Source organism: Gallinula chloropus, assembly GCF_964237585.1.
Source record: "Gallinula chloropus genome assembly, chromosome: 1".
Classification (NCBI taxonomy): domain Eukaryota; kingdom Metazoa; phylum Chordata; class Aves; order Gruiformes; family Rallidae; genus Gallinula; species Gallinula chloropus.
The window spans coordinates 155,662,632-156,195,471 of NC_140085.1; the positions used below are offsets into that span (position 1 = coordinate 155,662,632).

A 532,840-nucleotide genomic window follows, 5' to 3' on the forward strand; every position below is an offset into this window, starting at 1 on the left:
GGCAGAATTGCAAGATGAAGTTCACCCTCTCTGCTTTGCTCTGTCCCTCACTTATATTTCATTCAAGGTTGTCTCCACTTGCAAGATAACAATTGCTTTCAGAGACTGGGAAATCTATTTTCAGAATTTATATTGCCTTTTGGAATTACAGAAACATATAAATCCTGACACAGCGGTGGAAGCGAAAACTTCAAAGCAATATAGACATGCTATTGGAAACCTGAGATAATTTTCAGGGTCTTCATCACAATAAAGTTTTTGGGGTTTTTTTTCCTGTTTCTAGATGAGGAGAAAAATGTCCATGGGAGCACCTAAGTTTACTTCTTGGCTTTCTGTTAGGAAGCATATCTGCTCTTCCAAGGAGTGAATTTAGGCACTGAGCCTGGGACCATCAGTGGCTCCCTCTCCCAGTGGCTGCTTTGGGACACCACCTTCAAGACAATGCCCAGGCACATTTAAAAGGATCATTTTTTCCATAGGACAGCACAATATGGATATAAAGATGACGTATATTGGTTTTACCACCTTCTGTTCAATGCAGCCTTCCATCACCATGGATCTTGCATCCTCAAGATCCTTATGCCACATCCCAGGGCAGACAAAATATACCCTTAGCTCCATCCTGCAAAAATGCCACACTGAAGAGTTGCAGTTCAGTCCTCATGTTACTTCAGTTCCTTTGAACCAGAAAAAGCAGACCAAATCATTATCGCATTTGAGGGTCACAGGAGAATCATACTAAATCCAAGGGACTCCTGCACCCAAGTGCAACACAGAAGGAAAGCAGCTGCCTAGGCTAGAGGGATGCTTTCTGAGCAGTGGGATGGCATGGGAATGATCCCCACCATGTCACCTTCAGCAGCACGGGCACAGCCAAGGAGAGAAGGCAGAGCTCGGCCTCAGGATCTTCACTTTACGCCTTTACCTAGAGAGATGGCTGCTGAAGTGGAGGCCACCAGCAGCCCCATAAATGAGTGTTGTTCTTTGGGCTGCCAGTCCCTCAGTCACAATGATCTAGTTAGTATGATGAACACCAGGATAACTATAAAACAGAATTGGCCCATTCACAGCATTTGGGCCTGACTTTGACAAGGGTGCAAGGTCCACGGACCCTGTCTTATGCCCAGCACCATGAAAGGACAATGCACAAGCAGATCAAGCTGGGATTCCCCAGTAGTGTGTGCAATGCATGTAATAGCTGTCAGAGGTTTCAGGCCAGGAAGCAGGCATAAACAGAGGTTTTAAATATAGGGATACCACTAAAACCTTCATGGGTTTAGGAGTATAATTCCTGATTAATATAACTCCACAGGAGTCTATGAACAGAGTAAAACTGTAAAGGAAGATTGAAAGTAACCTATGATGTTCCTGATGTAAATCAGGACCTATAGTGTGAAAATGATACAAGAAAGCCAAAGCAAAAACAAGTCCTAGCATGGCTGGTTTTAAAAGAAAAACATTTTTTCATACACACATGTGATATTCTATTTACTCATATATTTTTCACAAGATTTTCTCAGTAAAAAGAATCCAAGGATGTGTTGCTGGGGAAACAAAAATAATGGTGTAATCTTCTGAGAAAGTGTGAAACGTAGAATTAACACCACTGAATTGAATTTAATAACACTGTGAAACATCAGACCTACCCTTAAATCAATACTTAATTTTCTCAGTCATCTTACAGATTAGTTGTAGCCATTATATCTCCAGGGAACACCAACCACCCCATGGAGGGTCAGCCTACCGAAGTAATTTTTTTGCAGGGTCTTTTAGTGGACAGACCTCAAAATATTCTTTAAGAGTGTATAACTTCAGCTTCTATAAATACTACTTTGTATATTCTGTAGATGTCCCTCTGTAGTAAATATTGCAGTCGGGTTTACCCAATTAAACTCAGTGATACTTATGACACATTACACCTATTATTTCTAAACCTAGACTGAATGTAACCCACTTTTGGAAGGCAACAAAAACAATAATCACGAATGTGACTGAATAAACATAAACTTCTACAACCACTGCTTTCCCAGAAAGCTAACTTCAAATGGAAGTCAGAGCTGCATTTTAGATCACATATTGCAAAATTTTGCTGCTTGAAGTTTGTCTGTATCCTATTTCAATCCAGTATTTACGTGGAAGTATCTCACAATCATAAGCAAAATGAAATTAAGAAATTGACTGGACCACAAGATGCACTTTTACCTTTGCCTTAAAAAAAAAAAAAATCTTTGTGAAAAGGCTTTGTCACAGCAGCAGAGATGCCACTCCTTGGATGATATTATCCTGCTGCAGTGTGCAGGCATGGCAGAGAGTACCATTGCATACCAGAGGATCAGTAGATCACACCAGGTTGGATAGCACTGGCAGATGCTCATGCAAGGTTGCTGCCAGACCTGGTGCCCATCAATTAACTGCATCAAGCAGATATAGTCTGTGAGCTAAGAAACAGTAGCTTGATGCTACAGCAAACATCAAAACATGATGAGCACATAATTTTGTTCACAAGTGTGCATGAAGACTATCAAGGCTCTGGCCCAAAGCACAAGTCTTCCCTGTCAGGTTCCCACACAATAAAGAGAGCTGTGCTGTACCAAATGTGCCAGTGCTGAACACAGTCTAACGGATACTACTCTGGCCAAGGTGAACCCTGCAGCATCTGCCGTTAAGCATCTTGGCCCTGGAAGTAGAATTTGTACTGCCTACAGCCCTTTCTGAACCTGAGCAAGGCTGTTCCTTCTTGAGGGATTCACAGGTTTCCTAAATTGTTCTTGCACAGGCAAATGCAAACAAACACTCGTGCAGAATAAATGCTTGCTGCTGTAAGAAGCAATCATTTCACTCAGTAAATAACATTGCAAACTGATGGAAATAAGAATATAGAATTAGGGTACATTGTGGTAGATGAAAAATTTTGTCTCTTTGCCTTTGCCAGTAGTCTGACTTTGTACATGGAACAAATTCACAGTTTAGTGTACTCTGTAACAGAATAATGTTGGAAAAGACCACCAAGATCATCAAGTCCAATCGTTTGTTCAATACCACCATGTCAACTAAACCATGTCCTGGAGTGCCATGGCTACATGTTTTTTAAACCCCCTCCAGGGATGGTGACTCCACCACTTCTCTGAGCAGCCTATTCCAATGCCAGTCCTCTCTTTCAGTGAAAAATTTTTTTCCTAATATCCAATCTAAACCTTCTCCAACTCAACTTGAGACCATGTCCTCTTATCCAGCTGAGGGGGCTGAATGCCTTGGGTACAACTGGTCTGGCTAATAAAGACTGAGGTACGGGCAGCATTAAGTACCTCAGCCTTTTCGCATTCCGTGGTGGCCATGTTCCCTTCCACATCCAATAAGGGATGGAGATTCTTCTTAGCAATCCTTTTTCTGTTAATGTATTGATAAAACCACTTTTTGTTATACCTTAAAACAGTGGCCAGACTGAGTTCTAGCTGGGCTTTTGCCTTTCTAATTTTATCTCTGCAAGACCTAAACAGATCCCTGTATTCTTCTTTTGCCTGACCTTCTTCCAAGAGTGGTTAGAGTCTCCTTTTTTTTTCCTGAGTTCCATCAAAAACTCCCTGTTTAGCCAGGCCAGTTGTCTTCTCCATCAGTTAGACTTACAGTGCATGAGGACGACTTGCTCCTATGCCTTTAAGACATTTTTTTTTAAGAAAGCCCAGCCTTCTTGGACCCCCTTGCCATTCAGGACCATCTTCCAAGGGACTGTCTCAACCAGTGTCCTGAGCAGGCCAAAGTCTGCCCTCTGAAAGTACACAGAAGTGGTCTTGCTGACTCCCTTCCTTACTTCACCATGTATCCAAAACTCTATCATGAAGAAGCCTGCTAGGAATTTAACACCCACCATACAGGTTGGGCCAACAGCAACCAACCAGCAGAAGATTCTTAGGAAAATATTTAAGAAAGCATGTCAAAGAAGGATCCTTCCCTTTTTATGTTATACTTATTTCTAGCAATCAGTGATTTATGCATTGCCTGACAGAGATGCTTAGACTTCAAACTTAACATGTACTAATAGATACATATGGTTCCTGAACCCAAAATCAGGGATATAACAGAATGCTGCAGTGATCGTTAATGGACTTTTATACAGAGATGCACTGTACCTACTGGTCTATCTGTCATTGTTGGACAGGCAGTTTAGTCTCTTATTTGCATGAGCTATAAAATTACCCTAAAAAAAGTATTCCAAATTGCCAACATAAAAAGATCTTGGTCCTCCATCAGCTTGGCAAGAAAAGGAAGAGAGAAATAACAAAAGAGCAGATGGTAGAAGAGATACATCAACATATTGTATGCAACAATGAAGAAAGATGGGAATCTTTTAGGACCAAAATATCCTTTATTTTCTTAAAAATTATAGGCAAAGGAGTTCTGAAGTTTCGATATATGAGACAATGTGAGCATCCAAACTGAGAAATAAATGGATATTTTTCTGAGTTTCTTTTTACTATTGAAAATAGTAAAAAACAATCTGTAGAATTTACTGCCTTTGACTGCAAGAAATTATTTAAATTACTCATGCTACATTTACTTTTTATGTTCAATATTTAGCAAGCAAACTTTGAGTAACCCTGAGAGTAGCTGGTGATATTATTGCAACAGAGTCCAAAAACTGGAAGGGTTCCTTCAGCCTCAGGAGGCAGATACCAGTCCTGGAAAAGAATTATGGATAATGCGCATAAGTGTGCAGGGAAAACTTCTGAAGACTAGGATAAAGCATATCATGTGCAAGTGCTCACATCCAGGTAGGTCTGAGCTGAGAGATGTGTTTCTTTCATGTGCATGGAAGGTTATACCCAAAGTCATTTTAATGTTGGCAACAGCATAGCCTTGATGGAATGCAGCCTTCATTTACTATATTTAAATATTGTAGCTAAGGGATTTTTCTTAAATATTCATTGTTTACTCAACCAAAACACTATTTACAGAATTTATTGAGAGAGTTGTGACGTTAAGAATTTGCTTTTTTCTCAGCTATACTGCATTGTATCATGTGTGAAGTGAATGAATATTCTGTAAATCTTCAATCTCAAACAATTAAACATTTAAAAGGAACTTAAAATCCCACAGCCCCACTATCATCCTGATCTTAAGAGTCCAGATGCAAACTGGATAAATGATATTTGAGTAAAAGGGGGATAACAATGGGTATAGGTTCCCAGTGAGATTTGCCAAGTTCTCACACTGACATATGGAAGGGAATCAATGTATATCTTGCAGTGCCTGGGACTATTGGTTAACAGCAGCAACCCTGGGTAAAAAGAACTGAGATTGTATCCTGTTGTGCAAGAAAAGAAAAATTAAAAAAAAAAAAAAAGCTTCCTAATGTGATTTAATTATGTTTGAATATTCAGGTAATTTCTTTTTTACTTGTCTTCGTTACATTTTTAAGCCTAGAAACAAATAGCACTGCAGAGGAGAAGCAATTTCACGGTACTCTGTACTTATGACACTAAGTTGTTATAAGTAAATATTCTTCCTGGGTAATGGGGATTAAATGTAGATTTATTATTTGAAAACATATTGCAAACTGCTTGAATAAAGGATAGCCAAAATTCATCTGTTCAACAGCAGATATGACTGCAAAAGTGCCAGCCTTGACCAAGACATTGAGGAGGATGAAGACTGTAGTTAATATATGAACTCATCACCACCTAAAAATATCAGAAATAAATCACTTTAAGACAAGGGATTTTATCATGCTTTCATGCCCATATTAAATAATGATATAGGCAAGCAAAAGAGAGAAAAAGTGTCTAAGTGTTCATTACGTTTCATTCATAGGACTCACAGAACGGTTTAGGAAGGGACCTCAAACATCATCTAGTTCTAACCCCTCTGCCATGGGCAGAGACATCCTCCACTAGACCTGGTTACTCAAAATACAGTACACTAATCCCAAACTCAGTACACTAAACTCAAACCCCTAAGACTATGCCAATCCAAACACACAAAAGTATCTCACCATTTCTCAGAGAAATAGTGCCAGCACAAATCACAACTTCTTCGTTCAGCTTTTTGACTGAAAAAAAAGTTCTCCGATACCTTTGAAAACAAAACATTTGACTCTCTTATGTGAACATCTGAAAACAAGGTACACAAACAAAACATCCACCTGGATGTTTTTGTATTGAAAGGCCCTAATCAGATCATTCATTCTGACTTATTTTACTGCTTTTTGTTTTAGCTGAACACATTCCTGTTAGTTTTTCCGTAGTGGAAATTAACAACTGGGGAACCTGGTTATAATAAGAACTTGAGGGCGCCTTTTGTTTATAAGGTAGTATGCATCATCTGGATTAATAGATTCCATGGCTGAAGGCCAAGGACATTATTAGCCCAGGATATGGTTATTACAGGTGATTATTCTCAATGTTTAATTAAATATTTGAAACTTAAAAGACAGAAGTGGGAGGAAAATTGCTTGCTTTCTTTAGTTTCCTGAGGTACTTTGTTCTTTTTACACCATGTCCATTTGAGCCTGCCCTCTGACCTTTTGAGTGCAGTTTCCTTTCATTTCCACAGATTTTGGTTACAACTGAATAAGGAGTTTAGATTTTATGTTTCAAAGTGAAAAACACTTTGGAAACTCTAAGTTTTTACCAGAACATGTAGATACTCGCAAACAATTAAGGTACCTGCATATTTACAGTAAAATTACTGTAGAAAAATAATTATGTTATTAGAAGAACTCAAGCATGGAGAGAGGTAGGTTTGTCACTGAAGGTAGATAACAGAAATCACCTAGTGCCAGTCCTCACTCATGAAGATACAGAATATATCTAGGTCTGACTGCAAGCCTAATTTTAGGAGGCTGTCATTAGAAAAGATGAACCCCATTCTTGCTAAGTGATCATTCCTGGCCTCTATTTTTTCAAGCTGTAATAAATTGTTGTAGTTTTGGGTGGCTGGGTTCTGTTGGAGAAGGGGGGATGCAGGGGTGGCTGCTGCAAGAAGCAGCCAGAAGCTCTCTGCAGGCCCCACAGAGCAAACACCAGATGGCTCAAGGCCGGAGTCGTTGCTGACCAAGACCGAGCCCATCAGTGATGGTCACAGCACCTCTGGGAATCACATTTAGGAGGAAAAAAAAAAAACACAAGCAGCCACTTTTTGCCCCCAGAGAAGGGAGTGAGAAGGTGTAAGGAACTGTGCAGACACCAAGGTCAGTGAAGGGGGGCAGGAGGCACCCGAGGTGCCTGAAGGAAACATTCCCCTGCAGCCTGTGGAGAAGGCCATGGTGAAACAGGCTGTCCCCCTACAGCCCCATAGATAATGATGGGGAGCAGAGATCCCATCTACAGCCTGTGGAGAAACCCCACACTGGAGTAGGTGGAGACATACAGAAGATGCTGTGACCCACATTGGTGCAAGCCTCTTCCAGCACTTGAAGTCTGTGGAGAGAGACAAAGACACAGAGAAGAGTGAGAGAGAGACCCACACCCGAGGAAGTTTGCTGGGGGAGGGAGCTTGTGACCCCATGGAGGTCCAGACTGGAGCAGTCTGGGCTTGAAAGACTGAGAAATATTCTATGATTTATGACTGCCTGCCATACCAGTGACCCACACTGGGGCAGCTGGTGAAGAGCTGAAGCTCCGTGGGAAACTTCTCACATTGGAGAAGTTCATGAAGGACTGTCTCCTGTGGGTGGGACCTCACGGTGCAGCAGGGGAAGGGTGTGAGGAGTGTCCCCCCACCAGCTAAGAAGGAAAACAACTTGTGAGGAACTGACTGAAACCCCTGTTCCCCTATTCCCTGCCCCTCCCTGTGCCACAGTGGGGAGGGAAGAAGAGAGCGGAATCATTCTGCAATTAGCATCACAATCTCTCTCTGTCCTTATCTTGAATCCTAAGCCTCTCAATACATATTTTCTCCCTTGATCAACTAAATAAGGAGAGTGATTGAGTGACTTTTCTGGGTGTTTGTCCTCCAGCCAGGGTCAAACCACCACACAAATACCATCTCAAGTTCTTCCATAATATACAGTCAACGAAATGCGGGTGACTCAACTGTGTGTGTTTAGCAGAATTGTCCATGGGGTGAATATATTCAAAGCTGCTTAGAGAAGTGTAATCAAGCATGAGAGAGCAAGGGCAATTTCAGGTGGGTATATATGAAGCTTATATATTGATTGAATGTGGATGGTGACAGCTGATGAAAGAGTTGAAAGTCAGATAGCAATTATCCTCCTGATGATCAAGTTAGCATAAGCATCCTCCTATTTGTTGCAAGGCCACAAGCAGCATGACAAGGATGATGACAAAGAATCCAGCATAATAATGGGAGGAAATGTTAAATAATAGCACCAAGATGCCTATCATAAACATTTCTGTCACCATTATGCTCATCAGCAGTATCTGAGGAGTAAAAATCTGGCACAAACCCCCATTTAGAACCATAGTCCGTGTTCTTTCTCCACATGCTGGAGTGCCAGTAGTTCCATGGGAATCAGAAAGTGAGTTCCTGTCCTCCCCTGCCAGTGATTTGGTAGACTTTCCAAGCTGAAAAATATTTTTGTACCCCTGTGACCCTCTGAGCACATGCTGATATCCAGCTCAAATCTCTGGCAGCTGCAGAGGTTTAATATCTGGCAAGATAATAGTTTGTTGTCAACAAATTCAGTAATTTATAAAAGGAAGAGATGCTTCATAAATACCATGGAAAGCTGCATATTAAAAGGAGTTATGTTTTAAAATCATTTCCAAGTTGGAGCTCATTTACTAAAATGACACATAAAGAAGCAACAGCAAAGTAAGGCAGAAAGTGGATTTCAGCTTACCTTCAGAGACTCACACTCTGAAGTCTCTCACACCCTGATCTGAGAGAAACCACTCAAATACAACTATAGCATTTGGATAACACCTCATGTATGGGAATCTGAGCAAATATGAACTATCAGCAACAGAACCTCAAAAATTATACAGATTTCACTTATTGAAATGGTGAAGGCACACGTGGTGCATCACCACGACATTCATGTAGCTGTACTCTGGAAGACATGTGGAAAGCATGTGGGAGCAAGCACCAAACAGGATGCAACATGTCTTTGTCTGTCTTTATCTCAACACACAGATTTTACTTTTTTCTATCCCCCATCCCAGCTTCAGGTAGGGGGAGAGCAGGCAAATGGCTGTTTGGTTGTTTTAGCTGCCTACCAGATTAAACCACTACAGATTTGCAAATTAAATTTTAGATTGATTCTAAAGCAGAGGTTAAGCGGAGATATAAGAGAGATGGAGACAGACTGAGGAAGTGACGTTTCTGTCACAAAAGCTGGAGTAAGCAATAGCTTTAAAAGCTGGCAAAATTATACTTTAAGTTCATAAGTGATCATTAAAAGGAATATTTTTACCAACTAGGAACCTTCCTAGTTTATCTAAGGTTATGGTGAACTTTAACAACCTACTCAGCTCCTAAACTTTATTATAATTCCATGGCAGATTTGGCCCCTAGCCAACTCAGTTTGTAGGTAGGGTAGATTTTCCTTTTCTCTTCTTTGCTTTCCCTGTTTCACTTGCAGTACATCTGTATCCAGATTTATTCTACAACTCTTCCTCCTCTTTCAGAGGGCTGAAAAGCTCTCTGCAACCAATGTTACTCACTCTACACATACACCTTGACAGGTAAGCTGTAAAGTAAAACCATCTTGGCAGAAATCATCCCAGTTACTCACAGCTGTCACACACATGCACGAGCCTGGCCTTTTATAGTTTCCTTTCTGATTAAGGAACCTTATTCTGAATGGAGCACTTTCCTTTCTGCCTGACCCAGATTCACCCACACCGAGAGCTGCAATGTGTATAATATCCTACCAAAATTCATGGGCAATAGGAGTGGAGTCACCGCAGGTTTGTCTACCTGTCACTGTAACCCCAATAGTTTCCTGCTTCTCATTTTCCCTCTGGGTTTTCCACTTCTCCAAAGCACTGCTACTCGACCCATGACACTAACAGTGACAAGCGGGCTCTGCTCAGCGATCTGCGTGCTCCCTGGGAAACTTGAAGTGAGGCAGCCAAACCTCCGTCAGGGAGCTGGGGTTGTAAGGAAAAAGGCAGTTGCCAAGGCACTGGGATGATTTATATTTTCTTAGTTTCAACACACACATGTAATTCAAAGTCTGCTCGCTGGGTATTTGACCACCCGGGCAAGTATTTGTGCAAAAAGAGACTATCAATTCTATTGTTCATAAATTCTACTTGAGTGATTCTCAGAGCTCAAACTGAGGGCCAGCTCATGTGCCTGGCAGCCAAAGACATTTAACTTCTGGCAGTGGAGCCGTTATTTGTCTACAAAATCAATAATTTATTGGGGAAAGAGAGGCTGCATAAAACTAAGAGTAAAAGAAAACCCATAAAATCTCTAAAATACAAATGCAGGAAATAAATCACTCTTTCTTTTTTCTATAATAGAAATTTAATTCAAAGATTCTTACTTCCAGTAGTCAGGTTAATTGAAATAAACCACCAAGATTATAATTCTCCATAGCATGCAAGTACTGAGGTCTTATCCAATTGTCTCGGCAAGCAGCTGTTCTGCAGGGGCAAAGAAGTAGGTGAATAAGGAATTTTTAAGAACAAAGAAAACTTGGAGGTTAAGTGATCTAATCTATATTTTCCTTGCCTTCAGCTGACCCTATCAGTATCTCCATAGGAGACCTCTGATTCATTCACTGCAATCTTATTTGGTTAGGTCAAGCAACTTTCCCACTCAAAGCTCACAAATAACAGCAAAGCAGCTTGGTTTCAGGAAAGAAAGGCAAGGTGCTGAGAAATCAGTACTGATGCCCAAGTTTCAGCATGGAAACCTGTAGAGACCTCATGGACAGCTTGATCTGTGGAGCCCAGGTATCATAAGGGCACTGCAAGGGTTTGCCCCATCCTACATCTCAGTGGAATAAAATAGCAGAAGCGCTATGTGTGAAAACTTGCCCTGTTTCTTCCCTGTTTCAAAAGATTTTTTTTTCTTCATATAAACAATGATGCAGCTCAGAGCTATTAATACAGACAATTTGATTTTCAGACTCTCGTGTTCTGTTTGAAATTGCTTTGGCCAAAATAATATGAAATTAAATAACTTGAAAAATGAACAATTTAGCAAAACTGCAGGTGCATAAAATACTGACATGTTGTAAATCCAGGTTTCAGGCAGCAAAAATCTTAACAATTGCCTCCGGGAGGATCCATGTAGGGAAGGGAAAGTAGATAGTCAATGGCAGATACTTGGCCTATGCCTTATGCCATCCCAGGTGTCAGCATAAAAGAAAAGAGGAGGATACGAGTAATAAGAAAAGTTAGGATATTCCTACATGATTTTTGCCCTAGATGGAATTTCTTGACCTTTATTGTCTCCTCAAGCTGCCTTAAGATAGCAATATAACCTCTAACGTCAGTAAAAAACATAAAAGCTTTTCAAATTCATATGAAAATTGTCTTCAGTTCTACTTACTATATCAAAAAGCCCTACAAGAATATCAGCCATACTGACAAATACGTAACATTTTTATAAGTTCATCCAAAATGAAACGAGGTACAGGTTAGGCTGCACAGAAGAGGTCAGGAAATGCCAAAGTTAAGAGATGACAAGCAACAGCCAAAATATGGTATAAAGGTAAAGAAAGTGCATGTCACGTCTCACTTGAGCTTACCATCTTTTCTCACAAGATGCACTGCTCTAACCTGTTAAGTACAAAACATAACCACAGAATGAGCCAAAACTGACTGTCTTAAGTCACACAAGCAATCCCAGATATCACCATTTGCTATGCTGCCAGATGGCAGTGCTTCACAGAGACACAATGTTAGCTTCCACAGCATCCTGACCAGGTAAAGCATCACCCCCCCCCCAGTGGGTGAGACTCATACCCCAGTATTTGTATGCACTTGGGCATGCTTGTGCGAGCTGGTTGCTTTGCATTGAGACCCAAACAAAGAGAACCCCATCAATTTCAGAGGAACTGCTGTTGTGAGTGTAGTGGGGAGATGTCTTTTTGTCTAAAGAATCTTCTGTTTGCAGTAAGATAGTTATGGTGTCACCAATGGGCTAGGCACTAGGCAGTATAAAAACAAAGGCACATAAAAGCTCACAGTTCAAAGCAAAAACAAAAAGTATGAAAGATAATTTTACACAGAGTCTTAGGTCTTGGTCATGACCTATGTTCTGGCTCCAACGGTGTGGGTGCAGAAGAGGGCTACAAAGCATCTGTCTCTATTTCTGCAAGTGGAAGTTATTTCTTGGTGACGCAGCTTTTGTCCACCAGTTTGCTCAGATCTCACTCATGTGCTCTAACAAAGGGTGGTCTGGCAGCGAGGCATATAGTAGCAAGGAAATGATTGTGGCCAACGCAATCTGTGCTATAGCCCAGGATGCAAAAACAGGCTGCAAAAAAGACCTCATAATCCCTAGCATTGTTCCAGCTTGTCCTAACTCTGCGTTGGCTCCTGATGGCACCAAAACCTTACAGGCGCAAAAGTAGTCCAAGATCATCCTCAACATCTTTTGGCAAAACTAGGAATCAAAACAGAAACAGAGAAGAGAGGGACACACTATCAATATCTACAGCACCCAGGTGATGACTAGCCCCATTTTGATGGTGTAGTGTTTAAATAACCTTTTATTTCTAATGAAATATGTAAAGCTTATCCGAATAATTCATTAGGCAGACCATTAATTCTGTTCCTCTACTCCCCTTAGAGAAAGCCACCTGATGCCAGCTATTAAGTTACATATAGGAGAAAGAGTTCTTAAGTTACCTAGTAAATGTCAGTGTATGAGGTAGACTTTCAGCAGCCAAGTATGATTACCTTGCAGTTAATGCTGTTTTATAGGAGTCTGCTTTATTTGTCATATCCGAAAATACAAAAATTGCAGCTGCATGAGTGAGTCAACATAAATATTCAATCTGTTAATGCGTTAACAGAAGTGACAGTACCAGATTGCAAAGCTTAGCATAAAATCACAAATAACTAAATATGGTGTAGAGTGTTGCTTCTCCAAGCAATCAAAAACCTTGCATAATATTATAGTGCAGCTGGTTAGTAGCTCATGCCATGTAATTTAAGTTTCCTTAATGGAGCAGAACAACTTTGAAGCAGTCTCTAATGAAATATCACTTTGGTCCCAACAGTATCCTGCATAAGTTGTCTCTTAGCTTTTCCCGGTTTCCAAGAATATTCATGACAGTCAAAGTAATGGCTTCTGTACATTATTATATGCATTTTGATTTTTATCATACAATGTGAAAAACAGGAGTTATGCCATGCTCTCATACAGCTGTGCACTGTGTATTTTAGAAGAGCAAACTCTGGACAGTATGTGAATATTCTCACCAGCAAATTAGTAGCTTGCATTCAGAGCAGTGCAAAAGAAAAGTACAATAAAAGTTTCTCCATCATGTGGCACTTGGACAACACTAGTGCACTTGGCTTGTTGTGAGAGGTGAAACTGGCCCAGGAACAACCTTATTGCTTGTCACATTGAGATCCAGAACCATAAAACTCTCATCTCCCCTTGTAATTTCTGACATGCTCAATAGCCCTGGTAATTGAACTACACTCCTAGGACTTCTTTAGCATGCTGAGATACCTTACCAGCTAGCTACTGGCAATTCAAATCCATAATGGGAAAAAAAAAAACCCATTAATTAATCAGCAGTATATTAGATAAATAACAAATAACAAAAATAGTGCTTTGGTCCAGAAGCCAGAATTTCAATAGAGAAAGTGCCATACAATGTATGCTAAAAATAACAGTGTTAAGAGCATTCTTAAAACTGGACTCTGGAATGTGTTGCCATACAGAAAATAAATCATGTGCATCTTCCTAGCATTCAGATGTGAAAAAACTGCCCGGAGCTATGACAGCAGCTGAATGCTTCATTCTGTGAAGAATTAATATTTTCAGCAGCAGTAACCAGCACTTTATGGAGATCAGATAAATCACTGCAATAAAGATGGGCTACAGAAGAATAGACAGTATGTTTTCTTAATTTATTCCTCCATCTACTCATAATATATATTGATGCATTGATGTTAAGACACATACATCATTAAAAGAAACAGACAGGTGTCTGGGGCTGCAGAGCTTTCCTTTGTTTTGACCATTACTTTCTAGCAAGACATCCAGGATTAAATTATTCACTCCCATTTACAGAAATATGATATGAAAACACTCTGTTCTGGAATGAAACAGAAATAGTAAATTAATTGCCTCACCAAACCATTGTGTAGCCTCTTCAAAAAACCATGTTGAAGACATACACTATTCATGGAGTACCCTGGAGATCAATATGTTATGCTTAAACTGTAATGAATTTTATGCTGGCCACTGCATTACCAGTCAGTTAAGTATTTTCTTAGTTAGACCCCTGAGAATTTAACAAGTAATTAATGATGATGAGAAATGAGAAGATTCACTAGAGGTAACACACATTTTTCCAAGATATGTCATTATCCAAGTTTGCCATAAAGCAGCATCTATTATATTAAAAACTAGTGCACTAAGGACTATAGGCTTGGGAAATATAACTACAGGGGGACTGGAACTCTAAAACACAAAATGCTGTAGCACCCACATTTCACGAGCCCACAACAGCCTTGAGTCAGTCTGTCTATGCACAGGTGCTTGTCAGAGGAGCTCTCACAGAAGAGCAAGCTGCCTACAAACAGGAAACAAACAGGATTAGGCATAGAAATCCAAATTAAGTACAAGTGGTGCTGAAGAGGATAATGGACATAACCATCCTCAACAATGCCCTAAACAGAAATTAGAGCAAAGGGCTTGAATACAGGTCTGAGTGTATGTTACAGACTGGAGCCACTACAACAAAAGAAACCAAATCCTGTCCCTACACTGCCACACAGGATGTGACTTTGAGTACAAATTCAGTCTCTCCATATTCACCTAACGCTATCCTCCACCCACCTCACCTCCCCTTGTAAAAACATTATGTGATCATATTAGGTAGACAAGATAGCTGACACCCTTCCTACAAGTGCCCCAAAGTCACATTCCCAAGTCCAGAATACTCACATGGGAAACATGAACACCATGTAGCAGGAAGACAAGGACACATCACAGCCTTCTCCTTCACTCCTTCCTTTGAAATAAGCAACTCTGATTTTATAACTCAGGGACTTAAGAGGCACGTTTATTGGTTATATGATGCTATTATTCTTACATTTTATACTGTTTTGGTACACACACAATGAAAAGAACAAACAAAAACACCCAAAATTAATTGGTTACAATCAAAAAAATCTGCTTTATTGCATTACAAGTGATTAAACAAAAAGTATATTGAAAATCCAAGAAAAGAAAGTAAAACTTTATAGGCAGCTGCTGTTTTCTTAAAATCAGCTGACCTCTCCAGAGGGTTGAAGAGATAATAATCCACAAAATACTATTGGTTTAGAAGGTAATGTCTCCCATACATACAAAGCTACATAAAATGAAAGTTGGTAGTGCAAGTAAAAGACTGTTTTCATTCAGGGAAATGACCCTTAGAGAATTACATTCATTGCTTCCTCTGCTACTGTCATGCTGACTCTTGAAAATCTAGACTATCATTCAATCTACAGGTTCTACTGCACTGTTTCATACAGATTCCCTGAGTTCAGTGAGATCTGATCCAGTTTTAATCAAGTGGCAGGGAGTGGCTGACAAAGAATAATTAATTTCTGAGCTCCTTGTCCCCTGTTTGGTCCTTTTGAAGAAGTGATGCTTAGTAAAAACAGTACCTAAGAAATCAGCTCACTGTAGAAAACTCATTCATGTTGTGCTTCGGTTACACCAAAGAACTAGAGGCATGGAGCTAATAACTGTCACCTTCACATAACCACCCTGATAACCTGACTCGATCATGAGCCCCTTTCTCTAAAGAGATGAAAAAAATATTCCCATGAAAAATCAGGGTACTGGTTTGAACCCTGTAATGGGTCTAGACATCGCATATTTGGTTGATGACCCAGGCACAAACTTAGAAAGATCAATAACAACCACCAGGAAACGCATGCCAAGCATCTCACTTGATGACCTCATAATACTCTGACTATACTCACAAACTGCTATGCATTGACTGGCAGAATGTGGTCTTCCCAGGAGAGCTCACTGAGATAATAGTCTGTGTTCCTACAGACAGCATCACTGAGATAAAATGCGCCTGGACCAAGGGACAACACGCTATGCCATAAATAAAGAGTCTTAAAGCCACTCTAGAGAAGGGCAGTCAGGGAGCAGCAGTACAGGTGGAGCCTTGAGCCAGGAACTGAGAGGACCTTATTGATGCCCATGCCCCATCCCACTGAGTCTCAGCATGGAGCATGGAGCCAAGCGGTCAGTAAAGGGATCCATGGACAGACAAGGGCAAGTGATGAAGCAGGACTAGGATCTGGATGGGGTGTCCCATCAGGAGTGGCAGAAAACAAAGCTACGCTGGGTGCTCAGGGCTGAGCTGAAATGGTGCTCCTGGGCCATGGGAAAGGTGTGTGTAGGTTGGGATATCAGGTGAGGGTTGCTCAGAACAGTTAGGACCTATGGGTGCACTCATGCACCTGACAAGAATTATTCCTGATGTCATGTGGAAGTTGCCACTTTGAAAACAGTTCATTTTCTTGCTGGCTTCCAGCTTTCTGTTTCTTCTTGCTAAAAGGCCAACAGAATTACTGGAAATCTATATAAGGCATTAAAATTAAAATCAGACTTGTGTGCTCCTGCAAAGTCTGATAAATAAACAACAAGAGCTGATTCATTGCTTTTTTGCCTCCTTAATGCCATACCTATAATGAAAACTTACATACAGAAAATTTAGGAAATTCTACCACTAATTTTCATAAACCAGTTTATCTTTGCTTGTATTTTTTATAGTTAAAAGTACCTTTGGTACAGGATGTTTAAAAAGTGACAAAGGTGTTAGAAGAAACCAGGGCCTAAGCAAAAAAGTTGAGTAAACAGTTGGTCCAGAGCAGGGCATGGACACTGGAAGGAAGGGTTTGGTAGAGACTCAAAATGATCCTTTACCTACTTCCTACAATCCTTCTTACCTGTAGGGGGATGAAAATGACTCTTTAACATTTTGCATTTACTGGTTTCCTGACAAAAAATGGTACGCACGATGTCTCTGGTTTGTCTTGTCTGCTGCTCTGGAAGAGAGGCAACAGATTGCCCAGCTGCCCTCTATGTGTCACTTACCATGAAATTCTGCTTACCCTTTGCTGCTTGAAATAATTACAGCCTTTCTGTGTGAGAAAAATGTATGTATCTACAAAGACCCTTCCTATCTTGTCAAAACCACAACAGCTAGATCCATCTTACAGCCCCAGTTTTGACCCATAAACCTCTGCCAGGGCACCTACGTAGAACAGGGGCCACACAGACAGGCGGCTCTTCACCGCCATCTACTCTGTCAAATGTATTTCATTATTTCCAGTCTGACAAGATGCATTAATAAACTTCTTGTTTAGGTTTGTTTACAGCCTTTTTGATCAATAACTATATACAACGCGGGTATTCAATGCCAGCCAGATATGGGATAGATTAGAAGAGAGAATGTAAGTACCTCTAATAAATGGCCTTGAGAAGAGGAGTAATCTTGCGAACAGCAGCAGGAAACTGTTTCCTTCTGTTTCCAGAAAATGTACCCTGTGTTATATGTCAGAAGGGGAAAAATGTGAAACAGTGAGAAGTCATACATTTTAACTATAATTTCATTAAAAGAAATTACAAGAGGGCACAGGCCACGAAAGGAGATTAGAACAAGTGATTTGTGAAAAATTAATTCTTTTCATCATCCTGTAGCTACATGAAGCAATATATTCTAATTGACTGGATCTGAGAACCTAGATTTCTTCTCCTTTCCTACTCCTCTTTTAACTGCAATGTTAGCCTCTTTTTATGAGGCCAAAGATGGCAAGGTACCAGCACAGCTATGAAGGAAATACCTTACCTTACATGTACTGTGAACAGGGTTCAGCCGCTGCCAGGGGGCTGCCTCTCACGGGAATGAAAGGGAGAGGGTGGAAAAATACTCCTGTATTCCAGGTAGTCCAGTCAGAATTCTCACCCACAAGATTCATGAATAAGCACCGCAGGGGCCATTGTGAGGGCACAGAAAACCTAAAATAAGCCAAAATGAAAGCATAGCGAGTTAGAGATGCCTTAAGGAAAGAATTCAAGAAGTAAGAAAAAACACTCTGGGGGTTTTTTTTGTGTGAGGGACTGCTCCACCAACTGAAACTAAAACCACAACCCCTCCTTCTTCAAAACCAAGAAGTGAAAGACATGTAGACAAATGTATTTCAAGCCAGTCGAGCAAGCGCATGTTAGGAAGGGGTCTGTATCATGAGGAAGGCTTAACCTCTGATCTGCAGCAAGGATCCTGATTTTTGTGTGGAAAGTGGAGAAAGACAAAGAATATCCTGAGTCCTGGCAACTGCAATTGGATTGAATAAAACATAGAAATGAATAATGTTATCTTCAGTTGTCCCTAAACTCTTTATTTTAGAAACTGCAGAAGCAGCATGATTCCAGATTAATATAATGTACAAAGTAAGTAATTAAATATTTAACTAGATTTACATTTGAAGTTGTCACTTTCAGGTGTCAGTGTCAGCCAGCCGCTGAGATTCACCTTTCTGAGTTACCATTTTAAACCCTTTCCTGTACCAGATTACAGATGATTCACTTTTTTTAAGACCTTCTTTATCATCATAAATTGTCATTTTGTCATAATTCTCATAAATACTTCTTTCATTAGTGGTAGTAAAGCACTGTAGGGAATATTAAAGGAGACGTGGCGGAAATTCACAGCACTGTGAGTGTGGGAACAGGAAAGGACACAGAAGAGACCCTTCAGGAACTTGCAGAGGAAGCACCAGAACAAAGGACTTGCATTTTTCAGAGTCTCCATTTCACACTTTCAGCCTAACCAGTACTGAAATTTTCTTGCAAAAGTACCATTTGCCCAAGAAATGCCCCCTGCCTACTCTCACGCCAGGCTGGAAAAAAAGAGCTCTGCTGAGCCTTCTACATGGGAGCAGGTGACATCAAGGTCCTTATGAGCTCCCCCCATGTTAGGTGCTAGAACAGCATGCTCAGAGAGGTGGTGGATGCCCCATCCCTGGAGGTGTTGAAGACCAGGTTGGATGAGATCCTGGGCAACCTTGTGTAGATCCAGGCCTGGAAGTTGGTGGCCTTGCCTGTGGCAGGGGGGTTGGAACTTGGGGTCCCTTCCAACCGAGACCATTCTATGATTCTATGAAGAGGGAAAAATGAAGCAATTTAGTTCCAGAGCAGGCCTGTGCTGGAGGATCAAGCTAGCATAACCTTCTACATACACATGCAAGTTTGTGTGCATGAGCACGTGCATGCTTGCACATTCATATCATACATGCAGACGTGTACTTCCTTGCACATGCATGACTGCTATTTCTTTAGCCTCACTCACAGGCAAGAGCATGACAGAAGAATACAGTGCCAAGAAACGTAGTGATATCTGAGAATAAATCCTCTCTACTACCAATAGGCACAGCAGAAGTAGATTATCTTGCATGAGTTTCCATGGTAAACTACATTAATGAAAAACGCCTCGTTTCTGAATTGCATCACAAGAGAGCAATTGTAATGGAAGTAACAATGAGATATGAAGGTGATAATATTCTTCCTCCTCAGCGTAGCAGAATGGGAGCAACATATCCCTGTTGTGCAGTAAATGCCAATAGGTGAAGCCAAAGTGTTTATTGTTCTGAAGTCCTCAGGAAATTTGGGTGAAAACTAAAGCCAATTTTTCTATTGGACCATTTAGTGAAATGAACGTTCATTATAACACAGAGAAATGAAACAGTGTAAGGCCATTTTAAATTTAAATATATTTTAGCAACTAGAGCAAGGGCGGCCACATTATTCTCTCGGTAGGGTGTGAGCTGCTGTATCAGTTAGCATCTGTTCTTTGCAATTCCTCCAGTCAGAATGCAATGATTTAGTAAATACGCAAAAAAGCCGTACTCTGCAAATTATCATTTTTCCCGAGGTGTTTGTTTCTAGTTTGTATACAGTAGATGGCACTGGTGGAATAAGAAGTTATGATACATGGCAACTGGTAGAAGCTCTACGGCCTCCATCATTTCCACCATCTTTCAGTGGGGAGACGCTATTGCTTGGTATTCCTGTTCTTGGGCTCTCTTTTGCACAGGACCTAAAGGAACAGTAAGCATATGACAATTTTTTATTCAAAACTTTAATCAGAGTGATTGCAGTGGGAGAAATCTCCCAGATCACAGAATTACAGAAGGCTTGAGGTCAGAGCAGACTACTGGAGATCACCTAGCCCAATATCCATGAGAGCAGGGTCAATTAGAACAGGTTACTCAGCACTATGTCCACTCAAATTGTGAGTGTCTGCAGGGATGGAGACTCCACAGCTTACCTGGACAATTCCCCTTATTTCAATTTTTGCCCATTGTCTCTTGTCCTGTCACCGGACACCATGAAAAAGAGCTTGGCTTCCCCCTTCTGTGCACCCTACCTTCAAGTATTTATACACTTTAATAAGATCCTTCCTGCCCAGCCTTCCCTTGTCCAGGTTGAACAGTCCTAGTTCTGAGCTTCTTCTTACATGTCAGACACTCCAACCCCATAATCATCTTTTAGGTTTTTTGCTGGACTAATTCCACTATATCCACGTGTGTCTTGTACTGAGGAGCCCAGAACAGGACCTAGCACTCCAGGTGCTGCCTAGAGGGAAGGATTACCTCCTTCCATATACTGGCAACACTTCTCTTAATGTAGCCCAGGGCACTTTATTTGCCACAAGAGCATATTGTCTACCAAGAGCGCAAGTTCTTTTCTGCAAAGTTGCTTCCGATGCACTTGATCTGCAGCCTATACTGGTGCATGGGATAATTCCTTCTGAGGTGTAGGACTTTGCATTTGCCTTTGCTGTACTTCATCAGACTCCTGTTTTCCCATTTCACCATTCCAAGGCAGAGCTCCATTCACTCTTGCTGCTCTCTCACATAAAGGTCAACTCCCCTTCCTTGCCATGCTGGCCTTTCCATTTCAAAAATCCTCCATCTATCCACTGCATCCACAGCATCTGGTCATGTGAGCCATCCCACCACATCTCCATGATCCAGATGAGGTTGTAGCCCTGCAAGTGCACACAGACCTCAAATTCTTCCCATTTGTTCCCCATGCCACTTGCATTTAGTGTAGAGGCATTTGGTGGTGCTGATATGCCAGCAGAAGTGTGAGAGGCTGCCCTCTTCCCCCTGCTGACACTGTGGAGAGGTTGTCAGACACCTCTGCAAGGGCAGCTACTTTTAAGCTGAAGCTGAGCCCTGCCTGAGCTACCACCCATGCTGCATCAGTCATGCCCCTGCCTGGCCTCAGGCCCCACCAGTCGGAACCTGGACCCTGACCTGTGGCCTGGCTGACTTGCCAGCTTGACCTTATACCCACCTCATCCTGGCAACCCCCCAGGCTACCCTGCTTCCAGCCTGGGGAGGTAGGACATGCCAGCCTCCTGGAGACCCCCTCTCAGCTTCCAAGTCCTCAGTCTCCATGGAGCCACCAGCCCACATGGTGCCCTGACAGACCAAAGAACAGATGTTCATACAGCCTGCACTGGCTAAAATGAATTAGGCCTTTCTTCTGAATTAATGCAGACACCCCCTCCCTTCCCACTTAGACACAACATCTCAAAAAGAAAATAAAGCATGTTTCTTTTGGGTTTAACATTTTTCTCCTTTCGCTAAGCATGAAGCACAACATATTTACTGCAGGAGCATTCAGATATTTTTACACTACTGAGAGATTGCTGGGGCAACCTGACACGGCTCCAAGAGATCACAGCTGGAGGAGACATGACGTGTATTTTAGAAGGAACCTCTTACAGCAGCTTCAGAACCGCTGTGGTTTGTCAGGTAAGCATGTGAGCTTCCTACCACTGGCGAAAGGCTACAAGGACAAGACTACAAAAATCAAGGGAAAAATCCCTTGATTGAAGCCCAAATCAACTGCTGAGTAAAAAATGTGTGCCCAGTGCCCTCACAAGGGTATGTTAAAGGAAAAATACGAAGTCATTTAAGGAACTGAGACAAAAGAAAGTACAGGGATGGGGAATTTCCTTTAGCATCACTCTGAAGCTGGAAGACCTTCTTTGGTGTTTCCAAAGTACGATGGAGATCTCAAATTTTATTTAATTTTATTTATTTGACTTCTATTTAAAGGGTTTGGGTTTTTTTTGCTTTAGAAGACAAGGTGAATCCCCAGGGCTGCTACATAAGGTTGCTGCTTGCAAACTTCTGCAGTGCTGAACCTGGCCATTAAATCCGAGATCTGAATTTTCCAGCTTTTATTCACACTTTAAATATTACAGCTCAACTGATTTGTTTTTTATTCCAGTTTTAGGTTTAGCAGTGGTGTTAAAAAGTGAGGCTGAATGGAACCTGAATGGAACTTCCAAGTATAGTTTAAAAGCATTTTTTGATAGAAGAAGATCTTAAATGAGTTACAGCTTTCAATTCTGACATGCCATGCGTGAACAAAAGAAGAGTCAGAGCAATTTCCTATCTACCTGGGTAAAATGCAGTTGTTGATTGTCAGGTGTTCTGAAGAGTAAGAAGTTAGATGGTCAGCCTAGGGAAGGGGGAGAGGGCACTCTTCTGTTCCAGAGGACAACTAGTAATTCTCATGCATACACTAAGGCTTTGAGGGCTTTTTGCATGCATTATACATGCATCACACTAGCTTGGAATAATTTCCATTCAGCTTTTGCACAGGATGCACGGTTGACAGGTCTGGGAAATCATTCCTAGGTCTTCATTCTCTGCTGGACTTTGGGACTGCACAGTCTTATCTTCCACTTCATTGCGTTGAGTGAAGAAGCGGGCAACCTACTGGCTTCCCTAATACTCTGGTGCCAAGTAACACACATATATTGTTTCCCCAAAAACTGTTTTGGCAGTTACTTCATAAACATCTGTTGCCCACAGCCAGGAACAACCTAGCTTCCCCTGCAACTGATGATAGCAGCAGGCAGCTTGTGTTTTCACCTTCTTCCAAAAGTTCAGCTCTCTCTATCAGCTTGAGGTCTATAGCTTAGGGCAGTGAAGAGCAACTACCACAGAAAAGATGAGAGCAGAGTGGTTTTGGGCATTGTAGCAGTGTAAAATGAAAAATGATGTTTCACTGACCTTCTCCAATGCTTCAGTCTATCCTCCTGGAGAGAGTCCAAATTTTCAGAATTCATGGGAATACCTGGCAACACAAGAAGCCTGATAGGAGTAACAAAGTATGTTAAAATTTTTACTTAAGCCTTGCTGAAAAACTGATGAGTTCTGAGAAGGAAAGAAAATGGCAAATGACGGTGGAGAAAATAAAAGGAATTTAATGATTTCTATTGTAATGTAACACAAAAGGCGGCTAGCTTCTCTGAACTCTGGTGTAGCAATGTCAGGAGTGATGTGGAGTTAAAAAGAACAAGAAAATGGCATTAAATATAATCTATTCCTATTCTTACAGTGATAGCTGGCCCCCATCCAAGGCATTCACACAGAGCTGCAGAATCCCCTCCTCCTCAGAACCAAAACACACAGTAGGGATGTTTGGTGATATAGATGAGAAGTGAGCAAAAGAAGGAAAATAGCTTGAGGTATTCTAAATTTTCCTCCAAAATACATACCCAGCAGGAATGAATATGAATCATCAGTCAGAAAGGCACATAAATGATCATCCTCCCTGTGCTGGTTTTGTTTCACTTGCTTTTAAATTTGTTGAAGGATTGTTGTTTTGTTTTGTTTTGTTTTAAACACCAGAGCCATCATTTTCACCATGCTCCCTTCTTGGGTTACATTCAGCCTTCAGAATTTTCTGAAATCCAAGCCATATGAAACAAGTCCTTCTTTGTTCACCCTCATAAATCATCATACATCAAATCATTGCCCCAACTGCCTGCAGGTGACTGATGGAAAAAAATGACTTCTGATGCTGAAAAGATTATGACAAAGCATAGGGCATTAAAATGTTCTGCCTAGGAAAACAGAGCCTGATGTGGAAAAAGGAAAGGTTAGTTTCCTCCCAATTAACTTCTAGAGCACAGAACACTAGCTCATCAATTCCAAGCTGATACTTCATGTCAGCTATTTATAAATTAAAGTGGGACTCCTCTTTTCTGAAAGGCAGCAACGAGAGTTTTACAGAGGAGCTGAGATGCAGATGTCTGCACTCTTTCCTCTACTCCATGTACAGAGTAGGATGCCATGTCGGAGTCGTACAGAGTAATCACCATCTGCTGTTGGTTGAACTCTCACCAGGACTGAGTTTTTAGCTACTGGGATCTCTGTATTTCAAAAGTGCTGGGACATCCTGATAGCTCATTTGTCTTAAGTGATGTGATATTCTACACTCCATCTTCTAGAAGTTATCTGTAAAATTCAAGAATGAGTTCCAAAATGCTGACTCAGGCACCTGCAGTCTATGGAAAAGGCGTATCAGTTATATGAGGTTTGCAACATCCAATCCAGTGATTGGAGCAATATCTACACTGCACCGTGAGCAATGCCAGGCAAGAGGAATGTGAAATTTTACAGAGCTCGGGTTCAAGCTCTGTAAAATGATCATGATCATTTGATCACGCAGGCACATGATCAAGTGCGAAACGGATCCAGGGCAGAAAATCGGCTTTTGGACTGACGCACCCAAGTTGCACACATGCAGAACTGTAATGTCTTACCTATAAAACCTGCATCTTGATGAGATAGCTAGGCTTAAAAGAGAGAAATAAGCACTCCCAGAAAGATTGATTTCTCTACCTTCAAGTATCTATCTTGGGATGAAACAAGTGACAAATCACATTACAGGCATTTCTATAGATAGTTCTTAGAAAGCTATTCAGACATAGACTTCTGTATTCATAAAATCAGAGAATGATTTAGGTTGTAAGGAACCTTTAAAGGTTCAACCTCCCTGCAGTGAGCAGGAACATCTTCAACTAGACTAGGTTGCCAGACCAACCTGACATTGAATGTTTCCAAGGATGGGGCACCTACCACCTCTCTGAGCATCATTTCAACAGATGATTCTCATTGCCATTGGCTTTTCAGATTGAAAAGATGGCCATAAAACAATTTGCCTGACTTCAGGAATAGATTGATTACTAGAACATTTACCAGATCAATAGGACACTTGAGTTTCATTTTTCCCACAGCAGCCAGGGTCCAGGCTTGTAACTGCCTATTGGCAGAAGGGAAATATAACCCCACATCTCTTAGCATACATGGGCCACTGTTCAAGCAAGTAACGGGCAATAATGAAGCAGCAATACTACCAAACTGTAATCATAGGAATCTGGGTCCCTGTCAGCACTTCCCTGAGTGAAGCAGTCATAGAATCCCAGAAAGGGTGGGGTTGGAAGGGACCGCTGGAGATCACCTTGTCCAATCCTGCTGCTAAAGCAGGATCACGTAGAGCAGGGTGCACAGGATTGCATGCAGGTGGGTCTTGATTATCTCCAGAGAGAGAGAATCCACAACCTCTCTGGGCAGCCTGTGCCAGGGCTCTGTCACCCTCACAGTAAAGAAGGTTTTTTGTCATATTCATGTGGAACTTTCTGTGTTCCAGTTTGTGCCCGTTGTCCCTTGTCCTGTCACTGGACACCATTGAAGGGTCCTGCCCCAACCTCTTGACATCCACTCTTCAGATATTTTTAAGCATTAATCAGATCTCCTTTCAGTCTTCTCTTCTCCAAGCTAAACAGAGCCAGTTCTCTCAGCCTTTCCTTCATATGAGAAATACTCCAGTCCCTTCATCATCCTCATAGCCCTCCATTGGACTCTCCAGTAGCTTGTTGTACTGGGGAGCCCAGAACTAGAAAAGGTACTCCAGCTACAGCAGGGTACAATAGAGGGCAAGCATAACCTCCCTCAACCTGCTGGCACTTCTCTTAATGCACTCCAGGATACCAGTGGCCTTCTTGGCCATGAAGGTACATTGCCATCCAACTCTGTAGCCTGTTCAAGTCTCACTGAATGGTAGCGTAGCCTTCTGCTGTGCTGGCCACTGCTCACAGTTCTGTGTAATCAGCAAACTTGCTGAGGGTATCCTCAGTCCCTTCATCCAAGCCATTGATGAGTATGTTGAATAATACCAGACCCAGTATCTGATTCTTGGGGCACACCACTGGGTACAGGCCTCCAAGCAGACTCTGTGGTACTTATCAGAACCCTCTGATCTCTGCCATTCAGCCTGTTCTCAACCCACCTCACTGTGTACTTATCTAATCCACACTTCCTAAGCTTTCCTAAGAAGACATTACAGGAGACGGTGTCAAAAACCTTGCTGAGGTCAAGATAGAGAACATCCACTGCTCTCCTCTTACCTATGCAGTCAGTCATGCTCTTGCCACATAAAGAGCAACTGCCACCTCACCTTGCTGGCATCTTTTCTAAAAAGGATGCAGCCATCCATGACAGCATTCTAGTCATGCAAGCTATCCCACTGTGTCTCTGTAACTGCAGTGAGATCATGGCACTGCAACTGCACACAGATCTCTACTTCTTCCTGTTTATTCCCCATGCTGCCTGTTTTGGTGTACAGTCATTTCAGAGAGGTAATCAAGCATGCAGGTTTCCCTGGAGGGGTCCATCGGAGCGACACACACCCTTCAGGTGGTTGGCTTTCTGGTTCTCATCTTGGGAGGCAGCTAAGGAATATTTGTCATTGCTCTGGTTGGCTCACTTACTCCTCAGTTGTATGTGATGGCATCGGCATTGCTGGTTGGGATCCCACCTTGCTGAGTCCTTCACTTTAAAGCCCACTTCACCAAATTGGCCACCCTGCTGCCAAAGATTCTCTTGCCTCATCTAGACAGGTAGATCCTATCCCTCCGTAACAGGTGATAGTCATCAAATAATGTCACAAAAGCCAAAACCTTTGCAACACCACCAGCCACATAGCCAGAAGTTGGTATGCATTATACATCTATTTATGGATTCCCCTTTCTTCCAACTTCTAGAACAGAAGAAAATATAACTTGGGCACCAATATTTTTCACTTGCACCTCCATGGATTTATAACCTTCCTTGATTCTGTTCAGGTGCTATCTTGTGGTCTCATTCATGTCCACATGAAAAAATAACAGTATGCTACAAGACAAGTAGGGGCACACTCTTGGTAGTGTCTCAGATCTTAGCTCCCAGAAGGCATCAAACCTCTCATGACTCCCTTTCAGGTCAGCAGATGGATGCCTCAGTGTCCCTTAACAGAGGGTCACCCGCTATGAGCACTCGCCATTTCTTTTCTTGGTATCCACTGTGTGCTGAAACCACCTATCTCAACCTTTGCCCCTCTAATACTGTGCAGCCTTTTAATTGTTTCCTACAACTCAGCCACCTGATGTAACAGCTCACCAACCTGTGCACACCTTTTCACCAAGAGAAGTGTCTGGGCACTCACCGCAACCTACTGACTTTACTGAAGTCTCCTTCCTTACCAATTCTGTCTGGGTGGATGGGTCTGAACATGCACAGGGATGTTCTCTGTAGGAACACAGATTTTAGCTCTGAGGTGAGTGCCCACCATTCTGTAAGAGACCTAGAGCTCTTGCCTAGGCTGTGGACCTGCAAGCAGGTTGCAGGGCTCTCCCATGCAAACTGCCATGCAAACCACTGTGCTACACCATTTGCCCACCCTGACCACAGCTCATTTAAGTCTCCAGAATTTGCTCCTGGCTCCAGTAACATCCCTGTCCATCTCAGTTGTGATTAAAAGAGAGCAATAAAGCTTAAAACCCAACTTAGGTCCTCTGTTTCCTTGGCAAAAATCCAGTGTTGGCAAGCAAGAGATTCCTAGCATACTCTTTTGGCCTCACTGACTCCTGAATTCTTTGCTGCCTCTGAACATTGCCTTTCCCATAACCAGATGGTTAAGTTTGGCATGGGTCGGGGTGCATACCTCCCAGGCATGTGAGAAACGATGTCATTGACCAGAAAATAGGCTTTTCTATTTTGATTCTACCTGATTATTTTGAAATGTGGCAATACTGACTGTTAATTTGTTAGGCACAACTCAAAAATTCTTAGAAAGACTGCAGTCTTCAGGGACCTTACACTGTCACTCCCAAAGAAGCCCAGGGAGGGAACAAGTTCCCAAATGTTCAGTTCAGCCACAGTACCAGTACTCTTAGCTATGCAGAACAGAAAATCTTTAGGCACGTAATTTATTTTCAGTAGAAAACTGGTGGATCTATTGCTTTTTAGGGACACAGTTGATTGAACAGATTTTTTTTTTCTTTTAATTAGACATCTATGTTCTTTCAAAATACATTTTAGACACCTAGGCAATATTTTCAGATTTTTCCTTTGCTGCAGTATTTCTACTTTGTTGTATTAAATTTTGTCTCATTCCCACTGTTCTGTCCTCAAGGTTATCTAATTTTCCTGTGTGACATCCTAGTTCTCTTCTGTATTGACAGCGCGACCCAGTTCCATATCAGAGATCATTAGTTCAATCCTGCTTCTCATGCCAAAATCATTAAAGAAAATACTAAGATCCACTCCAAGGCTGATTCATGAAAAATGCTTTTAGTAGTTCCCTTCAACCCATTACATCTTTTTTCAACGTTGCCCATTTTCATCTTCACTTTAAACAGCTCCCTAACTAACTTAAAGTTCATACCTCTGTCTTAGTAATGAGCACTTTCCTGCGGGCATCATTTCAGATGCTTTACTCATAAATTAGTCTGTCTCAGCGGGATTACTCCCATTTAACTTCAGATGCCTTTAGGGTGGTCATCTACAGCTGAGCTAGTCACCCCTGGCTAACTTTACAGTCAACGGAGAGAAATAAGCACTTGTGATTCATCTGACTTATTTTAGACATTTACTTTAGGATGGGATGAATCATACCCTAAAAGGAACTCTTTTTTGGTTTTGCTAAAAAGGGAGCATGGGGTGACTAGTTTAGAAATAGATGTCTCCAGAGCAGACACGTGCATTTAGTCAGATCAATCCCATCATTCGTTACCAAACAAATCAGACCTTTCATCTATCTCTGCTTTATAAAGTCTGAAAAAAAAAATGAATCCAGTCATTCTGGCATAATCTTCCTTTGGCAAAGCTTACTGAATCTCATAGCATTTTAATTTTCCTTTATGTCATGAATTATCCTTTCCATCATAATTTGATCTTGCACAAATCACAAAGCGTTGATGTTACACTTGTAGGGCTGCTGTTGCTCAATACTTTCACCCTGAGTGAATTAACCTCATGTGTTTCGCTTCCGTCTGAAAAGCGGTTATTTCCATTTTCTCTGCATTCATTCTGATCTTTATTCACTTTTATTTATGATTACATGTTTATTTATGCATGATTACATACTATATAATATTGATCATCTTCTCTTTATGCTTATGTTTTACATCTTCTCAGAATGTGCTAGATATTCTAAAAGTCAAGGCCAACCAATGCCAGAAGTTTGGAACACAGGAGATCCATTACTAAATACGTTTTGAAAGGATAAACTCTTCATATATAACTCCTCAGTTGCGTGTCTTTTAAGTAACTAGTAAATATAATAATAAAAGCAATTAAGCATTAATAAATGCAATTAAGCATTCATTTTACATGTAATGAATCACAACAGTTATCAAAACCTGTAAACATGGAAGGGGGAGGATGTAAAATTACTTAGTAACCCATGACACCGCAGCAGTAAGCAATCTTGACTACCCGACTCCTCTTAAATGTGAAGCCTCTTTGCAAACAGAGGCACTTGAAAATGCTCTCCCTGATGGTTAGTAAATTAATTTCAATTTGACTTTATTAATATCAAATAGGTATCCTTATTAACAACACGTATTATGAATGTGTAAATATCAAAACACTGCCATATTTATCAGAAATGCTGAACTGCATACATTTAGCATAACATTAAAATCATTAATGAATGTGGTGAGTTGAGCTTGCCTGATCCCACGTGCCCACCAAGCCGCTCTGTCACTCCCTCCCCAGCAGGACGGGAGGGGCAGAAAATAAGATGAAAATAAAGTAAAATTTCATGGGGATTTTTTTTGTTTGTTTTTAAATCAGTTGGAAGCAGCAGCGCTGAGGTACTGATGGGCTGACTTCTGTTCTTACCTCTTCCCTCAGAGTGTTTATCAATCAGGTGATATCAGGTGACAGGAGACAGGACAAGGGGAAATGGCACAAAGCTGTGCCAGGGCAGGTTCAGATTAGATGTTAGGAAAAAGTTCTTCACTGAAAGAGTTGTCAGGGCCTGGAACAGGCTGCCCAGGGAGGGGGTTGAGTCACCTTCCCAGGATGTATTTAAAAAAAGGGTAGAACAGGTACTTAGGGATATGGTTTAGCATAGGACGGGAACAGTTGGACTTTATGATCCTAAAAGTCTTTTCCAACCTTGTGATTCTGTAATATGGTGACAGGGGCTTTATAGATATAGATGATATAGATATAGATATAGATATAGATATAGATATAGATATAGATATAGATATAGATATAGATACATATATATATGTATATACATGCATATATAACAAGGCAGTTTAATAAAGGAAAAGCAAAGATCGTGCATGGAAGCAAAGGAAAACAAAAGATTTATTCTCTACTTCCAATCAGCAGGCGATGTCCTGCCACTTCCCAGGAATTAGGGCTCCAGCACGTGTAGCCGTTACCCCAGAAGACAGATGTCACACGTAACAAATGCCCTACTTCCTCCTCCTTTCTCCTAATTGTTATTGTTTTTATTTTAGCAGACACGATATGGCATGGGAACATCCCTTTGGTCAGTTGGGGCCAGCTGTCTCGGCTGTGTCTCCTCTCAAGACCTTGCCCACCCCCACCCGGCTGGTGGGGAGGGGGTGGAGGGTGGAAGGCAGGAGAGGCAGCCCCAGTGCTGTGCCAGCACTTCCCAGCAGCAGCCGAAACGCTGGTGCGTTACCAACCCCTCGCTCCCTGTGGATCCACAGCACAGCGCTGGGAGGGCTGCTCGGAGGAAAATTAACGCCGCCTCAGCCAGACCGGCTGCAGTAGGGGTGGGCTTTGTCACACTGCGAACAGTCAAGAATCATGCATAATGTAATAGGGTATTTTGCAGCTGGCAACAGCAGGCGGCATCGCAGGAGATATTTTAAATGTGTTTTTATTAACAAGAGAAAAAGGTCTTTCAACTGATCTGAAACAATTTCTGAGAGAAAAGCCGAAGAGGCTATCATTATGGAATGTAATGGTAAATGGAGAATCCTGGCGGAGAATGTCCTAGGAAACTATTTTCCCCTGTATTTGATCCATATTTACTGAGGACCTGTTCCAAAGCTCATTTGAAAGTCAGCTGAAAAGCCCCCGCTGAAGCCAATGGATTTTGGACCAGTGTTGGAGTGCAAGAATAAGGTAGTTGAAATTATCCGCAGGGGTTTGGACTTGAGATGAGAAGTAAATGATGTTCAAGATCACAAATATATAACTGGTGTTAAAATGAGAGATGAGACTGAACTGCAAATTTTGATACTATGTGGAGTTCTTTTTAATTTCTTCCCACTTTCAGCCACCCCCAATGGCCCTCAAGGCTTTGGATCTGCAGTTTGATTCAGAAGCATTACAGAAATGGATGGCAGGTATGAAGGCTGGAGGCTTCTGTAGACCCACCGATAAATCTTAATTCATATATCAGACCCTATTTTATTAAATACTATGGATTAATAATGTAAGTAGCTCTTTAACAATACATGGATAAAAAATGTATGCAGGAAATCAGATGACCAGAAAGCATTGGGAATGAGAACATTCACACCCAAGAAATGTGTCAGAGCTTCCTATGGGCAAAACCAGAGAAACCAGCTCATTCACAAATGGGCTTTTAAACATTTAGTTCCTGTAAGAGTGAGACAGTTTTGTAATATCAGTGGATTGATTAATCTACCTTACACAGAATAATATAATTCAGTACTGATAATATATTATTTTATTTATATTAAGTTGATGTTATATCAGCATTAAAATAATAATGGAAGAATTATGCTTTGCAGCTGTTCTTCTTCACTGCTGAATCTGTCCTCATGCTGTGGTTTGCATCTGCAGACTTTCCCAAGCCATTCTTTAAACTTTTTAATCGTTAAACTGAGGCAAATTAGGCAAGATTTACCCACGATAGTTTAGATATCTAATAATGATATGTTGGGTAAAATGTAAGCTTTTAATTCAAATTTTTATTCTCTCCCTTTCATTTGTTTTTCTCCCTCAGTTATTGTTGTTGTAATTATTGTTAATGCATTTCATATTATTGAAGATATGAATTCTTAATGTACTATCTGCATTGTATTATTCTTTATATGCTTATAGCATTATGTATTTAAGATTTTAAGTAAAAAAATTTAAAAATCCATTACACTGAGAGGTTCCTGGAACTCTCTCTGGGAGAGAGAACTGACACATAGTTTCTAGTGCCAAGGGAGATGGACTTGGTTACATTAGGATTCAGCTTCTCTTAATGTAAATCTCTAAAATCGGGGATGCCTATTTTTCTATCTGTTTTCTGTGAAGAAGCTCAGAATGAGTAGCTCAGATGTAAAGACCTATTTGAGGTTGGTTTCATGAATACCACTTCAAGTGATGTAAATTTACCACTCCCTGTTGTCCGATGGTCTTCCTGGTAGAGATGACCTAAATCCCATTCAGAACTCTACTCCACATCATCAGGAGCAGTTCCATCAGAGAGGAAAACAGGACACTTTGTGCACTGTAGGATTCTGCAGTTCTACCAACCTGAAAAGGTACCATCATTTCCAGAGTGACATTGCTGGCCTTGAGAAATTGTAAATCCTGAGACAATCAGGATAACGTTTTTAAGCAGGAATTTCCTAAAGGGGTCCAATCTTTGCCAAAGGAAGGCATGTTGAACGAGACACTCACTCTGCATGCCTGTCGATAGTCAGTCAGAAAACTCCCTGGAGTTTGAGAATGGGTATGAAAGGGGTATCTGGCAGCAAGCTGTCAAAGAAAGCACAATGCTCTGTAGGAGAAATGCTTGCGAGCATGGTATGGTCTTTGGTCATAACAACCCCAAGCAACACTACAGGCCTGGGGCAGGGTGGCTGGAAAGCTGCACAGACGAAAAGGATCTGTGGGTGTTGGTTGACACTCCCCTGAACATGAGCCAGCAGTGTGTTCAGGTGGCCAAGGCGGCCAACGGCATCCTGGCTTGTGTCAGGAATAGCATAGTCAGCAGGACCAGGAAAGTGATCATCCCCCTGTACTCAGCTCTGGTGAGGCCACACCTCGAAAACTGTGTTGAGTTTTGGGCCCCTCACTACAAGAAAGACATCAAGGCCCTGGAGCATGTCCAGAGAAGGGCAATGAAGCTGGTGAAGGGTCTGGAACACAAGTCTTATGAGGAGCGGCTGAGGGAACTGGGACTGTTTAGCGTGGAGAAGAGGCTCAAGGGAGAACTTATTGCTCTCTGCAACTATCTGAAAGGAGGTTGTGGTGAGCTGGGGATCAGCCACTTCTCAGATAACTGGTGATAAGACAAGAGGGAATTGCTGCAAGTTGTGCCATGGGACATTTAGGTTAGAAATTAGGAGAAATTTCTTCTCAGAAAGAGTGGTTAAGCATTGGAACGGGTTGCCCAGGGAGGTGGTGGAGTCATCATCCCTTGGGGTGTTTAAGGAAAGCTGGATGAGGTACTCAGGGACATGGTTTAGTTAATAATATTGGTGGCAGGGGGACAGTTGGTGGTCTTTTCCAATCTTAATGATTCTGTTTAAAGTCCAACATGGTCCTTGCTCACCCAATCCAGTAGACAACACCAACAAAATAGCGTTTCTGTTACTGGTATGAAAAAACCAAAACACTTGTCCTTTCTCCTTTCCCCTGCCTCCTTCCCCATCCCTTTTTTTTTCTTTTTTTCTTTTTTTTTTTTTTTTTTTTTAGGGGGGAGGGACTGCACTTTAATTTACAGTACAAAAAAAAGAACTTGGACAACATTTTCTGGATAGCTGTTAATGCAAGAGTGGCACTGAGAGTTAGTTATAACCTTTGTGACTTTAACCAGCCATTGTGATTGAAGAAGAGACCTTCCTAATTCATTCTTCATCATCCTATAGATGTTTTCGTTTGACCTAATTATGTGTGACTGCAGGTGCCAGTCTTTCTTAATGTACTTGAATTGTGTGCTAGGAAAAACATTGCAAGAGCTTTGAACATAAGGTGTTCCAGACAGGCAATCTATAGAGCCTTTTATTTGCTTGCCCTGTGTAAAAGCTATACAAAGAAATATATATATATATATATATATATTTTAAATCAAACATGGTTATTTCTGGGTATACTTGGTGCTAAAGTGCCTGAAAAGGGAGATAAGGACACTCTGTTAGCATCTGTTGTGTAGCAAGGTACTTAAATGAAAGAAATAATTTAGCAGACTAAATTTAAATGGCAGCTATTACTGGAAGGGTTTTCAAGTAAAAAGAACCATACTGATGTATTTGCAGATGCAAATACAGACTGTCCACACTAGCGAGAAAGTTGGGATGCGCCATAATACAGCGGATGAGCTACCATCCAGCTTAAAGATGCTGCTTGCAACACAGGACTGAAGAAGACAGGACAGTGCTCTACCCAGCATCCTGTAATGGGGTAAGTGCTGAAACGACACTCAGCTCCACTGGTGCCAAAATGTCTTGTGTGGATGGCAGGAGGGAAACATCCTTCTTTTCTATTAGTCCCTCGCCAGAGAGATGAGCACTCAGACTGCTTTGTAGGTATCTGAAGTGTAGTCAGAAGAATCCTCCCCTCCTCCTTACGTCATCTCCCATTGCTCTTTCTCCAATGTGCTTCCCTTTCTTTCAGAATTAAACTCGATTATTTGATTAATCATTTGATACTGAGAAAGTACAACTCTCTGAGAGCTGGCTTTTCCACATTTCTTGGAGTGTTGAGGAAATTTTACACATTTGTAAAGACACCTCTAAGTTTACTGTGGATATTTCTGTCGAATCAAAATCTGGGAACCCTCAGCAAACATTTTAAGATAAAGGTAAAAGTGCTGTCAAGTACAATATATTTCTTCATATTTATTTACTAGACTATGTACTTTATTCTTCCTGGAGACTACAGCAAGAAAATATTTCACCAATGCACAACCTTTCCCTTAAATGATGTGAGACTGATTTTCTTTATATTCGGCCTCTGTCAGCACCCGCAGCAGCCAGTCCCCACCAAATGCAACAGCAGATACTCTGCTGCCTGGGCAGGTTTTGTATGCTGATCTGTTATTTATGACCCACATACCATCTTGGTGGGGGATCCCTGTTCTATTTATAAGTGAAAGCAAAATTCTGCTGTCAAATTCTGCTGATCCCTCAGCCCTCCTGTGTTCACAAACAGGTGATCAAATCCATCAGCGACTTATACAAATTAGCCTTTTGCCACAGATGTGTGTATAACATACATGGAACAGCAGAATCCTTTTGTGGTAGCTGCCTTGTTTTTATAACAGGCCATGCACTTGGTAAAGGTGCTTTCTGTGCTCAACATTACCATTTCAGAAGTCAGCCACAGCCTGCTTACCGCTTCCCTTACTTTCTCCTGGAGAGAGTTCAGCAGAGGGCTACAAAGATGATCAAAGGCCTGGAGCATCTCCTCTATGAGGAATGGCTGAATGAACTGGGGCTGTTCAGCCTTGAGAAAAGAAGACTGAGAGGGGATCTTATTAATGCTTATAAATATCTCAAGTGTGGGACACAGGGGGAAATGACCAGCCTCTTCTCAGTGGTCTGTGGGGACAGGACAAGGGGCAATGGCCTCAAGTTGGGGCACAGAAAGTTCTGCACCAATATGCAGAAGAAATTTTTGCAGTGAGGGTGACAGAGCCCTGGCACAGGGGGGTTGTGGAGTCCCTTCTCTGGAGATATTCAAGACCCATCTGGACACCTACCTGTGTGACCTGTCCTAAGGAACCTGCTTTGGCAGGGGGTTTGGATCTGATGACCTCTTGAGGTCCCTTCCAACCCCTATGATTCTTTGATTCTGTGATACTATCACCAGCCCTATGGCAACAAATGAAGAACCTCATGTTCTAGATCTGCTACATGTGATGCCTTCCAGCAAAGAGCCAGCTGGGTTCATTGCTGACAGTGTTGCTCTGTATCCATGAAGGTCCTCACCTGCCCCAAAACTGAGGGGAATTAAGGAAAGGCAGCACAGGTCAACAAGAGGAAGGACATAGTCAGCCGCTTCAGCTGTCACACAGTGTTTGCTTTGCTGTTGTAACTCACCTGCATCACTCTTCTGTCTTAGGAGCAAGAAACATTTGCTGCCACGTGTGGTCCATTTTTCTGAAGATGCCAGTGCACTTTTGTAACGCTTTAACAGAGCTACTTCTGGAAAATATTTTTGTTGCTGGGGTGCTGCAGGACTGTTTGTACCATTTAGCACCCCCACACACATACCCCAACTATTTTTTTTCTTGCTTCTCTACAACATGGCTAACTGGGCAAGTCTATTGTCCTAGACCCCCTCTTCAAAGCCCTTCCTACTATTCATGAGGATTAGCTCTAATGTCTTCTGTGGGGGAGAATCTGGTGGCAGATTAATCTGATTCTGCTATTGAAAAGATAACACATACCCTGCTGTAAACACCATTTTACCTAACTATGCTCCTTGCCACCATCTAGTGGGTGGCTGGACATTTTGTTTATCCTCATAAATGACTGGGTTGTCTTTCGGGAAAAGACAGAGAAATACTTTGCATGTGTGCATTTGTCAAAAATAGCTTCACTGCTAGTTGATTCAATAACGGGGGGTGTGTGTATATATATATATATATGTATTTATATATCTGCGACATGTTTTCATCATAAGTATACTGCTAAAAGTCAGATATGACAAGTCTTTGCTCTGTATTTAGTTTATCAAAGCTGTCTTTGAAAACCTCCACCCCCTGAAAGCCCATAGTAATAAATGCACTGCTTTTAGTTGGAGCAGGGCTTGCCTTAACTTTGACTTTTATAACAAAGCATGTTGCATGTGGACCAAACAAATGTATATGTATATAAAAATGAAATAAAGTCATGATGCCTTACTCAAATCTACTTCTGACCACAGCCAGTCAAAACTGTTCTGTCATTTCATACATTCATGCACAATTTCCCCTATAGCCCTTCTGGACTTCCAGAAAACAGAAAGCTTATGAAGACAGAAGAAAAAGTAGATGCAGTCTTATGAATGTACTTACCATACAAGTAAGTGTTTTTCCAGCCACAGTTCTGTTCTCCTGTTGCACCAACAAGCACTGTCCATACTGCAGAAGATCTTTGGCTGGGTCTAGCAACACAACTCCAGTCCTCTGAAATCCTGCTCAGTTGTGTAACAACAGACATCGAGTTTTGGAAGCCACAGAACTCCTGCAATGAAGAAGCTTCAATTCTCTCATGTTGAAATACCAAAGTTACAAAACCTGAAGTGCACTATATAGCAGAAAAACATAGCAGTATGGCCAATGCTCAAAAATAGCACTGAGGCTATCAGAAGATGCTCCAAAAGCTCTGCTTTTACTGCCCTCCAAGCAGTAAAAGGTTTTCCAGAGATGTTTTCAGCAGTCATTACAGTCACACACATATATAAAAATGTAGCTATGTGTGTATATATAAAAAATGTGTATGTGTATATATATTTATATGTATATATGTGTATGCATGTGTGTGTATAAATATGTCTATGCACATACAAGCGTTTACATACACTTCATCTGCTACCACCTACTCTCTCTACTTGGAGTCTCCATCTCTGGAGATGTTCAAGAGCCATCTGGACACCTACCTGTGTAACCTGTCCTAAGGAACCTGCTTTGGCAGGGGGGTTGGACTCCAACCCCTACAATTCTGTGATTCAGTATCTTGCACCTGAGCTACTGTCCCCGTCTAACAAGCTATATCTTCTCCCCTTCTTCTCAGCCTTGTGAAAGCAGTACAGGTAGGGACTATTCTGTTCCTGTCATACATTAATATAGCTCCATAACAATAAACTAACTGATGGGGGGTTTTCAGCCTTATTTTTATGTCTATAATCTTTGCTGGTTTGGGACTTTTTTTTTTTTTTGACTGGTACCCTGCTCTGTGGCACACTGCAATAATTGACAGAATTAACTTTAGGGGGTATGAGAATGACAGTAAATCTGCTTTAAATGGTATTTTTAAACACCTAAACCTCCCAAATTTGAGCACGGATTCCTTGACCATTCTTATTCATACTGATAAGGTTTTCCTCAATATTCCAGTTGACAGATTTTCTCCAGTGAGTGCACACCATCACCAGCTTAAGCAACCCTTGGAGACCTCCTATGAGAACCCTTTTCTTGCTAAGACATGACTTTATTATTACCAGTAGCACACAGTGTTAAACAATGCTGAATAAACTCACAGCAATTAGGCTTGTGCATGTTTAAAAATCAATAATACACAGTTCACCGCATTTTTTAGCAGGTGTCCTATCTCCAAAACTGGAGAATCACCAAAACCAGAGATAAAGCTGGCATACACATCTAAAGCAGGCAATTTTCAAACTCTAGATCTTCCTTGAACCACAACTTGTGCAAGGTGACAGCGATGCACCCTTGGCAGGAGCCAAGAAAGACTAAATGGAACATAGGCCTGCCTGCAAGATCTACAGTTACCTGCAGAAAGCAGCCCCTCAACTAGCTGGTGTTGTAACAACTGTTACTGTCACTTCCATGTTTAAAATTTTAGAAAATAACTAGTTGTAATTATATTAATTTATGTGTAATTGTTTTGTTTGCTGCTTGTAAGAGAAATAGGTCTAAGAACTGAATAGTATGAAGTGCATTCTATATAGGTATTTTCTTTATTTAGGCAGTTAAATTATCTAAGCCAAAGATTAAAACCCAAGTAGTTTCTGGGAAAACAACAACAATTGAGTCTTGATAATTCCAATAATTCTATAAAATACAAATATTTTTGCATAAATAGAGCAAGAACCAAATGGTTTGCACACTGAAATTATTGCCGGTTGGCCTCTCTTCACTGAAATTTTTAGAGACAGAAATGTTAAACTTGGGAAAGGTTAAACTTTGCCAAATGAAGTATGTCCACCCAAGCTCTTAGTCCTGATTTTCTATTAGGTTGAAGGTGAGAGCTGGCTCTTTCAAGAAATGGGTGAAGAGAGAGTAACTTACCTAGAATCAGCGTATTTTGGCTGAGGCCTGTTACCTTGTTCCAAAATAATCCACCCCACAATTTCAATATAGTAAGGTAACAAGAAAAAGGAGTGACATTGTTACTACCGATGATATAACGCCATTGAGGTGACAACAAGCAGAGAAGATCCACTCTGTGAGAAACACACCTTTTGAATTAGAGAGATGGCTTAATGTGAGATCTCAACATGCCTTCAAGAGCAAAACAAACTAAAACAAAGGTGATAATAAAAGTAGAGAGCCTAGAGGTGCATTATTCACATGGGATTCGGAAAATGAGTTTTGATTTTGTGGTGGGAATTCACAGTGGCCTAATAGTCTGTACTTGTAGCCAGTGGAGCCACACGGGAATTTAGAGCGAGAGGAAAGTTAGCCACTGGGAAAACCTCCTCCCTTCCCCATGTTCCTTTTTCTTTCCTCATTAGAGAATCAAGACCATAAGCAGGAAGGGGTAATGCTGCACTGATAACAATCAAGCTGAAACTAGGGAGCTCATCTCTCAGCTTTAAGATGGATGCAATGATGTGTGAAGGCAATGCACATGAACGCTGCCAGCAGCTTCACTGCTCAAGAAGCTGAAATCCCTTTTCCAAAACTACTGAGTGTACAACCGCATGGGAAGTCACTGGTATAATACATCAACATCTTTTGACCCCATACAATCTTAACAAATCCTTTTCTATCTACCATTCAGAAGCAGCTTGCAGCCTTTTAAAAATTATTTGAGAAATTCTTTCTCAAAACTTGGATTTCATTATTTCCAAGATGGATAAATACTTAAAATAAATCTTATCATTAAATCTTTACCTTACTACTTAAAGGATCTGACAGAGATTATGATGTACCTTTCCAGAATGAGACTTGGTGAACCTAAACATAAAATAATGGTTCCTGAAGGAATTATAAAAGCAATGGCATGAGCACAAGTGAGTTGCACAAAAAAAAATTGTTATTATTGCAGTCAGCGGCTATTAGTCTTTCGCCACATATTTAGGGGACCACAACTGCATGAAAGAAAATGTTTAAAAATTCATGTTATAGAACTTCCTGGGACAATATAATTGGAATTATTGCCTGCTATAATTATTGCCTTGGGTGTTAATTTTTTTTCTCCTTATCTTCTTTTTCCCTTCTCTCTCATTCTGCTAAATAGAGGAGACATCACTCTTATTAATGTTTCAGTATCCCGTTTGTTGACTACTGCCCAGTATTTCAACCAATATGATATGCTAATAAAAGACAGAAATGAAGTATTATATTTTAATATATATTTTCAAAATATGGAGTTCCAGGGCCAGTTCTCGTGAAATCCAGAATTTAAGAGTAGTAATACGGCTAAACCCCCATCTTAGCGTTTTGCATCAGACAGGTTTAGCAGTACTATCAGGCTCTTTGTTTGCATTTATTTCTGTCATTAGTGAGCACCATGGTAGTCTTGGAGAAACAGAAAACTCCTTAGGGATTAATTTTCTCCTTTGGAACTGTTCATTCTCTCAAGCTACACAAGCATATATTCCAACATCTCTCTATAGTGTTGTACCAAGTGAAAATTTATCTGAGCGAGTATAGGACTGCACCCTGGTGACATGTCAGACTGTTGGCATTTGAGGTCAGGGATATGGCATTGCCAAGGCTCTATCCTGTGAAACACAGCAAACTCACTCAAAGATAGCTGATACCTTGCAAAATGGTTTCCAAACTAATTGCACTTGGAAAATGAAGCTTTAGAAGATAATGTGAATGACTGTAGGTACCACCACCTAGTGCTGCAGTTCTGCCTGGTTCCGATTGTCCTCACTGAAGTGTTGATCTGTTTTAATACAACTGTCGCCACTGAAGACAACAGACACAAGAGCACTTGGCACTTCTCAGAACTGGGTCCTCAAGCAGACACTGAAAAACAAATGCTCCAGATACACATGGGTTGTCAAGGGTTCTTTAAAGTCCTATATTTTTATTAAAAATAACCAGTGCCTGGACTGTGCTAGATCATTTCCTAGCATGCAGGCCACTGCATCTGTGGAACAATTTCTTGAAGATTCTGACTTGCTTGGAAGGGAATAGATACAAAAGTAAGGAACAAGAGTGGAAATGTCCTTCCACCAAGATGCAGTCAAGAAATCTCTTATGTCTCTGGATTCTGCCTGAAGGGTCTTACACAAAGTTCAAACAGACAAACTTGCTGAAAGCTCTCCATATATTCGCCTCAGGGAGTGGGACTGGAGTGCATTGTTAATATTTTTACTTCCAGCTAGCAGACTGGAGACATTTCTTCTTCCTTTAGTCTTTTTTTTTTTTTTTTTTGACATTCATTTACCTTCTCTTTTTCTGATGTGTTAAAAAAATAAGTGAGGAAAAAAAGCAGTAAGATTTTTCTTTCTTTTTCTATCTCAGTAAATCAAACTGAATAATTGCAAGAGGTGCTTATTATTAGGCAGGCCTTGATTTGCGATGCACTGAGCCATCTATCTTTTTGCCGTGGTTACAAGAACAACATGCTATGGGTAAGCCAACATATGATGCTGTCATCAACTCTTTTGCACTCCCTGCCTGCGTACACGTTGCTACTCTGACGTACCCTGGAGTAGATGCAAGCAAGCTTACCCTTCAGTGAAGTTATTTTTCCTTTATTATCCCGTTGCAGCATCTATCACAGCCCAACAATTCCACAATTGATTTGCTGGCAGCCGAGCCCTGGGGCTTGGAATGTAAATAAGACTAGAAATGAAAGTGATGTGCACTGCAGCAGCCCACACTGAGTGCAGGTACTTCATCAATTGACCTGATTTCTGGAAAATCTGCTTGCAACCTTGAAACTTACTTGCAATTACAATCTTTGCAATAAAATATTAGTCTCCATGGTAATGAGAAGTGCTTTCCTAACTTATTTAGGAAAAAAAAAAAGTGAGGAGATGACAATATCTCTGAGAAAATGAAATTTTCACTATCATTTCACAGTTGGACAGCTTCCTGCAGACTTGTCAACAGATTAATAGCATTCTGCCCATTTTATACATGGTAAAACTGAGTAATTAATAGCCCTCAGGCCTTCCTCGCAAAAAGATTTAATGAGCTCTTTAGCAATATCAGAACAGAAAGGCACATAAATACTTTGCCTGTGACAATGCTAAAGACTACCACCAATGGAAGGATGCCCCTGCTTTACTCCTCACAAGATCTACTAAATGTTATTAAACAAATGCTGCTCTGCCTGTTTAAATGTTGCAAAACTGTGGGGCACAAATGACCTCTCCATGGCAGGAATTCTGCCTTTCCTATGTTATTCTGTAGTATCTATCACATTGGCAGTCTGACCCATGGGCCATAGTTTACCAGTGGAAAAAAATAACAATTAAGGCCTAGCAGGCAACAGAAGAAGAAGAAAAATGTGTCAGGCTCTGTACAAGGTCAGGTGCCCAACAGACAAAATATTATTCGGACCAACTTACGCATAAGGGGGGGGCTTTAGGAGCCACGTGAATAGGGTTGTACGGCTGGCTGCAGGAAACAATCAAAAAAACAATCAAAAAAATGGACAAAAATCTTCAAGGCCAGGAACCACAGAACTGAAGTTAGGGTGGGGAGAGAGAAAAGAACCATCTTTCTTCTCCCTAGCTAGAGAGCCAGAGAGAGCCATAGAATTCTGACTATGGTAGCCAGCCCAGGGGTGTCCCATCAACTGTACTTCTCAGGGGACAAAAAGCCTTTCAGAAGATAAATGATTAGCTGAAAAATTCACTCCTGTGTCTTCTGAGATAGAGCTCTTTCGGATGGGAGGGAGAAGGAGAGAGCAGTTTGTGTCCTATGAAAATGTTGGGGTTTTACTTTTCTTCTGTCACCTCAGCAGAAGTTTTTCCAAAACCTCAGAATTCCTCACAGGAAGGAAAACATCATGATATAAGCTGCTCTGTTCCATTTAGTTTCTTGGTCTTGCCACTGAATTGCTGTGCAATCATGGATAACCAACTTTATCTCATTATTCCTCAGGTTTTCTACCTCTGAAATGAGATACTTTCCTTTTCCAAGCACTCTAGATGAAAAAAAAAAAAAAAAAAAAAAAGAAAGAAAAGAAAAGAAAATATTCCTTCTTAAATATCTTATACAGCCATAATTACCCCTGAGCAAGAAGGGAAAGAAAAATGTTATTTACCCATCACAGCTGGAAATTATCTAAAAGCAGCTACTCTACACTCCACAACAACTCATATGTCTTAAATTTCTCGGTGCCTTCTTGGGTAGACACTAAAATGCAAGTATCACTGTATGAGCTCATGCTTACAGCTATACTCATCTATGAAGCAAAACGATTTTACTAATAACAATTTCATTTCACAAATACCAGTAACAAGAAAAATTTTAAACAGCTTCTGCATTTTATGGCAGTGTCACTCTCTGATGTCCTGGTCTGCAGGCTGATGTTGTCTCATGGCTGCCTGTTGGATCATGCTGCTTGCCAGCTTTGCCTCGAACTCTAACGCAGTTTAAAGACCTTGCAATGCAGATTCTGATTTATGAGTTATAAACTGGGTTCATACGAATCGTGCACTGTTAGCTCCTCTCTCTGCTTCACTACATTACGGAGTGTTTCATTGTATGCATTTCCCCAGAGTTCTCTTATAACTTTTAGGGTTAGCTTCAAAGATCCATTTTCTCCCTCCTACTTTTTAAATCTAGGTCTTGGTCAGGGAGTTCTTACACGCGGAAGAACTTTCAGGATTTTATGGAGCGCATTGTTAGGTAAGTGGGTCGGTGAAAATGGAATAAAAGGCAAGGTTAGACATGTAGCTGAAAAGCTAAAAATAGCTGGAGAGGGAACCTTCACACAGAAAAAGATACAGGCCCCCATTCATTGTTTCTTGCACCTCACATCATCAGTTTATATTACCCAGTACAAAATGACATCATCTGACTGACCCGCTTCAGCACTTATATTTCACTGAGGCAAAAGACTATCTGAGCACAAAACAAAGGTCCTATGTGCAACATTATGCAGTGCAAGAAAAGGCAAATAACTTGTCTGGTTCTCTAACTGTGGTTGCAAATGCTTTTCAAGAAAAACTACTTTAAATGCTGTGGGGTTTTTCCAGTAGATTATAATTTCCCTAATCTTCTAACGTATTGCCCAATATAATTTTATATAGTGTGCAATAAAGTTCCAATCAATTTAACCCTGACAGATACAGCAGTCTTTAAAAGTGCCTGTATTTGTATGTGTGTGTGTAGATAAAAGACTATTAAACCAGAGGACAAAAGTAATGAATTACAAATCGATTCTGACAGCAGAGAGGCTTGTACAGCCCTTTGATTAGGACAATACAATTTTTAAATGCAAAACCTGGAAATATTCTTAAATCATATAATGTTAGCACATGCAATCATTCTGACTACATGTCTCCAATCTTTTCCTCTTACCTCTTGAAATAATTTTCGGAAAGAAATTTGAATACCTTTGAAAATGATTTAAGAGTTCCACTTTCCATTTAAATTTTCTTTTTTATCTTCTGCTCCTTTGTGTCAAGTGCAGACAGTTATTTTCATTTCAGCAGCTGGCAAAGAGAGGGTGGAGGGGAAAAAACTTACTACAGTTAAGCAAAAACTTTGTATTTTCTCTAACATAACAAAAGCCAGGCAGAGGCACAGAGTAAAGTAGTTCATGCTCAGTGCTGAACTTTTAATGACTTGGCATAACTACACTGGTACTTTCCCTGAAAGGCTTAGGTTGATTATTGATAGACAGTTGTCTATTTTTCCCATAAAAGCACAAGTATATCATGTACTACATCTAAAGAACTGTAGCATAGCCTGGCAATGAGGATTCTTATGGTTCTTATGGTTCAGGAAACAATAGAATAGCGGCGTGTTTGTTATTCATGAGTGTTTGACCTGCTATAATATTCTCATTTTATATTGACAAGAACACATTTCACAACCACCTGTACAGCAGAGAGTAATTCTCACTTTCAGAAGTGAGCATTTTTAAAAGATATTTCTTAGCTACCTATTTGGGGGAAGGGGAGTGTGTGGTTAAATATGTGCTTTAACATGATTTAAGACTGTGAGCCATAAATCCTATAAATCTACCCTAAACATGATACAGAGCAGCAAACAAGTCTCCAATGGATCTGCTTGTTCTCAACCAGCGAGCAAGGATGTGTCTACAGAAGCAGGGCTGAAGGATCCAGCACTTGACTGGAAGCCTCAGTTCTAAAGAAAACTGAAGTTGTGGGGTCTATCTGTCAATCCTCTGCTAATAACTCGTATCTCCCACTTAATCCAGAGTTAGGAAAGGACAGGGACCTCAAGCATGTTCAGTTCCTACATGCTGCATAACAACAGCTGTGTAAATCACAGCAACCCTACAGACACTCTCCCAGAGAGAGACAGCCATCGCTAATTGCATGTGGTGGCTGGATAATGAGGAGTTTGGGCAGACCGTTCACCAGGGAACACACTCGTAGCTCTGGTCAGTCATAGAGTAAAGGGAATCTGGAACAGGTGGCAAGCCAAAAGGCAAAGTGAGGAATATATATATATAAAATTATATATATAAAATATATCCTAACAAAGATGATTTTCATGTGTCGTCAGGGGAGTTGCACTTACTATATCAAGGAGGTGGTTGAGTCACCTTCCCTGGATGTGTTCAAAAAAAGGGTAGATGAGGTACTTAGGGATATGGTTTAGCATAGGATGGGAATGGTTGGAGTCGATGATCTTCAAAGGTCTCTTCCAACCTTGTTATTCTGTGATTCTGTGATTCTGTGAGGTGTAGGAATACATTCATTCCAGTCCTCATCCAAGGACCTTGTTTAACTTGTTTTATTTATGTGTTGGTTCTATGACTTATAGTTGGTCAAGACTGCAGCTGTAACAGGCATGAGCTTACCTGTGCCTACATACATATGTGTACATGCACACACACACGCGTCTACAAAACATGATGTACAAAACAAGCTAGCTAAGACCTCCTGCTACTTAAAACACCTTGTAGCAGAACAAATAATTGGGACACAAGTTGCTTAGTGAAAGAGACCATTGAAGTACTAGTAACAATAGTAGTGCCAATACACATATCTGCAAATATTTGCATATATAATGTTTCTGCATGCCCCAACCGTGCAATGGGTACCGGGCAACTAATTACCTACAGTTAGGTGAAGTTGTGCTCGATGGCTACACCTGAAAGAGTTGTCAGGGCCTACTTAGGACAGGCTTCCCAGGGAGGTGGTTGAGTCACCATCCCTGGATGTGTTTTAAAAAGTGTAGATTGGGTACTTAGGGATAAGGTTTAGCATAGGACAGGAACAGGTGGACTTGATGATCTTAAAAGTCTTTTCCAACCTTGTCCTTCTGTGATTCTGTATTTAAGATGGCAAAACCCAGCGCATGGAGAAGATGCAGCTGTTTCAGTAACAACTACGGTGCAGACTGACAGTCTTTTTAGGCTTCTGAAACATTTTGGTTGAATCTCTAGTTAATGTAGTCCCAGACATCTTATTCTCCTGCCTGCAGAGTCACTGCAATACTCCCAGACGCTGATCCCTTGAAACACGATGTCTTTTGCACGCTGCTTTCTTACAAAAGAACGATTGGCCTTTGTGCAGATCTGCGATGGCAGGCTGCTAAAAATAAGGATGCAGTAGCCACTTAGGTAGATCAATTTAGCATGTTGAGAAAACTACAGAGCGAGGAGATGCTTGCTTCATACACACACCCTCCCAGAAATTGCAGATTAAAAAAAATATATATAAATAGTGTTTTATTTAGGAACTGTTTTAAATTGAACTGCTATAATAACCCTCCAAAGAAGCAGACTGGAGATAAATTATGCAACTGTAGCTGATTTGAATCAGATTTTGAGGGAACTAGGGAACTCTCCAGAACAGGTATTTGCTCTGCAGTTCTTCACATGAATTAAAGCAGAACAGAAGGCCATCGTAAAAGCAGATACATTATAAAAAGCAAAACAATAAAAACCCAAGAAATAGACATCTTTGAAAATGTAAAATAATGGGAAGGAGGGACTTCTGTATATGTTCTGCAGTCCATAAGGAAATGGTAACCAGTATTGTTGTATTGACATAAGTGGTGATGAGGTGATTTATACCATCTGTGCATCTGGCTGTGTGGATATATATAAATTTCACCAGAAGTGATGATATCAGCAGACTTACAGTGAACAAATGAAATTGCAGTTATAGAGCACAGATCAAGGATGTGCAGATGGGTAAGAAGTGTGAGCAAAGGAGCTTCTGAGTATCTAATGTGAATGGTTCATTGGGAGAAATAGTTACATCAGCAGATATGCTAAAGTCAAACCCTCTGCATAGCAGAGAAATGTGACAGGGACTCAACTCATGTAAGTCTAGTGATCATCACAGTTAGTCCAGAGAGGCAAATCTCAACTTTGATGTATTTACATATGCTTAAGTTAAATTCTTACATACACAAAAATTGAAGCATGAACTGAAATTTCACTTACTTCATCGGCACTTGTAAGACTGCTTTACCAAACTAAAGACCTGTTTTTTTTTTTCCAAACTGGGCCTCTCTCTTCTGAGTTGCAGCCCTTCTATTAGTAAACATAAACTAAACCACTTGTAAATCTTGCATTCTCAGGAAGATCGTTGGATTTGGAAAGACCAGAAAATTAGTGAAGATTTTGACTTGATAATACATATTTGGGGTAGTTTGGGGGGTGTAAGTTGAAACAGTAAGGAAATACGACACTCATCAACCAACACCTCCTCATCATAAATTAATGTAGCACACCAGCCATTTTTAGGAAGTTGTCTAAATCTCAGTGCTTTGCATTTTAGGATCAGAAAACGTAGAAGGAGTACTCTCTAGATTATCTCACATATTACCTTGCATTAAGATACAAAGCTTACTGATCATGCCCACCTATATCACTTAGTCAGGGATGAGGGCAGACAGGCAACATCATTTTTAAAATAACAAGTAACAATTTATTGGTTTGCAGGTCATAGTCTTTGTGTATTTATTTTAGCTCTTGTAACAAAGCGACCAGAAGCTTATGACTGGTAAAAAGAGGTGTGCGTGTTTGGTCACAGCAGGTTGCCAGCTCTCCACCGCTTTCCAGTCCAGAAGCACCTCAGATACCTTGTGGTGGCTGTTGAACAAGCATAAGTTATGAGCTTAAAAGCAGGAGCTTCATATATACTTGAATAATACACTAGCCTGGAAATCGTGCTGGTTCAGCTGCTGCCTCACAAGCAGCTGAGCTGTCCATGTCAGAGCAGCAGATGTTTCAAAGCAGGTGTCAAGCAGACAGTTCTGGGTGGCAACCAGTGAAGCCCCCCCCTCACCAGAGCAGCATTTTCACTTGGGAGTTAAAGCCTCAAAGGGGCTATAAACCAACCTTGTTAATGTGACAGCCGATAATGCAAACATCTCAAAAAAATCCTACTCCAAACTATACGTCCCTGCCTGGCTCGCAGCCAGGATTTCTCATCCAATTCCAGCATATAAAGATTTTATTGTTTTTAGGGAAGCTTCAGCCGAACGCTCGGCGGTACAGTTCGGCATTTAATCGCACTTTCTTACGGGTGAACCGCGATGATGAAACGCGCGGATAAAGTACACCTGACAAAAGCCTTTTTTATCGCTTCCTGCTGGTGTCTGTCCTGCGGGGAACACGGGCTCGGCAGGGGCTGGGATCAGGACGGCGGCTCCACTAACGCGCCCGAGAGCTGCAGCGCCAGGCCGGCCCCGAAGGCAGCCGCGGACACCCCAGGCTCCCGCCTGAGGCGGCGAGCCGCCCCCTCCCTCCCTCCCCGCGCTGCCGCCCTCGGGGCTTTGTACCCTTTTCTCTCTGCTTTGGTTTTTTTTCTCTCAAGGGGAGATTTTTCGCTTCGCCTCAACCCGTCACGGCAGGGACCCGGCTCCCGAAGGAAAAGGGGGCTCAGGGCACGGAAAGGCGCGCTTCCCGCACCCGCAGGGTCCCCCGCGGTCAGGCGAGCCCCCCGCGCCGGGAAAGCCCTCCCGCGCGCCGCGGCTCACCCGCCGGTAACGGTCGCGGCGGCGCGCGAAGGCAGGGCGAGCGAGCCCGGTCTACCCGCCGCCGCCGCCGCTCCCTCCCCCCGCCCCTCGGCCAGCCAGGTGCGCGGGACAACGACCATCACGCGGGGCAGGGGCAGCGGCGGGCGGGCCCGCTCTGAGAACGCGGAGCGGGCGGCGGGCAGCGCCCGGCTCCCGTCTCTGCGCGAAGCAGAAGAGAGCAGAGTTTGGGGCGGAGGCGGAACGACTCGCACCGGCTCAGCGACCGCCGCAAGTGATCTCCTCGCTCCGCTTCCTCGGCCCGGCCTGCCTCGCGTCATCGCCGCCGCCGCCAATGGGCGCTCGGAGCTGCCCCGGCGGGGCGGGGAGAAGGAGGGGTGGGGCGGCGAGGCAACCAATGGGCTCAGAGAATGTTTCCCGGAGGCGAAGCCGTTGCGGCCCCTCCCCCGCCGGCCGCTCCGGCTGGGGGCTCGCCGGGCGGGAGAGTTTCGTACCCGGGTGGGAGATGCCGCGCGGGCTCCTTCTCCTCGCAGGTAACGCTGCGCGGGGCCCCCCCGGTGCGGAGGGGCCCTGCCTTTGCCCCTGCCCCGCTTGTTGTCGGGAGCGCAGGCGGAACTGGCCCGGGCGGCGCGGGGAGGCGGGTACGGTGTGCGGGGGGGGTGTGTGAGGGCCGGGGCGGAATGGGACACCCCCCGCGGCGGGGCCGGCGCCGCCGCCGGCGGGACAAAAGGGGAGCGGCGACTGGGGCAGGGCCACCGCGAAACTCCCGGCGGGGCTCGCCCGCCCCGCAGCCTCGCCCCTGCCCGCCCGCCGCTGCCTCCCCAGGCGGGCTCCTTCTCCGGGACCGCCCGGCGGGCGCTCGGGACGCCCTCAAGTTCGTGGGGCAGCGCGCACGGCCGTGGTGACCGCCTGTGCGAGCCTCCCCGCCGCGCCGGCTGTCTCCGGCGGGACACGCAGCGCCGGAGCCGTGCCCTCTCCCCCCGCCCCAACCCTTTCCCGACCCTCCGCCGCGGTGGGTCGGTGCCCGGCGGGTGTGTTTCGGGGAGAGCGCGCTTTCCCGGGCCGGGTTCGGCTTTGCCCGGAGAAGGCGGCGGGGCTGTGGCGGTCGAGACGGGGGAGGCGCCTTCCCCGCCGCCGCTGGGCAGGCGGGCGGGCGGGCAGTCGCGTGTGGGCCGGCCGGCAAGGGGAGAGAGAACCTTTGGGGCGGCCGCGGCGGCGGGAGGTCGCGGTCCCTGGTGGGTGCGGTTACAGAGCTGCCCCGGTCGGGGAACCCCCCCCGGACCGGCCTGGTCATGGGCACCGCGGGGAGGGGGGCTGGCAGCTGGTGTCCGCCGGGTAGCTGGAGCGAACACAATGGGGGAAACTTCAGAGGGCACAACGGATTTTGAGTAGATTAACTATTCTGATCGGGTGGCGGGCATTGCTGCTGTACCTGTGCTGCTCCAAGCGGTGCCGTACGCTTCCCTGGGGCTAACGGCCGCGGCTTCAGGCTTTGGGTTTGTCCAACTGGGAGCACAAGGGCGAATCACTTTGGAAAAAGGTTTTGCTCGGATGGGTTTTACTCCGCTGAGGAGCTCCGTCCTCCCTCAGGCTGCCCAGCTCCGTGTTACTGACTTGGTCTGAATTTGGGAGCGCTGCGGCACCGTCCCCAAAGCGAGAAGGGGCTTTGCTGTGACGGGGAGCAGCGCCTGTGCGTGTGTGCGCACTGAGACTGGGGGTGTGCGCAGGCTGGAATCCAGTATTGCAAACAGAAGGCTACGAAGCAATTGCCTTAGCAGCTCTAATGGTCAAGTCTGTTCAAGAAGGCAGGTGACTGCAGCTCTTTCCTAGGTAGTCTGAAGACATTAAACGCAGCAGTTGATTTTAAAAGCTGGTAAAGAATAAAGATAATAAGCCATGCTTTTGACTCTAGAAGTTGTGTAGTTGGGCTACTACATCTGCCTGTCATTCTTGGGGCTAAGAAATAAAACCTTTGTACTCTGCCCTGCTTTTACTGTAGTTTTCCAGTCATTACCTCTTCCCCCCCACAGTTGATAGTAAGACCACTCACAATACTGTCAGAGCACCAGAGCAGCAGAGGCAGAAAGCTGTCCAGGCAGAGGACTGGCTTTGCAGCATCAAAAGAGATCCTTTCAAGTAAAGGTGGCTAATGGATAAACTTCCAGCTTTAATACCTACACGCTGATTTATCACTCAGTGCTGTTGGTCTGCATGGTTTGTTTCATCTGCTTCAGCAACCTCTTAAGTCCGTGAATACAGCAGTGGAATTTAGCCTATACTGTACTTGCAGTGTGCAGTGAAGGGAGTGCTACTTTGGCCTTAACTGTGTGTGTTTTCTTGTCTCATTTGAATTGTTGAGATTTAGGGCCTAGCCCATTAAGTGCTTTCTGTGTAGGGTCTGCCTGTGATGTTTGCCTGAGTTCCCTATATGGGCTCTATGTAAGACTAGATACTTTAATTCAATTAACAGAAGAGAATTTAACTCTTTTTACAATGGATGATGTTTGGATTTCACACTCAGAAGGAAATCACAGTGCTTATCATTCTCTTAAGCATTTAAAAAATACTCCACGGTCCCTGTGATGCCCCTGTTTGTTTTACTTGAAAAGAGTGGCAAGAAACAGAAAAATAGAAACTTGCTCAAGGATTTACCTGTGCCAGAGCTTGAACTTAGAATGTAAAAATTTCTTGGCTTTATCTCTGTGCTCTGACTATGAGGAATTACGCTTTTCTTCAACATATGAAGTCCAAAATTATGCTCTGGTAATTATGAAACACACTTGAGAGAAAAATGTTAGGTCATATAAAACTTCTTTCTCCTCTCCCAACCCAACTTTCATTCTCTTTTAGTGAAATGCAACTACAACTGTGCAATTGTTTGTGCTTCTTTCAGATTTGCAACCAACATAATGCTGAAGCACCCAACTTGGAACAAGTATTTCACAGAATGGCACAAACAGAACCTAATCTGGACCATGATGTATCATGGTTTCTCCTTCCATCATACTGGGCTAAAATGGTTGTGGCGTTAATTTCCTTCCTCTGTTTTGCTAACAGCTATGATGGAGATTTTGTCTTTGATGATTCTGAAGCCATCATCAATAATAAGGTGTGTGTTTCTTCTTGCCCCCTGCACCCTTCTGACATAAATGGTAATAGGAAAAGAAATAATGATAACAGTGGAGCTAAGTAAGGTTAAAATATTCATCCTAGTAAATATTCCTTTTTTTGAACTTAATTTTTCTGTTTTATTTTTTGGGGTTGACAGAAAACTGAGCAGTGGTGCTCTCCCAAGAAGCTAGAAGCATAAGTATGCCTAACAAAATCTTACTCCTAAAGCTATTTGAATAACATGACTTGGGTTCTAATGCATAAATAAGAAAGCGAACAAATTAAACAGCTGCTTTTTTATTTTTCTCCCTTGGAATGTGTCCCCTTTCATTGTTCTGCAGGTGAGATGCTCTACTTAACAAATGTTGATACCTGTTTGAGGGGAAGGGTTCTCTTTTTGCTATACCAAATGGGCCTTGTCTGCTTGTCATCTAAGAAAGCATTATCTAATTTGGATGTGATGTTTAGTAACGTTTATTCACAGGGTACCTGTACATCAAGACTGCCTTAGATCTAATTTTGTGCTCGTTTCTGAGTCAGTGAGACTGCAGTAGCTTCTTCTAATACCCGTTGATGTTCATAGGAGTTCTTTCATTAGCTTTTCAGGGTGACAGATGAGTAAGCCAATGAATAAACTTGCAAGATACATCACTATGTGTGATTGCAGGGTGCAGGGGTTCTCCAGCAGGTTTATACCATAAAAAATGTTACAGGGAAAGCTTCCTTTTTTTTACCTTCTTTCCCCACTTAGAAGTTCATCTGGCAACAGTATTTGTTTTGAAACAAGAAGCAGAGTATTCTTCTGCTCTATTTTAAAACTGATCATACATGCAATGAACAGCCCTTGAAATACTTAGAAATTAACTTGTGACTCAAGCTTCTAGCTGAGGTTCTTTTGACTTTGAGGAGTTGAGTGTTTGCAGTTGCGGAGACACTTGATAGAATGACGTGTAGCAGTTAGTGAGCCCTGTGCTCACGGGTGGGCCTTGGTGTTACAGCTCTTGGGCTCTTCTGGGAGGTACTTGTTAGATGTTTGGAAAGAGAACCACAGGGTAAGAAGAATCACCACCATCTGGGTCTTTTTGTGTTTTCCTAAAGCTATGGGGATACGTGGAAGATAACCCGGAGACTAATGCCACTAGAAAAACACAATTCAAATTTTTTTGACTTACCCAAGATTTAGAGGCAACTTATCACATTGTGCCTTTTAGAATCCCAGAGAATTACTGTTTCCTTAGACAAATTTCTATTATGCTCGTGTAAGTCATTGTACCTTGAGTTATAAATGTATGAGGGAAAAATACATCTGCTGAACTGGAAATAAATCTCAAAGCTTCTAAGAGAATACTATAGACAAATTAAGAACCTACAGTGACTTTATTTTTGGTTTTAATTTATTTTTGGAGAGGCTTTATATTTTAAATTACAGCGCTCCTGGCAATGTTTCATTCTCCAGCGTTTTATTTGGGGCACGATTATAATATTTTCATTTCCTGAAAGAAAGAAAAAAAACCCTGATGTTGAAACAAGGCAGGTTGTTTAGTGCATTTGTAATCTTTCTCCATTTCTTTCAGTTTTTGCTTTCAAAATGTTTCAATTTATCTATGCAACACAACCTGCACCAGGATTATAGCTGCTGGCAATACTGAGAAATTCAACCAACTGCTTAAATGGATTAATTCATACCTAGTCTGTATGTTTGAAAACCTGTGAGGCTTATTCTGTTTTTCACATCAAAATCCTCTGTTATTCCCTAGAAATTAAATGAGGTTTTTGTGACAGTATCATTTTAACACAGGGGTCATATGAATATATGGAAATATAAAATCCAAAAGAGAAATGCAGAGAAGATTAGTTTACCAGTTTAATGGGGAGGGAAGGCATCTAGCAAAGGCACAGTTTATCAAACAAGGTATAGCGTATTTTATTCCTATTCAATAGGAGAGACAGCAGGTGAAGTAATTTGGTACATTTACTGAACATTACTTAACCAGTATTTTCTTAGGTACCACACAGTGACCTTTTTGTTAATTTACTAGCTGCTACCACCACCACCCCAATCTTTCAATTATTTTTTAGTGAAAGAAAACACTCTTCATTGACCCATTGCCTACCATATTGTGGAATGTTCTGGTATGAGATTTTATTGGGGTTCAAGGCTGTTCTCCAGATGCTCGCTTGTCATTTTAAGCAGCATTTTAACTGGTACGCAGCAGTGACTTTTGTCTTTATTTACTAGCTTGGCAAGACAAACAGTTGGATTAGGAGGAGCTTCATACACAATGTGTCATTTCCATAAGCCTTTATATAGAAGAACTGACCTTTCTTCAAGTATTGAACTCTGCTGTGTGTAAGCTGCTGCTAATCAAATATTTAGAGATTCTTTGATATCTACTTTCAGTTCTTGCAGAGAAAATCATACGTAAGTTTTAACCAGCTGTGTTTCTTCCAGCAAACCCATTTTAGTGTAGGTCCACCAAGTAGGAAAATTAATGTAAGTGGCTTTCTCCACAGAACGTGAGTACAAGACTAGAGATTTCTAGGTCACATGGAAGTGTATTGTGATCACTAAGTAATTCCATGTATTCAGCTTTTCCTGCAGTCTTCCTACAGAAGACAAAAGAATGATTCTGGAGGAAAAGGAAGTCTACCCTTGCACATCTGTAATATGTTTCTCATCTCAACTTAGTGAAGATCATCTGTGACATGGAGAAATTAATACCAAAAAAAAAAAGTCTTTCATTGTCCTTTTTTTATTTGTTTTAGTAAATGTATGTAAGGAGTGGTGGTGTTTGTTGAAAAAAGAGCCTGAGAACCACACTGCCCACTGACAACTGTCCCCCCACAGAGTACAAAACTCTCAATATATGTTGGTGCACAATCCAGTCCCAACGTGCCCCTGGAAAAGCAGGCCTTACCAATTGATTTAGCAGGCTGCTGGTTGAGTGCACTCCTGCTCTGAGAGTCAAATTATGATGGTTAGGGCTTGTGCACACCAGTGAGGAATGGAACAGGAATTTAGGTGCCTGAGGACAAAATTGCAATCCCGGGAGAAGGAAGAAACTTGTGAGTGTTGCTTGGCAGTAGAAATATTGTGAGAGGGTGAAGAAATTTTGCACCTTGATAATTCTTAAGCCTGAACAGGATCCTCTCTGAATAAGATTTTCCCTAAGAATGCCTTATTCACAGCTGCAGTGACACACAGTGACTTTTCAAAGACCACTGTGTTAGACTTGGTCTCTTTTCCATGTATTGATAGTAAGCTACTAGAGAATGCTTTGCTTCATTTGACAGCTTACTAGGATTTTTAGCCTACTTCCCCTTCATAATGTTTTGGGGTTTTTTAACCAGTTGTCTAATACTGGACAAAATTGATCAAGTGAAAGAAAGAAATCTTCCAGGTTATTTTTTATTATTATTTTTGGGTGGAACACCAGAATGTGTTAAGAGAGAAGGAAGAAAAATTGAGATATTTTAAGTTCAGATCAGCAGCAGCCACTCAGTGTGTCCCGGATGCTTCTCTGCACCTTGGAACACACTTTGTGTGTGTTGTCTCTTGCCTTGTTGGTAGTCCAAAAATGCTAGCTAAGGATGAGATGGAAGGTATTGAAGACTACAGGAGGTGCTCAAGGAACTGTAGAAGCAAGTGAGATGGTAGCAGCATTTGAGAAGAACTGGAGTTAGTGAACCAAGGGTATTGCAGTGTGGGAAACTTCTAAGTAGATAGAGACCTAAGAGGAATAAGAAGACATAGGACATCAGGCTTTGCAACGCCTTTCATGGTTCTGTGGGTTTAGCAACCTGGTTTGTCTGCTTACTTATGTTTGTATTGGCTTGCTAATCTGTTTTGGTTTGTTGGTGTCTTGAACAATTTCAGGGGAGAAGATGGGGGTAGAGTATCTTGGGGTTGATGGCAGGTATAATACCAGCACTCATACAAAATCTGCTCATTGCTCATACAATTTTGTTCTTAGGTTCTCCCTTTAAGTGTATTTTAACCTACACATGTGCTGTAGCATAAATTGGTATGTAATTGCCCCAGGGACGCAGAACAGGGGCAAGTAGCTGATGAATATATTAGATTAAGCTTTCCAGCTTGTCCTCACAGAAAACAGAGGCAGATGCTACCAAGGTCCATTGTTTTTTCCTCTTCAAAGTCTATGTTTTCTATTCAGTAGTCTAGGTTATTTGGATTTTTTTTTTCATTATCAGCGTGGCTTTAAGATAAAAGGAAAGAATAGACATTTTCTTTGCAGTGTTTTTGATGTGCTTTTTTCATAGTACCCTACCTCACCCCAAATTAAAATAATTCATTACTTTTTTGTCTTCTGCTATTAATCTTTTAGAGCAGTATATGGAGATTTAAGATTTTTTTAAGCTATTTGAATAGTGTCCTGTCCAAAGTAAGGCTTCAAAAAGAGCTGATTGTTTTTTTCTGTCTTTAGTGTCCTTGCTTTTAAGCTTTCATTAGTAGTTTTGCTACTGACAGTGGTAGAAAAATAGCTATTTGCAGCAGAGTAGAGTTGACCTCCTTCACAAGATCCTAGACCTAAAATCAAAGGCTTTTACTGAATTATAAGGTAAAGGGCTATTTTATGTGTTTCCTGTTCCAGCTACTGTCCATCTTAAAACTGATATGAGTACTCATAGCTCTACTACATTTTGTGTACTTATGCCTACTTAGAGAATCCAAGCATCTTGGCCTTTATGATGACAGGCATTCAAGATGTGACCTTCACTGCAAACATGTTTGCCTTGTAAAATGTCAGTAGCGAGCCAACAAAACACTTGCTATGTCAGTGTTAGCTTGAGCTCACATTACTTACAACTTGTTTGTGTTTTAGCTGCTTTGAACAAAAATTGAAATACGAAGAATTTGGTAATTTATGATGTTTCCTTTCAGGACCTCAGGGCAGAAACCCCCCTTGGTGACCTGTGGCATCATGACTTTTGGGGTAGCAAACTCAGCAGCAATACCAGTCATAAGTCATATCGACCGCTAACTGTCCTAACATTCAGGTGAGACTTGCCTTTCTGCTCAAGGTCTGAATTTGTTTGGTGTGTAATGACTCAATCGATTTTAGGCAAGAGGCAACAGAAAAGTGGGGAGCAAACTATCCAGAGGCTAGTTGGATACCTTTCCTGAATGCGATTTTCCTGTTCACTGTCTTAATCTCAAATTGAGTTCTAATTTTCAAATTGTTTCTTTTCCACAGTATATGTTATTTTGATGTTCTGTATCTCAGTGTACCTTTCAGAGGTTGCATCTTATGCTCTTACATACCTTGGTACTAGGAGCAGTATGGTTCAGTATGTAGGTCACATCATCAAAGAGCTACAAGGTGTGTGTTCCCTTCACTTAGCCATGCTGCCACTTACACTGCTATTGCAGTTTCTGTTCTCTGCTTTCTTGGTGACTTGTCCAATGATTGTTTTTGTTTTATAAGTAGCATCACTCTACTGTGGCCCTTTGCCACTAGGTCACTGAATAGTCTTCCCACCTCTTCTCCTCCTGATACTCTAACTTCAAGCGAGTGTGCCTGAAAATCCTAGAGAGAGATGTCTGTCTGTATATATAAACTTGCTGGCTTGTTCAAATAACTAAAGGTTTATGAGGATTACTTCTCTAGATGCTTAGTTCATGGTTTTTGCACAAAGGTTTGAGTGAGCAGTAGACCATGTAGAAATTTTGCACATTAATACAGAGAATCTTTGAGGTTTTTAAGTTTCTTTATTTTTCCCCACGCAGCTCAGTGTCGTGGATGGGGATCTGGCAATGGTTCTGCAGTTGTCTGGTCTAAGCCAGGGACTAAGTGATTGCAGGAGAAGTACTCCCACTCCTAGTCTTCATATTCAAGCAGAATGTTTGACTCTTGAGTGCAGTGTCAGTGTTTTAAGTAGGTTTCACTGTCTGTTGGGGTTTCTTCACATTTTAATCAAGGAAAATATGCAACCGAATAGAATGTGTCAGTCTTAAAGCTATTAAAGCTTTGAGTGCATTACACGGCACATGCTTTCCTTTCTTTTCAAGGTCTCTGTGGTATATTCCATCTCTAGTAACATCCTGGTTAGTTTAAAGAGCAAGCTGGGATACAGTTATTACTATATCTGAAAATATAGATGAGCATGTGGAGATGGCCCATAAAATGCTATTTTCACAAGTAAGAAATTGGTTTTCTTAATTTCTCTAAGCTCCAACTTCATGTGTATCACATTTATAATAAGCTAGGGTGGGGTTTTTTAAATAAAAAGTCAGATGCAGACTGACCAAATGAACTATATAAAATCCCCTATCCAAACTAAATTTCTGTATATCTCACCTATTGATGGAAGTATACAAATAGTAACAAGATGTTTCTCTTTTTCCTCTCCATTTTACCACAGATTTCCTATCTTGAACAGGGTTTTAGACTGAATTTTCACTTACACTTCCTTCTGTTTTTAATACTTGCATGAAACCTCTCTCTAACCGGTCTCACAAATTAGTTACTAAGATGTGCAAACTGACTGCTTTCTGGATTGATACTGATTGTACCCAGCTGGTTTCCACATCATCAGTCCAAATGGTAGGACTTCCTTTCAGCTAGAATGTCAGTGGAAATCATAGTCTCAGTGCATATTACTTTCCTCAGTGTGTGGGTTTAATTAAAATAATTTAATCAGGTTGGTTTTGGACATAGTTTCTCTTAAGGCCATGCGTATCTACCCAGTAGGCTGAGTTACTTATCCACAGGGCACTCCTGCAATACAACACTGAAGTTACGTGACCAAAACCCAGTTCTAAGTTACCATAGGAATGATTAGCATAATAGCATCAACAGATGTCTTTGGATAGGATAGATATTATGCTGAATATGGTATTCCATATCAATACCTTTGAGTAAAGACCAGGACATTGTTTCTAGCTGACTGTAGTGCCTAAGAGGTAACGCTATATGTGATGGGTTTTGCTGCTGTTTTTCAGCGCCCCCCCCCTTTTTTGTGTGTGTGTGTTTAATATGATCTTGCTGTGGGATTGTTTAGGGTTTCTGTTTGCTTATCTCTAACCATTGATGTGTAATTCCCAGCCTTAATGGTTTTGTTTCTATATAGAATTAATTACCTTTTTGCCGGAGGCTTCTACCCCGTTGGTTTCCATGTCATCAATATAATACTCCATTGTACTATCTCAGTGTTGATGGTTGATGTGTTCTCCATATTATTGGGTGGACTGCAATTCACTAATAAAGGAAGAAGGCTAAACCTGGCTCCAAAGACATCTCTTATAGCTGCTTTGCTGTTTGCTGTACATCCAGTGCACACTGAATGTGTAAGTACTGAATAATTAGCTCTAACGATTTATATCTTGGAAGTTCTTGATCATCTTGACTAATTAATTCTGACATAGCCTTATACTCTGCACATTGCTTTTATATATTCTTAACGCTTCTCTTGGCACATGTCTTATGAGAGCAATCAAATACTATGGTTAGTACGGCCAAAAGCTTGTAATTCCACAGGGCTGGACCTTATTAAGGAAGATAAATTAAATCATTTAAGTACAATAACTAAAGAAGGATAGCCCTAAACTACAGAGTTTCCCTAATTACCGGATTAAGAATTCATTACTAGAAACATTAGCTCATGAGCAGCCAAGGAGAGTGGAAGATAAACTGAATGCAAACGCCTAACCACTTTTCATTTCCATTTGCTTTTGTTAAGGAAAAAAAACCAAACCACAACACTAAAACAGGGAGATGGAAAATTTGAGTAGGGGCTTTATAGGGACTTTGTATGTGATGGTATTAGAGTGCTGCATCTAGTTTTTGAACTGCAAGGAGGACACTGGGAAAAATTGAGAGGATTCAGAAGAGCCATGAAAATTATTAAAGGATTGGAAATCATCCCATGTCATGAGAGATCGAACTCGATGGGTTTATATTTTTAACATGAAGGAGAAGATTAAAGGATATTTTTTTTATCACAGCCCTTAATTATGTACATGAGGAACACAAATTTGATGGTGGGCCCTTCAATAGTGCTGACAAAAGCATAACACTGGCTGGAAGTTTAAGCTGTAAAGATGCAGAATAAAAACATGGCACATGCATAGCAACCAATTAAAATGCTGAACCAAAGATCAAAGTCCTTGTGTGGAAATTCTAGTGAAGAGGAGATGATTTTCCTCTCCCTTTTTTTTCCCCCCTCTCCCTTTTTTATGTTTTCTTTTTTTTTTCCCCACTCCCCTTTCCTCCACTCATAGCAAAGAAAATCTTAGGGCCTGATGCCAGTGGGCTTGTTGGATGTGGTCCTCCCTGATTGCTTGATCTTGTAATAATGACTGAATAAAATATAATCACAATGCAGGAATAATATTTGTTAGGGTTTCAAAGGACTGGGCTACTGAAAAAATGCTAACTTCAACTTTGATTTTTGTGCTGGTAATGAACACTGAATTCTCAGTGCACCTTTCCGTGTGTGTGGCACTGATTTTTCATTTTTTCACAATATGCCCTGGTTTTGGCTTTTTTTCATTTGCTTTGCACATGATTGATGGGAAAGAGGTTATGGAGAGCTGTGCCTCTCAGCTGACTGGGGACCCTGCATGTATGTGAAACCTAGAGATGGTGCAAAGTTATGTATTAGTAATTTGGCACCTTCTTTGGCAGTGTGGCTAAAACATCCTGCCAATCATTTTCTGGTGTTTGCTTGCCTGCAGAATAACTTCTCTGTGAGAGCATATTGTGCTAGTGTTGGGTCTCTGATATTTGTTCCCCAAACCCAGTTCTAGATGTCAAAATGAAGTAAAACAAGTCTTCAGTGCTTTTGTTGTTCTGACACACAAGTAGAAATCTCACTTGAGTCTTCACTTTGCAATAGACCTACTATTGAGTCCTTTATCAATATCTGTAATCTATTCTTCATTCAATTTGACTCTAAAATATATTTAAATCAGCAGGCAAATGTTAATAAGACCTTGGTCGTGTCAAATAAATTACAAGTGAGGCGTTCAGCTTGCATATGCAAGGTTTGAAGACTTGTGTATGCTTTGGACAAATATTGGAAGCAGAAGGAAAAACTAGCATGCTTACATACCATGTCTTTTCCACAATCCAGGAAGGAACAAAGGCTTCTAATCATTTACACAGTGAATAATAAATCTTGCTGCGCCGAAGCAGTTATGATACTGCTTTGGTTCTAGCATGAGTGTCAGGCAGTAGCTCATTAAAAAGCATTTCTCATTATTTTAAAGCTGTGAGTTTTAAGTATCATGACATCCTGGTTTTGAAATGAGATGACATATTTTGACTTAAAATTGTGAAGAATCTGTCTGTTTGCCGCTTTGGATTTTGGTACATACAGCACAAAACAAACTGTCATGTAAAACAGATACTGAAAGATTTAATGCTTTCAATACCTGTGTAAGAAAAACACCTCTCACTTTTCTACCTACAAGTAAACACTCTTGTGGAGTTCTCTCCTAAAAAATGTTTATAACACTTGAGTGATGAAATATTAAATGAAAGAGCGACATAAGAATATACCAGATGCTAATTTAAAACTCTATTTTTGTTTTGTTTACCTTGTTACCAGAGGCTATAGGCCTGATCCTGCCTATGAGATAACATTTGTACTGCTGGAGTTATCTGGGGCCATATATGTATCACTGGACCCTTAATCTCTTTGTTGTAACAAGTTGGCATTTGTTTTCAAAATTGTGTCAGTTCACCTTACTTTTATCTCATTACCTGAGAGCAGCTCCTGAAACGGAATGACACTTCATTATTTTCACCTTTCAAAGCACTCCACAGCTATTGAGTTAATTTTCATACTTCCTTTATGAGATAGGAAACGAAGCAGGGAAGTTTGATGCATGGCTTTGGATAAATCAAGGTATTTTTCTGAACTCAACTTAGGTTTCCAACAGTTTCTCTTTTTACAGTGCTGAAGTGAAGCTGAGGGTAAAGTGAGAGAGTCTCTTCAGTGCATTCAGTCCTACTGTCATGCCTCTACACTTCTCTTTCTCTGATATTATTTAGAAATAGTTGTTCGGTCATGTCAGGCTGACACGAAAAATGCCCTTTTCCTAAGAGAGGGTTAGCAGGTGCCTTTAAACAAAATGAAGATACAATTTATCCTTTTACTTTTCTCTTTCTGTTCCACTCACAGAATGGGACAATTGGTATACTACACAAAGCTGCTGCTTTTGTCCCTGAACCATCACCTCAAAAAGCAGATGAAAAAAACCCCACTTTGTAGCCCTTCTGCCCTGCTTCAGAAAAGCCTCTGTGTACATCTTCCCCTGGAAACGTGGAACCCAGCACTCCAGGAAGAAATGCTAAACATAAAACAAAGGGCTGTTTCCATGATCCTTGCCCTTGGTGTATGTTCTAGTGAGGTCCCAGCATCAGGGTTGCCGCCAGCCCTCTGTGTCATGTTTTCCACAAAAAATTCATGGTGCATCCTGACACTTCTGTAATTGAGGAGTGAAGATCCAAGAATACATCGTGCTGTGTCTCAGCAATTTGCTGTAAATACAGTTTAAGGGCTTGAACCAAAACTTGCCCTGAGAATGCACTTGACTTAAATAGCTCTGGAGTACAGAGGTCCCAGAATGCGCTTCTCATTTTGTTTTGCATTAGTACAGCTTCTGTTAAAAAGATACAGTTGGAGGTAACTCTAATGCAGTCAATTAGTATAACATTAAAAACTGCTGGAGGGGGGATTTTTTACAATTTTTTTTTTCTGATTCTGCAGGCTGGAACCTCTTTGTCCATTCTGAGCATTCAGACTGCAGTTTGAGGGCTGGCTTGTCTTCTGACAGTGGCCCGTCTTGGTTTGCATTTCAGCAGAGCTGTGAATTTTGTTGGGGTTCAAGATGTTTGCTAGGAGTTCTCCTGAAAGGCAGCCTGATGCAAAAAACAGATGGGATAGGGCAGAGTCTACATTTTCCTCAGGGAGATCCTTCTTTGTTTCTTAGAACAGCAGTGTTTTCCAAAATTAATGCCAAATCAATTACCTAATTGGTACTAAGCAACAGCTAATCAAAATTAGACTGTGCCTAAGAAAACTGGGTATCACTAATACCATATACCAGGTTAAGAATACTGCTACAGCAATATTCTTTTATTCAGTTTTATGCATTTATTCTTTGATACTTTGTATATGTGCATGTACCTTTAACTCAGGTTTTGTAAGGAAAAAAAATCTGGTAATCTGAAACTTTTTTGCTTCTTTTTTTTTTTTTTAAGGTTGCTGGGATTGTTGGCAGAGCAGACCTCCTCTGTGCCCTGTTCTTTTTGCTGTCATTCCTTGGCTACTGCAAAGCGTTTAGAGAAAGTAAGCGTTCCGTTTGCCTCTCATTTTATGTCGTGTAAATTCTCTGCATTCATACGTATCGGTGAAGTATAGCAAAACTAAAAATGTCAGCTAGATGGGGTTTGAATTTATTAATGTTTATACCCTCATAAAATATTAACAAAAAAAATCCACTTTAGCAGGTATTTATTGTTCGGAGAGCTGGAGTGGTTGCTGTCCCTAATTCCTGTTAAACACTATGAATTTATTTTAAGAAAAGTCTATTTTGTAATAGGCTTATTTGTTAAATGTTTTATTGTTTATAAGCATAAAGAAATATTTCAGTAAGTATCTGAGAAATAAATCAAACCTATAAATGTATAGTCTTAAATATTTTAGTACACTTTGTGCCATTATGTTGAGATGGCTTGAATGGGAACAAACTTTAGGAGCCTTACTTGTATTTTTAATGAATTGTAAAGAATTATTCATATGAGTAAGCCCTCTAAATTCCTGCAATATGCAATTGCTGGCATACACATACTGAATAAAATGTTACTCGTAAAGTTTTTGTGAGACAGCTGTATTTAACATGAGTAATTCCCTTCATAGATTATTTTTTTTTTTAAGTGAGCTTTTAGATCCGTTGTATTATTTGATCTGATTGCAAGTTGTCAGTTCAAATACAGTTGAAGAGAAATTATCTTAGGGCTCTGTTAAATAAACACATGAGAATATATCAATTCAGGATTATGAAAAAAATATACAGAGCATGCAGTCTGGTATCTGAATGTATCCCACCACAGGAAATATGGGAATTTTTTGGTGAACCCATGAAGACCTGTATTTTGAAGAGCATCTGTAGTATCAGTTCAGTGGGCATGGCCTGTAACATTTAACCAGAGCTGATGGTGTACCTGAGCGGGCTTTGAATGACCTAACTTAACAACATAGTCAGAGTTTAGTGTGGGCTGAGGGGGAGGAGTTAGTCCATGGTGTGCTCTGAGATGCATGAATAGCTTCTGCTAAATGACTTTAGATTGTTTAGAACTATTTTGAGTATTTGTACAGCTTATATTAAGAATTTAACCTAATCTTTGCCAATTCAAATGAATCACTTATGGTGATTTCTATTCACTTCTGGTGGTTTGTTCTCCCCTTTGAGCATTCTTCATTTCTTTCAACCAAACTAGCACTTTTTTGATGAAAGTTGGCCAGGGGATCTTGCTTGTTCATTTATTCTTTTCTCACCTATTTTGCTGCGTTTGGTTGCGCTTTGATGTTTCTTTCGTTAGTGCCAGAATAAATTAGGCAAATCAAAATATTTGCCACGTGCTTTCCAGTATGTTGGTGCAGGTAGACCTGTATGGCAGGAGTCATCTTTGTCTGAAGAAGAGCCAGATTCTTAGGATGAGCATTAGAGACTTTTATGTAGGACCCTGTATTTATTTTGCTATAGAGGACATGTGATGCTTACCCTGGTTAGGAATATTTTGAGTGCCTGTACAACTTATGGAGGCCAGTTTGATAGCTTGTAGAAGTTGATGTCATTTTAATAGTATTCTGGTACTGAAACTCTTGCCATTGAGTTAGAAGGAGGAAGACTGAATACCAAGTGGCACTTAGTATTTTGCATTGGACATGGCATCATAATAGTGTCAGAGCTGTGTCTTTTAAGCAGCTTTGCCAAGAAGAATTACAGTCTGCCAGCGTAGTTGTGCCCTTTGTCTTTCAGATCAGTTTTCAATGTTTACTGCTGACATTGCTGCCTGCTTTTCCCTAAGCAAGTTCTTAAAGAAATTAGGCTTTCGTTGTACTCAAGAATTTGTTTCTAAGGTACATGCCTGAATCTTTCCCAACAGTTTCCTCATTTTGAGTAGCTCACTGAAATTTCAGGTTCTTGCAGATCCTATCTGGCATGTCCTAAACAAGAGAATAAAAAGTTATTTCCAGTGCTGTGGGAGACCAGTAAGAAGTTCTTGAGCAGATCTTGCATGGAGCCTGAAGGAAGGTGCCCAAGCCTCAGAGTATTTCTTTCCTCTGAACCTTACATGTCTCACTGCAAGCTGATGAGCAATGTGCCAAAAGCCAGACATACCAGAGTCAAGGCTTCAGGTCGGTATGGTTCTGATCTGAAAACTGGTTTTGAAATGCCTGGATGTGCCTTTCTGTGAAAATCATTAATTTGTAAATATTAAGGTGAGTGATATAGTCTCACCAACTTTCTCATCCCACAACTGGACAGCTTGTCCAGAAGGATGCTGTGAGGGAAAATATCAAAAGCTTTACTAAAGTCCAGAAAAAACACACCCACCACCTTCACTAGCTGGGTGACCTTGTAATAGAGGCACATCAAATTAGTTAAACAGGACTTTCCCTTTGTGGGCCCATGTTGACTGTGCCTGATGATTGCATTATTCTTTAAATGCCTTTCAATAGTACTCAGTATAATCCTGTCCATAATTTTTCCAGTAAGTGAGGTTAGACAAGCAGGTCTGTAGTTCCCTGGGTCTTCTCTCTCACTTTTTTTTGTAAATTGGAATAACATTGGCTGGCTTCTGGACAGGGAGGACCTCCCCAGGCTCCCAAGACGTTTGGTAGATGATCAAGAGGTGTCCTGCCATAACATCTCCTAGCTCCTTCAGCACTCTGGAAAGCATCCCAGTTTTTCTCCACAACCAGTATCCCTACAAACTTGATCTATAGCCTCATACTGGCTGAACCTTCAGGAGTTTTCTGTACTTTATCACCTTAAGCATTTAACTTAGACGTGCAACTTCAAAGCCTTTTCTCATTGTTCCTTCTGTTTAGTCATTGGAAAGAGACAGAATCCTTTTGATGGCCACTCAGAGGAATAGCTTATCTTAAGCACTTGCAGTCATCTTCTAGAAGTGCCAGAATCTCTCAGTTGTGTAGAAGCTTAAGAAGATTAGGTTTGTAACTTAGGGTGCCATTCCATTGTCACTTCAATTGGGAAGAAGTGCAGGTGACTGCTAAAATAGAGCAATCTAGTTTCCTTTTATCACAGATTATACAGTGAATTAGGTCAGAAGGAAACTCTGGAGATCACCTTTAGTCCAGCAACTTAAAGCAGAATTAACTTCATAGATCAGATTGCTCAGGGCCTTGGCCAAGTGAGTTGCAAAAATCTTCAAGGATAGTAGTGGGGACAATACATGACCAATTTGCCTCAGCCTCTTGTCCTGTGTTACATTCTTCAGTCTGCTAACAATCTTAGTGGACTTTACTGTCCATCTTTATTGGACTTCCAGGTTGTTGCTGTGTTTCTTGTGTTGGACACCACACTGAACACAGTACTCCTGATGTGGACTCATAAGGGTTGGATAGAGAGGAATAACTGCTGTCCCTGACCTGCTGGGTATGCTGTAGCCAGTACAGGCCAGTGTGCGTTTAGCCTTCTTAATTGCCACAAAGGCACATTAGGGACTCATCTTCAATTTGTCAGCCACGATCTCCAGATCTTCTTCTGCAGAGCTGGTGCCAAGCCAGTCCCCAGCGTGGACTGTTACATAGTGTTGTCTTTGATTTTCATGAGGCTTCTGCCAGCACAGTCCTCCAATTTGTCAGGGGCCCTGCAAACAGCAGTTCTGTTCTCCACTGTACCCATGTACCCTCTAGCTGAACCTTACCCATCAGCACAAACAATTTTATTTTCTGCCTTTGCTGTAATTTTCTTCCTTTGGGAGGCAAGGTTGGTCCAACCCATTAGGTAGCTGAACATTGATGCCTGTGTGGGAAAGGGTAGTATCTGTATTGGAAAGGGCAGCTGCAAAGAAGACAGGCCCTTTCTTCACAAGGAGCCACATGAAGAAGACAAGGGGCAGTGGGTACAAGTTGCACTTGGAGACGTTTCACCTTGATTTAAGAAAGAATTTTTTTTACAGTGACAAATACCAATCTCCGGAGATGTGGCAGGGCCCCATCACTGGTGGTTTTCAACATGCAGTTGGTTAGGGTGCTAGGTAATTTCATCTGGGCTTTCTTCCCCACAAAAAGTTGGACCAGATGATCTTTGGAGACTCCTTCCAGTCCGAACTGTTCTGTGATTCTACATTTGTACAAAAGGCTTTAGGAGAAGGTAAACAAATGCAGGGGAGTGGCTGTAGTACAGTGTGACTCTTCAGTGGGTTTGTTGCATTGAGGTAATACAAAGTTTCACCGAAATGGATGCCTCCATTTCGGTGGTAGGAAACTCCTTCTTTTGCCAACAGTTCTTCTGGCCGTTCACCAGTAATAGGAGTTTAGCTGAGCTTGATGCTGTATAGATCAAGGGAGTCAAAGACAGCAAAAACTGACTTAGTCCAAGTAGAAGCTAATCTTACTCTGAATATAGGCAAAGACCAAGCATTTTAAAAATATCCACGTATATTTTAAACCACAGACTTAAATGGTGTCTACTAAGCAGCAAATAAGAAATACCCTTTCTTCTCTCAAAATGTTTTCCTTCTACTGGCAAATCCGCAAGATCCAGAAAGTCTGTGATACCACCAGTGCACATTGCTAGTTCCTAGTCTGAGTTAAGAGTTGGTTGGTATTGCATCGCTTTCTAGGTCAGACCAAGGTGGTAATTTACCTTTGTAGAATAGTGTTTGTTCATAAGAAAGAGGGGGGAGAAAACAACCAAAACCAACTCTGTGCATTCTGTTGCATCAGGCTTATGCTTCTAATCAAATATGATTTGATTTGATTTGGTTTATGATGAAACATGGGATCTATCAGTTTGTTCTAACATCCAATTTCCTCTTGTCCTGCTACATTTTTTATATATTAAAGGCAAGCATGACCCTAAGCCTTGGGTCAGCTGCATGTGTCCTTGTTTCTGGATTTGGACATCACGTGTATAACATTTAGCTTATCAGCTTTTTACAAGCAGTAGGAGAAGGACTGTTAAAGGTGGACTTTAAAAGTTGTTATTAATAGATATGTGTGGTAGCATGACTCTTTTGGAGTACTTAGGTTTAGGGTTGTACCCTCTTTTTTCAGGATTTGTGGGCTGCCTTTGTATTGTCTTTCTAATAGTTACTGAAACATGTTTGATGCCACTTTGCTTTCACTGATGAACTTTGAGCGAGTGTCAGAGTAGAACAAACATTGGAAAGCCTGAGTTGATGCTACTGATACAGTTTTGTCCTCAGTAACATAAACAATTTTGTCACCAGCAGTGTCCCCATGCTACTATCAGACAGATATGTTATCTAAGCATTTCATGAAGAGCTCGACTGTTCTTGCAGCAAGGGAATGTGAGATTTGTGTACAGCTGAGTTCCAGAAATCTGTGTTTCACTGGCATAGATGTAGTTGTTGAACTGTCATTCTTGGCCTTCTCTAAAGGAGGCAGAAGCTGTAGAAGAGAATCTGGTTAGCACTTGTTTCCCCCGATGTCTAAGTGAATGAATGTAGGACTTTTTTTTTTTTTTTTTTTTGCTTGGGAGTAAAGACTCATAAAATGTCTGAGGAGGATTTGGGGGTACTGTGGAGAAAGTATGTATGGTACTGAAAACCATCAGGAAGTCAGAAAAATCCATGTCCAACTAGAAAAATTGCAAAGGAAAATAATGGATTCTGTGAAGCTCAACATACACTGCAGCTTGTTTGCCTGATGGGCAGACGGTTTCTTTTAGCCAGAATCTGTAGCTTTAATTTTGTTTTAGAAGTAAAAACATTTAACACGCTATGTGGGCTATAATTATGTCTTACTCAAGTTCTACAAATCTTTTACTTTTTCCCAATATACTTTTTTTATGTTACCATCTTTGATAGGATAACATTTATATTTGCAAGGAACTAATCTGTTGTTCTCATTCTGTCCTGCTGTTTTAAAACACAACTGTGGGGACAAATCCACTGCATAGGCTTTGGAGACAGCAAGAGCTGACAACTATTTAGGTATGTTCTGAAGGGAATTGTGGGTTATTAACTTTGTTGAATTGTAATGCAGCTTCTCTGGAATTCATAAGGCATTTTTAAAACTGCTGTAGCATTCATTTTGCCTTCCTTTGCCTTCAGCTTTGACAGTGATCCAGTTGCATGTATTTGCCATTTGCACTGGCAATCTCTGAGTGATGTAAAATGATGATTTCACATGATTTGCTTCATGTGAATAATACTGGCCTGGGTGTCAAGTAGGGGATCAACTGTTTGCTCAAATGCTGTGACTTCTAACAGTGACTTCGTTCTGGTTGTGTATTTGTGTTTTGTTCTGTTCTGTGTAGTTGCCCATTAATCATCTAGTAGTTCATTGCTCATTTATTAAAACATGTGAAGCAGTCTGTAGTGATGATTTTTGTGAATATTGGAGCTTTATATTGTGGAGGTTTTCCTATAGATTGGAAATGTTTGTCTCCTCAGTGAAAGAGTTCATTGGGAAGGTATGGGGAATTTGTTGGCTATCTCACAGTTGGCCAAGAGGTATTTGCTATTATTAAACATGGACACTGATTTTTCAACTGTGTGTCCTACTGTTCACATCTGAACACATTGGGAGGGGCTAGTTGTACGTGGAAAAGCTAACTATTTTACTATTTTAGTGAGTGGAGGAGAAAAAGTAACATTTTTCTATAGAATTAGTGCTACATTTTGTTTATCCAAGATGGTGTAATTCAGGAATAGACAATTGTAGCCTGTATTTAGTAAATTTGAGGTGCTTGGATATGTTCAGGAATGGCATTTGCTATTATAACTTCATTTTTAAGTAAAACACAGTTGAGCTGCAGTGATGTGTACATTTGAGGCTTAAGATCTCAGGTTTAAGTTAATTCTAACAGTGGATTCTTATGTGATCTTTTAAGACTAGATAATTCTTACCTCTCTGCTTAGAAATTCACGATCAGGGAAATCTTAGGACCTTGGCTAGATGAGTATTTGTAGTAATTTAGTTGGAAGATACCATCCCTGCAGGCGAGGCACATCAAAGGAATGTATAAGCATTTGTGATGTATTTCGGTTAAAAATTAAAATTTCCTGCAGGAGCTGAACATAACTTACTTTGCTTTGATTTTCAAAGGAGTAGGTGCTTTCACAGAATCAGTTACTGGGTTTCACCTGAAGATGGTGACTTCTTAAACCACTCCGACCTCTCACCTGGACGAGCCCTAAGTTGCTCACTTAGCTTTGAATAAGGAGGGGCTGGGTACCTAAATGTCTGAGTTGGTAATACCCAAAATTGGTTTGGGATATTGTTAGTTTGACTTTAAAGTAAAGCTATGCTTGGTATTCTAAATGTGAAATTTTCTTCATATCCTTAACTTCTGGCCTAAGGAACCTACTTTAGCAGAAGGGTTGGACTGTATGATCTCTTGAGGTCCCTTACAATCCCTACAGTTCTGTGATTCTAAGGAATTTGTTTTCATTGACTTGTGGATTTAGGACACTGCAAAACAAGGTCTCATGAAAGAAACAGGATTAGCATTTAGGAGGACAAGAGTTGAGGTGTATCATCAATGTGCTGCTCGTAAAATTAGGATCAGTCAATTCCATGCCATGAAACACTTGTGTAAGCATGCATGCTCTAGGAATGCTTATTCTTAGTCTAGCAGTCTACATGGAGGAGCCTTCATGGCTTGTGTATGGTTTATATAGGTATTTTGTTGGAGCCCCTCAACTTGCAGGCTTAACGTACTCCTGAAGAGCGACCATCAGAGCATCCCCTTTTGGTTTTGTATAGAAACACTATAGTTCTCTAGATATTTTTTTTTTAAAAAAGTATTCTTTCTCTTTGGCATGCATACAGTCTGGTCCATCTGTTGGAGTGGCACGATGCCCACTGGCAATATGGTACACCAGCTTCAAACAGGCCCAGGTGCCAGCGAAGGATTGGTTTCGTTTTCTGACACAAGATCTTGCTGGTTGGAAGCAGCGCCGTATGAAGGGAATATGCTTTGTTAGACTGATTACTTCTGTCAGCATGTGTGTATCTCATAATAATAATTAGCACTTATGCAGCGCTTTACATTTTCAAATCACTGTTAAAAATATACATGATTGAAGGCATTGCAGAATGCTGCTCTCTTGTATCTGTTTTTCCAGCCTAGTTTATTGAGATCTCTGCAGTGGGGGTGGGAGTTGTGTTTTGACCCAGGAACAAGTACAAGATAGATTGTTTGTTAATTGAAATTCTTTCTCTTTGAAGTTTAATCACTGATGAATTTTCATATTACAATTCTGTATATGACTATATTGATGTTTCGAGGCTGCAAAAGAAAAGAGATTACAATTTTTGGAAGGAGATCTTGGTGACAGATTTGCAGAGTGGTTGAGTTTGGAAGGGAACTCTGGAAGTCACCTGAGCTGCCATCTCAAGCAGAGTCACCTAGAGATTGTTTGCCAGGACTGTGTCCAGATGTTTTTTGATTATGTCCAAGGATGGAAACTCCACAACCTCCCTGTGCAACCTGTGCCAGTGCTCGCTCACCCTCGCAGTGAAAAAGAGTTTCCTGATGTTCAGAGGAAACCTCCTGTGTGTCAGGTTGTGCCCATTGCCTCCTTCCTGGCACTGGGCACTGCTGAGCAGAGCCTGGCTGTGTGTCTCTGCACCCTCCCTTCAGGCGAGAAGGTAAGAATCCCCAGACCCTGCTGTTCTCTGGGCTGACATGTCCCAGCTCTCTCAACCCTTTTCTCATGGGAGAGATGCTTCATCATGTTATTGGCCCATTGTTGAACTTGCTTCAATATGTCACAGAATCACAGAATTATCAAGGTTGGAAAAGACCTAAAAGATCATCTAGTCCAACCATTCACCTATTACTACTAGCTCCCACTGTCCATGGCTCTCGTGTACTGGGAAGCCCAGAACTGGACACAGTACTCCTGATATGGCCTCATCAGTGCAGAGAAGAGGAGAAGAATCCTCTCCCTTAGCTTCCTGGCAATATTTTGCCTAATTCAGGCCAAGATGCCATTAGCCCTCTTTCCTGCCAGGGCACACTGCTGGCTCATGTCCACCAGGACCCTCAGGTGCTTTTCTGCCAAGCTGCTTTCCAGCTGGGTGGCCCCCAGCATGTCCCAGTGCCTGGTGTTATTCCTCACCAGGTGCAGGATTTTGCAGTTTACCTTGTTGAACCTGATGAGATTCCTACCAGCCCATTTCTCCAGCCTGTCAAGGTCCCTCTGGATGGTGTTGTGACCCTCTGGCCTATCAGCCACTCCTCCCAGTTTTGCACCCTCAGCAAAATTGCAGATGACACATTCTGCCTCATCACCCAGGTCATTAATGAGGATGGTCAACAGGATTGACACCAGTATTGACCCCTGGGGTACACTGGTAGTTATTGGCCTCCAATTAGACTTTGTGCCACTGATCACCACCCTCTGTGCCTGGCGGTTCAGCCAGCTTTCAGTCCATCCCACCGTCTGCACATCCAGCCTGTACATCAGCAGCTTGTCTACAAGCACTCATGATCTCATCATGGATCCTTCATTATGTCTTTTCTGCTGGGTGCTTTTACCATCTTGGTTGGCCACACTTCACATGCTGAGACATTCCTGGCATCTGAGATGTAGGATGTTCACAAGAAGGCAAATCTGGTTTTGAATAACTTTGAATGTGTGCCTATAGAATTGGTATTCAGTTATCATGTTTTTTCACTAGATCATTTTTCCACTTCTCCTCAATATCCTTCCTGGCCATTGCAGCCTAGTAGCACCTCTCAGCTTAATCATCATATGCCTTATTCCATCCACATTTTTAAAATTATCTATTAGAGCCAGAAAAGGGGAGAAGAATGTAAAGATACATTCTGGTGTGGGACTCACACCAGAATGTATCTTTACATTTTTCACCATGAGCTACATTCTTAGTGTAGATTTCCAGCTGTTATTTGTACCCATTTTATAGAAATTTCATGCAGCCCATATTTTTTTCTGGTGTATTTCACAGCAGTGTTGCCAGTGGTATTCTCTTGCCTTCATGAAGTCAAGGTACAAGAGGCCCTTCTTTTTTTTTTTTTTTTTTGCTGTCCAAGTCAGAAATTATTCTTAGTTTCATATAAATGGTTAAATTATGTCTTTGGAAAAAAAAAAAAAAAATCATACTCTCTTATGCTTTAGAGGATCACCTAGAAAGTATTTTGTCTAAGTGTGGTTTTTTTCTGGGCAGTTTCAGCCACTCATCTTAGCTTGGTTTCTTTAGCTTAGCCTAGCATATCTCTTTTCCTCTTTAAACTCAGGCATGTAGACATTGTTTTCATTTGATTTCAAGCCTTTGGATTCTCACGTGTTTTTCATTTCTCAGAGGTAACAGTTGAGATTACTCCGAGTTGTATAGGACCTGCTGGAGTAAATTTAGTCAATCAGTGTAATTTAAAACAGATTAACTTCTCTATACATTCCATGTCTTGTAGTTCACTATTTTTGCTTTTGCTCCTGCTCCCTTTCTGCTGGTTTTTATGCTTGCCATCTGATTGCAGCTCTGACCTCTTTTCAAAAAGAAAGAAGCAAAAAAGGTGCAGAACACTTCTGTTTTCTTGGCATTGTCCATTTCCTTTCCCACTGACTATTGGAAAAACTCCTTCCTTGCTGCTCTTCTAATATACCTATGGAACTGTGGGGTTAGGTCTTCACATACATTACCTTTTCTCTTTTTGTGGTGTGACTTCTCTTGTCTATGTTTCTGTATGAATGTGCTGCTGTTACACTTGTCCTTAATAATTTGACCTAGTTTCTTTTTTTTCCCTATTACTTCCTCAGTTTTGAATCATCAAAGCATTTGTGACTCACCAGCTGGTCTGTTACTATATCTACTTCCCACCATCTTCTATGTTAAGGTAGTTTGTATTTGTGTGCTAACTATTGCTTCTCTGAGGAGTGCTTAGGTGTTCTGACATCTTTCTGCCAGAAATTTGATTCTGGAAGAAAAACAATCTCTCAGTTGAAGGACGTATATGTCAGAAAACCCAGTGAAGTTCACTGGCTTTGTTCACAGTTCTCCCTTTCCCACTCATTAGGAATTAGTGTGATTTTGTGAACACAGTCACTTCCTGTGTCTTCCATCTTTACATTCTCTCAACTAGTTTATTCCTACACTGAAAAAACAAAGCAAAACTGAATTTTGAGAACTGGCTGAACAATCTGTTGTATTGGAGAGGCTGAAGAGTTGAAGAGCTCCTTCAAGGGATATATTTAGGGCAGATTCCTTTTAATGTTAGCAACAAGTTCTGAAGCACCTTCCTCCATGAATTGCAACCCTTACTTGTTGCTCTGTATAATTGATGTGAGTTGGAGTTTCCTTATTGCTATTTTGTTTTGGGTTTAAGTTACAATGTTTCTTTAGTTTAGTCATTATGTATTTTGTATTTCCCTGTCTTGTTTTGGTATTTTGAGATTTTTATGGCTTCTTTCCTTCAGAAGGCTTTCTTTTAACATCAGTACCTCTTATGTTAAGTCTTAGCTCACTTGTGAGGACGTGATTTGGAGTAGGTGCAAATGCCTACTTAGGTATTGCAATGGGGAATCTCAAACATCTTAATATTCAATCTGCTGAAGCTTTAAGCCTTGAGTAAGAAAAGAGTTCTAGAAGCAACTTCAAAACCTGTTCTTCCACATGTTCTTTGAAAATTCTTGCTCTCTGCCACCAAAACAGTAGTCTGCTTCAAAATGAGAGAGAAGGCCGGTGTCAGCAGATGCTTTTCACACTCATTATGGTTTGTATCTGACCCTGATAACAATATCTGAGCTAGTATACTAGTTTCCTTTATAATCAGTGAAGAGAAACAGCTACTCCTCACAAAGGTGGACAAATGCATTTAATTAGGTAACTTAATCCCTAAAGGTGTCCCCTTCTCTCAATGAGTTAGAAAGGAAGCCTAGTATACTAGCTCAGGCACAGGCACCTACCTCTGGTGAAATTAATCATAATTCTGCCATTTACCTTTTCCATAGACCATTATTACAGTTCTGGTTTAAGTATTGAGGGTCAAACCTGCATTAGCAGTAGCAAAGAACTACTGTAGAGATGAAGGAAAATAAGAAAGAGATTCAGCCAATGAATATAGTGTTCAACTTTGTTTTTTCACATGCCAAGTCAAAGGTTGATTCTTGTGATGCCTGTAGAGCCCAAGCTGCTTAAATCGAGAAGCTGCTTCTGAATGAGCTGAGTGCTTCCCTCTGTTGCTTGCACCTGTGGAGTGGAGGTTGTGACAGACATGTTTTTATGTGAAGTACCCATGTACTGTGTGGCTGAAGGAGGGCTTTTTATTACATTAATCTCAGAAATGCCTGCTTGTAGTACCCAAAATAAGCTACATGGTGCAGTCTTTAAAGACTCTTTCTTTGACTAGAAGCTGTAGTTACTCTTGATCTCTTAACCCCGGAGTTCCTCACCCTGCTGTAAAACTGCTTCCTGAGTGCAAGAACTAACTGCTTCTCTGTTCAGATGCTGAAATTTTTGAGCTCCATGGCATTCCATTGCAGTGCTAATGAAATATGACATGAGGTACTTGCTAAATGCAGCAGCCCTGGAGAAGCTGCTCGTTGTGCCTTTGTAGATTAGACTACAGTTAAAACAGGTTGCGTGCATGACACTTCGTGTGTAACCATTAGAAAGAACCTTCTTGTGGTAGGTAGTTTGGAAGAGAGTGGCTACTAACAACACAGCTCTAGCTAAGGATGATAAATGTGTCTAAATGTTGGGAATTAACCTTTGCAGATGATGAATTGTAGAAACTATGTGAAGCTTCTGCCATTCTAATTAGTCTGGCTAAAACATCTAGCAAGCAGGGAGATTTCTCATGTCTCTGAGAATAGAAAATGACTGCATTAAAGGGACAAATGCCAGCATATTGCAGGAGGTGCCCTATGCTTTTTAGGTCTTAAGTATCTTGACTGATAAGAAAGATTGTGAGATTAAATGCTGTGTGTTTTTAAAGTTCTGATTTTAATTTAGATTGCTAACTCTGCCTCTAAGTGTATAAACCTAATATTATTGCCTGCTTTATTTTGACAGATAAGGAAGGACATAATTTTTCTATATTCTGGGTGCTGGTGAGTGTTATCCTAGGTGCAATAGCCATGCTGTGCAAAGAACAAGGAATTACAATACTGGTAAGAATCATTTTATTGACTGAATTTTTACCTCAGCATTTGCCAGCTGCAATGATAAAGCCTGCAGAGATGAATCTTCTCCACAGCTCATCACATGCACTCCTTTTTGTTCTGCTCAGAAAACTAGTTAATGTTGACAAAAAACAACATTCTAGTAGATCTGTCTTGATTGCATGCCTACTGATCTATTTGATTTCCTTAGTTTTATCTTTTGAAAGGAGGTTGCATATATCCATTAATTACTTGAAAAACTTAAAAGATTTACAGTGTTAGTTTCAACACATATTGTGTTTGTTGGCTTTGGTTTTGAATGTAATTGTCAAGATGGAGGGCTCCAAAGCTCTTGTTGAAGGCTTGTGAACAAAGACATAACTGGAGGAGAGCATTTTTAAAAGCTCCACCCTCTTGCTTTTGTGAACAGTGTAATTAGAAGTAGGGCCATTCTGTATGCATTTCCAATACTGAATCTCTTCCTTCTGTCTCAGATTTAAGGATCTGTCTCTGCAAACCGATATAGTTAACTGTGCATGTTCATTCAGCTCTTGCTTTTTGTAACTCCACTGGAGACATTCTGCTTTGGATGACCCAGCAGCCACCTGAAATGCTATGTCTGTGATTTTTACCTTTTGTATACCCATATGTCTTTACAAATAAATCTGATTTGTAACTTAAGCTGACACAGATAAAGCAACAGTGTCAGAAGAATTCTTTGCTGTAAGGACCCTTCCTTGTTAGGAAAAAAAAAAAAAAAAGGAGAAGGAATTACAGAAAACATTTTAGGACATAATTTGTGGATAGATGTTTGTAGAGTGATGTATTTTTTTAAGGTGTCTGTAAGGAAAACATAAGGAATTATCTTAAAGCATGGTGTGATTTCCTTTAGTGGTATGTAGTTATTTTTTCAGTTAGCAGTCACAAGAATTGTTATCAGATCTGGGCTTTTTAATTTTTTTGCTGTTCCATTGTTAGGATGATTATGTGTAGAGGGGCACAGCTCAGAGGGATGAATGGATAAAATTCTGCTTGTAGGCTGAATGCATTTTTCAGCAGGATTCTTGCCTTCCTGTTGCCATGCAAGTGAGCCAAAAGCCTTCTAAATGCCAGGTGACCTTTTTACGTAGAACCACACCACTCTTTAACCTATGTTCTGACATCTTCATTTGACTGTTAGAAAGAGACTTGTGACTTCCCAGTGTCCTAACTCTTTGCCTCACTTAGAACTATTTGTGTGGTCTTTTTTTCTATTCAGTCTTTAGAACATTGGAGGTAATTTCTAAAGTTATTAGGGATATAGGCTAAATATTCAAGGGTTGTCATGGTTGGTGAAATATTGCTGAAATATTGAAGGGAAAATGTTAAAGTTGGATTTTGCTCATTACCTCAACAGAATTACCCCAGGATGGATTTTGGTTGCTTGCTTGGATGTACGTGTAAGCCATTCAAACAGGTTGCTCAGAGCAGCTGTGGCTGCCCCCTCCCTGGCAGTGTTTAAGGCTGGATTGGATGAGGCTTTGGGCAACCTGGTCTAGTGGAGGGTGTCCCCCCCCATGGCAGGGGGCTTGGAACTACATGATCTTTGAGGTCCCCTCCAACCCAACCCAGTCTGTCAGTCTATGATTCTAAGTGTAATCCTGCACATTCGGTGCTGAATGTGCTCTACTTCTATGTGTAGTGTCTGATGTTACATAGAACTTCGCACTTGTTTTCAGCAACTCCCACTGTGTATATTGCTGTAATTGCAAGAAAAACAAGCCTGATACCTCTGTTAAATCTTCCTGAGCCTTTGTTTGTTATGACAATTTATATACCCTTTAAAAGTAGTATTTCTGAAACCTGACAGTCAAATGATAACCATGCTGCACAGCAAAAAATAATTAGGAGGCTTAAACAAACTGCACCTTACTGACAGAAGCCTTACCTTTTGACTGCAGCATTTATACTGTGGAACACTTGGGAAGGAAGACAGAAAGCAGAAAGCTGTTGTAACCATCCATATAGGGTCTAGCTTGTTGGTACATGGTATTCCCTAAAGGGTTATTCCATGTAGCAGGAGAATCCCCATTGCAGTAACACAATAGCTCGGGTTCTTAAATTACCATTCTGTCAACATTGCTACCAACATATCTCTCTACTTGTTTGGAATCAGAATTAAGAGGCAAATAACTCATGGTAGAAGTGGAATTTAAGATGTATTTTTAAAAATGTTTGTGGTTAGCTGCGCCATCTTATGTTCTTTTTTCTTCTCTTGACTGCTTAGGGTTTGAATGCCGTGTTTGATGCACTGGTCATTAACAAGCTAAATGTTTTGGAGCTTCTTCAAAAGTTACTACACAAGGACAAATCATTGGAGGTGAGTCCTTAGAAATTTTGTTTATTCTGGCCAGTCGTGTATTAAAAGATAGAACTTCTGACAGTTTTGTTGTTATTGAGAATTAAAAAACACCAAACCTATGTATTTTCAGTCAGCCTAGCAAGACAATGTGCTATGACATCTTTGCATTAACATGAGCAATAACAGGATAGCATTAGACTTGCTTTGGATAGAGAAACCCATTCCACACTTCTCAACAGTACGTTAAAAATACAGAGTAGAAGGGGCTGACTGCTTGATGCAGCAAGTTCTCCAGGATCAGGAGCTATACACCTGAAATGGTGGTTTAACACCGTTTGCTGAGAGTAAAGAGAGAGATGCATATGGACATTCTCAGATGAGAGAGTTGGACATTTGAAAAAGTGCATAAAAATTATGATGTCTGCTTTGCCAATCCCACTAAAGTATTACACTGTTACATAAATTGCCAGGCAGGAGACAGTTCCTAGTAGCTTGGGAGTTTGAAAAAAAAAATAAATACATAAGTACTAATATATACTAAGGATCAAACTTTCACTGGTATGACTTTATTTAGTGTTGGCTCAAGTGAAATCCGGCACCTTCTATTTGCCCTGGCAAGCAAATCATGAAAACAGTTAGCGTCAGGTGAATGAATGATTTGCAGCCAAATAGACCAACAGCCTACCAGAACATCACTGCCATTCCACAGACAAATAATTTGCCTCTCCCATGCAAGGTTCAGTAAGGCAAAGGAATATTCATTGTATTTTGCACTGATCAGTGGTCTTGCTCATGTTTCTGTGTATCAGGTCTTCACAGGGCATTTAAATTCCTTCACAAAGAGTGAAATGAGGAGCTTCAGGGGAAATCAGTAAAACTGGGATCTGTAGAACTGAAACAATGGATATGACTAATAATTGCTAAGCAGGTGGTACGGGAGTATTTCAGGCAGCAAATAGGAAAGCTGGAGAATGTTGCTGTGTAATGAGAATAATGTCAATTAACATATGGCAGGGAAAGAGTCTAGAGCTGTTGGGGACTAAATGGGAGCCAGTTCAGATTTGAAGTAATGGAAATAAAAGGTAATAAGGAGAACCCTGGGAACTACTGGCTAGTCACCCTCACATCAGTTCCTTCAAAGATCATGGAAAAGATCCTCCTGGAGGTTATGTCAAAATATACAGAAGATAGGGAAGTGATTAGAGACAGCTAACATGGCTTTACCAAGGGGAGATTGTGCCTAAATAATCTTGTGGCCTTCTGTGATGGAATGATGGCATCACTGTACAGGAAAAGAGCTACTGATGTCATCTACCTGGATTTCTGTAAGGCCTTTGATATGGTCCCACACAACATTCTTGTTGCTAAAATGGAGAGAGATGGGTTTGACTGACAGTCTGTTAGATGGATAAGGAACTGCCTGGATGGCTGCATCCAAAGAATTACAGTGAAAACCTTAATGTCCAAGTGGAAGCCGTAACAAGTGGTGTCCCTCAAGGGTCCATACTTGTACCAATACTATTTAATATTGTCATCAATGACATAGCAGAACTGAGTGTACCTTCAGCATGTTGGCAGATCGCACCAATTTGAGTGATGCAGTTGATACTCTTAAGGGAAGGGGATGCCATCCAGAGGGACCTTGGCAAGATTGAGAAATGCGATCTTGTGAACCTCATGAAGTTCAACAAGACCAACTGCAAGGTCCTGCATATGGGTCAGGGCAATCCCCAGTATCAATACAGACCAGAGGATGAATGGACTGAGAGCAGCCCTGCAGAGGAGGACTTGGGGATACTGATAGCTGAAAAATTGGATATGAGTCTGCAATGTGCACTTGCAGCCCAGAAAGTGAATCATATCCTGGGTTCCATAAAAAGAAACGTGGACAGCAGTGGGAAGGAAGTGATTCTTCCCCTCTACTCCACTCTCATGACACCCCACCTGGAGTACTGCACCCAGCTCTGGGGTGGATAAGACATTGACGTGTTAGAGCAGGTCCAGAGGGTGATGAAGTAATCAGAGGGTTGGAACACCTCTCCTGTGAAGAAAGGCTGAGAGGGAGTTGTTTTGCCTGGAGAAGGATCTGACGAGATCTTATGGTGGCCATTCAATATATAAAAGGTGCTTATAAGACAGACATTTTACCAGAGCCTGAATTGGGAGGACAAAAGGCAATGGTTTTAAGCTGAAAAAGAGTTTAGGTTGGACATAAGGAACAAATACTATATAATGAAGGTGGTGAGGCCCTGGCACAGGCTGCCCAGAGAAGCTGTGGCTGCCCGCTCCATGGCAATGTTCAAGGCCGGGTTGGCTGGGGCTTGGGGAACCTGGTCTAGTGGAGGGTGTCCCTGTCCACAGCAGGGGCCTGGAAGTAAGTGATCTTTGAGGTCCCTTCCAACTTAAACCATTGTGTGATTCCATGAAATGTCAGAGACGAACCTTTCTGGAGGATTACTCTCTAACCACAAAGAGCTCAAAGTGTTACACTTCTGTTTTGTGACTTTTAAACAGTTCTGTCTGGGTGAAGAAAACATCAAATGTGCCTTTTCTTCTTCATCTTTTAATAGAGGGAATTAATTTTAGCTCCTGCCACCTACAAAAATCTGTTCTGCTCTTTTCGTGGAAGTGCATCTAAGATTTTTTTGGTTTGGTTTGTTTTATTGAAAGGCAGGTCTTAAATTCTCTTACTGGCAGGTATTTTTTTTCAATCAAGACAGGTTTCAGTTTCAGCCAGATTCTAGTTAACTCTAAATCAAAGATGATGTGATAATACTTCTGCTTTTTAAATTCTGCCTACAAAGAGATTTTGTGGTGATTTGTGAAATCTGGCCTTTAAGAAACTGCATACTGACAAATGAAATAAAGCCTGGGATGAGAGGTTTTGTGTAATTATTCTGTCATAAAGCAGTTATAAATTGTCACTCTGTGGTTTTCCTTCATAGCACAATTCTCTTTAAAAGCCAGTTCTTAGGAATGTTTTTTTCTGTAATTCTCATTGTAGTGACTTGTTTACTGAGATTTATAAATTGGGAGTAACTATTTGAGCACAAAGGCTAACTTATGTCAAGGCCACATCGAAAATTTCTTTATCCTTAGGCATTCAACTAAATCATAGAATCATTAAGGTTAGAAAAGACCTTCAAGATCATGTAGCCCAACCATCCCCCTACCACCTATATTACTAACTAAGCCATGTCCTCAGGTACCTCATCCAGCCTTTCCTTAAACACATCGAGGGACAGTGACCCCACCACCTCCCTGGGTAACCTGTTCCAATGCCTAGCCAGTATTATATAATGACTCCACTGTCATATTAAAACCCCATCTGAATATTGTTTTTAAACTTTTCTATCATTTTAGAGAATAAATATCTTCAGCCAGGGCACTGTTGTATGCCTGCCTTTGTGTAGTAAGCTTATGTTTTGTTTTGTTTTTTGTCATAAGAAAGAACCAATATTGATCTCCCAAGCAATTATGTGGGTGCTTGCTAATCAGCATATTGTAATAATAGGTAGTGATAAGCACTGTGCCAGCTCCTGTGGAGGACACAGAACTGATAATGTATAACTAGGAGGTAGTTTTGTAAAGGTAATAGAAGCATACAGACTAAGGAAGGAAGGTAGAAATAAAGGAAAACTAATACTGGAGATCACATGACCACATTTTTTAGAATTATCAACTTTTCCAGGTAAAAACACTTTGCTTACTGACACTTTCATCTTCAGATGTGTAGAATGGAGAGAGAAGTAGCCCAAATGATCTTTCATTTTAGAGAAACTCTTATCTTTAGTCTTCTGCAATGACTTGTTGAGGCTCTGAAGAATCATTTTAGCCATCAGGCTGCAGCCAGCTCCACAGCAGCTCTGCTAACAGAGGATGTCAGAGAGAAGCTATGTCCCTCATTTCCTGTCTGAGTTACCATTTGCTAGCTGGGTATTGGATTTGAATCTCAAAGCTGTGACAGGGATATCATTATAGTTACCAATAATTCTATTTCCAGTCTCTACTGTTGAAGCGCCAAGAACCTCTACAGTATACAGTGTGTATTTGTACTCATATATGAAACTGCTGTGTGCTTGGAGAAAGTGTGTTATGCTTCATGGGGGGAAAAAATGGGCAAGTGTGTCAGATTTAGCTTCTGTGACATCACTTCTCTACAGTTTTTGTGAATTGCCTTCTTTAGACCCCAAAGTATATATTATACAGGATGTAAATCAACTGAGTGAATGTAGATAAACCACAGTTTTTCCTAGATCTTGTGGAATTTTAGCCTGACTTGTTTGTCATTAGCTTTTTAATCGTGATTGTGAAAATTGTAATTCAGTTTCTCATTCTTCCCAGTTTCTAACTATGCAGTTTTCTTGTATGCATGTAATTTTACCTCTAAAAGGGCTTAAGTGGACAAAAGCTTTCAGTGATGAATGTTCAACAAAGTTCACAAAGTAACCACCCTCCTTTTTAAAAAAAATTGATCTGTTTAATAAGTCATATAGTAAAGACTATTCTGCTTCTGTCAAAAACTGCTGAGTAAAAGTACATCAGCTATATTTTTTCAAATAAAAGTGTTTTCTGATTGAGAAAGAAGTGAATATAGTTTGCAAGTAGTCAGTGAAAACATAGGAAAGTTTGAGAGCTTTCTAGTAATGAAAAAATAAGAAAAATGTCGACTCCTCTAATAGCAAAACCACACAGCCTCATCTGTCTGGGGTGGTGGCAAAAAAGAGGTGAATGTAGTGGGAAAGAGAACAAAATAATGTTTTTCTATGAGGGTTTTTTTTCTTTTTCTTTCCTGTAGAATGCTGGGCTGTTAAGAAAAGGGCTGCTTTTCAGGATAACTCTTCTGATGTCTGGAGGAGCCACTATACTTTATATACGCTGGAGGATTATGGGCACAGGGCCACCAGCTTTCACTGAAGTAGACAACCCAGCTTCATTTGCAGACAGTCTGTTTGTAAGAGTAAGTTTTGAAGTTGAGTTTGGTTTTTTTTTCAGGCCAGCTCAGAACATTTGTCTTTTGTCATCAAATTGAATTTCCTTTTTTGTACCTCAAAGAACCAATAAAGTGGGCATTCTTTACGTTTCAAGATGTGTAATGAGTAACCTTCCCTTGTGCTGCTGTGTTGGATTTTCTGCAATTTTTTTAGAGTAGTATACTTTGTATATTCTTTGCATTCAATTTAGCATGTACTTCACACATTGAACTATGCTTCCATTTACTCATTTATTTTCCCATGCATGCAAGGATTTCGCTTTTGCTGGATTTCATCTCTTTTCCACATACTGTGTTTGAGTCTTCATCTGTTCTTTCCCAATTGAAAAAAAAAACATGATGAAGTTCTGGTCTGATGCATACATTTGGACTATGTCTTGGTTTTGTACTTCTGACTACGTTAAGGCCCCTTCTGGAGATGGAGAATGAAGGGCAAAGACAGTGGGTTCTGCCTTTTAACATTTTCTCCTATTGTAGGAGGACTTTTTAACATGTGGATATTGGTTGGACAGCACGGAATTGCATTACCCTGCTCTGAATAGGAGAGCCACCTAGCTATGTGTAAAAAGAAATTACAAAGTAATTCCACAGCTGTAAAATAAATGGATATGCAACTAGCTGTAGTCTAACAGTATTTAAGGACTCTTTATTGTATAAGATATATTTTGCTATAAGGGAAATGATAGCCAAGAGAAGAATTAAAGTAGTTGTTCCCACACACCCCTCCCCAAGTTTAGTATCAAATAAATGTTTGTTTTCTTTTTGACTGACAGGCTATAAACTATAATTACTACTATTCCTTGAATGCATGGTTGCTGTTGTGTCCCTGGTGGCTGTGTTTTGATTGGTCAATGGGCTGCATACCCCTCATTAAATCCGTCAGCGACTGGAGGATAATTGCACTAGCAGCACTTTGGTTCTGCCTAATTGGTCTGATATGCCAAGCTCTGTGCTCCGAAGACAGCCATAAGAGAAGGTAAGAGACAGTGATGAATTTTAAATGCCTGGCCAACTTGAGTACAGTATTATTTTGTTAAATCCACTACTGATAATGTTAACAATTCACTGGAACCACTGTCTAGCAAATGCAGTTCAAATAAATATTTATAGCTGTCATTACAGTTTTGTCCCAATTTGGGCCCATCACTGTACATTGACTAGTGGGAAACAGAGTTGGAGGAGGAGGTATGGATGGCTGCTTTATTTTTCTCCTGAAATGGCACGTTGAGATCCTTAGCACTATAGGTGGTAAAAAGTAATCTGTGCTCAGAACAGAGTAGGAATTGATGTATGTTGTTGCCCCTGCTTCTTACAAGCCATCATCTCCTCTAATCTTCTAATAAAGAAAGAGAGATGTGCCTTGAAAGGAGGTAGAAATGCTGCCCATGGCCATACAATTTAAAACATAAACTGGTGATCCGTACTATCTACTGAGGAAACAACTTGTATTTTACCCAGAGGAACTCAAGAAAATTGTTAACTATTCTGTGTCAATAAGGGCTTCTGTTTAACTTTTCAGCATCTGTTCCCATGGATTTTATGTATAATTAATTTCTCAGTTCTTTAAAAAATTTCAACAGCTCAATCACAAGGTCATTCTGTTGTTCAGCATGCTGAATATTTTTCTTTTCTGTGGTATTCTGTAATTTCATCTCTTCCCCCCTGCCCTCAAATGTTAACATCTTGCCTGCCTTTATTTCCACTGTTCCCATACTCATTTGCACAGATAGAATAATTTTGGAGAGGGGTGGAATTCTTGCTACAAGTGATGTCATACTGTCTAGTAAAAACACACTAAGCCTATATTGCTGAACAGTTCTTTAGTAAAAAGTAAAGGGAAGGCCTATGACTCTTGCAGATGTCTCCTCTTACTCTTTTCACATCCCCATTTCAGTATAGAGATTTATTTGTAATATATTAGAGTAGAAAACTACCATGCCTGTGGTCTTTATAGAAAATACCTGAGACAGACCTGGGATTTGGCTCTGTAAAATCAAGGTGCCTAGTCTCAGTTGTCTAAGCTCTGTATAGTCCAACGACCTGCTATGGATTACTCATCCTAACACAGATACTTAAGACCAACTGCCCTTGAGAAGTGCCTCGCTCTCCTAACAATAGAAAGAGTGTAGATGACTAACTTTCAGATGGTTAAGCACAATGGGTTCTACTATTGATGTATTTGTTAAAAAAGAAAATGCTCTCTCAGTAGGATCCGTCCCTAAGTTTCTTCTTTAATAATGACCTGTATTTTTCCCCTGTTACTTACTAGTTACAAAAATAGACAGGTAGTTTTTACCGTTACTTTCCTGCCTGTGTGTTTTAAGTAGGAATTATGTAATTAATGTATAATGGGGCTATTTTCTGGTGCTGAAGCATGAACATTGCTTTTCTGGGAATTACAGCTAGGGTTTTAAAAGTGCTTGATGGAGTGAAGTGTCAAAACCTCACCGAAACTTAATTTGATTTTGTTATGTAGCTCCCAAAGGCTGCTTTTGAATGCCTGGTTCCATGTGCACATCCTTCTACAACGTGCAAATAAAGCGTAGAAGTGGAAGATGTACTTTTCAGGCTTGTGGTTAATTTGAGAATCTCTTTCTTTTTTTTTTTTCCAGAATTCTTACACTGGGACTTGGATTTCTTATTATCCCTTTTCTTCCTGCAAGTAACCTGTTCTTCCGAGTAGGATTTGTTGTTGCAGAGAGAGTCATCTACCTCCCCAGTATTGGTTATTGTATTCTGTTTACATATGGATTTAGTCTCTTGAGTAAGCAAGCCAAGAAAAAGGTACTATGAAAACAGTCAGTAAAGTCGATGATGAAATGCTTCAGTGCAATGGTTTGTTTCTTAACTTGTCTCTCCTTCCTTCAGAAAATCCTTGCTGTGGCAGTACTCGGAATCTTGGTGATAAATGTTACGCGCTGCGCACTCCGCAGCAGTCAGTGGAGGTCAGAAGAACAGCTTTTTAGGAGTGCACTGTCTGTGTGCCCTCTGAATGCAAAGGTAAGTTGTTCATGTGGACATTTAGTCTTCTTTCTATCTGTCTTGCTGTCTTTCTGTCTTTCTAGTGTTTTAAAATTTGGAATAGTTGTTACACATACTTAACACATTGTGGTACAGTGTTATTTGCAGTCTTGCTTGGTGCAAGAATATGACATTGACATGTCAGACACCTAAATTACAGTGGTAGCAAAGTCAAAATCCCAAACAGTATAAATTACAGTATTGCAATTCAGAACTTGGGGGTGGGAGTGAGGAGGGTGAAGGGGGAATAGCCTTCAGGAAAGGCATCCAGTCAGATTGGGTGTGCTGCTAATATAAAGTCTACTAAAAAAATTGTCTGTATTATTTCAAGTTATTACCACAAAATATTGAAAAGAAAGTAAGTTGTAGTGCTGTATGCACCTGAATAATGCCTACACGAGGTTTTTAGAATCCTTTTTGTGTACCTTGCAGTGGTATATATAGCCAACACAGCTAAAGGACAAAGCAGCATATCATCAGTGTAATTGCAGGATGTGGGGGTAAAATCTTTGCTCCCACTTCTGCCCTTTTTCAGTGACTGAATGGGCTGGAGTCATCAGGTTTGGGTACTGAGGGAAACTGCAGTATTCCCTGCAAGGCTTAGAGAGGGAACAAGGAAGAGGGTGGGACTGGATAGGATGTTTCACTGTGCTGAACACCAGTGTTTGGCATAGTCAGCTGAATCTAGCCTGCCGATAGAGGTGACCTCCACAGCAGTCCTTCAGTAGCTGAGAATGGGATCTGTTGGAGTGCCCCGCAGAGCCCTGATGTTGTCTGAATTTTAGCAGAGACTGTCTTTGGAGAGCCTAGGAATAAGAATGTGTAGCTTCTTGATAAAAAAACATTGGTGTTTTAAAAGATAAGACTTCTGTGATGTAGAGTGGTACCTAAACAATACAGATCAAAACATGGTTTTAAAAGGAACTTATGAATGCTCAACTTTGCAAAGAGAATGATAAATTTAGCATCTACTGTAGTATAAATACACAGCAGAGAGCTGTAAAAAGCATATATGTCCAGTATTTCCAGCATGGTGGTATCTTTCAATAATCTCAGATTTCAGTACATTGAAAAAGAGCCGTATTTTATTGCGTGGCTGTGGTAGGCAGCCATCTTCTTTTTAATGATGACCTCAGTATATCTTGTCTTCTGGATGACAAGCACATACTATAAATGGAGCAAATGCAATCTGTTTCTTTGTGTGTAACTCCATCCATCTGCCATGGTAGGAGTGCTTTAGACAGATCCACACTCTTTGCCTGTGCTCCAAGCTCCTTGGACTCAAGCCATGTCTGGCTGGGAAGCTGTGTAACTGTGTTCGCACAGTGCTGTGCTTGAGCCGAAAAGCTGCGTGCAAGCTACTGAACTAATTCAGCTGGTTCAAAGCCAATGAGTGCACAGGCAAAATGAGCTTGTGTTTGTCAACATTGGGCTGGGTAGACATGCCTGAGCTGTATTGCTGCTAGCGACAGCTTGTGCAAATGGAAAACGTGGTGATGTGAGCAGGGAGGGTTATGTAGGCTCACATCCCAATTTTGCTGAAGGAGTAACTTTGAAATTGCAGTAGTAGGGAACTTTTCTAGACAACAGCGCTACAGAGTCCATGTGCGAGAGCCAATTTCCTTTTCTTTTTCTTTAGATTCAGCTATATTTATTCAATTTTGACAAAGATAAACGTAAAAATTTGAACTAGGCTCCATTCTGATCTTTTGTTGTTGTCTCGAAATCGCAGGCTTCCTTTAAAAATGACTCCACAGGAGTTTCAGTGGCCCATTTATTTCAGTGGGAGGCTGATGCACACCAAAAGGTGGAATGCAGACAATAGCTTTTTCTTGTTGTTCTTGGAACATCTTTAATGTGCATAATGTGGTTATGCTTTACTTCCTTTATATAGCAGGGTCTCGGAATCTACAGGTGTCTCCCAACTAGCAGCAAAACCTGCAGCTCCCAGTTCATGTTTTTGTGGTACAGTTCTCTTCAGTTCCGAATTGTCTGTACATGAGTAGCGTAAGAGTAAACTTAACCTTAATTCTAAGTAACAGGTAGTCAAAGCAATGCCTTCTCTAATTGCAAGACTCATCTTCTTTAAATATCTCTTTAGATAGAGGTGTGGTAACTGCATTAAATCAGATTGTCTGGAATAGCAGAGAATCCCACCCCTGTGAGTGATGGATGCATCTGGCTCAAGACAATGAAATTTAGCATCAGCTTTGATAAATGCAGCCCAGTGATCTTAAAATTTACTGGAAGTAATTTGGTACCATGATGAAGTTGCAAAGATTTTGATGTTTTTAAAGTTCACAATACAGATTTTAAAATGTTTTAATATTTTAAATTTGATTTTAGATGTTATTTATTGAAAATATTTTAAATATATATGTTATATACTTCATGGGGTTTTAAAGAGAGAGAAAGCACCATGTTACGTATCTTGATTAAACATGCCCAGGAGTATGTCACACATTTGAATTTGGATGGTCCTGCACTTAAGTTGGTTTCTAATGTTGTTAGACTGAAACAGCATATATTTTGAATACAGTTGGCAGTATTTTTTGTAGCTGAACAGAAGGAGCCTGTATATTGATTGATTTGATTTCCTCTTAGCCACCTTTTTTCGTACCTTAGAGATTGACATTATTCCTGGAGCTCTGTGGTGGTACACACTAGTGTGAGTTAGAACCAGGCCTATGTTTTTTCTACTACAGTAGATTTTGTGAACAGTTATGGAAACTGTTTTCTCCTGACATGTTGATTACATGTTGCAGGTGTATATACATTTTTGAGTATTTCAGTACTCCTGAGTTAAAAGGCTCCGTGCTTCCACTTCAGCATCTTTTCATTCAATGTCATTATGATGCAAGTTAATCCTGGAGTGCTTTGTTGAAGTGCTTGAATACCTAATTACAGGCTATGATAAAAGTATAACTGCTGTTTCACTGTATCAGTCCTGGCTTGGATTTATCTCCTTAGCTTTAGATGTCTACATCTGAGTGAGTCAGCCAGGCTCCCTATAGAACTGGGTAGGAGAAGCTGTCCCTTTTAGCACACAGGTCATCATCACCTTGGACTAAATGACTGACATAGGCCAGAAGGACTGCACCAGATCTGTGCCTTTCTCTCCAGTGGTGATCAAAGGAGGTCTGACAACTAGAGCCGATGTGCATACATAAGATTACGTGAAATTCTGCCCTTGCCCTGCTGGTATTCACTATTTCTAGTCATTGCTGTATTGCTCCTTGCCTTCTGAGGTCATACACATTGTTTCTTTTCATTTTAAAGATTATTCCCTAAAATGTCTTTTTCACCATCTGGAAAGTTACTGTTGGAAGTGTCAAGTTACTTTTTCTCAGCTTTTACCAAAGTCATGGCAGTTTTTAAGACTCCGGTGATGGCTTTTATTTCTGGATGAGTTCCTCTATCTAAATAAATTTGAATTGCATTGTTAAATATGTGGAAAATAGCCAATATTTATCTTTCACTAGATTTGAAATAACTGAATTTAAATTACTGCAAATGTTAATATTCTCTACATAATCTGTACGTTCTCCTTGCTACTGGCTTTTTCTACAGGAAATTAACAAGCATAATTTTAAAACAGGCATTTCAGTAGCAGTTTTTCTGCCATCATAAGCAAGGAAGCTATGATACTCGCAGCGGATTGTGTTTCTAGCCAGTCTGCCTTGACTTACAAAGCGTAGTAACATTGTACTTGGTGTTTTATGCAAACTGTAATTATTATAGATACAAATTTTTCAAAGACAAGCTATGCTCCTATAAAAAATGTACAGCAGAGTTTGTGAAGTCTTGTAAAACCTCTTTGTGACAGAACAAGATTTACTGCTGTTTAAGGATTTAAGAAGCTGGTCTAGAGAGCATTTCCTTTAGATACTGAGAATTCTTCTCTACACTACATATTAAAAGGAGATTATCTTCTGCAGAATTTACCTTAAGTGCTGTAGGCTATATTTATAGGAGGTATCTGGAGTGTTTTGCTGCACAGATAGCATTTTAGATGTAATTTTTTTTGTATACAAGCACAGTCATGCAGAAGAACATTTAGACAACATTTGCTGCACAAACCAAATGTGAAGATCAAAAAAGGTTTGTTTCACTGTTATTTAGAAAACAGAATTTCAGTAGTAGAGTGTTTGATGAAAGAAGCTGGCATTGAACAGAAGCATCTGCATGTTTCTGGTAGAAATTTTGACATCTGTGCTTTGCTTCCATCCTTCTCAGCAAATGTTCATGTTTGCTGAAAAGGTGATTATAAGCAGCTAGGAAGAGAGAATAAAATAGTTTATAATAATAGTAGTGCTCCAGCTGAGGAGGGGGGGAGGTGTTCCTCCTACAAGATGATACTACATTTCACTGGAAAGCTGCCTGGCAGAAAAGGACCTGGGGGTGTTGGTTGATTGCTGGCTCAACATGAGTCAGCAGTGTGCCCAGGTGGTCAAAAAGGCCAATAGCATCTGTGGTAGTTTAGCCCTGGCTGGAGGCCAGACACCCACTAAAGCTGCTCTATCAGTCCCCTTTTCAGCTGGACAGGGGAGAGAATGTATATTGAGAGGCTCAGGAGTCGAGATGAGGACAGGGAGAGATCATCCTGCAATCAGCGTCACGGGCAAAACAGACTCAGCACAGAATAAAGGAAAGAAAACTCTAATTTATTACCCTACACTGCACACCCAGTGACACCAGAGTCAGGTAATGAGAAGTGTGACCAGGTCTTAAAGTATCTCCCCCCACCCCTCCCTTCTTAGCAGACTTCACTTTAGTCATGATTTCGCTCCCTTCTTCCCCACATTGTGTCATGGGGAGGGGCAGAGAATGGGGGAATGGGGTTTTCAGTCAGTTCCTCACAAGATGTTCTTAGCTGAGGGAGAATTCCTCACACCCTTCCCCTGCTGCACCATGGGATCCCACTCATGGGAGACAGTCCTCCCCAAACTCCTCCAACGTGAATCCTTTCCGATGGGGCTTCAGCTTTTCCAGCTACCCCAGCGTGGGTCACTTCTATGGGGCGCAGTTATAAATCATAGCATGTCTCTCAGTTCCAGACTGCTCCAGCCTGGTCCCCCCATGGAGTCACAAGCCCCCGCAGCAAACCTGTTGTGGCACAGATCTCTCTCTCATGTCTGTGTCTGGCTCTCTCCACTGGCTGCAAGTGCTGGCAGAGGCTGGCTCTAAGGCAAGTTACACCATCTTCTGTATGTCTCCACCTACTCCAGCATGGGGTCTCTCCATGGGCTGCAGGTGGGGTTTCTGTTCCCTGTCATTATCCATGGGCTGAGAGGGGACACCCACTCCAGGATGGGCTTCTCTACAGGCTGTAGAGGCATCTTTCTGGCACCTGGGGCACCTTCTCCCCCCCTTTACTGGTCTTGGTGTCTGTACAGTTCCTTACATCTTCTCACTCCCTTCTCTGGAGGCACAAAGCAGCTGCGTGCATTTTTTTTTCTTCTTAAATATGATTCCCAGAGGCACCGTGACTGCTCGGCCTTGGTCAGCGGTGTGTCCAGCCTTGAGCCGGCTGGTGTTTGCTCTCTCGGGCCTGCAGAGAGCTTCTGGCTGCTTCTTGCAGCAGCCACCCCTGCAGTCCCCCTCCTCCACCAGAACCCAGCCACCCAAAACTACAACAGCATCCTTCTGGCTTGCATCTGGAGTAGTGTATCCAGCAGCACTAGGGAAGTGATCATCACCCTGTACTCAGCACTGGTGAGGCTGCACCTCGAATACTATGTTGAGTTTTGGGCCCTTCACTGCAAGAAGGACATTGAGGTGCTGGAGTGGGTCCAGAGAAGAGCAACAAAACTGGTAAAGGGTTTGGGGCACAAGTCTTATGAGGAGCAGCTGAAGGAACTGGGATTGTGTAGCCTGAAGAGGAGGATGAGCGCAGACCTTATGTCTCTACAACTATCTGAAAGCAGGTTGTAGCCATGTAGGGGCTGGTCTCTTTTCCCAAATAGATAGCAATGGGATGAGAGGACATGGTCTCAAGTTGAGTTGGGGAAGGTTCAGATTGGATATTAGGAAAAATTTCATCACTGAAAGAGTGGTCAGGCATTGGAACAGGCTGCCCAGAGAGGTGGTGGAGTCACCATCCCTGGAGGGATTAAAAAAAATGTAGCCGTGTCACTCCAGGATATGGTTTAGTTGACATGGTGGTATTGGGCAGATGGATTTGATGGTCTTGGTGATATTAAAAGTTCAATAATTCTACATTTCAGTTTCTTCCTACACTGCTTTGAGAAATAAAACAAAAAAAAACCTGGTTTGATGGCAATTTTGGTTTTGTACAGGAGAAGATTTTTTTTTCAATTCTTCATTTAAATGTGTACGCTCATTAAAACTTAAATAAGAGTTCAAGCATTACATGTGTCTACCAGAATAATATACAGTGCTTTTGCTTTTTTTATAGTGGCTTCTTAGGCTAATTGATTTATTGTGAACAGACGCATAGTGCTAATTCTTTGGCAAGGCTATGGTGCCATGGTTATGTTGAGATCAGCTGAGTCACCATCCCTGGATGTGTTTAAAAGACGGGCAGATGAGGTACTTAAGGATATGTTTTTTTAGCATAGGATGGGAAGAGTTGGACTTTATGATCGTAAAGGTCTTTTCCAACTTTGTGATTCTGCAATTCTGTTCTATCCCAGGCTATTTTTACCTAGTTGCCCTGATTTCGGAGAACATGGTAGTGCTATGACTCCCTGAGAAATGCTCCTTTTAGAGCTATTACTGTAAAGTAATTACCTGTTCAAGATTGATAAAGGAGCGTGTGGTCACAATGTAATACGTCATTTCCAGTTAATATCTATCCTTAATTGTTTAAGAATGAAATGCTATGTCTGCCCTTAAATGTTTAATCAGGAAAGGAAAATCCTCTCTGCCAGTTTTGGCATGCACAGTGGCTGTCAAAGGCAGAACCACCACATCTCTAGAGATGAAACCTAAAACATCACACTGGCCCCTTGTTTTTAGAGGCCAAATTCTCCTCACCTGTTGGTATATAGAAAGTACTTGTGTCCCCTCGTTGTGCAGGTAGGGTTCATAGGAGAAGCCTAGGAGAGTTATACCCATGTGCTTAGCAGAGGGCAGATCTAATTATTGTAGGCCTGGTTTGGGGGAGTGGAGCTAAAGGCTGACACCTCTGAGTGATGGCCAGTAAAGCAAGAGGCATGGCTGTGTGGCAATAGTCACCAGCACCCCTCTAATGACTGGAAACCCTTTGTGGACTCTGCGCTTAAGAGAAGGGTGGTACCGCATATTATAATCCATTGTAAAGCTGGTCTTGTCATTGAATATTTGTGGGAGCCTGGGGAGTTCTTTTGGTGTGTTTGTCTAGTATGTTTGTCTGTTTCACTTCCCTTTCTTCTCTGTCACCAGTGTATTAAGAGGAACTAAGGCTACAATTTCACTCCAAGAGAAATTAGGAAATCAGCATACAACAGGAAACTCTTAATTTTCTGTACTGTATAGAGATACAATTTCCTTTCACATAGAAGCTGTTTCTGAGGGTAGAGAAATACACCACCAAAAATGCTAATATTTTACTGTCATGTAAAGGAGATGGGAAGGAGAATAATCATCATCATCATGATGCCACCAATGCCCAAATGCAATTGTTCACCACATGTAAAAGGAAAGAAAATACAGAAACACAATGCCCAGTCTGTTTCCAGGCAGCAGTCCCACCTCATGCTTAACTTCCAAGTTATATAGGGAGCATGATGTTATATGGTATGGAGTGGTTTTTGGGCAGTCTGGGTCAGCTGTCCTGGCTGTGTCCTCTCCCAACTCCTTGTGCACTTGAACTTTGAGAACTTGAAAAGTCCTTGATTTGTGGTAGGCACCACAACTGCCTAGCAACAACTAAAAACATCAGTGTGTTACCAACATTACTCTCATCTTAAATCCCAGCTACTAGAAAGAAAATTAACTCTATTTCAGCCAAAACCAGGTCATTTATGTATTGTTTTGTTATCAATATTATTAGACTATGGTACATCTTTCTACTTCAGTTGATGAAATGTGCATGTACGCAATATTTCATTTGATGTTTTGACTTGAGAGAATTGAGATCTCTCACATTTCTGCAGTCTGCACTATGCTGTTTTCATGAGAAAAATATTTTTGCTGCTGCTTTTGAGATAGAAATGGATATTAGGAAGTTCCATGTATTTAAAAAACTGAGAAAATGGAATCAGGCAGTGAAATTCTGACTGTTCCCTAACATAAGACAGCTGACAGGTGAAAGACTGAGTGGTTGGTATATACATATTTTTTCTCATATGCTCTCTCCTCACTCTTTAGTCAAATGTTTTTCTTTTAGTAATGCACATGGCTTTTGCAAAACATTTAAAAAAACCAAATACTTCTGTAAACTTCTTGAAGAAAGAAATTGAATCAGGTTAATGTATTCTTGTTTGCTGGTATTGAAATGTGAAGTCAGTTATTTTAAAGGCTAATATACACTATTGAGGGAAAATATTCCTTCTTTTTTTTTCCTGGTTTGCTGTGATTTATCTTTTAACTGGAAACACAGCAATGTTTAATAGCCTAATTTGCTATAAATAAACTTCGAGCCTGTAAACTTCAGCATATATAATCAGAGCAATCCATTTTGGTAAAAATGTTGTCATAGCATGCTGAGAAATTTCTGGAAGAGGTATAAAATACTATTCAGTCCTAAGAAGCATCTTTCAGGGTGTGTCATTGTACTTTAATGACTCCTGGGAAAACAATGCTATTCTGGTGTGTGGGGGGTGACACCATCAACTGATCTTTATGAATAACTATGTTTTATATAAAAGTACCATTCTGTTGCTGTTTTGGCATGGACTTCATCATATTTTTATGAATGTACAGAAGTGGTGCCTGGATATTTTATTCTTTTTTCTTTAAAGCTGTGGTAGAACTGCTTTTATGGGATGCTGAATTTGTGTGCTATTTTATATCTTACAGCCTAAGGAACTACTCCTGTGTATGCTTAGTAAGTTTTATAGCATCTTTGCTCCCTGTAAAACCAGTGAAATTATTTTTTTACTCATTCTAGAAAGTAAGAAAATATTCTTCACTTTGTTGTTGGTATATTGCTGCATAGTCACAAGTCATGTTGAGATGCAATTCAGCAATTAAATACCATAATAATTTGATTCAAGTATAATTGTGTGTGCTGGATCAGTAGCTCCCAGGTATTGTGCCGAATACAATGAAGATTTATCCTTTGACAGATACAGGAGACAAAATCCTTGTTTTGAATGTAGAAGGTGAGTTAGAGTTATCTAAATGCATGACACACCTATCTTTTTGTACTTCCATCTGAAGTAATTCCTGCACAGTGTTTTTGAAAATGAGTAAATTAGATTTTCAAAGTGTGGAAGAAATCATAATGTGGGGGTTTTTTAGATGAAGTGTATGCAATTTGATTTCAAAGAGTAAGATAATTTAAATAATGAGTACTGATCTGGTTGCTGAGAAGTCTGTTTTCAGGCGTCTGTATACACAGTACCTTTCTGGTACTTCTAAACTTGAATCTTCCTTTGACCAGGTAGTGCAGTCTTCTGGGATTTGTCCTAAAGTAGGATTTGAGATGTCTTCCAGCTCAGATTTGTCCTCAAATATATTTATTTCTATTTAGTCTTTGTCATAAGTTCAGGTGATGCATCTTCTTCCTCATAGCTATACCTCAAAGCTCTAGATCCTTCCTTCATTCTCCACTTAACAGGCAAGGGCTCCAACATGCTACCACACACACTATTTTTATTTCAGAGATGTTGTTTGATGCATTTTAACCCTAAGATGATAACAGAGTGTGTGTATGTGTGTGTTAATTTTTGCGTGGTTGGTTTGATAGTACAGAGCTGAGTTGTGTTTCTGTTGAGCTTCTTTTGGTTTGTGCTACAGTGAAAGCAAACACACACTGACATGGCTGCAGCTTTTCTTCTGCTGCAGTGGATTTAATTGAGTCAGGAAAATAAATGAAATTAAGAGCAGGAGGTTTCTATACAAAGAGTCTTGTGGCAAGTGTAGTAACCTCATATGCAATACAAGGAAGTGAATAATCTTTCTTAAATAGCTGGAATATGTAAATGGATACGTGAATTTGTTCCTCAGGTTTTGTCTTGCTGTCTTCATTGTACGTATTGTCCAATCTTAAGTATCCACCTACAATAAAAGCCAGCAGTGAGTGACACAAGCAGTGAGTGACACAAGCACTGAGTGTATCTGTTTGGAATAAGAATTTTTAACAAACTGACCCTGCAAAATACCCGACTGCATAGCATCTGGTAGAATGTTCATCTGTATTTACAGGTGCACTACAATGTCGGCAAAAACCTGGCTGACAAAGGAAATCAAAGTGCTGCAATCAAATACTACAGGGAAGCTGTAAGGTATTAGGAATTTTTCTGCTTAAATGAACTATCCTAAAATTGCTTTAATGTTTAACGTGAATAAAAGGCTTCGGTATTCATTTTCATGATCTGCAGCATTGCAGAGCTAGCAGTTTGCATATAGTAATGCATGTCCCATACGTAATAATCACCTCTTACATTTTAAATTTTAGGTTGAATCCTAAATACGTACATGCCATGAACAACCTTGGAAATATTCTGAAAGAAAGGAATGAGCTCCAAGAAGCAGAGGAGTTGCTGTCACTAGCTGTTCAAATACAGTATGTTTAGAACAGTGCTAAGCAGTGTTTTGTACCAACTGAGCGGAAGTGATACAATAGGAACTTGTGTTCCAAATACTCAGTTGTCCTCTCTCTCTGTTCCCCCCCCCTCCACTCCCAATTTGTCCAGGCCTGATTTTGCTGCTGCATGGATGAATCTAGGAATAGTACAGAACAGTTTAAGAAGGTTTGAGGAGGCAGAGCAAAGCTACTGGACGGCAATTAAACACAGGAAAAAATATCCAGATTGTTACTACAATTTGGGGCGGTTGGTAAGTGCTTTTGAATAAATGATAACTATGACAGGAATCTCTGTGGGTATAAATATATCATTCCACTGTATCATTAAGTGCTGATAGTTACTCCAGTTTGTTTGGCATGGGTGATCTCATATTTTCAGTAGCTTTTCCTATTGCTTTCCTAGTATTCTTCCTTCCATGCAACCTTTGCTGGTCCTGCTTTTTCACAGAAAGAGGTATAAACCAAAACACAGATTGTGGTTTTTCGTTCAAAAGATGGTATTAATCATTTCCCAATATTAGACTGTTCTGCTGGCATTAGTATATTGTTTGGTAGTAGAACTATGCCCAAAAATTCCATTTAGATTCTTGGAAATATTTCTGTTAAATAGCTACTTACTCTTTTTGTGTAGTTTTCTAAATTGTGTGTTGATTTTCCTCCATATCCTATTGGTACATGCATATTTGAAAACAAGCCTGGGTCCCAGAGAAAAGCAGGGTAAAATTAACAAATAGCACTCTACATTTTCCATACTACCCTAATATTCTTTTTACATTTCTTATTTTTGTCCATAAAAATAAGCTCTACTGGAGTGGAATGAAGCTTTAACAACTCTTTAGTGTCTGTAGTGCATGATAGCAAAGTAAAGCAAATTGAGGTGAAATTACTGAGTTTTTCTGTCTTTTTAGTATGCAGATTTGAATCGCCATATAGATGCATTGAATGCATGGAGGAATGCTACAGTTCTGAAACCAGAGCATAGTTTGGCTTGGAACAATATGATTATATTGCTTGATAACACAGGTATAAATCCATTTGAATGTTTTAATGAATAAATCAGCATCTTGCAAAACTTAAAAGCTTTATCTGTATTTGTCTACACGGAGACTTTTCTTTGGCTACCCAGACACTCGCTGTAAATATTAGAATACCTTCTGACTCAGTGGTTTTAAAGCATTACTTGAAATCCAGCCCATAAATTGAATTTCTGATCCTTATTTGAATTCCCATCATTGTGAAAGCCTATTTGTACTATAGACCCAACTTCAGAAGTTTTGAATCTGTGCTTTATTGTCCTTTTGAAAGTGTTACCTGTTGAAAACAAAATGGAGATTTTCTATTGTCTTTTCCTGCAGGGTTTTACATTTGTGTGTGATACTGGGCTTTCTTAAAAAATGCATATAATCAGCTATTTATACACTATGTGTGCTTGCAGCATGAAAAGTAATTAATAAGACTGTGTTAAAAGATGCCTTCTCTTTTTCTACTGCTTGGGCTTCCAGGCAATCTAGCTCAAGCAGAAGCAGTTGGAAGAGAGGCTCTGGAATTAATACCTAATGATCATTCCCTCATGTTTTCATTGGCAAATGTACTGGGGAAATCACAAAAATATAAGGTAGGTAACTAGAACTTTGAGTGTTGGTTTTATTTTACCTTGGGGGGGGGGGGGGAGGGTGTCCCTGTTTAAACTCTGTGTAAATTTCTGTAGGAAGTGTTTGAAGACTATGACTCAGATCATCAGGTGTCAATGCCCATTTCTGTCAGTGTTGCTGTGTGATTCTGGCCTAAGTACATCCGGCCTTCTTTTGGAGGCCTGTGTTAGGAATGTTGCTGCCCTAAACTATGCTAGTGGAGAGAAATAGGCCCTTAAGCACACTAGAGGGCAGTTAGGGCCTTGTATTGCTTCATTGCCGACAGAGCAAGCCTGCTGTGATTTAGAGGTTTTGGTTCAGGACCTAAAATTGGATGTGATGTGATAGTCCTTGTGCTCTTCACAGGTGAAGAAGCAAGGTTTACCATTGCCCCATAGGAATTCCAGCCTCTTTGCCTCAGGCACTATCCAAAATAGTGACGCTACAGAATCGCTAACCCCAGACTGAGGATGGGATAGAATATTGTGAGGAAAAAATCCATACATTGAGCAGTGTATTGAACTTTCTCTTGGAGGCAGTGGACCAGTCTGGGAGTGGTACCTCAGCATTAGCTACTTCCCTTTACAAGCAGTAAATGTAATGGAACCGATGGAAAACGAGTCATTTTCCAAAAGGAAATGTATGAGCTGACAGAGAATAAATCATTCACAGTTAATGTATTTATTTGTTTGTAACTCCATAGTCACTGATTTACATATGTGATAGGGAGAAATTAATAATCAAAGACATTTTTGGTGTTCCTCAGAAAAAAAGCATAATTTACTGAACTATGGCTTTGGGGAGTTTTGATGGCTTTTTGACAGTGATAATGTTAGCTGCACTCAAGGAACATACTCAGTTTATGCAAAGTAAGAAGATTTTATGATGTTAAACTTCTCAGAATAAATACATTTTTCCATCAGTTACCTAAATTTTTACAGTCCTGTTTAGCTGTGGAGTTGTGACCTGTCCCTGTGTGAAGCCATGGCCTGTGACAACCCAGCACTTTTGGGTTGTTACTTTCATTTTTGTTAGTGATGGCATTAGACACCACACACACACATTTCCTTCACCCATTACTGTTTCTCTAGGCTGGCTGGAGTGTTTTTCTGTACATTCTCTTTTCTCTCTCCACCTGACACTGTTATGAAATATATATACTTTAGATTACTTCAACAACGTTCTAGAGATACAAATTAACATCCAGAATGTATAAGGGATGAGATTATGGAGGAGGTAATTGCTAGGATTATTTTTGTGAGTCATGACTGTGAAAGAATAGAGGATTGTGTAGTTACTCATCAAGAAGAGTATGCAGCATGACAGAATAAAGAGCATCTATAATGAAGTAAGTAGAAAAAATGAGTTGAAAATAAGCTAGAAAACTTTTTCTGGTGTAGGAGAAACAAATCTGTCACAGAGAATTTCAAAAATAAAGAAGGAGGTAGTGATAAGGGGTGTTCTTCAGGAGGCTGTACTGGGATCAGTGCTGTTTAACATCTGTGTTGGTGACATGAACAATGGGATTGAGAGCACCTTCAGCAAGCTTGCCAACAACACCAAGCTGTGTGGTGTAGTCAACGTGCTGGAGGGAAGGAATGCCATCCAGAGGGATCTTGACAGGTTTGAGAGGTGGGACTGAACTGCTTGAAGTTCAACATGGCCATGTGCAACATGGTTCAACATGACCCATGTCCTGCACACGGGTCGAGGCAATCCCAAACCCAACTGCAGGCTGGGTGAAGAATGGACTGAGAACAGCTCGGGGGAGAAGGACTTGTGTACTTGCAGCCCAGAAAGTCAGTCATATCCCTTGCAACACCACCAGACTTGCCAAATGTTTGTCTCAGTATGCTTCTCGGGTGACTGAGTTAGAATCATAGAATAATTTTGACCAGATGAGAAGTCCAAAGGTCATCTAGTCCAAACCAGGGCCATCTCCAGTTGAATTTTTAACATATCTACAGATAAAGATTGTAAAACCTCTTTGGACAGCATCTTCTAGTGCTTGACCAATCTTATGATTTAAAAAAAAACCCAAAACAACAAACAAACAGTTGTTTCCTTTTACCTGATTGGAATTTCCTGTGTGCCAGCTTGCATCCATTGTGTCTCATCCCATCTTAAAAGACTTGTGAGAAGAGTTTGTCTGCCTTCTCTGTCTCATCTGATCAGGTACTTGTAGACAGCAATAAGGTCTCACTTTCATCTTCTCTTCTGAAGGCTGAAAAGATGGAGGTCTTTCAGCTGCACTTTGTGTATCTTGTGCTCCAGCCCCCAGCCATCTTGGTGGCTCTCTGCTGGACTTAGTAAAGTATGTCCATGTCTGTCATGTAATGGAGAGCCCCAACCTGAACACATACTCTAGATGTGGTCTCACAGGTGCTAAATACAGGAGGATCACTTCAGTGGACCTGCTGGTTGTATTTCTACTTAGTACAGCCCAGGATGTGATTGGTCATCTTTCCTGTGAGGGTATGCTGATGGCTTTTATTCAATTTGCTGCCTACCCAGCCCACCAGATCTGTTGCTGAAGAGAGCTGTTGTTTAGACTGTCACTCCCCAGCCTGTACTTTTGCATGGGGTTATCCCATCCCAGATACAGGACTTTGCACTCACTCTTGTTGAACTTCATGAGATTCCTGCAGTCCAGTCCTAGTCAACATTTTCATTAATGATCTGGATGATGAGGCAGAGTGCACCCTCAAGAAGTCTGCAGATGACACAAAACTGGGAGGAGTGGCTGATAGGCCAGAGGGTCACAATGCCATCCAGAGGGACCTTGACAGGCTGAAGAAATGGGCTGGTAGGAACCTCATCAGGTTCAACAGGGTAAACTGCAAAACCCTGCACCTGGTGAGGAATGACCCCAGGCACTGGGACATGCTCAGGACCACCCAGCTGGAAAGCAGCTCAGCAGAAAAGCACCTGGGGGTCCTGGTGGACACCAAGTTGAACATGAGCTGTGAATGTGCCCTTGCGGCAAAGAAGGCTCTGTGTTACCAGCAGGTTGAAAGACATGATCCTTCTCTACTGGTGAGGCAACACATGGAGTGCTGTGTCCAGTTCCCAGAGAGCCATGGACATACTAGAGAGTGTCTAGCAAATGGTCATGAAAATGAAGAAGAGACCAGAGCATCTTTCCTATGGGGAAAGGTTGACAGAGCAGGGTCTGTTGAGCCTGGAGAAGTCTCCGGAGAGAAGGATGTCAATGTATATAAATACTTCAAGGAACAAAGAGGATGGAGCCAGGCTATTTTCAGCAGTACTGAGTGGCAGGACAAGAAGCAATGGGCCCAAATCAAAACATAGGAAGTTTCCTTGGAACAGCTTTTTTACTGTGACTGACAGAAGTTGTCCAGAGAGATTGTGGAGTCTCCATCCTTGGAGATTTTGACTGGAGATGGTCCTGAGCAGCTGGTCCTGCTTGAGCAAGGAGTTTGGGCCAGATGACCTCCAGAGGCACATTCAAACCTCAACCATTCTTTGATTCCTGCTAGTCCATTGCTCTGGCCTGTCCAGGTCCTGCTGAACAATAACTTTCCCCTCAGTGTATTAACCAGTCCTTCCTCTTATGTGCTACCTGTAGTTTTTGGAAGTGTATGCGGTCCTGTCATCCAAAATGTTAAGGAAGATGCTAAATAGTGTGGATTTCAAAGAGACCAGTGCATCCAGGAACATTAATAGTCTAAGAATGCTGGAGCTTCTGTTTATGCCAGGGAAAATCAGTGCTACTGTGGAGTCATCTATTCGCCAAATTTCCAGACAACTGGTTCCCTTGTTCACTCCTATCCAAGAAACAGGATGTCCTGCAAAAGGATTTGTCAGGAACTTCAGGATTTGTAATTTCTTTGATACGAGAAGATGAAGGCACCTTCTGCGTCAGTCTGGCTTTTGAGTGGCAGCCTCAGCTGTGCTAAGGAATGCTTTGAAAGGAGCTTGTAGTTTGGGGTTGAGTTTGGACATACTGGGAAGCTCTTCAGTCATTCAACGTTGAGTGACTCAATCTTGACATCAGAAATTTCTTGTCCCCTGAGGGACCTTTACAGAGACTCATTTCATGCTTCACATGAGAAGATGCTGGAACCAAAAATCTGGCTGACAGGTTTTCTTTTCCAGTAGAGCCCATGTTGTGCTGTGTGGATATTAAGCAATAAAAGCTTAGCACAAAGGAAAAGCCTTTTCCCCAGGTTCTTGTTCTCGCATACCTCAGACAGCAAGTATGTGCATTCAGAGCAAGCCTAGCACACTGAGGTAATTTTATCTTTGGGTCATTTGCATTGGAACTGAATGGGCAAATTTCCCTGAAACACAGCACAGCGTGGAGATCTGTGTACAGTTTGGTCTCTAAAATACCTACGCTTCCGCGCAAGTGAGTAAATGTGCTCCATGGGGATGGGGGGGCAGGGACGTGGTGCATCTTTCTAAACTTCTGCAGGAAATATGCTCTGGAACAAAAGTGTATTAGCAGCTAGTTTGGGGAAAATAAAAAGTGTTTGAGTTAGAGAACAAATGTAGCACTAAATTGTTATCTGAATATTTGATATGGGAGTTGTTTTTAAGTATTAAGGTATCAACAGTCCTAAGAATACACACTGCGAGTGGGAATATGGAAAAGATCCCTTGTGAGGAATATTTCAGTTGGCTTGGTTTTTTTTAAGTAACAGGCACTCAGCTACTCTTCATTGAGAACCATGTTGAAACATCTGTTTGAGAAGGGAATTGCTCCCATTTTAAATGCTAAAAGCTGTTTTAAAGGGAAAGGTGTCTAAATACTGAATTATATTATCCTTAACTTATTTGAAGAAGTAGGAAGAACTTCAGTAGGTAATGTTTGAAAATATAACTATTAAAAAAAGTAAAAACCAAAGGATTTAAGCAAACTGCTTTGCAAATTTCACTAGTGCTTAATACCTCTGATACAATAAGAGCAGCCAGTGAAAGCAAGGTACTTACTTGTCGCATCGTTACTGATTTCCGGAGGTGTTAGCCACCTGAGCTGCAGGATCACTGAGACTTACAGTACGAAAAGATTTTCATATTCTATATATATGGTGCTATCCTATAGATATGGCATAGTTTGGGAGGGTTTTATGTGGGTAAATTGTGCATTATTTTATATACTGCAAGAGTAGACTGTCCTGTTGACTTGTTCTTCTAAATTATTCAGGAATCTGAAGCTTTGTTCCTCAAGGCAATTAAAGCCAATCCAAATGCTGCCAGTTATCATGGTAATTTGGGTAAGAGTCTTTCTAACTCTTATCAGCTGTATTGTTTGTTTGCTTCATATTCACTGTGTTTAAAAAGAAAAAGGAAAAGCAATCTTTTGAGCCTTCTTCCTGCTGGGCAGATTTCTCTTTTACTTCCTAAAAAAACTGCCAGCCAGAAGAACAGGGCACTAAACCAGAAAAGCTGTCACAGGATATGACAGATCAAGAGGGCTGCACAATCCAGCCCAGAGGTAGCTGCACTTCAGCGTCTGCAAATTGGTTCATTTATGCTATGCTTGTAACCCGCAATGAGCTCACCAGATAAGAGCTGCCATTTATGGCTGCAATGTAATTCATCCCTTCATCATTCCCATGCCAGTTCTGCTCCCAGGCTTTGCTCCTGCATTTGGCAACAGAACAAGCAGCTACTGTGCCACCAGTCAGCAAGAGACCCTCACTGGAAACAAATGCTTTAATGTTGTTTTCCAAGTGATTGGCAAGATTGCACGTTATTCAACAATATTGCTAATGAAATTCCTCCTTGATGTTCCAGCTGTGCTTTATCATCGCTGGGGAAATCTTGACTTAGCAAAGAAGCACTACGAAGTCTCTCTGAAGCTTGATCCTACGGCACCCGGGACCAAGGAAAACTACAACCTCTTAAGAAGGAAACTGGAGCAACTGCAAAAGAAAGGCGGCCCCTGATGTTTCCTTTCAGGTTGTCCGTGCATGCTGTTTACATGGGCATTTCGGCCCTGTAAAGGATCCAGTCATCATTTCTCAAAAATACTACCACCACCAGCACTGCACACTTGAATGTCCAATTACGCCCTCCAACAGATCCTTACATTTCAGCTGCAGTTTGAGGGATCATTTTATTTTTACTCTTGAACTGCTTTTAAAGTCCCTTAGAACATTTTTATAGGTATATGAAAGCAATGCAGATGGAATTTCACAGCTTTCACTTGTAATTTGGTATCTTCATCTGACTTTTTAGTAGCAGGATGAATATCAGGAGGCAGTTTTATTTCTGAAAGTGATTCTTTAAAAAGTGCAATTTCCTGTTTAGATCCTGATCTTTTCAAGCGTGAAGAATATCCGTCCACTTTGGGTTTATCACTGCCTTCTACTGCCAGTCCTGCAGAGCCAGTGGAAGAATGGATTCGCTCCAGCACATCAGTCTACTCGTGTAATTCGGGTTATGCCCTTGTTCCAGTTTGTGGCTCCACCCTTTAAGGTGTTGGATTTGTACAGGAGTGAATGAGGACAAGGATTTGACTGTAAACGTTTGTCAGGCAGTGTACTGCTGAGGTGTGCTTGAGTAGAGGAAATAGATGGAGATTTTAGCCAGCAGCAAAGGGAAAAGAAGTGTGAGGTGACAGAGGAGTCAGCTGGAGTTTCTGTTCTTGCAGGCAGCCTCATCTGGCATTGACAACTCGGGCAACAAGTCAGGATTGCTTTAGCTCCTGCTGCAGGTCAGTGGTCTAAGGACAGCATAGCATCTGCAGGAGCTAATTCCTGTCTTCTCAGGCATTTCACTCCTTCCTGGTAGAGGACATTATACCTTTCAGATCCTTTGTTGTTGGTGAATCAGGAGAGAATTTCTGTTAAAAAGTAACTAGGCAGAGCACCTGACCTTGGCTGTTGATGAATTAAATGGAAAGAACCAGAATCACCTTTGTCTCTGGTGGCTCATGCATTTGCTGAAGTGCCAGTTCAATAAGCATAGCTGTTAATGTGTAAACTGATCACATGGAGGCAGGATGATTCGGAGATGGTACGCATCAAACTGTGCTATGCTTTAATATATATTTAAACTCTGGCTGTCCAGAGGTGTTTGTCTTGTGCTAATATTTACATTCCTGCTTCAGGAAGTAGTCACATGTCTATTTATTTGTTGTGGGTATTTTTTTTTCCTTTAAGATTGGAAGATTGCTGTTGTATCTCAAACCTGGTGGACTTTACCTCTTTTCATATTCCTTTATCCTTTCCCTCTGTCCCCCCCCATAGGTAAAAAAGAGTTATCAACACGGTATTTGCAGCTTTGCTAACTTGTCCAATGATTATTGTGCAGAGATTGTGGAATGTTCTTCATACACAACTCACCCATGTGTGGAACCATTTGAAGTGTAGAGAGGAAATGCGTGCTGTAGGACAGCGTGTTGTGTGACCTTGCCATCTGACCACCATCTAACCATTCTACATCTATACTGTGTTTTGAACTTGGGCTGCTTTTAGATTATAAAGTTTCTTGGAAATGTCAGCTGTTCTTGAAAGGTGTTTCAAGAACCAAGTGTGGCTGCAGAGTACATTGCAGTACTGCAGAGCTACCAAAGCATCCTCTTGTCAAAGATAGTTTGGGTACTTAGGAGTAGTACAGCTACTTTAATGCAATTTATTCTTGCCAGACTATCTAGCCAGCAAGGCTGCAGCAGTGTGGAGCTGTCAAAAGATTTGGTTTTGAGTGGATTAATATGCCTGTGTTACATAGTATGTTGCCATACTGATTTTAGTCAAGGTACCCGAGGCATGTATCTCTGCTGGTGCAGTGCTCCTCTCCTGCATAGTATAGCCTGTTTCTCAGCAGGAAAAATTTGTTTATATAGGGTACTAAGATGATACAATTGTTTCCATTTCTGGTTTCTGAACAACATTTTCAGAAACCAGTTTCTGAACATATTTGCAGGATATAAACATGCTTTTTTGGTAAATGTCTGTACTGATCCAGCAGAACACTGTGCCAGCATAGCTAGTCATTTCCTGATAACCATGGTTTAGTTGGTACCAACTTTTGTATCTGAAACATGCTGAAATAGGTTCAGTACAAACAGGAGGCTTTTAAGGCTTTCCATAAATAGCCTGTTATTCATCAGATACAGAGAACACTTAGCTACTGGAGTAAGGAGTTGGGATCTGGCTGGGTGAGCTAGTTTATAGCAGAAGATAAATGTGTTTAATATGATCAGGTCTTTTCTGTATATCTGGAATATGACATACTGAGTTTAAATTATTATTCTCATCATGAAGTTCATGCGTATAGTTTTGCCTATTGCCTGTCATATTAGCTTTACAGAAATCCACTAGGTCAGTATTATGTATGGGGTATGGATTCTCTCTAGGTCATTATAAACCAAAGTTGTAGGAATTCCTCTGGGGAAGTCAGTTTGTCCTTCTGCTCAAGAGTCTTAGATGGAAGAGACATGCCAATAAATTGGGCATTTTGTTGGTATCTGAAAATGTTTTTTACTCTTCAATGCAGACAACATGATTTCTTCTGTATTAGTTTTCTGACAACCTGTGTATATTTTTGTGGGGGTTTATTTGTTTTATGTAATTTTCACTACTATAGAAATTCAATGTGGTTTCCTTGTATGACGGTAATAAGAAGGATACACAGGTCTGGCTGTAATGTTGAGGCAGAATGGAGTTCAGAAGAAGCAACAAACAAGACTTTTTTAATAAAAATTCCTTAAGACTTTAAAGATTGCTAAATATTTTTTTCAGAAATATTTTGAGAGTGCAAATAATACAGTGAGTTTTATTAAAGTGGTTGTCATGTTAACCTTTTGCTTGTTTTTTTCATACCTCATAACTGACTCCTGGAATAGTGCAAAACACACAACCTGGAAGAGAGAATGGTGAAGAAAAAGTGGGTTTATATGTAACTGTTGATACAAACATTCCCTGTCTTTCCAGTGTGCTGGACTTTTTCCCCATGTTACCTTTACACCATTGCTCATTAGAGAAGATTAAAGTTTCCTTCTTATCAGCTGGCCTCCTGATTTCACCTCTATAGTGAGAATTAAGAAACCTGGATACTTTTTATTCCACACCACCACCACCCAAAGAGTGCTTGTTCAAATACAGTTCTGAGAAGGGAAATACAGAATGAGTCAATGCACAGAGGGGGAGTCACAAAAATATTCACAACTGCTATGGATGACAGTCTCTTTCCACCAAAGACATTGAAGGGAGTTCTCTGATTGTACGTTTCTCTCGTCTTTATTTAATTTCATGCTTTGGATTTAGAGATGTGGGTTGTGTGTTTATGACTGCTCAGAAATAATTAAAAAAACCTTCATTACTTTTGAATGATTTGTAAAAATACTGGGCCTAGTCACTGGGAACTTGTTTCCTTTGTGTCTGAGATGCCTGCATCTGAGCTATTCATCGTAGTTTCTCAGCGTAGTCACTGGGGAAAAAAACCCAGGAAATCTGAAACGGGATTCATCCCCCAAGGAAAGCATCTTCAGCATCCGAGGCGTCATGTACTTGAAGAAGGCATTTCTTTTCACTAGCTTCAAAGGCTGAAGTTACTGATCACTACAATGATCAGCTCAAATGTATGAAGCAAATCTTACTGCTGCTTTCAGTTGAAGTAATGGGGTCCCATACATCTCTCTAGCATTCTCATACACTATTTGCCTGCAGAAGGTTAGACAAGTGTCATTGAAGGAGATTGGTAGGTATGTGCCAGGAGACTCAAGAGTTGTAGTAGCTGAATGAGGGAATGGGATGAGACAAATTAAGAGAGCTTTCTGCAGATAGTTAAATGTATATGGCTGATAAAGCACCTGAACATCAAATCCCTTACTTATGGAAAAAGAACACTCGGGTCCAGTTCAGCCTGTTGTTAGCTTGTCTGTGATCACAGTGGTAACAACTTACTATTAAACTGACTTTTGGTGTCAATCACTTTGTTTTAAAAGCAGTCTAAAGCAACTGTAAATTTGCAAAGGTGAGATTTATTTTTTTTCCCTTAAATTGCAGTTTCTTTTTCGAGCCGTAAGTGTTAGAATGTTAAATGTGATAGCATAGGCCATTTCTTTATGGTGGGGTTTTTTAGTTTAAATATCTTTACATTTATTTGCTGGTTCCTGCTTGCATTCCATACATCATGTGAGCATATAGGTATGTTGACATCCCTACCGTGCCATGCAGTTTCCCACGTGATTCCTGATTCAGTCCTTTCCACTGCTCTTGATGTGTCTCTACCAACTGTGAGTTCATGGGGGCATGTTCAACCCAAACAGACTTAAAATTTTCTAGGAACAAGAGCAGGATCACATGTTTCAATTTCTGTGACATGAACACTGAGGGGGAGCCAAACTTCTGTCGTGTACCACCCTGTGCAGCAGGTACCACCAGTAATGGGCAATGGGCTCTGCTGGGCTCCATGATGGCATGAAGTGGTTGTCCATAGGTGTAACATTATAAACACAGCAACTTGGATCCTGTGCTTTAAGGGAAAAGGACCATATGGCCACTCAGAAGAAGAGGATGCAACTGGCGGACTGACTGTATCAGAAAGCTGCACTTCAGTCTTGTGGCATGGGTGTACGGTGCGTGTCCGTGATGTATTACGTGTCAAGTGGTTCAGGGCCTTTTAAAGTAAGTATTTTTGTTAGGAAAAATCCCTACAGATCCTGAAACTGGTAGCTTGTGATTGCTGAGTGGAACTGTTTTTAAATGTAGTGTTAATCATTTAGACTGCAAACAATACGTTCCAATTTCTTTTCAGCTGAGCAAGAAGTAAATACATTTGTTAATGGAGCCATGTAATAAATCTGCATTTTGCTATCTTTTTGCATAGATTTTAGTTGTGATGATGGTGTTTATTTCTGTAGTAAGTTTTCGATACAGGGTCCTGCTGAAGCTGGGGAGAAAATCTAATGGGTGCGGGAGACTGGGGTACTGTGATACACAGGGTAACAGTTCAAAGCCTGTAAGTGTCAGGGGATGGATGCAAGCCAGCTTTCAACTGGGAGGCTAGTCACGGCCGAGAGGCCACAGTCGGACCCCAACTCGCTGTCCCCAGAGCCAGCCGCCAGGACGGTGCTCGGCTGCTCCGGGCAAACAAGTGCCGGCTCATCCATCATCAGAGCAGAGGGGTGTCGTGCTCCAGTTCCTCCTGCCCGCGCGTTTGTCTTGGTACTGGGGTTGTTTGCGTGGCCAAACAAGAGGCTGATCCCCCGGGAGCCGGCTTGAAGGGCCCTTGGCAGGGATTCGGGAAGCTGCCTGAAGAGCCGGTAAACAGGCACTTGGCGCGCTCCCGAGGTTTAAAACTGCTGTTTCAGCAGATTTCGGAGACGGTCCCGGTACACGGCCCGGCTCCCTGCCTTAGCGCAGCCAACGTCGGCGCTCCTTGTGTTAAATCACACGGGCTTTCAGGGAGACTTCTCGCAGAGCCCAGCTGCTGCCCCAGGCTGCGGTGCTGGACGCCCGTCGGAAGCCCCCGGGGCGGCTGCTGCTGCTGCTGGGGGTTTGTTTCCGCTGTTGCCGGTTTTCGGGGAGCGCCGGGCGCCGCCCCCCGTGCCGCTGCCTTCCCAGCCGGCACGGGCTGCCCTGCGCTCCGGGCCCGGCCGGCTGCTCCGCCCGGGCTTCCACCTCCCGGCAAACCACGGCCCTTCCCAGCCGGGGCACCCCGGGAGAACGACCCCGGCTCACCCCACACACACACACACTCCTTCGCCGCCTCTCCGGGAGGGCGGTGAGGCCCCGCCCCTGCCCGCCCCGCCGCTCTGCCGCGCCCCGCCCCGTCGCCTACTCCCCAGAGAGGCGCCCCGGGCCGGGCAGAAGGAGGTGGCTGCCGGCGGAAGCGAAGGCACCGGTTGTGCTGGCGAGTGAGTGCGGCGGCGGGCCGCCGGGGGGTGCGCGCTAGGACCGGCGCTGCCTGAGGGGGGAGAGCGGGGCGGGGCGGCCCGCCCTCGCCGCCACGTGACGCGGCGACCCCGCGCGGTTCGAGCCGCCGGTGCCCTTCGCGCGCCCTCCGTACGCCGCTCGCGGAGCTCCCTCGCGGCCAGTGGGCCGCGCGCGCGGCAGCCGTTGGGCCGCGGCGTCCCCCTGGCGCTGCCTCACCGCCCGGCCGTGGCCGGGGGCATCGCCTGGCGGAGGGGGGAGCGAGTGGGGGCGGGCAGGCGGCGGAGAAGTGTTCCGGTGGGACGGAAGGGCCCGTTGGCACCGGCGGGGAGCGTCCCCCGCTGCTGGGCCGGGAGCTCCCGCGCCGGACTCGGCGCTGCCTGTTCCCCCGCCGGGGCGCGTCAGGCCTGTGAGGTCCCTGCCGGCAGCGTGCCTCGGCGAGCCGGGGGCCGCTGGCTGCCGCGGCAGTACCGCGTAGCTCAGGGAGAGCGATCCGGAGCCCTGAGCTTGAAACAGTGGCGATGGGCCCAGGTAACGAGCACCTCGCGTTCCCCTGGTGTTCGGGCGCTCAGAGCGTCCTCCGGCCGGCAGTGTGCTTTGCGACCCAGGCGCTCATCTAGGTAGCAGGCCTTTGCCCCGGGAGGATAAGTGGAGTGGAGAAACGAGTATCTAAACCAGAGGGAGAACAGAAAGAAACTAGTTGAGATATCGCAGATGAAGAGAAGCTGTGGCAGTTGATGCCCATGACCTTACAAGATAACACTTAAGGGAATTACCTTGTTTGCCTGCGTTGATTGGACTGGACTGGATTGGGTTTGGGTTTTTTTGATCTCTTTTATCTTAATGGGGTTTTATCTCAGTATATTTTTAATTCCCCATTTTTTCCGGTGTCCTCCTCCATTTTAGAGTTATGTAAACCTTTTGCTTTGGAGTTAAAGTTCATTTAGCTGTATCTGAGTTAACTCCAGACAATTAACTTCCTCATTTTTTGCTTCAGGGCTTTTTAATTTGCTACTTCTGTAATTTCTGCCGTGGCTTGGAAATACTGAGGTAGCAACTTAGACAGAACTTAACATACAGAGGCACAACTATGAATGTCTCTGCATAGGAGGTATCTCCACGTAGAAGATACACATAGTTGTTTCATGTAGGACCCTGTCAAGACCAGACTTGGTTTATGTAGTCTCTAGTTTAAGCAACAGGCAATCAACCTGGAAAAGTGATTTCTTCACAAAGTTGTTTGCTGTGTGACATAAGAGATGCTCTACGATTCTCATGTCTGAATGAAAAAAAGCCTATTTCCATCTTTAGTCTTCCCCTCCCCTTGAGGAAAGCCTTCAAAACCTTGTCTGTGTCTGTAGTGCTGTCAGCTAGTGCTCATCTCCTGCCCTTGCTCCATCATAACTGTCAGTCATAGGAGAGCTAACAAGCCTTGTTACTGAAGGGTCTTACAGCATTCCACTGCTATCAGTAAATAAAAGCTAAACAGAACAGATGCCTCTGTTACTGCCAGTCTTGAAACATGAATTGTCAAGGGTGTTAATGCGTTTTTTTACAAAAAAACCCCACACTTCATGTGCTTTGCTAACATTACATACTCTGCACCCTATCACTGACATACTAACTACTTAATATGTGTGTCATACTTCATTTTGCTTGGGTTCCTGCAGCCTGTGTGCTCCTCGCTTTGCAAATTACCCTGGTGTTCTACACCGACTTTGCAAGCAGCTTTCTTTGAGCTTGTTGATGAGTTTGTTTTGAGACTGCTGGAACGTGGAGCAAAGCTTCGCTCTGCAGCAGAAGAGAACGGGTCACGGTGTTAATACCTGTTGTGTCATCTGCTGCTTAGAAATTTTCTTTGGGTGACTTCTTTATATGTGTGGTCAGAGGGGTTTTGCCAATTGTTTTCTCGATCGATTCAGGGTAGAAATACCTCTCTGAATGCTTTGCTTACTGCAGTATTTGGTTTTTATCCTTTAGAAAAGATTATCATGTCAGTTCGTGCTTTCCTTAGCTGATTTTTGGCGTGGAAAGCTTGGTGCCTCTAGAGACAACCAGGGGCACAAACCAGGCCTGGTTTCGCACCAGGCGTCCTGCTGTCCATCCCACCCACTGAGGCTGAGCACAGCCTCTTCCCTTGAAAAAGTGTCGCTCGCTGTTGGCTTTAGCCCTGCTCTGAGAGGGAGGCTGGGCTGGGTGACCTTCAAAGGTCCCTTCCAACCAATGTTCCCTACTGTGTCTATAGATTTTCATGATTCCCAGTAGTAACCCAACTGCCTGTTTCCAAGGAAGCTTCCTCTTGAAAATGACTTTCATCTGACTGCTGACGTAACCATGAGTTTTGCCTCTTCTGCTGTTCATACAGTTGCGTTTGTGCTTCTTGGGGAACTTTTGGGAGCTGAGATTACTGGAATGCCTGAACTGCATTTTGAATTTGGGAGTGTAGGTGCAGGCACAAAGGTGTAGTCATGAGGGTGAATGAAGAGAATAACACATTCTGGGGCATGGCATTTGCTCTCTGCTAGGTCTGGCATGCTTTTACTCTCTGATGGATTAGCCAAATTGCTTGTGTGATCATAAGCAGCATTAATAGTTACTGCCTGTACCAAAACAACACTTCATTTCACTTCAGTTTTTATAGTCCCTTTTGGAGCAATGTACTCTTTTTTTCCCTCTTTTTCTATTCAAGTCTTGTTGTGTGTTCTAAATGCTCTTTGAACTCAAGCCTGGTCAAATAATTTTCATATCTCTCTTGATTTAAGTAGAATTGAACGTGACACTTGTATGACATTTTAAGTGACTTAAGCAGAGCACACTTGCCATGACAGGATGCATTTTCTATATGAACTGATGCCACCTTTCTTTTTCCTACCCTTTCACAATTTTTTGGCAGCATTCTGGCAGAGGGGGTAAGTATTACATGGATAATTCAACAAGAGACAGGGGAAATGGGTGGATGTAGTCATGTCATTGAGTTTGCCTTTTTTGTTCTGTCTCTAAAGAGTATGCTTCATACTTGGTTTTTTTCTTCCAAAAGGAGAACTATTCAAGCAGTAGTAAACCACTTTTCTTAAATTAAAATCTGTACCTAGTTAGAATTTTCTGCTCTTTTTCACTTCAAAAGTTTAATTACATTTTATGGACCATATCAGATAGAGGTCTCTTCCTCACTTCCAAAAAACAATTAATGCTGAAGGGGCATAGACTACACCAGCATAAAGCAACGTTCTGTCAATTTACCATTACAGTTTTTTTCAAGAATGCCTTCACATTTAAGATGTTTGGCCATTGTAATTTCTTTAAATGTGTCAGCTGTTTGTTCTTAACATCTTGAGAAGACATCTTAAATATCAGTGTCTCTCCTGACTTCTCTGTCTTACAGGATACCTCTTTTCCATTGGAATTACCCATATAACTACCTCTCTGCAGCATTTTGACTGTACTTGCTCATCTTCTTTGCAAACAGCCAGAGTTACCATTGTATCACTGACATTCTGTCCGAAGTTCTTGGCCACACAGAATCAGCTTTTTCTCACCCCTTCCCCAAAGCATTCCATTTTCCAGCACTGTGTGTTGCCACTCTGAGGGAGATCATCCCACCCGTGCCAGGCTTCAGCTGTGGAAGAGGATCTGTATTAGGACAATACTTCTATTTTAAGTGTGCATGCTATCAGATAATACCAGAGTAATGACCAGTCTATTTATCTTCTTTCCCTCCACTTATTTTGTCTAGTCTGATAGTCCCACAACTTTTATTGTACTATAATTCAGGTAGGAAGGGTCCTTGTGAGTCTGGTCCAACCTCCTTATTCAAAGCAGACCAGCCTGTTCAGGGCTTTATCTGATGTGTCTTGAAAACCTACAGGGATAGAGACTACACAGCCCCTCTGGGCAGCCTGCATCAATATTTGCACCACGAAAACCCTTTTCCTCAATCCTGTTTTGGTTTATACCTGTCATTTCTCCAACTCCCACATGCACTGCTGTGAAGAGCCTAGCTGCATCTCCTGGATAAATTCTCATAGCTACGGGAAGACTGCTATTAGGTCACCCCAAAACCATCTCAAGTTGAACAAGCCCTGTTTCCTGAGATGCTTTTCACTGACCAAGTGCTTCTGACCCATGACCATTATCCATATCTTCCTTCTACTGGGGTGCCCAAACTAGATTGTAGGTGGGTCTCATGAGCAGCAAGTAAAGGGAGGTCACTGCTGCCCTCATTCTGCTGGCCATGCTCCTGTCAGTGCAGGGTGCTCACTGTCTTTGCTGCTGTCTTTGTTCATCAAGGTGTATTCATGAGACTGAAGGTAAGGATGTGCCCAGGTTAATCATTATGATGTTACAAAAAACATGGATCCCAGCCAGCATCATCCTGACTGTTGTACTTCACTGCTGGCTGAGTCCTGAATCTCCAGAAAGAGTCAGGGCTTGAACTCACCCATTAGTGAGGAAGGAGACATAGGTGTTTATTTCTCATCATGGTTCTAAAACTGCTCGTGTTTTCCACAAGTCTCGGGAATACTTCTTGGTGTTATGTTACTTTCTGGTAAAGATATCATGGACAATTTGAGTAGTGTTTTGGAGGGGTAGTAGAAAAGACTTCTCTTTTCTCCAAAATACCTTTTGCTGCTGATCTGGACTCAATCTTTTCTCTTGTATCTCCCCATATCCTGGCTATCAACCTGCAACTCTGCTGCAGCCTTCTGCATCATAGGGAATACAAGTTGTCTATGTATCTAGTTAAATCTGTCATTTGATACGTTCTACCTTCTGGTATGCAGACCAGTTTGTATGCAGGACTTGAAGTTGGCTTTTTTTTCTACTGGCATAGTACTGAGAATTGTTTGGCCCTCATCACTGCCCCCTCTCCCATCTGCTTCTTTAGATGACAGGCTTACATTTGAACTGTGAGTTTGGTTTTCAGTTGGTGCAAGAGATTCAGCTTGCACCTCTTTGCATCAACTGGTGAAGCCTACAGGCTTTGAACTTTAGGAAAGTAAAGCTAAGTGAGGTGAATACTACCCTCTGGTTCACAAGGAGTCATCAGTAGTGTTCTTTCTGAATTCTGTTACATTTAACCCAGTGTTTGCTGTTTAATTGCATGTTAAACAGGCTATAAGTGTGGATGCTGAATGTTACCGCTAAAATCAGTGTTTAATTGTAATTGTGTCTATGGATTCTGTCCACTGCAACTTGGCAAATAACAGTTGGTTGTTGCTTGGGTCTCACAATGTGTGAATTTCTCTGGATATCAAAGGTAATGGGTTAGATATAGTTTCCCATCAGGAGAGGCACAGTCCTCATATACAGTAATACTGAAAGCTGGAAGGACGATGGAAATAAACCAATTTTCTTCAAAACATTGCTGAGAAAAGTTATATTGGAAGTGAGGCTGCAAGTAGTGAGTGAGGGATGAGGGTCTTGGTTTGGTTTTGTGTTGGAAAAACGGTGATTGAGGTGGTTTTCAGTGACGTTTAGACCTAGTGATGAGCAAAGGATTCAGGTTAGTTGTGATATAAAAATAAGGCCGTGGTAGAATTTCATTAGCTAATGTCTTAATTAGAAGAAATTATGGGTTGTTTTAATGTAGAAGGAAATGGTAGGTAGATAGGCCAAAGTACACAAAGGGCCCTGGTTGAAGTTGTAATTCTCTTGTCTTTAATTTTCTTTTTTATTCTTTAAATTAACTCTTTTAATTCTTTTGTTAGCTTTGTCTCTTAAGCTAATTTAACTAATTGCGTGACCTGCAATTCACTGCGGGTGCTGGAATAAAACATTTCAGAGTCTGGTAGCACATAGCGTGTGCTTCAGGCTTGAAAGGAAGCATTTAAGGCTGTTTAATCGTTGATTTAGCATCCATAGTTGCAATTACTGAACTAGAAGTTACAAAATAATTGCTATCACAAGAAAGCAAACTTGCAGACTCAAGTGGTTTGCAAGTCCAGATGTTGCTCAGTAAAGTAACTGGTTCAGTGTCAGCATCTTTACAGCTGTTCAGTAGGGGGATATTAGCCCCTTTCTGTGGGATCTCCCTAATTTTAGCTTGTAAAACAGCATGTAATTGCTCTTCCCCTTGCAGTCCATCCCCATGCTGCTAGGCATGAGCCTTCTGCTTGTCCTTCTTCGTAACTTCTGCCTCCCTTTTACGGTGATGTTCTGGCCTCCAGTTTTTATTTATTTCCCTGTGCTCGAGGGGCTGCAGGGCTGCACACCAGCAATACACCGAATGAGTCCCCAGGACGTGCCCTCACATTTGGATTCACCCAACCCAGTTCACCTGGACCAAGAGGACACTGCTCTACAGCACCACTACAGGTTCCAGTCAGTGTTTCGGTCTGGGGAAAAGTAGGAATCCTTCATGGCTTTTGTGAAAAGCTCATGGAAAAGGAAGATAAATGTTAGGAGGGTAGAGAAAGGGATTAAAAACATAGTAACAAATGGAAGAGAAAATGACTGGATTCAGGTATTTTTTTATCATCGAGATCAGATTTAAGTTTGTAATAGGACTTGTGCAGAGGTGAACTGTTACCAGACTACGTGGGTGGAAGAATTGGAGGCAACTGAAGAAAAGAGTTTTAAGCAAGAGCAGTTGGATACAGATGATCAGATGAGTGCTGAAAAAAAATTATTGCCATGGTTGCCAGCTGAGATGTGATAGCCTTGGATTTATAGATAGGAGAAGGATATAGACATTAGGTTTCCTTATTCCCCTGACTGCATGCCTGCACAGGTGCTCAAGGGAGATTGTGGCTTGAAGAGCAATTTAAGCCAGAACTCATTCTGGGCAAAGAAAGAACTGTAAAGAGGATGCAACAACCTGGAAAAGAGAAGGGAAAAGATTATGGGAGGTTACTAGGTGGGAAATGTAATCTGAATGTCAGCATTTGAATACATTCAAGAGTGTTTATCAATTGCAATTGATTTTCTCTGAGGCTATCAGAACTTATATTTTCTGTAGAGTGAGTGAGAATCGAGCTCAGCGTTGCACTGTATTTTCACTGGAAAGGAGCAGAGTGCAGCACATGTATGGAGTGTGGCAACAGGCACTTTGAAGCAGTCCTTTTTTTCCAGTGCAAAGCCCTGCTTTGTCTTGTGCTGCCTGTGAGCTCTGGAGACCCTGTTTGGGAAGTCTTACACTGGGTTGAGGGTGTAACAGAACTATGCCTGCACTATATTAGGAAAATGTATAAATAACTGAAAAACAATGTGAATGGGAAAAATGTTTTGACAACATTTCTGAAGTGAAGCCCCAGGCCTAATCTTGCTTTAGCTGAAAAATTACTCAGTGAGTAAATCCTAGCAGGATGCTTATTACGCACATGCGTGTTTCACTTACCAAGCCACTAACCTGCTCCAAGGCTGCAGTGCTTGCTGTGGTGTGGTTCAAATATACCCACTACAGAAACTTCCAGAAGATGAATCCAGCCACTGGCCAAATCTTAACTAAAGCTTTCTGTAGCTCATTTCAAAGATGAAAAGTAACACAAAGTTACGTGCTTACAAACTTTGGTGGGGAAGGTGATATAGAGGGCTTGGGAAGAAGAAACTCTGCCTTCTGTGGACTGCATAGATAGAAGCCAGTGCTCTTAACTGGTGTCTCTAAGAGGAGTCAAACTCAAGAGAAAAAGAACATAAAATCAACATGTAAGAGATTTAAATTTTATTTTTGCTTACTGATTTCTTTCTTTTGGTTAAACTGCCCTATGGCAGTGGGCCTTATTTCGTGGTTGTGTTTCCAGATATCATAGATTTCTCAGTAATGTTATTATTCATGTAGTTATGTGAAACTTCAGGAAACCTGCTTAGCAGAAACAAAGCATTTTGGAGAAAACAAACAGGTGCAGTAAAGAGAGAAAAGAGGTTGTTGGTGTTTTTCCATCTTTCTAGCATGGGGCTTCTTAATGAGATATACTGGCTGGCTGTTTTTTCCTCTCCCTTCTATTCTTGTTTATATTTACCTTTATCTTGTCGAAATATCAAGAAATTTAGGTCAAAATATATCTCGATCCATCTGCTCATCTAGTCTGTTCTTTTACTGCTAGTAGTTCTTATATCTTTTAATTAAGTATGCTTAATGACAGTTTACTACGTTAATGGGTGTCATCAAGTATCTTTAATTTCGTACATGGTGAACTGCTAATGCAGAGAAGGTTTTTTTTTCTTAATTTCCATTTATCAATACAGTAATCTCTAATTTGATAAATTATAATCTATATGTCTTATCTGTAACTTCTGTTTCTGTTTTGTTGTTGGTTTAGGTGAAAGCTCAGCTAGGCTCTATAATTTAGCTGCCTTTAGCAGAACTGTATTATTATCACAGGCTTGTTATGAACACAGGAGATGTTTACTCATTGACAGGGTGAGTCATGTCTAGTTTTGAATCTTGTTAATTACAGTTTTTCTTTTGATAAAAGAACTTTGTGCTCAAAATCTTATGAGAGACTTAAATTACAAAGTCCATGACTGACCTTTCAATTCTAGGTTCATCAGATATTTTAATTTTTGATTTTGGAATGGTTTTTTTGTAGTTGACCAACAGTGTTGCTGTAGCCTGATTTTAAACGGGGGTCTGTGGCATGGTGCATCAGACACGTGACCTGGTTGATCTGATACGATTAGTAAGGAGCAGGTCATACTGCCTATAGGATAACTTGCCTTTCATGACCCTGTCAAACCAGGTAATTTGGTTTTGCATTGGACAGATCAAAAATTAATCTGTTGGGCTAATTTTTGAGATTATATATAGGATGGATTCATTGTTTGACATTGCCCCCACCATTCTTCAGGTCTCTACACTAGCTATACTGAGCCCATCAGTCCAACTGCATTGTCAGCTGGATTTTTACTTTAGGTGGTAGTGGTGCCACAGGAGTGTGTTCAGGGAAGAGCGTTAGGAAATATTTGCACTGAGAGTGGAGCAGACAGTCTTAAGATTAATGATTTTATCTCTCAGCAGGAATAAACTCCCCAGTAATCTTAATGACCAGCCTGTGTAGCTTAGTACCTGAGAAGCAGAAGCTGAAGAGGGGGAATGGTACCGGTGAGCTGTGCAGCTGTTCTCAAGGCTGTGGCAGTGCCTGGGTAGTTCTCACACTTTGCCTGCTTTCAGTGACTTTATCCACCAAGGATGTACAGCTGGCTTGGCACTGCTTTGCCTCCAAGTCAGACATACCCTCTGTGTGCCAGAGCCAGCTTCAGGACTAGCAACAGTCTCTGACTGTGCCATCTCCCACAACTCAGAAAAATCAGATGTGTGCCCTCCGTCCCAAGGGCTCTAACCCACATCTCTTGGGAGCACTTGGTCTTTTGAAGCTGGGTCACGATGCAGAAAGCAATGCAAGATTCGTGGGGTGAGAGAGTGTTCAATATAGAACCTCAAGATTGTATCTTAGGGGGAATTTAGGAGGGCCTGCATGCAGCAGGAATGAGTGGGAATCCAATATTGTGTCTTTTTAGAGTTATTGCTATTTGGGGAAAAAAAAAAAACCTCCAAAATAAAGTAATTGCATAGTGGGATCTAGAGACCTCTTCCTGAGGTAGCAGGAATCTAATGACTGGATGAAAAAATCAGTGTCCACAAGCCTAGTGTTCCTTTCCATGCATAGCATGTGGATCAAACTGCCTTGTGTTTTTACTTTTTAAATGAGACCTAAGAGTTTGTCCAGACCAGTTCCTTGGCAAAAGGCAACTTTGGCAGTAGTGGTGTTACTTGACTAACTTGCTGTTGAAATTAGTAGTAAAAGATTTCAAACTTTCCTGCATTGTTGAGGCTCTTCCTAGGCACTTTGCTTACCAGTAGATGGTTAGTCTTAGTGTCTGTCTTGGGAATTTAAGCTCAGGGAGTCTTCAGTCCAAGTAGATGTAGAAAGTAGTTTAGTGCCTCTCTTTCTGTCACAGTATGCTTTCATGTACATAAAGGCACAACTTTAAAATAATTGCTTAAAATAAGTAATCACAGTGCAATCTCTTATATTCCCCTAAATTGTGCTTTCTTGACCTATGATTGCTCCCCCTGGTCTTTCTGTCACATTTCTGTGTAAGTACAGTGCTCAAAGCTGTACATAACGCTCAGTTTGTGACCAGATCAGGAGGTTATATTCACGTGCCTTACTAATGATGCTCCTGTTTGTACGTAAATATTAGGATACTTTTTTTCCCCAAGAGTACCATGTTGTTGACTCATGTTGAGTTCATGGTCGTTACAACTGCCAAACCTCTTTCTGCAGAACTGCTGTTAACACTAATCTTTCCACAGATTCTGTTTATGCAGTTGATTATTCCGGGCTAATCTTGGAACTCTGCACTGGCCTTACTTGAATGGCTGCTGCAGATCAACAGCTGTGGGAGGGCTTGCGGTTGTGTCAGTAGTTGCACGTGCAGCCTTCTGCATTGTGGCATTGCCTGCCTCTTTCACATCACTGAGTAATTTCATAACCAGCATTTCCCTGCCACTGAAATTAATCTAAAAGCATTTGTACATATGTCCAGTTTGAGGTGAACCTCTGCAATATTAAGTAGCCTTTCTAAACATATTTTTACCTAAGTACCAACAGTTTGTGTTTTTCTAGCTTGCTTGTGGGAATATCATAAGCAACAGCATCAAAAGTTCTACCAAGGTCAAAATAAACAACTGGTGTGTAGATTAAGACAGATGACTGCTTTTAGCATCCACACATCTTACCAGCTGTAGAGGCAGGAAGCTCTTTCTATGTCAATTATAAAACGTTTGTCACTTCTGCACCCCTTCTTTCTCCCATAGGAAATGATATTGGAAACAGTAGGTGTCTCCATCCAAGTGGTGTCTCCTAGGACCACCTTGGCAGTCTTTTCCTCATTAGCTTCACCCAGTGTGTTTGGGCTGCTCGGCCTCTCCTGGGAAGCATAGGTCAGGCAGGAGATGTCAGGTGACTCTGCTAAGCAGCTCTAGGCAAACCTTTTTGACCTGTGTATTACTTCACCAAGTGCACTTCAATTCTGCTCCTGTTCATGACAAGTTTAAAGCACATTTTATCCAGTGACCACTGAATGCTAGTATCTTTGGGGAGAAAATGGGAGAAAGATGTCCTTTAAGACTTGTGGGATTTTTATGCTTGGTTTTCTTTTTCCTTTTAAAAAAGGGATGAGGGTCTAGGGAATCCTAAAACAACTGAAGCTTTGTTTCACAGGAAACTTCTGGTGCATTTTTTTGTTGTTATTGGGGGTTCTTGGTCCTGAAATACTGCAGAAGCTGGAGAGAACAAGCGGTGGTGTTACACTAAATAAATCATGCATGTAAAACCCATCTAACACTGTTAGCCCACCAGAACTAGGTAGTCTTTTATTTAAATTGTCTATGTTAACATCTGTTTAAATCAAGCAATTGGGAGAAAAGCTCCTTTTTATTAATGGCTCAGCATCCCTCTTCCCAAGCTTCAGCTTTTTCATGGTTTGTTTTCTTCTTTATATGGGTTTTATGTTATTTGATAGCAGTATTCAAGGTTGTGTTGCTGGTCAGTCTTCCTTTTAGGTGATCTCCTATCATCAAAAAGCAGTCTCCCCCTTCTGCCTCCCAAATCAGTCAAGAGCTAGTGAGTGCCTTGCTGGAGCAAAGGGATTTCCTCTCCTCCAAGCGTTGTCTACAGATCCTAGATATGTGCTCACCCAAAAGTAATCCCTGTATCTAATGTAACCTTTTATTTCCTAGCTTTAAAATCCACACTGGTTGGACTAGAACCTGAAAACACCATACGTGTAGGAGCCCCTGTATCTTACTGAAAAATATTGAAAGGCAGTATGACCTTTGGAAAGTCTGCTGTAGAAAACTTGTGTAATTAGTAGAAGGGAAGTGTCAGTCTGAATACGTTTTTACAAAATGGATTAAAAATATCTTGACTACATCTTCCTCTGTTTTCTGATGCAGACTTTTCTTCCAGAATAGAATGAAAAGGTTCTGAAGTCTCTAAAGCACTGCATTAGTTTGTTACAATACAGCGTTTTCAATCTTCCTGGTATAACAGGCTTATGGCTCTTCTTTCAAAAGTTCAGGATTCTGTCAGTAATTTATCTGAAAAGCTATATTTAAAAAACAAAACCATCACAAATATAGTACAACTTAAATCATACCAGTTGATCTCACTGCCTGCCATAATTCCATTTGGAAATAAGCATCAAAAACTCAGCTTTAATTCTTTTGTGCCCATTATCTAAAGTTTAAAGCCAATAAATACATGTGCTTTCTTATTGTTTTAATGAAATACAGGATCACCAATTCTGACTCTTTTTGCATTTTCCATGGATTTGTCACTTTTTTATTGGCTCTGTCTTGCTGATAAGAGTGGAAGGAAGGAGAGACTGAGAATAATTAAATCTTCTTTGATACTTAATTTTTTATTTAGTGTCCTGGAGATCCAAGGATCCCCACACAATGATCAATCAAAATCACTCCCCTGTCTATTCTCAGTGGGACCATCATAATAACCGATTAATACAGCCCTAGACTAGACAGAATAGCAGTGATTAGCCAGTACAAAATTGATTGCAATTAGCCAAATTCAGGTGTGGCAGAAGTCACCAGATAAAGTCTTTTTGCAAAACAGGTGAGGGTTTAGCTTGCCCAAAATACAGGGATACAGCAGAATTTTCACTTCTCTTCAGGCCTTTTCTGACCTTGACTAAGGGATGGAGGCTTTCAGGCACCTTGAGTTTCATTTTTTAAAATGGGCTGTCATGGTCAGTTAGCTGATAATGTGTCATTTAACCACCAAAATCATCTATGTGCATCGCTTCCTGTCATTTTCTATGGTTCCACTTCTTTTGAAGTGTTACTGCCCTAAAATCAAAGCACACACAACTGCAGTGCATTTCAGAAATATACAGCGTTATTCTGGTGACACCAGGTGTTGAAAGTAAAAAATGAAATGCATTATGTATTCAGAAGCATGTCTTCATTAATTGATAGTTATCGTGGCCTGAACGGTGAATGAGGGAAGGTTTGTCATGTGACAGTAATTTCAGTTATCTGTTTTAAAAGAAATGTTCACATGTTGAAGATCAAAAGTGATTTGTTAGACATTACCTGTCTTTTAATCCATATCAAAAAGACAAATTCTTCTATGTGTTCTTTTTCCCATATTCTAAATAATACCCTGTTTCTTGACTTACATCTAGTGGAACTCTCTAATTTTATTATTTAGTTTTTCTATCATTAATTAGCAGCTGTGAGTGATTATTTGCTTCAAGAATGCAGAAATAAAATTAATTGAGATTTCCAAATGTCCCTAGGTACTGTCTGTCAAATCTGGGACAAATGGTGTCTGGAATAGTAACATAGTCCTGTATTTGGGGACTGGGGGTTACCAGGGACGCCTGTACTACAAGTTTGAGCATGGGAAATGGCACTGGGAGGGCAGTACTTGATTTGTTCAAGAGCTGAAATGTAACTTTCTACTGCCAAGTCAGACTAAGCAATTAATTGATGATGTTGTATGTTTTCAACATGGTATGGATAAGGTTTATCTTTATTTTTTCAGTTAGTATCACCATAAGTCCAAAAATATGATACTGAAATCGCCCCTTTTCAGCTTTCTGTTGTGAAATGTATTTGATGTGAGGGTGCACAAGTGTTCGCCCAGAACTCTCTTGAAACACCCAGACCATAGTTGCTCTGAGCCCAAGATCTTTTCAGGAGAAGCACAGTGCTGTTTTTAAAAGCACGGTGCTGACTTCTCCAAGGTTTTTAGTGAAAGCTCTTCTCTTTCACTAAATTGTTGTGAAAAATAACTTATAAATGGTGGCTATAAATTGAAAACAGGGGGAAAGTTGCTAATGAGAAGGGCAGTTGTTGGGTTTATATAGCAGTTTGTGCTGAGAGGAGGTATGTGTGGAAAATGGTTCTTTTGATCCCAGTGCAAGAAGAAAGTTTTCACTTTGAAGGATGGAGAAGCCCCAGGACTTGTTTTTCCTGTCCTACCCATCCTGTTCACAGACACTGAAATTGTAAAAAGTGAAGTATAAGGAAGTGAACTGGGGGATACTCTACATATTACTGGGTACTTGGGACCTGTCTGGAAAGGTGGGATCCTAATAAAGCAGAAGAATAAAATAAAGCCCTTTTCAATGGGTATGAATTGTTTTCTCATTTCCAGAGCAAACGCTGGAGGAAAAGGATTCATACAGTGTCTCCATTGTCACTTCTGCTTCATGTCCCAAGGCAGTGGATACTAGTTTGGCAGTTCCCCTTTTCATGCACCCCCTTCAGTCTGCTCTGCTCACTACTGATGTAGCCAGCTCAGCTGTGCATTTTTCTCAGAATTTTGTCCCATAGTTGGGGTGTGTGAGGAGGATACTAAAGCTAGTCAGAGGATATGTTAATTTATACTTAAGGCCTAATCACCATTGCTTGGGACCTGCTCCAGTCCTAAATTGGATACATCTTAAGACCTAGCTTGAGACATTCAAGACATTATGCATTATATATATGTTTGCCTTCCCTCCTCTCTTCCCAACACAGAGTCTAGATAGATGTATCAGTGTTGTTGGACACTGCCCTAGATATTTGAATACCTTAAGGTATGTGAGTTTGCTCTGATGTGTGCCCAAAGTAACTTGAAAAACTTATGTCCCTAGAATGCTGTTTTTGAGCTACTCTGTATGCTGGCATGATGCAAGAACATGTTGCAGATGGAAACCATGTGGTCCGCTGAAGGAAAATCCTGCACAAAATTACCTGGTGCTGGAGCATAAAAAAACTTTTAAGTGCACAAGATCAGCTAAAATCATTAAATGCAGGCATCCATAAGTGCAGAAAAAGAGGTAATAGATGTCTGCCCTAAGATAATGCAATTCACACAGCTGTAAAAGAGGAACAATCTGTTTTCAAGTCTAAGCTGTTCCATCTCTTTATTGTTAACCCAAATGATCAAGGAAACAAACACCATTCCCTTGTTGAGCCTTTCATTGGTGTTTTTGAGAATAACTGAGGTGACTTTCTTGCGGGTTGCTAAATGAGATTTTACTGGTACCTTTTGTGGTGGTTCCAGTGTTTCCTTGAAATGCTTGTTCCAGTTGTGCTGCCCTATGATGGTTGGTATGTGAGTCTCTTGTAGTTGGATGATGTCCTCTGCTGGTGTTTACTTCTACCATCCCTATACTCGTTCATGTGAGAAGAGGAAAAACTCGGAATGGGAATGGTTGGAAAATCAGCATGTGAATTTCTGAGGACTCTAAAATACACATGATTCTTCTTGAGTATTATTTTCTCTTGGCATACATCTTGGCTTCATTCAGTCATCATTCTGTGATCAACCAAAATATCAAAAGCATTTCCTTTATGAGCAAGTCATCCATCTAATCAAGGGAAGCCGGTAGATGAGGTATTCTTAGACTTGTTGCAAAGCTACTTCTGGACAAAATACCCAGCACACAGTTAGACAAGCCCCTTAAAAGTTGGGTGAGCAATTGGCTGATAGTTTGGGCTCGAAGAGTTATGGTAAATGGGGTTATGTTAGGCTGGTGGACAGTCACCAGTGGCAATCCCCAGTGCTCAATTTTAGGGCCAGTGCTTTTTAATGTTTTTATAAATTATCGGGATGCAGGAATTGAATGTACATCAATTAAGTTTGTCAGTAATACTAAATTAGGAGGAGCTATGGACTCCCATGAGGGTAGAGAGGCCTTACAGACAGATCTGGTTAGACTAGAGAGCTGTGCAATCCCGAACCCTATGAAATTCAAGAAGAGCAAGAGCTAGATTCTCCACCTGGGATGAGGTAATCCTGGTTATACATACAAATTTGGGGATGAGAGGCTAACAGCAGCCACTCAGAAAGAGATCTGGGGGTTTGGTTTGATGGCAAGTTGAGTATGAGTCACCAGTGTGCCCTGGCAGCCAGGAAGGTCAGCTGTGTTGTGGGGTGTGTCCGGCACAGCATAGCTAGCTGGTCATGGGAGATCAATCTCCCACTCTATGCCACACTGGTGTGGCCCCACCTCAATATAAGAAGAACATCAAACTGTTAAAGGGCAACCAAGGTGATGAAAGGCCTCAAGGCAAGACCTAGGAGGAGTAGCTGCAGTGGCTTGGTTTGTTCAGCTTGGAGAAGAGAAGGCTACAACTTTCTCAAGGTGGGCAGCAGACAGAGGTGCTGATCTTCTCTCTGGTGACCAGCAACAGGACATGAGGAAATGTGTCAGGGAAGTTCAGAATGGATTTACAGAAAAAAGTTCTTCACAGGGTGGTTGGTCACTGGAACAGGCTCCAGGGAAGTGGTCGCAGCACAATCCTTCAGAGTTCAAGGAGCATCTGGATAACACTTAATCATATGGTTTAGTTTTAGGTAGCCCTGGGAGCAGCAGGGAGTTAGATTCAATGATCCTTATGGGTCCCTTCCAAGTTGAGATACCCTATGATACCTTCGTTGCTTTTGAGCAATGAGTCCCCAGAAGTTACTGTAAGTGGTCCCTAAGCATATCTTTCTGTACCTTCTATCTTACTTCAATTATATGGTTCATAGGCCATCTAGTGTGTCTGTAGCAGGAACCAAACCTCCTTGTGATGCATCGACCACAGATACAGTAGGCACACAACTACTTGCTGTGGCAAGACTACTAATGAAATAACACTGATTCCTGAGGAATATGGCGAGTAACGTCTGTCTGTGCTTATTACTCCTTTCAATACAGCCCGTTACCATTTTCCCTTCATAAACAGTTGTCTGTGACCTGCTCCAGAGAGATTTTCATTGCATATTACATGAAGTCTTTTACTTCCAAGTCCATTGCATTACCCTTGTCAAAGGAGGTTGTTTTAATTTGCATTCAGAACCACGCTGCATATTATTTCCCTTCTCATTTACTTCCAGTACTTGATTCTGTTCTTCTTCCTTTATCAAGTTAGTTACAGAAATCCCTTCCCAAAGGTCAGTGAAAAGAGGCTGCACAGCATATACAAGGATATTTTCATTTATATAAATATCTTATTTGTAAATAATTCTATCATCTCATATTAATGCCTGTGTAATATGGATGAATATTATGTAATGTACTCCTGTTATACCCAGACCTCTGGTTTAAGGTGACTTTCATTAAGGCTTCCTTCCAGGGATCATGGACACTGCCAGAGACCAGTTAGAGTAAATTCTACATACCATTGCAAAACCAAAATAGCTTTTTTTTTTCTTTTTTGGCAATTGTATGTGTGTATCTAGTAGAGATAAGGAATTCTTTCCATTGACATAGCTGGTTGCCTAGCTGGTTTTCCTTGTTCTTCAGTAAATACAGACCTGTGTTAGAATTTTACATCAGACTACAGAACCTGTTTCAGCTTCAGAGACCAAACCACTCCTTACCTGAAAGTAAACGTTTCATTCAGCACAGCCTTTTAGAACAGAAACACAGTTTTGGAATTTCTTGTCACCTTGCTTATCTTTGACTCAACAAGGCAGGAGGATATTTGAGATTCTGGTCAGAACATTTTCTGGATCGTAAAGCAATTACCTTTCAGGCTTTTTTAGATGCCCCCAGAATATGTATTTTTCCTCTGTGTAGAAAGTAGCTGGCTAGTAAATGTATTTACTTTGAGATAAGGATGCTTTCCCAGTTAATGAAGGAGGAGATGAGGTATTTTTTCAGATTTCATTTTCAAGTCTTTCTTGGGAGAACAAAAGTCAAGACCAGGAAAGTTAAAATAACTCATTAGTTTTCTTTTCATGATGCTATGTGACTTTTTATCTTTTCTTTAGTAAACTCAGTACTGATTTCTAAACAGAAGTGATATGCCTCAGTGGGACTGAAGTAATTATATACATCTGTTCATGGTTCTTTGTAGTTCTGATTTGGTGCTCTGTTTTGGTTTGTATTTTCTTACCTTTTATTACTTTAGAAAATGGTGAAAGAGAGAAATTAAGTCTTTTCATTAAACAAAGCTACCTACCCAGTTTTTCAGACTTGAATACACATTTAATTAATTAGGCAAATAAAATTACTGCAGTTAGTTAATGAGTTAGAATAGAATCACAGAATCATTTAGGTTGAAAAGATCTTCCAAGATCTCAAAAGTCCAACCATTAACTCAGCACTGCCAAGTCCACCACCAAACCACGTCCCTTAGCACATCTATGCAGCTTTTAAATAACCCAGGGGTGGTGACTCAGCCACTTCCCGGGGTAGCCTGTTGAGCTGATTTGTTTTCTTACCAGTATGTCACATGTTAAACATCATACTTATTCACAGGCTGCAAGGATGGTACAAGTACTACCCCTCACACACACATACATACACATCCCCCAAAAATCCCCCACCCTTATTCAGTTTCTTAGCTTTCAAAAACTTGACCTGAAAAATGAAGTGGGAGGAAAATATTTCTGTGTATCACACAGAAAGATGATTTTTTTTTTTTTAATCTTTTCAAGTTTTCCACTGTTTGTCCAATGTCTGTCTCCAGCCTGGGGGGTTGACTTGCTTCAGAGCTGTAGCAGCAAACTGGCACTTCTAAAATTTTCCTTTAGTATCATACAAATACTCCACATTTTTTGTGCACCCTTAGTAACCCCAGCTGTGGTCATCCAAATGTGAGGAAGGGCCTCAACTTCCATTGCTACCTAGTGGCATGCATACAGTTACAAACCCACCAGCTATCTTCTATATGTCTATGTATACCATATTACCTACCACCCCTTCCAAACCTCACGAAATTCGTACGACCCTGCTTCTCAGCAAATGTGCTTGGCCATTACCTCACACCATCTGTACCCGTCCTGGCTGAATACTTAAAGGACTGTTTGTGTTTGAATCCGGTGGTTCCTCCAGTACAGCTGGCTTTAATCTTCCCCTCTCGTTCTCATGGGCCACTAACGCTTTACAAGCAAAGTGTGGTTCTGTGTAGATAATCCTTGTGTGTACACGTGGAGGCTGTAAATGTGTACGAATTACCTTTCCCTGGCCCTTAAAAGCAGCCTGTAGTTCCCCAAGGAATTGCAGACTGAAAAAACCCAGTCTGCTGGAGCTTTTCCGATTCTTCGTTTCTGCTGCGTTGATCGGAGGTACCTGGTCCGCACTGGGGTAGGTAGGTAGGTAGTTTCCAGAGAATAAATAGTTCAGCATTGTGTGACACCGTTCCCAGATTTATACCTGGATTTGCTGTTTGGCTCATTTAGTGGAGTAGATTTTATTTCCCGAAACACCTGCACCTTCGCTTGGTTTGTAGTGAGGTGGGGGGGGGTGCGTGTTGCAGGGACCCCTCTGCACGGCACTGCCAGGCTGCGGCACCTTGGCCCTGGAGAGCCCATCCTGGAGAGCCGCCCTGCTGCTGCCCGTGGAGCTGTTGGCTGGAGCGGTGGGGAGTCCGGCTGCCATCGCACCCGCCCGACTACAGGGCTGGGCCCAGAGGCACTGCTCCCTTCTGTGGCACCAGTAGGAGCACAGGCGTAGGTGGGAGGCTGCTCTTGCTAAAAGATGGAGGGTTAATTAAAATCTCCTTTCCAGGCTCGGTCACAGCCCCAAAGAGCAAGGAGATGGGGCTGTGCCATGACCTGGTCACCTCTCCCCTCCTCTCAGAGCGTTGTCGTGCAGCCATTCCCCCATTTCCCGTGTGTAAAGGCACGTCCCGATCTTGCACAAACCCCATCTTTTCTCCCTTCCTCTTCTCTCTCTCACAATCTTTTCAGTGGAGAAAAATACGTTCCCATGCCTAGGTACTCAAAGCATTTGCCATGTTTTGCAGGCTGGGATGCTCTTCTTGGTCCAAAACAGCGCACTGACCGCTCTGGGTATTGGCATGTAAATCAGTGTGCTGACCTCGCGAGGAACCCGTCCAAGCTGCAGGCTGTGTCCTGAGTTTCAGGATGTCGGCGGTTTGAAACCCCGGGCTTCGCTCTGCATGTCAATGACGGAAACCACTTCAAATTCACAGTAGCATTTGAAATGGTACCGGCAGCAGGGCTGGCATAGCAGGGCTGCCCTATCAAAAGTTGTTTTCGTCTTCTTTCCTGTAACGACGAGCTGGTGCTCAAGGGTAATGCCCCGGTTTGGGTTTTTTTACCCTTTTGTGTAGACAGAATAGTTTGAACACCTATGCTAAAGGTGCAAAAATGAAGCATTTCTATGTATGTTATTTAAATTAAATATCTACTTGAAACACCATCACAAGGCCCCACCATACAGAGTGGGATTTTAAGAAGCCAGCTAGTCTGCTACCTCACCCTAAGGCAAAATTAACTGTAGTATCTACGATGATAGTTTGGACAGATAGCTATTATGTTTCACGAGTTCGAGTTTTAATGGCTTCAAGGCTGTTGGATTTTTGGTAAACCCTTCACACCCCAGTTGCCACCTGAGAATAAGATGTCTGACATATCGTCACAGTCTTCCAAAGTATCTGTCTGTTGCTCAACAGCAGTCAAAAACTCACTGGGGGAAAGGAGTGTGAACGAAACAGGAGCCATGGTTTGTATCCCTATATAAAGCCTTGATTTATCTGTTCTCAGATATTTTAGTTCTGGATTCCCTATCGCAAAAATCTAGAGGAGAACCAGAAAAGTTAGAGGAAGAGGTGGCAAAGGTGATCACAGGTAAGGGCTGTTTTTCCATTCTGTTAAATACGCGTGGACTCATCAGCATGAAAAACTACCTGGTGGCACAAAGGTGGAGGTGCGCTGGCTTGGAGGAAGAGTCATCAGATGTAGCAAGCAGGCAACAGGGAGGCAGGAAAAAACCCAAAGCACTGTGTGTCTCCTGCACCCACCTGGAGTGGAGGCATGGGGCTGCTTGCTGGCCATTCGTGGAAGCAGTCGTGCAAGCTCGGGGGAGCAAAAGGCCTCTGCACCACGGCCTTTGGCCTAGGAGGTGTCTGGACCCAAGTCTGGAAATGCATCAGTGCCATCTTACCCGCGCTCTTACTAAGGTATCTGCTGTGGCCACCCTCAGTTGGGGGGACACTTTTTGTGGGGTCTTACTGTGGTGGTTCTTAAGCCTCATCTGTTCTTACAATTAGGAAGCTGTTCCTGTCCACGTTAATTATTTTCAGTGCAGAGATGTTGCCCAGCTGTGTGTTCGTGTACGTGGAGAATGAACCGTCCCTTCTTCTCAGCTGCCAGTTAAGCTGAACAGCTTGTTCACTCTGTGTCCAAAAAACCAGTTGTGGACTCTTCTCAGTGCTCGGACTGAGCCCTTTCTAACTACTTTTGTAGTCCACAAATTTCAGAACTGTGGTAGCAAGAACTTGATACAATGTTCTGTCTGAGCTCAACCAATAATACTGAATATTATTACTTAATATTAGGACAAAACAGTCAATAGCACTGATATAATGTTCTTGGGGGGGGGGGAAGGCATTTTTTTCTCCAAACTCAATTTGTCCACATCCATTGACTTTTCCTTTTCTTCATCCTCTTTTTTTCTTGTCCCTTTAGTATGCTGGCCACCCCTTCTTGTCCTTGCACTGGCTGGAGATGCAGGCTGTTGTATCCAGCACGTTTGTATTCCAGTGCTCTGTCACCCTCACTGTGACGAACTTTTTCACAGTGAGGGTGACAGAGCACTGGAATAGGCTGCCCAGGGAGGTGGTGGAGTCTCCTTCACTGGAGATATTCAAGTCTTGTCTAGATGCCTATCTTTGTAATATGAGATAGGGAGCTGCTTTGGCAGGGGGGTTGGACCCGATGATCTCTTGAGATCCCTTCCAACCCCTACAATTCTGTGATTCTGCATCGCATCCCCAGCACCTTTCTTGCGTGTGGTGGTTTTATCAGACTGCCACGTGGAGGCCTCAGCAGCTGCTCCTAACAGTCACTTTGGACATTACACTCTTTCTGGTAACAGTAAAAATTCATATAATGAAGTTTCTCTACACAGTAGAGTTGAAAGTGATTTGAAACGGTTTGGAACAAACAGAAGGCAAGCGCTTGCTGTGATACGGCGTGAGCGCGAGGCACGTGAGCCAGCGCTGTGACTGGTGCTTGTCCAAAGGAGAGGCATCCTTGCACTGCCTCCCAGTGACACATACCTCCAAGATACTCCAGTAGGCATATTTGTTGGGTTTGGGATGTAAAATACGTATGTGCAGTAGGTTACATGGAGCTACAGGTGGTGCCTGGTAGCGTCCAGCATGGCTCCTGGTTACTCTAATACTCTTTGTTTGTTTTCACAAACCAGCAGCTCGCCGCTCCTGAGCGGACGACTGCTGCGAGGGGACTGTAACCTCTTGATTTCAAAGGAGCCATCGTTTCGCTGGTGCCTCTGTGGTTAATGTAAGAAAGGTGTCTTGCCATAAACTTTTTCCGAGGTATTCAGCAAGGTTGGAAAGGGGTCGGCCCGGGCAGGAAGCCCTTGTCTGTGCTATAAAGAAAATAGCAAGCAACAAAATGAAAGCATCAAAGGACCAACAGGATGCAGTCCCAGGAGTCCTCTCTGGCATGTTAGTCCTTCTTGAAAGTTAGCATTGAGTGAAGAGTGACCTTAAAACTCGCTTCATTCAAACAGACTGGGCTCAAGTTTAAAGTTCAAGGCATTTTGTTTTTTCACCTGTTTCCTACAGTTTTAAGAAACTTCTGAAGAATTAATGTGTAACTATATCTGGTCACCGAGCCAACTCAGAGAGAATTTTTCTCAAGGGAAAATAATGTTACTGTATGGAAGGAGAGAAATGGGTATTTTCTGAGCTGGGAGAAAAAGTTTCAACAAAGTAAGACCAAAACGCCCGCAACTGGGGTGACAGACGGCCCTGGAGCCGGCGTAGCGCAGGCGCCGCCGCTTTATCTTCTGAAGAAGCTGGTGTGGCCCAGTCACTGAATCGTGGTAAAAGGGGATTGTTGTCGAAACCGCTGCTGCTGGGGCAGCGAGGTCTTGTCTGGGGCACAACCTGGGAGCTGAGAGCCTGGTTGGGGCGGTTTGGTTTTGTGGGCGAGTGCAGCCCGTGGCCGCCCCTCCCTCTCTCACTAAAACCCGGGCCTGAAGCCCCACTGGTAGTTGGGGGCAGGCATCAATATGGTGAGGAGGCCCTATCAGCGTTAATGCCAAGCAGCAGCCTGGGCCGCTGGCCGGACACTGGCTACAAGCTGCTGTTATTTGCCCCAACAGCATCTTCTCTTCTCATGATCCTGAACAAGGGACTTTATTTTCTGGTCTTTGCATCTTGTGTAACAAAGCAACTAGTAATCAATCCTGTGAGCCATTCGTCAGGTCATCCTCGTTTGGAAAGAAATAGTTTGGAGCGATGACATACAGAATTCGCTCCTGTTTCCCCTCCCTATTAAATTTTAATCATTCTAGCATGAATATTTCATGAAAGTACCTTTTGAATGGGTTGGTTTTGTCCTGGCAGCTAACGCTCAGTATAGAGTTGGAGGGTATGGGGGTCATTTGGGTTTTGGTGGGTTTTCTTTTCCTCTTAGGTGGTTTGATGTAGGTAAGAAGTGTCAAACTGGATTAAGTGAGAAAAGGCAACTTCTTGTTGGCAATTCTGCAAAGGGAGCCGTCTGTGAAATGACCCTGAAGTAAAATTCTGCTCTTTACTCTCCTGCCACAAGGTGGCTAAAAATGATTTGAAAGCCCACGAAACACGAGTGCTCCAAACGATGCCAACACATCCCACAGCTTTCGGCACCGCAACACGCGGTGCGCCGGAGACCAGATGTATTGCACAGAGAATTGTGTGTGTGTCTTATGTGGAGAGAAATGTTTGTACCAGGTTTATTTCAGTTGTTCCTCAGCTGGGGTTGTCTGAGCATGGCTTTGGGTGGGGGGGTTGTTTAATAGCAGGAGAAATTGCGCCCAGCCCATCCTGTGTGATGGAGCTCAGCAGCCGCCTGCCTGCAAAGCCACCACTGTACCAGTACGTCAGCCTCACGGGTTCTGTAACCACAAACTGGTTGGAACTTCAGATTCCCACTCCCATCTCCGCTCGTGCTGCCTGCTGAATCCATCTGCTCGAATGCTGGATCAGAAACACGTATCCAAACCCGGGCTTGCAAGCTTTGTTGGCACGGAATTTTGTAGGGCCTGCACAGGGATGCTGGGCGTGTTTCTTCCCAGTGATGTTAAACACCATATTTCTGAACAGCCAGCTGCTGCGCCGTTGGGATTTCCCATTTCCAGAGGGGTAGCACTCTCTTCCCTGCAAACTTTCTGGACACTTACTCCAGCTGTACAGTAGGGACGGAGCTTTTGTTTAATGGAAACGAAGCCTATCTTTTTCTTACAGATGCAGCACTCGCTATTGAGCTTTTTATGTGCGTTTTAGGTTTCCCTTTTTATTTTTTAACTTATTAACTCTGACAAGTAACCTCTTGGTTGTGAACAATTTAATTCACAATTCATTTTTCTGATTCAAAGTGAACACGAGTGCCCTAATCCCCTAATGGGAATTAATTGCATGTTTCAGTGCTTAACTCTGATCCTTTCTCAATCCCCACTGGGACAAGTTTCTTCCTGAAGGATCTGTGTTTGTTATTCAAAACACAATCTGAAAGGTAATGATTTTTCTTATAAAAGGGAGTCAGACCAACTAAATATTAATGTTCTTTTTATTGAGGGAATTGGATGCATCCAACAAAAAAAAAAAACCCCAACCAAAACCCACCTCATTAATGTCATGAAGGATAAATTATGCTGAAGTATATCTGATAAAATACAGGGTGGAAAAATCATCACCATCTCTTTTCCTTAAGCGAAAGCTGTTTGCCAGTAAATCCAGGCACACACCGGTTTTGCTTGGAAAACTGTCTTCTGTTACAGAACAAACTGTTTACTTCACCAAGGGGGAAACTGCTTTGCTGCTGCGGGGTTTAAATGACCCTGCTTTTGGCTGGCAATGCACCCTTTTGGGTAACCGTGGGATCTAAAGGTTTACTAAAGGAAGAGTAAATAGCAGAAGATAGATTAGCTTTCTACATCCAGCCTGGGTTTGAGTGTTTTTGTCAAACTTGAAGTACATCGTTTAATGACCCTTCCGAAAGGAGCCGCGGGCGCTGCTCTGGTGCTGGGTGCCCGGCCCAGCCATTCGGGCTCTGCCCAGTCAGTGGCCGAGGGCTCAACTATGGGAGGCCATCGAGCAGTGCAAGGACTGCTTCTGCCCTACAGAGACACCAGGGGGTGAATAGGGCACAGTGTGAAAAACAACCCAGGAACTATGATGGTACCTTCTCCACCCCCTCCCTTACCTTTCGGTGAAGCCAGCCTTTTATCCCATTTAAACCGATTTTGAGTGGTTTATGCTCACAGGTGAAACAAATGTTGAACAACATCATTCAGGGACTTGTTTTCAGGAGAGGGCTAGAGCAGCTCCAGGTTGGCTGCTTCAGGTGCCTGAACACTTTGGGGTACCTGGGGAAGAGGGGAGGAGCACAGTGTTATTGGCATAGCTTCCAGTGGTGTTAGGGCCGAAATACCACATCCCCCTCCCAGCACAGCCCCAAGGTAAATACATGGGAAGAACATAGGCGCAGCTTGGCCAGGAGGAGTGAAGGTGCCTGCGAAGCCAGAACCAGCTCTGCAAATGAAGTCTGTCACTTATGAGCCACCAGGGAGGAAGGCTGTCCTCGCTCCTCTCATCTGAAGGAGTGGGACAAACATGTCCTTGAACTGGCAGTGAGACCTTGGCGCTGGGGTTACCGAAAATCCTTCATCGTGTCCGTGAAATGACTCAACAGCAGTTAAATGCGCCCGCGGCCGCGCCAGCGTGCCTCATTTCGCTTGTAAGGGCTGGCGTGAAAGCCTTTTCATCCCTCTTGGTGACAGACAGGTCCTCTGTTTGTCTGGGGATGCCCCAGTTTGTACGTAGTCAGCTTGCTGCAGCTACGAGCACTGTGCTGCTAACTCTTCTTGTCCCTTTTTTTTAAATTAAGATTTTTTTAAAAAAAAAACAAGTCCCACCATCGAATGCGTGCAACTGAGGCACAACCAGAAGTCTGAATGCATTAATTTGCTCTCAGATAATTAATGCCACTGTGCTTTCTTTTTCCATGAAACGAGACGACATTCAAACTTCCAAGCTGCATCCAGGCTTTTCTGCCACTGAACAAAATGCTGTTTCTCAAATCCCGACCGCGGCCACGGTGACAGCAGAGCCTAAGCAGAAGTGCCTGGGGAGTCGGGGCAGGCACCTCCCCCGTCCCTGCTGGACGGCACCCAGAGATGGCACGGCCCAGGCAGTGTGTCACCCAGCCCATCAGTTCAGGCTGTGAAAAACAACCAGCCCACCCTGACGAGGGGAGAGAAAGAAAAACGTGGCTTCGCTCCCACACGCTGTAATAACCGGCCTTGACCTGGGCTACTTAAACCACAACCGCAGCGAGCGGCGTCGGAAGGTGTCTGTCTGGCTGAGCTGAACCGTGATTTTTTTTTGGTTTTCAATTCCCCCTCCCTCAAAGGACACGCTAAGAGGAGCGTGTTTCGGTCATAGGGATGGCTCCTGGGTTGCTTTTGGGCTGTTACTGAGCATGACGTCACACATAGTTCCACCACAGCTCCTGCAATGGCGAGAAAGAAAACAAAATGAGGTTTGGTGCTTTTCCCGAGGCTGAGGGCTGTGCTGGGTGACACTGGGGATTCCTGAGGGAAACCTTGGGACTTGTGATTTGATTACAGCAAAGAGCTGTGCCAGTGACTTTCTCCTGGTGTCTCTTTGGCACAGTTCAAGTTTTTGACTGAAAAATTCATAGAGAGACTTGACTTCAGTACGATATTCAGATGGGGTGTGGGGCTAGGAGGCCACTTCTGTACGCGCCCAGTCTCGTGCGTACAGCGCGTCCCGGCGTTGGCCAAAGCAGCCAGGCAGGTAACATCCGCCTTTGTCTTTCAGCTGCTTTTGCAGGTACGATGGCTCGTGTCTTCGTCTACGGCACGCTGAAGAAGGGCCAGCCCAACTACAAGCACATGATCAACACGGCCAAGGGGCTAGCGAAATTCCAGGGGAGGGGCCGCACGGTGGAGAAGTACCCGCTGGTGATCGCAGGAAAATACAACATTCCGTACATGCTCAACATCCCGGGGACTGGACACCAGGTCGCTGGGGAGATTTACTCGGTCGACGACCAGATGCTGCGGTTCCTGGATGAGTTTGAGGGCTGCCCAGACATGTACCAGCGCACCCTGATGAGAATCGAGGTGGTGGAGTGGGAAGGGAAGGGCGGCGCGGGCGAGGCGCGGGCAGCTGCCGAGGGCGTCGTGGAGTGCTTCGTGTACAGCACGACGACGTACCCGCCCGAGTGGGTCGGCCTCCCCTACCATGACAGTTACGATTCCTCGGGGAAGCACGGCCTCTCCTACGTCCTACGCGAGAGCCGGGAGTAGGAACAGGAGGTCACGCAGCCCGGCCGAAGACGTAGTGCTAAGCAGGTGTCGATCGATAACCTTCCCTGGAAGCTGTAATACCTTTCTATTAAACACAGGATCTCTTGTAACCTTCCCAACCCGGGAGCCTTGGCGATAGTGCTGGAGTCTCGTAGGCCCAGAGGTGGAGACTCCTCCCGGGATAGTCAGCATCCTCCTCGCCCCCGCTAACCTGCCGCAAGTAACTGGGTTTGCATGAGGCGTAGTCACTCTATCTCTGCACGGCAGTTCTGGGGTTCAATTATTCCCTCAGGCTCCCCCTCTGCCTCAGTGCACAACCCAGGGCAGTGAAGGGCAGAGCAACAGGCTAATTATTTTCTTTTTTTTTTTGTACCTGAATTGACAAAAATCGTTGCTGTGTAGTTCTCCGGGGTGGGTGGGATAACGATGTGATAACATCTCACTAATTGCTGAAGCTGATTTAAAAATGTGATGTCTGCAAGCCCAGTAAAGCACAACTCATGTTTAGTATTGACTTGTACCGGTGTTTAGTAGGTGACTGGATGTGAACAGGGAGAGATGACTGCATAGACACAGAGAGCTTCAAGGCAAGGATGAAACTGCTGGAGAAACAGAGGAAATGCAAAGACTGGTGTGGCTCTGTACTGCAATGCTTTTCTCAACTGGAAAGGAGTAGTTTAAAAACATGTTTCCTTTTATAAGGTACTGCGAAGAAGTAATATTAAAAGAGTAAAAGAGAATGAAATTTAGGATTGTATTTTTAATTCAGCACTCTAAGGACGTTCAGTACCACTTCAGTCCAGTGTGTGACTGTGGGATTTGGGGGGGTGGGAGGGTGTTGGGGACCAGGAAAAAATGAGTTCAGCTGCCCACCGTGCTACAGCGGATGCAGCTGTTGGGAGCACTCACTATCCCAGTGACTCTTTGCCAAGCACTTTAACGCAGAACTTGCAGCCATACGCAGACTGAGCTTCCTGTCGGGGGAAAAGATTTTATATACATTCAAAAAATGTCCAACGGACCCATGTGTTGTCATCACTGCAACATTCCAACTGGATTTAAAGAAAATAAAACAAAAATGGAAGAGTCTCATCCCCCTGACCCAACAACCGCGCTGGTTTCTGTACGGCCTGGGAGGGTGGCGGCTCCCTGTAGTTACGCTCCCGCGCCTGGTGCTTTCCTTCCGTGCCTGGTACGTACAGACTGCAGAGCGCACACGGGGCTGCCACAGGGGAACACAGGAGGGAGCCTGGGCATGATGATGTGTACTGGGAATACCATTAAGAACAACATTGTGCTTCTGCTTCGCTGCCAGTGGCCCTCTGATAGCTGGAGGAGATCTGGGGTAGGGAATCCACCCAGGGATCCAGGATAAGGAATCAGCCTAAACTTTCTCCGTAGTGTCAGTTAGAAAGCCGGACAGAAAGCTGGCGTCGCTGCAGCGCGCAGATGAAGGGATGCTGAGGCAGGAGGCTCGTGTCTCCTTACAGGACTTGTTTCTTGTTTAGGGCAGCCTGCAGAAGGGGCACTCTGCTCCCGTCGGAAGGGGCGAGACAGCATTAGGGAGAGTTGTAGGAAGACCTGCACGGTGTCTGCTACAGTTTCTCCAACTGCAAAAGCGTTAACTGTCCCAGAGGGCAGGTGGTACCCACATGCTCTCCTTACTCACCTTGAGGGGGTTTGTAAACTGAGTAACAGCAGAACCCTGTACTACACTGTTCCCCCTTGGCCGGGTGACGCAGTTGTCAGCATCTCAGTAAGAGCAAAAAGGCCTCTTCAGTCAGAAGGTTCAAGCAGAATTATGACGTTCTTTGGTTAAACATGAGTCACCAGCCCTATGACTGGTTTTGTCCTTCACCTTCCAGTAAAGGACCCAGGTGCCTCTGGCCAGACGTTTTGGGGTTTTTTCCAGGACGTAGCATGACTCCACACATCCTAGGCAAGAAAATAAGAGCAGCCCCCCTCCTCTTCTGGGCAGTGGCCAAAACACAACAGGAATAGTGAGTTGGGCAGCTGTCCAGTGGGCAGCAGTAAAGACCTAGACAAGAACATTGGGAGAGGGATGATGTTTGCAGGGACTGTGGAGGTATCACCATGTCTGGCGAGGTGATGACTTACTGAGCTAGCTCAAGTGATGGAAGAAAGAGCCTCTTAAGCGCAAGGTAGTACTCTGAACCTACCAAACTCCCAGTTCCACCCCGGCGTGTGCCATGGAGCTCCTGGGTGAGGAGGGAAAAAAGAATAAATAAATCTTACCTGTTCTGACCAAACCGTCAGCCCTCTTCCTTCTTAAATCTTCCTCCTCTCCAGGCCCTCTCTGGTTTCCCAGGCTGGATACACAGCTCTTCCAGCAGGACACAGTCTCCTGTCACGAGCAGTCCTAGTTCTTCACACAGTCTCTAGTAAGAGCCTCTGCACAACAAAAGATCAGACGCTTTGGTCTCTCTCTCCTGTAAGAGTTCAGGAAGAGGCTCAGCCTGAGGGACAGCAAGTGCCTCTAGCAATACCCTGGGGCAGCAAAGGGCATTCACAGACAGGGCCAGTTTCTTCTGTAAAGGCTTGTACCCAGCAAGAAATAGACTGGAAGGGGGGTGGGGAGGGGAAGAGAAATTTGAATATGGAGTCTCAGTAACAGGAGATTCCCCTGTAACTGCAAAGGAAAATACACAAGGAAAGACTGCACTAGCAACACAAACCATCTAGCCTGCGATTCAGTCTATGCAAAGCCCTGACAAACCTGGTCAGGATTTAAGCCACCGGCAGTACTTGTTCAGCTCTTACGCAGAGCGCAGGAACGCTGCTCAGTTCTCTCAGAGGGCAATCTTTCACTCTTACCAACCAGTTTGACCGGGGCCTCAAACCTGTGCTACTGCCATGGAGAAGACAAATCGGATTTAGGCTTTTGTGGTTTTTTTTTCAAAAAAAAAAAAAAAGAGGCTTTTTCTGTTTTAAAGCAAAAATGGTATTTTATTGATTTTATTTGATCCTGAAAAAACAAAGAATTACAAAGGTTATGTACAAGTATTTCTGGAAGTAAGAATCTGGGCTCTGCTGCCAAGGTTTAACATCTGTGTTTGTTGTCTTAACCACTGACACAATAAATACGGCTGTATAAAATCTTGTGCATAGGACTGTCCTTTCTCTGGGCTGAAACTGCCTGAGTCTTACTTTATGGGTAAAACAATAAAGGCTTAGCTAATTCCAGCCAGTGGAGGTGACCCTTCATTCCAGTTCCACCAGCAGGTCTCCTTCTCCGACGGTATCGCCAGCTTTGCAGTGCACAGCCTTCACCTGCGGGACACAAACAGAAACCATCGCACACCGGTAACAGCGGCGGTTCGGCTGACACAGGGAGCATCACACTTGTGCGCGCTGGGTAGATGGACACTGCGTAACGTCATGACCACCACAGGCTGAGTGCACCTTGGAAAGGCCTCAAGGGGCCGACAGCTCCACCTCCAGTGTTCAGAGTCCAGCTCTGAGATTGGAGACCCCACCACCTCTCCAGAGCTTGACCAGATCGTGTCCAGCTCCATCAAGGTGTTTAGGCACCTACCACCGGCTGGTTTTCTTACGACATGGGTGCTTGATGACCTCAATGTCAGATGGAGGTGGCACTTTTATAAATTAAAAAGCACCTTTCTTCCACCTGTCTGCACTGCTGTGCACTTGTTACTAAACCTTCAGATGTTTTAGAGGAGAGGCCAACTCTTCCACACTCACATTGGGATGAAACATTCCAGCCTTTCCTGCATTACGGACTGTAAGTCCAACCAAACTCCGGGACTGCAGCCATGACATTCCGTGCAATGCCCAGACAGCTGGGACAGGCTGATCCAAACTTGCACTGGGATCCTTTGACATAACTGGACTTGGCAAAGGGCTACACCACTGCCAAATCAATGCAGCTACGTTTGTCCATGAAGTACAGGCTCACCTGCAGGTTCCTGAATTTTAAAGCAGGAACGTCGCGTACCAAGTCCCTCATTTCCTCTGTAAAAGGCTGTAACGCACCCAAATTCCCTTTCAGCTCTGCACAGAGCCCCAGCAAATCCCAGAAGCTGTATGTGAGACTATCAGTTCAGAGCTCACACCGACACACCCAAATCCTTGGTCAAAACCTGGTGGAGCAGTTAGCTCAGCCCCCCAACACAAGGTCGGGCTCCTAAAGGAAGCCAGGAGCACACCCCGACTCCCAGGCCACGATGGCTGTGCCGCCACCCGCGCCCAAGTTTAACACTCTACAGCCACGTGAGCTCCGAGCGTCACCTCCGGCCCCGCAGCACCAGCACATTCCCATCACCACTCAAGGAATGAAGCTGAACACGGGCAAAGGCGCCGTGAGACAAACAGAAAGGGGCTCTATTCCTCCATCAGTAGCCAGGCAGCCTACCCGCTCCCCCAGCCTCGGTCTTTTAAGAGATGAAAGCAGCATGGAAAGTACTCTACTTCTTTTCTTTCCCTACAAAGCCAAAGTTCAGCACACACCGTGGCTGACGGGTGTTTCAAACTCCCCAGGGATTTCTGACAGGCAGCGGGGCCAGCTCCTCGTTCTGACCCACGCACAGCTGTCCCATAGGAGAGAGGAGGCTCACCAGTTCCTCTCCATCTTTCCCTCGTTCCTAAACCACCTGCAGCCGCAGTAAACTCTGGGCAGATAAAAACAAACGGCTTTTCTCACAATTACAAACAGGAAGAGGGGGTTTGGTGCTGAAAAGGAACTCAGCCGGGAATGAAAATGGGAACGTCTTCCAGCTGAAGACAAACGAACTGGGCTTCAAAACATGGCTTTTCAAAGCATCGAGACGTGGACTAGAAGCCGGTGCCAAACATCCCATTCCTGTGGAGGGGCCAAGCTATTTTAGCACTCAGAGCCATGACTTCGTACTGCAGAGCGAGATGAATCCTGTTCAGCAGCGACACAGCCCCAAAGTTGCTTTTTTTTTTGCTTTTTTCAAACTCTTTAAATTCTCAAGAACCAAATAATTTGCTTATTATTAAAATGGAAACACCAAGGGGATGTTGACAAGGTTCCCATTGGGCCTGTGCACCGTTCACGTCCCACTTTGAAGGATAAAGAAGCCAAACGTGGATTTTCTGTGGCATCTGCTCAGCGTGAGTGGGGGGCACTCATCACTGGGAGGAGCACAAGCAGGATTTTAAGGGACAAGCCCGTGGGCTGTGGCACACCTGGTCAGGAAAGAGCAGGGTAAAGTGAAAAACCAAAAGGGGGTGGGTGGGAGAGAGAACAGCAGTTTAGTTACAGATACTCACTGGTTACAAAGGGTGGCCGCAAAGAGCAGCAACAAGGAGTTAAACAAAAGCAGCCGAGATGAAAAGCTGAACGCTGGGGAACAGTAATCAAGTGAGAAAACAAATGATATGGGCATTAACCCATAAAATAAAATGATGAAGCGGCCATGTCAGAGCAACAGGAGAAGGTGTCTTCTCCCTCCCTCGCCATCTTTGCCCCCCCAAGACCCAGTTTTGCACTAGACTCGCTGGGAGAGGCCGGCCCTGGGTCCCGGCCTCAGCGCCGACTGCGGCCCGCTGCCAAACAGGCCTTTCTTGTAAACACACAAACAGTCCTTGGCACAAAGAGCCGCCTGGAGATCTGGGCCAGCCTGGCCAGGGCCTGACCTCCTCCCCTCCTGGAGAGGCAGCAGCTCCTTGCTGCCTCCCCCTGGGCTGGGCCACCTTGCACTGGGGGTTGTATTTTTAAGGGTCGGGGAGAGCGGGCGGGCCTCTGTCCAGGCAGGGAAATATGGGAATATATAACCCAGACCTCTGGCAAGGACCCCCACCAGTCACTCCTCAAAGTGACTGCACTCTCCCTTGGAAAAGGATGGATCAGGGGCCTGTGTCTAGGTGATGGTTTCACGCTGTGGATTATAACCTGGCACAGGGATACTCCAAGGCCCTGATTTAGGGGCCGAGAGTCCCCAGACCAGATGGGGTTTAAGGCATGCCCTTGTCATATAACCTTAACTGGTTCCCTGCCCAAAGTGCTGGGTCTGGTACATCCTGGGCTGCAACAGGAGACTCCCAGCTCAGAGCCTGAAAGGCTGATCCCCGTGCAGCAAGGTACCACAGTGCACAGCCCTGTAAGGCCTAACACATTTGCAGAACTGGGCTTCATATTTATCAGTCACAGTAACAATGTAAAATATAATATATTAATTATTTTTCTCATCTTCTTGCAAAAGCACTTTCTGTGCCTTCCTCCTTTCCCCCCCCCCCCCCCCCGTTTTTTTTTAATGTTGAATTGTTTGCCATTAATGAATTAACTGGCAAAGACATCCCTCTTCTTCCATTGCTCCCTGGACAGACGGGATTTGGAGAAGAGGTCTGCAACACCTTTCAATTCAACTTGGCACTGCAACATCATAGAAAACAAATCACTTTGGGGGAAAAAAAAAAGAAATGAAAAAAGGAGTGATATGAATTTCTGAAGCCAGTAAAACTCTTTCCTGCTGTGCTATCTAAGGCTTGGAACTACTTAACAGCATTCACGGCAAATGCAAATGTTAAAAATTAAAGACACCTCACTTGGAAAGACTTACAACAATCAGACTTAATTCCTTAACAACCAGAATCTTCCTTTTAAATCCCACCCTGTTTGACAAGCCGCAGACGGTTTTAAGTGACCCAAGGTGTCTTACCTTGCCTGTTTTAGCAGCAATCATACTGTTCTGCATTTTCATTGCTTCAATTACACAAATCTCTTGACCTTCTGAAACCTGGGAAAATTAAAGCAGTACAAAGTGAGGAGAGAGGATTTGAAATGCTCTAAGTGTGTACAGTTCTCCTGGAAAAATAAAGGGATTATTTCATTAAATGCTAAAAAAGGCACAAGTCAAGGCAGCCAGCTACGCAGTCACGACACAACCCGCAACCACAGCCCGCAGTCGCCTTTGACCAGCAACACAGGGAAAAAGGAATCACCTACTTAAAACTGTCACCCCAGGCAAAGCCAAAGGGCCTTTCTCCCACCCCACCCATTCAGCTCCAGCTTCTACAGTCTGCATTTCACACCCGTCACAGTTGGACACTGAACCCGGAGCAAAATTCAATCCACACAGTTTTGGCTGGGGAACCTTTGCTTTGGTCCCCTGGCACAGACCCTGCGGGTACCAGTCCTGATTCAGAACCCCCAAGGGTCTCAGCACGCATCAGGGGCAGCACGGGCTGGAGCTCCAGCAGTCCCCAACGGGCTGACACTGGGCTGAAAGTCGTACCCCTGCACGGGGCAGCATCCGGATGGCGGCTGATGACTGGGGGCTGCGGGAAGGGAGCTGGCCTGAAAGGAGCCGTGGCCTCTCGCCCACAAGGGACGCATTGTGGGGGCAAACCCACCCTTTTCACCACAAGTTTCCCCTCTCTGCTCGTCTGCTGACAGGCATGCCCAAGCTCAAGGTCACCAGTAACTCACTGGGCTGCTCGACCGGGCTCCCCATGTCTCCCAGTCAGATCCTCCCTCCAACGCTGCGCAGAGGAAAAGGCCACTCGGGGGGGGACGGGAGGGGGGGGCTGCCTGTAGATAAGGGGAAATCTGGGGTGCATCAAGAGGAGTGTGGCCAGCGGGTCAGAGGAGGTGATCGTTCCCCTCTGCTCTGCCCTGGTCAGGCCCCACCTGGAGTATTGTGTCCAGTTCTGGGCTCCCTGATATGAAAAAGACAGGGATCTCCTGGAGAGAGTCCAGAGGAGGGCTACAAAGGTGATTAAGGGCCTGGAGCATCTCCCCTATGAGGAAAAGCTGAGTGAGCTGGGGCTGTTCAGCCTTGAGAAAGGAAGACTGAGGGGGAATCTGATCAATGTTTATAAACATCTGAAGTGTAGGACACAGGGGGGAATGGCCAGCCTCTTTTCAGTGGTCTGTGGGGACAGGACAAGGGGCAATGGCCTCAAGTTGGGGCGCAGGAAGTTCCACACCAATATGTGGAAGAACTTTATCCCAGTGAGGGTGACAGAGCCCTGGCACAGGCTGCCCAGGGGGGTTGTGGAGTCTCCTTCTCTGGAGAGATTCAAGACCCGTCTGGATGCCTCCCTGTGCAATATGAGCTGGGGAGCTGCTTTGGCAGGGGGGTTGGACCCGATGATCTCTGGAGGTCCCTTCCAACCCCTACAATTCTGCGATTCATGTAACCCAGCCAACAGCCAGTCGTCCCAAGCAGCACAGTCTGCCATTTGCTCATTACCCCAGCAAATTTGGGATGCGCTCACCCTGGTGTCAGTTTCATTCAGGGGGGTAATTTGGTCTGTGGGTTGTTCTGTGTGTTCCCCCAAAAAGCGACTGCTCACACACGTACCTGTACACACACACACACACACACACATGCATTTCTGCCAATACACGTAAAACGAGCAGTGCCTGTTTAGGGACAAGCGGCACCACCTCTGAGGAGTACATCATGAGACAGGCAGGTGTGAAGCCAGGGGGCACATGCAGCACGCTGCACGAAGCACATTCAGATAATTTAAATAAAGCTGCTTTTCTTGTCCTGTTTTGGGGTGGGGGTCCCTTCTGTTCTGCACTCCCCAGCACTACTCTGGGCCAAGGTCAGCTGCAGGGTTTAGGCACTGAGCCCTGCCTGTGCATCCTAAGTGAGACAGGAGAGAAGGCGCCACGTTACGCCCGTGCCTCCAGCAGACCTCCAGGAGCCCCGTGAGGGGATTTTGGGGGTAAGTCGGTGTGTGCTGTGGGCATGCGGCGCGCTAACCGGCTACAGAGAATAACCAACACCCAACACCTCACCTGCAGAAAGCCCCTCCCAAGCTGCAGGTGAGGATTTGAGTCGTCATTAGCAGCATCAGACTCAGTGAATATTATCAGAGATTATGTCTTTGTCTCCAGTTATTTCCCCTCTCTTCCCTTTTCCCCCTTCTTTTGTCTCCTTCCTTACAACACCTGCTGCTCTGCCTGTAGCCTTGTCCAAGCTGCTTTTTCCCCTTTCTTCCTTGCTTTTCCTCCTCTTCTCCCTACCTCACTGTTCAGCTTTTTTTTCCATCTGCTTCGAACTTTCCAGACATTCTGAGGTTAAAAGGAAGCTATGGATATTTACGGGGTGGGGAAGAATAAAAAAAGAATGAATAAAATAATTTAAAAAAGAAGGGTGGGGAAAGGGAGAAAGGAAGGGAAAAAATGGAGGAAAAAAGCAGGGGAAAGGGTAAGAAGGGGGGAAATGGGAAAAAAAGGAGGAATGGGAAAAAAGGGGGGAAGAAATGGGGAAAAGGGGGGGAAGAAATGGAGAAAAAGGGAGGAAAAGGGGGAAAGGGAGGAAGAAAAGGGGGAATGGGGGAAAAAAGGAGAAAAAAAGAAGGAAAGAAAGGAAAAAAAGGAAAGACATTTTGAAGAGGGTTTTTAGTAGCTTATTTCAGAAACAAATTTGCCCCCTCTGGCTGAGCTCCCAGAGCTCCAAGGACCCCGGGCCTCTCAAGGCTGCTGAAGACTGAGACACTTAGCAGTGCCAATGAGGACCGAGCGGCCTAATTCGGAGGGCACAATAAATTCCCCTGATGCCGTCTGCCTGAGTGCGACGCGGCTTCCTTGAGGTGGGTGGTGTGCGAGCGGCTCGGTCAGCCCTCCCTTAGTAGAGCTCTGGAAACGGGAACGTACCAACTGCAAGACCACAGAGTCGCCTCTGCAGACCTCAAGCAACGCCTGCCAAGTGCAAGGAAACATTAGTGCCCTGAGAACGTCCAGGGCTCTGAATTTCTCCTCAGGCTCCCCCCACCAACCTTCTCAAAAATAAAGACTTTGTGTTTCACAGAATACCTGCTGGGGCGATGACAAAGGAAGCGGTGCCTGGGAAAGAAAGAGCCCACCCAATCCCCAAAACATACAGCCAAAGTGTCCAGTTAACATCTAGTCTTACAAATGTGGAAAGAAGGAGGCACTTCCAGCACGCAGGAGACGTGTAAACGCTGTGTCAGCACTCCTGATGATGTGCAATTTGTTGACAATTACCTCGGAGAAAAGTGTCACTTAAGCAGAGAAGTTTAATTACAGGGCTTACGTGAAACCTTCACAGCTCCAACTCATTGTGTGGCAAAGCAGCAAATCCTAAAATTAGGCACTTTCTATCTCCCTTCCCTCTTCTGGGCTTTGTCTGACCCCTTTCATTCCGTAATTGCACATATCCTTCCGCCTGTTACTTAGCCCACGAAAGAAAATGGTGGTAGTGCGTAGGAGTTCTCGCTTTCTAACTTATTTAGGGATTTATCAGGACTGTTTTCAACGTTGCATTTACATCAGATAATTTCTTTCTCTCAGTGGATGGCAAACCAGTGGAAACCGCCATCTTTGCACTTCAATTTAGAGGGGTCTCAGTGATGACCCAAATCTGTCAAAACAGGCAAGGAAAACCAAACAAAACAAAACCAGAATCTGACTGATTGGACTCCAGTGCAGTAAAAGGGCTCCTCTTTTTTCTTAAAAGACATTAAATTCAGGTATGTTTCTCACTGAGTTACGCTACAGCCGAACGGGCCTTCACCTTGCTTGGAACACCCAGATGAACGGAGCGGTTTGCTGGGGGACCTGCAGGCCCGGCTTTAGGAGCTGGTTTCTGCACAGAGCAGCTCTAAGTATCTGCTCAGAGCTGGTCTCCCTTGAAGGACCAGGGAAAAGAAAAAGAAGAGGAAAAGCTACGGCAGAGGAGGGTGCTCGGCAGCTCGCTGCCACTAACAACTCTGATGGGCGTTTGACTCTTCAGTCAACAGCACGGGCGGAGTCACTCGGGGCTGCGTGGCAGCTGCTCTGCCTGCTGGCCAAAAGGTCACACACAGGACAGGCAACGGTCTCCAGCCGCTTCCCCACCCAGCACCTCGCAGCACGGGCTGGAAGCGGCATCGGAGCAGCAGCAACCCCGAGCTGTGTCCACCCGCCCCTACGGGAGCCCCACAAAGACTGATTTGCGCTCACAGATGGGTCTCCTTAAAACTCGGCGCCACGAAAAAGACAGCGCACACCCGAGGGCAGCGCTGCCACGGGATCCCCGGGAGCACCGCCGGCTCTCCTCAGGGCTTCTGGGCATCATCTGGGAGAGACTGAACGCTTGTGACAGGGCGTCGGCAATGCCAGGCTTCCAAAACGCTCACAAGCCCCCACAAGTCTTTCTGATAAACCCAAGGGGCGCTGATGCGTTTTCCCCAGCGCCCCGTCTTAATTGGTGCAAAGTTTGGGGATCTGAATCCCGGATCTTTTATCCAGCGTGCTGCGTCCTCTCCTTTGACACGAGGTCAGAGTTCACATTCGCATCCGATTATGGAAGTGGCGCTCATTAGCCGGCAGCCCGCCTCGCGCCTGGAATGAGTTCGCGGGGAAGGGGAACTCGGACCTTTTACTCAGCAGATTTTAGCATTTTAAGGAGGCCCGAGTGTCACACGGTACCGCTACGTTTTGAGGAGTTTCAGACATCTCCAGCTGATGATTAATTGTGAGTGATGGGAAATAAAATCCAGTAAAGCCAGCTGCTTGCCATGGTCGGCAAAATTACTATAATGGATATAGGCTGCCAATTTTCCAGTTTTACTGGCAAGTCTTCCAAGTGTAATTAAGGGAAGTTATAAATGATATGGAAATCTATCAAGTCCCATTTATTTTCAGAGGACTCTTTCCCCTGAGACTTTTATCTTCAAGCTTATAGTTTGCTTTGTTGTGCTAATGATTTAAACCACTTCTTATTTCTGATTAAAGCCCCCAATATCCTTCGTAAGAAGTTAGATCCACTTCATTCAGAAGGATTTAAAGAAACAGAAACCCTTTTTTAAAGTTGTGTTTGTTAACTGCGCTGAGCTCTGGCTTCCTCTGCGGAGGCACAGCAGAGCATCCTCCATCTTAGGCACCTCGCTACCGTCTGGACATCTGCTTCCCACAAAGTCTGAGGATTCAGAAAGATCTGGGGGTAGGGGGAGGGAAAAGAAGGGATGAAAAATTTAAATAAAAATAAAAAAGGGAATTTTTAAAAAATCCACCATCAACAAAGCCCCAACTTCCCTCCGAATCCTAAATCCTCCAAAAACAAAGATCGCAGGCGCTGCCTTAGACACCAGGCATTTAGCACAGGGTGGTGTTGCTCACTAATGTTGTTTGATTTGGAATAAAAGCATGAAAATGATGTGCAAAGGCCTAAAATTGGAGATGTAAAGGATGACTGCACAGTATTCCATTTCTCAATTTCATCCTTCAGAGCCACAAAATGGGGGTGATACAGTTACTGGATGAGATTTACAGTAACAGCTGTGGTCTTCCCACACAAGGGAGGACCTTCTAATGGGCTAAGGTCTGTTTTGAACAGACGGGGAGTAGCAAAACAAGGTTCCCTATTAAGGCTGTGCAGTAATATTCCCGATAAAGAAAATGAGTAGCAGTAGTCACATTGCTTTAAGAGACCTAAACCTCCTTTTGCTGTTTGAAAAAAAATAAAAATTAAAAAAAAAAAATTAAATAGAGCTATTTTAGAAAGTGCTAACTGCTAAATAAATGAAAGACATGTGAATGTAAAGGTTTGGGTTTTTTTCTTAATCTCCTCGCTACGAACTGTAAAGAATACATAGGAACCAGTGCCAGGGGCATATGGCTTTCTCCTGTGCTGAACATTCATACAAAAGACAGGTTCATCAGTCATTGGAGTATCTGGATAAAAAATTAGCTCCTGATGGATGGTATTTAGAGCTTACCTGCTGCTAGTACATTACCAGAGAAACACAGGTTTTGAAACCCACATGACATTAGAAACTGCAGACCATGAAATACCCCACGTGCAAGCGCGCTCAGAACGTACGCCAGGTTATACAAAATAAGAAATAAGCTATTTAAACCCTCTGCCTAAAATTGGGCCCGCTGCAAGGAACCCTGGGTCAGCCCTACACAGGCCAATTAATGCACAGCATCTGCTGTATAGAAGCCGTGCATGAAGCACTTCCGAATGATTTCAGCAATTAAAAGAAAACTGTTTCCTGCCTGTTCTGACAGCAACTGTTTCAATGCAAGAGTGAGCACCAAATCATTGTGTGCAGCTGAAAAAATTAAGTCCTTTTTCTTCCCCCCCCCTTTTTTTTTCTTTCTTTCTCTTTTTTTTTTTTTAATCTTGTGAAAAGGGGGTGGGAGGGATGAAGATTTCTTACGGAATCGGATCGTTCTTTTGTTGTCCGACATTCTGTGTTTTTCTGCCAAATTAGACAGAAGGCTCCGAGGGTTTACGGGGCCCTCTACAGTATCACCTTCTGGTGCACTGTGGCTCCCTAAAAAGATGGATCAATATCAACCCCGCTGATTTGCCTACGAAAGTGAAAATCCCTCAATTACATTTTTAAGACCGTTATATTCAGAATGCAGGTGCTCCGATGCAGAACATTTTGAAGGCTCCTGGAGTTAAAGGGAGGGGGGGAAAACAAACCTCAAGCAAAAGGGATTGTAGATGTGGTTAGAAGCAAAGTGAGGATTGGATTTTATCCACATCTCCCTCCCCAGCTTTGAGGAGACACCACTAAACATCCCTCGTGATCTCCACTACACTGAGACTTTAGTGTCCCTATCGAGCCTCGGAAGCGAGAGAGGACCACGCAAGACTGAGCCACCCAAAATGCAGCTACCCTCTCCTGTGGCCTTCTGCAGAATAATTACACCCATTCGTCTTGTTTATGCTGGTGCAAAAGAGTGAATTAAGTATGCACTCTCTACCTGAAACCCATCTGAAGATACTGGGGGTGGAGGGGTGTCTGTTTATTTGTTGTTTAACCTTAAGCCCATGCTGGTATCATTCCCTTCCTGGGACGGTTTTTCTCTCTGACTTGTTGGCAATCTGGCAGCAGGCATCCAACAAGCAAACACATCAGGAAGAATTGGATGAGCAGCAATTGAAATTCCTTGACATTGTCCATTGCTGTGTAAAACAATTAGTGCAGGCTTCCCCTTCTTTCCAAATTAACTTTGAAACGGGAGCTACGGAACAGCAAATGCAATTAGCGGTAATTAATAGTACTTGGCAAATCATTATTAAAACTTTTTTTGCCACACTCCTTTAAGGAACGAATCCAAAGAGAGCACACCCTAAATTCTGTGACCTCTGGCTAGGCAAAGGTCAGTGACATCCCCCTGACAGCAATCAGCACTGGCCATTGCACTCCCACTTAGCCAAAACACGCTTCCCCCACCGCTGCCGAGACCCCAGTGTGCTGGGGGAGTGACAGGCAGGCAGGGCGCTTCTAGGAGGTGATTCCTGTGCTGCTCAGCCCAGGGGCAGCCTCTGCTTCCATCCCAGCAGCCTTTATCAGCCAGCTTTCCTGGTAATGGCTAAAAAGTTGCTTAGCATTCCCAAAGGCAAAGCAGAGCAATAAAAAATAAAAACAAAAATAAAAATCTATGAATTATTTTCAAAGGATGGTGGCATTTTTCCCCTAGGAGGAAACTCGAATAATATCGACTATTTGTACATCATCATCAGAATGGGATTTCATTCTTAATCTCACCATACTCCAAGGTGAATCTTAGACTGTGCAATTGCATAAAGACAGAGAAGAAAATTCTATTAAATATAAAGAAGTACATAAACACGTCACAAGCAGTTACTACAGTTAACTTTGTTTTTAAAATGTAACCACAACTATTACTTGGAGCCTGAGATAGAAGAACAGTGAAATATTCGACTGCTTTGACTCTTGAAATTTCACAACTGTGAAAAATGTTTTCATTTCCTGTTTACCAACAGGTTTTACACACACACACACAAATGCACCCCAAAAACCCCTGTTTAATACACAGACTCATAAAAACTACATGAGGTTTGTGACCACGTTTGGCCAAGTTTGCAAGCTCCCTTGGACTGAAAAATGCAGTTTATATTTGCTCAGGGAGCACAGGAAGGAAGAAAGGAGGCAAAGGGAAAAGGGAAAACAACATTAAAAGAAAAAAAAAGAGGTTCACACACAAGAGAAAAAACATATTTGAATTTAAGAATGTCTTAGTCAATTATTGATACCCTATTCATCTAAATAAAATGTAAAACTCTTAGTTAAGCAAATCCGTTTCTACTGGTGGTCATTTCTCTGTTATGAATTCCATCTGGTAGAAAATAAGAGAGAATTGTTTACATTTTGTTTTTATGATTTTGAGGCCCAAAGGGGAAGCAAGATTGAAAGCAAGTGGCTGATGGCAACAGGTAACTTTATAATTCCACCTTTTCCTTCAGAAGGATGGACAACGTGGCGAGAAAGTGAATTTAGGAAGCTGGTTTGGGTTTTAGTAGGGAGCATTTCAGCAGCAGAGGTCAAGCAAAACACATCTTTTCCCATAGCAAGAACTTTCCTAGAAAGTTGGTTTTTTGTTTTGTTTTTTTTTTTAAACTATTTTTCTACAGAACAAGAAGATACATTGAAAAACGTGCCTGCAGCTGAGCTGGAAGAGGAATGCTGTTCAGAAGAACTGGAATGCAGCTTAAAACATCTTCCCTGGTTGTTTTTAAAATGCAGGATCACTGACAGAAATGTGTTTTTTAAGTTATACAACTAAAAAAGCAGCCTTTGAGATAGCCAGTTTTGAATCTACTGATATAATAAGCATATCAGTTTAATAGCTGACATTCTGGTAGGCAAAAAAAAAATCATCCCTTGTTGTATTAATACTTAGGGCTACGGTAGCACCAACTGGAAATCAGAAGAAATTTTGCCAATGAGAAAAGTCCATCTAAAGACTGGTCTGAGCAGTGATAATTTCCAAAAACCTGGGGTAATCCCGAATTACTGGAAAGAGAGGCAATTTAGAAACGTAGGTGAAAATAATTGACTGTCTTTTCTTTTGGCCATAGTCCTATGAAGACTTAGTAACACGGAGGTGTTTACCCAGGGGTAAACAAGAGGGGACACCCTCTTACATATTTGTGGGGGGAGATTGTTCAAATGATTCAGGCCACCAGCACTGGTGTCAGCAGACTGCCCAACGCTTGGCTAAAGTAACGCCACCTACTCTGCCTAACTGAATTAAAACAGAAAAACAACTGACAGAAGCATACAGCTAAGAGAAGAAAAATACTCTGCATTTCTGTGAGACACAAAGCTAGACAAGCCAAACCTGTATTCCCAGGGGGTTTTTTGGTACAGAAAAGGCTACAAAGCAATCAGGACAGCTAAGAGCTTTTCTTGTTGCCATGCCCGGTTAAGACTATCGAATTGGGAAGTGGCTGTGTGGGAGCACTCTGGGCACGTTAGCCAGGGTACAGCAACATCGCTTGACCTGTTCAGAAATCAGGACCTCAGGCTCTCCCTGCCCCTGCAGTGTTAACACACGGACTCCTACACACACAAACCTCCAGCCAGCAACTCAAGGCGAAGCAGAAACACTCGGAGTGCCCATCTCCTTCCCTCAGGACAATGCAGTGACTTCGGCAGCTCCAGGAGCTTTGGTGGTGCTGCATTTGTGGTGGCTGTGGGGAGACTAAAGCCACCTGCAGTGCCACCCCCACGCTCCAGGAGGGGTGAAGATACCATCGTGTGCTGGCAGGGTTGGCTCCTGCTGCTGTTGGCGTTGGCAGAAACAGAGTGAGTCCCCATACTCCTGAAGCCCAGTGGTTTCTCTTGCCCTTGGCACCACGGGGAACCAAGAAAAAAAAGCCACTCTCCCCAAACCGAATTTCATCCTGCTGCACGCTTGGCATTAACGATCTACTGACAGAGTAAACATGCAAACACCCTCCCTCTCCAAACAGATATTTCCTACATACCGTGACTGTGTTATCATCAGGGATGTAAGCTAAATTTAAATCTCCTTTCCCTAAATAATATTAACCTTCTTTCCATTCGGCCAGATTTCAAACTGTTTTGTTGTTTCTGTTGCTTTCTGCTTCTGAGCGCCTTCATTGTGTCTCCAGGAATAACTGAGTGACAACTAATTACAGTCTTCCGATCACATGAAGGAAAATAAAGAAAGTAGAAAGTAACTAAAAAGCTAAAAAAAAAACATTGGCAGCATCACAAGTTCTGCTTCTCCCTAAATGACAAACAGCACTTCCCCACTGTGTCACTAAAATCTATAGATCATCTTACAGACAAAAGAAAATAAATCCCTTGCATATGCAGCATCTTCTGGCGAAAAGTAATTGAAAACTGCTTATCAGACCAGCTGGATAGAGGGACGCTCACACGAAATACCAGCCTTCATCAGACTGATGTATTTTCCAGCAACAGCAGCCAAACGGGAACGCTGTGCTTCAAGGGAAAACCACGATAAAGCGAGCAGGGAAAACCAACACGGAGATCGCTGTCACCTTTTCCTTTGGCTAAGGAGGCACAGAGAGGGACTAACAAACACCGTGTGCTGTACCTGACTGGGTGCAACACCCTGTAGCTGAACCACGGGCAATAAACAGAAGTTTGCAAGCACGGCCATCAGGGCAAAGATTAAACGTTCCTCTCTAGGAGTTTCTTCACCGTTTGAAAAGTTACACTTGAGGGAGGGGTACCGCAGCCCGGCTCCCCGAGCTACCGACCGCACTGAGAGCATCCCTGTGGGCGCAGCGCCGCCACGGCAGGGACTGGGCTGCACTAACGCTGTTTACCACACACCACAGGTTAGGAGAAAAACTCGGAGCAGCTAATAAACCAGGCAGCTTTATTGCCAGCAGCAGCAGCAAACACCTGAGAGGAAGGACAGGCATCTACCTCGCACTCCCCTGTTTTTCAGCTGCACTGTTTTCACCGGCCATGCCAAGCCGAGCTGCCAAAGCCGGAGCTCGCTCTATGGAACAGGAGCTACTTGAATTCCCATTTCTCCAGGAGACTGGAGAAATCAGGACTTTTCCCAAGCAGCGCAGCAAAAAGAGCTGTTATTTATCAGGGAGCTACAGTTCCCTGCCCATCATGCCTCAAACAGCTGTAGGGAGTGAGCTGGTTCCTGACGGACAGCCAAGACGTGTAATCTGAATCACACCATCCCACCGCTTATTCAGTGCCGATGGCTGATGCTACCACCCCTCATCTCACTGGCTGGCTGGCTGGCTGCTTCTGAAGCAGTTTTGACACTAGTCCTGAAAAGGAAGGATTTAAGTTAAACCCTTTTCAATAACGCAAATGTGTTTTTGCAATTAAAGCCACACAATTAGCACTGACAAGCTCAGGTCAGCAGAACATAGATTACGCCGTTCAAATGTTCTGCCACTCAGTGCCTCCAGCAAAAAGCTGCAGGAAGGAAGGGGGGGGGGGAGGGAAGAAAATAAAATCTCCACACATTATTTAACAACTTGTGCTCTGATGCACTGCACTGCATCACGTGTGGGTTTGTGGATGGAGGGTCTTTTATTTATTTACTTAAAATCTCTTTTTAGAGGCCTTTTTCTCCCCTGGTAATATTCCTTCAAGACAAGAAGAACCAATCTTCAAGACTAGAAGGCTGTCAACATTTAGCAGAATAAACTTCTCAAAAAACAATCTTAAAGAAATTAAAATGGCTCAAAATCCTTGTCTTAAAAATATTTGCATTCTTTGCAAGCGAATTGTTCACTTAAGAGCTCCCTCCCTCAGCCTCTCTTACTGCTGAGACACAGAAATCACAGATTTCTCTACCCGTGCAGTGACACAGGGATTAATTTTATTGGGATACTGCTGGCTTTAAAGGTATAAACAGAGTGTGTGTGCACATATAGATGACAAAACCAGAAAGCAAAGTATATGAGCCAAAAGAATTTCTCTCTTGCTAATTTCCACTCAGCTGTACTCAGTTCTGTTCTCCCAGATATGTCTTTACTTCATTAACACAAACACTGGTGCTTACAGCTCTCTCGTATTAACATGACGACTCCCTTCTCTCTGTAGAGAGTTAGAAATATCCCTATATTCTAAAACAAAAGTGGCATCGGAGCAAAATGGAAGCAAACCAATCACTGGACTAGCACAACTGATGAAGGTCACGTAGTAAGCACAGAGCTAATTTGGGACTCGAAATCTTGACCCCGCTTCAAACCACCTCTCACGAAAATCGAGGTTTCATTGCCATAAATTCTGAACGCTGTGACTAAAGCTTTCTGTTGGTGCCCAAAGTGCCACATGGTTGTTTATGGCATCATTTCACTGGCAAAGGTACTTTTAAATTAACCTGCACAATCTGATTCACATATTCCTGGACTGCATCGCTCTATTCCTTTAAGTGGCTGTGGCAGATGATGGCCCTGACCTTAAAAATAACGCATGGTGCAATGTAGTAGAGTTTCTACTCTACAAACCCTCCCTCGGTTCAAGGGAGGATCTATATGTAAGTCAAAAACACCGTGTTTACATCTGTTTCCAGCTCAAGGTGAGGTAACCAGCACTGGAAGTCCCCAGGACAGTAACAGCACGTTCTTTTGCCCTTTGGTATGTCAAGTTTTTTCCTTCTGTGGGACAAGAGGATTCCCGTAAGAGACTGGGAATTCCCAGCATGGAATTTCCAATCCAGGAAACTCCTGTGTCTTGTGAAATGCTAACATGGGGATGGTTAAAAAAAAAAGGGTGTGGGGGAACACACAATGAGGACAGGGAGCACGACACGATGATGGGAAACATAGACAGGAGAAGGATGGGACAGGACACACAAGAAAGTTAAATATCTATCCTGTGACCCTTGTGCTTAGCAATATTTTCATTGCTTCAGGGCAGAAAACCAACAATTCCCTCCTGCTTGCACTAACAGCATAAATATTCCTACATATATTTACATGCACATATTCACACACACACACTTCTCCCTGGCCCCCCAACAAGGCATTTGTGACCCAAAAAAACCCCAACCCCACAGTCAAGCTTTTCACTGAGTTTCAGCTGTGGACTTGTATCCAGCTAAGAACGCTCCTTTCAAAGCCAGTTTAATTTGAATCGTGCCTCCTTATTAGTTTTGATAATTTAAACGAAAAGCAGCACACATCCTTCAGCACACTTTATTCTACAGGTGAAGCTACAACCCAAAAAAAAACCAAAGAGGCAACTGTGACCTGTAGTTTCAGTTGCACCAAGGAGAGATTGGTGTGGAATATATAATGAAAATGCAGATACATAGATCACATTTCTTACCATGTCCCCAGGCTTGACAGAAACTGCCACCACTGCTCCAGGCATGGGAGATCTCAAAATGCTGGAGGTGTCCTCTGCTGCTTTCTCTGGTATGTACTTGCTCAGCTCCGCAGCAACCTTCGTCAGTATTTGTAATTTGTACTAAAGAATAGGAAGAGGAATGGTTTAGAAAACTACACCTTGGTGAAATCCAGTCTGTTATCTGCATTATTTTCTGGTATGTTTTTTAATAATATATCTGTTACCTATTTTTCACAGGAGCATCTAAAAAAAAAAATCACTGTTTGAAATCTCTATTCAGAGTTTCATTTTCAGGACACAGAAAGAAAAATATGCACCCCCAATCTGCAGCAAGGAGCCCATGAAAGGAAATAATCGAGCACGGTAAAGAAGTATCAGATTCATTTAAAAAACTGGTGGTAGAGAGGGGAGAAGCAAATTTTAAAAAAGAGAAATACCCTTAAGCTAGCTGCACATTATCTTTAGTGGATGCAGAATATCGAGGGGTTCGTTTCCAGTGGTGTGCCGAACTCAGAAGCGACCTTTTGGGAAAGCCTGCCAGATCTCCAATGACATGGCTGATTTGAAACTTCCACGTTTACTGACATTATATACACGACAAACTTTCATTAAAACTGAACATTTACTTTATGAGAATTTCTTTTTGCCGTCTGTTTAATGTTTGAAGTGAATAACTTGTTCAGATTTTGCAATCAGGACATAGTAACCAATTTTGCTTCCATTTTTTTGCACGAGCAGGCAGAAGGGTGGAATGGTTTGGAAATGCATCCCCTGAATATTTTTTATCTGGGACAAAAACTGCCCAGCAGCTGTTATTTACTTGGAGGGTGAAAAAAAGAATAAAAGATTTCCTCTAGTATGCTTTATAGTGATTAGAAATGGAGAAGAATATGATGAAGTTTAAGCATCTGAGAGAATCCCTCTAAACAAAACCTTTCTGAAAAAAAACTAACATGTGCGCCGGAATTTCAGCTCTGGGCTTTTAGGGTTTTTTTTAAAAAAAAAACCCAAAACAAAACACACAAACCCAAAAACTTGTCACTGCTTCGAGAACAAATTTATTGACAGCCGGCCTTCACGTTTGTCCCGGTGCACTCGGAAATGAACGCCAAAGGAGCCAGTAGATGGCAGCAGGTCTCTGCCTGAAACTCCTCCGCCTCCCCAAGGCCAACTGAGCCACGACCAGCACCGCGCTTCATCAATAATTTAAACAAAGGTATTAATAATAAGCGTTGGATGAGCTACATTTACAATTCAAATGCGCATTTTGCTGATGTAAAGTTCAACACCTTGCTTCGAACAGTATGTTTTCCTCCAAAACAATTAGCTATTGTTTTATTAGCAATAAAACATCTTCACTTTCCATTTTCAGAGAGACAGAAAAAACCCGATATCCTTATGGCGAAGGTAAAGGGGGACTCTACCTTCTGCTGCTGGAGAGAGCAGAACAAGGTGTTTAGAAATACATGCAAAAGGTGATTAACTCTGCAGAGACACCTTTAAAAAGCAGCTTTCAAAGCCACATCAAACCAAGGTAAGAGAGGATGAGCATCCTCCATAAACGCCGTTCGGGCACAGGAGATCTCCTGGTCAGTTTGAGACACTTGCTTCTCACCAGAAGCACAAGCAAATGGTTAAACGAACCCATCCTCTGCTGTCACCCCAGAAAACAGAATAAAAATGCCACGACCACATGCCCAGGAGCTGTAAGTGGCACCCAAAGACCTGAGAACCCCTCTCCAAGCACCTGCCTCGGTTACAATTGACACAGCACAGGGGGAACCAGCACCATTTTGTAGGCAGAAAAGCTGCTCTAACTCCAAGCCTCCTGCAGGCATCATCCTGTCGATTAAAGACTGGTGTGGCACTCGCCTTTTTCCAACCCAAAATCCACCTAGTGCTCTCCCCAGTGCCAGCGACCTCCTCGCGGCGGTTACCCCTTTCCGAGCGCAAAGCTGGCGCGTGCGCGCACCCGCGTTACGCTGTGGGGAGAGGGGAGGTGATGCCTATAGGAGATTTGATGACATAAGTTGCAAATAGAATTGCAGCAGTGTGACAAGTCAAATAATAACATCTTATGCGTGTTTCTTTACTCTTGAGTGTCTGTTTTGCAATCAAGACATATAAGTGTCTGCCAGTTTCTGAAGGATATGATCCTTAAGTGAAATTACTGTGCAAATAAAAGCTTTTTACTCCTATTAAAATTCATCTGAGTCATAAGTGGCAAGGAAAAAAAGCTTGCAGAGTGTATTCTGCTGTCAATCTAATAAACATTCTGTGCAGAGGGACTATTTATCAAAGATAAATTGTACTTAAAAGTCCTTCATTAAATCTATGGGGGGGAATATAATTACACCAAATTGCACAGTTTCAGTATCCACGGTTAGTGTCTTCTTTGTACTCCGAGTTTGAAAATAAATGAAAAAAAAGGGGGGGGGGGGGGGGAGAAAGAACAGAGAAATAAGTTAGATTTACAGACTGTAATGTTGTCTCTTCCAATAGACTATTTTGATACGATTTCAAAGGATTAAGTTTAGATGCCATTTAGGTTTTTAAGCCATGGAAAACACTTCTGAGCTGCCTGATTTCCAAATTCTCACTCGACGTGAGAGCCAGACCTTCTGCGTCCATCTAGGTTACGGGATTTCGCGGGGGCTGAAACACAGAATTCCCGGCGCGCCCCGCATCGGACAGCAGTGGGGGGAAAACCTTGTTCCTCAGCGTGCTGCACTTTAAAAGCTCAGCTCTCCACACCGAGTTAAAATATCCCTACCAAACATTGTTTTTACTATCTTTATAATTTTCATATCTTTCAGATTCCTTTCTCTGCAGGGCTCCTGCTTTGCTTGGAGTGAGATGTAAGAGCCAGTACACTCAAAGCTTTAAAAACGCAGGTCTTTGTTATTGATGAGCTGTTCCTTTTCCTTTTGTATTTGTTTATTGTTCTTTAGTCTGTTTGGGGGATAAGCAAGTTACTGTAATCAAAAAGTAAAAAATAACAACAGTAAACTTCTGGGGGGAAAAAAGCCTTTTTTTGGCACAGTTGGTTCACAAATGACCTTTCAGAATATAAAAAGACAAAGCAGCAAAGAAAGGTTCCTTCTTTAACATTACCTTTGATGTATTTCTGCTGCTGGCTGGACCCCACTAAATGCCCGCAATAAGCATCCCTTTGTAACGCTGGTCCATATCCCTCGGGGATGAGGTGGGCGGGGGTGTACTGAGGGGGTTGTTCACCTAACAGAGCTGTGACGCCTGCCAGGGCTGCTACAATCAAGACAAACACACTGTATTTTTTTTTCATTACACGACTAACGCTGCCTCTGTGCCTTTGATGTAGTGAGGACAATGTCCAACACACCAAGCAGAAGTTTTGATGCGCTGCGAGGTTCAGGTTCTCTTCCTTTATCCTCAGGAGGAGACAGGGAGAAGGAAGAGGTGTAAACTGGGGAAGGCTGTGAAGTTCAGGTTATAAATAAGAAACCAGAAGGTTTCCACCAACCTAAACCAGAAGAAACATCTGTTGGAGTCATAAATAGATTGCGGGTGGACTCTCGGAGCAAGGAAATCTGCTCGCCATCAGATCTGCGCTGATGAGCAGTTGTCACCAGCCACCGCTCCACCCCGCAGGGTTTCAGAGCCTAATTCTGCCAGCCAAAGTCAAGTCAATAAAGAGGTACCCGAAAGGAGCCGTACAGCTTTTGATGGCAGGGAAAACAGGTGTTTCTCTTCCACAAAGCTGTTGGAGTCCACAACCGGTTGACAAAAATTATAGGAGGGAAAAACGATGTTGCTTAATAGTTTTCTAAGGGTAACAGTATCCTGTCCTACCTCTCTCGCTAAGTGACTTGGATGTTTATGTAATGCAAAACTACCTCCTACAACCAAATCTCCATGACAAAAAAATAAGAAAACAAAAAGGCGTAATAACAGCAGTTGGAAGGGGGGGGGAGGAAATGCAGTGAAAATTATACCTTGGGTTTTGTGTAGATATATATCATAATGATCCCTCAAGGCAGCAGACCCGAAGTAGACTGGCTGCTACAGAAAAAAACAAAAGTGGCTGGGGCACATCTAACCTGATCTTCGCTTAAAAACAAGTCCTGTAGTTCACTCAGGTAAGGTCCCCTTGCTGTGTACAACAGCTTTGATACAACGCTCAAAACCACACTCTGTTACACCTCACATTAAATTGGACCTTCCCTGTATACCTGAAACTCATGTCCCCAGAAGCTGTAAATGTTCAAACTCCACTGGAGATTTTATAGAGCCACCTAATGTATCACTACCCATGTGTGACCTACGGCAGCGTTTGGACTGCTGAGCACATGTGGATGTTCAGTGTGCTTTACTTTAACCGTCCAGCCACGCCTTCCAAAGGACTGCCATCCTTGTGCTCAGAATCTCATGTAGCTCAGATTTCAGGAGAGAAACAGTCCACTGCACCTCCCCAGTATTTTGGCCAACCCTACGGTCTCCTTGTTGGAGTCGGTGAAGTTTATTAACTGCTGTCACGTAACTTCCCTTTAACATCACTAATCTGCACCCTGCCTCAAGTCACCCAGCTGTTGTCACCTGCATTTCGATCCTCACCGTAGTATGTCATACAAGTAGTACGTCACTTGGTATTCAGATGGATCGATTCTAAGCCATGATCCAGCGCTGAACGCAATGAGCACCCTGCCTTTTTTTATGAACCGGTAAACATTTTAACATCCTAACCACAGCCTGGCTTACATTTCCACCACGGCACCTCAGCAGGAGAATGACGTCTTTATCCCGTGTTACTTGAAGGTGTCGGGCACCACCATCTTTCAGAATCAAGGATTCCTAACTCGACGAGGAGATAAACGACATTTTGCAAGTCACAGAGGCTTTTTTATTAATTCCCCCGGAGCTCTGAGTTCTCGAGCTAATGTACTTCCACGGGGCTGGGGTGAGGACTGGCAGCAACACCTGCAGAAAACAACTGTGTTTTCAATGGGCTGGAGCAGCAAACACACAACACGCTATGGAGACAGTTTAAAAAAATTGAAAGAAAATCGAGGAAGAAGAAAAAAAGAAAAAAAAAGAGAGCGCCACAAAAATCAGGACCCTTGAGCAGCAGTAGAAAGGGGAAAAAAAAAAAAAGAAAAAGAATCCTCCCCATCACAGAGCACACACACACCCCAGCAGCAGGAACTTAATTAAAACCGCAGCTCGGCCACGCTCCCCCCCTCGTTCCCGGTGGGATCCATCATGGGCACTCCCGAGCACCCTAACCCGGGTTAAAGCCCCGCCAAGCTCCATCCCCCTCCTCTCCGGGCTACGGCTTCAAGAGGCGGAACCCCGAAACGTAGGGACCGGAGGCTCGGAGGTGTCCTCCTCCCGCAGCCGAGCCGGGGAGGAGGGGTGTGGGGGTTGCGGGGACCCGGCCGTGCGAGCGGCGGAGCCGGCTGCAGCTGCGGTGGCGGGAGCAGCCCCGTTCGCCTTAAAGGCTTTTGACAACTCCATCAGCGCAGTCTCAAGGTAGCTGTCAATCAGGATGCATCATTTAATACAACAGCACACTGAGGATTTTCTCCTACAAGCCGCATGACAGCGTATCTACAGCTCTATTTATATCAGCGCCCGGTTGTGTTTACAACGCCGTTGTAATTAGGCAGGATGCAACAGGCAGCGATGTTATTCCGCGCTCCATCTTGCCGCGCAGAGCCCGGTCCTGCCTCGCGGAGTCACGCTAAATGACAAAAGCGCTATTTTCTCCGGTCTCCGCGCTCAGACAGCACTTCATTTGCAGCTATCTATAATTAGATTAATGGTGTAGTGCCGTACAAAGCGGGCCCACTTCACATCAGATAGCATATGAATTAGGACAAACACTTATTTCAATTCCAGGCAGAGAAAGCAGTGACTGGGGTATTTAGCATACCCTTTATGGTGGAATGAGATGTTAATTGTGTACCATTACCTCTAAACTGCTTGCTTGTTGTATAAATCACTGTGCTAATTGATGCAGAGATAGAAACGTAGCCACAGGCAAGAAAGCAACGGAATGAGAGCTGAAGATGGTGGATAAAGGATTATCCAGTAAAACCATATGGAGATGAGGTTCCTTTGAAACCTGCCCACAAGCAGTACTGCTATGAACTACAGGGGGAAAAGTGCTGCACTGATGCCTAAGGGGAGGGGGTGGGGGATAAATATATATTTTTACATCATCGTTTCAGATGATTCTTAGCAGCGAATCCGAGCCAAGCAGAAAACTGAAGAATAAATGTGTGTAACGAACCTCAACACACACTTCCAAAAGACGAGTAGCAGGCTAAGCACGCCCTGGGACCAGTCGCCCCACTGCCTAGATTCTGGGGGCCTAAGTTAATAAGTAACACTTGCAAACTACTCGGAGCAGATGTTCCCCTCACCCACCTGGGGACCAGGAACGCAGACCTTTAAGCAGAAACTCTGTGCTAAAAAAAACCCAACCAACAACCCAAGACATTCAAGCGGCTACTGAGAAGTTAATCGTCATAATAAGGGAGGAAGAAGGGAAGCTGGTTTACACACCTGTAGTAACAACTACATGTATTCCAGCCTGTGCACATAGAGAGACAAGAACTTGCTTCTCCTCTGTGTACTGGGGAAGCAAGAGAGGAGATTCTCTCAGCAGTAACAAGTAGCCCTGCCCGCACCAGCACAAGGAAGCTGCTGTCTCACACTTGGGCTGCCTTGCTGTCTGCTAAAGCAGCTTTATAGCCTCGGGGGCGTTTTTAACCGTGTTCCCCTCTGCCCACCCTCCTACCACACTGAGTTGCAGCGTTCTCCTCTAGCTGGGCACCTTTTATTCAAGGAATGGGTTGGACCACAACGCTTTTAGGACCTTTTTCCCTCTGTGACACTTGGCTGAAGTTCATCACCTGAGTCAAAGCTACCAGGGAATAAGCACACACAATGGACACCCAGGATGCTGGCCCCAGCCTCTGCTTCCTGGCAAAGGTGGCTAAAAACAGCATTAGGAAAGGAAGATGAGCTACAACATCATCTTGAGCACCACATTCAAGCACAAGCCAACTGGGGACATGCTCACCTTTGAGCCATACTTCTTCCTCGACAAAAACTGCAAAATCTGTTTGGCATCACTGTTGTGTGTCTCTAGTATACGTGCTGGAGCCAACACCACCACCCTCTCAAACATCTCCCCTCTGCCCTCAAACCATTACAGAAACTTTTCCTTAAGCTTCTTGTTCAGAAAATTTGGTTGAACTTACACACAGCTAAGACTTAGCTTCATGCTTGGATCACTGACAAAATGCTAGCAACTAAAACACTACTCAGTATCCTATTCTAAGAACATGTATTCCAATCAAAACACAACATGCAAGAGCAAATGCTGACTTTCAGCCAGGAGCTCTAAGATCTTACCAAGGTGAAATAAACTCCTGAAAAACAGAATATATCTTCCCCTTGTGTATTCAATCCTCACTATTCTTCTGCATTTGATACTACCTTAGCTTAAAAGAGCAAAGAGAATGAATGTAGTGTATCTACTAGATATTTTGCTGTCATAAGGTTCATTAAAAAGAGTAAGATGCCTGATTGTCCTACCTTAGTTTTAGGGTTTTTTTGAACTACTCATTTTCCCTACTAATGGCAGCTAATTATTACTTGGGGGTGGTGTGAAGTGCTGCAGTAGTGTTTTGAAAAAGAGGGCTGAATCTAATGGGGACTTACTGTCTGGAGTTTTGTGGGTGTCAACAATATATTACGCAGCAATGACTCTAATAGAGGCTTACTGTCTAGACTTCTGCAGATACCAGTAACGTATTTTGCAGCAGTGGTATTGTGGAATGTGTGTACCTGCACACCGTAAGCTTTCCAGCAGGACTATCTCTGAGCACAAGAAAACTCAAGGCTACAAGGGGGCCCAAGACCACTCATGTGGCTCTGGTAAACACCAAGAGGAAGAGATAAGGGCTACAGTTCATGGCAAAAAACACAGTGATGAAGATGAGTGGATGAAGTAAATGACCACCAGGGTCCTTGAAGACCACCTAAAGACTGTAGTAGGCATGCGGGAAAGGGTGGGAACCTATGATAATGAATTACTGGAGAAGTAATTAATATGTTAATCATTTCACAGAAAGGTCATGAATACGTGTGTATAGCCAGCACATAAGCTGTGCCACTAACTCATTCAGCCCACACATTAGGAGGAGCGATTTCCTGTGTGCCCAACGCTGCAATAAAGAATCCCTGCTTCATGGTCACCAAGGTAGGTACTGAGTTTTGACTTTGGCTTTTCACAGCATCAGTTCCCAAAGAAATAGACAAAACAGATATCTATATACATGTGTATGTGCATCCATGTATACGGGGGAGGGCTCAGGGGTGGACAGTTACTCGTTACAAACAAGCGGTACTAACGTACAAATTATTGCTTGCTGCAAAATGAAGGGAACAGCAGAAGAGAACCACGTGCTGGCTGATGAAGCCCTTCGATCACTTGGAGAAGAACCTTTCAATTATTTCCAACCCAATACGCCACACAGGAGTAAGCAGAGTGATGCCAAAGGCGACCGCAGTTCTGAGATGACAGGAGGGTTCAACAGTTTAGATTTCGGTCACCGGACATACGGAGACCGTGGATTATCTTCCTTCACCACTGCAGCTTACAACTTCAAGGGAACACTAGCTCTATCTGGCCAAGGAAGGGGACCTATGAAACAGAAACAAATGGCAGTAGGCGGGGGGGAAAAAAACCCCCACAACCCTGCCTGGACTACTTTGAAATAACACCTCCCAAGTGTGCGCTAGCTGACATAAATGGAAAGGCATTGAGGAAAAGAGCTGTGAAGCTGTGTAACAGTCCTGTTCCTAATCATTAATCACTTTTTTTTTTTTTTAGACCATTTAAACTAGCCCATTAGAGCCTGCAGCAAAATGCCAACACTCCCATCACTTGCATGTCAGCAGTGCTGGTGTTAACAGGAGAAAATATATGGTTTCTATGACTGTGCCCCAGTTCTACAGCATTTGCTACCTTTAATTGAAAAAGGCAGTTAAACACAAGGTAAATCATTCAGTTAGCTAAGCTGTTTAATAACACATAATTGATAATGTCAATATGCTACAGTGACATAATGCATCACTTTCATCACTCTTATGCTTCAAATGCGGTCAACTTATACTTCAAACATTTACTTTATATCTGCTATTTAATGAAAAACCCAGGGAGAACCGCCTTGAGTACCAGATGTGAAACATACGCACAACACACACCGCTGCTGCAACTCATCGGCGGGGCTGGTTAGAAACAGATTCGTGCCACAACACTTGCAACTTTGTGAGAACAGTTTAGTTATTATCATTAGCAACTTGCTTTTTTGTCTCAATACACTGAAAGGTCCTACCAGAATAATACCTATTTATCTGATAAAAATCTGTTGAAAATGAGCATGAAAACAAATCTGCAGAAGAAAAAGCAACTACTCGTTTTCCAACCTGTGTTCCAATCCTGCCGACTTCTGCCTAACTTTTCACATGTAACCTGGCCAACAATAGGCATCAGGAGTTGTTAGTATAAAGCAAATTGCATGCTTAAGTGTTTAGAAGATCATGCTCCCTAAATGCAGAATATGATCTGAAGTAGGAAAAAATATATCTTATCAGTTACATACAGACAGTGTGGTTAAATGTGACTAACCCCATTATGTAATACAGTGGGTTTAAATATGGATTAATAAAGACTCTCACATTTTGTTTCTACCACTGTTTTACCTAGGCAAGAGCATTTGAGCTGTTTATTACAGATTACTAAAAACATAACCACTGACAAGAACCATGCAATTGCCTCTTCAAAGTACAGCCAAAGATGAGCAGTAAGTTGCAAAATGGGATGGGTCTTTGGATTTTTTAAAAAGATGCACCCCTCTTGAAAAGACAAACAAACACCAAAAAAACCCCCAAAGATCAAAAAAGAGAGGTGCAATCAACCTTTAGAGACCGGATGCGTTCATTAAAAGGTGATGGAGCAGGCCCAGCAGTAGCAGGCAAACAAAGTGTGCTGCCACTTGGAACCTCCCTTACCTACATGTGACTATAATATTTGTTTGTTCCAATATTTCAATTGTATCATAGACAGGAAAATGGCTAGGGAGGCTCAGTATTCTGAAAATAGATATATGCTGCCTCATAAGCACCTGCTTGTCCTCCTCCTGTCCTTACAATTGGAAAGGTGTAGTGGTAATGATATCTCTCTTTCAGAGAGAAGTGTGGTTTAGCTGGCCTGGAGTTCACTGTCCGAGAAGAGTTACTCAGGCATCCAACTGATAAAGGTTGCAATGAACTACACTGGCCACAGATGACCACCAAGTCACCTGTGTGTCTTGCTAAGGTAACTTTAGCTTACAGTAATGGATTCTCTCAACCATAAAAACAGACCCACTGATCATGAACTGCACAAGGCTCACAAAAGCAACCTGTAGAGTCTGGTTTGACTAGAGACCTAGGATATGTATATAAGGTAATGACTTATGAAAAGGGAAAAGCCAACAAAGATGGGTAAAACTATAGTACCAATCATAAAAAGCAACCCAATGTCTGTAGGATACTTACAAACAGCCTGGTTTGTTTTAGTTAACTACAAATTTGTAAGTTATTCAGTAAGTAAGGAAATATGTTTTGAAAAGTACTGTCTGATTTGGGGCACAACACATCCTCCCACAGGTTAAAAAAAAAGCACTGAGTAGAACTGATTTACAGAAATGTCAAGCAAATACTGCTTAATTTCTAGACACCAATGTTTTCCCCCTCTGGGTGGTCAGAGAGTAACAAGTGTTTGCCTCCCCTTCAAGCTCAGCACTGCTTTTGGCACTCACTTAACTGGAAGAAAAAGCAGAGCACAGAGGCCTTTCATTCACCGTGAGGCTACCTACAACCCTACAGAACGTTTACATAGGTCGTATTTTCCACTGACTGCAAAAATGGTTTTAGTCTGTAAGTTTCATAGGGAGAAAATTGCAGAGAGAACTGCATTCTTTTGGAGCTTACAAAGTTTTTTAATGGTTGGGCAAGCACTGGTTAGAGCTTGGTCTGTTAATTTGCCTTGGAGTGCTTCCAAATACTACTTGGTAAGCCACAGCATCTTTCTGTTTTGTTTCGTACAGCAGGTAGCACAACGACATCTACAACCAGAGAAAAATGTTTCCAGGAAGCCAAGGCCTTTTAACAGAGATTTGAGCCAGTTTACAGAGCTCTCTGGATTGAAATACGGATTTAGGGAAGTTAAAATATGAAGCCCTTTGAACCTGGGCAAGTCCAGAGGCCTTAGTAAGGCTGCTGGAGAGCCTTAATTCAAAGGAGAGGTCTAACTGGTCATGAGGGGAAGCCATGAGGGAGGACTGACCACATGTACAAGAACTCACACCATCAAAGATGATGCATAAATTGTGTGATTATCTCTTCTGGATCTCCTTCTGCCAGACACTCTGCTCTCACACCATGGCAACTACACAGTCTGGCAGTTGATTTAGGGGTTTTAGTAGCATTATTGTTCAGGTCAGAGACAGATAGCCTTTAAATCCTGGACTTGTTCCTGTCAGTAGTCCTACCAATTTCAGTAAGTTCACGGTCTCACCCAAAATACTTCAGTGAGAACTGTCAATTCAACAAGAACTAAGTGAGCTGCTACACTGCACATTGATATGGACATACCTGTCTGCAAAAAATTGTTTGAGGAATTAATCATTCATCCTTATTGTCTTCTTCAGGGTGGGGCTAGTAAAAAAATCCTACTAAATAATACAAGGAAAGTTGTGCTTATTTAAGGAAGCTTAGTTTTTATTTCAGATGTAATAAGATTACCAAAGATAGCTGATGTAAGATTATGCAAATTCAAAAAAACTCTGTAAATTCTATTATATGTAATAAACCAGTTTCTTATGTTTCTTAACTATTTTGGATACTAAATCATCACAAAAGTATCAGCAGTTTCTACATTTTTCTTTAATATCAACAAACTATCACAGAGGAAACGGGGAGAGGGAATAAATCTGAGATTGAATGGATAGCAAAAATTGAAAAAAGAAAACTCAAAGACTCATGTAGTTAAAATTACCCCTTAATGTGTGCTGATGAATTGAAACAGCTATTTCAAAAACAGGCTTATATTTATAAATAATTTTACTCACACAAAGTTAATAACTGTCAAATACTCATTAGACAATTTATGACTAAGCTGCCTTAGCCCAAAGCTGTAACACTCACCTAAGAGGCTCAAGTAAAAAGTCAGTCCTGGGAGCCATTTACCAGTGAACAGCAACATTATTGAGTGGTTTTGGGACTGGGGATGAAGTGACAAATGTCCCCATATCCAACTAGGCTTGACAGGGCAGTAGAACACAATCACCCAAATGAAGATCAGACTAGAAAACCTCAATTAACAACTTGTAACCACCCCCACAAGTTACCATAGAATCACAAACTGGTTTGGGTTGGAAGGGACCTTAAAGTTCATCAAGTTCCAAGCCTCCTGCCATGGATAGGGGCACCCTCCACTAGACCAGGCTGCGCAAGGCCACATCCAACCCAGCCTTCAACACATCCAGGATCGGGACAGCTACCACTTCCCTGAGCAACTTGTTCCAGTATCTCACCACCCTTGTAATGAAGATTTTCTTCCTAATATCCAATCTACCCCCTTCCAATTTAAAACCATTCCCTCTCATCCTATCACTCCATGCCCTTCTAAAAAGTCCCTCCCCAGCTTTCCTGCAGGCCCCTTCAGGTACTGGAAGGCCACAATAAGATTTCCCCAGACCCTTCTCTTCTCCAGGCTGAACAACCCCAACTCTCTCAGCCTGTCTCAATAGGAGAGGTGCTCCAGTCCTCTAATCATCTTTGTGGTCCTCCTCTGGACCTGTTCCAACAGTTCATGTCCTCCTTATGTTGGGGACTCCAGAACTGGACACAGTACTCCAAGTAGGGTCTCACCAGAGCAGAATAGAGGGGCAGAATCACCTCCCTTGACCTGCTGGCCATACTCCTTTTGATGCAGCCCAGGATACAATTGGCCTTCTGGGCTGCGAGCGCACATTGTTGGCTCATGTTGAGCTTCCCATCCACCAGCACCCAAGTCCTTCTCTGCACGGCTGTGCTCTAGCACATCATCTCCCAGCCTGTACTGATGATGACGACTGCCTTGACCCAGGTGCAGGACCTTGTGTCATCAGTGTGTGAGCTTTGGAAACTACTTCATAATTGATTCACCCTCTGTCTTCAAGGCAGTATTTTGAAGTTGTTGGTTAAAGTGATTCAGTATTTATTTTTTTTAATTAGACTAAGTTTTTGTGAGGCATTCAGAGCACGGAGTATATTGATCTCCGTATTTTCATCTCTGCTCCTGACTCAATTTTTTGACATAACAATTAAAGGATCACATGAAGTTGTTTCAGGTGATCATAATGAAAACAGTGGAGACAGAAAACCAGGAATATCTCTGTAAATGCAAACGAAACTCAAAGATAACAGACTGAATATTTTACCAGTTCTATTCCTCACAATATTTTTTATGCCATTTCATGCAATTAACCATTACAGGTTTTCTTTGAGAGATGCATTTTATACATTCGTTCTATCTTACTAGCTATCTAAAGTATGTTTATTTCTCACAGCATCCTTTTTCTGAGTGTAATCCAACAGGATGATTGATCAAACAACATACAGTAGATTTGAACTATTACACTTGCAGGTGCTACTACTAGTTTAGGCCCAAGAGTTATTTTCAGGGTCAGCAGGCTAATTTCTCTGGTGGTTTACAGGTGACATGCAATTCCTAGTGTGCTTATTTTCATCACCAGAGAACTTAGTCGTGTCCCTTTAACCATGGGTCCCTGCTTCCAAAAAACCAAAACCTGAACCGATTCTCAAGTCTGCAGCGAATTTTTCTACCCCAAGAGAAGTCAAGGTCAGGTTGGATGGGACTTTGGGCAACCTGCTCTAGTGGAAGGTGTCCCTGCCCACGGCAGGGGGTTGGAACTAGATGGTCTTTGAGGTCCCTTCCTACCTAAACTAGTCTGTGATTCTCAGACCAGGAGCCATCCACTGGCCACAAGGACAAAACCAGTCAACTTGAAAGAATTTCAACAGTTTTAAGTTATTCATACTTACTTTCAACATAGCAGTTACTAACACTTAGCATAAATACCAACCTGAGGTTGTGTATCAACAATATAAACCTGGCGTGGGAACAGGAACAGTAACTAGTAACAACAGGGAACGCTGCTGAGAATTACAAATTCCTGAGCGTTGCTGTGTAGAGTAAAATGAGGACGAAGAGGAAAGGGTTGTAAGACTGGAAATAACGTACTGATTTTATCTGTCACAATACTCCTACTACCCCAAGATAATCTTAGGAAGAAACACACGGTTTACCCTGATGCTTTGAAGCTTCCTGGTTTGTCTGACAAATTTGCAAAGTAGAATCATAGAATGGTCTGGGTTTACCCTAAGGATCACAGAGTTCCAATCCCCCTGGGGATGGAACCCCCTGGGCCACCAACCTCCAGGCATGATCTAGACAAGGTTGCTCGAGGCCCCATCCAACCTGGCCTTGAACATCTCCATGGATGGGGCATAAGAACTGAGAATGTTTCACAGTGAGGTAAGATAAAAGTCAAACAGATCAGTCTTACAATTTTATTTACTAATAAAATTTTAAAGTGAGACACATTTTATAATTTTTTTTTTTCCATTTTCATTCTCTTTTTATAAACTTAAACGTATCCAGCATGGCTGGAGTTTGGCTGCTGAGACAGCCCTGGTCTGAGTGCTACAGGAGGACTTTCATCAGTACATGACTACAACACATGCGACAGAGCCAGGAAGGTGCACTGAAAGGACAGCCAAGATGCATCTCGGCACTCCATACTTCAGAATGGACTCAGTAATTCAAATATGTACAAATTTTACTACAGGGTGCTCAAAGAAGACCGCTCCTGCTGTGTAAGGCAGGCTATTGTTAGTCATGACAGAAGAAAGGGGACAATGAAGGAACAAAACCGGTTCTGTGGCTTAAAGGCTAAGGAACTCAGCAGGGGAGAGGAGAAAACTGCCTTCTGGTCTCCGCTCCAAGAGTTACCTGGCTGTCTAGTCTGACATAGGGAAATGGTTCTAAAAGCAGGGACCATAATCTGCTTTCTCAGCAGAATGGCCCAAGCACAAGGTCTCTCTCTCTCTCTCTCTCTCTCTACCACCTTATGACTTTGCAATTACAATATACCACAGGGACAGAGCAGGTTTTAATCCTGTCAGATAGAAATCAGCACAGAACCCCTATCTCCAGCCTTCATAGGCAAGTGCTCTCAGCAGCAAGGGGAGCTGCAAAAGGCAAGCACCTCCACCTTCTACCACTATGAATGCTGCCACAGCCACCAGGCTTTGGGCTGAACTCAATCCTGCCCACCCACACTAGACATTATCTGAAGGCTATTCTCTTAGGAGACTTTAAATCATCTCAAGTACTTCGTTTCATCAGCACAGTGAGGGCAAGAGAACATCTGACATCTAGTTCCCCAGAGGAGTGGTGCTGAGAAGATGCAAGCACCTTTCATTAGACAGCTGTGAAACCTATTGTAGGTGTTCCAAGGACACTTAGAAGGTTACTCGATCTTTAGCTTCCTGGATCACTTCTTTGACTCAGACACTTAAATTGCACTTGAATCTTGCCATAGGTGGCACAATAGGCACTTGAGCCCCTCTGGACCTTCAAACCCAATGCCTAAAGGCATCTGAATATACAATACTGAAGTATTGTTGCCAATATATATATATATTGGCAGAAATATATATATATCTCAATTTCTGTAATACTGATTAAATGATAACTATTCATCTACCTTAATTTCTCTATGGACTACTTTCTACAAATTGTACCCACCACTTACAGTCACAGGGCTCACATCCTCTCCCTCCTTCACAAATACAGACAACCAGTTTTAACCCTCCAGCTCTTTTGACCTCACTACTATTTCCAACAGTGCTGAATTCTAGATAGCTGTTCAACCAGCTACAACTTGGTTGCAAGTTATTTAATCTTAAATATTTAAAACAAAGCAAAGATCACAAGACACTCACAGAATTCTCAGTGTCTCCTGCTCTCTTCTTGTGGTGTGTGTGATAATCAGTAACTTATTTTCTCATGTACAAAGACTTCAAGATTAAGCCCATAAAAATGAAATGTTGAGTATATGGCCAGTGATTAAACCTTGGTTGCCTGTAACCCAAAAAGGATTCCGTGTTTCACTGCTTCGTTGTTTTAGCTGCTGCTGTTGAACAACTTTTGCAGCGATAGGGTTCATTATCATTACAGGGGAACAGATGCAAGAGAAACTGGGAGACATCTCCACGGCTTGCTCCTGTTTGTGGTAGTTGTGCTTATTGCACTTGTCCTTCCTTGCTACTCTTTAGGAGAACCAACAGCTTGAAAGATGATTAAGCAAAAAGGTATAATCAACACAACACCCTTCTCCCATTCCTGATTATTTGCTTATTTTGGAAGACAAGGAGTTTTGACAGCAGAGAACATTAGTCAGAATAATATTTGAAGCTTAAAAATCTGCTGACCTACAACATAACCGAGGACCTGCCTTGCTGCAGTCAGTACAGACCATAGTTCCACTTACAGAGTGTCAGAGGATTTGGCACCAATTGGGATCCTACTTTAAGATCGATTACAGGCATTGGATTTCTCTTCCTCCTTTAATACAAAACAAAAACAAAATGTGTTTACTGCCATTATGGAGGGGTAACCTTGCTAAAGCTTGCAGCTGTAACTTGCATCATGATATCATATTATTACATGACCTTCCCTGTTTATATAGTCGATAGAACATAATTAAATGACTTTATAGAATCAAATTTATTTCTCCTATACTGTATTCATTTTAAAATAAAATCAATATTATTTACCCTACCTGACAATAATGCCCCGTGCTTCACGTAAGATTGATTCAATACCAGCAGGTAGTTATCAATGAATGCACTTTGCTGTGGTAAATGAACACAATCAATACTCAGAAATGTGAGTTTTCTGGCATATGACTGAATCGTAACTGAAGTGATGGCTGAGTTTTGTTCAGGTCTTTTTACTTCTTTTAGGTTTCATATAAGGAGATTCCGAATTTCATAGGCAGCAACAGTACAGTAACCATCTGAAAAATGACCGGGTGGCATCGCTGCACATCGAACAGCCTTATCCCCTCTGACAAGGTTATGCCACACGAGATAGAAGGCAGAAAAAAGGAAAAGAAAGAAATAAGAGAGCTTCTCGGTGTTTCTCGAAAAGCATGCCTGTTTGTACATCACTCCAGTATCATGTGAAGGGCACCTTGCATAAATATCAGTTTGTCCTGTCCAAAACAGAGTCAGAAAGAAAGCTGCAGTTCTTGCTGTGATATCCCAAGACACCACTTTTCATTTAGAAAAGTGGCATGAATCTAATATCAGTTAATACAAGCTAAGGATCATTTTAAGTTACATTATGTACATTGAAAACAAAACTAGCATCAACAAGATGGACATAACTTCTCTGGCAACTTCAAAATGAACCAAAAAAGGCACTTTGGCAATTTTAAAGTAAAACACGTTGAAAGGATGTTTTAGAAGACATTTAGGATGCAGGTGACTATGACCACTCACTCTCAGTGGCATCTGGTCATCTGGTTGTTTTCTCCCTTATAAAACATGTCTCTGAATACCTACAACCCTTCAGCTTTTAAAAATTTTTAAGGGAGGCCTGTTGTGGTTTTGTGTGGACGGGTTCTGGTGGAGGAGGGGGGCTGCAGGGGGGGCTGCTGCAAGGAGCAGCCAGAAGCTCTCTGCAGACCTGACAGAGCAAACACCAGCCAGCTCAAGGCCAGACCCACCACTGACCAAGACTGAGCCCATCAGCAATGGTCACAGTGCCTCTGGGAATCACATTTAGGAGAAAAAAACCTGCCAGCAGACGCTTTTTGCCTCCAGAGAAGAGAGTAAGAAGGTGTAAGGAACTGTGCAGGTATCCAGGTCAGCGAAGGGAGCAGGGGAGGTGCCCCAGGTACTGGAGAGAAAGACGCCCCTGCAGCCTGTGGAGAAACCCATGGTGGAGCAGGTGTCTCCCCTCAGCCCATGGATGATGGAGGGGAGCACAGACCCCACCTGCAGCCTGTGGAGAGGCTCCACACTGGAGCAGATGGAGACATACAGAAGACGCTGTGACCCACATTGGAAAAAGCCTCTGCCAGCACTTGCTGCCCATGGAGAGAGAGAGAGACAGAAACACAGAGATGAGCGAGACAGATTGTTCCACGGAGGAGCAGGTTTGTTGGGGGTGGAGTTTGTGACTCCATGGAGGACCAAGCTGGAGCAGTCTGGGCCTGAGAGACATTCTGTGATTTATAACTGCATCCCATAGCAGTGACCCACACCAGGGCAACTGGTGAAGAGCTGAAGCCCCATGGGAAAGGACTCACGTTGGAGAATTTTGGGGAGGACTGTCTCCCATGGGTGGAACCCCATGGTGCAGCAGGGGAAGGGTGTGAGGAATGTCCCCCACCTGGCTAAGAAGGAAAAAAAACTTGCAAGCAACTGACCAAAACCCCCATTCCCTGCCCCTCCCTGCACCACAATGAGGGGGACAAAGGGAGCAGAATCATGACTAAAGTGAAATCTGCTAAGAAGGGAGGGGTGGGTGAAGGTGCTTTAAGATCTGGTCACACTTCTCATTACCCGACTCTGGTGTCACTGGGTGTGCAGTGCAGGGTAATAAATTAGAGAGTTTCTTTCCTTTATTCTGTGCTGAGTCTGTTTTGCCCGTGACGCTGATTGCGGGATGATCTCTCCCTGTCCTTATCTCGACTCCTGAGCCTCTCAATATACATTTTCTCCCCTGTCCAGCTGAAAAGGGGAGCGATAGAGCAGCTTTGGTAGGTGTCTGGCCTCCAGTCAGGGTGAAACCACTACAAGGCCCCATTTTTCCTAGAGCAGCTTATCATAGCTTGCACTGTTTCTGAAGTGTTGCTGCACCAGGCAGTTCCCCAGCTACCGAAGGCACCGCTCCTTCTTTCAAGCAAGTTCCTCAACCTTTACACATACCGAGCGACCCTGCTTTTGCTTCACAGGAAATTCTAGGAAGCACACTGAAGAAAAGCATTTCCATACCACACTGGATCTCATGTTTTACTACTGATTTAGTATTTGGATAGTCTTTGTGTAAGAGCCAAGAAAACAAAAGCTGAATGCTGTAGAATAACATTGGCACTATTTTATATATTTACTGAGAAGTTAATGGTGATTTTAAGTATAAACGGTCTTTACGGTTCACATCTTTCAGAAATCCACTACAGCATCACAGCTTTTATATACGTGCATTTTAAAACTGAAGTTGGCTTTCTTGGAAAAAACTGTGAATTCCTGAAAATCTGAAGTAGCTCCTCTCCTTAAAAGAAAAAAAATAAATCTGACCATACATAACATCTACCACTGTTTTGATGTCTGCTTGCACGTTTCAATCTTCTTTCCCCCTTTACCTGCATTTCATAAAAAAATCCTTATGTCAACCATAATCTACCAGAATTCTCCAAAAAAAGCGTAACTCTTATATCTGGCTTCACAGAATCAAGATAAAACTGCATCACAATTATCAATCTATGCTTAAAATTATTTGCCCTAAAATATTAAACCCCAAGCAGAAGAGAAGCTTGGGTAATTTACATTCCCAGCACACATAATGACAAACAGTAATCAATACAACATACGTTAAATGCCAAAGAGCTACTGTAACCACTGGAGTCCACAAAGCCGAAGGTTTGCCAGTGGGGCAATTTAACCTGTAGCAGTCAACCACAACAACCAAGGAGTACTTTTTCTTTTCTCTGCGTTTTTTTCTACCTGTTTCTATTCCTCCCAGCCTCATTTTCCTTCCCTTTGACTATTTAATTTGAAATACCAGTTATTAACTGGCTTTGTAATTCCACCAATTCATTTAACATTTACATGAAAAAAGTTAGATTTGGGAAAAAACCCACAAATTAAGGTTCCCTATCACAAGCAGAACCTTACTACCCAAACACATAACGTGCAATCATCATCTGATTCATTTATATCTACATTAAACCATTTCCTTTTTAATCACCTTGGTTTAATCTTTAGAAACAATATTTATATGTAAAAATACAGAACTACACTGTGTACTACAAACACATTTATTTACACGTGCGCATAGATCTATTTAAGTAGATATACATGTAAAATTTACCTGTGTTTTGAGGTTTATAAAACCTTTACTCTTACAGTTGTAGTAGTTCTTACCCATACAGGAAAAAATTTAGAGGGGTTAAGTGTGTGTGTGTGTGTGTGTGTGGTGTATTGTGACCAGCAACATGAAACATGGAACACAACAATGCTTTCTCTCATTCTGACACATTTTGAAAGGCATCCTCATGGAAGGTTTGTTCTCTGGCAAAGGTACTACATACCTTTGTCACACGTTGAAGAGACATTCAGTCAGTAATGCTCCCAGTAAACTGCAGGCTTGAACACAAATTCCAACACACCTCACCCAGCTTCAGGCGTGAGGTTCAGGTACCACTGCCATTTTGGATGCTTTCAGGTGTCCCACCTGGCTTCTGCATGCCACTCCAGAAAATTACAGGGCACCTGTAGGTCCTGTGCTATAGCTTTATAAATGCCTTGGGCGCATTACACACATGGAAGTTAGATATCAAAGTTTGAACACAGAACCTTTGACCCCTTCACAGTCCCCTGTGAACACAGGCCAAGCAGAGAAGACTGTGGAAGAGAACTGCCCCTGGAAGTACCCAACACCCACTACTGACGGAGTAACCTCAGATTGCGATGTCTGATTTCTGGCCACTTCCATTAGGGAGGACTGAAATCAGACTGCTCTTCAAATCTGGAAAATGCCATCCCTGCATCAGGAAACATTAGCAAAAAAGATGCAGGACAGAAAAACACAACTATATTCTCCTCTAAAAGGCACAGGTATAGTTTTATCACAGTGGGATAACAGGAACAAGCTCTTCACAAAAGGCCCTTCTGTGAAAAAAACAAAGCGAGGCAGGTCACCTTTTCGTATATTTGCTGGTGGATGGTTGGGAGGGCATTTCATGGCTTTCCTCTGCAGCAGTTGAGTTTATGACGAAATAAAAGTAGCTTTTGAATCTTTTGTATGGGTTTATCTAAAAGAAAGTATTACTGGACCTTGAGATGTGGAAAGGACCCCAGACTGTGGGGCCAGAAGGTAAGGACTCATCCACAAAGTACACACCCTTCTGTGTAGCCTTTGAGTAAAGAAGAGTTTGTAGGAGCTTGGCTGAAGTCCCATGGTCACAGCAAGGTACAGCTTCCCTTGAGCTTCTCCTCAATCCTGGGCACCATGACCACAGTGTACGTCCTCTCTCTTCAAACAGTTGCTTGTTGTGCAGAGGGTTTGTCTAAGTGGCAGGGCAGCATAAATACATGTGACCGTATATAATTTCTGATTCAAGTAATGCATCATTTACTCGCTGCTCAACATGGAATTCCAAACAAGCAAGTTCAATCATTTTAATTTCCAGTTATTTTACCCACTTCACTAATTACCATTACAGCACTGATTAGTTTGTAATAGTTATTCATTAGCTGTAAGTTGAACAAGAGCTGATTTGAGGTAATTGCTTCCTTGACATGTTCTGGGGACTAAGTATTTCATAGTCATCAGATAATGACTCTGATTAAATGCTTGGTCAATAGCAAAGACTCTGAGAATCACTGGTGAAGCTCTAAAATATCCTCATGTTTTTCTACATGCAGATTATTTGGTAAAACCGGCTTTCCTCCAGCCAAAGCAACCAAGGATGTTACTACAGATCATATATTATAGAACATAAAAACAGACTTTGAGACAGCTCCGTTACTATGCCTTACACACTTTGCCTTGGATAAAGACTGTATTTTGCCTATCTGAGGCCCTGCTTACAGATGATTACAGCATCTTGTTTCTGGAGAACAGTGTTTCTGACTTTGATGTGGCCAAGTAAACAGGGTGTGCAGCCCTCAGGTTCATCCCAGTAAATCCCCAATTGGAGCAGGCTGCTCTGGAGGTTGTTTCTGGTCTTTAAACACCAGATACGATCTCAGGAAAATAGATTATCACAGAGGAACAAGTTAAATCCTGTTGGAAACTGTCCATGTTCAGCCACCTAAGAGCATGGGTGAAGTGAAGGTGGCTCTAGCAGAATTCCCTTGCTTTTATTGCTCAGCTCTCACCAAAGTCCTGCCACTTAAGAGTTTTGGCTACAACAGGCTACAAATTGAAGACTCCAGCCTTGCACTTCTGTTTCATGATCTTTGCTTTCAAGACTGAATAGTTTTATTTTCAGATCCAGACTGTACCACAAAGATGAGAACTCACAGCGAGGAACAAACATGAGTTTTAGGAGGTCGATAGCAATATAACACTACTCCCTGAAATTATTTGAAACAACTTGGAATTAAAAACAATGGAAAAAACCAAAACAGTAGCTTAGTTGATATGCCCAGAACCAGAAAACCTAAGATGTAGTTATTTGGGAAACACCCAAGCCTTTTCCTTTAAGCCTTGAGTCATTTCTTTACTTGATGGAACACAAAGCACAACATTTAGCAGAAACAAACCAGTACAGAAATACTGAAATGGACACATAACAGGTCACAGGAACTTCAAAGGGGATTGGGTTTTGTTACAGCTAATCATGACACAGAGGACAGATGAAATGATCTCCCAATATATCTCATACTCTATGAAACTTTAACAATGCTTGAAAAAACAACAACAAAACTGGTGGGGGAAGATGGAAGTGAAGGATTTACTTTAGGTGCCTTTCTTAGCAACTTCTATTTTTACATGATCTGATCTGTCGCCTTTGCTCATCACCCAAAATAATACTGGCACCCCCTCCTCCCCTGCCAAAGTCACTCCCCTCCCCAAGTTCCACAATAAGTTCCATTGATTTTCGAGACATATTGTCAACTACCTAATAATTTAACTGGTGGCACAGCTCTTTCAGTTGAAGCTTCAGTTTCCCAAACAAAAGCTAACCACCTGAGACCACAGAGGACAGGATATGAGCTACTTATAGCAACACTGGACCAGTGAACAAGAATAGCAGGAAAGCTGCTTATTTTATTTTTTTTTTCTCTCTCCAGCAAAGGCCTTTGAAGTAAACTATTTATTAAACATTATAATACTCGAAACAAAAATCTTTGAAGGCAGGTTATCCTCCTCTGCACCATGTCCCGTTGTGAATGAATTGCTTCCTTTTCCTTTTCGGGTTTTTTTCACTTGTGAAACTGACACTCAAATTGTTCTCTTAAGCTACTCGGGTGAGCCCTCGCCTTGGCCAAAGAGGAATAATCCATCCATCAACAAAGGGATCATTAAGCATATTTATAACTCAAGCTACTTCAATATCACCGCACTAGAAGCAGCCACTCTGTTCATCAGGCGGCGTTATATAAAATACAATAAATAAGTTCCTCGTGCAGGGGAAAACAGCATCGATTAATAAGTAATGATGTGGCCAGATCGTTTGAAACAGAAACAAGCAGTCTAACAGCAAGACTGAAATTTTTCACTTTTTTAATTAAAAAATAAAAGCAAATTCTCCCCACTAACCCTGTTACTGACGAGTACACAGGGGTTTTCTTTGTTCTTCTGATTAAAACATTTGTCTCCCTCCCTTCTCTGTTGTTGAAAGAACTCATTTTTTCTCCACGGCGTCACCAAGATCATTGGGAGTTTCAAACCCAGACTTAGAGAATTGCCTTTTCAAAATACACAAATCTGAGCTGCAGAGACAGAACTGTCACACATTATATCGCTTTTGCCTCTTTGAAAATCTGGCACCGATGCACAGCGAAGAAGGGGATTGCTCTGAAACAATCGCTCAGAACCATCTGAGCCTGAGAAATTCTCTGGCCAAAGCCTGGGAAATAATCAGAAGTGAACTGAAACTCCCACTGGGCCACCATGCATGTCTGCATAGTAAAGATGTCACTGCCAAGCTACAGACAAATTCACATTAAAAAAAGGTCTTAATAATTCTCCATTGAGAGAAATAACTTACTCCGTGTGAGACAGCGGAGAAGCCTGGGCTATCAATATCCTGTTTTCTGAAAGACGGGAGAGTTTGCAACTTCCACTGATTTGCTTGGAAGTAGCAGTGATCTACCACCTCTGAAAACCTATTAACAAAAATGAAAATGGAACTCAGAGCTCCTAGTGCAGATCCAGCCCTTATTCATGTAAAGTTATGACACTCTTCACCAAAAAGATGCATTTTCTCCATTTGTTCTGCCTTCTGCTTTCAGGTGCAACCTGGCACGTGTACAAGCAATGATCAAGCACTGAGAATTTTGAATCAACTTCTCCCCTATCTCCAAAACATTTGGAACAACATAGTTTCATTATGTACCTCACTTCTGTGATTCACCTTCCACAAACACCTGTGAGCAATTTTTAAATACACATAAGTAGGTTTGGTGGGGTTTTTTAATCAAAGCAAAGCTGCTCTTGCACAACAAAAGTAGAGCTAGCCTCCAATAAAATGTTCTCTGGGGTATGAAATACACCTCCTCCTTGAAGTCTGTCACCACTAACTACCCTTAAATTACCTGTGCTACCTATAAATCCCATAGATTTGTATTGGTGAGCAGGTGATTCATTTGGTATTCCCACTAGCCAAAGCAGTAGACTTACTCAGCTCCACTGCAATGACTTTTGAAGAACAAAGAATCCACCCTTCAACCATTTTTCTTGCTACTGGAGGGCCTCTGCACGCCTGAAGCCATGTTATTGCCTCTACCATAAGGGCACAGTGTCAAGAAGCTGGATAAATTACACACATCAGTAAAGTTCATACCAGTGACAATCACTGAAGTTCTGGAGAACTTGGAGGATTCTCTCCAATGGAAAAAGCAGAGTGCAAGCTCATAATTCATTGGAGATTTTACAGGCTTTCTATGGAACTGAAGCACAGAGACAGCTCTAAAAAGAAACTGTTATAAATGAAAAAAGATTTCTTGGCCATTCATAATTTTGTTAGTGATGAATCCTTACCCGCATGAAAACTATTGGGAAAAGCAGTACAGAAACTGGAGGGTGTATCCTAGTTTTCTCAGAGTAATTGAGCTCACTCAAATAGGCTTTGAGCAGGGAACAAAACCTGTAATAATGGATCAAGATTAAAAGCTCATAAAAGCACAGCAGTATTTTCAGTTCTCCTTAAGTCACATTTTAAATGCTTTCAGTGATAAAGACAGGTTGAACCAAACTCTTGAGCACTTCCCTGACTAAGGGCCTTAAAGGTGCCCGCAGCCTCTAGTTCTACCAGCTCTAAGGTGTAGTTGATATTCTGGAGTCACTCTTCTGAATGGACAACTTCAGTGGTTCCATTCCCAAATCTTTTTTGAAAAGCCTAGTACATTATTGGAGAACTTGCTCATTTATTTTGAGCAAACTCAGGAACAGACATAAGATTAAAACTCTCTAGTTCCTCTGTCTATGTGCTCCACTTCAAAATTTGGGAAGACTATGAGCCAAAGGGAAAGAGGAGGTGGTTGAAGGCTCTCCCCATCCCAGGACTCTTCCTATCTGAAGATTTTTTAGCAGTTTGCCTTCACACCTCCAAGAAGAAATGGATCTCATTCATGAGCTCCTCCATAATATGCCCTGTTTGTTCCAGCTGTTTACATCTGTGCCTGTATTTCAGAGTCAGCTCACCCTCAGGCAACCCAGGCACAAGTAACTAAGGAATGTACGGTGTAAAATGAAAAAATTAATGAAAGATTTTTGTGATTTCTCCAAGATCATTCAATTAAGCTTCACAATGAATGAACTAAATGCAAATTTCAGTATATTTTTAATTTATAACATTAAATTATTTTTTTCAAGTTTTTTTGTGTTTCCATTTTCTTTATGGAGTAAATAAAAAGGTTTTGGCCCTTACTTTTAGAAAACACTTTTCCAGCCACACACTGAGCTGCCAACAAGAGCTGCAGTTTACTTAGCTCATATATTGTATTCCTCACCAGTGCACATTCTGCACTTCTTCAACACCACAAATAGTGGTACGTGTCCTCACGGGTCAAAACTTCCAATCGAGTTTCACTCAACTCTCCAACTTCTTTACAAAACTCACTGAACCAGCAGCAAAGCCACTGCATGTTCAATGCCCGTGGTCAGGAACTGTGGTGGGGAGGAGGGAGGCATTCAGGGAAAAATCAAGAGGGCAAACGGGGGACTGGACAAAAGTAATAAGCAATTAATAATGTAACTTCAATAAAGTTTCATTCATACTTTTAGCTTTGTTGGCTAGATCAATCAGAGGTACTCTCCTAGTAATTTAAGCAGGATCTGGGCTTTAATATGCATACACCTTTGCAAAATGCTTTCAAGTGTATGAAAAAGAGCTTTGAAATAAAGGCGAAACCAGCTCATTACATCATTTTCAGACACCATTTATATCAGCTAGTGCCATCTCCAAGATTCATAATAGCATGATTTTATTAATTCTCATAAAGCCTGATTCTGCATTCAGGCAGTCAACATGATTTTAAGTGCCAATATCTCAACCTGAAAGTCAGCAAAATATAAAATAACATCAGTAGAATATTAAAATCTCCCACTGAGATAAATAGAAATATGAAGGTTCAGACAGAGCCAAATAGATTAGTGCTCACTTCCTACTCATTATGTGCTTTCAGCTAGCACAGTACAGTTTTATAATTTGATGGAAAGAAATTATACTTTTTAGCTATTTTCCAGCCTCACTTTCTAAGGCTGTGCCTCCTTTTAAAAGCAGCAGAGTATTATTCTCTATAAAACTATGGCTACACAACCATCTCAGCTCAGTGATGGCCGCGGTGTTGGGATATATACTCTTCTCTTAGATGCGTCTTCGAAGGAATAGTGAAACCCAGAGGGGAAAAAAAAGCTGAGGGGGAGGGAAAGGGAAATTCTTCTTTGACATCCTCCTCACTTCAGAACTTACTTGAAGTTCAGAACGGAGTCAAATATCGTATCAGCAATTAAACTTTGACTCCTACTAGAGCAATATGAAGTCCCAGAGCAGCACTGCCCAGCCCTGCGCGCGGGGTTAGCTCCAGTGCTAAATAGCACGTTGCTGACCGACACAGGAAATCCCTCTCCTGTTCCTTGGGTTGAACTGGAGGGCTGGCATAAAGAAAACGTCCAAAGTATTAACAGCAACAAAAACTACAGGCTCGCAGCCAGATTTCAAAGGCATTTAGGTGCCTAACTTGCATTAATTTTAGTGGGACTAAGTTGCCTCTGAAAAATCTGGCCTTCAGTCTTCACTTTTCTTAAGCTGCTCCAGATCCTGGGGCTCTGTCAGGATGTAGAAGCAATTACATTTCACAACTTTGAATCTAACAACATATTTTGGAAATCATTCAAAGTACAGTGCTTTTTTTAACACCAAGTTTCCTTGTCCAATAAAATACACTGGAATTTTATATACTTGGTATTTGCAGGTCTCGGTCTTTTCTTATTTAGATTGAGGCCAGGAGCTAGTAGCGTGTTGAAACCACTGGCATCCAAATAAAATCTGGTTTCTTCCTTTAGGTGGGAGACGTGTTTAACGGGTACCAGTGATTTGACAAATATTTTACAAAGAATAAAATACACAATTTCAGTTTGGCTGGACACTAATGTAACTGCTCCTGAAGAAAACCATTGCCTAAAGAATGTTAATCCCAAAAGAAATAATGTAGGTGTTGCATTGGGTACAGAAATCAGAAATTGGCATTTGAGGTGTCTGTTCTTATCCAACTCCAAAATTAACTCAGCCAGGCAAATACCAGCTTGGCCCATAAAGGAATCCGGAGTAATGGAACGCAGTGAAAATGAGAACACCAAACCCACACTTTGATTCCCAAAGCAGATGCACGTACACTTGAGTTAACAAAATTGACCTGGGAATATTTTAATAAGCATAAACACGGGTAGCTGTAACATCTGTTAATGCCAGGTCACTTCATCAGCTGATGCTCACTCTGCACCAATAGATCACACTACACCAACACCTCAGAGCAGAAACTGCAAGTCCTCTCCTCACCCATGCACAAGTCCCTTGCGTGGCTTCCAGCTCCCCAACATTAAAGGAAACTTGTACAAAGGTTTCAGGCAAAACTTTACCCCCACACCTTCCCCATGAAGCAGGGGACAGGCAAAAGATTTTAGATGCTGCTTAATAAAAACATCTAATAAAAGATGCTGCTTTTTCCTGTGGAACTTGCCCCTCTAGTTTATACCAGTCAGTTGTTTTCCTTTCAGTGAGTCTTGCCTTTAATATCTAGTGCTATTATACAAAGAAAACACACTGAAAATACATATATTAGCTATTTAAACACTTTTTCCCCCAGTGGAAAAGGGCCTGTGGGGCCAGCACGCTGACCTCTTTCATGGTACAAGGCACATTTCCTCTCACAGGGCAGAGCAGAAATCTTCTCCTCTTCCAACAGCAAAACTCTTTTCTCCCTGACCCTAAGAGGTAGTAAAGTATCCTTCTCTTCCCTCAAAGGTGCTTCTTCCTCACTGGCCTCTCAGACCTCCTGGTAGCTGGCTCACACACTTCTGAAAAATCACTCCTTCAGAGAATAACCCACCTCCCTTTAGGCACCTGCTTGAGTATAATTTCAGGAAATTTGTCCCTGACTCAGGCTAATCCTTCCTGGCTAGTCATCTTCCCTTTCCTTCCCAACTCGCTACTATTATCCTTTAATTGTTGATTTGATGCCTTATGACCCAAGCCGCCAAGGCCCCTTCCCTGCTCCTGTGCAGGATTGGCTCAGCAGGAATCCCTGAGAGGGCTGACACTCGGGCAGCCCCATGGCACTTCACCAGCAAGCCTCCTTTCAAATAGAAACAGAAGGAGGTAGTTCTGGCTCAGAGAAGACAAGGTCTTACTCTTCTTTTAAACAAGGGATAAAATTAGGGAAGCTACTGCTAAAGAATCTATCGCTCCTCTGCCCTGGTTGAACCTCAAGACACGAAACTTGTTGGGGGATGGAGTTCAAAAAACATAATATAGCTCTAGTTTTTTGTTTTGATTTGTTTTTTCATCTTTCTTCTGGAACTCAAACAAAACTGCCAGCTGACAAGCGACCATTTGTAACACAGGTGTCAATGCAACATTAAAGGAGACAAAAATCAGCAGTGGAGTTTGCAAGGCTCCCTGTGATGTACTGTCATCAGGCAACGCTGAGACCAGCCCTAACCTGCACTGGCTTTGCGAATGCAACCAATACCCATTCTGTTAATGTCAATGCTCTCGTCACACCCACTTGGGTTAACTGAATGTAACAATGATCATATTCTCCCAAAATGTACTAAAAAAAAAAAAATACAGTCTTTAAAGCAAGCACTAGCAACATCCAAAGGAAACGCTCAAGATGCTTTCACAGGCACTTTTAGAACCCGTGCTTGCGAGGTGAAGTACCTGTTCCTGGCCGAATGTACGAACAGGCTGTCCAGCACATCCAAAGACCAGTTGAAGCCATCATTTGGCTCGATTCACAACACATTCCAGGAACCCCATAAACAAAGACAACATGTGCAACGTTAACTTTCTCTTTTATGCTGACAGCTTTTTTTTCTCCCGTATAATGACCTTCCTGCACAGTGTGTGTTACCATAAAAAGAAACAGAGCCCAGTAAAATTAGAGGAACTGCTTAATATCAAAACGTTTTATCTGAGGAAGACGCCGCCGCCAGTGTAAATATAAAAAGCACAAGAATTAAAAAGTATTTGTTTTGCTGTCTCTTCTTTAAGTTTAAGATTGTTCAAATAAACCTAGCTCGGAGTTCTCAGTTACTCCACACTAGACAGTCCTCCCAAAGGCTGAAACGATACTCCAGAGAATGTGAGCTTGGCTCCAGTTTCAGACAGTTTTATGAATCTTCCTTTTTTTTTTTTCCTTGATAAAGAGAAAAGTATTTGAATGCTTTGTCTGTCGCCAAGAATTTGGATATGAAAGACACACCAGTAAACAAGTCACCAAAATGGGCCACCACTACACAGACCGTGGCGCATGCTTGTTTTCTAAAAAAACTTCTCTTGGCCCAAAGGACGCTGATTTACTTTACAAACAGAATGCTAATGTGAAATTTTAGTTAGGGATTATCTCTCTCATCTGAGTACAAAAGAAAAGCTCCATGCATTTTTGATAGACAGAGCCCAAGTCTGCTATTTTGTTTGTACAAAGAGAAGTAAAAAGGAAGATAAAACAAGAACCTCACAGCTAGTCAGCTTGGCAAAATGCTGCAAGCTGAATTACTTTTCTTACAGTTTTATTTAAAACGCTACAGAAAGCCAACAACCCCTTACCCTTAGCATTCATCCTACTATAAGCATTCCCAGAACGAAAACTGAAACCCTCAAAACATCATTGCTTTGTACCAAACACACCCCAGCTCCCACCGTGGCACCTACGGCTCGAAACACAGGCACGGCTAAGCACAGGTCCCTGCGGGTATTACCTATTCTACCAGGGAGGGATTCAAAAGCACTGTGGCTGCCTGGAAGCTAAGGCAGGTATCACCCTCACCTGAAAGAGTTTCCATTCCAGCCTCACGTGCTTGGTGAACGCACACCTCTGAAAACCAGAGAGCACACCAGGCAAAAGCTTCCTTACACCAGCTCCAGCACGGAGCTTCTCACTCCGCAAAGTGGCACGTACGGGAACGGAGCGATAGCACGGTGATGCCCAGGGAGACTCTGCTGAACGTGCTGGTAAAGTCTCCCAAAGCCAGCCAGAAACCCAAGGGAAGGAAATGAGAGTGATTCTATACAGCTGAGCAAGCACAGCACAGAGACTCCTAAATCAGTGCTGTGGTGTTCGCTGCTGGTGTGCTGGGGTAGAAATGTTTACCATCTGTGTTGCTCTCTCTTTGTTATGGACACTAATGGAGCCTTCAAACATAAAAGCGTGGGGGTGGGGAACAAAACCACGATGAAGCCAAAGGGCTTTAAAATCACTTTTAGCTCTATATTGCATAAGGAAATCCCAACACTAAATGAAAAATGGATCGAACCCAAAACAGAGAGGTTTCGGGCCAAGCTTAGGAGAGCTGCACAGAGGTGGCTTACTCTGCCCCAGAGGTCTAGTTTTGAGCTGCCAGGCACAGACCAATCCTTTAGGCACTGAGAAGCTGCTCTGGTTTGGACACGAGAGAGCAAGCAATGCTCCAATAGCTGCCAGGCCTCTCGGCCCCATCCTCACCCTAGGCATGCCTCCAGCAGCGAGTTTCCTAGGAAGCAGCTGCATTTGGACAATGCTTTTTTGTGGGGGAACTTCACCACCCCTCATCTCCCACTGCTGAGAGGCCACACTGGCCCGAGGAGTATGGCAGCCTGTGGCGGCGAACCCAAAAACCAATATACGCCGTTCAGTTTGTGGTCTGTGCACAAACCCAAGCACACGACTTGCTTGTACTAGACACCTCATACTGCCACACATGAAAACAGGAGGAAATCACAGCCTCCAGCCTGACTTCCACCTCAGACAATTGTTTTACTCTGCTCATCAAAATTTACGTAAGGAAAAGGAGTTCCAACAACCCCCCATCTCCACTACAACCTCAAGTAGATGTTTCAGGTAAGCCGTCACATCTCTCATGTTACTGATGATGGTTCTAATGTAATTCTAGCAGAGCACGAATAGGCTTCATGAACCACAAACCAAGCCAGGAAAAGAAAATCCAACATGCAACAGCAGCTTGTTTTACCTACAGCTGAAGAGGCCTCCCAGCAGTCTCACAATGCTCAAAGTCATTTTGGAACTCATTTGTGCCACCTGCAACAGGACCAAAACTGAACCCCCACATGAGTTTGAAAAGTGCTTCCAGAGTTGGCACTAAGGTGGAGGGAGCTTCCCCACCTGAAAAACACATGTGGTCTCAGCGGTGAACCACTGAGGGTGGATCATTCAGCGATGTGCTTGTGAAAACTCCTTCCTGAATTCCAGGGATCTCACTGACTTTCGGTTCTCTACGCCTCACAACAAGTGCCCCACAATTAGAGGTAAAAGAGAGAAGGGTAAAGGCACTGTTTGCCACAAGTTAAGCTGCTTCTGGAGTGCAGCAAATAACAATGTAGGGAAACCTGTGTGGAAATGAGCCAGTAACCAATCCTAACAATAAAGGAAAAAAGGAAAAGTCCGTAACTGAAAGAGCAAAGAACAAACCACTGCCTCTTCAGATCACGGAGGGAAATTAATCAGCATTGAGACTATTTCTCTAATACCAAGTAAACCCTCCATCTCTCTCTAATGATTTACCTACTATCCAAAAGAAAAGTGGTGAACTTACATCTACAAACCCCACACATTTACTTTTTAGCATTTAGCCCTGACATGGTTAAAATGTGTTTATTAGGAGGGGGCAGGAAGTCCTCTGCTTTGTATACAGATTCCCTTTGCTGGACATTTTGCTTCTGATATTCTGTTCCCTCTGTCCCCTTACAGCTGTTTCTATTAAAATCTTTATTCCTAATAGCAGGTTGTTTGACAGTTCGATTTAACCTCTGGTGATAACCTCTTCTTAATCTGCTCTGTAGCTTCCATCAACACCTTCCAACTGGATTTTTACAGGTTAGAAAGAATCAACCTGCCAGAGCTCTCCTGATCGTCAAACCTCTGCAACACTGCCAGTGTATTCTGCTCCGTGCCCATGTTTCCACCACAAGCATCTGTCCTTCTTCAGATTAGAAACGGAGCTTCTGACCTCTCCTCAACCGGACACTTCTCAGTGCAGCCATACAAGTTGCTGTAAACAACGATTATTCCCTTTACACTCAGCATTACCACAGACCTGAAACTGCCTGTCCTGATTTTCTCCCATCTACATTACTTCTGTGTCACTGCTCTGCAAAGCCTTCAGGGACACTCAAGAATCTGCAAATTCACTGGATGCATTGTCAAAATGTGGAGTTGGGGAGTCCTGAGAGACACTCAAAAACCAGCTCGAGACAGCACTGTTCACACAGCCCGCTCTAGTTGACTCTGCTTTGAACAGGCAGATGGGGCATCCCTTCCTACCTCAAATATTCTATGAGAGTCCTCTTGGCCTCTCTGAGAGCCTAAGTGTGTTTGTACAGTTACGTCACATGTAACATTGCATTTCTACTTGGCTATTTAAGATAAATTATGAAACAGTAACATTATGGGTTTTCATCTTGTCTGCAGCACGGGTGAGCATCTTGAGATGCTTCCCAACTTCTTAAAGGTATCTTCTGCTTTACAGGAAACAGTACAATTTGTGCTTTGTAAAAGCCATCAGTTGATGACATAAACCAGGATACATACTCCTTTTTTAAGTCAGTGTGTGAAACAGACTGTGGGACAAAAGCCTTTTAGGATGTAGCTGTGATCTTCTTGATGCAGTGTCCAGATCTGGCTTAGGTACAGCAACCACATTGGATTGTTCTGCTCACTGAGTGTCTGATAAAAGTTAACTTGGAGCTTGTAAGGGTAAGGGAGGGCTTCCCTGCGGCTCTTTTATAACTAAAAGATAAACCTAGGGAGAAAAAAACAAAATAACACAAACTCCTCAGAAAGAAAAAACAAGGAACACCCAAAGACTTGTAACAGAACCCTAATGTAAGTATTTTAAACCTCATGCATCTTTGTTTTTCCTCATATGAGGATCGACATCAAAGAAAGCAGTAAGTGAGAGTGGGTTCTGGGGGCATGCGAGGAGAAATTGCCCTGAAGCAGGGAGGAGGAGGAGGTGGTAGCAGTAGAAACCCAGGACCTGATCTCAGCTTTCCTACCCACAGGGCCTTTCGGCCTCAATGGAATATTCCTGTGTCCCACTCAGCACCACTGTGTCATGTGTGCTGAAGCTCTTTGGCACAGGGGCAGTTTGTTTTCACTGCCCTGACAATAGTGTGGGCCTTTCCTTTTCATCCAGGTTGCCCTGACCTCCTTTTTCTCCCTCCCTGCCCCCCTACCCCCCCAATCAAACAATTATCATTAGATGCAGGAAGAACCTTGTTGTAGTTCTGCTGCTCATAACACAGTTTGCTATGCGAATACTTCCTGTGCACATTGCCAACATGGCACCTCTCCAAGACACAAGACTGGCGTTTGGGAGATGGTCACACAAGCACGAGACTTCCTACTACAACTGCTCTGCCCTTCACCTTGCTGTGGGCAAGGGCTATAAATAACAAAGGGCATGAATGAAGCGGAGATGGAGGCTGCCTGTACTAGTAGGAGTGTCTGCAGCAGTGTGGCCTGCTGGCCTCCAGATAAATGGGGATGTCTGTGATCTTACTTAAAATGTCATTAACATGATTTTTTATGTCCTTCAGACAGAATTTATGTGAAACTCTGGTTTCACAGAAAGTGAAATCATCTGTGTGTCCCTGTGTGGCAAACTCAGCTGGGTTTGGCTGGGATAGAGTTCATTTTCTTCACGGTAGCTGGTACAGGGCAGTGTTTTGGGTTTGTGCTGAAAACCACATTGATAACATGGAGATGTTTTAGCTGTTGCTGAGCAGCGCTTGCACAGAGCCAAGGCCTCTTCTGCTCCTCGCCCCAACAGCAAGCAGGCTGGGCGTGTAAAAGGAGTCGGAAGCAGACACAGCCAGGACAGCTGACCTCAGGCTCACCAAAGGGATATAGGCCATACCATGTGACATCATGCTTGGTACATAAAGCTGGGGGAAGGAGGAGGAAGAGGGGACATTCGGAGTAATGGCGTTTGTCTTCCCAGGGCACCATTAGGCACAATGGAGCCTTGTTCCTGCTGAACATCTGCCTGCCCGTGACAAGTGGGGAATTAATTCCTTGTCTTGCTTTGCTTGCACATCTTTTGCTTTACCTATTGAACTGTCTTTATACCAACCCACGAGTTTTCTTCACTTTCACTCTTCCGATTCTCTCCCCTATCCCACCAGAGGGGGGAGCGAGCAAGCTGTGTGGAGTTTCACAGGCAGCCAGGGTTAAACCACGGCATCCTATTATTTGTATAGAGTCATAAATGCACACTGGGAAATTCTGCAGAGCTTCAAAAATTTGGTCTGAAAGCTACCATTAGATTTTACATGCAATAAATATACCAGATCCAGATAATGTAAGTTGCAACAGGGAAAAAGGAAAGACTTTTGTCTTTCAAGAGTCCCTGGTATTCCCCTCTTGTAGTATTTCTATGTTAACTCTAGTAGCTGTATGACTTGCTGATGCACAGCAATTTTTTTAATAGTTTATTATCTTCATGCTTCTCCTAAATGCTACTTACAGAACAACATGTCAGATTAATAGTAATACCTCTCTTCTCGACCTATAGATCTATCTTTCTAGCAAAAATACCCCTCAAGTATGCCTAAAAAAAACTTGACGCAGGAAACACACAAGAGAAGCAATCTTAGAAAAGATAAATATGGCAGAAAAAAGATGGGATTACTCGAAAGAACAAATGAAATACCATGAAAAAGAAGACTTGACATGGCATATGACACAGTTAATATAAGCCTTTGGTGATGAAAACGGGAGAACTGAACTTCATGTGTAAGGCAATAAATCCTATCAAAAGAGGCAAGACAGAAGCAGAACGTTTTAAAGACAACATGGTTCAACACATGTTCTGGAGTCCATGAAAGGCAACCAGAAAGAGGAACTGAAACCAGTTGTAGTTAAGAGACAAATGCACAGGCGCTGGTTTCAGTTGTGGGAACAAAAAAGTATGGAATGCAAGGAAAAGCCAACTGAGCACATGATGACAGCACTTAAAGACCCACACCGGCTTCCTACCTGCTTCAAAGCACCGCGCAGCGTGTTAAGTTTGACCTCTGACATGGTCTGAGAGTTGGCCTTTTCCTCATTGACAGTACTAGTAGTGGAAATATTTTAGGTCATAGGCAGCCAAAACACAATGAAACAGAAAAGTAAAAAAAATTAAGAGTTATTTCATCGGTTTGTGAATTTAAATTATGTATCCTACTGTTTACTCATCTTTTGTCATGTATTACGGAGCTTTAACAATGGGAAAGCCAAATTCACAAAGGTAATTTAAAGGAATCTTTCTATTTGAGTTTAGGACACAACCCACCATAATTATGAGCAGTGTGTGGCAATATTTTCACTATTTAAGGCAGGAAGTGAAAAAATACCAAACACATCTAAAATTGCATCAGGGATTTGTGCAGACAGAAGGTAATTACACAAAGTGGACTTTGGCCAAGACTCTCAGAATATGAAGCCATCTCAGAATCTTGTGGCAATCACCATGGGATCTTTAATGATAAGTGTGCTAAATCTTTGTTGAAATTGTCCTAAAAAAGATGCCTTCTCTATCAGCACCTTGTCCCTTTGCTACAGGGATTGACAGCAACAACATACTCTGAAATTACATGGCATGTCCTACACTGCAGCACACAAGTGGAAAGCCCAGAAACAAACAAAAAAGGCACAGAAAACCCACAGCACAGTCATTTAAAAAGTTAGGACTGGAGAAGACATCTCAAGTGCTTCACATGCACAGAAATACTCGCTTCCCCTTCTAATTTACTTCAGATTAGTAAGAAATCCTTGGATTTTAGGTCAGGGCTATGACAGTGGAAGGATGCCAACGTAACCTTCATTTTCTTAATTAGCATTTAACAAGAAATATACACTCCTCTAGAAATATTTCCTTCCATAAGGAAGGATAACCTTGAACAGAAGACAAAACTAAGCCAAGGAGGGGGGGGGGGGGAATTGGAACTGAAGCTCACGATACATTCACATGCCTTTAAAATATATATTTGTTTACATACCCTTAAAATTTAAATAAAATAGAGCTGAATAAAAAATGACTTCAACTCCCAAAAGCAATCGCAGAACTCTACCTGTATTCGTAACTACTCCAGGGAAAACCAACCACAAAGAAAGCCCCTTCTTTTACACGTGCTTCCTACCATGGAGCATGTGCTCGTGTAACTCATTGTTTATCTAGCCTGGAAACAAAAATGCCACGAAAAAGCAATCACGAGGCAGATGGCCCGTTTCACTAATCTGACCCTATTTCTTCCAAGTAAATCTAGTCAACTGTTACAACAGTGGTGCGCCAAATAATCCACCATTCCTGTAATACTTAGATTTGCATATTTAGGTTAGGAATGCCTGGCATTGCTGGATTAAGACTTTTTTCCCCCCGCAGTAAAACAATGCTTTGCCATAAATTCTACTCCAGAGACCGTGACAATTCTTCAACCAGAGGATGTCCACACGCTGAAAAAACCTGAGTGGAAGCGTGCCCACAGAACACTCTTACCAGCACTCACCTCTACGGCTGAAACGTGTTTGGAAGTTCCCTTTTCCTCTACTTAAACCCAACCGTAAAGAGTGACAAACACAAGGATTCTCTCTGTAGCCGCCCCCATGATAACAGATGACAAGATGCAGCACAAGCTTCATCTCTTGCTAATTAAACGAATCAATTAAGAGACTATTGTTGCAACTGTGTAACTGCTGTTCTATAGTGGCAATAACAACCCCACGGGGAGGTCTTTTACTGCATTAAAATGCTGTCCTCCACAACTCCATTTGATATTATTAGAAACAGTTATTTGCGTCTTGCTGTCATATTAGTAGCAAAGGCAAATTATGGAAATATGCAGACCAGAATGGTCCCAGTATGAGATCAGGTTTGGTTTTCAGCCTCCAAGGGAACAATTGCTGAAATTCCAAAGTTCCCTAAAGTTCTTTAATGGAACTGATAAATCTATCAGCGCAGCATCCATTTAGATTCTAGGTAAGGGTCACATATTTGCATACTTTCCTGCTAAGCTGATACAATTCAACTAGATAAATTATCATATTAAGTTTACCCTCCTGAGTTAAACTGATGGAGTTCAAAATTGTTTTCGATGGTTGTCATTAATCGCTGTTACATCCTAAATGCTCGCTTTGAAATCTAATTGTGCCGGCGTACCAAGGGTCATATTAATAGCATTTTTAATGTTAAATCTTTGTAAAACATGTTTATTTTACTGATATTACCACTGAAGCCTAGAAGACTAATGAGAAACAAAGTGTATTTATTAACAATAAAAACTTCATTTAAAATTTACATTCGGAGACTTAAATTAGCTTTACTAACTTCATCATGCCTTTGTTTCATTAAGATCCCTGGTTAAGCTTCAAAGCCATATAAATTAATACCTCCTAAACAGCTCCTGGGTACATGCCAAAGTTGCAGCCATCAAAAAGCTGTTTAAAAACACGGGCTACACATATGTTTATTACTTGGCAGTAGGCATCATCTTCAGAAGAAAACACTAGATCTTCACTGTGATGGAAGAGTCTTGACACAGTTAAAAACCAGCAACACTTCTTTGGCCAAGCAAAGCAACCAATAATTATTTCAACATTGGTAAGTCCTAGTCTACTGAAGGAAACCACTTGTGTTCCAAAAAGGAACAGGCTAATCAATCAAGGTCAGTCCTTCTCCTCAAAGCATTACTGAACTCAGTGAGAAGGAAACTGCTTCAATGAAGTACAGAAAGTCAGAAATCATTCCTTGGAAATAAGCAAATGGAAAAAGAAGAAGGGGCATAATTTATTACAAGGACAGACTACTACAGCACATCTAGCACACACACTACAGAATCCAACATTAAAGATGTTCATGGGAACTCTAAGCTACTTGTGATGTTATCACACATTTTTTCTCTGCAAATTAAAACTTAAACAGAAAACAGCAAAGGTCAAGATTAAAAATTAACAAAAACAAAGCAAAACATTAGAATTGAAATGTAATAGCTCATTTCCAGTTTGATTTTGTAAGAAAGTAGTGCCTGCAATCCAGATTTCTGCCTCTCAATCCCCACCTCATTCCAGCTAATTACCCCATTGGCACTCAGATACAGTATTTTAACCCAATCTGAAGAAAAGGTGGGTAGGTCCAACTCCCTGTAAGTATTGTAGGAACCATACATATGTTTCCACAAATCTTCTGAAGAGCACAGGCTACGTTAAGGAAACAAGCAACCTAAGTCTATGCTCTAGCTGAGGGGCATTTGGCAGCGGCCAACTGTCTATCCAACAAGCTCATATCCAGCTTCAGTTCCACCTTGGCACCACCACTTCTCACTCATGGAGGTCTCAGGCAAAGACAACAAGAAATTGTTCTCTGGGAACTTGTGGCAATTCTGATTTCCTTTAAGTGACAGAAGCAAAATTCAGATTTCCAACTGCTTTCTTACTTATCTTTCCAAAGGAATCCCAAGCAAGATTCCCAAAATCATCTATGGGATTTTAGGACATGGGGGTTTTTTGTAACATCCGTATTTCTAAATCTCTCAGGTGCTTTTGAGCTTGTCCCCAGTGGACAGCTTTAATATATTCAACTATACCCTCTGTTTTAAAGCATATAATCTAACAAGAGTTGAAATGAGAACAGCATATACAGCTGTGTGGTGGCACCCCATCATCCCCATCCAGAAGCTGCAGCAATTCTCACTGACCAGTCCTGGTGGGCCAAAGTATCATCACTTTCACAAGTGAATTACCACCCCACCCTGCAGCATACTGCAGCAGCTTGTAGCCAGTGCCAGGATGCTCACTGCCCATGTTGAAAAGGGACTTGCAGAACTTAATACTTCCAGAAGAGACTTCACTTTTTTCCTAGTGACAACTTTCACACTACCGAAACACCACTGATGACAGCTCTTACTATGAGAAGGACTGTGGTTCACAATGCCTCTGAAGCTGGGTAGAAAGGAAAAAAACTTAAAATCTATACAACAGAAGTCCCTTTAGATCAGCAGGGACCTTCATCTTCAGGCTTGTGAAAGGGAAGAGTAAAAAAACCCCCATTTTTTAAAAAAAAATACATTAGCTTTCAAAATAAACACCTACTGGACTATATTTATTTTCTTGTGGTTAATACTCTACATATTCCAATAAATACAACCTTTGTAACCTCTGCAGGTTTTCAACCAACGTTTGAAAGCCTGCATAAATCCTCAGTATAGCGTTTCTGAGGTGTCACATATAGAAAGAAAAGCAGAAAGAAAGAAAACCTGTTAAGAATGGCAAGGGTGAAAGAAGCAGGTTGTTAAACATTTGTCATCGTGAGCAACATCGGACTCATACAAGTCCAAGCTTCCATATTTGTTGCTATTTAATCGGTCTTTGTAAGAATGCAGGATGAAAGAAAAAAAGGAGGAAGCTGTCTGGAAACTGATGAGATTATAAACACACAGGACAATCTGTAAGACTCAGTAATGGAACAGAAAGTTGCAAGCTTGCTTTCAAAGCAAAAGCAGACAACTCATGGATCCTCATTAATCTTTATAAATACCTGAAGTGTGGGACACAGGGGGAAATGGCCAGCCCCTTTTCAGTGGTCTGTGGGGACAGGACAAGGGGCAATGGCCTCAAGTTGGGGCACAAGAAGTTCCACACCAATATGTGGAAGAACTGTCTCACAGTGAGGACGACAGAGCCCTGGCACAGGCTGTCCAGGGGGGTTGTGGAGTCTCCTTCTCTGGAGATATTCAAGACCCGCCTGGACGCCTCCCTGTGCGACCTGACCTAGGGAACCTGCTTTGGCAGGGGGATTGGACCCGATGATCTCTGGAGGTCCCTCCCAACCCCTGTGATTCCGTGATTCTGATTCTATGGCAAGAGAGAGCAGGAAGAGGAATAAGCAGTGAGAAGCAAAGTCAGTACATTGACCAATAGCTCTTAGGGTCACCTTAAATATATAAACGATGAATATGCAATAGACCAGGCAGCAAAGGCAAAAATTTTGAGTAACACCATTTCTGTAAAGCTCTCCATTTCTGACCAACTTCATGAACAACATATATAACTAATAATCCTGACTGTGCATGAAACATCCTTTTCCCAGCTTTTCTGGAAGTAGCTCAAGAACAAAGTCATTAACTTCATTAGTAGTGATCACTACTGTACTAGAACATCTGCTGACTCTGCTAAAAAGCATAGCCAAAGCCTGAGGCTAGTTTTCCTAAATCCACCATCCTTGGCTTAGAGTTTGCAGATCTAGTCATGGTAGTGGGTCTCAGGACTACTTTAAATGGGCCTGCAAAAAGGCCGAAGAGCAGCAAGCAGAGCATTAACAGGCCAACAGTAATCACATGAGAGCATAAGCCTCCACAGAAAAACTCCTGTGTTTTGTAAAACAAAGGTGGCAAAAAGAACTACATCAGGGGTGAGACTGAAGCAATGGAAATACCTCCAGATCTGATACTCAGAACCCTCTACAGAAAAACAATTCAGAGAAAACAAGCAAACCCCACTACAATTTGAAGATAAATGCTCGAGTAGCAAAACTTTTCCACTCACTATCAGAAAGCAGCAAGAATATTGCTACAAATCCACATAGACCTCCGAACGATGCTAACAGCATGCACTCAAAGCTGTGATTTCACTGGAGAAGAAAGCAATGTGATTCTTTCTGTTTTCCTCTGAAACAACAGAAATATGCTGCTACACTAACAGAAACATTTGTCCTACTGTCCATGTGTTTACCACGTGTTATGCGGTAGAATTCATGTTAAACTGTCATCTTTCTGTTGCAAAGCAGCTTTTCCTGTCCTTCACCTAACTGGGAGAGGAAGGATGTTTCTAGTAGGGAAGAGTACCTTTCACTTCTCTGAGTATCAGTTGGCCTCCTGAAGCAGGAGCTTGTGTTTCATCAAAAACCAGTGGCAGGAATTGTTTCTACTGTCCAATGTCAAAAAAAAAAATCAAGTGAAGCTATTTCTCGAAGCTGATGCCCTCCTGACAAGCCAGGGAGCTGTGCTCCTGATCTGATGGTTCTAAAAATACGTTCTGATGGACAGGTCAGCAGCGTGTTCGCTCAGTAGCACCATGCTGCCTGCCACTGCTGAAGTGCCGGCAACATTTGCCCCCGTCAAAAGTAACAGAGAGTGCCCAAAGCTATCCCCCTAGCATTTTCTACCATGAAAAAAAGAGCAGAGCAATATTTTCACAAGGTGTTCATTATGTTGATAACAACAGTATAATAATAATGAGAAACCAAGAGTGTATTATTTTCAAGCACTACCTTAATTGCACTTCTGTGTTAGCAAAGGTTCAACAAGAGATATGTAATGGTGAGCCCAAAATGTATTTCTAGGACCTTCATTCAAGATTAAATTCTTTTCTTCAACTGAACAGCTACATTTGTAGATGCATACATATGCACATACAGACATACAGACTGTGTAGATCTATTACACATAGGGAATTTGTAGAGGACATGATTATAAACAAAACTCCTCCTTTCCCCATGATTACCTAAGGTTGAGCTGGAATCAGAAGAGCACAGAAGGACATTAAAGGAGCAAAGGACTAATTAAAGGAAAGGGCTTGGGGGAAAGGAGAAGGACAGGAGGCTAGAGGAATGGATGAGAACACAGGTGCAGGCTCCAGCTTGGGTTCTGTGGGAAAACTGGTATCAGAGCAAACCCTGGGAAGCAGCCTTCATTACTGCTTCTCTACCCCGCTCGCCGAGGTTGTCTCTCTGGGTTTGATCAGCAAGATGTGTGCATAATTTATATTAAATAAAAAACAGTGGATGGAGTACTGCAGGCTTTTCTTTCCCATCCTCTCGAGAATTTTCGTTGTAATCACATACTTGATTTCCCAAAACAACCAGGATCCAATAAACACACATGAGCTAGTGAGATCTGATACATATTGTAATCCGTCAGCTGTTTCATCATCCATTTTTCAAAGCACATCAACACCGTACCCTCTTTCGTCTGCTTTTGCTGTTGCACAAGGCCCAGCACAAGAGTTCCAGTCTGCAGGAGCTCTAGGGCACTTCTAACATGTCAATACAAAATACTTTCTCATCTAACTTAACAACAAATTTTAAGTTTAATGTCATTAAATACACAGTGACATTTTTCTCTGCTACAGCACCCACTTACAGGGGACTGATTAAAATATTTTCAGTATCATCATCAAGCTGCACTTGTGTTTATATCTCACCTACTTGGAGTCATTATTTGCTTCTCACAGAAGGGCTATGAGATCAGCCAGCTAGCAAGACTCTCACATATACAAGATGCAACTCCAGAGCTGAAGCATCAGTACAAATACTCCAGTGAAGAATAAAACTTAACGTCTTATTTATAACTGCCACTTTGCTTGATATTGAATAAGGCAATTAAACATATACATATATATACAAATATATTTATAGAAGCAAAAACATATTAGGGAGACTTTTCATCTCTAAAAAGCAACAAGTCTACAGGTACTGTTAACTTTACTCTTCCTGTGTTATTACCCCCCCGCAAAAAAAAGGCTTCACATGACTTGTACAAGAATTAATCATAAGTAAGTAGAATGCAATCTGAATCTACTTTTGTCCAAAACACAGTCCTGACACTTCTGTGCAATATCAGTTCTAGTGGGAACATTTCATTCCCCAGCTTTTCACTATTAATGTTACTACAGGGAAAACTTTTGGCAGCAATCAGGACAACTGTAGAAGATGATTCCATTTTATTTTGTTTTCAGATACATAAAGAGCTTGGAAGAATTATTCCTGCATTTCAATCACACAAGTCATGGAATTTGATGCTGCTTCAATCACATGTATGTTTATAAGTTTCCATTACCTAACACAAACCTTATGTTTCCATATTATACATGATTGCCCAAGATAATAGTAGACAAAAAAAATCTACTTTGAGTGAATTCTGTCCATTAGTGTAAAATCTGATTAAGATTTTAAACGTACTTCTCTCCAACCAACAAAATCTGGGGAGAACTACAGAACACCTGGTATCACTACAGAGTCTTTTTGTAAGACAGCTACTGACCTGCCTCTGGGACATGAGGGTACTTGGTACGGTGCAGCAAGAGAGATCAGAAAGTTAAGGTGGTGAGGCAGAGTGCATTTGTTCCTGTTGTGGATCAAACCTGCAATAAACTTACAGGTCTACATCCAGTTACTCTTAAATCCCTTGTAAATGAAACAGAGATAGACTCGAATCAATAGAGATGTGGAATGCAAATCCTGGAAGTTAGCTTCAGAAATCTGCCTAAAATTCAGCTGCTGTTAAGCTCAGAATATTGACGTGTAATACTAACCTTCACATATACATGCATAAATGTGCTGCCAGTGTTGTATACCTATCTTCTACTTAGATTACATCCTTCTATCAACATAACTTTTGACAATAGTTACACATACTTACCACTGTGCCTAGAAACTGAATGCTTGTATCTCCAGAGGCACTCCGAGAAAGCCGCTGGAAAAAAAAGATGTAAAAAAAATCATTAGAAGCCTCTCCAGAATTTGAAACTATTCCTGTTTCTTTCTGTCACATCCCTGTAAAGTAATCAAATCTTACTGAGTACACAAAGCTATACACACAACAGTTAAAATATAACCCTTCAAGAATTTCAGCACTAGAAGTCTAATTCGTGCTTCAGCTCGGATTTTGACTTTGTTTCAGTCAACACAATGCAAATGATTTCTGAAGAACAATGAAAACAAGCACAGTCCAGTAAAACACAGAACAACCTTGGGCTTGCAGCAAGATGAATGTCATGAATAACGAGGCTTTTGCCATCTCCAAACATTGTGATTTTATACTCCTGTTACTCCTATTTAGTATTAGCTTCATTCTCTCCTAATGAGAGACATTTTAATCTCTCTTTAAAATGCAAACCTCCAATGCTGCTACTCTGAAAACAGTGGAAAAAAATGACCTTATGAAATGTCTGGTCACCTACTGTGGTTCAGGAGTTGATTGAAGTTATTAAACAGTCTTCAAATATTACCTTGTCAGCCACAAGACAATACAAAAGAAAATATGTTTTTGATTTAACACAGTAGTATCCATAATCTAAATATGCAAAACACACAATTTTTTTTTCTTCTTGTGAATTGTCTTCTCCTTCACTGTTAAAAGTTTCTTCTCCCTTTTTTCTTTCTGCTGTCAAATTACAACACATACAGACCCAACACCAGGGCCCTGGTCAGAGAACACAACCCTAATAAGCAACCCCAGGAGTACCTATGAGTATAGAAGCACAAATTTGAGAAGGTGAGTATAAATTGCAAACAAAGAGCTGCAAAGAGACCTTCAGCATTTTAAAGATGATGACTCCTTGAAAAGGGCTGCAAAATTATCTCAAGACATCTCCTCTAGTACCCCCAGCAGACTCAAAACCCACCAAGTGTCACTCTCAAACGATGCGTATCTATCACCCATTCACACTGCAGAGATTTCACCATCTCCATGAGCAATTTAACCCAGTTTTCAGCATCTTTATCATTAGGAAGGTCCTTTTTCCTAATACCTACCTAAAAACCCTTACTGCAAATGCAGCACATTGGCTCTTTTTCACCACAGATAGGAACCAGATTATTTTCTTTCTTTTTACAGCTACCTACAAGTACATGAAGAGCAATTACCACAGCTCCCTTTATTCTTGTCTTCTCCAAACTAAGTGAGAAAGGCCTAAACAACAATAGCTAGATATCCCCCAAAACAATTTTGATAGTAATAAATTAAATCCCGATCCCTTTTCAGTAACAGTGGTTATTCATGAGCTATACTTTATGAAATAGTAATTACTACAGCCCAAACATGCTTATTTTTTGACTTAACAGGTCACACACTGACACTGCAATCTGTACAATCATATGAAAACAAAGGATGATGTGCCAAAGCCTGACATATTTCAACAATAATGATTAATGGAATGGAAAATATGGGAAATAAAATTTCATACAAAACCTGACGTTTACTTTTATAAAGGAAACAGGAATATACACTTTTCCCACAGCCTAGGATAAACACAATCAGGTTTTGGAAACCACAAAGAAGAACAAAGTACCGGCTGCCTACAATGAATGAACCACATGCCAAAACAAACAAGTCCCAACCACTTGATAAGCTGTCAGAAAATGGCAAGCCGAAAAAAATTAAAGGATTTAATTTCTTTTTTTCCTGGAATGCCCTCCACCCTTGTTAGAGTTCTGTCACTTATTGTACTACCCTTTTGTCCACTTTCAAGGGTCATTAGAGACCTTTTCATGTCCTAATAAAAATTCCATTTTTTTGGCTAATCTCCCTGTCACACAGAAAAACACAACTTGAAAAACAAAACAAAACAGAAAAAAAAAGAGCCCTTTTGTCATTTTCTTTAAAGGCTGTCGAAGTAAAGCCAGGTAGCTTGACAACTTGTCTCGTTTTTCAGAGCTAAAAACCAAATCATTATAGTATTTCCTCACACAGATCCTCTTTACTCACAACCAAATACACTATCACAACCAAGCCCTTTCAAAAATATATTAATGTCCAATTTAATAAAGCCAAATATACATATATACCAAGGCAGCATCTTCTAAAGTAACAACCTCAAGACAAGACAGAGCTATATGCAGCCTTTTTCCTGCCTTGACGCTGCTGAAGCACACTGGTGTTGCAATATCACAAATACTCACTGCTGTTTGCTGTGCCCAAAATGCAAAGCATTGCATTCAGTCATCAAGACCATTAAGAGTCAGTAAAGGCATTACAATCCACTTCTTGAATCAACAGCCAGCGAGGGAGGAAAGCTCAATAAATAATGGGGAAGGTGAGGAAAATAGTTAACAGAGAGGTGAAAAAGAAATTTCCCTTCTGGGTATATTTCAAAAAACAAACAACAAAAAAGAATGAAAGAAAGGAAGGTAGAGAAATTCTCTGAGTCACAAAACATATGTTACATCAAGACCAAAAAGAAAACTGCCAGGCTTTTGAGAACCATGTTACAAAAGAAGTCGGCACATTATCATAATTAATGTTTCAAATTACAGTTGTAAATAAATTTCAGCTGTTAGATGTGATTAGATTTTTTAAAGCATATTGAAAGGAGTTATTTCTATTCCACTGGTGGGCTTGTGTTTCTGGGATTTGTAAATGTAATTGATGTTTTCAAGAAAATGAAAGGACATGGTTAACAATTATTCTTTTATTTTCCACCTCTTTAGAAAAAGGCCCAGTCTCCAGTTTCTCTTGTAAAGTTAGATATTTACATATTCTATACCTCATAATAGATGGTTTCATATTGCATGTGATAGCAGGAAAGTAATCAAATAGAGGTAACAAAAGAGAATAGCTAATTATATGCATTGTCATTGTTTTCCTAATAAATTGCAAATTATTTACGAGGAGGTTTACAGGGAAAAGCAAGGGAAGTCTACCATCTGAACAAAGACAAAATGCTACTGTATGCTCACCTGCCAATACAGTAAAATTACACTGTTGGCATCAATTACATGATCGTAGACATAACTGAGGCTTTTCTGCTTGAGTCAACTGATAGAACTTCAGACTAACTTAATTAGCATAATATGAGTTAAAAGTCCAAATCTTTTCCTTAGGAGAAAGTAACAAGCTAAATTAAATCGGGGGGGGGGGGGGGGGGGGGGGGATAAAAAAATAAAAAATCACAACTTCAAAAACCCATCTGCAGTCCCAAAGCTGTCAGATGGGTGTGAGTGTTACATAAATATTATAGGTATTTTTACACACACGCAGGTTACAGCGTGCTCCACCGCATATGCTATGTATACGCAAACAAACCGCGCACGCACGCGTGTACCAACAGACGAGTGTATGCAACCACAGGCACTGTGTTTGATCTTTAAGTGTCTGCTGCACCGCAGCCCGCTCACAAACAAGCATTTTAATCTGTAAATCCCAGTAAATTACCAGAGGTTCGTGTGATATGACTTTAAATTCTTCTGCTTTGCCATACAAAATTATTTCCACTTAGTTGGGTATCAATGATCTATTCATCGCAAGATGCAGTGGGGTTACAATCAGCTTTGCATTAAGCCTGCGGTGGATGAGCGCTCGCAGATGAAAATGCTAACAACCTTTACGTGAAGAAGGATAAAGAAGCTCAGCCAAACATAAAATGTGTATTATTGAAAGAGATTCTAAGCCCACGTCGGCGTTATTAGATGACAAACAAGATCTCAAGAGTGTTTTCCACAAATCTTTTGGTACCTTGGGCTCTCCAAGCTACCGGAGGGGAGCAGCTGCGGGGAAAGGACGATACCAAAACAAAGAAACTCCAACAGACCAAAAGCAATTGAGGTTTTTTTTTGGGTTGTGTTGGTTTTGGTTTTTTTGCTTTGCTTGAAAATGAAAAATTAACATGTCAAATCATAATTAATATGAACTGGCAAAGGAAATCATATATATACACACACATGCAAGCTTCTCAAACGCATTTATCTTGAACTACTACATACCACATTCATTTGTTTGGAGTAAAGCTGGACACTGTTTTGTTACAGAAAACGTACAGAATGTCACTTGGCCAACATTTTTTTAAACTTTTTTCAAGCCATGGCATGACCACATCAACAGTCAGACAACATGTATCAGACTATACAGAACAAAACAAAAAAATAACAAGCCCAGAAAACCTATAAATAGGCTATAGATAAAATTTTGAGTGAAACACTGATTTCCCAGCATGGTGCTGCTTTTCAGAATGCAGAAGTTCTTGCAGGCCCTATTGCTTCATTTCAGATTCACTTACCAGAAATTATGAACATCTTATGCTACGAATTTCAAACAGAGAATGCTACCTGCTTATTGGTCAATAATTAGAAACTCTTGAGGATTCAACCTAGCAGAATACAGGCCAGAATCATTCCCAGACAGGTTTATTAAAACCCAAGTCAGGGGAAAAGCCCTTATAAAGTTAGAGCAGATTCATCTGCTAGTGGCTCATCTATGCGGATTTGTGTACATGAGGGTACATCTTGGACATCAGGAAAGCTCCATCATCTATGTCATTTCCATTTTTGGAGTCCCATGGTTGGGCAAGAGAAGAAGAGAAGGCTGCAGAAGTAGCTGTGAAGCCATGATGTCATCAACTTGTCAAAACAAGGGGATCGGTTTGGCTTTATCCATCTCTTTTTCCCCTGTCCTCCCGGAACCTTTGCAGAAAGCAGAACTTCATTTCAGCACTCCCTTTCCACTGTGCAAAATCCCAGTCTAGGGACAAGACCCCAGACTAACAATGTCTCCAAGCTTTCTGGTCACTGAGAGTTAGAGACTGTCTAAACTGTGCAACACATTCAGACTTGTGCAGCCTCACAAGCCTTTCCACTTAGGGGATAACTCTACTTTTGTCACAATCTCATGTTCTCCACTGGTGATGCCATCATTTCCTCCCCTTGGTGCATTAACCTACAGGTGGAAACAGAGCTCAATTGTGTGTGCTGCTCTACCCTCAGCCATTATCAGGTTTAGACTACACTTCATAGAAAATAAATCCTCAGTCGCTAGTTCTTCAGGGCGCGTCCGGGTTTTCCAGGTTCTTACAAGGGCAGCAGCCACTCAGTGGGGATCCAGATGATCAAGTACCGCTGCGCATGAAACATTTTGACATGTGAAAGGTGCCTAAGACTGCCATAAATGGTACTGTGCCAAAGTAGTCTTTCCCTTTCAAAAGGATCCTGCCAGGATGCTGAGACACTAGCCTCCCCCAGCACCTGTTGCAAGCTCACGGTCCTTTCCCAGGGACTAAATGGAATCTGTTCCCAAATAGTACAAATACAGATGTTAAAAACAGTGTGAATGGCTTACAGGCCATCAGCCTACACAGAGAAACTGCACCTGCACCTTTGTGAGAGGCTGAGGCACCACAGTACTACTTTTAAAAGAACCACCATTCTCTGAATGCCTGGGATTTAATTACAGTAGGTGGCTTAGGAATTTCTGTCCTCCCATGAAGAGGAAAACGGAAGCACAGATCCTCTCCAGTATTTCTTTAGGTGATATACAAAATTACTATTACTTGGGTTCCTTCTTTTTGCCAAGCTTTCAACATGCATACATTTAATAATAATACCACTGCAGTACTGCTCTTTTATATACACAGAACATCTTCTAAGAATGCTCATGGACTCCTTCAAAACAAACAAAAAACCTCCCCAAAACCCAGTGGAACGACTATTTGGTGTTCATAAAGAAAGAATCTAAATGACATTTACTCCATCCCAATATTTCCAGCTATTTACAATTACTTACAATAATGAAGAGTTCTGAATTTCTGCTGTTACTACATTAAATCACAAAATAACACTTTTAGAAACTTGACCCTTGTTTTGACGTGCTGTAATATGTTTTGTTCTTGCAAGGGGACTGTGTGCAGGTAATACACTGCCATATAATCATAGATCTGGTAATGTTTATGCCTGCCCTGAGACAGATTCTTTGTAAGATCCATAGTCCTTGCTCAGTCTTTGATGTCTCTCCTCTTCCTTCCCCTTTGCTCGCCAAAAGTGTTACCATATTCAAGAGAACCATTCCTTGTCTTTCAAGATTAAGGTATCATAAAATTATAATGTCTGTCAACAACGGAATACAATGCTTTGGTCTTTGGACACATACAGAATTCTTATAGTTATTCATCTTCAATATTGTCTGTTATTAAAATTTATAGCTCCTTTGGGAAAAAATATGGCAGAAGATGCTGTGACAATGAACATGATTTGATTAACCCCTTGAGTAGCACAGGATACTACTAATCCCATTAGGTTAAAGAAAAGGAGAAGTATGCTGTTTGCAGATAGAGCTTTATTGTGGGAGACCTCTCTAAAAAGTGGACAATAAATTCCAGAGGGATTGATTGGGCAGAGCAGTTGATCACTCATTTCCTCCCCAGCTGAAAAGAAAAAACATTTCCATATTCCCATGACAGGACCAGTAAGGGTGGTGCTACGGGCTTTTTGCTTCTGCTGCTCCATTTAAAAAGCCCCCGATAATCTGTGGTTCTGTGATCTTTTATTTCCTTGCCTTTCCCCCTCCCCTTCTTCACACATTCCCCATTCAAACCACAGACAAGAGTGTGGACTCAGCCTTGAGTTCAACTGATTTCACACAGATTGCAGACCACTCATGAGACTCAGGGACTTGCTATTTAAAGCAGAAAAAAATTCAAATACTCTGTTATGACATTTTTAAGGCTTCATGACTCAGGAGCTGGGCATGCTGCTGTCACAGGCACACATGTATTCAGGGCTCATTTTAAAAATTAATTATTAAAAAAAATTTTTACCAACATCCATGTCAATGAAGCCATGATTGCAATATTTGTTTTAATATGCATTATTGGCAATTACAGCAAGAAGCTGCAAAAAGACCAGCTTTATTAAAGCTTGCCTCTTCCTACAATGCCTGGAAGAAGTCTCACTCCTTCCTTAGATCACCCATGATCAAAGGATGAAACCTAAGTGCTACAATTACTACTTTTCTTGTACAGAACCTTTCACAAACTCAGCAAGTTGTATTATTACCTGTGCAACCTGTTCTAGGGAACTTGCTTCGGGAGGGGAGCTTGGACTCTATGGTCTCTGAAGGTCCCTTGCAAACCCTAAAATTTTGTGAATTATCTAATCATCTAAAGCAAATCCCTCAGGGCTTTCCAAGTACACCTAGGAAACATACATTGCATCTATCATGCTCATGAAGTTCCAGAATTCCCTCTATGACTTTTCTCTGTTTCTAATCCTTTCAGAGATCCATCTCCACCCACAAGAACAGTGATGTTGTTTGCCAAAGCTTACACCAGGACCTCAAAATCCATGATTCAGAATGTGGTACAGCTTCAAAGGTTCCTGACAAAGCCTCCTTGCCAAGAGGTTGGTTGGTTCTTGTTCCTTGCCTACATGGTTTCCCTCCCCCCCCTTCCCTAGCCATTACCAACCAGAAGTGGTAATTCAATAGAACAACAGTTCCATGCTCAGTTTTGGTCAAAAAAAGCCAAAGGAAACATTTGGCATTGTTAACAAGAACCAATAACAAATCTGTGAACTCCATTAAGTTATGATGGAAGCCTAAGCTTTGCTCATGCTTTTAACACTGTGCACAGTTCTGGTCCTCACAGCCCAGAAAGGAAGCAACAGAAATGGAAGGTGTTCAGAGAGCAACACCGACACGACAACAGGCTTCTCCGCAAGGAATGGCGCTGGGCCACTGAAGAGAGGCAACCCAGTGAGGGTAAGGGCAGCATGGACACAGTGGGTAAGGATCAACTGCTCACAGTCTCTTCCACTCCAGGAACTAGGAGGAATTCAAATGAAGCCACAGGACACTGCCACAGCAATTATCCACTGATCATTTTTGGAGTTTCAAGGCCAAGCTCTGTCTTCTCACGTGACTATGGCTGGAGAAGCCAACAGCAAAACACGGGCAGCCTGGGTTTCTATACTGGTAAATAACAGAGGGCCACCAACTGGTGCCTGGTCCCAAAGCCAAAGGGCACAGTCTCAGTCCGGCTGCTCAGGTCTATACAGCACGGTGTAAATCTACACCAGGTTTGTCTAGGTTAGCCCTAAGTGGAACAGGCTGATGCAAAGCCAGGCAGTGAGCTACTAATTAATCAATACGGGCCAAAAGCAATCTGTATACAGTAAATCCAAATGTCTGACACGTTTACATATCACTGTGTGTTCCTCTTCTTAGAGAGGACCTAGCAAAATTAACTGTGAAGTCCTGGGTAAAGGACAACAGTGTGTGTACATGCAGTAATTGCACAGCACTAAAAGAACAGACTGTGAGCAGTCTTCACATGCACTGCTCACTAAAGCTTCCCGAAATAATTTTCAGGGTTTAAGAAAATGAGTGTGCTGAAGTAATGGGTAATCATTATCACAGATTACATCTGAGGTCTCAAAACAGTAAAAAAAAAAAAAAAGAAAAGAGGTAATTCTTGTAACAAAAAAATAAAATAAAATTTTAAAATCACACATGTTTGAAAAAAAGTCTCCACAGGGTTGAAGGAAATGAATACTTGGGCACAGGCTTTGTTCTCCTGTCAGACATTTCCCAGAATGTCAGACATTTCCCAGGAACAAAGGCTTCATAACCTACAGCATTTTCGTTTCTGTTCTTATAAACCAAAATAATAATCAAAAGAAACATTGTATCAGAGAAGCACTTAAATTTGTCATATCCCAGGATGTAGAATATACTCCTCCTGCTGCAATTGTTGATGCAATAAATAAATTAAATCAAGAAGTAATAAGTGATGCTATCACTGAATTCCCTGTAACACTGTAAGTAGCGAAAACTCCACTGATAAATCTTTATCTATTTTATTCACAAAACCACTTGAAGCTTAAGATTGATGATTTCAGCTTTACAGGACCACATTCTTCTTTAGTAACTCCATTACTCTCTTAATTACACCTTGCTGTGACTGATAAAAACCTTTTTGCCGTAGAGTTTGGGATGTTGAACAGTCACAGAACAGTTGGGCTGGAAAGGACCTCTGGAAATGAGGTAGTCAACGTTCCCTGTCAAAGCAAGGCTAATGCCACAGTAATACGGAGCTGCTCAGGACCTTGTCCAATTGAGTTCCATCTATACCCTACAGAGCTTCCGTTCAGCAGGGACCAATCCTCTGAAAGCCAGGAAATACCAAGAGAAGGCATTGCCAGTGCCGTTGTAAAACTGCTTTGCTGAAGCTGCCAAAAGCCACCAAGAGTTTCCCAGGCTCCAGGCAGAGCGCCTGCATTACCTTTAGAGGGTGGGAGGTTTCATTGCAGCACGACAGCAGAGCTGTGAAACCAGTGTGGGCTGACAATATGCCAGTGGAAAGGCTGGGTGCATACGATACAACAAAGAGATACAACAGCGTTGGCAAAACAGACAATTTATTCTGGCTCAGAAACCTTTTGCTATAGTGAGCTGTCTGCAAGTAAATGGTATATAAGAATGGGTTGAACACTTGGCAGAGCATTTCAGCCAGGAGAAGAGAAGGCTCTGGGGAGGTCTTACAGCGGCCTTCCAGTACCTAAAGGGGCCTACAGGAAAGCTGGAGAGGGACTGTTTACAAGGGAATGGAGTGACAGGACAAGGAGGAATGGTTTTAAATTGGAAGGGGGTAGATTTAGATTTGGTATTAGGAAATACTTTACTATGAGGGTGGTGAGGCCCTGGCACAGGTTGGCCAGAGAACCTGTTGCTGCCCCCTCCCTGGCAGTGTTCAAAGCCAGGTTGGATGGGGCCTTGAGCATCCTGGTCTTGTGGAGGGTGTCCCTGCCCATGGCAGGGGGTTGGAACTTTACGATCTTTAATGTCCCTTCCAACTCAAACCATTCTACGATTCTATAATAGCAATAAGGAATTTGCAAAAGTTGTCCATGTGGTGTTGCTATAGAGCAGCCTCAGAATTTGAATGGTCAGTGGGGTGGTTTTTGAGAACTTGCCCAAACACAAGTGGTGCCAAAGCAAAGAGGGCTCGAGGATCTCCTATGCGGATTGTTTTTTCCCTTGGGACACCCACTCTCTGATCAGATATCTGATCTTCCTACTCCTATAGGCACCTATTTGCAACCTGACTGTAGTAAGGACAGGCTTACAGTTAGGTTCAAGTCCATCAACTGGACTTCACGGATTCCCTGGTTTATGTTCAGGTCCCCTTGGATTCTGGTTCATATAAGGAAAGAAAATGAGATGTCCAGCTCTACAGAAAAGGCAGCTTATTCTCTTCTCTCCTTCCACCCGCTCCCCAGTTCATACACACAGGGCGAGAGAAGTCACAGATGACAACTTCTGCAGGCACAGGCCTCGCACTCTACAGGGAACAGAGATGGGGGAGAAGAATGCCCTCATTCTCCCCAAATATGCCTGCTGCCTTTCTTCCAAATGTTGCTACTTTTCGAGATACTATTTTGAACCCCCACTTGCCCTTCCAATTTTCACTGGAGACCCTGAAGTTCTTTTCCACAACTCAACCAATCTCCTCTTTTCTGCATGCTTTTTACAGGAATCATTAAGTACCTCAGTTATTTATTTTCACTCTAAATATTGCCCAAAAGGTTGCATCAAATCAAGTTTTATAGATAAATGCATTTTAAATAAGCATTTTCAATCACTAACAGCCAATCCCTTCTAACCTGACTGCTCAGGAGTACATATTTCTAACTGCCCGCCTGTAGTTACTTCTCTGACTTCCAGCAAAGGCAGTTTCCAAATTCACAGATAGGCCTAAGTCAGATTCTCAGCCAGTAGCCACTAGCACCTTTGGAACAGTACAGTATATTTCTGCATACAAAAGTTTAATTTGCTTGGTGAACAAACCCTACACTTCACAGCATGTTAAATTCAGCTTCTCCAAATGAGAGGTAGAGTCTAGTCATAAGTGGAGAAAATTCTGAGAAACTGTGATTAGCTGAAGAGTTACTGAAAACAACAACAAACCATGAGGGGATCTGCATGCTTTAAGAAATGCTATGGGGTCTGCTCACAACCTCTTCCCTGGAGGATGTATCTCGGAAATCTCCTGCTCAAACCATCCCAAGTTTTCATTGGTTTATCACCTTCTATAGCATCCTATGGATTTCCAAAGCAGAGATTTTGGAGCCCCTTAGGTTGCAGCCAAACGGACCTGCAGTGTATACTCCAGGGTTTTGGCCCCTCTATCATCTGGGGACCTGGCCAGGCACTCCGCAGCGCCCATCTGCTGCACACAGATGGGCTTCCTTGCAAAGGAAACAAAAGCGGGAGGCAGGGGGCTGCCACACATCCTAATAGTGCCCCGATATGCCCCAGACAGACTGCGACCAGAGCATCTACCTCTCCTCAGGCACTCAGGTGTATTCCCAGGTCCCATACCCTAAAAACAGCCTTAGAGAAACTGTTTTTTAAGAAACTTGTAGGCCTTCTTAACTCTGTGGCAGAGTTGGCGCGCTGCTTTCCTCTAACGCACATTGAGCCTTCAGCAGAGGAGGGGAAATACAGGAACATGCTTAATTACTTATTTTTAAATGTGCGACAGATATGCAACAATTTGAATGTCTAGACTATAATTTACATAAATACATTTTAAACCAAAACATTTTAAAATTATTTATTTCCTGCTTCTATGCTTAAGTGCTTTGCTGGATTGGGGCCAGACTGCAGGATCGAGCTGAAGGTGCATAAATCAAACCTTCAAAGAAATACAATGTTCACAAAGACTGTATTTGGTTGAGCAAATTTAGAAGAATGAAACCAACTATGAAGAAAAATTAGATTGGCTGAAAATTAATAAAGCACAGCTGGAATTATTCGATTCATCCATATTTGTTGCTTAAATGGCTCTAGGGCTAAGTCTTGCTAAAAGAAGATACTTCAAGACTCAGAGGTCAATTGCTTTTGGAGACAAATTGACCTACAGGAATACACTTGTCTAATTTGGTTCTTGCAGCAGGGCAAGTCGAAAGAAATATATAACCAAAAAACCAATTTAGATTCCAGTGAGCAGATACCAGAGGTCAAGTTTAAGGTTCTCATAAATTTACATACATACACTAAAAGATTAATAACTTTTCAAGCTTCTGGGTTTCTTTGCTAAAAGCAAAGACTTATAGATAACATCTGAGAAAGAAACAACATATGTGCTTATTCCACATTCTACTGAATAGATACCAAGCAGCCAGCTCACTGTTGCTGTGGCGAGCCCCGCAGTATCTCATACAGCTTGGTCATACTTGGGGATCACAAGCAGCACTACTCCAGGCTAAGCTCCAGGAGAAAGCATGTTCAAATCTGATGAGCATTAATTTGATTCTAATTTTATGTGCCAGTTCAAATATTACACTTTTTGTTTACTGGCCCTACTGCTATTAGTATATGAAGTCCTCTATCCAGTTATATAGACATTATACAGTTTGCCATATACACAGTTATCTGTTCTAAACACAATGTTTTTCTCCTAGACAGATTTTGTATGTTCATACATCAGTATTGTTTCCCAATTAGAAATTTCATTTCTAAAAGAACAGCCAACTGGCCAGTATTAAACTATACAAATACACTTTACAGGACAAAATTACTTTAGACACACACAAGTCCCAAAATCACTTTAGATACACACAAGCCTGGCATCAGCCTTCCAAGGAATCTACAAAACTGAAGCCCAGAACTTACTTGGGCACATTACGAAAATGTCACTCTCAGCCAATACTACCCTTGAAAGATACAGTACTATTTATCTTGAAGTTGTGGTCTTTTAAGTTCCATCACAGCAAAACCAATATTTCCATTTGGTTAATTTACCAGGGATGAAAATGAAAAAAAAAATAAATCATGTCACTGTAAATTATCAGCAATCTGACCACTGAACCACTGATAAACATGAACTTTGTTTATTTTGTAAATGTACAGAAATACTTTTTAAAACCTCAAAATGTTCTGTTTGTTTGTTTGTGTGTATGTGTGTGTGTTTGTTGTTCTTTTGGGGTTTGTTTTGGTTTCTTTCCTTTCACTACTTTCAGGATCAATAGATATTTACAACTGAAAAATTACTCAAAAAACATAACACTCCTGACCCCCACATTGCCCTCAAAAATTTGCATGGCAGTTAAAGGCACACCCTTTTGTTTGGAGTTGTTTTCAAACACATTACTGGTCAGAATGAACAATGTGTGTTAATCTTTTTAGACCGCTTCTCAGAAATAAATAGATTTAGGATGACTTCTACATATTTCTTTTCAAGTTGTGAACTTACCATATTTCATAAAAGCATTTACAAAAACATGTCACATGGGAGATGTGCTGTCCTGTGAGTTTCAATCCCCAAAATCAGAAAAACCATGCAATGCAAACATGAGGAGGGGAATCAACCCCACCTTTTTGTAACAGGAATCTGCTCTTTAAGTTAATAAGGAACTGCATCTTCTTGCAGCCATTGAGTAAAGAGATCCTAGAAACCAGGCTACATTTCTGGCTAAACCAATAAACTTCTCTTCAAGTGAAAGGGGTTCAAAACTCTAGGTGAGCAAGTCTGAGACAAGCTCGCTCCGCTGAAGCTTGAGATGTGTTCAAAGTAGAAAGACGATGTTATTTGCACAACGTAACATAATTTTATTTTATGATGCAGCAAGTTTAGACCCCCACCTATGAGTATTATTTGTATACTCAAAGGCTTCTGGCTGTCCCAGCTCTACACATGAAGCGTTGGAGAGTTTACCTGTATAGTCCTCTGAGTGCCATCAATGGTGACAGACAGTAAGGGTGAAGCCAGGTTCCACTCGCTGGTCACGTTTAGTTTCATCCCATCAACTTCCACCTGTTGTGACACCAAACAAGGCTGTTACTATGAAGACAGACAGAAAACTGATCTCAAGTTCATTACTGCATACAAAGCAGCAACCATTTTAAAACAGATGGCTCCCAAACAACCTGTCATGTTTACTGCTTCTGCCATAAAAGACAGGGTCCAACAACAGAGTCTTCCAGCTATCTCTGGGGAGAGGTGAAGGACCTGTGAACAGCTGCCTCTGAGTAGCAAGGTTTCAAGTGATTTCCAGCAAGTAACAAACAGCCATCCAACTTTTAAACCTATCTGGACATGCTACATTTACTGCAATTAGACAAGTAATGCATATAAATTCCAGTGACACCTTGCAACCCCCACAACAGGGCTTGCATATAATATTCTCTCCAAGGACCAAGGAAGAACTTTTCCTATGCTTCTAATGAAGGGTTTTGCATTGTTATCTTAATTAATACGAGTCGGTAATTAATTCTTCAGTGTTTTGCCTCCAAGTCCAGAAAAACTTTGCAAATTCTGTCATGTTTTCTTCCAATACACAGCTGATTAGAGGAATGCAATTTCTGACTCAAATGCCAATACGGTTATCCAGAAAGAAATTAAAAATAAAAATAATAATAATAACAATCATCCCATGATTTTTATACAAGAAGATTTCTATGTGAAGAGCAAAAAATCACAAGTTGTGAAAAAAGCGTGGCTACACACGAAGTACAGCTGTAATGACACTTCGTTATTCTTCCATTGCATAGCACTGTCTGCTAAAAACGCCTGTCACATTCGACACTGTTAGATCCTCAGAACAACTGAAACAAATTATTGCTATACAAGAAGCAATACAATTCCTGATTCTTTGTAGCATGTTTTGAACAGTCGTCATGCTAATCAAGGTAGATAAATTATTTCAGCTATATATTTTACTATAAAGAGAAAAACAATCACAGTTGGCTGATTTCCCTCCTCTCTCAAAATCTACAGTGTTTTCAATCAGAAAGTTACAGACAATATTGGTAATGACACAAATATCACATACATTCTCAGCAAACTAGAAGAAAACGACTGCAGGTGGAATAAAAGCCAAGCCCGTATTTTGCAAAAGAAAACTTACAAAGTCTGTTCTTTTAGATCCCAGCCTAATGATTATTTCATCTCATAATAAGAACAGGCAACCGTAATCTTCGCGTAACTTAAAAGAAATCCATACCAGACAAGTGCAGAGAAGCGATGTGTAATTCGATAATTTCATTTCAGTTCAGAAGAAAATCTCTGGCTTAAAAAAACCTCTAATTCTATAGACCTTAGGACACAAAACCTGTCTTTTAGTGATATGATCTACCCAATTTCTATGGGTTTTAACTATAAATAAAAGTTACATGCAAAGAACATGAAGAAAAACAAGCCATTTATAATGGTTCACCAATAGGCCAGATTAGCTGGCACGCTTCAGGTACTTTACGCTGCTCGGGTGATGCAAACCAACCATAAACCTGGCTTGAGTTAAACCAGACCTGCAGCTGGTTTGCATTGACCAGAGCACAGCAAAGCAGCTGGGACACACCAGCGAACTCAGCCCCGGCTCAGCAAACCTGGACCGGCACATACTGTCTTTATTGGGAACAGCAGAAACACGTGGAAAAGGCTTTCCAAATGGAGAAAAGCAAATCCACCTCATCTCCCTCTGATCACCAACTGAGCTTTGCTGCGGCAGTTATTTAGGAAGCTGTCTGTCACCGTCGCTACAGAAGATGGTCTATGCTGGAGCCTGGGTCTGAAAGCATCATTTACCGTATTTCTCTCTCCAGGGAAGGAAGGGAGGTGATATGAAAGCATACCAGGCTCCTGGCCACCAAAGAGACTTCAACTCTACACCATGCTTGTTGCACCAAGGGATTCACACGCAGCCTGGCAGAAAACCTATAGCTGATATCTACAGTCAGAGTGTCGGGCATCGCCACGGCACAATGCAAACCATTACCTCCACAAACTCAATTTAATTAAGCGTGTCACAGAGGTAAATAACTTGTTTAAAATCCCTCACAAGGGTCTGTATGAGTCCAGCAGTCACTGATTCCAGAATATGTTAATATAAAAGAACTTCTGCTGGAAACGACCCTGAAAGAAGAGACACAAGCAGCGAGACGGTAGGTCTAAACTATTCATGGCACTCTAGGAACACTTCAGCTGCTTATGTGCATCAGAAAAAAACAACCCATTACCTCTACTGATATCCTTGTTCAAGAAAGAATAAAGGGCGGGGAGTTGCAGGAGAGAAGTGTTATTTGAACTAAAACATACCACACTAAACTGCCCCAGTCTCCCCACAGAACAGAGCTACAGGCTCTTAGTTGCTTTCATCTGGGGCTCACCACACTACGTGCAGCTGCAGAAGATGATGTGAAGCCAATGGCATCACAAAGAAGTTGGTTGTCTCTGCTCCAGCGGGTAGGATGATAAAGCCAGGAGGTTCAAGTCATCAGAAAAAATGAACTCAGGGTAAGATATTTATCATGTAGTGAGCATATTACTTGCACTACAAATGAGGGGAAAGCAAGGTGGGTGGGGAACAAAATAGAGAAAAAAAAAAGGGGGGGGAGGGGAGCACGAAGGGCAATGCAGGGCAGCCCAATGAAGAGTCACATTGATTACTTCCTATTGTATTTTATTTCTGTGGTCCTAAGACAGCCAGGAATGAATCATTGCTTAAGAAACACTCACACTTGAACTATAGGGAGGAGATCCCAGTCAAATCCTTCCACACATCGTACTTTACACCACTGCAATATATTGCCTAGTTCTGTTCTCAACTACTCAGCTCCAAATGTGTGCACGTGAGTGTGTGCGTGCATACACACACCATTTATGTGCCTGGGGGAATTACTCTAAGGTAACTAAGGTAGTTTGAACCATTGCTACACTACAGCAATGTGGAGCAGTGGTGGTGGAGGAATTTCATTATTCTTTTTTAAATAGGTTTGTCCCTGGGTAAGGGCATAAAAGATAAAAGCAGGCATGGTCCTCCTTTACAATTATTTCCAATTCAAAAGGTATTGTAAATGAGGTCTCAGAAAGAAGAATGACAAGTCCAAGACACGATGCTAGAAAAAGGTCAACAGCTTACTCTACTGTCACAACTTTGCAGACTTGGGCTGGCATGCACCTGAATTACACAAGTAGCAGCCCCTTCACCTCTTGTGGACTGAGTTCCTGATGTTCAGCATGATAGGTACCAGCTAACCAATAGTGCAAAGAGCTGCAGAGCATAATCTGCATTCCGTTTCCTTCAGAGAACATCATTTGGCATTCCGTATGCACATCAGGCAATTAAAGGAGGCAGCACCAGCCTGAGTGTTATAGCCCTGTTAATTTACTAATGCAGAGTCTCGCATACATCTGGCACATGTCACTTCTTTTCTCCTGGAAATGAAGGTGGTTTTCCAGAAGACTGGAGGGCAGCTAGCTCCAGCAGTTGTTTCCTGCCTGATGCTTTAAAACATTATGCCTGAAGTTCCTCCGTGCCAGCCTGGAGTCTGACTAACTCAAGTCTGTGGACTTAATCACAGGGTTCCAATTTTGCCTCCTGGCATGGTGTTTAACACTTTTGGTTAGCTCCTGGCCCCAACTATTTGTTTATGCCATCCCGACCCAGGTTCCTTCCAGCCCTTAATATCTACCTCGCACTAGAACAGAAGTAATGGCTTTCCCTAGGCAATCACACCAACCAAATGAAAATTCACCCTGTGCAGACCTGCCCTGCTGAAATTTTTTCTCTGATCAAGACAACTGCCCCCCAAGATGTTGCCTTCTGGGAAAACATACATGACTCTTCACAGTCTTAAGAATATTCGGCAACACAGACTCCAATCCCTTCAACTGGCGTTAGGCTGTAAACCTGAGGCGTATCCAGCAGGCAGCAAGGCCCAGACACATTGAAACCTTACAAGCATTCTGCAAGGAAGGAACAATAGCAAGCATCTCTGATGTAAACATGAGGTAGCACACGTTTGAGGACCTTCCTCAAGCCTACACAAAGCAAAGATGTCCTCTTCCCTAGGAGAAGTAACTGTGTCAGGCAGAAAGGCCTCTCCACCTCCATTACTGCTACACACCACCACCCATCCCAAAACAGCAAGGCGATTCTTCTCATTTCTGAGACTTGGGTAAAGGCCAAGTATTGCTTCTTGTGCAGAAGAGGACTCGTAGCATAGTGTGGCAATCAAAGGTCCAGGTGTAGGCAGAATAACTCAGTAAGAGTTTGCAGTGATCTCAGACTGAGCCAAATGAATCTGGACAAAGCAGCTTTTGGTTCCCAAACAGTTTTCACAGAATTCCTGAAATTCTCAGCTAATCTACTGCCCAGCTAATGGAAAAGCCCATGGAACAGAAAAGGCAAACGAAAACTGTTCTGTGCCAAAGCTAGCGTCCCTCACCTTTTGCAGCCCCATGTATCCTTAGGAACGAGAGTAAAGTCTTTCTGGGCTTGAGGAGACTAAGGCTGCCTTTAGAAGCATGACACATGCAATCCCAGGCATTATGTAAAGTATTTTGCTACTCCCCAGTGTTAAAAAGCTTTTTCCCAGGCATGGAAAAGTCTCTCTATATTCCCAAAGCTGATGACCACAACACCAGTCCTTATCATGGAAATTACCATGCACCTAGAGTCTGTAAGGACTTGTGGACATTTGCAGAGTTGTCTTGGCAATTACTGGGTCTTCTGTACAATTTCCTCCAGCCACCCACACAGCCTTTAAGTACCTCAAATAAAAATGGAGTCATACTTGCCCCATTACACAACAGCATTAACCAGATAGTACTTCACATGGTGTCATCCATAAATGCAAAGTAACCCATAAAGATTTCCCATGGGGGCAGCTCTCATTCGTTAAGCTCCTCCTTCTCACATTTGCTTTGCCTCCTGTCCTTTGGACTGCATTCACCAGTGCCCCAGGGTCTGATTACCCATAAAGCATTTGACAGCGAGTGCACTCTGGTCAAGTTTACAGCTGGTAACACAAAACTGGGGCTGACAACACACTCTAGGGCAGGGCGGCCATCCAGGGGGGTCTACACAGGCAAGAGGAAGGGGCTAAGGGAAACTTTGTGAAATTCAAGACAAATTGTTAAGTCCAGTATGCAAGAATAGTCCATTGCAATGATACAGGCTGGGACCTGGCTGGCTGGGGGGCCGCTCTGTGGAGGAGGACTTGGAGATGTCAGCAGACATGTCGGCTGGACGTGGAGTCAGGAGCACACACTGGCAGCAGTGGTGGGTAGCAGCATCCTGTGCTGCTAACAAAGACATAAACTGCTGACAGAGGGAACTGATTAGCACTGTCTCCTCAAAACTCAGGTGCCTAGATACTGTGTCCACAAGACAGACAATACTTTTGTTTCATCATACAAAATTCCCATTAGCCCATTCCTCTCACCTGTCTGGGTCCCACTGGGTGGCAGCATTGCCCTTGACTGTACTGAGCAGCTTCCCCAGTTCTGTGCCTTCGGTAAATGTTATGACCATGCACTCTCATTGCCTCCTCCAGGACATCGATAAGGTTGTTGAAGAGGACTGGTCACAATGCAGACCCTTGCAGGACCCTGGTGACTTGCAAGTACAACCATGCCTGAGCCTGAAGGCTTTTTATCCATCGAGATGGTGTCAAAATGCTTGCTAAAGTCAAGCTAAGTCACTTTTCACTGCTCTCCTCTAACTCACAAATCTTACAAGGCCATCAAGGTCGATCAGTCCTCAGTAAATGCTTGTTGACTGTTCCCCATCACCTTCTTTGTGTGCCCAGAAACGTGCTCCAAGAGGATATGAACTTCCCAGGGATTGGAATAAAGCTTGCCCTGTTCCATGGGGTTTGCTTTCAGCCTTTTTTGAAGACCGGTGCAACATTTGCTTTTTTCCAGTAATGAGACTTTGTGACCTTTCAAAGCTAGAGCACACAGTTTTGCTACACATCAGTCAGCTCTCTTAGCCCTCTTGGATGCAGTCTGTCTGGTCCCATGGATTTCCATGCTCTCCCCATCACTGATTTGATCTCAATCTGCCTCCTCCCTGAACTCTGTCACTGGTAGCAGAGGCTCATGAGCCAGTGCCGGGTGAGAAAGGAAGCACAGAAGGCATCAGGTGTCTCGGGCTTATCTGTGTCTGCTGTTACCAAACCACTTGTGATCCCTTTGCTGATGCAGCATTTCCCCCTTTCAGCTCTCTATAACTAATGCCATGGTAGAAGCTTTTCTTGCTGCTCCTAACATTCCTTGCAATTGTCAAGGTTAGCTTTGTCTTTCCTGACACCACCACTCCATGTCCTGATAACTTTTCTAAATTCTTCCTTTGTACCCTGTCCCTGTTTCCACCTCTCAAATCTTGCCTCTCTGCTTTGGAGCTCTGCCTTTATACCTGCTCTTAACAAAGCTGTTTTCCTGATAAAGGCGCTTATTTTCCTGAGTATTCCTGCACCTCGAGGATGCTGTCCTTAAAAACCCACCAGCTTTTCTGAGTTCTCATGCTCTTCAGAGCTATTTCCCATGGAACATTCCCCACCGGTTAAAGAAAGAAGCAGCTGACATCTGGTAGCTTAAAGTCCAAGGTCTGCTAATCTTGTTCCTCATTTCAATCTTGTTCCTCCACCTGTACCCTACTAATCTTGTTCCTCACTTCAAGATCATGGATGCAAACCATTTCTTTCATGGTTGCCACAGCCAAGGCTGTCATTGATTATCACGTCTCATAGCATTGTCACCATGACCATAACAGATCCGGCTGTGTCAATACCAGTTCACCCACCCAGTATCAGTAACCACCAGTTATTCCAAATGCCCTTCAGAAATCTCCATCCTTGCATCCTACCATTGATGCCCCTCTAGAAGATGTCAAGATCACATTGTGACACAGAGACTTTCTCCAGTTGTTTACAGAAGCCTTAGCCTACTCTCTCACCTAGATCAGAGTGACCTGCAACATGCTCCCATCATGCTATTTTAATTATTTTTAATTGATTAAGTCAGTAGCCTTCACCTGCCTGAGTGATTTCAGTCTGGATACTTGGCTTTCAGCTTCTCTGGAGGCACAGAACTATTCACTCTTCCAAACCCCATGGCAAATCTATAAACATAGATGGTCTTCCCAGTGAAAGATTCTTCTGGCCACCAAGCACTCGGTCACATCACTGCTTCTTAAGCCCTGCCTAGTCATGGTTGCACACAACTAAATATGCTGCCGCTGGTCCTTGTGCTAGGTGTGGTGCATGCACAAACTAGCACGTATCTGAAGATTAACACCCACATCAGCAACACATGCCAGTCCTTTTGCCACCATCACTGCCCTGGCCTCCAAGCAACATGGCCACTAAAACCCTGATTTTACATGCACAGGTCATACAGGCCTCTTCAGGGAAATCCACATTGACAACAGTTCCCAAGATGGCTGGCCTCATCTCAATGAAAAAAGAATCAAAGGTGAAAATGCAACAAAAACAGACCATTCCTCCTTTTCTTTCCAAAGTTAACTATTTTTTGAGCTTTTGAGAAAGTCACGTGGAGAAACTCAGTAGATGGATGCTTCCTTTAGGACACTAAAATGTCTTAAGTATTGCTTATCATAATTAGCAGCAGTCTAAGAACTGCAAGATTAGCTGCCAAAGAAGCGCACAAACCAGCAAATAGGTCAGAGAGACCCCATGGCCAACAGTGCAGCTTATCAACAAGCTCATAGTCTCATAAAGGTAAGTTCCTTTAAGCCTGAAACAGTGGCTTTCAAATGAAACCTGAATTCCCTGATGCTTGTACGACAGACATTTCTTTGATTCAAATTAAGTCATTGCTTCAGCTTGCATTTCCAGCTTGTAGTTATTGACAATATACTCACATCAGATTAACGGACTGACCTTTTTTCTTCTGTTCTTCGTGTGACTGTAAGGTTAGCTTTTTGGGCTTTTGAAGTGGTTGGCCAGATGCTTTCAAAAGGAAGTTAAAATAAGTGAGTTTCAATCTCATTAAAAAGGCCTTTTTTTTTAAACAAACTTTCCTTTTGTTCATATCAGCACTTACTTTTAAAAAAGACCCCAAGAGAGAGTTCCAGTCTATAGATCACTTGTCCTGAAGAAAGCTCTGTTAACTATTTATAGATCATGTCCTTTTGTACCAAACTAGATCAAGCAATTTATTCAGTGCATGACCGCAGGAGAGAAATTCATTTGCTCCAAATGTCATCAAGGCAGCCTTTTACCTGCTACGAACAAGACCAGAAGATCTGAATTGCTGGGCTTTCACTTCAAATGCACGTTTTGACATTGTGTGGGGTGCCATCATTTCTTTCAAGTTTTCAAAGTATTAAGCACATTCATAGAATGGGCAGTCCTTAATCACAAGAGCAGCAACTAGCCCATAACCACTAGAATAAAGCAAACACATGTGCACACATTGAAATGATCTCTCTTTTCTTGAAAGTAGCACATATAGATGCAAATTACCACTAGCTCCTTTGGTCTAGCTCACTTTAGAAACGGGAGCACGCCGGCCCAGATACCAAGGAGAGAAGCACACAAGAGGCGTCAGCGGCTGAGCTTCACAACAACCGAATCAAAACACAAGAGAGAAGCGATGACCTTCGTCACCTCTGATCAGCAAGGCCTTCCTTCGAGCATTCACCAGGGAAGTGATCCGCTCTGTGAGGCCTACAGAGAGGCCGCGCTCAGCAAAAACACTCCACCATGGCAAGTGCTTTGTTTCACTTCTTCTGTTCTCTTTGTGAAGACATTAGTAAGATGGTATTTCATGTTTGTAACCTGCCTGAGCCCACTGAAGGGGTTTGTTTTTCCAAAAAGGAAAGCAACCATAAAGAGTTAAAGATACAGCAAGAAAATAAATCAGCCATTAAAACCCACTGGCGTTTGTTCCTAACGGTGTCAGACAAAAAACACATCTGGTTTGGGGAATATGGGTGATTACTGGTATATGACCAATGCAGAAGAGAAGAACGTACCCGCCTTGCTTTCCTTTCCCAGTCACTCTGAGAAAAACTCCCTGGCTCTACCTAGCTAAGGACACTCCAGCTCAGCTACAGGAATTGCTCCTAGGTGGCCAGGCTGTTCAAACTGTACTGCTCCTACCAGACACATACAGAGCACTTCCACAGTTGCGCTGCACTCCAACTTTCCTCGGCCAGTAGGATCATGTGTCAGGAAAATCCTCATTTTTCTGTCTTGAAAAGAGGTCTACAACAGAGACCAGTGACAGAATCTAGGTCATTAAGAGCATTATGCTGGAACTTAAAAATACATTGGTAAAATAAATAGCGATAAAGTAGATACTGCTGTTTTATTAACTTCTGAGTCACAATTCATGCCTATATACTGGTATCACAAGCAAGCCTGATTCCTTAGTGACTTTCAGCTCCCGAGTTTCCATTCTTACCCTTCAGGGGCACACGGGGACCCCAAGCCCTCTCCCACTTGACCTATCTTGAAATTCTCAGAGAATAGAATGACATTATCATAGCAAAGTGCCACTATAAAACATGACAGACTAAAAGTCATCCTACCATTTTCAACAAAGGATACATTCTGGTTGAGGTTTTTAAGCATTCATCTAATACATATATTCATTTAGTGAAAGTTATGCAATAAGGACACACAAGCTAAGAACAGATTTATTTTTAAATCACTGTATCACCAGAAGCTGGATCTCAAGCACAGAATCAAGAATTAATGAACTCCTGCCTTGACTGCCAAAGTGCTGCTGACAAGCCATAAATAACTCTCAAGCCTTTAATTTTTGTTTTCTTAATTGGGAGACAGAGGTGAGAATTAACACTGGCTATTGAGGAATTCCCAGCCAAATATCTATTTAATAAGACAACAGACAGAGTAACACACACATACACATCCCCAACATTAAAAAACAAAACAAAAACCCCAGCCTTCTGACTGGTCTCCTTTCTATCTCCTTTCTAAACTGAGGATTGATTATGCATTAGGTAGACTTCCACATCTCTCTAAACAAAGCATACCACAGAAACTCGAGGATCATTTGAAATCATGAAGACCATGTCCATCAGCGGAGAAGTATTTTATTTCACACACCACTTACAACTTGATACAGAGATCCAACAAAAACCAACTAACTCCAAAATGGCTAATGAGAAAGAAAAACACCACTTTATTATATTTGGAAGCTGTACTCTACCTCAGCCTAGTTACGTAGGGTGGGTGCCCACACTGGACAGAGTCTGACATTCATTTCAATTCCTTCTGCCACTGCACTACCATGGCATCAAGGCTATCTTACCTTCAAATTAGTAAACAGCTAGAATAAGCAACAGTGGTTTTTTTTTTAAAAAAAAAGGTGTCTTTGATTTGACATTGTGTAGTGACAAGAAGAAAGTACACTGGGCAACTGGGTATGGATTTCATCCAGCAGTTCCAACCTGCTGCTCTCAGCTGTCAGAACAGGATACAGGTCAGCTCTAGTCCTTCGGATATCCCAGCCCAAGGTTATTCACCACTTAAACTAAAAGCTTTACATGCAAAATATCTGCTGTTGTATATCTCTCCCAAACTGCCCCAGATGCTTCAGGACAGTAAGTGTATCACAGAATTAAGCCTGATCCTTCTTAAAGCCAAGTCTATTTTAATATCATCTGCAACACAATGTATGCTTTTCAATCGAGTAGTCAAAGGGAACACTTCTATAGGCTGTCTCAATCCACTGGCTGGGGAGAAAAAAAGACCTAACAGCTAGATTAGTTATATGGTTTCCCAAAACCAATTTTTCTAATAGTGGTTGTAGGAGACCTTTTATTTCTTACAGCCAGAAGGTAAAAATGCTGCTTTTTAAAAATAAATTTAAAAAAAACCCCAAACAGCCCACACTGAGGAAGGGGCGGCCAGATGTAATAAAAAATTACCTGTAATCTTATTGCCATTATTTGGTTTGTTTCCAAGTTTTGCAATTTCAAAATCAAAGCAAGAGTTTTAACTGATGACTTTCAAGAAGTTGGTTGGAAGTAAGAGCATCACCAGATGCTCATCAAATCCCTTGCACCACTTCCCTGCTCCACAGCTGCACACTTGGATCATCTTTCTTGGGCACGTTTGACGAGCACCAAGACAACAATACTTTTTTTTACCAAAATACCCCAGGCATCTTGCAGGGAAGAGGACAAACTGTAAGGAATTAAGAGGAATAATAGCACGCACATTCCTTCTTTAGAAACCTCTCCTCTAGTTTTTAAAGTAAGCCCAGAAAAGGGGGTAAGAATGTCACTGCTCCAGAGGTATTGGTGATAAATAGAAAAGGGAAGAACACAGCCAGTGCACAAGGGATAAGGATGCAAAGCTGACACAGCAGGCAGAAGATGAGATATCAGAAGAGTCATAAGCCACTTACACAAAAGAGGAAATGCTAAAAAGTTTTGAAGCGTTTCCACAAGCAGAACAAATCAAGTCATGTCGCAATGTAAAAAAGATGTTTACATCTAATGCTATTTACCTTAGCAGTTAATGGGATTGCATTGTTTATGTTAAGAAACTGATTACCATGAATTCACCCAAAAGGCATAAAAGTACTGTTTGTGGATTGACACCTCTCCAAATTCAGTATTTCCTCATGGTTCCAGCTACTTACATTTAAACAGGCAATAGTAGCTTGCTACTGACTTTTATCAGGGTAAATTCAAATGCACTCTGGTAACAGAATCGGTTAAATGAGAAATATTTCCTTCAAAAACACCGTGTAAACTAAATTTGAGTCCTTTTTTTATGTTTTGCAGTGCACAAGCTCAATTACATTTTCAGCACATAAAAGTTGATATGGAAACTGTTCCACAAGTTGTTTGGAACATTCAGTTTTCCAATCTACGTAAATGTAGGGGAAAAGTAAAGTGCACACCCTGAAATAATTTGGCATTAGAGACAGATTACCTACATCCTTTAGCATTACACAAAGATAATTTCCTCAACAGAGAAACCTCATGAAGTGAGTGTGATATTGTAACTACAAAACCCCAGTGAGCACCTGCTCAACAACCTCTTTATTTTAATCACCTATAAATATTCAGACTCCAGGCATATCAAAAATATACATCTTTATAACAGTTGTCAACAAGAACTGAGTAAGTTTTATACTGTCCTAAATAAAACATGCAATTGCCACTCGTTAAGATGTATATTTACTACAGGACTTAAATATCAATTAGATGATGATCAGAAGAAAAAGGGCAGAGAATACAAAGTAATCACAAGATCTGCTTCTCAGGTAGCAACAAATGGGACATCCCAACACCACAGCTTCTACTGTCTTCACCAATTTAACTACCACAGGAAACATACAGACTTCTTTTTTGAATTTTCTTGTAATCTATTCACCTAATTTTTTTATCATCTTTTTCTAAAGGCTTAGAATCTTTCAGCCTAATGACCACCAGCTCATATTCTTGAATGTAGCCACAAAACATCAAGGAAATTACAAAGATGGGAAGTTTAGCTGTGGCTCACATCATTTCTATATTCAAAACCCTGCCAATCACCAGAGATACTACATTTTCCTGCTTTTCCCTAACACTAAACAAGGGTCTAATTCCTGAGCCCAGTAAACCTAACATGTATTGAAGAAAACATCCTCCATAGCAGATGGGGACATTCATACACTCATTGGACAGAGATTCCACCATCCCAATCATTTAAAACAGTTCCCACATCACAGACCAGAGATGCTCCAGCTAGGAATCAAAGAACAGGAAAATCTCCCGTAAGAGTTCTTTCTTCTCTTAAGACAGGAGAAGAGCTCAATGCAAGGAGTGCAATGCCCCTGAACTAATGCTGCTCCCATTTGCACAGTAAACTTTCTGCCAGGGGCATCCCTGCTCTTAAAACAATAAGCCAGGCCAAATCATTCAACCAGATGTAACAAAGACAGCGTGTACATACGGTGTAGAAACAACTGGAATTTACCTCCAGTGATGTGCTATGGGGAACAATCAGCTCATTTTAGTTCCTATTAAAAGGCATCTCACTAAGCAGCAAGATTGACTGTTGACATTGTAATAGAAAGAAGTAGTTGGAAGCATCACAGAGACTGGAAGGTACAAGACAGAGAAGCATGTTAAAGACTTTGTTCAGTACAAGCTTTAATGCAGAACATAGGAGAAACTCTAACTGCACAAGACATTCTTTGGAGAACCAGGGCTTTCAGCAGGCTGCACCTCTAACCCAAAGAATCAATGCAGCTCATGTGGGAAATTCAGGAGGTGGTCAGTGAAACAAAGCAAAACCAAAACAAAAACGTTAAGACTTTCCTCATATTCTTAAAGAGTTTAAGAGAAGGTCTACGCAAGTGTATTAACAGCCAGGGTAACACAGTACTAGTGCAATAGAAGGTAAAAAGAAGAACAAAACCATGTTTAAAAGCTAAGCAACCATCCAAAAAAAAAAAAAATTGCACAAGTTAGAAACATTGCAGGAATACCCCAGGAAAGTCAAAGAAAACACCAGCAAATGAAAAGTGAGTTTGGGATTCAAGAAACAGCCACAATAGCTAGTGTAATCCCAGGTCACAAAGGCCAGGGACATGATCTCCAAGCTGGGAAATCACAGTCCCTGTCTATACAAGGGCCCTACCTAGAAAACTGTGTTAACAAAGCTGACTTCACACATTAAAAAACAAACATAGGTGGTAGGGAGAGGACTATAAAGATCCTGGTACAATCGTGTGTCCATAATTCAAGGCCACATTATTCAAACGCTGGTGATGAGTTAATGACAGCACAGAAGGAGCAACAAGGACTGAAGGTGAGCTTGGATAGACTGTTATGAAAGCCAGCAGAAAGTTGTAAGGGTCAGTGTTCAAAGCATGAGTGACAGACCTACTCAACACCCCACCACCACACTTGCTTCCCTCTAGACATCACCATGTCCAGTGCTTTCACTTACAGACAGACCTGGCCAACAGAGGACAGGCAGGAACAAAGGTAACACTTTAAAAACCTCCAACAGGTGTAACCACTGCAGCTCTTGACTGCTGTGAGTAATGGGATAGAATTAAGGAGAAAAACAAGGATGAGTCAGGAAGATTCTTTTAAGCCAGTGAACAAGAAGCTTTCTTTAGGAAAAAATGCCACATCCACCTCAGAGTCAGGGCTTCCCCTGCTAGCTGTGGGATAGAGATACAAGAGAGAAGGTAGCACTGTCTCTCCACATTTACCTCCACTGTTTCCCAAGGTCAAGGGCATGGATGTTCTACAGCACTACTGCTTCTCTGTGAGGGACTGGGATGACCCTAAGATCAGAGAGCTGGAGTTTGGGCTCTTTTTATCCCCTGTGCCAGGTGGGATGCAGCAAAGGACAGACAGGAAACACACCACCACCCCAGCTCTGATTCTTCCTCAAGGGCCCCTCATAACAGAGCTGTGCATCAGCCTTATGGCCAGTTTGGAAAGACAGGCTTTCCTCAACCCCAAGACATTAACTCCAGGATTTAGCATGCTTGAAAACAGATATAATTCTACTCTAATGATACTTTCAGTTTATCCTGTACCACAGTGTCCTGGTTCTGGCCAAGCCAGAGTCAATCTCCCCAAGCAGCCAGCCCAGGTGAGCCGAGTTAGCCTGGGCTGTTTCCACACCACCTGATATCTCTCCCCCATAAAAGGGGCTGGTTGAGAGAGGCAATTAGACACAGCTCCAGGACAACAACAGTCCTCTTTTCAGTGCCCAGCTTGGGGCTCCAAGGGCTGGGGAAACATAGAGCATGGAACTCTTAATGCTAGGGTCTTGAGTTCACCTGTGCTGGATGCTTGGGGAGGTTAACTCTGTCCTGGCCAGAACCAGGACTCTTAGGAACTTTCAGATCAAGCTGTAGAAACTCCCACTGCATATTATTGCAATGTGAATTTTACCCATCATTGCACATTCCCAAGCAAAACTACAGGCTGGTTGGAGAACAGCTTCAGAGCAGCCCCAAAGAGGACAATTTGGGAGTGCTAATTAATGCAAAGTTCAACATGACCCAGCAGTGTGCACTTGCAGCCCAGAAAGCCAACTGTAGCCTGGGCTGCAACAAAAACAGAGTGATAAGCAGGTCAAGGGAGATGATTCCCCCTTCTCTGCTCTAGTGAGACCCCATCTGCAGTACTGCGCCCAGCTCTGGGGTCCCCAGTTCAAGAAAGACACAGGCCTGTTGCAGCAAGTCCAGAAGAGGGTCACAAAGATGATCACAGGTCTGGAGCAGCTCTCCTATGAAGACAGGCTGAGAGACTTGGGCTTGTTCAGACTGGACAAGACAAGGATCTGGGGGGACCTTGGAGCAGCCTTCCAGTACCTGAAGGGGCCTACAGGAAAGCTGGAGAGGGGGTGTTTACAAGGGTGTGGAGTGATAGGACAAGGGGTAATGGCATTAAGCTGAAGAAGGGTGGGTTTGGATTAGGCATTAGAAAGAAGAAGTTCTTCCCTGTGAGGGTGGTGAGGCCCTGGCACAGGCTGCCCAGAGAAGCTGTGGTTGCCCCCTCCCTGGCAGGTTGGATGGGGCTTTGGGCAGCCTGGGCTAGTGGAAGGTGTCCCTGCCCATGGCAGGAGGCTGAAACTAGGTGATCTCTGAAGTCCCTTCCAACCCAAACCATTCTGTGTTTATCAGATGTAGCAAATAACAAGCTCTATCTATAACCACTCCTTTAGGCAAGCTAGTTCACCTAATGCTGCACGTACAAAGGGTCAGCAGATGTGAGTGGAAGATCTGGCTGGCTTCAAGTATTTAAAATGAAATTGTTATTCCGATTTAAACAACTGTGAAAGATGCTGGCATGGGGGGGTTGACTTCAAAAAGAATCCAATAAGCTTTTGTGAATGCCACTGATAGAACAGCACATGATACTACAAGAGTTATTAGGAAGCAACTTCTTGGAAATGAATGATAGCACAAATCATGGGCAAGCCTTCCTTTCCATACGGCCATTAAACACATGTCATTTCCAACTTGCCACTACTCACACCTCCCATAACAATTATTCTCAATTTCTTTTCATCTGTCCCATAAAAAATGATTGCTTCTGCTTTACTTAATCCTCCACTTACATCAACCCTATTGTTCACTTCCTTCCCTTTCATCTTCTCCACATTAATTCCCCACATCGCTTTTGATCTAGCTGTTTGTTTCCTTTTTTCCCCCTACAGATTCTTCCTGATGAAGAATTTACAGCCATAATGTTCATCTGACATGCACGGTGATATTTTATTGATTCGCTCCTCTATTAGTTTTGTATAATGAATAGCATCATATAAGACACAAGATGGGTTGCTCATGCCTATATCTTGGATCTTTAAAAAAAAAAAATCAATGTAACTGGACTTGAAAAATGCTCCATTTTATTGCTAAATTTTCATATTGAAATATAATTTCAACAGCATATGCAAGGAGCAGCCAGAGAAAACAAACATTTCCTCCTCACAGTCCAAAGAATTCCTCTTTGCCATAGTGGCAAGCCAAGTAAATAGAATAATTGCAATTTTCACTGCTGCTAAATAAGAAATAGAAAACCTCTCCAGGAACTGTTCTGTGTGACTGTAATAAATGCCCACAGAAACAAGCTAACCTGCATTATTTATCCCCCTGCAGAAAGGATGGTCCTTTGGAAGTGAAAAGGCTGCAAGAAGTAGAGCAGCTGGTTTTAGCCAATATAACTCAGAAGTTGTATTTTAAATACATGATATATTCAACTCTTCAAAAAAAATGTCATTGAGTTCAGGCAATTCTTAATGCTGAAGTGTTGATAAATTAACAACAATACACAAGTATATAAAAGCCCTCAAAAAATTTTTTTTACTTACCATAATATACTTTAATTCCTATGGATCATATAAACTAAGCTAAACATTGCAAATTCTCAGATATATTAAAGGTTAATCCTGCATCTTGATGGAGAGGATTAAAGACCAACATATCATCTGCATACAACACTAAGCTCCTCTGCAGACCTAGGCTGGTTCTTGGGTATACACAGTGAATCATTTGGGATGCTTATCATCAAAAAGTCACATAACTCTAGGGCAAAACCAGACACCTTTAGACAACTAAGCTCAACCATTCTGCCCTGCTCTGACTACTGGCATGGGGCAGGCATAGAATCATAGAATGGTCTGGGTTGGAAGGGACCCCAACGATCATACAGTTCCAATCCCGCTGCCACAGGCAGGGACACCATCCTCCAGGCCTGGATCTACACAAGGTTGCCCAGGGCCCCATCCAACCTGCCCTTGAACATCTCCAGGGACGGGGCATCCACCACCTCTCTGGGTAGCCTGTTCCAGCACCTCACCGCTCTCTCTGTAAAGAACTTCCCCCTAATATCTAATCTAAACCTCTCCTTCTTTAGCTTTAATCCATTCCCCCTTGTCCTGCCATCATCTGTCCTTTTAAGAAGTTGATTCCCCTCCTGTTTGTATGCTCCCTTCAGGTACTGGAAGGCTGCAATGAGGTCCCCCCACAGCCTTCTCTTCTCCAGACTGAACAAGCCCAGCTCCCTCAGCCTCTCTTTGTAGGGCAGGTGCTCCAGCCCTCTAATCATCTTTGTGGCCTCCTCTAAACCCTCTCCAACAGTTCCACATCTTTGTTGTATTGGGGGCCCCAGATCTGGACACAGGACTCCAGATGGGGCCTCAGAAGGGCAGAGTAGAGAGGGACAATCACCTCCCTGTCCCTGCTGGCCACCCCTCTTCTGATAGAGCCCAGGATACCACTGGCCTTCCGAGCTGCAAGAGCACACTGCTGCCTCATGTTAAGTTTCTCACCCACCATAACACCCAGGTCCTTCTCAGCAGGGCTACAGTCAAATGCTCCTTTTTTAAGGAGAACTGAAAAATACTTCCCCAAGGGAAAAAGATCCAAAGTATAGGTTTTAGTTCTCCTCACCTTTTCTTTTACCTGTTAGGGTTATTTTTCTGAAAACAGAGCCTTTGCACTTGGGTCACACCCACAGATCCCTTCTGACCCACAAATTAAGCTTATAACATGAGCATAAAACACGATGTCTGCTTGGACAATATGATGACTTGGCAAGGGCACCACTTGGTACAATAAACACTGCCTGCAGCATGGTGATTGTCCAACCTCCAGCTCAGAGTTTTACAGGCATCCCAACAGAGACACTTTGGGGATGGACTGGAGAGGACAGCAACTTTGTACTGGGTAAACTGGAGCAATGCCTGTTGTCTTTCTACTCAGTAGATGGTAGAATAGAAAACTTCAGTATCCCTAAGCTTATTAATTTATATTAAAAACAATAAGTAACAGGAAAGATCCTTCGGCACAGACAACCAAAGTCGACAAAAAAAACCCCTATTTCTTCTGCTCTTAAGAACCCCCTGGAAACAAATCTTTTCTGTCTACCTATCTACAGCAACTTTCAAAGCAGTCATACTCCTTCCTTACTGCCAGCTATGAAGACTGACACACATACACACCTCTGGCAGTTCACAGGTGAAGCATCTAGGAAAGGTCGAAGCACCTAGAACAATTAACAAGACCAGCTGTCAAAGCACTAAATGCATAATGAAATGCTAAAACTCTAACACTGGATCCTTTAGAGTGACAAAACGATGACAAAATAAAGCAAAACAGGTATCTATTTTATGTATTGATTTTTCTCATCAGCCTTGAAAGTTTTTGGCACGTTCCCAAATAATTCCTCCATGTGAACTGAATTCAGACGGGATCATTCTGCAATAACAGACCCCATGAACCACAGCACCCATCATTCCGGTTTACTCCTAAGTCCTGTTCTCTACAATGAACAGTCTCACCTTTTCCCAGAGGTAGTTTAAAATCTGAAATGTTTTTAAACACTTAAAGGAGCCCTGTATTTTGCATCACGGCACCCTCAAAAATAACCAAAGCTTGTTAACATACATATAAAATATAACTACCTGGCTGTGCACTGATCTTCACTGTGGGGAGTTTCCTTGTTCTAATGACAACAAAGGTGCTGTCTAATGATAGTAATGGCAAGTAAGACTAAGAAAAAATAATATTCCAAATTATATGATTAATTAAAATAAATTCTCAAAATCCCTAGAGTTTGTCAAACTTTCTTTCCAAGCAGCTGTCCATTATTCCATTAAGTTTACAGATCTTCTGTTTGTTGATTGCAATGTTTGATCACTTTGTAGCTTTGCCTATCTCTTTATAGGAATCTAATATTACCCTGCCCATTGTTCAGGTTGAATTTGCTTTGATGCCATTAAGAGAGAGGCCCTGGGCATTGATACTTGCTGATACAAAGAACTTCAGCCACAGCACAATGGAAACTTTTCATATTTTTTTTTTCCTCTGTGCAGCCAGATAATGTAAAACAAAGAAGGATGTCTTTTCAACTTCTCTAATTCTTTCAAGGTATCAAGCCATTACACTGCTTCCTACTTAGGGAAAAAAAAAAAAAACAAAACAAAACACAATATAAATACATTAGTGTTACTTTTCATATCAAATATGTGCCAATTTTTTCTTCATACATTTTGTTTCCAGACAAAAGACATCAGAACTGTCTTATAAGTGATAAAAACTGAATACGCTTTCAGCACAGACACATATTCTGTATCTCTAACTCTTGCTGAAGGCATTAGTTCAGTTAATAAAGCTCAAACCTGCAAAATCCTCCTTACCATTATGTTATGTAGAAAAGAGCCTTATGTCTTCACAAGCAGAGAAATACTGAATCAAGTAGCTCAACTAGGTGGAAAATAGAGGTTTGAAGTACTTCACTCATCTAGTTATCCTAGTTGTGAATTAGGAGAATGTCAAAATGGAGCCAAACCCTGGTTTAACTCCCTTTACTTTGACACATGAGGAAACGAGGACTATTTGGAAATAATCAATCCTTTTACATAATTTCAAACTCTGCATGCCAAGTCACATACCTATTTATTGACTATTTTTTTTTTCCTTGAGATGCATCTGGCTTTATTATAGCCCTAAAAATGAAATCTGTGTTTTATTCAGTTTGCTCAGTTCAACCAAGTGTGGTCTTACAAGTTGTTGTCAGAATTACAGAAATTACAGGGATAGCAGAAAAAAAAGACAGTGCTCCCACTCTCAAAGAGTAAATTTTTACTCTGCTTCCTAACCTCCTATTAGAACTTTGGACATGGTTTAGTAGACATGGTGGTGGTTGGACTTGATGATCTGTTCTTTTCCAACCTTAAAGACTTTATGATTCTATGAAATAATACAGATTTATTTTGGCAGCAAATGCTTTAACAGTAACTTTCACAGTCATAATACCACTTGCAGAAGAGTCTGACAGGCCTCCACACCCCCAGAAACAGAACACTCTCTCTTGTCAAGCTTCCAAAGGCTTAAGATTTTCCTGAATACAGCCACAACACAGTTACAGTCTCCTTAATGCAGCATCTCAGCACAGAGTCCACTTGCATGGGAGATCTGCCTGCTCCTTGTGTGACTATTTCACAAAGACCTCTCCACAAGAAGGTAACGTTTGCCCTTTTTTGGAAATGACATGACTTTGCCATTTGCAGAGAGCTGCTGCTGCTGTGTTGTACACTCTTCATGTGATCAACTTCTCCTCAAAACAGGTTGTGATATACAGGTGCCGACATCAGGCAGACACTGGCCAGCAGAAGGGCTCTTTCAGCGATGAGGATGGATCTCATCGTTGGCATGGAGACAGCAAAATACGCTACCTACGAGCTATTTAAAATATTATAATGGACTTGCTTTTCATTGTCACTCAGGAATCTAGGGAGAATGGAAAAAAGACTGTACCTCAGGCATGCTTTAACTAAGACAGGCATTTAGTATATGCTTCTCAATAAGGAATTGTACAGTTCCTACAAGATCTTGCATGCTGAAGCACTCTGGGTAAAAAACAAAAAGAAAATCAGCTCGTTTCTGTGGAGAGAAACCTCAGCCAGGCTTTTCCTACAAGATGAGCACACCTCTGATCCATGGAGTAACAACTGCCAGGCAATCAGCAGTTCCTCAGTCAGGAGAGACTTTGCTATCATTAGAATAATCCTTTTACCAATCAGCAACCATTAACCAATTAAAAGAACATTTCAATACTTTCTGAAGCAATTAAAACCACTCATCACACATCTGGATAACAAAATTCTAAAGCTGCAGGTACCATCAAGTTTCAGTAAAACCACAAGAATTTTAGAGCTTCCCATGGTCCTAATAGGCCATTTCATTGTGTTACATCTGATAACTAAGCTGCCAATAGCCCACATCTATAAAAGCCTCATTTCCTCTGTCATGGAACATAATGCAGAACAATTTAATAAACCCACAGTGTAATCCTTACATTTACAGAAAATAAAAACTCAAGGCCAGAATAATAAAAAAAATTGTGTCTTATCCCTAGTGTTGCAAAAATCCCTTCTTTGAGAGTAAGATACAGTCTAACCACCACTATTAGGCCAGCAAACACTTTCTAGCCTTAGATGCATGCAATCAAAATGGAGATTACCCCTATTTTAAATACAGGTGCCTTATGCTGGAACATAAAGAAAAAACATCCTAGTCTTCCCTAGTAGATTGTACTAATGATGAAGCTTCAATATAAGTACAACATGCAACTCAGGGCAGAATTCCTACAGTACCGAAGCTCAAGGTTATCTAAACCCATGAGACTGTTTACACAAAACATATTTCTGAAGAAAGGCCAAAAGGTGCAACCAGGGAAAGAAGGAGGAGGAAAAAAAGAAAAAAAAACAGTTCTCCCTGCTTGAGAGATTGAAGATAGTACGATGCTAAGTTAGTAATAATACTATGCTTTGGTAATAATGTGCTAAAATATGATTAAATTGTATGCACACATTTCTAGAAGTGTGCACTGAAACACAAATGCCAAAACCTTAAAGGTAAAAATACAGCTGTGAATATCCACATAAAAATTACACAAGCATCAACATACAACATGAGCACAAGCAGAATGATCCCTTCTGGCAAATCACATGTCTCTATCATCAGCAAAAAATTAAATGACTTAACACATTTAAAAGAAACCAGACAGTTCCATCATGCCCTAATGATCATTGCATAAGGAAACAATTCATTAAAAAAGTCCTTGTCCACATAACTTGCTTCATCCCTTCAAATCAAAGGGTGCAACACAAGGTGGCTACTGGCACAGGTAAAGACCACCCACAGACGGGCTCCATAAGGCCACACCCAACCTATACATAGACCATTCATAGGTTTTTGTTTTACTGGAGAATAACATACACCCTCTTCAGAAGTAAGTTACATGAAAACCACTGCAATAGACAGGCCTTAACTTCATGCTTACAACATCCTTAAACATGGGAATAGACATTTTATTTTCCATAATTCTCCCTTTAATTGTTTCTACAGGGAAATGAATGTGTGCACTTGCTTACACCAAGTATTTAACACCTTCAGTGGGAGAGGAGAACAGAGTAATACGCAGTATTTGAATTACAAAAGTCATTCAAAGTATAAAGGGCACCGTGGAAAAAAATACCAAGATAGCTGTTGGGGAAGATGACAAATAGCAATAAAGGCTGGCAAACTCAGCTGGAGATAAAGGGTACCTTACAGGTGAAAGGCTCAGACATCTCTTCTTCCCAATGTTAATTAATCTACGTGCTTTGCACAGATTGGTTTTTAATGTCAAATACTTAACAAGAAAAAGATTTAACATGACACACTCGAAGATTATTCCAAGTCATGAAGCTATATCTAAATCCTATTGTTCCCAAAGTTACCAGTGCTTTTTATTTGTTCCTCAGACATTTCTAAAGGGTAAGACCAAATTCCAAAATTTGCATTGAGTTTTCTTCAGTACTGGTACCAATGACAAGCAACCACTGCTACTGGTTCAGAGCAATGCAGGCTAGTGTCATTTTAACAAGCCAAAAAAAACCCCCCACAACAATAGTTTAACTCAAAAATCCACTAATATTACACTTTAATCCACACAACAATCGTTGGTTTAATATTTTAAAGAGATAATCAGGCCTAAATTAGAGAGAAAAATACAACATTATCAGATTTTGAAGAAATAACACAAAAGACCACGTTGGTTTAAATTCTGGTCTAGAAAAGATAAGTAACAACACATGCTTTAAAAATCTAAGTACTGATATATGAAGGTAATTAGGAAAGCATACAACAGAGATAAAACATAGCCTAGAAGACCAAATGAGAATTTATACTCTGATGTCATTAGTTAATCTCTCCAGCTAACTGTACCACAACTTGCTAAAATTATAAGCTAAAGGAGACCATTTAGAAATTCCAGATGAAGAATAAAAACACCCCATCACATGCCCACAGAAAATACTAAGCAGATCTAGTGAAGTGGATTAATAGTTCCAAATTACTAAAAAATGCCAGAGCCACGTGTAACATCAAACCTGCTTCCTACTGCCGTTTTCAAAATAATTTCCCACCTATTCTGGAAAGCATTACTAATGTTGAACTTTCTGGGGCACACCCTCAGCTATTAAAACAGCTTCTGTTGGGAATATGAATAGTTCAACAGATTCGAAAGATCCCACTCAGAAATGCTCCCAAAAACATTCATTCTTGAGGCCATCTTGCACTTCAGTTGTTTCAAGCACATTTTTACAAAGCAAACCTACATCTTGTGAATTGGGATTTATGACATAAGTTACATAAACCAAGTAATGAGCATTCATACTCCACAGGGTCAGCCTGAGAACCTTTAAATCACCTTTGGTTCAGTTTGGATTGCAGATGTATCCAACGCAATGGGCCAACGTGATTTGATCTCTCCATGGTCTTTCGCTGGGTAGACTGACAGATTGATTGCAACTGACAATGACCATCCCTTGGCCTTTCCCCTCCGTTCCTATTAACACACCTATTTCAGAAAGTTTTCCTTTGCCAAGGCCAGGAAAAATCCATTAGCTGTGTAAGGGAAAGGGTCTATTTCTCCATTTTTTCTTGAGGGTTGCTGCTGGTCTTTTCAAGAGCATCCAGTTCTGGCTGGCTTCGTTCTTGGTCTGTTTAACTGTTAGACAAAGGATGATCAGGCTCCCAGTTTCCTGAGATCTGGCTACACTACTTGTCTCTATCCTTCTATTCATCTATTGCTGTTAGCAAAATTGATCTTCATTCTTGGTTACTGCCTATTAAGTGTTCAAGACCAGGTTGGATGGGGCTTCGGGGAACCTGGCCTAGTGGAAGATGGCAGGGGAGGTTGGACCAGATGATCTTTAAACACCCCTGCCAACCTAAACCATCCTGTGATTCTATTACACTGACCGGCCATCACTGTATCTTTCCTTTGAGAGCTTAGACAATAAAACTGAAAGATTCTAAATCACTCAAAAGCACGTTTGTTATAAACTAACAATATGCAAAGCTCGCCATCATCAAAATAAAGACATCAGCTTAACCGTACACGTTTTTCATTAAACTATTCCCCTCCTCCCCTATCATCAGCTAGGAGAAAACACTAAATTGAAACGGGATAAACTGCATGCAAGCTAGTCTGCGAGCATCAAACAGCTGGGCTGCTCCAACAGTGACAAAGGGGTCACTGTGTGAAAATACAGTGATTACGGCAATAAAGGAAACAGCTGATGGAGGTTAGATGGTGGAAACAAGAGGGCAGCCACAACAGAAAGACAAGGTTGGAATGAAGACAGAAGGAGCACAGGAGGAGCAGGGGAAGAGCCTGCCAAAAGGCATGGATCTGAAACACAGAGCTATGGCATGAGGGGGAAGGGAAGAGCTGTAGTGCCAGAGTTGTCTGATTCGTCCCATCACCACAACGTATTTTCATTTGTACACCGCTATTTGGGCTGAACAGTCATTTAGAAGTGATTTCAGAAAGGGGACATTTCAGGGAGAAATACGCAGCCATTTCTGACACAGAGGAAGAATACCACCTTTTTGGCCACGTTACATTCTGTTGACTTTTCTAGGAAAAGCTGCAACATCTCATTTATGAACTGCAACAGAGGCTTGAAAACCTGCCTGGCAAGTGAAACTGCTGGAACACACCTGTACGCCGTGTAACTCTGGGTGTTATCTATACATTTCAAACAACAAATCCCATCTCTATCTGCAGATCACCATGCTTCACAGCCACATTTCTAGAAGACACTTGTATTTAGCATGAACCAGCCTAGGCGTGAACACGGCCTCCCCCTGAAATTGTGGTTTTGAATTACAGAATACCAGGTCAAGCATAAACTAGTAAAACTGTCATCTTTGTGGTTCCAGTGCTTGCCCCCTACTAGGGCAGAGCACCAAAGGAAGAAGCATTAGTATGAACAACCCACAAGCAACAAAAAAGGGACACTTAAGGGCCATGTGACTGGAGAAAGCAGGCTGGAATAAAGATTGGAAGCATCAGTGACAGAGGCACTGAGAAGATGGAAAGTTTGGAATGAGTAATAAGGTGCAGCGGACTCACTGAGCAAGAACACTAAAAATGGAGAAATGAAATGGTAACAAACACATGACACCTAATTCAGAGCACAGAAGAGGTGGAACCATGAACTTGACTGAAGAAGGAGGGTTTAGAAGCACAGGAGGAAGGAAAAGACAGAACTGCTTAAGGAGTGACAGAGTAATCTTGTAAAAAAGACTAGCCAGACAAAATAGTAAGGTAGAAAACAAACTGGAGCAGCGAAAACAATACTGAGGCCCTGGGAAGGGGAAATGGAAATGAAGACCAGTGCATGGATGAAAGCCTAGAGGCCTGTGGAGCAGGGCACAGCTACATGGGAGGTGGCCCTGCAGAAGAGAAGCAAGACTGATTGCTGACGTGGAAGTCCAAAGGGGAAGCTCAGCCTGGTTAGACAATGAGCACAGGCTAGGCAAGAATACTGAGGGGTGGAAACTAGGACTAGCCAGGAGAATAGAACAGAACAAAAAGACATGCCAGGAAGAGGCAGGACTTTGAAAATGACACATTAGTAGCAGTGAGCAAGAAGCAGCAAATATGGAGAAGGCACAACCTACAAATGCTTGATCACCCTTTAGAAATGGAGTCTGGAATACAATTCAAATTCTTGGCCTTTATTTTTCATTTCTACTATTGTGCTGCCCAGAGAAGGGCAGTCTTGCTGTATTTACACCCTCAGCTCACTGCAGGCATCTATGCAACGGCCTTAATGGATCCAACAAAGCTAGCAAATCTTCAGAGTATCAGCATTACATTGTAAAGCTAATTGGGGGAGGAAAAGCCAACCAAACAAAAAAAAAAACAGTAACAACTACTACCTAAGAACATTGGGAGCTCTCTCTTACACACAGAGTTGCTAAATTCAGACACTTTATGTGGATGTGAATACCAAGAGCTGATAAAATCTGAGATATGAAGCACTACCTGACTATCTCCTTTGTACACACAAAACTGATTCAAATGCCATGGCCACATTACTGAACAACACTCATTAATGAAACTGGCCTCCCAATTGCTCAGGTAGGCTTACTGCACACTACTCAAGTCTTGGACCACAGACAGAAGTGTTGTTTTCATCACAGTTTTCACGTCTCCCTTAGCATTTCACTCCTTCACATTAGAGAAACATCAGTTTATTTTCACCACATTCCCATCGTCTCACACCATCTAGTAGAGGTGAGACATCAAGATATTACAGTTTTAAAAGACCTTACTCAATAGAAGATGCACGGGAAACCTGATAGTCCCGAGTACTTTGCTTGGTAACTTCAAATGTCCTGACGGCAGTGATTTCCTCAGCAGCTGTAAGTATTCAGCGTTTCCATGACTGAGACTAGAGTCTGAGGCCCAGAGAGTGAAGACCATACAAAACTGATTGCGTTTATATGAAGTATGGTTTCAAATATTTGGCTAGCACCCCTGTAAGACTTTGGCAGAGGCAGAGATACAAGTCAGCACACAGCCCCAAAAACCGCAATACCGAGTTCCTCTTCCTTACCCTCCCCTCACATACTGCCCCTCATTTCATTTCCACAGCAAATGAGACAAAGGTCTATAGACAATGGCCCCCATCACGATACAAACCAAGGGAAAACACTTGGAGCTGCCCTGCAGAACATGGAGAACAGCACAGGGATTCTGCGTTCAGCCACACAGACAGCTACTGCGAAACGCACGCCTGACATCTGGCATTCCTCAAATCTGAGTGATTCTGGAACTGCAACCACCACCTTTGAAATAAAGACCGGTGCGTACCATATTACCTGAAATAACTCTACCATTGTGGAGCTATAGGTCTATTTTGGTTTCCAGTTGATTTCAATTTATTGTATGTCCTTGAGATCCGTAGGTTTTCTCTGGAAAAGGAAATAAACCATCGGCAGTAGGTTATGACTACTTAAATCAGGTTCCTTTTTTCATTCTTTATAGGAGCCACAGACAGTGATGCTATTCAGTTTTAATAATTTAAAATAATTTCCTTCCTCTTGCATTGAGAACAAGCTTGCTCTTTCTTTAACCCTTTCAATAACAGTGCCATTAGCCTGATCTTGGAAGGGAAAAACTGGTTAACAAAATGCACTGTTTATTTGTGAGTCCCTCCTCTAAATCCCCATCACACACTCAACTTCTGAACCCACTGACTGGTCAGTATTAACCAAATATATTAAAATTCATTTAAGTTTTATGAAAAGCTGCTCAGAAAACAACTGCCCCCATTCAACTCTTTGGCAGAGAAGGACAATTTGGTTGTCACCCAACAGCTGGGCTGGCCAACCTGTTATGTGAGTGACTGCACAGCAGACCCAGACCTGCTTTCTAGCAGAACACACCAGGAACATGAAGCAGCCTGTGGACAAGCAGAGGATTTTAGCAAAGAGGGTGACACAGTGATAGGCAAATGGAAGAAAGGACTGGGTGAAGCTAGGGGCTGGAAGAAGTATTGCAGTGTGAGTTTCCCAGCAGACACGCAAGCTCACTGTGGTTACTGATGCAGACAAGTAAGGGGGACATGTGAGACAACCCTGAAGACCACACAGTTCCACTAACACCAGGCTGCGCACAGCCCATCATACCACCCAGGACACTATGCAGCTACCTGAGCATCCAGTGCTGCTGCAGGGATCGTGTGTTTCTTCAAGTATCTATGAGACACTCTCCTTTCCAGCGAGTCCTCGGTGTCACCATCTGAGGCAGCTGGGCAGGGAAGCCCTTTTCTTTCACAAGGAAGAGAAGAGGTGAATGGCAACTGCCAGAGGCAAAACCAGCTCAGATACACTGCTGGAGAGCAGAGAAACACAGCCAGTCTGCTTCTACAAACCGAATCCCCTTGGTCTAAAGAACATCATGATTGCAAAGCAGGCAGTGGGGAATAGACACAGGCAGAGCATCTGTCACCTCGCCTTCCTTCCACTTGTTTTCCTTAAGCACCAACCATCGCAGCAACTGAGTTACATTGAATATTTTACACCGATCAGCCAGACGCTTACCGCTACAACTTCCGCAATACTCTTTGTTGCAGAGGTGTCACCGCACGGCGCGATGTGGCGTCACGTGGAGACGTGCGTGCCAGCTCTGAACAAGTTAGCTCAACAAGGAGCAGTGCAGCTGCATTAACACAGCACTGCCCAAACTAGGTTAGCCAGTGCAGAGGTTCCTTTGTGCTGCACTGAACTGTACCACGTAAACATATCCTAAAGGCTGAGCAGTACGGCGTACAACGCCACTTTGATGACTGTGGTATATAAATAACCAGTAGGAATGGCTCATCCATTGATGAGCCTGATCATTTGTACCTCTGATCGTCATTCTCATCCTCCAACAAGCCCAGGTTCCCTGGTTTTATTAGAACATCCTGCTTGCATTCAAATCTTCCTTACGACGAGCTTAATAGCCAGACGTACATCTGTCCCACTGGTCTCGTATAGATCTATTCCACAGATCTCCGACTTCTACCAATAGCCAACACTGATACCCAATGAACTCTCACGAACAAAGCTATGTTTTCTTAATAATAACAGTTGTATAAACATAAGGTCTTCTCAGTTAAAGGGAAACCAACATCAAAAAGCAGTAAAACATGGAACCCTAAACCCTTCTTTCTTTGAAGAAACACGTTTGAAGCGAGGTGTTTCTAGTTATGGGTGAGCGAAATGAGAATTCAGCTGCAACAAACGGACATCCAGTCCGTATGAAAGACTAATTAGATCCATCTGAGAAGCTGTGTCTAAAACTGCTTCACATATTTCAAAGGAAAGCTCTTCTAGTCTATCTTTTGAGAAGACTACATCAAAACATTTAGTCACAGCTGACACACATCTATCCACTACAGCAGCTTTATTTTTCATAAGCCATAAAAGCTACATTAAAGTAATGTTAATAGTCTGGCTTACTTAAAAATTAAATTAAAGAGGGGGGGAAAAAAGCAGCAAAGAAATGTAGAGCTAAGAAAGCAACTCAAAGCAGCAACGACCTTATACTTCCCCCCTATGCTAAAGCATCAAGAGATCCCAAAGTCGAGTGTCATACTGAATAGTAAATGTGCTGAGATCTGCTCAGAGAGCGGAATTAAAGATGAAACGCCATCCAGGAGCTCCAGAGTTAACTATGGCTTTTGTGGTAATAAGCCAGGCTCTTAACGTTACATTAGCATGCTTTCAAATGTAACTATTGCCACTGCAGGTCCAGCAGGAGGAGCTCACAACATTTTTTAATCTGTTCATTCTACAAATTTGGGGATGGGAGGGGGTTGGGAAGTTGGAGGGGGGTTTTCAAGGCTGGGAGAAGTTGGTTGGCTTTTTCTTTCCAGTTTCGTTGGTCACAAAATCAATGGTAAAGGAAAGCATCCAACCGATGCTCGTGCAAGCACGGGTTTTGGAAAATAAAAGCTAACGATAGGAATATTGTGGTGCTGGATCTGAAGTGTGCATGGCACACAAATGGACTGAAGGTAACACCCATGCCCCAAGGACTTTTCAGCCTCACACCAAAAGACCAGAGAAGGACTGGAAGGGTGGCAGGACACATTAAATGCTGTTATGTCAGAAACACAGCTTTTTGAAGAAATAAAATGGTATGCTACGGCTCCGTATCATTACAGACTTTACTTATATTTCAAGTTTACTGTACACTGGAATTCCTGGTATCACTGGATCATGATCCATGTTAGAAGTGACCATTTTCACACCACAGAACTTCATCCCATGAAGCCACCTGTGTGGGTAAAACTCTTCATTAAGTAATTGCAATTTAATTATTGTAAAACCCCTAGCTCCTTCTCCACCTTCTAAGCAATATGCTTTAAAACATAGTCTGATTCTAACACAAGGAAAATCAAAATCCAAACTGACCATGCTTGCTTTTAAAATATTTTATATTTTAGCATTTCAGACCTTTCATTGCATTTTCTTTTTAAACATTTCTCGTGGGCTATGCAGCAGTGCCAGCTCATGTTACTGTGAGCTGTGTAGCAGGACTACAAATCTTCAAAAACTACTCCAACCAAGCTATTACACTGCCCTGACACACAGGGGAGAGCACATTTAAAACTATGCAATTCCTTACTTTTCAGATGATTTTCAGTTCTCAGTCTTGTAGGTATTTTCTCTATACACTTACAAAGTGCTTCTCGAACAAAGTAACCTGGGACACACACCAACAACCTCTCCTTACAAAGCAAACACACACCGACTGTACCAGTCCCTTACACAGAGCTACCACTAAACTGGTCTGGTATTCAAAAGAAACCAACCCACACAATCCAGATAGAATCCAGATTTGCTCTGCTTCGCTTTTGGCTCAGTACACAAGCATCCACATACAAAGATTATACAGGTACACTTAGCATTTCCCTAAGCATTTTTACCTCCACCTCACCTAACGTGCCTTGACATCTAAATTCTCTGAGAGACTCGATGCAGCAGAGTGGCAACACACACCAGAAACACCGAGTTCACAACAAGATCCCGAGGCCAAGGCCACTTTCATTTAAAAAACACAATGTCAGCAGCCACAGAAATGTAGCAATTAAAGCACTTGCCCACAGAGTCAGAACACAAGGATCACTCTCCTCGGATTGAAGGGTTCAAGTGCACAGTGCTTGTCTCTCAGGAGAAACTGTCCCCACCCCATCAGCGATGGGACAGCCCCTACCCTTCCAGCACATCTGTCACTGTACAGAGAATAATGCAGGGTCTGTAAAGCCACCGAGTCAGACAACTAGTAGGAGCACTACTACAGCCTAGTGAGTCATCTCATCAATGCTTATAAATATCTGAAGGGTAGATGTCCAGACCACAGGGCTGGACTCTTTTCAGTGGTGCCCAGTGACAGGACAAGGGGTAACAGGCACAAACTGGGACACAGGAAGTTCCATCTCAACATGAGGAAAAACTTCTTTACTTTGAGGGTGACAGAGCCCTGACACAGGCTGCCTGGAGAGGGTGTGGAGTCTCCTTTTCTGGAGATACTCAAACCCATCTGGACACAATCCTGTGCAGCCTGCTCTAGGTGATCCTGCTTTGGCGGGTGGGTTGAACTAGATGATCTCTAAAGGTCCCTTCCAGCCCTGACCCTTCTGTGATAGCTGTAGTGCTTTGCAAGGGTGGGAATCATGGGCTCTGCTCTCAGCACAGGGCTAGCTTATGCATGCACATTAAAATGCCATGACACAAAACACCTACATCTTACAAACAGAATTGAGACTAAACATAAGTACACAACCTCTAGAGCAACAGTTCTATAGGTATACAGCCCACGTAAGTTCATAAGGAAGAGTTTTGTTTGCACAACTGCACACATACTGCAATAGAGAATCTGTATTTTACTTACAGAGTAGCACACCACTTGGAAAAAGGCAGGAAAAGTTTTCTGCTTACAGGTCTAAGAATCCTCTAACCTATTTGCCTCCTTCACCAGTACCTTTAATACATGCACTTTCCCTTCAAACTAAGGAAGAACACTGGAATAACAGTGTATTTTATTCCATACATACAATAATATAACATTCCAATAAATAATAATATATATTTATAACCAGACAAACTAGAAACATCTTCACTGACCACTCCTGGGAGGATGCACTAATTTGTATACCTACTGCCTACACCTCATTGCTTTAATTCCCACAGGTACTTGCTTTTCACCCCTGTTAATACAGCCCTCCGATTTCTTTCACATGACCAATTGGTTCTATATTACATGCCCAAACCATACCATAAATGTAAAATACTATTAATAATCCTGGTATTTTATTGATTCTCTTAACAAGATTATTAATTTCATACTTACAGGGCTGGGCATTATTATTGTTCTACATTGACTGCTGGAAAGACAGAACTTACTATGCAGTCAATTATGATCCAGGTCCATTTGTGTTTAAGGAACTGAATTGCCAAATTTGCTTAAAGCAACTTACTGTATTGCTGCTCTGATTTTACATTATACTGTGCCTTTTTGCACTTGATGCTTTGCTTATTTCAGCTGCATTTGTTTTAGTTCTGGGGTGATAGTTGTTGTTAAGCATTTTTTTCCTCCTCAGAAGACAATTTACAAAACAAAGAAAATCTTTCCCGAAGTAATTTTGAAATCAACTTACCCCTCAGTCATAAAATTTCCAGCAAATTAATACAGCAGAGTTCTCCTAATTAGATGTTTATTACATTCTAATTTGAAGTCAAAGCTTAATCATAATAGATATACATGAATTCACCAACTAAATTAAAGCATAGAGATAACTACTTATCTACTCCATGCCAGTGATACAGGGTGCATTCAAATAACAATGATACTAATGCCTCAGATTTGTATTTTGATGCTCTCCTTTGTGTTCTATACCATAGGTTTTCTCTCACAAGTATTAAAATGTACACAGGCCAATTTTCCACCTCCACAGATACCTAATAAATTCTTCTCATGAAAAAGATAGGGAATAAGCACTACTTCTTCCTAAAAAAAAATATTATAAACATTGATTAATCAATTTCTCAGTGGGCTGAACAAAATTAAATTTTTCATAGACATTTTGCGTCTGTACTTCCTAATTTGAATTTATTAGGAAGTGATCCAATGTTTTGTGAAAATGGTAATCTATTCTGGTAGCAATCTGAAAAAAGTAACTAAGCTTTCTCTACTCTTCTTATTCAGCATTTGACCTACACAGGTCCCTGTGGAAATATATCGAATTTCCATTTACTCAAAGTAACTTGTGAGCTATTTCACCTTACGCCTTTTAAAAAAAATAAACAACTTTCATTCACCACAACTTCAATGATAAGAAGCTACTTTATAACTGAAAACATCTGGAAATTCTTTGTCAACTGAACAGATGAGAAGATGAGGATAAGTGGTCCGGGAAGGCATGCATCTACTACAGAGATGCAAGAACCATAACAGAAAAGGCTGTTTTCAAAGATGAAAAAGGAGAGTAACAACAATTACTTCCAGAGAAATCACACAAATCAGCAATACAATATTCTCAAGACAGAGGATTCCAGAGGATCGCAAAGAATGAGAAAACGGATTGTGCCACAAAGGCTTTCAGGGATGCAGTTTATTGCCTAAAATACAGCTGCAAATTCCTTGTTGAACTAAAATTAGGTCCTCAACCTACACACAAAGCAATGAACTTCAAATGAAAAGAAACATAACGGTATTTGCATCCATGTATGCTGCAAAGTGTAACTACTTACTGCAGGTATCCGTCATTTGAGCCTTCAGATTCATCCGCTGCTTTTGTGAAAGCAGAGATGTAGACAAAAAAAAATCAGGACAACCCAATTCCTTTTCTACCACCTCCTCCACCACAAAGATACCAACACAAACTGTTTTTCAATTGTCTAATCCAAGTGACATACGTAAAAGAAAAATAAAACTGAAGTGTATTGAAGGAAGGAAGGAGGGTGGTTTTGAGCAGTGAGATGATCGCACTACAGTCACATAGTTACTTTCATTCTTTTGTTGAATTAAAATTATACTGAATGTACTGAACTTTATTATTGTGTACTGGTCCAATGTATTTATGTTCTCCCTCACTTAGGCCACTGACATTATTTTTATTATACATTTTAAGTGTATTACCTACATGAAATCCATCCACATTGCAGAAGGTTGGTTCATGACTGTCCATGTGACCAAAGTCGTACACACACCAGTGGCTAAGGAGCTGCTCACAAGGCAGCTGGGGAGGGAAGCTCCCATCCAGCACACTATAGGCAAAGGGATTCCACACTGGCTCTGAGAAGCCAGGAATGGAAGTCTAGAATACGCAACAAAGCCAGCATCACATGGATCCAGACCATCCTTGGTAGATGACATTTGGCTTTCAAGGGTTAGTTTAATACAGTGCAGGGAAAACATACAGCTACCAAGATGGCAAGGGCACAAAGATGATCAGAGGGCTGGAGCAGCTCCCCTGAAGACAAGCTGAGAGAGCTGGGCTTGTTCAGCCTGGAGAAGAGAAGGCTCCAGAAGACGTCAGAACGGCCTCCCAGTACCTGAAAGGGCCTACAGGAAAGCTGGAGAGGGGCTGTTCACAAGGGCATAGAGTGATAGGACAAGGTGTGATGGCCTTAAACTGAAGAAGGGGGGATTTAGATTAGACGTTAGTAAGAAGAAATTCTTCCCTGTGAGGGTGATGAGGCCCTGGCACAGGCTGCCCAGAGAAGTAGTGTTGAAGGCCAGGTTGGATGAAGCTTTGGGCAGCCTGGTCTAGTGGAAGGTGTCCCTGCCCATGGGAGGAGGGTTGGAGCTAGGTGGACTTTGAGGACCCAAACCATTCTGTGATTTAGTGTAGGTTCCTATTTGCTTTTGTCTCTCCCACCCTTTGGTACTCAGCAGAACACTCAAGCTTTGTAAAGAAACAAGAGGCTCCTATCTTCATCAGCAAAACTGGATCAAGTCTTTGTATCAGTTATAAAATAAATGCATTTCATAGCCAGGCTAGCAATCAAAAATGGCAAGATGAAAAAGATTCCTGTCTGAAATTGAAGTAAACAAAAGATTCCAGAGTTTGGTGGCAGGATGCTTCTGGGCATCCTGTTGCTGTTTTACATTAGTGTCACATAAAGGAGGGTATTCTTCCTTCAAATTCTATTTTAGCAGTAATCTTGATTGTAAGATCTTTAACTCCATTGATGAGAGGAAAAACTTTTAAGCATAAGAATACTAATCAAAGCCCAGAATCTGACCATCTGTCTTCCAAAGAACTAAATGGATATATATGACAAGCAGTTAGCTTAAAGATTCTTCTAGCACTTCATATATAGGACAAAGAACAAAGAAGAAAAGGATAAAAGGCATTCACATGAATTTGAGTTGGCGAGTTCTTGGTATACAAGTAAGCAGATCTCACTGAAGTTGCTAAATTTTAATTCTCAAGTCAGATCATTAAAATCTCTTAATTGCCAAAGTGTTTGTTGTTGTGTTGATAGGGTACCACCAGAAACAACTGTCTGGTACTGAAAATTCTAGTACACTAATTTAATACAAACTTAAGTATCAGCATACACACTGCTGGCTCCAGAACAGCAACAGAGCTACTTCTACTTTAAAAGAAAGAACAACAAAAAAAGGGGGAAAAAAAGAAAGAAAAAAAAATCAAATTATGATTCACAAAAGTTTTTAACCTCTACTGGAAACGCAAAACCTAGTATTTTTGTCTGCACTGCTTCAGGCAAGCAGTATTGCTCACACTTGACCACTTATCTTTTAAGTCCTTCAGTTTGGAGAAGCAAGGACTCCAAGGTGGCCTAAAGCCAGCTTGCATCAAGGACCTCTGTTACAAATAAAGCAGTTAAAAACAGATGGTTAAAAAAACCTCAAAATCCTGAGAAATAAAGAGCAGCAAAGAGCAGTTAACACTGCACGATTCATTAAGATTCTCATGATAAAGGAAGAAAGCCACAGATGACCCATAGACCGAGATGCTGACGAATGATCTGCTCGCAAACAGCGGGATCCATGGAGAAGCCTGCTGCTCACACTCCCTGCGCAGAGAGCAAAGCACTGCACACTGTGAGGTGGTGAGGTTTCGGCTGGCAAGAGGAGAAGAGTTAAGGAAAAAAGAAAGGAGTCACTGTTGGAAGAGTCCCAGTGGTAAACAAAGTAAATCAGGATGCGAACACTGCTGCTGCAACGCACAGTTTGCAGCGGGAGCAAACTTCTGAAGGGGAATGTGAAGGTGGCCCTCCCACTGGGCTATCTAACTGCACCACAGATTCAGCTATCTTTGTCACAAGCCACAAGGGGACACAACCCACAAAGTCAGGAGCCCGTGTCACACCAATTTAATAGCAAAAAGTAAACGCAGAAGTTCAAAAAGTGAGGCTTGTGTTTCCGGCAACAAAGTTTCAATAAAGGCAGCTTTGAATTTCCCCATCTTTTTTTTGATGGTGGATTATACCTCCTGATCAGACACATGATTTCTCTTTCCTAGTCTTTGACTTTGCTCCTTTGAAGATTTAGGCAATTGTTTTTTCCATTGTAAAGCTTTGAATAATAATTTGGATTATTTTGAGATTGCGTTGGATCTACTACATTCTCTTGTCTGCAGCACAATCACATGAGAATCCCATCAATAAGAAAATTACTAATAAAGAATAACATGCCCTCTGCTACTTTTCCCATAACAATGAAAAATAAGTGCAGCTCTAAACAACCCTGGTATTCAAAAACAGGTACCTGCTTTTTAGAAAGCAAGTTAATTTTAATAAACTATACCTTCGGGTTTAAATGAGACAGATCTCCAGTCACAGTGAAGTCCACCTACCATGATTTATTTCACCAGCTAGGGAATTAAGTGTTGAAGGCCAGGTTGGATGGGGCTTTAGGAAACCTGGTCTAGTGGAGGATGTCCCTGCCCTGATCTTTGAGGTCCCTTACAACACAAACCAGTCTGTGATTCTACAATTCTATGAATTTTCTGCATAAAAATAAATAAGGATTTATCTCTCCCCAAATAGATAAGGTTGGTTAGGATAGAATCATACACAAAACCTGTGTCACCAATCCCTCTGGCTCAATCTGGGGAGACTGAGCCCCTCTTCTTACCCAGCTGTTAGAGGTAACATAGTGCATGTCAGGGATGCAATATTGCTCCCCTCCCCACCCCAATGGGATTCACACTGCTAAATCCCTCAGCACTTTCCTTGCTAAAGAAAAAGCAGCAAAGGCAGCCCAAGCAACTTTTGGAAAGATAAAGGAATTTACCAAAAAAATAAAAGCAACAAAAATAAGGTTATGCTGAACTACTACTTCTCACCAGACCAACCACTCAATCACATTGCTGTTAGCATTTGACTAAAACTGAAGGAGTTGCCTGGCTAAACCAGGCTCACATCAGCTGTTATACTCAGAACTGTGGCAGGACACCAGAAATCTTTAGCAGTCCCATTTAAACTGAGACCCAAGTCTGGACTGCAGTCATAGATAGGCAGAAGTGTGCTAAAATGACACAGCAGCAGGAACAGCATGGCACGCTCAGCACCCTTTCTCAGAAGACATATACGATGCAGTTTACAAGCAGAATCCAGGACTGACCCACGCGCAAGGTTGTACATTCAGTCACCTTCTCAATAGACAGAGACAAAAGCATCAAGGGATGCTTAGGCCTCCTCTGCCTGTAAACTTTTTCCTGGCACAAAGACACACCTTTATTGAATTTAACTAAGCAATTACAAGTGAGAGCCTAGGTGACTAAATGAAACCGAAGTAAACCACTCCAAAAAAACACATATGCGTGCACACAGATGTATATACCCACATAATTAAACTCCTAGTTTGGGAAGGTACAGCTATGGGGATTAGATTTCTGCAAAAGAAAGGGCCAATGCAACACCCACAGCCACCAGCAGCCACCCTGTGTCTTCTTCACAGCAGCAGGCAGTTCCAGGCTAACCGCTGGTAGACAGTGATGTTGCAGCAGAAAGGTGGAAAGGCTGGGTGACAACTACTCCTGGGAAGGCTTCCACCACCCAAAACAGTGCCAGTCCAACTCTAAATTGGGCTGAAATCTGGCAGAGATGTTTTGTTGTTTGAAGAATGGGTTGCAACCAAGTTCACAGGATGCCTGTTAGGGCCATTTTATAAATTTAATTCAGTAAAAGAAACCACACACAGGCATGGCCTTCACTCCTGAAGCACCATTGCACAAGCAGGTTGAGTGTCCCAGCCACAAAGCAATGCTATGCATTAGGTACCAAGCAAACAGTTGCTCAAGACCTCCTAGAATTCTTTCTAAAAGAAAGACCACAACTAATATAACCACCTTCACTTTATTTCACACTCAAAAGTAGTACACTCACAAGGGAAAATTTTTAAAGGTCCTGACCACAATGACTGATCCTCTCCATACCCTTTTATACTGCACAGGGAACAGAAAGCACCCCATACTCTCATATTCATCATGAGTACACGTAAACTACAGCGTGACAGAGGTAAAGCTAGTATTAAAAAGAATATTTGTTAGGCATCTTCTTGCCCCAGTTAGGCCAACAAAAAGATTGGGAAAAAACCCCAGACCTGCTTTCATTACCATACTTCATGTAAGTGAAAATAATGACCAGTTTCAACTAAAGATCATCTCTTTTACATGGAGATTTCAGTAAATTTTAGCAAAGCAAGAGCAAAACACTGAGACAATGTCTTCGTATATTAATATGAAATATTAATTTCAATGTCCTTTTAAAAAAAAATCTCACTATTCTGACTGCAACATAGATGCGAACATCATGACTATAAAAAATGTCATGGAGCAGATCTTGCAGAAGTTTCTGCAATGAAGATCTGTCCCCCGCACAGTGCACTGTTGAGGCTGTATGGCTTTAGGCCCCTCACCACAAGAAGGACATCAAGGTGCTGGAGCATGTCCAAAGAAGGGCAAGAAAGCTGAGGAAGGGTCTAGAGCACAAGTCTCCTGAGAAGCAGCTGAGGGAACTGGAGTTGTTTAGCCTGGAGAAGGAAAAGTAGGCTGAGGGGATATATTAGGAAATATCTGAGGGCTGAGGTGGGACGTAAGGAAAAATTTCTTCACCAAAAGGTTTGTCAATCATTGGAACAGGCTTCCCAGGGAAGTGTTTGAGACACCATCCCTGGCGATATTTAAAAGACCTGTAGATGCGGTCCTTAGAGACACGGTTTAGTGTTTACAGTTGGATTTGATCTTAAGCGTCTTTTCCACCTTAAATGATTATATGATTCCATAAGAGTAAACAGCTGTAAGCTAGGCAACTTCTGGGATTCCTCATGGTTCTGTTCAATGACTCTAAGAAGAACTGACTTCTTTAGACCCTTTTGAAGACTTCTGCCTAAGAGTCAACAGATACTATACAAGTCAGCTGTCTATTTAAAAAAAAAAAATAATCCCAAACCCAACAAAACACAACAAGACCAAAGAAATAAACAAAACCCAAAAAGCAACCCCACACACACACACTAAAAAACCCAACCAACCAAAACTGGTTGTGGAATTACCATCACATTAGTTCCCTCTGCACATCTACGATCTCAATACTACAATTCAAGTAACTTGTGTCTTGGCTTTGTCCTACTGAATGCAGCATTAACATTCTTTTACTGTCTGTCTGCCTTTCACACGCTGACAACATGAAGTGCTTATGTAACTGTGTTAGAATATCTATAAAAACAATAGTTTATACACACGTAGCTGAAGTGGCCTAGAAACATCTTGAAACACTGACATTTTACGATGACCACATATGGTTTTACCACTGAGGTGCTGAACAATTCCATTCCAGTACGATTACACATTCAACTTCCTTCCTTGGTTCTTTGATTTATTTTTTTAATCACTAACTTCAGTTTGTGTCGTTTTTGTTGCCATTGCACTTGCTTTCTTGCTCTCATGTATCTACAATGGAGCGTAAAATCTTACTTCTAAACAAGACACCAAACAAGGTTATTAATTAGGAAACTAATTTAATAAACAAATAGATACAAAAAATGTTCCACAGGCACGGGCAGAGAGAACTTTGTACTCTATTTAGGCAACAGTCTTGTATTGCAATTCAGAGCAGTACCTGCAAAAGACAAAGCAAACATCCACCTACATTTGGTCACTGAACAGATAGAGAGAACTGCGGTAGGTGTCAAGAATAATATGCATTGACTCAATATACTGAATTTCTTAGAAAATGAGCAGAACTTACAGAAAATGATGTGCCATCCTTTGAAACTGCAACTGGGTAAATTCCATCTTCTAGACGCACAGAGAGCTCCCAGCTACTTCTCTTTGATTTTGCAATAGGAATTCTAAAAAAGAAACAGACAGAAGAAGAATTTTTAACAGAGATTTCATGCTTCTCCCATTTTAACCAGAATCTCTTGCCTCATAGGATGGTCATGAGGGATATAAAATATCATTAATCTGTGGACACAGTTGGAGAGCATACTTGAAAAAAAAAAACTAAATACATTTTTCTGTCAAATGGCACATAAGGAGAAAATACACTCCGCTCTCTTTCTAGATTTGCCTTGACACACTGGGTACGCTGATAAAGTTAGAGGAGACTCTTGAATACAGCCGGCACTTGCTGCAGAATTAGCTCAAACAGGATGAAAAGCAGATGAGAAAGTGGGTTGGCAGGAGAATAGCAACAGTGATAGCTGGAGCATTCTTTTTAAGGGCAAAATATAATCACTATTTCATCTCATTCGCAGTAAGCCTTAATTAAAGGCCAATTACAGACAAAAAAAATTCAGCCAAACAAGTAATACAAGTAATTTGGTAATTAATATACATTTTAGAGTCATCCACAGAGCCCTTCAAGCAAACTGAAAAAATAATGATGTATCATCACAGCCCACATGCAGGATTATACCTATTCCTGCCGCATTCTGAGGCTGCACCAGCTATCAGGCAATACAAGAAACATGAATCTTTTCAACTTCAGCTTAAAGAAGCACACCTGACAGCAAAGAAATGGAGACAGGCTCCACTCTCAGAAGTTCAGAGTGAAACAAGTAATTTCCAGCTATTTTATTTAAATCGATATTTGATTTCAGTTTCCTCATTCTAACTTCACAAGTCTCTTCCACTTGGTTGTAGCAAATGGTGTCCAAATGTATGCCACATCTTCTTCTGAGGAAGGGATGCCATATATAAGCATGGGCAAGAGAAGGTACAAAGGTAGAATTTAAACTCCACTGAAACATAGACACTAAGGGAGTGCTCAGGTTCCCTGGGGAATCAACAGGGAGAAGCACCTGTGAGGCCTCCAGAGGCCACAGGAGGAAAAAATAATACACTGACTTCCTGAGGATTTCTACAATTACATGAAGAAAGTTGTCTTTTTAGATACCCAAAATGCTAACAAGTACAAGCTCAGGTATCTAATCAGGCAAGAGGTTTCCAAAATTATGCCTTGCAACGTGCCTGAAAAGGGGAATGGAAACAATAAATATATTAGCTCAACAAGGACAGGCGTACTTATCAGTTACTTCTGTATAAGGCGTAAGGCCTACACCAGATTTTGTCCAACACCTTAGCTCACCTCTATCACTACTCGCAAAGGCCATTAAAACAGATACTGAAAATAACCCCTTCCCATACTAATGATGCCCAAACATTACCTTTTGCATTTCATATACAGCAACAATTGTCAAAACAACAAATCTGAGCAAGTATCTATGGCTCATTGGGTGCAATGCTCAGCACCTTGTCTTCAAATTCCTGTATGTCACCAAAACGTTTAGACTGGCTGATAGGAAATGTGACAGACACGGGAGTTCCTGAAGCAGAGGAACAGGAACTTCCTGCACAGGTAGCAGACAGCAGGCTGAGAGATGTTTTCATTGCACTTCCTGGCATCCAAGCACCAATAAGGAGGAATGTAGAGGGGGTTTTGGCAGGGCCTGGCTGGATCCACCATGGTACTCCACTAAAACAACCCAATAGCATTTAGTGCTTTATAGAAACTTCATGTTTCTTGTGCAAGATGTAAGACCTTATCTCAAACACTGCTCAGTAGACCCGCTTCACTGGTGGCACAAGATACCTTATGACCTTTTTGGCACAGCCCCTGCTTCTTATTGCATTTGGCTGGAAATGACCTCATGAAGCTGGCTGCTGGCCATCAAAGGAAAGACAGTCTTGTTCTCCAGCAGGGATTATTTTTATTTGGTCCTGTCTTGCTGAGCTTTGTCAAGTGTATCTCCAAACAGGATGCACGCCTCTTGAAAGGCATGACTATGATCACAGATTTGCCTGGGTTTGAAGCAGCCACATAGGCATGTGCAATTCCTCTCTCTGCAACACTAGTGGTCAGAAGGGCACGGTCGAGAGCTGCATCTAATACCAAGTACATGGCAAGATGTACATCCCTCCTAGAATTGCTAGATCCTTCTGCACTGGGACGTTTCTCAGCTTTGCTAATCAAACACTTGTGGCTTTGTAACTGCAGCCTACAGTTACACCAGCTAAGCAAGATGCTTACATTAGCTCAAGGGAATCCTTTTTCTTCGCTAAATCAAATTCCTTTTATATAAATTATCTTGTAGTACTAGACTTTATTTCAACGGATTCAGAAGGGGTTTTTTATATTAGTATGGATCACAAAGTCCAAAAGTAAGAATCAAAGTCCAAGCTCAAGATAGGGAAAGGAAGCTGCACAAGTCTGTGAACTACTTCAGAATTGCACAAGTTTCTATCAGGCTATGAAAGAGGTGGGTTTTGCTGTTGTTTTGTGGGTGTTTTTTTTTAAATGTCTGAGAAGCCCCAGTGCATGGGAAATAATCTCTGTTCTTGGCCAAGGTTGCTTCCTTATCTGAAAACTTTTCTAAGTCCTCCAAACAGAAGACATCTGGAACTCCTGAATATATTTTCCAGTAGCTCATAGAAAACTTGCCAAACTTCTGGCTCTTTTCAAAAATGTATAACATTTAAAATTTTACATACTGGCCTGCAATCTGACATATTCCACTTACAGAAAAAATAGTGTCATTTTTACCATCATAAAAGACACAAAAAATTTCAGCTGCTTCCCCTCCAACACTAGATTCAGAATCCACACGTTCATAGGACTCAACACTCTCCCTTTCTTCTCCTAGTTTTAGTAAATGTTGTATCATCCAAAAAAAAAGTCCCCCAAACTTTCTTTATGTATAAAAATGACCAGCTGCAGGAAAATAAGTAAATTTGGCAGCAAGATGAGCACCAGGGGAAGCAGGACCAGAGAGCTGTGCACTGTTGTCCCTTGCCAGGAGGCATTAGGCAGAAGGAGGAGAGAGCAAAGGCTGCACCACAGGCACAGCAGCAAGAGGCGAGTGGAAGAAGGGCATTGCATACTCCCTCCATACAGACAGGGGCAGTTCTGGACCTCTCTACTCCAAATCACTCTCTAAAAGGAAATACCACAAGCAATAAGGGCACATAGGAAGAGCACAGCAATGGCCAGGCCCTAAGTCATAAAGACTTTACTCTATAGCACTGAAGTTACAAAAACGTGTGAGAATAAAACCAGCAGCGTCTGCCCGCTCATTTATTTATCTTCAATCTCTGTCACTGTTTGCTCAACTACAGAGGCTGACACGGTCCAATAATTTATTTCATACCTTGCACAGTGTATTATGTCCCCTCTACCCCCAACTGCCAGGGAGTGGGGGGAGGGGGGATACTTTATAACAAGGCAGCAATTACAGCTCCTGCTTTCTCTGGAAGTTTTCAGTGAGGAACGTGGACAACTGCTAAAAAATTTTAGATCGACAACACTCACTGTGCTCGTGGAAAACAGACACTGGTTAAACCATTATCTATTCTAGTCAAAAAACAAATAACGAAAGCAAACAGACATTCACAGAAGCAAGTCAAGTAATAACTCTGCCCCAGCCCGTCCATTTTGATTGCCATCAACCAATCAGATAGAAGGAACTCGATAAAACTACAATTTTCTGCAGTTTGTGGCAAATAAACTCCCCTCTCCCGATTACTGTTGATGATGTAATGAGCTATGATAAATGTCACCAGCTCCTAAAGGGTCAGGAAATTGAGTATAGATTTTTTTTTTTCTTACTTCCAATTCAAAATGTGAGTTTTAACACTGGGGGAAAACAACTTACAAATTCTCTTTACTCCTGGTATTTTTGCTGCATAATACTTTACGTGAACAGAGAGAAATCCCAAACTATGGTAACAAATTCTCCCCTTATGAAAGATTACAAGCATTTGGAAACCACATTATATGCCACTCTATCTAAAGCTGTTTTTCAATTGCGCAATTACCTATTCAGCAGTTAAATAAAAGTGAAATATTGACTTAAAACAATGTTAATGGTCAAAGAATCATTAAGAAATCCTTCATCATAACTTTCACAGCAGGTGGCCTGTAAAATGATCAAGAATAATGTGCTGGATTCTGTAGCCACCAAGGTCAGTTTCTGCATACAAATCTTTGCAGGGGGAGAGAAAAAAAAAAGACCTTCAGAAAGTGGGCCATTCATCTGAACCAAGTTCAGAGAATTTCCAGCACTGTGAAAAGATATGTTATGCAAGCACATAGATGTATTCAGTGGGGGTAGACTGAACCAGCTACATGGAGACTACAAAGGAGCCCTCCCATGGCTCATGAATAAGTCGAGGAAATGATCAGAAAAAAATGGAGAGATGTTTAGACAGATGGCCCACTTAAAATGCCTGGGACAGGGCATAAGCAATTTTAATGAAACTTTAGATCTACCATATAAATTGTTTCTTATTTTCTCTGCCCTCCCCCCAAAAAACTCAAGAAAGGCAAATAGAAATTTAACAACTCAAACAAGAGTCTATCTCAGGGCATAAAAAAAGGAAAAAGGGAAGTAAAACTCACACTTTGGAGCATTATTGGTTTAATAAGTTCATATACAAAGAAACATCCTTCACAGAACCTTCAACTATCAGATGAATATAAAAGCAGGGAATGGATAGATTAAAAGAATTCTAAACAGAAGTGTACTGCCAAACAAAACAAAAATCTAAGCTTTACTATCTGAGTACTTTCAACACTTTCCAACATAAAAGTTCATCGTTGCAGTGGAAAGATAAAAGCAGCACTTTCACAGGATTATTTTAAGAACTAAAAATTATGTGAAAGGAACCTAAGGATCTGGGAATATTTTATTCAGCAATTCCAAGTATTTTCTACATCTATTCACACAGATTTTCTACATCTATTCAGAATGATCCATCTATACGTGTCACACGCAGCTTTACATGAAAACGGGTTTTCCTTCTTGCTGCTTTATGCATGCATATGTATACATATGCCCCTTTCACTAAGAGTATGAAAATATACCATCATTAGAGTAAATTATAGTTCTTCATATGTCATACAAAATAATAACCTCAACCAGCCCGTGCGCCGGTTGATCAGACAAAAGCTGAAAGAATTACTCAATGGTTATGTCAAAATGGGTTTACATTGCATTTTCCTATATATATTACATTTAGATCAATAACAAGCATGCATATTTATAACCACATACTCCATCTGAATAGTGACCACAGGAAAAAAAAATTAAATTACATGGAAGGTAAACCGTAAAATAAAAAGCACTGCTTTAAAAAAAAAAGGAGCGCACTGTGCTTTGATCCAAACAGTGTACATCTGGATGCTTCCTTTTCCAGAAGCCTTGTGGGTGATTTGCATTGACACAAGGGCCTGCAAACCAGTGCCCAATGAAAACCTTCAGTGCCTTCATCAGTGAACCCCAGATGAAGGGTAAATAAAGAGACAGTTAAAGCTACATCTTATAAACCACGGGGAAATTGAGCTACCCAGATCTAAGTGCGTGGCTCGACCCGTTTTGCCTTTGTTGAACTGGAAGTAGCCCTGCAGACAACTTGAGCTCATCCTCTTCCACTCTGCAGGTCTCACAGTGTGCAAGCGTTGGGGCCTGCAAAGAGAGTCACCCTAACCCAAGCTCTCAGCAGTTAGCTCCTCATCAGGGAAGCAGGAAACAGGGACTTCTCTGCCAAAGTTCTCCCCACAGCCTTAAGGAGAACGTGTCCTCTAAGCTTGCAGGCAAACCCCAACAGTTCTAAGCATCTTGAAAAACCTTTTTATGAGTCTTTTAGCTTTACACCTATCTAGGCAAAGGAAGCAGGATTGCTGCTATTATCCACCTTGCTATAACAAATTCATATTTAACAGGGCATACATCCTGAGAATGAAACACCCGGGTTGTTAGTGTCCCTCAGACTATGAGGGTTCACATCAGCCTCCTATATCTCAAGAGGGCCAAGGCCCAAGCAGACATTAGGGGACTTGCCATCACACCATGCTGACAGTAGGAAGGAATGCGAGATTCAGGGAGACTCGGAGAATGCAGCATTGCAGCCTGATGATGCACCCTCTGGGACAAAGAGTTTCAGCATTTGGTCCTAATGCCAGTGAATTTCTATGCACTCCACTTGTAACAAACTGGGTGAAACAGTAAGCAATCCTGGGAGTTGCAAGTACAGCCCAAGATCACTCAATGCCAGGGGAAGATATGACTGCGCAGTCCCTCAGCAGATGCCAGAACACCTTGAAAATTACAAATAAATAAACGTAAAACATGATCTCTGAAACTCACTTCAAGCACTTGTGAGGCAAGAAGCAAGGAAGATTTAAGTCATGTTGTTCTCAAGTACAGAGGAAAGGCATTTATTTTCCACGTAATTTACACATCTGTTCTTTCAAGCCATCCTTCCTAGATCAGCAAAACTATTTAACAAAGAAGAACTACTTCCAAGTAGGTGTTTTAATCAGATCAGTAAACAGTATTGACTTTTACATTCTGACAATTGTTAGAAAGAATCTGAAAATCATTTAGTCATCAAAAAAAATGTGGGGCTATTTCTTCTCCATTAAAGTAATTCGTTTCACAACTTTGTGTGTCTCTAACACCCTTTATGTCCTATGAGTTTACTTTGGGCAACTGGAAAAAATAAGTAATAATACACTCCACAAAAAGGCAAACAACAAACTCCTTTTTCTGTGTGAGTTTTCCAGCATTTCCTCAAACAAGCAAACTTCCTAAGTCTCTTATTGTGCAGGCACGTAGGAACAGTCTCACAACAATTACCTCACTTTCATTTCATGCTCTAAGAGCTTCAGTACAGATCCCTGTGATGCAGTAGGGAGGACTACAGCTCTGCTGTTACCATCATCCAGTAGCAGTTACAGCCTTCCGTATAACGGTGTTGGGATAGAGTCGCTTGTTAGCCAGCTTACTTCCCACTCCTCCATTCAAACAACAGTTGTGCCTGGGAATAACGTGCTGCTTTGCACTTTGGATTAAGTTTCAAGTATTACATGCTTCCCGTGCATGTTAAAAGCAGGCAGCAAGCAATCTCTCAACCACTAATATGAAAATGGAGCGGAAATCATTAAAAGATTACTTACTGATAAGTTTGACAAGGTGATAGTCACTCAGTTTTACATCTACACAAAAGACTGCTTTCCACACCGGATTTTTTTTGAAAAATCCAGGCAAACTCCACGTTAGGCCTGACTTGTAGCCTACTAATCTCAAACTAAATTGCTGCTAACCACTGTAAACTTGAATTCAAAACACATTTCCTGCTTTAATCTGTCATCCCTTTTGTCAGAACTCTGAATTTCAGTTTCTCACCCACTGTCTCAGTAGAAGTTTTGGAAAGTATGGGATCTCGGAAGTAGTTAAGGCAACTCATACAGTGGGTGTGAGGACATCAGCAGCTTAGTTCAGATGAGGAGCAGTTCTCAAGACTGCACCAAAATGCCAAATACATACAGTATGAATATTAGTTTCTCATCATGGACTAGAAATCCACTGGTACTAACACACACTCTAATGATAGCTAGACTAAATATTGAAGAATCTTTCATAAACATAAAGAGATTTTGATCTTAATGACAGTTTCTGCATTTGCACTCCCTCAAAATCGTAAGCTCAGTGTTTAGTTTAGATATTGGACCACTGCTTAAAAGGTAAGCAAGGGAGTTAGATCCAGGCTCAAAACCCCTTGTTTAGTAGTCACAGTAATAAAGGGAGTTGTGCTAAGAAGCACTTAGCACCTGCCAGCTCCTCTCAGGTGAAAGTAATGAGAGCACTGCAGAGTGCAGCACATCTGAAAAATCATTCTGCCAATTTGGCAGACAAAATACATGTATTAGAACCAAATTGAAAAACGCCCATTTTGAAAAAATCTCAGCCTGACATTCCAGTGCTGCCTCTACCCTGTTATGTAATTATTTCTTAAACACATCACCAGTTTTCCAACTATCACTAATTTATAATATTAATTCCCCCCCCCAAATACATTAACCTCTGCCTTATTCATAGGTACACATGTGCACCCATAGACCATCAAATCCATTAAAGGCAGCAACATCTGACCAAAATGCAACATTTGAAGAATAAAGTTCGTCAGACCCAACAGAGTGAAACTTGTCAGCACCTGCTTGACTTCTTAAATGAACCACCAGACCAGGAGTGAGACAACTACTACAGTCAAAGGAAAAGGAAAGACTTCAGAATAAGGCCACCTCTGAGGATATCTGGCAACATGGGTAGAAGAATGTCAGCCTTCAAGGCCCACAGAGCAGTCAGTATGCAAACTAATTTAAAGTTATTAATTGTATTAAGATAACAAAAGCACCCCAACACACTCAGAGTCAAACTGAAACACCTCCTTACAGAACACCACCTCCAAACATGGTTTTGAGGTTACTATGAAGAGCGATTTATTGGTGTCCTTCCCAAGTTTACAAGTTTCACTTGAGTCTCTCACCTAAGCCTTACTAAAGGCTGCTTTTGCTCTGCCAGTCCCCTCAGAGCTCACTGGATTATATTTCCAGAAGTACTGAACTTCTGCCACACTTTGTAGTGCCAACAATTTGACTTGGTTTCTCTGAAGCATGTTACATCTGCAATATCCCAGAGGTCACTGTTTAAAATGGAATTCTATCCTTTTTTTTTTTTGTGCATCTTGGAAAACACAACGCACCAGATTTCAGTAGGGTTCTACAGTACTGTAAGACCTCACCCATCACACAGAGCTTACCTCCTCCATTGTGCGTGGCTGCATCAGAACCAGAAGACCACATCCAAGACCTTACCCATGCCAGTGAGATCAGTTTTTTTATACAGCTGTACTGATCATCCTTGTTCTGTTGTGATTTCTCTATACGAGACTTAATCCAGGAAAGAAATAGAATACAGATGCAGGATGGCACTGAGCCATGAGGATGACTGAATGTTCCCTTACTAGCCATCCTATATGCCACAGCATTAAGAAACAGAAGCTGGCCAGGAACGGTGATTAATGCACAGCAATATATTCTTCTAGACAGTGGCTAGCTTTTCAAAAAGATGCTTCTTCACTGCATATGGAGGACCTAGTGCTGCGTGACAGCACAAATATCAATGATGGATCTACCAAATCACAGACAAATGTGATTAGAGCATTTGGCTAGAGATACTCAAGCCAGCTTCCAACAGGCAATGTGACAGCTACTTCCTCTCCCTAACACATAAAAAATGTGGCATATTTCATAGATTCTAAAGCTTTGTTCTCTATTTCTTCTGCACTAGATTCCTATGGAACAAATTAAAGCGACTCTGTTAAGTTAAAGAGAAAAAAATTAGCAGATGAGAAAACACCCAAGTTCATTAAAAATTATACTGATGATATAAAACATGGATACTTCAGTAAGTACTAATTATTCATGATTAGACAATTATAGCACATAGAAGAGCTTCAGTGACTCACATTGCCTTCAACAGATCTTCTACCGCACTTTCAGCTTACATCCAGAGTTGACATCACGGAGCTTTCACCACCTGATATTACACATCTTTTCTGTTTATTACTAACGGTAAGGGAAAGGTGCCTCTCTCCCCAGTTAGTCAGACCTTCGATAGACTGAATTACTTTTAGGTGACACTTACTTGCATTTCCTACATTACTTTTGCATTATGAGCCTGGGATGCACAAACTCAGGCTCTAATTGTTATTTAACGATGTTTTATTTATTCAAAAGAAGATAAATCTCTATTGCCCTTTGTAAATTTTCATCCTTTCAATAGGACAGCGGCTACTGGTCATATTTCAGCCTCACAAGAGAAGAAAGCAAAAACGATGTTGAGGTTTCCTACTTAGCTAAAGTTATAGGCATCAGATGTGAATAAAAAAATCCAGAAGAAATTGTTCGTTAAACTACGGTTAATTGTGAAGGCCAAAAACACAGCTAGAACCTCATGCTCAGTATTAGTAAAAGAGTCATTTGCTCACTGAGCTTTCTGCCGAATCAAGCCGAAGTAGAGAAGCCAGGCTGTGTAGGTGGGATGGACCCAAGAGTGGCAGTAACACAGCTGCATATAAAGCTTAACACAAGGTGAGTCTTCTGCTTAGATTTCTTTCTGCTTCTTTTGGGACAATCATGATCAAGGTAGCATGGGAACATAAAAATGGCCATAATACCTAAATATCCATCTAGTCCAATATTCAACAATCAACAGTTGAGTGTTAAATTAGGTGTAAGAACAGTACAAAACTGTAGTCCCACTTCTACAATGTATGGAACTAGAAATTCCTTGTATGCTATAGAAAACATTTTTCTTTAAACATCATGTCTTATATATCCAATTATTATTTACTGAATATGATTATACATATTGTTTAAAAATATGGCACCATTCCTCGTTCTTGGTAAGCAAATACTTAAAGCTACATTTTTCTGTGGCTATTCCTATTCTATACACAACCACGAGCAAACAACTTGTCAATGGTCAAGAGGATGTTCAAAAAGAACATCAAGACTGTTTTCTTCTGAGGCAGAAAACACAGACATGTGTGTAACACCTTCCCTTTTTCTGTTGAAAAATACAAGATAGCATGCATTACCTAACTGGTTTTGATCCAGTGTCTGCAACTGTGCCCACTGGTACCTCCTGAAAATTTAGATTGAAAACCACCCATAATCAGTCAAGAGGCAAACTGAAGCAGGGGAAGAGCCAAAGCATTTTCAAAACACATCTTCAGAGGTAGCGTATGGCAGCTGAGGGAGAATACTTTAGGAAGATGCTCAGAAAGGGTTCTCACAACTCTGCCTTCAACCCCAACCCTTCCGCTGTGCTCTTCTGCTCCTGCTGAGGAAATCCATACGTGATGACAGCCATGTCCCCTCTAAACCCAACATCTCCTCACCCATATCCAACTTAGTTTCTCTAAAAAGCAAATGACTGCAGCCCCTTCTGGGTGAGATGAGCTGGTTCCACCCTCTACAGGCTGTGAATGCAAGGGCTTCTCACAGCAATCCAGTTTTTTAAGAACTGTGAAACAGCAAAATGTTGTCAGCTCTCACTAACCCTTGCTTCTGGGAAGACACACATGACTGACTGACACTGAGAAAGTTGAAGATCGAGTTGTCTAACAGTGTTGCAATACCCAAAGTAAGGAGACTGAAGCTTAAATGGCCTTAAATCCACCAGGACTTTGGAAATCCCTAGAACAGACATTGGCTCTATTTGCTCAGAAGGGTTCACTTAAAATAGGTGTTAAGACTTGAGACAAGGAAGTCTGCAGTAGATGCAGACATGCAATGTCCAAGATCAGAGAGCAGAAAAATCACAGCTAACAGAGGAATAAGGTGGACTTAATGTTAGTACATTTAAATAATTGCAATTTGCCTGAGGATATGAGTAACAAGAACAAAGGATTTGCTGCAGGGGGATGTGGGGAAAACATAGGATTTGGAAGAAAAGGGCTCTCTAGTTCAAGGAAACAAACAGAGAAAAGTTGGCTTATGGCATCTCTCTCATCCTAAGGGCATAAAGGACTGGCTGCAGCCAGATGAGGACCTGCTTTAAGTTTTAGTGTCTGGTAGGACAGGGCCTGGAGAAAATCATTACTGAGTGGCGAAGGTGTACCCGATCATCACCCATGGCAGAGAGAGGAGCCTCAGAAACACATACCACAACACTGGGGAAAAGACAGAAACTTAAAAGCCTCAGGAGGACAAAAATTTAACAAATAGCCCAGATTTTCTGAGGCACTTTTTAAATCAGGAATAGACAAATACATCTTCTGCATCGTCGCACTATTAACTGCGGCGAGACCAATTTTACTAAGCACCACAGAGACAGGATAAAGACCTGTCATCGTCTCCTTTTTAAGTCAATGGATAAACATCCTTGGTTTCAAAAGAACCGGGTCCTGTGCAGTTCTTTCCTGCCCAGTGTCTTTCTCATAAAGGGCTTTGAAGATACATGTTAAAGGGAAGCCACAGCCAAAACAAACTCCAAGCACCACATCTAATTACACAGTGAAGTAAACCACTAAAACTAGGTCCGTGAAAGATATTAAAAATTATCCATCACCACAAAAGAAGTCATCTCAGCAGTCTCAACACAGATCCAGGGAAAAATAGCCAGGCCCTAGATTACTTACAATGAGCCAACATAAATCAGGAAAAATTTTATTTTATGTACTATGTATCCCAAATATCCCATCTAAAATATGATTACATATCCATGGAATTTTTCTTTTAAGATTCAGAACACCACCAGGTTACAGATACCAAAATATTCCGCACCTATGGTGGAACAAAGAGGGCTCCCTCAAATGCAGGTAGTGGATCACCCATTTTGAGTTGTGCAGGTCTCAGGCATGAGATTCCACTCCAAGATAGTAAGGGCACAGTTAGCAATGTTACCTCTCAGATGCTTCTCCCATTAGAACAGGACAAATCTACGTTGCCACGGAGCAAACGGGCCTGTGCTCTTACACATAAAGAACTTTAAAATGTTCTTTTGGGGTTTTTCCCTCCCACCCCAGTACTGCTTGGTAATGCACATATACCAGGAAATTTCTTATCAAGAAAGTGAAGGAAGAGCTCTCCAAGACTTTTGAAAGTCAGGACTCTTTTTTTCCCATCCAATATTTCTTCAGTATTTTCACTCACACACGCACACAAAAACTATGCAGAAGTGAAAAGAAAGAAGCCTTAGCTCAACCTGACGTGTTTACACTTTTAATCACACTCTTAAACAAGACCGAATTGAGCATAACCGTGCTGAAGGTCAGCTTCTATACTGGGCTATCAAATTTCAAGCCAACAGCTCTTATTTAAAATATGTTAGATAAAAAGGTAATATGCTCTCTCTAAGAGTTCCCTTGAGGTTAGAAGAACCAATAAATTAACTGTTACCATATGCTTGGCTCCTTTTGGCAAAATCCAGTAACAAAATACTGCCAAACCTCTTTTGGCAGGTAATAATATTTGGTAGCTTATAGTACAACTTGGGGAAAAAAAAGGAAACTGGACAGAAAGCTTGGGCATTAACAGAAGAAACTGCATTTCTATCCTTGTATAGTTAGCTATTGAAAGAAAAATTCTAACAAAGTTAATTCTATGGGTCTGATCTATAATAAGCAGCTGGCTCCTCAAAAAAAAAGCTGTATCAAATGCAAACCCAAACGCTCCAGCTAATACAGTAACACAAATATTGTGCATTTGTTTGGGTTTTCTTACACAATGCAAAATACGTATGATCTATTTTGCAAATTAGAAGCTTTGTAAAAATCAATATTCCAAAAACTTAAAACACATATTATTAGTGCTTTCATTATAGTGAGTTTATTTCATTACAAATGAGCAAAGTCTGGGCTTATTTGCAATTTTACATTCTTAAGTTTCACTTACACTAAAATTAAGTTGGGTATTTTTTCCCACATCTTTTATACCTACATAATTGAGACTAGAGTGTGACAGATAAAAAGCCTTTAATACTACACCTCTAGTTATAATTATAGACTTGGAATATGAAATTCTGGGTATTCCAAGGACAACTATTACAGACTTCTTTTTAATTCCAGCTAAACAGGTGGGGGCAAACCTCACTGGTCCTATTGCTTTACCAAGAACAAGCAGGACTTGCTCTGTAAGGTCACAGTTATGTGATATCAATGCTTTTTCAGATATGAAAATGTCCAATTAATTTTATTTTTGTAATAATCTAGGATAACAGCCTCTCTATTCATTATTATTCTCATTTCCAATGAGTATAGCCTGTTGTTCATGCTACGATGGTTTGCATGTATGGGAAAAACACACTCAGAATTCCCCATTTCTTTAATCAATTGCATCATCCCATTAAATTCTATTTGGTTTTTAATTTTTTTTTCTAAAGATATAAAATTCAGCTTACAGTTCCAGAGGTCTGGCAAGCAGTGTGAAGCAGGCTGACAGGTACAGGCCAGACATTTTACTTCTTCAAGTCATGTTATTGCATGGCTAATCCTATATTTGCATTAATTTGATTACAAGCACTTACAGGTAAAAGTAATCCTAAAGTGTAGGTTTAAAGATTATAATATAAGCTTCTGGAAGGTTTTTCCAGAAGAAAAATATTTTTGCTGTTCTCCGGGTGCTTGCCTCATTCAGCCATTTGGGATTTTATTAATAATCTTCTCATTACAGTATTCATCTTCTGATTTCTTATTTTTTTATTTCAAGTAAGGCAATTTCTGTGAAGACTTGACACTGAAATCAGAGACTTCATTACCCTGCAAAATATATCCCCCAGTTCAAAGTATTTAAGAGGGTTAAACAAAATGCAAACATTTAATGCAACATTAAGCATGTGAAATAAAAACTTGATTGCCTAAAGAAAGCATGCTATGCTGTTACCCTGGTGACAGGTTAAAAAAGGATTGTGAGCTGAATGGCTGTATGATATGAAATTAAAATGTTTCACATTGAACAATCCAAAATGAATTGGGAAAGGTTAGAGCAGAGGAGAGAGAAATCAATTCTCCAATGGCAATGGTGAATGGAAGTGAAGTCTGAATAGGATTTGCCAGTGGGGTGCAACAGCTGCCAAATATCCTGCAGCCAAAGAATTACAATAATACTGATGAAGTGTGCAAGAGCTTTTGGAATCATTGCAGGGAACAGAGAAATACTCCTACAATAATGAGGCCATTCTGCGTCCCATCCCACTTTCGCAGTTGAATCAAAGGAAAAAGAAACGGTTGAAAATTGTAATACTCAATAACAAAGGTATAAATGAATTATCTATCCCTTCAATCAATACCTTATATTTAACTATAGCCTTTGTGAGCCACGAACGAAGCAAGCATGCTAAAGAATGGACAAATCGAGACACACACATGTAAAAGTATGCAGACAATAATCAAATAAGAGACATTTTCTTCCCGTATTATTTTGTTGGTGACATTTCTTCTGCAACAGCATCCAGGATGAGCTGTATGCTACACAAACAGCAAGACACAGCCAGGACCCCAAGGAACTACTAAAGGTAAGGTCCTGATGTTTGTGCTTACCTTTACATTAATAATCCTGGGAAAGAAACCTCACTAAAAACCCTTGTGCGAATGCAGTCACGCGTGCATTTACAGAATCACAGGGTTAGAAAAGTCCTTTAAGATCATCAAGTCCAACCGTTCCCGTCCTGTGCTAAACCATATCCCCCAAGTACCTCATCTACCCATCTTTTAAACACATCCAGGGATGGTGACTCAAAGTAGAGTCCCCAAAGTCAAGATAAACTTTTCAGTGCCATAAAACCCTCCACCACAACTTAATTTCTGCCCTTCAAAATTCCAAATGAAATATACAGATAGAGAGCAAAACTATGTTAAAATAGTGGTAAAATGGCCAAGGAGCACATGGTGATTAGAACACACCTCATTAGTGCTATGGTCCATGCCCGTATTTTTACACGGAGACAGATACTGAGGAACAAACAGGTTTAGGAGGTGTAAACCTGCGTGAGAGGAAAGGATTTTGGGGTTATAAAAGGGATTAAAGGAAAGAGAAAGAGGCCTTGTGCTAAAGAGAGGAACTTGCAGAGGACAAGGTGGTAAGCAAGGCAGAAAGGGGCAGATTCACAATGAAAAGCGGCTGGGAACGTGACAGCACACAGCAGCCACCACTCATACGCGTACGCTACGTAAACTCCAGCTCCAGCATGAAGCGCACAGTAGCCGTGAAAGCTATACAGCTCTTACAGCAGCTGCTGGTTTCCCAGCAGACACGGTGGAAATAAAAAATGAACACAGGGACTTCCAGGTCCATTTACTTTGGTGAACAGCTTTCCCACCGGCAATCACCTCAGCAAGCTGTGTGCCACTGCTTGGGGCAGGTGGGGAGATCCTCTCAAGAGATGCTCAGCGAGGTTCAGATTTTTCATAATTATTACACCATCATCATTTCATAATGATTACCAACTCTAGAGATTGAGCAAACATGGATTCCCGAGTGCCCAGGACACCTTTTTCCCTACAAATGACATAGAAAAGACAGGCTGTGAAAATGTCTCATAAACAGCCCACATTCTGTTTCTGGAATACATGAACCACATGGAATGATGGTTCTGCTTTCAAACATTTATATGGATACCTTATATTACTTACATTATCTATTCCAATTCCATTCATTTAATCCAACCAAAGGAAAAATACAAAGCATGCATTCTGTAGGAAGAGTCATAAATGCTACTTGAAGTGTCCCATTTCAACTTTCATATTCTGCATAAAAGTTTGTTTCCACTGGCCAGAAATACCCATTTCATACATTTATACCCACTTGCTTGTTTCTAGCACATCTACTCCTTTTTCTTTAATAAGCAACTGAACAAAATCAAAGGGTAAATTATACCAGAGTTTAAAGACAGTGACAATATTATATAGGGCAGCTGCTTTAGCAGTGGTTAAGCAAGACTATAAAAAATTTTTTTAAAAAAAGAAATTAAGTAATTATTTATGAGAGGCCAAGTAACATTAAGTAACACCTAAGGAGACAAGAGAGAGAGAGTTGTCACAATCAGAAGAGCTCATTATAAACAAGGATATCGCACACAAAAAGGGATAACGGAGTCTCAGTGCCTTGCTGGTCTATGGGGAAAATAAAAGACCTGCACAGTGGAATAACGGTCTGAAGCCACTGTAGTTAGATAAACATATCGAGGACTTTCAAAGGCATAACAGTAAATCATGAAAAGAATGCTTGACTTGTTGACCAGGGGACCAGAACAGTCAGGATAAGACAGTATTATTTTCATGGGCGAAGGATGACTGCGTAACTCCAAAGCGAGGGAATGAAGAAAGCCGCAAGTGGGCCGGGCTTGTTCATCCTTAGCAAGTGAAAACAAAGCGGTTTATCTTTATATCACACTAGAGGGTATCTGTAGGGTAATGCAGAGTATAAATATTTAGCTGTACTTGCAATAACTGTTGGTGTTATTACTGCAGATCTAGGGCGGGGGCAGGGAATAAAAGAAATCACATAATGCAATCGACACAATTCATCGGTATCTGTGACTGTGCTGCCAGGAAGAAACTCTTCCTATTTCCAAGCAGACAGTTTGGGTGCCTCTGGTGAATTTTCCTGACATCATCTTCCTTCTTCTTAAAATTAATGTAACATAACCTTATTTTATGCTGCTCCAGCAGTGCGGGAGCACCAGGAAGCTCTCCTATTGGGCAGCCGACCGCCCTTCCATATGGGGAAGCCCTAGGCTGGCAAAGAGCTGGCTCTGTCCCAGACTCCAGCAGGGTAATAGGTGTAGTCTGTGTGAAAGCAAGCATGCCTGAGAGGTGTGGGGCTCCGCCGCGCTCCGAGCAGTTCCCTCACTGTCCTCATCACATGATGGCAAGGCAAAGCAGGCATCCAAACCAGCACTACTAAGTGTATCCGAGGATTTACGTCAATCTATCTGGTACTGCATCAACCCAGACACAAACCTGCAATAACTCATGAAATAAAAAGCTAAATATATCCATTTCTGTTCTTGCAGTTCACTGGTCATGTTATGCACCGGACCCCTGGGTTCTCAGAATTTTAAAGCATGTAAAAAAATCAGCCCAGCTACTTCAGAACTCAACAAAACACTTGCTTGTATTTTATCTGTAAGCTCTCACTATACACTCCCCCTACCCACGTAAGTATAATTTTATGTTTAGAAAGGATCATCCATTTTAGGTCTCAAAATCCTTTACACACGTTGATAAACAGTTACAAAACCTCAATAATGTGGTAAAATATTAAGGTCACTTTGTCTTTCTGCAAACCGAGGCCCAATCCAACTGACTTCTCTAAGGTCCCAGGAGAACAGTTAGGAGTTTGACTCAAAACTCCATAACCCCACACTTCCATATTAAACACACGAGCAAGAAAAACCTTTAAGGGTTGGGGTTTTTTTTGCTAGCAATATAAAGCATTTCCCAGAGCGTTCCCATCTTTTTGCACATAGTATCAGGTAATATGGGCACGCAGCCTCCCTGGTTTTTTCCAAGTCATAAATGATGAAAGGGTAAAGCCCATAGAAAAATTAGGAAAATACACTTAGCAGCCAACACAAGCAATGCATAGGAAGTGCTGCAGGCAATTGGGTTTAGAAGTATAAACATCACATTAGTAGACCCATGAGATAGCATGATGTAGCCACACCTGGAGAGTCACTCTCCTATTCCCCTCCCAACCCACTAATGAAAACAAGTCTGAAGCCAAAACGTGAAGATTCAACTGTACAACATCATTTTTGGTCTCAAAGGCTAACTACATCAAACGGACGTAAAATAAGCTGGATTCACTTCAGCCAAAATATGTTTCCACTTGAAATAAGATCAAGTTCTGTCTAGAAGACCCTGGGATTTTACTAGATGCTGTAAATCTGTTCAGCAGCTGTGGGTGGCACCAGTTTCACAATAAACTGCACTATGGAATAAGAAGGAAAAGTCCTAGGTAAAATAACTGAAAGCTGAACAATGAAACAATCATCAATCATTCATGGCTCTTTCCTGTAGGAAATATGCGCCCCTATTATCTGGATATCACTGAAATATTCACATTAGTGTCTGGCTCACAACAGACCAAGCATTTTCATTAGCAAATTATCCTTTAAAAAAAAAAAAAACCACCACCTAAACTCCCCACCACAACCTTTTCCCCAAGAAACCTGGTTAAGTAACAACCAGTTTAAAAAAAACCCTAAAGAACTCCACAGAAAATACAGAAAATTAGATTCCATAACACAAGTAAACATCTATATTCCTGTAACTCTGAGCATGCACAGGTCTTCAGCCGCTGCTCCTCGAGCCAAAAGTTGGCAAATTAGTCCTAGGGAACTGCTGGTGAGGCCAGGGGCACATAGCAATGCAGACAGTGGAAACTCACCCGTGGGTGCTCCACCCAAACCATAATACAATTTATTCTGAGGCAGGAAAGGCAGAGCAGCCTTCAGCTTGTGGCCTGTGTTAACCCCAACGCCACACAAACTACTGCAACAAAGAATCCCGCTACAGGGGTCACGCCTAATTGAAACTGGCTGAAGAAAGTGGAGCGTTTGATCCTAATGAGGCCACAGCCCGCTTGATCTCCAGAGCACCTTCCACCAAGACCCTTTCAGATGATGATTCAGTCACCCAGAGGACAGCAAAATACGTGTTTTCCAGTCACACCCATGCAAATATCATTGACCGTAGAGGAGACCCCACCATGAGGCAGCTACCAGCCCGACCTGTGACAGAGCTACGGCCCACCTCTGCATCCCTTTTATGAGCCATCCTCAGCTCACCTCTGCCTCCTTGCTATCCTTTTCCCACCCCTCTGGCTTTTGCAGAGTAATTTCACACTTTACCAGTACTTTACCTGGTTCTGTCAGAATTTTCTAGGCAAACATGGGTCATTTTAGCTGAACCAGAGAAGTCAACTACACAAAGTCACATCCGTGTATCTGGAAGAAGAGGGAAAAGGCAGAGACCACAGGAGAAGCAGGATGGGAAAACAGCTCCTTAATCTGACTTGGCTCAATTTCATCTCATGATATCCTCAAGTAGCACTGCTAGTGAAAGTTAAGAGCTTCTGTGAGGACTTCCAAGCCCAGTTCTTTCTATCTATCTGGCTAGAATAACAATCCTGAGCATGGGCTGAATAAATCAGGAGTTAAAAAGGGAACTCAAAATACCTCTGCAGTTGTGGAAAGAATGCGTGTTATACATGTGGCTCCCAAAAGGGAAAAGAAAACAAACCAAAACCAGAAGATAAGCATATAACTCAAGTTCAGCACAAAAATTGTCTATTTGGCAGCTGCAATGAGTTCAGAAGAAATAATACGTGATTTCAGAATAGTGCTTTTCAGTGCAACTCCTCACACAAAAATTCCTCACTTGCTTTCAGTGCACACAAAAGAAAATAAATGTTGTCAACACAAACAATGCCAAAGAGCTGAAATTTTGAGGATGATCATCAACATGGCAATACAGTTTTCCAAACCATTAGGGGAATGTTATGGATCAACTCGGGAATGCGCAGTCTGTCTAATCCACTTGCATCCTCCAACATGGATTTAAAATTCACACAGACTCCAAACACCCAATTCTGCTACAGTGAACCGCATCCAAGATTACAACTGGCCTTTTTGATTTGTTGCCAGTAGCACAGGTTCCTACTCTGTACTTTGTATTTACTAATATTTTTCAAACAGATTGCAGTCATATCAATAAAGATGTGCTTTCTGTGGCCACAATCCCACTCCCTAAAGAGTACCCATGGCATGGACCACCTTCAATAACAAGTTAGATGCAGTTTGGGTAAGTTAAGGAGATGCTGCGAGGGATTCTTGATGGGACTGCAAGTACCTTGTACACTCCACAGTTCTCAGCCCCCTCTAGAGGGAGTCCACCAGCTGCTCTCAAGAGTGGAGAACACCGTTCAGGACACTACACAATTCTTTGTTTCTTCTGACTTTTCCTCTGAAGGAGCTGTATCATTATCAGGTATGGGTCTCTTCAGAAGTTACACACCAGTAAGCATTTTGCACTAACCTTATCTGGCCTCAGGCAAGTTTTCTATCACTAAGACAAACAGGTGTAACAATACACATGGGTGGAAACAGCGACCCATTCGTTAAGAACCACATGCAGGCACCACATAAGACTCAGCTTCTGAAGGATTGGTTCCAGAGCTGCATGACACAAGACAGTAAAGATCATCCTCTGAAAACTGAGCCGAACATAAGAAAGCCTCACCATGGCAAGAGAAAATCATCTTGCCAGTACTGAAAAGATTTGTTAGCTCCACCATTTAAAATCTGGAAAAAATCCCAGACCTTAGTCTAGTCTTACCAAGGACAAATTTTGTGTGGTCAGGCTGCTGCCTTCCCTGTTCATGCTGGAACGGAGGGAGTTAGACCTGGACTCAAAAACTAAGCTATTGCTAGGGTTTTTTTTCCAAAGCAGGAGCATATTTGTTTCCATAGAGAGAGATGAATGACCATGGCTGACTGCTCAATGCAACACTTTGTTTACATATCTAACATCTCAATTAAAATAGTTGCGTTTGTCTTTTTTTTTATTAAAATAGACACACATACCTACTGCTGAAAGAAATACCTGCAATAGCAAGAAAACCTTAAAAGTCTGTTCAAAGATTAGACTCCTTTTCTTTTCTTGTTAGCAAGTAAAAACATTTTACAGGCCAGAGGAGGGAAAAAAAGTAAAAATCAATCTCCAATCAGAGAAGAGAATGCAACAGCAGTTTGAGAATCAACTACTTAAATCAACAATTCCTATCCTTAACTCTGTGTACAGAGTAATCCATTACTTCTCTATAGCAGTACCAAGCTATTTAACTTCTTATGCTGGCCCATAAAACCTGCAATCAAGGATCCTCCTCACTTTTTCTTATTCATGTTTTATTTCGAGAACAGTGGCCTCAGAGTGTCTGTTCCCCTTATGCCATTTGCTATGGAGGACCTAACTTGTGGAAGGGAATAAAAGGTGCTTTGCTTTCCCCTATAGGTGCAGAAGGTAAGCAGTGACCTAGCCCTACATGTGCTATATATTACAAAGCCGTTACACTTTCTCTAAGTGTCTCCCTTTTTCTGGGTTGTTTTTATTCTTTAACACCATATGGTACTATTTATCTTTGTGGGTACAAATAAAAATAAAGACTTCTCGAAACCACATTTGATTTATTCCTGACCACTGTAAAATCAGTAATAGAATACACTGTCAAACCACTGGCATGGAACATGAATAATCTCTGCCCTGCATTCCGGCTTCTCTCTCTCTCTCACACATATACATGAAACTACATTAAAGAATGGGAGGCAAGGAAGAAAGAGTTGTGCTGGAGTTAGGATTCACTGCATGCAGCCATTGCAAACACCAACTGACCAAGCAAAGTTCACAGACTCAGTTGTTCTACCAGAAGGTCTCAAGCCACTGACCATGATGGGCCAGAGGACACCAAAAGTTAGGAACACTCTAGAGGGGAAAAAAGCACACTGCTTCAAAAAGCCGAAGTGAAGTAGTATTTTGACCACGCTACAGCAGTGGCTGGGCAATTCCCAGTACTGCCTAGGCTACTAGCAGCTACTATGCAAAAGGATGAGCAAGTAGGGAAACAAATGCACCAAAAAAAACATACATAAAAGCAAGATGCTGACTTTTCCAGCACTGACCACAATATTTTCAGAATCAGACCCTACCTATTAAGGTTCTTCATCAACATAGCAGATTACTCACGAATCCACAATATTTTAAAGCTCTGTAGCTGAATATTCACATTATCCCAAAGTGCTTAGATCGCTTCAAATGGACACATGGGAAATTTGTGATGCTCAATTTGTGGTTAGTTACTAATGCAGCAACATTTTGCATTAATGAAACTCCTGATGTGCATTAATTACTGTACTGGCTTGTAACACATTTTTGTGCCTATTAGTTTGCTAATACGTAGAATAAAAATAATCATGTATGACTCGTGTGAATAGGGAAATGTAAGCTGCAGCTCATTTGAATTTAGAAGCAGCAGACTATATTAAGAAACCACACAGACTCTCACCGGTGTCTCTCGTGCATGAGAAGATGCCATTAACAAAACGCATCACAGCACATCAGAGCTCCTAAAAACAAACTTACCTTGGAGTGCCCAGAAATCGCTGCGATCTCTGCTGTTCAGCCACATACAAAGAAGCTGCTGTTGCCAGTAGTTCTCTTCTTTCAAGATCCATCAACTTGTGTCCTAGTTTTCAAAAAGCAGTTAAAAAAAGTTAAATACCAGAGACCAAACAGATGCAAAGAGTAATAACCACCAACGACACTATTCAGTCCTTACACATGAAACTTACATTTTCCCCCCTAAATTAAGATGAGACTCAGCCTAGCAGACGCTCTGAGTTTCAGAGTTTAAATTGCATGTTTTCATACAGATCAGCCCTACTGCTAACACTGGTATCTCTATTAAAAACAATTTGACAACTGAAAGAAAAAAGGGGGGAAAAAAAACCCTGAACGACGCCGCAGCATCTTGCTTTCGTTACTGAAATGTCACCGGTTGACATATTGTGCCTCATGCTGGTAAGGAATCCATCTGTACGTTAGAACTTACTCAAAATATACAGCATTCTTTCTCAGTACTTTACCTGGCAAAGGCTACACATCTTCCAGGCAAAAGGGATAACACAACAATATAAACCCCATAAATAAAAGTGTATAAAACTACTTGTCAGCCCTAGGTCGTTTAGTGCCATGTGCGTAATCATTAGTTTGTGACTAATGAAGTCAGTGTCACGTCTGGCACTTCATAAGGAGAAAATGGCTCAAAGTAGGCAGTAAGTTGAAGGCAGGCAAGCTAGTAAAGGTTTGGACAGAACAGTGGAAACTGGGGCAACTGGAAACACGTTCTCTCCCAACCTGGTCTTGTTCCAGAGAGTGAAGTTAATTAGGAATTCAACTGTCGGTTCAACAGGTTAAAAAAAACCCCAGCACAGTGACAGAAATTTGCCTGTCACAACTGAAAGACTCTAAGAACTGAAACAAACACAGATTTGGTATGAGAGTGGTCAAGACTGGTGCCACTGAAGAAGCAGAACAGTCAAAACTGATGTGAGAGGGAACAAATGGATAAGTAAAGTAGTCAGTCCGTAAGGAAATGGCAGGAAGTTAAAGCTGACCTAGGACAGGATAAGAAGTGCAAAGACAAATTGTCATGGAGAAGGAGAGGCAAACTTTACCCTCAGGAGCAAGTTTTACACAGATGAATGCAAGGGTGTTTCAGAAGCCAGGAGAGGAAAGCACAATAAACAAGGGGCTTTTTTTTTAAAAATAAAAAACATCTAAAAGTAAGACTGAAAGATTTAGCAGTTACAACCAAGCTCTCAAAGTGCTTTATGCTGCTGCTGTCTGCCTCCACAGACCTTTATGTGTACATATCACAGCAAATGCCATCCTCCATGACAAGTACAGGTTCACACAAAGGGATGGGGTTCAAAAGGCTGCCCCAGTGGGGCACACATGCTTCCAGTCCTACAGCAGGCATGCAGTTCCCTTCCATACCTCCCCTCTCCCACCACCTCAGTACTACTGCACATAATGCCAATTCCCATTCCCCGGTGCCAGGCACTAGCAAGCCACAACTTCTATCGGTAGCGTAAAGACTCAGCCAATCCTCAGGAAAACCCAGAATGGAGACCTCTGAAGAGGACCAGGGCAGACTTTACAAGTAGCAAGTGGACAATTTCCAAATACGATGTCTTCTGCACAGAGCGTGCAGAACCAACCACTGGGCACGTTCAACATGGATAGGTACAGAGGCTGTGGTGCAATCACGGCACAGCGATGAAAACACACTCATCATAGTTCCAGCTAACAGGACAAAGGAACTGTCACAGGCCAAAAAATGTAAATTGAAAAACAACAAAACCCAGCAAATCTGCATCAATTTATTTTTAATTTAGTCCATATTAACATATTCTGGCTAAAGATTGCTTCAACTTCCTTCACTCAGCGTTTATTATTTTTTATCTGCCTTGAAATGGAAACTGTCTTTAACAAACATGGGCAGAAATACAAATGTGGAAAGGTTGAAAGGTTGAGGAACTGGCTTGAGAAAGAAACTTTCCTTTGCCAGTTACTAGAAAAAGCGATTGCAAAGCAAAAGTCAAAAAATGCTGAAGTTTTGTACTATTTGTGCACATACACAAACATATACATGCATATATGAGCCTTATATAGTTATACAATAACATCAACTTTATCTGGCTCTGAAATGTGCCAATTTTCCAGTTGTTTACACCCAGTGAAGAAGCTCGGAGATCATTTTTCCAAAATGCTGTATCTAAAATTGGCAATTTGTTTACATGTCTCAGCTGAAGTTGCATCAGGAAATCCATCCTAAAAACCTTCGCTTCTCAGTCCCCCAGCCTAACACCCGTGACAAGTTCATGCGACCAAAACCGCATGTTCCCACCTGCTCCAACACACACTGGTTCTATCAATTCATATAAAGGAAACAAGGTAAAACTAGAAAGATCCCAATTTGAAGGTTTTATTGCATGACCTTCATCTTGGACGAAATCAATAACTGCTTTTGCACTTGCTGTGCTGCAAAAACTATTTTCTCCCTGTACCTTCAATAAAAATCAAACTCCAAACAGTGAGCAAAGGTCAACAGTTTGAAACAGGTTAACCACCGATCAAGAGCAGCATTCCCCTCTTCATAATCACAAATACAAAAATGTTTATCTGCTGTATTTGTCACTATTTGCATTATTTGTGGCACAGGCATGGTGAGGGGGGATAAACACCAGTCATGACTGCAGCATCCACTGTGGGCAATGCATTCATTTTCCTGAGTCTCAGAGATAATACAAACTGTTAAAAACAGCATACCAAAATTAGGCTCTGGTCTTTGGCACTCAGAATCCTACCATGAAACGTCCTTAGCTTGACTTTGGAGGCATACCTCAGAAGCTTGATTAAAGGCTGCTTCCTAAGGATGGCAATTTACCTTTATTATACAAAACAGACTGCCCTGGTTCTCTGAACTCCAGCCCCATTTCCCTTGCCTTCTGCTCTTGCTCTGCTGCTACGCTCAGCAGAATTTTAAACAGCCTTAAAGTTAAACTTCAATTACATTGCTATATTTGGAAATACACAAATGGGCTGGATAGCAGTACTTTGTTTCTCCTCAAGCCTTATTTCACCTTACAAGGATTTCAACTGAGGTACAAGTTCATATTCACCATCAATACGGATGTAACAACGCTTACTTTCATGTTCACCATGCAGAAGATCGATCCGAAAAGTAACAAAGCCACCTCTGGGGCATTTGTCCAAGAGCTGCTTTAATAGTGAATGAAAGGACTAAATGGCAAAGGTTCCCCAGCTTCCAACACGGGAAGTTCTGTCATTGTTCTTTCCTACCCTCATCACTGCAGACTCCTGGGCTACATGGAGATCTCACCTCCGCCCTAAGATGCAAATCAGCTCCAAAATCTCTCTGCTCAACCTGAGGTATGCCTCTGCTTCCTCACTCTGATCACTGAACTGAATTATATAAAGGCAAATGCAAAGCAGGAGTTAATGGCTATAAAATTAAGTGACAACTGAAGGAGTGGAATCCTTCAGACTATTTAAAACTAGACCGCACGCATCTATTACTACTAAATGACAGAACCCTGGTCGGAAGGAAGACAAGGAAAAAGTATTTCTCTCTCATTTCCCTGATGTTATGATTGCTTAAATCAATATTATCCCAGTATCCCCCAAGCTGAGTCAAAAAGGTTCATGCAATTACTTTACATAACCAGCTTCAAATTAAATTACATAAAAGGTCGTTTTTCCCATAACAGTCTCATTTGCATTTTGTCCTAGAAATGTGTTTCCTCCTATCAGTTACAGCAGGGGGAAAAAAAATACCCACAAAGCAAACAAGCCTGGTTATGTGCCTGGGTCTGTTACTTAATACTTGGAAAGTGCCCGCTTTCTGGGTGGAAAGAATAAAACTCAAGAGCAAAATGGGTAGGACAATGTACAATGCTTAATTCTGATCCATACCAATGCAGGCAACATTTGTATTATTCCTGGGTTCTGTTTTGGCTTAATTTTTTCCCCAGTGGATTCTGAAGCTGACCATTACAGATGGCACGTATATAAAGTAGGCCCAGGCAGAAAAAGTGGATAGTTGAGGTTTTAATATCTTCTGAAGGCCAGCAGAGCTTTGCCTCACCCAGGTGGTGACAGTAAAAGACAGACAACATTGTCTGTGTATGCAAACGCAAACCACTCACAGAACAGCAAAGATGTTTCTCAGAGAGCTCCCTTGCAAGATGGATGCTATAGCATACAGAAGGGAAACCTCCACTACTTTGAATTATAAAGGGATTAGTAACAGACCAAGGAACACTTCTTGGCTTCACCTGTCAGAAAGAAGAAAGCCAAGCAAGCTAACTGCTAAGGCAAATTTTTATAATCCAGTAGCTTCATAAATCAAAGATTAGATTCCAGTTTGGAGAAGATAAGTGGAATTAACAGCAACCATATTCTCCTTTCTAACACAGACAGGAGAAGCTACATTCCTCCTCCAATTAACAGAGGACTCCAGACTTAAATTTGATCCCAAATTCACCTAAAAAGAGCTTTCGTTCATACCAGAACCATGGAATGACCAAGGTTGAAGAGACCTTGGGAGGTCATTACATTTATTCAGGGTGGCCCCCCTCCCTCGCTGAGCAATCTCAACATCAAATCCAAAGAGGGTATGTCCTAAGGAACTTTTACGTCCTACTGAACCTGCTTTGACAGGGGGGTTGGACCCAATGATCTCTCAAGGTCTCTTCCAACCCCTACGATTCTGTGATTCTGTGATGTAGAAGTAGCCTAAGGATCCTTGAGTTTAATTTGTTCTTTGTCAAGGACTCCTCTCAGACCTTTGTGGTAACAGAAATCCTCTTAATAGATATCACATTCAATTCTGACCAGGCAGATTAGGAAGTACAGAGATGTCCCAGTCTGCTTGGAAGCCACAGGAGGACAGATCATCTGACAAGGCTCTTCAACACCACGGGCTACTCCTGCATGCTCAGCATACATTTTTATTCTGTGAGCAAAGTGCTTGGAAGGCCACCCTAAGACCAATGTATTTATGTCATCTGACCTAATCAGTGTTGCTGCACCCATCCTCCTCCCAAAACACGCACATGTGCTCAGAGGAATAAACCACTCCAGCAGACACACTGCCAGCCAGCATTCTGACCATCCATCCCTCCTACAGACAAAAAAAAAAGGTAAGACAGATGCTGCCTCCCCACCCCAATAGTACCCTGCACAAGCTTAGTTTCAGCACCACAATATTTTAAAATAACTTGGAATAGGCAAACTGGTTTTCTTAATGAATCCTTATTTATGGAACAGAAGAAAGAGTTAAACCTTAATCATGAAAATTACTAAACATTTCCAATCGAGATGTAATTTCAAGTGGGCATCGCAGGTTAATGGAAAAGCTGCCAAGATATTTCTAATAATTAATTTTTTCCTAATAGTAAAAGACTTCTAATAAACGACTTATAATGGAATCCCTGAAAATGAGACTAGAAAACATAGCAGCACGTATTTTACTCCTAAGTAAAGCTAAAGTTAATATTTATATTTGAAGTAAAACACAGATAAGAAATGGGCCAATACTTCATGCAGTCACCAGAAAACACCGCTGATGTGCATTACCAACAGACCAGTGGCAATTGTGTCACTTGCAAAAGAAACACACAGGAGTATGCTCAAGCATTATTACAGCACATATCTTCATTAATTTATTTATTTTTCAAGTTTTCCAAATTTAAAGCATTTCTGATATGGATTTCTACTGTACCACTGCCACCACATATTTCTAGGTAATTCCAAATCCACTTCTACACCTTATTTTTTTCAGATTATCCCAGATCTGGTTTACAGCTACACATCTTTTATAAATAATGATATATGAAGTTATTATATTTTCAAATCCTCCAATAAAGTTTACCCTAGGTACTTTTATAAAACAGTTAGTTGAAGTGAGATGGGGATTTACACTGTGTAAGATAACTTGCCATTGTTTCTCTCGCTGAGCCACTACCCACCACACCTTGCTTGTTAACCACCACCCCTCGCTTGCCTTCAGTAGTCCCCATTAGAGTATTTGCCTTTACAGAAATAATATTCAATAGGTAAGAATACTTAAGAACTACTCACCAATTACTTTTAAGTCAGAAGGATCTGATCCAGAGCAAGCTACATCACTGAAAGGGCTCTCAGTTACTTCGGGGAGCTTTGAATCAGTATTCATGAATAAGTACTCTTGACTTGAGATACAAATGCCTTTTAATACTTATACCTGCGTATTTTTGTCATTAAGGGAGCTAAAACATATGCCTGTATTTGACACACTGAAGAGCAGCAAGACTTTTCATACAGCAGGAACAAAATTCAGTGACTTCACATGTCCCATTCATTTCTCTTATGAACTGCCACAGTCTCTCTTTTTTTTGTGTCTTCTGGTGCCTAGAGCAAAAGCTTCCCTTCAAAACTATTAATAAATTATTCCTGTTTACCTCAGACTGTGACACTAATCAGCCATTGGCATCAGTGTGTACATGCACACCAATATGTGCCATGTACAGTTCAAATCAGATGACCCCCCCAAAATTTTTATTATCCAGCAGTTTATGATCCAACAAGTAATTAACTGATTATATACAGGTTAACATCACAATATAGAATACAAAATGTTAAAACAAGAATAAGAGAACAAAAGACAAGAGTGTCTTTCCATAGTCAAAAATACAGAGGAAGAAGGGGGTCTCCTCCTGGGTCAGCAAAGCCTGTCCCCCAGCATTTTACAACCAAAGGCCCCAACAGGGACATTATCACAAACAGGGGTAGAATGGCCTGGAGTTTGATTGCTCCTAGTTGTGCGTTAGGTGAGGCTGCCTTTTCACAACATGGTATAAACCTAACACACTGCATCCTCAGCTTTCCCCCCATTCCTTTCTCCCCACTCCTAGCCTGCCACTCACTTTGCATGTCTGCTGAAGTTCAGCAGATTCCTTTGTAAGCTGTCAACACGAGAACTCTCAAAAAACCTACCCAAACAAAAGCAGCAACAACTTAAAAAAAGGGCAGGTTTCTGGTAGTTTAGGGAACTGAATCCATTCAGGAAGAAGACTGAAGAGTCTTGGAACCATCAAAGAGCTAGGATGTGCGTTTTCATATGAAAGCATCAGGGAAGAGAGACAGACCAGCTCATCAGCAGCACTGAGCCTTCAGAGCAGATCAGAGCACCCTCAAGTCTACGCTGGATGAAAGCCAGCTGAGTTACCTGACGATTAGTTAAGCTCACCTTAGCAAAGACGACAAAGGAACATTTGAGCTTCAACCATCACAAGCTTACTACCACCCAAGGTGACTAACTCTCACTGGCTGGGCTGCAGTCTGGAGCCAGTAACAAGCTGGGCGCACTAATCCCACATGTAGGACCCTATCACATAGAGCTGCCAATGACATCATGATATAAAGTAGTTCTGTGGATGAATATTCTTTGCACCAAACTCACACACCAAGTTGTGAGGTAAGTGTGGTGTTCTCCTTACTGAGACTAGAATTTGGAACAGTGCCAGTCATGTCCAGTGACTGCCAACCTGGCAGCACTGACTCCAAAGCCAGGGAGGCGGTGGGAGGGTGGTGTGTGTGTGTGAAGATTCTGCAGCATTAGATTAACGATGAATGGGAGAGAAAGGAATCTCCATGAAAGGATCCATGAATGTCGAGTTATAAACATTGTCTTTTTTAAATAAGGAAGAAGTTCTGCCAGATAAATGCCAGCTGAAGTGTGAGGCCCATATGGAAGGACCAGGGCTCTGACCACACAGGTCAAGAAAGCATCTACAGCAGACTCGCTGAGAGAGAAGACAGACTTTTAAAATGTGATCCTCATGAAAGAAAACCAGTCTACTTGGTTACTTACTTGTCGTTACACATTTTGCAACTGAGTAGTTTGGGATGTTGTAAAGAAACATTTTCATGATGTTAACCTAGTGTATGAGTTAATAACTTCAAGGTGATGCCCATTACTGTGCATAATGAGTATTAAGATCAGGTTTCTGAAATGCTCTGGTACAATGCCAGATCCTCCAGACAACACTACAGTGAATGCAAAGGGTGCCAAAAGGCACCAACTCACTGCAATAGCATTGAATAATGAAATATCTTATCTTCAGTTAACAGTAGGAGCACAGCCTGTAATGAAGTGCAGTAGCATAGTACAGCAGCATTGATGGTTATTTTACGTATTTCATATCAGCTATACATTGTTTTTCTTGAATTTGGATATATTTCATTTACAGTTCTATCACTAGAAATATGTTATTTTGCCTTCTTGAAAGTATGTAATTGTTTCAGTCATATTATGCATTATTTAACAACTCTAATTCCATGTATCTACGGATACACTTGAGAAAAAACTGAAGACTGATTAGGAAACGTGTCAGTCTATAAACAGAATAATAATCAGAAACAACTAAAAAAAAAAGTATCCTAAATGTAACAAACCTTTAAAACCATCAGGATAGACCTCAGGAAGGAATTTAGTGCTGATGTCTCCTTGGACAAAGCGTGGATGGACAATCACTTCTCGTAATAAAGAAATATTGTGAGCCACACCTGAAAACAAAATACCAATACAATATCAAGGAAACATATTAATCACAAATTACAGCAGAAAACAACCTGTAAAAATATGAGCTCTTATTTTTATATAATAAAAACTTGTTTGCAACTTGGAGACCGTAGTGCCAATGTAATCAATGGAGATTTACCGCTTGCATTCCACTCCTACCTCAAGATACCCTCCCCCTCAAGCACCCAGTTTAATTAAGCAGCAAACCTCCCAAATTTTCCCCTCACCAAGCCAAATTCAAACACCTAGTTAAGTCAGTGACAGCAGGCACAACCAGAAGACTTTCAGTTCAGACTTAGCATGTGCAGGCAAGACCAGAGCCATGTCCTTGAAATGACTGATTCGTCATGACTAAGTACTAGCTCCAGGCGAACCCTGGCCCACCTTGACAGCCCACCACCTTACCTTCTTCCCCAAGGAGAGTGTGTAGGTATGTGCCACGTTACACCCCGATCGCAGTAAAGGCAGTAAAAACTTTCATTACATATAAAACCTTCTAACAGTTTTATTGTTCGTAAGTCATATTCCACGCCTGTGGACCTTGCAAAGAAAGAAACCTATTGCTTGCTCCATATATAACTTTACCCAAGCTTGACGGGACAATCCTTTTGTCGCCCCCCCTTTAGTAACACTCCATAGGCATATAGAAAATAAAGTGTCTTTAATTAAAAAATTACTCCTTATCGAGCCCTTATAGCCACATTTGTTCTTTATTTTATCTGATCACTCGAAGTATTTTCTTTTTTCTGAATTTCATCTCCTTTCATTCCACTTCTCAGTCTCTTTTTTCCCCCCATAGTTTTCATTCCCTTCTTTTCCCTTGCTTTTTTGTGCCAACAGAGACAGACAACTTCTAACAAACGCAATCTAAATCTACATAGCTCAAAGGATGCTGCCAGCCTTAGCCTGGTACTTATACACAAAACAGTAACTCCTCTGCCCCTTCCTCACAGATGAGTAAAAGACTTATTTGTTGTCTCAGAGGGGAAAGGAATAAAACATATCCCGTTTCCAGGACTGGATGGAAAAAAACCCAAACAGGAGTAGATGTCAGCACAAGACACGTACTCAGGATAGTTAACACTGGAAAAAAGATTGCCTAGGGAAAGATTCTGAAGTCAGTGAAAATGCTTAAAACCAGGTCACGTGCGGACAAGTTGAAGATTATGCAGGTAAGATGAAAATCAACATCTTTACCTCAACTCTTCTCAATTTTGTACAGAGATTGTGAAAGAAAATTTGAAGAGCCACCGCAGTTCAACCCCACTGTGACTACACAGAATAACAAAGTAATTCAGATTCTTTCCTCTCAGAGTCAGAGGGACAGGCAACTCTGAATCACATTGTTTTCCAGGTCACGTGAACTTAGGTGGTAGGTGCCCACCTACCTGCAGAGCACATCACCAACGAGTCTGTTTTTAAAAGTTTCTCTGTGCACCCATCTCTCTTGTAAAGCACAAGATCCCCAACTTCCAACTTCAGATATGTTTACTTACAAGTTATTATGATTAATACAGCGATGACATGACTCTCAAAAGTTATTTGCACATTTTTCCTAATAGCTCTAGTTTAAAATAACACACAAATTCATTGTAAACTCAGGTCTCTCAACTGTAAATTAAGCTATTTGGATTTTCTTCCCCTATTGAGATCTCACCAAAGCAAAACCACTAGCGCTACAGCAACTGTGAATTGCTGTGGCTGCGGAAGGAGGTTCTTCTGCACTCCTTCTCCCTTTGTGTTTTTCCAGTTTAGAAACATGAATAACATTCTTGTTATTTTATATGCAGACCAGTTCAAACAGTTTCAAAGCTTTTTTCCCCTGCAGCCTGCTGCTGGTGTGAATTTCCAAGCTCTCTGTGTGGCCGTCACTGAAACCACTTTCAGCACACAGAGTCAGACTCTGCCTCTTTCAATCACCGAGTCACAGCTTTAAAGACTAGTTCAGCCAGTAAGTAGCACTTACACAACCAGTTCAACGATGACAAGATAAGAGTATGACTGTTTGGTTAAAAGAGGATCAGCCTCCTTGCTGACAGTGACCTAGATAGTCATTCATGGACCCTGATTTCATCAACACTGAATGAAACCTACATTGGATCTCCTATAAACATAAAATTTAAAAAAAATATATATCTTATGCCAAAAGGCCAAACAAATAGCCTTTCTTTGGATGCTACAAAATCCACCCCAAATTCCCCATTTGAATAGTAAGTTGAATTACAGATTACACACAGATTTTTATCTATTAAGTACAGCTTCAGGACTATAGACAACAAAGAGGAGTTCTTCAACACTCCCTGACTTTGAATCCAGGATTTAAACACACTACAGTGTGTAACCAGATCATCTCATGTTTTTCTTTCCTAAACTGCTATAAGATCCCTGGCAAGACGATGGCTGATGACAGATGACAGAGCCTGGTGTCTCAACTGACTGCCCCAAAAAACCTGAAATAAAAAAACGCTATGAGCATCTCAATTACTTCTAACTCACGTGCATCAGAAAAATCAGAGGCTTCTGCAAAGCTTTAAGCTCCAAAATTCCTTTAATGAGCTCAATAAAGCAGACAAGCCTAGGTGTCTGTGAAGCAACAGAACATATGTATTTGGTACATGCAAGTGAAAACTCAATGCACAACAGCTTCCCTTCACAGTGTCATGAAAGGCTATCATGATATTGGCCCCACGATCGGTATGCAAGCAATGACTACATGGTTGATCTACTCAAAACGGAGTTGATACCTTCAGCGATGTTCCCAATCCTATGGCTTTAACAAAGAAAGGAAGGGAGGGGGGGGAAGTACCAGTGCAATCCTTCAGAAGTCTAGAAGTTTGAGATTTGCAATTTAGCGTGACCTCTGCCAAAGTTCATAAGGTCTCCATCTGTGTGTGAGTAACTGCGAGGCTACAGAAATATGGACCCCTAGAGCAGCTTGCTCCTGGCTACCTGCTGCTTCCAAAACACTGGCCAGACATTAGCCCCACACTCTCACAGGATCAAACAGAGGCTAACAGGCAGTGCTTATTTCATGCAAAGTTAGACACTAAACTGAAGTATATTGTATTTATGTTGCAGTGGTTTTCAGGGAATTTTTCTTTTTCTTGACCAGGTCTGCAGTCTGCCAGGAACAAAATCACATCTGTTAACCTGACAAGCCATGACATTTCCAACAAACAAACAAAATCCTAAACTATATCAATTTATTTCCCCTCCAGAAAACATAATTTCACTTCGGCATCATTTTTTTTTACACTGTTAAGACTGATGCAGAACTGCAGCTGCAGTTATATTCTTCTTTTCTCTAAGTCAAAATGTAATAAAAAAAAGAATCAATGTTCCTTGTACCTTTATTTTTTGATTCTGCTTGGCTATAGTCTTCATACAATAGCACATCAGTAGAAGCTCAATTTAAGATGTACTACTAGAAGTTCAATTTTGACACACTATTTTCCAGAATACATTTGTAAAAGAGAGCAGACTAACATTTAACTTCTGGAGATGTAATGAACAGTTTTTAAAATATTTCTATGTTTATATATAAACAAATGTATTTCTGAGGTTCAATTAGTTTTCCATTTAATTGTAGTTACTGCATAGCGAATACACGAACACACTAAATAATCATATTGCTCCCCCAGAGCTGATTAGTAACTACTATTTGAAGAAGCCATCATTAAAAGATAATTAAATAAAATTATAATCAGAAGAAATTACTCCCCATACTGCACGCCTTTTTATCTCACCTTCTTCCCTTCCCATTCTCTGGATTACATCTGCCTTAAAACCTTGCTAAATATGCCAGATTTTTCATTAACTTACAGCCAGTAGCCTAGCTCCTAACCTGTCCTACCAAGAAAACATGAAGTAAAAAATAAAATTTTATAGAAAATCAAGAAAATGTATAGTGGATTTATGAACAGGATATCACACCATGTTTTTATTCACTAAAAAATCAAAACTTGGAATGCCAAAGCACAAAACCCTAGGCAGTGTTTTCACTATAAATATTTACTGACACTAAACATATTCAGTGTTGATTAGCCTTTTTACAGTATTAAGCTTCTGTCATCTTGACATCTGCAAACACAAATCTGCATTTATCCATGTGAACTTAATTGGAGTCCTACATGCGCCTCTGTAGATAAGCAGTTGAATATACTTAACTTGCTGGTAATTCCAAATTGTGCTAAGTGGGATAGAAAGAACTTTATCCACATACTTACTGACTGCAAAAACAACGTGTGGAATATAGTCCTAGACAGGTTTCTCTTTTTTTTTTTTTAAATAGCAAAGCTAAATTATCATCAATCAATTTAAGTGCTGAATAAGATTAACTGCTATGAAGTGTAGGAGGCATCCCAGTTGATTTCTCTAACCAAAAATACAAAAATACTAACCAAGCTCCTCACTGACCACTATGAAACACCATGTTACTCTCCACTTAAACCAAGAACATATCAGAGATTTGCACAGACAACAAAATGCCACTTTCAGTGCATGAACTTCTCAAAGTCCATGGTTTCTACTCAGCCTCCATGTCTGCAATTCCAAAATTTATCAAAAAATTCCCATAACCCATCAACATTTACCTTTTTGTCTTTCAAAGCTTGTGTTTTGCTTCAGTCCACTTCAGAGTAGACTACCCACAAACAAAATCCCACCCCAAAAGCAAGAAAGGCTTTTTTGCCTTTAATTTTAATACACAGGCATCCACGTGAAGTTCTCACGTAGGATCAGTACACTACTGACCCTCAAAGCTGATCATGTATTCAAATTAAAACATGAGCTCTTTTAGATATTAAAGTCTGGAGCTCACAGGCCTCTCTGAATAAAGGGAGAAAACAAGGGGAAGGGGGGAAATACGACATCAGTAACATATGGTAATATCCTACTGTAAAAATCATTAGTTCAAACTGAAATAGATTTTGTGCTGCATGTACTCCTGAACCTCTCAGTAAGATTACTCAGGTCGTTACTTATGGTGTTAAACACGTATAAACGTCTGAATCAGCAGAATAATTGGAAACAGAAGTAAGGCAGGCTTTGTCAAGAACAAGGGAGAGAAAACGGATGGCCATCCTGCCATCACCCTCTCCTCAGCCACCCCTTTACTCTAGAGGGGGGAACAGAAGACCGGGACAACATTATGTCTAAAGACCCTAACGAGAAACAAAAGCATTTGTCTTTCAAGGCCTCCTCAACCTGCCAACACTGCATTTCTGGTAGTTTTTCCACTGTCACAGCTCCTCCTTGATTAAAAAACCCTCCTCAAAAAAAGAGAAGGACCTTATTTCTTTTCCTTTCTCCAGTAACACTGCCTTTCTCTTTGATCAGATCAGCCTGCACTTTGATAGCCGTTCCTTCTTTCTCCTCCACAGCGCAGTACCCCGTAACCCTTCCTAAACTAGGGGCTGACGGGTCCACTGACAAGCTGCCAGTCCCACTCCCTCCCCTGTGATGACTGGCTTGAGGATAAAGAAGGAAGAGGAAGAACAGGAGAAGAATCTTCCCTCATGTGAGCAACCAATCTGATGTTACCAAGCATCTAGAAATGGGTTCCAAACCAGCAAGAAGGGTCTCTTGCTTTCCCTTCTCCAATTTTTGCTTCCATGTTGAAACGCTTGGGAACCCACCGTCCCTGTTGCAAAGTGTCCAAGAACACACAGACTCCTGCACAACTCCTGGTCTGTTACCTCTGCTATGCAAAGTGGTACCACAAGTCAGTGGTACAACCTCCTGCAGCGCTATTTTTTAAAACCATGACTGGAAAACAATGCCCATTTCATTGTTTTTTAAGCAGGGACACTCTGTGTCTTTTGCAGGAAAACTGGCTTACGCACAAGGATTGCTTTGTTGGTAATACCCATGGGCACACTTGCAAACCTGCAAGGGATGGGAACACAGGAATGTATAAAAAACTTCTAAGTATCACTGCCTTTGAGAAGTATCTTACAAGTTAATACACAAAAGACAAAGTCACTGGATTTAAAATTTACTGTGAAAACTTCTGCCCCTGAAAATTCATTTCTTTGAAATATGTGGTAAAATACTAGAAGCGGTTTGGTCGTGGGTTTGTTGTTTTGGGTGGATTTTGTTTTCTTGAGTGCTTTTCTTAGAAAGCCATGGCCTTCTGCACGATACTAAGCACAGCATCCTTTCTCCTCCCAATTAAGAGTGCTTACAATTGCAAAAACTGAAGACAGCAGTTTCCGCTGCCACTGTTCTGACAGGCCTGTCTTCATATCAGAGAGTGAACTTCTAACACTCTTATTACCACTTTTCTGTGATTGCTCTTTTACCCCATGCTGGAAGATCCATCCCCAGTTGGTGGCTCCTTTATTTCCCTCTAGTTTCTACTCCTCCTTGCTCTCTTCTTCCACTAACTGCTGCTCAGATGCCCCTTTTTCCACTCTTCTGACTCCCAAATGGTCTATAATATTCCTCTGTCCTCACAGCAAAGGATCCCAACAGATAACAAGTGACTTTACACAAAGACTATTAATTTAACGTTACCGGTTTCCATATGAATCAGCAGAGGTTGAAGGAAGCATTACAGGAATCTCTGCACTCAAGGATATGAGCTATCTGCCCAATCAGAATTCTGGTGAACTGATAATCAGTTCTACTTGCTGCATAAATATACCCCTCTTTTTATTTAAATAGATAAAAACTATTTTAATACATGAACTTTCTAGAACTTCATACTAAGTTTAATGTATGCCTTTAAATGAACAGATCCTTCAGCATCATAAAGTACATGACAAACACATGCCAAAATCTTATAGACACTGAGAAGAGGGAAAATCACACATCACGTTTACCCACACAGCACATACACTGAAAGACCTTCTTCCAATACCCTATTTCCGTTACTCAAATTAAAAATAAGAAACAAAACCTTCAATTTCTGAAGACTGGCATAAACCAAGATGAACTACAAACAACACCACAAGCTCACAGGAAACAACTCATGCCTCAGCCCCATGAGCAACATTGCCTCTATGGTTGACCGGCGTCTTGAACTTCTCAGTACTCATAAATTCTCCAGTAACCACCAGATAAAACACAAAGTGTATCTGCTTGAGACAAGTCTGGGTTACACCTTGCACATTAATCACCCTCGGATATCTTGGAAGATCCAGGGATAAAAACGATGCCTGATTAGACTCTCACACATTCAGAAATCTCAATTGAGATTGTTAATTCCGATCAGTTCTCAATGGAAGAGTCTGTTGCCATCAGAATAGACTGTAAAGGACCTTAGGAGGTAATTTAATCTAACCCACCACACAAAGAAGTGCTATCCTAGACTCACCTGCTCCCATTAATAACACTGCAGATACTACAAAGGAAGTAACATGCAGGTTACATTCCCACAACCGCAGTGACTGTATCTTGAGTTACTCACATTGTATCTACCAAAGACAAGACCGCAAAAATTCTCATTCCTGTGTGTACAAGCTGCCACTAGCCCAAACCATAACAAAATATCAAGGCAACAGGAGTTTTCAGAGAATAGCACTGCTGCAAATATTACAATTTGATTTATTCAGCATTTATCATCAAGATACTGCTATTACAGGCACTATATGACGCAGTCTTCACTGCTTAAAATATTAATTACTTAAATTTTGTGTAAGCCTTTGCAAGTATTAGATTACATTTTTTGAAAATTTAATTTAATTTCATGATGTTGTCAGGCAGATTTAACTGGGAGGGGCAGCTGAACTATGGATTCAAGGCCAGGTACTATCAGGTCCTACAAAAAAAAAAGGTCAATAAAGACTGCAGAGCCTGAGGACTTGCTTCCTGCGAGTGGAAGTGAGCTAAAATGAATGGGTAACACTTGGATATTCTAAAGCCACAGGAGTAGAAACTGAATGTCAGCTCATACAGCCAGCAGACAAGGAACAGCAGCATAAGTCCTTGCACTTCACGATGTCAGCATGCCTCAACCCAGTCTGGATGAGTCACCTCCTGGAAGGTCACCGTGCTGCTTCAGGCCCTGGATTCTCTGCTGGGGCTGCCATGAATGACCTTATATGGTGGCATTTGTTCCAAGAGGACATCTGTCCTTCTAGGAACTAGATAAAGTCCACTGATTGCATGCAGGTCAGCAAGCAACCAGAGTCCTTACCAACTTTTGCCTGCTTTGAACTGATGACACAGAAGTGATGGGAAAGACTCCATCTTCCATTAGCAGTCCCTAAGCTACCTACTAGATGGTCCTTGACCCATTACCCAGTCACCCCATCCCATTCCCACCCTACGTGAGCTAACAGGCATTTCTGTTTACAGAAATATGGCAGTTCTTGGGAATTTAAATTCTCACAGTGTAAATTATCAGTACGATTCACACTGATTTCAGCTGGTTTTGCACAGCTAAAATGATTTGTAACTCAGAAGAGACCTGTTACTTACAGGGAAAACCAAGCTGTCTCTAAATGCACATAGCACACATAAAAGCTGATTCCAAGGAAATTGCAGGAGGGGCTGCCTTCAGAAACAGAGGTATGGAGCATACTATTCAGAAAGACCACGGTGATCTCTATATAGCTACATACAGGCTCACAATTCAAATATAAAACCAAGCAGTTTCAAAACCAGGTCAAAAACTATTTTGCATCTTCCACTACTACGAACTCGTTTACCGAGAAGACCTCATGTGATACACTTTCACATAAGATCAAGGTGGTTTAATATTTTTTACATAGCACCTAACATTTTAAAGCAATAACATACACAATCATATTTTTTTAAATGCATTAAATTGCTTTTACTTTTCTGATGTTTTATTATTTTTGTCTATTTAAACACCAACATACTACTACTACTACATCACCTGGTAAGCTTATTTTAACATATCAGAGAACTTCTTTGAATAAGGAGGACTTCTCACATCACAGAACCATATAAGGGTTTGGGTTGGAAGGGACCTCAAAGCCCACCTAGCTCTAACTCCCTGCCATGGGCAGGGATACCCTGAACCAGACCAGGTTGCCCAAAGCCCCATACAACCTGGCCTTCAGCACTGCCATGGAGGGGACAGCCACAGCTCCTCTGAGCAACCTGTCTCAACACAGTTCAGAACACTGCAGACAGGATACTTTCTACAAACTGCCCTATCAAGCACCACTCACACTAGGCAAGAGAAGATACACTCAAACACCCATGAACATTTAATTTTAAACTAAACCTGATAAGAAACTACCAGCTGTGTAAAACTACACAAAAAAATCCTGTTTATTTTAACTATAAACCCCTGGTCACTACAACTACAGATGTTTTCTGGAAATTTGTCTACTTTTGAAAACTGTGGTATGTTAAAATTTGTCCTTTGTAATACCTTTAATAAAATACATTCCGCCCCATAGTTCATTTATTACCTCTTTCAATGTTGTTAATAGATAAAGAGCTTTTTCACAGGTAGAAATACCATAGAAGTATCAGGTATGAACACTTAAATGCATACATGCATGCTAATAAACCACTAAAAAACCCAAGAATGCAAATTAGCAATTTTCAGATGTAAGGTGTCAGATCCTTTGTAGATATTTACATATCTGTGGAACTGTTATGAGGTACATACACATCTGTGTAAAACACCTAAGAACAATCAATCAGGTTACAGCCCATATTACAGCATGTAAAAGATGATGCTCCACACAATTCCAGTACTCTCAGTAAATCTGATCTTTCTAGCATCATTTGTTACTGAGTTTGAATCCATTACAAACACCACCACTCATCAAATCCCCCCTCACAGTCTCGCTATAGCCATATACATTTCTCTCTCATATAAATTTACCCAGCTGTTATACAGCAGGAGTTTACATCAGCACACAGTACTGAGAGAGTCTAATGGCTCAAGTTGCACCAGTATAAATCCACTTCAAGACTAGCAGTTTGTTCACAATGGCTAATCCTACCATCTAACTACACTGCGGTAGAGGGATGCTCATTGTCCCCCCTGTACAGACAACCTGTCGAGCCTGATGTGGCTTCTGTGGTACTCAGCAGACAGCATTAAAGCTGAACCAGGTTGTACAGAAACACACATATGATTATCTACTACATGAGGTCTCTCCTGCTCCTCTGCACAGCCATTCAGAGGATGAATTAAATAAGCATTGCAAGTATTTCTCCCACCTCCAACCATGAAAGAACATGACCAGTAACCAAACCAAGGAACAAAAACTGCAAATACTCCAACAGCTGCCTTCTCACCTCTCCTGGTTCTTCCAAATGTACTGACTAGTACCAAAAAAAATAACTCCCACAAAGAGCCACACGGTTAAGGAGTAAAATGAACATTTTTGCCACATTACAGTTCCCTTCTCTAATCACCTCCATGAAAAGAAAGGTTAAGAAATCCAAGTTTTCCCTCTCCTATCCAAAGTCGTCCATCCTATGGCCCATAAGACAGAGGAAAATCTAAAGATTTCTCCAACACAAACCACACCTCCCCCTCTAAAACTTAGGGCAAGTTAAAAGTCTTCCTGGCTTATTCACCCCTGCTGCTTAGAAAGGCTGGAAGAACGACTGCTTCTCCTAGGCAGTCAGCAAGAGCTGAAACACTTTCTGATCATCAGCCCACATCTGTATATGCCCAAACATAAACAATTACCTAAATATATGTATCACCAAATACTGCACTGTGATATTATTTAACCACAATCACTGTATTAAACGGACATGAGATAGCAACTATAAATCTTTTTACAGAGCAGTTGCCTTTTTTTCCCCCCTCTGCAACATAATAAATGACTTATATGCTGCCATTCTGTGAAAACTCTTTATGAGTTTAGGGAAATTATTTAAATATTTATCTCGTAATATTCAAGCAAAAACAATGGGGGGAAAATGAAGTCTCTTTAGATTTGATGCATCTTCTCAGCTTAATTAACACGAGCTTTTCCTGTTTTAATTTGCACTTAAGAAGCGGGAACTTTACTCAATTTGCTAATTACTACATTTTCAAGCTGTTTTCTTGAAATAGATGGCAGCCTATCACACTAGGAACCCAAATTTCAGTAGTTACCTCGAATTACGTAATTGTCCAAAGCCTCTTCCATTCTTTTCAGTGCTTCAGCTCTATTAGAGCCATAGGTAATCAGCTAAAAAAAAAAAAAAAAAACAAAAAAGAAAGTATTTCAGTTACCTTAAAATGAGATGCTTGTCTCTAGAAGTTTACTAGCATTTACAATGAAAACAGTTCGTAGAATTTCTACAATCACAAAGACATTTCTCACACATTACTGGATCTGTGCTTCAGAAACTCTCCCTGAAAGATCAGGGGAAAGCCACAATCTCCACCCATTCAACAAAAGAAGGCAAATCACTTTTTCTTTCATAAAGCTTAAAGCATCTAAACTGGCTCTCTCCTCTTTAGGCAGAAAATCAGAGCAGAGGTTCATTATCTAGTTGACTCTCCCGACTACTAATGTCCACCCAACTTCAATAATAAATACACTTCTAATATTTATTTTACAACTGAATTCTGACTATAATACCGTACTTTAATTTGACCAATTTTGTACAGATGAGTAAGAATTAATGCTAAGAGACATTATCAACCACACTGCTTTCACTAATGCATTTTGGAAACTAGAGTTACTGACAGTTTAGTTCTAAGTTATATTAAAAAACACAGACTGGCAGCGGCTAAGTCTGGAAGTAACAGCTTCCATTTAAATCAGAATCCTTTTAATAATTAGAAACTGCAAGACATAATTATGGTGTCAAAAGATATAAAAATTTTGTTTAGAAGTGACAGTAAATTTCCTCTACTCCCCATCATCCTTCGCTTCCTTCACATGTTATGCCTAGCATCTTCAAAATACTGATTTACCAATCCTTTAATACAGTCTTCCTCATTTAAGAGATCCATGTATAAAATTCGTGTTTCATACCTTCAGAATATTGAAAAATAATCAACTCACTTTTGAGATCATAGGATCATAATAAATGCTAATATCACTTCCTTGTTGTATGCCACTGTCAACACGAACCTTCAAAAAAAAAGTAGTAAAAATAGTTACATATCATGGGGGAAATATATATTTCAACAGAAGGATCAAATCCACCTGGCAGCCTTAAAACATAACACATAAGCAGCTTATCACATACATTTTTTCCCCTTGAAGAACTAGAATAATTATTTGATTTCAGAGAAGCTGGGAAGGGGGGGGAAGGGAAGCTTTCTCCTCCACCAGGAAAAACATTTGCAAGTTATTCTTTCCTTTAAAAGAAACACAACTGTGATCTTCAGTTGATCATCAAGATTCCCTTTTGTTCTCCTACGATGCACAGTAAACACATGGAATTTGATCTAACAATTTAGGTTGGGTTTCACACTCTAAACTTCAACTCTGAACGCATCCGATTCCGATTTAATCCCTGTAATAAAATACAGTTGTAATTATTCTTCTGACTGACACCTGGCATGAAGGATGCCCCTTATAATGACATCCTTTCTGCATCTCTATGTAATCACGTCCCCCGTGTTCCGCTACAGCCCTTCCGAGGGCTCCAGTAGGAACACAAGTGGGGAGCATTCAGCGGGAACTTTGGAGCTCTGCTTATCAGCTCCATAGGAATACTGATCCTGTGGTTTTCATGTCTGTAACACTTTCCTTCTCTGCCTCACCCTCTCAACTGTAAAACATACTTTTTTTTTCTGTTGCTGCTGTTCCCCTGAGGCTTTAATGTTTACACAGCTTTTTCCATGGCTTTGCTTTGTAAGGACACAGCCCCAATTAAAGCTCTGATTCTGCAACATTCATGGAAAAAAAATAACACAAGTTCAAAAATTTCTTTTGAAGAGGCTGATTGCTGTTAACCAGCCAGCAAGTTAGTTAGTATATTGCTGATTCTTGTTTTCATCTCTCAGTTTGATTTCATCACTGTAGCACTGAGGTTAGCCATATAAAACTTTTCAAATGAGCAATTTCTGGGGAATAAATATTTATTAAATTGCTGCTTTTGAGCACTGGAATCTGAATATTTTTTTTTTTAAACTAATCAAAATAACTCGAGAGTGATAAACGCGTTCTGAGGATCATAAGGATGGAGGGCTCTAATCAAAGCTGTTGAAGCAGCAGGGCTCCGATAGACCTCACTGTGAAGGGGGTGGGAAAGAGGGTCCTGGAATCTCACTTAAATCTTCACCTGTGGGAAGGAACCTTTGTAATAAACAGCAGCTCGTCTGTCTGCAGCAAGGCAGAAAAAGGTCAACACAACGGCTGTTAGGCCTTTAATATTTTAATTTAGGCAATTATCAAGGGACCACATGTAGAACCTCTTGTCTACAGAATCCACATGAGGGCACGATGATGACTTTATTATCCAAATGACATAAAAAGATACCCTAGCAGGTGTACTCACTTTCTTCAGTAAGAAAAAAACGTTCGACCACTTTTTGTGCCATTACATTGTTTGTATTTTTGGAAAACATATATAAATACAAATAGCTGACTAGGTATATTTATATATTGATTCTTACATGTTTATGTTTATTTGTATAGCATATTTATCCCTATGTAAAGGTAGTAGCACTCTTCTGTAGCAGATTTATCACCTCTTACCTGAATGTGCTTTATCTACACTTAACTAAGCCCCCTGCTACCCGTATCATGTACATGATCATCAGCTCCTGACGATCAGGTAGTTCAAGAGACGTCATGATTACAGAAGAAACCTGCAGTGTATTTCCCAGCTCACTGCCTTCTAACTGCTAAACCATCCTTCCTCCCAGGATGCCTGCCTATCTATAAAGTCACTGCATACATTCTCAGGTTCAAATTGGAAACAAAATAATTTAGCTACTCAGTCCCAGATAAATCCCTTATCCATGATGGGGTTTTTTAATATACAGTAAATACATATATAAGGTGTGAAGGTCTGACATACATACTCCATAAATACTTGAATAATACTGTGGCTTCTGTCTCCAAAATTACACCTATAAAATGATTTTATATATATATATATACACACACACACAAGTGTTCAGGGGTGCTTTATATACGCATACGTGTGCATGTAAGTGCTTACACACGCGTATCACATTCTGACAATGAACAAATACATGAAAGGTGCATAATTCAGAGCCAGAGCAACCAAGTTAATCAGACTCTGAAGTCAATATAAGGCTTTTGAGACCACTGGCTACACGCTCCACCTGCTCTGTTGATACACAGCACACATACACATCACTGCACAATTTATACTTTTCCCTAAGTACAATATCCTGAAAAACAATGTATAAGAATTTTTTAAATTCACTAAAAAAGCCCCAAAACAAAACTGAAGTCTTCCGCAGAAGTTTAATTTTCATAAAATAAATTGAAGATGAGTAAAAATTGACAGCAGAAAACAAACATATTTACCATCTTCAATTCTCCCTGTGGTGCTTGTATTTTCAGAGCCTGGTAACAGTAGGTGATTTTATAAACTATATGGTGTGAGAGAACTTAATGACTATTGGATGAAAAAGAAGCACTAATTCAACAGATACTCACCATAATGTGCTTAACTTGATAAATAATGGCAATACTTGTTAGACCTCCAGCATTTATTTCCGCTTAACCTATTTCTTTGCTTACACTCCATATTTAAAATGCCAAAGGCAGTCTAGGATTCAAGATCCCACTGTACCCTAACAGCTCCCAACTTTATTGCAGCCCCCAGCACTTCCATTGCTGTTGTACTACCGCTGCGTCCTTACCCTAGGACAACAGCAAACAGAGAGGAAAATACATCCCAGTCCTACAATGAACTACAGATGCATCAATTTCCACTTACCAACGCGTACAGGTTCTAGTACTCCTTAATTCTTTGCCCTATCAGAGCCTGGAGCTCCTCAGACACAGCACTACATTTGCTATGTTGTGTAGGAGCACCACACACAAACACTCACTATCATAACACAGGGGTTTTGTGGTTACCCATCTTAAGCTTCATTATCAATGATGGGAAAAAACATTTACGAGTACCAAGAAAATTAGAGACTATGTGGCAAAAATAACCAGTATATTCCCATTTATGGCTAAGAAAGAACCCACACACAGTCATGTTGCACCAGCTTGAGCAGCCAACACGTGGGCACAGGCAGACAATCAGAGCTATCTCAAGACACAGAAGAAATGAATTGAAAACGTGTTCGGCAATATGCTACTCGTAAGCCAAACTTGCTGTGACACTACAAGTCTCAGCTATTTATTTTTTTTTAACCTAAGCCAACTTGTGGACAATTCTGAAACGTGGAGAACAAACACTGTGGCACAATGGGCCTGTAAGGCGGAACTTTTTGAGTCATACTAATTTTGTTCTTAGCCGCACGACATTCTCAGGAGAGAAATTAAGTTTCACAGCAGCAGAAAATATGTATTAAGACACCAAACCATGAGCGTCTACATAGAAATAGCTGCTCTATTTTTAATAAGATATGACAATAGAAGTACACAGAAAGAGAAGAGCTCAGACACTCCGTGTGAGCTCCTCAAAACCATTGCTCTGAAGCCTCCAGCGTAATTAAAATTTCCTTCTCTGGTACCACGACAGGCCACGTGAAGCAATCGGGCATCTCCCACCCTTCATTTTCAATTCACCTCTCCGCCTAAACCCAACTCCCAGCCCACCCCGTCTACCTGACAAGTGACAGCCCAATCTGATTAAATGCTTGCAAGGGAGGGGACTCGTGGGCCTCCATGACAGGCCAAAAGTGATCACCATGGAGATACATAATTACAGCTGTCAACGCGTCTACTGTCCTGCTGGCATCAATTTGATTGCTCCCAGCAATAATGATAGACAAAGCTTAGTGTGCACTCTCCTGCACCCAATCACTTTATCTATTCCGTGGTCCATTTAGCTGACATGCAACATTCACACAAGCAAATAACAGCAGTAAGCAGAACATTTAAGGCATTTTAATTGTTTTTGCTTTGTATGGATGGCTCGCAAGCGCAAATGTTATTACATAAAACTCCTGCTGCAGCATTAATTGAAGAAAGATTTGGTGGGACAAAGACTGTAGGGGGTATAGTTTGTCCATTATCACTTGTACTTTCAACAGGTCTCACGTTTGGAAAATTGCAAATTGCAAAAACTTGCAAGGGCAAAATGTTTGACATCCTGTTAGCTATTACAACATGGTGAAAACTTCTAACAACCACCGGAGTATTCATTATAAATTCTTATTAAACACACTACTTGTTTCATTCTATAAAAAAAAAGTTTAGCTACATCCAATGATACCTTTTCCCCTCATCTCCTCTTTAAGATCACATAATGCCTTTTAGATCTTCACAATTTTTTTCTGCTTTCAGGCTTTGAACACAGCGTGAAGCCTTAAAGACCAGAAAGGGTCAGGTCCCTTCGGAACGTACACGGGCAAAAACAATTTAAGCAGCGAAATAAATCATATATCCAATAACATCTCCACATGTAAGATTCCTCCTGTAATCTTTCACTATTTTCCGTGCAAGTAAGCAGACTGAATAAACACATTCACAGCCGGTGCGGTCTCGTCATCCCACTCACTGACACGGCGTCACGTAGATGTGCACTCACCACTTAAGACTACCCTGACAGTACAGGAAGGCAGCATCCTTGCTCTTTACGTGCAGCAGAAAACACTGTTTGTTAAACAGCCACTCCATGCAGTCAGACTGTATCCCAAAACGTGTAATAACCACTGTAACTGATTTCCTATGTAGAGGCTACGGAGCTAAACAGAAAGCACTGACAGATCCTCGCTGGTGTCCCCAGTTCTCCACGCTCAAAGAGCTGACTCAACGTTTCACTGCCCTTTCTAATCACCACAGTGTTTTTACTAAAGCTGTGTTTGAAAAACTTAAGCTGGAAGTTATGCCCTGTAATGAAGTATTTCAACATATAATAGCTTCCAGTTATACCTAATCTGAATGTTTTTAAACCAGTTTGGAACTACACATTTTCATGCATTTTTTTTCAGGTTGTACAAATAAGTATTGTCCTGTCCTCCACAGCAAAAATCTGGAAAAATGTTGGATTTACCATGCTGCTGAGTACTTATAGCCTCTGACTATAAAAGAAACACTCGGCACCTACAAAAACCAGAACTCAGTTACTTACACTTGGGATGTGCAATGGTTCCTGATACTGTGAGAGTTTACCAATGGATGGCAGGCCAAAAGATTTGTAGGGATCCTAAAAAAACAATTCATCAGGAGAAAACATTAAGGTTTGCAGATGCAGAGAAGATAATATTAAAAAGCTTCAAGTCTAACAGAAACCACTGCTGGAATAACTTTGGGTTTTTACCCAGAATTACTTATGTTTAAGTACATTTCTTACCCACCTACCACCACGTCTCTAAAGTAAAGCAACTGGAAGCATATAAACTCTCTCGCATTGCTGTCAAAGAAGTGCTCTGTGCATGTATACCACCAAAATATTCAAAGATTAGACTTTCATTTGCTGCTCTGTGCCTTAGAAGAAGGATGGAAAGGATTTAGCAGGGCAGGGTTGAGATGTGAGTATAAGGAAGAAAAACCTCCAGAGATAAAAAGGACAGTTAGAAACACAATTATCTTAAGAAATCAAACTGACCTTTATGCCTTTGGAAGCATCCTTCATAATGCAACACCACTATAAGGAGCAAATAAATACATGGCCTACAGAATAACCAAACTCAGGGCAAAGTAGTTGGACCTACTACTTATAAACGTGAGGATTTTAAGTTGAACAAGAAAAAAAATAAGACAAGCCAACAGCTACTGTAGGCTAAAGCCTACTCATACTCAGAATAGCTTCCATGCCAATCACAGCACAAATTTCTTCATCAAAATAGTTCATGTAACCTCTAATCAGTAGAGCACATTGAAGATTATGTACATGTTACGAAGAGACAGGAAAAAATGAAGTAAGATGCCCTGAGTTCCACAAGCCACAATAGTCAAGTGAGGCAAAACCAACCTCAAGGTAATGAGTTATTTTTGAAAAGCAGAGTTACCTAAAACATTCCTCTAACAAAGTGAAGGAAGCAAAGTATTGTTTCTTAATTTACAAATCTTGATTTTCATGTATCAAAACCAACAGCAAAAAGCCATCACCTTGGATCATCTTAAACATCCCTGAAAATTGGTTTTTAGTAAGCTCTGAGGTGAAGGAGTCATACTGGAACTTAAACGTTACTGTCTTGGAGCACACTTCGAAAGTTTGTCCTATGAACCGTAGTTTCAGAAAACACAAAACTTCCTTCTTCAGCAACCTACCAAAATGTTTTAGTACAACAACAAAGATTCCGTAAGCCATCAAATTTCAACATCTTTAAGACATGCTTCAAGTATAGGAGAAACATGAAAAGATGCATTAACTGTAGCAAATGTCTCTGCACTGAGTCAGTTAATGTGAACAGAACATACAGCAAATGTCCTTAGAAATAAACCTTAGTTATCTCTTTTACCACTATGAAATTTTCAGGAAAGAGGTATGTTGAAATACATTAATTTTTAATTAAAAAACTACGTTTCTACAGGAGCTCACTAGCCATTTCTGTTACGTGCTCTAAATCGTGACTTCCATACAATATTACGATATTCCTTGACTTCACCTTTGCATCACATCTGGGTGTTCTTACTCCACAATTCAAGCACCCACCCTCCTCCCCCATTACCGCTCATTTACCTCAGCGTAAACTCGACATTCAACCGCCCAGCCGTTGATGGGAATATCAGCCTGTTTGTGCCTGAGAGGGTAACCCTTAGCAACACGGATCATTTCTTGGACCAAGTCCAGGCCGGTAATGCATTCTGTGACGGGATGTTCAACCTGCAAGGTCAAGAACTGTCAGTCAGTAGGTAACAAAAACAACTAAAAAAACCCCACACTCTCTGTAAACAAACACAGATATACAAGAAATTAGACCAGACAAAGAACATGTATTCATCTTGGGTGTTTTCTCCCACCACCCCACCAAAAATGTACTTGACAAAGTCTAGCAGCCATCTGCTTTGTGGGGAAGCCCAAAAAAGAAAATTAGCAGATTATAATAACCAGGAACAGCATACAAAAGAAAAACTGTAGAGAAGACCTAGAAGAGTATTTGGGGTTTTGGAGAGGTTTTACTTCTTTCTTTCCCATTTATTTTACAAATTCAAAAGCACCTGGTGACAATGAGTTAATTTTTCTTTGTTCAGAAGCTCTTCCCGTTCAATTTTATTTTGAAGAGACTCACACTGTAGCCACAAATATATTTTAACTGAAAAAAAAAATCTCAAAGTAGCCGATAATCAACCCGTTCTGCTACACTTAACATGGCACGTACAGGAGCCGCTTACAATTTTCCATAGAACTAGCCTACCCTAAATCTCACCCATTCGCCTGCTTTCACTAACCTGTCCTGACAAGCAACCAGATTAGCGTAATCTTGCATCAGCGCAGTGTAGCAGAAATGAGCAGATGGATCCTTCAATTTCCACACCCCCCCTCTTTTTTTTCTCCCCCCCCCACCCCTCCCCGATTTATCTGGTTAGTGCTTAGCATGCACAATGGCTGGGGCTGGACCAGCAAAGTCGCTCTCTGCGCTCAGCAAATTGCTGCTAACGGCTTCGGGTGATGCTGCCATGGGAATACCCGTCGCTTGCGCTAAAGCCGGCATGTGCGTACAAGCATGCACGCATGTGCGCGCGTAGGCACACACGCACTTCTCTCCTTCCTGGAGGATGGGGAGAGCAACGGACGTGTTTATTAACTTAAGAAAACAAACCCCAAACCCTTCAGCTAGACACAGCCCAGTGAAAAGGCACCCGAAGACAGGCTGGGCACACCGTGTAGATGAAGTAAAAAGGCAGGCATACTAAAAGCATGTGCTTCAGAGGCAGCTGTAAGTCTTCCTCACATACACACTGACCGAACCACCCTTCTTGTTTTAAAGTGTTCGTGTTCCAAGAGCCAAAACACCTTAAGGAAAGGCTCTTCAGAACGGTTTCACTATCCTACGTCATACCACCTACATTTTGTGACACAGGAAAGGGTCAGCAACCAAAGCACTCTTCAGTCTCCCTTGAACTGTGCTAGTATTAAGGAAAACATTCGGTCATTATTATAAATCTTTTAGCTTATCAGAAAAAGAAGATGCTCTTGTCTAAGGAAAAAGCTTTGTAAAAATAAACAGATGGCATCTATAATTAGCCCTGGGTGCACTGTGAGTTTGTTTAGAGTTTCAACAACATTTTAAGACGTTTTGACATAATTTTAATGACAAATCATCACTGAAACAAGCACCTATTCTTTGAAGGATAAAAGTGACATTGAAATGGGAATCTGATTATACAGTTTAAGGATGTACCTTTGGGATTCAATCTTGATTCTACCTAACACATGATATTCTCCAGCATGTCAAGCTAAATAACAGTATTTGGAGAATCTATGAAACATCTCAGTGCCTACCCTGCAGTGCTAAATTGACGCAATTCACTTTCTATTAAGACTTAAAGTTTCTATTAAAACTTAGGGAGTTTTATAATAAAGTTACTTATCACACATTCATATTTGGAAAACAGAATTTATTCTCATATTTTAGAAATTAAGTTTTTAAGCAATTACCTTCAAGTTTAGAACACGCTTGGAAGTCTAATGTTCCAGATAATTAAAATACAATTTTTTTTTTCCACACAGACATTTGCATTATTTAGTTAAATTGTCATTTTTCTTGGATTGCCATTGACATTCCAGATTCAATAGCTTCATTGTTGTTTTCCACTTTACTGTTGATGATCAAAATAGGATGGAATGTTTCTGGAGAGAAAAATATTTTTGTTGTTTGGTTCTTACAACTCACAAACATTTATTTAATCCATTCTTCAATACAGATCTTTGACTTGGTCAATATTTTCCTCTGTTTCTTCAAAATACTCCCTTTGTGTCTTCACACAAAACAGCATTCAGAAAATATGACGCAGAAAAATTTTTGAGGTTTTTCTTGGGGTGGGGAGAAGTTACTCTGCTTTCTTTTGGGCCTGTGCTTCAACTGTTTAGGCATAATGTAGACAGTACTAATCGTATCACTAATTCTGGGGTACCAAAATACATTTAAATCGCATTTTAGTATGCACTGACACCATCAGATCCCCAAAATGGGCTAGGAAAAAATTTCACCTTGACCCTTTTTCTACACCACTTGCAGTTTTATTTTGGCAAGGGGGAATCCAGGAGGGGGGCAGAATTTTTAGCATGATATGGAATATGTTTCAGCACACAGTACAAAAGGACATTAACAAAGCAGTAATGCCGTATCCTGGTTCAACAAGCACCCTGCAATGAGGTTCTGGAGGTGCAAGAATCCACCCACAGAGACAGACACAGTGTTCTTTTACAAAGCAAGGAAGGACAGGGTTAGTAGTGAAGAAATTAGACCACTCTTCTGCCACCCCTCCCAAAAAGAGACACAAGCACCATCACTCCTTACTTATGAAAGTTCTAGAATAATCATTGCCGCTATTTAACTAAGGTAACTGTTGTTACCTATTTATAAATCTCTATTAAAAACTAGACTTTAAGCGTTGTCTTTTACTTTTCAGCCTTCTACTTCAAGTGTCACTCATTTTGCCTGTCTGATGTATTTCCTTCTGTTAATTCTATGCCATACCTCTTCTCCATCAACAGCCTTTACTTGCCATTTGATGGACGCTAAGTCAAGGACTAAATTTTTGAAGAAATTAAAGCAATATGCTCACAGAGGAAACAATTACACTCAGTCAATCAACTCCTCCAGCTCTGGGTGATACTAAGATTTTGTAGTCAGCTCATCCTAGGTCTTGCCAGCAAACCCTGGGCAATAAGGTAAGAGCCAGTGGTGGTAGGGTTATATGATAGTGGGTAAACTCACACATTATCTGCGTACTTAACACAAAGGGCAAAATCAGACATGTCTGCAGCAAGCAATCTACAGATCACAGATATATCCAAGGCAGCTGTACCTTATTCTCAACAGGACAAGCAGAAAAATTGATCAGCAATAACTTTCAGTTAGTTAGCTGTCAAGAATATCACTTTTACTGCCAGTCTCTTTTGCTAATACTGCTTGGTCATAAACAATTTACAAGAAATCATCATTTGAATGCACTTCAATATGATGCATACCTCCTTTAAAAAGTCTTACCCTCCACTTTTGTGATCCACATACATGTATTTCTCTGAAAAATGTCACACAGGTTCCCGCTTTCAAGTCAAAAAGACCCTAGCTGTTATGGCCAGCAACATCCATAAAGTGTAAAAGGAAAGTTCTTCCCCTTCACACCAGATCTGCTCCTCCTCAGGCACCTCACAGCAATCAGCTTCCCTGTGAGCATCACAAGTGGCTTTGCTTCCGTAGCCTCTTTCAGTTCATACAGCAAGCAACACTGGTGGGAAAGCTGGTAAGATAATGTAACAACGAAGACCCAGCATTTAGATGGTGAAGCAGGAACAAGTGAGCTAGGGGAACCTGACAACACTGAGGTCCAGGTAGCATCCATCCCCAGAACAGTACAGAGAGGCTGCTAACACTCATCCTGTTGTTTGACTGTCAGCGGTCTCAAAGCTTCTCCACAGTGGGGTTCATCCACAGCTACAAAAACAATCATGCATGTTTGGAGCTAAGAGCTAAAAGCGCAATGACTGGTCTCCTTATATTCAAGGGGAATAATTTCAGGGCACATTTTTCTCAAGACCATCAAGGTACTCAGATCTAATAGCGAACACTCCTGCATACTCTCACAGGTTGCTCTCTTGCCCCTGCGTGCATAAGGCATCAAGTTACTAACACACCAGTTGGAGCATTCAAGCAGACCACAGCAGCCAAGAAAATCTACATTTCAGTAGACTTAGAACTACAGCCTATGTCACCCCTACTACTGTAAGTCCCTGGTTGGTATCATATACCCCTTTACATTCAGATAAATAATCTCAAAACTAACTTTCAACATATACCTCAGTTTCCAAGAAACATGATTCACCTGGAATCCCATGGGCTCTTCTGCCACAGCCAAATCCAGTATCAATTGACCCAAACCCATCAACTTACAGATGCTCCTCAGCCCCCTGTATTTCTGTCAGCCTGGTTTCTATTTCAGAGAACTGAACAGCAACAGGGGTGCACACATGTTCTGCTCTTCAGGCATGCCAGCTTCCTAACAACTATGAGCAGGAGCACACCGGGGTCACATCTTTCTGCAAAACAGCTCACACAACAGCCGTGTATATGGGCTTTGGGGGCATAAAGTGAAAAACTGCTTTTCAAAAAGTTTGCTGGAGTACAGACAGACAATGTTCCCATTAACGTATAGAATGATGGAAAGCATCCAGGAATACGTAACAGGCAGTCTTGTACATTGTCATTTCCTGTACACACAGTACACAATGAGTTGCTGCTTACTGATTTATTAGTGACTGAAGAACCATCAGCAACCAGAACTACAAACATGTCCATGAAATAAGATTATATTCATGTAGAGTTCTTTCACTGTTCCCTACGTAAGATGTCGCAGAAACAAAACCTAATACACAGGCATTTGGTATCAACTTTTTAATAACAGCACATAATTCAGAAAAATATTTCATCAACTTCTTCATAGGAAGTTATCTTCCAATAATAACTGATTCTGTCTTTCCAAATCATCTTTTCAAGGAGTTGTTTCTTTATTGTACTGAGCAGTCACGAGTAAGAAATCGCGTACAAGATAGCCAATGAATGCCAAATTTGTCTCTTCTGCATTTTAAACAAATGGCACAAACTGTATCAACAAGATATTTAAAATCACAATTTCAGGATAACTTTCTCAATTAACATCCTGCACTTCCAAGAGGGTTTTTTTTTTGGGGGGTGGAGGGGGGGTTAATTCAATAATTTGACACAATTTCCTTCCCACTACATACTCCGTATGAGAAGATAAAGAAACTTGTGCCCAACAAAACCTACACTTTCTTTAGGAAAGATACAATTCCAGCTTTCACTATATGGAGCAGCACTATTAAAGCTCCCTGAGCACTTCGTTCAAGGTGGCTCTGGTCAGATTGCAGCCGCTCTTGGCTGCATCAAACTCAAAGGAAAAAAAACCTAATGTACCCTTTGAAGAGTGTTCTTTTGTTTCTCTTCTTATTAAACATGGAGAGAAGGCTCCCTTTTTTCTCTACTTTTTTAATAGTATTCTACGATAGTTAGGTGGCTATGTTGTCTCTAAGATATCACTCCATGCCCTGGCAGCACTGTTAATGGCATCTTTCAGATTCAATGACTTACACAAACAATGTCGTTCTCTTCTGTCAACAACAATTAGCAATGCTTTTCTGTAGTTCTTTTGGGAAGCCTGAAAAGCAGACAACCAGTAGCTACATAATGGAAGTTGCATTAGGAGGCAAGAATGTGGCAAAAATCTGGTTAACTGTTGTCGGCTGACCCTCTTGTGTGAAGAAGTGTTGTTTGGCAGCAAAATCACCTTTTCTTTCGGGTCTAAAAATGGCCATGAACAGCTGGTATAAACTGTGTGCAGAATGGATTCTGGTGGGCTTAGGGGATTGGTAATGGGATAAGAGACCTTTCACCTTTAGGTCAGTAGTTCAAATTCAGCCCAGGTTAGCAGCAATTGAAAGTCTTTACCATCTGACACTGTTCGTTAGACTCTTTAAAATGACTGAAGCAAAGTGTCACAGTAAAACAAGATTCCAGTATTAAGAAATATGAAGAGTCTCAGCAAACAGCCGAAACGGTCGCTTGAGACTTCCCTTTGAAACCCCGCCATTCAGAGGCTGTGGAAATCCACCCCTCTAGCTCCTGACAGCCCCTTTTCACGGCTCCCATACTCCTGCCCACCTACCACAACTCATCCTCCAGGCAGCTACATGCACCGAGACGACAAAACCACCTCTCCCTGTCCCTGTGGGTCTGCTACAGGTACCCAAGTCAGCACCTCTCTGTGGTTTTAGCTGGTGATCCAGGCTCAGCTCCTCGTCCTGCTATTTCTGGGTTTGCTGCTACTGTTTGTACAGAGCAGCTGCAGTATTTTCCAGCTCTTCTCTCCTCCACTGAGCAAACGTGTAGCAGGTGCTACCCCATGATGTGCAGCAGAAGACAGGCACCATTAAGAGAGTGTTATAAGCAGTGGAGCTCCCACCACAGACAGGGTTTCTCCCTGCTTCTGCGCATTTCCCAGCCACGCTTTCTGTACTTTCCTGAGTGAACAAACACGAAAAGGGGAGGGACAGAGAGAGACACCGCACATAAAAAGTCTTCCTCTGGCTTCCCAAAAGCCTTCCTCTGACTCCTACACCAGGCACGGCCAGTTTTGCACAACAAGAAAGCTCTGAAACTTAACAGTCAGTAAAGCCTCCTGAAAACACTGAAAGCTATGAAGAAAAATCTTCACACTGGGTAACGTTTTATGGGAGGATGGGAGTTTATTTACATTCGCCTTGTGCCTTAGAATCAAGTTACTTTCAAAGAACTTGAAAACATTTACATAAAATAAATACACTCTCTACAGTTAACTGTAAAATAAAAACATACCGATATGCCATTTGCTTCCAATAAGTCTCTTACAAACAGGTCAAAATTAACTTTTAATCCCTAAAAAGTTAGGACAAAAATATTCAGATCATCACATGAGAAGAAAACACACTGCTGCTCAAGTTACCATGCTTCTCAACTCCACTGTGCTGAATATAGTCTCCACAAATGATCTTTTCAATCAGCTTAATCTAAGCAAATTTGGTCATGTTCAGAGGAGGAAGAGGAATGCTCACTTGCTATTTAAATGGCACAGCTCATGGGGGAAGCAGCAGGTTGGGAGCAGACCTGGGAAACACCCATACAAACCGTATCCAGGGTAAGTGCTCTCTTCACACCGCTCATGGCTCTTTTCTCAGTTCTCAAGCCAAGAAGTGCCTCTTATTTCAAGGTACTACAGACTTCTAGAACATGTGACATTTTGCCTTTGCTGTCACCCATTGATCCACACATAAGCAGCTCAGCCACACCACACCCCCACCTTTTAACAGCCCAACTTTCTTCATAGGAGAAGAGTCTGCATTCTGTAAAGTCAGAGAGGAACATCTCCTAATTTTCCACTGAAAAGCACAAAGGACTTTTCTGGTGAAAGCCAGAAGGTCCAACAGCACCAGGAAAAGCAAATTTTGACACAATTTGTAAATTACAAAGGCTATGATCAGTCTAAGGGGCCAGAAACTTTTTTTTTTTATTTATTTCAAAGCTCTTTTGGCTATTTTGGGCAATGACTGCCTTTGATTAGGCTGATGACAAGTAGGTAACACAAAGCAAACCGTGGTGTGAGCAGCTATAAAAGAATCAGACCTTAAACATCTGGTCAGCCTCAACAATCCTAACAAGGGTAAGCTGCCCAAAAACTGTTCCAAAAGTGTCTTAAGTGACAACATACAGAAGTTCTCCCATAACTTTCAGGGCAATCATTTCTATGTTTTCTTGTGAAATGCAAGGACAACTAGTTTTCATACGCAATTATTCGATCTCATGCCTCATACTTATCAGCTTGCCTCCAAAAGAGGGGAGAATAGCAGATACAACAAAAAAGCATGCTGCCAACAGCAAAGAATAAATCATTCTAGCTGAATCATTTAGAGGGAGCGGAACATCTGTAACAGATTTGTGTAGCATACAAGAGACAATGGAGCTGATTCACCAACTTTTTTTCACTTTCCAACCTCATATTGTATTGCAGCAACACTTAAAAGTGAAATAAAATATAAACTTCCTGTAAGGTGCTACTGATACTTTTTTGGAGAACTATATACCATAGTTCCCAGATATTCCAAATATTCCTCACATGCCCAAAGAGTTCCCAAAAAGACAGCCAAATAATAATACAACTCTTCAATTACTGAAAAATAATTTACAAAAACCACTGAAGATATCTGCCACCAAAGGGAGGGAGGGAAGAAATCAGCAGGCAGCACAAAGCATGAGACACAGGTAAGTTACCTTTACAGGGGTATATTCTAAGTCTGCCATTTTTACTTCACATACAGTCATCTGATCAGAGACCCATGAAATGTTAAAATAGACACAGGAAATTGCATAACTTAGCAGACACATCCTGATGATGCTGCCAGGTAGCTGTGTCTGTAGTACCCACACTAGTAGGAACATCCTTTATGGATCAGATGTCCATCACTTGGGAAAGTTCTTCCAGTCACAGAGCGTTCAGCAAAGGTAGGTTAAGTGATCCTGTTAGCCACAGCTCACAGTTTGGGGATGCAAAAGGAACAAGCTAAGCAATACAGGGACACCCAGAGTCTCTCCTGGTTCTGAAGATAAATATGGAGAGGCTTCATTAGAGTTTCTATGTTTGGATCTTAATAGAAGGGAGAAAGAACAAGATGTTAGTTGTGTAACTGTTAGCTAAACAGAAAGTAAAGCTTGAGACCTGGGAGAAGTGACAGAACAATCGAGTAAGCCCAGGGAAGAATCAGAGAAAATTACTACCCTCCAACCTCAATGTGAAATGCTAATTAGGGACAATACACAGTCAGGATAGGGGAATTAGAGAATATCTACGTAAGTACTGTAATTTAAGATTAGCAAATTTCTTTAAGAGTTGGAAAGAATGAAACTGCTATTATAAGGGATTGTCAAACTGCTTAGGCTTTATTTCAAAAGGAATCTTTAAAGTCCTTAAGGATGGGATTGTGAAAGCTTTTTTACTGCGTATGCGGAGACCTCTACAATTACATGAGTTTGAGTTTTGGGACTTTGAACACCACTACACACTGCAGTGGGAAGACACCACAACACAGCAAAGAAAACATCTTTGAAAGAATCAACTCCAAGGATCTTCCATTCCATTTAGGAATTGATGGACAACAATCCACTTCAAGGAACTGGTTTTGAAGTTCTGGTGGGTTACGTGGAAAGCAGTAAGTTTTCTTCTGTGTGAACAAGCACACAAAGTTTTTAAAAAGTGTTCTCAAACTACAAGATTGGGAAAACTGTAAAGAACATGACCAGAGAGACAGAAATTCCTCAAAATATTTTAGCGACCTATACACTGCCATTAACCATCACCCTATCTAAATTAATCTAATGTAGACCAGATTGTACCCTAGAAAAAGCACATCAAGTATAACTGTCCTGACTAATTCCAAAAAACACTGCTGCACTGCAAGGCAAGGCAAATTTTACCAGCAGTCTTCCCCTGGTATAGGAGGAATGGGTACAATCCCCCCTTCATACCCCAAATCCACACACCAAGCTGCGTGGTGCAGCTGACACACTGGAAGGAAGGGATGCTATTCAGAGAGACCTCAACAGGCTTGAGAGGTGGGCCCATGTAAATCTCATCAAGTTCAACAAGGCCAAGTGCGAGCTCCTGCACATGGGTCAGGGCAATCCCAAGCACAACTACAGGCTGGGCAGAGAATGCACTGAGAGCAGCCCTGAAGAGGACAGCTTGGGAGTGTTGACTGATGTAAAGCTCAACATGAACCAGCAGCATGCACTTGCAGCCCAGAAAGACAACTGTAGACGGGGCTTCATCAAAAACAGTGTGACCAGCAGGTCAAGGGAGGCGATTCTGGCCCTCTACTCTGCTCTCGTGAGACCTCACCTGGAGTACTGTGTCCAGCTCTGGGGTCCCCAGTACAAGAAGGACATGGAGCTGTTGGGTGAGTCCAGAAGAGGGACACAAACATGATCAGAGGGCTGGAGCACCTCTCCTATGAAGACAGGCTGAGAGAGTTGGGCTTGCTCAGCTTGGAGAAGAGAAGGCTCTGGGGAGACCTTAGAGTGGCCTTCCAGTACCTGAAGGGGCCTACAGGAAAGCTGGAGAGGGGCTGTTTACAAGGGCATAAGGAGATAGGACAAAGGGTAATGGCCTCAAACTGCAGGAAGTTAGGCTTAGATCAGGAAGAAATTCTTCCCTGTGAAGGTGTGAGGCCTTGACACAGGTTGCCCAGAGATGTGGCTGCCCCCTCCCTGGCAGTGTTCAAGGCCAGGTTGGATGGGGCTTTGGGCACCCTGGTCTAGTGGAGGGTGTCCCTGCCCATGGCAGGAGGGTTGAAATTAGATTGTCTTTCACTCAAACCTTTCTGTGATTCTATGACCTTCTCTCACTTGTTTATCAAACCATAAATTTACCCAGCTGTTCTACAAAGTCATGCAAAGATGTCAGTTACAAGGATCTCTTTATGCTCTACTGCTGCCCAGATGTACAGGCAGGAGGCAAGATGCAGCTCTAACAAAATGTAGCTAAATCAGAATTAAGCAGCTAATCGCTCTATTGCTTGATTCCACATTTCAGTCTGTGGCATTGTTTAACAAAGTGAGAAAAGGAAGATAAAGACAATGGCACTTACTTGCTTACAAGTCAAGTTTTCTTCCTGTCTTTAAGAATGATATGCAGACTTTAGGTTACGTGCCTGTTTTCTTAGATTATGATCCAAAATATAACAATCAAAGAAGGGGGGGGGGGTTCCATGGACAAATTTGTCCATATGTTTGCAGTGCACATTGTAAGATCTACTGCTGACTATATGTGCTGCTACAAGAACCCCACACTGTGTCAGCACGCTGCTTACACAGTCACATTCCAGTCATGATTTCAGCCGCATTGCAGGTTGGGTTTATTGCTGATAAACACCCTCTTGGAGAATCTCAGCAAGCGACCAATGTATTAATAAATAAATAAACAAATAACGACGCTTCAGGGACCGGCGGGGACAAGCACCAGAGCTCAGTGGCTAGCCACTTACTGTGAACGCACAGTGGCACTTACCAGCGACCTCTGGCAAGGTCTTTAGGTCAAATGTTCGAAAGAGCGACAGCTCCAGATCTCCTGCGTGCTGCCCAGGGCCCGCTGCTGCTGCTGCAGCGCCTCGCACACGCGGGCTCATTTAGCCCAGCAGAGCTTGGAAGTTCAGTGGGAAGTGCTCACGTGCATCAAGCTAGTTATGTGTCAGTCTTCACGGGGGCAGACCCCTAAGTACGGAGGGAGGTTATGTTCTGTTTCTTTAAATAACACTTTTCTGAATCTGCAGAGCTGTTTTTCTTACCTGAAGTCTAGTATTCATTTCCAAGAAGTAGAAATTCTTACTGGAGTCCACAAGGAATTCTACTGTTCCAGCAGAGGAATATTTTACTGCTTTGGCAAGAGCTACTGCTTGTTCTCCCATCGCTCGCCGAGTTTCAGGGTCTAGAAAAGTGCTACAATACAGAAACAATGCTTTTCTTTAGTTTTAAAAAAATCATCTTCCTCATAGATCACCACCAGAAGAGGACAGCATCATTATTTTAAGTTATGATAACATGTCAAGACTGTCAAATGTATGCCTTTACATTTATATTGCTCCTAAAAAGATAGGCTGAATGCTTTGCAATTACTGCTAATGTACAGGAAATTCAGGATAAACAACAGTGTTCGCTAAAATATAAAACAACTAAAGACAACATTGTTGGAACACTAATATCTCCAATAATGCAAGTTAGAAGAAAGTAAATATATACAAATCCATGGTATTTTAGAAGGCATATCTACTTGCAGAAAAACTAACTAAAAATGCATCCACTGGAAACATCAATGCCAAAATACAATACATGATTTCTACAGAGACTTCATTTTCTTACTCTGTCGGTGTGGCTGTTTCACTGATATTGTATACAATTAAAAATATTGAATTAATTAATTATTCAGGCTTCTTACCTAAGATTGCAACGAAGAACATTTGGCATTCTAACTAAAACAATGTCACCAATATGACAACTTAAACCTTCATATCCTATATTTCCTCTCTTGGCTTTACTTGTAAGCTGACAACTAGTTATTCTTGTTTGTTAATTGCAATTCATTCCTTTCCACAAACCCTGGATACACTCAAGGGCACCCAATGAGCAGCCCAACTGCCACCTTGGGAGCCACCATGCACACTGCCCAAACGCCAAGCCTTCTCATTCTAGGAGACCAATGTGCCATGTCCACTGGCACAGTGACTCAAAGGGCTCCAGAAGGTACATACTCTGCCTGTTACTCTCCTCTATCCTGCAAATTCAGATCTAGATTAACCTAGGCAGGTTGTTTATAGCTAGAGATTTTTCTGTGGCTTTCCATTAAAACTGTGAAGCTGTTTGCCCCTCACCCTGATACACTGACCTTCAGTGAAAGACAATGTGTAGATGTTCAGCTTATATAAGCTTATAAACAGTTATATTTCTGCAGTGACTTACATCAGGCATGTTAAAAAAGTACTTTTAAAAGATTGTAGCCAAGTTAAGGGAATAGGAAGTAACTTCTACCTTACCACTGTTACTGTTTAAAACAAAACAATCAAATGTTACGTATTACATTGAGGTGTCCTCAAGAGCAAGTCCTAATTTTGCAAAGGACCAATCAGGACCCTCTGTGTACCTGAAATGGCCCCATCAAAGTCTGGGGCCCACAACCACACTCAGACAGAAGCCAGTGCTGGGCCAGGACTTGACCTTTCAGTACTTACTACAGGGTTTTTCACAGAGACCTGAACTCACAGAGGAGCTAAAGTTTTCTGCTGAAACAAATCCTATGAGGCATGACACACAAAGCAAACTGGGAGACTATGGAATCCTTTTCTTTACATGGACAAGTGCTACTTCCAGTGCCCATACGGGCAGATTCTTATGGATGGCAGGGTAGACATTTTCAGAATTTAGGAAAAAAATTGTGTCTTGGCAAACAACAGAAAAAGGAAGTCAAGTCTGATCCTGAGAAAGCCATCAGATCCTACACCAGATCAAAGGGAAAAAAAAAGAGATGTGCAAAACTCTGTCATACCCTTCAAAAATAGCCACTGGTAATGTAAGAGTTTCATGATGTTTCCTATCTCGATTCAATAAGAGGAAAATACATTACACAAAATCAACAATCTATAATTCAGTCTGGGGTTTCTGCAGGGCTTTGATCATGAAAGGTCAAGGAGTGGCTTATGAAGGACAGAACCTTTTTAATGTCAGCTTCATGCTCTATTTCTAGAATGACTATTATTACTTCTCATATGGATGAAAGGCAGTTACTCCCCTTTATTACAGTGGTGTCTTCCCTATGTTTGTTAAATGTAGGTCTGAGATCTCTCTGTTCACCTCCTGCTGTAGCCAAAGAATGGAACAGAGGTGTCACACTGCTAAACTTGATCTCTGCCACGTGGTTAAGCTTTATGCTCTAAAATGACTAGATCATCCCTGCAATCAGCTAGGTTAATTAAGCAAAGTTTTCCTGTTCCACTGAGCTGTTTTACCTCTCCTACACGTTATTTCTTCCCTCTCCTTGAACAATGCACCTTTTACAACTGAAATAACTCATCTGATCTAATTAGGCATCACTTGGTAACACAGCATTTCAAACCTGACTTCAAACCTCTCTCACCCATACACCTGTTATTCTTTCGACCAAATAGCTCCTAGGGCAGCATGAAGACTGCAAAATAAAAAGGATTCACAAGATAAAAGCACCAGAAAGAAAAAGTAAGACCAGACCTGACATTTCACTCATAAGACCTTCTTCAAGCTATTGTAAAGTTGATCAAAGAAAATACAGTTTGCTTGTTCCATTGTTTCATGCATCCAGAGAGATGACCACGTGGACAAGATGCTACCTCTCCGCTTCTAGTTCATCAGGTAATGTTTCCCAAAATATCTCCACCACCTTCACTCACAGCTGAGGTTGAGATTTTGAAAGGTACAGTTACACTGTCGGGGGAAATTTACTGCTCAGCTTAGGCCAAAACAAAAAATTGCCAGTAACATTTACCCTTCCTCTGAAGACACCACTACACTGGGAGAGAACAGGACCTCTGTTTTCTAAATGTCAAAGTCAGTTTACCTACTCTTAGGAAATAGTTAGGCATACTGTTTTTTTAAAAAAAATACTTACCTACAAAAGCCATTCTCCTTTGAGGTAAACTGTAGGTACTACCCACACCACAGGCATAAATATGCTAAAGTACTGAGAACAGTTTTGCCTCCACATCTAAACTGCACCCACATTCAAATCATGTACACACTCACAAACATAACAGGCTCCTGTTTCTCTTAACCCCAAACCCTTCAAGGATTTCTAGGCAGATTGAGAGTCTGATGTACCCACTCGCAGTATAGTGTTAAGGAGAGTTCAGTAGCACACCCTTCTCCTAAGATCCTGTCTATATACATTCACTGAAATTGTCAGTGGCTTTAAGTAGTACCTTGGCAGTTCATCTGGAATATGATCCTGAAGTACTTGGTATCATACTGAGATCTTTCAGAGAGAGCTTAGTGCTCAGAGAAAGTGAAAGAAGTTGCTGTCTCTGCACCTTCCAAGGATAGAAACATTCCTGAGAGAAACTAACAATGGAGCACGCAAAAAAGTCACAGAAACAGTTTCACTTGCATTCTAATACAGTCACTTACTGGTAAACCAGTCTCCCTTTTAACCTCCTGCCTCTTAGATCTTTCTGTCACAGGCAGAAAAAGAAACAAATATTTTTATCCTTTGAACTAAAACTGAAAGTACATCTTTCAATTGAAAAAACCACTACAAAACTAACATCTAAGATAGATAAGGCAATCTCAACTCTGAGTGTACACAGCTAGGAAGAAAAAAACCCAACACAAACACACACATCAAATTGTTCCCTGCCCAAGATGAAACTCTGGGAATTTTGGGGAACTGTTAAGACAGTCCTAAGAGTCACCTTATTCTCAAAGTCTTGGATGCTAAGGTTTAACCCAAAGGGCATAAAATCACTGGAGAAAAGTAGAGACATCAAAGGAGGCAGCTATCAAGTTCTAAGGACTTGCTCACTGGGGACACTAATACAGATCTTGCATGCTAGCACAGAACACAATGGCAGGGCCCTGTTCTGTCATTACTTGTCAAGGAAAGGCCTAAAAATGCAGAGAGAAGGTTTAACCTCAAATACTGCATTCAACTTTGAACCCCTCGCTACAAGACAGATGCCAAAGTGCTGAAGCATGTCCAAAGAAGGGCAATGAAGCTGGAGACGGGTCTGGAGAACAAGTCTTATAAGGAGTAGCTGAGGGAATTGGGGTTGTTTAGTCTGGGGAAAAGGAGGCTCAGGGAAGACCTTACCACCCTCCACAACCACCTCAAAGGAGGGTGTAGCCAGGTGGTCAGCCTCTTCTCTCAAGTTACAAGTGACAGGATAAGAGGAAATGGCCTCAAGTTGCACCAGGGGAGATTTAGATTGGACGTCAGGACAAGTTTCTTTGCTGAGAAAGTTGTCAAGCACTGGAACAGGCTGCCCAGGGAAATGGTTGAGTCCCTAGGGGTGTTTATAAGATGTGTAGATGTGGTGCTTAGGGACACAGGTTAGTGGTGGACTTGGCAGTGCTGGGTTAATGGTTGATCTTAAAGGTCTTTTCCAACCTGAGGACAGTGCTGGATGATCATGTGCGTGGAAGGGCCTTTGTGTGGCACTTCCTTGTAATGTTCCAAAATTTTAACTTTGGGCACCAAATAATTCAGATAACCAAGTGCCTCTGAACAGCTGGACATTCCTTCACCCATGTAGTGAGGCAAAAGTTTAAGTGCTTTAAAAAGGTTCTAACAGGTTCTGAAATGGATAGCCAGGGCACCTGCCCTTACCAAAATGAAGCTTAAGAGCACTCTGTGGAGCTCCAGTTATTGAATAGGAAGTCAGTTAAGGCTCTTGGATATTTACTTTCCATTGACCCATTTACTTTAGATTGTTCCTGAAAGATCAATGAATTTTCTGATGTTTCTCCACACAGGGAAGAATCCCTTATTACTCCCTCAAGCAGACAGGAAAATACAACCACACCTTCATATTTTTCCTTGCCAAAGTACACAGTCACATAGCAACTGCCTCTGAAAATGAATAAAGAAGAGTTTGGGCAGAGGAGGAACAAAAACTGAGCTAAGGAACAACAGACTATTAAATGTTAGTCATCTGTTTAAATTTCAGTCTCTGTGGCAAAATGAGAAGCCAATAGTGTCTTCTAAAAAGGTGTGAGGCCAGAAGCAAATAAAGTTACTGTAAATCAAGTTTTGCATAGCACTAACTTTACTCAGCAGTAACTAAAAACCTAGAGATGACCAGATGTATCTTAGTGTCTGTGCTACCCAGACCCAGAACAGTGTAGGACGACTATGTTAAAGGGTATATGCAGAGTTTGTTGATCCCCTATTTGAAACTTGGGGATGGACCACCATAAACACCAAGCCTCCCCTGAATAAGGTCAGAGTGTGAACAAGAGAGCTTTATCTTCTCAAACAGAGAATTTAGGGTTTTTTAACAAGAGACTAGGAAAACTGGACATCCAAACATGAAATGATCCCATAAAGTAAGTTCAACAGCTGCACACTTGGTTTAAAAAAAATTATAGAGATTATTCTTAAAGTCAAAAGCCCCTCAACAACTGGTCTCAAACTAGATACTTAGGAAAACATCATCATAGGGAAAAAAAGTAAATCAAGAGGGCACAGCATCCCTGCCTGGGCCTCCTGAAAGAAAAAAGCTTCAAGCTATCTCAGAGCACTTAATGACAGCTACCATTTAAAATAGGAGAAAGAAAGAGCTACTGAGGACTTTGTTTTTCCTCCACCCAACTGCCCAAGTAGAAGTGCTTCCAGGAGTCTTTAATCAATGAGACTAACTAAACAGCACCCACAGGAAGAGCTGACTTCAGGCTTTAGGGTCTCTGTGGTGTCTCTCAGAGGTTAGTGTCCTGCTTTCCTGCAAGGAGCTTTGAACCCTTTGTAAATATATGGATTCTACAACCAACTGCAAGTAGCTGTAAGGCAGATAAGGCTTCTAAAGCTGTCAGTAAGTATCTGGCAGAGCCTAAAACATTCAACAACAAGAAGGTAGAAGAGTTTTCATGCCCAATTTTAGAAGCTATTGACTTGCCCACACTCTTTTGCAGAGTTACAGGAAAGAATTATAAAACTTACTGGAAATTCCAACAGAGAACACCAAGAAAACTAAAAGGCTGTTATTTCTGATGAAAGAAAACACATCACAGCTGGCTGGTGAGAGAAAAACAGTATCATTTCTTTTAACTGACCAGAGGTATGGAGAATGAGCAGGCAGTAGTGGCAGGCAGCACCTTACATGTCATCCTAAGGCAAAACACTCCCCTCAAGTGCTTAGGTATACATTTAAGCTCACACACATTATATCAGGGCCTGGAGCCTTCACATTTCACGAAGAAAAACACAGTAAAGTCTTTAGGCACAAGGCTTCTGATAAAACCACAAGCACTACAGGAAGCAACAACAGCTATATTTAAGCTTTTATCAGCTTTTTAAAGCTTTTATTAGTGAGTTTATATCCTTAAATTTTCCTTTTTCATTTAAAATCTAGGTGGGTAAACAATGCCGGTCTACAATTACAATCCAGTGTTAACTTACATGCTGCCTAAAAATAACAGTTATTTGAATTATGTACTTTTCCTCACATCCTAATCTGTTGCATCACATAGTTCTATACTATAACAGCAAACCCATTCCACAACAACACTGGCCAACACATTACACTGGGAATTCCCATAGCTAGTAATACACCTGTGTCTGGTTTTCTGAAATCAGAACTTCCTTCTGCCCTTTTTTCTACACCTACTCTCTGATGAATGCAATGCAACAGAAAACACGGTGAGACCATACTATGCATAGCAGCAGCGTATTTCAACTCCATGTGAAATCAGTGGGATAAGGATGATTTAATATGCTGGAGTTACTGGACACCTACAACTATAGTTTGCTACCATGAATGGTACTAGAAGTGGCACATGGTATTTAATACTTGATGTTCCATTTCAAATGGAAATAGACAGTATTACCTGATCATCTTACAATTACAGTCAAATACCTGTATCTGTGATAAAATGCTTATTCCATGTTTTATTTTACTCTTAAATCCAAAAGTTTAAGAGCAAAGAAAAAGAATCTCAGATGCATTAAGAAAGGCAACTCATACACTACATATATTTGATTCGTAAGATCCATATCCATTTTATATAAGAAAACGGAAAAAAGAAAACACATTAATGCTGCAACACCTGTTATCTTCTTACACAAAGGTATCATGGAGCAGGATCAAAACACCCTCAAGTACAACAGCAAAGGCTGCAATACAGTCAAATAACTATAACTTAAACACTTTCCTTGACATTTTTTAATAGAACAAAATCTGCTTGCTTGTACGATAAATAAAATCATCACCTTTCTAAATGCTTTCAGTAACTATGAAGCCGAATCAACATTCTAGTATACATACCTTGGTGCTTCTTCCACAACTTTTTGGTTTCTCCTTTGAATGGAGCACTCTCTCTCATTCAACCACAAGGCATTACCATGTTTATCTGCCAAAACCTGAAACAATAACATGCTACTATTAACATATAGATATATGCAAATGGCCTTTTACCTATTAGGTAGCTTTGAGTTAGATTTTCTTTTTTCCCCTCTGATCTAGAAATAAAGATTGGGAAAAATGCTAGTGTAGTAAACTAATTGCATATGAAACAGTAATTGAATGCGCCTTCAAATTCCAAATTGGATTATTTTAAAGCTGTTTTTATAGAGTCTATACATGGAAAAATCCCACACCAAAATTAGCGAGAAGCTCCCCAAAGCTTCAGAAATCAAAACTAAAATAAGATTAAAACTACATTTTCAAGCATTTGAAAATATATTGCACAATAAAATTACTCAGAAACATACTGTTTAGCAGTATCTTGTATCAATGTAGGAGAAAACCTCAAAGGATGCAAAATTTTGCTCCTGAATTGCACACAGAAGTTTTTAGAAACAGTGGTTAATAAGACTTTTCTCAGTAAGCAAACCACAGCACACTATCTTTAACATAGAAGAAAAGTCTTCAGAAACTTTACAATCTTCATAAAAATAAAATTTCTTACTTCCTCAATAATTTTAATGGAAATTAAAGCAGTAGTTTTAAGGGATTTCTCAAAAAACTGCAGCTTCAGTTCATGGAAGAGTTAAAACATATGGTCAAGCATCTAGATGCAGCTACATAAGTTACATGTTAGAAAAAAAACAGAAGTTTGGCATAAAAGAACTCTCAGTTGATTCTGCAACTTCAAACTGGAAGGAAATGTAAAAAAACTCAATCCCTTTAGGAAACTAGCTGTATGATGCAGCCATTTCCAGGATACCAGATTTACAGATTCAGGTAGACTTCTCCCTATCTTATGATTCTATGATACGCTATATTTATTCTTGTAACAATTTCTTTCATTGCAGACCACACCTACTCCCTTTCTCCTTATAAAGTTTTCCTTCTAATCTATTTTTTCCCATCCTTCTGCTCTGATCTGTAGCAGCTTGTGCCAATATCCACGCTTCATTCTTTAACAGCACAGTTCTACACCGAAAACAGACAAGATAAAAAAAAAAGGAGACAATCTCCCTCAAACTGCGTGAGCTCAGCCGTATCTACTCACGTTTGTGACAACGAATCTGTATTATTTATTATTCCTTTTAGCACTACAGGCCTGGTATGGCACTAAGCAAGATGAATTCCTGCAGCTATGACACCAATGTGTGCCGATGCGTGCATAATCTGGGTAGATGTGACTGAAAACACTGATCTCATGAAGACAGGGAGCATGCACTGTGCAGCATCAGACCCAGAGAGCCCTGCGCCCTGTAGGATCAAACTTCACTCTTCCTCACAAATTCTGTTGCACTCCCATAGATTTATGGTGCTTTCTTGAGGAAAAACCCTCTCTGAAGTGTTCTATGAGACTGATGACTTCGGGAGTTCCTAAACTGTCTCAGAAGCCTCCTTCCCTGTCCAGCAGCACAAGGGTACTCCAGCCAGCTGCTAGAATCAGCAACAGGCAGCTTAGTACACCACAAAGAAAAAAAAAAACACCCAAACAAACCAAAACCAAATAAACAAAAAAGCACCAAACAAAACACCCCAACCAAACAAGGAAGAAAAACGCCCACCGCCAAACAAAACCAAACCACAAAACCCAGAAACACACACCACCACCACAGCAGCGCCTAAAGCAACTGCTTAACCAAGTCCTAACCCATCCAGTCCAGAACCAAACATCACAGAGCTCTACAGAAATACATTTGGGAGAACAATAGATTTATTTGTTGTTGTTACTGTTCTTTTCTTAATATTTAAATACCACCTCTAGGGCATAGCATGGTACTTGATGGGAGAATCGCTGTCCTGTAAGTAGAACGATTCCTTGTGAGCACTTTAGTTTCATTGTAAGGAAACCTACAACAGCCTCACCAAAAAGCCCTAGGATATTTCAATACACATTGGTTCCTGTGCTTCTCTTCTCTATTCTTTTGAAGGGGATAATAAAATATTTTTCAAACCAAGTAGTAAATATTTTCTTTCACTTCAAGACATTTCTTCTATCCTGCTTGATTTCTGCAACCTGAATCTTAAAATAAATGTTTTTTCCATTACCAATTAATAAGGCTCAAAAAAAAATGACATGCATGAATATTTACTATGAAAACATAATTATAAGTAGAACAAACAACACCTAGCATTAGGCTTTTACTTTCACTTTGGGTCGACTGTTTTTATTATCACAAACTGATGATGGCTGAGGGGAGACCTACAACTACCTGAAGGGAGGGTGTAGAGAGATGGGCGATGGTCTCTTCAGCCAGGTGACAGGAGACAGGACAAGGGGAAATGGCACAAAACTGCACTAGGGCAGAGCCAGATTAGATATTAGGAAAAATTCCTCACTGAAAGAGTTGTCAGTGCCTGGAACAGGCTGCCCAGGGAGGGGGTTAAGTCACCATGCCTGGATGTGTTTAACAGACAGGTAGATGAGATACTTAGGGATATGGTTTAGCATAGGACAGGAACGGTTGGACTTGATGATCTTAAAGGTCTTTTCCAACTTTGTGATTCTGTGAAACTACAGAAGATACTTCATAAAACAGTTACATCTCAGAAGACATCTACAAAATGTTGAAACCATCATCTTTGAGATGATACGAGACTCCAGTGCACACCTCACTAAAAATGCATGCCACAGCTATAGCTTTTTTCTAAATATTCCTAAAAGAAAAGGTCCTGTTTTGTGGGACTAGATGATTACAACATTAGTATGTACAATGTACGGCCATATGCCAAAATAATTAAATATAATATCTCACAACCTCTCCCACATGATTCAGCTGAATTCCACTTCCAGTTGTAAGGTTGCTATTTAGCCAAGTAAGAGTTGGACATTCTGTGTACTTACTTTAAACTCAAGCCCTTTATATCAGATATTTCAGGAGAACAAGACTTCAAATCAGTTCAAGCATAAAGTCTATTTGGACTCTATTTTCCTGTTAATTGTTTTAGTCTTTTCTCATGTTTTACAAAGTGATTGTTTTATAGTTAGACACAGGAAACCCCTTATTTAACAATTTTAAGTACCAATGCTTTGGAGCTATATAAGACTGTTAAAAAAAGTTCTATTTAAGTTACTGCTAAATTAATAAATATTTGGCATCTGGTCTCAAATTGTTTGTATATTTAGCAGTTTGAAAATGAATCAAGGTCAACGTCCTGGAGTTGATTAGAACATGAAGTTAAAATGATACGCTATGATGTTGTTAAAAGGTACCATCAAAGTGCACATGTGAGGAAAACAACATTCATTGTACCTTGATAAATAAAATTATAGATTATCAGTGGCAAAATTATTACGTTTAATCCAGATAAAATTACTCTTTAATACAGTACTTGGGGGGAAGGGTGGGGGGGATGAGGGAGAGGAGTAGGGGGTTAGGTCACCTTTCTTAAACCCAGAGGGATCAAACCAACATAAAATCTGCCCCCAACTCATGTAACTTCAGAGAGTCAGTAGGAACCTGCTGAAGCTCCCAAACCTGCAAGCACTGAAAGGAATAGATCTTTCAGGTATACTCATTTACATACCAAAAAAATGAAGCAAAGACTTAGGTAGCCAAAAATTATTAACCATGGCAAGAGAATAGAAGTTGATGCTCTAGCAACCTGATCTCTTGTAACCTAAGATAAATACTGAAACTAAACATTCACTACATACACTTTTCCAAGACACTTCCAAAGAGAACACTTTGGGGTTTAAGTTTCTTTTTTTACAGAACATTTCTTAGCTTCACACATGCAGTGTTAGCCTGTGCACATAAAAATAAAAACATAGGAAGTATCAGGTTGTGGGCACGTATCTGGCAGAGAAAAACGTGGTAAATATTGCTCTCACAAATCAATCCACACTATCAAATATATTGTTGTTTCATTCAGTTATTGAGCTACTGTCAAAATACTTCAGGCTCTCACTGCAAAAGAAAACACATCACAACTTAGGAGTTCATGTTCTGGACAAAAACTAATGATACTTCTGTTGAGGAAACGGACATAATCTTTCCTGGCAAGAAATCTGTGGAGTATTTCAAGGCTATTGACAAACCTAATGTAGTTGCCTACCTAAGATCTAACACATAACAAATTTTCAAGTCATAATTCTGTTACAGAGTTTGTTGGAAACACACAGGTCTTGTTTTACATTTGCACATGGGGCTTAACACTAAATCCAATAAAAGATAAAAGTTCATAGTGCAAAAATTGAAGAGAATACACCTGACTTTGAACTACAACCTACCCAAAATAGGACACACATCCTCCTGAATTCCCAGGAGCATTAGATACTTCAGAACAGAATCCAAAACACTGTCAAAGCCACCTAGAGCTTGCAAAAAAAAAGTTAAGCACGGCAGTGCTTATTTCCCACATCCTCTGCTGCACTCAACACGCTGCAATCAGTATCTAAAGATCAAGCTCCAGCCCTCAGGACAGATGCCTACAACTTTTTTTTCTTCCACACACCACCCCCACCAAATAAAGTACAGTTCGTTGTCTTCCTGCTAAAGAAAGGCTGGAGAATAAAAACAGGAAGACTGTACCGTGCATGATAGCCATGTAGTTTGAGCAATGGCCCGAGACACAGGAAAACACAAGACTTTAGGCCTTTTATAGTGAAGCTCTTGAAACGTTTTGAACTTAAATTTATGAGTTCAAACCTTATTAAATAAGCAAACAAATGCTAAGTAATAGTAGAAGCAGTAGTAATAATAATACAAACCTGGATTTCTATGTGACGAGGGTTATCAATGAACTTTTCTATCAGCAAGCGATCATCCCCAAAACTTGAGGCAGCTTCTTGAGATGAAAACCTAAAACCTTCCCTTGAATAACAAAAGCAAAAAGAGTAACTTATATTTTAAAACATTATGTCAAGTTCTGAAGCACACAAAAAAGGAACACTTACACATTTCAGTCATCTGGCAGCACACAAATCCAAAACACAAGTCCTGGCATTTGCATTTGATTCTGTAACGGGCACCCTTTCTTTCTTTTCTTACAAAAAATTTAAAAATTACATTCTCAAAGCAGAGAGAATTTCAGCACATTTTAAAAGTCCAAGTATTTACAGCAATTCTATGCAGAAGTTTTCTTTGTTGGCATTTTCTTCTATAAAAGCAATTTTTTAAAAAAAAACATTAACTGCACAGTACTCTATATAGTAATAAAGGTGAAGCTCATCACTATTTAGGGTACACAGCCCTCTTAATACTGAAGAGCAGCAGAGGTTTGCTGCACATTAATGAGATGACAGAACTGCAGATAGAACATCGCAGACCTTGTAAATTCAGTCACTGAACATACAACCCAAAGATGCAATATTTTACTTGTGATATATCACACCAGCTGTATTTACTAGTTTTTTCCCTGCATTAAAATATAATTGAGTGTCACACTGAAGATTCTGTATACTTGTTTTCTCATTTACACATATACTTATTCAAAGACTGCAAGATATTATATTTATTGACTTTATTTTTCATAAGAGAAAGATTGCTCCTATGGGGCATAACCTCTAAACTCCACGTACAGCTTCCTCAGGGTGACATGTACCATAATGCAGGTACCCCAAAGGCTCCACAGAAGCTTTTTATGGGTTCTTTAACATACAGCTTGAGTCCCACTTATGTTGCTAAGTGTTGATGATAAGTATGGGGTAAATTTCTGTGGGACTGACTGCTGAAATACAGCAAACCAGAATAAGAACTACAGCACAATCAAGGTGAAGTTTCCATGTGTTCCACCTCTTGAGTCTAGTTTAATTCCACAAATGAAACTGGGACAATGGAACCATGAGATTGGCAAATTGACAGTATGAAGATGTATATATTTAAAGGTATTTCATCATCTTTTTTCAAGATTGTGGGATATATGCTATCATTTGAGATTATACTCAATGTACAATCTTTCCTAAATTAATATTTAGCTTCAATATATCAAATTACTTAACAAGAAGGAAAAGGGGCATTAAGATTTGTTCTTCTGTACCATACCTGATTTGTCAAAAAAACAGGTAACAAACAGTCATACACAGTGTTTGAGCTTACTGAAACAGATTTAGACCTATTTTTAAACTCCTGTATCAAAAGCTTGCTTTGTAAACATTCTATCACACAGTTTTATGCACAATTGACTATTTTTCTTTCAATGAAGGATGTGCTAATTAGAAATCTAAACTGCAATACTTGTTAAAAAAAGTCAGGTGCTTAATTATCTAACCCATAAATCTGTAAATCTTTTTAAATTATATATATCTAACAGGAATGAGTATCTCAGGTAGCGTGACCTTGTTTGTATATTACAAATCTGTTCAGTTGCATTTGTTCAGTGATAAAGATTACCATAAACACACTTCACCTTCCCTACAGAGATCATACTAACCAAATGGAGACAGGTCTGAGTCTCTTGATGAATATTTACCTTTTTTTTTTTTAAAGCTCTTTAGGCTAGAAGAGAATCTGCATTTGAAAACTCATCATTTCACCAAGCAGCAGCCTAGAGAGCCTTGCTGCAAGGAATCACAGTATCACATGATAGGGGTTGGAAGGTACCTCTGGAGATCATCTAGGCCAACCCCCTGCCAGAGCAGATTCACCTACAGCAGGCTGCACAGGTCAGCATCCAGGTGGGTTTTGAATGCCACAAGAAATGGAGAGTCCACAACCTCTCTGGGCAGCCTGTGCCAGGGCTCTGCCACCCTCACAGTAAAAGAAGTTCCTCGTGTTCAGGTGGAACTTCCTATGTTCAGGTTTATGCTCATTGCCTCTTCTCCTGGCACCACCAAAAAAACCACTCACCTCTTCCTCCTGACACCCTCCCCTCAAGAATTTATAAGCATTGATAAGATCCCCCTTCAGTCTTCTCTAGGTTAAAACTTCCCAAGTCCCTCAGCCTCTCTTCATAAGAGAGATGTTCAAGTCCCCTAATCATCTTCGTAGCCCTTTTTTGTACCCTCCCCAGTAGCTCTCCGTCCTTCTCAAACTGGGGAGCCCAGAACCACATTCCAGATGGGGCCACACCAGGGCAGAGCAGAGGGGGAAAAAGACACTCCCCATACAGAATCACCACACCGATATCTGTGACCATATCCAAAACTTTCCTGGCCACACTAACACCAGCAGAAACGTGCACCTGCACTAGACCAGGGGACAGGGAAGACAGACCCTCCATTAGGCACTACTGGGCACCCCACACTACAGGGACACCAGCCAGGCCAGTAGCCAGTGGCACAGCAAACAGCAGCAGCTAAGAGAGGTTTTGGCAGGAGATACTTACGGTAGTTTCTTATAGGGAGGGGTTGGTGGCAGAGGTAGTTCTGACAGTGGGACTCAATCTATCAATCTAGGACTTGGAAAATGGGCCCATAGCTGTCTGCAAGGATGACCCACCCTCCCCAGGTCAGCTACCTGGGTACACACTGCCATGGGGCCAACAAGCTGGAGCACTGCTAACAATACAGCCCCACACAGTATGCCCAGTGACTCCACAGCCTCCGCTGCAGGAGAATATGCCACACATCAGATGCCTTAACCCAAACTGGGATTTAAGCAGGGAGGCTGAAAGGCTTCACAGCCCATGCCCAAAGCAGGCAGGGAACACCACTGCCCCTCCTCAGGTGCAGGTGGGGTTGTGCTGGTGGGAGCTGCACACTAATCTAAGCCTGGAGCCATTGAGGAGGGAGGGAAAAAAAAAAACACAAGAGGGCCACCTTAAGCAGCTGTACATAAAGGGGCAGGGCCAAGGAGACAAACAGATGGCCAAGGAGACAAACGGGAGCTGGAGCCTGCATGCAGACACAGAACTGCAACATCCTTAGAACAACTGACGTGGTGAAACGTTTTGCACAACTGCAGTGCTGCAATCTAAGACTGGGGCAGCAGGAAGGACAGACTTGCCGATTTTTATGAAAGGGCAGGTCGTATACAGAGATCTCTTCCTGGAAAAGGGTAAGAGGGTGCAAGGTGGAAGGTCTGGATCAAGAAAGAGAACAATTAAGGGTAATACTGCAGTGCAACTTTGTCAACAGTTCACCTGCTTAAGCTGACAAAGTAAACATTCTCCTTTAAGTAGCTTAAAGTCTCCAAAACCTTGAGAGTTTGGTTTTGTTTGGGGGGGGCTGAGAGTTGTTTTGGAGGGGAAAGCAGCTTTTGTTTGTTAGTGGTTTGAGAGTTTGGGGGATTTTCACCCCATCTATTATCCCGCAACCAGTTTAACCTCTTTGTCATTGACACAGATCACACCACCCCAGTCTGTGGACCACACTAAAACAGGGTCATCAATATACTCAAGGGCAAGGCTGCCTTTCAGAAAGATCTAGGCAGTCTGATGGAATGACCTGACAAGCATTTTATGAGTTTCCACAAGTGCAGAGTTCTGTACCTAGCACAGCCTAACCTTCCCTGCACCTGTACAGTCCAAGGGACCAACTGGTTGCTTACAAAGATTTGGAGGTTCTGGTGGATAAAAGCCTGTGATGCAAGTGAGCAATGTACCCTGACAGTAATGAAGACTCAATAGTGGGCTGCATCAACTGCTGCCCATCAGCAGATCAACCCCAGCAACTACTCCCTTGACTCAGCACCTGTTAGAGCACATTTGAAATACCACATCCAGTTTCAGACACTCCTGATACTCAAAGACATTGATAACACTCAAGGTAGAGTGTACCAGAACCAGCACAGTCGACCAGGCTTGTGGAACCTGAAAGGCAATAAGGTTTGAGTGGACATCTAATAGCAGCCTTCTAGTACTTAAAGAGGAGTTTACTAAGTCAATGCAGCTACGCTTTTTATGGATGTGCACAGCAGAAAAGTGAGACAGTGGTCATAAACTGAAGTGAGGGGTTTCCAACAGGATGCAAGAAAAAATGTGACTGGAAAGGACTGAGGAACTGTGCAGGCTGTTTAGAGAGGCTGCAAGACCCAACTGGGAAGAGGTCTAAGCAACCAGCTCCAAATTCAGCACTGATCCTATTCCAAGGATGAAACTGGATGAGATGATGCCCCTGGGTCCCATGAAACATGAAGGATTCTATAAGGGGAAGAACAGGATATCTTTAGAGGTTCCTCTCTCTCCCTACTCTACCTTTACTCACACTGAAGTTATATAAAACATTTATTGATCTTGCCATAAGTGTTCTTGCCACTGTCTGACTTCAGACAGGCCATGTTAATTTTCTGTCCCCAGCTCTGACATCAGCATTGCTGCTTTAAGACAGCCACTTGCTCTGAAGACAGCCAGGCACTAATGAAAAACTGCAGTCATTGTGTAATATTTCAGTTTCCAGTATCAGAAAATAGTAAAAGAAAATAGTATTTTCTTGTCAAAGCCAGAATTAGAAAGGCCATGCAGTTAAAAACAGGTGGTTGATAAATGTTAGCACAGTAGACTCCCTCTAAAACAATGACTGGTAGGTTAAGTAACCAATAAATAATCAAACATCATTGGATTTTACACACAAAACCAATATCTACTGCTTCAGCTTGACTCAGATTTTTTTAAAAAACCTGAAGTTATCCAGTCACAACATTTTACATGTGTTACACGTGTAGCTGGCATAGAAATCTGTGTTTAAAAGAAACAGATTTTAGAAACATCCAACTGACTCCTTCCCCCCACCTGAAGACTTCTGCAGCAGCACAGACCAAGGATACCAAACCCACACACCCCCATTTTTGCAGTGCAGCCTGACAAGCCAAACGGCCTGGTTTGGGAAGGTAACAGAACTCAAATGTACAGGCTTGTAATTGTTTCTTAAAGCATCATCCTCTCACACTGCCCACTTCAGATTACCTTTGCCTCAGGAGGTGGGGGATTCGGAATGATTTGTTACGTATTACTCCACTTTAATTTACTCCAGTCCCACTGCTCCTTCCTTCAGAGCCATTGGAAGATTACAACATTGGGGAAAAAAGCCTTTAACAGATGTTTCTGAAGGAAGGTGGGAAACTGCAGAAAATTATGACAGACTACAAAAACCCACCCGCTGGTAGTTCCCATACGTACTCCGTTGTTCCATTCCAATGAAGAGCAACAACTGTGGAACAGTGAAAGTTAATGCAGCATGGTACCACAGCACCAGAGAGGAGAATTTGTAAGCAGTTTTTGGAATTCAAGAGCAGATGTTTGACTTAAGTTTATAAAATTGGCATAAGCACCAAGGAAGTTTAAGTAAATTTAAGTAATAGGACAATTTCTACTTTCCTGATAAGTTAAAAGGTAAAAAATCTTTCATCTCTAAGTATCTGGAAGTTGCTGGAAGTTGCCTTGTTGAAAGCTTTCAAAACACACTAAGCATGCAACCTTTCAATACCTAGGAAGGAGTTGAAATAAATTTGGGGGGTGGGGAGGAATTAGCACAAAGCTCCAAAAGGGAATTGTTAGAAGATCATTCAGTGCAAGCATCCAATTTAGGGTACCCTGTCTGCAGCTGAAACTACTAACTACAAAAACTAATTTTTATCTGCAAATCCATGGAGTTTATAACAATGGCCAGGGGTTCCTGTATGATTACCTCCAATACTGAACCTACAAAACAGTATCTTTGTGTGCAAAAATCCATCACAATTTCTGCCAGAAAACTTAAATCTATTCTTTGGTGAGGATGGGTCCTCAGAGGTCTTCAGGTGAATTCCTTCCCACAGCTGTCAGCAGACCATTTGAAGCAGTGAAGCCTGACATAGTCACGGGTACACCTGTTATGAGCATACTGAAAGCGAGCAAGGCTTTTGTTTCTCAACAATCAAATTCAGAAAATGTCTAGATATTCAGAAATCTAACCCAATCATGTTTTGTTATACTTCATCATGAACTTCATGTTTGGAAGGCACTTCCCAACCAGGCACTCTGGCATGCAAGCAGAGGCTCTGCACACACAAACCCAGAGCTGGGATGGTTAGCTACACTAAAGACTGAAGTACTTTTAGATCCATACAGCAGCAGAGCTTTCTCAGGCTGTGAAGAACCTAAAAACGTGAATTCAATGTAAACTGCTCTTCAGAAACCTGCACTTCATTTTCAATACAACTTCAAGTGGGTATCTATTATGTGAAGAAAGGGCATCCCAAGTTCAACATATCCAAACTAAAACAACTGATATGGGATCGTATCAGAGAGAAGACAACCTTATTTCAATTTCAGTTGTGGGTTAGTGGCTTGAACTGTTCACAAGACTCTACTCTACAAGTCAAGGAAAATTTTAAAAGAGCAATAGAAGTGAGTTAGGAAGGATTCATATTTGAAGGAATACAACAGCAGCCCTGCCCAGATAAAGAGGCAGGGAGCAGCATGGCAGCCATCCAGTCACATCCATGTGAAGTGCTATTTCAAGGAAAAAGGTAATTCTTACAGTGGTAAATTCCAATATTAGAATACAGTGGTGTAAGTATCAAAAGTTATAGACATCTTGGCTATGGCTGGAGCAATACCATAGTATTTAGAGAATCCAACAAAATTTTCAGCACAGGGGATATTTAAGTGATGTGAAGGATGAACCACCAGTAAGTTTCCACAGTGAACAATTCTGCAACAGCAGCAGTTAAGTCATTCATACAGGTGCTTTCCATTTCCAATGGCTATTTCCATGTCACACCACAAAATACATTTAAACCTTCTTTTAATATCATGCACAACCAGGTGAGACAAGAAAAATTTTCAACTGTCCTGAAATTCCAAAAGTATGTTTCAAAGATATCTGTTACAATAAGGAACTTTTTCTGCCCCTCCCCACCATCATTTGGGATTAATCCCACATGACAAAGCCAGAGCAAATTTACAGATTAAAATATCAACAATTCATCCGACTCATCTAGCGTCTATGAACCCCTAAATGCAACAGGCCATTGAGATACTGGCTTCTGAGAGTCTGTTAACACCTGCAAATCAGTTTTTCCTTTAGGATTACATGGATTGGGAAGCAGCAAGACAATGCATGAAGTCAACATCTTTTCATGAGATATGAAAACTATCAAATGCATGCTTTTTGTCAGTAACAAGTTGAGTCACCCTCAAAACACTCCGATGCTGTTCTTCAGGCACAGAAAAAGGAATGACCTTGGTTCCATGACATGTACAAACCTTTTTATAACCTCAGATACATTTCAAGACAAACTATAAGAGAAACTCAGGTGCTCTATTTCATATGTAAATGCAAAATTATCTGTTGCTATCTTCAGTTCTCTTAACCTCACTTTCACCTTCCTGCAACAAGCATTTCTCCTTGATACAGGATCAGTAACTTGTGTTGCTCTGTGCCTCAGCCTAGGCACGCTTTCCCTTAGAGCTTTTTTGATACTACTCTGTAAATTACACTGTAAACACAAGGCTGGTATAAATAACCAAAAGAATTATAATGAAAGCACCACTGGCAAACAGAGAGTTGAATGGTATTTCAAAGACTTCCCACAAACAAAGCAAGCACCTCAAACTAATATCACTGGGTCAAAGCAATATATCTGAATTAATTTTGTCTGCAAGTGTACCAATAACATCTCTAGCTGGCTTCTGTTGATACCAAATCAGCTCTATCAAATGACTTGCTGAACAACAACCACAACTTTTCTCCAAAACATATTAGCAATCATGATTTTAGATCCAGCTTTCAATTTTCAGACTTACTTTCATCGAGCTCCTTTGCTTCTTTCTCAGCAAAACAAGAAATGAATGAATGCCTTCATTTCAAGCCCAACAGATGCAATTGCTGCCTGAACAAGATCAAGGCAGTAATTTGGATTCTTAAGCAGTAGGAAGAAAGCATCCTTGCAAGAAAGCAGCTTATTCTAGATCTTCATTTTAACACCAAAATTTGACTTTCCTATTTAGATATGAATATAAATTCACTAGAGATTGCAAGGTAAAAAAAAAAGCCCTCTAACTCATGTTTTCTTTAAATCTAACATTTACCTCCCAGCAATTCATTGTTCTTTTTCCCAGTTTTTAGGTTTTGACAAAACTTTAATAGAGAACAGAAAGAATATGACAGGGAAGTCTTGCAGGTGAGTAAATTAAACTCATGAAAACTTGAGCTGCAGTTTGAGTTTATGTGCTGCTGTGCATATGTGCTGCCCTCCCCACGCAGAAAGGAAAACAATTAAAAGGTTATCTCATTTTGGATCAAATAAGCTTTTTTTCTCCATGTCTGAAAAAAATCCGAAAACACATTTTTCTGTAACATCAGTGACGTGTGGGGTTGAAACCAGGCTGCTCACTGTCAGAACATCATCAGAGAACGGGCTGCAAAACTTCTCCAGTCAGTAACAGAGCATCTTGAAGCGTTCAAGATTCAGACAGCCATTAAGAGACATGAAAACGTCTGTGTGTTTAAACAAACATTGTTCCAAACAGGCAAAAGCACAATAGTTTGCTGAGACAAATATTTTAAATGCAGAAGTATGCAATTTATTAGAGCACATTCTGGAAACACCGTATGTGTTCCCGCACATGAATAATCAGTCTCATCAACTTTAACAGAACTAATGGCACGCATTAATGCCTGAGAATCAGGGCCAGCGAGCGTTCTACCTAACACACAGGCAATTAATACATCAGCATTCTGAAAGGCACACAGCACTGTTATTTACAGTGTATCCTTGGACTAGAGGCAGTTCTGTGTTGGGTTGGGGTTTTTTTTTACTCAAACTAATGGACTGTGTTTTGTAATGTTTATGCAAAGATTAATTTTAAATAAGCACATGCGAACTCCCAAAGTACACCACGCTCTATACAAAAAGAAGGCCAAATAATATCCGATTTCTCTGTTTAACATTTCATATCTGCTCAACTGTCAGCTCACAGTGGCTTAATGGGACTTCAGTGTAACTGCAGTATTCATCAAGGCAAGCTTTTGGACAGCATCTCACCTGGTCTCTTCATCATCCCAAGCGATTCTCATGCCTTTCCCACCACCACCTGCTGAGGCCTTGATCATGACAGGGTAGCCTAACAGCGGGGAACAATTAGACAGAAGTTCAAACTTTGTTCAGTTGGTCAGAGGAACATGACAACTGACCACATGTCCAATAATGCCAGTAGACAATAACTTCGTTTATTAAAGCATTTTGTTTGGAGGGAGAGGAGAGATTTTTCTTTTCAAGACTTAGCTGTCAGTACAGTGATTTCTGAAGCCAAGAAAGGTTGTCTTCTCCATTTCACTTATACCCAAAAAAAGCACTGAATTAATTATTCCCAAGTAACAAAGTGATTTATGAATAAAGGCATTTGACCTTTTTAAACTCACATTTCTCTAGACATAAAATTTTGCTCCTTTTTTACTGCTGAAATAAGCCTTAGCTGTGATAAAATTATTTAAAATATTACTAGTAAAAATAAGCAGCAGATCTTCATAAACTATTTATTAGTCAAGAGACTCAGTAACCAAACCTGCATCTTATCAACACTTCTGGCGCAGTACATTTTAAGTAACAGAGCACCTCAAAAGAGCTGTGCTGCTCAGATAGTAAGTATCACAGAAAACACTTTTTTTTTTAAACAATAAGAAAGTATTTTCTCCAAATTGACAAGTAGTAAGAAAAAACAAACAGCTTAAATCCGACAGCATTGTTCACAACTGGTAAAATTTTACTCTCAGAACAGATACCTTAATATGAGTACAAGTCAAAAATCTCAGTTTTCGGAAAGCTAGAGAAGCAAATTTGGTAATTATTGTATATTTTAATTCAAAGCCGCTTTCTAAACCAATTATTCATATCAGTGAACTTCACCTTTCTCCCACATGAATTTACAGAAATTTGAAAATTAAGGATCTGATTAGGAAGTTTTTGACATTTCTAGGATAGCATAAAATTCTTCAAGCCTTTGGTCTCCAATACGTTTAATGAAAATAGTCAAATTAAGCCAAATATCAGACCAGATTATATTGTCTTGCAAGAAGAGTCCATGAGTCCTTGCAAATGGAAGACACATTCTTAAAAGCCTTTGATGTAGGGACAGAAAGGGACATTTGAATTCGGCTCCCAATGGTCAAATCTGATGTTATGCGTAACTAACATTTACAGTTTCTCTCTGGAATGCAGATCTACTATTGCTCTGTCAAGTGACAGTGATACAGTACGCCCACCTCCTCCCCAAAGTCATTTGACTGAAAGAAGGTTCAGGAGTAGATAATTAAAACCAGAAAGATCTTGAAAATCTTTTGCTTAAAGAAGACTGAAGCAAACACCCACAAAAGAGAGGCATGATACGTAAACAGTAGCGTTGATTGGAAGGCGAGGAAGCAGCAACAGTACAAGACAACATTAAATTAACAAAGAAAGAGAAAAAAATAAAATTAGTAAAATATTTTCCAACATAACCCATTATTAGACCGTGGAATCCCCTGTTATGGAGCATTCATGTGGCTGAAAGCTGCAGGAAGGTAACACATAAGCACATGTATAGTTCCTCTAGGCAGAGATGACCCAAGGCTGTAAGTGTTCATGCTTTAGAGCCTAAAGTGATCTCTAGTTACTGGGTATACAGGTAAGACAAAGTCATGCAAATACCCTTGCTAGAGTGCTTCTTACATGTTCCTATGAAATACCCGATGCTGCCCACAGAGAGGTGTGGGATAAGTCACAGAGTAACAGTGAGTGGGATCCAGAACCACGCTAAGCATTTAAGGTCTCTACAGTCCCAGAGACAAAAGGGCACACGCATTCCTCCAGACTGCACGCAGCAAATAGCACAGTACAACTTGTTCTCATGAAATGCAGTATATGCCATACCTACCCAAGCACAGCTTATCTGTGCTGTAACTGCTTTTCTAGATCCCTGGCAAGGCTCCCGGACAGCTCGACCGGCTATCTTGAATTCAAGCAAATGCTACATCTTATATGATTTCCATGCAAGAAATGAGATGTAGCCAGGTAACGCTGGTAAACTTAGACTTCTGGCAACACTATCACCAGCTGCAAGTCTTCTGAAACATGCATTGTTTTAAGCCTTATTATGGCAAACTCACTATGGCAATTCCCATCACCTAATCTAGTTTATTCAGTGTTACATACATGTGAAAAAAAATCATCATCAATTATACTAACAACTTCAGTCTACCAATATAAGTCTCTTGAATGGCTTACTAATTTCAATTCTATAAGCAGGGTCTAGTCCCAGTGTACTGTTCTTTTGTTTCAACAGCAAAACAGGCATGCTGGTAGCTGGGCCTTGGTGAGTCATTATATGCTACAGAATGTTAGGTTGATTATCTCACAGCTCACGTGGTTAAACCATCAGACAGGATACACGGGTTACTGGTATCCCACACCATGTGTAGAGCACATTGCTTCCCCCTCCCTCTTTATGTATACTGGTCATACATGTCAATCACACTTGTATGCAAGGCAGTTGAAGATTCCAGAGAGCCACAATGGAGTTTAAGAGTAAATTGAAGAAAGGCCTGTTTTGAAAGAATGTATACAGCTTTACATGTTGAGAAGGAAAAATTCTTTGCAACAGAGCTCTACAAGAACTACCTGGTCCCCTGAAAATAAGGGGACTTGAACTTTTGCTCAAATATGCCTTTACACATGACTTGCTCCCTTGGGCACTGAACTAAGCTAAACAGCAGTTCTTTGACCAAGACCAAAGACTGATCTGCGCTCGGACAAGGCAGGCTTTGTAGAATCAACATTCTGCATATAGATTGGATATAGGATGCCAGGACCAGGATGCATTACTCATCATTCTCCTAACCACTCAGGAACTATTTGGCAGCTATCAATATCACTGAAGTATGCTCACATAGATTGGTTGGATTAGTTGTGGGAAAGGAGAGGCATGCAAACAATTTCTAAGAGTGTTTGTAAGGACCCACAACAACAGCAACAAAGAGTCTCACAAAGCAGGCATATTTTTAGTAGGTGTTAGGTTTTCAACCCTAACCAACTTCTTTCAACACCAATTTACATGAAATTAAAATCACATGCAAGAATAAAAACTGTTTCTGCTCTACAGCTTTACATTCCTGTGACACATCTGAAGGATGGGTCTAAAAATGTCTTAGAAGGCAGGAAGCTGGAAAGCTGTCAAATTTTAAGATCGTCAGACAAACATTTGGTTTTGAACAGGTAAAATCAAGTTAGGATCACTGTTTCCAGAGTGGTTACTATTTTGAAAATCTGAATTATTAAAAGGAATAAACAAACTGCTGGTGTTGCATAGTTGCTACCTCTCACACTTTGGCACCATGGTTTTAGAAACACATAGCCAATTTTATTAAGTTGCAAGTAGAGGACCACAGGAGACACTGTGCAACATTGGTTTAAGCAACAGTGCAATACCAGATTTTTTTCAATGTTCATTGTGGAAAAGCCAGTACTAACTAAACCCACATCAAATGAAAGGTGGGTTTCACCTCTTCAGTTCTGTATACGTTTCACTTAGTTGAACGACTGTGAAGTGCTGGCAGTTAAACTCTTTCAAACAAAGAGTAGGACTTCACCATTTCATCGATGCTTCCAAAGTCAATGAGCCAGCAGTTCTTAGGCACAAACTTAAAGACAGACTTAAAAGCAGCATGGGAAATGAGCCAGTGTGATTAAGCACTACAGAAAGAATCACAAGAGAACAGCCCACACAGACAAACAGAGAAGAGAGACTACAGAAAAGGAGGCTATACTGTAATTTGTGCCTGAACTTCTTCCAGTTCCTGATTTAGCCTAGTATCTGTCACACTCTCTCATGCCAACTTGGGTGCGCACATCCCAAATGAGGGGCAAAAGGTAGGATTTTTAACTCCTGTACTTACAGAATTCGTATCTATAAACAAAGGCAGTGCCTCAACCATTAAGTGCCACGTTCCACTATTACTGGTTCTTTAGCCAGGACATTAGCAGGAAGAAGCAGGGAAAAAACGCAGGCAGCAAGAGAACATTATGCAATGGTTTAGGAGTTTTAAGTGCTGACCTGTAATCATTTTAGTGGTGGGGTTTTTTTTAATAATTAAGCATTCTTGGAAGACTGATACTCTTGATAAATGAATTAAAAACAACCTGAAAGTATTCAGTTGCATATCAAGTGCCTTATATACAAGGACAAATTCATTTCCTCCTATTTTACATCCTTTAAGATTACAAATAATTGGATTTTACTCTGATCTGCAGCCATGATTATACAGCAGCTTAACCAAACTGATCAACTAGTCAAAACATGGTGAGGAAAAAGCGACAAAGGACATTTTTCTCTCAACCACACAGCATCGTAGCATAGACCTTTTTTGTATCAAAATGGTTTAAGAATTTGTCATCTAGAAAAAGTGCCACCAAGCTGTCTGTGACTGACTTTAATATCTACAGATTTAAGACTGCCTTGATATGTTGACCTCCAAAGTGCTACCTCTATCAAAGTCAGGAACTGGTCAACAGAAGACCAGAACAAGCCCTTTTTTTCAGGGCTAAGCTCAATTTTATTTACAGTTCTCCTCCCAATGTTTCAATTTGGTAGATGACCTTTTCCTTTTGTTTTTGTTCCCATGACAGTGATGAGCAATCACTCTATTGCCCAACAGGGACATAAAGGCTGACCCACAGAGATGGTGACTTGTGTCAGCCTAAAAGCCAGCCCTCAACACCAAGGGGTTTCAGGGCAGTTAACCAGTGCAGGGTAAGAACCCCAACTTGAAGTAGAAAGGTGTTACACTGAGGAAGAGACTTTTGCAGCAAGTGCAAGTCCCAATTCTTTTGACACATAAGGCACAGCCACAGTTTGACATGGGTGAGATGTGTTTGTAGCTGCATCAGTAAGAGAAGCTTCAAATGTAGACACATTCTTTGAAGTACATACCTGTGCTGAACCTAAACAGCTTCTCATGGCTACTGTCTCTTAAAATGAAAATGCAAAAAGAAACTGCCAAGGAAAAAAAAACACCCCTCTTATTGCATTAGAGTTTTCTTCTAGAAAGCATTTGAGAACATGTGTAATTTCAAGCATATGGTTAAATATTTTGCCTAATATTAAGCTTTAGTAAATAAAAGCCAAAACTCATTAAACACGTATTACACTTAACCTTCATCAAAATGAGTCCCAGACAGTTTGCTGGTTGCTCTTTTCACCATTCTCTAAGATATTTAGAAGCCGAAATAGTGACTCTATTCCAGACAGCACAGAAGAAAGGCTGGTGGTCTAGATGATACTCAAGCCAACTGCAGTCCACACAGTGATGAAGAAAAACTGTAACATCACTGGTATCAACCTCCATACAAAAAGAAACATGCCATGCCCAACTTCTGACTATCACATCCAATTGCAGATATGCTTTGAAATAACTCTGTTATCGAGCTGCTCATTACTGCATATTACATGCATTCCACAAATCGTGGCTGCACTTGTTCTGTAAAGTCCAGTTTGCACAGCTAAAATGTGATGATTTAAGAGACAGGGTGTTAATGCCTAGATTCTTCTAGTTCTATAGGCAACGGGGAACTTAAAAACTATTAAAACATTATTTGTTCTATAGGGATTACTTATTACACATTCAATTTAGTCAACCATGTCTGCTGAGAGGCACACAAATCCCACCATAGCTAATTTAAGAACTTACCAATTTCCCTTGCAATTCTGACAGCTTCATCTGCATCCTGTAAAAGCAGGAAATGAGACCCAACGTTAATCCCATCAGCCATTGCACTGTGTCCTGAGGGCAGTCATATATTGCACTACTGTCTCCTCTGATTCATTTAATGTTTGATTTTACAACCTTCTGACCCTTTTCAGCCAGAGGAATGTAAAATTAATACCATAAGTGGAATGTAAATTCTACCTCATCATTAGTACACTGAGAAACTCAAAGCAACGAGGAATCAGCTGACAGGAAACACGACCAGGATCGCAAAATGATTTTCTGCAGTTGTAGGAATTTAATGCTAGAATTTAGAAGTTTACAATCAATAATGGACTATAAATCAGACCGTTAAAGTTTGTCCACTGCCAGCTTGCTTTCTGTCCTCACATGTATTCCTTGTGTTTTCCTTGTTGTTGTCAGTAGGGGGAGTTGATTCTCTATTGTTTGGGAGGGATTCAGGGTCAGGAAAAAACCCTTGCAGAACTTCTTCAAAGACCAATTTTTTTGTCTGCTGAAGAAAGAACACAGGCATCTACCTCACTTTTGCAAGTTTTTCATTCTAAAGACAGGATAAACCTTAAACACATCATTTTCAACCGCATCTGAAAAGAGAAGATTCACGTAATACTTTCTACTAAAGAATCCACACCTTACTAGTGTACGTACAACAAATGGGAAAATCTTTTTGTTGATGCCACCTATTGCTTCAGCTGACTCATACCACTACAGCCTGGTACAGAAAGAAGTACTTAGGAAACCAAGACAACACAACCCGAAATACTTTAGCTTCTTAATAGCCAATTCTCCCCAAGTCGTTAAATCTCATTTCTTCTACTGATACCAATGACTTTCCATTATACAACACCAGCAAGAAAAAACCCAAATACTTCAGTTACAGTGGCACAGGTTAAGTTTGAAAATTCCATCCAAATTTGCTAATATTTATACTATTCTGTGACACGTGTTAAAAACCTATATGGAAGGCAATAATGTCTGGAAACCACCAGCTGCTAAGTGTGTCTGAAACTATGGGGGCTGACTTATGAACATTAAAATGAAACCTGATATTTTTAAAGCTTTCAAGGCAATCCGTTTTAAAAGCACCCAGGTCAGAACTTTTTTAAAAAAAAAACCAACAAAAAAAACCCTCCACAAAACATAAGAAATGTTCATACCTGGTTCATTTATGTCCTATAATAAAACAAAATCCTCTTTAAAAGTCTTCAGTACCTAGTAACAACCCCATGAAGAATAAGGGGGCTGGCAGGGGAAGTTGTCAGAAAATTTAATTTCCTTTCATTAGCTAGTCTGCTCCACAAATCGGTGCTTGTTAAGTTCAAAGCAGTCCTGAAAGCAACATCAGTTTTAAGTCTTTTTACTCCAGTCACATCTGTTAATGAGATTTTTTTCCAAATAACAATTGTTTTTAAGTCAAGAGATAAATCTAGCGAAAAAAAAACAAAAAAAAAAAACTTCTCCCACCCCAAAAAAAAAATAAAAATCAGGGTTTACTGTTTTATTACACCTTGCTGCTTTCCGTGACCCTGCACCCTCCAAATTTTAGCTTAAAGGGATAAAATGCATGAAAAGGGTCATTTAAGAATGTTAGTGGTTTCCACACATTGAGTTTGAAGGTTCTTTGTTCCTGCCTGTGACAGTTATGCGAGAATACTTCCCCTTAATAGCCTCTCTGTCAGGAAGTGTTAAACCTGCCAAATGCAGACAATTAGAGGCTCTTGAACAAAATGCAGGAAGAGTGATGACTGATGAAGAGCCACGATTATAGTCGAGAAGGAAACTTTTACATTTCTTTTCTCTTGCAAATTCCCTCATATATTTGCAAAATAGAATTGGGGGGGGGGGGGGAGTGGGGGGTGGGAAGGGGGTGTGGAAGCAAACAGGGCAATTTTTTTTCACTTAGTTACCTGCAAACAAGTGGCTGACACGCTGCAGTCGGCAGGAAGACAAGCTGCAAATCATTACAGGGCAAACTTTTCACTGCCACTGTATTTTGTTTTATACACGCACACAACAAGTCTCAGTAATAAGCGGCATCGTGCCGGCAGCACTAATTGTCTCAGTTCTGGCTTGAACAGGCTGAAGTCATCTGCCCGGCGCAGTTATTAATTTACACTATTTCAACATCTGTTTCTTTTACAGTTCTAATATATTAGAACCCGAGCTCTAAAGATGAAAAAATAAAACCAAAACAAAACAAAGCCACCCAATGCATATTCAAATTCTTTAGCCTTCAAAGAGTGTTTCTGAAATAGAAAACAAAAACATACCACGCTTTAAAAACTAATAAACAAAGACTAAACAACTCGCATACTGAAATCTCTGGTGAGGCTTTTGATCTTTTCCCCGGACAAAGTACGTTCCAGTACCACGCATTTTGCTTGCAGGCTACACCAATGCAGCGGCGGTTCAAGTACACCTAAAAACTTAGAGGACGGTCACTCCAGTTTTTCGGTGGGAAGAACTAATACACAGCATTTGCCATAGGGGCAAAACCAGCATGCTGAACACAAGTCCCTACTGCAAAAATACACAAAGCCACACTGGCACCAAAAGCATTTTGAACTCTTTTTTTTAAAAAAAAAAAAAAAAAACCAAAGAGCCCTCGATGATTTACTACTATTTCCTCCCAAAGACATACTAGCTACACTACCATTTCCCTAAAATAAACTGCAGATTGTAAAGAAATATATAATTTTAGCACTCCGTTTATTGTACAAATAAAATTGTTCAAGTAACGGTACAAGTTTATAAAAATCATATGAGTTATAAAATGATGTCATGGGGCTTTTACAAATGGCTGATTTCATTAAGTTAGAGAGACATAAAATACTCGTTCAGCATAAGAATTTCTAACCCAATTTCACGTACACGCCTCTCTGCCAGGTACCAGCAGGTGGAGACAAACAAGCAAAACTATTCTGATGTAGAGGAACACCAGGCTAAAACTGTTTAGGAGACTCCTAGAGCTGTTAAAACATTTTATTAGTTAGGAAGCACTACATAACAGTTTCCATGAGGATGTTGGGCTTGGAGGCCAGACGTGAACGGGAGGTTCTCTAGCAAGCTCTCCACCAATACAGTGATCATTCCATACCCATGTCAACGCCTCAACTCAAGAACACAGCCTGAACAGACACCTGAACCTGACATACATTAAGCTCACAGCTTGCTGGACACCTTTCAGCCTGTCTCTGGGTATCAGTGAACCTAAGGAGACACACAGAGGTACTCATCTGCTGGGTCTGCATCCAGCTATGTTCTACCAGCCAGAAAACCAACCTGGCTGTACGCAGTGAAACAATATAAAAGCCTTTCCTCTCTTGATATTCCTTTGCCAGTTGTTCACCACGACATCTCCTTACACTCATCACTGCCTCCAGGTTCTTGTCACTTACTCCTCCTTACTCATTTACAGACAATACATCTCAGCTCTGGCTTCAGTACAGCCACGTGGACTAACACCAATGCTTTTGATTAAGGCTACTTACCACATTCCCAATCATGCTTTGGGAAACTGACTGTAGTTCCACATTTTAACATTAGCAACCTGTGAATGCTTTTGTTGGCTCTCTAGCTGACAGCACCAGACCAGTTCCTTACGTGAGTAGACTGGGTAACCCTTGCCCCGGCCAAGAAACTGAACTATGGATAAGAAGGAAACTCCTTTGTCAAACTTCCCTCTCCACTCTCATCCTTAAACATACTGTTGATGGTTCTCCTTCTCCTAAACTTCTAATTTAATTTCTACTCACTGAAAATGTTTCTGCATGCCACTTCTCCAGTATGTTTTTTTTCAAAAATCTCAGCAAACCCATTGTCTATTGTGTGTAAGTGCTAAGCAACATAAACGAGAGGGGGAAAACACCCTTTACTCTCAAAGTAAATGGATCTGCAGCACTAGTTAAATAGTGCTAGATAAAGACACCTCTTCAAGTAACAAAGATTTTCAGTGTAGCTCTCAGTTGAGCACTAAAAGTTGTTACTCTATTAGCTTCAACTATTCATCCTCAAAGAATACATGGAACTGATCTTTCTTAACTTCTGGCACTGTCAGAGGTCTGAATGCAGTTTTCTTCCAGCTTTATTAGACTCCACTATAAAGATGAAGCCACCTCTAATCAGCTCAAGTATCAAGCAGACACTTAACTCCTTCCTATGACCTCTAAAATTTTTATGTCTCAGGTTTTGAAAGCTCCATAACTCTGACCAAGACAGGTTTGACAATGTCAGAAATCCTACAGAGTCTCCAATCCCTTGCGTGCTGCTCTTCCGATTGTATCTGCTATCACACAGCTTTCCTCTTCCTGCCTTAGTCAGAATTCGCAAAATCATACATCAAGCTCTAACCAGAGATCTCACATGTCCTGATTTCTCGGGTATTCACCCAAGCAAAAGACATGATCAGAGGAAAGATATCAAAGGACAAATACAGGCACATACTTAGATCCATAGCAAGGATGAGACTAGCAATTACAAGAAGTTGTACTTCCTAGAACTGGTAACCAAAGCACTGGTCAACCAATTTCTGATGGAAACTACAATGCTGATGTCATCTGCAGACTCTCCTTTTTCTTACTTGATGTCTACAGTGTAGAGTTTGGTGGGGTTTTTTTAATCTTGCATTTTTTTAGGAACACTCTTCAGATAATCAGAACTAGTGCAAGGCCAAGGTATGTGAAATCAATATGATATGGATGCTTCAGGATTAAGTAACTACTGCATGAGTTCCTTTCAATAGCTGAGGATTTGAGTTGTCAACTCAATCCTACATTCCAGTTCATTTGGTATTAAGACTACTGTTGCTGTAGCCGAGTGCCAGTCAGATCACTTATGTTCTTCCATTTTGCATCAGGTATTTAAGATAACTGATGAAAAACAGTGCAATTAAAGGTCTCAAATGCTCTGTTTCACTGGCTATATGGCTATCTGATTAGTAACCACTATTCTACTTGGGCAGGTTTGTTTGTTTGTATTAGCAAAGTAATAGACCCTCGCCTAAGTTTTAACTTGATACAGTGATAAAACCAGCATTCTGAGTATTTGGTTCTGCATTATAAAATGTTGTGTGGCATCTAGACAATTCATTCAAAGTTACCTCCTAATTCGATTATTTTTCTGTAAGTTATTTTTAGGATTTTGAGAAGACTATACAGGATATCAGACAGAGCAGAGCTTCTTATACACCATAGCTTAGTGGCTGGTAAATCTTATGAGTGCTAAAGGACTGGATACACAAGGACTGCTGAAACACACAGCAAAGCCTGAATGAACGCTGCACTCAACATATCAATGCCAGACTTCAGCACTGCCACAAATACCAGCCTACTACTTATGTACAGTCTTCTAGAAGAGAAACAATTCTTTGTATCTTTACCTGTTCCAGCATACCCTGCTGCCAGGCATTACATGCAACAGGCATTTCCATCATGAGTACTGAAGAATTCTCCTGTGCATTGTGACCTCAGCTACTTCATGATTTTGTTGTTCTCTCTCACTAGCCAAGTTCTCCAGGCATCCTCATCAGAACAGATTATTTCATGGAGGCTTAGCCCCTTCACACTCTATGCACCTTTCTCATTTAGTTGAGTTTGTTTTCTTCCTCCTAACAAGGCTTAAAATCCAGCTTAGCTGACACTGTGCTGAACCACCATTGCTCTGGTACAAGTTGCTCCTTGAAATACAGTCTGCATTCCATCAATATATTCAGTTGTTCCCAATTATCTTGACATTTCCTATTTCATCATGTAAATAAGATTTACGATGAACAGAGGTCAGTATCAATTGTCATAAATAAAACCTGAAAAGCTTTCCCTTCAACTACATTGAAGTGGTGTTGGAATGAAGTTTTCACTTTTTCCTGCAACTCAAAGTTTTACTCAAATTTTACTTTAAAAAAAAAATCTAACTTGACATGTCAAGCATGGAAAACTTCAACCCAGGTCAACGTTTTATAACACACTAAAGTTTTAGGTGCATGTATTGGTAGTTTTAAAGGAAAAAAGGTTCTTTACCTCCATTAACACAGATAATATAGAGAGACACACAGGAAAGCTTCTAAGAGCCCAATAGTTCACCACTACAGCAGAAAATAAACCAAAACTCAAGATATACTTCATTTCACCTTACAAAATATATAGAAAAAACCCCAAAATATTTAGAAATCTGTTGGAAATCATTACTTCTAAAACCCCAGGAGTAGCACTAGCTGTGGATCTGGACAAAGAGTCCTCAACTTCCCCAAGATTTGCATCACATGGGAACCTGCACTATCAGAACAGACCACAGAGCATAGCCAACATCACTGGTAACTCTGGGATATCAAGATTTTAACCAACAAGAAATAAAGGTCTGAGGAGTGCGCAGATATTTGAATCCATACATAATATTTAACACCTCTGTCTGCCTTTGTGTTAAACTTAAAGCAAAACATGTGTAGATACTCCATAGAACCAGTCCTTAATACATCATTTACATCATTCTTCTTCAAAGCTCTCTTACTAGTAAAAATCTGTATTCCATTTTTAATTACATCTCACTGGAAAAGAAGTTGAAGTTATAATTATAGTCTGCATCAGATCTTCAATAGCTGTACTTCAATTTAGACACTGTTCCTACAGTGGGCAGACAGTCATTAAATGATTTCTCACCTTGACTACTCCATCAAAGCCAGGGATGGTGTTGACCTTTGCATTCTTGGCTAACAATTTGCTTTCAATCTTGTCTCCCATAGCTTGAATAGCATGTGTGTCAGGTCCAATGAAGGTGACACCTTCTGATGCCTACAAAGACAATGAAAACAAAACTTTAGGAGATGAAACTAAAAAAAATATCAGCTTTACACAGGTATTGCTATTAAATTTTGTCTGGTTTTGAACCAATTAATGAAACAACCTTTAGAAGACAGTGATCTGTTTATGTAACAACCTGGCAATATACAAGCAGCATTTCAGCCAGTTCATTAGAAATGTGTATGACCTTGTGAAACTATGTATACACACAGATTCAAAGCCCATATAATTAGCATTTGTATAAATCAAAGCCAGGCCAAAGAAAAATAGCTGAAAGTGGAAGTACTCCAGCTTGAAAGTTAGAAACATCCCTGGAGAAAACAGAGGCTAGTTAACTCACCACTGGAATAGCCACAAGTGATTTACAAAGATATGCTTACTAAACTGCAACACAATTCAATATTCCATAATGCATTCCTAAAACCAAACCTTGATGAAACATCAAAATGAAAGTGCAGTCTCTTACTCAATGCATTTTAAGATCTTGAAAATAAGGTATCGAGCGAAATGATGTTTCCCCAGTTCTTTCAGGCAACTCTCTTTCAATATTAATGTGGAAATAGGTTAACAAAATAATTTAATACTTCAGCTTTAATACACAGACAGAACACTGAATTGCATTTTTCCCCCTCCTGTTTCTCTATGCCAGACTCAGTGATCAAGCACACAGACATTTTTTTTAAACCTCTCCAGGGTCAGAAACATACAGAGCTAAAGGCAATCCTATCACAACTGTTTCACTGAACATTACTGATGCATCAGTGAGTACATGCATGTTTCCGGCAACTTAACATCTTTTGTACCACAGGAAAAAACACCCCCACACATCAAAAGAATAAGCACACTAGCCTAGCACAGGTTTTTTCCAACTGTTTCATTGATTGGCTTTTTTTTTTTGGCTCAGTTCTAAGACACCTGTAAAATGCTTAAAAACAACTTGTTTCCAGCCGATGGGCAGTTTACTTAACACTAAGACAATGGCAAACATCCAATTCCTTCTACCAGAATTTGTGTCTTAATATCTCATCCTTTTGACATACCCTCTGGCTGCACGTGTTTGGGTTGCCAGACAGTTAGAGTGACTACCAATATAAACTAATCTGCTGAAGCTTTATGAATTTATGTGATGGTACTACCTGGCCACAGAACAGACATAAGAAAAACACATTTAAGTTTGTCATGGTTTTGCCCCAGCTGAGAGCTGAGCACCATGCAGCCACTTGTTCGTTAAAAGGGAGTGGGGGAGAGTTAAGGGGGGCAGGGGTGGGGGGAAGAGGGAAGGGAAAGGGGAAAAAAAATAAAACAAAACCAAGGAACAATGTCCTCCTATTCATGAGCTGAGTGCTCCCAACATGCTTGAGAGTCACTGTTTTCACTGCCAGCAGCTTCCTAGCTGGAAGGGTGTAATAGCAGCGGCTCTGCATACACAACACCCCATCATCCTAGCTAACAGGGTGCTACAGGGCACACACCAGGTAAGTGTTACAGACACACCAGGAAGCTCAGTGCAGAGACACCCAAACCAAAGGCAGAGCACCAGTCAGACCTACTTCAAAGGCCTGTTTGCTTCAGCTCACAATGAGCCATCCAGGTTTTTATCTCAGCCCACCTTTTCTCTACTACAGTGGGCTTATTAGCCCCGCAACTCAGCAATATTGATTTGATGTCTTACAAAGTTGGGAAGACTGCAGTAGGAGGGAGGAAGGGATAGGAAGACTGACACAAGGGTGCAGACCTCTTAATATTACAGCGCCAAAGGATCTAACATTAAAGGAATTCACTTTTTAAGGAGAAGGGAAACGGAAGCGAGGAGCTGATGTTTGGAATCACAGTGACACAAAAGTTGGAGCGGATCACTTTGGAAACAACAGTGGATTACAACCTGAAAACTGACACTCCATTCCCTCTTTTAACAAGGGACCTTTCAATAGGTGCCTGCACACACCTGGAGGGAGAGCAGAGTTCCCTTCTGCCAGATTGTATTCCTACCTCAAAAAGCTTTATGGAAAAGGTCCACTTGCCTATTTGGCAACTGGAGACATCATTTCCAACTTCACCATATGTTGCTTCCTCTCACCTTTCTCTTCTCAAAGTCTACCATCAAAAACAAGGGACCACCACAGGTCATCAAGGTAGCAGGTCCAAAACTTCTGCTTTTTAGTGAATGGCACATGGCCCTTTCTCACTGCCTTGCAGCATGGACTTTCAAAGTGCCCAGTTCATTCCCTGTTCCTGTCCAAGCAGGCAGCTGGCTAAGAAAAGGACAGCACCATTTAGGAGAGACTCTTGAACCACCTGAGGAGCAGCATTCCAGGCCATTTCAAGGAATGAGTCTGCTGCATTCAGTATATTTGTTACGTAAACCTTGTAGAGCTGTTACATTCTATTGGGATACAATTAATGGTCATTAAAAATTAACTACTAGATTATGTGCAGCAGATTCACATTCACTCTAATGAAAATATCACTAGATGCAATCTGTATCTTTGAAAATTTTTTTATGTTTAATCTCAATGCCTAGAATCTACAAACTGCCCTTGTCTACACATGCACCTCTTGGCTTTAACTGCTTTGAACTTCTGTGCCTTACACAGAACAGCTCTAACTGTGAATAAGCAGCAGTTTAGTACCACTGGCTAGCCTCCTATCTGGCTAGTCATATGAGTAGTCATCACAACCAGATATTTCCCAGCAACAAAATCTGAAACAAAACAATTTAACTCCATGTGATGTCACAAAACCATGTAACTCTGTATGCTGCAAGATTCCTAACTTATTTTGTTAACCAAAAATAAGTTAAACCAAAGTGGATCCACTGGTTTCCAGCCAATATGTCAAACCACCTCTTACATAAGAGGTGTGCATTCTCTGACACAACTTCCAACAAAATTTAAGCTAAGCTCACAAAAGACTAAGATGTTACTAGACAAAGTATTGCAAGTCTTGCTATAATGAAATGAAACCCCCATCACTTGGAGATGTTTGGTCAAGCCCTCTACCAAAGCTTCTCAGCTCAGCAGCAGCAACATGCCTATGCTTCTTCAGAGCAAATACTCACTTGTAATGTACTAAATTATCTGTTTGAAACTCTAGCACCTGATTCAGGATCTGATCAATGTTTAGAAATATCTGAAGTGTGGGACACAGGGGGAAATGGTCAGCCTCTTTGCAGCGGTCTGTGGGGACAGGACAAGGGGCAATGGCCTCAAGTCAGAGCACAGGAAGTTCTCCACCAACATGTAGAACTTTTTCCCAGTGAGGGTGACAGAGCCCTGGCACAGGCTGCTCAGGGGGACTGTGGAGTCTCCTTCTCTGGAGATATTCAAGACCCCTCTGGACTCCTACCTGTGTGACCTGTCCTAGGGAACCTGCTTTGGCAGGGGGGTTGGACCTGATGATCTCTGGAGGTCCCTTCCAACCCCTACAATTCTGTGAATACTGAAAATACCAAGAACAGACCGTAAGAAGGAATGTGGCTTTAACACCTTCAGCTCCCACAAAGGTTTATCAGCACTCATCCACTATCATTCTTAGTTTATGAAACACATAAAAGTGGTGACACTGTGCAAGAAAAACTTCCCATGCCTGATGACATTCTGTCCACTCACAGATTTGCCAGGGTAGGATCAAGCATTAGAACCTCTGCTGTACATACACAAGCTTACACACTGCATAAACACATTGAAGAGTAACAGAATTTTTGGAAGAACATGTTCAGCAGCATAATCCAGTCTTGAAGACTAAGTTTCCAGCCACAGGGAATGTGTCATGTTTCACCATAAACAGGCACCAGTATTTTCCTTAGAAACACATCTGTGGAATACTGCTCTACTTTGATCTTTTATAAAATATTCCATATTGTTTGTCTGCATCTTCAAGTATACAATTTCAGAACACATTCCATGCCAAGCAAGCTGCTGATTCTTTGTCAAAGAAGTAGATATTGAAGAGTTTTCCCCAATGCAGCTCTGTTTTTGAGAGTGGCAGTAGCTGGTTTAATCACAGTGCCTTAAGAATCACAAGTTCACTCTCTCTTCCCTCCCCACCCCCCACCTTAAGCCAGACATAAGTCTTATCTGCCCTCAGGGAATGCAGGACCCCAAATACAGCTAAAATTAAACAATGCTAAAGTAGGACAATCAAAGGCAAGAGGGGAAAATCCATTCAGAAAGTCTGTAGTTGAGCTATATGCGACCTTCTCAGTCTATCAACCATGTCTGAGAGCTCTGGGTATGGAGGGGGATAAACAGGCCTATCCTAGTCTCTGGATGTTTGGAAAGGACCTGTCCAACGGGCTCTTAAGGACCTGAGGTAACTGAAGAGAGTGATCCCAAATTCCTTGGTATCTTCTTCCAGAAATTCTGAACGCAGAGATTCACAATTATTGTCTTACACAGTCAGTAGTGGATTCAGCCTCAGCAACAACATCAGCAGAACTAAGAACAAAAAGCACGAAGGAGGGAAAGCCGCTTAATGAACTGTCATACACACTAGCTCCCTTGGCAGCATACACTCTTCCACAGGCTCATGAGTGTGTGCCAAACCAGCCAGCTCACTACCAGGCTCCTCAGCACTGCAGGAAATAACTGAACAGTTCCAGCCCAGCTTTAGACAAAACAAGGGATATTAAAACTTTTCCTCTGTCTTTTGCCATGTTAGGCATGAACAACTGAACACGCTTTTTGGTGTCCTCATTCAAGCCAAGCTATTTGAATCTGCACACAGCACTAGCTTAACTGCCACGCACCAAGACACAGCTATCAAGAATACTGTGGTTTCACAGGATCACAGAATCCCAGGGGGTTGGAAGGGACCTCCAGAGATCATAGAGTCCAACCCCCTACCAAAGCAGGTTCCCTCAGACAGGTCACAGGTAGACATCCAGACCTAGGCAGGCATCCAGGCTCTTGAATATCTCCAGAGAAGGAGACTCCACAACCCCCCTGGGCAGCCTGTGCCAGGGCTCTGTCACCCTCACTGGGAAAAAGCTCTTCCACATACCAACGTGGAACTTCCTGTGCTACAACTTGAGGCCATTGTGCCTTGTCCTGTCCCCACAGACCACTGAAAAGAGGCTGGCCATTTCCTGCCCCCCCCTCCCCCCCCCCATGTCCCACACCTCAGATATTTATAAACATTAATAAGATCCCCTCTCAGTCTTCTTTCTCTTTCAAGATCATGTGGTGAGGAAATTCTTCCACTCACACCACACTGATGTGGCAAAACACACTCCAAGCCCCCAGCTGCTTCCAGGTACAAAAGCCCCTATAATTGTCTTTCCACACAGAAACATATAATTAAGCAGGCTTTCTTCTTGTTCCTTCTCTGGTGTCAGAAAAAATCAGTTGTACGAAAATGTTTCCCATCTCTGAGGAAGCAACAGCTGAGAGGATACACACCTCCAGAGAAACTGTAGCTGTTCTACCTGACTGAAAATAATCTTTGCTACCTAAACACCAGTTTTAAACAAGGTCACGAAATTTACAGGAAAAGGAAAGTTACTTGTTCCATACAGCCACCAGATCCTATGTCCTCACACTCAGACTTACAATGTTTTCAACACCACCCAAACTCAAGTTGCTAATTACACGAAGCATTTAACCCTAGCACAACTAGTTGGGTAGGCTCAGAGCCTGCAGTCTGTCAGGAGTCACCGGAGAAGCAATGGAGCCAACCCAGTTCATTTTCTCCCAGTCTCTCTCCTTCCTCTCCTGCACATACCATCCCACAGCCTTGCTCTATTCCCCTTTTCTAGGGCAGGCGCTGACACTCCTCACTTGACCTAGCCAACCTACATGGTAAGACAATGACCTGGTTTGGGTTTTCATGGATTTCGGTTTGGTTTGGGTTTTTTGAGAGAAGTGTTTTCCATTGCTTTCATGAGTCAAAATTGGCTAAACAGAGAAGCATAATGGGCACTGGAGGAAGGACCACATAAGTTGCTGAAGCACACAACTGGGAACAAGAACCTTCTTTTGGAGGAAGGCACATTCTCAGCTCATAGGGGTGCACAGGAGACCACATGCTGCCACATCTGCTTGCTTTTGCCTTCGAGTCTACATTCCTGTTTCAAGGTTTACTTTAATATACAGCACGTTGTTGCTTCTCTGAGGAGCACTGTCTTAATCAGTGGCTGAAGTTTGAGGCAAACCCACTGCTTGAACCAGCCCTTGGACATGTGCTCTCAGGTAGTGGAACAACTTAGGGAAAGGAAAGAAGCAAAAGCAAGATTCTGTTGCAGTGAGATAACAGCAAGATCAGCAAGACACAACTTACCATGCTTACTCAAAACCTTACTTACTTGTCAATGAGATTATGAAGGAAGGTCCACAGATAAGAACTCCAGTTATCATAGGTCTGGTTTTCAAAGGGATTTTGTCTCAATCCCTTAAGTTTCTTCACAGTAAAATGTGGAAAAGGTTTCCATTACATATTTGCATGCAGCTAATTCTTTCACAGTTGTACTGGGGAACAGCTGCCTTTATTTCTCTGCCCCCTTAACATACACAGCCAGTCAAGGAGACAGATCCAATGGGGAAGGGGCAGAAGCAGTCTGGTAATCACAAACAGCATCAGGGTTCCAGAAAAATTGGAATCTTCCATAAATATATTCTCCCATCTACAGCAGGGACTCACAGCTCACCAGAAGGAAGCAGACCTCTATGTGCAGCTGCCTGCAGCTACGTACAAAGCAGAGCAGGTAAACAGCACGGTTCAAGGAATACTAATTGCTACCTGTGCTCAAAAAGCCTCTAAGTTACACAGGCTAAGAAGCAGAGCTGGCAGCAAAAGCAAAAATAGGTTTGTACAGCCTAGAAAATAGCCAAGAACAGGAAAATCCAGTTGGAGTGACCAGATCACAGACCTGTAGTAGTTGGCAGGGACCTCCAGAGATCATTGAGCCCAATTCCCCTGCAAAAGCAGGTTCCCTAGAACAGGTCACACAGGTAGGCATCCAGAAGGGTCTTAAATCACAACCCCCTGTGCAGCCTGTGCCAGGGCTCTGTCACACTCACTGGGAAAAAGTTCTTCCACATACCAGTGTGGAACTTCCTGTGCTCCAACTTGAGACCACTGGCCCTTGTCCTGTCCCCACAGACCACTGAGAAGAGGCTGGCCATTTTCCCGTGTCCCACACTTCAGATATTTATAAACATTAATAAGATCCCTCTTAGTCTTCTTTCTCTTTCAAGATCATGTGGTGAGGAAATTCTTCCACTCACACCACACTGATGTGGCAAAACACACTCCAAGTGCCCAGCTGCTTCCAGGTACATTGATCAGATTCCCTCCCAGTCTTCTCAAGGCTGAACAGCCCCAGTCCACTCAGCCTTACCTTGTAAGAAAGATGTTCCAGGCCCTTAATCATCTTTGTAGCCCTCCTCTGGACCCTCTCCAGGAGATCCCTGTCTTTTTTATACCAGGGAGCCCAGAACTGGACACAATGAAACATCCAAAGACAGAAAACATTCAGAAGTCCTACCAGGGGAAAAACACAAACCACCACCACAAATACCACACAAACAAGAACACTGACATCTCTCAAAAGCGGTGGGGACATAACAGATCACCTCACCATACAATAACTGTGCATTCAACACTGGGAAGGAATCCTGCTAAGAAATACCCTATAAGAATATATTATAAGCAGCACCCACTTAACCTAGGAAACACTGAACTGGTAAAACACTCCACAACAGAAAGTTTGGAAGAAAAAGAATGCCCTGAAACTTTATACTAGACAGGCAGGAGCAACCTTTCAGCTCAAACAACTGGACCCTGTTGCTGCTATCCTGAGGGCTCAGAACAAGGAACATACAGGAGTGGTCAATGATCTGCCCAGGCATCAACCCGTATTAAGAAATAGAGAACTTCATTTATGCAACTTATATTAAGTTGGAGAAGGCCTGAAACAGCGACATGGACAGGTACTGTCATGGATCACCAAAAAGCAGTAACTCCCCAGCAGTTCAGCAAACAAGAGTTTCACCAATCTTGTTTAGAATTACGTAAGCAGAACCTTAAGCCAAGAGATCTTCAGAGTATGCACACATTTATACACACACACACACAAGTGAAAAGACAACACAGGTACAGCAACATACTCCATTGCAAGAAACAACCATAGAATCATAGAAAAGAATATATCCTGAGTTGGAAGGGACCCAGGAGGACCATCAAGTCCAACTCCTGGCTCCACACAGTGCCAGCCAGGTCAGAGCATCTGTTCAAGTGCATCATCCAGATGCTTCTTGAACTCAGCCAAGCTCAGTGCTGTGACCCCTTCCCTGGGGAGCCTGTTCCAGTGCCCAACCACCCTCTCAGTAAAGAGCCTTTTCCTAACATCCAACCCAAACTCCCCTGTCGCAACCTCATGCCGTTCTCTTGGGTTCTATCACTGGTCACCAAAAAGAGGAGATCAGCGCCTGTCCCTTTGCTTCACCTCATCAGAAAGCCACAGACCACGATGAGGTCTCACCCTCAGTCTCCTTTTCTCCAGGCTGAACAAACCAAGGAACTTCAGCCTCTGCTCATACATCATTCTGAAGTGTGCCAGGCTCAGAAAAGTAAATGGCAGCCTTCTGTACAGGCTTATGACAGAACAGCACAGCCCATCTACAGCGAGCACATACGTAGCAGGCAGACAGCAGCAGCAACTAGCCTGGGAAGTTAAAGGTTCAATGGTGACTGGGAAACCAGCAACTTGCTAGAGGAAGGAGTGCTGTTAAAGAACCAAACAGACCAGTCTCCCTGAGCTCACTGCTTGTTCTACTTCAAAATAAAACCTTCCTGTTACTCGGCTCCAAACACTAGAAGCCAGACCCACCACAACAACTATGTCACCACCTGTGACACTGTACTGTGCTACTTTAAATATCTCTACTCACCGTCTCAAATAGGGGTACGAATTTTCTCTTAAAGTGATACATGAGAAGCATTTATAAGGAAAGGGAAAAGTTAGAAGAATGAAAAAGCTGTACCTGAAATTGAACACAGCTGCAAGAAGTTTGTCTCACTTCTTAAAACTGAAATTACAGAACACTAAAGCATTTTCACAACCACTATCTAACGAAAGAGAAGAGATGACTGCTGGACAAAAATACTGAAAACTCAAAGCCAGAATACCACTTGATTTACTTCAAAATAAACTAACACAGATGCCAGTTTCCATGTTTTTTAACATTTAACCTCTGGTATGGGGAGGAAGAGGTGTTAAGTTCTCTTCAAGTCATTATTCTAGGAAATAAACTTGATTTATTTAATCCTGGTGTAAATACATTCACACTGGTCTCCAAAGTATAGTTTACACCATGCAGAGCTATGAAAATGCATTAGTTACCAGAAAATCTTGTACTATATTTGAGTTCCACAGGTATGACCAGATAAGCTTCTGACAGACCAAATGAAGACAGATCTTACTCAAGCCCCAGATGTGCCGTCTCTAAAGCAAGTTAGGAACAGAACGCAGGAACAGGTTGGCATAAGTATGCTTTTCCAAACATAGTGTATATATACTCAATTATTTGAGGCTGGGGATAAAGTTGGACTACTCTAAAGCTCGGCTTAAACAAAAGGCACAGTTGCCAAACCAGTATAAACATAAACTAAGGACACTTAGATTTGCTGTCCCACAAAAAAGTTAGCACCTCTCAGAAAAGGTGCATGATCTCCTGCATAAACACCAGGGAGCAACCTTAAGCACAAATGCTGCATTGAAAACAGGTTTTAAATAAACTTTGAAGTCATCTCCTCTTTAATTACACAAAAGTGGCAGGTTTACTGAGTCAAAACTGTAAGTAAGAATCCAACTAATCTGCAGTCATCTTCCTTAACACAAGTTGAGAACTCAATCATAGACTACATCTACTTGCACCGATTTAATTCTGCATTTTAAAATTAACAAAACTTCATTAACCAAACATTTTATAATGTATATTAGATTTTTAGACTTCTAAGTGGGGAAAAAATGCCCAGTATTAAGTTTCCAGGTTCTAACTTTACAAGTGAAAAGCAGCACAGAAGCAGCTTTTTCCAAGGACTCACAGCTACAAGACAGAGAGAACAACAACAAAAAAAGTATCTCCAAGGCTCTGTACTTGTACATTTTCGCTCTGGATCTGGGCATCAAGCTGAAATTTTGATAATTTACCTTTAAAACGCTTTAAAGTTTTAGATGGTCTACACAGTACTTTATGTCTTTGTCCAGATCCCAAATGCAATATTGCATCTGAGTTTTTAGAAGCATTTCTCAAATACAACCTATAAAACTTGACAACACAGTCTGCATGACACGCCACTGTCAACTACGAATTACCTCATCACCTATAAAACATTACACACACACAAGCACACGTAAGGTGCAGGAACTTAGCACTGCCATATTGCAAAAAGTTTGAGTATTCTACTCTATAAGTAGTAATGAACACCCAGAAAATTTAGGGAGAAGCAAATGAAACTGAAGAATTTTCCCTGGATGGTTTCCATATTGCCTTTCTTCACTTCATGGCATTGAAACCACCCTTGGTTTTTACATGATAAAAGAAATCTGTGGAACTAATCCTAGAAACCTCTTTCTGTTTCCTCGCTTAACACCTCCAGGCGACAGAAAAGACAAAATGCTTCATTTGCATCCTTAAACATTAGAAACTGCGAATGAGCCTTTTCAGCTGCAAATGTTATTGCATCTACATTTCCAGAAGAGAAAGAAGGTTAAACAGCCTACTCAGGTTTATGTTAACTCATCTCTTTTTAGCACCCTGAGCAGCACAAAGAGCAGGGAATGTGGAAGCTTAACAGCCCAACCTCTTTCTTCATTACGTTCAATTAGATCCTGGAAATGGATATAGCTCCTGATTACACGAAGATAAAGAGAAGAAATCAGGTATGCACAAAGGAAATGGCAAACACTAACAAGTGTAATCTCAGTCTTCTCAATCATCTAGGCTCCTGAAGACCATTTCATTTTTCATGCAACACAAAAAAAGTTTTATCAGTTGCGTGACCACACAAGACTTGGCCTGATGTAAAAGCAGCGCTTGTTTGACCATTAATACAGACTCGAAGCTTAAGATGTAACGTGCCAGTGCTGCACAAAGCCACGCTGAGCACGTTGGTAAGGTAAGAAAGATCCCTTGGCTTGACGTGCTACATGAAGTACTTCAGCTTATCAATTAAAGAATAAATTTGAGCCACAAACAAGCAACCCCATTAAGCTACTTTGTTTCAGAATACAATAAAGTATGATTATTTTCTTCAAGAATGCTACATCTCCTACCTGACTTTTTTTTTTTTAATTAGGATTCAGCCTATGTGGTTCTTAATTTGTTTGGATTGAAAAAAGCACTTGGAATTACTGTACTGAATTCAGTAGAGAAAGTTAGCAGCACTTTTATTTTCTAGGCCGTTTGGCTTCCAGTCGGGAAGAAAAGTCTTCAGCCTGGCAGACAACGTTTAATGGGATGTTTAAGAGAAAATATACATTACCCTAAATGAAAACCAGGCGCTCAGGGGAAAAAGCAGGACAGAGTGATGAGAGGGAGAAACAGAGGAGCATCCTTCTAGCCAAACTAACACCTCACATTACCAAGGACCCAAGTATATGACATGCACAAGATTCCCTATATAGAACTATCAAGCTGAAAGTTCACTAGAGAAGGTGAACTGAGTAACACCTACTTTAACATTCAGGTTTTTGAAAATACATGTATGGCCATGACATTCTTTGCACAACCATGCTGTTTCTCCTTTCCTACTGATGCAGGTGAAGCTTTGCAGATGAATATGAAGCACAAGCAGAGTCTGATTAGTAAATGCACTTTGTAAAGCCTTAGCTTGTGTTTTTCAAGGGGAAAGAGAGAGACAGGAGAATACATTTAGAAGTCAACAAGTAAAGAAAAATTAACATTGTGTTATTGAGATGTTACACTGAGTCTGCAACGGATATTAATTGTATATCAGGGTGGAAAAAGAAACCAAGACAACAAAAACCATCCCCACAACCTTATATAGGAACCTGAAGAGAAAAAACCTCATGTTGAAAAAAGTCTGTCTGGTATTTTTCCAGACATTCTACAGTGCTTTCAAATTAGGTGACCATCATTACATTTACATTTCGCATTCAGAAATCAAACTAAAACTTAAGATGACTGTCCAAACACACACCAGCTTGAATTTATTGAAGTGTTAAGCATGAGGAACTCTGGTATTGGCAGCCAGAAAGAAAAGCGACCCTAGAATCCTCTTCCTAACAACCACTCCACATATTAAAGACCAGAGTTGAGCAAAGCACACAACTGCACTGAAGTGTGTCACTTCTCAAGCACTGCAAGAGAAAGAGGCTGAATAAGCAATACTCTTCATAAAAACAAGGCTGTGAAGCCCTCTGCCTAAACACGGATAACGTGGATAACTCCATCCTACCCACCTACAGCTCCTTTTTCTCAGCTGGTTGGTGCAGTTTAGGATCCTCTTTCATTGCCCTCACAAAAAGGCTGCTAATCTACTTCCAGCGAAACAGCTGCCATCAGTGACATCAAGACAAGATGGAATTTCTTCAGGCGATGTAGCCATCAGCAAACATTTTGTAGAGACTGTTTTGAAGACCTTCAAAGAGCGTTTACAAAGATGCCAGAAACTACACTACAAGACACAGAGCAGAGCAGTGAGATCATTTCAGAAAACTGGAGGCATCTGCATCTTGTTAGCAAACCAGAGTTATTTTCCCACGAGAGCCATTAAACAGAACTAGGTTTAGTTTCTGACATTCAAAACACAACATCATACGGTAAATAGGCATATTTATTCAAAAATAAGTATCAATCTGTCAATCACATTAGTAAACATTAGTTAAGAGCTAAACAAGCAGTAAATCAATCAATCATATCAGCAACAAAAAGGCAGCATGCGCACACATTTGTTTGGGTTGGTTTGTGGTTTAGTTTGTCTTCCCCCACAAACCAGCTTTAATTCACTGAACCAATGTGCTGTCTTTACCAAACCCAGCACACACTGACCCTGCAGTCCCTGAAAAATCCACACAAATAAAGGAAAGATAGGACTGGGACAACAGTTGCTCGAGATTAAAGCCATTATAAAACCCCACGGATAGGATGCTGTCCCACAGATGGTAGTCAACTGCCACAGGGTAGTGACCAAGGAAAAGACAATACCCCCACCCTGGGTCTCTGTTCCTCCTGGCTCTGAGATGGCAAGCAGCACCTGTGCAGCTGCACAGCCATCAATTTGGGAACCTTATCAGCTAAAGACAGCTAATGAGGCAAGGGGTGCTTAGATGATTTTGAGGGATAGCGCAGTGGTGACATCTATCAACAAATACACCACCACCAGACATAATGACACAGAGGAAAGCTGCAGAAAAGGTGTAGGCAGGACTAAAGAAGGCAGGATGACTGAAAATTACATTTGTGGCTAGAGATGCCTGCAGCAGGGAGTCATTAACAGGCAAGAACTGGTGGTTACAGAGGTACTGCCATGGCAATGGTGATGACTGACACCAGAGGTGGCTACAATCTGTAATGGCAAAGGATACTGGAAGATGGTGGTCAAACATGGGAATGGGTAGCCCAGAGAAGCTGTAGAGTCTCTATCCTCAAAGATAAGCCTGCTGCAGTTGACCCTGCTCTTGAAAGATGGACTAGGTCACCAGGCATTCCTTCCAAACTCATCAATTCTATAGGCCTAAGTGAAGAATATCAGGAAGATTATTATCTCTGCCCAGGTGAGGAAGGTTACAACAACCAATAGCATAGACAATTTAGCAGAATTTTTGTTAAGAGACAACCAGAGCCTCCTAGATTGCTCTAAATAAACGGATATGGACCTTCCTAATGAAACTCACATCTATTTCTTTAAAAGAAAGCAGTGCCTTGCCATCCTGGTCTGTCTTCTCCAATAAGTGGTGCTGCTGCCTCCAGCCATTTATTTCTACATCCATGCCAAAGTATGCTGCTGATACTAAACTATGCTGATCCTTTAGATTTGCAGACAAAAGTGATATCTATCAGATCAATGAAAACTTGTTTTAAAAGAAAAAAAATCTCATTCAAAGGGTCCCATCCCTCACAGACAAGCTCATCCAGTTACAGCAGGTGGCCACCACAAGACACAGTATGGTCCTGGGGCTAAGCAGGGCCAAGAAGGAACTCCTTGCATCAGCACTGGTATGGGAACACTTGGGAGAAGCAGCTACAGTCTAGAGGAGAGAGGATGGTAAAGTAGTACTTCCATGATGCCCTCCCATCATGTCAAGCAAGCACTAGTATACGTGAGATAGCAACATCAGGCATCGCAGCCTTTATAGTAAAAGGCACCACAGACTTCTGCTAAGCACTACTGTCTTATCTCCTTTCACTGTTTATTTATAAAAGGATGCGTGTAGCAATACTACTCATAAAAGATGTTCTAATTTAAATCTTACACACAGTTCCTTGGAGAGAACTGTGGTCTAATTACCCTGTAATGAAAGATAACTAGCTCTTACTGCTGCCCACTGAGAGAAGTCCAATATGCTGCATTTAAGTAAATGAAAAATTCATTGATTTTTTTTTCCCCTTGGAAATTATTCCAAGAAAATTCTGATATTATTTTCTGTATGTTCTAACAGTCAGTAGTCTTCAGTACTTACATAGCTCTTTGATTTCTGTTTATGCTCAACTAACACAAAGTTTACATCAGAGAATTATGGGCAGAGAAGTGTGTGATTGTGTTGTCATCTTAAATCATGGAATCACAGACTGGTTTGGGTTGGAAGGGACCTCAAAAAACATCTAGTTCCAAGCCCCCTGCTATAGGCAGGGACACCCTCCACTAGACCAGGTTGCCCAAAGCCCCATTCAACCTGGCCTTAAACACTTCCAGGGATGAGACTTACACAACCTCTCTGGGCAGCCCGTGCCAGCGCCTCACCGCCCTCAGAGTGAAGAATTTCTTCCTAACATCTAACCTAAACCTGCCCTCCTTCAGCTTGAAGCCATTCCCCCTTGTCCTGTGGCTATGCTCCCTGATAAACAGCCCCTGTCCGACTTCCCTGTAGGACACATTTAAGTATTGGTAGGTGGGTAATCAAGGAAAAGGAAGAAAGAGAGGCTCAGGTGCCTTTGTAGCAAAACAACAGAAAAATATTACTCCTCATTTTATTATATTTCAGTAAAGCAACTCCTATATATGAATTCAGATTTTTCACCAAACACTGTTCTTACTCAAACAAGAATTGGCCCTATGCCTTCAGTTTAAAAATTAAAGAACCACATATGATCATAAACACCACTAAATATTGTAAGTTTCAAACTGTTTTAAAAGTACCTACATATTGTACTTCTTGGCATGACAAAATAAACAGGAGAATTGGGCATATTTAAGTCTCTTGAACAAAACGTGACACCACCATCAGTACTACAACACTCAATGGTGCAGCTTTGGGATAACTTCTCACCATCTAAGTGTCATAAATAAAACAGGTCAATAATATGTATCAATATGTAGTACTGGAGAATCTACAGGCACTTAAAATGAAGCAATCCATGAGCTCCCTTCGCAGCCTTGCACTCTACGAACCATAACCATTGTGAGCACAAGATAATGTGCTATGACAAAAACATCTACCACGTATTCTTGCATAATCCCACCTCTGGATCTGAAAGATAAATTCCATCTGGTGGCTAAGGGTGGCACAGCTTTTTGGAACACAATCCAGTTCCTCCCTCCCCCTCCCAACAGATGGGCCTGAGAGTTGGACAGTCTGGCTTCACTCCTGCTATAAAGTAATTAGACAAACAAATCTGGAGCCTGTAAATAAGCATGTGCTTGAAATTAAGCATGCTTAAACAATTGCAGGATGAGGGCCTAAATTTCAAAATTTTACCTTGCAGCAGAAACCAACTTACTAAATGATGGTAATCTTACTCATCTCTTTCTTCTCAAAGGTTCCTGGAGGGTGGGGGTGACAACACCACTTGGCTAAGCAGACACTAGTCAAATATCCACAAATATAAATTTGAATTAAAAAAAAATTGGATGTTTGATGAGTGCTTAAGACAGCAAACTGGTAAATAAGATCATAGTACTCTACAATACTTTTCTATTTTAGTATATCAGCTAAGTTATATGAAAATGTTGAAGCGCAATCAAAGTTTCCTAAATCCAACCTCCAACTTACTCACCAGGCTAGAATTACTTGGGAATTCTTAAAACTCATGAATTGGGCATTGAAAAGTATGTGTGACTAGATTATAGTCCTCAAAGCTACAGGAAATAAAAAAATCCTCCAAATTTAAAGCAAAATATACTCAGAGATTAGCAGTGAAAACAACAATAGGCATATATATATATGAAAGGTTATATTTAAACGAAGTTACTTTGTAACTTAATCTGGAACATTAAATACACCCGAAAAGTTTCTTCTCCAGCTTCTTTTATAGACATCAACATCATTTAGTAAATCTGCAATGGACACACCTTGGGTTCAGACAAGCTCCCTTAAAGACATCCTTTCCCTGTTAGAATCCACCGACTTGCACACTACCTACCTCCTACACCCAAGAAGAGAGCCAGCGAGACAAGGAGAGATCGCAACACTAGCAACTGAGAACTCTATCGCAGCACAGGGATTACACACAGGATGCCAGAGCACCTAGAACCCCACATCCAAAAGTCTCAGAGTCCCTTCAACACCTTTGTGCTCTTCTGCTAAGAACCTAACAGGCAGCAGCAAGAGGCTTTTCTGATGGGTTCGGCCAAAGAGGAAACAAATAGGAAATTTAATTGCCAACAGCTGGACGTTCTGTACCACAGTAACTAAGTCAATCTACTGCACGTTCTGCCTCCAAATAAAAAAAAAAAAGCAGAGCCCTGACCTCTAGTCTTTTCTCTTTTCAGACCTTGTCCACTGCATTTTGGTGGTGCTAGCTCTAACATCTCCGGATTACATTTAAGCTCGCTCTAGATGACTACATAAATAGTAGCCCCAGCCCTAGAGAGATGGCAGGAAAATATGACCGGAGCCAACATCTTGCAACAGCAGGAAAACCTTATCCGGTAGAGACTCTGAAACTGCACTTCTATAAACATGTCCACACACTCCTCACTTTGCAGGAGGAACCCAGGTACCACCAGCAGCATGAGCTGTAGCAGGACTTGAAATGTTCACTCTAGAGTCCCACGAGGAAAGGCTAAAACAGAAAGGAACATGTCATGCAAATTCTGTATCATCTTGCTAAAAAATAACTGGTGCTGCTGGATGCTTCTTATCAGGTGAAAGGTGGGAGGGACCTGCTCCAAATGTTGACAAGCTTCAGAGCTATTGGTGAAAAACATTTCTGCATCAACAGAACTCCTTCCCCAAGTTTCATCCTTAGGGCACCACCTGAATACTCGCTGAAACACAACATACAGTCTGTCTTGAATGGATGCAAAGCAACCATGACACCATGAACGTAAAGGGTTAGCTTGGCAAAGTTTTAAAGCAAGTTAAGAGTCACCTATGGGAAATACTTAATTACTTTAAATATGGTGCCACAACAACTTCTCTACATTATCCTAATACAAGATTTCATTAACCACTCAGAGGCAAGTTAAATTCATTCCTTCCACTTGCCAAAATTTCAGTCTGTATATTTTTTTTAACAGAAACTCCATCTGAAGAGTGCATTTATTAGCCTCTGTGTATAAAGCTGATGCTTGTCTCTTCAACAAATTGGAAATTCAAGACTAGAAGCAAATTAGCAGACTAAATTAGTACTGACAAGAGAGCTGGAGATACCAGCTATGCAAAAAATGAGCTAATCTGACAGAAGATACTCACATACAGAAAAAAGCTTATGAATTAGAGCTGGTGCTCAAGATAGACTTTTTTTTTTTTCTTTTTGGAAGAATGAACAAAGTTTTTGGCTCCAGAGATTTTTCAACACAGGAAAGAAATGCAAAAATAAGGAACTCATTAACTCATATCTGGAATAAATAATGTTTTCACTCTGAATATAAATACATTTCAAAAAAATTCAAAAATATTATGTATTGCAAGGGGAAGTTCCAAAGACAAAGAAGCCAGGACTGATATTGTCACTCTTTCCCTGTCAACTATACCCTCTAATTTTCAGGGCTACAGACCAGACACCAGATCCCTAAGCCCATAGGATTTTATAAATTAATATGAAGATCTTATCCTTTAAGAAAATAAAATAAAAGCTATATTTACTAGTCTCTTAAGCTTATACTGAATGGTAAATATTTAAATATTTGAAGTTAGAAAGAAATTTTGGCCTTGGTTGCTCACATTTTAAACAAGGTTTCTGCTGAAAAATTCCTAGAAATGAAATGCACAAGAAGCTTGACAGGTAATGTTCCTGCCCATGAATGCTCTTTTGCCCAGCCACAAGGACTACTGGCTTTTCTACATCTTCAAAAGAACAAGAGGGGTTGAGGGGGTTTTGTGGGTGCAGGGATTAAGGTTTTCCCGTTCAGAGCCCCAGGCTTTTTTATCCCCCCTTTGGTTTTAGCTTATACCGTTTTTATTCAGACACTAAAAGAATTGGAAGGAAGGAAAAAGGTATAAACCAGCTTCTCACTACACATCTGCACATGGCATATAGCACAATGGAGATTTACAGAATCACAATGTTGGAAAGGACCTTTACGATCATCAAGTCCAACCGTTCCCATCTTATGCTAAACCATAACCCTAAGTACCTCACCTTCCAGTCTTTTAAACACATCCAGGGAAGGTGCCTCAACTCCTTCCTGGGCAGCCTGTTCCTGGCCCTGACAACTCTTTTCAGCGAAGAGCTTTTTCCTAACATCTAATCTGACCCTGCCCTGGTGCAGCTTTGTGCCATTTCCCCTTGTCCTGTCTCCTGTCACCTGGCTGAAGAGACCATCACCTACCTCTCTACAGCCTCCCTTCAGGTAATTGTAGGTGGTGATAAGGTCTCCCCTCAGCCTCCTCTTCTCCAGCCTGAACAGCCCCAGCTCCCTCAGCTGCTCCTCATAGGATTTGCCCTCCAGCCCCTTTAGTGAGCCTTAGTGAGCCTTAACTAGCTTCTTTCATTTCTGCACCAAGACAGATAAAAGTCAACAACAGATCTTGGTGATACTGTAATACAGTTGCATTTACTATACTCTGCAACCACCACTGCAAAGTTAAAATAAAAATAGAGTGCCATTTCAGTGTTGAGCATTTAAAAGTGCGATTGATGTTACAATCTAGTTATTTCTATCGTTGCTCTTTCAAGCAAATTTGTTCCAGGACACTGTTTTCACTGCTATTTAGTCTCCAGCATCACCCCAGAAGGCACATATAGCAATCTCGTGCAGACAGCAAATCTCTTAATTGCAGATGCATGAACAGCTCATACCAGAGTTCTTACTGCTCACAAAATTAGAATTACATTCACTCTGTAGATCTCAAGCTCTTCTTCCAATGCACATTTCAACCTGTTCATGAAAGCTTACATATTCTTATAGGGTTTTTCTAACTCTCAATGGTTCCTTCATTGACCCGTTTGTCTCTCATTCTTTCATGAGCAAACTGAACACACCGGTGTGAAAGGTCAGCCTCTGTTTTACTCACTTACATGGAACTCCAACTCCACAATAAATCTGGAAGCCATGGTTTTCATGATTTTCTCTTGGTCTGAATACATATACCATTTGTACATACTATGATATACTTTTGTAATCCACAGAGGAGTATATGGATCTCCACACATACTTTCTAATAGCCACTTTGAGTTTCAAGGAACCGCATGGAGAATTAAATCCCTTAACCACTGCACAGAAACACCACTATTATCCAGCAAATGCCAGCTGCCTTAGTAATGGGAAGTTTCAGTACATAAACAGCTCAGGCTAAGTCACCATGACATTTGAGCAGAGTTTCAAAACCCCCTGAAGATCATGCTGGATCCTTGTTTTAAGAAAGCATCTCCATTATTGTCTATTACCAGGCAGATAGTGTAGCTGAATGCTACATTCCTTTAAAGTATGCAATCGAGAAAAGCCACAAGACATACCAACTGCTTGATGCCTAACAGCATTTCCTTTCCTGCCTACCAAAGAAAGTCTCAGTTATTTCTCATACTTAAAATAAAAAAAACCTGCTCAAGAATCCACCCTTTAGTCATCATCCCAAACCTCTGTGACAATTTTAAGACGCAGGTTCAGGTTTTCACAGTTTGCAATTGCAGAGCATACCTCATCAATCTCAGCTTTGGCATAATTAACATAGTGTTACCACATTAACTATCAAACCCATCGTTTAGACTGCAATCTTCACAATATGGTCCAACATGCAAGCAAAAGTTCTCATTTATAGAAAAGCAAGTTTAAAACACATGTCCTAAAATGAAATAGGAAAGTAAGCAACCAAAGAAATCAAAAGTTAACCTCTTAATAACATTAGTTTTACTTTGTCCGTTTTCACAATAGCATTCAAGTATCACAGAAAGACAGGGGACAAAGCTTTATCTGCACTGAAATCCAATCATTATTTAGCTCTTTCTTTTGCTAAATTTCATCTCCATTTCAACTCCCTTAACTTACCCCGTGGTAACTTCTCTGTCCAAATATTTTAGGAAGGTTTGTCATTCCTGGAATGGAATCCAATCCTCAGATCTTACTGCATGCTAACAGAAGATACACACACTAGAAACGTCTTGAGAGAGTAATGCTTATAATTTGAAAAAGCTCTGGGGTTTTCAGTACATTTTAAATGAAATTTCAGTAACTCAGTTTTTATAGTATTAAGTATCAAGACTGACATGCCATTACACGACATTGAGAGTACCTGGCACCACAGATATTTAATTCATGGAGTCACATTCAGTAGGAAACCACTCCTGCACTGAATAATAATAAAGACTTTATACAAGGTAGCTGGACTGGAATCTTAATACACAGAGAAAGGAACCTCTCCCCCAAACTTTTCTGTTGCTTTTTTCCTGGTTTTAAATTCTGACCACAAATTTCCTAGTCTACAATTCTGTGGAATATCAACTATGAAAATGGATTTGTGTACTTCTGCAAATCATATAGGAGTCAGAAGAGGGGGAAAAAAAACCCCACAGAAAACAGACTTGGGGGAGAGAGAAGGTAATAATTGGTTTTAACAGCAAGAAACATGCCTTGAAGTCCTCAGGAACAATACTTTTTCCATAGAAGTGTGGAAGAAGAATGCTAAACGATTCAAAGTGGTATGGTATGAACTTCAGTTCATGCATGAACATACTGCAGATATTTTACCCTTACTACTTCAATTTTAGGCTGTGATGGAAAATTCAAACTGAAATCTGTAGTTTTCTGGCACTTGAAGCTAAAACAATAGCCTACACTGCAGTCAAAACATAAGCAAGTATGTAGTAACACCAGTTCCATGGACACAGTATCTGTACTCAGTTCTTAAAGCTGTCCATTACAGATGTTTTTGTGCTGCATGGTATGCAGTGTGTCAAGTCTGGATATTTTATATTGTGGGTTAGGGGTGGTGGTGGTGGTTGGTTTTCTGTTTTGTTTGGGGGGAGGGGGGTGGATTTTTTTAACAAAAGCAAAAGTTTTTGTATTAAGTAAAGGACATAAGAATAGATACTACACTTAAAAGCAACAGACAAATCACCAGAAAAAAAAGAGCAGAGCAAAAACACTCTAGGAAACCAAAGACAAATTTATTTTCAAGAGAATCTTTAGCTTCTTGCCATAGGAACTGTTTGAACCTCCCATCCCTTTAATTGTGGAAGCTACATAAGAAATTCTATGTCATTCAGGACCAACACTGAAATACAACTATAGTAGCCCACTTTCAAAATTCCTGAAAACCCATTTAAGGATATCAGTAGGGGGTAAATTAAAGCTGTATGCATTAGGAAGCTAATAATTTGAAAAATGTACAGGGGCAATGAACCCTGAAGTTATCAAGCACTGAAATGACTAGAAAAGTGTTTTGTATAGTTGGAAGTAACTAAATACAAAAAAGCCGTTGTAAAAGAAATGTACAACTATGATCTACTACTACACAAGCTAGTGTAATACTAACATCTGAAACAGAACTAAATCCTGTAGATAAAGCATTAATCTGCTATCATACTTGCTTTTTTGGTATAGGCATAGTGGAGATGCAGCATCACTTGCCCATGTGACAGCAGAACTCCGAGCTGCCTTTAGCCACTCTTCAGAAACATTGTTACTTAAATATGCTTTTGTCAAAACCTAAACCTTGTGTGATTCGAGCCCTCCACTCCAAGCATTTCTTGCACAAGAATCGCTCCAAGCATCTGCAGAAGGCTGTAACTTTCAAGTGAGCAAGATTAAGAGAAAGAAGAGCTTGGATACTGTAATTGTAATTTAAAATGAGGTGAAAAGGAGTTTCATATAGAAGCTGGAGGAGTTAAATCACTAACTCTGAAACCTGAATGAAAGCCATGCTATATCATGTTTAATATATCGTAAGTAACGCCTTTACGATCCCCATGAAAAGTTCCCCATATTTCAAATCATAAGCCACTGAAAAACCTCAATTTGCTCAACTTTCATGGGAATTTTAGAGAGGATAGCTGTCAGGTACCATGAAAACACATTACAACCAGAGCACGCCCCACCCACTGGACACAGGATCCAAGCAGGTCAATCAGAAATTCCTCCTTGCACTTGGAAATCACTAAAAATAAGGTCACTTACCTTCCTGAACTTTCTATGCTTTCTAGATGAAAAAGCTAAGCTGTTCTTGAACACAGCAAGACAAGAAAGGAGAACATGCGAGGAAGCAGCAGAACATGAGCTGAGCAGGAAGGGCAAAAGAGCAGCAAGATATTTGAGAAGAAATGTATTAGCATATATAAAGCTTACAAGCATGTTAGAAATTAAGCCTCTCAACTAAATTAAATATCACATGCCCAATGCAAGGCTGGAATATTGTCTGAGGCCAAACCCTGACAAGTGAACAGAAACACCGAGCCTCTAAGTAAGGCAAGAGTCTCATGAAAACAACCAAGCAACTACATAATGTAAAACTATGTCAATGCCCACACAGGCACCTCCTAGACAAAAGAAATCTTCATTTTGGCACTTCTATCTTTTGGGTAACCTGCTTTAAAAGCCTAATGTTATTTTAGTATGGTGTCTTTGATTTTAGTATCATAGGGTTAAGCACCAGCAGAGATCTTAACTCCTTCAAAATTCCAGCCAGAGCAAATTAAACTGAACTTCTCCAGGTGGGATAGGTGGAAGCACCACTCTGCAGCACACCTGCTGCCTTTGAAAAGCAAATTTACAGTCTGGATTCCTGAGCAGTCCTTTTGTGCTAAGCAGCATGTTCTACATATACAGACATACATATGCTTTCAGATTTTGTACATCCAGTCCAAAAGCTCACACATTATTTGGGTAGCCCAGTACAGAGACAGTCTATTTGCTTAAAAAGGGCACACTTGTATAATATGGCTGCTATGGGAATTACTTGCTTAGATTATTAAAACAGAATCCATGAATAAAAGTGACAGCCCTACAAAATTCAAGTGTTCCAGTTGGGTACCACCTTAAAATAACATGTTCTTTCTGCCAGAGGAATAAAAATACGCCCCAAAATAAGAGATTGCAATATCCCTTGCAGATTTTACTCTGCAAGATGCAGAAACTCAAGTATACTTACTGCCTGTCTTAGACTTAAAAAAAAATATTAATCAAGTTTGGGGACACAGAAGTCTGGTACACCAAATACGACACAACGCCTATTAAATTGAGCAACTTGAGAAGTTTCCTTCAAATGCTCTGGTATGGGCTGCACCAGTGTTGAATTCACCAGATGTCAGCTACCAAAATCTCCTTGAGGACTACAGACTACACCAATTTGGCTGACAAGATCCTGCCTCTCACTCCATAAAAACCCAAGTTTAGACTAAGAACAACTCCCCCTCACACACAAAAAAAGACTCAAAACTATCAACCCACAGGAACATCTTCTACACTGAGGCCAAATCCTGTTCCAAAGATTAGTGTTTCTCAGATCTACTTCAGAACTACCTTTGGTAGAGGAACAGCTTTGCCCTAGCAGTCAGTTATTAGCCATTCCACCAGATCACACACCTGTAAGCTACAAACCACAACTCTTGCTCCATCAAGAAAAGGATCAAAGCACCCAAAAGCCACCAAGATCCAGAAAGCAAACAGTTCATTTGCCTTTAAGAACACAACTACACACAGCAGACAGTGCCTTAAAGTACAACTTAATCTTGTTTAAGTGACAGGGATACACTCACAATACCCACCTTTTGGTTAGTTCACCATCAGTAGCAGATTCTACCAGGCAGCAGCAGGTCAGAGCTAGAGGACCTATTCAGCAGAGACTAATCACCCATCCCAGAAGCCTGCCCCTCCAGTAAATCTGCAAGAAGGAGTTTTAACTAAAAAGCACTCTTCACCCCTTCCCTATTTGATCCCTGGAAGCATTCAAGGCCAGGTTAGATGGGGCCCTGGGCAACCTTGTGTAGCTCCAGGCCTGGAGGTTGGTGGCCCTGCCTGTGGCAGGGGGGTTGGAGCTCTATGATCCTTGGGGTCCCTTCCAACCCAGACCATTCTATGATTCTATGATCCATTCAGAACCACAGTCCAACACAAAATACTGGCAGCATCGTGTCTTAATGACAGTTGCCACTGAAAAAAACCCCACCCAAACCCATTCTAAAGTTCTAAGTGTAAAATGTTCTCCCTACTCCTGTGCAAGGTCCTGCTCAAGCACCCTCTTGACCATTCTCTTTCTGGTCTCAATGTCTCTTTTCCATGCTTAGCTGTGAGTACCCCCAGCTTAGAGTAAGAAACATGCAAGTGTCCTAACCACAAGGCAAAATACATCACACAAGTTTATCCAGAAAAGCAGCATCATTTTCCACAGGTTTATTATGAGCCATGAAAAATATCTTGTCTCAATCAAAAAAAAAAACCAACAACATTCCAGAAACATCTGTAGATCTATTATTACCTGTTAGATCAATTTACTGGTTCTTGACTAGTGCATCTCAATCAACTGAGGTTCTGAATTACCACTTCAGATTCCTTCTACGTAGCAGCACACTGCTAAAGGCATCACTCTTCCCAGACAACCCAAGTAGTTCTTTTGCAAATAAACAATAGGAATTCCAAATCTGACCCACGCAGCTATGAAAATATTTCTAGCGTGTGAAAAATATTCAAATTACTCTACTTTCTGCAAACATTCTCATTTAAATATACACACCTCATGTTCAGATAGGCTAATAAAAGGGTTCACAAGTTCTTACACAATGAACTGGCAGGTTTTATTCACGAGAATGTTCTGGAATATCTTTTGCTGTTTTTCCCCCCCATTCTAAATGTTTAATGCATTCCCCATCCCCAAACTGTATAATAAGTAGCTTGAATATAAACAGTGTTCACAATACCTTAGAGAGAGGGGGAAAGCGTAAGACCAGCAGTCTTTTGCTAGAGTTCTGAAGAACATGTCAGTATGATCCTAACGGGCATCTGGAGTAAAAATGCTTAGTTGTCCGTGTACATATGTAAATTTAGCAATACCTATCCTTTCAAACAGAAAATATATGCAGGACTGTACAAAGGAAAGCATAATTTCACAATATAAGTTTCCACATATTGCTCTGAAAAGAGTCAGAGCAGCTTGGAAAATAGAAATTAAACCATTCCATTAAGAATACATTTAGTTAATCATACAGGTTTGGTAATAAACCGAGCTGTCACCACATGAAAACATCAGTTTTCCCCCAAAAGCTAGCAGCCTTTGTCTAGCACCTCAGTTGCCAACCACAACGCTACTGCATCCCAACTCACTTGTATTTGCATTTGCCATTACACCAATGAACCACACACCTCTTCAACCCAAGGCGAGCCAGTATCATATGGGGCAAAGAAAAAAGGGCAAGAGTAAACAGTCATGAAATCCCCATCATCACAATCTGATGGTATGAAACTGTACAGCCCATGAGATCACATGTTTTTAGGACTTTCTGCACAAGTATGACTTCCCTGTGCCACCCTTGAATGAGCCAGTAGCCTGGCTGGGACAGCTAGTGTGCCACATTCTTTTATTAACAGGACAGCCAAGAGAATAATTTTAAGAGAAACAACCGTAAGGTAAGTTACAAAGATAGAGGAGTCTGACGGTAAAACCTACCTGAAGTAACCTTCCTAGGCATCATCTTTGCATTTTCCTGCTGCTCCATGCATTACTAATGAGTGACCCACTGGAAACTTCAGCACCCATTGAAAAGCCTGGCAGGGTATTTGGCTCTCAATTCTTCTACTCAGTTTATTCCCAACACACAAGTATATTCATCAGGCTTAGAAACAACTCTTGAACAAGGGCAGCCACTCAGCAATGAAATGTAAATTACTGACATGTGCTAAAACCTGGACTTGCCACTGCTAATGAGCACATTAAAGGAAAAAAGCTCACTAGATATTACTGCAACCTTTTCACTTAACCCTGTGTGTACTGAAAGCCATCATTTAGTATCAATTAAAGAACCCATCTCAAAACAGCGAGACGCTGTTCAGCGACTGTAGGATTCCTACAGGATTCTTCATGTAAACATAATAGAGGCTGGACAAAGATACAAGCACATGAAACACCCAATCAGAAATGCAAGCACATTAATAGCAGCCTTCGTTTTAATTTAAGTTTCATGAAACTGTCCAAGAGATCAGTAAAATAAGGAATCATACACACATCCTGCCACACAGAAATGGCTACGTTTACAGAAGTAACGGTGTCAAATCTTAGGCAGTCAAATAAAACATGATTTGCTATCAACAATCCCCAAGGTTAGAAAGTCAACTTGTAGCAATTTTTCCCTTGCTATTATGTTCACAGGGGGTTGCAGACCCTGAGAAAAATCTTCTCCAAACAGTAGTGGCCTGCAGCGTTAGGGAAAACAGAACCTTTGCCTCAATAGCATCTGTGCAATAAAAGCCCCACCAAATATACAGTCACTCCAAGTTTCAAAGCTTTTAATAATTCAGAATAGCAATGCCATGAAAAGCAGCTGTAAACTTGTATGCTGGGGGATGAGGAGACAGTGTGTGGTGAAAACCATTCCCCATACTCCCTTTGTGTTTTGAGGGATGAAGAAAACTTCAAGATAATTGGGTTAAGTTCTTCAAATTCTTCTATTATGTAACATTTCAGGTAACATTTTAACTCACCTTTACAGGTGAGTTATCAATTTCAGTTACTTATTCTTTCCTTACTCCCTAAACCCCACACTTCCAGACTACCATCCCTTTGAGTTTGCCTGTTTTAAGGCAAGTGAAACCTCCTTGATTCAGCCAGAATCACCTGTATTACCTAAAAGACTTAACAGGGGAATTGGAAATGGGGCCGGGGTGTTTAAACAAAGATTCACAAAATTGTAGGAGTAGGAACCTCTAGAGATCATCAAGTCCACCCCCCCCCCCCCACCAAAGCAGGTTCCCTAGGACAGGTCGCACAGGGAGGCGCCCAGACAGGTCTTAAATATCTCCAGAGAAGGAGACTCCACAACCCCCCCGGGCAGCCTGTCCCAGGGCTCTGTCACCCTCACTGGGAAAAAGTTCTTCTGCATGTTGGTGCAGAACTTCCTGTGCTCCAACTTGAGGCCATTGCCCCTTGTCCTGTCCCCACAGACCACTGGAAAGAGGCTGGCCCTTTCCTTTTATCTCCCACACTAGAGATATTTATAAACATTGATCAGATCCCCTCTCACTTGTCTTCTCTTTCAGCAGACCAGGACTATACAAACTGGCCACGCATACAGTCATTCCAAGCACATCCAAGGAGGGCAGGAACCCCTTACCCAGACAGCAACAAGCCACAACAAGCAGAAATCTCTTCAGCCAGCTTGGTCATAGTCAGAACAGCAGCCTGGCCGCAGGCTCCTAACCTGATCTTCAGGAGATGGACACACAGGTTGGCATTCAGGGACCAGGTAAGAAACAGAGGACAGGGTTTTACACAAAGCACATCACCTAACTTGAAGAAAATATTTATTAATATTTGCGTTAATTCAAAATGTTGTTGTTGAAGACAATCCAACTGCCAAGCATTTCAAGGATTTTCCCCAAAAACACATATGTAACAACTCCAGCAGGGATTGTTCAGCCAACCCAGTACTCAGTGTTATTGATCACTATCACTCAGTTGAAATAGAAATGAATGAAACATGCTGTGCAAATAGACAAAGCTTATTTGTAAGCCAAGCTTCAAATAGAATTAAAGATAAAATGAAGAGGCAAATGCATTCATAATAGTGAGCAGGTTTTAAAGTTCCGGGGAATTATTTAAAAGATTTGCAAAATAAGCCACTAAACACATTTGGCAGCTGCAAGTAACCTATTAAATTCTTACTCTTACCTGGGTGTCATCATTCCTGTTACACTGGCTAAAGGCCTTCGTTGTCAAAAACTGACAAACCAGGTAAGGTATTATCAAATGGTGCTTTTACTGGTATCTGTTCATACATTTTTGTTTGAGCATCTCCTACCCGGAAAGGCTGAGGGAACCAGGACTCTTCAGCCTGGAGAAGAGCAGGCTCAGGGGGATCTCACCGATGTATGTAAGTACCTGAAGGGAGGGTGCAAAGAGGACACAGGCAGGCTCTGCTCAGCAGTGCCCAGTGACAGGACCAGAGGCAACGGGCACAACCTGACACACAGGAGGTTCCCTCTGAACATCAGGAAACTTCACAACTTCCCTGGGCAGCCCGTGCCAATGCTCCATCACCCTCACAGTGAAAAAGTTTCTCTTTATATATGTATCAAGAGAGATACAACAATATAAAAGGAACCAAACAGCCGCATAAATAAACCCTGATTTTATAGAACATGATCTTAAAAGTTTTAAATAATTCAACATGATCTCACATACTAACTTGAAGAAAACACTTCCTGAAGTAAGATTACAGTCAGAATATGCAGTTAAAAACAAAGCCCCCTCAGAAAGAAAGTCTGCCCAAGACAAAGGGTCATCCTTAGAAGCAGATGAATCAAAAAACTTCTCAGCTCTTCCCACAGCTAACAGAAATCACGCAAATGCCTTTCAAAGGAGTTGCCAGTCACAATCCTCCCCTCATGAAGCTCATTCCTGGTCTCAACAGATCCATCAGGGGTCAAGCATTGGAATCTGATCTGAAAGTATCAGAAAATAGGAGACATTCCTCCCCTAAAACTCAAATCAGAAAAGCCAACTAAAAAGGTCGTGAGTCAGGAATGAACACTCAAACCATCTTCATTCCTAGGGAGTCACTAAAATAGAGGAAGACGTTAATATCACTTATTGAAACATCAGTGTCATCAAGCTAAAAGCACTTCCACAAATCAAGAAGCTCCTCCTTCCCCCTCCCCAAAGTAATTACCCCCTAGCTGTTGGATGAAAGACAATCAGCATGCTTGTATCCCCCCATCAGTAACAGAAGCCTTTGTGTATGAAAATACTAAGAAAGATGTCTTACAGCATATTGTAAAGAATAACTTCAGTAGACAGACGTTGGCTCATACCTTGCCGCAAATTTTCAGCTACAGAAAAAGAAGATTTTACTTCAGAATTTAAAGAAGGACAATGGCTCCACCACACACATCACTGCAATGTAAAACTACCAAACACAGATCATCCATCACTATAAAATACATCATATCTTAAAACACAGGCAGAAAACAGAAGTGATAATTAGGAGAGCATTGCTTTTGCAGATTTCTAAGGTGAAACTTCATCTGCCTTGCCACAAAAGTGAACTAAAACCCAGAGGGCCACAGTTGCTCTTATTTGAAAGACATCTCTCTTAACTGTCCAGCTCTAATCCAACTCCGCTGGTATCAATGGGACATTGAGAACTGATATGGAAACCGAGGAAGGACATCATATTTACAAGGTTACCACACTTAAATTATACTATAATATACTAAATATACTATACTTCAATTATAGTATAGCATACTATACTGATCACTGGAGCTCAGAATGGGCAGAGCTCACCATAACCAAACAAGCTTGTCTGCATCATTGCAAATCGATAGTGGAATCAAAAAGAGACAGCAAGTGAAAGGAAACAATACTGCTTATGTCAGAAAGGAATTGTATAGCATTACACTTGCAAGCCTCCTGGTTACTGCCAAGGAAACACACAGCAGTTAACACAACTGCAACTGTGGAAACAGAGCAAGAAGTTTTGATTGCAAGAATAAAACACAGCAACAGTGGAAGAAAGAACTGAAAGCATTCAAGAAGCAAGGAGAAGGTTTCCTGTGAGCCTGAAAGTAAGTCCTGCTGCAGTGACAATCAATGCAGGTCAAGAAATAATCCAGTTTTACAAATCAGGACTCCACAAATTCATTCTTCACAGAACCACACGTCCTAATAATCATGCCAAAGTGCTGCACTTGAAAGGTGTCCTGGTTTCAGAAGGGGTAGAGTTAATGCCAAGAGTTTTGTTGCTTGTTTTGGGGTTTTAAGTGTAGATAAAAGCCTGCACTCGAGAAGATACCTTTGCTATATACAGCAGCTGCTCAGCTAACGATTCTGACACTGAAGGAGAGTTGAAGAGAGTTCTGTAGCACAGGCAATCTTTAACAGGACAATGACAACACACCATAAGGCATCATATGCTTTTAGCAAAGGTCTAGAGGTTTCACACAGTAAAGGAGGAGTATGTAATACAGCCTTCCTCCTTTCCACACTAGGAGAGTTTAAGCAAGTAGTTCAGATGACTCAATTTCTTTTTTTTTTTTTTTTAGTTCATATGCACCAGCAGAGGAATGTCTGACAAACTGGACATTATTTAACATATGCACTATTTATCCCTCCCATGGATTTCCCACAAACTCATAACTGCAGATGATTCTTTTCTATAAAAGAGTTTAATTTGGATTAAATACAAGTAACATTCAGAAGCATTCTGCCTCAGAACAGCAGTCACCCATCAGTATTACAGAGTCTCACATGCAGAGTTTTCCTGGGGGGCAAACTGGTGACCTGTTCACCATCACTGGAAGGAACCTGGAAGATCATCTAGATCCAATTCCCCCCGCCCCCCCCCCCCCCCCCCCCAAGGGCTCCAACACCACCCCCACCCCCCCCCCCACCTCACTAGAACAGGTTGCAGAAAGCCCCATCCAACCTGGCCTTAAATGCCTCAAGGGGGCGGGGGGGGGCTTCCACAGCCTCTCTGGGTAACCTGTGCCAGGGCCTCACCACCCTCATAATTTCTTCCTAATGTCTCACCTAAACCTGGCCTCTTTCAGCTTAAAGCCTTTGGCAGGCAGTGACATACTAGGCATTGCAGGACAGAAGAAACCCACCTTAACAGCTCTGTCAGGCCTACTCCTCCTTGAAGGATACCCTCTGTGCCCTAAGCAGCTTCTTGACACCAAGCTTCAAAGCTGCTGCCTTTTTCCAATGACCAGTTAAGCATCTGTACTTTTCAAACTGCAAACCAGTCACTGGAATCACCAGGTAAGAAGCCAATGCACATGGGAACAGCATGAGAATCATATCAAAATGATTCTCAGAAAAAAGTAACCTCCCTAGACTCGTGATAAAGGAATCTGCTTACAAATACCAAAGCTGTGCACAACAACTGTAGGAGAACGCTGCTGCCATTGAGAGTTTACATTTTAAGAGGTGGCAATCCCATAATTAGCTGTGTGCAGAGCTATGGATCCACCTGCACAAAGTGCCCCGCAGGTCAGACATGTGTCCCCTTACAGGGGATGACATATGTTGTTCTTTGTTTTACCTTTTCATTCACAAACTCAAGGCCATTTACAAACATGCGACCAATCATTTCCATATACATTGTTTCCCCATTTATTTCAGACAATACATTGTTGGGTAACTTTTAATTCCACCAAGAATGTTAATCTAGCTTCAAAGGTAAAGATAAATAGTGCTGGCTGCTTTGTTCTCCCCTTAGTCATGCCGAACAGTAGTCACTAAAAGGGCACAAAAGAGGTATAAAAACAGGTTTCACTAGGAACTCCAAAGAGGTCCATGTCTTATTCCAAAATTGAATCCTTTTATCCCACCATGTTTATGGCTCCTATTGCAAGAAGGGGATTTTGGCAGAGGGTAGCGGCTGGCGCCTTTTCTTGCATCAAGAAATAGAGTGTCAGGGTAGTATTGTCAAGGCTGCATTGAAAAGAAGAATATTCCAGAGCAAAGGTTGTGTTTGTAACCTTAATTCTGATCACTTTGAGATTCTTTTATGCACAAATTCCATAGGTTTCTTGGGGAAAATATGCCATAGTGCACCACCTATAAAAGTAGTAAGCCTATCGAGGTTTAAGCTCCTAACCATTAACGGAGAGAGAGAAGATACAAAACCTCAACGACAGGAGTAAGCCTCCTACTCGCTGCTAACATCAGCTAGACTGCAGGAAACAGCTCTGACTCGGGAACAACGACCATGCAACCCAGCCACACACTTTTTCACCTGTTTCCTTCTTTACCCAGGTAAGAAAAGGAAGAAATAAAGAGTCACTGGGAGCATGGACCAACCCCAAAGTATTCCACACACGAAGAGACCTGGCTTAACACTCCCAGCCCCCATGGCAGCAGCTGCCCTGGAGGGTTTGCAAGCAAGGGAAGGAAAACAGCAGTTTCAGGAAAGCCTATCTTCCAAGGATAGGCCAACCAGAAGGTGCATCTTAGCTCAGGGCTTTCTGCTTGCCAAATTTCAGAGGCAAGAGGTGAGAGCGTTTCTCAGAGAGGATGTGCATTCATTTTAAATAACAGGAAGCGTTAAGCAAGCTAACTTAAATACCAGCAAATTCTTCTAAAACACGAAGGAACAAATCGTCCTTGTAGCTCTGCACAACATTTGCCAAAATATATTAGCAATTTCTTTATTTTTGTTGTTTTTTTCCAATATGACAACAGATTTTAACTGCCCCTGTAGATTTATGTCAGTACTGAGTATTGTGGGATTATTCCTCCAAGGAAGCAAACTGCTAATGTGCAAACATTTGCATGCATAAACTACAAGTAACAACTTAGGCACTGAATTTTCCAACTTGAGTGCACAGATCTTTTTAACAAAGCACAGCAAGAGCTCTAAGGTGGATAGCTAAAACTTCTGAATTAAAAATCAGAATGCAAACTGAGATTCTAAGGAGCTACATTCACTTGCACAAAGCCATGCTTCGTTGTTCTACCTAATAACTGTGTTATCAGCATTTCCTTAAAACGTTTTTTCCAACAGATTTCATATAACAGTCCAGAAACTGACCTTAGGAAACCTTTGACAGAATCCCTTTTCTGTCAGCCATCCACAACAACCACAATAAACACAAATGAAGAGGGGGGGATGAATGCACCAACTTTTTTCTTGGATTACAACAAACATCACACAGATATTGACCCACCCATTGCTTTTCCAAAACTGTTTAGGAAACAACAGATCATTTACTTGTGCTCTCCCCCATTCTGAGAGAACAAAATTAGGTATTTCTACTAAAGACGAGTAACTTTCAATATTCTAAATGCATCCACCAAGCTCCTCACTAGGCCTTGTCTATAGCTGTGTGCTATCCCACACATCATTTAGGCAATCATGAACAAAAAGACATGCTTCTGTTAGCATCACTCACAGGGGGATTACATGTGAACTGACCCTCCTTCTGTTAATTGAAGACAAAGCTTTGCTTTCAACTCATTACTACTCTGACAGACACACTGGCAAGTTTTAAAAGTTTAGTGTATTTCTGCTTCCAAAGCCAGGTAGCTTGTTTTAAGAGTACAGATGGACATCAGGAAATAAACACGTTTCAGAAGTTTCATCACTGCTGTTAGAGCAGAACAAAACAGTGTATGTGCAAAGAAAGGGACATGGAGAAAACAGAACTAACACACATCACAACAGTTCTGTAACATTTGCTAAAGGTTTTAATAAAGAAAAGAAAGAGCAGGCAAGTTTTCCTCCTCAACATATTATTCAGGGTGTTTTGGAAAAAAATAAAATATATAAGCAGCCAGATCATTTCACCAATTCATACTCAGGGTTTGACATTCTCAATCCACTGTCAGGAAGGGAAGTATGGTTATGTCTTAGCTGAGACTCTAAATGGTGCATTTCAGAAGCAAAGCAGAACTGCCTTGTTTTATTTTGCTGGGTTTGGGTGGGATAGTTAATTTCTTCATAGACACTGGTACAGGGCCACGTTCTGGATTTGTGATGCAAGCAGTGCTGGTAACACAGGGATGTTTTAGCTAATGCCAAGCAGTGCTTACACAGAGCCAAGGCCTGTGCTGCTTCTCTCCCCACCATGTAAGTATACATAAAAAATATGTTTTATATCTATATAAAAATATGTTTTATATATAATATATAGCATGGCATATACATAACATATATATAACATTAAAATATGTTTTTATATATTTATATATATAAAGCACCTATCACCTTACTGATAAACATTCTTTGGAACCACTCTGATGGTAGAGGTAAGGACAGGAGTCAGCCTGTCAGGCTGGGGGTGCACAAAATTTTGGGAGGGGACACAGCCTGACAGGCTGACCCCAACTGCCCAAAGGGATACTCCATACCATATGGCATCATGCTCAGCATATAAAGCTGGGGGAAATCGGAATAAGGTGAACGACAACACAGAGTGATGCCATTTGACTCCCCAAGCCACAGTTAGGTATGATGGAACCCTAGGGTTTTCAGAGATGGCCAATGCCTGCCTGCCCACAGGAAGTGGGGAATGAATTCCTTGTCTTGCTTCGCTTGTGTGTGCAGCTTTTGCTTTACCTATTGAACTGTCTTTATCTCCACCCATGAGTCCTCTCAGTGTTACTCTTTGGATCCTCTCCCCCATCTCACTGAGGGGGAGCGCAGGAGTGGCTGCGTAGGGCTTGGCTGCCAGCTGAGGTTAAACCACAACAGTATATTTTTATGAGAGCAGAACACACTGGGTTTCTGAAACATAATTAAAAGCTATTTTGAGACTGGAGCACCAACCCAAACTTGAACATGTTTCTATTCACCACATTATTTCAGGAATTCACTGTTCCAGGGATTTGAGTGAAAAAATGACAAACAGAAAGGGAGAGGGGAACTACAGAAATGTTTGTACTTCCTCCATTTCTACTGAAACCTGCCAAAAAAATGTGTTCCAGATTGTCATGCCACCAATATTGTAATTTACATCACCAAATAATAACCAGATTACTAGGAAATGTGCCCAGTTTAGAGTAATAACTATCAAATTTCAAACTTTGGCAGCAAAACATACAGCAAAATAGCATGAGCAAGCACTTCTGTTTCATTGATATATTTTTATTATTAAAAACAGGAACTGCCAACTAAAGCCAGTTATCCTGCTGGTCCAATCTAGTGGGAACACAGTTTGTTATAAATTAACCCAGGAATCTTCCCTCTTAAAAAAGGCTCTGTACATGAAGCAAAACAGTGATAAGAAAGCTGCTAAACTGCATGAAAATAGCATGTAAGAGATTACCCCAGATTTGGTAAATCCTGGCAAACACCAAGTGTTTAGAATTCCTTTCAACTTTAACATCAGCACCTCTCAGCAACCAGCAGGATGCATTCAGCATCACACAGAACCTGCACTTGGTTTTGAGGGCTTTTTTAAAAAGCAACTGAGAAATATAAAAATTTCAGATTTCATTTTTAAATAATCTCCTTGACATGCATAAACAGTAAAGGTCAACACTACAATTAGAATTCATTCCAGAAGGGACAAAGTCAAGGAAGAGATAAGGAAACAGAGCTGTTCCACAAACACTAAGAATCAAACAGCTATCATTTTATAGAATCACAATCTTCATCCGTGGTTTTACCCTGAATCAAAATGGTGCAAATTACTTTCAAAACCAGCAACAAATTTATCTTATTGCCTGCAAAACAAGACCTTTTTATTTCCAGCTCTATGGCTCATTTGCTCCATAACAAAGTTGGCAGCTGCCACAGCTTTTTACTGGAAATTTTCATGTAGTACCAATAGACAGGAACACATGATCTCCAGTGACTATGCCTACAGTACCCACTCAGGATTTTGCTCAAACATTGTGCATGTAACTTCCTCCCAGCACTGCTCAAGTTTATAAGCAGCAGCAGGAGAGTTTTTGAAAAATAATAAAAACCCCATCAAACAGCCATGTATCACTGTGATATACAAAAACCCCACTGAAGTAAAGAGGTTGTGAACAATAATTTTTATTAATTCAGACCCAAAGTGAAAACTGCACCCTCTTGACTCTCTTTGGTCCTTTCAGAGAATGCAGCTCCATGATATGTGACCTCCAGCAGAGAAGCCAGTTTTTTTAAACAGCTTTCTGTTCCCATCCTGAAAGTGCAGTTCAGTACCTTCTCAGGGCTGCTGATACAGCTGTTCACCAGCTGTGCTATGAACCACCAAAATGATCACTTAAAAACAGATACTTTTAAGCTAGATCATTTCGATGACCCAGTTTTACAGAGCAGCCTCATAAACAGTAACCTTGGTGAAGCTCTTACAAACAGGCACCTCCCCTTTTCAAAAAAAAACACAACCCACAACAAACAAAGCACCACCACAGGCTGCCCTCAAAATACAAGAAATCCACATGCACAGAAAGCATACAGGAGACCCTATCATGAGGTGTCTCTTAGATCTGCCTTGAATTGGTATCTTAATTCACAAAAATACTTTGGAATGTCCCCTAGTGCAGCATTCACAGCCAAACAAGTAGAAATAACTTACCAAACGTCTAGCAAATTCTTTATTTTCTGAAAGAAATCCATATCCTGGGTGTACCTTGGGGAGAAAAAAAAAAATTATTAAATCAAGCTGATTTAGTTCCAACATCAGACATCAAATTTGCTAGCAACTTTTCAGACACAGGAGAAAGTGAAGTAGACCACTAAGTATTTAAATTAGTTGAATACCTTAAGAAGCTGTCTTAATGCATTGATTTACAGCTTGACCTGGGACAGATAAAGACTCACTAGCTGAACTGTCATTTCTGAAATACACATTCCTTACTTGACCTGGGAGAAAAGTGCTGATTATACTCCCTTGGCATTTCGCTTTCCACTCTTTTTTACTTCCTTTTGCCACTTGCCTCATTGCAAACTTCCACATATCCACTCATCCACACTTTTCTCAGCAGCCACTTCTCACCCCAAAATTTTTCTAGCACCGATTACAGCAGTGCTCTTAAGGTCCACAATCACTAGCCTCCTATCTCCAGCGACCCTTGCTGGAGAAGAGAGTTTATTGCCTTATTAGCATCTTTGCATGCTAGTTTGCTACTCACTCTGCAATATACACCTAGGAGTATACTGAGAGGAGTGTGAGAAAGTTTTTGGTTTTCGTAATTTACGTAAGATTCTTGATCCAATATGCTCTGATAAAACAGCTTATACTTCTTCTATTTCCCTTTTAATGAGCCTGGACAATTGGGTTCCATACTCAGAAACTCAGAGGGAAGGAAACAGTTTTTTCTTTACATGATAGTTTTTGGCCCCTGGAAGTACTACATCAAAATATCTTCTTTGAAAGAAATTAAAACGCTGATCCAAACTGTCCCAGGGTAGTGATGCTCAAGCACACCCATCAAATGTTTTTTAAATAAACTCCCTGTGTACAGTAACTCTGACCACCACATTTATTTCACTGACAGAACAAAGAACATCAGGCATGTGAACTTGACTACATAGTAGTTTTTCCAACCGATCCTCGTTAAGCTTTGAATCTCTGGCCAATTTGACAGGAGAAGAGCAGAGCAACCAATATTTACACATATAAGCTACCATGCATTTTGTAAACATTGTGAATCAAAAATAATTATGGGATGCACCATTTACCTTACCTTCCTGCAAGAAACATGTATAATTTAAAAAGTGATTCATGCTAAGTTTAAGCAAAAGCCTTTTTTTTGGACAGACTTTGTAAAACATTCAGGAAAAAAAAAGCCATTATGGCATATAAAGGGTTAGTGCTCAAAACTAATTGGGATTTTTTTTTTTTCCCCCAGCAAATTTGGAAATGAACTGAAGCTGCTCCCTGGTGTGAAAGCTGAATCCAGCAGCCACCTGCAGGATCAACGACCAGTGCTGCCAGATGCTACAAAGCCTTTGATTTCCAGTAGCGATTTCGGACACATTTAACTCATGTGACATGAACTAACTGGAATAGCATATTCAATCACTTCCCCCCCACACCTTTAAAAAAAAAAATACAAACTCTGGCTTTTCTGCTTTCTATATATGAAACAGCTGCAGCAGATAGACTCATTCAGACTCACAGCTTGGGCCCTGGTTTTCTTAATGACTTCCATGATGGCATCCATGTTGAGGTAGCTTTTGCTGGTGGGAGCTGGGCCAACACAGACAGCTTCGTCCGCCATTTTCACGTGAACCTGAAGAGGCAATATTCTGCATTAACAGATGCTCCCAGCAAAAATAATTACTGTCATCCTGAAATATGCACACAAATCTGATTGTTTCAAAGATAATTTACATGCCACAACCACTCTAAAATACACACTGAAATCACCAGCACTGAGATACAGGAACTCGCACAGTAACATGAAATCGCATTTCATTTCACTCCGAGCTTAAGTCACTGTCAAGATGTTTTATGATTCCCACATATTATTTGGAATTTTATTAAATAAAATCAGGACAAATATAATTTCAGCTTCCTATACTGATCATCTATATGTAAATGCAGACTAAAAACTACTTTGTTACATGTAACCAGGGTAGTCTAATATCTTAATACTTAATAACAAACATTCATGACCAGTTCTAAGCAGGCTCCCCAGGAAGTTGGGGATAATTAGAGTGAATTGAATGAAGGGATGCAGTGAGTGTCCCTGCACAGCATCAGATCAGCACCATGCACAAATTAAAGCCTATGACTAAAGAGTTCAATATCACTACACATGAACCAGAAAATCTTGAGAATTATTTAAGCAGGCTCATGTTTGATTCCTAATCCATTGTATCCTCATTTATATGCATTTGCCAAACATTTTTTAGTCAAACCTGAACTATAAAAAAGGAACAAACATTTCCACCATTTTACCAGGAATAATAAAACAGCTAGGTTTGAAGTCAGAAGTTAGGTTTAAAGTTTAAGCTGTCTACTTACAACTTGCACACACTTTAAAAAGTTTAATTAGATGGGTCTTCAGAGTTCAGAACGCTTTTCCTTTAAACTAAGATACCCAGACCCAAGAAATACAGCAGTGACTTTTCCCTTATTCTGCTCTCCTATTGTAAACTCCTTTTCAGTATGTATTTAAGCAAGCATGCCATAGCTTATAGTGCGTGAGTTGATTAGTTACATGTCAGTTAAGACATGTTTACACTGACAGTTTGGCCTTTTCAATGCTTATCAATCTTCAGGTACATTTGCTATCTTCTGCATTTGAAACCAAGCATACATTGTTTTAAAAGGGTGTTATTTCAGAAAATTAGTGTTGACTTACATGAAATTTAAACTACTTTTAGTTTATGAACAAAGAATTTTGTTCTCTGCAGTAAGGAAATTTATTTGCAAGTAGCGTGTCAAGTATGAGGAGCTAAGATTATAAGTACTTGTAGCTGCAGATACTATTGGGATTATTCAGCAGAAACAAGGCCAGAAAAAGTCATCTGGAAACAATGACAAGCAGCAGTTAAACAATATTTTGAGTAACACACTAAGAAATAAATATTCAGGTAAGTGTAACAAACATGTTTAACCACCACAGGAGTAACTTATTACGCATTTTATTTTTTCTTCGCTTTTATTGGTATTTTTCTGAACTTCACAAAAATTAAATCCTACTGCCAGGAAGGAAAATTAACTTGCCAAGTTCCCTTTTGGGAAGGAACTCCTAAATAGCTGCTCAATCTGACGCGTACTTAAATATCTAGGAGTTTGTATAACCTCCTGGAATCACCATGTATATATCACTTCTGTAAAGTCATGGTGGTTTAATTTTCCCACTACAGCATTAGCCTCATATTAAAAGCAAGATAAGACAAAAAACCCTAAGCACTAACACAGACAATCACGCAGCAGGATTTTAATGCTTTTTAGTAAGTACACCTCAGCAACTTAAGTCAGTAATCTATTTTGATCAAATGCCATCAAGATTAGGCTGTCTGTCATCCTTCCTGAAGCCATAAGTACAAGAAACAGCATGGCCCATGGATACCCTTATTTGCATGATCAATTTGTATGCCTAAAGCTGTTGTTTTGAATTCTAAAGTGGTTTATACACCTAAACACAGTTATTCAAGCTTAAGCAGAGTTAAGCATATGCATTTCACAAAACTAAAAGCTTCCTTACAGAAGGACTAAAGATAGTCAGGGTTTTTTAGGTACGAAGACAAAAGCCCCACACCCACACTTCTCACACTGACACCCAAACAGTCCTACCAGTACCAGAAGTAGCCACAGAAGGTAACTGCAACACCATCAATTTTATGCGTCTAAACAGTTGTGTGCACTTCTCACCCCACCTCAAAACATGTGTTACTTCAACGCTCTGGAGTTGACTCCTTTCCCTTATTCCCCTGAAATCAGGCAGGCGCATTTCTCCTTATTTACCTTACTACACATTCCTCTCCACTAGTTCAAAGCCTTCAGAATTTCAGGTTCCAGTGACAGCTCTTCAATCTCTCGATCCTTCCATCTACTTTTTCATAAATGTGATTAAACCTGTCCACATATAGCCTGGAAATACAGAACCTCTTCTCAGTAATTCATGATGACAATTCCCCTTCTAAGCAATCTTTCGAAGCACACTGCAGTTCATAAAGAATACTCCAAGTATTGTAACAAATATGCTACAGAATTTGAAGTATAACATTAAAGTAATTACACTAGCCATAATTACTAGTAAGTAATTACAAAATCACTGCTTGAATCTACATGACAGTGGGATCTTTCAGCTTTCTACCTACAGCTACAATGGTGCACACAATTAAGGGAACTCTTCTCTGCAGAAGCTGCCTTACAGTAAACGCAACATTTCTAGATAGTTCAATAAACCCAGTGACTCCTCCCTCCACAAGCATTACATATGCCAAATAGTTATTTTCAAATTCAAGGTTGCTTAGTGCTCAACTCAAATCACAGAAGCCTAAGCAGCCAACACTTGCCCCTAGTTTACTACAGCTAAAATTTCAGAAGATTAACTTGTCTCTCCCTTTTCTGTTTTAGTTTGCAAAAACAATGTCAACAAAACAAAACAGCAAATCCCGGGAGGTTCTTGAGAAAAAAAAATTCAATTCCTCCATAAATATTAGAATTGACCCTGCAATCTCAAGCATGAATGGATAACAACAAAGGCTGGGAAAGCAGACAAACCTTAAAGTGCTAAATGGTTTATACTGCAAGTTTTAATCCTAATGGGCTACCTGTGCCTCAGAAGATACATTTCAAGGAGCTACAAGAATCTGTTATGTTAGAGAATACAAGCAACTGAAAATCATGAAAAAGACATCTTGTCTGTGTGAAAGCAGTCTAATTTCTGTAAAACTTATGCACTTGATGTATGCTTCATCAGGGCTCATTATATTGCAGCAATAACAGAAGTTAAGCCCAGGGATTTACCAAAAGCTACTGAATCATTTTACAGAACCACCACCTGATTTTAAAAAATTATTTATATATATACACACATACAACATTTAGTCATCCAAATCCCTGCACAGGTTTGTAACCCCTCTGGAAATCCAAACACAAACCAGTTGCAAACACCCAACCAGCGCATCACAGCCTCAGACAAGTAACACTCTGGCTCTGGATTTAACAAGGAGTCCTACCTAGCAGAAGAACATTAGAATGAATGCTCTTAAACAGTGTGAGCCACTCTTGTTTTAAGGTACAAAGACAACTGGACACAAACTGAACTACCACAGTGATTTCATTGCATAATTCTTTATGACCACATGCAGATGCAAGAACTAGCTCAACTCCAAGCAGGTTACGCATCCAGAAGCAAACTGCACAAAAACAGCCACCTGTTCCCCAAAGCCTGTTCAGGTCCAGGAGCCACCTTCACGGGAAGGCACCTAAAGCAGTAAATCCTGCTGGATCTTAACACAGGAACAGCTTTGTGTTTCTTCACCACGTTCCCAGCAAACAGGCACGTAAAGCGAGGAGTCCATCAGGGCGGATTAGCCAGCCATTTTCGGACTGGACTCGTTCCAAGCACCATTCCAGGCTGCAGGAGCTCCAACCAGAGAATATAGTGAGGGGTAAATAACAGTTCAGTGAGTGGTTTTGGAGATCCTTCTTCCACATTATGTTTCAGTATTTCAGAAGGATTTAACACATAGATTTGGTGCCAGGGCTTGGCATCATATTCCAGAAGAGAAACATGCCCATAACCCAAAATTCTGCATATAAGCACCACAAAAATACTCAATATCCGCTTAGTGGCAGATAACCCAATTTAGCACAACTGTGCTGAATCAGAGCTAGTCAGAACCCAAATTACCTAGATTATTTTAGTTCTTTACCCAGGAGGGTGGCACATGTACTCATTTGACAGCAGCATGCTCTACTGCCCAGCCATACTCCTAATCTCCTGAATTATCCTCCTAATCTAACCTGTATCTCAAATAATAATCATTTCCAGATCAAAATGAATAGCTTGCTACCTAAAATATACATAGCACTCCTAGAGATGTTCTGTTTAACACAGCAGACGCAAGGTAACCTTCTCCAGCAGCCGTTCAGCTGCTGCAGATTGCTAGTTGAAATCTGTATTATAAAACAAGTCACACTTGCCCCTCAACATCTAAACACAGGAAAGTTTTCCCAGCATGAAAACAGAATATATGAAAAGTTTTAAGGCAAACAGCTAACGCTGATTTTCAGTGCATAGGCAATCTATAAAACAGACAGTAAGATAATGTACAGATCCTTCACATTATAATTATTCAGCATCTCCAGGGTTTGTTACCTTCTTGTGGATCTGATTCATGACATAAGTGCTTTTCTCCCCTACTTCTTTTCTAGTGATTATCTACTAGTTCCGAAAAGTAAAAGGCTGACTGTCAGAAGAGCCAACAGAGGAACAAAAATCAAATACATCTAAGTGTGTTTCCTAACAGGGAGCTTAATATCACCCACACAGTATCCACAGATGATTTTATACACTTCAGCAGTTTCTGATGTTTATCATGTGACAGATGCCATTTACTTCAGTGTAAAAGCCTAATTAACACATACACACACACACTCTCACTCCCCCCACTCCTCCATCTCCGAGGCGGTGGATGTCGGGATTCCCCAGCGTCCCAGTTTTTCAGAGCAGGTCACCCTACACATCCCCAGGTCTCAACACGAGTTGATATTCATGCAGCAGAGACAGTTATGCTGAGTTGCAAGGCACATTTTCCCCCTCAATTTTTCTGTACTGTTTCAGAATTTATATATAAGGGAAACTGTTATATCTGCATGTACAGTGTTAATCAAACCTAAGGAGCAATTAAGGAAACCTCAGCGAAGAGAACACTTCTGTTTGGTACACTAGATAAGATCGAGCATTGTTTAGACAAAGAAATCTAATCAAACAAGTCATTCTCCTTTTATAGCTCAAATCAATATTACACATTGGAACAACATCCGTTGGTGTAAGTGGATTCACTTAATTGGCCCAAACTGCATAATACCGCTCAGCAAGACAAATCACAATTAGCTCAACCCATAAAATAGGGCTAATGAGTAAATCCTTTGTAAGGTAGCTAAAAAAACCAACCACCTCAAATCTTGCCAGCACCGCTGTCAAAAGAGACAGACAAAACAGAACAAAAAGCTTGTGGCATTGAACAGTCTTGAATTAAAAAAAAAAATCAAATGGATGCAAAAAAGGTTCAAATTTACTGCTGTGCCAAAAACACATCTTTCATCTGACCTAACTGTCTTCAGCAGCTCCACATTAAAATACACACACCGATAATACAATAAATCTGTGCACATAGTGAGCGTGTGGCATTCATACAGCCTTTAAAGTGCTATCTGCAAAGAAATACTGCCACACGATTACAGCATTTAACCCTAAAATGAAATAATGGAAACATTTCTAAGCCACATGAAAAGCAGAACTGTGAAAGCCATAAATAGCATAACTATCCCATATTTTCCACATTTATTTTTACTCAGCATTTCAAAAAGCTAAATAAAAATTTATGCAAATAAACAAGTCAACCTACAGAGTCAGCATAAACAGATTTCTCTAAGCCTATCCTGAAAAATCTTTTTAATTTGATGGCCCACAAGTAGTATTGCGAAGAGTAAGGTAATAAACTCTTCAGTGGCCTTCAAACATTTGGTGTAAGGTATTTAGAGTCCCCTCCAAGTCTGCTATGACTCTCAAAGCAGCCCATCTGTTGGCATCTGCAGGACTGGGTTCACAGACACCAGCCAAGAAAAGAAAAATTCGAATCCGTTCCTCTACTCCTGGCCTGCCCTTTGTTTTGCCAACTGCTTAAAACTTGAAAACAGCAATAGTCTCCCCTAGCTAGTAGCCATCGAGAAATCCACAGATATCAACTAAAATTGAACTGGAAGGATCCAGGTTGAAATGAACAATCTTTAAAAGAAGAGAAACACAAACCAGGTATAACAAAATGCATTTTTCAGCACAAAGATTTTTCTCCATTCACATTTTCACTTAAACATTATTTTTCTAACATTAGAAAGCAATCTCAAAATTGTTACCCATGAATGAAGCACTGGAACTTTGGTGGCTGTTAAAAAGCCATGTGATTTTACTTGACAAAGACCTCATCAACAGGAAAGGACTCCCTATTGTAACTAGAGGACCCATCACTAGTACTGTGAAAAAACAGACCATGCTAAGGCTGTCATACAGCAATAACGGAGTTGTGTTTGCAGGGACAAGGGAAGAAATGCCTCCAGAGTCCTGCAGACATCACAGATAATAATTCAACTCTTCCAGAACTGCTTTGACTCCTAAAGCTTTTTTGTATATGCTTACTCTTGGGCAGATAACTACCCAGCCAAACACTTTCCAGGACGCTGATGGGATAGAAGATGTTTCCAGCAGAATTTTGTTGCGAGTGCTCACTGGGCTTTACCCTTCAAAATAGAAAACACCAAGAACTAGTAACATAGTGCCTCATACAAGCTTAAGACCACAGATCTGAGGTTTTAGACAGGTCTGAGTACTTGAATGTTGGGAAGACCATATAATTAGGCTGAGTAAGCCAGAGCAGTGGTTGAAAACCGAAGGTATGGTGTCTGTCTCCAGTATGTTCTTTTGGACTTTTTCTAGGGCAGCTTTTCTCTACAGGCTTCTATCCAGAACAATTCAATCATTCTTAAAACAAGGTCTTTAGCCTATGAAGTCTACCTGCAGATAGCCAAGTACAAAGGTTGCTTAAGTTCTTATGTTCAAACAACTTAAAGACAAAAAAAACCCTAGTCTGTCACAGTTAATAGGCAGAGTAATTTGTTCGCTATTAAAAAATTAGCAGAGTGATATGGTTAGTTTGTATAACAGTGTTCCACGTGACCTAGTCAACACCAGCCAGAAACAATCAACCTTTCTTGGTAGAAGTGAAAAATGGTACATCAACAGTCATCTTGTTACACCTTTTGGACCAACTGCAGGATTAACAAAGGCAGAGGAATCAGAAGGGAAAAAAAGCAATGTCAATGTTACACTATGCAATTTATTGCATCAACAGCAAGACACCTCTCAATCTTGATGGAAAAACATTCCTTATCTCCCACCCATAGCTCCCTTTGATAGGTAGCAGCAGCTACCAAGTTTCCTCACCCAAGCAAAGACTAGGGGCAGCACTGCCACTCAAGACAACATTTGCTGATTTAGAGGGTGCTGTGAAGAAACAGTCTGCAAGCCAGCAACTGCACTCATACCTCTACAGGCTTTTTTTATTTTGGAGTATGTTATCTGGAGCAAGTCTCCAGGAGAAACAGTGTATGCTCAGAAGTAAAATTCTCCTAACAACTTGGGATAAGACTTACTGAAACTGTTTACCAAAGCAAGAGTCTCCATCTGTTGCAACAGTTGAGCAATTCATCATATTTAGATCAGTCCACTCTGCTCTGTGTGGATGCTAGAGTTTCATCTTTGCAGTGTATGCAATTTTGAGCTTTACATGTTGGGCTGTTTTTGTTTTTAAAGAATGAAGGTTTTGTGATGTTAACAAAATAGTAGTGCCCTACAGTGTTTTTATTAGCCTCTTTGCATTTCAAACAAATCTGCACCCACATGTCAGTCTTTCCCTCATGGAATCTCAGCTTTCTAAGCACATTAGCAAAGCAATAGGACAGATCTTTCTCATGCTGTTTCTTTTCCCTGCTTGTTTTCTCCCAAAACCAAGCTCACCACAGAATGCATTGGATGCACATTGTTTTGTTTTCTAAATTGCTAAGACATAAGAGATGGAAGACTAGTAGTCAGGCAGGTCTAGAAAATAATGCCAGGTGGTAGCAAGGGTAGAACGTGTGTACAGAACTCCATATAGTAGAGGCTTTGCTCTTAATTGAGCTAGGTCTCTCAAGAGATACAGGATTCACAAAAAAGAGCTTAAATTCGGCCACATTACAAAGCAACACGTTGTATGCATTGGTATCGTGCTCCTATCTAGCATTTTCAGCTTAATTCCAATGGAGTTCCTCTTTCAGATGGATGAAGAGAGTACATAACCGTCCAGACAAGGTTCCTGACTAACCTCCAACTCTGCCTGCCCACAATTGGATGGACTGAAGAAATTGCTTCCAGCATCCAGAGATGACTTTCAGGGACCCCTGAAACCAGTTCCAGCTTTGAGAGAAGAGGCAACAGAAACAAGGTGAATTCACAGCTACCTGACATTTCAACTACACAACAATATCTAAAAGAAAGGTGAGAGGGGAAGTACAGACATCAGCTCAAGGCAACATATTCTGGAGCAGAAGCTCTTAAAAAAAAAAAACAACCCCAAACCAGAAATGCAAGATACAGACCCAACAGCAAATTAAGTTCTTTCCAATGGGGACTAACTCTAGGCTGAAAATGAACCATATATTGAGGCACGAAGTTTCACGCTAAGCCTCACTTTATGGAAATTCAAGCTGCCACTCAAAGAATGATCCCACCCCGAACTCTCCTCCTCCACATTCATCTCTAGCAATTACAGTGCTGCTGAGACAGATCAATGAGCTGAACAGACCCAGTGGAAAAGTAATCTAAGGGGAGGGGAAATTAACCTTCTGTCAGATCAGCAAGTTAAGCTATCTCCCAGCCGCATGATCGCTTTACCCAATGCAGTGAATGAATGAATGAATGAGAGGGAACCAGAGACCACAGACAGCCCTTTCAGAAACATCTCAGTCTTGGAGAAGTTTAGATATATGAAGCCAAATCTAAAGTGTCAAATAATTCATAAAATTCCAAAAACTAGCAGATTGTAGGCGAATACATAATATTTCAAGGACAAGAAGCTTTCAGTGTATGTTTTCTAAGAGACAGAAAATTTTCTTTATGTCTATGCAATATATATCCAACATAGAAAAAAATATGTTCACATATATGTACAGACATGCACCCCTTAATCACTTTAAAGTATCCAGAGTGGGTGCTTTCCACTAAGGTTAAGTATTAAAGCAGTACCTATAGTAGTCATGAAACCTGAAAATTATCCTACCCAGCATAAGTTTTTATTTTAAGATGAATGGAGTTTTTACTACTTACAAATGCCTTATTAAATATTCACTTTATTACAAAGCATTCATATAAGTAAAGCATTTCTTAAAAATTCCAGTAACATGAATTTTCATGTTTATTAAAAGTTTTGTTAGTTCAATAAAATTGTTACTTCTACCAGAAAGCTATTTTTCTGACAGCGTAGTAAAATTAGTCATTAATTTACAGGACAACTTTGAAAAATCCATCCTAAGTTTTCTACCCTCAAAAACCTTCTTTTGAAAGACAAGTCAGCTTTGAGATTCCACAAGGCAGGTGTCAAAACAAGACCACAAAAACTGCATAATGGACAAAAAGCACCAAGCACGCTTGCTGTCACAGGACACGGTAAGCCAGAACTCACATGAAATCTACTTGTTAAGTATTGTGTTCCAAACAGAATTCTTTTTAGAAAGAGAAAAAAATTAGCAAAAAATCATCCCTGCCCATGCCAGAAGTATAATCGCTTCATGCCATCTGTTTGACAGCCACTCAGCCCTGTGACAAATGTAGTAAAAAAATAGAGCAGCATTTGTTTTAAAACACAGTCAACCCACCACAAACTGCCCTAACTTGCATTTTTAGAAAGGGGCTGTAACAGAGTTAAACAGTACTTGCAACTCTGTACTCAAAGAAAGCTTCAGCAGATTCTGCACTGTACTGGATAAGAGGGATCCCGGAATGCCCCGAAGTCAAGTACATGAAGAATTACATGGGGAAAAATGCATTCCATAAAGGAGTATCAAACTAGGTAAAAGCCAGGGCCAAAGACCTCCAAAGATCTTTGTCTGCACAGAATAATCTTATACAGGGCAGAATAAAGCAAAAAAAAAAAGTATTTATTTCTCAGTTTCATCTTATGGTGTAATCCTTTTTTTTAAGTGTATTAACATTATTCAGGAGATCACAGTACTAACCTCCATTACATCCTTAAATTTACATATTTATATTCTACAATGCTGAACATTAGCCATATATCAAGTGAAGTTCGTATCTGCTGTTACACAGTACATCCATAGACCTGAAGAGGGTTGTACAGACAACCAGGTGGCTCACAAAAATCTGTAAGGACTGTCCACAGCCTAACAAACAGGCAGGAATAGACAAGTAAACCTGTCAATAAAATTTTCACATGGCTAATATCAGTCCTGGACAACACAACCACTGGATGCTGATGTCAGACTTCACATGGTCCCATTCTAGATCTGACAGAACTATTTCCAGTGACTTGTGGCTTTTTTTATTACAGCCCAAAAGTTTCTCATCCTTGCAAGACTATATTAGTATAACACCAGGAAAGTCCTTAATTCGATTTTTAGCTTAAGTAATTTTCTTGATAACATTTCTACCTTCCAGCTGATTTCCTATGATACCTTGAGATGGAAAAGTGTGTCATTCAAAGACAGCAAACAGAATGTTAGTCTCTACTGTACTCCATTAATCTCGTGATAATATTATTTCAGCACATCAAGCAGATTTAGTACAAAAACAGTGCACTGTATTAAGGAAACAGGTCTTGATATATAAAAGAGCATCCTGCACAGGACACTATGAAGTTTCACCCACCAAGAGTTTAAGCAAAGTTCCTGCTCCAATAAACAAGACTAGAGCAAAAAAGTGCCATGTCTTTTCCCACACCTACTACACATCCTTCTATAACAAGGTATCGCTTCTCTGATTTCCTTTCTGGAGGCAAGAATTGTACTTCTTAAATTAAAAAAGTAAAGCACTCCTCATCTTCACCTCTGAAGACTTAAAATTAAAATACAGAAAATATGAGAAATATCACCAGATTAGTTTGATTACATTATCCTTAATATTTCTGGCCTATAAATTCTAAAATCTATATTTAGATCTTAAATATAATGCACTTGATCAACATTAAAGAAATTTAGTGTAGTAAAAAGATAATTACATTCTATACAGGCAACACCTGCACAAGCACTGAGGAAAGAAAACCTATTTCTGTAAAGCAATAGCTGTTCTTATCTGAAAGGTACAAGCTTTTGCATTCTTCACCTAATATAAGTAATATTTAAAAGCCTAATAAATTAGCTCAACTTTACATATATCATTATAAGATAAACTTTACTCTAATATGTAGATTCTTGTTTTTTAAAAGCCTAGAATTAAGGTCTCTCCAAACTGCAGAGAATCTGCATAGCACAGCAACACACATGTTCACACAACAGCTCCTTCTAAATCCTCTTTCCTGTTCGTATTTAGGTTTAGGGGTTTCTTTTCCCCCCTTCCAACCACTAAATAAAGTCATATTTCCTGCTGACAGCAAATGATTGGTTTACCTATAACTCCAGGGGGGTTAACTATCCATCCTTTAAGAAGCTTTGACAGTTTAACCTGCTGAGCTCACAGCACCCAAGGGAGGGTCTTACTTGCAGTTTTACTTCTGTTGCTGCTGACCACTAGCACTGACTCCACAGATAATGGATTTCAATAACTGCCTCCTACAGGTTAACACTTTGAGTACTAGCCATGATACTGCTTTAATTAAGTTACTACATGAAGGTCACAGTTTGGTAGAAAGTTTTAATAAATTTGGCAGTGCTTACAGTAGCAGGAAAAGTGCATATGCTTACCTGTCCAGTAGCTCTGGGATAAGTTTGCCTACAGATATAATTCCCTTGGTTTATAGGCTTATGCAGCCACTTAAGTGAGCTCAGTTTATTAGTTTAATTTCCTCTAAACATGGATTTTTGCAGCATTAACTAATAATTACATGATGGATACAAAATGGATGCCTCTAACCATGCTGGGCACAGAATGTGTCTACCTGGCATATAAGTAAGTAGCCCATGCATTACAGGTAATCAGGCAGCAGGTTTGGTACTTTTCTTTGCAATCTTATCCTGATGGTGGATAGGATTAGCTTTTTTATTTCCTTGGATCTAAGTTGCCCACGTTAAAAATAAGTTTTATATTTGGGTAGGCCATTAATTATGTAAAAGTTTAAAGATGTTAAAATATCTAGTTCCAGGTGGGAAATAATTAGTATTTACTGAAAGTAAACATCTGACAAAATACAAAGAGTGCAGATTGGAGAGGCACATGTTTAAATGCATTTTTGAGACAAAGTATTCACATATTCTTTTTCAACACAGCACTTAGAAGTACATATTCACTCCAAAAATAGAGAGGAAAACAGGTTCTTTGTTTAAAACCTACTATTAAATTTACCTGCACAACCATCTATTTGCTGGATTTAATTTTATTTTTTTGTTAAAATACACAATCTGACACTCTACAGAGTAATAATGAAGCAGCATGGGAGCCATTTAATACATTTCTTGATTAACTCATTGCCTGTCCAGTTCTCCTACAGACATGTGCTCACATGTCATAATCGTCATAACTCCCATCATCCCTACAGTTAACACACAAGCTCCTTGATTAGTGCACAACTCCCAGACGAGCCATTGCTAATGCTAAATAATGCCCTTCAGCCTCCTGCGACTATACCACAGGCACTCCAATTAAATATAATGTCTCTGATGAGCCATATTAATACAGACAAATTCCTGCCAGGGATTCTAGCCCACTCACTTTCACCAAAGAAGAAACTGAAATAAAAAGAGAAGACAGGTATATACATAAAAATTAGCCAAAAGAATAGTTTTGCCATCAGGCTTAAATTACAAAATTTTGCTGTCACAGGTATGTTATTCTTGAAGGTGTGTGGGAGACTGGTACATTACACAAGTTTACTGATAACTGACAAGGAGTAAATTACCATTTTAATAATTGAAAAGCAAGCATGTAAACCAGTTAGCTTTCCAATCAGTTAATTACAATTAGCAATATTTAATCACATGTGATAAAATTAACTACAGAAACACCCAGATCACTTGCTGTTGGTGTGGCAATTATATACTCAGCTGGTCTGGTGCATTAAGCATCATCTGAAACACTGGCATAGCTGTACACACCTACACAAAAAGGTTTTCAGGTTATAAAAATATTTCAGTCACAACCCATGCATACAGTTCTCAAAACCTGCACTAAGAAGACTACCATGCTTTTTAACCGCCTGCTGTAGCATCACAGATTATATTGCAAAGCCCACATACTTTAAGATGTTTATACATGTACCAAGCAACATTAAAATAAAATATTTTAAGAATACAAAGGAGGCAGTCATGGGTAAAACACAGAAACCAAATTATAACTCCTCCCCCCTTAAAATGGGAAGAGTCCCTGGAAAAACCAACCTTTTCAGTGTACACTGGGATACCTTAATATAATTTAACTCTAAATTGCTGCCATTAGCTGGAAATTCACTACTCAGATTTTATGAAAACTGTAAGGAGCTCCCAAGTCCTTAGAGCAGAGAGTCTGATGTCCTTAACCCTAGTGCTGACCCTCTCACCAGAAGAGATATCAGCAAAGGACATGTAAATAGACAGTTGCAGAAGTATCCTTTGGTAGTTTTAAATATTGCTTGCAACTGCACAAATTGTAAGATATTCAAATAACCCCCATGAAATTTTGATAAGCTCTTCCCCAAGGTCCTTGCACCTTCATCCTTACACTAATGCACTTCATCTTCATTTACCTGATCATTAGTTTCCAGTTTGTTCAGCTGGAAACCAACACACGCTAATTACTTTGACATCACAAAGTCCTATCTGTCTTCACCACCTCCCCAGACAGCAGGGAGAAATTATCAAGGGTAGGCATGATAATATCCTGATAAATGATGATTCACATCACCTCACTGTCAATCATCCAGAAGTGCTCACGCAAGATACCACTCAATCTCATTACTGAATCCTAGGGCTAAGAGTACAATACACACCAGGAGTCATATTTCAAACAGCAGGCCACCTGGGTAAGATGCAGCTCTCAGATTTTCATGAATTTTGTGGGCTTTTTGTTTTAACACAGCAAATGTCAAACATACATATATTTTACCGTGTATATAGGCTGGCAGAAAAGGACAAGAGAGGCAATTCATCTTGAAGGTTCAAGTGAGGAAAAAAAGTATCTAGGTTCTTTGGAGGGGAGAAGGACAGGTAAGTTTCATTAATTTAAAAATATTAATAAACCCATCTAAAGTTTAAGCTCAGTTTCACAGTTTAAGCATCCCTCCTGCCGTAACAATATAAATGCATTCACAGCTCTGAAAGAACTAATGCTACCTCTGAAACTCATTGACATCAGCCAAGTTTTCTTTTTCCAGGACAGAAAGCAGATATTCATAAAAGCAATGTTCCAGCTTCAATAAATAGCCAATCTGGAGGGAGAAATAGTCGAGCAGCAAAATAAAAATTTAGCAAGAGCTGCTTCCTCAGAAAGATCACCTCTTTCCCCACTTCCGAGTTAGTGCCATCATCCTTTAGGCTAATTAGCCCAATTAGACACAAATAAAGCAACCTCCAATATATAAATGCCCAGGATTTGCTACTTTGTGCAGAATCTGGGAGTACCTGATGGTAAGGAATGGGAACACCCACCACCATCTCCTAGGTTTGTAGCACGCTTTTTTTTTCCCCTAAGGTAGATCATTCAGCGTCAGTAAAGTTGCACACACCAAACATTAAAGACTATGATCAATCACTGATAGAACAGATGAGGGAAAAGAGTAAGACAAGAAAGAATATGGGGCAGGGAGCATGAGGGAATTCCAGAGCCATTCTGCTAGTTACTGCCAGCGAGAAGAAAAACAGTCAAAACTAAGCACCAAAAATTGGGTAGAGAGCACTACAGAAACAAAAAGAGCAGAGAGCAAAAAAGAATGAAGAAAGCATGAGAGTGCACGTGCTGCCATCCTGCCACTCCCCTGCATTCTTGGGGCTGAAGTCCCTTTACACACCCGGCGCAGGTCAGAGCAGCGGAGCGCTCTCCTGCAAGCGTGGGTGACACCGCGCGCGGCATCCAGCCACTCGCTGCCTGCCCAGGAGGCTGCGCCTGAACTTGGCAGGAACCCCCAGGAACACCTCCTCGCACCTCCGCTGCCCTAGACAGCTTGAAACATGATCACAGGCTCACAATGAAACCCTTGTCCCATTTCAAAGTACTCTCCTGTGGGGCTTGCACCGGGCAGGCAGCAACTCCAAGGCTCCTGTTCAGATAGCGTTAGTGTAACGTTTTTCGGGGAGAAACTCATAGGACAAGTTCTAAAATATATGTAAACACAAATAAAACAGAAATGCAAAGACCCTGAAGTCATTTAGGTATGGCTGCACTCCATACCCAACACACACGCTACCTTCCAGAGTGGCTGTGGGATCACTAACAAAGTTCAAAAGCCAAGAGCTCTTCACAAGCGTCCTGTCAGAACACCCACCCTACCAAAACCCAGCTTCTAGTCCAGACATGCACACAGATTTCTCACTCTCAAGTCTGTGACTAACCCCCCCCTCACCTCTTCAGCACAGTTTACAGTAAGGTTGGCTTACCAACCTCACCTACAGTGCTGAGAATGACAGATAAGGGATTCTGCAACAATTCAGCCCACAAGGGTGAACCCACCACATGCCGGGACAGAAGAACTCAAATCCACTTTTCCCCTCAAGAACCAAAAAGTCTGAAAATAACACACAATCTATTATTTTAGTACATCAAGTGAGGCAAAATAATAAGCAAATACAGGTAACTTTTTTCACTGAATGACACCTCCGTGCTTTCTTTCCTAGATTAAAAAGAGGGAACAAGTAACTAAAACTACTGGCTCAGTTTACAAAGTGTAGCACTTCAGACAGAAAGGAAGCCACTTAAATGAGATCACTTAAACCAAATGCCACTCCAAGTTTCAAAGCTACAAAACTTTAGAAGTGTTATTCAATTATGAAATTGATAGAAGTGTGAGTTTTAAGCTAAAACTGTACCTCTAATTTCTTAAAGTCATCATGACTTCACTCTTCGCACCTTGAAAAGACCACTGTTGGCTTAACTGCTTGAAGCCATACAATTCGAGTTTCTTCTGCAGAAAGATTATCAGTGCAGAGAATACACAGGCATGCACCCCTGCAAAATTCATTTAGAACAATAGTTGATGCACTAGCTTTATTCCCAGAAATCTGAGGATAGAAAACTGTTAATAGTGATTGCTTGCTTTAGTTATATGGCAATTTAGTTCTGGCAGTGGAAGACTAAGACAACGTACCTTCAAATCAAAAACTAGGGCTATCACAACTGCTTTACATGAAATCTTTTAACACAGCAATGTCACTTCTTGAATCTCATTAGCCTAACTTTAAAAAATAGCTTTCAAGACTAATTCACACAGAAAAACACACACTTTATTTCAGTAGCTGAGTTGTAAAAGAAAGTTCTCTGCGGAAACAGAAAAAAACTGGCACAGACACAAACTTTATTCTTGGGCAAATACTGACTTGGACACGGTAAGACACATAAAAACTACGTCTTTCAAGTTATTTAAATTAACTTGCAGTAGAATTGCAGTGTTTCCTCTGAAGGAAAAAAAAAGGAAACTGCTGTCAGCAGGTATCAGTACTGCAAAGCTCTCCATCTACAAGTTTATCCATCAATCAAACTCTACAGATACTGAACAAGAAACACATGACTAAACTTCAGTCTCAATTTATGCCACTGAATAGGCAGACTAAAAACTTCCAAATATTCAGCAAAAAGCAATGAAGCACAAATTACACCACCACTATAACTATGTAAAAAAAGTCAAACTTAAAATGCATGTTATTACCTAAAGCTAATCATTTATACAGATAAAATCTCTCCCACATTATAGTCATACATTTATATTTACAGAGAACAGTGACATATTTTAAAGCAACTACAGATCCTCTACGTACTCTTATCAAAACAGAAGCTAACACTGATCTACAAGATATGCAAAGATCTTTATCATTAAAGTAACAAAAACCACAATTAAAAAAAACCATATTAATACTGTGGTCTTGTGAAATTAAAGCTTTGTATTCAGCACTTAATTAGTGAAGAATCACCAACCACTGAATTTATTATGTATTTATATACAGCAGGATAAAAAAATGGCACCTTAAACCAAAAGTACACAAAGATCCACATTTCTCTATTTTTTACACTATGCTTAACAAGGTAAATACCACAAATGTTCAAAGTTTCAATGAATCTCTACAGTTACAAGGAGGAAAGGCAGTACCTGGCTGGAAGCCCAAGAGAAGAAACAAAACAACAGCTATGGTTTCTCAACTCCCAGCAGCAGGTCGCTGTAGCAGACCAGCAGTGAGACCATCCAAGCTCAGCCATTCCACACTTTGCTCTCCTTTACAAAAAGGAGGGTTCAGGACATTGGCCTCTGGACTCCCACATACAGAGTTTTTTAGCCACTAGAAATGTACAAAGCAAGCAGTACCAAGTCACCCACCTTCAAAGGCACTTGGGAGTCTCTCACTGCACGAGTGGCCTAGGAAGAGCCTGCTAAGCCGGGCATGTTTCCAGCATCAAGGCTTCACTGCACCAGGCAGCAGACCTGCCAGGACCTTACTGCTAGAGGAACGTCACAGTACTGAAAACTTGTGAATCTCAGGGTTGGGGTATATTTTTTTTAAGCTGAAGAGACTGGATTTCTGTTAGTCTCCAACATATTCAAAGTACCAGCTCCTCACCTCCACAGAGAGGAAGCGTTAGCCAGGCAACACAACCAACCACAACCAGCTTTGTTATGCTCCGGAAAAGCGGGGAAACACAGCCCCCAGCAGCCACGGCACACAGTCCACTTGTTCTGTTCACTTTCCTCCAAAATAAGCTCCTTCACTTATTCAGCAAAACCAAGCCAAACAAAAAACAGGCTCAGCAAGGTAACTTTTGCCTGTGTTCAGGGGCATTCCTACAAAACGAACAGTGCCAGCGTGGAACAAGGAGCAGCATCCAAAAGAGCCAGTTAGTAGCAACAGCCATGCACACTGGACTAAAAGCATCACTCAAGAGTTGAGCTGAGGAGCTTTCAAACTCCACACATGCAAAACTGGCAAATGTTAAGCACAAGACCAGCAAAATTATGTAGGCAAGTTGTTATAAAAGCAAGTGCTATTAACTTTCTGAACATTATTCTTCAAACTTTGCACTCAACTTTACTAAAATGGGACTCCTCAGGGTCACACCAGTATTTTGATAATTGTATACACCGAAGAAAATCCCTACTAAAGAAACCTTCCCCAAATCTGCACCTGCCAGACCAGCCATGGGTGACAAGCAATTTTTTGGTTTTAATTCCACAGGTAAAGAAGCAGGCCATGCTTTCATAATAAGCACTCACATTACCTGCAAAGAGGCATTCCTCCTCTCGTCATATGATGCCATAAATGATGAAGGCCTAGCTTGTGCCTTTCATATGGCATAGCCAAAGTCCACAGACTAATTATATATTTTCCCATTGACAATAATACAAATAAACTTGTCTGTTGTGGTTTTACTTGCATAAATGAGTTCTCCCCCTGCCTTGTGGGTTTTTAACAAAAGCAGTTAACAAAACTGAACAATAACTGAGATTGGATGGGACCTCTAAATAACTGAGCCAATATTCCACTCAGTTTAGCTAGGTTGACTACCTCACTAGTCTGGCTAGTAAGATACTACAGGACCCTAGTAAGAGCCCTGATGAAGCCAAGGTAATTAGCATCCACTGCTCTTTCTTCCTTGGAAGTGGTCACATCCAGAGATGGCTACCAGATTAGCCAGGCATGATTTGCCACAAACCCACATTGACTGCTCTGTTGTATTCACAAATGTATTCTCATGCAATTAGAGGTGGCTTCCAAAAAATTCATACCATATTTTTCCAGTTAATTCCCTGAAGCTCTCCAGCTCCAGTCATCAGGAACCTTCCACCATGATGACAGTTCAAAGATGAGACCAGCCTCAACTCAGATACATCTCATCCCCAGCCTCTTCTATGTCCAACTCCCACAATACCCACTTCATTTTTCTCTACTGCAATCAGGGCTACAGCTCAAGGGTCTAGGATGGGACTTTCCTAGTAAAAAACAGAGCAAATAAGGCACCAGTATCTCAGACCTTCCCTTACCCATTACCATTATTAAGTACTTTGACCACTGAGCCTACATTTACCTTTTTCTTTCTTTTGTTGTTGATCTATAGAAACGTCCTGTTGCCCCTTCACATCCTTCATATACTCAAGTATATACTCAAGACCAAAGTGTTGGTTTCATTAATTACGCCCCTTCACACTGCCAAGTCTTTCTCCTGGGTAACCTGTCCCTGCATTCACCTGCTGTATGTGAGCTCTGAGTATCAGCCCTGAGTGTCAGCCAGCTCTTTTGGGCCACCTCAACTTCCAAAGCAGCCTCCTACAGGATCCTGACAACCAAATCCTTGTTCAGGCCAAAAGCCTGCTCTCCTGAAATTCAGGGTTAGAATTTTGCTATTTGTCTTACTCCTTTAGGAAACCTAAACCTCACCATTTCCATGGTGATCATCAGGCTTCAGACCCCTGATATTTCTTCCCTCTTTGTAAGAGGGCCAGCACAGCATCTTCTCTAGTTAACCCATCAATCATTTGTGCCAAAAAATCATCCTCCACACATCCCAAAAGGCTTCTCAATTGTTTTTCACTCTGTCTTTCCAGCAAATATCAGAATGGTTAAAACCTCACGAGTCCTAGGGTCTAGTATCACGGTGCTTATCCAGTCTTCCAGAACTGATTTCATCTGCTTCCTATTCTTGACCAGGCCTGTGGCAGACCTCTACCACAACACAGCCTAGTGGCAGAAGCCACAGCCTTCACCACACTGAGCATCTCTGTCTTCCACTTACTCAAGCACAGCCACTTACAAAGCTCTTGGCTCAACAGGTTCTCCAAAAAGAACTTGTCAGATCTTGTTTGTCTTTCCTGACCCTGCAGTTAGCTCATCTCCCCACAGCTCCTTTACCTGCAACTCAGCACCAGGACTAAAGCTCACCTCACTTGTGAGGGCCCCCAGCCTCAGGGAGAAGCACACCAAGCATTTGCTACAGCCCAAGACACAGAAGACTACAGCTTTGCTCCTTACATGTACTTTACACATACATCAATTCATGACCACTGGCAAGACTTGAGATTAACACGTGTTCATTCACTCAAAGCTGCTTTTCTTTTTTATGATATGGCACAGGGAAACCATAAAGCCATAGGACAACTTCTGCAGGGGTGATCTTAAGAAAATAGTCCCCAGTATTTAACTGCTATTATTCGCATAGTGTCCTTTAGGAATGTAGTGTTGATACCATCTAAGAACAGAATCTATTTAAAGTTTTGTTCAAAAGGAAGACATTGCACTACAAGTTTTAAACTCCTCTAACATGTTACTAAACATGTTTCATGTTATTAAACCCCACTTTCATGCAGGATCCCCACCAAGGCCCAGTTACAGGCTCAGAAGAGTTCTCTTACATTCACCAAACTGGCATCATCACAGCACATGTGCCTACTCCATTATAAGCAGAAGCAGTGACAAACAGGGTCAGAGATACCCACAGATGCCTAGATACCCATATTAATGAGAAACAAGACAAAACCCATGACAACAAAAGCCAAGATGATCCATTGGAGCTAAAAGTATTCTCTAGAAGACTAGAATAGAATGCTGTATTAAAGTTACCTCTGATGCTCCACTACTATCTTAAACTGGGGGAGGAAATTAATTCTTCATAAAAATACAAGAGTCAGATGCACCTACACTGCTAAAAAATATTTTAATATTTTGAGTCAATACCAAGATGCATGATTTTCATTAACTAGCCATTAGACATTCAATGTGCAACCTTGTACAAGCCTTTTAACAGCATTCTGTGGGATCTCTGCTATTCAGCATCACACCAGAGCATTAGGAAAGAGAAGTCCAAGTACCAGGCACTCTGTTTCACACATCTGGAAAAGTAATGCACTGTTTGGGACCACATGAAAAACAAAGCCACTCAACAGCAGAAACTGAAAACTGCCTTTTTCCCCCCCTGTTCTCAAGACACAACCACTCCAACCGAAGTAAAGAAATATCACTGTATCATCTGTACCAAGGCAGGTCACCCGACCCCTGAGAAAGTGCCTGTAACATACCTCAATAAGAATCTGCTACAAGAAGTTCCAGCCAACAAGAGCTGGAAGATCTCCTGGTCACACCTGTTTCTATGCAACAGTATCACACAATCACAGATCACTGAGTCCAATCATTACTGTCCTGTGCTAAACCACATCCCTACGTACCTCATCTACCCATCTTTTAAACATATCCAGGGAAGATGAATCAACCCCCTCCCTGGGCAGTCTGTTCCAGGTCCCAACAGCTCTTTCAGTAAAAAAATTTTTTCTAACATCTAATCTGAACCTGCCAACACAAACCAACTGCAATCACTGGCCACCCACCAGCATCCCACATTGCTTACAGATCTACTCTCCACACAATCCAACACAGTTGCCTCAGCTTCCATTCACATTCTTCTCCCACAGGGAGCCGCTCTCCAACAGCTGTGTTATTGTGGAACTCAAGCTCAACACACATTCATTGCACTGATGGCTGCACACACCTTAACAGAATGACAGCACCCAATTATAATTTAAGATTACCAAAAAATGCAAAAGGATATAAAACAGATTTATTCTTTCTTAAGATTCCTAGGACAGATGTTAGCATAGACTAAGACTTCTTTACTATTGCATATCAGCATCTTTGAAGAGAAGGAAGAGTATGTAACATCTTTAATCAGGGAGCTCAGCCAGATCACATGGAAAAAAGGATGCAAGAACTGTGTCCCCCCCTTCCCCCCCCACTCATGCCCTTTCAAAGCACTATTGTTCACTGCCCCCAACAGGTACCATCAGTGCCCCACTGAACCTGCAGCCACTTCTCAGATTCACTCATAACGCTTCAGGAAGCTACACGTGGAACAAAGAGGGTAAGAACCAAACTAAAAAAAGGTCAGTCTTGTAGACGCGCTGCCCAGACAGTGATGTTCCATTACTGCAGAAAGCAGACAAAGGGAGGTTAAATGCTTTCACAAGCAATCAGCATGTCATAAGTTTGACAACTGCTAAGCCCACGTTAAAAAACATTTTTCATTAAGAAGTGTCTGCATCCTACCACACAGGGCCCAGGACACTACAGGTCAACAAGTAAGCAGATGTTAAACACTCGCTACAGAGGGGCTGCAAGAATTCACAGAATCACAGAAGGGTTGAGGTTGGAAAAGACCTCTAGAGATCACCTAGTCCAACCCACCAACAAACCAGGATCACCTAGAGTAAGTTACACAGCATCATGTCCATGCAAGGTTGAGGATCTCCTGAGAAGGAGACTCCACATCTCTCTAGGCTGCTTGCGCCAGGGCTCTGTTACCCTCACAGAGTTTTTCCCCATTGAGATGGAACTTCCCATGTCCCAGTTTGTGCCTGTTACCCCCATGGCAGGTTTGCTGGCAGGACTCATGACCCCATGGTGGAACACCCTGGTCCTGAAGGTCTGCACCCCATGAAAGAGACTCATGCTGGAGCACTGAATGGAGAACCTATGCCAGTGACTCACATCACAGAAGTTCATGGAGGACTGGAGCCTGTGGGAGGCACCCCACACTGCAGCAGGGGAAGAGCATGAAGAGTGAGGAGCAACAGAGACACGTTATGAACTGACTGCAGTCCCCACCTCCCAGGGCCTTGCACTACTTGGGAGAAGGAAGTAAAGAAATCGCGATTGAAGTTAAGCTTGGAAAGAAGGGGGGGTGTGGTAGTAAGAGGTGGGTTTAAGATTTGTGTTTATTTCTCATTATCCTAGTCTTGTTCAATCAGTAAAACATACATTTTCCCAAGTCAAGACTGTTTTGCTTATGGTGGTAATAGCTCCCTGTCCTTCTCTTGATCCAATAGCCTTCTGTTATATTCCAGCCCCCCCTTCCCCACACACAGGGAAGTGATAGAGCAGCTTTGGAAGGCATCTGGTCTGCAGCCAGGACCAATGCACTGAGGTGGTTTTGGACAAATTCAAAATAATAGGAATTAGAAGTAACTGGCAAAACATGGACTGAACGCAGCAAGCAAGTGCAGAACAGAATGACCATGGGCAGTTTCTGTTGTTTAATTGTTGTGAAGAGATGAAGGCTGGATTACGAATCATTCACTGTCAGTTGTGGTGTGATGTTTTGATTTTTGGCATGAGAAATTAATTTTGTTGGTATAAATGAAGTTTGCAAGATCCTGTGATCACTGTGATAAACATGGATTTTAAGAACTCTTAAAATATAAGATTCACATAGGCAAGGCATGTTTTTTCAGGGTCTTGTGGGGTTTGGTTACAGTTTTTGGATTTTTAATAAAACACACAAAGAGTCAAAGCACACAGTACTACTTTCTATTCAAATGTTTCAGGATGTGAGGCCATCCCAAAAAGTAGCTAAGTGCCAGGGCTGTATGTTCTTCCAGGAAATCCCTTTCTGGAAGCAATTCTTATCATTTATAATTTACACTTATTTCTAAAAATCACTGTTTTAATTTCCCATATGACCTAATATGAGGCTTCAAGGCTGACTACACTGACCTAAAAGATTAAGTTTATCCAGACAGTAAGAGACAAGTACAAGCTAAAAAACAGCTATGTCATAATATTTATTGCTCATGAAGACTTTCAGGACAGAATATATTTTATCATAGTATTTTATATTTTAAAGCCTATTGCAAGCAAGAAATATATATTCAGATCAACTCCTACATAACCTGATTTTTTCAGTCCTTGCTTATTCACACTTACTCAAAAGTATTTCCTGCCAAACTGTGACAGAAATTTTAAGTTCAATCAAGGCCTTCATATAAGACTTTTCCCTAAAATGGAATTTGAGACACATGATCAGTCTGGCTAGGAGGACAACATCCATATGTCCGCACACATACCAATTCAAGGAAGTACAGTACAGAAGTTTTCTACTGGGGGAAAGTGGCAGTTACTATCTAGTTACACAGAGCATCTTGTCTCCAAGAAAAAGTGAAAAATATTTTGTATGTGAAGGAATGAATTAAGAGGATTTATCATAAAATTTAGATGCAAGTACATTTTTATGACAACATTTAACATAGGCCTTTAGTCTCCAAATTGAAGACTCCACTCAAAGAAATCTGTGTGACAAATTTTGTCACTGATGCCACAGTAAGTAGTTGTCATCCAGAGCATCTTTAAATTATTCTACTCCTCATGTGTCATGTCACTCCCTTACCACCACCACATCTAGACAAGTTTGGAGGACAGACAAAGTTAGGGTTGGGGATTTTTGTTTAATTCAGCCATCACCATGTGTCTGAAAATTATTAAAAGAATGTTAGTCACTACCTACAGATGGTTTATTGGCAATAGGTAAAAGGGTATCTCAAACTCATCCTTTTTAAGTCACAGTGCTACCTTGTCAGAAGTAACCAAGCAACATACATGTTTAAGAACAAGGAAAAAAGCATAACCTAAAACCACAACACCCACAGAAGTGACATCCATACTTATATCTTACAGTTTGTAGGGAGAAGGAAGTAACCCACACCACCTTCACTTTCATTTCATGTCTCCAACCTTGAGTTATTCCATCTGTCAGACACTTCATATTGTCAGTTCCTTAACACCTTCTCTCTAGAAAAAGAGCACCTGGATCCTATCCATGGAACCACAGCCTGACAGCCACAGATCCCACAACACACACCCTGGCATCAGTCTGCAGTTTGTCAAGCTATACAGCTAACAATCAAGGGAAGTATCTGACTTTAAACACAACCCTCCTTACAAGAATCTCTCAAGACAGCTGTACTTCCCAATCCATCTCAAAGAGTCCCATCACACACCCCACCACTGAGGGATGTAAGAACAAGGGAGTAAGGAAGGAAACTATCAGGGATACATACAGGCTCATACTAACTTAAGACACTAAATCTACACAGCCTCTCAAAAGGTTAATCAGGCCCTTCCTCCTGGTCCCCAAGCACATGTCCTGAAGGCAGCAGCTCTTGCCTTCATTAACCTATGCAGAAAGTCACATCAGCTTACTGATCCACACTTTCATTTGTTTTTCCCATTGGTCTCTCCACTTAAAAGGCTGCACATGTAATGCCAACAGCAGCATCAGGTACAGAAGAGATAGGAAGGCATGAAGGGGAGACAACTACCTTAAATAGGTAGCAGAGTCAGATAAGTTGTAAAAGCCACTTCCCAAACACTTCTGAATACTATTCAGAAAAAAATTGTCTCAGGTCCATCTCTGTCTAGAAGTCATTTTAGCAGTAAAGGGAAATTCAGCCCAGGGCCTGCTGTCCAATGTTTATACCTGCACTGACAGTAGAAAAGGCAGTAGTACTGAATAGCACTGCTCATGAATATTACCTGGAAACAGATCATCCTTGAACATCCACAGCCACGGCTGATAACAAACACCACAGCTGGGAAAATATAAGCCACAGGAACAACAGATGTAAGGACAAGGAGAGTCCAGTAGAAGGCTATGGAGATGAGGTGACTGGAGCCCCTCTCATATGATACAAGGCTGAGACAGCCAGGTCTGTTTAGTCTGGAGAAAACAGAGGGGATCTCATCAATACTTAGAAATATCTAAAGGGTGAGTGTCAAGAGGATGGAGCCCAAACTCTTCAGTAGTGCCCAGTGACAGGACAGGTGGCAAACAGGCACAAACTGGGATACAGGAAGCTCCATCTCAATGAGGAAAACCACTTCACTGTGAGGGTGACAGAGCACTGGCACAGGCTGCCCAAAGAGGTCAGGGAGTTTTCTTCTCTGGAGATACTCAAAATCCACCTGGACAGAATCTCATCTACACTGCTGTAGGTGATCCTACTCTATCTGGAGGGTTGGGCCAGATCTTCAGAGGTCCCTTCCAACACCTACTGTTTGGCAAATTCACACAGTGAAACAGTTACTGCTGAAGACCTGAGTGAAAGGTAAAGTCAGGAAAAGGCTAGGCTGCTCAAAGCTTCAAAAGAGGAGTCTTCCAAAGACCTAGTCTTGTCTGCAAGACAGTAAGGTAGTAGGAAACAATGCTGCTGCAGCACCTCTTAGAGGAACATGGTATAATTACCTTATTTTGGTCAAGCTGACCACATTTAATTGCATAAAAATTACTACATCTAGCATTCTCTAGCACCACAGGAAAGGACTAGAAATTCATGCAAGCAAAAGGGCCTACAACAGATGTAGACTCCTTTGTTTTCTTGGGGCAATTCACTGTAATAAGTACAATAAGTTTGAGCCAGCATCACAGCAGAAGCCATTGATCCAGAGCTGCCAATTACAGTACTCCAGTGCTCTCAGCAATCTCATGGCTTTGAAGAAAGGAGTTGTCTGTTTTTCCTCTGCCACCCAAGACAGACAAGTCTTAAAAAAAAATGAAGCCAGGGACTTCAGCCCTACTCAGCCTGTCACCTAGACTAAGGTTGACCACTGAGGTGCCAATACACCTATACCCTCCAATCCCCAGAGCTCTGGGTACAGTATCAGAGCCCTGCAGCTAGCAAGGTAACAGAAGTCAGTTTAACTGATGGGTGACCTACTCCCAGCTCATCTTGCTCACACGTGGTTCTAGCACATCACACATCCCACTGAAATATTTTAGCATATTTAGTAAGTAGACAAAATGTTAAGTAACTTGAAAAATAAGGTGCCCAGTGTGTTCAGAGAGCACTGAAACAACTAAGCACAAGGTAAGAAAAGTGCTAAAGCAAGAAAGAACCCAGAAGTGCAGTGCCATGCAAGCAATTCGGGCAGCTTCAGTGTATGTTAGCATTTAAGTTCAAACCAGGACTGCATTCTTAAGATAATCCTCCAGTCACCCCCACAACATATTTGTCTCTGCAAACACATAGCTGTCCCATAGCACAAGTCTGACATCTTCCAGACCAAACTCCACCAAAAGCAGTCCAGCATGCACAAGCCACAGCTAGCAAGCACCAACTAAAACCAAACAGATGCTAAGGGGTAGGCAGCAACACCATGTCTGCAGCATGAGACGTTTCACTCTACCAATCCACTCCTGTTACTTTACCTACTGATATGGGCAGTTGTCAGCATCCATAGAGGCATTTGAGTGTCCTACACAACTGTTCACAAGTGCACTCAAAGCAATGGGACAGGATAGTAGCACCACTTCCACTGTTTCTTGTGGCCAAACAAGCAACATGTTGTCTTGTTTTCGAAACAAAAGGTAAATATGCTGAAAGGAAGAGCAGAACACCAACTGCAAACCCGACCCTGATGCTTCCCTGGTGTGATCTGGCACATTCCTATTCTCCACACCTTGCAGACAGCACCATTTATGAAGAGTGAATTTTTCCAGACAGAACATGGAGGCAGAGTCCATTCTATACACTCCAGACAGTCTGGGAATCATGTGTTTAAATGAGGCACTAAGCTATTAGTTTCCTTTTCATTTAGGTACTTGAACAGATATCTTCTCATATTATCAGAGAACAAACTCCTTAAGTGCCATTGGGAGGTAACGAGCTGTCAAAAATTACTGAATTTCTAGCTTTGTAGCAGATGACTGAAGAAAGCTTTGCATATTTTAAAATAATAAACAGCAGAAAAAGTAAATGAGACTTTGGACAAACTTTAAGACCTCTGTACTTGCAAGTTAGTTACAAGTAAAGAAAACTTCAGTTTTGGATAAGCTTCCATTTTTCAAACTTTTTTTACGATTAAAATTTAAAATGCCAAACTCCCCCCACAGTACATATTTTTGCCAATTAGATTTAAGAACAAAAGCCTCACAGTATGCCATTAAGCTACCAGGAAGACTTCAGCAAAATTCAAAGTTTTTGTTTCAGTGAAAAGCTGAACTTGTTCACCCAAATTCTTTCAGCTCAATACAGACTTGGTATAGAAGCTTACAGGCTTTGCAGTTTTCCAAAACCACATTTCCCCCAACTTCCTTCTGAAATACTGCCTCAGATTCCAAGCTTAAAGAAAAGAAATAAAACTAGGAAAGGACTATAGATACTCCATTACTAGGTCATTTGATTTTATTTTTTCCCCCATTTCACTTAGACTACAGTTTCTGAAGAACGGTTGAATTCTTTAAATCAGTAAAAGTATTTGTATAATTTTTAGTTTTATATTACCTAGCAGAAAATATTATCTGCAAAAGCCAAAAGCATTTGGAGATGTCTGTCTGCACCAATACAATAACACCTGAAGTCTTAAGTGACTAATAGAAAAAAAAAACTTGAACTGTGTACGACTCCATAAAGTTTTAGGAGTTTACATTACTTTCCCATGGGATTTTTTTCAGTCATTTATAGTTCATTGCTTCGTATGGCTATAGAATCCCTGCTGTGTTAAAAAATGCCAAATAAAATTATATCTCATTCACTGCTTTATGCTATACCTTCTTTTGTTCTGATCCAATTAGTGAAAGCTTGTTCTTCATTTATCATACTTTTAGCTGATTACATTAGGCATTACAATAGTTCTCTAGCTTTCCTTGACAATGTTTGCACCATCAGTGTTACATTTATGGTTGAGGAGGCTCTTTCATCTTAACCCTCTATTCCAATCAGTTCAGGGGGAAAAAGTACATATGATTACTCTTGTTCAGCCAGAAAAAACTTCTTTGCTTGTTTTCTCATCCCAAAAATAATTCCACCAGATGTTTTAATTAAAAACACTTCCAAATTCTATTTGTCCTTCTCCACTTTACTCATCCAAGCGTAAAAAAATTAGTGTCTTAAAAGCTGAACTCTGAAGTTTGAAAAATCAACATTTTGGACCATATACGATTTCTTTCCTCAAAATAACAGATGTAACAGTATTAGCCAAGTTCTTCAAGACCCTAAAGAGTATTCATTATGACCTATTTTCCTCAACATACTCAGTACCACACAAGCAACTGTATACTCTGTGGGCATCTCAGAAGCCATTTTGCCAGGCTGTTTTCCCCCCAACCACAATGATTTTATTTCAGGATGGTTGTTAAAGCAGCAAGTTCTCTTCTACTGCATAAGAACTTCAGACAACCTTCCCCCCCTCCCCAGTTCACTCTCTCCCACCTCTGCAAAGTTAAGTTTAATCAAATACCATTTTCAGCCACATGTAACTTCGCATTACATATAACACCCAAAAGTCTGAAGTCACCTTCCTTGTTTTACGCTTTGTTAATATTCCCTCCCTATCACCTTCAAATCTATAGAAACCCTTCAGCTCTTTGGCCATCTTTTAAATGAAGTGCACAAAAAAGTATTCTTTCATCTCTGCATCTTCCTTCTTTAGGTAAGCTTTATTTGGCTCAGTAGGTTGTTCAATTTTTGCCATGTTCTCAATCTGTAACAGTCCCTTCTGCTGCTTCCCACTCCCAACAGTGTGGAAATGCTTTTGTACTGCTACAATCCATCTTACTTTCATTAGCATGTAAGATTAATACACCGGTACTAATATTGCTCTAACAGCATCCTCAAGACATATGCCATTATGTTCCACAGAAATTAAGTTTGAAGTACAAGAAAAAATAAGCAGACATCCAATGAAGCTATGTCTTAGCTATTCCCACAGCCTCTATTCAGTGCTGCAAACTCCACAAGAATTTCAGAGAATTTTAACATTAAAAAAATGAAAACAAAGTTGAATAGTCACAAAAAAATCCAAAATAAAGTGCTAAGATTAATATTATTTACTAATGAATCCTAGGGCATCTTTATTCAAAGACCAATGATTTTAAGTCTGTGTACACCATTCCCAACCAACATCAGTGAAAAAGCCTGATTGGGTCACTTGTGTACAATGCTGGATGGGGAATAAACTGGAAGCTCTCACTGAAGAGCCTGAATGACTAGATACCTTCTGGGTTGTTTTTTTCCAGTAAGAACACTTCAAGGAACCCTGCTTCAGTTTAATTTGTTCTGTTTTCAACCAGTAGGTCAGAAAGAAAAGAGATGTAATAACCTGTCTAGTTCACCCTCCTTTTAGAGTTACCTGATACTAATTCATTGTTCAAAGAGTCTCCAAGTATTCATATTTCAGCAAGGAACTACACAGCTCATGTAGTAGCAGCCCCTTATCACATCTTACAGGTTACTAAATAGAAAGTTTACTCACTCCAACTGATGTCATTTCTGAACATTTCAACAAAAAAAAAAAAAGGGGTAAACTACCCCTACCTACTTCATTCACTTAACACCAGGTCCCACTATATTTTTGTGACAAGCAGCTTTGGAATGTGCAAGTAGTTCCAACTGTATACCTTCACATTTGTTTCTGCCTTGGCTCAGTGACTACCAGAGTGGCTGCATATGATACTCATTGCCTTTGTGATACAAGTCAGAGAGAGATGCCTTGCACAAAATCAAAAAGGACATTCACAACTCTTACAACATCCCAACACTGATAAAACAGGTTTCTCCTAGCTACATGAAGACAGAGGCTCATCTGGTAAGTTGCAGCAGCTCCCCAAGTTTGATTTCAGAGTGTTAAAGATTTTACTACTGCTGGTATACCAGAGAATGTCCCTGTTTATACAGCCTGAGCACGAAGGAACAACACAGGACAAATGTGGGGTTTTGTTTTATTTTATGGTAACTAACACCATCAAATGTTTTGGTTGGACAGGACCTCAAAGACCATCTAGTTCCAAACCCCCTACCATGGCCAGGACACCCTCCACTAGACCAGGGTGCCCAAAGCCCCACCCAACCTGGCCTTCAACACTGCCAGGGCAGGGGGCAGCCACAGCTTCTCTGGGCAGCCTGTGCCAGGGCCTCACTACCCTCACAGGGAAGAATTTCTTCTGAATATCTAACCAAACCTACCTGCCTCCAGCTTAGGACCATTAACACTTGTCCTGTTACTACACAACACAGTCAAATAATTTGGCTTCTGGACTCGTCTGTTGAGATTGTCCAAGCTAGCAGCTACTCACATCACTGCAATGGCCAGGTCTTTCCCACCAACAATGAATAACTGGAGGTAGCCAAGCCATTAAGACAGATGACATTAAACTATTTCCCAGGGCAAGCACTCACAGTATGATCAAAGAACATATGGTAGACATTAGCAACATGGGCACAATTAGGCCACAAAACTAGCTTGGACTCAATAGTACTACCCTGTTGTAAGCACACAGAACAGTGTTTCAAGCAGCCTTTCCTTTAACTACTTGAAGCTTCTTCAACATACATAGCTAATGCTTAATCTTGTACAGAGGGGTTTGATCACTAAGTAAAGATCCAAAGTGCTAAGCATACACTGTTTCATTGTGTTAGAGCCTTATCTCTAGTCCATAAACATTAAGTATCAGCATCTCATTTAACACACTTAACATTATCTTTATGAATTGTTATGAGTATATTAATGTGTTTGACATAACAGCTCATATTTCCTCTCAGGAACTATTACAAATTAAAGACACTTTTCGTATTTTAAAGCCAAGAAACCACTGTAAGTTGAAGCACAGTGGGTAAACTTTCCACTTCCCCTTCGCAATGCACTATTTGTATTACCTTCCCTCAGGTCAGGAGTTGTCATTTTTCCTGTCTTTTTTTATTCTCTCATGTTCTGCAATCCTGGTTTTACTTACTACTTTCCGGTATTTTCTTAGTCTCCAACTCATAGCTGAATCCACACAAAGCCATCCAGACACACTGGAGAAGACAGATTTGTTTTCTCAATTCTATTATGAACTGGTAAAAGAACATGTTTTCTTTTTTAAAGAGTTTTAGCCTATTTTCAGAATTAATTCATGCCAATAAGCAAGATCTGCAGGGCTGCTAAACAGTGAAGCCTTTATCCCAGCGATAGATACCTTATACATAAGATGGAATACAAGTACAGATCAGTATGCTTCAGTCTTACTAGAGGGATCATAGATCATACAGAGCAGTTAGCATTCATATCCACTTAACCCCTGGCTTCCACAAGAATTAGAATTTATCACAATGTCTGATACCATCCATTAAGAATCCATTTCATAGTTCACTGAGCATCCACAAGCTACTACACACTCCCAGTTACAGCCACCAGCTACAGTCCAGACCAAGGATAATCTTTATTCACCTCAAAATGAAATAATTACTTGGCATAAAAATCTAGCAGTAAGACATTTGCCCTGTCTCAGAAAACCCAGTTTCAGTCCCTTGCTCTACCTACAGCCTATTTATACGAACTGAGCTGGTCATGTAAGACTAGAACCACAGGACTCAGACAAAACCATTGCTCAAGACCCAAATCCCCACCAGTTCTCACCTTTCGCATACCTGAAGACACTCATGTTCTAACTACTTCCCATCAACTGTGCTTCAGGTTCAGTATAGAGCAGCCTGCCACTTATATTCACAACCCTTTCCTTATAAAATACACTTCCCCCTCAAAAGCTTGTCTGATAGACCTCTTCTATCAAATCATAACACAAGTCCCTCTCCAATTTTAACTATCCCGGGACACCTGTCAACAGAGATATGCAAGCATGACAGTACCTTCAAGTGGAGCAACTCTAGCAGACCTATTCAGCATACCTGGTAGGTGAGGGCACTCTTCTGGGAAGCAGCAAGCCATGAGCTGAATTAATGAGGTACAGGAACAATTCTATACTATCTCCTAAGATCCAGTTTTCTTCTCCTTTTTTGATTACATTAGTAAAACAAAGTTCAGGTTTTGTTGCCACCCCTACACTTGGTGCACCTATGTACCAGGCGTTATTGTGAACCTTAATCCAGGTAAAAAACAAGGCAACATTTACATGAGCAAAACACAGGAGAGTTCACACAAAAAACCAGGCTAAATACTTGCCCAATCCTCCCCCCTCAGTATCCCACTCCTTTCAAGCACCTGGAAGAGGACACGTACGAAGTACTTCACAACTGCCAACATACCCACCACAGTAATCAACAAGCTTGCATAACAGCCACAGGTCTTGTTGAGCTACAATAATCCCACCCATCATTTGAATTCAAGTAGTACTTACAGCATTGGCATCGACATCACTGTGTATGGCAACTGTTTTAATCCCCATCTTCTTACATGTTTTGATGACCTACAATACAAGTGACAAATATCAATATTTAAAATACTACTAGCTTAAGAATTAACTACAAAAGAAAAACTTGGATTACATACTTACTCGGCAAGCAATCTCTCCTCTGTTGGCAATAAGGAGTTTTTCAAAAGTCTGGATGGAAAAAGAACAATAAAGATCTTGAGACATGAGCAAAACAAAAGTTTTTCCTCCCTCCAAATATGCATTCTTTTCTCCTTCACTTCCAGTAAAACCCTGGTTTGTCCATGAGCTCATAACACTGAGATTACCTACTTTTAAGAGGATTCTGCTGATCTATCATTATACAGCATAAAAGGTATGGTACACTACATCTACACTGCACATACACAGGTTCAAAAGAAAGAGGTGTTGACTACCAGCATTCCCTGGATCTCCCTATCCCACACTGTGCAGAAACTAGAACTCTACGAAGGCTCTAGGGAACAGTCACGTTCAGGCAAGAGACATCCACAAGCACACCAACAGCCTCTACCCTGGGGATGCCCAAGTGGCATGTTTTAAATGCACAGAAGATACACAAAGAAAGCATGCTTATCATACTTCTCAGGTCTTTGTATTCTTAAAATTACACAAAGAGAGAAGCCCCACGTCACAGCAGTACTCCAGAGATCATGTTTTGGAAGTTCACACCTCATTCTGCTAGACAGACCAAACACCCATGCCAGTGTTGTCATTCTTCTGTTTGAAGTTCCACCACTCTTCTCCCACTGGCGAGACCGGTGACCAGAGGGTCCCTGTGAAAGCTCCCAAACCTGCTGTGGTAAAGTGCCTGTATAAAACCTAAACCTAGCTGATTTTACCTCTACTTGGAGAATGCTGGCTGGTAGGTATCTGAGATGAACGCCTCTAACTGGAATGGAATACTCACCTGTCATGGGAGATCTTTAAAAGACATTCCAGAAGTAAGGAGGAAAGGTTCTTCCCCAGGGAGGGTGAAAAACCCAGCACTTCCACCCTGTGCAGGCATGCTTGCTGAGGCATGCCAGCCAAGCCTGGTGTGAGGAATCTGGCCAATTTCTGCATTGTCATCATGACACTGGTATATGTAATACTAAGTAGCAACCAAAGTGCAACAAATCAGATTTAGTACACCTCTGAAAGGCACTGCTGTCATGGTTCCATCCCAGCTAAAAGCTGAGCACCACCCAGCTAGTCTAAGAGGCTGTAGGGGGGGGACTGGGCAGGGGAGAAGGGAGGGAAAAGAAAGCCAAAAAAACAAACCTCACTGGCTGGGATGACAGCTTACTGGGACAGCAGAGAGAGAGGGAGAGAACAATAATATGACTTTATAGCAAAAATATACAAAACTGGTGATACACAAATGCAGTTTCTCACCAAACCATACAGCTCAGGTCATACAGCTCAGAGGCATCTCAAAACCAGACCATCCCCAGAAACTGTGCACCCTGGAGCTGTGCACTCCTACCCCACTGCCCCACCTCCTTATGCCGAGCATAATGTAGGCATGGAATACCCTTTTTGGCCAGTTTGGGTCACCTGTCCCAGCTGTGTCCCCTCCCAGCTTCCTGGGCACCCCCTGCCCTTCTCATTAGCAGGGTAATGTGAACAACTGAAAAGCCCTTGACTACCTGGCAGCCTCAGAGTGTTATCAGCACTGCTCCCCATCCTAACTCCCAAACACTGCACTGCACCCACTGCTAGTAATAAAATTAACTCTATTCTAGCCCAAACCAGGACAACTGTCACACTGGAGCATACTTAATGCTTTAACTATTCCTGCAATACTCTATCATAGCTGTAGGAAGGGGATAACAAGCTGCCAGAGGTCAGTAAGCCTTACACCCTCGACAGAAACTTCCAGTTAAGAGTGGTGTAGGAACAGAGCTGCTCAGCATAAAAATCTTGTCACTGGGAGTAAGGGTTATTGCTGTCACTGGCCTTGCTTCTGTAGATACAGGTGCATCTGCTTGGCTGTAAACACAAGCTGCCACTGAAAGGGACAATCCTGCTTTACACACTTACCCCCACTGCTTTCCATGCATCCAACCTAGCAGGGATGCAGCTTCAGGACACATCAGTTCAACATACTAATCGAACAGCCCTGCTCTGCCTCCCACACTCCAAATGAAAAGCCAGGGTAGGGAACCAGCAGGACTCTCCCCTTCAGGGGCAGCCTGCAGTTCTACCAGATTAGGTTTATCAAGCTATACCCCAAGATATTCAATAGCTATTCTCCCTCCCCTACACCAAAGAGCTGGTTTTCAGCTGGGGGAGAAGTATTGCCACTGCAAAAATGAAAGTGTTTGTTATCCCCACAGTCATTAGTTAATTTGGGGAGGGAACAAGTGTAAGAGGAGAAGGACTACCACAAAACCCCAACCAGAATTGCTGCTGGCAAACTAGGCTACGTATTGTTTGCTCCCCTGCTCCACAGAGGCACATTCAAAGTGCCCTTGACCAAATTTACCTCTTCAAAGCTAAGGCTGAGCTGGTATCACATGACTAGTTTAAAAATACTACCACATGATAGCATCACACAGAAATGAAGTGATAAAGCCTTCTAGATAAGAGCTGCAGCAAACTGATATGGTAAATTCAGCCAGAACTGCTGAGGAACATACCACCTACCTAGCATACAGGCACACCCACACCCCACTCCAAAAACGGACCTTAAGCGAGCTCGTATTATCAGAGGTACAAATACTGTAAGAACATCACAGGAGCTAGCAATTTGTTTGGGGAACTTTAACTGGTCTAAAACTCAGTAGAACACTGAGGTGTTTCCAACACATTCACACAAATTGTTCCTGAATCTCAGTTTCAGCATTCTAGGTACCTGAAGCTTTTTAGGCATACAGACTTGAGGGGGAATATAAACTTTTCAGTGGCAAGTATTGGGGAGTTTTAACTTGAATACTTCAACTTAGTTCCTGGTGTAAAGAGCTGTTTTATTAATTAAGCATGGTCACAGTGCAAGGTAAGACTCAGTACCAAGATGTTAAAAGTATTTGACAATGGTTTTGTTTTTCTAATTCTGCAATAAAGACACTAGCAGGAAAAGACTGGACTCTTGCTCCTGCTGTTAAAGCTAAGTCCTGAGTCCATCATGAAAAAAAAGAATCAGATGTTGCTTTGAAGTAACATGCATTTCTTTGTCATTTCCACTAATTAGCTGAAAGGTCCAATATGAAAGTCTTGTCATTAAAGGCAGTGAAGGAAAAGCAGAAAATAGCTTAAGCTATCTGCAGCAGCCCCTGGTTGGAATAACACAGCTCCCAGCAAAGAAACCAAATACCCAATCACATTGTCCAAACATAACTACATCTTTGGAAAAGGAAGACCACCTGACTAAGTAAGGACCTTAAGAACACAGGTTTCCTCAGAAGCCGCCTTTTTAAGCCACAGTTCTAGGTACATACTGTTTCTTCACTGTTCTCTAATACCATTTCACTCTTGATTAATTGCTTCTACACTGGTACGTAAGGGCAAGCCTACAGGCCCCAAGCTGTCAGCATTCTTGCCCTTCAATACTAGCATACCTTCAGCCACATTATTTTTCCAAGCATGTTACTTTAGAGGCCATGCCAAGACAATCTCCCACAAGAACAGTTTTTCTTGGCTAGTAGCTGTAAATTCAGATTGCTACTGCACAAGTCTCAAGATGAAGATTTACTATTCTCTGCAGGCCTTAAAGGCCCATCTTTATCCAAGCCCTAAAGTTCTCACCCCCATGTCAGATCATCCAGCAATCGTGCAGCTACTATTGCATACTTTTGTTTCTATGAAATTTAGCTGCTCTAGCTCCTGGGTGTCTTAACAGGCCTACACCTCCCACAACATGCAAAAGTATTAATAGCTGTTTCATAATTATAACAGGTTCAGACTGGTATGCAACTTTCCCAAGGTCACAATCACTTAACCAACCTTTTAAGGTATGCACTTGAAGTAGTATCCAATCTTAACAAGTATACTGCAAAAGCAACTTCCTTTTTGGTTTGAAAAGGAAGAAAAACATACTGTTAGCTCAGTCGCTGTACAGGGGTTGTACTAGAACTACCGCTGTTCGTAGCATTAGAGAAGATGCTTGAAAAGCCAGATGTCAGCAATACAGTAAGATTTTTAGAAAAAAAAAAGGACCATACTACTTACCTTCTCATTTGGATCATACACAGATGAATACAATTTATGTGAAGTTATAAGGCACCATCTTGAACAGAGTGTTTCCCGCTACAGGAAAAAGAAAAGAACAAGTTAAACATTTTCCTCCTGCTGCATTATTCTGGTAAGAGAAAAACAGTTCATATACTGACATCTTGAGGAAACTCTTCCATATCCTTCCATTCCTCCAGCAAGCTGATAAAAAGCTTAAAGATCTGCCCTCCCCCAAGCACACCCCCAACACACAGTAAGCAAAACCAATTAAGAAACTCTAGGTACAGAGTCATTAGCTTATGGATAAATTATTTGTTACACAGTCCCCACTACACCATCTTCTTTCCTCCTTGTTCCAAGAAACACCTACAAGAGCCTCACAAAAAAATATGCATGTGGTTATACACACTGGGGATGGAGAAGCTTTCACTGCAGGGAAGCTGTTGGGAACAGAGCAGGAAATGGACTGGCCCTGTACAGAGAGCAACAGTAGAACATACTTCAGACGCTAGTTTGGCTCCCAGTCTTTCCCACCACAGCCCCTTCCAGTGGTCAGGGGAAGAAAGGCCTTTCTCCTTTTCTCCAATATATCCTCTCTGAAAGGCCAATTTCGCATGCTATGTCCAAAAAGCAGCATACATATGCTATTTCAAAGAGAAGCTGATAGATAACAGATTTACAAGTCTATCAAGGAAATTGCTCAAGCAAGTCACTTCACAGCAATGGCAGTTACAGTTAACCATAAACAAAAGTAATCAGATAAACAATCCCACACAGAAGTTGCATCAATACAGAGAACTCTGATTCCAACTGAGTAAGCAAATGCAGTTCTCCCAGAGGTAGTGTGAAAAGCCTTAGTAGTGAGTATTGTCTGCTAGGACATACAGAATAGCAATGACTGGCAGCTGCCAGAACTCAGCCTGACAGTTCTGTCTAACAATTGTTTTTAGAAGTTGCAGAAGTTGTACTATGTACAGAATCTCCCATGGGAAGACTGAAAAACATGAAGATTGACTGTAACAGAAGAGAGACAAAAAGGAAGCATATGTTCATATAAAGAGGTAAATTAGATAGTCCAGCTGCCCCTTCTACAACAGCAAAGAGCACAGTATTTCAGTTACCTTAAGTTTACTGTGTGCTCACACTGGTTCTGAAGTACCAGTGGCTGACAGTAACTGTGAGAATACTCCCTACGCAGCCCTCCAGCCTGATCTAGTGTGAAGAGACTTTTCACATTGCATCACAGAAGAAACCAGCTCAGAATTGAGAACGGCATCACATTTGTAAATGCAGCTGATATTACAATGTTACAAAGGAAAAAATACTTCAGTACAAGCCCTGCAATACAGAACTAAGGGAAGCCTTGCAGCAGTGCCAGTTCAGACCAAGCTTCATGAGTAAAAAGCTGCTTCAGCTTCATAAACCATTTAGAGGTCAATCATTAGTGGCAGACATAGCACACAGTGTCCCAGGTAATTCAGATAAATCATTATGATTCTGAACTGTTCCAGAATAATTATTCTGAAAGTAAAAAGTCTGTGGAAAGCAACTGTTGTTTCCCCATCCCCCACTACCACCCCTGCTTTCATACACTGGCTTCTCTCCCACCCAGTTATTTGTTTTGGTGGGTCTGAGGTGGGTTTTTTCCCCTTTCTCTTTTCACCTCACTACCAAAAAATAAAATCCAGAAGAATTCCAAAATGTAAATAATATGATGTGCGAGGATCAAATCAAAAGATAAGGTGTTTTTGCAGGGGTATTTTATTCTCCATCTGAGGATGTAGCAGTACAAGTTCTCTCAGGCATTAAAGATGGGAAGATACAGTTAAGGACCAAGTTCTGCCATCCACAACCACATCTACCATCTGGTAATTACCCTCAGTCACTGTTACACCTTCAGTGACCATACTGTGATCTAGATCCTGTCAAAGGGAGGAGCAAGGACAGCCACAGCAGAAGCAGAGTATGCTCACCTGCTCCAGAGTACACCCAGCTAAGCAGGCTGAGACCCTCTCCTCTGAAACACTACTGACAGAGGTGCCTGTGGGACCACAGAGTCCGAAGGTCACACAGGACAAAAGTCTCCCCTGAGTTAATAATATTCACTGAAGAAATTGCTTGTTAAGGGTCAGTGAGGCTAATCCAAACACTTGCACTTAGCTGAGGGGAAGGGAGCACGGGAGGAAAAGTTTCTGAACTTTCTTGTAAACACCTTTATACTAAGCTACTTTTGAATGTATGTGAGAAACCAGAAGAGTTGTGTCACAAATGCAAACTGGAAGGAAAGGCTAAGATAGGAAAACCTGTAAGCTTAAAGTTTTCAAATTTAGTTGAAAAAGCTCTATCTTTTTATACAGAATGTATAAAGTCAACAATAAGAAAACTGGAAAAGCATTAAGCCACACTCAGCTCTTCTACACTACAGAACTGGACAGATTCCACATAGGTCTTGTAATAGCCTAACCTAATTACACATCTGTGTTTACAAACTTAACTGCCTCCTCCCACACACACTGGAATCACTGAGAACCAGGTTGACCCTGCATTGGATACATGTGGGGCAATTTCCTAAAACAAATCAAGCATATTGCTCAACTCATGTAAAAAAATCCAACTCAGTTTTGGAAAGGAGTTGTAAGGTTTTGTATGTATCTGTACCAACACACACCAAGGTTTAAGAGCTTGATTAATCTAGGATCCACTTCAAGGGAACTCTCTTCAGTGGTGTGCTCACAGCCACTATGAGCAATTAAGCAATAAAACCAAATAGTTTAAATAACACACAACTAGGGCCACAGCAGAACAGTGCTAAATTGCAGTCTCCAACATCCTGGCAGGTGTCACCTATCCCCCTAGACTCCCAAGCTCCTGCTACAGGTGCATTTGTTAAAAGCTATGCCAAAAACCTCCAAAGAACTCTCAAACTACCAACCCAGCCAAGCCAATCTAACCCTCAAGCTAGAGGGTTAATTGGCATGCCCTAGTGTTACACCTTACACAAACCCCTTTTCAGAACACAGCCCCAAGATGTCATCTTGACCTAGTGAATTTTGTTATCTGCAAAACTAGAAGGCAGTAGAGTCATCAGGTATACCTATTATCGTCATTGTTACATCAAATTGATAAAGCTTTTGACTCTTGAAAGCCCCAGAACACAGACGATTTAGGAGAGCTCAGCTCTAGACCCAGTTTGACTTGAGTTTCCCCATCTCTACTGCATTCTGAAAAAGCAGATAGCATTAGTACTAAAGCATCCAGCTTTACCTATTGCACAACAACCAAACTGAGTTTAAAAATAAATAGCTGTAGCAGTTATAAAGTAACTTTGTATGAAACCAAGCTGCACAGTATGCTGCAGATCAGTATGCTCATCACACACAGACACTTTTAAGGCACTGGCAAAGAACCTGCCCCCAGGAACCCTGTGCAGCCCTAGGAAATCTCTTCGGGTGTTTTAAGGACACAGCACACAACAGCAAAACAGAAAGTTAACTTATTGTTTAGAGATGGCTTACATCTGTGGTTTTATGTTTCCTTGATGAGGGACACAGAAACCTTTATTTCCCTGCCATACTGGCCTTCTTGTAAATAGCCCATTGATGCTGAGCTGTCCAGGCAGAAAAAGGTTTCAGTGTTGAAGCAGAGATGCAGAATTTCAGATTTCAGGCAGGGAAAGCATCATATACCAAGATTTGCTTTATGCAGTCTAATACAGGAAGAAATGTGTATTTTAGACTTACTAGAAAATGCAGTAAGCTATACTAAATAGTACCAGGTAGGCTAGCATGCTTCTTTTCACTAGCCACACATTCCACCACTTCCTTCTGTCTTCTAGCAATCCCACTAAGGCTCTTGCCCCTACACTTTCATAGATTCAAGTTTAAGGCACCACAAGAATCCCTTCATACTTGCCATGTATTTCCCATTTACTCTAAACATTCCTGAATAATTATAAACATGAAGAAAATGGGGGGGAGGGTGTTTTACATATTTATTACACAGCAGCCTCAGATGTCTGCAAGACTTTTCATCTACAAGGCTGAAAACTTAGCTTGCTTATACAAGTTTTTCTGTTTACAAGATTTGCACAAGCGTAGCACATCCCCCTCAAGCCAACTGCAAACCAAGATGTAGTACAAGGTTCTCTTGTGAAGTACCCTGCGTTATACACAACAGTTCTTTCACACTCACCAGCTTTGAGAGCCGCTGGTAATTCTAAGAGGGAGAAGATAAAAATCTGGTTTCCATGTTTGCCAATACAACACAGAAGCTACAAGCAATGAAACACCTATCCACCTGCGGTGGTTCGGCCCCAAACAGCGGCTGAGCACCACACGCTGCGCTCTCAATCCCTCAGGAGACAGAGCGAGCCCCGTGAGATGGGATAAGGGCAGTCTGCTGACAAAAGCACCGTCAAAGGGGAACAATAACGGCCCATTACACCCCCACACCGGGAGATAACACAGAGCACCTTACTGACCCGGTGAGTGCTGCACTGCACAAGGAACTGACCCAACGCCCCGGCCACACGCAGACTGCCCCGGAGGCACCCAGGAGCACCCCTCCCCAGCCACCCCTTTCATGGGGGAGTGATGTCAGGTGGGTGGAAACAGCCCGGGCTAACCGCATGGCCTGGCCAGAACCAGGACAAGACACAAAAGACTTCTTTTTTTTCCAAACTATATCATTCCCAAAACCAAGCACCCTCTCCCTTGGGCAGTCCCAGAAGCCTGTGTGGTTACGCAGTAAATCAGACCAGGGAACGTATCCAGCTGAGATGACACAAGGAGTGGGAAAAACATGTTCTACAGCCACATTTCAGTCCAGCTTATCCACTTAAGATATTCAAGCAGCAGTTCTGGCACGATTCAGAGGGAGACAGGAGCTCAAAAGGAATGGTCTGGGATCAAGACCTAGCAGCTGCAGATAGCTGGAACAGTTTCTCACTGCAGCAGCAGCTTAAACAGCTCCAGCAAGGCTGGTGCCTGTGAAGGGGATCACAACACTGTTAACAACCTTGCAGGAACCACCAAATGCAAGATGGGGACAGAAAAAAGCCAAGAAAATTAAAACACACAAACTGTTACAGCACCAGACTGCCATGTAAGTATAAGCTTTAAAGAACTTTTTACTTTTTCTTCCAGAAGAAAGTAGATAGCACAGCATGCTTTGCCTCCAGGATCCTAACAGCTACTCCTGGGAGCAAGGAAAATACCAGAAACCTCTGCTTGTGGTCTGCTTTAGAAGTACTTGTCAGTACTAAATTCTGTAGCTTATATACTAGAAACAATTCCAGAAGTTTAAGGCTACATTCATCTCCCCAAACTGATGGCCCAATTAACTTCCCTTCCCTAATGGCAGATAGCAACCTTGCTATCTCAGTCTAATGCTTCTCTGCTTATAAACACACTCCCCTGCTATAAAAGCATGCTAAAATAGTACAGAATACAGCAAGGAGCTCCCATTACTTAAACAGTAAGTGCATAGGTAACAATTTATAATAGCACAGGTAGCAGACAACCTTCCATACATTTAGTTCAGTGGTTAGAAAAAAAAAAACACTGATCTACACTAATAAAATTGGTATCAGTTTATTTTTGATTTTACAATATATAGTATTATCACATCTCTCTACATTATTTTAGACTGTCTTACAGCTTTCAGAATTCTCAAGACTGAAGTATCACAAGCCATCTCATGCTGCTTCTGCAACTGCAGCCTTCTTTCAACATGAGGTTTTGTCCAAGCACCAGAAGTGCAAAGTACTCAAAGCAGTTTTGGTTATATTCCAACCAGAACCAGGTCTGCATAAGAGCTAAATAGAAGTGCTAAGATCAGAAACACAGTAACTCACTGAATCCCCAGCTCAGTGGGTTTGTGCTGTCCTTTCTCAGGTCCTTCACTGATCCCCACACAAGAAGGCCAAAAAAGTTAAGGACAAAAACAAAGCTACTCACCTAGAAAAACATGTAAGGGCTCCAAGAACACTAATTTTGAAGGCATCAATTACATTATTTGCCTCTGCTAGCAAAAAATGAAAGCACCTTGGAAACCAATTCCCCCGTAAATTTGTTAGATGAAATCTTTTCCAATATACCAGTGTTTTGACAGTAACTTTCATACACAGGTATTACGGGCAAAAAATCACTTCAGTTACCTTATAGTACTTGTGATTTTAAGTAACTATGAAAATACTGTCTTACAGAGTGTCACTAACATACCTTTTCCATAATGTTTACCCTAACACAACCAGACCATACCCTTGTGTCCTGGTTCAGTCCCACACACCACCCACTTACCCCTCCCCAGGAAGGGAAACAGACAGAGACCCTATGGGTTGGGATAAGGACAGTTACCACAACACAGCGAAAAAGGGACCAATAACAGAGCCTGGAGCAGAACTCATACACACAGAGTGATAAAGACCACTGAGCACCTCACCCCCAGCCAACCACACTCAGACTGCCCTGAGCCACGGTGACCCACCCCTCCCGACCAGTCCCTTTTATAGGGATGTTACATGGGTGGGAACAGCCCTGGCCTAACTCAGCTCACCTGGGCTGGCTGCTTGGGAGAGTAAACACCAGCCTGGCCAGAACCAGGGCACCTTGAGATGCACCTTCTAGGAAGAAGGCAACAAAGGCCTGTCACAGGGAGGCTCCAAAGGACCAACATCAAAGTCTTTTGACTATTCAAGGCAAGAACAGAACCCCTCCACATCTATATGTGCATGTATATGTCTAAAAATAGCAGTCTCAAACAGCACAAGCCCACCACTAATTCCAAACTACTGTCTCAAATCATTCTCAGCACTCTTTTAGCTTTCCAAGAAACTTCTCTCACATACACCTTCCCAGCAAAATGGGTTTGCCAAGCTTCCTACCGAAAGGAGTTAAGAGTTATTCTGAACTGCTCTCCCCATATACAGAGCTATGGCAGTGTCATTCAACTGTTACACAACACTGTGCCATAAGGCTACTTGTTCTTAGCCTAGACAACCTCACTTTTTTAAAATGCTATTTGTAGAAGTAACACAGGAGAAAATGGTGCAACTACCTCAAGTGAAGTTACTCAGTAGTTTAAGGAATGAGGCTTTCTAGAAGCCTACACTAGTATTTTTGGTGAAGACTTCACTTCTGCGATGACTTCGTTGTATTTTCATGAGAAGAAAACCAAAAAAAGCCTAGAGTAAAGCTGTAAGTGACAGCCAAGAGATCCATAAGTGTCTGCAGCACAGGGGACGGGAGGAAGAGGCAGTGCCACAAAACAGTAGCTTCTTTCTATGAGCAGAAGTTAGTACAATGAAGGGGGGGGGGGGCGGGGAGAGAGAACCATAACCACCCACAGCCGAAAATGAAGCTAAAAAAATCCCACCCCCGGCAACACAGGGCTGGGGTGCACCAAGGAACCACCCCTTGGATGCCGGGAGCCCTCAGACACAGCTTTCACAGCTCCACAACAGCCGCCTTCCAGCCGGCACCCGCAGACCACCGCCAGGCCGGAGGCGCGGCAGCTGCCGGGCGGGAGGGCAGCCGGCCCCCCGCCGCCCACCCTACGGCGCCCGGGCCGCCGCCGCCCCACGCCCTCCCACCCGGGACACCCGGGAGCCTGTCACGGCCGCGCACACACGCACACGCTCCCCAACAGCCCCCCGGCCCAGCCGGAAGGAGCGGACACCCCGCAAGTGCTCGAACGGGGAGACCCTTTCCCGTAGCCCTCCTCACAGGGGAGGCGGCCCCGCACGCACGAAGGGCGCAGCCCACCCCAGGGATCCCACCTGCAGCCCCTTAGCGGGGACACGAGACACCCCCCCCCCCCCCCCCCGGCCCTTCACACAGTGGCACCCTCCGACCACCCCCACAGCTCGGCGCGCCGGGAACGAGGGAAGCGAACACGCTCCGGTCTCTCCTCAGCCAGCCCACCCGCTCCCCCAACGCGGCTCTCACCGTCAGCAGCTCCCGGAGCCCCCGGCGACCGCCCGCGGCCCCCCAACGAACCAGCACCGCCGCCATGTCCGCCGTCACAGCCGCTGCTGCCCGCCCGGCCGCCCTTTCACCCGGGGCGGCGGAGAGGGGGGCCGGGCCGCCCGCAGCCAATCCGAGCAGCCGCCGCGGGCGCAAGGGAGCAAGCGCGGCCGCTCGCCGGGGGCGGGGAGGGGCGCGAAGGGCTTGGGCAGCGTTTGCCGGCGGGCAGGCAAGCAAGCCGGCGGGCAGGCAGGCAGGTAGGTTTGCCTGCCCGCCGGCTTGCTTGTCTGCCCGCCGGCTGGTGCCTCTGCAAGTCGCGCCCGCCCCTGTGGGCGCTCGCACGGAAGCGGGTGGCCGGGCGCTTTGTGCTCGCTCCGGGAAGCGTGCCTCGGGTGGCGACCCCCGCCTGCCTGCCCGCCTGCCTGGCTGCCTGCCCGCCTGCCTCTGGGCTCGCGTTGGCCCCTGCCTCTTGGTGCGCCCCTTCAGGGCTCGCATCGGCTCTCCGGTGACGATGTAATGGCTGTCGCCCCCCCTCCCCGCCCCCTCGCCGTGCCCGCCCGTTGAGGCGGGCTGCCGGCACCGGCGCTTCCACTGAAGGATTACCGCGGCACGGCCGCCACAGGGAGTGGGATGCTAGGATCAGCCCCCCGGGGTGGAGGCGGAGAGCGTCACCGCCGTGCCAGCGGGCCCGATCCGGGCTCCGTGCGCTGTGACAGTGCGAGCGGGGCTGGCGGCGGGGGGGCGGAGGGAAATGGATGCCGCTAATCCTCCGTCCCTGCTCGCCTGCGGGAGCTGCTTACTGCTCGCCTCTCGACGCGTGGCGCTCCGGGCCAGACCCCTCCGGCGTGACCCGCACAGCTGGGCTGGAGGCGCCCGGCTGCAGGTAGCCCGCACCCCAGCTGAGGGAGGTGACGGAGCGGTGCTAATCCCGGAGTAAATTGTCACCCCGGGAAGTGCCTTGAGAGTTTTGCGGTGGGGAGGGGGCGTAGGGAGCATGGCTGTTACCATCTCGGACTCTTGAAGTACAAGAGAAGGGTAAAGGGCCTGCAACGCTACGTGCAGGAAAAGTCTAAGCCAGGATGTTCAAACTCACGTTCCAAAGGCAAAGGAACGACAGTGTTTTCACAGAGTCACAGAACTGTTTGGGTTGGAAGGGACCTCCAAGATCATCTAGTTCCAAACCCCCTGTCACAGGCAGGGACACACCCTCCACTAGACCAGGCTGCCCAAAGCCCCATCCAGCCTGGCCTTCAGCACTGCCAGGGAGGGGGCAGCCACAGCTTCTCTGGGCAGCCTGTGCCAGGGCCTCACCACCCTCACAGGGAAGAATCTCTTCAGAATACCCAATCCAAGCATACCCTCTTCCATCTTAAGGTCATTACCCTTCATTCTATCACTCCATGCAAGCCTTTGTAAACAGCCCCTTTCCAGATTTCCCCTAGGTTCCTGAAGTACCTGAAAGTAAGTTTAACATGGCCAAGTGTAGAGTGCTGCACGTGGGACATAACAACCCCATGCAGCACTACAGACTTGGGGGAGGTTGGCTGGAGAGCTGTCAGGAAGAGAAGGACCTGGGGGTGCTGGTTGACTGCAGGCTGAATATGAATCAGCAGTGTGCCCAGGTGGCCAGGAAGGCCAATGGCATCTTGGCTTGTATCAAAAACAGTGTGGCCAGTAAGTCTAGAGAGGTAATTGTGCCCCTGTACTCGGCATTGGTGAGGCCGCACCTCGAGTACTGTGTCCAGTTCTGGGCTCCGCACCATAAAAAGGACATTGAGGTCCTTGAGCAAGTGCAAAGAAGGGCAACCAGGCTGGTGAAGGGGCTGGAGGGCAAATCATATGAGGAGTGGCTGAGGGAGCTGGGGATGTTTAGCCTGGAGAAGAGGAGGCTGAGGGGAGACCTTATCACCACCTACAACTACCTGAAGGGAGGTTGTAGAGAGGTGGGCGATGGTCTCTTCAGCCAGGTGACAGAAGATAGAACAAGGGGAAATGGCATGAAGCTGTGCCAGGGCAGGTTTAGATTGGATATTAGAAAACAATTTTTTTACTGAAGGAGTTGTCAGGGCCTGGAACAGGCTGCCCAGGGATGTGGTTGAGTCACCATCCCTGGACGTGTTCAAAGAAAGGGTAGATGAGGTACTTAGGGATATGGTTTAGCATAGGATAGGAATGGTTGGACTCGATGATCTTCAAAGGTCTCTTCCAACCTTGTTATTCTGTGATTCTGTGAAAGTACTGGAAGGCTAAGATCTCCCTGAAGCCTTCTCCAGGATGAATAAGCCCAACTGTCTCAGCTTGTCTTCATAGAAGAGGTGCTTCAGCCTTCTGATCATCAGCCCTCCTCTGGACTCACTCCAACACCTCCACATCTGTCTCATACTGGGGACCCCAGTGCAGTACTGCAGGTGGGGTCTCATCAGGGCAGAGTAGAGGGGCCTGTCAATGTTTAAAGGAGGTTTACAAGGAAGATGAGGACAGACACAGGGCCTGTTGCAATATTGCAAGGGGTAATGGGTTTAAACTAAAAGAACTATTAATTTTTTTTTACAGAGAGAGTGGTGAGACAAGGGAACAGGTTGTCCAAAGAGGTTGTTGATGTCCTATCCCTGAAAATGTTCAAGGTCAGGTTGGATGGGACGCTGAGCAACCTGATCTAGTCAAAGATGCCCCTGCCCGTTGCAAGGAAGGGGAGTGAACTAGCTGAGTTTTAAAGGTCTCTTTCAACCCAAACCATTCATGACTAAACTCTCTCAGTCTCTGAGTACATCCACATCCCACAGCAAAAGCCAGGGTGTCCCAGAGCAACTGGTGCATTCCCACACCCCAGGGAGGCACAGGAGGAGGAGGAGAAAAACTGCTGGACAACTGAGTCCACCCATATGGGAGCTTGGAGTATTTTCAGAGGACTCTTGCTGCACATTCCCCTCAGTGGAATTGCTTTACGCATAATATTGGAAAACTTGGCTTAGTTTTATTAGTTTTGACATTGCTTTTTTTTTTAACTTCCATCAGTACAAAGTGAAAAGAGGCAAAAGCTGCGACGGCAGGAAGGAGAACGCTAACCTCATGCCTCCTGTGTACTGGAGGTGCGTGAGATGACTTCTTCCTTTCCTCCCAAGTGAATAGCAAATAAAATAAAATTAGCATTGGGTCACATGGCCAGTAGGTCTAGGGAGGTAATTGTGCCCCTGTACTCAGCATTGGTGAGGCTACACCTCAAGTACATTGTCCAGATCTGGGCTCCTCACCATAAGAAGGACATTGAGGTCCTCAGCGAGTGCGGAGAAGGGCAACCAGGCTGGTGAAGGGGCTGGAGAGCAAATCCTATGAGGAGCGGCTGAGGGAGCTGGGGATGTTTAGCCTGGAGAAGAGCGGAGACCTTATCACTGCCTATAACTAACTGCAAGGAAGTTGTAGAGAGGTGGGCGATGGTCTCTTCAGCCAGGTGACAGCAGACAGGACCAGGGGAAATGGCACAAAGCTGTGCCAGGGCAGGGTCAGATTAGATGTTGGGAAAAAGCTCTTCACTGAAAGAGTTGTCAGGGCCCGGAACAGGCTGCCCAGGGAGGGGGTTGAGTCACCTTCCCTGGATATGTTTAACAGATGGGTAGATGAGGTACTTAGGGATATGGTTTAGCACAGGACAGGAACGGTTGGACTTGATGATCTTAAGGTCTTTTCCAACCTTGAGATTCTGTGATTCTGTCTCTTGCACGCTTGCGCATCTGCTCTGCTGTGTTAGCAGCGTGGTGCCTGCGACCTGTGAGAGCCATGCAAGAAAACTGCTCTTGATGTGCCTGAAGGAGGTCACCATATTTCCAAGGGTAGTTACAAGCAGGCAACGCAGATTTTTCACATACACACACCAAGTTTTGAGAGTAAAAAAAAGAGCAAGAGCAGAAGGGAGGTACAGACTGCATTGTCCTTCACCGCAGGCTCTGCGTTAGATACATGGGATGCACAGAGATACACGCTAAAACATCGTGTTACTGGATTAGAACAATATCCTGAGGCACTTGACGTCAGTTCCTCCTGCGTGCATAAAGCAAACAGTCACATGGCATCACCAGGGTGTTTTCTTTTCCTCTACAGAAGAAATTCTGTTTGCAGGCCCGGGTTGAGGGATCGGCAGCCACCTACAGAGGCACATCAAAGGAGACCCCCCACAGCTCCAAAGGGAAACTGGCTGGGATTACACAGAGACACCGCAGCAAAGAGAAACTTCGCAGCCAGCTGGGTGCATAAAGAGCTTGATACAGCGAGAAACAGCCTAATGCAAGCCCGTTTCCAAGGGAAGCCAAGGCAAAATCCCTCACGTATGGAAGGGACTGGGGGGAAAAAAAAACACAGACCCTCAAGAATGCTTTTTTTTTTCCACTTGCACTTGAAGTTTTCTGCTTTTAGTACTGTTCTGAAAGATTTTACTAATGGTCCTTTTGCCTCTTCTAAATCGAAGTGGGTACTGTGCATCAAATACAGTTTCCTTTCTGAAAGGAAAGGAAGATACCTAAGGGATTGGGATTATACACAGCTACTGTTGGACATTTGGAACACCAGAGAAAGGTTAACATGCATCACCATTGCTAAGGAAATTGCAGGTGTACAGAAGTGAAGTTGTGAAATTAGTGGTATCTATGGTATCTAGAAGAATTTGGGTAAAAACAAAGCCCCTGTGCATGTCAGTAAGCACATTTATAATGCCGTAGCTCTCACTATATGCTCCCGTCCCAGTTACTAAAGCTGTTAATATGCACGAAGTTAAGCATGTTTATAAGAGAACAGAATACCACACAACTTATTCTCTCATTTTGAAGGGATCCTGGGGAACCACAGCCTTTGATGCTGAGAATTTCCTCGATCCCTTCTTTACAGCAGAGAGTTATCTTTGTCTTCTAATGTAAATCCAAATTTAGACAGGAATCATAAATTGTTGTATCACCTAACTTTTAAGCTGTAACCCTGGGGAGAAAAATGGAGTAATTGTAATCCTTCTACCTTTATCTAATAAGGAATATATTGTATCAGGCTTATAGAACATGAAATGCATTATGCACAAAAGCTTGTGACTGAAGAACTCAAAGCTAGAGAAACTCTTTGAAGTGTCTGTTATATATTCTGTAAACAGCCTTTGCTTCTATCAGCATTCTGCTCAACACGCTGGGAGAGACAGAAATTCAGCCTTGGAGTCAGCCAAGTCAATATTTCTATACATCTCTCGACTAAGTACCTACAGAAAAATCTTGACTGTGCAGAAGGATCCTTCATGCCAGATTCACCTAAGAGAGTAAAGGGTAGGAGCCCAAGAGGCCATCAAGTACCCCAGAGAATCCCTGAAGTCTAGGGCAGCCACAGACACTGAGGAGCCAGGGTGGGGTCTGAGCTACCAGCTCATAACTGCTCTGGATACCTTGACTTCAACTTCATTCCCAGCTGCCCAGACTTTGGGGTCCCATCAGGACTCCTCAGGGGTGGTGGGAACACCTTTCCCCTTCCAGAGCCCTTCAGGGGTGACCCTACCCCATACACACACTTCAGAGATGGCTTGATCCTTCCTGGCTTCAGGAGTAGTTTGAACCCACATGGCCTCTGTTTCTCTGGGAGGAGGTTGCTAATCCCTTCAAGCCCTCCACCCACATTTCTAGGCTCTGAGGAGCAAGTTTGACTCCCTCTGAACCTCTGGGGCTTCTCTAAGACACCCTGAGCACACACACACACCAGCCTCCCCAGGGCACCCCAAAGTCCTCTTGTCCACCAGAGCTTCTCAGGGGGAGCATGAACTTCCCAATGAGTGTCATTCCCTGCCCCAGCCATCAGGTCTCATCATGAAAGTCCTGAAACTCTCTGGCCTCAGAAGCAACCCAAGCACCCCTGTCTCACTATCAGAGGGAGGGGCTTGATACCATACTCTACCTGGCTTCAGGAGTATCTTAATCCCCAAGGTAGGTTGACTTGCTCTGGAGCACTGCAATCCCCTTGGTCACCCAGGAACAACCTGCAACCCCACAGCCTTCAGAGCTGCTTTGTGAAAGTCTAGATCTCCCCAGCTGTTGGGGGTTCTCAGGGAGGACTTGCAGGTTCCTGTGGTTTCTTACAGATGCTACCTCAGCCCCTCTGACCACCACTACTCCTCACAGTGGCCCAAGTCCTCTCCCCAGCTTCCTAGGTTGCACAGGAACATCCTGAACCCCTGGCCTCTGGGTGTCTAGATCCCCCATCCTGGGGACACTTGCTCTGAGGTACTTTGGTTTCAGCCCTTCCCAGCCACACAGGTTTCACCAAGGAGGCTGGATACACCCTCCCCATCTGGCCTCAAGGGTGACTTGACACCTCTCCAGCCTTTGGGCTCTCCTCGGGGAAAGTCTGACCTTTCACCCATCACAGTACGGCCTCAGGGATGATTTGATCCTTTTCCCACCCTCAAAGGCTGCTATAGGAACCCATGTTTTCACCCCCAAGCCATGCTTCCAGGCAAGAGACCATTCAGGGATGGCTTGAGTCTCCCACCCTTGCCCAGTGTCACTGACAGCTTCAGCATCATCCCAGCTTCCTGCTGTGGGTCAAGCCGACACACACCTCTCTTTTCACCAGCCATGCAGGCCCTAGAGCCCCACCCCAGAGGATCCCCAGAACCCAGTCAGGGGTGACTGAGGGAGCCCTTACCAGCAGGGCACAGTCCTGCAGGATCTGAACAGGGTTGGCAGACCCGAGTGCTGGTATCGAGGTCTATTGACAATCCCAGACTGTTTAAGGTCTTGGTCTGTCCTTGAACTCCTCTCAGCAGAGACAGGGCTGGAGACAGTAGACCAAGGTCAAGCCAGGAGACAGGAACAGAGATACCACTTGACACAAGTGTGTCCAAAATCATAACTTAAAGCAAGGCTGAAAGCTCAGCCCTGAGCTTCAACGGACACCCCGGACCATGGGAATAGAATGTAAGTGAAGGGCCCAGGTAAGGCTGGTCAGGGCCATGAAGACCTACTCAGTGCCCCAACACCCTGCCAAATGTGCTCACTGCAATGCAGGTTTGGTTGGGCAAACATGCAGGAGCTCCCACATTAGCAGAGTGAGTGTTCTGTTTTCTCAGGGCCCTTGTCTGACTTCCTCTAGAGTGAAATTTGGATCTGAAACAGCTTTTAACTACTGTGCATCCTCAGGATGTTAAGAGCTTCTTGACATAAGCATTAGGAGTTGAAGCCTTGCCTCAGAGCTAGCCAGAGTCTGCACAGAGACAGTGGCAGGATGGGTGGGCAAAAGCTGGGGAGCAGAGTGACTTGCAGACCATTCCAAGCAGCTTGTGAGATGCAGCCCTAAATGGCAGCAGTTATCAAGGTGGGCACGTGTGCACTTCAGGAAGGCATCGCACTTGGATGTGATGAAGTGATAGCACTTAATGAAATTTCTTACGAGATTAGCACAGGAATCACAACTGCTGTGTCATCATGGGGTGATGGCTCTGTGGGAATTGTGGTTTTCCTGTGATTTCATGAACTGAAGAGTTCTGCAGGACTGCATCAAAGTGGCAGAGATTCAGGCAACTGGAGAGAGTTCTTCAAGGAAGAAAAGGATGAGAATGTGAAATTTACAGAGAGAGTGTAAAACAAGAAGCCAGAACTGTATTCCAGTATAGCCTGGAGGTAAATACAACCCTAACTAACTGTGAGAGACTCATGGGCTGGAGAAGACTCGGGCTACACCAGTATAAAGGACTTGCTTTCTTTTCAAGAGCCTTGGCGACAAGGGTGTTACAGAACCAGGTAAGCATGATGGCTCCACAGGTCAGAGCAAATAGAAACTCACGGTGTTATTCACCCATTGCACAGAAATTAGCTTTGGCTTAGAGCCATCCTGGTGAAACCCTGGAGTTGTCACACTTGTAGAACAGTCCCACGATCAATAGGATTGCTGCTCAGCCCCTGTGTGATGCCTCTAGATGTTCTGCATGACAAGAGAGCTAGTCATCTGCCCAGGAACTGGGGAAGTGACTTCTCAAATCAGGGAGATCCAGAGCAATTGCTGTGTCTGAAATGCACTGAAGAATACCGGTACACGGACAAAAATTCTGCTGAGCCTCTACTTTGTGGTGGTGTTCACATGGAGTGACAGTGAGCTTGACTAGTAGCTTGAAATTTACTGCCTGTTTGTAATGTGAATACAGTTTTAAACAGCTTTGGAATCCTTTTTAAGGTATTAAGAGTAACCCCAAAGATTAAGAACAAATTTGTAATTCCTTTGATTAAGAAGAAGAAAACCCCATGTTGTCAGGACTAACAAAGATTTGCGCAATGGCTGGCTGGGCTGTCAAGCCCTGACAGAGTCTTGGTGAATTCCTGCTGTAGTATTTATTGCCTGGAGGTTCACTGCTCAGTAAACAGAATGGTACATTTAAATTTAAGATTGCTTTTAGAATTCACTACTCCTGAGCATGGACAAGCTAAAGGAGATGATGGAGTTCCTTAAAAGAGGCGATAGGTTCAGCAAGGCTAAAACATTTCTTTGGATTTCAGCCATGGCATGAAAGCTTGAGGCAAAGAGAGGCAAGTTTGGTTTGATGGAGAGGAAAAGAAGCTTTCTTCTTGCATGCATGTACTCTGAGTACAGAGGTAGAAGTGGAACACCGAGGGAGAAAAAGGGAATGAGCCTGAGAGAAAGTGTTTGCTCTCATCCATTCCTGACTGTGCCATCTGGAACTGGCAATAGAAGCAATCTCCAGTGGGTCATATCTTGCCTTGCTGGAACAGCAAAGGCATATCTTAGAATGACAGAGTCACAGAATGGACTGGGTTAGAAGAGACCTCAGAAATCATCTAGTTCTAACCCCCTTTCATGGGCCAGGATGCCCTCCACTAGACCAGGTTGCCCAAAGCCCCATCCAACCTGGCTTTGAACACTGACAGGGAGGGGGCAGCTTCTTTGGTCAACCTGTGCCTCACCTCCTTAACAGAGAAGAATTTCTTCCTAATATGCAATCTAAATCTAACTTCTTTAAATTTGAAGCCATTACCCCTTGTCCTGTCACGCTATGCCCTTGCAAACAATCCTCCAGCTTTCGTGTACACCCCTTCAGGTACTGGAAGGCTGCTCTAAGGTAAGGCTCTAGGAAGATCTCTTCTCCAGGCTGAACAAGCCTAACTCTCTCAGTTCTTCCTCACGGGAGGTGCTCCAGCCCTTTGATCATCTTTGTGGCCTTCCTCTGAACTTGCTCCAAGAGCTCCTTGTACTGGGGACCCCAGAGCTGGGCATAGTTGCCAGGTGGGGTCTCACCAGAGCAGAGTAGAGAGGGAGAATCACTGTTTTTGATGCAGCCCAGGCTGTGGTTGGCTTTCTGGGCTGCAAGCATGCATGCCAGCTTTCATCCACCAACACTTCCAAATCCTTCTCCTCAGGGTTCCTCTCAATCCATTCTCCGCCCAGCCTGTAGTTGTGCCTGGGATTGTCCTGATCCTTGTGCAGGACCTTGCACTTGGCCTTGTTGAATTTGATGAAGTTTGCACAGGCCCATCTCTCAAGCCTACCTAGCCTGTAAAGGTCCCTCTGGATTTTCTCACTCAATCTCCTGCTTTCTGCTGAAACTATTGGGAATTGCAGAGTTACAAAAAAGAGTTCAAGACAGCTGATCCTCAAGCTCAAGCAGCACTCTCAGTTAGTCACAGCTCCCTGACACAAAGGGGTTTCAGTTCTGTGGATTATTCCACCCCATTTTCTTCAGAATGATTGGTATCTTCTGTATGTGACATGATGTGTGACACATGGGTGATAATCCTCATATTACATATCAAGCATGAAGAAACTCCTCACTTGCTCGTGAAGGCTATTTAAGCCCCCTAAGTCTTTGCAGCTTTGCTCTGGTATCAATATCAATGCTCATGGTTTCATATTCCTTCTTGGATCCAGTGATAAGAAGGGAGGACAATGGATTTACCACATGGTGCTAAAAAGCACTAGATTTTGGTAGTTCAAAGACTGGTGACACTAACAAAGACCAGCTTTTGAGGCACTGATTTCAGGAGCCCCTGAGCACAAATAAGATGTTAAACACTGAGGGAGGAGCACCACCATCACTGCTTGCGCTAGCTCTGCTGCCTCTGAGGGAAACAGAGCTGTTACGCATTCAATCCATGGCCCAGAGAGGTAACAGAGGAAGGCAGTGCTGGGCTCCAAGGCCCTAATTATGCTGTCCAGTCTCACCCCACCCATACCATCAACCTATGGACCTCATTTCAGCTCAGGTCTGGGACATCAGGCCTGGTCTGAGCTTCCTGTTCCTGAATTTTGTTCAGATTTTTTGAATTGACATTATCTTTGCCTGATGATGGCTGGATTGCCAAAGGGACCTGTTTCTGTCACCATTCCACTTGGCTGCTGTGGGACTACTTTGCCTGGGTTATGGCTGCCCTTGGCTCCTGGCATACATGATCCCCAAAGACTCACCCCATTTTTCATGTCTCCCTTACAGAATTCTCAGCACCCAAACCCCATCTATTGCCAACACACTGTCCCTGCAGCAGTCATAGAGAAGGGGCAACCAACCAGAGCACCAATTGAAGCAAATTTTGGGCAGACCCTAATCCAATTTGAGTGAAGTTTCAATACCTCATTAGCTGGCCAGGCTACGGACCTGAGGAGCACTCCCAGGAACCAGCTCTACTGACCAGAATCAGAACTGTTCACAGCAAGTACTCCTCAAAATCCAGGGTGTTGTGAAGTACAAGGTCACAGCATGATGGGAGGGAAGGTTGTGTCAGGCCCTGAGTTCATCCATATTGCCCTGACCAAACTCATTTGGGACCTCAATCCACACCCTCTGCCCAAGCTCAGGAGCCCCATTTCAGCCCATTTGCTGGTCTGAGCAGTATCATAGTTGTGCCTCTGCCCAGGTCTATTCACCGCTGCTCTTGAATTGTTTGGATTTCCTGGATTGGTCTTAAACCTTACTTGTTATGTTGTTTTTGTCTGAAGACTGTTGATGGGACCTGTTGCTATCAGGGCCCTTGCTTTGTTTGCCCTGCCCAGTTATGGTGGGACTGTGCTGTAACAGTGAGGGCACTGCCCTATCTGTGCTGTGGTCACCCTGAGCTCATCTTCCCTCATGGAACAGCCACATGCTTGCCCCTCTGACAGGCTGTGGGGATTGTTATGAAAAAGGAAAGTCCTGCAAGGGGTGGTTGGAAAAGAGGTATAGGTGGAGAGGGGTCCGGGGAAGGTGGCATTCCCCAAACACCACAGCAAATTCCTGTGTTTCTGACAGCTGATCTCAACTGTGCCAGAGGTGATCACAACAAAAGTGCTGATAAAATGCTATCCAACAAATTTATCTGATAGATGATTTTTGTTTCTCCAGCATTTCAGGAGAAGTAGGGGTGGTTCCCACTCTTTTTGGAAGTAGCTACATTATTTTTCCATTCACTTTGTTCCTGCTGGGAGCTAGCTACTTCAGAAAGAACTCTGCATGGTGGATCAGTCTCTATTAGGGCTGACGGAACATCTGAAGGCAGCATCTTTTTTATTCCCTGAGGGAACATCCAAATTCTGGTCACGACTACCTCATGAGCAGACAGGTTACCTCCATTCTTCCTCCCATGACAGCTCTGAGATGGCCCTATGGCCTTTCCCCATTTCTCCTCCTTTTATTTTCTGTTTTCTTTAAGGATCTTAGTAAACCGGTGTGGACCCAGACACTGTTCCTGCAGCTGCACCTTGGAGAATACCAGTGAGACTTCATCTCATTCAGACCCAGCAGCAGGAAAAAAGAAACCCTGTTTTTGCTATGACACTGCTGGTCCCTCAGACCTCTTTCAGAGCAGCACTTCCCACTACTTCTCCCTGTTCCCTGGCTGGCAGCAGTGCTACAGTGGAGTCAGGAGTCACCCCCTCGCTGCTGGGACAGAGTCGGTTGATGCCCTGGCCACAGCTCCTGTCCAGTGTTTTGGAGTGCCTCTTATGAGCATAGGGTTGTACCTGGAGGAACTGAGGAGGAGAACATGATGAAGGCAAAGCCTCGCAGGTAGGGAGTTTGATTGATAATTGGAAGAATGTGCACAAACAGGAGGGATATCCATAGATCCACAGCTAAAGGACAAGTAATGTAAACACAGCTGGGTGTAGAGCCTGTCCTGGCATCCTCGAGGGCACATTGTATCAACCACAGCCAGAGAAAAAGAGCACCAGAAGCCCCTCTGTTCAGCAGGGAGCACTTGCAGCTGTTTTAAAGGCCTTCTGAGTGTGGCCTTCAGAGTTAAGTGTGTACTTAGGCTCTCTCCTAAATAGAGGCCCAAAGGCAGCTGGGATTTGACCCAGATCGCATAACGACTTAGTGAGGCCCTAGGAAGTAATCTCTGGATACTCTGTCTCCCACTTCAGCGGGTGAATCCATGGCCTCTCCAGGTGATCTGACTGCCATAACCCTGGGGGAGGGGGGAAAGTAGGGAAATAAAATGGGATTTCCATTTTATCAAGATAAAGCTGTAGCCAGAGCTGATAAGGGGTTACTTGAAAGAATGCTGGTCATGTACGCTTAGTGATTGTTGCTTAATTTGTTTAAGCTGAAAAAGCCTATTTCTAGAGTGGAATACAAATTAGGGTAATTATGTTGTGATGGAGTCCTGCATGTGTAAGATGAAAGCCTTTCTTTACAAAAGCCTCTTCATCACTTGAGTAGAAGAAAATAAAATCCTGCTTAAACAACATGTTGTTTTCTGTATTTCCATTTGAACAAAAGACTTTTAAATCTTGGGGGCTTTTTTCCCCCCCTGTAATATTGCATGTCTTGGTTTTCTTGAAGTACTTTTACTTTTGACAGCATCACAATTAAACCCTCCAACATACATTCCAATATGTAAATATAAAAGGCTGAGGTAAACATAGTGATGTATAATTGTTTCCCAGCCTCCCTAGGCTGCTACTAGCTGAGCATTCGGGTTATGTACTTTTGGCCATCTCCTGATCGTCGCAGTTGCTTGGTAAGCTTTCTTCTGCCTTACTACTCTGTACATGGCATAAAAACACAACATACAATGATGGTTGGAGGAGGTGAAAATAAAGGGCTGATTTTGCTTGAGATACGTTTTATGACGTGCAAGCATCATCTAACCCCTTTGTATTTTAGTAACGTGGCTGGGTTCTCTCAAGGGTTGAAACAGGTACAGCCAGATCACCCTTACTTCACAGCGAGGGTGACAGAGCACTGGCACAGGCTGCCCAGGGGGTTTGTGGAATCTCCTTCTCTGGAGACATTCAAGACCCATCTGGATACCTACCTGTGCAACCTGTCCTAAGGAACCTGCTTTGGCAAGGGAGCTGGACCAAATGATCCTGGGGGACCCTTCCAACCCCTATGATTCTGTGATTTCACCCTGGCCATAAATTACTCAGATACAGATTGAAAGCAATTCCTTGCAGATCTATGTGTACACATGGTCATTATTTTTACTCCAACCTACAAAAATCTTCATTTCCTGCAGTTACTGTTTTGCACAGGGATATCTTCTAAAGCACTGGCACAAAATGCTTATTGCACAGGCTTATGCTTGCTCTGCACACTTGCACACTTACTCAGATGATCTTGTCCTGGCCATCCTTACTCACATAAGCAAATCTTCCTGTAATTTGTTCCAGTGAATTGCTGTGTGACTAAGACCTAATTGCAGAAGCAAGAATTTGCTGGATTGTGCCCTTAGTTAACATGACAGGTGAGAAAATCGATTTCCTTGTAGGGGAAAAGTAGGCAGTGTTAAAGTGAATACACGGAGAATCATTATTCATTCCCTTCACACTACAATTCAAAACCGGTATTTGAAGTTTGGGAGAATTGTCTTAATTAGGATTATTTTAAATTATGGCAATTTAAAGGCAAGCAATTTAATTACCAGGAAGGCAGATCAAAGAAAATGCTTGAAATGGACATTTTAAAATGACTTATCAGGGAAGGCGGAATTTAATAAAATAATGGTGAAAAGAAAATAAATATGCAGATTGCCCAAGTACTCCCTTCCCAGGGGCTTCATGTGCTAGACTGGAAAACCAGTCCTACTTGCAAGAAATAGATGTGTCAGACCTGATCTGTGCACATGTGCAGGGAAAAAAGGAGAATTGCTTCTGTCTCCAAAAGAAAACGTTGGTTTCTGCCTTACTATGACAAAGGTAAGACTGGAATTTACCTGCTGAAGTTGCATCACTGCATTTGTAAGGGAGGCATGGTGTCTGAACTATGGGGTTCACAGCTGCAATCGACTGTGCCACACCTAAAACCGGCAGGCATCATTGGGCTGGCAGCAGCACGGAGTCATGCTGGCTCACAGGAATCTGGGCAAGGGGCAGGTGGTGCTGAGCACGGCCTACTCTTTGTAAGGTACCAACGTGCCAAGAGAGGCACAAGGAGAGAAGGAGCAGTCCTCATACCCCTTCCTGCAGGGGTGCAGAAGGAACTGAAATCACTCGGTGCTTTCTGTGGGGACCTGCCACTGTTTGCTTAGTTGTGTTTCGCTCTCACTTGTTCCTGGTGTCTAGTAATCTGAGTTAAAACATATTCCCAGAGCATCTAAAATTACAAAAAGTGGTAAGTATGAGAAGGAAAAGTCACTTACTAGGTATATATCCATTTTGTAAAAAAATAATAAATTCCTTAGTCTGTCACTACTGCAGTTGCTTCTGACACAGCCAATGAATTGAAGGCCACTAAACAAAAAGCATAGTATGATTAAAAAGCAATGAAAGCAATTAGTGGAGCTTTAGACTCTCAAATGGTAAGGGGAAGTCCACTGGCTCTTTGTCATTCTAGGCAATGCAAAACTTTTCAGGCACTGTGGTTTTATTGCCTTTTCCTTTCCTAAACAGAGTGGTTGGCAGAATATATTATGGAGTAAAATATTTTGTTTACACTATTTGGCAAGCGTTTTTATGGAGCTTATCTTGTCTGCTTCTGACATTAGGATATGAAAAGAGATGAAGTCTAGAAAGTGACCCTGTGGTGTTAATTTGCAGCATTCTTTTTTCCTCTATTCTGAAATAAAGGTCACATTTTCTCCATTTCAGTCCTTCAAAGTGATGGGTGCAGTCACACAGCTGGTTGGAGAGCACCGTCACTTCCTTAGTAGAGGTGTGTCATACCTTACAGTGGAATCACAGAATCATAGAATTGTAGGGGTTGGGAGGGTCCTCCAGAGATCATCAGGTCCAACCCCCCCTGCCAAAGCAGGTTCCCTACGACAGGTTGCACAGATAGGCATCCAGACAGGTCTTGAATATCTCCAGAGAAGGAGACTCCACAACCCCCCTGAGCAGCCTGCACCAGGGCTCTGTCACCCTCACTGTGAAAGAGCATGTTTTGAAGAATGACATTCAAATCATTTGTTGTGATGATGCCCTTAGGCTCAGCTCTGACAAAAGAGAGAGCATGGCATTTTATCTCTGTGGTCCAAAACCGGCCAGCTCACAGTGCCGACCTGTCAGAGCTCTGGTTGACTATTACCATAACACACTGTTATATTTTCATAAGGTTATTCTGCCCTCTGAACCTTCCACTGGCATCCCGTGGGAGTTGTCCCCCGTGTATCTGACAGCTGAATTGGTCCTCGGTGAATTTCTAGCGCCCGGAACTACGCGCACAACTTTGGTTAACAATAACATGTTGCTATGGGAGCTCAGCGCCTGCAACTCCCCGCTCACTGTGCCGAAAATTGGGCCGGAAGGCAAATGTAAAGTACGCGTAGTATTAGCCTAATTATTAAGTAGAATTAGAATCTGGTGCTCTATGAATATCAACCAGGGGAGGAGCGTAGCATGAACGAGGATGCTCGCCGGCAGTGGCTGAGGTGCTTCTCCTGCATTCTTTTAAACGGAAATCACATCCATAGCCGGGAGACTAATTATTTCGGAACCTAAGGGAAATGCTGCCTATATAAGAGAGAGAGTGATCTGCAGTTAAGGATCAGTGAGCCAGCTAATGGCTGGTTAGTCAGGAGGGTACAGCTCCAGAATGTTAATAAAACGTGTCTGAAGTCCAACACCTCAGGGAAGAGGCTGAACGCCGTGGAAGACATGCGGAGGCTGAGGCTCTGGTGTTTTCTAACACTGAACTACTTCTTTAAAAGCGGGTTCCAAACCTGTTTCCAGACTTGTTTATGAATATCAAAATGCCAGCAGGATAATAAAACCAAGCTTGCTGCAGCCAAAGCAAATGCAGCTTATAAAAGCAAAACATTGCCGTTCGGTGGAGTGCATAAAAGATGTCCAGTGCATGCCGCGCAGGTGTGCGGCACCGTACTCTGGTGCGGTAGAGGCTTGGCTGGTTTTCATCATGCCCTCGCTGATGCAGATCATGGCTTATTAACCAAAACAGCATGCAGCATTTTAAAATATTATATAAATGCTAGCTGGTTAGTCCTCACAAGAAACAACCCGGGTCAATATCATAGCTGGATTTTGTGGGTGGAGAGGATAAAGTAGAAATCAGTTAAAGGTTTTGACGAGAAAGCCTGTAGGAAATACCAAATTGCTACTTAAGATGTGATACATAAAATGGTGGTTATTTTATTTTACTTGACATAGTGCACGCAGCTGTGGAGTAAGTGCTGCAGACCAATATGGTGAAGAACACAGGAGAACACCTCGCTCCTTAAAGCATCCCCTCTTAGAGTACCAACTGCTGTGACCCGAACAAGCCCCGTGCCTAGGCTTGCACGGATCCACAGGATGGATCCCATACACCTCAGGGACACAAGCGACAGAGGAACTGCAGGAACAGCTTGGACACAGGTGGCAGCACAGCTTCTTGGGGTGCACCTGGATGGGAACATAGCTCTGTGTCATCATGGGTCAGCCATGACAGCCATCATCACTCCATGCTGCAGCAAGAGACCCTCCCCATTCAAACCCCTCTGAGAGATTTCTCTTTGGTATGGAGACCTTTTATATTTGTGGGACAATGTGTTTTGCAACTCTTACACAAAGATGATTAAGGGCCTGGAGCATCTCTCCTATGAGGATAGACTGAATAAGCTGGGGCTGTTCAGCTTTGAGAAAAGAAGACTGAGAGGGGATCTGATCAATGTTTATAAATATCTCAGGTGTGGGACACAGGGGGAAATGGCCAGCCTCTTTTCAGTGGTCTGCGGGGACAGGACAAGGGGCAATAGCCTCAAGTTGGAGCACAGGGAGTTCCGCACCAACATGTAGAACTTTTTCCCAGTGAGGGTGACAGAGCCCTGGGACAGGCTGCCCAGGGGGGTTGTGGAGTCTCCTTCTCTGGAGATATTCAAGAGACGTCTGGATGCTTCCCTGTGCGACCTGTCCTAGGGAACCTGCTTTGGCAGGGGGGTTGGACCCGATGATCTCTGGAGGTCCCTCCCAACCCCTACAATTCTGTGAATCTCAAACCACAGCACCAGTCGCTTTGCTTAAATATATTTGCTGTTGTCAGAATTGCAATTGTTTGCTGAACAACAGGGGCAGGCATTTTTCATCTGAGAAGGTTGCTAGTGAGACTGTGATACTGTCCCCAAGGCATTTGTAATGTCATCCTTACAGAAGCAGTTCTCAAGGAAAACAGGGTTTCTTCGCTTTTAGGCCTTGAGGATGAGTAGAGCCATCCTTCATGTTGTGCTGACAACAGCAGCCTACCGCAGATAATGCTATCACACAAGTGATCTCTTCTTCTACAAGAGTTTGTAATGAACAGTCTAAACTGTCTGATTACTCCACCTCCTCTTCTACTTCTGCTAGCAGTTGTTGTAGTTGTGGTAGTTTCTCTTCCAAAAAATTATTTGGCAGGGAGCAAAAAATTTAGAAACCAGTTATACTAATGCAAGAACTCAGCTGTTATCTACAGAATTCTTCCAATATACAGCACCCTAATTAATTTTGCTCTTGAGTTGCCTAAAGCACCCATAGGAAAGATGTGTCAGCAGGTATTTTTGTAGTTTTCAGCTTCTGAAAAACTGAAATATTTAAATATGTTGATCTTTTTACTGGCAATATATTTAGATAAAATATTTTTTAGGAGTTAGGGATGCTTCAGAATAACCAATTGTATGGATATAACAAAGGGATAGGAGAACTCACAACTAGTCCAGAGTCACTGAAGGACTTCTGCTACACTGACAAATATTAAATGTCGAGTTTGGAAGATTTAACAGTGATTTTAAGTTTTAATCTAGGAAGGAAAGTGAAGTGGCCAGACCACGGTCTCCATATTCATGTGGTGCAACACCAGGTCATATGCAAGGAACAAGGCAGTACCAGCCTCTAGTGAGGGCTCTTGCTGATGCCTGTGCCATTAAATGGTATCTTTGGTACCTGTTGGACATGTCTTATTTGGATTGCTAGCATTTTTTAACCCCATTTTACTGCACCCCCCCATAGGAATTTGAGTTAGATATGTACAGCATATCCCACAGAACCAGCAACAGACACAGATAGCAAAAACAGTGTAGGAGCTTTAAGCAAAAGTTTTATCCTTGTTTCCGCATTCTTTTGCCTTCAATAAGCTCTGGCATCTTTTTCATATTTGTGATCCCACATTGGTCAAGATGGACATAAATTCGAAACAATACTTTGGCACCCATCCCAAAAAAGTGAGTTCATACAATGAGGAATGGGTTCTTACCAGGTATTCCACACTTGCGATTGGTTTTGACCTGTTTTCGCTTCCCCGTCATTTGTAATTCTGTAACAATGAAGTTTGCAAGAAAAACTTATTGAGTGTTTACGGTGAGACCCTTCCAAAACACAGTCAGCGTGTCTGGTATTTGAAAACATGGTCACAGCTCGTGAAGCCCCAGAGTGAAAGGAAGTCTGGACCGAGTTTTCAGAAGGGGAAAGCGGAGATCCGCACGTGGAATTGGGTGTTGGGTTGCACAGCTGCGGTGGGCTGTCCCCTGGCTGAGAACTGGAGCGACCAGATGAAACCAGGAGCTTGCCTGCATTGCTGTGCTGGTGAGGAAACATCAGCCTCCATTAATTCAGAGATGCCATGGTGTGTTCATTAATTTGAGAGATGCAAAAGATCCCACTTTCCTAATCAAAGGACTATGCACTCAGCCACCTATAGCTTCCCTTTCTGGACAGCAATGGGGCTGTGCTAACCAGTGCTTGAGTGGAGAAGACAACAGCATGACACTTTTCTACTCAAGTAACTGCCTCAAAAAATGTCTTTACCCAAAATGTTTCAAATTTCTGAGCTAACTAATGCTTCTGATTTGACTCGTGTCCAGCCAGATGTCTGTCAGGTTCCTGAGGGCACCTTTAAGACCTACTGTCCCAAATGGACTTCCCAGGGACCTCATCACCTTCCCATCACCTCCACCCAGGGCGCTGGGCCCTGTTTTGGCTCAGCTGTGGTCCATCCCAGCCCTGTCTTTGCACTGTCTCTGACCAAGGCTGGGTCCATGTACAGTTTTTCTCCCAGCCTCAGTGCTTCTCAAAAGTGTCAGGGGCTTTTGGTGCCTGTGGGTTGCACTCATCAGGGGTCACAGCCAGCCCTGGGGTCCTTGTAGCAACTCACTATCCAGTCCCTTCATGGGGCAGCTCTGCTCCTGCTATACCCCACAAAATACCTGTTTTTCACAGCAATCCTAAATGAGGAGCAGGGATAGCAACTATCACTCTCACCCAAACATAACCAACCAAAACAACCATAGTTTGCCACACATGTTGGGCATTGTACCTTCTGATGAGGAGTTTGGGGAAAAAAAGTCAAATTAGTCCTTCTCACCACTGTGATCATAGAATGAGTCACAGACTGGTTTGGGTTGGAAGGGACCTCAAAGACCACCTAGCTCCAACCCCTCTGCTATGGCCAGGGACACCTTCCACTAGACCAGATTGCCCAAAGCCCCATCCAACTTGGCCTTAAACACTGCCAGGGAGGGGCAGCCACAGCTTCTCTGGGCAGCATGTGTCAGGGCCTCACCTCCCTCACAGGGAAGAATTTCTTCCTGATATCTGAACTAAACCCACCCTCGTTCACCTTAAGGCCATTACCCCTTGTTGTATCACTCCATGCCCCTGCAAACAGTCTCTCTCCAGCTTTCCTGTAGGCCCCATCAGGTACTGGAAGGCTGCTCTTAGTTCTCCTCAGAGCCTTCTCTTCTCCAGGCTGAACAACCCCAACTGTCTCAGCCTGTCTCCCTAAGAAAAGGTGCTCCAGCTGTCTGTTCATCTTTGTGGCCCTCCCTAGAACTTGCTCCAACAGCTCCCTGTCTTTCTTGCACTGGGGACCCCAGAGCCGGTCATAGTTTCCAGGTGGGATCTCACCAAAGCAGAGTAGGAGAATCACCTCCCTTGACCTGCTGGTCATGTTGGTTTTGATGCAGCCCAGGATACGGTTGGCTTTCTGGGCTGCTCTCAATCCACTCTCTGTCCAGACAGTAGTTGTGCTTGGGATTTTCCCAACCCATGAGCAGGGTCTTGCACTTGGCCTAATTGAACTGAAGTTTGTGAGGTTTGCACAGGCCCACATCTCAAGTCTACCAAGCCTATCAGTGCCCCCCTGGATGGTATCCCTTCCCTTCAGCTTGTTGACCGCACCACGCAGCTTGGTGTCATTAGCAAAATTGCTGTCCCCTGCCCACATCTCTGACAAAGATTTTAAACAGTGCCACTCCATATCGTGGGTAACCAGGTCTCTGGGTTAGTTGAGATTTGGCAAAGCTGCCAAGCCTTGAAAATTGTACCCTGTGCAGGAGAGTGGATTGATGTCCTTCATCTGCATTGAGAAAGATCGGGCTGGCACGGGTCATGGCTTTAAACTAAAAGAGGGTAGATTTAGATCTAAACCCTAAATAAAACATTATTTACTGTGTAATTGCACTGAGTATAAAAATGGCACATGTATGTGATTTCAACAAAGAATCTTTCTTCACATGGATCGCTATGCAAGGTGGTCAGGATGGCTGGAGGCTGTCTTCTGCAGGGGATGACCAGAGCACATCACTGATCTAGGGTGATGATTTCAGCCTATAGCTTGCCTGTAATCCCTATCCAGTTGAAGAAGCTATGATAAACTGATCCCTGTTTCCTGGCAGGGGGAACCATGACCTGGCGTAGCATACAAACTGCAACATCATCTTTAATAGGTGAGGATGGGACCTAAATGTCACATTGGGGCTCACAACCTCTTGCCCAAGACAGACTCCTGATTTATGATCTATCCAACATGTACTCCAAATATACATGTGTACACCACAACTATACGTGTAGCCAGGCAAAGTTCAGAAAAGCACTTCAGCATAGAATTTGGCTGTGGTGGATATGCCTTAATCTAAAAAGTCATGTAAAAAAAGCCCTAATTGCAAAAAATACCGTGCTTCTCCTGGTCTCACCAGTGTAGTAAGTGACCCTTGAACAACCCTACTGCATGCAAGAGCACCTAGTGCCGCACAAAAACATAGCCAAAGTGGTGGGACATGAGGCTGTAGGCAATATTTTCCCTCAAAAGATGCAGTCTGAGCTCCTTAAGTACAAGCTGGCAGGCACTGGGTAGTTATTGAGCTCTGCTCTGGCTTCCCAGGATTATTTATGATTTGGCTAGGTGTCTTCCCTCTTCTGGATGACTGCCCTACCCCCTAGGCTTTTATTTGATGTTTCTTCTTGCCTTCCTTCCTTCTGGCCTCATAACTCCTGCATTCCTGCCTTTGGTGCAATCCAGGGGTAGAGGATGTGGCCCCCGCTCAGCTGCTCTCCGCTTACAAGGCTCCCCAGGACAGTCATGCTGTACCCCTCAACCCTACAACTGCTCTCAGCCCACCTCACTTAAAACTTCTCCCTTATCACTCAGACTGCCTCTGAAGACAAATCCAAACTCTCATTTCAGAGTAAATCATGGGTGAGGGCCAAAGCACGGCATTTCTGACCCAGCTGTGCTGACCAAAACTGGGGGCCTGCTAGGTTGTCTTTTGAATTTAAGCATTTCATTTTAAGCATTTTGCTCCTTTTCTTTTTTCTTTTTCTTTTTTTTTTTTTTTTAAAGTCCCTATATGACCAGGCACCCGATCTGCCTCTGCAACCTACTCAAGAAGCAATAAAGCACCTTTCTGGATCACACCAAGGTTGTCAGAACCATGGTGTGCTCTGAAACACAGCAGCCGGCTCAGCTCACCCAGCTGCCACTGCCAGCGCTGTGGTCCAAAACCCATTGCCAGGTGGGGTGTGATGATCACCAATGTCGAGTGCTACGTGATTCCCACGGACAGGACACTGGTTCCTGGAAGGAGAGGAGCTCCTGCCTCCTTAGATGATCCCCCAAGGGCTGTATTTTCTTTAACAGCCTCCTTTCCCCTCCCTCCCAAACCCTCACCCCCACCCCCAACTGTAAGTAAGGGAAGGTTTAGGTTAGATAGTAGGGGGAAGTTCTTTACAGAGAGAGTGGTGAGGTGCTGGAACAGGCTGCCCAGAGAGGTGGTGGATGCCCCATCCCTAGAGGTGTTCAAGGCCAGGTTGGATGGGGCCCTGGGCAACCTTGTGTAGATCCAGGCCTGGAGGTTGGTGGCCCTGCCTGTGGCAGGGAGTTTGGAACTCTATGATCCTTGGGGTCCCTTCCAACCCAGACCATTCTATGATTCTATGATTCTTACTACACCTTGCTTTGTAGATGCAATGTAAGGGTTTGGACATCTTTAAGGTACTGTGAAGATGTTGATAAAATTTGCAAGGGAGGATAGTGGTGAGATATTCCAAGCTGCACAGTGTTTCATCTGTTAATTTGTAAAATATTTGATTAAATTTATCTTTCTTGTATTCTCCTGCTATGCATACAAATGACTTTTCCCTAAATAAGCTACACTGCTTTTGCCTCACTTAAGTAACTTTGCCTTCTCCTTGATCCTTTTCTAATTGCTGAGAAAGGGGAGAAAGTGATAAGAAACTAAAACATGCAGTCAAATAGGAAGCTTAATTTAATTTGGGTATAAACAGAGCTGGAGGTGAGACAAATGCCTCTTTCTTGGCCTTTCCTCACAGGTAACACAAGCAGTACCTGGGAAAACACATCTGAAGGCTGCAATGTTCTCCAGCCTGCAGTTGCTTTTGTAGTAGATATGGGAAAAGTGTTAAATGGTTGCTGCCAGGGGATCTGAACAGTGATACCAGGAATGGTGAAAAAACCCTGCAGTTAAACGATACCCCAGTGCTGCGGCTGCAGGGTGGGCAAATAGGAAAATCCACATCGAAAAACTCTTCTGGCTTCTTTTTGGTCAAGATGCTGAATCTTGGCAAAAGATGAGAAATCATTTGTAATCCAAAAGTTGGTTAAAGCAGGCTTCCTAGGCAAATGTGCCTACAGATGATCTGAGACCAGTTTGCCCACTCGGTGTGGAGTGCTGGGAAAAAGCAGCCCTACCCATTGCTCTTTCCTTAGTTATAAATTATATAGCAGTCCGGGCTATTCGGATAGAGAAGGATTTCTAGCCCCACATCCCTGAAGCTCTCTCTCATGTTTCTAACTCATGATCACTGCCAAGTGCTGTCTGTCATGGAAAGAAATACTCTTCACTCTTCCCGATTTCAGCAGTTACCCTGCTTTGAGCTTCCTGCCGCTGTGGCTGTGCTCCCTCAGGGCTTTCTCAGGCACATCGGGAGTCAGGGCTTAGTCCCGCTTTAAGGGTGAGAAAACATGGAGCAATTTTAATTCCCAGATCCATCCCAACCCAAAATTTAGTTTAGTTGTTTAGTTTAGCTTAGTTTTGTTTCATTTTCCTTTGGTTTATTGTGTTGAGTGTAGCTTTTTGGTTTGCTTTGCTTTACCCACAGCCATGCAGGGTGTTCATCTGTCCTCAGCATCACCTACTTAGAAAATAAAGGTTAGAGAGAAAATTGAGCTTAATTACCCTTTAAAACAGCCACATTGCAGCCTGACTCTTCAGTTTCAGTGCAACAGAGAGGATTAATTAATTCCTTGCAGTCGAGGGACTAGTAGCCATCCGTCTCGTTCAGAAGAGACGGCGAAGTCCCTCCCAGCCTGTCCCAGTCTGTGTAACCAGTGTGTTGTCCTAGCTTAAGCAGAACCACCATAATCTATATAATCTATATATATTTCTATAGAAACAAACTGAACTCTGTAGCTGTTACTATAAGGTAACATTGCTGGTTGTTTTTCCATGGAGCTAGTTTGCTACATGCGGAGCAGCAGCCTATTTATTTCCCCAAACTGTTTGTGCCACTGCAACACGTAAGAGATTTATTTTTTGTCTAAGGCCAGTCTCTAAACAGCTGAGAAAGGACCTGAAAATACCAGACTTCCTTTGCAGCAGCAGAAAGCTGTTTGTTCAGTTTTATACATGCCTTTTCTACCAAGATCGGTGTTAATTTTTCGATACTGCAGAAAAATAGTTTAATGTTTATTGTTTATTTTTGATAAAATAGTTTGTGCCTGAGCAAAAATAAAAAAACCCAACATGATAAAATCTTTTTTGGGCAGTTCAGTAACCAGATTGAAATTGAAATACTGGGGTAAATCTGTAGCGGTTCTTGATGCTGTGTCTTTTGAGATGGGTATAGCTCATGCAAATCTTGACGTAATAATTCTTGAGGTTGGCTGACTTTTGGATGCTTAATCTTTTGACCTTTACGATGCATTAATGTTTTCAACATATTTATCTAAACTTTTAAGGAAAAGGCATCTCAAATTATGTGCAGAGAGAGAAAGGGGGGAAAAAAAAGGAAAGGAAAGAAATCTGGAACCAATAAACTTGTGGGGCTTGTAAATTCCTTCTTTCCAAGTTATTCATCCTAAAGAGGGTACAAGCTCTGCTTCTTAGAAACAAAAATGCAGACAGAGGAATGGGACACTTAATGAGCATAATATATCTGGAGGCTTCGGACTGAGGACAACCTATGCAAAGTATCTGCCTTTCCAGTCAAATCTCTTCAACTGCTTTCCAAAAATGAAAGGTTCCTACTACAAACCAGTCAAAATTAAAGAAAAATGAAAATCTGACTGGAAGACACTGCCCTTCGATGCAGACTATGTCCATGATAATTCTGTTGTGACTCTTTCATAGTTTAGGAGGTTTAGTCTATGTGGAAAATATTTTTTCTTCTTTTTTATTTTTTCCCTTTTTTTAACCATCACCACTTCAAAAGTGGATGAAAGAACATTGTAAAAAAGACTTAAGAAAATCATTTGGGGACGAAAACCACAGAGAGGAAATTTGAAGCCACAGAATTATTTTTTTTAAGAAAATTGATCACATGAAAACAGGAAAGGAGATGATTAAATTGAAAATATTTGGCAGCCTTAAGTATAATAGACACCACTAATCATCTGCTGCTGTGTTTACTGTATAAACTGCATATGAACAAGCTAAGTACATGCAGAACACGTCAGATTTTGGGCGTGAACCAGGCTATGTGTGCGTTGCCTTATGATTCACGACAACGTGTGTTTTCTCATCGGTGTTCCCAAAAGTCTCTGACATACAGAGAGAATGTGGGGTTGAGACTACAGACTTTAAAACTGAAATAATGTGTCAATAAAGCAGGGTAAGCTGCTCGACCATCCGTGCATCCCATCTCCTGTGGGAAGTGTCATACAGCCATGAGGCCCTAAGCTTCATATCGGGGTTTCTCGTTCAACCTCAAAGCAGCAGAGTGAGAAGACCTCACTGCAATAAAGCAGAGGGATGATGTTATTTGTCAGTTCTATCAAAGGTTGATAATTTTATCTTGTTCTGCATGAATTGGGCGTCTGGGTTATGCGTAGTGCCTACCCCTAAAGTGCAGAAACACAATCTGTGTGCCTGACTCCACTGCTTCTGCTCGCCGCTCACATCCCCAACTGCAGCTTTAAGTGGCTCTGTAAGGCGGTTGCACTTCATGGTTTTTAAAATAAATTTCTATAACTTAAAATGGATTTTGTTTAGCTGAGAGACAGTCAAATTGAAGATAATAGAAATTAAACACTGAAAATCCTTGTAAATGTTGGAAGATGTCCTAACAGATTCACAAAGAACTGATCCCCTCAAGGTTAACTGTATCTTTGAGAAGGGGAGATTTAACCCAACTTCTTGGGTCCAGTGGCTTCGTAGGGATTACCTGCTGCCATCAGAGAAGAAGGGCTCTATTATTTCACCACAGGTGGTCTCCAGCTCACCCATACTCCTGAAAGATGACTGAGTGTCTCTCCAGTATAAGCATTTTTGGATTTCCAGGGGGAACCCCCATACAACAAAACAGGCTTGTGGCACACAGCATGCCTGGGGACCCTGACTCTGCTTCCAAAGCATCACAATTTTTCCATCAGCAGTCACAGCACAGTGATTTCTGTAGCAACAGAGCAGTGAGATTATGCTAGACAAGTACTGCTAGTTAGAGAACACTCAGACCAGGCACCCAAGAGGTGCCTGGGGAGCAGACAGGGAATGTACTGACCTCTGGCCACTGGTGGGACAACAGCCACACACTGACCCCACCTCCTCAGCAAGAAAAAGTTCAGTGTTTCTCCAGCTACAGTTTCAGGTAAAACATAGGCAGGGACAGAAGCATGCAGGTGGAATTTGGTTGGTCTTCTCAGTGTTGTAGAAAGTGCCGTGAGTGCCAACATCACTGGAAGGACAGGCGCCAGGGTCCCTTTTAAACCCCATGACCAGGTGATGCCACCCCTGATGGAAACTGGCAGGTTCCTCTTACACCGAGATTTCCTTAGAGTCCCCTAGAATTTCAGTGGCAGGCCCGAGCCTCCCTACCTCTGCAGGAAAGAAAAGCAGATCACATGGGCACAGAGCTGCAAAGAGACCACTGATTTTGTGTGGAAGGGTGAAGCCCCGTGCCCAGCGCTGGGACAGGGCTGTGGTTCAGACCTCACCAGCCTGACCTTGGCAAGCACCATAGGCCAATTTAGTAATGAGAAAATTCTGTCCCCAACAAGAAATGAGTAGTCACAGTAATGCAGGAGGATCTACCAGATGTCACCATGTTTGACCTCATCTATTGTCATCGCCTTTCCATTCCAGATACCTGTACCTGTCAGACCACACCAGCCTAAACTGGGCTCCATTAGAAGAGGGGTGGCCAGCAGGGACAGAGAGGTGACTGTCCCTCTCTACTCTGCCCTCGTGAGGTCCCATCTGGAGTACTGTGTCCAGATCTGGCTGCCCCAATACAAGAAAGATGTGGAACTGTTGGAGAGGGCTCAGAGGAGGGCCACGAAGATGATTAGAGGGCTGGAGCACCTCCCCTTCAAAGAGAGGCTGAGGGATCTGGGCTTGTTCAGCCTGGAGAAGAGAAGGCTGTGGGGGGACCTCATTGCAGCCTTCCAGTACCTGAAGGGAGCATACAAACAGGAGGGGAATGAACTTCTTAAAAGGGTAGACAATGGCAGGACAAGAGGGAATGGATTGAAGCTAAAGGAGGGAAGGATTAGATTAGATTAGATATGAGGGGGAAGTTCTTTACAGAGAGAGTGGTGATGTTCTGGAACAGGCTGCCCAGAGAGGTGGTGGATGCCCCGTCCTTAGAGGTGTTCATGGACAGGTTGGATGGGGCCCTGGGCAACCTTGTGTAGATCCAGGCCTGGAGGTTGGTGGCCCTGCCTGTGGCAGGGGAGGGGATTGGAACTCTATGATCCTTGGGGTCTCTTCCATCCCAGACCATTGTATGATTCTATGATTCTAAACTCACAGACCAACGCAGCCTCCTCGCGCCCCTGGCTGCAGGCTGCAGTGCTGTGTCTGGGGACGTTTGCTTTCCTCTGAAACCGGCTCATGCATTTCCTTGTAACTCCTAGAAAACCAAAAGAAAATCAGCTCTAACCACAGGTTGTAGGGTGAAGCATGAACGCAAACTGGTTTCAATATCCATTGCCAGTTTTCCACGTTGGACTTTAATTCCCAAATTGTATGTTGGCAGTCGCAGTCAATAACGACTGCAGAATTTTCTATTACATTAACTGCAGCAAACTGAAATCTAATACCTCTGAAAATACAGAAAATATCCGGAGTGGTATAAAAATAAAACAAATGTTTCTGAATGGAGCCCAGCAGCTGTCCTCTAATTACTTTAAATTTCAGTCCATAGAAACTACGTTGAGTCAATTTATTTGCGTGCTGGAAAAGTTCATGTTTTAGGCACGTGTTTATACGATAACAGCTTCGAGCATATGCTTTCTATTTTTCCCAAAAACACAGATGATTTTTATTTTTTTCTTCCTAGAGGCACGAGGTAGGTTTTCTGCATGTCTGCTGCAGTTAGTAGAGTTTTTCCTTAGCAATAATTTTGTGGGTGTGAGTCTACTGTTCTTGGAAGTTGCTGAATTGACAGTCCTATGAGATAGCTTCAACCTGCCCCTTAATCCTGACCTGATGAAACCACCTCCTGAGGATGGGTGACTCCTCTTCTGCAGCTGGTGCCTGGCTTCTTCACTGAAGGCTGCCCACAGACCTAGGAAGTGGGACTGTTTTTCATCGTCCTAGGTGTGGTTTGGGCATCTGCTTGGAGAAAGAAGTTGAAGATTTGTATTTGTTTACTAATATGCTAGTCCTGTAGATACAGAAGCCAAAAACGTAGGTTTCTTTCGCATACTAGGAATGATGATACATCACAAAGGATGATCTTGCATGGAGCTGAACTAGACTTTTAAAATTCAGAATTTTATAGGTTTCTTAAAAAGCTCAAATTCCCTTGCTTTATAGAAAGATTTCCATTTTGCTAAGACATATCCTGAGGGGGGGAAATTTATTGTCTACTTCTCTGCTAAATGCCAGGTCCCTTCCACAACAATCACAGTCAAGCATTCATTCACACTAGATTCAACACCATTGGTACGTTTTGGGTTGGGTTTTTTTTTGTAGAAGTCAAACTGCCTCACAGACATGCATAAAACCAAACCACAGCTTGGGGCTAGAATTTGGAGTGAGTGAGTGAGTGAGTCTTCATAAAATTCATTCTTAAGAAGTTGGCAGAAATACCTTCTGGAAATAAATGGCAATTGGGTGCTCTGTTCTTAACTACATCTACACCCATGAGATTTTTAAAACACAGTCCCCGAGATAGGGAGTGTGGCCCTTGCCCTGGCAGCAGTTCAAATCAGCTGACTTAAATTTGGAGGTTTCATCTTGCCCGTCTCGCCCAAGCGACAGCTCTCATCTGTACGGTGGTGTGTGGTGACAAAAGGTGCCTATGGACAGCAAAGGGCAAGAAATTGGGATCAGTCAGCTGAGCAAACGTCAGAGGCTCTCGAATAACCAACAGAAAAGCAAACATTCACAAGCAAATGGGATATGCCCATAACACCATCGAGATTTCATAGAAACCAGTCTTTGAAAGCAGTTCTGCTGGGGTGTCTCTGTTTGCCTTTCCCCTTCTGGAATATTGAATTAAACCAGCCTGTTTGCTCTTAAAGTTCATCCATTCTTGCTACTCCTTCCCCACCGCAGCCTCTTGACACTTCAATTATCTCTTTGGCAATTCCCAATAGGACCGCGGATGTTGATGTTGCCCATCTGGATATTTCTAATGCTCCCCCACCATGAGACTTGCTTAGTGAAATACATGCAGGTACAGAGGATAAAAAGTATTTATCCATAAAGGGACTGTGCAGGGTCTAGGAATTATTTAAAATCCACTTAAACCCCATGAAGGCAAGAAGTAATGCATTTAAAGATTATTATTTGAGGGTATTAAAGGAACGTATTTTAAAGACAAAAATCCCTACACGCTTTCCATTGCTTCATTCCCTGCAGAAATTAGGATAGAAGATTAAGATACCCATTCATTTCAATGCTCAAACCCATAACTTTGCCTATAACCAGATTTTTTTGCCACTTCATTCTCTCACATAGCTTCTGCTGTCCTTTGGTAATAACAAAAGCGAAGAATGAGCTGTATATGATGTAATCACTGCTTAACGTAACTGGCTGGGGTTTTTGGTACATGATTGTCGTTCTGGCTTAAGTGGTGATATCTCTGGTGAACCACATGGGAGTTGATCATTTTGGCTGCACAAGGAGCCACCCTCAACAGCTGATTTAGTCACTGAATGTCTGGTATAAATGGTGAGGTGAATGAATTCTGCTGGCGGATAAATCTCCTTTAACAGCTGTAGCAGAAGGGAGGTTGCCAAAACCTCACGTTGCAGCCTGTGATTTCTGGGTAGGGTATAGCAACTTTCTGGAAGCACGGTGGGACAATAAAAGATGTGCTAAATATACAAGTCCATGGAAGGCAAATAAAATATATGAGATTTCTTTCTGGCTGGTGGTGATGGTGGGTTGGTCGGTCGGTTTTACTTGGAAAGCAAGAACCTGACCCCGAGGCTCGCTCTTTTCACCTCCACCTCATCTCCTGCCCTTCCTGCTTCTTACTCCCCTCACTGGAAAGAAAATCTTGCCACTGTATAGACAAGGAAGATGGATTTTTTTCCATGTACCTGTTCCAAGACCAGGTTACCCTTACATTTCACAGTACCTTTTGTTGTGCAGTGGAGCATGGGGGTGGGTTTTTAAGATCTTACTCATGAATTCAGCAGGTGCAGGTTCCTGTGGGTATTTCAGTGCGGGGGGGGGGGAGGGGGGAGTGTGTGTGTGTAAAGCTGGGGGGGTGGGGGGTAGGGCCAGCGAACCAAACCGGAGCCGGCACGGCGGGCTGGGCTGCGCAGGACTCTGCTGAGCGGGCAGCGGGGGAGCTCACACCCGGAGGCGGGGGTGAGGGGTGGTGCGGGTGAGGGGGGATGCTCCCGCCTGGGTACCCTTGGAAAGCCTCGAAAACGTAAGCCGTGGAAACCGAAATTAAATGGCATTGATGTGGAAGGGGTGCTGAATGTAACCTGTCCTTTCCCCCACCACCAGCAAAAAAAAAAAGGATGACGGAACAAAGGACAGTTTCTTCCCTTCTTCCACTGCTTCACAGACATGCTCCGTATGTTTAAGGAACAAAATGTTTCTCGTGGGCCCCAGCCGTCGGGCCAACCTCTCAACTTGACCGTTCCTGAGGAGCTGGGCTGAGCCCCCGGCCCCCCGGCCCGGCAGCCCCCACCCCTCCCCGCCGCCCGCTCCGCTCTGCTTCTTGGCGCGGTGTTTGCAAACGTTGCAACCCCCGCAGAGCCCCGCCGGGACCTCCCTGAGGTTTCTTGCCTGCTGCTTGCTTTCCGACGGAGCGTACGGCCTCTCCGGGGCGGGGGGGTAGAGGGGGGGCGGGAACCAGGCGCCCCGAGGAGCTTCCAGCACCGGAGACACTGCGGAGGGGGTCCTGAGGGGGTGCCGGTGGCTGGGAGGGAGTCGCAGCCCTGCCTGCTCGCTTGTCTCCGGCTACAAGAACTACAGGGGGGGCGAGCGGCAGGGATGAACCGGGGGAGGGTACCCGAAGGTTCCGGAGCCCGGCGGGGACATTTCACAAAGGGTCTGTGGCCGTGCGTGTGCCCAGCGTGTCCCTCCCGAGAGCTGGCGCTGGAGCAGCCCCGGGGATTTCGTCCCTCGTTGCAGGGTTTGCCCCGAGGGCAGGGGCAGCCTCTGCGAAAGCCCGAGAGCCACCCTCTCCCAACCCCCCGCTTCATGCCCCCAACGTTTAAAGGCCGCCACGGGCGGGTGTTTGCCGAAAATGCCAGGCACGGGGAAACGGGAGCCAATACACCACGGTGCCCCGGAGCAGGAGCGGGAGCATCGCTGGGCGCCACCGTGGATGGAAGTCCTGCGTCTCGCCCGGTAGCGAAATTCAGGGTGATAGGTTGCACATCCGAGGTGGGGAGGGGGAACGCAGCTGCCCCCGCTCCGCGGGAGAAGCAGGGGACGGAACGGGTGGCAGCGCCAAGGGAGGCTCCGCACCCCTCACCGCGAAGTCTGAGCGCTCTGTGGGGCTGCGTGTCCTCGGACTCTGTAACGAAAAGCCTGGAAGTGCCAGGACGCATATCCCCTTCGTAAGCTGCCGGGGATGAGGGGAGGGGAAAGCCATTCCAGAGCTTCCCCGAGGGGGACAAGCCGACAAAAAAGAAAAATTAAGTTTCTCATCGCGTTGCAAAATTGCGTTCATCGGGTTTCGGGGCAAGACCCGTCTCTGGCTTTTAGCATTCCTTCACCCCAGTAGCGCCGAAGCGGGGACCCCTCACAGCAAGCGAGAGCAGTCGGAAAGATTTGCCCGTCAAATCCCCTTCAGCCACGAAAGCACCGCTTGAACCCAGGCTCCCCCTTGTCTCGGTGAACTGTGGATGCCTTAACTAAACACAACTACCCCGCTTTGTTCAATCCCCGCCTGGAAGGGTTAGGTCCCCACTTCTCGTGTGGCAGCCGGGGTGTGTTGGGCGCTGTGCCTGTGACCGGAGAGGGCAGCCCCTCACAGAACTGCACGCACGAAGCACCTTGGCGAGGAAAGACGTGGGAAGCGTCGCGCTGATTTGCTACCAGCTCACTAAAGGAAAGGCACGGGCCGGGTGAAACTGGAAGACCAGGATTCCTCCCCCGCCCCGTGACCGACAGTTAATCTGCTACAGACACCCCAAATTCCCCCGGGCACTCGCGCCGCTGCTGAGCAGAAAGCGCGGAGGGAGGGCGAAGAGTCCGACCCTCGACGGTGTGCGCGGGGTAGAGGCTTACGGAGGGACAGGGATCGGGGGGGGCTATGGGGCCAGGCCGCCCCGCTGTGCGTAAGGGGCCGGTGGGTCCCAGGTACCCACGGCGGGTACCCCACGGGGGACTGCAGCGGCGTTGCCCTCTGGGTTTGGGGACGCAGGCGGAGGAGCGCTCCGCAGGAAACCCCGCAGGAGGAACCGAGTTAGCAAGCGCGTCTGGGAGGCTCCGGCAGCCTCCACGCGTGGCACGGGCCCTCCGCGGAATTCTTGGCTGCCTTTGCCAAGCCCCGGGCTTTTATTTAAGAACTGGGAACGAGAATCTCTGTGCTGCTTCTTTTTGTTGGTTTGTTTGATTGTTTGGGGGTGGGGGTTGGGGGGGGAGACGGGGAGGAACGCGCAGCCCTCCGCCTTCTGCGAGCGTGGCTCGTCCGAATGAGGGGGAACACACCACCCCTCCCCTCCTGTGCCCCAATGCTGCGCGGCCCAGAGCTGCTGTCCGCCCCCGCGGGGAGCGCGGAAAACGTCCGCGGGGGCGGGCGGGCAGCGTGGTGCGCACGTCGGGCAGCGCTCGGGCAGGTGCGGGCAGTAGCGATTCGGCACCGGGTACGAGCAGCGGCGATACCTGCCGGCACAGGGAGAGCTCTCCGGCGGGGGAAAGACCCTTCTCCCGGCTTAACTATCGGGCTCACTTCGGGCCGCAACGGCAGCGGAGGGGGGTGGGAAGGGGGGAGCCCGGGGGAGCCGGGCGGACCTGTAGAGGTGCTGGCCCCGCTCCCTCCTCGCCAAGCAAGCCCAGTGGTTGCCGGATCGCCGCCTGCTTCGCTCAGCGCTACGGAGCGGCTTGCATCGGGGACCATATGGAGGGGCGAGAGGGAGAGTTCTCGACCTGTTTCCTAAAGCGAATTATCCTTCGCTTTTTTATAATTTCCCCCCCCTATTTTTTTTTCCCAACTTTTTCTTCAACTTTCTCGACTGTGTGCGTCCCGCATGTAAGTAATTGCGGGCAGGTACGTCTCGTTCCTCTTGTCTCACCCGTCACTCCGATGGCGTGGGGAAAATCTGGCGAAGGACTCGGGAGGGATGATGGGCAACACGAGCTCGACCTGGGAACCCTCCTCCAGGGCAAAAAAAAAAAAAAAAACCCCAAACCAACAAAAACAAAAACCCGAAAAAGCAACCCCCAAACCAAAACACCAGGGGATGGAAAAAGAAAGACTTGCAGCGAAGCTCCCCCCTCCTATCTCTAAGTGGAGTCACTGGAGGCGGTAGGTTACCGGGAGAAGCCGAGATTAAATCCACTTTCTTACTACTCTAAATTAAAAGGCATCCCAGTGTCCGTGCCGCTGAGCAGCGAGGAGGCTTTTAGAGCCCCGCTCATCTGGGTAGAAATCACTCCGGGCACGTCTACTCCCCGCAACTGCCCCCCGAGCCCGCTCCCTGCCTGCACCCCGAAACCCGCCGAGGAGCACGAAATCCGCCGGGTCCTGCCGGGGACATCCCCGGAGCGGGCCTGCGGGTTTTTTTTTTTCCTCTAAATTCCGGGATTCCCTGTTGTAAGCACTTAAACAGAATATTGAAACCATTTTCCTCGTGGTGCCTGTTCCAGCCTTGTAGCGCTGGCATTAAACAAATAGGGAAAGTGTGTTAAAAGGAAGCTACGGCTTCAGCATCTTGGCCTGACATTCCCACATATAATTAAAACCATCGCCACAACAATACATAAATAAATAACAGCAAACAGAAGGAACCGTTCCCGTTCCAATCGAAATCAACTGGTTTGGCTCCGTCACTGTATTATTTTATGGGAGCTGTCTACGCCGTTCCGTCCTAATTCTATTTTATTTTATTTTATTTTTATTTTAGTAGGAGGGACCACGGGGAAAGAAATGATGCATTTGTTGGGTTTGGGTTTGGTTGGGTTTTTTTTTTTTTCTTTTAAGCCCGTGTTTAGTTTTAATTTTCCTGTATTTTAAAATAAACACTTTGGCTGGAGAATGTTTGATCTTTGCAAGAAGGAAGTCTATATTGTAAAGGAATGTGCAGCAGTTTGGTATGAAAATGGGGTTGTGACTCACAGCTGCAGGCAGGAAAAAAAAAAAGGTGTTGTGGTGTCAGCCAGAGGTGTTCAGTCTAATAACTCAAGCTGTAAACTGTATCCTCTAAAATTACTTACATAGTAAATCACTCAGGGGTTAAAAAATAGACTGGAAAGTGTAAGGGAGGGGGAAAAAAAATCTTTTAGAAGTTCCCTTCATGAAAATTATTTGTAATGACGGGAATTAGGAGTTTAATATCTCCCTCATTTTCTTAAATGTCAGGCTGATATAGTTAATTGCCCCTATATATAGTCGATGGCGCTTAGCTCTAGGTCGTCCGCGAAGCAGCAGAAACTTGCGCCGCGTGTTTGGGGATAGCTGTTTCACTGACTGCTCCCCACGACTTACAGCTAATTTTGATTATCTCGGGGAGGGGGGAGAGGAAAAAAAAAAAAGAGGAGAAAAACAGTATTTCCAAGAGGCAGCCGGGGCAGCGAGTGATCTTTAGCCATTTACCAGCACCCCCCACCTACCCCCCCTCGAAAAGAGCCTCCTCCGCCTGCCCGGCCAGGCTGCTCTGCACCGGGGACAGAGAGCCTCTGCAAGTGCCTCTCTCCCCGAGACAACGGGATTTTTTCCATCTCTCCTTGCCTACCGTAGGTGTATCTAGTCTGGGAACAGTTGGGAAACTGGAGAGGCTTTGAAGAGAGAGAGCTCTCTTCCAGCTTAACTCCTGGGTTGGCCGCACGGTCCGGGAAAGGACATGGGAGAGAGAAAAAATGTTTTTTTAAAAAAAAAAAGGGGAGGTAAAGGGGGGGGGAAAGAGAGGAAAAAACCCAACACTAAAACTAAACAACTCCGGTGTCATCTGCAGTATTAAGCTGCGAAGGAATGAAGCGAGGAATGGAGCAGAAGCCCGAAAGGTGGATCCCAGGTCGAGATACCGCCTCTCAGAAGAGCTTTCCCCGGCTGGAGCAGCGGTTGCTTTCGCTGCGCCGTCTCATGGAAACGAGATGCGGGCGGTGGGGTTCGGGGGTCGCGCCTCGGCTGCTGAAGAAAGTAACTTGCTGGAAAGATTTCCAATGGGAGAGAGGTTCAGCGATGGGGGGTGGGGGAGGTGGGGGGAAATACAAACAAGATAGGGTAAAATAAGGCAAAATAAAATAAACCAAAACAGTTTAAAATGAAACCGAGGGGGGAAATGCCCTACAGAGACCCCAGCAAATGTTTACGGCGGAAATAAGTAGTCAACAACAATTAAAATCTGGAAGCCACGTTCATTAGTATTCAGGACATAGGACCTAGCTTTTATGTTTATCTTTCTCCACGGATCAATATTGTAGCAGCATGTGCCGGGGACGAGCAGAAATCTGGCCACTGCATGTGGCTGACCTTTCCCTCTCTCGCTACAGGTCAGACCGTCTTCATCAAAACGGGTCAGATCGTCTTCATAACCATCGTCACCTAATGCGGCCGCAGCCACGGCTCTCATTAAAACCGGGGTTTAATCTAGGGGCTGTGACTAAGAATCAAAGGAGAAGGGGCTGTTTGCCCACACAGAGGAATTAGTGCTCCAGGAAGAAGAAGAAGGGGGGGGGGGAGAAGTTGGAAGGAAAATTGCTCTTTTTTTTTTTCTCTTTTTCTTTTCCCGCCGCAAACAACTGCTTCAGACCGAGATCCAGAGCAAACCCACGCACACGGGAGCACACGGACCACAGACATACACACACACACACACACACACCCACTCCCCGTCTACTACGAGAGCGCCCACCGGGCGGGCGGCGGGTCGGGCCGAGCTCCGCCGCCCCTCAGGGCCGGGCCGCTGGCCCTGAGCCCGCGGGACGCCACGGCCGCGGCCACCCACGGACCCGAGGCGGTCGGGTGGGGGGGGGGGGCGGCGGCGCGGTCCTCCCACGGCACCCGCGGCCGGCGGACCCCCGCGGAGCCGTGTTGGGCAGCTCCCGTCCCGCGGCGGCCGACCCCGCCTGCCCCGGGCTGGGCACCCTGAGGACTCCACGCCCCCCCCCCCTCCCCCAGCCCTCTGCGAAGAGCGATGCCGCGCGTGGAAAACACCCGCTCAATCATTACTGACGCTTGCATTACTTCCCACATTCCCCACCCCTCCTCCTCCGCTTCGCTTGCCGATTATTGTCTTTTTTAACACCAAAAGAGCGTCCTTCCCCCTCCTGGACAGGCAACAGCTGGAGCCCACGCGTGGGGCGGCGGCGCGGCGTGGGGGCGGCCAGAGAAGAGCTCGCTCCGCGCCGGGTCCCTGCTATCCTCCCCCAGCCGCCCCCCCACCCCTCCCCGCCATCCCCGCGGGCGTCGTTGGAAAGCTCTTCGGGCCACGGGAAAGGGACGCGGGGGGAACCTGCTCGTGTTTCCTGCCCTGCGAGGAAGTGGGCTCGGCGGTCCGTTCGGTGCCGCGCTTCCTCTCCTCGGGACAGGAGTAGGGCAAGCCACTTTGGAGTAGTATTAAATAAAGACATGAGACCTCTGGCGATAGTCCTCCCTCCCCCGGCCGTCTTCTCCTTCTTCTTTTCTTCTTTTCTCTCCCCCCCCCCCCTCCCCCCCATACTAAAGGCAGAAAAACCCTCTAGCCTGACCGGGGCCAAAATAAAAAAAAAACAACTCCACAAACATAAAAAACCCACCACCACCACCAAAAAACACCAACCAAAAAAAAAAAAAACCCCAAAACAAAACCCCAACAAGAAAGGGAAAAACCCCAAACCACTGGGGAGGAACCGCAGTTTGGGAGGGAAGGGGGCACCGTGCCCTGCAGGGTGGGACAATAGTTTTTTTCTTGCTCTACTGGTAAAATGCGGCTCCTTCCCCAGCCGGCTGCCTCGGAGAAAAGGGGGAATGAAAAAAAAAACCCAAAATACAAAAAGGGGGAGAGAGAGAGGGGAAAAAAAAAAAAAAAGACGGGAGGAAAAAAGCGACCCACGAGATTAAAAAACACCAACAAAAAAAACCCAACCATGCATGGAGATGAAAAATATACGTACCTCGCTGTGCCCGGGAGCACGTCTAGAACGCACGTGTGGCTGGGGAGAGGTTTGGGGGAGCCTGTTATGTCTTCATAGCGGGCAGGAAACGTGTACGAGTTTCTGAAAACAAAGGGGAAACTTAAAAGGCTGTTAGGGGTTTGGGGAGGTCTGGCCAAAGCCAAGTGGAGCGGCTGCAGCCCCGGCTGCTGCCCCCCGGCTGCCCGCGGCGGGGGCTTGGCCGGGTAGGGCAGCCCCTTGACCGCTGCGGAGCCCCCGCCGGTACCGGTACCGGCACCGGCAGCGGCACCGCCGGGCTCGGCAGCCGCTCCGTGCTCGGGTTCGGGAGACGAGACCTGCTGTGGTTTATTTTATTTCGGTTTGGGCTGCTGTCATCTCCGTTTGTTTGGGGGGGAGATTGGTGTGCCTTTGGGTTTGGTGTGGGGTTTAGTTGTTGTTGTTGTTGTGGTTGTTTTTGTCACCGCCGTTTGCAACACAAAGACACCAGCGCAGCCGAACCAGGTGAAGAAGAAGAAGAGGAAGAAGAGGAGGGTTTCGCTCGGTACAGGCAGCGGGGCAGGTGAAGGCAGGGCAGAGCCCTGCGCGGGGAGCTGCCGTCCTACCACGGGTGCCTGGAGCGGAGCACAACTTGTTTTACGGACGGAGACGCGATTTTTTTTGTTATTTATTTTTATATACATATATTAAAAAATCTTTTTTTTTTTTTTTTGCTTGGGAGGAGCGCGTGAGGAGAGCAATTTCCAGGGAAATTACTCAGTGTTTTCAGGCAGAGTTAGGAGCGAATTTTATGATTAATAATACTACTAATAATAAAAATTATAATTAAACCCACCACTCCGCGCTGCTTTTCACGGTAAACGGAGAGTCACGCCGCCGGATAGAAGCGGCCAAATGGGGCTGCCGCAGCCAGGCACCGCTCTCCAGGCGTGGGGTACAGGGCTGTGCCCGCCCCCCTCCCCCCATACCCACCGGCGACGGGGACGCGGGGCCACCCGGGAGCCGTCGGGGCAGTGCCGTCGGGGCGTGCGGACTGCTGGCCGAGGCACGCTGCCCGCTGCGGCTGGACATGAGGAGGGGTGGGGCGGAGGAGAGTCTGTGCTGCCGGGGGAGACCCCTGGCCGCCCCTCAGGTTGGTCCCCAGGTTGCCTTCAGAGCCGAGGCGGGGAGGTTTGGAACGCTCAGGCTCAGTGTGGGAGACAAAGGGTTTGGGGGGGGGGGGGGGGGAATTGGAGGAAATTGGGGTGAGGGGGACGGCGTGAAGAAAGGAGACGGGGCAGGAGAGGAGCGGAGGAGTCTGGGGCCAGGGTTCCTTGAGCCCGGGCCACCCGCGCACAAGGCTGCGAGGCGGATCTTGGCTGCTCCCCCCACACACCCAAAAAAAACCCCCCACCCAACCCCTGAACCCAATGAATTACTGCTCTCCCTTAAGCGTGGCAGGGCCGGGCCCGGGGTCAGGGCCTGGGGGAGGCAGGCGGAGAGGGGCCGCGGGCTGGATGCGCCAGGGCCAGGGTCAAGTTCAGGGCCAGCCCAGGGAGGACAGGGAAGGAGGGGGGGGGCTTGCTCACGGCCACGGCCGCGCAGCCCCTTACCCGGGCCTGCCGGAGGAGAAGCATCCCTGCCGGAGGCAGTGGCGCTGCCCTTCCTGCTCCACGACCTGCGACTTGGATTAGGAGGGCCGCCTGCTTTAAGCATCCCTACTATCGGGGTTGGGGGTGTCACCCCTGGCCCCCCCCCAAGCCAAAGCGGGTCCGAGGAGAGGAAAAAGAGGAAGACAAGCTTCTCGTCGCCTGGGGCAGAGCCCGCTGGGACTGAGGAACCAGGGATGGGGGATCTCTGCCCTTGGGGAGGGCTGCCCATGCGCCCCCGGACACGGGAGGGGATTGGGGTAGCCAGTGGCTGGCAGGGCTCGGGCAGCACGCTCCGAGCTCTGAAGCGGGTCCCCCGTTTGGTTTTTCGGCTGCGGGGAAGCCGGTAGGACAAAGAGGGATCCTCGCAGCTGCATTTCCCACGGATCTCTCCAAGGGGCAGGCTGCATATGCCAATGATTTTAATAAATATTTTTTTTGCGTAATATTATTACCGAACATAAATTAGGTTTTAATAGCCGTTTGATTACCCGGGGAGCCTGCCGTGTGCGCGGGGATGGCCGCGCAGGGAGGGGCGCGGCCGCAAAGGACGCTCCGGCTCCGCATCTAAACTTCGGTGATAGCGGCGGGACGGGACGGGATGGGGGGGTCTTTCCCTCCCTCCTCCCCTCCCCCTGGGTGTAGATTATCCCCCACCTCACCCCAGAAGCGAGCAGGGCCCCGCGTACCCGTATCTCCCTACCTATCTCCCCAGCACGGCTGGGGACACCCCTATTACTGTCTGAACATGCGGGACAAAGCTCGCAAGAAACAAACCGACTGGAGGGGGGAGTGGGGGGATGGGGGGGGTCCGACAGGGTTGCCGGGGTGTGAGGAGCAAAGGACTGTCCCTGCTTGCACAAGCTGCCGCTGCAGGCAGCGCAGCCACCTCAGGGCGCTCGGAGCCCGGCTCACGGCGCTGCCACTTCGCAGGGTGTATTTCGGTGGCTTGGCAAGGCCGAGCTTTTTCCACGATTTCTCGGCTGCTCTCACACTCGCCTTGAGTGTCCCGGTGCGGCGGCGGGGTGAGCCTGGACAGCCACTGCCTGCCGTCCCAAAATGGGGAGGGAGGCTCGGCCGGCCGGGTCCACGACGGTGCCCGCGGAGCGCAGCGCCGGGCCAGCACCCCGGAAAGGCATCGCCCGGCGGCTCCCCGTCCCTCGCTGAACACGTCTGACAACACGGTCAGCTCCTGGGCTGAAGCTAAACAAAAAAGAGGGGAGTGCAAAACACCCCAGAACACCCTCCTTCCCCAAGCCACCAAACACCAAAACAAAAATCCCAAACACAACAGAGAGAGAGGGGAAATAAAAGCTCGAAGGGAAATGCGAGCTCTCGGGCATTGCACTTTCTCCTCTCCAGGGCTGGATGGAGGCTACCAAAACTGTGGGGAGGCGCGGAAGGACGAGGATTTACGGCTCAAAAGCTCCTGCCCATCGCCCCTCCACCTTCGTCCCCGAGCGCCCCGCTTTGTCACCCTGCGGGGCAGGGAGCGGGATCCCCACCCGCACCCGGAGAGGAGAAGCGTGAGCCCGAGCAAGGCAGAAGGCGAAGGGAGCTGCGGTTTTTGCCTCGTGAATCTCTTCCTAAAGGAGATCCTGCCTCGCAACTCATTTAGGGAAGACGCAAACCCTCACCCTTTCCTTTCAGCCCAGGGGCTTCACAAAACGTACTGAGGGGGTTTTATTGAGGGGGGGGTGGGTGGGGGGGGTGGGGTTGGTGGATTGGGGTTTTTTTTGCTTGTTTTGTTTTTTTGGGGGGGGGGTTGTTTTTCTTTAATCCTGGACGGGGAGCCCAGCTGGAAGAAATCCTCGTGTTCCAGGACCTGGCTGGTATTTTTAAAAGCGCATTTGTTTTGCAGCCGCCTCACATGGGCTGCGGCAGGTTCCAGGGAGCCCGTGGCACAAAAAGGAAACAGGTCGTGCAGTTTCAACACGTTTTATTATATTTCTGTATGCATTACTCTCAAAACATATCACAAGAAATGATGAAACCACTTAAACCTTCAAATAAAAAAATCTGAAACAGTTTATGCTCACAATTGTACATATTTATAGTTAAGAAACATTCTTTATAAATACTGTTTCCTCTGTAGCAAGTTAATACCATAATTTAATTACAAATGGATAAATATGGTAACAGGTATTTACAGGAGGAAGGGTGTTATTACGGAAAAGCTAACGGCACGACGTTTATTTTTTTCCTCACAATCTTCCGAACAGGAACTAACAAATTGAACTTGCAAAAGCACTAAAACATCACATGTAAACCCAGCTAACAGAAAAAATACATTCACAAGCGTTGTTGTTCGTGTGTGTGTGTGTGTGTAACAGAATGGAGACTTTGGCACGGTATTTCTTCCCCAGTCTATAGTTGAAATGCAGTTTTACAATCAAGTTGCCTCTTAAAAAGGAACACAATATTCAAGATATCACAATTACAAAAGAAACCAATTTTTTTTTCTTCCACGTTACTTTTTTTTTTTAAAGGGTTGAACTAAAAAAAGGAGGAGAGAGGGAGGAGGACGGGGGAGGAGGGGGAGCGGGAGGAAAGAAAACAAGTCCATCACTTTCTCGGGAAGGGAAGAAGAGGGGGGTGAAAAGAAAAAAAGTAAGAAAAACAACCAAAAAAAAGAAGAAGACGAAGAAAAAAGGGGACCAATCCGCGGTTTACAAACGGGACGAACTTCTATACACCAAGAATCCAGGAAAACTTCGTTCCCCACCTCGCCGGAGGAAGGAGAGGGCCGCTATGTACACAGTTTGTGGGGCGGGAGGGCGCTGGCTGCTCCGGGCGGGGAGGCGCAGGGGCCGGAGGAGTTTGAGTCTCTGATCTTTTGTCTGGAGGCTCCGGAGGGAGAGTTTCTTTCCGCCGGCTTGAGAAGCTTTTTTTCTGGGTGATGTGTTGGTGGCGTTCGGGGTTGGATTTTTTTTCCCCCCCGCTGTTTCTCTCTCTCTCTCTCTCTCTCTCTCTCTCCCTTTCCGTTCCTCAATTTATTTATTCTTTCTCTTACGTTTTTCAGCACGTACTTTGATTATAGTAATTTTTTTTTTGTTCTGCTGGTTCAAAATGTTCTCAAGAAGAAAACAGAAAGAAACGTTCCAACCAAAAATAAAAAAAGACAAAAAAAAGACCCGAAAGCGGGAGGGTTGTGGGGAGATAAAGGCCCCCCCCCCGTACCCATCCTGCTCGGCCGTCATTTCGCTGCCGGCGGGTGCGGCGGCATCTCCCGGCGCGTCTCCGGCGGGCTCGCTCCCTCCTTCCCGCCGCCGCCGCCGCCGCCGGGGCGGGGAGGGCGCGGCGGGGCCGTGCAGAGCAGTCCGGCGGGGCCCTACACGTACCACTCGTTGAAGTTGGAGGAGAGGCCGCTGTGGCCGCCGCCGCCGCCGCTGCCGCCGCCACCGCCGCCGCCGCCGCCGCCCCGGTGCACGGCGGACACGGCCGCCGCCGCCGCCGCCGCCGCCGCTGCCGCCGCAGGGGAGAGGTTGCTGGTGCTCTGCGACTCGGCGCTGGGGGACACCAGCCCCGGGGGGGTGGAGGACTCGTAGCCGGAGCTGGCGGCCGGGGAGGACTCGGAGCCTTGCGGGGACGACTCGTGCACCTGGGGGGCAAAGGCAACACGGCCGGGTGGAGGGGGGACGGGGAGGCAGCCGCCGCCCCCCGGGCGCGCCCCCCGCCGCCGGCCCGGCCCGCCGCCGCCGCCGCCCCCGGGCCCCGCGCCTGCCGCCCGCCGCCCCGACGGGGCGCCCGGTGCGGGGCGGCCGCCCTCCCGCCTCCCGCCGCCGGCTGCGGGGCCGGGTACCTTCATGTGCTTCCGCAGGGAGCTGGGATGGGTGTAGGACTTGTCGCACATCTTGCACAGGTAGGGCTTGTCTGAGGTGTGGACGTGCATGTGCTTCTTGCGGTCGCTGCTGTTGGCGAAGCGCCGGTCGCAGCCTTCAAACTCGCACTGGAAGGGCTTCTCCCCTGCAAGAGAGCGGCGGAGCGGCGCGGGGTGAGCGCGGCCGCCCCCCTCGCAAAGCCCCGCGCAGCCCCCGCGCAAAGCCCGCGCAGCCCCGCGCCCAGCTCCCTCGGGCTTTACCCTCCCCTCTCTCGGCCCCTGGCTCCAAACCGCTTCTCCCATCAGCTTCCCAAAGCAAGAGGCCGGGTTTTGTCCCGTTGAAGGGACGAGCCGCTCCCGCGTTGCCCTGCAAGCGAGGCAGCGCCCGTCCCCCGCCTGCTTTTCCTACCAAACACAAACACGCACCCCTCCTCCGGGCACCGGGGCATCCTGCCTGGATGGTCCCGAAAGAGATTGAAGAAGAAAGGCGATTTAAAACAAAAAGAAAAAGAAAAGAAAAAAAGATAAAAAGAAAAAGAAAAGAGAAAAGAAAAAGCATCGAGCCGCTTCGCCTCGGTACCAAACCCGCTACCCTGTTAAACTGGAAACCATTACCGACAGATTTAAGGCCGGGCAGACTGTTTCGTGTATGGATATTCGAGATAAACAGCACATCCGCTGGGATAACTAAACGTCTGTAAAATACTTCATTTAATTTTCATAGGGATTCCTCTCGCCCGGCTGCCAGGACTCCAAATGCCGAGGAGTAATTTGGAGGTGAGAACTCTACATCCTCCTCCCCCCTCTCCGCCTTTAGAGGGGGAAGCATTTAACATTAAATTCCATTAGCACCTAAATTGTTTCTTAAAGACATCCGCTCAGACACAATGACTTCAGTGCGGGCATCTCATGCAAATACATTTCTCAAATTTTAAACCTTGTTAAAGCTCGTCTCGCACCTCGCATCGGGCTTAGCACTTGAGAAAACAATAGGCCTCGAGATTTTTAGCCTTTCTCCGGGTAAATATTTAGAGTGGAAGTCGCTAAAATATTTGGCCGTCTTTTATGCAATAGTCTGGCACGGTTCGAGCCGGCAGGAGTAGTAAATGAATAATAGATGAGGCGGGAGGATGCGTTTATTTTTGTTACCCTTCGGCTCCGGCGCTTTTCCACCGGGAAAGCTTTGGGGTTCCTTCGCCCCTTCTTCCACCTGATTTGGGTGGAAGTTTCCGAGTCTCAAATCCTCTGTTCCCTATTACATAATTTAATAAACTGTTGCAAAAGCGCTTTCAATCACCTCGAGCGAGACTTTAAAAACACACTTTTTTTTTTTTTAAATGAGAAAATTTTATTGCCTTGCTCACACCATTTAAATTTAATGGAAAGCATTCCCAGAAAGGGACGTTTTGCGACTTCCAGGGGGGATTTTAGACTAATGACGGGGTTTGCACATGTATCTCATAGTTTCTCTCCCTCCGTATCCATACGTGAAACCCGTGCTCACAAGCGCAAAAGTTATATCGCAAATACACTGCGCGTTGCTAATGTATAAGGCGGTTTACGTGTATATGTATCCCCCCCGTCTTTCAGCAGGACGGCAGGATTTAGTTCGCGCCGCATTTTGCGCTGCTGCGGAAAGACCCCGCCGGCTCCCGGCCCGAACCTACATCGCTCACCCCACAAATGAAAAGAAATCAGTTAAAATGTCCTTTCGAAATCTGGGGAAAGGGGGGTGGGGGTAGAGGGGGGTGGGGATGCTGGTGAGGAAGAAACCAAAACAAACGCGGCAGTGTGATGGAGAGAGAAGGGGGTGTGTGAATAATTAAACGCGATCCTTATTTTATCAGTCCCATCACCGTACATCTCCCTGTCCGAGTCTCTCTATCTGTCTCTATACATACACATATAGGCACGGGCAGAGGGGGGATAATCTGCCGAAAGAAACCCGAATTACCTGTGTGCGTCCTTTTGTGAATTTTGAGGTTTTCTGATCTGGCGAAAACTTTTCCGCAGCCGGGGAAGGGGCAGGGGAAGGGTTTCTCTCCCGTGTGCACTCGGATATGATTGACCAGTTTGTATTTCGCTTTGAAGGGCTTGCCTTCCCGGGGACACTCCTCCCAGTAGCAGACATGGTTGCTCTGCTCGGGTCCCCCAACGTGCTCCACCGAGACGTGGGTGACCAATTCGTGCATGGTGCTGAAAGTTTTATTGCAACTTTTTTTGGGGTTGTTCAGCTGCTCGGGGTCGATCCACTTGCAGATGAGCTCTTGCTTGATGCACTGCTGCCGCATGTAGCGGAAAAAGGCACCTGGGTGGTGGTGGTGGTGGGCTGCCATGTTCATGCCCATATTCATATTCATGGGGCCGTACTGGTTGTGCAGCTGAGCCGCCGAGTAAGGGTCAGTCCTGGGGCTGGAGACCTGGCGGTACTGATCCGACCGGGCGAACACCTCCCCCGGCAAGCCCAGGCGCATCTGCCCGTTGAGGACGTTTTGGGAGGCGTGGGGGCCGTGCTGGTCGTGGATGCCCGGGAAGAGAAGGTGGCTCTGAGCGTCCGTGTGCGGGTGGTGCAGGCTGCCGGCCGCAGGGCCGAAGATGCCGTGCTGCCCGCCGGCCGGCGACGAATCCCCGAAGCCGCGGCTGCGAAACAAGAAGTCCCGGGTGGAGTTGAAGGGCGCCCCGGAGTAGGAGCCGACGTGGGCGGCGTGGGGGCCCAGGGCGGCGGCGGGGTAGCCGGGCGCCTGCGAGGTGAACGCCGAGCTCTGCCCGGGGGAGAGGTCGTGGGCCCCGGCGTTGAGCTTGAAGGCGCCCATGTGCGCCGCCGCCGCCGCCGAGTCCACGAAGCTGTTCTGCGCCGCCAGGCTCAGCTCCCGGTCCTGCATCTCCGCCGCGGCCGAGTGGTGATGCCGGGCGAAGGTGCCCACGCCGAGGGCCGGGAACTGCGGGCCGGCGTCCAGCAGCATGGTCCGCGCCGCTCCGGGGACGCCGCCGCCGCCGCTGCCGCCGCCCCGCTACCGCCGCCGCTGCCGCCGGGCTACCGCCGCCCGCCCGGCACGGCGCGGGGCCGCCGCCGCTCCGCGCCGCTTCCCCCCGGCAGCCGCCGCGTCCCCCCGCCTCCGCCGCCGCCTGCGCCCGCGCCCGCACCGGCCCGCTACCGCCGCCGCCGCCGGAGCCGTATCCGGAGCCAGGCAGAGCAGAGTCCAAAGGCGAGCGGAGAACCAAAGTGTATTAAAGGAGCTGAGGCGGGGGCGGGCAGGGGAGGGGAGGGGGAGCAGGGGAGGGACGGGGCTGGGGACGGGGACGGGGAGGGGGGGGGAGGCAAGGCTCGCCTCGCCTCGCCGTTCCCTGCGGCACACACGCACGCACACACACACACTCACACACACACACTCGCACACACGCCGCCGCCCCCCCCTTCCTCCGCCGCCGCCACCGGGATGTCAGCGCCGCCGACCCCCGCCCGCCCGGCCCCGCGCCGCTCCCCGCGTGGGCCGCGGCCCTCCCCGCCGCCTCGGGCCCCCCGCCGCCCCCGGGCCCCTGCTCTCGTTTTATCCTCCGCCGGGCATTAGCGATGTCTCTCACGGAGAAAAACTTGCAGCCGCGGGTTCCCACGGAGCGAAGGGACCCGGGGCGGGGGGGTGCCCCGAGCCGCGCCGCCCCCGCCCGCCGCCGCGGAGGGGCGTGGGGAGGGAAGGGAGGGGGGGGGAAAGAAGGGGGGGTGCCGGAGGCGGATTAAAAACAATAAGGGCGGCAGTGGGGGTGGGGAGGGGAGGCGGGGGGCGGGAAGCGGCAGCGGAGCGCCGGGGCCGGAGCGGCGCGGCCGGGGCGGCGGAGTTGCAGCCCCGCTCCGCCCGCGCTCCCTCTCGCTCCTCTGTTTATTTCGGTGGGCGCTGCTGAGGCGGCGGCTTTTTATTTTTCTCCCCCTCCCTCCCCCTCTTTTTCTTCCCTCCCTCCCTCCCTCCGTCCGTCCTTCCCTCCCTCCCTCCCTCCCCCGGCCTCTCTCCCTCTCCCCGCCCGCACTGTCGGCTCCTCTCCCGACGCCGCCTTTACCCGCCGCCCGGCCGCTCTCCCGGCGCCCGCTCATTGGCCCGAGCCGCCCCGTCCATCCGGGCGTCCCCGGCCACCGGCTAATGGCGGCGCGGCCGCCCCGCGCCCTGCCCGCCCCGCCGCCCGCCCCGCGCCCCGCCGCGCCGCCGCCGCTCGCCCCGCGGCCGCCCGGCCCCCACCCGCCACGGCACGGCACGGCCCCGCTCGGCGCCGGTTGCCGCCTTCAGCCCGGCACCGCCGGCGGCTTCTTCTTCTCTTTTTTTGGGGGGGCGGGGGGGGAGGGGGCGAATGATGTCCCCCCCGCCTCCCCCCGCGGCGAGGGGAAGGGGGTAGCGTGGCGGGGGGAGAGGCGCGGCGAGCCACACGCACGGAAAATATCGATGTGCGCTTGGCCATGCGATCCTGCCTCGGGAGGCAAACAAACAAAGCGAGGGGCTTAAAACATAAACAGGGGGGGTTGGAGGCGGGAGGGGGGGGTGGGGTGGTGTCCTGCCTTTTTCTTTTTCTGTTTTTTGGTTGGGTTTTTTTTTAGGTGTTGCCAGAGGGAGGAACTCACCCGTCCTGCAGCCCCTTCCCCCTTTTCGGCTAAAGCAAAGCAGCCCCGTGATCGATAAAGGGAACGGGGGGGGGGGGGGGGAATAAAATAAAAAGTCATGTCGGTGAACCGATAGAGACTGGGGGACTGATATAAAATCATAATTTAAAAAAAAATAGAAGAGGGAACGATCGCCCTAGTTGTTCAGGCTTTTAAACCACTTGTGCGGGAGCAGAGGAGTCGATCTGCATGTGTTGTGAATGTGCATCCGAGAGCAGATGCTTTAGGAGTTTTCCTTGTCTCTTCCCTTTCATGAAAAAGAAACAAAAAAAAAAAAAAAAGGAAAAAAAAAAACCAACCCCAAACCCCAAAAACCCAACCCCTAAAAACCCAAACCAAAACCCAAACCGGCAAACCCAACCCCAAAACCCACCCTGCCATTGTTATTTGGAAACCGGATTCTTACATGGCAGGAATAAAAAAGCATACAGCCGGCACACACACACACACACCCCCCGAGCAAACAAGTCCCCTTCCCCTCCCCCTCCGGTAAATACATGTCTGGCCCCTGCTTTGGTTTGTTTTGTAGTGGCTGAAAAATAATCATCTCGGGGCCGGCAGCTCACCAATAAATAAGGCTTTGCAAAAAAAGAATTAAAACCCGACATAACATTTGTCGTCGTAACCGTCCTGCACTTAACCTCCCCTCTCGATCCCTACCGGCTCTGTGCTTGGCGGACAACCAACCCAAAATGTAGGGGGTTGTGGGGTTTGGTGGGGCTTATTTATTTATTTATTTTGCCCTTTTTTTTTTTTTTTTTTTTTTAAGAGGCGGACGAAATCCTCCCCGTGACATTCCTCCTGTGACTCCTCACGGCATTAAACCCCGCGTCAGGCACTGGCACTCTCAAACCTGGAGCCAGCGTCCGAACGGGGTTGTTACAGCAAGAGTGAGATAAAGGGATGGGTAGGTGGATGGATAGATGGGTAGATGGATGGGTAGAGAGATGGGTGGGTGGATGAATGGATGGATGGATGGATGGACGGACGGACAGATAGATAGATAGATAGATAGAGGAAGGAAGGAAGGAAGGAAGGAAGGAAGGAAGGAAGGAAGGAAGGAAGGAAGGAAGGAAGGAAGGAAGGAAGGAAGGAAGGAAGGAAGGAAGGAAGGAAGGAAGGAAGGAAGGAAGGAAGGAAGGAAGGAAGGAAGGAAGGAAGGAAGGAAGGAAGGAAAAGGTAACATTGCCCCCAAGCTAGGGTTGTTTAAATAAGGTTTTCACAGTCACTGTCTCTAAAGAGTTAAAATATTCCCAAGCCCCTACGGAAGTGTCTGAAATGTAACAGTACTGGACATTACTCCTGGAGAAAGGTGAGGATTTAATTTGGGAAGAAATGGGATTCCTTCTAATCCGGAATGGGCATTAGAAGATAAACTGAATATTAATGCAGAGCTACACCTCTGATGCTAACAGACCTCTCCTCTTCCCCACGCCGTCAGTCGGTCCTGTTTTTGCAGGCAGGAGTGTCTGCTCCCCAGATATTGCCTTCCCAGGCTGCAGCTTGGGAGCATATGCTGTCCTTGTCCTGACCCCCCAGGCTCCCAGAGACAGACCGCGAACAAATTCTATTTTCCTTCCTTGAAAGGTTTCCGAGGCGGAGGTCTGAGAAGTGTCCTCCTCCGCTGCTGGGGATTTCGAGAGCCCAAGTTGGAGAGGAAAGCTGAGCTTCCCGTACCGTCTGCCCCCAGATTAGTGAAAAAATCATACGGGCAACAAGACCTTTGAATACATTTTTTTTAAATGATTACTGTTGTAATTATTTAAAAATATATTGCAGATATTAGAAAAAGAACAAAAATATCCAGGAAAATTCTCAGTTAAAAATACTGTTTTGGGTGAAAAATAAAAGAAAAAAAGGAAAAGATATGTGAATGTTCATACAAATACATACCTTCTTGACTTTCTTTCTTTCTTTCTTTCTTTCTTTCTTTCTTTCTTTCTTTCTTTCTTTCTTTCTTTCTTTCTTTCTTTCTTTCTTTCTTTCTTTCTTTCTTTCTTTCTGTCTTTCTTTCTTTCTCTCTTTCTTTCTTTCTCTTTTCTTTCGTTTCCTTCCTTCCTTCCTTCCTTCCTTCCTTCCTTCCTTCCTTCCTTCCTTCCTTCCTTCCTTCCTTCCTTCCTTCCTTCCTTCCTTCCTTCCTTCCTTCCTTCCTTCCTTCCTTCCTTCCTTCCTTCCTTCCTTCCTTCCTTCCTTCCTTCCTTCCTTCCTTCCTTCCTCCCTTCCTCCTTTTTCCCCCCTTCCCTCCTTCCTTTTCTCCCTTCCCTCTTTCCCCCCGTCCCATTCTTTTCCTCTCTCATTCCTTTCGTCTCCCTCTTTATTTAATTCTCCCCCCCCCCCCTTCTTTCCCTGCCTTCCCTTGCCCCGCTCTCTGCCCGCTCAGCGGCGCCGGCACCGGGGCGCTTTGGGGGGCGGGAGGGGGGACACACAGCACACACGGACGCGGCAAATTCCAGCCGGAGCCCCCGCGGTCTGGCCGCGCTCTGCTATTCTTTCAGGGCTCCAGCCCTACTCTCTCTGCAGGAAACAGAGGAGCTGATCCAAGTTCAAAGTCACGTTGCCGTCCCTCTTAAGTAGTGCTTTATTCCCCTCCGAACCGCATACCCCCTTTCCCCCCGTGTCACAGGGTAACAGGGGCGAGGGAAGGAGGGAGAGGGAGTGGGGGCAGAGGCACCGGTAGCCAGCCCCCCGCTCGCTTGCCGGGCCACCGCCAGAAGCGCAGCCCTGGGCTCACGGCAGCTTCCGAGGGAGGAAAGCGAGCGGTCACCGAAAGTCGGTGCTAAACTGTTTTATTAAAAGAAGTTGTTTTTTTTTTTCAACAGGTTTCTGGAGGTGCCAGATCTTCAAAGCAAACGGCAGCCTGCCCGGGAAAGCGTCCCCCTTTTTGTAAGTTTTCCGAAATTTTCTTTAAACCCGCTTCTGCCGGCCGCTGATGCGGAGGGAGCTGGGGGGCGGCTGGGGGTAGGGACGGGAGAGAACGATTCCTTCCTTCCTTCCTTCCTTCTGTCCTTCCCCTGGACTGCAGATACCGCCCTCGCTTTCTAGCCCCTTTCCCCGGGAGGTGTCACCGCACCCGGGCCGGGGGCGATGGGGAGGCTACTCCGCGCCCCCACCTCCCTCTCCCCGGGCAGCCGAGGGTGCCGTGGTGGGGGCTCAGGCTGCGGTGGGGCCGGGGATTCTGCCCACGGGAGGCTGCGGCTGGCGGCAGCTTCGCCGGGGAAGGAGAGGCAGAAGGGCCTGCCGGGAGTCGAGGGGTGGGGATAGGTGGGGGAAGAAGGGGTCTTTTCCCCCCCAGATTAGGGCTACGCTTCTCCCCGGAGTAACGGGGCGAGGTGCGGGGCGTGGAGGCGGCGTGCGGCCAGCCCGCAGCCTGGGAAGAAGAGGCCAATCGAGCGGAATCACTCGCACCGTTGTCTGTATCGCAGACACTCATAAATTCAACAAGCTCATCAACAGGATATTAAGTTGCAGGTTACCTTTGATGGTGCCGATCCGAGGCACTTCTAGGCCGTTCGACCTATGACCCGTGAAGACCACATGTGTTGTGCTGTAGCCTCCCTCTGTAAAACACACTTCGGGACAAAAGTTCTTTGTCAGGCTCTACCGGCAGCGTAATGTAAAAAGAAAAAAAGGGGAAATAATGAAAATCTCAGCCAAAGCTGTAACTTTTAAATGCCTTTTTTTTTTTCTTTTTTTCTTTTTTTTTTTTTTAATAAAACCCCTTTAGGCAGGGCGGGGGCAGCAGGAAGGAGCCCCTCGCTTTCGTGCCATTAATATTTATTGTTCTCTCAGTTGCACTTACACACACACACACATATATATGTGTATATATATATATATATTAAACCCAAGTTGCCGTATAAACCCCCATGCTCGGCGGTGATGCCGTGAGGCGGAGGGCGCAAGGAGCAGTGTAGCGGTGCTTTCCAGGACGGGCATCCCAACCGAGCGGCAGCCGGTGCCTCCTCCACCCTGCCCAGCTGCCGCCTAGGGACGCGGAGCGCCGCGTACTTTGCGCTCCTGTGCCCCGCTGCGCGCCTCACTCCGCGGCCGGCGCGGAAAGCCAGCGCGACGCCCTGAAAACGGGGTCCTCCCGCGGCACCGCCGAGTTTTGTTAGGCGCACCTCTTTTCCTCCCCGTATAAACGCTGGAGGCAGGGGAGAAGCTTCCCCAATAAAGCGCGATGGACTTTGCAATACAATTTATGCTGTCATTCATAAATAACAATGCCATATGGTAACCATATTGCTTATACAAGTAAAGCCGTCAAAGTGTCACTATTTGATTTATCTCAACAGCTTCTTCCAACGGTGACGTTCAGCTACAGAGAGAGGGGATGGGGGGAGAGAGAGCGCTGAGCAAAAATTTGGCCTGGGTTTCCTTAGGCCGCTTTTCTCTATTGCTCTTCCTCTCTCTGTATGGATAAATACATATATATGTGTGTGTGTGTACACGTATATATTTATATATACGAGGATGGAAGGATGGGGTGATTTTTGTCCTCATTTTGTCCCTTTTTGAGCAAATCCACGACGGGGACGCGCGGGGGTGAACCCCGCTTTCCCTTGGCGAGGCGCACACTGGAAACGGCAGCTCCGAAACTTTAGCGGACGCCCCCAAGTCCCGGTCCCAAATGTTCGGCGGGTCCCGGCCCCGACGGCGGCGGCAGCCCCGAGAGCGAGAACGGGGGTTGTGTCCCAGCCCTCGGGCTCCCGCAGGGGTGCGTGAGGCGACGAGAACCGTGAGTTTATCGAGTGTAGGAGGCGTTTATATTTAAGGGTATAAAACCCTTGTCCCCTGAACCCCTCCGGAAAGGAGGGGCGTGGAGCTTTTCCGCTAAATTGTCCCTCTCTCTCTCTTTCGAGCCCGTGGGCAGTCACGACCTCCTCCTCCCACCCGCGCCCCCTGCGCCTCCGTGTTATCTCCCCGACGGGATGGTGACGGGGGGGGGACACACAGCGGGGTTACTCCCCTCCCGTTTCGGCCGCCGCGGGGCTGGGACTCGGGGCGCTCCTTCCTTGCTGCCAGGGAGGAACCCAAATCCAGTCACGAGTGTTCGCGGGGGGCACCGCGCCATGGGCTCCACCCCCCCTTTTCCCCCTCCGCCACAAGGCACCCCCCGAGCAAAGAAAACCACCCACCACGGAGGCTCTGTTAGCAGGTTTGGGGAGATTCAGGGGTCTCGCCGTGGAAAGCGGCAAATCGCGCTGGCTGTCTAACGTTTCCCCAGCAGAATGTTTTAGGCGTTCTAAAATATCGCTCCTCGCTCCCTAACTATCAATAAGATGTGCATTAAAGACGATTGTTTATAAATGGTGTTCATGATCATTAGCATACATTTACATAATGCAGCTTTACAGCACGACGTTTTACAGCTGAACACCTCTCCTGAAGCCGGTAGCCCCAGCTCGATTTCCAGAGGAGCCTTTACGAAAAATGTATTTGAGGGCTTTCCAGGCTTTCACCCCGCCTCTGCAGCCTTCCCCGGTGTCTCTTGGCGGGTTTGCCGGCGAGCGGGGAACAGCGGGAGGGCTCTGCAGCCGGCTCCGCCGCGGGAGCGGGGCTCAGGGCCGACCCCCGACGGGCACGGCCGGGGGTATTTGGGGGGAGGGGTGTGTGTGTGTGATGATGGAGGGGGGGGGAAGCACCGCCGCTTCGCTCTGCAGCAGCCCCCCTTCCCCTCCCCCTCCCCCCCCCCGCCTCCTCCCCAGCGCGGCTACAGCCTGGGCCTGAGCTGCGGTCGGTGAGTTAATGGGTTTTAAATTCTTCACGGCCCTCTTGAAGCTGGCAGCTTCCAAAATTGTCCCAGCCCGGGCTGCCACCTTCGCTTCCCGGCGTCCTGAAAACGGGCGAATTTCCACGTGAGTCTCAGCCAACCCCCTCCTTCCCTCCCTCCCCACAGCCGCGGATCAGCTGCCTATTACCCAGCTATAAAATATTTTCTTTGTTTTATAGCCCCTCATAAAAAGAAATTGATCGGGGGATATATTTGAATTAAGACATATTAAATCGATGACAGATACATATCACGCTGCGTTTAACAAGAGCGGGACGACGAGGCGTGCGCGAGGTACCGCGTAGCCGCGATACTGCTCTTCACCTCCACATCACCTCCCATCAAACCATCACACCTCGGGAACCCGGTCCAGCAACGTGCTCAGAATTTGGGGAGGGTGTCGGGCACTGCTCGGATGCGCCTACAGAAGCCACGGGTTTATAAATACTCCTGTAGACTTACGGCTAGTTTGCGAGGAGAAGTTTTTACTGTGCAATAAAACCAACGAGCAGCCCCTTTTAAAACCCGGGGATTATTTATTCTCGTGCTTTGCCTTGCAGCATCACGGATCGACATCCCCCAACCCCACCCCCCCCCGACCTGGTCAGGAGAGCCGGGAGCATCGGGTCGGCTGGGGCGGGGGGAAGAGGGGGGCACCATCGGGTCTAGCTCCCCCTTGGGGCGGGGTAATCCGGGGCTCCCCGCGGGGCCGGCTCCTGCGTTACAGCCCGTGCCCTCCTTTTGGCAACCGTGGGCCAAATCCTGCGAGTTTTGCCCAGGTGAATAGCGGGGGCAGGGAGGAGGGGGAAGGCTGGAGCCTGGCCCAGGAAATGCCGGACCAGCACGGGGCTTTCTATGGACGTGGCTCGTCAAAGGGCAGCGGCGGGGACACGCAGATGTGCTTTAGTCAAGGGGATTAGGTAGCCGGGGAGGGCCGGGAGGTGTGTGGGTGTGGGGGTGTCTGCTGGCATCCTCCGCCCCGTGTCCTCTCCTGGAGTAGCGGAGGAGCGTCTCTCGCTGCCCCGCAGGCAGGGAAGGGAGGCTGGGAGCGACAGACGTTCCCAGGGGGACCAGAAGGCTAAGGAAAGCAGATGACACACCAGTAAAGGCCACCTTTCCCCCCGTAACCCCAGAGAAAAGTCACGGCAATGCTCTTTCCCCCTTTATTTTTTCGCGGCAGTGAAATCCCCGGCCCTGCCTTGTCGGCACCCAAAACCGGCAGCATCCTTCTTTGTGCGGAAGGAGCAGGTTTGGCGCTCCACAGAGCACTTCACTTGCTAGGATCAGCACACCCAGCACCCCAGACACTGTACCATCACTCCCCTCATCCCTCAACTCTGCCCCCCGCTCCCTCCCCCCCTTAAAGGACCCCTCACTTTTCATGTCTTTTCATCCAGGGCAGCATCTCGTGGCAGACATCCACCAGCCAAATGTTCCCCCGTATCCCAGGCCCACAGCCCCCCTTCCTGCCCGGCATCCCAAAGCGTCGAGGGGTGCGGGGCTGCACTCCCGACGGGGCGCCCCGGGAAGGGACTGCGGGGCGTCCCGAGAGAAGAAAGCCCCCAAGGAGGCGGCAAGCGCAGGCTCACAAAACTTCTCCCTAACATGTGCTGTAGGTTTCTCCCCCCTCCACGGCTGCTTACTCACTCATTTTCTAAAGGAAAGGAATCCCCCCACCCCCACCCCGTTCCCTCCCCACCGCCTTCTTTTTAGGAAAACGTTGGCTGCCTTCCCCTAAATGTCGTTTCAATCGCCCGCCTTGGGCAGGAGTACACTCAGGCTTGGCCTCGCGTGGGGGGCTGTGTGTGTGTGAGCGGGGGTGTGTGGGTGTGTGTGTGTGTTACATCAGGCCGTGCTTTCCCGCCTCACGGATGAATGAATGATGGCCCTCGAAAAAACAAGAAAGGAGAAGGGAAGAGACGAGGAGGAAGCGGAGCGCTGAGCCGGCAGCAGCCCCGCGCGTGGGCTGCTCCCAGGCGGGGACACAAGTCCCGCGGCCCCGCGAACGTAAACACGGCAGCGCAGCGGCTGCGAGCAGGGAGCCCCGTCCAGCGCCGGGGGAACGGCAGCTGCTGCCCGCTGCTGCCCGCTGCCGGTGGGGGGGGGGTGTGGGGTGGGAGGTGGAGGGGGACCGGCAGCGGGTGCGCCCCGTCGGGCCCCGCGCGAAGTTTTCAAGTGCAAACTTCGGGGGGCGGCGCGGGTGGGGGGTGTGTGTGTGGCGGGGGGTGTGGGGGGCGGCGGGGGCGGATCCCCGCTGCGCCGGCGGCCTGAAAGGGAGCCAATCGCGGCGCCCCAGCCGCTGCCAATCATCGGGATCCGTCCAATCCCTCCGGTGCCGTGTCCGAGCCGTATTTCCCACCGCGCCGCTGAAGTGTGGTGAGGGCTCTGCCAATCGCGGGCGGCCAGAGCGGGGCCGGGGATGCGCGGAGTTAGGAGCGCAGACAAAAGAAGTTAAAGAGCCGCTTAATATATACATGTTTTTGAAGGCGGGTAGAGGGAAAAAAATAACAACAGAGAGCGTAGATGGGCTTGGCTGTGTCGTTATGGAGCCCCCTTTGAGCAAGAGGAACCCGACACTGAGATTAGCGGATTTGGCAGCGGCTCAGCCCCATCCTCACCAGAACATGACAGGCTTCCCGGGGCTGGGGAACCACCACGTCCACCCCCACCACGCGGCCCACCTCCACCCCGGGGACGCGGGCGGAGACCCCGGCGGCGCCCTCACGCCGCTCGGACCCGAGCACATGGCGCAGCCCGCCGCCCTCAAGCTCACTCCCGAGGCGCTCACCGCCGCCGCCGCCGCCTTCGCCGCGCCCGCCGCCACCACCGCCGCCGCCGCCGCCGCCACCGCCGCCGCCGCCACCACCGCCGCCGCCTACGCGCCGCCCGCCGCCTCCCTCCCGGGCTACCCGTCGGGGGGGGCGGCGGGCCGGGACTTCCTCCTGCGGCGGGAGCTGCCCGCCGCCGCCGCCGTGCACGGGGCGCTAGGCGAGCAGCACCCGCCCGCCGGGTCCCCCCACCTCCCGCACCCGCCGCCCCACGGCGTCTTCATCTCGGCCGCCGGCACGTACGGCGCGGCCGACGGGGCGCACGCCGCCTTCCCGCCGCCGCCGCAGCCCGGCGAGCAGGGCGCGCCGGCCGGTCGCCACCCGCCGCTCAACGGGCAGATGCGCCTGGGGCTGGCGGCCGCCGCCGGAGAGCTCTACGGGCGCGCCGAGGCGCACTACGGGGCCGCCGCCGCCTCCTCCTCGGCGCTGCAAGGCTACGGTTCCGTCAACCTCAACCTGGCGGCGGCGGCCGGGCACGGGCACCCGCACCACCCCCATCCCCACCACCATCACCACCACCACCACCACCACCATGCCCACGTCGGGGCGGCGGCGGCGGCGGCCGGGGCCTTCTTGCGGTACATGCGACAGCCCATCAAGCAAGAGCTGATCTGCAAGTGGATCGACCGGGACCCTCCGCCTCCGCCTCCTCCGCCGCCACCGGGCGGTAGGAAGCCTTGCTCCAAAACTTTCAGCACGATGCAGGAGCTGGTGAGCCATGTCACCGTGGAGCACGTCGGCGGGCCCGAGCAGAGCAGCCACGTGTGCTACTGGGAGGAGTGTCCCCGGGAAGGCAAGCCCTTCAAAGCGAAATACAAACTCATCAACCACATCCGAGTGCACACGGGAGAGAAGCCCTTCCCCTGCCCCTTCCCCGGCTGCGGGAAGGTATTCGCCCGCTCCGAAAACCTCAAGATCCACAAGCGGACTCATACAGGTGGGTGCTCTCCCTCCTCCCACCTACTCCTTCCTCCGCCCCGCCGCGTCTCTAAGGGTTTTCTTCCTTTTTCCTTTTTTTTTTTTTTGTTTGTTTGTTTTTCCTTCTTCTCTTTTTTTCCCTCCCTTTCCCCCTCTTCTCCTCCTCTCCTACGCACCGGCGGACATGTGACTTTTTCATGAATAAGTAATTCCGCAGCACACGGGCCACGCACACACGCACCCGGCCTCTCAGCCCTGCACACACGTGTGTGTCGTGTGTCCCCCCCCTCCCCTCCCCTCCCTCCCCACCTTGGGCAGCTCCCTCCCCACCCCCTCCGCCACCCACCTCCCCACACTCCCGACACCACCGGATAAATACACCGATTAATAAATAACGCAGAGCCTGGGGGGAGATAAACAGAAGCCCCTGCGGAAGAGCGACGAGAGAGAGAGGATGAGCGTCCGCCCGGCCCGGCTCCTGCCGCGTCTGCCCGGGGCACCCCGGGGGCTCACCCCGCGGCTGGGGAGAGCTGCGCAGCGGCCCCCCTTCCCTCCCCGAAGGACAGCGGTTCTGCTTTTCCTGCCGGAGCGGACGGTGCCGGGCGGGGAGCGCTTGGTCCGGTGGAGATGGGGCCGGGGGGGCTCTTGGGGGCGCAGTTCCCCCGCACTGCGGGCGGTGGCGGCGCGGCGCTCGGGGCTGCCCGGACTGCCGGGGCTACCGGGGCTGCTCCCGCTACCGGGGCTGCCCCCCCGAGACCGACCACCCCCGCCACGGGGCTCAGGCTGCCCGCCGCTGCCGGGTCCGCCCTAACTGCCCGGGCTACCGATGCTGCTCCACTGCCGGGATTACCGGAGCTGCCCGTGCTGCCGGGGCTACCGGTGACTAACCCCGCTGCCGCGGCTGCCGGTGCTGCCCCGGGCTTCTCCCACCTCCGGTGATGCCCGGGGAGGAGGGCGCTGGGCGGGGAAGGCGCTTGCCGGAGGACGCTTCCCTCTCTTTGTGGATCTGAGGAGGAAACTTCAATGCAGCCCCGGCTGCCCAGCGGGGCTTCACGGAGCGGGAGCTGCGGGAGGAGGGAGCGGCACCCCCAGGGGATGTCCCCGGGGACAAGCTGGGCCCGGTGCGGGGCTCCCGGAGGGGCTCGGGGTGTGTTTTAGCCTTTTGAGTATTTTTTTTTTCCTTCTTTTTCTTCTTTTATTTCCCCCCCTCCCTCTCTCCTCCTTTCTCGCCTCCTCCGAAATACGCATTTCGATCTGGGTGTAAAAGCTCTGCCGAAAACGAATGAAGTCTGGATTTATAGTGGCAGACAAATATTATTCCTCGGAGGACACTTAAGGAAGTGGAGTTGCCGTAATTGCTTTCTTGATTTATTGTGTGCTGCTCGGGAAGAGAAAAGCGGCGACCGTGCGACGTGTTGTTCCGATATAAAACCAAATGGCCCATGGCGGAAAGGATTATAGATTTTTATCTCCAGAATATGTCAGGCATGAGCCCATATGTAGCTGCGGAGACCTGAGGATGCCCAGCTCTCTGCGCCCAGAGCCGGAGGGGTTGGGGGAGTTTGGGGGCGGGGGAGGGCGGGGGGGGATTTTCTTCTGCGGGTGGCGGGCTCTTTTTTTGGGGGGGGGGGGGGGGAGGAGGAATGTGTGTTGCTGTTGTTGTGTTAATGGCACCGCGGAATGAGTTAAACGCTGGAGGCCAGTGTTTTTGTCATTTAGCCGTGCCCATCTGTCATGATTTGGAAAACAAAACTTTACCGCGGACCTTTCTGAGCTCCTCAACTCCTTCCCCATCCAAGGAGGGGGGAGGGGAGAGAGGGAGAAGCGCGTCCGGGGCAAGTTTAGGGGAGGACTGGGGGATTCAGCAATAAAGGCAGCTCCCCCAAAATAGCCTAAATAGGTATCGGGCAGAGATTGCAGCTCTGTGGTCGAGCGCTGCCCTGAGGCCCTGCGTGACACACAGCCCCTTGCAAAGGAAATTCGGAGGAGTTTGCGGCCGGGGACTGCCCGCAGCCCCCGGGAGGGTGCCCACGAAGGAAGGCTATCTCCACGCAGATAACAAAAGAGCCCTTAGAGCTCGGGGTTGGGGCGAAGGGGGGAGGGAAGGTCCCCCCTCAAACGACAGCTTGGCCCACGGGAGGGAAAGGGGGACGTGACTCCCCACGCACAGCCCTTGGGTGGACGAGGGATCTCAAACCTTCTGCCCATTCCTATCAGATTAATTACTGTAATTTTTTCCGCCTCAGCTTTAATTCAGTATGTACAGCCTGGGAGCAGGAGAGATTTTTGCAAACTATTTGTTTATTAGGGGCATTTGGGTGGGTGGAATAATAACACTGTAATTGCATCGTTAGGGGATTTGGAGAGTTTCTGGTAATTCTGCAGGGAAAAGGGTCGGTCGGTAATTCAGGAGCCGCTTGCTTGCTTCTTGGTTTGTTTTGGGTTTTTTTGGTGAGTTTTTCGTTGTTGGGTTTTTTTTTTTCCGGTTTTGTTGGGCTTTTTTTCCTCGAAAGTATCACCCTGGGAGCTTCACACCGCGGCCTGCAGACCCGGTCCCATTTTGGGGGCAAATCGCTGTCCCCACCCCCGGTGAACCCTAACGGCAACGGGGACTCCTCCCGTCCTGCCCCCTCTCTGGAAACGGTACACAGGATCGCCAGGTTTCCCCCCGACTGTCCCCCCTCGTCGTCGTCTGCCCCCCCTCCCCGTCCTTCCCCAGTGTGACCCCAAAGCCCCTCCGTGTCCCCGGCGGTGGCGGGGAGTCAGGGTACGGCTCCTGGCGGCTCGACCCCTTTCTTGGGATGAAACCACCTACAAACGGTTAAACTCTGACGTTACGCCCTCGTCAGCGTGCCAGGGATACTCCGGGACCATCCCCGCTCCTGGATTTCTGTGGAATTGGACCGTCGCGATCCGGAGGTTGGCGAGGAGAAGCTACCCGGGGGCTGTGTAGCCCTCGAAAGACCGGGGGAGAGGGTGTCCCCCCCCTCTTTGTCCCGGCCCTTCGACGGGTGCTCAGACTCGGGAGGGTGCCCACGCGTGAGCCCACGGGGAAAGGCACTTCCCTAAAGCTCCGACGGGGGCAACGCGGCTTGGTCTGGTGGGTCGGAGCATCTCTCGGGAGCGGGGGGGCTGCATCCTCTGGGTGATACAGATACAAACCGGACAAACTCTCCGAGTTTTGTTTTTTTTTTTAGTGAGTTTCTTGGGGGTTTATTGGTGTTTTTTTTTTTCTGGAGAAAAAAAATTAAGAAACAAGATTTATCTTGGTGCGAGTGGGAGCGTGGGAGAAAACTCCACTTTTAACTCACGAGATACATTTTCATACCATCTTTTTGTTTTTTAAGGATTAAACTTGCTCTTTCTAGTGCTACCACTTCGCTGGTAGGTGAGCCCGATTTTAATTGAAGAAGTTGACGCGTAAATAAGCTACGGAGGCACATGTTCCTATAGTAACAGCCGAGAAATAGCTACTTATAACAAATAAAATCGTTTTCTTTTCCCGTTATGATTTCGCTAAACGTCATGCGATTTTCCCCACGAAAAGGAGCAGTAAAAATCCCCTGGTGAAAAGTAGATAAAACCTCCACCGAGAGAGCCGCTGGGTTGTTATTTCCGAGCTCTCAGAGCAAAGCCGGTCTGGAAATACCCATCAGCCGCGGCTAAACCGGCAGCTTTTTTAACTGAAGAGTCGCAATAGTCGCGATAAGGATTATCTGTGCAGGTCTGTGGGCGCCTGGCTCACGTGTAGCACGGCAGGGAAAGGAAAAAGTTGCTGCGAGAACATCCAGTCCGTGGGTAGTAGGAGGGATCCAGCACGTTTTTCTTCTCCCCCCGCCTCCCCACCCCCACCAAATCTCTCAGCGATAGATATTTACTCAGCTCTATCCGCCAGCTATGGCGAAGGGTCGGCCTGGGGTACGTCTATATGTACCAGAACGTATATGTCCCACGGTATGGTGCGTCAGGGGGAAAGGTACGCCACGCAAGCCCGCCCCGGGCTGACTTTCCCAGCCCCTGTAACTGTTAAGCACCGAGTAAAGCTCCTAAAATAGATCGGCCGGAGAGTTTTAAACCCAAATTAGCCTGAGGTAAGCAGCTGCCGTAACAGCAGCCCGCTGCTGTCGTCATCGGTGTCCTCTCCCCAGCCTACAGGTTCCCAGTACGGGCTGCCGGGTGCTCCCTCTTTATCTCGGGATGCTTAAAACAGGTGTTAAGTTTTATTTCCCCCCCACCCCAAACCTAATTATCCCCCCCCAGCACAGTGCCCCATTGGGGAAGGGATTACGCAGGAGATGTGCCAGGCGAGCCAGGCTGCCGGCAAACGCCAACCCTCGCAGGGGAAAGGCATTGAGAGAGGGTTTTGTTTGGGCTTGGTCATTAGAGCGGTAATGAAGGTTTCTCGTGTGCGAGGGGAGCGCCGCGGAGGGCAAACAAGGCAGGGCCCTGCCGCCACAGCCGGGGGCTTCAGGTTTGGGGGCCGCCAGGGACATGTCGCAGTTTGCCAAAACACGGGGAGGGTTGAGGGGGGTGGGGGGTGGGGATCGGAAGCCTCGGGCATGTCACGACTGTCATGAAGGGGAATGGAAAGGGAAGGGGGGTAAGGAGAAGGGGGGAATGGGAAGCTTTGCCCCGCTGCTCGCTCCCGGAGGCCGCGCTGCGGAGGGGCTGCGCCAGGGCGGCGGTGCGGCGGGCAGGCTGCGGGCAGAGCCGTGCCCCCGCCCGCCGATAACGGTGCCGTGTTGCTGTGTCCCGGCAGGGGAGAAGCCCTTCAAGTGCGAGTTCGACGGCTGTGAGAGGAAGTTCGCCAACAGCAGCGACCGCAAGAAGCACTCCCACGTCCACACCTCGGACAAGCCCTACTACTGCAAGATACGCGGCTGCGACAAGTCCTACACCCACCCGAGCTCCCTGCGGAAGCACATGAAGATCCACTGCAAGTCCCCGCCGCCCTCCCCGCCGCCGGGTTCCCAGGGGTACGGGGCGGCGGGACCCCCCGACGGCCCGCTGCCACCAGAGGCCGACCCGGCCGCCGAGCCTCCCCGCAGCCGCGCCGCTGCCCTCTCCCCGCCGGTCACCAACCTCAGCGAGTGGTACGTCTGCCAGGCCGGGGGCGCTCCCCGCCGGCCCCGCACCCCCTCCAGCCGCGACACCTCTCCGGCCTCCGAGGAGGACGAGCCTCACAGGACCTCGGGGGGCAGAACCGCTCCCTAGGGCCGTGCCGGGCCGTGCCGTGCCGGCCGTGCTGGGCCGTGTCGGGCCGGGCAGGCGGCCCCGGCCCCGCTGCACTAGCCCAGGCTGCAGCAGCAGCCGCCTGGCACGGGGGGCTGGCGTGGAAGTGCCATCAGGTTTGACTCGCGCTATTTATTCCGTGTACGAAACCCTATGGTGTTTGTACGGTAACTAATTTAATTAAAGAGACTCGGACCTTCTTTTTTTCCCCCTTCCCCTTCCTTTTTTTTTTCCCTCTTTCGGTAAGAAAAAGCATTAATAACGCCACGCTGGGCCGTCTCAGCGGCCCGGGCCGCACGCTTTGCAGGGGGATGGTGCCAAGGGAGATGCCCAGCTCCCGCCCTGCCCATGCTGTACTACTCTTGACCAGAGAGAGAGAGAGAGAGAGAGAGAGAGAGACCCAGGAGGAAAGCTGTGAGCTGGCAGAGCCCTGCAGTTCCCTGGAGCTGCTCTTAAAATACTTTAGGTACCACCTCAGCGCCTCCCCTTCGGCCTGGGTAAAGCTTCAGGTTTGCAGTGGCCTCCTGACTGTAAAGCAGCACCTGCTGAAGCTCCAGCCAGCCCAGGACAGGTTAAGCATCCCTTAAGACAAAATGAAATCAATGTATTCCATGTCCCCCGTTGCAGTTCAACTCCTTTGTACATGTTGGTTTCTCCACCGAGTCGTGGGGTCCCATCCGCCCCCCAGCATTTTCCCTCCAGCCCTCTTCCTTTCTCCCTTAGCTGTAACCATATGAGAACGATTTAGGGAAGGAAAGACAAAAGATGCAGCCCTCCCTTGCAGCTCTTCCACGGTTTGTACGCGTACGGCTCCCAAAACCTAGCTGGAGAATAAAAGGAACCCGCTGCTATTTAATAACTGTGATACTGTGATACATTTGGAAAAACAACACAAACCACCCCTACCCCTCCCCCCCCAAAAAAAAAAACCCAGCACGAAAAAAAAACCCAACACGAAAACAAAACACACGAAACTGACAGAGAAATTGCCTTTTCTTGGGGTTGGTATTATTATTCTTCTGGTTCTTCTTATTTTAAGTTTGTCTTGCAGAGGAAGACTTCACCTCTTGCTCCCTCCATCCCAGCGTGCAGTCGGTTCATGGATGGGGGTGGGTGGGGAGGAAGCAGCCCCCCGGTCCCAGCGAATGCCGGAGAAGGGGGGGCGCAGGGCTAGGGGAATAATTTTAAATTATTTTTTATATGTATAGGTTTATTTTACTGTCTCCAGCCAAGCCGGTGCCTGCGAGCACTCTTGCTTTTCACCATCCCCCTGCGGTGCCCGGGCAGAGTCACCTGGGAGGAGGGGACCAGAGCTGCTGGGAAAGAAACTGGAGGGGGGTGGGGGAGCGAGCTGCGGTGGGGGTGCCCCCCTACCCCTACCAGCAACCCAGCCCAGCGGCCGAGGAGCTGTGGGGCGGGGGGAACGGTCGACGGGACCCCCCCGGCCCACCGCCCGTCCGTCAGGAGCGGGGCGCAAATAAACTAAAGAGCACTAATTCCTCCTCAGAGACCCCGAGAGGAGAAGCGGCAGCCTCCCTCCCCTCCCCCAGGGCTTGTGGAAATGTGTTTTGTGTGCCGTGAATGGTGGATGTCGTCTTGTCATTGTTAATAACGTGTATGTGAACGCGATTATTTTGTACAGTCGAATTAATTTATTTTCTGACATCATCCTTCTCTCCCCCCTCCCTTCTTCTTTTTTTTTTTCCTTCCCCCCTTTTTCCTGGAAGAGTACAGAGCACACACCAAAGAATTCTCTTAATAATTTTGGTGATGGATTGTTGTTTATGATGCTGTGGTTTGTATAAAAAAAAAAAAGAAAAGAAAAACAAAAGAAAAAAACCCATTATATTTTTCAGCTTACTTGAATGAAGGATGTAATGTGAAACAGACTCTTCCTGCATGTCCTCCGTGCGGTGTGTTGGTGCTGATATATATATATATATAGTTCCTAGAGATATTATATTATTAGTACAGTGCATGGTGCTGTCAATTCTGGAAGCCTTTAAACGTTGTCTTCGTATTGTTGTGCTGGATCTAAAGAAGCAGGCGATACTTTTAAAACAAACTGAAAACTTGAATAGGAAATAATTTTTTAAAGCTCATTCGATTTGCTTTTTTATTCGTTTTTTTCCCCTCAAAGCCCGTTTGAATAAATAGAAAATAATAAAGGAAGGTATGGAGTTTTGTAAGGAATAATTTATGTAATGTAATCTTATTAGAGATATTTTGGTGCTGACTTATAAACGAACTTTTTAATTTATGCCTTTTTTTCCCCCCCCCAACAACAGATTGCACTATACATTACTACTACACGGCAGGGTTTATAAACTGTGGCTCGGGGGGATATATCACTATTTTTGTGTACTTGCCACACGTAGGGTCACACACTTGCCCATCAGTTTTATGACACATGATACCTCCTAAATAAAATAATACTAATTTTAAATTTTTTTATCTCTGTAAAACCCCATAAAAAGCAAAAAAAGAAAATAATTATTATCATGCAAATGAATAAAAATATTATTTCTACGTATTGCATGTGCCTTACTGACAGACGAGGGGCAGAGACAGACCAAAACATCCATCCCCCCCACCCCCCCGAGGGTCAGTAGTTAGAGTCAGATACAGTCACAGCCTCACAGCGCGGCAGGAGCAGGAGATTTGGGGGCGGCTGAGATACCCCGGCTTCCCCCAGCGCAAAGTGTGAGTAAAACCGGTTCTCCTTCAGATTTACGTTTTGCTTTGCAGCCGCGCAGAGGGAGGATGCTCCGGGCCCAGCCATCTCTGCCTCCCCCCGCCGCTGCAGGTTCGCTCCCGTAGGTGTTTGTCCATGGAAGTCGGGGGGGGGGGTGTGGTGTGTGTATTAATGGCGGGCCGGGGGGGCACAGGATTGGGGTTTTGCCTCCTCATGATGGAGCAGTTGGGTGCTCTGCTGCTGGCTTACCATGCACGGGGGAGAGGGATAGATGGATGGATGGACAGGACACAGACAGAAGTCAGGCATTTATACGCACGATATTCGCAATCTCTCTCAAGGACGGCTAATCAAAGTATCAAATAAAATAAATTTAAATGTTAATATTTCCGGTGGGAGGGAAAAAAAACCCCAAAAAATCTTCCTGGAAGTCTCCTCTTGCAGATACTAGTGAGTTAAACAGCACTACTCCTCAGGGGCTGACGTAGTGGCTAAACCGTCTCTCAGAAGAAGATTCTGAAATAGAGTCAGGTCAGGAGAGAAATAACGCCAGGAGATCACTGGAATGAAGAAGAAGAAGGGAAAAAAAAAAAAGAAGTTTCAGAAGCCGAGTGAGGACACACGTTTCCAGAGAGGAAAACGGAGTCAAATCTGCTGCTGGGAAAAATTCCAGGCAGAGTCATTTCCTTTAAAACCTCAGTATTTTAAATATATATATATATATAATAAATAAGAGTAGCCCAGGAGTATGCCCCCCTCCCTTCCCCCTCCCCCCCGTAATTTACCAGTGCTCGAAAATGACTGGTCAAAATGTCAAGAACAGTTTCACCAAAAGGTTAGAGTGTTTTTTAAGTCAGTTTTGTTAAATGTGGTAAAGGTGAAACAGGTTGCAAAGAGTTGTTTCAAGCAGAATGACAATAACCAACATACGAAGCAGAAAAACACTCATAAATGAGGGCTCCAATCAATGGGAAAACTTATAGCTCCCTAATGAAGTTTCTTGTGAAAAGGAGGGCGACACAAAGCCACCGAGACATGAATCATTCATGGGAAATATAAAAGATAAAAGATATCTGACAATGAGCAGAACCTTGTATAGAGTGTCTAAAACAAGTTTCCCCTTCTTATTTTCTGCTTCCCCCCCCCCCTCCCCCCCCCCTCCAACCTCCCTCTCCTAGTGTTCCCTGCCCGCCCTATAGAGTTAACATTGACCAGTGCACGTCCTGCCCCACTTCAAAGTAATTTAGCCCAGAACGGAAGGCTTGGCGCTTGGACAATCTTCATGGTGTGTTAAGATTTCTATGCAATTGGCAAGCAAGACGTTCCCATCTGAATATGGCTCAAAGAAAGCCACTTATTGACACCGAGTTGGCCATCATCAAAGACTTCATCTTTTCCTAGGCGAAACGTGGTCCTAGCAAACACTGTTTAAATCATCTACCTTTGTAGTCGGGGCTGGGAGACATCCCGCCACACACTATTGCTGGCCCTCGGCCCTTTAAAGGCTTGAGCGGCGGTAGCGGAGTTTGAAGGGGCTCAGAAATTCGGGAGTGTGGGAATGGCATTGGGGGGCCGGGAGGGGGATGGATAAAGCGGGGGAGCTCTCGGCGGAGAGCCGCGGGGCTGCGCGCCCAACGCACCCACCATGGGGGGAGGGAGGGTTGGAGGGGAAGGAGGGGCTGTGCGGGGCGCAGGGGGGGGGGGACACCCCCCGACCCGGGAGGGGTTCTGCTTTGTGGCTGGGGAGAATTAAAGATTTTGAGGTTGTTTCTTTTCTCCGCCCGTTTCGTGCTGCTAAAGATGTAGTCAGGGAGTGGTGAAGAGCTGGGAAAGATGGCCTGTCACCCCCTCCCCACACCCCCAGGAAAAATATTTCCAGGTAGAGGAAACCAGGAGGGTTCAGAGAGTGTGCCGGCACATACACACACACACACGCGCCCCCCTCCCCCTCTCCCCCCGGCTCGGACACCCAAAGCCCGGCGGGGCCCTGCCCCCGCTCCCCTCCGCATCCCGCGTACCGCCGGCACACACAACCACGCTCCCGCATTCACACACACACCACGCAAGTGCCTAATCAGGCAGGGAGAAGTTCAAAGGCAGGTTCTTTGAAATTCAAACTACTGCTTTTATGGTACATCAACATGGAGCGTTTAGGATTGCTATGGCAATGAGCGCAGCAAAAGCAAGCTGCATTTAAAATAGTCCACCTCGATTCGAGACACTCTATTAAGATACAGTTGCATTGACCTTTAGTTTCATGCCGTGTTAGCGCAGTCAATTTTCACTTCATCACAACGTCTCATATTTTTTTTTCCCTTTTGGCCTCTCTCCCACTCCCTACTCCCCCCTTTTTTTAGGACACCCCCCTCCCCAACTTTCGGCAGATAAACAAACAAACAAATAAGCGGGGAAGAAGCTCCAGCTCTTCTCATCCTCCTCTGCCCCACTCTTCTTTTTTTCCCCCTTTTTTTCTCCCCACCTAAGCACTTTTATTTGCAGAGCGATTGTTCTTTGTTTATTTAATACAAGTACTGTGTGAATGGTGAAAAATAAACACGATGAAAAATAACCAAACAGATGATTCCGCCAAGTGAAAAAGCCCGGACTTAATAAAAGTGCGAAGCAGTCCCGTTGAATGAGAAATCCTTTGAAGTGGAACTTATTATAGGAAGAATACTTTTTGTTTCCCTAACGACGCTGCTGAATTGAAAGGGCTCGCCTTTGTCAACGATTTTGTTCTCCTTTGCCGGGATGCCCGCAGAAATTACTTACATGGCTGCCTTAACATGCAGCCTGCAAATCAGTAACTTCCCAGCTCAGACTCGCAGACGCCGCTCTCCTCAGGACAAAAGAAGTCAGAGGAAAACACCCCAACCTTTCACTCAGCCTCTTATTTTGGGGGTGGGGGGGAAGCGGAGGGAGAAAAAGGGGTTTGGGACGAGGGCGGGGGGGGGGGGAGAAGCGAGTGTATCCTCCCAGCCCCCGCCCCGCCCGGTGGCAGGCACCCGGAGCGGGACCGCCGCTCCGCTCCGTCCCGGCCCCGGCTGGAGCTCCTCCGGCAGAGCCGTGTGTCTCTTTCCCCACCTCCCCCCACACTCTCCAACACCCCCCCCCCGCCTTTTTTTTTTTTTTTTTTTTCCCCCTCTGCCAAGTGATTTTCCCAGGCAGAGACATATTTAATAAGGGTCGTTTATTACGAAGGCGCTTTGAAGGTCGCCCCTGAAGCCCTGTGTCCATTAAAAACATGGAGGTGACATTTAAACCTCGTTTTAAAGGAGCTCTGGGGTAGTTTCAATGAAAGCAACTCGTTTGTCCTTATGAGCTTGGAAAACAACCTCCCTTCTTCTCCTTTTGACCACATGGCATAACTCAAAAACAATAGTTCAAAAGTAAAATGGCATCGTGGTGTTCAGCCTCAGACAGGCACCCATCTAGCAGGAGAGAAAAGGATAGTCCATAACACAATGTGCTTTTGTGTCCGACTCTGTCACAAGGATTTCGTTGTTTGCTTTAGAGGCTGCGCCTGTTATACTTTCTTGAAAGTGCTTGTGTTAAACAAGAGTTATAAGTCATCCAAAACAACAAACATTTTGATTTTCTTTGCCAAAGGGTTTTCCCTGGCCATGGGCACCGTGAAAAAATAATGTACTTGCTGAGAAAGGAGCACCAGTAGCAGCATTACAAGCACAGTGCATTAAATATTGAATGACACGGGGGGGGGGGGGGGGGGGAGAGCTTGTCGAGGGGCACTCAGCCTTAAAGTCTTTCTTCAACTTTGTCTTCAGTGCCTGTTGGACTATTTAAGATGGTGTTAATTAAGGGCTGCATCTGATTCCACTAGCCCCCAGCTTTGTCTCTTTGCAGCGCTCCCGTCAATAGCCCCTCTCAACCGCGGGCTTTCCCCACACGTTGGTTTAGTGGTGCATGTGTCACTTCTTATTTCCAGGCTGAAGAGAACCCCGGATCGTGCATTAAGGGCGGCGGGGAGATAGTAATCAAGGGGGATTGTAGGGCCGGGAGGGGGGAGGCGGCGGAGGGGCAGAGGGGCAGGAGGAGGATGAGGCTGCCGGGGCTGGAGCCGGGCAGCGGGAACGGAGCGGGGGCACCGCGCCGGGGTGAAAGGCTGTTTGCACATCGCCAGCAGCCTGTTTGGCAAACAAGGGGCGGGCGAGCGTCATTTGTTTCGAATTAATCGTTTTCTACTACCAAAAAAAAAAAAAAAAAAAAAAAGAGGAAAAAGCAAAAAGGAAAATAACCCCCCAACACCCCCCTCAAAAAAACCCCCCACCCCAACCCCAACAGCCCTCCCCAAAATCCTGCAAGGGAACGGGAGGAGACGTCTCAGCCCGTTCGGTTCCGCAGGCGCCCCGTGTGCGAGCCCACGCGTGCTTGCGGGGGGAGCCGTGACGTGTGCCCGTGCAGCTCCCCGCCTGTACCGCGGCCGCACGCAGGCAGGTGCCGCCGCTTGCGTGTGCGGCCCCCCCCCCCCTCTTCCCCCCCCGCAAACGCGCCCTGCCCGTGTCGGGCATCCCTGGCTGTGCACCGTGCGGCGAGAAAAGAGTCCTCCCCCGCAAGCCACGGGGAGGGACGGCGACAGGCTTGGGGACAGCCGGCGTGGCATCACCCCGCGTTTCTCTTTCTGTATCGAGAGGCTCGATGCTCCCTCCTTTGCGCGGAGCGGGGGTGGGGGGCACCCCGCATTTCAGGAAGAGCCTGTTCCCAGTTGCCCCGGCCATCGGGGGCGCTGCCCGAGCCTCGGTGGGGAGGCTAGAGCTTCCTCCTCTTCCCCCCCGAAAAAAAACCCGCTGGAAGCTGAGAAGGGTTTTACCCGTGGGGGGCATCGCCTCCCCGCTCAGCAAATGCCAACAGCAGGGCCGAAAATTAGGGGGCGGCTCCACTTTTCTCCCCCACTCGTTTGCAACCCGCCAAAGTCACCAGGCGTTAAAGGCAAGGGGGCGCGAAGGGGTCCTTTGGCAGGTGGAGGGGGTATGCCCCTCATGCCCCTCTCCCCCCCGGGGAACGCGCGCTCAGAGCTGGGATCTTGTTAGGAAAAATCCCCCCCCACCTAAATGGGGGATGGGGGGCGAGGGGCCACCTCCGCTCTGCCCTGTCTGAGGGGAAGGAGGGGGGGAGGAGGAGAGCCGAGCATCGGGCTGGGAAATCTAATAGCCGGATTTTCTTTTTTTCTTCTTTTTTTTTTTTTTTTTTTTTTTTTTTAATGTCTGTGTTCCCCCTCTCCTCCTCCTTTCACACGGCGAGCCCGTCTAAAGCGCTCCGAATGGCCTTTTCAAACAAGAAAAACACTTCAAGGAAAAATGGGCACACATCCCCTTCCAGGCACCTTGCCAAAATCTCCCAAGCACCCTACCTGGCATCCTAGCTTAAGTTTCTTCAAGAAGTGTGTGTGTGTGTGAGTGTGCGGGGGGTGGTGGTGGTGGTGCGGGGGGGTGGGGTGGGGTGTGGGGGGGTGTCGGGGCCGGGGGGGTTGAATTACAGCCGCCCTGTAGTGGTAAGACACAAGTTCAGAGCTCCACTTCCCCCCTCTTTAATTAGGCTGGGGAGAACCGCGGAGGCGCCTGGTTGAGGTGCAGGCGAGGCGGCCGGGCCGAGCGAGTGAGTACCCAGCGCAGCCCCGACGGGACGGGGATGGGAGCCCGGGGGAGGAAGGGGGGATTCGCGCCGGGGAGCTCCGGGCTGGGGAGGGGGTAAACAGCCGTGCCCCCCCCCCCCCCTTCAAGAGGAAGCGGGGGGAGGGGTGGGGGGTGGGGAGGGAGGAGGAAAGAGTGGACTGGGGGTGTGCCAGGGAGACTCGCCTCCCCAAACTTGTGGTGCGGGCCGCTGGGCGGGTTTGGGGAGGCCAGTGCCGGTGCTGCAAAAAGTCAGCCCGAACCAGCTGTGACTTCACCTATTAGCCCCGATGTCTTTCCGAGGAGATTGGCGGAGTTAAACATCCTACAATGGGCGCTCTGGGGCGTCTCCAGCCTGACCTCTACCCGGTTTTAATAGTTTCATAGGAACTTCATTAAATCAATTACTTAGTGAGCACATCATCATTTATTTGTAATTAGCACTGAAGAGCTTGATTTTTGCAGCAGCCCGCAGCCCGGTTCCCAGCGGGGTTGGCCATGTACTACAAGCACTTTTGTTTGCTGTGTGTGTTGACTCGTGGTATTATTCGGCCGCCACAATAAAAGTGTAATCTTCACGTCTTAATCTAGCGTTCAGGGGGGAAAGGAAAACAAACACGGCGCGGACGAGGCGCCGGTTCCCCGTCACGTTTCTCTTCACCCCCCACCCTACCCCCAACTACCACCCACCCCACCACCACCCCCCGACATCCCCCCGGCCTCGCTGCGCGCAGCCCGGGCGCGGGGCGGCTGCGGAACGCGGCCCGCGGCGGCCCCCGGGGCGTGCGGCCGGGACGAGGGCGGAGGGGCGGGAGGGTGGGACAAGGGGCCGGGGCCGAGAGGGAGAAAGGGGAAGAGGGGAAAGGGAGGAAATGGGTCATCCGCAGCCAGGACAAAAGGGAGCGAGCTCGGTGCTTCGAAGGACGCGAAATAAGAGCCGTAGCTGCGATTCGGCTGCCCGGAGATGGGGCAGGGCGTGGGGGTGTGTTGGGGCGGGGTGGGGGGAACCAGAGGGACTCGGCTCTGCGGGAAGCCGGGGAGGCGAGCGGCGAAGAGGCTTTCGCTTCGGGGGTTTCGGGGCAGGAAAGAAATGGGTAAGGGGCAGGGAAAGCCGCCTAGGACATGGGGTGAACGCGACGGCCGGGTGTGGCGGGGTATGGAAAAGGAATGACTGCTCCATCCCAAACAGGCCTCCTCGCTTCTCCCCATAGCCAGCGCACTGCCATCGCGGCCCTCCACGGGCCCGCGGCTCCACGCGTGGGGCGCCCCACGGCTGCCCCCAGGCGACAGCCCAGCCCCTTTCTCCTACCGCAGAGGCCGTACGCAGCCGCGTCGCTGCTTACCGAGACCGGCCCTGCGCTGGGCCCGCCGGTGCGGTGAGGGGCACGGACTCCGGGGAGTCCCGCGGGGAGAAGGGCTTTGCAGACCCTTCCGGTGGGCCGGCTTCCCGCGGAGCAGGCTGGGGTTTGGGGAGCGGGGACGGTTTTATGGGTGTCTCTGCGCCACCCGCTCCCCTCCGTCCGAGGGTTAGGGCGGGGGCCACCAAAGTCCCCTAAAGCTAAAGCGCACCGCAAGCTCCCGGGCTCACTTGCCCCACGCGCGGCCGAGGCAGGGACCCACGGGAAAGCCCAAGGACGAGTGTAGGGCTGTATGGGGTCTCGGTCCTGGAGACACCCCCATTCCTGGTCCTCAGGTGCTTACCCACATTTCGGCTGTTCACCTGCAGCGGGGCTCCCGCACCTCTCCGCCCCGCTGCCGGCCCGGCCCTTCCGCACGGAAACCCGCCGAGGTGAACGGGACGATCAACCCCGCCGGTACTTGCCCGGGCTGCGGGGTGTGTGTGTGGGGGGGTGACGATCCTTAATTTCCATCGTCGTCGCGGCGAGAGCCCGGGCCCGCGGCAAGGCAGGTGCAGAGGAGGGTGCAAACGTCACCCCCGGCGGAGCCGCCCCTCACCGCGCCGTCGGGCACCTCGCTGGGGAGCGGCGGGCGTCCCTTGCCCCAAGCCTCGTCTGTTGAGGAGCGGGGCACGGAACCCCGCAGCTGCCAGGGCCCAAGGTGTGTGTGTGTTGGGGGGGGAAATCGGCGTGTATCCACCGTCACCCCACAGCCGGGGCACGGCAGAACCTCCGGGGCAGCTGCGAGGTTGTTTGGACACGGGTGATAAAACGCGGGCGGGGGGAGGGAACGGAAAACACCGCTCGGGAATCGCGGGAGTGAGCGATTCAGTAGGTTTCGGTAGGTTCTCAAATTCACACAAATAGCGGAGGGGAGGAGAAGTAGCCGGGACAGGGAGGGAGGGAGAATTGCTTTACTTGCTACTGGCGCGGAGCAGCCGGGACGCAGCGTGGTTTGAATTGTTTCGTAATTTTAATATTAAAGCGCTTCGCCCGAGTATATAACCAAACCTCTCCCGGTCGCAACTAGCCGCCCGAAAAGCCGAGCAGGGAAGTTTTGGTCCCGGAGTTGCTGTAAATGGGAATTTTCCCTCGATAACCCTGGGGAAGCGGCGAACGAGGCTGCGCGGCCGCGGAGATTGCACGGCGGCGGACGACAGCGCGGCCAGCTCACCAGCTCTCTTCTTGCCGGGCAGGAGAAAGTGAGCAGGTGTAACTACACCCCGACGGTTAAAAAGAAGGCGGCATTTTGGAGGGGGGAGGAACTCTCTTACACCACCCCCCATCTCCCGCCCCCCCGGTTAGACCGGGAGCTGGGAGAGCGGTGTCCGATTTTTCCCCGGGCCGGCCGGCCAAGTCCGGGGTGCTCCTTCCCCGCCTCCCAGAGCAGTTCCGCCCACGGCCGGTGCCCACGCAGGAGCGCGGAGCCAGGACTTTTTGCGCTGTGCTAATTTTGGGGCGCGGGGACGGAAATGGTGGGGCAGCCCTCGGCTTTGCGTAGCTGGGGCGGTGCAGGGGAAGGCGGCTGCGATGGGTGCAAACCAGGGGGTGGTGATGGAGGGGGGGTGGACTCCTTGAATTCGTGGGTGGCGAGAGAAAGAAAGAAGGACCCCACGGCACGCACACATCCCCCCCGCCCCGGCAACCCAAAGCCTGAATTTGCCGGGCAGCCGCTCGGGTGCGCGCTCCCGGTGTGCGCGGCCCCGCGGAGGGGAGGTGGGCAGGTGGCCAGTGGGACCTGCCCGTGGCCAGGAGCGGGCCCTGTCCGCGGCCGTGGGGTTACCGGGGGAATGTTCTCCAGCCCGGGCGTGTTTTATAGCCCGTTTGGGTGCGGGGCGCCGCCGCCGCCGTCCCGAGGGCACACGGGTGTGTGTGTATCACGGAGGGTGTCAACGAGGGGTAGCCGCAGTCGGTGCCCGTGGTGGGGTGGCTCGGCCCGTCCCGCCCCCCGGCTCCGTCCTCCGCTGCCCGTCCGTGCCTGCGCATCCCTGCCTGCGCTTGGCCGTTCTGCTCCGCCTTGGTTGTTCCTCCTTCTCCTGCCTGTCTCTGCCTGCCCTGCCTACCCCTCCCCGGCGTGCCCTCTCGGGCTAGCAACCCGGCAACCTCTGAGGCTGGCGCGGTTAATCGCCGGCAAGGAGTTAATGTACATTTATTGGAGGCCGCACACGCTCGCAGCTGACCCTTTCATCTTTAATAAGCAGGAGGAAAGCTGCCTCCCGTGGGAAATGGGTGAGGAAAAAGGAGGTTCAGTGGGACAAACCTGGTCAGCTCTCTTCTCTCCTAATTCTGGAAGGGGCTCCCTGGACACCAGCCATCACCGACCTGGATGGCAGGTAGTGTTTGGGAGTTGGGGCTGTGCTGCAAAATATTTTACAGCAGCTGTTTAACATTCCCCTACCCGGTTATTAAACACGAACGAGAGTAAATGAAAATGGCAAAGTAAAATGAAATAAAAGCCCTCTTTTCCTTCTGCTAAGAGACAACACCTAATTAAGGAATATTTGAATCCCACAAAAATGCAGGCTCTCCGTGGTGACATATAACTTCTCCTTTAAAACCATAACCAAACACAGACCAACCCGATCCAGCCCCGGCTTGGGCACAGTCGCAGTCCCAGCCCGTCTCACTGAGGGCCAAGGCAGGCCTTGCTGCCTTGACTCTACCCCAGCCCAGATCCCCTTGCAGGGGGCTTCTTTTTAGGCTTTTATGTTCTCGTGTCTCACAGGGCAGGGAGGCAATGCTCAGCCAGGAGCAGCTTTTCAGATTCCGAGTTTGCTGGTGGCGAGCCAGGGCAACCAGCCGCTGGCTTCGACAGCAGTGCCCCAGAGTGCCTAACAGCCAGGGACAGCCCTTGCATCTTCCCTCCCCCTCCTTTAGCACAGAAAAAAGGTCTCCCTTGGAACTGTTCATCACACGGTCACTGGGAACCCTGGATTGTTTTATGCTGTGCCATCCCCCGACCAAGAGCTCAAGAGCAATCTGCCTAGGATTTTACTAAGATCTTCCTCCCTGTCCCCGTTGACTTCATCAGGGCTTACATTTTTGTTCCCCAGTTGGCAGTGCTCATACGCCAGATGCGTTTGCCATTTGGAGCGTGCTGCAGAGGTCAGAGAACTACAGCCCAGGACTGAGCCTAACCCACTCCGATTGCTGGGAATTTCCCTCTGGGGTTTGATGTCTGCAGGTGGCACCCGGGACCTTCCCAGGGGTCTGAGTCTGCTGGGCAGTGCTCAGAGGTGAAGGTTTAGGGTGGGTGCATGTGGTCCCACACTAAGCTGAAGCAGGGGGAATGGGAAGATCTTCCACCCAAATATATAGGCGGAACTCTTCCAGTGGGGAAGCAGGGAGAATAGCCCCCCTGTTCCCCAAGATGGTCATGAGCTGCCGAGCTAAGGATTTAGCAGCATCTTACAGCCATGTAAAGGAAGCTGCATTTGTTGATTTGTAAGCCACCTTGAAGTACAAGTTTATCTGCCTCTTGGCTGCTCCATCTCTGCTTTGTGTCCTCCCTAAAGAAAGACCACTTTTGCAACTGAAAACCCACTGCACACGCAAGCAACATGTGCTCATACACACATCAGGTTCCCAACTCTCCCCTCCCCATAAGGACACCCATCTCATCTAAGCACCCTCAGATCGTGCTCATTAGGAGAGTAAAATCCATAGGGATTTTTCCAGGGTATAGGGGACAGAAAAACCCCCAGCCTTGGAAGGAAGGCTGTGCTGCTGGTATTCAGCCACCTTCTCCCTTGAGTTCTCCAAGGATACAACCAACACCTTGTCGCCAGGCAGAGCCCAGGGTGCAGGGTGACAGCAAGGATCCTTTAATAGCAGATGCAGAGTTATGTGAACGGCCTGTTTTGTAGTGTTTGCTGTCTTTTTATTGCTCCAATGCTTAAGAAGCAGAGTCCCAAGTTTGTTGGGAGTCAAAGCACTTCTCCCTGCCTTTCTTAGTTGCCTGTCTGTTGAAGAAGAGTTGAATTCATTCTGTTGAATGAATAATTTTACATTGCCCATTTATTGTGTGTAAATCAAATTTAAAAGGGGGTGTGGGTGAAACATTTAATTTTAAAAAAAAGAAATTCCTCTGAGCTCCAGAAAAGAAGGAGCCAAATCATGCTGTCCTGCACAGGTCAAGCCTCTCTTACCTGCTGCCCTGCCATAAGCATCACTTGCTGCTTCCCCTCTCCCCAAAGGCTGCCTGCGTCTGACAAGCCAGCAAGGACAGGGGTTGGGGGAGGAATACATGTCCCATCCTCTGGCTGGGCAGGGGTAGGGGCAGCCCAGATGTGGGGCTGCAAAGGGTAATGGCTGATAGGCCACAGATGTGCAGAGAGCCTGTGCTTGTCCCCAGGCAGCCCCTGTGACCTCCCCAGGGGAGGACAGACACCTTTTGTATACCACCTTCTGCTTGCTCCTTCAAGGACAGCTACCTTCACCTCCCAAGAAAAAAGACCTCTTCTCTACCCTTGCACCACTGGGCTACACTCCAGCTTGGGATTTCCCCTGCTGACACCAAGCTCCCAACTTCCTGAGGGCAGAGGTATGGTTTGCTGAGCTGGCACGGGGCCCTGGGTCTCCCCAGTGACAAAAGGGACGGGTACACCGGCTGTTCGTGACATGGGTGTGTGCAGGCTTTTCCATGGCTGCCAGCTCTGGGAGCGAGTGAAGATCAGCGCTAGCGGAGGGTGCTTGGTCGATGGCTGGGTGTTGCAGGGGGCTCTGGTAGATGTGTCATGCCAGCTTCGGAGCGCTGGGTCCAGAAAACCGGGGATTGTATCAAAATGGCAGTTTACAACCATGCCTAAATAAAGGCGCCTGCTTACAGGCGCAGTGAACCCAGCCATTTCCTAATATCAGCGCTAGATTTGCTTCCCACATTTGCATCTGCGGCTTGCCTGAGCTCTGCACGTCGGGGAATTTAAAAACAATCATTCGTGGTTTCCTCCCCCCCACCTCTTGTTTCTGAATGAACCAGGCTCCTGCAGAAAAATAGCAGGGGGGAATATATTTCTGTTCTGGGATATAACATTCTAGTCAAGGCATTTGGAGAGCAAAAGCGTGGATGTATAAAGCTGAGAAGAGATAATACACAGGGAAATGATTTTTAAAATACAGAGGTAAAACTGGGATTATGCTTTTCCAGAAGCAATTTGTAGGCTGTGTGGCAGGAAGAGCTTGGCGTGGTAGGTGTGAAACTTCGAGATACATATACAGATGCTGTAGGGGTCCTTTACCCATCATTTGAAATAAATGATTTAGGTTACAACGTTACGGTGTGCAAACATGTATACAGTGTGCGTACATGTATACTCACATACATGTATGTGCACACACATGTCTTTGCAGCTCGTGCTGCATGATTATTCTTTTGGTTTTGGAAGGTTTCAACATTTTGAAGCACTCTGGTAATTTACACTTACCTATAAGGTCTCAACTATTGTGGTTCATTTGTTGGTGATGCTGATGTCAATAATTTATTTAAATGACCGGAGGGGACGTGCTATGCATTAATAATTACTTACGTGCTCTATACATATTCAGATTTTGACTCCTGAGACTGTGCAGGTTTAGTTTGCCAAGAGACGCTGACGCCTCTCCTGTAGGTGTAATTAACTGAGGTGGCTTTAAAGCTTAGCAAGCAGGCAAATGGAGAATATCTCCCATAGCCAAGAAGGGGCAGGAACAGATCGTACACTAAACTTCTGAACAGTGTTTAAACCTCAAGGCCTGTCTCTAGGCACAGAGATTGCACCGGGGCCTGTTATGTCTCAGAGCCAAGTCTGTGCTGCCGGGTTATAAACTCACGTTTCTGTTGTGGTCCAGTTGCTGCTGGCTAACCATCTCTTCAGCCAGCAGCACTACACTTTTAAAGGACTGTTTGGGAAGTGTGGGACTTGGGAAGAACCAGGGATGCCAGGGAGCCGGACCGGTTCAGGACCAACTCTCATCTTTTGTAGCGCAGGAGGGAGCGCGGGGCCCACAGGCATCATCAGCTCAAAGGAGGTGAGAGGGAAGCACAGACAGAATTACTAACCACCTCTCCCTCAACTACAAACTTGTTTCCCTTGTGAGAGGTGAGATGCCTCTTCAAAGCACAAAGGAGTGAAGATAACTGGCAGGTGGGGCTCTGCTTCTGCGTGCAGAGATTTCTTTCCCCTCCCGCTCCCTTCCCCGAGGTCTAGTTTTTGTGGTTGTGGTTGCTTTTGAAAGGCAGTAATGAGGTAGGAAACGTTCGCACTCCTCCTGAAGTCAAAGGGATCTGGAGCAGGATTGATGCTGGACTGCTGGAAAGATAAAGTCTGGAAGGAAAGCAGTATTTGGGGCTAGTGTAGACCAAAGTGGGTTTTTTGTTGTACACGTGCAGATCACTTCATGCAAGCGTCTACATGGATGGAGAGCAGAGCAGGATCATTTAAAGGCCTTCTTCCTAAATGATGCTTCTTGTGGCTGACCACCAGTGTGCCAGCATGGGTTATTCTTGCTTGCAAAAGCCTACCTTCTTTTGGGTCTCACAATATCAAATTGTAATTCACAATATGTATTTCTACCTCTGCTAATCCTAACGGTGCCCTTCAGGTAAATCAATGTGGCGTTGGTAGGAAGAAATAGTTCCTTTAAAGGAAGCTGAAAGGTGTTTTTTTTCTCTCCTGTGTCAGAGAAATAAAAATCTTCCCCCAAATATGTGTGTGGGGTGTGTGTGTATGTGTGTGTGTACGGATGGGGCTGATTGCTGGGACCCATAACTACTCACCACGGCTCTTACAGATCCTCTTGGTGGCAAATCTCCCCAACCTCCCTTTCAATACCTGTACAATGGAGATAATGAGGCTGACGTCCTTCCTTAGGGTTCGATGTGTTAGCTACCACCCGTGCCGAGCCGTTGGAGGCTGGTCCTGCAGACATGCCTGCGTACAACCAGCTCGCCCCGATCTACGCGCTGGTATTTTGCTGCCATTTGGTTGGCATAAATACCCCACAACAGCGCAGTGCTCCAGACTACCATGGGCAGACATGTAGCAGTCATCCTTTGTTTTCTTTAAATGGTTTCAAGCACCAAACATCATCTCTTTTCCTGGAGCTGCAGGCAAGCCATTTGGCCTCCTGGCAAACAGCTTTCCTAGTCCTCCAGAGCCCGCTGCAGCTTGCTGGGTAGGCTCATGTTGTGTTTTCCATCCCTTCCTCTCAAAAATGTTACTTTCTGAGGAGGGAGAGGAGGCTGGTTTTTATTTTATTTCATTCCATTTGTTCGAGCCCCAGAACTGGCATGAAATAGCTACCTCCGAACAATGACGGCTGTGGTGGGGATGCTCCCCGGCTGCGCGAGCTGCGCACCTGCTTCGTTTTAAGATCGGTGTTGGAAAGAAAGTGGCACTTTCAGAGGCTTTTTTATACAGCACCCAGCAGACCCCGGCATGAAATGACAAACGATCTGGGAAACACCTAAACGACACTCACAAGTGCCTTTTTTTTTTTTTCTTTTTGTCCTTGGGGAGATTTTTTACAAAACTCTTCTGCACTGACAAACAGGGAGCGGACAGGAGAGATGGATTTCTGATTTTCAAGCTGAAACACAGCACAACGACCTGTGCTACGGCCATAATAAAGGCAGGCAGATGAAAAAAGAAAGGGGAAAAGAGATGCTGGCTCGGCTCCCAACTCTGCACATCTGCAATGGGAGCAAGCTGATACCTCCGCTGCCATAGGATTCTGGGGAGAGTGTCCAGCAGCAGCCACCCCATCCCCACTGCGACCACGGACACCAGTCACCAGCCCCAGACTCCCAGAATACCACCGCCTCTGCTATAAAACCCTGAGCAGAGCTACTTCAATTGTAACAAAAGCTGCTCTCCCCATTGCATCAATAAAGTACTACTCACCCCCTGGCCCTGTCTTCCCTTTTCCCTATGAAAGACATGTATGAATTTGTGGCAGAGAGGAAGGCCCAGGCCACACGGAGGACTAGAATTTAAGAGACGTAAATTCTACATCCACCTCCTGTCCTGTTGCCCCAGCTTGGAGAAAGCACGTTGCCTCCCTCCCTCTCTCATCTCTCCTGTTTTTTAGGTCAGGCTTCTTCTTGCTGTTTGTACTATAGGTGGAACCAAGGGGGCTCCCAATTCACTGTGGTAGTAGTAGTAGCACTAGTAGTAAAAATAGTAATTATAATTATATTAAGAGACTGGGCTGTAGCCAAAACAAAATCCCTTTTCACACATTTCTATTTAGATGTAATCCATAAAGCTGCATTTTTATGTCAACACATTGGCAACGCAATAACCCTGTAGTGGAGGCTGGAATAGGCATAGGCATAGCTATATGCATATTTATTTTATATCAGCTCATTTCTGTATGAGTCTGTGTGTAATTACATGGCATATAAGAATTTATTCTCCTGTGTTTGCTGAGATTTACATACATAGGCACCACTGCTGTGAGGACAGGCTGAGAAAGTTGGGCTTGTTTAGCCTGGAGAAGGCTCTGGGGAAACCTTATTGCAGCCTTCCAATACCTGAAGGGGCCTACAGGAAAGCTGGAAAGTGGCTGTTTACAGAGGCATGTAGTGATAAGACAAGGGGTAATGGCCTTCAGCTGAAGGAGGGTGGGTTTAGATTAGACACCAGGAAGAAATTTTTCTCTGTGAGGGTGGTGAGGCCCTGGCACAGGCTGCCCAGAGAAGCTGTGGCTGCCCCCTCCCTGGCAGTGTTGAAGGCCAGGTTGGATGGGGCTTTGGGCAACCTGGTCTAGTGGTGGGTGTGCCTGCCCATGGCAGGGGGTTGGAAGTAGATGGCCTTTGAGGTCCCTTCCAACCCAAACCATTCTGTGACTCTGTAGCAATGTGACATTTACACAGCAAATGTGAAATGCACTGGGTGGTGTGCGGATTGCCCAGCCTTCTTTTTGATCAACTACAAGCTGGGCTAACTCTTCTATGGCACTAAAAGGGATCACCAGGCTTATAACTTCACAGTGACAAGGAATTGGCCCTTGCCACTTGTAGCTTAAAAAAAAATAAAAAAAAGAAAGAATAGACTAATTGCATGAGGTGCTACCACTTCCCTCCTCTGATCTGGCATCTCCCGTAGCAGCAGATTGTCTCTCTGGCTCGTCCAACCCTGGAGTCAGGCAGTTGTCAAGAACTGACTTTTTCCCCTCTGGTATTTTGGCTCTAGGTCTCTGGGTTGGAGGCCACATTTTTCAGCACCTGCTAATAATTTTTTAACAGATGCTAGAAAGGAAAATTTCCAAATACAGCAGATACAATCTGCTGTAGCCTGGGTCAAGCATGGACCACAGGGTTCATTTGCCCTAGAGATGGGGGGGGCTAATGATGTCCACCATTTCAGCAAAAATATTGTCTTCCTTGAAGGCAGTGGTCAATGTAGGGTTTTTGCTGCGGAGGGGAAGCATGCTGTGTGCAAACCCTCCTCTCTCAGCTCTGACAGCAACTGGCTCCTTCATCAGTACGGGCAGGAGGAATCTACACTGCCAAGAATGATCATTTGCATTTTTTCAAACAAACTTTTAGTTAAAATCCAAAAGAAACATTGAACCGATTCAATACATGCAGGTTCAAGTTGCAGTACTGCCATGGGAAGAATTCAGAAGCTTTACTCCTCACAGAGATCAAATCTAAACCAAGCCTTGACATAGAAACCCCTACTTCAATATTTTTGGCAGCTCTTTGTCCCACGACTTACACCATCCCTTGCTAACCAAATCCCCTGCCCCCTTCCCTTTGTTTTTCTTGTGACAGTGTGTGTATTTTAATCCACTATAATTATTTGTTCTCATAGCCTTCCCTGGTCAGCAGGATGTAATGGGACCTCTGAATGGCTCTTGAGAGGCAAGGGAAATAAATAAAAGACAAGGAAATTGAAACAATAACAACGAACATGCCATCCAGGGCAGGTTTCCATTAGGCTCAGGAGGCAAATGACAACAGGCGTGGAAGGCTGTAGATGAGACAAAATGCCTCATAAGGTTTTTTCACTCTCTTACGGCACTGGCTAGATATAAATCTGCCTTTTTGTCTTTCTCCTGTGGTCCCAAGCTGACACAAGGCCTCAAATCAGGAGAAATGTACAGGGATGAGTGTTTGCAGAGCGTGTGTTGCACCGCCTTTGCCCGGCACGTGGGTGTAGAGCTACAGAGGTAGGCCATGTGTGTCTATAACGTCAGCTGGGTCTCTGTGTTGCTAACTGGGATGGGAGAGCAGCGTTGCCTTCCTCTGAGGAGTGCCTGCTCATCCTCATCCTAGCCCACAGGTGATAGGTGCACGAGCTTTTTTCCTGTCTTGGTTTCAGATGTTACCTTTAAGCTCGCTTTCTGTCTTTGTACAGATTAACTACTTTCAAACATACCCAAAACCATAGGGTCAGAGACTGAAGGTAAAATCAGAGAGTCCAGGGGAACATTCTTTACCTCCCTCCTTTTTTTTTGGTTTTAATTCCCACCCCCAACCCCCTTTTTTTCCCCTGCTTGCAATACTCCTTTTCAAGTTTGGAATTTAAAGTTATTCCCCTGCCAATGTTTTCTGCTTCCATGTGGCAAACATTTCTCTTTCCAGTGGAGCAGGAGCCAACATGGCTGCCTCGAGCACGCATCAGTTTTGTGTATCCTGTCAACTCTTTCCTAGACAAAGTGAACAGTCCTGAGATCTGTTCTGCCTTCCCTCCCTCCCAATCCTGTTGTGTGCCACCCCTCAGGTTTAGTACATCTCGCATGAGCCTGAGGCAAACTACTGGCTACTTTTTTTTCCTCATGAAAACAATTTTGAGGATGGTGCTCATTTTATCTTAACTATGAAGCCTTTTCTGACTTTCCTCTGTAACCTTTTAGAAACTGAATATATTTTAAGAAAAAAGAGGGGGGAACTTACTCAAAGCACAGACTTCCACCTAATTGTGTCTGAGCGTCTGCTTGTCTTACTTGCTCAGCCCACAGATAAATGAGTGGTTTCTCCTGACTGTTAGTTCAGCACACTTTTTGCAAGGACACTCTGCTCCTTAGAGATGTAGGTGACTTTGGTGCAGGGCCTAAGACAGCGCAAGGAGCTGGGGTATTTCATGGCCCTTACAGACAGTGGAGGTGAGAGGGCTGTGGAACTACATTGGAAGTGTCAGAGCATGCAGTTACCCTTCTCTTTAGGCATCCTTTTAGGCACATGCCTTGCAGGCAGGCTTGATGGCCATTATCCATCCTGAACTGCTATGGTTGTTCTTAAATAACAAAAGCATTAAACATAAGGGAGAAGAGATTCAAGGAGGGTGACAATTTTCTTTTGTCAGTGCATCTTAAATATTGCTGTCAGTTGCTCTTCTTACGTTCATATTCTTGTGTAGGTATAAAATCAACAGGTGCTGTAGTTGTAACTGGTTTTTAATATCTAGGGTCGTGCACCACTTCTGGGTAAGATCCATGGTTGTGCATGAATCTTGTCTTGAATCATGTATTCTGTCCCTTTTGCCATGGAGATGTCCTAACCCATGGGAGCTTGGGTAATGAACTGGACATGAATTCATGTTTCTGTCAGTTAGCTCTAGGTCCTAAGGAAGTGTCTCACTGTTTTCTTTCCCTTTCTCCATGTTTCCATATTTTGCACTCTAGAGAAGAACAAGCCTAATACTGCCCATGCAGTCTTTCTTTTTCTCCTAATATGAGTGTTACGGCCTCTGCTGAATAGTCTTTAGCTATTTCTAAGGATGTAACACCCCCCACTTTGCCTCACACGAACACTTCCCAGAAGACTAGACCCTAAATACAGTTCGGGTTTATCAAGGGATGAGTCATGTTGTCATGGGTGGATTTTTTGCATGCTAAGTTAAAATAGACGTAAAATGAAACAGGATTTCAGCCCATAGCAGAAGCTAAGTGCCAGCTTTTGAAACCTCTATTTCAGGGTATGTTTTGAGTTTTGCTTTGGTCTTTGTATCATTGTTTACTGTGCTGTCAACAGACATTTGCTTCTGCTATACTCCTGCCCTTACAGTGCATGTGCTGATGACTGCTTAACTCTTGCCAGAGCACGTCTCCCGTATTGTGAATAATCTGCAGCTTGAAACTGCCATGTTCGTGCTCCTGTTGAATAAGCACCATTTTATTTATAATGGGTGATGTTATGGTTCTGCCATGATGGACTTTGGGCATGGTTCTCAGCAGGCACATGGAAAAATGATGCTGTTTTGTCCTCTGATCTGCCACCTGTAAATCAGCCAATATGTTTTGTCATATAGATAGCCAGAAAATTGCCAAAAGCATACTCCAGTTGGGACAAGACCAAAATGGTGTTGAAAAATATCTGTCAAATCCGTGGCTATATCACTCAGGGCAGAATGCATCCCTGCAACTCAATTCAAATAAATCCAATGATGCCTCCAAAAGTGGCTTCTGCTTCACATCTGCCCTCTTTTTTGGGGGCTACAATTATTTTTTCTGTCACTGTATTAGACACTGTAACTTAGCACTGGTCCCAAGAGCTGCAGAGCTTCTTGCTGTGGCCAACTGGAGTCTTGGACCAGCTCCACTGCAGCTTCCCATCATCCCATGTTGGCAGGGCAGGGAGGGGGGCGAATTTAGAGACCAGCAGCCAGTGGATGTAGCATGAGGGCGAAGGCTGGGACTGGTGGCAATGAACTGAGAGCTTTTGTTTGCACAGCAACTTGCTGGGAAAGGGATCATAGAATCATGGAACGGTCTAGGTTGGAAGGTACCCCAAGGATCATAGAGTTCCAGCCCCCCTGCCACAGGCAGGGCCAACAACCTCCAGCCCTGGATCTACACAAGGTTGCCCAGGGCCCCATCCAACCTGACCTTGAAAAGCCCCAGGGATGGGGCATCCAGCACCTCTCTGGGCAACCAATGCCAGCACCTTAGCACCCTCTCTGTAAAATGAGAGATGAGGCAATGTAGGGAAATGAAAGGAAGGGCAAAGACCAAACAGCCCGGATGCCTCTTGTAGACCTCTCATCAAACACTGTGGGATGCACACCGTGGCAATTAGGGAAGAGTAACTCAGAAAAGTCCACCAAGAGGCAAGGGACAGGAATTAATGCAAGCCATCCTACACTGACCTTGAGCTCTGACCGAAGCCAGGTGGTCATTTCTACAATCCCTACCAAAGCCAGACGTCTCCTCCTTGGACCAAGGAGACTTTGGCCTTTGGACCAACTGCAGACTGAGGCTCTATATACCCTGCGGTGGCAGAGGCCTGCAGAACAGTGCTGCTGCAAGGCCATTGCTTGGGGCTTCACAAGAAGAGAGAGAGCACAGGGGGAAGGGATGTTTCCAAACAAGAAATAGTTTGGGTTTGGTTTATTTTTTTTTTTTAAATGAGTGATTTGTTGGCTTCAGGCAAATGGCAGAAGGTTTTACTGAAAAGGCTTCTTTATGGGATTGTGGTTTTGCTTGGGGTAGCTGAGAGAAGTCTGTAAACCCCAGGAGCTCAAGGAGTTTGACAGGTTTGACAGGCCTTCCTGCTACTTATGAACAGGAGGTTGGAGCAAGTGTTCCTGAGCTCACCGCCCTGTTTTCCGTCAAAGTGTGCTGGCAAGCCAGAGGAAGACAGAAGCTGTTTTCTTCCCCCATTTTATTTTCTTATTTAAAGACAATCTCAGAAATTGGCATTTCTGGGTCTTTTAAATTTTGTATTTCGTGGACTCAATCTAAAATTGATGTCAGCCTTTCTAGGCCTTGGATTTAGACTCTCCCACAGAGCCTTGAGCACCTTGAAATTGCTATGGCAATAATCATTAGCAACAATTAGAGAGTCACACCAAGGACTGATGTACATCATCTCTAAAGAACATGCCAGCTCTAAAGAGCAGCGCTCTTGTCTGGACCACATTGTTCTCTTTTCTTGCATCCACTTACCCCACCGTGCTTCACACATTGCCCTGTCCCAAAGTGAAAGCCAGATGAGAAAATAATATGAAAATGAAAATAATGAAAATGGAAAATGAAAATTAAATTGAAAATTACTGTAGAGCTGCATCAGTGTTATGTGAAATGATGGTAAGGGCTCCAGCTTCTGGTGCTGGCAGGGAGAAGACCCTTCTTTACCCTCCCTGGGTCATCTTATGCCTATACACCACCTCTGATCTTAGTAAGGGGAGTGCTTCTAATTAACATCACATACTTCCCCGAGTTTGCAAAGCAAAGGGTTTGGATTTCTGCTGTAGCAGCCGTGGCTGCTGCAGTGCTTACACCATCGGCGGTCAGAGAGCTGCTGCAGGGCCTAAGCCTGGGGGGTCACTGCCCTGAGCATGTGGCAAAGGGAAAGCCTGGAAAGAATCAGTAACTCATGAAAAATGTACACATAAGGAGGAATTTCCTATTTCCTCGAGTGATGGTAATTTAATTTAAAAGGAAATCCAGCGACAACTTCCCAGGAAATAAATGCCTTTTTGTAAATCGCTGTTTGCGGTGGAAAGGCGCTTAGCTGAAAATCAGCTGAATTCTTCTTACTCTGATTTCTAATCTTGCCTAAGTTCCTAACCCAGCCTAAAGCTTGGGAAACTGAAATCAGCTCTGACAACATGAGCAGGCTGCTTAGGGCAGAATGAACCCAGGAGATTAACTTAAACTTGCCAGCTGAAGCAAGCTTCTGAGCTTTATCAAACATGCAAGCTGGAGAAAACTCCAGAGCCGACATGTGATCCTGCTAATATCTGAGCCACTAAATCTTCCAGCCGCAAGGAGCTCCTCAGACCTGGGGAAGTCTCCTACCTCCTGAAGAGAAGCAGCAGCTTAGCTCCAGAGGCCAGCCTTGTAATTCCTTCGCCTTATCCCTGGCAGCACCTGACCAGTCCACCTTATCCCTCTGGCCCAGCCTGGAGGCTCATGGGCAAACGGCTTTATTCAGCACCAGCTTTAAAATACAGAAATGACAAACCCGTAGGCAGAGCACTGGAGAAGGCGAGTTGGACTGAAGGAAGAAAAGCAAGCCTTTCAGTGCAAGCCCTCCATCTCTCTTCTACTTTCCATTTTTTTTTTTAAGTTTTATTGAGGTCTGTCAATGCACACAATGTATTTCAGCCATTTCATTCTCTTATAAAGCCACTTCTTGATTCCTGTGTTCTCTGCTCACCGTTGCGGACTTTGTCCTATCGTTCTAAGGTGTTTTCATAGAACAAGTATTTCTTCCCCCTTCTGGACAGAGAGACGTGAAACTTTGGGGCTTCTGTCACACCACTCATCCCCTTATCTATCCTAGGACTGTGCAAACATGGTAAGAGGTCACCAGTGTCCCAGAATGCATCATGTAAATAGAAAAGACAGAGGAAATGCTGAAGTTCCAGTTGTGTAAAGAGGAACTGAGGTACACCAAAATTTAAGAGACATTTCCAGAGAGAAGCAAAAATTCAGGTTGATCCTACTCAGTGCCTTGCCACCTCGTGGTTCTCTCTCTGACTACCTTTTCTCTCTGTGGGATTAAATGTTACCTCCTAAATCTCCTCCTTGCAAGTGCAGATGATCCGGGGGGGCTAGAGGAGTTACCACCACAATTCACAGACCTCTCACGGTGAGTACAGACCTGGTGATGCGCACACCCCGAGTTGCAGCTAGCTGCCAAGCTCCCCCCTGTTTGCACAGTCATCTGCATCGCATCCTACAAATGAAAACCAGAGCGTCCTTCAGATACCTCAGTCATTAAACAGTTGGTTACAACCATATGAGACCCTTCAGGAGCTCTGGGAATTTCCCTGTAGCTCCAAGCCTGGGATTTGGGGTGCACCTCATCCTGTAAGCCCTCACACTCAAAGCATCCCCACGCTGGTGACCACCCTTTGCTCGAGGAAGGGACGTCCGACACAGCCTTTCATTTTGAACTCAGCTCCCACTCCACAAGTCATTTTTATTTTACTGGGGTACCAGCGAAGCTGTAGCTGGGTAACTGATGTTAAGAGGAACTTTTAACACCTCAACAGCAAATGGAGGAGAATGTTTCCCATTAGCGGCTGAGGAAGTGCTGCTCCTGTAACTTCAGCCTTGAAAGCTAATGAAGCTCAGGCTGTGGCTGTGGCCTTTGATGTGGAGACGCCCGAGGTCAGTGTAGCTTTCAGAGGTGCCAGTGCTATGCTATGTCACCGCGTTTGTCTGGGCGAGGGCCCAATAACTCTAATCCTGTAATCATGTTTCTGTAAGCAACAGCGTTTATTGTGCAGATAGTGGGGGATAGCTGTAGCCATAATTAAACCAGGGATACGCTATAGAGGAGGAGTTAATCCAACCCTGTAACATCATTTCCAGCAGAGGAAGTTACACACAACTACGCCAGCATGTAAGTAGCAAAATACTGGAATTGGTTTAGCGACACAGAGCGGGATGAAAACGCCTTGTTTGGCCATCTAATCCATCTCCCTGCCAGTACCCTCATCCTGTTAGAGGAGGGATGTTAGCAAGCCAGCCCAAGTCAGGAAATTCGAAGCTGTGCTTCCGTCTTTGGCTCCCACTAGTACACGGGGAGGGGTAAAAGCACCCACCGATGAGTTTGGCACCGTAAGCTCTGAATTTAACTCATTCCCTTGGGTTGCTTTCACAACCTCAGGTCACATACTATGTATTTCATGTCTTTGAATACAGGCTGTTGTCTCCCAGGTGTATGTGCGTTGTCAGAAGCACACCGTGGTGCATTCTGTTCTAGTGAGGGGAAATGCACATTTACCTGTAAATGTGGCTCATCCGGAAGATGAGGAGAGCCTCCGACGAGCTGTTCTGCTGCAGTAATTAGTACGTGTTTAGACACTATGGTTATTTTATTTCGCACAACCCACTCAAATCCATTACAGAGAAGTCTCTTTCTTACATATTTTTAAATGAGAGCTCTTTTATATCATATAAGCACTGGATACTAAACACAGCCCCCCACCCCCCCATGCTATTTTACAGGGGAGAAATGAGCTGGAGTGCTTTGTACTCCTTTTACCATGCAAATATCTCTATTGATGGGGTTTCTGCATGTGAAATGGCCACAAAACTGGGTCTGAGGAATCAGTTTTGTATACCAAAGAAGAACGGAAAATGCTTCTTTAAGGAAAACACAACCTCAGGCTTCAGTTGCACTGCACACAAGTGCGCGCACGTGCATACATGCACACACACACACATATATATATAGTATGTATGTATATATATTTATATAGAAATATACACACACACAAACCAGGTTTCCTTTAGCTCAGTGCCTGAAAGTTCATTTATGGGCATCCTGATTCTTGATATATTATTTGTAAACAGAGGGCCAGGGGACTGGAGTATTTCCTTGACTTCAATGGATGATGAGGCCTCAAGCTGTGAACTCAGATTGGGACCTCTAAGTATCCTGCTGCTACCTAACAGCTTGCTGAAAAATGACATAATTTGTGACATCAGCAATATGCTTCTTTAATAGAGCTTTGTAAAATGGTTTCCACCCTTGTGTGTGTCAGGACAAAAACATCTATACTTATTAAACCCAAGGCAGCCCCCTCCTGTATTCCTCACACCCCTCACATCCTTTACACTTTTTAGGTATACGTTGCTATAAAGTCCTGATATCCGAAGGAAATAATTCGGTAATACCCGTGTGAGAGCTCCCGCCCCACCGGTGCCGGGGAAGATGTCACTTTTCAGGAGCACGGTGGCTGCCAGCGGGAGGCTCAGCAATGCAGATTTTAATGCGGAGATTTAATTTCAAATACAATTCACAGTTTGTGCGTGGTTGAAAAATGTTTATTACCACCTGGATGTTCAGGACACTGTTTTGGAGGAAATAAATTTCAATTTGGACAATGCCTTGTCGTTTCAATTGATGCCTTTAAAGCATTTCACAGTTCCGCAAACGAGATATTTTATACAATTCTAATAGCAACAGCAGAAAACACACCGATTTAAAAATCACCCAAAAAAATAATAATAAAAACCAAAAAAACCCAAACCCTGACAGCCTTGGATAGTAGGACGCTAGTCTGAAATTGATTCAAATGCAAGAGTTTTAATGATTTTAGCAGATGTTCCATTTTATAATACAAAGGGAAAACAATGATTGGCTTTTTGGAAATGAGATTGCGCCTGGGGTAAGTTTATTTTCAAGTAAGATAGGAACTGAAGAAAAAAGAAGAAAGGTTGAAGGGATATAAACACCGTCAGAATCTGAGCAGGGGGGTAGGAGTCTGCCATTACACGGAAGAATTAGCGCTCTGGATTCATTGATGCATCACTGGTACACGAAGCAAAATCAGTGCCTCTTATGAAACACACCTTGGGAGTCACAAGTGCCCAGTCTCACCTTCAGCACTGCCGTGGTTTAACCCCAGCTGGTATCTGAGCACTGCTTGCTTGCTCCCTCCCACCCCCCGCAAGGGGATGGGGAGGAGAATGGAAAAAACCCTTGTGGGCTGAGATAAAGACAGTTTATTAGGTTAACAGGGGAAAGTGATGATGTTAATAATAGAACAACAGCAATAACGATGATGTGGTTCAGAAATGCTCACCACATGTGGAAGGGAAAAAAGCCAACCTGATGCCCAGTCAGTTTCCGAGCAGCGATCCCGCCTCCCAGCTAGGTTTCCCAGTTATATAGGGAGCATGATGCTGTATCATTGGAAATATCCCTCTGGCCCGTCTGGGTCAGCTGTCCTGGTTGTGCTCTCCCAGCTCCTTGTGCACCTGGCAGGGCGCGAAAAGCTGAAAAGTCCTTGGCTTAGTGTAGGCACTACAACTACATAACAACAACTGGAAACACCAGTGTGTTACCAACACGATTCTCATCTTAAATCCCAAACATGGCGCTACACCAGCCACTAGAGAGAAAATTGACTCAGCTGAAGCCAGGACAAGCATCTACCAGGATTTATGTTTGGAGAGGAGGGTTGACACACTCATGACAGGAGGCTTTTCACACATGGCTCCTTATAACTGGTAAGGGAAAGGATCTCAAGAGACAGACCAGCTCCACAATTGAATATGTGGTGGATGAGGTAGTGTACCTGCCTGTTCAGAAGACTGTACCCTGGGTTTTCCATCCCACCACAGGCTGCTCCCTGAGGCAAAGGTGCACCAAGATAAGACTGTCAGGAAGGCTCCACAAAGACTTCTTCACCTCTCTGAATAGCAGCCTTGTAGGGCTTCCTAACCAAAAGAAAGAAAGCAAAAAGTATTTTTCAAGGGAGAAAACAGTCCATTGGTGTAGATGTTTTAGGTGGGAGACTCAGGTACAAGCAGAGCTTGACAAAACGTAGGGGTAGGCTGGTAAGCTCACTATTCTTTCTTTGTTAATATTCTAAGGTTCTTCTCCCCACCCCTTTATTTTGGTTTTTAAATCTCTGTACATTTTATAACATCAGAAAAATTACTAGAAAAGACCTCAGGGTTCACCTAGTCCACCCACCTCATGAAGGCCTTGCAGCAGATGCATACCCAGCCTGCTCTAAAGAAGCCTCATTCCTTTCCTTCAGTGACTTATCTCATTGTGCAGTGAGTCTTCAATTAGGGCTTTTTTTTTTGTTGTAGAAAGAGATGTTTGCACTTTCCTTTGCTGCAAATTAAACCGACTTCTATCCTTTTGCCCATGCATGTAGAGAACAAGGGATGACTCCACCACAGAGTCTCCATCCCTCAGACACGTCTCAGCCACCCTCCACCAGTATTTCCCCATTCCTTCAGCCACTTCTCTCTTCACGTTTGGTCTGCATTGTGTGGTCCATGCCCACCTACTTCTTAGTTGTAGTTGGCTCTTTGTTCAGGTGGGTAACTGGATGCACCAGAGGAGAAGTAGCATAAGGGCTTCACAGACGGCTCCGGAAGAAAAATCACCTTATATGAGGTCCTAGCACAGGAAGAGATGTTTTTTTCAGATACTCTGGGGCCAAACGGGAGGTGTGCATGGAGGGGGAGCTGCGAAGGCAGAACTTGGTGGGTTCTACCAGCACCTCCTCAGATGCCACCAGGATGCTTGGTTGGATCACGTTGAACCCACAATGCAGCTGGAGGGCTTCAGCCCTGTCTTTATATCTGTGATAGCAGGAACAAAATACTGTGCAGAAGCACAAGACAGTTTCTGGTTTGCCTGTAACACTGACATACAACTAACAGATCTCTGGTGATTTCTGTCCTGGTTTTATCCACATTGGCTGTGGCAGGAGGGAAAGCCAGGGCTTCTATTTCCATACTTGGTTCTCACGTGGAATAATGGGGGTGGTGGGAGGGGTGTGTGTGAGAGGAGGAGGGGTGGAAGATGCAGCTGCAAAAACAGTCAGTGAAACATAAAAATCCCTATTGTTTTGTTGTAGTTCTCAGTGCCCTTCAACTCCTGGGCACAGACAAGGCCTCCCCCTGCTCAGGTTCAATACGCAGGGGAGCCTTGGGGCTCAGAGCTCCCTCCCTACTTTCCCTAAGCCTTGCTGTCAATTGTGCTTTTGTTCATGGGAGAAAAAAAAAAATTAGCCCAAAGCATGCTAATTTATAGCCAGGGAAGCAATTAAAAAAAAGTTTGTTATCCTTTTCCCCCCGCCTCTCAAATGGAGTGTTACAGCAGCAGGGTTTTTTTGGTTAAACTTGACACAAACTGATGTCAGCTGGGGGGGAGCAAGGCCAAGGACAGAGCACAGCTCTTTACATCTCCCCTCCACGTGAAATGGGACAGCCTTCCAGCTTTCTGTGTCTGCCTAGGCTTGGGAACGTGCGTGCTTCATGGACACCTGGGCACAAAGACACGCTCGTTTCCCCAGGCTCCGACGGTAAATTTGTCACTGTACCCATCACCCCCACATACCCCATTTCAAAATGCTAGTTAAATGTTAAAGAAGGAATTGCCTGATGCAGCAACAGTGTAGAGATGTATTTACAGTTATTACTGAGCTCACTGCCTGCCTCTTTCTGTGGATTTGGAATGGCTTTAATATTCAACAAAATCGTGTTCATCTGTATAGTGAAGTCAGTGAATTCAGTTCCCCTCTGGATTTCCTAACTCCTCCCAAAATCTTAGACCTGCACCGATGGAGATTTTGCCATCAGTACAGGCCCGGCCTTTTGCTTTCAGAGGGAACTGATAGGTTTTTTGGGGTTTTTCTTTTCAAAGTCAATCATAAAGCAAGCGCTGTATGTCTCTGCCTGCTACATATTTTAAGCAGAGCATCGTGATGTGGAGCTGGAAGCACCAGAATGCTTTTGAACGAACAGGGAGACTTTCACTTGTAGCCCAGCAGCCACACGAGTACCAAGGTGGAGTTATGGCACTGCTGTGGGATGGGCAGGGATGGGCAGCCTCTGCCAGGCAAGAGAGCTTCGAGGCATCTTGTGGGCACAGACCATGGCTCTTCGCCACACTCTGGCCGGGTACCACAGGCCTGTGGGACCTTTGTAGCTCTAAAATAAAACACAAGCCCTTCACTGATGGCTCAGACCCTGATGATTGAAGATGGTGGAAGTGATTTTGTTCTCCCACCTGTCCCGTCACATGGCAACACCAGTGATGTAACCAGACAGCCCTTGCACATCCTCTGCCACTGTTTCCTCCCCCTCAATTACAAGTGTTTAGCTCCTTACTATGCAACCACGGGCTTCTTAGTGACAAAACTGGAGACAGGGCTGTCAGTGATGGTCAGATTTGCAGCCATACACACTCCACCAACTGTACCTGAGCTGCATTTTTACATTTTAGGCAGAGTTATCATGAACCATTTCCAGTGGCATCCCATAGTGTAGTGTCCCAGACCTGCACAAACATTGCTATATTTTAGGGACTATTGCAAGCCAGGAATAAAGTCAGGTATCAAGGAGCCTGGACCTGGTCTTCTCAGCAGCACAGAATCACAGGATGGTTTGGGGTCTGACCACCTCTGCCATGGGCAGGGACACCCTCCACTAGACCGGGTTGCCCAAAGCCCCATCCAACCTGGCCTTGAACACTGTCAGGGAGGGGGCAGCCACAGCGTCTCTGCTCCAGCACCTCACTACCCTCATAGTAAAGAATTTTTTCCTAATGTCTAATCTAAACCTATGGTCCCTCAGCACGAAGCCACTACCCCTTGTACTACTTCTACTTGCCCTTGTTAAGAAGTGTCTCCATAAATTCCGGGCTGCAGCAGGCATGTCTCACACAGGCACAAGGCTTTTGCCTTCAGAAAGCTTCACTTTGGAAAATTCCTAGCTGATGCACGTGCTTGACATCACAACTTTAATAACATTAGCAGCACTAGCAGAAATAGGAACAAAATTATAAGACTCAAAGCTATGTGAAGCCACATTTTAAATTACAGAGGCCTAAGAAGGTAGCATAGGCATTTAGCACTCCTCGTTCTCACCAGGGTGATCAGCTTCAAATGATGCCAGCAGGCAGCAGATACCTACAACAGCTTTAGGAATCCTGCCTCTTGCATTTCTAACGATGTAATTCTGAGCAGTGCCTTATGGTATTGACTTTGCTATCACAGATTTGGGAGCTTCAGAATTAATTTGGGAAGCAATAACCCCAAACATATTGAGGATACCTGATGTCCCCCCTGCGTGCTGCAGGGGCACATGCAGGACATTTCTGCTTTGCATCACATTCCCTGTGCCCCTGGACATGGGGAGGAAAGCTCCCCCTCCTGTTCCCAGTGAGGGACACCCACTGTTGGGGGGTGAAGGGAGACCTGGGGTGCATTGAATGTACAAGAAGATCCAGCGGGGACTGTGAGGGGGAAGGAAAGGGTGAAGGAGATGGAGGGTATTAATTTCTTCTCTGGCCCTTGCAGGCACCACAGGTGCCAGGCTGGTGTGTGTGCACCTCTCTGCAGGTGTCCTGGTCCGGGCTGGATGGGTGCTGTGGGCATGGGGGTGGCTGCAGGAGACCGATCTGGTGGCGGTGTAATGGTTGTTATTAGGGCACTTTTTCCTCCTTCCCCTTCCCCCCTTGTCTTTCTCTGCTGTGTCCGGGGCTCCTGGCCACAGCCCAGGAAGTCATGGGGCTGTCCTGGTCCCGGCAGGGCCAGGGGCCGCCATCCATCCATCCATCCATCCATCCATCCATCCATCCATCCATCCATCCATCCATCCATCCATCCATCCATCCATCCATCCATCCATCCCTCCCTCCCTCCCCCGCGGCTACAGCCCTCCGGCCCCGCGGCGGTGTGGGGCGCCATGGGGGTCCCCTCCCGCCGCCCCGGGAGCCGCTGGGAATCTCTCGACCCCAAAGGACCCCATCCCGTCATCGCGGCCGCTTGTGCAAATACCAGCATCCCCCAAAACGCCGCGCAGCTCTGCCCGCTCCACCGGGGTCCTGCACTCCAGGAGCTCCCCTCCGCCTCGGCTCCCCCGAGGGGGGTGCGCGGCTCCCAAACCCCAGAGCAGCGGGAAAAATAGAAAATAACATGCTACCCTCACGGGCTTTTATCTACACTCGCCCCCACCTCCCCTTAAAACAGTGGTTAAAAATAGCCCCGTCTCGGCGCTTTGCCATCTGAACCTGAGGGAGGCGAGGGTGAGAGAAGAGAGGGTTGGAGCCGTGGGATGGGCGAAATGCGGCCAAAGTTGGGGTTTCTCTATCCCTTCCCCCCCATTCTAAATCAGAAATTACTGCCTGAGGAGCAGATACTCCGATTTATTGACTCGTAAAAGGAGGGGGAAAAAAAAAAAACCTTTTCAAAGCCTAATTTCCACCAGATACGTTTATTTTCCGTTGAAGGCGGAATTAAAACAATACGCGCGAGTAGGTGCCATTAAACCTAAACCATCTTTTGCTGTTAATCACAGGAGAGACTGATTAGAAGAGTCAGCCAAAGGAGCACCGTGCTTTAAACGCGAAACCCCGGATATTTAGGAAGAGCGAGTTCAGGGGAAGGACTGAAGCAGCCCAAGAAACAAGGAGGGACCTTTAATAGGAGTTAAAATTCAGTGTCAGGTTACTTCTCGATATTGCAGGGGTTCGTGGGTTGTGAAACGCATCCTTTGGCAAAACACCGTTTGATGCTCGTGCCCAAGAGGAAACCAAAGCATTCTCTGCCTTTCAAGCCCCGATTTCAAAACAAAACCAAAAGAAAACCAAACCAAACAAAAAAAATCAACCGGCACCCCTTCCCCCCCCCTTCCCCTAAATTTCAAACCGCAGCTTTGAACAGCTTTCCTGGCGATATTTTGCTTGAAACCTCGCAAGGCGGAGTGCCCCTGTGTTCCTGAAGGTCTCCCTGCCCTCCCTTCCCCCGTTTCTTCTGCTTGGATGGTAGGTTCAGAAGCAAATGCCCTGCTAAATAATTGCTAGAATTTGGGAAAAAAAAAAAAAAGAAAAAAAAAAGAAAAGAAAAAGAAAAAAAGAGAGAGGGGAAAAAAAAAGAGAAAATGCGCACCAGCATTCAGGTGCTAACCTACTTATTTGAAAGTAATTTATTTTCCATTTTGCCCGTTTTCCCCCTTTAAAACAGAACGCTGAAAGAAAGAATAAGTGCTTTAACATTTCAATGTTGTGCTCTGGTAATTACTTTTTCACTTTTCCCCTAAGTTCCAATGTGAAAACCTCACAGGGGGGTCTTTGCTCTAGCAGGGCTACAGTTCCCAATCCCAAGCGCAAGATCTGCAATTACAAACCCATTCGGTGCCCTTCCCTATCATTAATATGCACAAAATCCTGCCGCTAATCTTATAATCTGTTTTGTTTCATCAATTGCTTGCCTAGCACCAGGCGGGAAAGGGGGGGAAAAAAAAAGGGGGGGGGGGGAAAGAAAGAATAATAAAGCCGGAAAAACACGGAAAGCTTCCTAAAGTAAACGAAAAAACCAAATAAATCGGGTTTTATTTCTTCTAAAGCGAAAATGGTTTAAGACTGATAAATGGAAGCAGGTTTTTCCGCTGGGGGGGTGAGGGGGGAGGTGGAGGGTGGTGAGGTTGGGGTGCGTGTCAGGGAAATTTAAGGAGAAATTAAGGAGAAATCGGAATCCACCCAACATTTTATTTGCATATTTGTTCGCTCCGCGTACGGGTCACGAAATGAAGTTACTTAAGCTGTCGTCTGCGGAAGCGAGAGGTTGCGCGTAAACACCTCGGGAGAGAGTTTACTATTATTTCTTGGGGTTTAACGAGGGAGCGGAGGCGGCGGGCGGGGTTGGGGAGCGCCTCCGCCGTTCCCCTCTTCCCCCCTCCCTCCCCCGCCCTCCGCGGCCGCGCATCTCCCGCGGGCTTGTCACACGTTGTCATTAAGACTTCAGTAAAACAATGAAGACGTTATTTTTTGAAATCCTCTACTTCTTCCCCCCTCCGCCCCC

General features: G+C 43.4%; 5 protein-coding genes across 7 annotated transcripts; 3 read left to right on the plus strand and 2 right to left on the minus strand.

Annotated features, from left to right (window-relative positions):
• Window positions 1-49,727: 49,727 nt before the first annotated feature.
• On the plus strand, window positions 49,728-105,288 carry TMTC4 (transmembrane O-mannosyltransferase targeting cadherins 4; the record flags this gene model as incomplete). The annotated part of the gene is made up of 18 exons (XM_084280100.1): window positions 49,728-49,790; window positions 52,151-52,366; window positions 57,272-57,387; window positions 59,461-59,677; window positions 63,600-63,687; window positions 76,603-76,700; window positions 78,958-79,050; window positions 83,831-83,992; window positions 84,799-85,001; window positions 86,638-86,809; window positions 86,894-87,025; window positions 97,361-97,440; window positions 97,614-97,721; window positions 97,852-97,993; window positions 98,651-98,765; window positions 99,245-99,357; window positions 104,544-104,613; window positions 105,137-105,288. The coding sequence occupies exons 2-18, from the start codon at window positions 52,205-52,207 to the stop codon at window positions 105,286-105,288; spliced, it is 2,223 nt and encodes a 740-aa protein (XP_084136226.1). The 5' UTR covers window positions 49,728-49,790; window positions 52,151-52,204.
• Window positions 105,289-111,181: 5,893 nt separating this feature from the next.
• On the plus strand, window positions 111,182-138,483 carry GGACT (gamma-glutamylamine cyclotransferase; the record flags this gene model as incomplete). Its single annotated transcript, XM_084279591.1, has 2 exons — window positions 111,182-111,206; window positions 137,993-138,483. The coding sequence occupies exon 2, from the start codon at window positions 138,010-138,012 to the stop codon at window positions 138,481-138,483; it is 474 nt and encodes a 157-aa protein (XP_084135717.1). The 5' UTR covers window positions 111,182-111,206; window positions 137,993-138,009.
• Window positions 138,484-140,764: 2,281 nt separating this feature from the next.
• On the minus strand, window positions 140,765-435,604 carry PCCA (propionyl-CoA carboxylase subunit alpha). 3 transcript variants are annotated; one of them, XM_084279588.1, is made up of 24 exons: window positions 435,514-435,604; window positions 427,565-427,642; window positions 423,518-423,565; window positions 423,362-423,430; window positions 390,053-390,166; window positions 388,507-388,560; window positions 351,640-351,771; window positions 344,951-344,987; window positions 339,276-339,354; window positions 330,140-330,242; window positions 325,291-325,385; window positions 318,079-318,229; window positions 306,706-306,849; window positions 305,152-305,226; window positions 299,976-300,044; window positions 299,075-299,150; window positions 287,904-288,014; window positions 279,462-279,564; window positions 256,720-256,822; window positions 216,565-216,663; window positions 202,782-202,835; window positions 158,518-158,658; window positions 145,146-145,223; window positions 140,765-140,895 (listed from the first exon to the last, which is right to left on the minus strand). In XM_084279588.1, the coding sequence occupies exons 1-24, from the start codon at window positions 435,577-435,579 to the stop codon at window positions 140,872-140,874; spliced, it is 2,103 nt and encodes a 700-aa protein (XP_084135714.1). In that variant the 5' UTR covers window positions 435,580-435,604; the 3' UTR covers window positions 140,765-140,871. The 3 variants fall into 3 exon arrangements, with proteins under 3 accessions (XP_084135714.1, XP_084135713.1, XP_084135715.1); XM_084279587.1 differs by lacking the exon at window positions 140,765-140,895 and adding an exon at window positions 141,410-141,774; XM_084279589.1 differs by lacking the exons at window positions 140,765-140,895; window positions 145,146-145,223; window positions 158,518-158,658; window positions 202,782-202,835; window positions 216,565-216,663 and adding an exon at window positions 256,473-256,590.
• Window positions 435,605-478,022: 42,418 nt separating this feature from the next.
• Window positions 478,023-481,474, minus strand: ZIC2 (Zic family member 2; the record flags this gene model as incomplete). The annotated part of the gene is made up of 3 exons (XM_084266704.1): window positions 478,023-478,292; window positions 478,494-478,657; window positions 480,466-481,474. The coding sequence occupies 3 exons, from the start codon at window positions 481,472-481,474 to the stop codon at window positions 478,023-478,025; spliced, it is 1,443 nt and encodes a 480-aa protein (XP_084122830.1).
• A 9,700-nt stretch (window positions 481,475-491,174) lies between these two features.
• ZIC5 (Zic family member 5) lies at window positions 491,175-497,886 on the plus strand (the record flags this gene model as incomplete). Its single annotated transcript, XM_084267446.1, has 2 exons — window positions 491,175-492,691; window positions 497,432-497,886. Exons 1-2 carry the CDS (start codon window positions 491,401-491,403, stop codon window positions 497,884-497,886), a joined length of 1,746 nt encoding a protein of 581 aa, XP_084123572.1. The 5' UTR covers window positions 491,175-491,400.
• Window positions 497,887-532,840: the final 34,954 nt, after the last annotated feature.

Bases quoted from the DNA above. Each gene is read 5' to 3' on its own strand.
- PCCA (XM_084279587.1), bottom strand. From the start codon at position 435,579: ATGGCGGCGGTGCTGGTTCGTTGGGGGGCCGCGGGCGGTCGCCGGGGG. The intron at 388,561-390,052 runs GTGAGTCTGAAT...TTTCTCCCCAAG, and splicing joins AGAAAACCAGGGCCCAAGCT to GTACACCCAGGATATGGATT. The intron at 202,836-216,564 runs GTAAACTCTCCA...TTTTTTTTCCAG, and splicing joins GCACTCAGAGGACTATACAG to CGGCTTTCTCGGAGTGCCTC.